This window comes from Vidua macroura, chromosome 5 (genome assembly GCF_024509145.1).
Source record: "Vidua macroura isolate BioBank_ID:100142 chromosome 5, ASM2450914v1, whole genome shotgun sequence".
NCBI lineage: Eukaryota > Metazoa > Chordata > Aves > Passeriformes > Viduidae > Vidua > Vidua macroura.
Genome location: NC_071575.1, coordinates 53,079,821 through 53,656,536, shown reverse-complemented (window position 1 = coordinate 53,656,536; position 576,716 = coordinate 53,079,821). Strand labels below are relative to the sequence as shown.

General features: G+C 37.2%; 2 protein-coding genes across 8 annotated transcripts; both read left to right on the top strand.

Annotated features, from left to right (window-relative positions):
* The first annotated feature begins 135,950 nt into the window (after positions 1 to 135,950).
* Positions 135,951 to 189,006, top strand: ZNF800 (zinc finger protein 800). 6 transcript variants are annotated; one of them, XM_053977515.1, is made up of 7 exons: positions 135,951 to 135,990; positions 136,581 to 136,688; positions 139,033 to 139,128; positions 142,396 to 142,539; positions 144,917 to 146,672; positions 166,959 to 167,012; positions 188,928 to 188,971. In XM_053977515.1, exons 2-7 carry the CDS (start codon positions 136,628 to 136,630, stop codon positions 188,962 to 188,964), a joined length of 2,148 nt encoding a protein of 715 aa, XP_053833490.1. In that variant the 5' UTR covers positions 135,951 to 135,990; positions 136,581 to 136,627; the 3' UTR covers positions 188,965 to 188,971. The 6 variants fall into 6 exon arrangements, with proteins under 6 accessions (XP_053833490.1, XP_053833488.1, XP_053833491.1 ...); XM_053977513.1 differs by lacking the exon at positions 135,951 to 135,990 and adding an exon at positions 136,201 to 136,251; XM_053977516.1 differs by lacking the exons at positions 135,951 to 135,990; positions 188,928 to 188,971 and adding exons at positions 136,201 to 136,251; positions 177,624 to 177,691 and having other exon boundaries at positions 166,959 to 167,002.
* A 248-nt stretch (positions 189,007 to 189,254) lies between these two features.
* On the top strand, positions 189,255 to 490,598 carry GRM8 (glutamate metabotropic receptor 8). 2 transcript variants are annotated; one of them, XM_053977511.1, is made up of 10 exons: positions 189,255 to 189,777; positions 245,923 to 246,139; positions 322,268 to 322,403; positions 322,873 to 323,027; positions 323,962 to 324,099; positions 375,099 to 375,299; positions 425,053 to 425,189; positions 447,748 to 448,683; positions 483,905 to 484,151; positions 489,133 to 490,598. In XM_053977511.1, the coding sequence occupies exons 1-10, from the start codon at positions 189,268 to 189,270 to the stop codon at positions 489,180 to 489,182; spliced, it is 2,727 nt and encodes a 908-aa protein (XP_053833486.1). In that variant the 5' UTR covers positions 189,255 to 189,267; the 3' UTR covers positions 489,183 to 490,598. The 2 variants fall into 2 exon arrangements, with proteins under 2 accessions (XP_053833486.1, XP_053833487.1); XM_053977512.1 differs by having other exon boundaries at positions 483,905 to 484,200.
* Positions 490,599 to 576,716: the final 86,118 nt, after the last annotated feature.

Sequence of the window (576,716 nt, the reverse complement as noted above, 5' to 3'; positions counted from 1 at the left end):
AAGTGCACATGGACATAATATTTAGAGCACCCAGAGAGAATAAGGGCACTAGCCAGATCTATGTAAAAGGGTTGTATTTAGTTTAAAGCCACCTCGTAGTATTTGAAATGAAAGTACAGCTACACAGGAGCATGGCTGCTATTGAAAGTACAAGCTCAACACCCTAACTCGGTTTGCAAAAGCCTCTTCTTCCCTGACTAATCGGGCCACCCAGGATGGGACCAGCAGGAAGGGAAGAGAGCTACAGACACAGGCGGGGCTTGATAACACAAAGAACTTGGCAACGAAATTACTTGAAGCAGGTCTTGAATCCTCTTCTTTTTTTTTTTTTTAATGGGGCGGGGTGTGGGGATTGCCTTCCAGCTTCTCAGTCCAATATTGTAAATTATCATGTGTTTGCACAGCCATGCTGTGAAATACAGCAGAGATGAAGGGAAGAGAGGGAAGAGAAACGTCTAAATACTTTTTTTCAAAGCCATATAACAACTAAACATAAAATACAATCTAATGCTAGATCAGCTCTCCTGTCCAGCCCACAGCACAGCTCCACAAAATAGCATGGTAGCACAACCAAGCAGGTACTGGCCAGTGATGGCAGGAACTACTTACAGCAGATTGTCACTGAAGATTTCATATCACTGAATGATGGTCTGTGCCCGCTGCTAACCCACTTGGAACAAAAATGCTCCCTCCTGCCAAGTCATCTCATGGATACAGAGAGCACGATGTGAAAGTGCTTTGTAGGAGGCTTTGTTCAAGCCAGGAAATCTGGGGATACAAGTTTTACTTTTGCATAGGGGCTTTTGGGCAAGCAACAGGATAATTTAAGAGAATTAGCAGGTCCCTATCCTTTCTGGTCAAGAAGGAATGCTGCAGCATATACTTGCCCTACTTATACTTGACAAAAATACCACCAAATTGTACTTTTCTCTACAGATTTCCTCAAATTCCCCAAAGTGAAGTAATGAAAAACAAAAAACAAACCCCCCCCCCAAAAAAAACCAACAACAACAACAACAAAACCAACACCCATCCACACCCCTCCCCCCTCCAACAAAGCAAAACACACCACAAAATCACACTGAAATTAAATTGCTTGCTAAAGACAGCAACAAAACCATCATGCTCAAGTCCCCAGTCAAGAAACCTACAGCATCCCACTGCATACAGTGGCTTGAATAGATGGTAGTCTGCACACCAAACCTACTCACAAAGCAGCCCAGACTTCTGGTATTCCAGTAAGTATGCCAGTTTCATCTGACTGATGCCACTGAATTATTAGCATGTTGTTGGAGCATCTCAGTTTGGGACAGAGACCTGTCTATCCATGCCAAGTTATTACACGGGAAAGGTCTGAGAAAACAGAAAATTCTCTAAGAGGGAGGGAAAGGAAGTGAGTATGTAGCCACTTCTGGCCACAAGTTTACAAACATCTTTTTACCAACAAGCAAAGTAATAACATTAAATACTGCCTCATTCATAAGCTCCTATTGCTCCTCCTATTGCTAAACCCTCTTCTGGTAGCAGAGTTCCTGTTCAAGTGTAATTCAAGTAGATTAATTAAGCCACAGACAACAGAAAACACAGTCTGCCTCTTCAAATTATCAGTAGGAGAAAATAGAATGAAGAGTTTAGTTTCAAGAATGCTGTTTACATTTACTCATTTTACATTTACTCATTTCATCAAGATCAAAATTAAAAGAGAATAACTAATTGCTACAACTGGGAAAAGTAAATAGGCATTTAAATTTGAACAGTGGCAACAAGCAAAACATTGCAAAAGTGAAGTGGAAAGAGTTACTCTGAGCAATTGAGATACTATGTTTTGATAACTAAGTTAACTTCCAGATGATTCACACCCACAAGTTGCTTAATGTCCTTTTACACTACAGGTCCAGGAGATACATAACTATGCATAAAAATCGCTTTTGAATCAGACAGCATCCAGGACACTTACAAGTAAGTACATTTTCATGCCAGATTATTACACTAAATTTGAAGCATTTAATATTTCAACTTAAACCCTACAGCACATATATCCCACACAGACATCTCTCATCTCGGTGCACCAAGCCAACTGCACTGCAGTGCTCTACATAAGAAACTCCTCCTTCTCAAGCAAGCAGTGCAACACTTTGGAAGAAGAAAGAGAGGTTAAAACAAAACCCTCAGTCCAAAAGAGTTCTTAGCCCACCTGAGCAGCACAAGTGTTGCTAGTCAAAGGGACTTCTTGGGGCTCAGGCTTCTGTGCAAATAGGGTCCGGGATGAAATGCCTTTTGACATGTACTTGCTCCTGCTGGAAGAGACACAGAACAGATGCTTCAGAGAACACAGAAGACAAGTGAGTAGGCAATATGCATAACCAAACATAAAGAGCTTGCTCGAGGGGTCTATGGGCATCCTAAGGGAGAAATCATTTTGGAGCTGGCGTCTCAAGACGTTGCAGAAAGTTCCTCATTTTCATCTTTATAAGAGTAAGGATGGTGAAATCTATTGATTTTGCATCACATTGAAGGCTTTTTCAGCAACTGAAGGCTTAAAGATGTGACATAAGCAACAGGTATCAAGTCATTGGGATTTTAAAAACAGGATATCAATATTTTAATTTTTAAAAACAGGATATCAACAGGACAAATATGTAAAAACTAGTTAAGTTCAAGATCTCAGAAAAGCTGTCATATATATCTAGCAACAAGGGATGCAGGTAAGGTTTGCATATCAGAGAACTGTGACCTCTGAGGCAAGGAAAGCAAAAGGGATGAGGTCAACACAGCCTCACAGCTAAGCATCACATTCAGAGCTTCTGCTTTTATTAGAAGGGCTAATGTGCCTCCTGGGTTCAAAGATATGAGAGTGAATGGAAATAATGATTGGGGTAGCATGGGGCAAGAGCGACACTGAAATACGCTGCCCAGTTCCATGGCTGATGCTCAAAAAGAGACATTGAAAATTATAGAACATGCAAAGTAGAGCTACAAAAGCAATTAGTATCTAGGGGAGTAAAAAGCATTGTGTATAATCAGATTTAAAGATTCAGTCCTTTTGATATGTCACCCAGACAACTGACAGTTTACTTGATCATCTTTAAGGAAAAAAAAATTATCAGCAACAAAAAGTTTTTAATACAGCCACAAGAAAACTTAAAAGGCATGAACAGATGCAATTCAAAACCATAGAAGGCTCTAGTTAGAAACAAGATGAAATTCTGAAAAGGCAAAATCAAATAGGAATGAATTCTTAAAGATGGATTCTTTTTTTCTCAGAATTTTCAAGGTAAGATATGTTTTAGGCCCAGAATTTTTTTGGCCCATGGGCAATAGCCAAGTGAGATGTTCAAACAATTGTGGGACTTGACAGTTCTGCTGACCCTAAACTATAGATGACAATCTCAAAAAACCCCAAACAAAACCCAAAATCAAAGAAAAACCCCTCAATCAAATAATTTAAAAAAGAACCCACAAAGATATTGCCCTGCATTTTCATCAGTGCTACTGAATAACAAATTAAATGCACAATGGACTGTGAAATGCTTGCAGATCTTCCCCCAGTTAAATGTCAAACCAAGAAGCCATCTGTTAATAAACAGAGACATCACCTCTCCAGAGTTTTATCCAACCTACTAATACATAAACTCATACCACCACTTAGGACTCCAGATTGCCAAGGCAAATAAAGTCTTTTGGTTTTTCATCTCAACAGCTTGGGTAGGCAGAAGGTGACAACACCTGGACCACACAGCACATGCACAATCTGAGTCATGAAGCCAGCTTTGTGGTAGCAGAGTTACTGACTCTTGAAAAACTTCTTAAAAGTACTCATAAAGACACTTTCTGCCTGTGTAGAAGCCTTTCAGACAAAACCATTGCCATTTGATATATGTGAGAGAAAAGAAAACCTCAAAGTTACCCACATATACCCATATGGGAGATGTGCACACATCATAGCCACAACTGCAGTTTACATGAGGTGTTACTCAGTTCATGAGGGAAAAGTTCCAGTTGCTGATGATGCGTGTCAAAACTGCACAGAAAAAAAAAAATTCACAGCTTTTAAACTACTTAATCACACAAGACTGGAAATAGAAGAGGTCAAATTACTGCTTTTATTGCCCTACAATTCAATGGGCCCAACATTAAGTTTATATCAATTTGTCCCATACTGATTAAATGAAGATAGCATGTAAGTTCAACACACACTGTGACAACACACTAAAGAAGGGCAAATGAATGTTCTTCTGATATATTTAAGAGAGATGTTGCATACTTTGGACTTCCAGCTGCAATGAGCATAATCAGATACATTAAAGGGAAACTAAATAACTAATACAAGCTGAAGGAAATCATACCCTTCTACTATTAACCATTCCAAGTGCCCTGTATCTTCAGGAAAGAAGAAGCTTTTATTTGCTTTGTAGGCCTAGTTTAAACCCCAGCAAAAGACTACTAACTTGTCCTGATTCAGGGTGGTAAACTTCACCTTGTATTTCAGTTGCACCCTTTTTACCACATCAATTTGATTTATGTTTTCTGCCCTCTGCTTTCTCCCTGTGGTTGAACACATTTGACCAATAACAATTTTCCTACAGGGCAAACATTGGTTAAAAAACTGGTCCTTCATAAATTCTAAACAGTGGTGCCAATAGGAATGTAAGAGCTAGATCTTCTTTATATACAACTCTTAGACGTCAGAAAGAGATACTATCTCTTCTTAAACTATCTAGAAGATAAACAAGAAGCCTGGGGAAAAATATGTGAGGAGTTCACTCCTCAAATTTTTACATATTTAAAACACAGTAAGTATAGACAGAACATTAAGCTTTCTGCATTCCTTCTCTAAGACCCAGAGCTGTCACATTAATAATTCCTCTAGATACAGCAAGATTAGCGTCAGGTTTATGAGAGCGTCCTTCAATCCAAGTCAACCTGCAGACCTAATCCAGTTTAACTAGAAATATGCTAGTCAGGTCTGTTCTGCAATTAGCATGAACATACCTTGTCATAAAAAAAGTAAGTTCTGGAACAACTCAGTTTAAGTACTAAATATCTCATGGATTTTTATTTAAAATCATGCTGTTCACAGGCAGTTTCCATGTACCTAATCTGGAAGAATGGTTCTGATGGGTCTACTTGAAGGTCCAGCACAGAATTAGAACACTGGGGCAAAGTTTTTCTACAGCTTCCTGGATTATTGTAGGATTAAAAGGCTTTTAAAAAGCAAAGACAGAAAAATGACATCTGCAACATAAAGATAACTGTGATTGTCAAGCAATACCAAAGCCATTCACTGCAAATTGCATAAATCATAGAATCAGAGAAAGGTTTGGAAGGAAACTCAAAGATCATCTCATTTCAGCACCCCTGGATACCTTCCACTAGACTAGGTTGCTCAAAGTCCCATCCAACCTAGCCTTGAACATGTCCAGGGATGGGGCACTCACCCACAGCTTCCCTGCACAACCTGTTCCAGTGCCTCACCACCTTCACACTAAAGATTTTTTCCTAATAGCCAATCTAACCTACTCTCTTTCAATTTGAGCCCATCCCTCCTTGTCCTGTCACTACATGCTTTTGTAAATAGTCTTGCCCTATCTTTCCTGTAAGTTCCCTTCAGGTACTGGAAAGCCAGTTAGATCATCCCAAAGCCTTCTCTTTTCTGGACAGAACACCCCTAACCCTCTCAGCCTGTCTTCATAGGAGAGGTGCTTCGAGGTGCTTCAGACCACTCATCATCTTCATGGCCCTCCTCTGGACTACTCCAATAGTGCCACAACCATCTTATGTTGCTGTCAAGCTGCTGGCCAGGCTTCTTTGATGCAACCCAGAATACAGTTGGCTTTCTGGGCTGCAAGTGTGCATTGCTGGATCACGTTGACTTTCTTGTTAACCAACAGTCCCCAAGTTCTCCTCCTCGGGGCTGCTCTCAATTCATTCTCCAGCCAGCCTATACTTGTGCTTGGGATTTTCCCAACCCAGGGGCAGGACCCTGCACTTGGCCTTGCTGAACTTCATGGGGTTTGCACAGGCCCACTTCTCAAGCCTGTCCAGGTTCCTCAGGATGGCATTGTCTCCTTCCAGTATGTCACTGCACCCCAGAGCTTGGTGTCACTCGTAAACTTGTTGAGGGTGCACTCAATCCCACTATCCATGTCACCAACAAAAATGTTTAAAAGTGCTTGTTTCAGTACTAATCCCTGAGGAACACCACTGGTCTCCACTTGGTGGACAACATGCCATTCACTGCAACTCTTTGAGTACAACCATCCACCCAATTCCTTATCTGCTGAGAGGTCCATCTATCAAATCCATGCCTCTCCAGTTTAGACAACTATACCATGTGGGACAATGTCAAACTTTGCACAAGTCAAGGCAGATGACATTGGTTGCTCTTCCTTTATTCACTAACACTGTAACCCAGGTCATAGAAGGCTATCAAATTTGTCAGGCACAGTTTGCCCATGTTGAAGCCATTTTGCCTGTCACAAACCATCTCCTTCTTTTCCATATGCTTTCACATAGCTCCCAGGAAGATCTGTGCCATGATCTTGCTGGGCTCAGAGGTAAGTCAGGAAGACCAATTGCCTTCACTTTTTACTTCTGGCCTTAAACTAGTGATGCCAGTTAACAAGAAAACAAGTGAAACATTAGGAATAAGGTTTTAATTGGATAACTAACTTCTTGAAGACACACTTTGATTGAATAAATCAACTACTAAATTCACTTGTTTGCAGGATTGCAAAGCTTTTTGACCAGGGGCATGTCAAAAGTGAAACTACAAAGGCAGAAATTTGGAAGCTAACTACAAAGGTGGAGCAAGGTCAGAAGTGTTTCAGAAGGTGCCAGGTGGACTCTGTCCCCTGATGAGTAGTGAGGCTGACGAGCCTGGGGAACTCAGCATGGTGCTAATCATCAATCCGGCTGGCGCCAGCTCCCAGAAACTGAATTCCAAAGAGAAACCAAGTGTCCCTAAAAGCACGTGGCTGGTGACCACAGCTCTGCTGACACATTCCTGCAGGCAAACTCTGTCCTGTATTATGGTGGTGTAAAACTGAGCAGTAGAGCAGGGGCTGACCATCACATTGACGCTGAGATTATTTTAATAATTATTAGTAACATTTATTAAGCACAGACACTTTTAGACATTACAACAAGAAGTAAGTCTTCCCTCAGCCACCTGAGAGATCCAAAAGTTATATAGTTCCAGAGATTCAACTTCAGAGACAGAAAGAGAAATACTTGATTTTAACAGATAACTAAATTCCTATCTGCCTAAAGAAAGTAAGCCCCAAGTCCACAAGATCCCCTGAACAGCTTTCCAGTCTGGCTGGCTGCACCAGGGCTTGGACAAGCATGTGTCCTTTCCCTCCTCCATCTGCCCTCTGCTGCCTCCAGAGCAGCAGAGGGCAAGGACTCCAGGCCTCTTTTTGTAGTCAGATTTTTATAGTTTTATAAAAATCAGTTTTATCAGTTTTATAGACAGAGACCTTTTTGTACTGTTAAGCCATTTAAATAGACCCTCCACTATAAGCTGAGCTTAACAATTTTCTATAGTGCATAAGAAAACCTGCAAGAAAAGCCAAAATAAATATCCACTACTGAGTTGAACAAAAAGGTAAAAGTGAAGGAGTAGGAGGAATACCACATCGAGGTTGTTTGTTTACTTAATTTCATCATAATTATTTAGACTCTCACCTCACTAATAGCTGTGCAGGTGCTAACTTTACTTCAAGAAGGACCTAGAGTTTTTGTTTGCATAAATCAAGTACATTTAATCAAGTGCACATTAGCTCATCAACACATTGAATCTGATGAGAAATTGCATAAGTGACAATGCCAAGCTATTTCAGTGAATATTCATGATATCTCTGTGGAACAGGCTGACTGGAGGATAGTGAGAACAAAATGACAGTAAAAGAACGGTAGCAATTACTTTTCTAGCAGTTAATGTTGTCATTAACTGCTTGCTGGCAAGAGCTTAAAGTTGCAAACCCCAATTTAAGCTTGTTACCTTAATTTTACAATTGTAATTCAATATTCTGAATGTGACACCAGTGTAACAAATATCTTCATTCAGTGCTTCATACAATAAATAATTTTAAAGTATATGAAAATTTCCAAATTATAGCCATTACAAAAATATAAATGCTTAGTATTACATCTTCATAAAAATAAATAAATAAACGTGCAACTCTTTTTCTCAAAACTGACCCAGAATCCAAACCCGTTTGCAACAATTAAATGTGATTTTTTTTTGTTCTTAATAGGCATTTATGAAGAGGTCTCCCTTCAAAATGTAATTTGTCCTTAGTGATCTTCTGCATGCAAGGCAAACAACTCCCAGTTTTATAAAGCTATACAAAGTCTTTATCCAACTTCCAATATCATCTGTAGAAAATTCAGGCAGAGTAATGCCGTGCCCTTAGTGAGGATATTTTACATAACAAGTCCTCAAGTCAGATGAACAGAGAAAGACTTCGACAAAAGAAAAAAAAAAAACTTGGATCACTTTCTGATTGCTAGATTGGATGAAGGAGAAGAAGAGAAGGCTGTTCAGGTGCACCATCTACTACATCCTTCTGAAACCCAGAACGCTGTGTGTTGCTGACCAACCTATGAAGAAGGTCACACAGCCTCTCCTTGTGCAGAGCTGCCTCCCTGCTACCACTACCCACCAAGGTCTGGTACGAGGTAGGTCACTGGACTCACATTTGCCATTTCAGAAGAATTTAGATGCTTATGGACTATGGTTCACAACTGCAGCTCAATTCAGCTGACCCAAACTGTTTGCTTTGTCCCTCTGTCACAACAGAGAGATATACAGGAAATTCATGTTATCAGACTTCACAACACTAATATGTATAGTCATAAAATATAGTTTGCATTCATATGCCTGTCTGTAAACTCTGGCAGATTCAAAGTTCAATAGAAAATAACCCTGAATGGCAGAGTAACCTCTGGCAAAGGGACAGGATGAATAGCTGAATGCATCAGCTTCTGGAGCACAAGTCAGAGTCAAAAGTGTATTCATTGTGCTATCCTTCCTATGTCATTGACAATTCAGGAGTATCAAAGAATCCTGTTTATCAACACTGTTGTAACAGACTATCACAAGCATCCAAAGTCTCAGTTGCAAATTTTGGGGGTTCATGTTACTACAAAATACATTTTGATGGGTTGACCCTAGCTTCTTACAATAATCTCAGATGATTTAAACAGCTTTTGGTACCAGAAGCCGCCATTCAAACTCCTTTCCCAAACACTGACACCATTTCATTTCTGTATTTGTTTAAGTCATATATTTTAAGAAAGACTATTTTCTACTTCACAGGCAATCAGACTAGGCTTTAGATCCACAAGTGTTCTAGGTAAGAAGGACAAGCCATGCTAGGCTTGGAGGTAGACTTCCTTTCTTCCTCCCTTTTGTTTTGGCTGGAAGCACGTTCTATTCTGGTATATTGCAGGCAGCAGCCCCCATACCCAGGTATGCTGAATCTGTCTCACAACCTGAGAGGCAGGCGGGGCATTAAGCATCAGCCCAACATGCATGTATAATCTCACTCCCTAGCAAATAGTGAACAGGTCTCCCAGCTGATTTGCCTATAGCATGGTACATAGCTGTTGCAAGACCAGTTGCACATTTCAAGCTTTGGGGGAAAAACAAAAAAACAAAAAAAAAAACAAAAAAAAAAAAAAAGAAAAAAAAAATTTTTTTTCAGCCCAAATTTCGAATTGATGTCTTCTGAAAAGAACTGTTAAGAAAACGAAGTCAATCCTAGGTACATACGAGCAGCCTATTACTTACCAACCTTTGCTTCCTCCTAGATTCCATTGTAATGAGAACATAAACAGTAAAATAAGCATATATCTCCCTCGAATGAATTACCTGTTCAGAGTTCCCTCTGGTGTTCAATAAGCTCATCATCACATTCAAGGTAACAGCCTTCATACAAAAGCATAAGTTCCCTCACATGCAAATTATCATTTGGTGACGAGCTCAGCGAAGAAGACAGGACCATAATGTTGTAACTCATGGACAAAAGCAATGTTATTTACCATCAGATTTCAGAGAGGAGATAAACATACATTTCCTCCTTTGTATATTCAACCGAGTGTCTGATTAACCTCGAAAGGACCTAAAGTGTTAAAGATCCCTTCTGCCTCCCGATGTCACCAAGACCGACGAAATCTCTGAGAAGGCAAAGTCACAAATTACAGGTACAGCCCATCTGATCGCGGCACGCAAAGATGTTATGCACCTCCCGAATAACTATGCTTTGAGTCACAAGCCTTTCCAGTCTCGCACTCCCATTCGCCTCCACGGAACATGAGCAAAGTACAGTGTATCTAATTAACAGTTTGGAAAGAAAGTTTAAAGCTGCCTTTGCAAAGAGACAAAATGCGTTTGCAGGAAAATCCCAAACGAGTTCCCGAGTCGGCGGTGCCCAGGCGGAGCGCGGGGTGGGCGCCGGGCCAGTGCCAGCCGCGCCACCGGGGCTGCTGACCCCGGCCGCTTCGGGGTTGCGAAACTCCCAGGAAGAGCAGCCAGCCTCCATCGAGTGGGGCGGAGGGAGCTCGCCGGACACCGGCGCTCCCCGGCTGCGGTCGGGAGGAGTCGATTCCCCGCGCCTCCCCCACCTCCCCGCCCTGCACGGCGGCTGAGAAAGGCGCTCCGAGTCCAGAGCCGCCGCCCGGGAGCCCCTTAACCAAAACCATCTGGTCACGGGCAGCGCGGTAGAAAGCCCCATCCGCCCCAGCCCTCGCCGCTTATCCCCGGCCCTGGCCCCGCAGCCGAGGAGGAGAGAAGCTGCTCTACCCACAACTCAGCAGCTCCCGAGCTGGGGGAGACAGGGGGAAGTCGCCGTGGAATCCGCCTTCCCCCCTCCCCTCCGCGCCTCATCCCGCGGCGCGCGGCGGCAGGGCTGGGGCTGCGTTACCTTCAACAGGTGCAGGCGCCGGCGGGAGGGAGCCCGCGGGCACGGACCGTCCGAGCTGCCCGAGCGGGAGCGGCGACCCCGGCAGCCCGGGGTGGGTGGCGGTGGGCTGGACAGAGGCGCTACGGCAGTCCCCGGCGGCCGCCCATGCTCCCGGCGGGCCCCGCCGCCGCCGCCACCGCAGCCGGAGTCAGCGCGAAGGCGGCAGCGGCTGCGGCCACCTCCGAGAGGAAGGGCGAGAGCGGCGGGGAGCGAGGGAGGGGGAAGCAGAGAGCGAGAGAAGAGAAAAACCGCCCCAAGAGAAATAATCATCACATGGCGGTCACGATCCGCCGCCGCCCCCCGACAGCCAGAGCCTACGCTTGGGAGCCGGGGAAAAGCTGCGAGGAGGGGACACACCTGTAGGCGCAGCACATATCCGCTGTGAGCACAATGCGAGACAGGAAACTGAAAAAAACAGCCCAGGGAAGGAGAGAGGCTCCCGTTCGTCCCTCCTTCCCTCCCTCCCTTTCTCCCTCCCTCCCTCTGTCCGTCCTCCTCCTTCTCCTCTCTCCACCCCCTGCCCCCGGTCAGGATCCGCTTGCAGCGTTGTCTCATGCAGGGAGATCCAGACAGAAGGCTGGGAGGCGGCAGGAGCCGTACTTTCTCCCCGTTTTCCTTTCCCTGTCTCCGCTTTGTTTTGCCAGCCAGCCAGGCAGAGGCCAGCTCAGCGAAGCGGGGCCGCCTGCGGGGCCGAGTGCTCCCGGAGAACCGGGGGCGCTCCGAGCCCCGCCGGGGGACCGGGGCCGGGCCGGGAGCTGCAGCTCCAGCGCTGGGGGCACCGAGCCCCGGCCGCCCGTGGGCCCTTGGGGTGAACAGCGGGGAGCGGCGGGACTGCCGGGAACTGCCTCTGGGCAGCCTCTGACCGCGGCCGGGCACTGCGCTTGGCCTCCGCGGCGCTCTCCAGCGGGGCGGCGGTACCGCTGGGAAAGGGTCTACCTGCTGGTCTGTACCTAACAGCCTTGGGCTACCTGTCATATGCCGGTGCTGTTCTGGGGACGCTCCTGAACATGAAGGAACTTTGTAATTCCCACCCCTTATCACCTGAGCAGAGTCTCTGAGCACCCAGTGGCTTCTTCCCTTCTTGTACCACCCTTATCGACGAGGGGCCCAGAATATGTCACTGGCACTACTTTTACTGAACTTGAAATACTCTAGGGGTTTATCCCTGTTAGGTAAATCCTCTGCAATCACAATTTCTGCAGGTTCTCTCTCTGCTCAAGCACTCTACTAAAAAGCCTGTGTGCAAATTTTTCATGCTTTCCCCCAGAAACAGATCAACAGAGTTAGTGCAGAGCTCACTTCCCACCTGTTGTGAACACAGCATCACTGTGCTCTAGTATCATCATCTCCACGTTCAGATGTTAAATTTGTCTCAACTATAGCTAATGTAGGGACAAGCTATTAAAAGGAGGGATGTCTTAGAAGAATGGGTCAGGTAAGCTTTGGTCAGGATGTTTATACTTTGTAACTTTCCATCAGTGAAATGTGGACCAGCAATGTTTCAAGGAGTAATTAATTTACTGCTCTTGGCACTTTGAGTGCAGCTTCATTAAATGCTGTGTGCGTTGTGCTCCCTATTAAAACACCAGGAGACAGTCGGTTTAAACGCCATGCTTCTCAAACAAGAAGTTGCTGAAAAGTTACCTTTTCATCTCAAAACAGCAACAGATACAAAATGAATAAAATACAGCTCCAAAAACCTGGGCAAGAATAATTATACTTTTGGAAGAGATGTTAAAAGCGGCTTTCAGACCCTGTCTGTGCAAAGTGCCACTGCAGACTTAACAGTGGGTTGGGACTATTAAAACATAATATAGAATTTTGTGGGGTTTCTCCTTTGGGCTTGCACAGGGGAAGCAGACTGTGCTGGGTGAATTTTCCCAGTCTGGCCCAGTTATTGTGCTAACCTCCACCAGAAGGCCCTTGTCCTTGTTTATTGGCTTCCTTCCTGCTCTTCACCTGACTGGGCTTAGTCACTGCAAGATAAGAAAGAACAGCTCTGGCATAATTCTAGTGTTTCAGAAGGTCTGGATTCCCCGTCTGTACCTCTTCACTTACTGGAAAGGAGAAAGGGAATCTGAAGAGGGAGATGGGACTTCCCTAGGAAAATTGAGTTAGTCATGTCCTGCAATCCTTGTGAGGAATCCAGTAAGGAGAAACTCACAGGCTGCTAATGAGCTTGGTAACACCTGACTTTCCAGGCTGCTTTCTCAACATCTGGGCTTCTGGCCAGATTGTACCCTAAGTTTTGGCAGAATGCCCTGGAATTACCAGCCTGGCAGCTCTCTTTGTGCCCAGGGCTGTGAATCTCTGCCTTCCATCATACTCTGCCCCAGGGCCTTTTGCTGGGGTCTCTGTCACTCATCCCCCTACCCTGCCTGCTCCAAACCTAATCATCTGCTCTTCCTGCTCTGGGGAAAAGCCCACATCTGCTCCATCTGATGACCACTGACCAGGACTGTACTTGCCACACTTTTGCTGTCTCAAGGTGGCTGTATCCAGGTTAAATCTAAGCCTTGACCCCGTCCCAGCTCACAACACAGCTTCCTCTAGTTTCCTCCAGCTCCTGTTCCTCTGGCCTCATGACAACTTTTTTTTTTTTTTTTTTTTTTTTAAAGAAGCCTGCCTGTGGACATATACAGAGCGAGAGCAATGGCAACAGTTTATTTAATTCAAAAGAAGAGCTGGTGAAGTGAAGCTGTGCTGAATCCTCATGCAGTCCATAACAATCCCTTGCTGTGCACCTGACCTTGCCAAGTGTGACCAGGATTATGAAGCTGATCTAGATCTTGAGGTGGCCACACAGCATCCCACCCCAGGATAGCTGTTGTCTTTGCTAACCCTCCATAAGTTGCTGTTCTGCCAGGCACATTTGGATATGCTAAGCAGCTGTGTGGCATATTGGCCTGTGCTTCTGCCAGCTGGGACAAAAATGTGCACCACAGCACTCTGGTTACTGAATTCCATGCTGAATTCAGCACTTGGTCCACTTACAAAGGTGAAAAGTATTCACAAGATGGTCTTCTGCATTTCCTTGTCTTGCAACCAGCACATCATCCTTCTGATCCATGGAGAAGGGATACAGGGAGATATTCCCCAGTGAACCTAGATAAACAGCTGCACATCAGAACCTGCTATTTGTGACTGAAGGATTGATTCCCTCCCTTAGCATCATCCAACAAAAAAGAAGAAAAGAGGTTGCATCAAATCCTAAATGCAGAGATGCTTAAAGAAGGGCAACAAGTAAAGGACTGAATGATTAACAGCTTCCTAGACTCCTGGGGATCTTCACTGCAGTCATATACATGCACAGGGTGTGGCTCAGGGCAGAAAGCTTTGTTCCCTCCCTCTCCAGCATCGGGACACAGATGACAGGGCTGTGTTTGAATAGAACTCTAGTCCAGATTTCTATTTCCTCTTTATTTCCTTCTTCTGCATTCCGTCTGTCTCTCCTTTCTTTGTTATCACCCATTTGTTGTTACGTGTATCCTCCTGATTTTTTTCTCTGCCTGTTATTTTTCTTCTGCATGCTATTTTCTTTTACACTGAAGGTGACACCTGTGCCTCTTCCCTGCCTGCTTCTCTTTCTGGTGCCGTCGGTTCTGAATCTTGTCCAAGATGCAGCCATACACAGTATCGTTCCTACTGCTGAGACCTTCAAGGCCTGTAGAAAAGAGCCGAATTTTCAGCTGTTATTATTAAAAACACCTTGTTCCATGATCAACAGAACTAATGAAGCCAGGTTTCCTGTGGTTTCGTCTCTGACTCACTCCCTGCGATAAGCTCGTCTCCCGTTTCTGTTTCATGTCCGATGTCACATCTCTTCTCGGTGGCGCGGGGCGGGCGCTGCTGCGGGTCCGGAGCGCCGCGTGCTGCCCGCACAGCGCGGCTGCCTGCGCCGCCGGGGCCGCGGGCTGCTGCCAGGCACAGCCCTTAACAGCCGAGCTCCTCCTTCATCTCTCTCTGTTGGAACACTAATTTGAGTCTCTAGTCTCTGATGCTCACAAATCCCTAGGAACTTAATTATCTTTGAGGTTCCTACCTCTTTTATTCATTTGTTTGCAACTAGCCAATGTGTTCTGACATTTTTATGAGGGGCTGATGGGCAGATAAACAGCCAGATGATTGATTATCAGTCTTTAGGAAGGAAGGTTGTTGCCCCGTGGTCATGGAGATAACCTGGGAGCAACCAAAACAGCTAAAAAAGAACATCAAATACTTTATAAAGTTTTGAAAATTGCACTTTCTGTGTGCAGACAGTTTTGTCTGCATGCCTACAAGTCTGATCAACCTCCTTACATCCTGCTTGGGGATGTCCCATGTCTCAATTCTCTTCTGATTGGTGAGGGGGAAGAAAGGGAAAAAAAATATTCTTCATTAAGCAGCAATTCATCAGCTGTACTGGGCAACCATTGAGATTCAGCCTGCCCTAGTACTCCTGCTGCCACCATCCTTGTAAGAAATTTTTATCAATAATGGGAAAGCAAAAAACACAAGAATTAGGATACTACCTGAATGGGTTTAGCTTCATGGCAAAGATATAAACAAAGCATCTATAAGGATTTTTCACTCTCCATTTGATGTCTCTGGTTTGGATAGGGCACTGTATCTTCTGCTAGTGACTGAAATAACCCAAATATACATATTTATATTTTTACAGTCCATAAATTGCCCTGGGATCTACTTTTTCTGTATAAAAATGCCAGATAAATTTAAGGTTTTATTATTAGATTTGTGAAATGTCACTGTGCACAGCCCGATTTTCATGCCCTTTGTACCAAGCTCACATAGCAGATCAATTTGTAAACATCTGGGGTTATTCTTTGCTTGATGGATTTCTCAGTGTCCATTTTCCAACAATCCAGAAAAAAAAATGTTTAGGGGTGAAATTATCTAAGGTTAACTGTGCAATTCCCTTCATTTTTTTCCTTTGATGCTAGAAAATATTTGATCCACCCAGAGCAAGTGGGTTTTGGTATTTCTTAACCAACCCTCACTTGATACATTTGTGCAAAATGCTACCTAGTCAAAATTTTACTTTTGTTTAGTTTTACATATACTTTTTACAGATATAAATTGCTGCACAAAGGTATGAGATAAAAAAAGCAGCAGGCACTGGATACAATTTCCATGTGGAATACAGAGAAAGCCTTATATGGATGTGTGCAATAGCTATATGCATATGCATAACTATTACAAGTATCAGCCCTCGCAGTCAAGACTTGATGTTCTGACATTGCCCTGGTTGCACCTGGTTGTGTGTGAGTCTGGTTAAGAGATCCTTGGTTAATGAAGAGGTTCATATAGGCATTTTTAAAGCTATCTTGAATTTTTGGAGAAATTTAATTAAAAAAAAATATAAGAATGAAAATTTCTAAGAATTTTCATCAGGAAGTTTAGTGGTATTTCAAAATTTAGGTAAAATGAAAATTAATATAAAATATTGACAACAAACAGGAAATAGAAAAGGCCCTGCCCTTTCTTCCCTTCTTTTGTTGTTTAAATAAGCCCTTCACAAACACATATACACACACATCTGTATGTATATAAACCAGACAAACCAGCATGTCCAACTTTGATTAAGGCAACTGCCTTGCAAAACACTGAAACCATTGCTCTGCCATTCATTTTAACCACAGTCAATATACTTACACTTGGTAGTATTGGTAATTCCTCAACTGGTTGAAGAATTTGGATCAGCTATCTGCCATACATGCTTCTATAAATATATTTATGTTGTAGAAAAAAACACATTATTTTTATAAAAATAATATCGTTATCTATTAATATTTGAACTCATTTTATCATGGAGATGTAGGCTATGGGAAGGCAATTACAAATAAGAGTTCGTGATTACAGTGTTCTGCTCAAAAGTGGAAAATCAGATTTACCTCTTCTGTGCTGGAAATAATGCATCTTTTTACATCAGTAACCTCAAATATTACATGATTAGTATTTTCCAAATATATATTTTGCCGGAAATTTATGTTCATAGTACTGAAGTGTGTCTGAACTATAGTAGTTTAGAATGTGGTTTAAATAATTGGAGTTTAAGATGGTACAACAACATTAAAGAAGCATTTGTAATTTTAAAATATTTAGACTGTTCAGAATTCAACAAATGACACTTCAGTTAAGAAGGAAAATTAAACTATTGACTACTACGACAGAAGCTGTATTTTACCTTTTTATTCAAAGGAAGATTTCCAAGATAATATGTGTATTTTAAATGACTAGTTGAGCTTCCCTCATGTAATGGCAACTAATCAATAAATCATGTGCCATTGTTGTAGCTCAGCATGTCAAATAACTGCATTTCAGTGTCCACACTTAAAGGTGTTGAGCAATTTTTTTGTTCTTGTACATTTCTAGCTCATTAGCCCGGATTCTAGGAGTGGTTATTTTCATGTCAATGAAATTGGTAGAAAAATCACATCTTACCTGCTTCCGCCAAAGGGAGGAGATGGAATGGGGTAATGAACGGGAAACGTCTGTTCCTTAACACTGCTTGCCACCCCATGTAGGTTTGCTAAAGCAGCTTTTCCTCGTGAGCAACATGAAAAATAAATACATGGCATCCTGCTAGACATACTGGACGTTTTGATGCTCATGGGAAATGGTAAAAGGATGAATGTATTTGAAAGCAGCTTTTGGCATACATAAATCATGAGATTTGTACTGAGGCCTGGGATATCCAATTCGATGGATTTTGGTTAGATAACAGCATGAAGATGGATTAATAAACTTTCAATTACCCTGCACATCTCAGTTACATTTGCCTACCCAAACTCCAGTGCAATCTTCATCTGCCATATGAAAACTACCCTGCATGGATAGGTGAAATAGGTGGCCAGTATGCATCCAAATCTCTGGTTTGAGAACAGTGGCAAACAGCTGAAAAAGCATTAACCTTTGGTGTGATCTCCCGTTGCCATTAATCACATTTGGAGTGCCTTTGCCACTCTGTCAGAGTATCTAAAAATGTTCTTGATGAAAACGGTTGGTTCACTTGGACTCAGGCCAGAATAAAGTGCCGTTTGTCCTCAGAGAGATGCAATGAAGAACTAGCCAAAGTGCTGTTGCTGTCTTCTGTCTGCAGTAAACAGCTCTAGTTCACCAGGATATTGCAAAATCTCAATGTCCTCTTTTCATCAGTTTTAAAAATGCCTAGGTTTTTTCATATTTTAATTTATTAGAAGATTAAGTTATTTTCTTGTGGACAATAACTCAGGATGGAATAAACCCTGTATTTCTCACAGGCACATCACATAACTGGAACTCATGCAATCTGAAGTGAATTGCGAGGGTTTGTACAGGTTTCTGCAAATACAAAATACAGATGCTCCATTTTCCAATGGATCTGTTTTATGTGTGTGTGTGTGTATATATATACATGTATATGCATCAAGTCTGTGCTTGTACTCCCTTCCTGTATGCAGTGCAAGAAAGCCTGGGGTTTCATTTCCAAAGTGATTAATAGTTGAGGCTGCAGCTATATTTCATTCTAGTAATTCTTGCATAAACTGTGCTCCTCTGAGAAAGCAGATCACAAAGCCTGGTATAAAATTTGTGAAAGCTGAACAAAATTCAGTCACATCCTATCAACTAAGGAGCTGTCCTGCACAGTGGCACAGGCAAATTAGGATTTAGTCACCTTTTTGATAGTTCTGAATGCTTCTTTCCTTCAAGAAAGCTCCTCATCCAGAGTGGCGCCTCCTCCCAAGACTTGTCACACAAAGAGTTGCCACTGGATGCAGAAGGCTCTCTGCAACTTGTGGTTTTTCTCCTGGGACCATGTGTACTGTGTGACCTCACACGTTGTGGTTCAAAGACCCAGGCAGCTGGAAAGGACTTCTGAGGTATTAAGAACATAGCCCTGAGTTGGAGCAGTATCACATAGACCTGCAGGTAAATTTTAACTTGTTTGTTAAAGGAGAGGAGCATGGCATTGATCAGAGGGCTGGAGCACCTTTCCCATTAGGAAAGGCTGAGAAGTTGGGATTGTTCAGCCTGGAGAAGATATGGCTCCAGGGTGACCTTATTGCAGCCTTTCAGTATACCTGAAGGAGGCTTTTTAACTGGGTTTGTTACAATAGGACAAGAGGTAAGGATTTTAAACTAAAAGAGTGTTGGTACAGAGTAGATAAAAGGGAATTTCTTACAATGAGGGTGGTGATACACTGCTACAGGCTACCCAGAGAGGTAGCCAATGCCCCATTACTGGAAGTACTCAAGATCAGGCTGGACAGGGTTCTCAGCAACCTGATCTAGCTGTTGATGTCCCTGCACTTTACAGGGAGTTGGATTAGATGAGTTTTACAAGGTGCCTTCCAACCCAAAGTATTCCATAATTCTATGATTCTATGTTCTCCTAAAAATCTCCATTGATGGAGGTTTGAGCATTTTGCAGGCCATCTGTTTACCTCTTAACTGTTACTGTAATTCTAATATCCCATCTGAATCTTCCTTACTGCAGATGAAACACTTTTCCCCTTAGGTTAACAAGGATATTAAAGCAGGTAGGTTTTTATTGTCTCATCACAAAAACCCTTTATGTATTTGAAAACTGTGGTTATACCTTCTCTAAGGCTTCATTCTTTACACTTCTCCTCTACCATTCATTCTAACTTCTCATGTAGGCTGAATTTTCTAGGTCTCTAATTATTTTCTGGGCTTGTGTAACCGGGCAGCTTCATCTCTGAAATGCAGTTCTTAAGAGTGGCCCTGATCCTTCAGCTGAGCCCTTGCCAGTGGTGAATACAGTGAAAAGATTGCCTCAGTTGCTCTGCAAGTTGTACAGCTATTATATGAAACTTGGAATTCTAAGCTAAAAGGGTGTTGGGAAAATGATGCACTGAAATGGAGAAGAATTGAACCATGCTGGTAAGAGGAGTGCAGCTCCTGTCAGTAGATGGGTTTGCTTATTAAGTATACAATGCTCCTAGTGAAGGTAAAGTCTACAAGGATTAGATGACCTATGCCAATATTATAGTACCTCAAAGATGTTATTTAGTCTTGCTGGATTTGTTTTGGTTTGCATTTGCATCCTTTTTTAGCTGAATGAGGAAGAAAATTATATAAAATAATAAAATATAACTTAAATTAACTAGCAAAATAAGTGTCCAGGAGGATGAACTTCACCATCATTAGAGAAAAGAGCCAAACATAGAGATCCAACTAGACAAAAAGGTATACTCCTTTTGCATGCTGGAATTAAGCCAAGTCCTGCATAGCTGCCCAGTGCCCAAACTAAAATACCCTCAGTGCAACCCTAACCCAATGATGTGACTCCTGGGGCAGCCATCTCTCACCTAAGAGCTCAGAGTCTGAAGCAGGGATATTGAGTCTGGAGACTGTTCATCTAGAGGCATACTAAAGAAGCAACTGGAGCTTGTATCTGTATTTCCTGTCTCCCAAATATTCACTCTAACTACATTTCTGCTGCCTTTGGCGCCTCTCCCAGGCAGTTCTCTCAGCGTGGTGATACATGGAGGCAAGGAAATGAATGCTGAAAGTAGCAAATGATGATTAATGAACACCTAGTCCCTCTGTTTTAGTGTCCTTCCCCTTGTAACACGTCCTTGATAATTAATTTCTTCAAGAAGGGTTTCACACTATAACTAAACTGGCTTAAGGTTCTTGTCAATGATTGATGGTTCCCATCCCCTTCCCTGATTCTGGCCAAATAATTTCCCAGCCTCTTGGTCCGGTTTGGTACATATCTGACCCCATAAAATAAGCCTCTTTTGGGAGCCAACAATCAGAAAACAAGAAAAAGAGATCTATATATTCTGTTTCCAGAATGCCTGATGATATTGCTCCCTGATCTGGTTTACCGCTTTGCCAGGATGGTGCTAACAGTGGCATACTGACTGGAATGAGATTGGAATGGGATGAGAGAATGGAACATGCAGGCAGCAGATCACTAGATCAACCACTGGATAAGCCTCAACATCCCTTTTTTGCTGTCAGAGGGGGAAAAAAGTCATGGGAAGCAATTACTAGGCTCTTCATTTGTGTTTTCTCTTCTGAAATCTGTGGCTTTAACAATACTTGACTTTCAACTTCTACATCCCACTGAAGTTGCAGCTGTCTGTACTTGAAGTAGATGGGAGGCTTAAGAATGAGATTGTTACAAAGAGGCAATGCAGTTTCCTTCTTTGATCATCTGGTTTTTTTATTTTCCTGTAAGATTCCACTCCCTGGCCCAACCTCAGAGCAGAAGTCAATAAGGCAGTAGGAACATTCCCATATTAAGCTTTCTGCACACCAGTTAGCATGGGACATGAGAGTGCTGTGAGTGTGAACTCCTGCTGCCACCCACCTCTCCCGCCTCCATCACTTACAAAAGGATGGAGGCAGTGGAAGGGGCAGCACAAGCCAGAAATCAAGCAACATGAGAAATGGCTGGACAATTGCAACTGACAAACAAGAGACTTGTAAGAGGCAAAATTTAAAGCCTCATTTCAGTTTTCCTTGTTAGGCCTTCTACAACAATGACAAGTCCGATATAATCTAAGCAATATTGTATAGCTGAGAGCTGAATGGGGCTCTATCAGACATTAGAATCTCTCTGTAATGTTTTGCTTCTGATACCCAGGAAATTTTGTTCTGCACTTGGAACAGAAGAGAAATCATCATTTGAATAAAACAAAGAAAAACAACCAAACATTTGGCAAATACATTATTTTAATTGTAAATGTGGTAACTATTTGGAAATGTTGATGTTTTTTTGGCAAGCACAGTGCACACATGTATGTTATTAGTCATCCAACACATTAGATTTGTGATAAATATACTTCTTAAAATAGATTTGCTCAGTATTTAGAATTTTTGTCTTCTTTATTGAATGCATCTCCAAAACTGGAGCAGATGGATAGGGGAAAAACATTTTTGACCTCAGAATGGAATAGTTTGATGGAATTGCAACAGACAGATGACTTCTGTGTGTTAATAGCATCTTATTCAAAATGGTTACTGCTGTGGATCACAGTGCTGTATTACAGCTTATGATAAGTATTGCTGTAGAACACATTTAAATCTAGTTCGGCAAAGAAGGGTAGAAAAAAAAAAAACTTCATTTACTATGTCTGCTCCTCGATCCTTTAGCAGTTTTTGTGGTTTGACAAACATTCTTATTTCTGCCATGTTTTCCTAAGAAAATAAGGCTTATGAACTGATGGTTTGGATTTTTATCTCTCCCCCCATAACAAATTTGGAACCATGTCCTAATTTGAGGTTTTTAAAATATTGATATTCTGGAAATATTATTTATGAAATGTATAGAGAGAGAAGTAGCCAAATTGGTGTCATAAAGGAAAAATGTGGTGTCAGTGAGGTTGATAAGTATAAAGGGATTGAAACAGAAGAGAGATTTAGATATGGTTCAGGTATGGGAAAGGGTTCATATGGTTGCTGTCATGGTGTTAGACAGTGAAAAAGAGCCATAGATTTAGCTGCAGAAATGACTGATTTTGATAATTCTGTTTCAAAATACTCTTGTGTGCATCACACAAAGTGAAGGAGAGGTTTTGCTTCATTTTCAGTTGCTTTGAGTATTCACAACAGCAATAGCCTACAATCAAACTCTTGCTTCTCTCTGAAGGTTTGAGATGTGACCCACTGAGAACTTCTGCAGCCTTGGTCCCTGGGGTAGCTGGTAGAGGAGTCTTGCTCACAGGTCGTGCTCTCACAACCACATTTGCAGCCTGTTGTTAGCTCTCTGCATATTGATAGCCCAAATGGGAGTATTTTCATGGGTTTAAAACGAAGCTCATGCATAATCCTTGGCAGGGTCAGTTCCAATAAGCTCAGTGTTTCTATCACCTAATGGAGCAGCTCTCTTAACCCAGGTGAGGTTGACACTGGTGCCCCATAAAAGGTTAATTCTCACTGACAGCTAGTGTTAGCAGCTAAGTGTTCATATTGCTTCTTTGTTTTCCGGTGGTGCTTTGCCTGATTCTGAATACTTTTAAAGTGGTGCATGCCTGCAATTTCATGTGAAAGCAATATTCATTGTATTTTCAAAACATGTGCTGCAGGAGTGCAAGAGAGAAAACTAAACAAAAGTTCTTATGTGTGAAAAACATATCTATCTATGTTAACGGCTGATTTCAGCAACCTCCTCTGTCACACTCCTGTGGCTGGGAAAAATTATTTCTTTACTCAAAGAAAATTGCCCCCCTAACATTACTCTGAGGCAGGGTGAGGAGAGTGAAGAGGAAATTAGTGTTTCTTCTTGTTTGGTAATTTTGTTCGACTCAAAGACTGAGCAGCCAATGAAAGCAGTTGTGCTCCTGTTGGCTGCTTTCTTTGTGTATTAGGCAGAGGGGAATGGCAGCCTGCTGCAAAGGAAGGGCCCTTTTCACCGGGAATCATGGAAATTCCCTTATCCTGCCCCTGAATAAGCAAGCAAGGAAACAGCAAGAGGAGATAGCACAGTGAGTTGGCAATGGAGGGGAACAGCCGCAGAACAATTGATGCGAAAGCCTTCAGCTGAAATCAGCATGTGGCCCATGCAGCTGGCCAGCCTGCCTGCCTGTAGGTACAGTAAGGTATTTACACCTTGGACAAAGTAAGTGGAGTACTAAAAAAACCAGGAGAGAATCATTAGACCGTGTTTATTAACAACACAGTGCTTTATCTTCAAAGTGTTGCGCACAATTAATCAATATATTCAGCAAGTGCAGTAAGTGGATAGCATTCATTATCACCCAGTCACTGTCTTACAAACGGATTTAAAGTGATGAGAAGAAGATGAGCTTGAAACCTTGTGAAGGAACATTTTTAACCTATTGTTTGAACTGGTGCAACCCTTTTTTGAACTACTTTGTACCACCTTGTCCTTTCAATCCCAGTTTCAGCAGGCAAACATTTCCCACAGGGCTGAGAGGGCATTTCAGTGTCCTCTTGTATCACTTTGGTATCTGCCTGTTAGGAGCTAGAATGAAATCTGTTTACTTTATAGAAAGATGTGATTACTCTCAGAGGATAGTCATCCCTTTCAGTGATTTTAGCAGCAGTAGTCCTGAACCAGTATTTTATCAAGTGGATGAGGCAAATACCAAAAATGCCATTCTGGATACAGAAAAGCTGGACTAGAGTTGTGCTTGGTTTGAATCTAAAACATGTTGCCTTCTCCAGGTTCTGTGAGAGTGGGTATTCAATGGCATTTGTTTCAGTCTCTAAGTCCTGGGATGAATTCAAGATACTGACAGCAGCAAAATAAAACTACAACCAGTCCCCCGAGGCAGGCAGATCCCAGTTAATATCTGACTAGGTACAGAAATTAAATCTAAAGTCAGACATTCTTACATGCTTTCACACAGTAACACATAGGGTGTAGAGCATAAGTCTTGTGAAGAGCAGCTGAGGGAGCTGAGGTTGTGTAACTTGGAGAAAAGAAGGCCAGAGGGAGACATTATTGTGCTCTGCAACTACCTGAAGAGAGGTTGTGCTGAAGTGGAAGTCAGTCTCTTCTCCTAAGTAACAAGTGATACGATGAGGGGAAATGGCCTCAAGTTACACCAGGGGAGATTTGAGTTGGATATTAGAGAAAACTTCTTCACAGAAAGAGTTGTCAAGCGTTGGAACAGGCTGCACAGGGAAGTGGTTGAATCACCGTTAAGGTCTTTATAAGAAGCGTAGATGTGGAGCTTAGGGACATGGTTTAGTGGTGGACTTGGAAATGCTGGTTTAAGGGTTGGACTTAATCTTAGTGGGGTTTCCCAACCTAAATGATTTGCTGATTCTATAGACTAGAGGATGAAATCAAGCCCAGGAAGAGAATTCAGATTATGAAGAGTTGTTCTAACATAAAACAATAGAGCAGTGATGTTAATTTTCTGAATATTGCCATTTAGTGAATAACAAACCTTTTAAAAGTTATCTTGTCATTCACAGGACAAACTCTCTTCAATGTGGATGCACAAGTACCAGTTCCAAGAAGTACTTCCAATCTTTTCATTGAAGTTTTCCCCCACCTTTCTCTCTCCCTCCTGCCATCCCTCTTTTTTTTTTTTTTTTTTTTTTTTCCCAAAGAAAGCATTGCACAATGACAACAAGAGGAAAAATCTGTGAAACTCCAGGTCAACAAGAAGGCCTCATTTCTATTAGATTTGTTTGGAACCTTTCGTATTTTGGGATTTTTTGAAGAGTAGATTCTAATGCTGCTTGCTTCTGTAGAGTCTTTGTAATTTTAGACCTTTTGAAATTAGTCTGAGCAATCCTTTGGATGTTTTTTAGTGCTTTTAAAAGAAAATCTACTCATTATAAACATCATTAGCTTCAGTAAAAATGGAGCTTGTGCAGTAGTTCCAAAGTATTTCCTTCTATTTCTATTCTGTTTAGCTTAATGCTTGAGAGATTATTTGGTCAGATAGGTTTTTATTTGTTTCAGATAGGATAGCCTGATAGAAAAACTCAGTGATTAATTTATGTTGTTATTAAACTATCAGGGCTTCAGGTACTACAATAAAAATATTGTGAATCAAAATGCAAAGAACTGAGGAAATCAAAAAATAAAACCAAAAAATGTCTTTGATGGTACACACTTTAGTCCAATTTGTACTGAACAGTAATCTGCCCATGCAGAGAGCTCAACAGGCTAAATTTCATGTCCAAACTGTGCCACAGATTCCTGTGCTGCCTTAGATCACCATTAGCAACTGCATTTTTTAAACAGTTGCTCATGTGCAACATTTCTCTCTTTGTGTGCCCTAATGAGAAAGTAGCAGTCAGTCCAGGACTGCTCCAGAGGCCTTGGTGCTTCAGCTGCTCGGCTGCCATGGGTCACACCAGGCAACCAGGCTGCTGGAAATGAGATCAAGCCTCTCTTTTTAGCACCCTACAGGAGTCATATGTGTACAGTGTGGCTGAGTTAACATGACTGTGGAAGCTGTTATATTTTGCATTTCTTTCCAAATGTAGTTTACTATCCCAAAGCCTATTATGTTCTAATGCCAAAACATTACTTTAGAAGTTAAAAACATGGATGGGCTACAATACTTTGCTTTTCATTTTAGAGCTGTGATTTTCACAAAAAATCCACTGTAGGTTTGCAAATAAATGGTAACCTACAATTTTTCATGTACCTAGAGTCATCATCCTTTTGCAGACCAGGAGAAAAAGTTGAAATAGTTTGATTTGCAGCTATTGATTCTAAAGATCATGAGAGGATAATCACAGCATTTCTGTTATTAAATTGTGCTGAAGCCCAAACACAAAACTCTTGAGCTATCAGCATTCAGCCTTTCTTGGTAGTTTGGATACTAAAGATCTTGGCAAAGCAGAACAGATGCAGGGCACTCTCTGTCTTCTCTGCTCTTGCATAGTCTCATATGGCTGGAGGGGCCCGCTCAGGTGGCTCTAAGGAGGGAGATCTACTAAAGCCTGCTCAGAGACACCCAGGCAGGAAAGTGGTACAGGCTGCCCAGCTGGGGTCTGGAAGAGAATGGCTGTTAATATGAGACAGCCCTTTAGGCAAAGTGCTTAAGACCCAACACAGATTAAAAAAAAAAAAAAAAGGCGTAAAGAACACATAGTGAGAACTTCTTAGCAGGACTGTTGCCAGACTACTTTGGCTCTTGCTTGTGGAATCATCTTAGATGTGTTGCTGAAATGTAAAGGTGTTGAACTGAAATGCCACTTATCTGTAGGGGCACATGCTGTCCTGTGGTGCACAGCAGTTCTCCTGGATGCCCTTTCTTCCCCGCTGGTGGCTATCTGCCTTTTCATGATGGGGAAGCCAAAATGCTCTGCAAGCAACATGCGCAGTACTATCAAAAACTATAGAAACTATAATTAGCATTTGTCCTGCTAGGATTCTGTCAAGTCTGTCACAGCAAGGAAGGATGGAAATGCTCTTGGCTCACTTGTCTTTACTCATTGCTTTGCTCTGCTGTGCTCACCAACATGGGTTGCTGAAATTCCCATGACCACAGTGCATTTTTGCTGTTGTGCATTCCCACCGTTGATAATAATATCATAATTTCTTCTTCCCTGATAATTATGATACTAATTATCATAATTTCTTCTTCCCTAGAAATACGGAAGATCCAATACTCCCACCTGACTTCAAACTGGTCTGTGATGGGCAAAAGCTGTATGCAAATAGCAATGTCATAGCTAATAGCAAGATAAAAACATATGGCTGTGGCTAATGAGATTAATGGAGCTGGGTTTTCCCATCAGGTGCTGGACTTTACAGCAAAATCCAAATTTGCAGGTGCGATGTGGTGCATATTTAAGATGAATGTTCCAGTTCTAGTAAATATTTAAGAAGACAAGAGACTGATCCTGAATTTGCATTTAAATTAAACAATAATCAAATGGGGAAGATGGCCTTTTGGTGAAGTGAGAAGGAAGGCACGGAAAAAAATTGATAAAATGCTTATGGGCAGCAGTGGGAAAACCAGAGACTGCAGCATGAAAAGATAATATCTGGCTTACAGTATCTACTGCTACAAAGCCACTGTTTTTTCCAAGTTGATTTGAGCTGCCTGCTGAATAACTTTACTCTGATCCAGATATTTGCATTCTGTGGCTTCAGTGTTTTTGACCTAGCACTTAGGATACCAGAAAATGGGCTCATGAGTGAACAAGGCTCCCAAACAGGCAGTTAAACAGCACATGATTGCAGCCCCAATTGTTTTGTAGTGTGACTTGCAGTTGCTTTTTCACTTAATATTCCTTCAGGCAAACAGGCTTTTTAATTCCTGTGCATTTCACAGGAAGATTTGCAGATCTGCCTTTAATGTTTTGCTTCATCTGATTGTTGTTGAGAAATACCAGGGACTTGAACTTGAATTCTCTGCCTGGAGACATTTTTGTTTGCTTAACAGATGAATAGCCCATACAGTGAAATTTGGAACAAAACTTTCTGCAACTCCAAATGGCACTTCCTATGTCCCTTTAAAGTAAATTTTGTAGACTTCAATTATATGTGCATTCTGCAATAAGTGATTTATCTTTCCACAGTGTTCTTCATTACTGTGGAATTCTTGGACTAAGGCTCTTTTAGGGTTAAATTTTGGACTTGGTTTTTAGAAAGCCACATCAGTCATGATCTAATTGCACAATTTCAGCAGAGCTGACATTTAAAGTATGTGATAATTCTACCACTTCAGACAACCACTATTTCAAGGACTATCTTCTAGAAACTAAATTAAGGATCATCTAGATTGAAGTAAGAAGTGCTGAAGCATTGTTTGATTTAAAAAAAAATATATTCTACAGGAAAAATAATTATGATTTGTTTATGCAGATATTTGAGATATACTGGCACTGAAAATATACAGGTGGCCAGTCCACCAGAAAGTTTTCACTTATCAGAATTCCAAGTCCTCTTTGTTCTGTTGACACAAAATTGGTAGGAAGACAACCACACTTGGTTTTGATGCTTAAAAGTGCATATTGGGAAAAATGGCCCATGGATTAATCTTAATGTCACTTTCAAAAGACAGTCAGCTTCAAAATCAATCTGTCAATCCCACCCATGTAGTTGTGGCTAATATACTCTTTGTATTAAAAATAACTTTTCCCACTAAAATGTTGGAAGCAGATGTGCTGTAGGGTCTCTGCATGGAAAATATCCTGAAAGGGGATTGTGTGGAACGACTGGGCAAACAAAGCAGAGCAGGCAGCAACTGTTCCCTTGCTCCTCCAAAGATTATCATTGATAACAATAAAATGAAATAAAATAACATAATTGAAAACAGCACATCTCTTGTCTTGGTTTTCAGCCAAGTTATATGTCAGTTAGTGCAGATCTCTGCCTCCCGAAGGCATTGCCCTCACTCTGCCTGTGGAAAAAGCAGTTCCCATGCCTATTTACTGTCTGCTTAGCTGGGAGAAGAAAAAGATTGAACGAGTTAGGTGCTGGCACAAGGTCTTGCCATAAATATATTTGTTTTTCTTTTATATGAAACAGTAAAGAACATGTGCTTATTTTGATTGTAAAGCCAACCTTTTTAAATTCCTATTTCTTATGTGGCTTCATACAATTATGATACATTTTACACATCCTGACATTGTCCTTGCTTGTGGAGCTTGAAATGTAAAAAGAAAGTAAGTCAAAGCAAATAAACACAATGTAAAGTAGAGGACAGAAGCACAAAAAAGAGAAGAGAAGAGAAGAGAAGAGAAGAGAAGAGAAGAGAAGAGAAGAGAAGAGAAGAGAAGAGAAGAGAAGAGAAGAGAAGAGAAGAGAAGAGAAGAGAAGAGAAGAGAAGAGAAGAGAAGAGAAGAGAAGAGAAAAGAGAAGAGAAGAGAAGAGAAGAGAAGAGAAGAGAAGAGAAGAGAAGAGAAGAGAAGAGAAGAGAAGAGAAGAGAAGAGAAGAGAAGAGAAGAGAAGAGAAGAGAAGAGAAGAGAAGAGAAGAGAAGAGAAGAGAGAATTGTTTTTTTGTCAGGGTGAAAATCAGAGTGATTTTGAAGACAACCCATAGGATGAAGACAGGATAATTATTCAATTGCAGGGACCCATTTATACTGGAAAAACAATAAAGCAAAATTATTAGGAAGAGAAGAGAAATCAGGAGGAATGAAAAATGAAAACACCATGTAGGCAGTTTCAAATGTATTTAGTTTAAAGGACCATTTCATACAATAGAACTTAGTATTTAGGGTATGGAGGAAAGGTGTGAACACTGATCTGATGGAGTTAAGGAGCTGGTCATGGCACAAGTAACCTTCCAAACTTAACCACTGGACACAAATAGAGAATGAAACAAGTACTCAAACTATGTGGACCTTTTGGGGAAGTGCTGGCTGACTGCACTATCAGGCCAGACTGCCCACTTGGCCTCAGCCAGTGTGGCTGTGGACATACTGCATGTTTCCCTTGTGCCTCAATTTCCCAGCTGCTTCCTTAATCCCGTGTCATTGTGGAAAACATTATAGTAGAATCATAGAATCACCAAGGCTGCAAGAGACCTTGAGAGCATCCAGACCAACCACCAGCACTACCACTGTAACCCCTAAACCACTAAACCATCATGCAGTGCCAGATCCAGATAAACACTTTCAGGGATGGTGGCTCTACCACCTCACTAGGCAACCTATTCCAATGCACGACCACTCTAACAGTGAAAACATTTTTTCTGTTACCCATTCTGAATCTCCCTTATCTCAGCTTAAAGCTATTTCCTCTGGCCCTCTCACTGAAGGCCCGGTAGAAGACGCTGGTCCCCACCTCACCACAGCCTCCTTTCAGAGAGTGATGAGCTCCTCCCTGAGACTAAACAAACCCAGCTCCCTTAGCTTGCTTTTATTGTAGCTTTTCACACAGCCTCACACAACATTCTCATAAGCAAACTCAAGAAATGTGGTAAATTCAGCCAAACTACAAGATGAATACAAAATGGCTGAAAAATTCTGCTTAGAGCAATTTAAAATTTTATAGAATGCTGGGAAATGCAGAACATTTATCACCCTGGAAAGACTGTTATGCAACCACAGCTTTATGAATCAAAAACTTTATGTTAGAAGTAAGGGAATGATTAAAGAAGATGCAGTTCCATTATTTATGGGGAACTAAGCAACTACTGAACAAAATAGGGGGAAGACTGAAATATTCAGTGCTTTTCTTTGTCTCCACAGTTGAAAAAAAATCTAGCTCTGACCACCAACTATTAACTACAAAAAAAAAGTTAGGGTGAAGAGAGAAAGAAAGGCTTAAAATATATTTATAATCCTAAAGATATCAAATCAAATTATTAATTATTTCAGGCCCCTAAGTCTCTAAGAAAAAGCTAACATGCATTTATCTACACTTACATAATGTCAAATCAATCAGACTTCCTTTCTGGACAGATTAACCAGCTTAAAGGATAAGAGGAAAGAGTAGAATCAGTATATTATATCTTGATTTCAGGATAAGTTTTGATAGAGAATCATGTGACTGACAATCCAGGGAAAGAGGATTCAGATGGACTTACACAGAAGGTTAGAAAGCTTCATTCAGAGAATTTGCCAGTGGTTTCTTCTCAAACCAGGAGGTAAGAATGGTTCTATTCCTCTGCTGGTTTCAACAGCAGTGAATGGTAAGGTAGAGAGAAAATCTACATAGATACAGACATGGGCTGTGAAAGATAACTTCAAAATTCAGGATTACTCTGGTAAACAGTAGAAGTGGTTTAAAATGGTAAAAGGAAGTTCAGTGATGAGTAGGACAAACTGGTATACTTAGGGAGCAAAAATTAGTTGACAAACGCGTGGCAGCAAGCGGCAGCAGAATTGACAAGAAGATATTGATGCTATTGTGCTTTATTCTTTGACATCAGGAGGCCTTGTCTAAGGGAACATGTTCATCTTGTGTCCTACATTTTAAATGAAAATAACTGAAGAAAGTTCAGAGAGGAGCTAAAAATTGCTTAGTTTAGAAAAAATTGTTAGGACTATAATTCTGAAAAACTGCTTTCTGCTACTGACAAAAAGATTTTAAGTGCTAAGATGTAATTGTATGCTAAGAGCCTAACGATATATTGATACCAGGAGATCATTACACAAACAAAAGAGCAATAAGAATTTTTAGATTTTTGCTGAGCACAAGGCAAGTACTAGTTCATTTCATTTTTGTCAGAAAGACTCAGTTATATATCAAGGATTGGGTTTTTTTTATTTGCAGTCTTATTTTTTTACAGAAGTTACAGAATATCTGGTGTTGGAAGGGACCCAAAAGGATCATTAAGTCCAACTCTATAGCGAATGGCCAGTATGGGGATTGAATCTGCAGCCCCGGCCTTATTAGCATCATGCTCTCAATAGACCAGAACTGGCTATGGGGAGGTTGTAGAATTGGTATTGTCAAGGAATTAAAGAGTCATCTGTCAAAAATGTTCAAATTACTGTTAGTCCTGCATCAGTGTAAGGGAATAGTCTGGAAGCAGGTATGCCTGGGGTGTGATGAACACCTGAATCACCTGGATTCATCTCTTCACAGAAAATAGGGAGGCAGTATTATGCAGTGCACAGATTCCAATTTAGCTCCTCCAGAGTAAAGTGGGAAGACATTTTTAGGCATTTGACTGTAGCTTATCATCAAGATCTTTGCATTGCTATTGCTCTCTTATGTCCAGTTTATCATATTCCCCATTTGACATTTGTGAGGGTCATTTGGCACAGCCCCATCAGCCTTTGTGCAGATCTGCTATGGGCATGGTGCTGACTGCCTTTTTCTCTAAAGCAAAGGCAGCTGCAGAAGGGCTTGCTTTCATTCCACTCTGCCCTTATCTGCAATATCTTGCTCTCAGATGTATCACCAGGGAAACTATCCCAGGTCAAAAGTAAGAGGATTTTATTACTGGTATTATTTAGGAATTCTTGCTATCTACTTGTCTTTTGCATGCTCCAGCAGCCTTCATTTTTGGGAGGCATAGAGAAGGATCCTTGAACGTACCAGTTTCTGACTTAAGCACACTGCCAAAGAGTGCTTGGTACAGCAAGCTTTGGCATAACACAAAATCTTTCTCTTTACTTGTCAGCTTGGGTCACTAAAGCCTCTACAAGAGCTTTTTCTTACCAAAGACTTCATCTGACTGTATAGGAAGATATCAGTACATTTCCAATGTCTAGTAGGATGTCATAATGTTCTGTCCTTGTTGGTGTCCAGCGCAGCCTTGGGTTAATACAGTGTTTTGAGTGTGTGAGAAAGGAAGCAGTGTAACAAAATGCAGTGAAGGATCCTCTGATCCGTTACTTACCAGTTTGCTGTCCCGATATGGATGCGTCCTTTCTGTGCTCCCTTGGGAGCCGCTCTGAGAGCTGCAGTGCTCCCAGGAGTCCTGACTTCCGCCTTTAATGCTGACATTCCTACAGGCTCAGGAGACCTGCAGGATGCCTGAGCAAACCAGTTTTGCACGATATTTCTAGGCTTATTTTTACTCGGGGGGTCCACGAGAGATTCCAGCCCACCTCCATCACGCCAGGATCCTCCCGCAGGCGGGAGCCGGGAGGGCTCATTCCCGCCTAGTCACCAGCGGGCAAATGTGGCACCTCTTGAGTCCTCTTCGGTGTGGAGGACCCCTGCCAGGTGAAACTTCCGACCAAAATCAACCTCTCTTTGCTCTCTGAAGCAGGAGCTGGTTCATTTCAGATGGTGATTACATTTCAGTGGGAGAGCACTTAAGCTAATTGCTCGGCATTGTTAGTTCTGTGCCAACATTCCTCTGAAGCTTTAGTTCAAAGGCCTGTGTTGCAATCAAAATACTTTGCTGTTTGACAGAGATATACCTGGAGCTCATCAGCTGAAAGAGAATGACTGCATTGTGTGGACGGTGTGAACAGATATTGTCAAAGGAGCAGGTAACCAAGAGTAAAATCTGAGGGTGAGATTTCCTGTCTGGGTTCCTGAGGATGAGCAACTGAGAAGCCCTTTTCCTTCAGCTGGTGCTGTACCAAAATGCCATCCACAATCTACCTTCTCATCAGCAAAATTCACTTTATTGCTCAATTTCACATCTTGATAAAACCAGTGGAGATACTTATATCCAGTTCACTTGTTCAGCTTGATATGACATACAGAAGCAGTGAAGCTGTTTCATTTGAAAGAATTCCCACTGTACTATAAAAAGCAAAATATCTGCAAAACCGGGTTGGTTTGCTGTTTACAACACATGCTGTGGCTTTTTGCTATGAAATATTTTGACACCTATCAACAAAGGTTAGCGCAGACAATTTCTTGGGAAAATGTGTGAGGAGTATGAAATTCACAGACCACATACAGAGGCAGAATGGGTGGAATAGTGGCTTTCTAGAGAGATCCTACTCCATGAATCTTTGTAGAGAAAACAATGAGAAAATAGTTTAAAGTGTGTATTTTTCTGATTTCCCCTTCTCTATTAAAATACAATTTACTTATTGTGGTGGACTTTTTTTATTTCCTAAAACATAGCTTTCCTGTGGACCATGCCTTGTAAGTGTATTTGGTAAGTTCTGTACACGTGTATCTAAACAGAGATGTTTCAGCATATAGCACATCTATAGCACATAGTCACTAACACAAGGTTAGTGACTTCCTTTTCCACCCAGGCAAAAGCTGAAGTGCTTTCCAAACTTTAAAATGGGTTCGGGAGCCTTTTTGTTGGCATGTGTAATTGCTTTGCCCATTTTAACAGGGAAGCTGTTAGCATACAGCTATGCTGCACAGTAGTTTAGAACACTAGAGCCAAATGAAATTATGGTGGGAGTTTTTAGCAGACAGGCTGTAATTATTCAGTTTGTAATTTGACCAGAGTGAAATAGAAGCTTGCCTACCAATAAACATACTCGAAGTACCATGTTTTCGAAGCTTTTAAAAAAAGAAGCTTGCTTAAATGGTGTAAGTGCAAGATGGGAGTCAGAAAATCTGTGCTGCTGTGGCATACATTTAGGACCTATACTGGGAATTATTTAAGCTCTCCCTCACCCTTTTTTTTTTTTTTTCCCATCAGAAAGCAACAACAGAATGGGGCCTTACCACCACTTGTTCTCTTCATTTTTACCCTGTATTACCTTGGAAATGATGATGAGGTTGGCAGGAGTATCTTTTAGCTTTTTTTGTTTGGTGCTTACTGGGTTCTCACCTGTGACTCCAGAGTGGCCTTGCCTCTATTAATTCATTACTGTGGCAAGGACAATTGTGTGAGTAAGTGCTTGTCTGGAGTGGCTCCGCCCTGTGGAATTGTCTATAATTTCAGCAATTATTTCATTTTCAAAGCAGGATTGACATTACTTTTTTTATTTCAACAGAGTATTTTCCCATGGCAAGTTAGTCTATGGTGGCTGTGAGCTGTTCTGTGTAGACAACCTCCTTGCTTAGGATTTTCCCAGTGTTCTGCAGATCTGCTTGTAAACTTATAGGAAGAATAAACTGTGTAAGGCAGCCAACAGGGGAACAGGAATCCAAAGAAAGGTTTCAACTTTGAAAAAAAGTTGAAAGTGAGGTTTTGTTTTCCTGTTGAAGTTTTGCCCATAATTTTTGCACCAGTATGCTTCACATGATTTTGGAAGCATTCAAATTTTGTTGTCCATTAGTTTTGGCTCATGCAAGAGAGGGACAGAGCTTTAGCAATGCACAGGATGAACCAATGTACATGCATATACTTGTAGTGAGGCAGGGCAGAAGTGACAAAAGATTGATTTGCTCAGAGCTGACCTCAATTACTGGTCTGCTGCAAGGCATATTCTAGGGCTAATTTTGCCATAAGTGTCATTGCATGTGCAAATGGCAATGCGGGATGGTTGAAGTGACATCATGACATGCAGATATGGATAGCTAATGGGAAGATATGAAGAGAGAAGAATGTATAGAGGCAAACCCTGTAGCCACTCAGGCTCAGCTTCTGGATACACTTCAAGAAACCTCTGGAACTCAGTAAAGGTGAAGCACCTGAAACTATACTTAGCATAATTAAAGTTTTGTGACAAAAATCAATTGCTTTTCTAAATTAATGGTATTTATTGCAAATCTTACCAAGAAGATCTTCACTGGTATTGTCTTCAGTCATGAATCTCCCAGGAGACAGGCTCAGGAGGTCTCAGGACACAGGCAACAGCTCTCTATCCATGCATTGTGCTGCAGTCAGGCTCAGCACAGGATCTCCCTCTGATGCTATCTTCACTGTGACAGGACCCTTTTGAATTATCTAGAGAAAAGTATCAATTCTAGCCATGGACTTTATGTAAATGAGTCAAAAACAGTCCTGACAAGATGGAGCAGATTTATAACTTTGTGAAGTGGAACAAGCTTGTGATGTTGGAGTCACACAGCTAAAAACACACTTGAATTCCTGTAGTCACCCTGAGAACATACCATACATACTTTCACACAAACAAAAAAACTAGACATATAACCTTTTCCCCTTGAATTTCTTAATTTTTTCCTACTATTTCACAAACTAGCTCTGTTTTCATTAAGGATAAAGTATGTTATGAATTTATCACTCAGCTCAGCACACTGTCATTCTTTTGTTGCTTTCAACTTAGTACTTCTGGCTTTTTTATTTTAATGGGATATTATGTAAGGTTGGATTCTGGTCTTGGTTACTGTGGTATCCCAAAGGCTTGCCAGTGGCTGCAACTTGCCTTCACAGATAATCAGACAGCATTGTGCTTCTAAATTTTAAATTTGACCACCCAGATTCAGATGTCTGATTCTATCAGTTAGAGAAACTAGTTCACATCTGCTGTCGAAGTGGTAACAACAGTAGCTCCCCAAAGTATTGGCTGAGGGAAGACTGGGCTTCACACAGCTGAGCACTAATTTACATTGCCACATATCCCACTATCCTCTTGGACTGCATAACGGTGGCTAGCCACCCTGTCTGGTTTTAAAGCTTTTCAAGATCTGTGTTGCTGGAATTAATTCTGTTTATATTTACAGCACAACTGAGTCTTCTATTTGCTTAAAGCAGTAAGAAAGCAATAGTTAGTCCTGTTAAAAAGGAACACACAGTACAAAGAGCTCAGCTGCTGCTTGAAACATTCCAACCATCAGAAGTGCTGCTAATTTAGGTAGGCAATAAATACATTCATTGAGAATATTTATGAAGACTTGTTTGTGCAGATGGACAAAGACAATAAGAGAATGGTATTTCCTTGCTACATGAGGAGCTGGTGTTTATCACATGCTAGTTTGGCAGGTATTTACAATGTTTCCTTTGAGCATCTACATTTAGATCTCCAAGTTAGGGGCCTAGACCTGGTTTTGTCTCATCTGACTCAAGCATTTAACTAAGGCGAGCTAATTAAATCAGAGCTGTCCTTGTTCAATTAAGCAACCAAAGTGAGAGTGGGGAATAGGGGGGGCAGGGGTGAGTGGGGGAGTGAGGGGGTGGGAAAGAGGAGAGGTTGCAGGAGAGGAAGAGAAACACTTCTGAGAAAAAGATTTTGAAACCCTGCAATCTAAGTTGCCTTCTGGAGAAAAGATGCCAAATTATCCACTGATCAGGGTGATTTAGTTAAGTAAGTGCCTGAAGTAATGTGGAACATATTTACATGACCTGTTAGAGTAGCCCTCTCTGTCTACACATGTGAAATAGGCTCCTAATGTAGTAGTTTAGAATCGGATGATTAAAGTAAGTTGCATGAATAGTCCGATCCAGACCAGAACTAGTAAGAGGGAAATTGTTTTGAGAGTTGTTCTCACTTCCAGGCTGTTTGGCCCAGGGGAAGAAAAATGTGGTATATTTTGGACTACTTGGTCCCAGTCCTGCTCTTTCATTAGAAGGACCTTCATATGACTTAGGACAGGTATTTATGGGAAAAGCACTCTTAAACCACATGTGTGTGATTCAGGTTCATCTTCTTAGAGAGGCTTTCCCACTGTGGCCCAGTACAGCCAGAGGAATGTGCAGAGAGGTAGAAAACATGTTTTCTGCTGCTTCATAGTTACCTACATGGGATGCCTTCAGGGACAAAAAGTTTAAGGAAGTTTTGTTTGTCTGATCATCCTGCCATTATTTTATTTCCAAAATGGTGTATCTCATTGCAAAATATTATTTGGCACAATAAAAGCTAAATCAGGCCACAGGACCTTCAGCACTATGTTATTCCTAATACATCAAATGCTCTTTTATAGGTGTTGGATGGCAAGGGAACTTTCAGTGCTCCAGGGTTTTAAAAATCCAACCATGTTTAGATAATTTTGCGATTTCATTATGGCCTTTTGTAGATACATTGAGTGTGACTATAATGGTTCTATCCTTCCATCACCATATATTTTTGGACAAATCATCCATATTCTGCCTGTGATTTTTCTTTTTCCAGGCAAATCTGGTGTTGTCCAGCATTCCCATTCTTCATCAACCACCCTCATAATAGCTGTATCAACCAGCTGTACAACATGGTACATCTCTCCCTCTGACTGCTGTTTTGAAAGGCTGCAGATACTCAGAACATATACACACACTATGTACACACTTCTGCCATTAAATACAATTTTATTCTTTCTTTCTCACATGGGTTTTCTAAATAAAAGATCACTTTCACTTAACCTGGAAAAAGGTCATGAAGAGATTATTTATAATTTAATTCACAAGTGTTTATTAAGTTCTGCTTTTAGTATTCAGGGGAAGGGTATTGCTCATTCACTACACTTTAGGTGATGGTCTACAGTCCAGATTTGGTCTGTGGTGTACTTCTATCTGAGCAGAGAAGATGGAGATGAACTGTTCTTTTTTCTTTAAGGCCAATTTGAATGTTTTCAGTCCTCTACCCTTTTCTTTTTCTCAGATTTGGGCAAAAACCTACCCCATAATGCACAGGATTCACTCAAGTTATTAATAATATTTGTCCTGAGGATAAAATAAACTACAAACCCCTAAACCTTAAAAAGTCTGGACAAATTATTTTACTCTCTTCCTCATTACTCATGTGATGGGCTGAAACTGAAGTTGAAGGAAATGGAAATGAAAGTCAGGATTATGCAGAAATTGAGTGCAGTGAGTGATTCAAAAGGAAAATGGATTAGGCTCAGATTTTATTTTGACAGTATTTTAGGTAAAATTTTGGTTTGATGGGGATTGTAAGAACCTTGACTTTCTGTTCCTTGTGCTGTCTTAACACAATATCAAAGAAAGCAATCACATACAAAGTTACCTCCTGAACGAAGGCTGATATAAAATGCAGAAGTCATCATTTGTTCAAGTGAAAGTTAATTCGGAAACTATTTTTGGCATTTTTACTTCTCTCTTGGGTAGTGGTTAACAACATGTCAGAAATGGAGGAGCATTTGTCCAACTATGTTGAAAAGAGACTACAACCAGTGCAGTTCAAGGCAAACTACATTCAGTGCTGTGCAGCTGATTCATCTTTAACCTCCCTTATCGTTCCTGACATTGTTCACAATCATATTAAAACATGATAGCATCAAGAATGCACACATATCTGCAACCTAATTTCTCTAAATCACCTCACAAATCTCTTATTACTAGATATTTTCTTCCCCAGTAGTAATTTTCTGGATATCATTTCAACGCATTCTTTGTCCCAGTAAATAAAAGCCTTGTAAGGGTATGTCAATCTCTATGTGTTAATGCTTAGATCTGGTTGTTCTAAAACTTAAGTATTTTTTATCTCTGAGAAAGAATAGCAGAAAATGAGAGTGTTTTGACGTACCAAACTGCACAGACCCTCACCTAAAAGGAAGTTCATACTCATTCCCCTATGAGATTTTTTGACTGATTTCCAGCTGGCAAATATGGTGAGAGTTTTTTAATGTGGACACCTGTCAAGAGTAAATAGCTTGAGACTACTCCTTTACTTCACCTAAGCTGCTACTCAGAATCTCCTCAAATTCATGTATTAAATAACAAACACATGAATGAGTTGGAACAGAGTAGATGCCCTAGCATGCACTGCAAAACCACATCAGAGATAAAAATGAGTTATCAACAACAACCAACTATCAGGTATGCATAAATATCACAAAAAGAAAAAAACGTTAAAGTATCACACACTGAAATGTAGAATAATAGAATCATAAAATGGAAGGGACCTTAAAGATCATTTAGCTCCAATCCCTCTGCCACAGGACACCTTCTTCTAGACCAAGTTGCCCAAAGCTCCATCCAGCTTGGTTTGAACCTGGTGTTAAACCACACCACCTTTTACACTGCGACTTTTTGAATAATAGGAATAATGTTCTTGCTCTTTGGCTTTCCTTGGACTAAATGGATTTGTGGTTACAGAACAGAGGAATCAAAAGCATATCTACTAGACAACTAGTTGAAGGAATGGATCAGATCTGAACAACATAGAGATCTATCTTTTTTTTCCACTCAAGATATCATAGGATTCCAGACCCTTATCAAGACTCTGCTTATATACTCCTGGGAATGGTGATCTGAAACTGGAATAATGCTTAAACCAAAACACCAATGTGAGAATTGTCATTAAAATCACTTGTCACCATTGGTATTATTTGCTAGATGAACACTACAGTGCCAATCCACCCCTCAGACAAAGAGTGGTGCTTGTTACAGAAAGACAGTAGGCAAATTGTGCTTTATGACTATTTCTGTTGAGCATGTACTGTTTGATGTACTTACTGGTTACTTATTGTTTGTGCTACCTAGATTGGATGGTACACACAGAACATGCAGCCACCATGCTCTAGGCAGCACTCTGTACAAACATTGAATTGTCATAACCAAATCATGCTGGGCCTTCTCTTCAATGCCAGAGTGTGGTGTTCTCCCAGATGGCACATTCCTTGACAAAGAACTCCCTGTGCTGATCACCAGCAACACTGGGAGGGAAACTTTGTAAATAAAGGCTGTGGGACCAAGCCAACAGCACTCACAAGCTGGTAATCTGGAGAGGTGTGTGGATACCTTGATACCAGCTGGAAAGGTGCTGCCTTTCACTGGTTAGCATGGCTACCTGCTCACTTCTTCAGTCTCTTTGATTCTCACCTTCCCACAGTTTATTCTTCTTTCCCTGTTACTTGGTCATCCTATACTGTCCTTCTTTTCCCATTCTCAGCTGCAGGATGATATGTATATTTTTCATTTCTTTCCTGGCTCCCACTATTGTCTGTTACTGACTGCTCTGTCCTGCCTATCCCTGGACTGTATAATTTCAGATGTTCCTTGCAGGTCTTTGATTTGTCATTATGCTTTTTCTTGTTTACACACTCTTAATTTTATCACTTTCTTGCTCAAACTGAAAAAAACAAACCATTGAGATGCAAAGAAATTAACAATTATAGCTTCTTGTTATTTATTTCTGTTTGTGTTTCTGAAATCCTTATTTATCTCTTCTATTTTTTAGCACAAGAGAAGAACTACACTGAAGATACATAAAATATTTTGGCATTAAATGACTCACAAAAATTATTTATTGCTCTGTATCATCTTCTGACATTCATAGAATCTTAAACAAAATTTCTCAGTCCTTTCCATCTTATTTTACATCTGCTTACTTCCCAAGCAAGCAAATCGTATTTCCAGTGGATGAAGGTCCTAAGTGAATAACATTTTATCAAGAACAAGGGGTGACTAAAAAAGTACAAAATTACAGTAGATGAGACTATAAGCAGAGGTAATAATTCAGGGAAATAAGGAGAAGTACAAAAAGATGTACAAACAAGATGGCTGCATATAGTGTTAGAACAAGCTCCTCTAAATGTACAAGTCTTTAAAAGTCTCAGTTCCTAGAGGTAAGATTTTTGCTTGGTTTTCCCAACCCCCCAAAACCCCATCCCAAAATGTTGGTGTTTTAGAAAAGTTACTTTTTGAATAGACTAAAAATAAAAGAACATACTATTTCAGTGAATTTTTCACTGAATTATTTTTCCCTTATACTTGGTGAAGGCTGTTATAGGAAAAGAGAAAAATTGAAATCTTTTATTCAGCCCAGGAAGAATTAATGGTTTAAATGTAAGAAGAAGATTATTTCCTACAAATCTTTATCTTATGAAATGCTCAACTTTAATAAGGACAACTTTTCACAAAAGCCAGAGCTTCCCTTAAGCTGACATGTTATTACATGTATTCGAAGCTGCAGTTGTAGTAGGTGAATGGAAAAAAGAAATCAGTAAAATATGGCACAACCTTTGCTTTCCAGGCTGGTGTCATATTGCTGAGACTTCTGACTTTCAGAGCTGCCTCTTCTCACCATAGCTGTGAGTCTGAGTCTGTTTTTAACTCAAGCAGAACCTTCACAGATGCCAAGAAAGGCAGTGACTTTTGAACTTGATGATTTTTCAAGATTTTCTAGATTGTGTGTTTATAGTAAAATTTCCCCCCTCTGTAACATGCTGGTAATTTCTAAAGGAAATAAGAAAAAATAAAAAAAGCACAAACCCCCCAATGCTTTTAAGGGTACAGAGAACCAAGTCTACTGATATGTTGAGAAGTGTCATCTCACACTGTACAATTTTCTTTTAGTAAACTTAGATGATTAGGAAGAATTTGGCAAAAAATGAAATTAGATTGCCAAACTGATTTCATAAACAGGAAATAAAAGTGCAAATACATGAAGTGAGGTTATTTTTGCCTGCTTTCAACAATCCATAGAAATGCAATGTGTTATCAGTGATTTGATTTACTGACCTACTTTGCAAGACGTTATAGGAAGCTGTCTGTAGATGCTGGTCATATTCTTTCAGATGAAATGTTGCTTTTTTTTTTGCTGTGTGCATAAATATCAAAGTATTGTAATCATGTATATACACAAAGGCTGAATCAACTCCAATCTATGGCATAACGTAGTAATGCAAGCTCTGGGCTTTGGTTATTGGAAGAAATGTCTACGTTAAGATGTTATAAGCAAAAGGCAGCAAAAGCTTTGGCAGTGTCTAATATAATAGCTTATATTATATTAGAATATTCTTATTCTTCTCCTTCTAAAGCCTGGACTCCTGTTCTGGGATGGAAACTGCTGCCCCTTACCTTACACCTACCTAAAAACTGATAGTTCCAACCTTCATGCCTAACTATCCTTTAGCTTTAGTGATATGATTTTCCATAAGATTACTTCTGAGGAAGAAGGACTCATTATTTTACTGAGGAAAAGTGAACTACAGAGAATCTGAGTAGCTTCTTCATGGGCCCACAGGGAGTTTATTTTAGGGCAGGTGTTTGAAGCTAGGCTAGTGCTTTAAATATTAGGTCACTGCTGGATTTCTGCTTGCCACATATCCACAGCTGTGTGGGTTGAAGAAATCACTGTATTTTTCCCCTGAAGCAGTGTATGACAGTAATATTACACATGAGGCAGGAAGCAAAATAAAAATCTACTAAAGCCATAGCATAAAAGGCAAAATTCATAATTTCACAATTAAAAAAAGGGAACATCTCTTAAATTTGTGTCTATTATAGTAATGTAAGGTACTGCTTAGAGCAAGCATTAACACTGGATATGACAGGAATGAAAGAGCATTGGAAATGCAATTTACAAGTAGATTGTGTACCCTTCATCATGCCAGTACTCTTCCACCTTTCCAATGGTCCTTTCTAGGAAGCATCTACATAAACCAGTGCATTTACTCAGCAGTCTGTTCAGGGAAAATTTCATAGGCTGGCCTTGCTTTCTGTCAACAACTCCAATATAAGTACTTTGTAATCTATTTTTAATTTCAAAATAACAAGAAATAAATAAAGCCTTCTTTCACACCACTCAGCTCTTCAGAGTCAAGTCCTTATCCTTCTTGGCAAAGCCAGAAATTATCTGTCTCCCCTTTCACTGATTCATAAGTCTAGTATTCAGAAGCGTGAACTTGGTTGTCTGGGGTGTGACCTGATTCCTGTCTGTAGTTTCTTTAAGAAGGACCCTGTGCTCCTCTAGATCTAAGGCTGATGGACTCTGATAGGTCACCTGGGTTATCATAGAAACTCTTCTGCAAACACAGTCTATGTTCCTTTTGGAAGGTTCCATAGGATATTTGTCTAATCCATCACCCCAAAATGTGTACCAGTGCTCTACAACAAATTTGAAAAAAAACAAAACAAAAAAAAAACCAAAAAAAAACCAAACCAAACCAAACCAAACCAAAACAAAACAAAAAAAAACAAAACAAAAAAAAAAACAAAAAAAAAAAACCAAAAAAAAAAATTAAAGCAAAATTTTCAAGTGCTGCAAGGGATCAGATACAGAGCACGAAGATTTTTCTAAACCAGAAGATAAGCTGTGTGATTTCATTACTTGACAGTTGACTCTGCTATATTTTTCTTGGGTTTTTTTGTTCTGTAAATAGAAGTATGCTACTAACATATAACTCATTCTGGTTTACGACCTAGCAGGGAAAGTCAGCTCTAACACTTCAAAGCTCCAAACCAGAATATTTTTTGTATGTGGTTCTGTTATGTTGACTATCTGCAATGTAAGAACCATAAATCCATGTCTAGTAAAGCTTAAAATATTAACAATTAACATTATTTCCCTCTTCAAGGGACCAAAATATGTCAGAAATTCCTCTGCATCTGATCTGCAAAGCATTCAAGTTTAACATCAATAAACATAAAGGAATGTCCTCAGTTTAGGCATTCTGATTTATATAGCTTTGTGTGCATGCATGCATATGTGTTTGCATATATATATATATATATATATATATATATATATATAAATGAAATGCAGTCTCATTTTGCTTTACTGGCATCTATAAAGGAAGATAATTGCCACGGAAAAAGGATAAGGTAACAGTGTGAAACAAAATGTAAAGTCTATAAGCTTTGAAAATACACAACTTCTGGTAAGGTCATTTTAGATTAGAAGAGATAGTCTACGTTCCCAAACTCTCTTGAGGCTTAATGTAAAACAAATAATTTCCATGAATCAACCAGCAATTAACACTTCCACAATGTCATCTCTCCAACATGGTTATGTGTGTGAAGTCTGAATGAATTTACAGTGCAGTCATGAAGATGAGACCACATTGGCTGCTGGTGTGATAGGAGCAAAGACCAGTTCATGTCCTAGGCCACTGAAGCAAGCTCGCAGAGCAGGTCAGATGTTAGATGTGTCTTGCATTTCTTCTAGGACATCACTTTTTGTTTTCTTGCCCCAGAGGGCAAAGAGCTTGACATAACATGTAAATCATAGGTTACATATGATTTAAGCATATACCTAGGTGAGCGTGTGAGATAAAAAATCCATTTGGCAACTGATTTTATGTTTCAAAATATGTTTAGCTTTTATAAGGAGAAAGGTTTCCTGGAAGACAAACAAATGCATTTTTTTTTTGTAATAAATTCTACATTCTTTACCCAGAAAGAATTCAGAGCCTTGCAGAACCGGTCATAGGTCAGCAATGGCTCTTAATGGACAATAAGTCTGAAATAATATGCATTTGAGGAGGGTGGCTGCCACTTCCATCTATTTACCTCTTTGCTAGCCTGGAAAATAACATTTTTCTTTTTCAGGCTTTCTTGGCTTTTACAAATATTCTAGTAAACACTGAATGACAACTTCAAGCTGTTTACCAAGAATAGCCAAATGGTTGGCATAATGGTGGCTGTCACAACAGTGGGAAATACTGTATTCCTGTATTAAGTTATAATTTCTGTTAATAAACTCTTGTCCTCTTAAGAGAAAACAGCAGTACAAGAAGAGAAATCAGCAGAAAAATATGAAAAATAATACATGTTATTACCTTAAAAAGGCTAGCTCCAAACCATGAAAACCATGCAGTTAATCAGGTGACTGAATGTGAGCAAAGTTAGAAAACTTAAGAACAAACAAACAAAAAAACCCAAACCAAATTAAATCAACATCAGCATTTTGTAGAAGCATTTCTGATGACCTGAAGAAATGTTGTCTCTATGGAGTGAGCTGCTAGGAATGAAAAAATGCTGTGTTGGTACTATGGAAATACTCCCATGTTACTTGTGTACTCGCTAGGCTGGAAAAATAAAGAAATAAATATTATCTGTAGGATATTCTACAAAGAAAGAATGCTCCTTTTCTAAGTGTGTGTGAGCCATTACCAAAGCTTTATAAGAGAAATAATAGGTATTGATAGAAAGTTGGGCATTGATCACAGGCATGAACTTAAAGAAGAAACACATGGAAACATTCCAGTTTTGTGGAGAACTAAGCATGAAAACTTGTTAGGACTACCCAGGTCTGCTGCTAGGCCAGCTAACAAGTCATGTGCAACAGCCATGGCAATGTATCTGTGAGAGACAGAGAACTTTAGGCTTAGTTCTTGATGAGTCTGGAGAGACAGCATATGAAATTGAGGAGAGACAGAATAGAGTGCAGAGCACTACAGCCTCAGATATTCAAGTAACAGCAGGAGATTTTGGAAGCCTGCTAATATTAGAAGATAAATTATATAAATTACAAGGAAGCTGAAATCCTGTAGTGAGGGTGTATATTTTTTTCACTACAAAGCTGAGATATGCTCTAATAGATTACCACATTTTAGATTCTAATAAAAGGTTTCTGTGGTTTCAAATCTCTTGGTTCCACTTCCCCATTTCTATCTAATTCATTTTGAACATATTCAGGATTTTCTGAAAAGTAGGATGTGCCTACCACACTAAAGCTTGCAAAGAGATAGGAAGAAGAGAGGAAGGTATGCTTGTATTAAGCAGCACTGACAACATTTGAGGCATTGAGGAGAAAACTGGCAGTCATTTTCTGGGAAGTGGTGAAGAGGGAGGTCTCAGCATTATTCAGTGCAGGAAGAACAAATTTGGTAAAATTCCTTGGTAAAGGGAATCATTACAGATTTGGGCACTCTTGGCTCCCCAGGCCTGAGCCACGTCCCTGGCTCATGTTGGGGCAATGATGTTGTTGTTAGCCATCAGTGTCTGACAGGGAACTGCAGGAAACTCCTTACCCAGTCCCTGATCTGGACAGCTGGAGGAGCATTATTCAAAAAGATGGAAGTGTGTCCCAGCTGGTCATCTAGACACAGTTTGAAATTCCAGGCAACAGTTACAGCAGAATGAGCTAGCTCTCTGTCTGGCAATATCTGGAGTGCCCTGCTGATATCCCAAAAATATTTCAATCATCCTTCTTGGAAGAGAGATTTTCAGCATTACATTAAAATACAGTTTGACTGACGAATGTCAGCATTCAGCACAATATATGCAAACTTCATAAACTGACTATGCCACCAGAAAAAATGTCCTTGTATCTCAAGCCACTGTTTTTGCAGATGGAGATCAAGAGAGACTGCATATATCTGTGTATGTCTCACCTACACATTTACAGGCATTTCAATATTATACTGAAACCTCATGTGTAAGAGCAACAAAGAGGGGAAATCCATATGAGAAACAGCAACAGATGCATGGCAGGATTTATCTCACCTATCTTTAGACATCCAGAGTGTAGGCGTCTCCATCTGAGCTCGCCAGCCTGTGCTCCTTTTATAGTCAGTGGAGAGAAATAGGCAATTTCAGAGTCTGATTTGTCTGCTTTATTTTAGATCACATCTACATTACAATGAGATGAGATGAGACACATCCTGGAAATGCCATTTTCTTTCTATAGATGATGAAAGGACTTTGAGGTATCTAATTTAAACATAAATTTGAATGCTGGCTAAAATAAGAACTAAAAAACCCTTCCCTTTTTTTTTTTTTTTTTTTTCAGGGATTTTTTTATGCTAGCCTACTGTCTTAAGCCACGTTGCTACAGAACTCCTCTGTTCCTGAAACTGAGCAATGATGTTAATCCCACACAAGGATTTTAAACCTTTAGAAATTGAAGATTGACTAGATAAGCCAATCAAACAAGGCAGAGGTTTATTTAGCTCAATATGCACAGATCTGGTCAATCTATACCACAGTTAGCTTGATATGGAGTGGTTATCCAACTGACCAGCAGATCCCAAGGGCCCAATATCTGGCGCGGTTATTGGGTTTGCATGGTCAGGCTTTGGCAGCAGGGGGGCTACAGCAGTGGTTTCTGTGAAAAGCTGCCAGATGCTTCCTTCATGTCTGGCAGAGCTCCAAAGACAGACATGCCACTGGCCAAGGCTGGGCCAACTAGAAGTGGTGGCAATGTGTCTGTGATCATAGATTTTAAGAAGAGTTAGAAAAAATGTTATTGCACAGTTGTAATTGCAGCCAGTGAAGAGTAGAATGAGAACATGTGAGATGAGCAGCCATGCACACACAAAGATCAGTGAAGAAGGAGGGGGAGGAGGTGCTCCAGGCACCAGAGCTGAGATTCCTCTGCAGGCCATGGTGAGGACCATGGTGAGGAAGCTGTGCCCCTGCAGCCCATGGAGGACCATGGGCATACAGATATCCACTGCAGCCCATGGAGGACCCAACACAGGAGCAGGTGGGTGTCTAGAGGACGCTAAGGTCCTGTGGGAGACCCATGGAGAGAGGACCCTATGTTAGAGCAGCCTGTTCTTGGAGGACTGCACCCTGTGGGAGAGTGACCCACACCGTGGCAGTCTGAGGGGTGCTGCTGCCTGTGGGATAAACTCATGTTGAAGCAGTTTTCAGGGAACTGCTTCTCATGAGATGGAGCCACATCAGAGAAGTTAATGGAGAACTCTCTCCTGTGGGAGGGATCCCACAGTGCAGAAGAGGAATGATTCTTCTCCCTGAGCAGCAGGAGAAACAGAGTGATGAACTGACTTCAACCCCCATTCCCATCTCCCTGTATTGCTGGGATAGGCAGTAGAGCTGGGAAGGAGGAAGGGGTGGGGGGGAAGGTGTTTTCAAAATCTCGTTTTACTTCTCCTTATCTGCTCTGATTTTGTTAGTAGCACATTCAATTAATATCTCTATCTCAAGCCATGAACCCTTTATTATACTTTCTCTCCCCTGTCCAGCTGCAGAGGGGAGTGAGAGAGAGGCTTTAGTGGGTGTCTGGCATCCAGCCAGTGTCAACTCACTACACCTGGTTTGGAATTGGTATGTATCTGGCTAATATATACATTGGTTCTTAATGACCACATTTCTAATAGTGATAGCTATAGGTGTAAAACATCTGAAAAAAAAAAAAAAAAGGGAAAAGATCTTATCCCTAATAACTCTGATTTTTAAGACAGAACAATGTGACTCTTCCCACATCCATGTATTATAAGAGATGACTATGAGAAACTTCCTGTAAATTTCAGTGTGTCCTTAGAAAAATTTTGCTTTAGGAGGATTAAAGTGTCCATTTAATCACCTTCAGCTTTCTTGTGTGTTTTTATTTGTCCTCCCCCAGGAAGAGTTTTGATACGCTTTCTTGTTCAGACAGGGAAAGTACATGTGCCCACTAAATGCCCTTCCTGCCCTGCTCATCCAGCCCCATCCATCAGCTGATCTGAGACACCTGGAGCAGTACAAAGTCGGTACACTCCAGTATGAACCTCATGGTTCTTCACTTACAATCTGTATTTTGAGGCAGATACAGGAGCTCATTTCCTTTAGCTTCTTACTTTAGCTGATTTACTAATCTGATCTCTAAATTAAATATATGACAAGGTGCATGCTGTAGCAATCTAATTGCAGAACTAGAGAAACAGCAGAAAATTCTCATTATTCAATACTTTGTTTCACATTCTCACACATTAAAATCTACTTTTCCATTAATACTTTTTTTTGCCTTTCATTATCAGTAATTCAATGTCCAAGACAGTTATTTATAGAATTATGGAATGTTTTGAGTTTGAAGGATCCTTTAAAGATCATCTGGTTTCAATCCCTGTGAGAGAAAGACCAGGGTCTGAGCCTAAAGCAGAGAAAGAACAAATTTTGGACTGAGGATATGTATTATCTGTTGATGGCAAGTAATTTTAAGAGGACTATTTTTTCTGTTTCCTCTCAGTTTTGTCTCCTCTTTCTTATAGTAGGAGTTGATGGCCCAGAAGTTGGGCACATTTTTTAACATGATTTCCCTTTAAAACAGACTTCTGAAAAGATCAATCTTAAAAGCATAATTTACCCTGCTCTCCCTCCAATCTTACCCTTGATCTGCTGTAATAATACTATGTAAGTCCAGCCTGATTTTCCAGGTCCATGATTAGCAAGGCCAAAGTCCTTCTAGCAAACCCACCCAGCCATCATTTTACCTATAAACTGAACATATCTTAGAACTGAATGCAGAGAAATCAATGATGGACAGTAACTGCAGGTTCCTACAATGTTGTTTTACAAAATCATTTTACTGCCTACCAAATCTGAAATAGTTTTTGTTTTAACTGCATAATTTAAAATTTGCTTGAGATGCATCAAGTAAATAACAGTATGGCAGCCAAAATATGCTAAAGGTATTAAAATTTACATTAGACAGAGATTTGCAGGAAGCTCTGGACTATAAAATCTTTCTGATTAAAGTGAGATTCTGGCTGAAAAGTGTGTATAAGAAAATGAAATACAGCACCTGTTTGATGTTTACTTTAGAGATTTAGAATTTTCACTGTAGCCTTATTCTTGTTTCTGTTGCAAAGCTTTCTCAGGTACAGAGGAGTTATTTGGTTTTCTTTGCATTCCTTTACCCTATTTTTAATTCAGTGTAAAATGTAGGGATTGTTCTGTCATATGAATTTTTGTTGATGTTTGTGTGTACTATTTACAAGTATTATATACTTATTAACACCTTGGTTAGGTGCTAATAATCAAGGATAAAGATTAATTGTTCCAGTCTCTGCCTGGGAGACCTCAGTTTTAAACAGACAATATAGACATGGTGAAATCAGAAACATAAGAAAATGAAATAATTTTCCTAATGTCTGGCAAGTGGCGGCAAAAGGGCCAGAGCAGGAATAACAATCAGGGCATCTGACTCCAGCTCCAAGACTTATTCAGTGAAAAATATTATCTTCTGAGGATATTTAACAAGAAATTGTTTCTGACCAAGACAGTTACAATCTAAGCACAACATGAAAAAAAATTACAGGCTGGAAGGAAAATATAAGGCTGCAGTGTTAGGCATTGACCAGAGATTTGCTCAGAGTGGTCTTTCCTGCTGTATCCTATAAGCTCTTGTTCTATTCCTTTTCCCATCCTCTTCTGACATTCTGCCCACCTGCTGGCATAGTCTCCTCCCTCCCCCCCTCCCCGCCCAGAAGCACAGAGCTCTGTTTTGTATGGACACCTCCCTGGCAGGAGGGCAAATGAACTGTCTCACTGAGGGGTAGAGACAGTGCAAGAGATGTGGGTAAAATACACCTTGAGCAGAAGAGCCTAGAAAGACTGGCAGCTGGAAGCTGTTAGAGCAACTCTGTCTTCCCTGTCAAACAGCACCCAAATGATGACATTAATTAATTCTTACTTCTGCAGTATTACTATTATTAATGAAGATTGCTGTTGCCACTACACAGGAGAGCAATGAGAACGCCCAGAAGTCCTTTCCAGCATCTATCATCAGTCTTGCAGAAATCCCCTTCTTGCTAAGAATTGTCATGGCTAGTGATGTTGTGAACAAGAAAAATACCAGACTTTACTTTCCAGTCCCAGGTGAGCTTTGTAGAGATGCAAGATCATTAAATCACCCTGTGAATGGAGCCTGTTTGATTCCAAAGTCATTCATATAAGCTGTCATTAAACCATAAAGTATGATTGGCATAAGTTTTCAAAGTTTAGTATTTCTCTAGATATCTGCATCTATTATGAAGGATTCTGTTCAGAGGGAAGCTCATGCTCCAAACAATGGACATTTACTAGTTTGTATAATTATCAGTGTTGCTGTTGTGCTCAGATATAACTTGCTGCTTAAGAAAGTAAGAGTAAAAACTGTCCTGCTTAGAAGGCAACTGAGAAACTTTATTGAAGTGACAAACTGTGACAGCTAAGGAAATAGGCTTTTATGCACAGGGAAACAAGTGTTAAAGTCAAAACCACACAAGGCTTATTAAAACCATGTTGAGTGTTGGCAGTGAATAAGTGCAGATGGCTTTCTGAAAGCAGCTTCCTGATGGTTAAAAGAATAGGAAATAAAAACAAAACAAAAAACAATTAACAAATTGGCCTCATTGTTGAGGTAGAGATGGGGGAAGATGGACAAAATAAATTACTGAGTGTCAGGGCAAATTCGTTAGTTGGCAATGATGTTGCTTAAAAATTAAGTAGGTGAATGCACATTTACAAGTTCTCAGCTGTCAGCTGCCAAGAATGAAAGTCTCACATCTGGCTAATAAAATGGATTTGTTCTTGATTGCTCAGTTTCCAGTGGTGTTAGCTAAAGATGCAAAATTCTAGGAGAACGAAAAAGAAGGTCTTATCCCTAAGGACTCTTTTCTGTAACCCACAAAAACATGAATCTTCCTAGGTCTATGCCATATCCCTTGGTATTTGCCTGTACCTACTGTTCCTGTACCTGCTGAAGGTCCTGGCTGCCCTGCCCCCTGGCACCTTCCATCCGCTGTACGTGACACCTGGAACAGTAGAAAGCTGACATGCTCTGGTTACCATGTGGCTTCCAGATAAAGTGATGGGGCAGGACAGGCTTGGGAGGATAAGGACCACAGGGTTGAGAAGGTAGGGTAAAGGGTGGAAGAGAAGAAAAAAAGGGCTGAGATTCTGAGAAGGTGCAGAAAAGTATGAGAGATCAATATTGTAACACTGGGGTGAAGGTCCTCGCTTAAAACTGAAGGATGTGTGGTAAAGAAATATAGATAGATGACATTGTCTATCAGGGGTTTTGATAATCCCTATTCCAATTTATGATTCCCAGTGATATAAAATTTAAAAGCTTATGACAGGTCATCTGATTCTTCTTTCAGTTACATGAAATACCCTCCCCGCCCCCCCAGTCCTGGCATATTCTTTATTCTTTCATGCCCAAACAGTTCACTCTGACAGCCTATTTATCACTGCTCAGACTCTGAAGTCAGGGTATTGCAAGTCCCAGAGTTGTCAATAAACACAGTCATGTATCTATGAACTACTTTTTGTTTCTTCTCACAGGCTCAGGCATTCACTATTGACTTAATACCATTTTGACAGTACTTTTTAGTGAGGTTAGAAGTTGAACAGTTTTACTGCTGTTGGGCTGCAGCCAATGATGCTTCCATCTCAGCTGGGAGGAAAAAATCCAGAAAGTATAATAAATGTGTTTTTACTTCATTTTTCTATGTCAATCACAGCTGTTACATTTACAGAATAGCACAAGGCCTCACAGCCTTCTGGGCCACATGTGACTCACAAAGAGCTCCAGTATGACTCCCAGGCTGGGGATGCATTTCATAACCAAAGGCTATACTCATGTAATCTCTGTCTCAGGCACGAAGAGAGTTGAAGGAACTACTGAAAGTGAGAGAGAAGGTTGCCCTGGGATTCGCTTCAATGTCCAATCCAGGTGAATCTTGGAGTGGAAAAGTGGCAACTGTGACTACTCCAGGTATGTGATGCATTTTATGTGGCTGTTGGTATGTACTTGATCAAGTTCAGTATGAAACTTTAGTCAAGATTTTACTGTGTAGCTCACAGGTTCAGGGAAGTTTGTAGTTGCAGCTTGGATGGGTGCAGCAGTTGTGATGAAAACGTGCTTTATAGGGAGTCCAGGGCAGCAGTGCAGACTTTATCTTGATTTGGGCCTGGATTCATCCTTCTTGGATTAGTTCACTTTGTAAGTGAACAAGATTCCTTTGTACCTCACCTACCTGAGGGAGAAAGGCAGGGACATTTAAGGGAGCTGTGGAGTCCGTTTATGTGCTGAATTGCCATCTGAATTATTATTGTCACCTTATATAAGGTGACAATAGATACAAGGCTTAGGCCTGAGCAGATATGAGGCACGACAGCATTAAGGGGACAATTTTACCTTTAATTATGAGACATCTTTAGTTATGAAGAATGCTGTGATAAAACCCAGTGAAAGTAAAGACTTTAGCATGTCAAGGAGCATTGAGCATACCATGGTCTCTCACAATACAACACAAATAATAGTTGGATTTTTTGTAATATGTTGACCACCAAAGGTGTAATTAGTAAACATTACAAGCTTCAGGGTGATCTTTCACAGTCCCACTTCTGAGCTACAAATTGTTGATGTGAAAGTCAGCCACTTCAGTAAAGCTGGACAAGCCATTGAGGCTGCGAGGATCATGTAGAAAGAGGTAAGAAATGAGACCCTCACAGACTATTAGGTCTTCATTCTTTTCTCCACATTGCAGTACTCTTACACCTAGTTGGTTCAGTCACATGAAATTAATTTCTGTACACAATCTGGAAAGTCAGTGATTTGATGTTCTTGAAAAACAAGGGATATGCTGTTAGTAGCTGCAGGTGGATGGGGAAAAGGCTGGCCTGAGAATCTCCAAAGAGCCCTGATGAACAGAGGATATCCTTCTGCAAGATGTTGGAAGGTAAAGAAACTGAAGGACAAAACTGTGTCAGAATGCCCAACTGTGTCAAGACACCCCTCGCACAGAAGTCTGCACCGAGTAAAGGAAAGTCATGAATGAACCTCAGCATGCTCGCTGTCAAAGTCAAGATAGTGACAAGACTGGGCAGTACCCGGAGAATGCCAGGAAGAGTGAAAGCAGGAGGAATAGCAAACAACAGCAGCCTAAAGCTGTTGAAGAGAGGTAAGTGAGGACTTCCCTGCCTGCTAACATATCTATCAGTCACTTCAGCTGGCATATGAACTCCCCTGGTGTCAATGTTTTTTAAGGACTGGCCCCTATTTGGAGATTTCTGAGGATGCTTTTTAGGGAGGAGTGGGACTGTGACAGCTACCCACCTGCATTCAGGCACTGGTGAGAGGCTAAGTCACAGTACTGGAAGGGTACTTTGGAAGTATCCAGCTAGAGGCCAACAAGTAGGCTAGGTAAATATTAAGGAGACTAGCTCTGTGAACACTGCCTTATACAGCACAGCAGAGGTGAATAATGTTGATATAGTTGTATCCACATAATGTTGATATAGTTGTATCCACACAACTACGTATCCTTGTTTTCCACATTAGGCCTCTAGTCTCACTGAGTCTTGATCTACTACCCACTATTCCCACACTAGTGTTTATTACATTTTGCTTTTCCTTGTGATAAAGCTCTGTAGTTTAACACTTTGGATCAAGTGTGTGAGAGATGTCAGATATGGCTCAAGAGTCCTTAGACCACAATGCTGTTTTCTAGATTTCTGTGTGGGAACTGAAGCTAGTTTTGCCTAAGTTTTGAGAAGCCCTTACTCTCAATAAGTAATGCTCTTCGCTGCTTAGCTGTTTCTTACAGAAGAATTACATAAACATGCCTTGAGAATGTGCCAGGTGTAATGTCTCTTTTGTTGTGCTTCTTGAGATAACAGAATTAAGCAGGAATATCATAAACTTCTTACTTAATATTCTATTACACCTCATAAAAACAATACCATCTTGGGCATAACAGGAACAGCAACTTTCCAATTTTATTAAGTTGTTTGGTAGCTTAGGAGCCAACAGCTCTCCCTGGATTTTAGATGCAGTATTGGAAGATAATCTAGATGAATATCCTTTATGATTTGCCAGAAGGGGCAGAATGGGTGCAATGATGAAAATGCTACTAGCTTAGTCATTAGCTACTACAATTCACATCTGGTTTAGGTACATAACCTAAAGTCAATGGCAGTTTAAGTTAATTCACCGGCTGTAAACTGCAGCAGTTAAAACATCTGATTCATGATCCCTGCTGGATTATGCTGTGACAGCTACTGCTCCAGCTGTGGGAGGAGGTCACCTCTCTAGCCTAATGAAGCTAAATGTGACAAAGAAAATGAATCAAAGCAGTAAGGCATTTTCCTCTGATTTGGGGAGAGCTTTTTCATAAGGCTTTCTATTATATAATAAGCCTTGTGCACACCTTGCAGCAGTTTGCTAAGCTCCATTCAGTACCAGCCACTCATTAGTCAGTGTTTCTTTTGCATCCTGCTGATCAAATTTGAGTGTTACAAAGGTTTCTTCTGACTCCACATAGGTGTACGTGGCTTGTGCTCCTAGTGAATGAAAGTGTCTGTGGCTTTCATGCATGCCTGTCTACCTTGTTGAGTTCCATTATTGCTCAAAACATGTGACTTACTTCTGAACACACAGTTTATTCAAAGAAAATTGGCAAAGCTAGTTGAAGTATACTTGCTGTGGTTTTTGGTCTTGGTATGCATATTGTATTTTCTACCACTGATATCTGTACTAATTAACATACATTCAAATAGCTAAGACAACAAGCTCTGAGTGTATCTCTTGATATCAAGCATACATCTGTGCTGACTGAATAACCGGAATACAGATGTTTTCCTCCCAAACACAGCTTCCCCTTCTCTTCCTTCTTTGCAGCATTCTAATTCAGTCTTACCAGTTTTAATGACTGACTTGCTTTTACCACATAGAATTTCCATTTCTAGATAAATCTTGCAAATATTACTGGTATCTGTGATCTGAAAGTCTGCTTTTTAGTACACATTGAGTCTCTCCATTACATCCACATTTCTCAAAGACTGGTAGTGTATATTCTCTGGCCCAGCTTAAAAAAAAAAGAGCATGAAAAAAACCCCTAGCATTTGTTAATTATTATTGCATAATTTGCTCTGAGACTTTTTTGCTGAAATTGAAATATATATGTCTGTTTAGGTCTTCCTGTGTTTTTGTAATGCACAAGCACCTGCCAGGTTGCTCATTGAGTCTCTCCATTACATCCACATTTCTCAAAGACTGGTAGTGTATATTCTCTGGCCCAGCTTAAAAAAAAAAGAGCATGAAAAAAACCCCTAGCATTTGTTAATTATTATTGCATAATTTGCTCTGAGACTTTTTTGCTGAAATTGAAATATATATGTCTGTTTAGGTCTTCCTGTGTTTTTGTAATGCACAAGCACCTGCCAGGTTGCTCTTATTCATTGCTTCAGGTCAGAGTGCCTGGGAGGGCAGTACAGTTCATCTGACCTAATCCTTGGAGTAATTCATCCAGGTTCTCTTAAAGTCAGTTTTAAGAAAAACACTTCCAATGTATGATTCATTTCATCCTAATATAGATATCCAAAATAGGTCAAGTGTATGCATTCTAGAAATGCCTGAAGTTAGAAAAGCTGAATCTCTTCCCAAGTGTCCCAAGAACTGCAGTCAACTGCAATTCTGCCAGAGAGACATCTATTTATTTCCCTGGTGTTGATGATCGTAACACTTGGTGTCATTGCTATCTGTTACAAATTCCTCAAAGCTGTCTCCACATTAATACACTGGAATGCTATGCATCCATTTGGATTTCCTTGAATTTTAACAGTCCCTATTGCTGGTTAAACTGATATTCTTCCATTGTAAATTGATTCCTAGTCATGCTCCCAAGCATCTATAACTGCTCAATGCTATGCAATATTAAACAATGTACCCATTCACTTCTGTAATTCTTGGCTTTGGCAACAATAGTACAGAGCAGGCAGGTCATGTTTAATTTAGCTGAAAGCACATGAGAACAATCCTTAAGTATATGTAAATATTCAATGTAACTAAGTGCAGTTTAGCCAAGTTTGGCAGTAACACCTCCTTTTCCCACTCACTTCATTATTTCTATATATTTTTCCTCACAACAGAATGACAGGTATGAGACAACAGTGTGGTTGGTGAATTTTTTTAACTATTTCCAAGCAAATTATGTTCAGGAGATATCCTAGCCTTCATATAGAACTTGATACAAGAATGCTGCAGTATATTGCCAGGATTTATTTTCTGTTTTCTTTATATATCTACTGTATGAATTACTTGTTCCCCATATAGTTTAAATATGTTCATAATTAATTTATTTCAGTGAGGCTTTCTGTATCTGTAATATTAAGTATTCTTCTTCTCCTTGGGACTCTGTCTCCCTGGTGTAGGCTGTTTTAAATCAGTATAGCCATGGCCTGTGATGGTCCAAACAGGGAACACACATTGGGAGATGCATCAGAAAACTGCCAGTTTCCCCTTCCCTGAATTATTCTGGTAAATGTACAGCCATGTTCAGACAATCTGTGGAAGGTATTTATATGTCTATGAAAAAGCACGGACTCACCTTACTTACACTGCAATGACTCTTAGGCTATAACCCAACTTACTACCAACTTAATGCTACACCTTTTCTCAGACAGGAGCACAAGAAATGCTCCATGTTTTCTCAGAGCCCATTGAATGGCTCAAGAACCTTGGACTGAATTTAAAATTCTGCTTACAATTTGCAATATCCAGGTAGTGGTGCATATAATTTTAATTAGCCTTTGCTGTTTGCTGTTCCATTTTGAAATCTGTAATGCTGTGGAAGTCTTTGTAACCTGCTGGCATATTCACTGATACCCCATTGACTATTCATTATTTAGTTTTTGGTTTGCTCAGTGCTTCTGCCTTGTCTTTGCATTTCTGATGGAGCATTCAGGCATTATTTTTTTCCTCCACTGATAGTATGCTCTCTCATCAAACCTTTCCCATAAGTATTTTTCCTATATTTTATCATGCAGCAGCTGCCATCCTCTCTTTCCATTTTTGTGTATTTGTAATATAGACAGCAATACCAAAACAATGCTTACTATTCATGATGCAGTGGTGTGTGGCATTGAGCAAGAGCTGCTTCATGTTTTGTAGGTGTATGGTCACAGCTTCATAACTCTGGACAAACATTTAGATTCCTTGTGTAGCTCTGACAGGTGAAGATGGGGAATTTTTACTTCTCCTTTGTAAAAGAAAACTCTTTCTTACAGTATATTCAGATTCTTTCCCTTATTAAGGTAATATATATTTTTTCCTTCCTCTTTTCTTTTTATGTTTATATATTAAAAAAACTGAAGCAGAAAATGAAGGCTAGATTTCTCCATTTAAATTAACATTTTGGTTTGCAGTGGTACAACAGTTCTGAAGTGAAATGTCTGATCACCATCACTCACTGCACTGGTTTAATTTGCAAAGCCATGTTGGTGTGTGTCAGCTAGAGCACTTTCAGAGAACTAACCAAGAAAGTTTATTTGAGACCTGTTCCTACTGTAATGGGAACACAAAGATCAAAACTGATGAATAGGTCTTAGGACAGCCTTAACTCACAGGGGTGTTTGGAATATTTGGTTATGAGTGTAGTCATCTCTGTCCAAAACCTTGTAACATGTAGATGTGATTGTCACTGCACTAACTGCTTTGATCTACTAATTTTCTTCTATTATGATAAATTATTTGGTAATGCAGATAAATCTTGGGCTGTTTAGAAAGATAATAAAATAAATATGATCAACATGGCCTCAAATTCATTTGACTATGTTAGTATTGGTACTTAGTAGCAAACAACTTTAAAAAATCCATTAGAAACAATCTCCTCCAGCTGTGGTCTGAGCATATTGATTTTGAAACCAGAAAGTTTTAAATCAGATGGTTGCATGTGGACTTCCCACAACAATGTTCTAACTTTTAGGACTGACGTGATCAATTTCACTCGAAATGCTCTTGGTTATTACAGCTAGCAGCACATATCCTAGCAAAGCTAATCAATAAGCACTAACATGCAGATTGATGCCATCCTCTGTCAGGCAGTTAGGAATTTAATGTATTTGCAGAAAAGGACTCTGGGAGTGAAAAATAAAAGAAAAAGTACTAGATTATTGATTGTTCTCCTGTGACCCATTTCCTATACTTTTTTACTCCATTTGTCACAATGCAGCTGGGATAACCATACATATGCCTGCACGCCATTCCATAGCAAACTCACAGCTATGAACTTAATAAATTTGACTTAATAAAACATTAACACCAGAAGTTAAGATTGTAACCAAATCAGATAAAATACCAATATTTAGAGAGATACTCAAAGGTACTTTGTCAACAAGGGCTAGCCACAAACCAGATTGGAATGTTCTGCCTTCAGTGGTTGCAATGGCAAATGTGTTCCATTACAGAATTTTTGGAATGGAAAAAGGATTTGTTTTCTTTACTGTTCTCATGGTTCAAGGAGATAAAACCATTTTTACTGAAAATGAAAACAAATGGACTTTTGACAGGCTATTTTTATTACCACTGAAAGTTCTCTGGAAAAATGGAAGAGTTTCACCTTAGCTTCTGTCTTCATCCACATGAAATGAATTCCAGTGGTATGGGAAAAATACAAATAGAAAGTAGTCTTTTTTTCTGACAGTAGAAGCCTTTAATGCACTTTATGTCCTTGATAACTCTTATTTAACTCAAGCAAAGGAGATTGATTCTGACCCTTTACAGAAATACAGACAATACTATCCTCCACATGAAACTGAAACACAAGAAATGTCTTTTCAAAGCAATGGTACAAGAATTAAATGAAATTAGAGAAGAATGTGAATACTGACATCTTAAGTGGATTTCTGAGAAATGAACAGAATTCCTGAGGAATTTAAGAATGCCTGCCATCTACAGCAAACACATAAACTAGGTCAATCAAATGAACTCTCCTGACAGCACAGAAAAAAATGACCTCTCAGGAGAAACTGATTTGTTTGTGTTGTCCAAGGAAGAACTCTGCTCATTCTAAATCACATATACTCCTTCTCAACTGCTATTTTAATTGTGCAAGTGTAGCTGTGCACTCGAAGATATGATAACTGGATAAGGACTTATGTTTATTAATTCTCTCTCTCCCAGACATAGTAGATTGGACATATTAATGACTGTAAATAGGTATGGCATTTGGATTTCAACCTGTAATCCCTAATCTCTATTATTTTCAGTACAACTGGCTAATGTGGTACAGGTTCATAACCCATGAACCACAGTTTGCCTACTGCAGGTATTGTGTTTAACATAAAGATAAGATTTAGAATTCTTGCAGCTTTTGAAGATGATGTAAGAAGTGTTTGGGATTCATAAAAGAAAGAACAGACAGCAAAATTTGAAGAAATGTACTGTCTCCTTGTCACTAAGATCAGCTGTTACAATACTAGGAATATGATGCATGCATATCTCTGATAGAAGTCCATGGCTGCAGGCAGTCATGTGAGGTTTTTCTGAAGCCATAAAAGACTACGTCTGAAATTAATTCAATACCTTTTCCACCTTCCATAACAGGAGATAAGGTGCCTAACACTGCTGGTTAGCACCAGAAAGCTTGTTAACCAGCCACAGCTGGAACAAGTGAAGCTGATTGTGCCCCAAAATGTAACAGGTCAAATAGACCAGGACAGAGTCAGGTCAGACATTCATGACTTGCAGGACAGGTGGAACAGAGTCAACTGGCAAAAATTAGGCATATGGTGCTGTGTGTATATCCTCCCCTGCCTCCAGTGAAGGTCTCCTTTTAGACCCATCAGGCTGTCAGTATGAGAATAGAATAGAATAGAATAGAATAGAATAGAATAGAATAATTTCAGTTGGGAGGGCCTACAATGATCATCTGGTTCACTGACACAACTTGGTTGCCTTAGGAAATCTCAGATGGCATGATGTGAGTGAGTCTGCTTAAGCAACAGATTCCCAAACCTAGTAGCCAAACAGCACAAGGCAATCCTGAAGTTAAGTAATTAGTTTTAGTATGTTAAACCAGTAAGGTGCCTACAGGTCCAAACCCAAAATGGTGCTTTGATTTGTTCAGTGTAAATTATGTCTGGGAGGAAAGATGTGGCATTTGGAACTTTCATATGCAACAGCTTGACTTTGAAGACAGAAGGATGGATTGAAGAACTTGATGTTCTGTTACATGCTTATAACTAATGTCTGAATAAAAGCTATCTTTTCTCAGATAGTTTGGCCTACTTGCAATTTTTATCCTAACTAAATTGAAAAGAAATGGCAGCACTTCATAAAATAATGGGATGGAGAAGAAAAAAAAAAGGATGAGCGAAGATCCTCAGGAAAATTTAAGTACAAAGAATGATCATGACTGGCCTTTGTTCAGAAAAACTTCATTAGTTGGTAATAGAAAACTGGAAACTCATTTTTAAGGCTTTACTTGGGCTAATTTCTTTCCTATCTTGAAGCATTAGCAGTTGTGTGCAAACATGGTGATTCCTCAGATCTGAGGAGAGTATTGACATAAAACACAAACATGGAGGGTCCTCTGAATAAGGAGGAAATATGTGATGAATACTAGAATCATGAAACTAGACTTTAAAGTGATATCACCATTACCCTATTAAACCCTAGACCCTAGACTATATGAGTTCTTAGAACAGACTCTTACTTTTCATGTTGACATATCTGTCTGCAAAGCTATTCCTGGCATTATATAATTATAGAATCATTTAGATTTGGAAAGACTTTTAAGATCACTGAGTTGACCTGTAGAACTAATACTGCCAAGTCCACCATGAGACTGTGTGCCTAAATGCCACATCTACATGGCTTTTAATTATATCCTGGGATGATGACTCAACCACTTCACTAGGTAGCCTGTTCCCATGTTCAATAACTATTTGTTGCAGATTTTTTTTGTAATATTCAATCTAAACTTCTCCTGATACAACTTGAGGCCATTTCTTTTTTTCTATTGCTTGTTACTTGGGAAAAGAGATTGACCCCAATCTGGCTTCAACCTCTTTTCAGGTAGTTGTGGAGAGTGAATAAGGTCTTCCCGAACCTCATTTCACCAGGCTAAATAACCCCAGCTCCCTCAGCTCCTTATAGGACTTCTGCTCCACACCATTCTTCAGCTTTGCTGCTCTTTTTTGGATGCATTATAATCTAAATAGCAATGTATCTGAGTGATATCAAGGCTACTGTAGGATGTTCTCTAGTGGAAACAAGATTTCATCTGGTATCTATACTCCTGTTCCTCTCAAGATGAATTAATTTTACTAAATTTGGTTTCTTTGCCAGTACATGTATTTATCTAGCCACTTATCTGATATTAAAAACTGTGATGTCCATTGCTGTGCAAACATGACTCATAGTATGGATTTTTAATTTTGACTTCATGTCGCTATTTAATTTTTTCTTATGCATGCTTCTATATTTTGGAGTCTGACTTCCACCATAAAGAGCTTCACATGACAGAAGTGCTGAATCAACAGACATTCCTCTCCCGTCCCAATCCTGCTAGAAACTGGCAGTTTCTAGTAATAATTTGTTAGAAGTATAGTAATACTTTCCATTTTCCCATTTAAATCCTCACCTTCCTAGATAAAAGATTTCCCATCATACTACATAGAATTTTACAGCTTGCTGTTTTTTTATTCAATTTACATTATTTCTTCTCTGTTTGCTATTTTTATACTAGAATAAGCAAATGTGTTCTACTTTAAAAGAAAGTAGGAAGTGCAAAATGAGAGCCACATCAGCAAGTACAAAATAAGATCATGCTGGCATGGCTGGCTTGTGTTTTTGACTTGTCTGCAGGTCAATCTGGCGAGGATGCAGGGAAAACAACACCCTTAAAATCTATCTGCATAAAACACAGGTGACTAATTTTCTAAGTAGGACGCAGATCCTGGATCTGTTGAAATCAGTGGGAGGCTGGGTCCTGAAATATCCTCATGCATCTGGTACTTAAGGATATATTTAGACAGCATAAATTCTACCTATATCCAAATGTCTTGTCAGCAGAGGAATGTTTCAAATTCACTCACATAATATTAGGAGAGCTAGACAAGGTACCAATAGATATGGGACTTTAGACACAAGAACTTTAGACTCATGAACTGTGGAGACCCTGCTATTTCCAAGACAGAGATACTTATAGGGTATTAATTTTCAGGGACTCAACTACCTATCTTCTCATAAAGCAGTAGTCTTTGGACACAGATTATCAGCTGAAGGAGATTTATATTACAACTCTGTTAGAGGGAAGTGTTTTTTAGGGTAGAGCTGAGCTGAATCTGCAATCCCAGTAAGAAGGTTCGAGGAATTAAAAACCTGCAGAGAGATTTCAGATGCTAGTGCTGGGAGACCTGGTAAGGGAAGCTATGAAATAGCTGAAACTCAAACAACACAAAATTACTCAATGCAAGTTGAGTCAATTAAGATAAGGCTTGAGAAAGAAGCTGAAACCAATGGCTCTAAGACTGTTCCAGATACCCCTTGGGGGCCCGCATCCTCAAAAGGTAAAACATATGTGTGGAACCTCTACAGCTTGAGCACAGAAACTAATGCTAAGTATTTTCCCTGTTTTAGCCAACTACCCAAACCTTCATAATGTATTTGTCCTCTTGTTCACAGTGTATTCTGAGGCAAGGTTCGTAATGACATGGGCTCAAACACAGTACTACAGTACATGGGGATTCTCCCTAAATCAGTTGTTTAATTAGCTGGTTTATAGGCAAAAAGGGTATTTATAGGCAAAATTGTATAGATGTGTAAAAAATGGAGAATCTTCCCATTTTCTCTGTGAGAGATGAACATTCTGTTTTCAGCTTTGTATGCACAGTCTGTGGGAAATAAATGATGTGTCAGTACTCCAGTGTGCCAAGAGAATGCTGATATATTGTGTACTTCACTCTTAATTATCCATGGACTCTTTATCCATGTTGCCAATTAACCATGTCATGGATGTAAGAAAATGGAGCTGTCTCTCGGCACAACTTGTTGGCTTTGGCTTGGATTACTCAGGTGCAGTTGAAGCATTTAATCAGTTTTCATGTGGTATAGACCCAATACTAATAACTCACATAAACCTGATCTGCTACATGCAGACTTGGCGTGCGTGTCTCTTTTTCCTATTATCGATGAAGTGCCAATACTCATCTGGATGGCTTTGGTCAAATTTGAATTCTTAGCTCCTGTTTAGAGCTGATACTGCTAGACCTAAGGGTGGCATTGCAAAATCCTACAGCCTCAGATTTTGAGAGGGCTTGTCAGAGTGAACTCAGAAGCATGTCTATGCTAGGTCAAATAGGTTGTGCTGTGTCTGAGTTGAGAAGCCTCCCCCAGTCAGTAGCACTGGAAAGTGGAGTTCACACATACAAGGTGAATAGTCTGAGTAGGTCTGGTCCAGAGTAAAACCACCAGAACACCTCTGCTTAATTCTTCACAGGTTGCACGATCTGGGGTGACCCCAGATCTTGCTTCTCTGACAGAAAGTTTTTACAAGCTTAATTGGTAACAGAGCTACCAAACAAAGTGCTTATTTAATGGAAAACATTAGAGCCACAGTATAAATTTACATGAGTGATTTCAGCTTGTCTTGAGATAGTCTGCTTGGCTCCTCTCATTTTTCATTGCTCTCTCTTTGTTGTTTGTATAAGACAAATAAGTTCAATTTTGCTATATCAGCAAAACTGTCAATTCTGTCCATGTTCTAGTAACCCAGTCAGCTAAAACAAGCTTCTTACTTCTCATCCTTCTATCCTCTCTTCAGTTGGGGAATATGGGACAGATTTATTTCTGGGGTCATAGACTGCCCATTGGCACTGTATGTGAGGCATACACTTAGCAGCATAGTTGCTACTATATAATGTGTGATAAGTATATTCTCTCTCTCTCTCTCCCCCTAGCAGGTGGCTGTTTGAGGCTGTCCATTCTCGTGCCTACACAGTAGTGCTTTCTCCCTCATTTGAAATCAAAGACTCAGTGACAGCAGGGCTGAATCTTGAAGTTTATGTTCATTAGAATGGACCCTTTCAGTCCTTCCTCTGTGCTGGTGCCACAGTGTGCTATGAGCAGAGCTGCTGAGGTGAATGCATGGAATATATTATTTGGAGGGAAGAATGAAACAACTGCAAGTTTCTGTAGAGCTGGAGCAATTGCATAGATCTTTTTTTTTTGGTTTTCAGTCAGCTTAATTTGAAGAAAATTCCATAGAAAAAGGTACTAAATGCAAGCTCAGGAATTGATCCCATACTCTTTTTGTATTTTGTAGAGAGAATAGAAGCTCCAGTCCTCCATTTTATAAAACAAGGTAAAGATCCTATGAATATTTCTTTCAGAGACTGACTAGAGTCCAACCAGCTGTTGGATAACTACCAAGAGGGTAGCTTGGAGGCTAGCTCTTCCTCACTAATTCCTTCCTCTGTCCCCTCCCTTAGCAAGGGAAAGCATGCCACAGGAAAATTGATCAGGTCTAGTCTGCCTGGATCTGGACTCTTCAGGGAATTTTTATGGCAGCAATCAACTTCTTCTCTGCAATCAGTCAAATGTCTTCTGTCCAGAGCTGGAAGACATTACTTTTGATTGCAGAGTCATTTAGCCAATTTATGTGACTGAAATTATTGACGGCCGACAAAGGAAAAAAAGGATGAGTATGACCACATAGGAAATTTCACAACCATAATGATTCTACAGAGAATGTGGGCCAAGGCATCACAGATTTGTACTTAAACTATTCAGCTAAAATCTTCAAAAACTTGTCTCTTGACACAGATTTCCTGCATAGAAGGAGAACTGACTAGAAGTTTAGGACTCAGGCTTCCAGACAAAATATTGTGTTTCAATAGCTCACTGTGCTGAAGTGAGCTGTGCTGTGGGAATGCAGCTGAAGCTGTATGACTTCACATAACACTGGCAACATAGGCTGACAGTCTCTGTATGCCAGCTCAGCAGAAGTTGTTAGGCCACAGAAACTTGATCAGGAGTAACCTGGTGCAATTATTACTAAGTTTTCAGTTGACATTACGGCTCAGATTCCTTCTATTTTTTGAAGTGAAAATGTGAAATTGTCCTGGTACACAACATCTGACATGAGGAAGAGAAGGCAGAAAGGACAGATTGTTTTCTCTGAACTGAGGTGGTCTAAAGTTCAAGCCTGAGGAACTATTTGTGTGGCACAGATGCTTTCAGGACTGACTGTTTTTCATCGAAAACTGTTGGAGATTTGGAGAGTTATAAATAGCACCTACATCATTAACCAAGACCTCAAAGATTTCAAGCACAGGTGCAGGGATTTCTACAGGAATGAGAGAGGAAAGATGACTCTCAGTGGAACTGCTGTGTCCTTGAAAGTGAAAAATCACAGATCTTTCCTTTTTTTGCTGCTGAATAGAATACGACACATAAACTGACATAGGCCACAGCGAAAGAATTAAAATAGATCAAATGTTGATTCTAGTATTACATCCTTGGATTACACTTAATTTTGAAATTATTTGAATAGAAACTACTGTTAAATTGATAACACCTTGTGAAAAATATGTGATCACTGGCTCCCATAAACAGTGAGAAAAATGGATTAATGGAAAGCATGGTAATTGATCAGAATGTTAATAATCTCCATGCCTTGTACATTAAACCACAAGACAGTTAAAAAATTATCTCTTTCATGAACATCTGTTACCAGTCAAGCAAATGCTAACAGCAGTAAGCAGCCTTTCTTTCATCCTAGGCCCAAGTTCATCATTACACATCTCCAAGTTCAAAATGAAGGTCAGACTGGAAAGGTGAGAAGCATAAGAGTTCTACAGCACATACTCCAAAAAAACACATACTCCAAGGTCATAGCTCTGAGCTCTCCTCCTGAGTATCATTCTGATCCACAGCTTGTAGAGATGTCATCTTTGTAGTAAAAGCAGGAAGAGACAGCATAGCAACAAAACCACAACAGTGTCTGAGAAATGGTTTTAATGAAGAAGAGGGCAATAAGAAGACTTTAGCTATTGGCGACACAAGAGGAAAATAGTACAGTCAAGGAGCTTCTTAGCTTTAAGAATTTGAACTTTCTTTTTTTCTGTCTGAACTGAAACTTCTAAACATCTATTGAAGCCTATCAGTATGTCATAAGTTACTAAAAATAAATCAGTCATCAATCCTGTAATAAATGGAATGTTTTTACTAAGGATATTACATGTGGATATGAAGACTGGGACCTATGCAAAAATCGGTCAAGATTCTTATAGTACTAAATAGGCTGAGATTTTTACAGCACTAAGATGTAATTAAGTATTCTAATTATTTCACATTTGCACAGCTGGACCCAGATGCCTTAAAATTTGTGACACAAGGGCTGTGCTATTTTTATGTTTATACAGTTTTTTCCTCTATTTGTGGTCAGAAAGCTAAGCAAAAGGAATATCTTTAATACATAGATCTGAAATTAAGATTGAGTTATTTCTTAGAATTCTTCACATCAAGACTCTCAGCCTTAGATCTATTATCAATAAAACCTAGTTTATGGTGATAGTACAATAAATTGAATTTAAAATATTTTGTTTGTTTGTTTTTGCTTTTTACCTGCATTGCTGTTTTATACTCCTTTGGGATTTCCATCATAAGGGTCAGAATACTTCAACACTTTGAAAATTCAGTAACTTATAAGAATTGGAAAGCTGAAGGGTCAGCTCTGTAAATTCCATTAGAACCCACTTAAAACTAAGTTATAGTTTTGTCAGAAAAAAAAAAGAAAGAGGGAAGGGGAAAGGAATTTGAGAGGTTACATTCAATCAGGCACTTTTGGATAGCTGCATAATGTAATTAAATTCACATGCTATGTAAAACAAAGTATGATTTATTTTGTCCCTTGCTAATCTTCTGAAAGTTAGGTCATAAACACACATATGCACATATATATATACTGCCCAATGTAAGTCCCTCTTGTAGCTCTATTTATAGCTCTGTTTCTAAGATCTGCAGCAACTTGGTAGAATTTCTCTCACACTATGAGCTTGTCATTCTGCAACACATTTGATCTGTACTGTACACGGTACTCAAAGTTACGAAATTCATTTGGTGACCTTAACATTTTTCTATTTATTCTTCTGGAAGTACTTCCTGTTATGTCTTAGGTTCTTAGCCCTCTCTCTGCTAACAAATCAGAGGCCTCAGCTGATTAGCTAGGCATCTCAGTTCATTTCCTCCCAATCACAAAGTTCTTCCCATTTATAGCAGAAAAATTTTGTTATCGCTCTGTAGCTGCAGCATTTGGAACATCAACTGCTATTCAATTACTGTTTTAAAAAAGTCTTCAAGGTTGTCTGATATTGCATGAAAACAGGATACTTCTGTATGGAAGAGGCTTCCCAATTTTGCACCACTAATCAAGTTCTTAGGAAAAAAGCTCCTATGTTTTTCTTTCCTTGAACTTCTGTAAGCAATTATACCTTTCATTTTGCATTTTGAACTACTGTCATTAATGAAAACTGATGATACTTCATGTAGTTTTCATAGTTTTCTAAGAAACTGAGATGGTCATGGCTAAATTGTTTATTTTTTTTCCTTGTAGTTTGCCAATACTTATTCTGCCTCATTCTCACTTTACACAAAATGTCCTGTGTTTGAAGATACCATTTTACTCTAATAATCTTCTCTCTGTCACCACAGTTCTGCATTCCTTGTGGACTGTTCTTCCTTCAGATCTTTTCCATAGCACTTGCTATCTTATGTTACCCTTCTGCTTCCTGATCTTGCCATGCTTTTGCTTTTTTTTATATGGACTTGAAAACTTCTGTAACTACAATGAAATTTTAAATTATTGAATGTATTCTTCAACCAAAAGACCCACCTAATGGGACACTTGTGTCACTTGCTCCAGCATGAAAGATATTAATTCATTCTTCTGGCTCTACCAGAAGTCTCTAAAACCTTACAGTTTCATCTAACTTACAGTCTTACTAAATGCATCCTGACAAGCAGCACATTTTCTGCTGGATCTGCTCAAATTTATTAGCCAGGACTCCTGACTAATGAAAACCTGCATCTCCACCATGATTTTAAGAGGCTTCAGTTCTTTATTCTCTCTCTTCTGTCTAAGAGTCATGTTTCCTTCTCCTCCTTAACATCTTGAAAATCATTTATGTTTCCCTTGGCCTCTCAGTTCCGGCCTTTTTCATTTTAGTGAAAACAGTTTTTCATTTTTCATTGCCGTCTTGCCTTTTCTATTCATTTACTCATGGAGCAAATCTGTGTCTAAAACTCTCTTGCTCTTGTCTCATCTCCCCCTGTCCCCATGGTCTTATGTTACCTCCTTCACTTATTTCTGTACTTCAGATTTTGCCAAATACAGGTTTGAAATTCTGAAGTTGTTTGTGCTTCTGACTCTTCCTACAGTCAAACTCACATATGTGTTGATCACTGCCTACATTGTAGCACTGAGGTCCTCTCTCATGAGTCCTCTCTGTCCATACTTCATGAGTTAACAGACTCTGAGAAGGTTCCACTAATGGACAATGTAGATGCTAAAACCTTCACGTCCAGTAGTCCTGATGGTCTCAGAAAACGTAAAGGTTTTGTGGCTAAATGCTTAGCCACCATTACTGTCTTTTCCTACAAGTTCACAGCTTTAAAGAAATAAAGAAACTTCTTCTGGCTTAGCCTTCATGCTTCCATCTTCATGCCTCTATAAGCTTTTGTCTGGGTCAATGCTGCCAGCTCACTGAAGCTCAGCAGTTAGCTGTTTTTCGGCTGTGATCAGTCAAAAGCTGGAAGATCTCTTAACACCATTAGCTGCAATGCCTAATTCTTACTTGTGAAAGAAAGCTGTGATTTGAGAAGCTGTGTATATACACAGCTAAAAAGAAAAAAAACAATAGAAAAGAGAGCTTTAAGCATATTACCTGAGAGGGACAAAAGCTGGCAAGTGAATAAAAAGCAAAATAGTCTAAAATATTCTACTAGCTCAATCATAACATTCCTAAAACTGTCTAACAGTGAATAATCTTTCATAAATCAATGAGAACATTGGAGTGTGTTTTTTTGGCACAAGGTTTTTTGTATATTTTTTCTTTTTTTAAAAGCTAGCAAATGAAAAGTTCCAGATCCCATACAATTTTTTTTTTTTTTTTTTTTTTTTTTTTTTTTTTTTTTTTTTTGGTGGTAGATCAGTGAGTTTTTAGGTGGAAGCTGAAGCTTTGGTTGGATTATAATGACTGTTGTTTGCCTTAAGTAAGCAAACATGCAAATACATTTCTGTAAAGGTGAAAGTACTTTACATACCAGTATAACCAAACTATTGCTGAATTCCAGAGATTTTATTACTGTATCATTTTTCAGCTATGATATATATCAAAAGAGCTCTCGGCATCCTCCTACAGAGCAACTACATGGATCATTTTCATAAATGTAAATCCTTTTATGCCCCAACTCCCTAATCCCCTCTATTGTAGTGTCTCCACAACCTTTGGCAAGAGAGAAAACAAAGGAATCTCCATATACTTACTTCAGAATTTATTTTTTTTCAGAGCAAAACTTTTCTTTGCTTTCTAAGGACTCTCCCATCTGCCTGTCTCCTGTTTTCCTCTTATATGGAATATCATTAATTATCTTCACTTACCTTAAATATTGTGTGTGGATGTGCTTTCTTAAAATGCAGGAGAATTTTGGGTTTTAACCCAAACTGAAAAGCAAGAGGACAGACAAATTCCCTCTTCTGTACAGAGACCTCCTGAAATGTTCTGGCATGTTTTCAACTATTTGTCTTTACCTAGACACAAAATTACCTTAAACAATATTGCTAGTTTGTCTTTTCATCTCTATCAACTTGTTGACTTTTTGCTTATAGGAATAGAAGTATTCCTTCCTCCTTCCTCCCAAGAGTTTTGCTTTTTACATCTCAAAACAAATACAAGCTTAGGATTACGAAATCCCTCAGAGGAGTAAGATGACTGCAACAAATGTCACGAAGGAAGATGAATAACAAAACCAAATAAATGGATTCAACCATTTCAGAAGGCACTTTCAGCTTGATCTCAGGAAGGGATGGTAACGTATTGTTTTGTCAGGAAAACTACCAGTAGTCATAGTAGGGATAAATCATTAGCTGGGTGCAATTTGGGGGTTCATTACTTAAATGAAATTAAACCAGTGTATGTAATTGGAGGAATCATCCATTAGAGTCTCTTTTGAATAGTAGCTTAATAGAACTGGAAATATTATGTTCAGAGAGGACAGGAGAAATCAAAGCCATGAAATCTGATTTATTTTATTAATTCCTCCTTTTGGTTTGTTTTGCTTTGGGGTTTTTTCTGTTTGCTTGTTTTAATTTTGTTTTGGTTTGCTTTGTTTTGTTTGTTTTTTTTTTGCATGGGGTAGAATCTCAGCAAAACCACTTAGAGGATTAGAGGATTCATATTATACTGCTGTTTTCAGAGCCCTGTAAATTGTGAATCCAGCAACAAATAAGAAGAATTGAAGGACAGAATGACCAGCATTTGCAACCAAGACATGCTACAAAAAGGTATTTTCTTTACACGTGAAGAGATGACCTGTTGTCCAATCACAGCAGCTGCAAAGGGATGCAATAATTCATTTGTCTCTGAGCTCAAATGTTCATGCTGGACTTACTGTATTCCTGTTAAATGCCCTCAGGCACATGGTGTAATTGTTGGGGTTGTCTGGTGCAGGATGGGGAGTTTGATAATCCTTGTGAATCCCTTCCAACTAAGGATATTCTATGATTCTATGCTGAAACTGGGCATATGCCTGGAAATGGATTTTAGAGGTATAAAATTCCTTTGGGCATTCCATCGCTCCAAAGAAGCCCAAGGAATAGGTACTGTTGCAAAGCAAAAAACACAGGAGAGTTGCAAAGTGCCTTCTTCCTTCAGCAGAACATCCATGAAGCCATGCCTAGCATGTACAACTGCCTTTAACTGGATTATAAGTCCTTGTAATGGGCAAGTGCTGTAAAAATCCAGTCTTACATCATTGATACCAGAAGGTACAATTCAGCTAGACTGATTATAACTCAGAAAGCAAAGGCTCAGTCTGCAACAAGTCAGAGGGGTTACTGTCATCAAAATGAATAGATTTTCAAAGAAAGTACTGGATAAAAAGCTGGTCATATGCTCTGTATGATGGAGCTTCCATGGCAGAGTATGCATATTTCTTTCAGGTACTTCAACACACACACTGTTGATGCTCAGTTTTTTTCTGCCTAACTACTTGGAAATGTCCCATGCTGTTTGATAAAACCCAGATGGTAACCAGATGGCTACATGTGACTCCATGGAAATGCTGCTACAGACGGGGACTAAGAAACTGAAGTAAGTCTTACAAATACTTCCTTCTTTTTTCCATGACTTCCATTAACAGGGAGAGAAGATTACAATACTATATCTCCTCTGGTAAATAATGTCACATGTTGTGGGCATTTGCAGATCATTTTTCAAATTAGGAAAAGTTAAAAAAAAAAAAAAAAGCTGACCCAGATTCAAGGCATTTTCCAATGTTGACTAGTTTATTTACTTGATCTATCCTACACTGGTAAACTTGGGACAGTTTTAAAGATCAAATTACTATGAAAGTCCATAAATATTACACTATCATCAAGAATAGTGTAATATCACAATACTGTTTTCTAAACATAACAGAAAACTCTCTTATTATACAGATTTAGCATAACCTGTAACACCATACATCTTTCTCCGTCTCTCACACATTGTTCTAGTTTGCTGTCAATGAAAATATGCTGATGTGAAGATTTAAAAATACGAATTGGGCCTGGAGTATTTAAGCATTGTTAGTCTAATATTGCTACAATGTCATGGAGAGTTAACATATCCCAGTTCCTACCTTCATGGAAGCACTATGCTTTTGCATGAGTTTCTTTTGGAAAATTCTTCATATGGATTTATTTGGCTCCAGGTGGATTGTGTCTGCTCACTCTGTTAATATTTCCTAATGTTGGTCAGTGATTTACTGTCAAGTTTCTGGTTTAGCCTAATTTTATCCCTTCTGTTCTACTCTAGTGCAATCTTCAGTGTGATAAAACACAATAACATACCTTCATAATGATAGCTGACAAGAACTTTTCAATGCATCAGAGTACACGGTACCAAGGCTTCTTGGCATCAAATTGTATATAATGTCTGAGTAATAAATTAAGTAATTTTCATCTCTATAGGCAAAGCACACACTATGTTGGTTTGTAGCTAAGCACATGAAATATTTATTGGGAAAAAACCAATTAGATAATGCATGTGCATTGATAGGAAAATATACATGCATAACTCATAAGACAGAGAAGCAAAGGGATAGAAGGGATACATCTGTGGTGAGGAATGCATTTAAATGCAGGAAAATATTACCACTCAGAATAAGAACAAAGATGTTCTTTTAAAATATCATAGTTGTCATTTTTATGGGAAAAAACAGTTATCACAATTACATTCATTGCAGCTTAAAGATTTGGTAGGAATTCACCAGGATCTAGTTTATGTTTATATTTTTCTGATTTGGTATTTTTAACTGTTGATGAACTACTATCAGAAGGTTCATTATTTCACCATTACTCTATTTTTAATGAACAAATTTTAATAATCTTTTTCCCTCTTCTTGAATATTTACTGTCTGGGTGTTCTGCATTGCTCACCGTTCTGTGCTTCAAACTATTCACTCTTATTGAACAGAATGCAGTAAAATAAATAGGGAAGAGCCAGTGGCGCTCTGGAAAGTTGCCACTGAAGCATTTGTTTTATGTTTTCGTGCTGCCATCTAGAGCACAAGTATTAAAACTACACTTATTATGCACCCAAGCAACCAGGCCTTTGCTTTCTTCCTTTAACACATCATTTTGCATGCTGGAATGTGGGTTTCAAATACGGCCAAATTAAATCAACTGTGCATTTTATATACAGGTATGTAAGTGAGTAAAGGTAACCAGATCACCTGTGATGATTATTCAACAGTACCAAAACATCATGGTTTAACAAACAGAAACTGGTACTGGACATTAATATAATTATTTGCCATGTTTGTTTTCACCAAAACCCAGGAAATACAACATTTAAACATTATTGTTTTCTTTTTCAACATTAAAATATTTTTTAGGTCTCTGAACTCCAGGAATGTGATGAGAGGATACTGGTTAGTAAATACTGAAATTCATTCCCCCTTATTTTCATATTCTCACATTTTACATAACTTTCTATTCTAGTCTTTTTCTGTCGCTTTCTTTAAGAATTAAGGATTAACCCCACAATATCTAGCTTCCAGTGTCCAAAGTTGTTCATGATTTTGAGACTAACATGACCTGATTCTCAGGAAGTTTTTAGACACTTGCTCTGCCCTCATGCTACCTTCAGGACAGCCAGGCTGCTGGCTGAGGAGGCTGAGATGGTGGCTTAGTTAATTACTGCTTGTCATTTGAATCTTGCTGCTCATAAGGGCCCATTTAAATGGTTGATCCTGTGTTTACAAGGACTCTTTCAGTGTAGCATGATAATGGCTGTTCATTGATAGATGTATATAAGCATAAAGGCTTACAGTTCTTATTTCTCAAAGCCCTGGCTGATGGTGTATCACCTGACATACATGAATCAAGATCTTCAGAGATTTCCAAATATAAAAAGGGAATAAGGCCTATATTCTCTATGGTTATGGTGATTTGATAAAGCATTTTGCCCTTCAGGAAGCAGTATTCATAAACAGATAATCCCTTTCAGGAAAAAACAAAACCCCAACAACTTAGCTATATTAAAGGAAATACCTGTGTACAAGAAAAAGCCATATTTTAGGACTGAAAAGATTAAAATATTTCACCTGGCAAGTTCCTCATTGTTTTCCCAGTCAAATATAATGACAGCTTTTAGAGAATGATTGTGATTTTTGTGGTCATTCTGACTTTGTAATAAAGAATAGATGAACAGATATATTTTCTTAATCAGTCTTTCTTTGCTTAAGTGACACACAGATTACAAATTATATTCCTGTATGCCTATTTTACTTGTGATTGTGCTTAAGGCAGGCACAAAATTATGATTAGACTTTACACATATAATCAGACAATACTTGACTGAGTGGGCAGAAGAGGCAGATAGATTATATCATTATATCCTTATCTTTATATATTCTTATCACCAAAAAGAAAAGAAGAATGGAAAAATAATTTGATTACAGGTACATTAGGGACCATTGAAAAAGCTTCCCAAAAGAAGATAACAGGCATTGTCCTAAAAATATTTTGTCAGGTTCATAACAATGGGTCAGATTTAGGCAAATTTCACTGTACCTCAGAATCTGTGGCACACCTTCAAATGCTCTTGTCATTAATCCTTTCATTTAAAAACTACCTATCTTTTTTTATTTGCCTTCTTTTTTTTTTTTTTTTTTTTCTGCTAAAGGTTTACTTGAAAGTAATTGCATGTATTTGAGAGTGCAAAGAAGAATAAGATAAAGATGCTTAGAAACAGAATGTGAAGGAAGTGGTATGGTTGAATCCAAGGAAGAACAATAAAATGGATCAAATTAAGACTTTCAAAATAGCTTTCCACTGTGTAAAACAGCTTTTAGTAGAAAAGATGATTATAAAATTAAGAAAATAATTTTTACTCTACTGACACAACTGCCTAATTAGGATAATAAAGCACAGAAGCCCAAGAATGCTATGAAATCTCTAGCATCTGGATAAAAGAATCCCTCCTAACCCTTTCTCTTATCTAATTCTGTGATGTCTAGTTGAGGACACACTGAACTCTCAGTAATTTTCAGACCATTTGATTTACTATTCAGCAAGTTAAATTTGGACAAAATGATAAGTTGTATATAAACACATTTCATTTGCGTGGCAGGTTTTGGCAGTGGAGGGGGCTAGAGGTGTGAGAAGCTTCTAGAAGCTTCCCACATGTCCAGCAGAACCAATGTCAACTAGCTCCAAGACCAGGGTACCTCCTGCTCGACAAGGGGGAGGCCTTCAGCACCTCAGGGGTAACAGAGCTAGAGAGGGAAAAACCCACCTGCTCAACTAGAGCTGGACAGAAAAATGAGAATATGTGAGAGGAGCAGCCCTGCAGACACCAAGGTCAGTGAAGAAGGAGGGGTGGAGGTGCTCAGGCACCAGAGCTGAGATTCCCCTGCAGCCTGTGGTGCAGGCCATGGTGAGGAAGCTGTGCCCCTGCAGCCCATGGAGGGCCACGGGGGAGCAGAGATCTACCTGCAGCCCCTGGAGGACCCCACACCAGAGCAGGTGGATTTCCAAAGGAGTCTGTGACACCCAAGAAAAGCCTGTGCTGGAGCAGGCTCCTGTCAAGATCTCTGGACCAATGGAGAGAGTAGCCCCCAATGGAGCAGGTTTGCCAGCAGGACTTGTGATCCCATGGCGGGGGCTCACACTGGACAGTCTGTTCCTGCAGGACTGCACCTTGCGGAAGGGACCCACACTGGAGCAGTTCAGGAAGAGAAGCAGCCCATGAGAAGGACTCACATTGGAGAAGATCGTGGAGCCTGTCTCCCCCTGGAGGAGGAAAAAAAGGTGAAGCGTCCTCTCCTAGAGCAGGAAGGAGCGGCAGGGACAACATGTGATGAGCTGACCACAGTTCACATTCCCTTGTACCCTGTGCTGCTGCAGAGGAGGGGATAGACAACTCAGGAATAAAATTAAACCTGGGAAGAAAGGAGGGGTGGAGAGAAAGTGTTTTGGTTTTATTTCTTATTATCCTACTCTGATTTGATTGGTTAGAGATTCATTTTCTCCAAATCTCTTTTGCTCATGATGGTAATTGATGAGTGAGCTCTTCCTGTTCTAACCTCAACCCATAAACCTTTTGCTATATTTTCTCTCTCCATCTAGCTGAGGAGGAAAGTGACAGAGCAGCTTTGATGGACACCTGGCAACCAGCAAGGGTCAACCCTTAGGAATAAGGAATCTTAGAATGGAGGGAGGAGGGGTAATTCAAGAACGAGCTCAGAGATGTACATTTAAGCAATGTATAAATCTGTTTTCAGCATGTGCTGCAGATTCAAACCAGAACATTAAGGTCAAGTTAGTGAAACAACAGGAGGAGTGTGTAAACTACACTGGAAATGGTGACAATTTCCCCTCTGCTGAGACTTGGTGAGAAACAGAATCTAGCTAACCCCCAAGAAAACTGCCAGGCTATGTAGGATCAGGCCAAGTCCTGAACTTCTACTCACATATATTGACTCTTAAGTGACACAATAAAGCTGCTACATAGATTTTTTTCATAGTATTTTTCCCCTCTGGAATGACAGAGGCTAGGGAGTTTTGGAAAGGGGAGTCACATTAACACATGCTGTCTGAAATGTTCCGAATTACTTTGCTCAGTACTATTCATTTCCAAGAAAAAAAGCAGTATCGCAGGTTACCAAGCAAAAAGGAAAATGGAGCCAAGAAAACCCAAACACTAAGCAGCATCCAAATCCTCTTAAAATAGAGGGAGCAAGGGAATAATTCTCTACAGGGTACCAATGGGTAAAATTCCATAGAAAAAATGTAGACAAATATTCAAGCCATAATTCTCTGCAGGAAATAATGGAAAGGTCAATAGTAAAAACGTAGGCTGTCATGATCTGAGACTGCATTATCTGCTCTTTATTTATATGCATATAACTTTCATTTTTAGTGTGAAAAATGGATATAGATAATGGAGGAAGTAAGAAAGAACAATCATTTAAAAAAACACCTGTCTAATTAGGCTACGTGCAACCCAAATATTAAGTTTTATATGAAACTAGTTTAATTACAAGTTACTTTTCTTTACAAATATGAGAAATAAGGTCCCTGGTGTTTTTGATCAAAGACCAATGTGGACATTGTCATAGGAGAGTTAAACATGAATAGGAGAGTTAAACATGAATGCTTTCTTAAGGTAAAGTCTCATCTGATGTTTAAGAGACATTTGATTCCTGGAAAACTCTATTTCCCTTTTTGGTGCAGGGCAGCCATCCTGCTGTGCTGTGACACAGAGACACTTGATGGTGCTGTTGTACTGCAAGAAAAAGCAGCCCCGGGAAGCTGCTTCTGCTGATGCTTTGCAGCGTGCATCAGCGTGACTCCAACAAGTCCCAGGACTCCTGCTGCACCTCATGGCTAATGCTGCCGTCTAATTAATACATTGACCAACCCATATGCTACAGACCCCGCTGGAACAAGGAACAGTTTAGGCTTAGTTTGAAGTAATTTAAACAAATCCACTACCATGAGTGCAATCCCAGGCAGTTGGACATGGCTTCAATTTAGGGTATCCCAGGTATCATAGTGGACTGGTAACTGATGCTCAAAAATGTGCAGCCCCTGGGAGCAGCAGGTCCTGTAAAATCTCACTGGAAATTGCTTCATCTCTGTGTCTACTCTGCCAGATGACAAGATCCATATTTTTTATAAGTCATTGCCACCCTCTTATGTTTTTTTCACATTGGGTGGTAAAAAGGGTGAGCAAAGATTTAAAGCAGAACACACACGTTCCCAACCAGCCAGCTCTGATGTTTTGGATAATGTCTATTAGATGTTCTTGTGTTGCAATCCTAAACTGTACATGCACAAAGGTCAGACACAGGTGTCTGAACGTTTTTGGATACTCTGTCTTCCACTGAATTGATCTCCACTTCCCCACAAGTCATCATTAATATGTAAATGACTATGAGCAAAAAGGCACCCGTTTTACTTCACCAGCTGTTCAGTTGCTAGCATGTTCCTCCTAACCAGAGCTCTAAACCTGAGCAGGTCTGAATACCTCCTTCTGCATTTAATAACTTATTGATGGTAAGGCCTGGCCTATTGTTGCCAGACTAAATCTTAATCCAGATAAAAGTCAAGATAATGTGAGATTGTGACAAGATAATGGAAAACCTGGAAAGAATTTCTATGACTATGATATAGCAGTGCATTATTTGAAGCCTATGTAGCTGCTTGGTCATTCTTAGATGACCTTAGATGACAAAAGTTCCCCTAAAGACCTCTTTCTAGCTTTGTGGCTACTCTTGGAATAAATTACGTTCTGTAATATGTTATGATTAAAGCAAACACAAGGAATTTTGTGGGCTGTTTAGTCAGAAAGTCTGTGATTCACTAAACTGGATCCTTTGTTTGAGGGCACATTTAAATTCCTTTAAATATTCTTCCATACCAAAAGATGCAATTGTGAGGTAGAGCTAGTACCAGATTTGTTTGCAGGTCAGACTTCTAACCTCTTTCCGCCCTAGCCAAACACAGAGTTTATTTGCCCCATCAGTTTTAATCTGCAATTCCTATAGTGGCATGTGTTGTATAGTAGGTCTGTATTGTAAAACACAACTCTTGTGAATGGCATGGTTTACACTTTCAATCTTAAACTTCAGCCAGTTAAATTTTCACACATTGTCAAAAGAAGCCACCACAATGGGAAAATTCCCAGCAGTAGCACCCTAGACATGATTGCCTTTGCTTCTTTAAGCACAAATAGACTTCCATAGTAGACACTTTGATTTACTCAAGTCTAATATCTAATTCTAGCAGCAGGCACTAGGAGATATTTCAATGTATCAAGAATCCCTTAGTCTGTGTGAATTACTGCAGGGAAAGAAAGTAAACTTGCAGTCCAAATTCTTTTAGAGACTCTCCCTCAGAGAATGCTTTATTGTCCAGAGAGCAGTCAGGGAATCGAACAATCAAACTAAAACCACAGAGCACCCAAGGGAGGCAGAAAGGGAATACACCCTTTCCAAACCTGCTTCCCCTTTCTTTTATAATCCAGCCCCCAGCTTTTAGGACAGACCACTGGGTCCCAGTAACCCTCTACTAATTGAATGCTGTTATCCACTATGTTGCCCAGAGAAGTTTCTTTGCAATTGTAAAGATTTTTTACAGTCATGAACACAGCTTTTCTATAATTTTATTATCTGATTTTGATAAAAATATTTTCTTCATTTAAATCTAATGAGCATAAAATGCTCATTTTCCCCAGTTTGCTTTCTTTCTGTTCACATCACTAAACCTTTTTTTCAGGCTTGACTTGATCCCATCTGACCCTCTTCCTACCTTTCCTTTAAATCCCTTCCTGACCAGGGCTTTGCAATTACGACAGAATATAAGTAATGGATCAGTTACATAAATGCTGAGTTTTACAGCTTATGAGGAAAGGATTCCATGTACTACAAAGTTTGTATGGAAATATTTGCATCATCAATTATGTTGGTGATTTTGCAGATTGCTGGGGAAAAAAACAACTACAGCAAACTTTTTCTTTAATTTGACATAGCTCTGTGTAGAGCCTTTACTTATTGTATACTTGGAAAGAAAAGGTTTTTTATTTAAAAAATAGAGAAAAAATGCAAAAAATGTAAAGCATCCTCAATTTATTGGCTTAGAGTTTCTTTTCATTACTAGCTAAGTAAATACCCCTAAATGTAAGTATATAAGTACAGAGGCAGGACTTCTTCTGTCCTTATGTTAAAAAGATTTTCAGTTCTATTGCTATAAAATGGACTGAAATTCTTCTGAAGATAAACTACAAATGTATGAATACTACTTAATAATTACAATAAGTGTCATTTAATATCATAATGATGAAATAAACCACAGCTATCAAGATTACATAATAAGTGAAACATTCCATTGCCATGTTTTCTCATGCCATTGCCCTGGTTTAGCCTTGACTAGCAGATTTCTCCAGCTCTCTTTTGCTTTCTGTTATATTGGATTTTTCCCTTGCCTCCATCTGTGGATGAAAAGCAGTCTCAGAAAAACGGCTGCTTAGCCCCAGGTTAGAGCTGCAGCTCTCATCTGCAGAAACAGAAATCCCTCAAAAGACACTGCCAGGAAATTGGAGCCACTATCAGTGCTGATGTTTCACTTCCCCAGATGTACAACTTGCTGGTGGCTGTTTCCTCCAGCTGCTGACTGGAGGCTGACCCTGCTGGGCACCTACCAGGACTCAGGAGGAGCATATAACTCAGAATTCTGTCATTTACAATCATCTGATTTTGCTGATGGTTTAAATTTGGATTTGGTCAAGAATGGCAGCTATGAACACTACCTGAAATGTTTTAATGATTAATTAAATTTAATGCTTTAAATGTGCTGGCAGCTGTGGTGAGCTAATCAACCAGATGTTATTGCGATACCTTTGCAACCAACCATTTCCTCAATAAGTTGGCTGCCTGCTTTTGGGTGGTGGGTTTCTTACGAGTGTCAACTGCAGTTTCTCTAGTCCCCAATCTCAGCTAACTTTTAAACTACCTTGTGTCAACCATTTCCTTGGTTTCCTCACTTTTCTTGTGTTCTTTACTGGGGTGGACACAGCTCCTTACAGCCTCTGAGCAGGATCAGTGAAGCTGCATCCCCCAAGACCCCTACAGCTCTCTGGCGCCAAACAAAGGCAGCAGCAGCTGACTTTGCTCACATCAGTCTCTTGGACTGATTTCAACTCTCCCAGAGGTGCAGGAATATGGCTGCCCTTTTGTGTAAAGGAGTTTGTGGAATGGAGGCCAGGACGGTAAATGGAGGCGGTAAATATACACAAGATTGCAAGGGCTGTTCACATGCCCTGGTGGTACCAGCCTCAGTGCAAGCTGTAGGCTGTTGCTACCCCCCAGTAAATGCTTTACCAGGCAGTTGAATTAACGGGAAGTAAACATCAGTAGTGACAAGGGAAGGCAAGTTTTCCTTCCCTTTAGACACCTAGTTAGAATATTTTAATTTCTTAAATGACAACCCACTTGCAGCAACTTTACCTTTGTTACAATCCATTGCTTTTTTGGGGAGCAGGGCTGCACCTCCCTTTCCAAAATCTGACTTTATGCTTTAGGCTGGCTTCTGAAAAACAAAAGGATACATTTCAAAAAGTGTTTAGGTCTTCTTTCATTTAATTACCAAAAAAAAAAAACAAAAAAACAACCCAAAACCAACCCCAAAACTCCAAAAAAATAAACAACTAATGTTCTCACAAGGAAGGTTTATCACAGATTTCAAAAGAAAGCAGAGGCAGGTCAAGCACAAGTGCTTCTGAAAATCATGTATGAATATTTTGGTACTTGTTGTATGTATCTGCCCTGCACCACTCAGGGGATGTTCACACAGGGCTGCTGTCCCTGTAAGAAAAGTGAGAAATAAAGGGAGGACCTAAAACGATATTGGTGCAGTGACAAAGCACGGAGTATCATTTCCATGTGCCTGAGATCTGTCAGCCAGAACCGCAGCTGGGGAAAGATCTGTTATCCAATCTTATACAATGAATCCAATTTCACTTTGGGAATTGCTCCATTTTAGGAAGCTTGGATAAAGGATTTTTATTATATGCCTGCAACAGCTGTGTGTTTTTCCCCAAATTACCCTGGCATATAGAAAACGGTACTGAATGCGTGTGAAGAGTAAGTCATATGTGGCCAGTGCAGACACACCAGACCTTCTGAGTCTGTAGTTGATGTGTGCCTATGCAGATTAAATCAGCACCATGAACACAGACTCTGACTGGAATGGCTCATTGCTGACTCACATGTCAGGAAAGATTTCTGCATATACTTTTCAAAAGATGTGGTTGAGATTTCTTTAAACTTACACAGGGAAACACAATGGGCTCTCCAAATCTCCTCAATGGGCACAAACCAATGACTACATAGTGTTAAAAATACTATTTGCTGCTATCTATTTCATTCTACCTAAATAAAGGGCTTCCTCCGTGATGCTTTTATAGGCTGGAGGTTTATGGATGACAAAGACCTGGAAACCAAAATACTATTTAGGTTAGGTTGTTGCTAGATGAAGGTGGGAGGAGCATGGAGGAGTTAATTCATTTATGTGGGAGCATATATAATCTTAAATTATGGTGGGTATTTCTGGAGCCCTAGATAAAGGCTGGGGAAAAAAATGCAAGGCTGCATTTACAAAGGCCCTGTCTCATAATGCTTAGTCTTGTATGCCAGAACATGTGCTTTCCCAGGTTTATTGAGCCCCTTGAAGTGTTATTACTACTGCTGACTAAAGCTGAGCTTCACCTGTTGCCTTCAACACAGTGAGAGGGCAGCTGAACCCTTCTTTGGCCCCACCTTGCCTCTTTGGTAGCATCCTGTGGTCCACAAGAACTTCCCTGGGTAAGAAATGATGTAAGAGAAGTAATTCAGGAAATACCTGGACATTTGACTTCCTTTCATTTTAAGTAGAAAACCACATGTGCCAAGAAGCTCACTCCAGTAATGATGGTTGCAGTACAGCAAATAAGATACTGAACCCAGAAAAAATTTAAAAAAAGGTTTTCTACTGTTTTAGTTGCTGTAGTTGTCTGGCTGTAGAGTCAGAAAGGATCTTGTGCTGCCCCACCAGAGCCTCTGGAAAAGTGGCCGAACGCAGCCTCAAATATGACCATACAATGCTCTAGGGGTGTTGAAAGAAGGAGTTAGCATTGCAGCTGAGACAGCCACAGTATAAAGAGTATCACCATGCAATTTCTGAAGGCTTTGAGCATCCCCATGCAGAGTGATACCTTACCAGAGGGCTACAAGCATCTGCCCATACAGAGTAACATAACTTCACCTCAGAAGGCTGTAAACCTTGGCCCTTCTTGTTCTTTAGCCCAACCTTTTATACCCCTCATGTTCATGCACTGCACCTGTTGCCCTCTGTTCCCTTTGGTGGTTGGTCAGTGTGCCTGGGCACTCCATGGCTCACTGCTGTCAATGCTGCTCACCTGCTTCTCACAGCTGTACCCACTGGGGTGAGGCTCAGCCGCAGCCCCACTCCCAGTTACCACAAACTGTGGTATCACAGCACAAACTGTGTATCTACAAGTTAGTTCAAAGTAGCAAATATAATGAAATTTATACCAATACTTGAATTCTGCAAACTTTCCTATGTAAAGAGGTCCCAAATTTATTACATATAAAGTTTAAAGTATAGGTAATAAAAATTATAAGCACTGAATACTGTTTGACTGATTCTCACATCTAGTTAAATCATTAGTAGATAAAACTGCCCTGTCTGTAACCTCAGCTACAGAAAGACAAAACCAAACCAGAAAAAATGCCCCCCCCCCAAAATGAAAACCCAAGAATTCTTTCTTTTAAAATACTTTCTTATTATCTGTTCAGTCAATGAGAAGGACATACAAAATTATCACAAATCTTGTAAAATGGAAAGGTGAAATTGAGGTAGATACTGCCCCAAATTGGGGAAACAAAATCAAATGCTGTTGTTGTGACCAAAGTACTGACAAGCCTCCCTTCTGTTTCTTGCTCCTAGAAATAGGAAGAAGTTTTTTTCTGAGGAGTGGCTACTTAAATTCTCTCAGATGCTTAGTTCAGTGCCAGTTCTGGTAATTATCACTACTGTTGTTTTCATGGGTGATATGAAGAGCAGAAGTGTGTTACTTCTTTCTAATGGAAACTTCTCATTTAAGTTCTCCATCCATATAAAACTGATGCTTTAAATTTTTGTGCTGACCTATAAGAACCTGGGCAAGAACCAGCTGTTAAATGCATATAGATGTGTCTGAAATTAGATACTCTGTGGGAACTTTGCAAATATGATCACTTCTTTTGGCCAGAGCAGTCAAAAGCCGTCTCTACCTTTGTTAGAGAAGAGTTGAGTCAAAAAATAAGGCTATAGCTTGTAATACATTTATGATGAGTTTCCAGAAAAAGACTGTTGAAAAAACAAGCTCAAAGTGGCAGAAATTATCCTCACAATTCTCAGCAATTATACTTGAAATATTCAAGTGATCAGCACTGCCAAGGAAGTACAATTATCCCCGCTGAGGGACGGAGGCAGAAAGACTCAAACTGACTTTATGGATACCACCTGTGAGGCAAGAACTGTTCACAGATTAGCTACTGCACTGCCAGGCCTCATTGTGCTGGGCTGTTTGTACTATCAGTGTGTGGATTTTTTGCAATTTTGCTTCCAAATTTGACATCTCCATGGGAGGATTAAGTAATGGATAGTGGGGTGGAGAATAATAGGATTAAGACAGGGAAAAGACAATCTTTTTCTCCACTCTGTTATGCAAGAGTGCAGCTATAATTTCTCACTTTATTTAGCTCTGCTATATTTCCTCATATTCTTTTTTCTACTTAACTGGTGCAGTGATTTTTTGATTCAGCCTAAGCACTGTCCATTCTCTGCTCATCCTCCTTTTACCTTATCAGCTTGCCTTGTGTAGGATATATTTCCAGGAGAACCCATATGACATCTTCCAACGCCCAGGCTGACTGAACACATTTGTCTCACACCATTTTAGTGTAACAGTCACAAGGAAGTACCAGAGAGTCCATCAGAGGGCTAGCTATGAAGATGATCAGATGTCCTGGCTCCTTCCCAGGTCAGTGTAAAGGGGTGTGACTAAGACATTATGTTATTCATTACTGCCTTACAGAATTGCCAGAGGTGGGGAAAAGGGACTCCCACTCTCACTTCCAGGAAGAAGGTCAACCCGTTCTGGTGGAGCAAAGTGTGGTGGGGTGGAGAATCCAGCAGCCATAGTTCATTGTCTTGGGGTCATGCTGTGTGAGGTTGGGCTTGGTGAGCATTCACCCTCTATCTGTACACTTTTTGAGCTAATACTGATGGTCTTACTGTTTTTTTTTCTTATCTCATTGCTGTTTCCAGTAAGCTGTTCTTATCTCGATCTGTGATCTCTGTTTTTTTGTTTCCCATTGGAGGGGGAAGGTTTTCTTTTTAATTGGAGTACTAAACTGGGGAATACCATTCCTAAATCATGACATTAGGGGACTAGAGCACCTCTCTTATGAGGAAAGACTGAGGGAGTTGCGGCGTGGGTTTTTGCTCTCCCCGGCTGCACGCGGCTCTTGGGAGCCCGGCTGTGGCGTAGCTTCCACGTGCTGCCGGGGTTTGCTGCCGCGGGTTCCCGGACACGGCTCCGTGTCTCGGGCGCGTGGGCTGGCCAGCCGCTGTTACCGTGCGCTAGGGACCCGGTAAAGAGGAAGGAATTTGTCCATTTACTCCGTGCTTAGCAGGAACGGTTTATTGGTCACGCGGCGCGGTTCGATGGAAAGGCGCGACCGCTCCCGGCACTCCCATGGGAGAAAATGGCGTCTGACTGCCGGCGGGATAGGGCTTTATGGAGGGGCGGGGCAAGAGGATCCACGGCCGGCCGGCCAATAGGGGCGGCTGCCGTGGCAGTGATGTCAGCAACCGCGACCAACCAGAGAACCCCGCAGGGGCGGGCGCCGAGCCAGAGCGGGCTGAGCAGGATCGTGTGGATTGGGGTGGCCAGCACGGGGTTTCCCGGGGCCGGATGGCAGGGTGGTTACAGGAGCGGCACAGGGGTAAGAGCCGGCAGCGGGCAGCGTGGGGCCAGAAACCGCGGGGGTGGGGAACAACACGGGGGAAACGCGGGATTACAGAACTTGACTTATTTTAACATAAATTAAAAACCCTAATCTAAACCTAAACTCCGGGATGCAACAGGAGTTTGGCCTGTTTAGCCTGGAGAAGAGACAACTGAGAGGGGACCTTATCAGTGTATACAAATATCTTCAGGGCAGGTATGAATAGGATGGAGCCAGGCTCTTTTCAGTGGTGCTCAGTGACAGTATGAGGGACAAGAGGCACAAACTGAAACACAGGAAATTCCATTGCAATATGAGGAAGAGATTACTTACTTTGAGAGCAAATGTGCTGGAAGAGGCTGCTCAGAGAGATGGTGAAATCTCTTTCTCTGGAGTTATTCAAAACCCACCTAGATGTGATCCTGTACAAACTGCTCTAGGTGAACCTGCTTCAGCAGGGGGCTTGGACTGTGATCTCCACAGGTCTTTCCCAAGCCCAAGCATTCTGTGGTCCTGTTTTCTTTGGATATTCCTTCCTACAGCTCTGAGTTGGAAGCTTCTCTCTGAAATCTTCTGAATAACCTGGTAAACATACAAATGGTGAAATCAAAATAAGGTCTGGAAGTGGATGTGAGTGTTCAGTGATAAAAATATTGTGTCTGTTAATAAGATTACCAACAATTACTGATTTCTTACACATCAAAATGTTTGTTTCTGAAACTGAAAGATGCTGCCAACCCTTATTTTTCTGCTGCAGGTTTATCTGAAAAAAAAAAAAAAAAAAGCCTTCTTATGGCTTAATTTGTGCTAGAAGAAGGATTCATTTCTGATTGTTAATACTGAAGGAAAACTGTATAATGCAGTTTAAATCTTGCCATGACAGGGATTTCACTAATGAGTGACTTATGAAAACCCAGTCTAAGGAAATAACAGCACTTAGAAACCTTGACATCTAATGTTCTCACACTAACAATAGCAAAGGAAAGAAAAAAGAAAGTGCATCTATAGGACAGATATCGAGTGTCTCAAGCTCAGACTGAGATGATGATTAGAAGTTTTGATCTTGGAAGAGTGTGAAACAACTGTGAAAACTGTTTGGTCTGAACCATTTTTTTCCTGTATGACATTTTAATTCCACAGATTTTGATGAAGTTATTCCAGATTTGCACACATGTGATGTTAGAACATGGCCTATCACTATCCTTCCTTCAGTATTCTGTTATTCAGTTCGAAAATATGGCAGTTTAAACTGGATTGAACTGATTAGAAGTGTCTGTAACTCATATTAATGAGACTGAATTAGGTCGAAACTTGAAACTGCTGACATCAGTAAAGTCCTGGTTGACTTCAATCTCTTCTAAGCACACACAATAGAAACAATTTCAATATTCAAGAAAAATGCACCTCTGTAGAAGATGCATTGGTTTGCTAGTAAAGGCTATCCAAGACTGGATTTCAGCATGGACACACTTGATGTTGCAACGTGGGGTTTTTAGAGGTTGTCCGAGGTAATGATCCCTACAGATGATCTAACTGGGCGCTGTGTTTTACTTCCAGATAATGCAGCCTCCTCTGGGAATACTTACAGCCTGGTTCAGTTAACAGGACTTTATTGTCGGGAATTAAGGAGTGATTAGGCATTTCCAGGACTAGGCAAAAACCCCTAAGCATGTGCTTGAAGATCTTTAAAATAGGTATTTTTATAGAAAACTGAACACCTAAAAGTGTGTTTGGATCTAGTAATGAGTACCTGATTCTACAAACCTAGTGTAATAATCTTACAGTAAAGATATATCTGGGACAAATATTAATTGAAGTTATTTTTTGAGGACAAAGCAGCTTACTTAAAGTACTTTTCTGTATACTACTCTGTACAATGTCCCAAATCCCTGATTTTGACTGTTTTTTAACGTCTGGCATTTATTTGCATTGAATAGGTGGAATGACATGCAAATGTTTACATCTGACAGATTTGTAAAAGCTCTGTGTCTCTAATTGCATATGTATTATTTTGCAGTCCAACTGCATTTAAAAAAAAATGTGCACCCTTGAAATACATAACTAATTTTACATTAACTTTTTATCTTTTTTCCCCCTAATATTACAAATAATGTCTTTCATAATTATGAATTAAAACAAGATTTGTATGCTAGCAAATTAATAATATTTACAGATCTACATTTATTACATAGATAGTCAAGGTCTTTTGCCTCAGTGGGAGCTATTTCTGTCTTCACAGGAGCACTTCCTTGCTATACAGTATTTATTACTACACAAACATTCCATAAAATATGAGAAAACAAATACAACATCTATATTAAAAGGCTACTGTTCAAAAATTGAAACCCCATTGGAAGTGACAAACAAAAGCATCCAGTCAGCTGCATCCTACAGCAGATGAGTGTAATATTAGTTGCAGGTGCTCAGCTTTTCAGCGTGTCCCTCTCAGCCTGATGTGTCCTTTAAAGGCAATGGCACATATTGCTGCACATGTTCAGTTGCTGTACCTTTGTGCTGCAGTTCTTTACTCTGTAAAATGTTCTTCTCAGTACACAAAAGCAGCTGCTGAAGAAACTGCTTCAGACCGAGGGTGAGAGAACTGATGGCAGGATCACTAAGCAAACTCCAGTAGAGACTGAGGGAACGAGACGGTGCAGAGACACCAAAGGATCTTCTGTGAAAAACAAAAATATCACCATTATTGCCTGTCATCGAACCCCAGGTGAGATTGAAAAGCCACTAGAGCCTTTTTAGCTGTAGAGCTATGGACCTGAATTATGCTTGACTCAAAATGGTTCACCTTAGAAAAAGAAAATTTTGCAGAAATGATACCAAAAGCTTTTTCTATCTTCTTTGCTTCATCAGTGATGATTTTTTACCCTAGGGAAAAAATAGTCATGGGGGAACTTATCTGTATATTTTGAAAGTTTCATTGCTCAATGTTTAATTAATTAAAAATTCCAATTGACAGAGACTTCAGGAATGTCTATGGCTGGCTAAATTATCCAAGCACTACATCAGTGCCTCCTGAAAGTGGAGGTAGAAAGCCAAATGGACAAAAATGGATGCTTGGCTACTTAATTTACTTATGTTAAAACATATTTTATTGTAATCATTTGTAGTGAGAGATTTACCCTGGAAGAGCCCCAAAAGCTGCATGTGAAACATGCACAGCTATTTCTGTTAGTGCTTTATTTTAGGCAAGGGTTTTTTTGCATTGCTCTAGCCATGCAGCGACCTGTAAAGGGAACCTACTCTGATACAGTTTGAAAAGTGCATTTTGTACTTGGCTCTCCCTTTGATCGAATTAATCTGGTCTTTTTTGTAGTTCTAAATGAGGCCTATGGGCTGACAATGTAGCTGTTTAAAGGGGATTTTAGGGGATAATAGCCAATGCAAATAGTGCCATGAGAATGGCAACTTGCTTTTGCACTTTCAATCACATAATAACAGCAAAGAAAGCTTTTAAAATGAATTGAAATTTTGTGGCTTGCCATCTGGGATTATTTGGGAAAACAGTTCTGAATACTATGGTTGTGTAAAAGAATGGTACTATGGGACACTCTTAAGCTGACATGTTTCAGATGGCACCCTTATGCTAACTGCTGCAAAGTTGGCTAGCATTTTTTTTTTTTTGTTATTTTCTTTCTTCTGGATTATCTGCAAAAAATTCTCTTTGCTGGTATTTGGAGCTGAAAAACTTTTCTATTGTTAAAGAATTCAATTCAAACCCCTTGCAGCTGCTGATCCCGTTATTGTTCCAAACGTTATGTATACGCGTCTCAGATGAATGTAGCCAAGCCTTTTAGTGCCTTAATAGGTGTCTGTATAAAGGTCATTTATTCTGCAGTACTTGTTTTAACAAAAGTTTATACACAAACAACAACTACAGCTAAAACATTCACATTAATCAATGCTCTTTGCAGTGTAAAATGCAGAAACAAAAAGCCTAAGTGGAAAAAGTATGTCCAAACATGAGAACTCTTTCCATGTTTAACTCTGAAGCAGCATACATTTTAGACTTCATCATCAAAAACCAAAAGGAAAATTGTTTCTAAGCTATTCTGAGCAAGTATTGGTAATTCCAGACTATTCAGGACAAGTGTAGTTTTAATGAGGTCACTGAAAGTTATAATACACAGGAATCAGTGGATATGCAGTAAATATACACACACACACACACACACACATATATTTATATATGACTTCTCCTTTCCAATTAGGAGAACTGAGCTTTAGGCTAGCCAGCACCTTGACATTTCAGCTGGCATACTTGCCTTCTTTTCTCTTCCTATTCCTTTTGTCTTAGCTCCAACTGGCTGCCCTTATATAAGGTCCTTGAGGAATTAGGGTTCATATCAGATGTTTCAGATGAGAAGAACTGAGTACACTTCTCTGGCACACAAGATTTTTCTTTTTATAGAAATATTAAAATCCCATCTGTAAATTTTAGAAATGTAGGTCATGTCCGTGGAGAGTTTCAATTTTAGGTTATGACAGATGTTGGATGGTAAATTAAATATTTGGCTCCAAGTCTGTAAATCAACTTGGTTCCATTGACTTCCCTGGAGTTAGTTCTGCTGACACACATGTAATGAGATCAGATTTTGACTATCTAACTACTCAGTTGAGCTCAGCAGAATATAAATCCATCAGTGATATGAGGGATGAGGCTTGTGAGGATAATAATGTGCAAGCTATGGTGGGGACACATAAAGAGCAGGACCAGAGAAGCCCAACTGCTTGATCTCTGGTAGAAGAAAATAGAGAAGGGCAAAAATAGAGAAAGCTGTATTTCCTTGTTTGCTGTTTAGTATTTTTTCATAATTCTTGGGAATAACAGATTATGCTCTGATCTCTAAATGTGTGATTTTTAAATGTATAACAATGAACGTATTAGTGTTGCTGCTAGGGGCATTAGTGTATACTACTCCACAAGTCTGTGTCAAGATTTATGCATGGATTGCAGTTACTCTGTACTTAAAACCTAAAAATCAATTGTTAAAGCAGAGGTTTGTGAAAAATTGATATGAATTCCACTGTGTTCATCATTTGATCTACTGCCGTGGGCTCTGCCAGAGAGGTGAGGACTGTTCTGCCAAGGGTTGCAGTGAGACTGCCCTATGTCTCCAGTCTCAGATTCTAAGCTAGCACAGCTCAGTTGCTCTAAAATGCTACCTCTGCCACAGGGACAGGCTGCCTGCAGCTACCTTGCACTTTGCAGCCATTTGAAACTAGGTGGAAAGTTCAGTGTTGGGAAAGTTGTTGCACTGTGTGCCTGAGAGCCAACACTATTAATCTCATGGATAACTACATACTGCTCTGTATGTATGAAGCTGAAGCTTCCAGGTGGTCTTCAAACCAGCCACATGTAGAATGTATTGTAATAATCTCGTTTGGCAACAGCACAGACACAGCTAGCTGTGGCTAGCTCCTCATCCAAGTAAAATGACTGCAATTTTGCCAGAGAAGACAAGGTGCCAATGCATTGACTAGTGTGATGAGTGGTCAAAATCCTGTATCAGAAAATGAAAATCCTTCTTGCTTTGGCAGGTAAATCCTATTGCTATAAACATTTGAAATATTTCATAATAACAGTACAGTGATTCTGTGGGAGAGATACAGAGTAGCCATGGTGTGGCACTGCAGAATCCACTACGAGAATAACAAGAGGGATAGGGAATACCATTGTCAGAAGTGGAGGGAAAAATTTCCTCCTCATAGTAAATATAGCCTTAATTAGACTAGTAAAACACAAGGAACTAATCAACAAACCCAAGCAGAATGTGCTGTCAGTCACAGAGTCATGTTTTCTATATGAGGAACAGAATTTTCTGCTAAATTCATTCCACCCTGAAAGGTGAGGAGCAGGCAGCGTCCATTACAGAAGCAGGAGACCACTAATCAGCTGTTTGGCAGATCAGGCTCTGATCTGGCCAGCAAAGCTGCTGCTGTGTGCAGAAACTCTGGGAAGGCAGCACTTCAGCACTTGGCACCAGCTTCTTGAGGACATTCTGAATGAGCTTGTTTTTTTCTGAGAACAAGAGAAAATCCAACACTATGATTTAGGTTGACATGATCATGCCATTTTTAAAGTCAGACAATGGCTCCATCAACACTGTTAACATTGTTCTGGATAGCTTAATATAAGAGCATTCACAAAAAATTTGATTTTTCCCAAAAAGGTGAAATGTTTGTAGGATACTATTATGCCCATATCAGGTCCAGTTTAATAAAATGAGGAATCAGTCAAGTATCTAAATGGCTTTTGCCATGCATCTGTAGCCAAGCCTTTAGCTGGTTAATATCCTTTCACCTTGCACTTCAAATTGCAGACCTGATCTCATGAATCTCAGATAATCACTTTCAATGTCTTTTTTATTTCCTGCTTTTTAAGAAATTGCTTCAGTTTCTACCACATTCATGACTGCAAAGCATGTGCAAAATAAGTCTTTGCATCAAATTAGTGTTTGATATTGAATGATGAAGCAGGTATAAGGGCAAAATGCATCTCTGTTATCTCTGAGCAACACCTGCAGTCCTTCAGCTTGTTTCATCACTAAATCAGCTATAAGAGGCTTTATAGCAACAACAAACCAATACTGACATTTAATATTATATTCTGAAATAATTATTCTGACTTAAAAGCTGGAGTGACCACTAACAAAAAAAAATGTCATGGATCATGAAGAAAGCTGGTCATTTGATCAAAATTTTAAAATTAGTAAGGTTAATAACATCACCAAGTGCACAGGAATATGAGTTTACTGATTTGTGACAGGTAACTTTTTAATTCGCTGGATGATCTACAACAAGAAAGTTACATTCTTATGTATCAACTCACACAATATTCTTAATCTTTGAGAGCTCTTTATTCTTCCTGATGCAGCAAAGCTAGTAATTATAATATAAAAATAGCTAAATACCCAGGAGATATATAATTATTTTATCACTCACATCTCAATTATTTTAGTTCAATATGAACTGTGCATTTTGCCTTTAATACAGTACTTGCATAATTCCTTTACTAAAAACCCATAACCTCAAACTCAAAACCTTGTGGCAGTAAATGTGGTGAAAGCTTTTACACAAAAAACTTACACCAATTTGTTTGTGTATTGGAGGAGTTGGTAGGCTGTTCAAGAACTGCAGAAGTGCTGGGACTTAATATTTTCACTGGTTTAATCTCCAGATTCTCTGATTGGATTTGTAGATAAATTATGATGGTAGCTGTTTCACAAACATGTAGGAATACATGGCCTCTGCACTGATGAGTGTAAAACTCTGCTAATTGTTGTCAGTGTGTGTGAGGGTGTTTTTTCAGCACATAGTCCACTAGTGCTTTTCATGAGAGATATTGCCAGTTGGGAGGAGTTTTTTTCAGTCTTTCCCCAATTTAATTTGAAATGTTTACTCTCCTGTGAATAAAGTTTTTTTTGTTTTAATGAACAAGGTGAGAGTAATAGGTTTAAAGTTACTGACTCCTGTGATTTGGTGCAGGAATGCCATGCTCCCTTTTAACTCAGAGCATCATGCTGGATCCATATTAACCAGAATATACTTCCAGTAAATAAATAAAAAATAAAATGTTTATGCCATTTCTCTCTCACCCTTCTGTCTAACAAAACTCGGTATTTTCTTTGTCTAGTACCATTCACAGACACTATACTCCAGAGCTCTGAAACAGACTGAACCACAACAAAGAAAATCTTGCTTGAAGGCTTAATCACCTTGAATTCAGGTGAATCTTAGCCATTTTGTACTTCCTATCTTAGATACAAATGACTGACACAGACAATAACCTCAGAATAAACCGTGACATAGCCGGGAGGGGAAGAGCCCTGTGAGATCATCAAGCTTAGATCTTACACTGAACACAGTTCAATTTGGCTAATCATGGTCTGCCAATCTAACTTGCTCTCTGCAGGTTTGAATATCTAGGCTGATCCTATCCCTTGTTTTCTTTCCTGTAAATAATGGCATCACAGTAATGCATAAAGCACAACTAGGAGTTAGTAATGTGTTGAGGAGATGTAGTAATAATCAAGACACCACCATTCCTCTGAGCAAAGAAGGGCACACAGGTCTCAGGGAGAGTGCTGAAGCCCATACATGACACAAACTGAGAACTGGGATGTTTCTTGAACTCTCATTTACATTGGAAGAGGAAATGTTTTTTAATGTGCTGAGGGCTGAATTAATTTATTTAACTGCTGAATAGGAGCCTACCAATCACCAGACAAGTAAACACGAGACTATTGTGACCTTGAATGACTACAGGATTTGCTGCCAGTTCAATTTAGCGTTCAATTTGTTGCTGATGTTGCTTCTTTCCAAAAACGCTGGAGCCATACAGCAGAAAACACAGGGCACATACTGAAACATTGCTTCTTAGGTCAGCAAGAGTTTATTTAGATGGCTGTTACTAATGTGTCACTTTGCTTTGCTAAATACACTCTGGAACAGGGTCATGAAAGTTGGCTTTATCATTAAGTACTGAACTTGGAAAGCCTCAGTTCTCAAATCACACATCTTTGTTCTGGAGTGTAGTTATAGTAGCTGATTATAGTAGTAAGTCTTTATTATCTGTGAGGGGAACCAGTAGGGCAACAGAGAAGCTTGTTGTTATGCTAAAAAAGCAAGCAGATCCACTTGCCTCTTTGTTTGTTTGTTTTTCTGTAGAGCTTACCTCCTCTTCTAGCAATATAAAAGCTCAGCCCACTGCTAGGATAGGAGGAATGCTGCAGTATAACTTCACTCTTCACTCATCTCACTTTTTTGTAGGAAGGGAGCAATGGAAAAGATACCACATTGCTGGCTTATTCTTAGCTTTCACTTAAGCTGCTCTTGTCCTGAAGACTGGTATTTCATTTCCAGGTTCCATCGTACCCTTAGAGCCATCCAGATGGAAAAGCTTTTGTGTTTAAGTTACACTACGTCTTTCAGTGCTTTGCAGGATACATTGCTTGCTCGGGTTGACATGCAGATCTCAGGAAACAGCCTCTAGACATGCAATATGTGCTGGTGTGTATTTATTTGTTGGAACTGTTGTTAGACATCAGCTGCACATGGTTGTCAGCAGATATGGATATCTACTTCTAGAAAGACTGGATATAAAATCTTCATTTTTTTTTTCTTGCATTTGGTTCTCCATATCCAGGTGATTTACACGTGGAGATGTAGGTGTATTAATTTAGACTAAACTCTTGGATCTTCTGAAAATGTAGGATTGTAAAGATGCTGTCACAGTTTGGCACACTTGTTACCAACAGGTGTCAGTGTTGTAGTGTGTTTTTATTGCCCAGGGTCTGCTCCTGCTCTGCTTTGCCAGAGAAGCTTTGCTTCAGATGCTTCAGTAACACACCACACACACTGATGCACATATGGCTTTGGCACATCCTGTCCTCAAGAACTGCCACAAAAAGAAGTATTTTTTCCTGGTCATGCATGGTAATGAAGGCTATTTGGAGAATGTTTCATATTGAAGATTGCTAAATTAAACAAAGCTCATCTAGTGATACAGTAATAGATAATGACAGTGTTTGGGAAGTGAAAGGAAGGATATAAAGCACTGAAAATCTAGCTGATGGCAAAGAAACTTGCAGTACTGACAGCTTAAATAAGTGTTAAAATTGTCTATAGTCTCTTGGTTTGATTGATCAAAGGAAAATTGTTAAGTATGTTGCTTTAAGATGTTTATGGAAAAACATTTCTTTATTTTCTGTACAGCAAAAAGTAAATATATTTTTTTCTTTTTTTGATAGTGACAACAAGAATCTAGTCTAGAGACTTTTAAATTAAATTAAGGCTACATGTGACAGGACTAAGATTTGCTAGATCATTTTCAAACGTCAAAGCCAAAATATTTTAACAGTGCTGTCTAAACTAAAGATCTGCATTCACAGTTAAGCTTATAAATAGCAAATGTATAAAGAGTCTTCATCTCTTCCTCACAAATATTTGCCTTACTGAGTCTTCATACGATGCATAGAACCTATGATTTGTAGCAGAAATCTGGTGTGGTACCTACATTTCTAATAGACAAGAGCAGGTAAATTCCCATATTAGCTAAGCAGAGCAGCTCAGCATCTATTTCTGTCCAGAGGCTTTCAGAATTCACACACTGGGTGTCTGTATGCCACCCTGCCTGGCAGGGATGTTCTGAACATATCTAGCCCACAGTGGCATCACTGAAAGAAAAAGATAAGGACATATTTTCATGTATTTTGTATATGCAAGAGCAATGAGATTTCTGTTTTATCTTTTTTCATTTTGACGGACAAAAGAATTTTCTCCTTACTTCAACATCATATTGAGACACCTTTCCTCATTCTTAATCCCATCTGCTGTGACCTGTCAAGCATTTAACAATCTTCTCTCTGGATGAGTCAGGGTACTATTCTTTTTTAAAGTTTTATTACTTGCTGAGGGTACAGTTCTGAAAAAAAACATGGGGACAGGTTTCTTCAAGATATTAAAGACTGACTTTGGAAAATCCTAGGTGGTGGTAAAAAATGGGAAGTTTCACTGGGTTTTGTGCTTAAAGGCAATATTTTTTTTTGGTGCTATAATTTTGTGAACCTGGGAAGTGTGAAATCTATATCTAAGAATGTGTCTGATCCAGAAAAAAAAAAAGGCTTATGTGTGATAGATTATAACCTGAGAGATTATTCATTTGTCACTAAGTCTTCCTTATTTATGCAATTGTGTGATGCAGGACTGTCAGTCTCAGTTGTTCAAATACTAGAAGCTGAGCTCCCAAAGTCTTGTCTTAAAGTGGTGATTTAAAAGATAATGGGTTTGTTGTGGTTTTAAGCCCAGCTGAACATGAAACACCATGCAGCTGCTCACTCACTCCCTCTTTTCCTCCCACCCTGATGGAATGAGGAGGAGAATCAAAGTAAAACTTGTATGCTGTAATAAGAACAATTTAATAATTGAAAATAAAGTAAAAGACAGCAATAAATATTGGCTGCCCTGGAGGGTAACAGGACAACTCACCCAGTTTATATTCTGGGCATGATGGTCTAGGGTGTTGAATATCGCTTTGGTCAGTTAGGGGCACATGTCCTGCAGTCCCAGCTATGCTTCCTCCCAGGTTGGTTTTCTTATTTGCATATCTCCTCACTGGAAGAGCGTGAGACTAGGGAAAAAAAAAAAGTGCTTGACTTAGAATAAGCATGAATTAGCAAAACCCCAAAACATCAGGGTGTTATCAGCACCATTCCCACTATAAATCCAAAACACAGCACTGTAAAGCTTGTGAAAAGAAATTAACTCTACCCTAGCTGAAGCCAGGACAGCTGAAGCCAGCATATTTGCTAACTTATTAAAGCTTTTCTTTGTTCCTTTGAAAAACATGATTAAAACAGCACAGTGCAAAGCAGAAAAGATACCTTATTTCCCTCCAGAAGTGGATAAACACACACGAGTAAGGTGGTGGACATCTAGTTACAATTTCCTTTTTTAGGAAAACTGTTGAATTTGGGAACTAAGTAATCACTACTGCCCAAGGGTTACCTGCTGCAACGTGCTGACTAGGTGCTGTATACAATAGTCATAAGGAAGTAAAAAGCACCTGATACTTAAACATAGTAAAACATGTAAATGCTACATGTGCACAGTGCTCTATTGCATTGGCCTCTTGGAAAGGAAAGGTAGACAGTCTGTTTCATGTTTGTGTAAAGTAAATGAATAAATATCTCTGATTCAGTGCTACAGAATATGTGAAAAAGCTGAACTTGAGAACAGAAGTTGATAGCAAAGGATTTTTATTGCATTGTGTAGTCTAGGTGTTTGTGAAGAAATAAGTGAAATAAGCAGGTTTATATTGCTACTGCTGATGCAGAGCATATTTGCATTGTATGCATTAAAGAAACCATTCAACAGAAGTTAACTCATGAGAGTCTAACACTGTTGCTAAGTTTAGCAAGAAACCAGTCACAGAAATGTTGGCTTTGTGACACACCTGCAAGTGTCTCACTGAGTGTATATAATGGTGGCTGTTGCTGTTTCTGTTGTTGATAGAAAAAAGCCAGAGTTGAACTGAAGCCCAGTATCAGAGTTTTTCTGATTTAGATGAAAATCATAAAACTTATGCTAGGGTTGACCCTAGCCAGCAGCTGAGAATTCACTCACCTGCTTGTTCACTCCCCTTTCCCCCTAGTATGAGGAGAAATTAGACAGTGAAAATATTCATATATTGAGATCAAAACAATATAATTGTCGAAGCAAAAGCTGAATGTGCAAGGAAAGAAAAAAAAAAGGCATTTATACATTACTTTTCATTGCTTGGAAAGCAGCACCTCAGCATGTGTAATGCCATAAATACAAACATCATCCATTAGTCTTTCTTTCCTTGAGATTTTCTTGCTGAAAACAATTTCACGTGGTATGGAATATCCCTTTGGCCAGCTCAGGTTGGCTGTCCTGGCTTAGTCCCTTCTCGGTGTCTCACCTACCAGTAGCCTACTCAATGTGCAGGAGATGTACAGCCAAAAGTGGGACACTATTGTGTCATCAACACTGGTTTAGTCAGACATCCAAAATGCACCAGCTTAAAGGGTGCTAAGAAGACAGATAACTCTATCACAGCCAGACCAAATATAGATCATCAAGACAGAAAATATGGGCATGAAGGATTAATTAGAAATTTGTGCCTTCATTTCTCCCCCTGCCTGCCCCTCCCTCCCCTTACTGTCTGCTGCTTAAAAAAGTAGTGGCCTGGAGAAGAAAAGGCATGGTCCTCATCAATACCTGTCACACTTCTCTGACAGAAATGCAAACATCCTGTTTGCAGTCATCTAAATTCTTTCTGCAATATCATATGTCATAGCTCTTCTGAAGAAGAACAGTAATTCCATAGGACATGCCGAAACAAATTAGGTGGGAGTGTAGGTTCAAGTTTAATAAAAAAGATGGCAACAGTGCTTGCATGTGTCACACTTTATATGGTGTATGAAAGAAAATCAAATACCATCTATAACCTGTCTTATTCATGTCACTAGAAGTTACAGACACAAAACTGCAAATGCTCAGCAAAAGTAAAATGCATCAGTTACTTTATTATATTAGTATAAAAGATGATTGGCATGGTATTATTATTACAGATGATTCACATTAATATAAAAGATGATAAAGCATAAGTTTTATGATTTAGCAGTGGGTTTTATTTATTTTAAGGTTCCAAATATTATCTAAATATTTGCACAGTCTATTGGGGCATAATGCACCTCATGTCTGTAGTGACACAGTTGAGTGTAAATACAGGAAAATCATTGATATCACAAACATTTAACATAGGACTATTTTTTAGATGACTACTGGGTAATGGAATATGATGTTATTGCCAATGTAACCTGAGGGACTGAATTTTCTTTCTTAGCATTGGCTGTGCTGCCTAGGGCTTGCCTGATGGCACAGTACTCAACACAGCCTTGCACTGTTCCTAGAATCTCCCACTGGGCCTTCCAGGTATACATTCCTCTGAGGTTTCAAAATGCATCCTCCAAACAGAAACAGAGCTGATCCCCTGAAATTCACATTCTAGAAAACATTTTCCTTTTTTTCTCAAATTAGAAATTAACTAGGTAAAATTCATGTGAAGACACAAGATCACAAGGCAAATTGCTAGTTAATGGTCCCTTGTCTGTTCCTGGCCCCTGACATCACTGAAGTTTCAAACTTACAGTGAGGTCTGTGAAGTGTTGCTTCTCAAAGCAGGGATCACCTCACTCACAATAACTCTCAAGTGTGTAAACAGTGTCTCCTGAAACCAGAACTCTCTGGACATGAGTACCCAGGAGCTTTGTGCTTTCACAGACATCTCCTTCAAGGTGCAAACCCAGGAGAATTAGACTGGTTCTGTGGGTATTTGCCTTTGGGATCAGTGCAATGCATTCCTAACTTCTGTTCCATCTTGTCCACATACTGGCCTTGCATCATGTCGAGACCCTGATCTGTCTCATTCATCTAGCTCTGTTTGAAAAGCTGCCAGGTGCCAGGTGACAGCAGGTGACCAGTTTCTGGTCAGCAATCTGTTAACATGGACTAGTTTGATTATTCCTTCTTGTTTTAGCTATCTTAAAAAGGTTGTAATCAGCTACTTTGACCAGGTAAAAATTAAATGAAACACTGAGGTGAAGATGATAGATCGAAGGCAAAATGAGCTGGCTGCAGAGAAATACAAGGGAAAAGGTAAGAAATTAACTTCAAATTTCAAGAGCAATCCCCTGAATGAAGGATTTTAAAGTCTTTTAGGATAACAGTTTAAATAACCAAGAATCATTGCTAGTGAGGGACAGAAAGCAGTTGCATAGATAATCCCTCTAAGTCCAGCACTGGACACAGAAACCATGGCTTAACCCCAGATAATTTGCAGAGTCTACCTCCCTTCCAGTCCCAAAACCTCCAGCAACAACAAGTTTTTTCTTCTCTTACCTGCTGGCATGGAATCTAAATTATTAATGGGTAGGCTGCTAAACCTGCAGTGTCAGTAGTGGTCCTCCAAGGGCAGTACTACACATGCAGCTCCCAGAACAAGCACAGCTCACCTGCTAACTGGGAGAATGCAAAGGTCATTGGATGTGTGTTATTTGAACAAGAGTGATATGAAACATGAAGTCAAGGTGCTAGGAAATGAGCTATATTCTGAACAGTCTATACTGAAATTTGTACTGGCACAAATTCAAGCAAGTAGAGTTAATGCAACTGAAGAAATAACTGTTCATTCTCCAGTAAGTTACTTCTCTTTACAATTCACTGACCATAAGGTCTTAGTCTATTACAGTGGCAAGAAAAATGGTTTATTTAAACTTAAATGCAATCTTTGTAGATTAAACTGTCACCTGAATAGGTCACAGCCTTAAGAGACTTTCATCAGATGAGAAATATTTTAAAGATTAATTGTCTTGCAGAAAGAAGGTAACAGTAGTACTGTTTTTAAAACTACTTATAATTGAGACGCTTTCTTTCCTATGTATCTTGGTTAATATAATTTTCTTAATAAGTCTTTTCATCTTGACTATTTTTAGAGTGTATAATCCTCTGTAAGTCATACAATAACTTCTTTTCATGGCTAAAGAATGTGACGTGACAAACTTGATACCGTGCTCTGTTGATGTCCATAATCTGATGAAACATATTCTTTGAAGCAGAGAGCTGCTAATTAAAAATGCAGAATACAAAAACCAAATTAACCTGAGAACCAAAAAACCCCTTCTTCACTGATAAAGAAATAAAATAATTTTTTCTACAGTAATAAAATATTTTTCGAAAGGAGGAAAGCCAGGAGGCAGACATAACAATTTCCCAAATAAAAAGTGCTCATGCTCACCAGATGTCACCATAGCTTTTCTTGAGACTTTCATTTCTTTTCCTGATGGAATTGGAACACAGGATTCTCCCTTTAATTTTGTTGGGCATATATTTTAGCTTAAAGAACAGAATCTGAAGGGAAATCAATCTTGTAGTACATAAAAGATAAATTGTAAAATAGGTGAAGAGGAAAGGAAGAAAGCATTCTCCATATTCACTGGAGAAAAGAAATAGCCATAAATGCTAGCAAGGGAAATTTGGATTTAACATGGAGAAATTTTTAACACTCAGAACAAATAAACCCTCAGAAAGGTGGCCAAAGGCACTTGTGGTGTTTGGAATTTTTAAGTGTAGGCTAGATAAGAAGTTTAAAGAAGTTAGACAAGATTTTAAAGATGAGGTTAAACAATTGTAAGAAATTATTTGGATACAGTTGATTCTGCTGAAAGAGCTATATTGGGTAGGTGGTCAATTTGAGTCTAAAATTATTTGTTGAAAACACTTCCAGACAGGCCTGTTGCTGTGCCCTTCCAGGACAAGACTTCATCAGAAGCTCCTTCTCTCCAGGCTTAGGACTGGCTCTGGAAATCCCTGTCTCCCTAAATGAAAGCAAAATGCAAATATTTTTGCACTGTGTCTTTGACCCAAGAGAGCTCAGCAAAATATAAACCAGAATACTGGACAGAGTTAAAAAGAAATATGTTTAAACTATAATGTATTATAGGTTAAACCTACCAATATGTTTCACCTATACATTATTCCTTTGACTCAGAGAATTTGCAATGTAGGAAAGAAAATAGTCTTTGTCTCTCACCTTTCATTCTGCACAACAAACATGCATGTTTAGTTATTAAGAAATAGAGTCACTCATAACGTGGAAATTTTCAGCATCAAAATTTTGCTTTACTTTTTTGTTGCTGTGATTTTTAGAGAAATTGGAGATCTTGGGGCCTGGTAGCTTAAGAGCTGAATATCTGGGTTATTTCCTGAACTTCTGTGTACTCATGGTGAGGAACAGAAAGTTCAGTGAACTAAAAATCCTGTCTGCTTCCTCTGAGGATATTTTTTGAGGAAATGAAGATAAAAGTTACAGCAGTTTGAACATTCCTTGACTGAAATGACTTCCTTTTCTCCAGGCTGAGATTTGCTGCTTGTGCTTTTACTCTTCCTTGGCAGGTGGAATGACTGCACGGAGTAGAAGAAAGTATACTACAGGTGTGTTAACCCCAATTTCATCTTTTCTGTGATGCTGCCAACAGTTTCATTTTAGTAATGATCTTGACACTGGTAGATGACTAAGTTGAAACACATTTCCAGATTTTTTCTGGAGAATACAGAAGTGATGTAAATTCTACATTTTTGTACATTTTTTCTTGGTCTTCTAAGGCTAACTGTTCATTCGTTGGTAGCTTGGTGCTGAATTTATTTTTCTTTTTCTAATGGCATTATTCTAGGTATTACACCTACTCTTACCACACATGGATAATTCTGGAAAAGGAAATGAGAAAAAGGAAAAGGACAAAATGAGAAAAAAAGTTGTCCTCGTAGGGGTTTTTCCTTATCATATAATAATAATATTAAGTCTGGTTCTTTCCTTGGGCTTCATCTACATTTCTGATTTTCTTTGATTAAGACCTAAGATCTGGCTTGCTTCAAGGAGGAAGGGTTTGCAATTTAAATTCAAATATTAAATTTGAAAGTAATGCAACCTTAAAAAATACACATTTTTATGCTTTCAGAAATTTTACACATTTTCCATTCCTAAATGTAGGATACACCATGTACTCTTGAAGAAAATGGCATCTGAAAGCTTAAAAAAAGCTTTGTGTAGGAGGGAAAACTATATAATTTTAATAGTCAAACCACTGCATTTGAGTGCTTCAGGATTTAACTGTCTCTACAGTGTACAGAAAGTGAGCGCAGGGAAAATAGATCATTGCTCAGATATTTTAACATTACTATATGCCTTTTTCACTTAAAATTTAGCATTTGATGTCAACAAATATCTCACAGCTAATCCATAAATATATGGTGAAACTAAAAGGTGGAAATAATTAAGACATTTTTGTTGCTGGTGCCTTGGGATATTCTCTGTAGTTTTTTGTAAAGGCAGGAATGTTTACAGAAATGTTTTTGGAGAACATCTGATCAATCTATGTTTTGAATTTTAAGTAAATCTTCACATCACATTCTGGATTCCAAGAGCAATACTCATACTGGCAGGAGTCAGATCCAATCACACATGACCTACATGAGCAATGAAATCTAATTGAAACTTTTAAAATTGTAGATGTTGGTATGAGCTGCTTGTATGAACCTTCAGAGCAAATCTTGTCCATCTAATTATCCACTGTGTGCCTCTGAGCAACAAATATAATTATATAATTAAAGAAACTGTAAGCTACTCTTCAACAGCTCTTGAACAGAAGCAAGATTGATCCATCCAGTTATTCACAATGTATTTGTTTAGCTGTAATAGAAGTGTTATCTGCAGAGGTTCCCTGCAGCAAATTATATCACCACTACTATGATGGCCCCTTGCCTGCTTACTCTATTCCTATAAAATTTCTACTAATAGTTAACATGTCCAGAGAAGGGCAACAAAGCCAGTGAAGGGTCTAGAAAGTGTCATATGAGGAGTGGCTGAGGGAGATGTGGGTGTTTAGCCTGGAGAAAAGGAGGCTGAAGTGAGACCTAATTGCTCTCAACAACTGCCCTAAAAGAGATTGTAGGAAGGGGGGTGTCGGTCTGCTCTCCCAGGCAACATGTGACACGACAAGAGGACATGTCCTCAAGCTGTGCCAGAGGAGGTTCGTATCAGATATCAGGAGCACTTTCTTCACTGAAAGGATGGTCTGGCATTGGAATAGGCTGGCCAGGGAGGTGGTAGAGTCCCCAACCCCTGGTAGTGATGAGTGGACATGTCATTTAATGCTATGGTTTAGTTGACATGGTGGTGTTTGGTCAAAGGCTGAACTAAATTATCTTGAATTTTTTTCCAACCTAAATGATCTCCTAATGTCTACAGAATGTTGAAGCCAAGGCTGGGGCTTCAAGTGTTGTGGCTGTGATGGAGATGTACAGACAAGTTTGCAATGTCTATTGTTGCACAGCTTTTTGTGCCCATGAACACAAATGCAATTTGTGTTCAGTGACAGATTATCAGGCCTTTCTACAGTGTGCATTTAACTATTACAAAGATTACGAAGGTTCTCCTTGCAATGTGTCCATATTTCCTTTTTTGATTCTTTAATTATGTTATATATTTAGCACAGGCATATTGGAAGTTCTTGTGCTTTTCACACGTGATGTGAATGAGGGATGAGTCCAGTCTTTGAGATCCTCAGGCCCAGATGTCATGCTCAGCACACTTGGGCCATGTTGACCCACTTGTGTACCTGATCCGTGTGTAGGATGTTTCATTCTTTGTTCCTGACTGTTGTTCTAGGTGTGTCAGCAGGAGTAAATCTGCTCCAACTCCAAATGATGGAGTTTGGTGTGGGCCCTATGAACTTTCTGCTGTTTTCCATCACATCAGAGATGCACTTCATATTTCACTCTAATGGTATTAATTCTGGTTGATAAATGTTTAGATCATGTAACATGTTTCTTATCATTTCAAGATAACATACATCAACTTGTTTTCTCATTAGTCTTCTTGGTTATCTTGTCTGGCATCATGATCTGAAGCCTGGTATTTATGTTCACTATTCCTGCCCTTTAATTCCCAATTGTTTTCATTGTGCCACCATTTGAATGAAAGTTGTATTACCCTGAGAAGACTGTTGCATCCCGGGTTTGGGCTCAGATTAGGGGTTTTGATCTGTGTTAGTTTGCCGGTTCTGTGTACCCCCATGCACCCCCTGTGTTTCTCCCCCGCCATGGTGGTTCGCTCCAGGTCTCCTACTATTGGAGCTTCAGCCTGCCACTCCTGTAACCACTCCCTGTCCCGTCCGGAGACTTCTGTGCCTGTCACCCCATTCCTGCCAGCCCCATTCGCCCCGGAGCCCCGTGTCGGCCCCTGCCGCATTCCCGTTGGTCGCTGGTCACTGCCACGGCGCCTGTCCCCATTGGGCAGGAGGGCTCCTGCCTTCCCTGTCCTGCCCCCTATATCATCCCGCGCCTTCCCGGTCTTGGGGCCATTTTCATCCATGCAGAGTTGGGAGTGGTCCGCAGCTTCTCCACCGCAGCTCCTGCAGCCATTAAAGCTTTCCAGCTGTCCTTCATGGGTGAATTTGAGCAATTCCTTTGCCTCTTTATTTCCTCCCTAGCGCCGACAGCAAAGCGTGGCCAGCCCACCCCGGTGTGCGGCAGCAGAAGCGCCTGGGAATCGCGACAAGCCCCAGTCCCGCCGAGATGCGGAGCATCCAAGCCGGGCACTCTGGGGCTGCCCAGGGCCAGGAAAAATAACGCATTGTCGCAAAGACAAGAAGCTACTCATGTTGGCAGCAGAAGACATTGCTAATTCTGGAAACTCTAAGTTGTCCTAGGTGCAGGTGCCCAGGTCCTGGTCATAGGGCTGTGGAGCAGTGTCTGTGGCTGTGGAGAGGCTGTGGCTGTCCTGCTGTGCTGTGATGGACACGAACAATTCCAGTGCCTCCAACTGATTCACGCATGGCACAGCTGAGCTTCTCAGCCATGCTGGCAGTGCCTCTGGGAAAATGTATTTTAAAAAGGGGAAAACACTTTGTGGCAGTGAGGAGTGAGGGAAAGAGTGTGATGAACAGCCCTGTGACATCATAGTCAAAGAAGGAGGAGGGAAAGAAGTGCTTTGGGTGCTGGAGCAGAGATTTTGCAGCCTGTGGAGGACCACTGTGGAGCAGATGGATATTTCCTGAAGGACTGCATTTTCTGGAGAGCCCACATGGGAGCAGATATTTTTGAAGGAGTGCAGCCCCTTGGGAGGACCCACATTGAAACAGGGGAGAAGTGTGAGGAGTAAGGATTGACAAAAAGGAGCTGTTCTGGATTGACCATGACCACAGCCCCCAGTTCTTCATCTCTCTGTGCAGCTTGAAGTTTAGGATGGGTAGAAGAATTGGGAATAAAGGAATGAAGCTGGACCTAGGAAAGGGGTATGGGTGGGGGGAAGGTGCTGGTTTAATTTTTTTCCTATTCAAATCTAATTTAATTGGGAATAAGCTGAATTTTCCCCAAGTCAAATGTGTTGGTCCTGTGATGGTACTTGGTAAGTGATCTCCCTGTCCTTATATAGACTCATCAGGTTTCTTTTTTCCACTTATTTTCTTCCCTTGTCCTGCTGAGAAAGAGGAGGGTGAGACCACCTGGATGGCTGTGTGTTAGGCAGCCAAAGTCAACTCACCATACATGTAACCTCATGAAGCCAAAGCAATTTCAATTATTTATATATAATATAAGCATTTTTCTATAAATAACACTGAAAGTAAAATTATGACTGCCATTTTGAAATATAAAAGAATCTGCATACCACTAGGATCTCCTCTGGATTGGATGGATCCTCCATGTTTTCCCTTTCCACTATATTCTCCCTCTTGAGTTATCAGATTTCTTCAAGCTTATAAATGCTACTTATGAAAGAATTGCAAATTGTTACTGCATGAATCCTTCCTTCCTTGGTCCTGTCAATGATTATTTGAACACCTGCTTTCAAATAAAAAAACAGTTGGCAATCAAGAGCATGCCTTTCCACTATAAAATCTACATAGTTCTTCATTGAATATTGCAACTTGGGGTTTGCTGCATTCTACTGACAAAAAAATTTCCATGTTAAAAATCTCTCTATGATGTCAACGAAAGCAAGAACTGTGAAGAAAGATTTGCTTTCCTGATGCAGGAAAGAAGAAGAAAGCAGGAACAAGAGACCAGGTCCGTTAACTCTGAATACTGAGTCAAGGTATTTTAAGAACAACTGCTGTAGGCTTAATTCATGAGGTAGGTGGTCCATTCTTTAATTTGTATGGGATTTTATTTTTTAATGTTTGTAATTCTTGATTTCTATTTCTGTTTCTCTCTTTAGACACCTTTTGTAATAAAGAAGAAAGGAATGCAAAAGGAAGGAGATGCACAACTGCCCTGTGAAAAACATATTTGGGAAGGGAGGAAGAGAAATCCTGAGCCTGCTGGAGACTTGAACATATATAATATGAATATGTAATTTCATATGATTTATGCCAACTAAACAACAATTAGTAAGATATTCTCTTTATATAGCGAAAGGCTTGATGAACTGGCCGAAACCACCTCTCTAAAACATCATAGACTTTTAAAATATGCTACCACAGAAATATGTAACTTATGTAATATGCAACATGTTTAATATTCAGTCCTCACAAAGACTGATTTTAACAACAGTTTTGCAAATCTGTTATTCCACTGGTATAAGTAGAATAATTGCAGGTATAAATAATGCAAGTATTGGCCTTGAAACTTTTATTTCAAAGCTTTATTGTTCTTTTGGACATGGAATCTTTCATTAAAAAATTAAATCCTACCTGACTGACTTCTTTTTCTTTTGCGCCAAGGCCATTTTGGGATAGAATTACAAATGGTGCTGGATTTTCTGTGTGGTTTATTAATTAAATAGGAGGATATTTGACAAAAGACTTGCTTTGTAAAAAAATTTATTGTTTGTATTCAGAAATATAAACTATGATATAGTAGAAATGCAAAGTATCACCAAATCTTTCCCTCTGTAGTTTGAAAAATGCTATGATTTGATAAAAAGCTCATTGTTCTCATCAGTTGAGAAAGTAGAATACAGGATTTTACGAATAATGTAATTCTGCTTCTTCACTCAGCCTGTGAACTCCTTTGTGTGTCACCAGTACTGACTTTGTTCATATTAAACTAAAGCCATTTATACATTAAGGAAGAGTTCTTACCTCTGGTGAGCTGCTGCAGACACCTCATCCTACTGGAGCCAGTGAAACTGATCAGAATTGCACATAAGGTGTACCTAGCTCCTAGTCTAACTTTCCATGACAAAACATTTCACTTGGTTTTACTCCTGTGAGTGGTGTTTAAGCTTCTGAAGAGTAAAGCTGATGAATAATATTAAAAAAAAATTAAAAAAGCTTATACCTTAGAAGAAAGGTTTTACTCAAAATATACACATTGTTTGAGGGGTATCATCAATGAACTCCTACCCCACCCTTCTTTCGTAACATCAAATCATCCTTGTCACTTAGGTTTGGGAAACAGGATGGATGGACTCTTGAGAGGCATCACAGTCCTTAGATTTGTAATTATTATCATCAATAGCACTGAGGTAAAAGTGTTGACAACTTGTGTCAAAAGAGTTGAGTGATGCTGTAGCTATACATTTGTGCTGCTGTATAAACAGCAAGGATATTAAGAGATGTGATTTTTGCTTTATATACTATAGATGCTGCCTTTAATAGTCCCTGAAACTTCCCTGTGTGGCCCTTTTTCTTTTTAAATTCAGGAATGCACTGTACAGCTCTATATTGCTAAAGTAAACAGGATTCAAAGTATCTTAGCTGTGGGTATGTTTATTTACAGATGTGCTCTCTAAAGTTATGACCTCCCCCTGTATTTTTTCATTAAAGAAATTCCATAGTGCAAGAGCAAATGGAACTTAATGGTGGAAATGTCTCATATGTTTAAAAAAATTAATAGAATTTTTCTTCATATTCAGGCTAAGGGATAGCAATGTAGACACTGTACAGGATTAATTTCTGTAAATCTATTGCAATAGTGACTTTTCAAAGGATGTTGACATTTTTCAAAAATTAAAGATAATACAGTCCAAGGAGACCTAAGGCTTTATGAAACCTTTCTTACCTGGGTGTTGAGCAGGGGCTAAACTAGACTAGGAATTCAACTGTGAAATCTATATTGTCCACAATGCACAACAAACATCTTTAAGAGCTGCATGATTTTCAGAAACACAGCACCAAATCAGAAAATAATCTTAAAAATTTTGTGTGATCCTGTAAAAAAAAAATTATCATTTTATACATATGACTGGCTCAAATTCAGCTGGGAAGTTAAATATGGGAAGAAAACATAAACTCTGCCAGGATTCAGTATAAGAATGTATTACAAAATTTTGAAGATCTATAACATCCTGTGTCTTTCAAAATGTTACTGTTCCAATTGCACAGAATAAAAGCACAGAGCTTTATAAGCTTTATGTATGCTTATTTTATGCAAAAAGCTTTTTGAAAATAACTTTTCTGTGTTAGACTGGTCTTAAAATTAGACAGGACTATCTACAGATAGACCTGAGATGTAGGTTCTAGTAACTCAAAAGACTGTACTGTTGAGGACAGTAATTTTGGGTTTTTCTCAGGTAAAATCAGTAAAGAGCTTTTCAGTAAAGAGCTACTAAGAAAAGCCTTTAAAGCTACTGAAGGTATTTTCCTTAATCAGAGCAGCAGGCGTGTGCGCTGGTTTTTTCTGGGATAGAGTTAATTTTCTTGTAGTAGGTAGCATAAGGCTGTGGTTTAGATTTATGCTGGAAACAGTGTTGATAACACAGGGATGTTTTTATGTTTTTGGTATGGCTGAACAGAATTTACACAGAGTCAAGGCCTCTTCTGCTGCTCACCCAACCCTACCAGCAAGGAGGCTGGGGATGCAAGAAGGAGCTGTGAGGGGGCACAGCCAGGCCAGGTGACCCCAGTTGACCCAAGATATTTTCCAGATCATATGGTGTCATGCTCAGCATATAGAGCTGGGGGGAGAAGAAAGGAGAGGATGTTTGATGTTGTCTTCCCAAGTAGCCACTAGGTGTTATGGAGCTGTGCTTTCCTGGGAATGGCCCAACACCTGCCTGCCCGTGGGAAGCAGTGAATGAATTCCTTGTTTTGCTTTGTGTGCAGTTTTTGCTTCAACTATTAAACTTTATCTCTTTATCTCAACACACAAGATTCATCACTTTCACTCTTCTGATTCAGTCAGAATCCCACTGAGGAGGTGAGCGTGGGGCTGTGTGGGGCTGAGCTGCTAGCTGGGGTTAAATCACACTACCACGGAACACATCAAGACCTGGTTCCTGGCAATGCCAAGTGTAAAAGTTTATGCTCCATAAATTTAAAATTATGCTTAACTTCTCAGTCCTAATTCATGGACTGTTATGGAAGGTGTCCTTTAGGTTTCCACCACAGAATGAGTTTGGCCCCTGCAGTAGATATACACAAAAACGTGGCCAGCTGGCCTGGAGTTGTGTTGTGTCTCATATTGTCTGAGTCCTGCACACTGCACATTGTGGTAGGGGAAAAGAGGCTGCTTGTAGACAGAAACAATCAGTGGATTGTCCTTGAGCTTCAGGCCCTTTCTTGCAGAATGGAAAACATTTTTTGATTCTCACTACAATTAGAAAGCACTGAAAGAGCTAAGCACCTCACACAGTGTATTATGAGAAATTGCAAGAAAATTTTTATAAATGAAAATAGTACACCAGAAGTTAACATGGAAACATATTGCCAATGAACTTGCAGAATATTTCTCGGGTACCTCCTACAGCTAATCTGATCTCTTTCTGCCTGTCTCTAGGTTTGCCTGGATTCCAGGTTCTTCCCTCTATTGAAGCCATTAGCAGGAGCCATCCAGGCCAATGTATCTTCTCCCCTGCACATCTTGCTGATACTTTATTTTCTCCACTGTCCTTGTACAAATCAGGATACCAGATGTGTCTGTGGTAATATCTCTCCTCTGACTAAGGAAATTCTAGAGTCTAAACAAATCCTTCCAACTGTAGCTGTGTATTAATATACCAGGTTGCAGCAAAAGATAACAATTTTTATTAGATCAATAAATAAAAGTTAGTACAAACTATTTGGAAATGCCTAGGCATTTTTTCAAAATCAAAGAAGGATGACACTTCATTCTACACTTTAGAGACTCATTTTTATCTTTCGGGTGTGACAACTACTGTTTCTGCTTCTTGCTATGTATGCTAACTACTATAATGTCTTTTACATTTGAAATAGTCCTAACATGACCTATTTATGATCTAGACTGAACTTAAAAAAATTACATAGGATTCAGATGGTACATATATGTTGTGCTAATTCTTGACATTAGATAAATTTAATGAGATATTCATTCCATTTGTTTGAAAACCTCAAGAGACTCTAAAAACAGCCACAAAGGGGCAGCAGACATTTGCATTCTAATGTTATGATGCTTGTATGATTTCCTCACCTGTCCTGTTTCCTGTTTAACAAAAAAACGCCAACAATCTGGGAAAATTGTGAGGCTAGGCTTTTCTTTTGGAGAAACATAATATCTTCCTCACTTTCTTCCTGAAAATATCATAAAAAGATGCACACTTGCAGGCAAAAACTTTTATAATTATTTTTAGTGCTTTTTTTCAGCCATTTTTTCCAAGGAGGTATGGTGCCTAATATTCAAGTCTAGATCTATTATATTACCCCCTTATCTTTTGATTTTCAGAGATAAGGTTAAAAGAACACACAAGAAATTACTGATCCTCACTGGAAGAGAAATTGCTAGCTTTTGTTGTTTCTGCACTAAAGGTATCAAACAAGAGCTCTGAAAACTCCTGGAACAAGCAATTTCCTCTATAGCGGATAATTTTTACTATTGATAAGATTGAATGTCAGTACTAATACAAGCCTTCTACAGTGTAAAAGAAACAAAAAAAAAACCCCACATTTCTAAACAACACTGCCTATTTGCTGATTTTCAGGACAGAAACTTGCAGATATTTTGGTAAACATCTTGCACACAGATACACATAAAATTTAATTTTTATGATGTGTTTTCTGTCATTTTCATTATGATTACTTTGTTTTACTGTAGAACCTACTATTTTCATTAGTGGACATGCAACTAAGGTTATTTAAAAGAATTTCAGAGAACTGCAATTCCATTTAAAAACACTAACCTATGTACACTTGCATGTGGAAGTACCAGTAACCTGACTTGACAGGATCTTATAATAAACTTCAAGTAGTATAGCATCTTGCATATCCTTTTCTGAAATGGAACCACTTGAAATAGCAGACATGCAACATTTTTTTTGCATGTGATTTATTGCAAAGTTTGTGTTGCAGTAACAGACCTCTGAATGAAAGCACCCTGGAATTTTAGTCTTTCATTTTCAGCAATTAAATTTTTCCATAATGTAACTATATAAGCTAAAATTCTCACATTTAATCCCTCAGATATGCATGTTTCTCCAAAGTTAAAAGGAAATACATTCAGTTTATTTTTAATAATCTGAATATCGTGAATACCCTGTGGTTTTTATATTAACAGAAAATTGGGCAGTTTTTTTTCCTACTGGAAAACTCAGAAATGTGTTATATGTAATTCTTCAAACTTTTAATGAAGAAAATTACTGAGCTGAAATATGAAGTAAATATTCCTATGAATATGAATATTTACTAAATTTAAACTGATGTGGCAAACCCCTTCAAACTCTGTGTTTCCACAGTTTCTGTATCTAACACATTCCACAAACTCAGTATGTAGTTTTCTACTAATATCTTCAGATTTTGATTCTGCAGGCACTGATACCCACATATTGATGCATGACAGAGTCATAACTGTGCACAGAGAGGCAAATAGTAAGCTCATTACTGTGCCTGAGCAGCTAGGCTGGTAGAGTTCTTGTAGGAGGTAATGCTCTTCTCTTAGCAACAAAATTACACCATAGGTGTTTCCCCAGTCCAACAGCTTGAACTGTACTCATTTTTGTGCTCCCCATATGTCCAAGCTGGAAGAAAGGAAAGACTTGTTAAGAAGGACTTTCACTCTGTTTAAATTCTGAGGATGCTGACCAAGATACTGATAAAAGGAAGCAAAGATTCATTTTCCAATATAAAAAAGAGTCAGCTATGCTGAAGGTACAACTTGTTTCTGACTTTTTCCCCTCTATTTTTTTAATACAAAAATCACGCTACTCTCTAAATGTGATATTTTACCACAAATTAAAAGACAGGTGAAAAATCAAGTGATGCAGTTCCCCTGACCTTCTTCGAAAGGTTTGTTTTAAGGTTTATCTTTGCTGAAGGAGTCAGTTCAGATAAATTTAAGTTAACTTTCTTCCTCCAAGCAGCTTACCTACTCTGAGTAAGGAGCAGTGACCTACATCAGCTTTGCTAAAGTAAGAGTTACCACATTTTGTGATGATGCAACTGAAAAGAGTAATTTGATTAGCAGCTCAAAATCTTAGCAGATGGATTCAACTAGCTCTTGTTGGTACAAAATGCATTACTGTGCATCTATTCCTCTGCAGTATATCCATGAAATGATTTCTCATCCTCTGTTGGTTTCTCACTTGTGCTATGACTTGGATTTTTTGGTTCTCATGGTATTCAGACTAGTGCTTTGAATAGCTGTTCTTCCTGCCAAATTGTATTTCAGTTACATCAGTGAACCAGTCCAGTTTTCCACACAACCTTACAAAACAGTGGATCAGCACAGCAAAGATGGTAAATAAATGTCTAAGGCTGGTGAATATGATTCTGCAAGGCTGCATTGCTGCAAGAAAAAGGTGCATGGGGTCACACTCTAAATGAGCATTAAGAACATCAGAAAGCTGACAGTCAAATCTCATTAAAGTTAGGGCACTAAGGACACATACGTGATGGCTTGATGTATAAAAATGGAGCAAATCACACTTGTGGCAGCTGCTTACAATGTGCATCTGAAAGCATGAGGAATAAAATGGCTGTGTATTTGGTGGCATACAATTAAAATGGGACAAAATTACCTCTAGTTTATCCAAAGGCAAATTTGTCACTCCTAGAGCAGGGCCATATTGCTTCTAGAGATTGAATCTTGTTTGTGGCTTTTAAAAATTTGGACAGCTAAAAATACTAATTAACCCATTCAGATGTTCATGGCTTCTGCTGGATCTTTGGATGCTACATTCACTGTAGGAATACTAAATTACTGTTAAGGTGGCCTAGCCCAGGTACTTTCAGTTATCAGGGCACTCAACCAGTGATTCTGTGAAAGGTATCCAATTAAATGCATATCCAGCAACTGCAGCTATTGTTGTTAACTTATGAATAAGCATCAAACAAAAGGAAAAATTGCTCACAGCTAAAAGTAAATGGGGGAGAAGAGGCCCTTAGAAATGGAATAAAAAGGAAATATTACAGAAAACTATGTAGGATGTACACGTGACTCCATATATTATGACTTTTGAAGGAACATTAATACTCACTTAAAAGATTTCCAATGAAGAAATTCACTCCAAAGCCCTCAGTTTTTATGCATCGATATTCAGAATGACTAGAACCAGAGGAGAGGTTTGTAGAGACAGAAAAAAAGTGGTAATATGGAATCTCACATGCCTATAAAGATTTTTGGTAAGAACAGGAGCATGTTTTCCACAAATACATATTGGTCATGACTAGAGCATGCAAGTGGATTAACTAGTTTGAGGATCTCTGCTGAATGAGAAATGGTAAAAACAGTGCTACTGTAGATGATGTGCCTTTGTTCCTGAATCATTTGCCAACTTTTCAATTAATATATAGATGTTGTTTACCAAATGGTTTGGATGAAAATATTTTATTGTATCTTGTTAATAACCTATTCAAACATTTGTTGTTAATTGCTTCACGTTTATAGAAAACAAGTTTCCTCATTACTGTGCCACAAGATTATTGTAACTGTTTATTTTTATGCTAGCGTATCAATTGCTGAAGAAATTTTTGCCTATAACAAGTTCTTACCAGGAACAGCAATTTCTCAAACACTGCCATAAACAAAACTCCCTTTCCATACATGCTAAGAAACAGTTAAAAAGACGAGGCACTAAAAGCATCACAAAATCCAAATGTTTGGAATGTAGATGAAGACTCATGAATACCGCCTTACTAAATGCCATGCCACATTTATGACTTCAGGGCAAAATATACGAGCAACCAGACAATACGAACATATTAATTAATGCTAATTACATCTCTGCAGTACAGATGGGTTCTATTCTCTTGACATGAGTATATAATATGTTTGGCATAAATGTCAGTTAACATATTTATGCAGAAAAAAATCTGTAGTTTGCAAATACACAATCAACTGTCTTTTAATTGTGAAGACATTATGTACTACAGCCCATACACGTTGACCTGCGATGTGAATGGTGCACATCTTCACCATCATATGAACTCTGTTACAATGGCTCCTGTGAATCCTTAGGTTTTTTGCTGTTCCTGCTATGTGGCTACTGGTACAGCATGGATGCTCATGCAACATAGGCAAGGGTTGCATAGCCTCCTCTGTGTCACATAACAGAGGATGGAGGGGAGGAAAGATTTTCTCCTTCAAAATCCACTCTGAAATCCACCCCTGATGCACAGACTAAGAGTAACTCAGCAATACATATATTGATTCCAGTGTATATTCCTATACTATAGGCACAGCTCTTTGCACCAGCTGGTTATACTGACTGGTGTGGGTAGGAGGTAGGATTTCTGATTCCATTCCTCTCCATCCCTCTGGAGTTCTGAGCATCACCATTACTATCCTCCAACAAGTATTCTGTTCATTCAGAATGAAAGAAACATAGAACCATAGAATCATACTGTGGTTTGGGTTGGAAGAGTCCTTTGAAGGTCATCTAGTCTAATACTCCATGCAGTAAGCCAGGGACATCTTCAGTTAGGTCAAGTCATTCAGAGCTCTGTCCAACCTGACCGTGAATGTTTCTACAAATGGGGCCTCTACCACCTCTCTGGGAAACCTGTTCCAGTGCTTCATCATATAAAATTTCTGAATAAACCCTCTTTTAGTCTAAAACATTTTCCCCCTGTCCAATTGCTACATGCCATACTTAAAATCTGTCTCCATCTTTCTTTTAAGCCACCTTGTATTACTAAAAGGCTCCAATAAGATCTTCCCAGAATCTTCTCCCCAGGCAGAATAATCCCCATTCCCTCAGCCTTCCTTCATACAGGTGTTCAGCCTATGCCCTGATGCTCTTCCTGATGTCCTTCATTATAGCAGAGGTGTTCCATCCCTCTGTTTAATTTTATGGCCTCCTCTGGACTCTCTCCAACTCCATATCTTCCCTTGCTGGGGAGCCCAGAGCTGGATGCAGCACTACAGGTGGGGTGTCACAAGAGCAGAGGGACAGAATCACTTCCCTTGCCCTGCTGGCCATGCTGCTTTGGATGCAGCCCAGGACACAGCTGGCTTTCTGTGCTCCAAGTGCACATGGCCAGATTGTATCTGGCCTCTCATCCACCAGCACCTCCAGGTTCTTCTCAGCAGGGATGTTCTCAGTCCCTTCACCCCCAGCCTGTATTGGTACTGGGGCTTTCCCTGACCCACACACAGGACCTTGCACCTGCCCTTGTTCAGTCTCCTAAGGTTCACATGGACTCATTTCTGGAGCTTGTCAAGGTCTCTCTGGATGGCATCCCATCCTTCAGGAGTGTCAACTGCATCACTCAGCTAAATGCCATCTGTTCAGTGGATTTGTCTGTCCAGCGGATCAAGGCCTGCAGATTTTTGCAGCAGATACAATCATTTGCATGCAGATACAGTCCAGTTAAAAGGTACCCAAAAATGAATTTTAAAAAAGGCTAAGCAAAACAAAGGCCATTTTTACAGTTTACTCTTATATTTTCCAAGGTTTGGGATTAGATGGCTATTTCCCATGTGACTGAGAGAACTGACCTTCATCTTTCTGCCAAGTCCTGCCATAAGACCATATTCTAATTGTCCAAGCTAGTTCATACCAAAGTGAAACACCTTGATTGTGAGACAGAGGCAACCAGTCCTTGTCCCTCACACACCACCTTCCTCCTCAGTTCCTTGTTAGGCCACTTCAAAATTCTTGCATAGTCCTGGATTTTGTCTAAAGCTTTTCACTGGGAAAACATCACTTTCCAGCTCAGTAAAAGAAGAAAAGGAGGCAAAACCTGATGGGATTAGGGAAGTTCCTGCCTCTGTAATGGTGGGGTAAAGGCAGTGCTTCTCATTGTTCCAATATTATTGTCTGAAGTTTTCCAGTTTAATATATCCAGGTTTTATTTCTCTATCACATTGCAAGTATTAACTGCTCGAGCTCAAATTCTCACATTTTGTTGCCTAAGACTGACTAATAAAAATCTTATATTATCAGAGGAAGAAACCTTTTGTTACAGGTGTTTCTTCAAATCCTTGGTATGCTGAGAAACAAAATCAGGATAATTATTGCTGTAACCTAATTCAGATCCATTATGCAATGACTAATGGGATCCTTAGAAAGCTGTTATTATGTCTTGCCTGTCAGTCATCCTAGAGTTGTAGCAGGTATTGTTAATTATTAGTTGTTGTAAGTATTATTACTCAACCACTGTTGGCATTCAGTTTAAGGAATCCAAAAGTTTGCTTATTCTTGCAGTAAATGGTAGAGAATAAGCAATCATCAGTGGGAACAGTGAAGGAAAGAGAAAAAAGAAAAAACTGGATTGGTCTGATGGGACAATCTTGGGAAGTTACTTTTATTTTCTGTCTCTGTCACATAATTAAATATTATCCAAGGCTTCTCTTATCTTACGTGGTCATCAATTTTGCATTTGTTTTCTGGATATTGGACTTGAAGCACTGCAAGTTCATTTGAGAGAGTGCCCATAGCAACCTCTGAAGTTAACAAATGCACTTAAAAATTAATGGAGTCAGTATTCTGCTGCTTACACTAAAAAATCACATCAGGAGAGTCTCAAAATGACAAGAGAAAATTAGTAAGTACCTTCAACCTTAATGTCTCTGTGTGTTTAATAGTTGGTAAAAGAAAGAGAGTAGTAATCTCTAATCTCATTTGTGAAAATAAATGTTTGGGAAGTATTCAACTCCTATATTCATGTTATTATGGAAGAAAGAAAATTATTAATTCAGAGCAGGAGTTGAATTATGTATAATAAATAGGGCATAAACTACACGGCACAATGAGGAGAAAACAGTTTAGTGGAGAATTGGTTGTTAAAAGAGCTCAGTGCATTACAGGCACTGGGTGCACATGAGCTTTGCAACTTCACTGTTCTGCTAATGCAGTTTTTATGTTTAATATCTTCAGCAGCAGTCTGTAGTACTTCTAGCAGAATTAAGCACAGGGCTTTAGAAGACGATATTTAGAATCTAATTTTTTAAGAGTAGAATAATTTTAGGTTATAGAAATGATGTAAGATAATTTTATGACCTGTTTTACTGCATGGAAAATGCTATTTTATAGTGTAAAACCAATTTCTGAAACCCTTCTTGTTGTCTATGCATATTTTAGAGTTTTGTGATCTGTGCAGAAAACCAAAGGTATTCCTTTATCTTAAAAATAATTTTATGAAAATGTTCTTAGTTTCAACTACAGAGACTTGTAAGTGGAATTATAATAATAAGTGAGAAAAAGTTAAACAGTCACAAAGCAAAGGAGCATTTTTGTTTCTATTTGATTCTCTTACTCTTTTAATCTTGTTATTTACTACTCTCCATTTACATAGCTCCAATAACAAATGCAGATTTCAGGGCAATGTTTGATGCCTTTTTACATCCTCTCTATTCTACAGCAGAATCAGGCAACACCAGGACTAATATTTATATTACTAGTCTGTCAAAATTACATACAATTAAACAATAACAAAGGTAGTTAAAACAATTTCAGGACTAACAGAGTGAAAACACAATAAAAATATTTATTACCTTTGAGAGTCAATGTGAAGCAGTGGCTTGGAGTAGATGTATACAGTTACACTTTTCCTGGGCATATATGAAAAGAATCAGAGGCCTGCTTGGGACAGCTTTTTAAGAATATTGAATTTCAGTGATTATAGGGTTGGCTAGTGCAGCCAAGGAAGGAAGGGGTACCATAAAACCATATGGGACATCTACAAGAATTCTAAATGAAAGCCATTTTTAAAAAAAGGGGTGAACATATTAGGGTCAAATAAACCAAACTTCAGAGAATACAAGACAAAACAGTCAAAGACTTTGATCATAGCTGCCTACAACAAGGGAACAAATTACAAAAACTTTAAACCTCTTCTGGCACGACAATATCACTGCCAATCACCAAGTAAAGGCAGAAACAGCATATATAATCAAGGAACATTAAGCATGTCAAAGGATTATGTACGTTGAGAGGGACAACTGTAGAAGTCCTTATGATTCTCTAGTACAGTGATAAGGTGGAATGATACAAGGTGGAATGATACAAGGTTTCAAGTTTGATGGCTCATTTCTGATACTGATGCAGTTAGCCCGGATTACTCTTGATCTGCTTAATCCCTCACATCTATTTTGCTCTCATTTGCTGCATTTGGGCTTATTCTAAGGGGAAGGATGAAGTGACACAGATCTCTGAACAATCCTGTTGTAATTTAACGGGCTAGTAGAATATGTGTGTCCCTACCTTTGTTTCTAGGAGTTGAGTTTGTCCCAAGCCATTTGAAGGCTTTGTCCAATTATGAAGGAAAAGATATGTGCATTTAGAAATACTTTGGAATATAACAGATACAGAGCTGTTACCCACCCGATAGTTCTGCACAAAAATATAACCATGTTGGTTTAAATGACAGTTTGTAAAAATGACATGGCTCACTCAGGCCTTTACTCTGCAGACAGATCTGAGTGAATGGATACTTGTTCTTTTGAATAATAGTCAAGATTGTAATATATATGGGTAATTTTTTTTTTGTCTCTCAGAGCTAGATTTTTAGAAAGCAGGGATAAATACCTTTGAAAAACTCATCTCCTTTAAAGGCCTTGCATTCAAAGCAAATAGCTGATATTGAAGATTCTAAAAAGGTTGTCTCAGGTTTTCTTCTGTGAAAGAAGGCAGGAGGTGCATTTCCTCCTCAGACAAAATATAGGGCTTTCTTCTGCTGCTGGACTTTTGTACTCTTACGTCTGCTGATACAAGTAATAGGAAGTAGACTGGTGCATCCTGTGTGCTCTGCTCTAATGATCCATAATCCATAAAAAATTGTGCCTGTTCCAGTGTGCAGATGTGAGTGTACAGAACATCATGAATACTAGCTTGCTGTGTTCTCAAGACCCATTAGGTGGTTTCTTTGCAAGCAGGCATTTAGTTAAGTGGGGACACAGGTTTTAGACCTTTCTGGAAGAAGAAATCTGGTGCCTGTTCAGGACCTCCTTGCCTGCTCAGGCTCTGCCTGCATGGGCTGGCTCAGCCCCAGGCAGAGAAGAATATGTCCCTGCGGAAGTACCATGCCAAGAGAGTGCAAGGTTTGCTGTGGTATAACCACAGGTGGCAGCTGCCAGTGTCAGGGTTGAAGAAACACATATAAATCTTTGTCATCTTGGCTCCTTGTTCCTTGCCTCATCCTCAACTTTAAACTTAGAGTACAAATGCTGCCAACATATAGTACTAAATTTAAAGCAAAAAATATTTCTGCCCCAAGCATGATTAAGAAAAATATTTGGGCAACTTCACCTGAGCTTTTTACCAAAGGAATAAATATTTGCTGAGAGAATACATTGAATCAGGGGATGGTATTGATCTTAGTACAACATGCTCAATTGTTACATATCATGCTTTTGAAAATAAATGAGTAAAAAGTAATTTGAAATTGTCCTTATAAAAATGAGAACAAATTACCACTGGCTGTTTGAAAAATGAGCTAGGAGAATGAGAAAACACAAGGAATAACACTAAGCAGTGAGTGTCAAGCCAATGGAGAGGAATTTGACTGTGAGAAACAGTCGCTGAGCATGTAAATGAAATTATAGATGATTAGAAATGGAGTGAGAAAGAAAATAAATATACACAAAGACAGCATGAATAGCTGCATGCCAGCATGCAGTCAAAATAATATGAATTGATCACACACATTTCAGACAAGCCATTCCTCAAATGTCAGAAAGAAATAGAACTATAATGAATGTAAAACACATATAGCCCACTTACTGTACTCAAACGGTAAAGATATGGGTCTAACCAATGTCTTAAAACCCACGGATGATAGAAATTCTACACTTCCTTAGGCAATCTACATCAGTATTTGGGATCTTTCTGTTAAAAAATCCTCTCTGTGGTCTAGCTCAAATCTTCTTTACAATAGCTTTCTGCGTTTTATTCTTTATTCTTATGACTTACTAAACAGTTTTTTCATCCTTCTTTGATTCTACCCAATACATATTGAAAGTTTTCAGTATACATTAAAGATCTACAATGCTTTTCATGTTTCTTATAGGTCATATTCCTTGGACTATTTTTATGCTTATAGATTTTTTTTTTCTTGATAATTTTGCTTGGAACACAATGCCAGAATCTAGCCAGTTTTCCAGCTAGTGATTTACCAGAGTTGAACTGAAGAGAAATATTCCTTCAAATTCATGTCTTTACTTCACCATTTGACACTTTCCATTTTCTCTATGACATTTCTGACACTTTCTCCGCTTGGCATATACTATATCCCCAAGAACCTTTTCTGCAGAACTTCTGTGTAGGATATCACAAGCATTTCATAAGAATCTGTGGTCTTTTGTGCTTGTCTTAAAGGCAGTGAAAGCCAGAACTACATTCAAAGCTGAATCCAGAATGCAAAACTGCCAAGAAAAGCGTACAGTGGTCCTACCTGTTATGTCTTTTCAGTCAAGGAGCTTCCTGGACTGAAGGCAATAATATTTTAGAGCTACAAATGGACCTTGCTGCATCTGTTTATCCATCAATCCATCACTTTTGGAACTCATTTGTCCTTTTAGTTTCCAAAGTATTCTGTGACAATGAGACCCACAACTTACTTATGTAGTATATTAAGATTTTGTAATGTTGATATTGCTCCCTGATAATTTCCTTAAGGGTTTGATAGTTTTTGTGAGCTTAGAAATAATTAAAAAACACTTCTTATTCATCTTATTCACACCATTTACAATTTTATAGCTCTATATCATATCCTTCTCTATCTTCTCCAAGCATGGAAATTGTTGGCACTTTTTCTTGTCCCTTGTACAGAAACTGCTGCTCTTCTCAGTGACTGCCCCTCTTTTGTAGTATTAAAAAAAAAAATCCCTAACACCTCTTTTCAAAACACCTTATAAGGTATGAAGTGTTCAAAAGGAGGACCAGGATGAGTTAACAGTGATAAATGGGATTGTCTGTTTTGGTCTCCCTATACCTAGTAATTTCTAACATCCCCTTTATTGTTTTTTCCCCATTTTCAGTGGTTTCAGATCTCTATCTGAAAGATAATAGATGCCACACTTTGAGACAGCTGTTATGTACTTATTTTTACCTCATGTGCATGTCATTAGACTTGTCACAATTTTACTGGGTTGTTTTTACTGAACAGACCTACAGTATTTTGAGATCTCTGTGAATTTCTTTGCAGTCAGTTATATGTTTGTCTAGCATGCATAATACATCATCATCTGAAAATTTTGTTCTTTCACAATTGCCTCTTTTCCATATGGTTATGACTATTTTATCCACCAAATATACTAACTCAGATTCTTAGGGGGATCTCCTCTCAGAGTTTCTTCTCACCGTAAAATCTGATTATTTATTTATTATTTAACCCTATTATTATTTTTATGTCTTATGTATAACATTGTAAGCTATTTAGGCACCTTGGATTAGGATATCTATGAAAAAAATATTAAACAGATGACAGGTATTTCCTTCAGAGATCTCTAACAGATGGTAGAGCATGACTCCCAAGCAGAAGTTTTGCTGGTTGTCTGTCAGTACGTTGCGTTTATCTATGTGTCTACTTGTATAATGTTTAATTAAATGGAAAACTGATTGAAAGGATAAATCAGATTTATGAGCCAGCAGTATCCAGAATTTCTCTTGGTGCTGGTTTTAAGCTTGGTGTAGCATTTTTTTAATTGTCCAGACCATTGGCACTGAGAGGCTGATTGAAACACAGGTTATATATATCCATACCACTCCTCCTCTCATGTTTGAATTTCTGCACAACTCTGGGTTGATAACCATCTCATCCTTGTTATTTAGGGTGGTTAATTAAAGTAGTTTGTTCTAAACACATTTTCGTTAATATTTAAATTGAGACAGTTCTTCCAATTAATCACTCATAAAGAGGGGTGCTAAGAATTGATGTGACCTTCTCTTCAGTGAAAACTGATGCAAAGAATTAGTTTAGCTTTTTCTGAGATAGTTTATGTCTGTTGAGTGCTGCTTGTGATCACAGATCTGTTGCACTAATGGTCTGGTCAGCTACTTCTTTTCAATATGGTTAAGACAGCTGTAAACATTTATCTAGTCTTCAAAATAGTAGTTTCGGACTTCTGTGATTATACCTCATAGAGATTCTTCATCCTATTTTTTCCCCTCTTTTGGACATGACTTCATTTTTTAAAAAGTTATTTCTGTATTTTAGTATTTTTTTGTAGTTGAATCACATCAATGTTATTTTGGTTTTAAATGATTTTAATGCTTTTGGTGTCTTCCTAGTAGAAGATATTTATTGACATTTGGCATATAGCATGATGTTTTTATAGTCTCCAATCCAAAGTAATTTTTTTTAAACTTCTTCTTTCAAATTTTTCTTTTCTTCTAAAAATTAGAATGTTACTGTTGGAGAAGTCTTGTCTCATTTTCTCCATAGCCCTTACAATCTCAAGATGGGCTATTCACTCCTTATTGCTGGAAATCTTAACAGCATGACAGCAGATAATTGAAGACTGTCATTATTATAATTTTTGACCTCACTAATTTCTTCATCAGGTTGTGGTAATTGCTACCATTCTGGTAATATGATAGACTGCAGCACTAATGTCGTACTTCTTTTTGGGAATATAATTCACAGAGGTTCATGTACATACATACTCTGTAGCATCCTTACTTAATTCCTCAGCATTATTTTTAATTACTAATGCCTGCATGCCACCCACACTGTGTCTATTCTTACCTGAGAGCAGAATTTCATATTTCCAAACTTGAAATATGCCTAGTGAAAAGAGAATGGAGCCAGATTCTTCTCAATGGTGCTAAGCAATAAAACGAGCAACAGGCAGAAGCAGATGCACAGGAAGTTCCACCTGAACATGAGGAGCAACTCATCTACTGTGTGGTGATTGGCCACTGTCACCACTGGAACAGGGTGCCTGGAGAGGTTGTGAGTCTCCCTCACTGAATATATTCAAGAACTGTCTGGACACAATCCTGTGCTGATCTGGGATGAGCTGCTTGACCAGGGAGGTTGGACCAGATGAACCACTGTGGTCCCTTCCAACATGACCCATTCTGTGATTCTGTGGTTCTTTTTGTGGACTGCTCTTTGAATTAATAAAAATAATTTTCAATTCTCATGTTGGCCTTCCGTATGCTTGCAGATCCTTCAACTTGAAATCATCTATAAATTGAACAAACACACCTAGTTATGAATAAACATATTTAATGGTATTCAACCAGGACAGAGTCTTAAAATGCTTTCCTTTGATAGCAAACCATTGATAAATTCTCTTTGCATATGGTTTTCTAATCACATTAGCTTGCCTATGAATAAGAATCCCACATAAGGAAACACCAAAAGCCTTCCTGACATCCTGCTAGATTCCACTTCTCAGTTTCTTGAGGCCTATTACTCATTAAGAAGGAAAATAGGTGAGCTGTTAATATTAGTAATCAGCAGGTATAAGTTGGCTTTTACATCTTTTGTACATCTTTATCTTCTAAAAGCTTAATAATAGTGTCTTTCACTACTTCCTTCATTATCTAAGGGGACCAAAGGTAAACTGTTAGGCTTGTTAAATTCTTCTCCTGTCCTTTTCCTCTTTTTAAAAACATAAATAGTGAGTTTACCCTATTCCAATGCTTATATCTTATAATACAGAATGAGTTAACATCAATAATGAATTAACAGAATCCAACTATTCTTTTGCTGTGCAATAGCCCAGGGCTACCACAATCCTCTATGGGCTGTAGCTTATTCCTTTGCACATAACACACTGAACTCAATAGCTGTCTGCGAGGAAATATTTGCTACATAGTCTATGGAACAGTAAAAACTGTAAGACAAAAATGTTTACCAGACTAGTTATAAGACCAAATTCATATGGTTTCAGAACCATTCTCTAATATCTACACTGCTTAATACTATATGATTAGTAACTCTGCAGTGGTTCAAGGAGATATGTTAGAAGCAAAGTAAATGACAGAATTAATTCACCTGAGAGGCAGCTGTCATGGTGCTTGGACAATATCTTTTAAGTGGCCAATTAAATATCAGATACTAAGTTAGCTTGAAGGAAATAACAGAAAAGCTTGCCAAGCTGATGAATGAAAAATTATGATCTCCTCACCAACTTTTTCTTTAACACATTAAAAAATACAATTAGTAGAAGTTGTGGGATAAGAAGTTTTAACAAGAGTCATGACTGACAAAATATCCTGTGCCAAAATATCCCCTGCCAACCTCAGTTCAGTTTCATTAGCAAAAATTTCATTCACTCAAGTAGTGTCAAAATATGGAAGAGAAACTCAGTAGGTCAGTGTCAGAGCAGATCAGTCCTGCTCATTACAGGGATTGATTCTCTGTTTGAGGTTTGATTCCTTGGGACTATTTGTCATTGCCATCCCTAGTCAACTTGTACAGAGATTGCTGAAATATATTTACACTGATATAACTGCTCTTTTTTATTGCTGAATAGTATTATGGGAATATACTGAATAATATACTGACTACTATTTATGTAATCACTTATTAATTTTCTGATTCCTGATATTTTAGTGCATATCTTTCTTATGCATTTGTGGATTTTGAGCACTGAAATAGGAGCATCCTTGTGTCACAATCTTGTTTGTCACATTTACTGCACATTTTCTTTTACCCAGAATTGTGTTGTGCTTTGTATCTCCCAATTTATACCTTTAGTTAATTGTGTTGTGTATTGGACTTCCCATTTGTACCTTTAGGTTACTGTCATTAACTTTATTTTGATGAATGTGTCCTTTATTTTGGACTTAAAGTCCAAATTAGGCATGTCATGTTCTGCCATCCAAGAAGCAAATCTAATTTGCAGTGCAAATGTAAACTGCATTTAGCTTTAATGTAGTGCTAATCAAGAGGCTATCTATCTCTTTTTGCTTTTCTACAGGCTTTGCTTCCTAAGGAAGCAAAATTTACTCTGTTGCACATTCTGTCAGTCTAAATCTTACAATAAGCTTTGGAACCTTCTTGAAAATTTCAACTGATTTTTGACAGTACTCAGGGTCTCACTGTTACAACATTCCCAAAACTGAGTAGAGCCAGGCAGAGTGTAGAAACCCAATCAGTCTCCCACTGAGGGCAGAGCAGCACCACAATTCATTTACATGGATTTTCTCTGCCTTAGACAGTGTAGACTACCTCATTAGCTGCCTATCACCAGTTTTCTTTAGGCCATGAAACTTTCATTTTTCTTTCAGTTCATTCTGTGATTTATCATCTGTAGTCCTTCTTTATATGAAACAGTAATCTTATGTTGATTGGGTTAACTGTACATTGCATTTCTACAAATACTTGTTCTTGGTACTTTTGGTAGTATTATTTCTGGAATTCAGCTTGCTTTTTTGGGTTTTTTTTGTTTGTTTGTTTTTCTTTTTGGTTGTTGTTTTGTTTTGTTTTCGTGGCTTGTCCTCAGACATCTTGAAATATTTGCATATGTTTCTTGATGTTGAGTAATGTCTTGCAAGTTTCCTGCTGGAATCATAATATCTCAAAATTTGAAAGGTTCCTATTACTCTGCAATATAGGACTTGATTTGCGTACAGGCACATATATAAAAGAACTTTCAAAAATAGTTGCTTCGTTTTGAATAGAAATGTTCTTATTTCTGGATTTTCTAAGCACTTTTGCTCTGATTAGACCCAGGACCTAGATGCTTATGTTTATACTTCCTTGCTTTTAATAAAAAACCTAAGAAAATGGTCAGCAAACAGGAGATAATCTCATTGCAAGTCATAGAACCCCAGGAAACTTGGCTTAATGAATTCTACTGCTTGTTCTTTCTTTCTTGACTTCCTACTTCCTCCTCCCTTTTTCTGCTATGCTTCTTGCTCTCAGTTTTCCTGCATTACTTTTAAGCTACTGCGCCTTACTGCATCCTTTGATTCTCAATCTTTCCTGTGCCTTCTTTCTCCCCTTTTCTCATGAATCTCATTCTCCCTTTCCTTGTCTAAGCCTCCCTCCAGATATATTTCTCTCACTTTCCTATTTCTCTTACCTCTCTCACTCTACTGCTTCCCATCCCTCCCCATGCTATATCCACACAACTGTGTATGGATATACACCATATGTACATACAGAGAAACAGAAGTCTTTGTCCACTTTTCTGCAGGATTTTCCCCTCACCAGCACATTTTGAGATAAGTTTAGGAACATGGTCCTTTATGTTTTCCTCTGAAACACCTAGAAACTCTTACACCTTCTCTTTATGCCCCTCTCTTCTGTCTTTAACAGTCTAGATCCTTTGCCACCTCCTACATAAGAAAGAGACAGCTGGAAACACTTTATTTTAAACTTCACTAAATGCATAATTAGGGATAAGTTTTCAATACATTATTTAGTAGAGAACATGATCACCTTGTGAATTAGCATGCTAGACCAGGTCTGCATTTGGCCTAAATTTGCTTATCCAAATGCATTATCCTCCATTTCCTAGTGCATATCACAAAGCCTTAGAATATATATGCCTCAATTCAATGATTTCTGAAAGCATGGAGCTCATTTTGTTGCATATCTGTATGTGTTTTGTATTAATCAGATTAATCAGGGATGAGAACATGAATTAAATTGACTTTATGTTCACTCTACAGGAAGAGTGTACAGGAAAAATCACTGGACTGGAAGAAAACTGAATGTGGTAAGAAGATGCAAATTCATTATATAATACTGTAAACAAATAATTCATTTTTCCTAATATATTTTACTAGATTAATTTTTTTGTTAAGTTTTTTGTTAAGTAAACTACTAAATGCTGTGAGAAGTATTCTTTTTTTTTTTTTTTTTTTTTTTTTTTACCCAGCCAGGCAGGTAAGGAAAAAGGTGAGAATATTTACACAGAATAATGTCTTTCTTAAGGAAAGGTAAGCAAGACAAATGATTTTAAAGTGGCAAGTCATGCAGTACTTGTTAGTGGTCTGTGAGGAGGAAAGAATAATATTGAACTTCTTGGCTAGTTGTAGTTTAGTTCCCAACAGCACAAGTGTCCAAATCCCACATAAAACACCCAAACTATATAATCAATTCAGTCAGACCTTTTTTTCCCTGTCTCTTGTAGGACTGGGTTACTGACTGCACTGATCTGATGATGCAGAATGTCTTCTGGGGGCATTACAACAGTCACTTCTTGTCACCTCAGTTGTTTCCAGCTGCACAGACTTTTTCTCAAACAGAGGATTAGCTCTGCATGTTCTCTAACTCTCCTGCCAGAACCTACTGTCAGAAGGTGCAGCACTGAAACGGGTAGGCTGGGTTCCAGCCCCCAAGCAGCCTTGCTGATGGCTGAACCACCAGCTCATTCTTTCTACAGAACTGCTGTAATCACAAGCTAAATACTTTTAGGCCAGAAATTTTTTCCTGCCTCTGTGTGAAGCTGTGTCACTGTGCAACCAGGAATCAAAGCTGAAGGGTGTAAAGGGAAAACAACAGAATTGGTTGAATCCATGATCAAATGATGACAAGGACCTCCAGGGGAGAGATGCAATGCAAATTGTTCCCCTTGCTAAACTTTATAGTCATGCACCAAAAAGCACAGAGGGGAATTAGACCTCATGAGAAGTCTAATTAATTATGAGTTTTAATAACTTTGTAAATAAATGAATTATGGCTAAAACAATACACATAGCAGGTTTTTTTTTGTTTTTTTTAATCCCAAAAGGGTAATGAAGCTTTATGTTAATTGGGGAAGAGAGCATGAAGATGCAGCTCCTTGTTAGATTGGAATACACATTGACTAAGATTCAGAATTATTCTAGCCCAGGGATTTTCTGTAAGATACTGTCAAGGCTAAGCATAAGAATAGTGTAAACATTGCAATTATGCAAATGTGGACTTGATGCAAATATAACTGAATTTAGTTTTAAGATTTCACCAAAAAAATGAGGCATGTAAGTATGCACAGTTTAAATACTGTAAGCAAGTTGCATTGGATTATAGAATCATATCATGATAATCAGCTAATATAATTTCATTTGTAGTACACAGAAAACTTATAATGTTCTTTTTTTGAGGTGATTGATACAGGAAAAAGCAACACAGAATTGTCTGAGTGATCTCACCTTTATCTGTGCTCTAAAGACTAGTTTATTCATTTCCCATTAATACATCCTTGGATAGAAACAAATAAACAACATTGGGAATTGCAACCAGAATGCAATATTGTTTTTCCCCTTCCTCAAGTTAAGTTCACTCTCAGTAGAATCAGGCTGTCCTTGTTAATTGCCTCTACAGTCCCCCAGCTCTTGAATTCCTGATTTAACTGTGGCTTATGCTTAAAAGGGGTCTCTAACTTGTAGTTTAGGATTTTGAAATCAAGGTATTCTACTTCCTTGGCAAATGTTCTACCCATTTGTCCATCATGGTCAGAGACTAATAAAGGAGTCTTAATGCGCTCAAATAATAGAATATGCTGAGTTGGAAGGGACCCCTCAGGTCATTGAGTCTAAATCTTGTCTCTGCATAGGACACCCCAAGGATCACACCATCTGCATGAGAGTGTTGGCCAAATGCTTCCTGAACTCTGTCAGTTTTGGTGTTGTGACCACTTCCCGAGGGAGCCTGCTCCAGTGCCTGACCACCCTCTTGGTGAAAAGCTTTCCTGATATCCAACTAAAATCTCCTCCAACTCAGCTTCATGCCATTCTCTCAAGTCCTGTTCACTACTTAAAAGAGTAAAGAGATCAGTGTCTGTCCCTCCACTTCCCCTTGTGAGGTTGCTGAAGACCATTGTGAGGACTACCCTCAATCTCCTCCAGGGTGAACAGACCAAGAGATCTCAGCAGCTCCTCATCTGGCTTCCCTCTCAGAACCTTCACCATCATTGTGGCCCCCCTTTGGATGCTCTCTGATAACTCAGCATAGTTTTTTTTAAATGTGGTGTCCAAATGTGTTCCCAGCATTGGAGGTGAGGCCATCCCAGCTCAGAGCAGAGCAGACAATTCCCTCCCTTGCCCAGCTGTGGTGCTGTACCTCATGCACCCCAGGGCAGGGTTGGCCCTCCAACCTGCATTGACCAGGACCTCAGGTCTCTTTCTGTGGTGCTGCTCTCCAGCCTCCTGCTCCCCAGCCCATACACACAAACAGAATAGCCCTGTCTCAGGTGCAGATTCTGGCACTTGCGCTTGTTAAACTTCATAGAGTTGGTGATTATCCATCTTTTTGATTCATTGAGGTCTCTCTGCAGGGTGCCTCTGTCCTTGAAGGAGTCTGAATTTCTCTCAGGCTTCTATGTTTAATTTGTTAAAATTTTTAATAATTAATTTGTTTAATATGGAATTTCTGAATATACAATTTTCATGAGATGCTTTCAGCAAGGACATTACATGAAGCCACATCAAATGAGTAAATAGATGAAGAGTGATATATTAAGGAATGCTGCAGTGAAACACTTTATGACTATGATTTGTGATAATTCTTGATTAGCACATATTACATGTGAGATCCTTCAGGGTTAATGCAACTTTACCTTCACCTCTGCAAAAATGAACTCTGTTCAGTGCAGTGTCACAGCATTAATTCACTCATATTTACAATTATTTTCTTCTAGGAAAAATGACTGTGAAGCCAGGTGCTTCATCCAAAATGCATCTCAAATACAGAAAAAATGTTAGTGGTCATAGCATATGAGGAAAAGTTTAGTAATCAAATCTTACAGCTCTTAGCTGTATAAACAGATGGCAAGGCATCTCAGCAGGTGTTACTGCCAGCCCTTTGGCAAGACAAAACCTCTCAGTGGATACTAAACCTACTATCACAACTGTTTGTGATAACACTTCAATATCCTCTACCAAAAATATACCTTCCTTGCTAGAATACTTCATATATTCTGAAAGCACAATCCTGTAACTAAGAGAAATTGTTCTGAATTTTGAATTTTTCAAAGCCATATTCACAATCCAGAAGCAATTAAAAAGTAACACAAGACTTAGTACCAAACTTCTCACCAGCTCCACATCATCTAGAAGATAATGAATAAAGATTCTGCTTCAAAACCTGATGGTTATGTTGAGAACATTGGCCAGAGAATGAAAGCTAAACTCAAATCCCCCTCCCCTAATAATATATTTTATGCCTAGAATTTACATGAAATGCATCAAAAGTATTTTCATCCTTACCTTTGTTATATGCAAATGCATCCTGTACATTTTACATTGTATCTGGTTTCACTGTAAATTTCCATGTTCCCTGGATACAAGCTAATTATTCTTCTTGTATGAAGAATTATGTATTGTTCTAAAATTCTTTTTCATTTTCATTGAATCTTATCTATATAAGACAAAAAGAAAGTTATTATAAATTTTAATTACTGTTCATATTTTACAGGGGAATATTCTATTTTTCAAAGTCAGACAACATCATATGCTTGTTCTTTTTACACTCAACGAAACTCAAATTGGATTTAAGTTCCAATTTAACTTCATGGGTGAACAACTGCATCACTGTATTGTGAAGTGAGCTGTACTGGAATCTTTGCTACCCTGATCCAAATTTCTTTTATTTCAATGGCTGGCTACTGGCTGAAATTACTCTACTTTGCAAGCACCCTCCTGAAGGCACCTTCTACCCGGTCAGGTGGAACTATACCTGATCTGTACTGGCAGCTTTTATCAGTCCCAGAGACACTTTGCACATGACTGGCTGACTGGTCAAAATTTGGGTGTGGTTTTTGTCCATGTTACTAAGTAGTTACATTGTAAACTCCATGAGGCGTTAAACAGCAACATACAGATTAGGGTCTTCCACCCACAAAGAATTTACAAGGTCAGCTAAATTACTAAGATTTACACATTCATGCAACAGTGTCCATTTAAGGTCTTCCTTAAGTTATAAACACAAAGTTCACACAAAGTTATGGAACACAAAAGTTATGAAAATATTTTTAAGATAGAATAAGATTTCAGTTGCTGTTTGGCCATCTTCCAAAAATATGCACTTCCACCTCCCAAAAAATACGGCAATAGAGAAATTGACGTTAGTTGGAATTTCTAAAATTGGAGAGGGGGAAGGCAGAAAGGCACATTTTGTATAATCCATGTCATGGTCTTTTATGATGAAATGAGTGGCTGAAACCAGAGAGTGTCTGACATACTGGAGAACAGGGTTGCCCTGTGAGGACACCTTCAACAAGCTGGAGAACACCCTGACAGGGCAAAGCCTTGCACCTAGGGCAAAACCCCCCTAGCATTGGTATAGGCTGAGGACTGAGTAATGAGACAGCAGCTCCACAAAAAGAACCTGTTGGGTCCCAGTTAAAAAGTGAAATGAGGACCAACACTGCAACTTCGGTTAATTAAGCCTCACCGCTCTACTGTGCCGCATCAACATCACAGCGGGTGAAAGGAGAGAATTATTCTCTACTTGCCATTTGTGAAACCACATCTGCAACACTGGGTCCAGTTTGGGCTCACAAGTATGCATGGAATAGTTAGAAGATTAAAAGTATCCAGAAGAAGGTAACCAACGTGGTTCCAGGGGTTGGAGCATGTGACAGAGAGGCTAAAGGCATTTACCTTCATCTTGAAGAGAACACTGAGAGTACATAATCCCAATGCTTCACTGAATGGAGGTTATTAAGAAGGAGGAACTTTTCACTTTTCTGGACGTGAATAAGAAAAGGACAAGAAAGAATGGCCCTTGGCATTGTCTGGATGCCAGCTGCCCTCCAAAGCTATTCTATCCCTTCCCTCAGCTGGACAGGAGAGGGAAAAAATAATGAAATCTCATGAGTTGAGAGAAGGATGCGGAGAGATCTGTTGCTGTCATGGGCAAAACAGACTCAGCTTGGAGAAATCAACTGAACACAATCAAAATCAGTGTAGGATAATGAGAAGTAACATGAATTTTAAAAACACATTTTCCCCACTTCACCCTCCTTCCAGGGATTATCTTTATTCCCAAATCTTTACCTCCTCCCCAGCAGTGGTGCATGGGGACAGGTGGTTATTATTATGGTCAGTTCATCACATTATTTCTGCTGCTGCTTCCTTCTTAGGGAGAGGAGTCCTTCCTATAGGCTGCAGCTCTTCAGGAATTGCTTCAGTGTGGGTCCTTTTTTTCAACAGAGGGGAAATCCTTCAGGAACAAACTGTTCCAGCATGGGTCCCCCATGGGATCACAAGTCCTGCCAGCAAACCTGCTCTAGGGTGGGCTCCTTTCTCCACAGGCCACAGGTCCTGCCAGGAACCTGCTCCAGGGTGAGCTTCCCACAGGGTCACAGCCTCCTTTGGACATCCACCTGCTCTGGTGTGGGGTCCTCCAGGGAACTCTGCTCCCCTGTGGTCCTCCATGGGCTGCAGGGGCACAGCTGCTTCACCATGGCCTGCACTACGGACTGCAGGGGAATCTCAGCTCCAGTGTCTGGAGCACCTCCTCTTGCCCTATCTTCCATCACTGATTTTGCTGTCTGCAGGGCTGTTTCTCTCACATATTCTCACTCCTCTCTTCTCTGGCCACAATTACTTCTGTGCAGTAATTCTTAAACAGTTCTTCTTAAACATGTTATCACAGAGGCTTTACTACCGCCAGTGACAAACTCAGCCTTGACCAGTGGTGGGTCCATCTTGGAGCTGGCTGGCATTAGCATGAGGGAAGCTTCCAGAAGCTTCTCAGACAAGCCAGTCTTATGGGCCAGTCAATACCAAAATCTTACCATGCAAGCACAATATAGGCTATAGGCTTCAAAAAGAGAAACTTTCATTGGATTAGAAGGAGGAAAAAAGTTCTGCTGAGAGTGGCTAAACAGAGAAACCTAAATACAACCAAAAGATTCTAAATTTTCATTGCTGGTTTATGATTTGCTGGTTGATTTTTCCTTTCTTACTTTTTGATCACTGAGTAAAATTATATTGGTGACACGGCTACCAATGTTCCTAGTAAATGTCCCAGATGCAAAGTTTCCTGCTCTAACTCTACTATTTCAATATTCGTAGTGCAGTGTTATCAGTGAGAATGTAAAATCATTGACCATGATTCCCACGTCTCCTGGGAGGTGGGAAATGTTAATTCTCTAAGTTTAATACTTCTCTGTCAAGTACAACAGTCAGTAGGCTGTTGTGCAGAACTAGAGCAGACAGCTGTGTTCATTGAGCTCTACAGTTCTATCCAAGTGCTCTCTACATGGGCTGAACGCAGCTGCATGGCTGGCAAAGATTATGCCTCTTCCACTGCGTGTCTAAAACACACAGAGCAGAGCTCAGGATGTAGCTAAACTCAAGGTGAGAGCACCTCTGGACATAGACAACAACCTGTGTTTGGTTGTCTGACACAAAGGTTACAATGGACTTCTGCTGTACTTCAGGGTTAAGACGGTATTTGGCACTCAGGTGTTGGAACTGTTCTCTGGCACTAAAGGGGTTTCCAGTTTATTAACCAAAACCCAAATGCAACTGATGGAGTTTGAATTTGGTCTCATGTTGCTTGGGAAAAAGAAGACTTACTGATTAAATCAATGTCCATGTTTTAAAAGACATTATTGTGTGCTAGTTGATGGCCACAGATGGTAAGGTCTCTCCATGTCTCATTTCAGAAAGTGTGAGACATCTTACTGTTGCACAGTCTGTAAAGTGACTTGGAACTGAGTCTCAAACCATCAGTCCTACCTCCAGTAAGTGATGCTATTAAAAGCCAAAGCTTCACAGATTGTTTTTGTGTTAGTACCATCACTAAGCATTTTTTTCCTGTGATGATGTGCTTATTCCTGACCTGACCTTACAGATTTTTCTTCAACGGTACAAGTTATTCCTTAAGTGTATGAAGACTTAATCTTACCCTTTCCTTTGCCAAAAGCCAAGTATCACCTATTCAACAACCCGAGGTGCCTACAGAAGGGCACTAAGACAGCACAGGACTAAACAGGACCCTGTGGAAACGTGTCTGGAGACACCGGCTGCCCTGCCACTCACTGCACCGACGTCCTGTGGCCAGCATTCGCCATAGACATCACACAGTTCTCTTTCAGAACATGAGTTTTCCCTCCAAGTATTCAGAACATAAATCTATCCTTTTCCTTGGTAGGTCTACTAGAACAACCGGTGGTTTGGTTCATATTTTTTTCTTTTACACTGTAATGGCGCAGACCAGGCTGAAAGGGGGCAGAAACGCCAGCTCCAGGGATGTTGGCTGCTCCCACGTGCGTCCGGGCACCGGTGCCCTAGGGCAGCGCTGCGCATCACGGGCGTGCGCGGCGGTCAGCGCGGGCCTTTCTCCCCGCCGGGACAAAGACGGCGCCGGTTCCCTCCGCGCGCTCCGCCCGGCGGGTCGGTCCCGTACCAGGCGCTGCGCCTCAGCACGCCCGGGGCTCCTCCCGTGTCCCGCCACAACCCCGCGGCCCGGGCCGGGCCACCCCCGCCCCGTCCGCAGCCGCCGCCCGGCACCTGTGCGGCCCGGCCGGGGAGCGGCGAGCGCGGCGCCTGCGTATTGGGCGGGCGCTCTCCGCCAGGACTGCAGTCACTTCCTGCCCCCGTGCCCATCCGGCTCCGGGGTCAGCGGCCGCCGCTCTGGCGGGACAGGGGCGAATAAAGTTTAATTCGGGGAGGGGAAAGCCGCCCGTCCTCTCCAGGTAGGGCCGGCCCGCGGTACCCGCCCGTCGCGCCCGCCCCGTCTCGGCGTCGGCGCCCGCTGTCACCTGCGGCCGCGCGCCCCTCCCGCCCGGCTGCGCGTGGCGGGCGGCGGGCGCGCCCCGCTCCGGCTCCGGCAGCGCCGCGGAGCGCCCGGCCCGGAGGCGGGCGCGCTGCAGCCCCGGGCTGTTGGTAACGCGGCTTTCCCCACGGGACCCCAGGGACGCCGTCCCATCGGCGGGGCTGCGGGACGAGGCTGCGAGGTGGGGACGGAACGCGGCGGCGCCGCCACGGAGGGGGCGCGGGGCCGTGCGGCCGGGCCGCGCTGGATGGGGAGGGCGGCGGCCTAGGGCTCTCCCCGGCGGCTGAGGCGCAGGTGGCGGCGGGGCGGGAGCGAGGCCGTGCTCTCCGCGGCCGTTGCAGAGGGCGTCGTGAGACCTTGCCGAAAACAATGGGAACTTGCTCCTGCGCCAGGGGTACCGTGCCTCCGGCCTGCCCGGCCGTGCTGCCGTAGGAAGTGGGTGTGCGGGGTTGGCGCGCTCCTGAGCCGCTTGTGCTTCGGCGGTGACTGCTAATTTGCTTATTTTAACAGAACCGAGCTGCTGGATGTAGAAGGACAGTAGGTCGTGCGCACGGAAAATGCCTCTAAGGGACAAGTGTTGTCAGACTGACCACCATCACCATGGATGCTGTGACCCAGGTATAGTGGTGTGTGATGCTTCGGCTGTTTTGCGTGTCTCCTTCATTAAAAGCTTGCAGAAACTGTTGAGCAAATTGCAAATGTGTATCATTAGTGTCAGCTCTAGGTATAAAAAGTTTCTGAATTTTGTTTGGAAATGTTTTTTTTTGGTATCCTTTTACTGTCACGTTAAAATCATTTCAGGAAGAGACTATTTTAGTTCCAGCATGTGGGATAATTCTCAGGCTGCCACATGGGTGTTGTGTGCAGTGAGCAGAGGAAGGGAATAACTTGTATAAAGCAAGTGATCATTTTGTTTCCAAAAAGTGCAGTGTTCTCAAGGGTTTGTTTTTTTTTTTTTTTTTTTTTTTTTTTTTTTTTTTTTTTTGTTTTGTTTTTGTTTTTTTTTTTGGTTTTTTTTTTTTTGTTTTTTTTTTTTTTTGTTTTTTTTTTTTTTGTAAAATGATTTTTCTTGCAATCATTTGCATTTGTTGTTTATATTTTTACTGTGTCTTCTCTGGTGAACTCTGGTGAAATTGAAAATCTTAGTCTTAGAGGAGAAAAACCCCACCAAGTCCTAGAACAACTCTTTACATTCCATACCTGAATGATGTGAAAGATGCCATCAGTGGAAACTGTAATGAATATTCTGAAGATTTGGCCAACCTTTTAGATGCTTTTGAACTTATTCTGCTTATTGTTATAATTAGTATTTTTGAAGGCTATATTGTTTCTTTTGGCCTTATTGTGGAGTTTATCTGGATGCTTTCACTTATGGTTTTGAAAGAAAGGTGCTATTTGGATGCTTTCACTTCTGTTTTGAGAAAAAGGCATCAGTTTGGGGAATTAACAGACGAAAATGTGAGCACAGTGACTTTGATTATGCCTCTTTAGTGAAATGTAATTTGAGAGTGGATATTGTTCAGTTAGTAGAAACATTACTTTATGTTGATGATGAAATGGTTTTGAGTTGTTCTAATGCTTTAGAAAAACAAAAATATTTTTCTTGCCTGACAAATTAACAGTGGTGTGTTAGGTCTGCTTCACCTGTGTTACTCCTGTTGATGTCAGTTGGTACATGCGTATTAGAGACTGTATACAAACCAAAATGTTTTATTTGGAAGTGTAGGGATTAGGCTAGTAGAATACAATATGCCATTGTGTTAGAGATCCCCAAATGATTAGCTGATTTGTCAGGGTTGTTATGTGTTTGTATTTATAATAGTATATTATGGGAGCAGGATAGTTGGGTGGAATGTTCATTCTGTTGTCCTTTTTTATGATGCTTTGTCTTCTGATGTTCTTTTCAGCTAGAATTTATTTATAACCTTTTAGCTCAACATTCCTGTCAAAATTTGTTTAGTCTTTTTGCAGTTATTATCTCTAAATAGTTTTATACTATGCCTCCACTGGCCTTTATGAAAAATAAATTTATTTGAGATCTCAGTGCTACATTTAGAAATGAAAACCATACAATGGGATTAAAATCAAACCAAATGGTTAAGGTGGGAGCCAGTTTATGAAGTGCAAGACTGGCTGTTCAGTCAATAAGAAATATAAAAGAAGACCTAACTAAAGGTTTTGCAAACGCCTGCTTCAAGAAATATTCCTGTAAATTTGGGTTCCCTCTGGGCAAAGCTTAATTGCCATATCTATATACAGCAATGGAGTGCTATTAATTTTCATGTCCATAAATGCTGCATATTGGAATTGCTAAAAATTCTGATTAATATATGTTTTAGTTTCAATAGCTTTTGCAAAGAATATGATATGGAAAGAAACATCAGAAATAAAGTATTCCCTCAGCAGTTTATTTGAGCCCTGAATGCAGCTTTTGTGGTTACGTGAAAGGTTTTTTTTTGTATAGGCTATGTAGCTTTGCTTGTGCTTTTTTCTGATCATTGCTACTTTAAATTTGTCTTTAGTGTTTAGGTGCATACTGGCAACATTGAAGTCACATAGTGTTCTGTGAAGTATTTGGTAATGAGTATTTGTATTTTGTCATGTAGTTTTAACAGTGGGAGTCAAGTAGATTGTTCTGTGGAATTACTTGACTTGATGTACATTTCTAGTGAGTTAATTTGGTTTTATATAAATATATGTTTCTGTGTTTTTTACATATAGCTTTGAATACAGACAAAAAGGTGATCAAAATTACAGCATACTGTCAGAAGGTATCATAGCTGGAAAATTCAGTGTTGACTGTTTTTTAATTCAATAGAAGTGAAAATTTTAGAGTAAGACTACTTTTACTGTAGTCCTGGCTGTTCTTTTTAGCTAGTTTACTGTATGTATGGGAGATTCCTAAATTAAAAAAATTACCTGAGTGTTTTCTAATGGCTTATTATCCTTTCATATATTTCAGTGCATCTGTTGGAACCTGGTGATCCTCCATTATTGCAGCAGCCTCTGCAAACATCAAAATCTGGTATTCAACAAATCATTGAGTGTTTTCGATCAGGTAGGAAACCATGTCTTACCCTTAAGAAGTTCATTACCTTGTTAAAAGTGTTATGTTTATTCAGTGTATTAAAATAACCAGCACCTGACTTTATTCATATCTACAAAATATTTGTAGATTTTTGGAATTAGGTATTCCTTTTAGTAAGGGTTTTCATAGAAGGTAATGAAGATACAGATCTTGCTGTATAGTTATCCTTCAAAACCTTAATTTTTAAGTTTGTTGTTCTGATTTGTGTCATTTCTGCTGCTATTTATAGGAGTTTATCATAAAACTCCTGAGGTGAAGAAAAAATTTAATCTTGAACATCTTAAAATTCCTTCATCATATTACTTTGAAGCTGTTCCTTGATTGATTTTGTGAGTTGCAATACGTAGCAATGAACAACTAAGCATTTGAGGAGGCATGCCAGGGAAGATTGAAACCTTCAGTGTTTTCAAGCTGTTTCTACACTTCTGATGTGGCAAACCAAACATTTTACTTTCAAAACTCTTGGTCTTTAGTGCTACTATCAATGAGTTTCTAGATTTTTTTTCCCATAGATATTTTAACTATATGAAATGTGTAGTGTATTAAAACACTGCTGCTGTGCAATGAGATGCATGTCTGGTCTGAGTCTTGTAAATGGGCACAGTATTTAAGTTGTCCACTAGCGTTTCAATAACTTAATACAAAAACGGGATGTATGATTATTCATTAGTAACCTTTTTTAGCTTGCTTGAGGCCTCAGAGGTGTGTGACAGATTTCTTTTGCTTGAAGCAGATTAATGGAATAATCTGCTACTGGTAATAGCACAAACTAGTTGCAGGTACTTTGTCTCTGAGTTACTTGCCGATCGTCCTCACTGGCAGGTGTTAAATGGATAGCTTACTTTGATATTATCAGTCACCTGCATGAGGGAGGTTGGACAGAAGGCAAGAGGACTTAGACAAAGATTTTACTGGCTAGTTTTGAACAAGCAACATTTCATTATGGAAAGAGAGTATTTGAGTCTTGTGGTAAAGGAATAGGAATTTAAGACAGAGTATTGTACATAACTGTTTAAGTAATTTTATCAAAAGCTTCTGTCATTCAAAGCATTAAGAATAAAAAGTGAATTTGAATTTTTTTTTCTAAAAAAGAAATGCTTGCAAAAGTCATAAATTTTGGAATTTCTGACAGATATTTATGACTCGTGTTCTCTACCGATGTGTTGTGACTGTGATATTATTCTAGCATCAACGTTTACAAATATTAACAGAATTTGACAAGGTATCATCTGCATTGCCATCACAATATACAATTAGATGTGACTACAAAATAGAGAAGACTTCAGTTACTTAAATTTTTTTTTGCTGTTTTGATAAGTTTCTGAGTGTCTGTAATTTATTTCAAAAGGACCAATTATTTTTCTTTACTCCCACCTGTGAAAGGTTGATTTGGATATAGGATGATTTGAAGTCAGAATGACTACCATGTCATATACTACGATTTCCAATATGTCATAAATCCTTTAATCTCATCCAGTAGTTCTTAAGTCCAGTAATTTGTATTGAAAAAAAAAAAACCAAACCATTTCAGTCCTGAACAGGAGCCTGAATACCAATATAATGGGAGAGAATGAAGAACCTGTATGTCCCTTGACTAGGTAGTAATGGAGAATTTTTTTTTTTTTCTTTGAGAATGAGGTTGTGGCTAGGGCATGCATGAACAGCATGGAATTTTATCTACATGGAGCATCTTCGGTTTTGTTCAACTGGATTTTGTTTATATGCAGAAATTCAAATGTTGTTGAGATCAGAGTAAAAAGCTTGCTTTTGGGGGGAACTCTACAATTTTTATTTGTTGCTATATCTAAATATACTAGTATATATAGTAATAAAAACAGTTCGGTAGTCTGTAAAAATGCAGGTCAAATGAGGGTAAAGTTAGTCACACTCAAAGAAAGAGCAGTGGATATGGCTTAGAAAGGCATAGGAGGGGACAGAAACGGTGCTAGCCTTGGATGGTCGAGTTTGGATACCATTTTTAAGGAACTGTTGAATAAGACACTGTGCTTTGCTGAAACTCAGATTTAGAAAGCTTTGTAGTACTCTTATTGCACTAAGAAATAAGTTTTCTTGGTAAGGCCCATTTGTATTGAAAAACTATTGCCTATTATGAAATTTTTAATATTTGAAAGATTGTAATTTAGAAAATAGTTCTGCAGTTTGACTCTGAGGAAGGAATTTCAAAGGAATTCTTAGGAGAAGTGTGATGACAGAACACTTGACCTTGTAGTTCAGCTTGAAGAATGTCTTGCTGCTGCTGTTCCATAGGTGTTTGGTATTATTTATTGGTGGTCCAGCTTCATTATTTTTCCTTGTTTGATTAGTTTTGAATAATTAAATTCTAAAAAATATCAAGATAGGTAAAATAGCTGAAATTGGTTAATTAGTGCACCTTTCTAATTTGGAGTGGGTAAGCATCATTTAGTAATCTTTTGCTAATTTTAGGCCTTAGATTCATAATTTTCATGAGATGAGAAATGAAGGACTAAGTTTGAAGAGTAGAAAAAATGACAGGAGCTGGAATACTTCAACAATGCTAGATCTAACTATCTTTGTATACAATGCATAATAGTCTGGGAAGCTGACATATTTTATCACACTCTCTATGTTTTAGTAGAGATCTTTCAGATTTAAGTTGTATGTATTTTCTTTTCTTCAGGCTGATAATATGCCTACATTTCTACTATCTCGCCTAAGTGTCACCAGCTTGGACTTGGCTTGTGGTTGGACTTGACCTGTTATAGTTATTCTCTTTGGTCTATTTAATGCTTTAGTTTTTTGCCTTACCAGGTGCCATTTCTATGTGAAATAGCTGTATGTGTCTTGTTTTCTTAGCACTGTAGGATAACCCTAAAGAAAAAATACTACAGGCTTCTTTAAATGCTCTACGTGCTTATTTTTTCCTATTGGGCAATTGCATTGCAGCAACCAAATACTGTAGTAAGAACTCTTTCCTAATGTTAGATGTTAGTTTTTATTGTAAATCATTGCACCTTCTCTGTAAACTGTAATGTGTGTAATCCTTGAGGGGTTTTTTTAATCTCAGTCTTGTCTTCATAGTGAAATTTGGAGCATATATCATAAACTTCCATTACAAATGAAGTAGCACTAAAAGATAAAATGATGTTGTAATTATTCATGGTCTAAAATCATGGTCTAATTCTGCTTTCATGGGATGATGTGAGCTAAGAGATGAACAGAAAGCCTTCCATAAGTGTAATATTTATTTTATTACAGGAACGAAACAACTTAAACATATCTTGTTAAGAGATGTGGACACCATTTTTGAGTGTAAATTGTGCCGGAGTCTCTTCAGAGGATTACCAAATTTAATTACTCATAAAAAGTTTTATTGTCCTCCAAGTCTTCAGATGGATGATAGTAAGTCTTATTAATTTAAATGTTTAATAAAGCTATGTGAAGTTGAAAAATTTATCTTTCATTACCATTTACACAAACATACCTGAAACAAAATGCAAAAAACCGAAGTGGATCTAAATTTCTGTAGTATCGTATGTAGATCACTTTTATGTTATTGAAGGAGCTACAGCAATGACTTTATGTGAATTAACAACCAAGAGCCATGCCAATATCATAATCAGATAGCTAGTTTATACATCTAGCCTTTTAATTAAGTGTCACTCTTAACACATCTTATTCCTTCTTACCCTTTTTCTTTCCCATCTGTCCTTTACTGTGAAAGATACCAAAAGCATGTCAAAGGACTGGGAAGCTAATCTCACAGAAGACAGTGGGTCTGACAGGGTGATTCAGTTCTAGGCCATCATAGCTCTGATGGACTTCTGCTGCTCCCGTGAAGTGACCTGGGTCAAGATCCTTAATATTCTTTTGTACCGAGAGAATAGAGTGCTTGTGTCATAAATGCAGTCTTTTGGTTTTAATCAGTATGAAACACAGACTAAAAGTTTACCCTTTTATTTAAGGATCTGTGCTTGAAGGAGAAGGATCTGTCTCTTTTCCCCTGCTTCACTTCACTGTATGCTGCTTTAACATTTCCTATGTGATCATGCCTAGCCGAACATCTCTGTTGTGGAAAATAAGCTTTATTTATTAAAAGAAGTTGCTTAAATGATGAGGAAAAAGCTAAGAACTATATTTTTTATGGAAAGAGAAATTTACTACAGTTTCATTCCAGTGATAACGTTTTGTTAATCTGAGTAAAATTGATTAATTTGGAAATGTGTCAACATTCAAAAATGTTTGTAAAGCTTATTATCTTGATCTTTTCACTAGATCAATATAGGTGCAATGAGGAATTTTCTTTCCTGAGTAATGCCTTCCTGCTCAATATTTCAAAATTTAGGAACAAACAGAGATATACTTTGATGTTTCTTTTTGCACATGGTGTCAGCTGAAAGGAGAAGATGAAAAGGCTGGTACTGTCACCTTCCTTAAATGAGCTTGCTTGGCCAGTTAGAGGGTCACAGAGCTTCTCTGTGAGAAGCTTTGGAGTTTCAAAGCAAAGTTACAAGTGCATGTGACTTCAGATGTAATAGTTTCAAAGCAAAGTAAGATTACCCTGAGGAAAGACTTAATGTCCAGCTCCTGGTATTCTAGCCTTCATTTAACTTTCTGATTAACTTTCATATGTTAATATGAAATAACATGCAAGTAACATACAAATAAGATAACTTCCACTGTTCACTATGAGAGGTGCAAATAAAAGGAATAATACTACACACTCTGAATAAAACTGTATAAATACTTGTGCTTTATATAAAATTGAGTATAGTTATTGAACTAAGTGAGAGTTTTTCCAATAAATAAAAGATAGTGAACAAGAGACAGGAATAAAAGTTCAGCACACCATTGTGAACAATCCATGCACTCAATACAATCATGAAGTAGTCTTAAAAGGTCTATAAAATAGGAAAGACTTTTTACTCTTGGTAAAAGCTATATAGATAGGCTCATTTGAAACTGACTGTAAAAGCTGTTAAAAATTCAGTGTTAAAAATGGGTTTGGAGCAACAAAACAGCCTATTTTTTGTACTAACACTTTCCATATATTGCCGGGTGTGGAAGGACACAAAACTATGACTGTGGGTGTTTAATTAGCTGTTACCAAGACCCACATCTTTAAAATTATCCACAAAAATTTGAACTGTGTCATCTCAGTGCCTCACCTTTTTGCTGTAGGATCCCAGCTTCCTAGTTTTGCCATTGCAGATGCTTTGAGTGTCACACTGGGAACTAGAGCACTGAACTAATTTGGCATTTAAAAACAGACTATTACTGAGACCTGTAAAATATTATCTACTTATATCTACCTCATGCAATGCTCAGGTTACACAGCTGTTTCATTCTTTGGTAAAGATTGTTCAGAATTCACAGAGAAGAGCTTATTTCCAGAATTAGGTTCCTTTATTGAGAGTGCCTGTATCCCACAGTAGGAAAATCGGTTTTTAATGATACTTCAGGCTTGGTTGCACACCTGCAGAACAAGCTCAGTCGAATGATGTTATTCTTGCAATTGATACAGTTTTTTAAAGACCAGCTTAATTCCAGTCATACAAATTTTTAGTTCAGGTGGCTTTCACATTAGCATGTCAGGAGAGTTATTTCCGATGCTGGCTTTTATTAAAAAGGCAACTTGCAATGATTACTCAAAGCCTTTGAGTGTTCAGAGAGTACAAAAGAGGATTTGTGGAAATTTGTAGTGGTTAAAAGCTACTTTGAAATTTGAATAATTGGAAATTACCGAATCATTAAAGAATACCTTTTTCTCTTTTCACAGACCTCCCAGATACAAAAGACAAGCAGAGTCAAGCCATAAATGACCTCCTTGAAGCAATCTATCCAAGGGTAGATAAGCAAGAATATATCATTACATTGGAGCCTATAGAAACTAATCAAAATGCTGTATTTCAATATGTGTCAAGGATGGATAGCCCAGATGAGAACACAGAAAGTAGCCATATCCCCGATCACGCTCCAGTACAGATCCAGGAACCCAGCACTGAGCAACCCAAGACTGTTTCAGCTCCAGCCCCAATCCCAGCTGGGGATACCGTAGAATTACCTCCTGCTGATCCTGTTACAAACAAGGTGATATCTACTCCTGAAGAACAGCCACCTGCAGTAAATCCTGACTTGGACTCTCTGGATAATTCTGATTATGGCCACCAGTTGATTTGTTGCCTCTGTAGGAAGGAATTTCATTCAAGACGCAGTGTACGCCGGCACATTCGAAAAGTACACAAAAAAAAAATGGAAGAACTAAAGAAGTATATAGAAACAAGAAAGAAACCAAACCAGTGCTCTGCAAAAGGACGAAATAAGAACGTTCTCGTCACATTAGGTAGAAGTTGTCCTGTGTGTTATAAATCATTTGCCACAAAAGCCAATGTAAGGAGGCATTTTGATGAAGTTCATAGAGGATTAAGAAGGGATTCCATTACTCCTGATATAGCTACAAAGCCTGGGCAACCTTTGTTCTTGGATACAGTTTCTGCTAAAAAATCTTTTAAGACCAGAAAACAAAAGTCATCTTCAAAGGCTGAATACAATTTAAGTGCATGCAAATGCCTTCTGTGCAAGAGAAAATATAGTTCACAGATAATGCTGAAAAGGCATATGCAAATTGTTCACAAGATAACTCTTTCTGGAAAGAACTCTAAAAGAGAGAAAGGACCCAACAATACTACCAATGGCACAGAAATGAAAGTTGAACTAGCAGCTTCTGTAGAACCTTCACCCCCTTCCATTGCGCTTTCTCCACAGAATGAATTAAAGGGAACAAATCATTCAAATGAGAAAAAGAACACATCGTCAGCACAGAAAAATAAGGTTAAACAAGACCCTGAAAACCCTAAATCAACCACTAAATCAACCACTAAATCAACCTGCAAATCAACCACTAAATCAGCCCCTAAATCAACTAATACAGCTGCTGCAGGTGGCCAGCAAAAAACCAGGAAGCCAAAACTTTCAGCTGGCTTTGACTTCAAGCAGCTTTACTGTAAACTCTGTAAGCGCCAATTTACGTCTAAACAGAATTTAACAAAACACATTGAATTACACACAGATGGAAATAATATTTATGTTAAATACTACAGGTGTCCACTCTGCTCTTATGAAACGCGTCGCAAGCGTGATGTGATCAGACACATAACTGTGGTTCATAAAAAGTCACCACGCTACCTTGGGAAAATAACGGCAAGTTTAGAAATAAGAGCAATAAAGAAGCCAATTGATCTTGTTCTAAATAAGGTGACAAAAAGAGGCTCTCAGAAGGACGAAACAAAACAGATTGGTTCAAAACAGGATGTCACCTCTAATTCTCCCAGTAAAAAGTATGAAAGAGCTGATGTTGGCATTGAAGTAAAAGTAACAAAAAACTTCTCTCTGCACCGATGCAGTAAATGTGGGAAAGCATTTGCCAGAAAAGCTTTTCTAGAACATCATAAGAAAACCCACAAAGCAAACATATCTCATTCACCTGAAGAAAGTAAAACCAAAGGCAGAAGTACAAGATCTAAAGCTGTTGTCTGGTGAGGAAAAAGAAAAATTGTCTTGTTCTTTTTTTTTTTTTATTAAAAAAAAAACCAACAATACTACTGCATTTCTTTTGCTGTTGTTGATTTATTGCTGAAAACATATTTTCCCATAGATTTTATGGTTTAGTGGCTTAAATACAAAATTAGATGTCAAATTTGTTTCTTTTTTTTTTAGCATTTTGGAAAAGAGTTAAAATCTAAATTTGTCATTGTAGAAAGATGGAATGTAGATTAAACTGTACTAAGTCAACTCTTTAAACTGTCTTAAGGCATCTGTTCTAATAAGGCTAATATAAGTAAATTTTTAAAATAGTAATTTTTAAAAAGTAATAATTTCGTTTGGTTTGAATAACTTAACTCATTTAATTAACTTTGCTGTGACTGCTTGAAGAAGTACTAAAAGTACTAGAGTAAAAGTTGATAACAGAAAAAATCTCTATGAACTTACTGGAATTAGCATTTGTGAATTTAAATTTTTATTTTAATGTGTATTGCCAACACACTGTCAACAAAAGTGCATAGAACAGGTTTTTTTAATGTAATTTGATTGCTTAATTGCTTTGATTCAAAATCATTATGGGTTAGGTGTCTGCAAATACCTTTGAAGTCATCAAATTTATAATTCTGTTATTTTAATGCTTATTTATATAAGCCCAGGTTTGGAGACTTGTGGTCATTTAGTTTTCTAAATTGTTCAAATCTTATCAAAGTTTTTGCTTTAAGCCTTGATATGTATTGAAGCCTGCCCTAGAATTTTCTAAACTTTTGCTTATGTGGTGCTCTTGCAATTTTTTACACTTGGAGGGGTTGTATTTGTAGCTACTTGGTTTTCCATAGGCCTTGCCGTGGCCTATTTTTAGAGAACCTTTTAAAAAGAAAATATTTGTGTGCAGTCACTTTGTATTTCAAACTGACCAATTGATGGCTGAAGGTTGGGGATTGTACAAAAATATGATGAAGAGAGACTGTAGTGACAATTTTAGGAGTTTTTAACATCCTTATTCAGAATCATCTTTCTAGCATATTTGGTAAAAAGAAAGCAAAGTATATGTGCCTTGTTCTATGTTTCAACTCTGAAAAGCTGTTTCCTGGGAGGTGATTTGATTTGAGTTCAGCTTTCACAGTGAATAACCACCTAGTTATATTAAATTGTGATGTGGTGCTTTCGTGACTTTCTAATAAATTCTGACCAAATTAGGCAGAACTTCAGAAATGAATTGAGTTGAACCCTGAATTATGCTGAATTCTAGAGGGGGAGTGACTTCTGCATTTTGAATAAGAATTAAAAATTTAACCTTATAAATTAATTATGTTGTGTAGTTTAAAACAGAATTATATGGGTAAACTCAAAGTATTAATTTATTCCCATTTCTCTTCAGATAGGTTCAAGTGATGTTCGGAAAGTTTGAAGTTCATTTGAATGAAAAAGACTTTAGTTTGTTGGTGGAACTGCTAATTCTTGATAATGGTACTATAAGGAGGAAATACTTTCATAAGTTGGTTTTTTTTTCTTACTATATTAATAATCATTCTGACTGCCTGTAGGACAGTACCACTTCCCAAAACACTGAAGTAGTTGAAGTGAAATGCACATGCTTCTAAATGAGCAGTTATCTCTATGTAGTTGTAGTTTGACCCAGTATAGAACAAACTTCCTGAAATTGAAAAAGAGTATACCAGAGACAAGTTAATGAGCAGCAGCTTTGGAAGAAAGTGGATTTTCCTCATTTAGGAAATCTTCAGAAAACTCATCGTGCATACTGGTCCTCCCTGGCAGTGCTAATTGATGGACACCTCAAACTTTGATGTGATATCCTACTTTGGTAAATGTTGTATTGTATATTGTTTTAAATTTATTACAAATGAATGTATAAGAGCAAACAATGTAGTGTTTATTGGCTGAATTCTACTAATTTTTAGTATTTGCCATAAATTCAGTTTGTTCATGTTGACTAATTTCCCAGTTCAAGGACATTCTGAATTTCACTGTGCTGAAGTTGCTTCAAAGACCTCCATTTTGTTTCCATATGTGGTTGATAAGAAAACTTTGTAAACATGTAGAAAGTTTACAAGAATATCCACATTCCTCTATTCTTTAATTTTAAAAAAAAATTATACACAAGCACTTTAATGATAGTTGCAGTTTATTTTTTCAGTTTATTTTTGAAAGATCAACACACTAATGTTAATATGAAGGTAGTGAATATTTGCTGATGTATTATAGACAATCTGTGCACAACCACTTATAATGATAGCTTATCTCATTAAATATTAATAAAAAGGGAGGATAGTTTGGGAGAAACTCAAAATATATTTTCTCTCAAAATCATAAATGACCACTATGGGTAACACTTGACTTTGTGTAATTGGAAAATGTTTAGATACCTTTTTTATAACCTTTTAATCAAGATTGTAGTAAAACAGTTGCATGCCTACCATTATGAAGTTCTTGGCAGGTTTCATGCAATCATGGGTTTTGTTTCGGTTTTTTTTTTTTTTGTTGTTTGTTGTTTGGGGTTTTTTGTTTGGTTTTTTTTGTTTATTTTTTACCTTTTAGAAAATATTTTGTTTAGTGATTTGTGTCAAATTGCTACAATTTGAAAGGTATTGTACATCAGAAGAAATAACGTGTTTTTTATATCGGTTCACTCCCTTACTTAGGGAGGTGCCTCGTGTTCATATATACTTTTTTTGTATAAAATATATCTAAATGTTGATCACAAGATCAGGAGTAATAATGCTTTTATGGATAGAGAACTATTTGGCCCTGTTAGTGCATTGCACTAAAAATACTGTGAATGGGAACTAAGATTGTAGCTTTGCTCAAAATGTTCTATGTTGAATGTACATGCTTTTGTTTGGATAAATGTACTGTATTTGATGGAAAATAAAGCAGACTGGAAATGATTTTTAAGTGGGCATAAACAAAAAGATGTTGTGTTTGTAAACTTGGGATATTTGTCACTCCACAGTCGGAAATTACATTGTTTGCATTTTGTAAAATTTTATTTGTTGATCATTGAAGCTAGTTCTTTGTAATATTCTGTTGTAATAAATTTTTTTTTTTTTTTTTTTAATTAAAAATTTGGCACTTGTGGAGTGAGCACTTCACACTGGTGGTCAACCCTTGCTGTATTTTTGGCAAACACTGTTCATATTGGCCTTTTGTTCCTTGTAAAGGAATCTCTTCCTTAACTGCGGAACTCTTGTTGTTACCCTTTTAGAAAAAAATACTGAAGAAGATAGGCTATGATGAGGTTTTTTTTAACAAGAAAATAGGATTACCTAGTTTTCCATTGGAAATAACATTGATGGCTGCATGGTTGGATATAAAAAGGAACAGCCATAACCATTGTTTATTGTTTTATAAAAGAAGGCATTAGGCTATTAATCTAAGTGCATTTTAAGTCATGTTCCTGAGTGCCTGCAGAATAAGACTGGAAAATTAAAATGCAAGCATAGGGATAGAATAACTGTTCATTTCTCAATTTATCCTTGTGGTTACTGCTGTCTGTTCTGGGTAAGTGTGTTATCTGCATCTTGAAATATGTGAAGATGAAGTTACTCCTATATCAAAGGTATGCTTTCTGCTCACCAGCACACTGGATATTTGGATATTAAGATGCAGTCTTGCATCATTTATGGGGCACATTGGTTTGGGCCTCTTTGGTGGACCTTCAGAATTAATATTGAGTCTTGTTAAAAGAGATTTTTATTTAGCGTGAATGTGAGATAATTTACAGAAGACTTTTGGGATTACCTAAACATTTTGTATGCAAGTCTTTTTTTTTTTTTTTTTTTTTTTTTTTAATGTTAAGTGATACATGTCTTCTAATGCTAAGGCTTGAAGGACTACCTTTCAGAGACAAGAACTCTCATTTACCAACAAGGGAATCTCACTGATATGGTGGCATCAGGCTTGCTAAATGTCTAATATGCTGGCATGTGTCAGAATCATCTTTTCTTCTTTTCTTTAATTGTCTCTCATCTGAGGTTGATGGTCTTCCTGGTTTTTTTTGGTTTTTTTTTTGTTTTTTTTTTTTTGTCTTTATTTTTAGTGATTTCTCGTTTTATGTTTTACATCCCTTTTCTATCTGAAATGTTACATTTCTGTCTAAAATGTATAAAGTGTTAGGCTTGAAGTCCTTATAGTGCTTGGTTTCCTCAGTTTTGTAGGAGAATAAAGAAATCTAGCTTAGATAGTTGATGGTCATTACCACCATTTGTTTTTGATTGGATTCTCTTGGGATGGACTTAAACCTACTGTGTGAAGGATTTGTGTAATTGCTCAGGTGCTTGAAGTACTTAGAAAATGAGGTCAGTTTTGAGTGGTGGCTGAAAGAACTGTGGGTAGGTATTTTGCATAATTCCCTTTTGCTGAATAGTGAAATACAGCAGTTGGTTAACCAAAGGTAGAGCAGTGTGTTGTTTGGAAAAGAACGGGGCCTCGATGGTTTAGTCATGGAGAAGCTGTAGTGTTTGTACTAATGAGGAGACTTGCAAGAGGGACTGCTGGCTGGGTATAAAGGTTCTCTGCTCATCTTGAAAAGAACAACTGAGGGGAAGCTTTAGTTCCCTTTTTTAAGTAGCTTGCTTTATAGTATCCATCAGTTATAGTCTTAAAGTAATAATTTCATAGACACAAGGTGCAATGTAATTTGAAAAGCTGGTTTGGGTTCATTCATCCCTTTGGGTATTATCAAGATACTGGTAATCTTAATAGAAATGTTGTATATTTGAAATAATGTCTCAAATTAAGAAACAGTATTATTGACTTTGGAAGATTTATTGGGAAATGAAGATCACCTGAGCCTTTTATAGCATGTGGACCAAATACATTTTTCTGCAAAACAGATGAAACTATGTATTGTTTCACTGCATTGCCAGGAACAGTACTGCCATGGTTGTTTCAAAGTTGGATGGGTGAGGAGAATGTGCTTTTTCATCTTGCTCTAATATTACTCTTCAGAAGTAGATTTTATGGTGGTCTTGACTCAGTTATAGATAGGACTGAAGTATTCTGTGTCAATAATCCATGGCATCTGATAATACTGATACATTTTTTGTTTTGATGCCGTTTCAATGTAAGGCAACTTGAATGTACCTGGTCTGTGTTCTCAGCACAAGCCTTTCCAGTGCTAGCTGGTTCAGCTCTCTTGGCTGAGCTGGATTTGCTCTTTCACATTACTTATATGCTTTGAGCCTGAGAGTCAGCTCTTTTATTGGGGCAAAACAGTCTGCTTTGATGATCTTCCACAGCTGTTGATGTTATCTGAAAGGGCTGAGTGGGCCTGGTGGCAGAGCAGAGACTAAAAAGTGCAGTCTGGTCTTTGAAGCAGATCTTATGTGTATATGCGCTTACATTTTTTTCACTCTGTTGCTCAGATGTTTTCTTCTCCAGGATGTTGTGGTTTTACAGTTCTCAGCTTGTGACTTTCTGCAGCAAACAAAGGGATTTTTTGAAGTTACTGTCTTGTGGCATGGTGGGGTGAATCTTAGACTGAAATGGATGTGTAAATTGTAATCAGCTTCCTTCACAACATACATGTAAATTTCAACTGCTACTCTCTCTTTGAAGAAACAACTACCTAAGAATGAACAAGCCTAAGATAGATGCATCATCCTTTAAGTGTGTAAAGCTGCATTTTCTATCAAAAATACATTCATGATATTGACAGATAAGGAGATCAATAATTTGTCTCAGGTATAAAAGTGGTAATGGCTTTCCTAATTCAGTGAGACATTTCTCTGCATGGTGGCAAACTGGTAGTACATTAGGTGGTGGCTGGGTTTACAAAGATTAGGGTTGGGGGTCTGTGCTGTTTCAGAGTACTTGTCCCCATTAGTATAAGCAAGGAAAATAAGGTGTGTGACTTTGTTGGCCTCCTCAGAACTGAACAGATTGTGACTCTGGTCTCTTTTATTAAATCTCTGTACATAAATATTGCCATTTGCTTCCTCAAGGATCACTTGCATATATGAACAAATTAGGCGTTGTAAAAATGGTGTTTGACACTGAAGAGATTGAAGGGACTATTTTCTGAAGTGTCAGTAATGTCCTGAAGCTCGGGCTGGAGTAATTTCAGTTTGTACAGGTCATTGTTTTTGCAGTATTAACAACATGCAAACACCTCATAAATTGTACTTCATTTGGCATTTGCTATTCTGAGTTACTGTTTAATTATCATTATTTCATGATTTTAACTCCAGAATTTGCTTGTCTGCTTTTCAAGGTGATACCGGAGATATTCCACTTTGAAGAGTTATTTTCAGCAAGCTGTCTTTCAGTTTAGTTACCTTATCTGGGTGCAGTGGTAGGGTGTTTTGCTTTCCTTGTTTTCTCTCTGTAAATGTTAAGGCAAGTAACTGATCACAGCAGTGCAGAGTCAGGTACTCGGTTGTCTTTTGACTGTGACTTTCAGAAAGAAATTTCGTCTTGGAGAAACGTACTGAAAAGTGTGGAGGATGCCTTTGAAACTGAGTGCCTGCACAGCTGTGGACTGACCCACAATGATTGGAAATGGCCAGCAAATTATTACCATTCTTGGCTTCAAAACAAGACTGGTAACAGACTAAGATACTTCTGTGTCTTGAAAAGCAGAAAAGTTTTTGTGTCTTAGAGCTAATTTTCTCACCTTAGTAGATTGTTTGCCTACACCAGAATAACACAGGGCAATATAATCCAAAAGTAGTAGAAATCCTAATACATTTTTAAACATTTTTTTGAGGGGTAAGGCTTAATATGCGAATAAGGTTCTGTTAAAGAAAGAAAGGATAAAACTATGTCACTTCGATAGCTACATTAGCACAGCTACAAGACAATTATCATATTCTTTCATAAAAAGTCTCTTCCCTTGTGGAAGGTGCTTGCTGTCATTTTTATGTTTCCCTTACTCACCTGTGTAGTTCCCAGTTCAATTTTTGGTATTTTACTGTTTGGCTGTGGTTGAATTATCCTGAATTATCTGTGTGCTTATCATGTTAGCTTCTTTAAACCCCTAATTTTTGAAGTAGATTTTTTTTATTTGTTTCTGTCTTGAAAGCTACTTTAAAAACACTTGGCATTTGATAGTGTTGGGTCAGTGTTTTTGGTTTTTTTTCTAAAGGGTGAGGTGATCCCAACACCACTGATTTGGGCATTCAGATTTTGGTTATGGAGTCTATTAGAGGGTGATTTTTAAAAAGACAAGAAGAGATCCAAGCAGGAACAATGTGGACCCTCTTATATTTATGCCTTTAAAAATAGATTAGAGAAACAACTGGCAGAAGGAATATTTCTTTCCTTGCACTAGGCACCTGATAAATGGCCTAGTCCAGTTCTATTTTCTCACTATTTCTGTGTGCCTGAATTAGAAGTGAAGTGTTTATTTTTCTCTTGTGGGTTTTTTTTTTTTTTTCTTCTTCGTTTTAATTTGTAGTTTGGTGCTCTTGGATTGTTTTGTCCTTAGTTATTAAACTGTTGTTTGGAGAGGTTGAAGGTAACATGTAACTAAATTCAAATCATTACCAAATCCTGGTTTCTCTGCTCTGAAGGGGCTTGCTGCTTTTGGAGCTACACTTTCTAACTTTGGACCAAAAATCATTGAATCAATCAATAAAATTAATAAGAGTAACAAGGTAACTATAGCATGACTCATGAAAGCACTTGAGGCTGATGCTTTTGTTTTGAACTGCCTTACACTAGGTGCATGTGAGAGGAACAGGGTAATTCCTACAGCATTCACTGCCTTAAAAAACAATTCTTGTTTTTGCCTTGGTGAAAGGCTTTGGGCAAATGTTTTGTGTGTGGACAGGAGAGGCAGTAGGGCTATAGTTACTAGGCTGCGACTGTACACTGCCATAATGCCACACCCTCTTCCCTGGACCAGGGTGACTTTGGATGAGGAGTCAGAAGACCCTGAGCCTGGAAGAAATCTCATTTTTGGAGTGGTGAAAGCAAGCAGAGGAGCAGAAAGAAAATCTTTCTGTGGGAGCAGCTCAGGGTTGGTGAGGAATAAGGTTTTACAGTTTTGCACTGGCTTTTGAGGAAAGGAGCCTGAATATCAGTGGGGAGTCAGTGCCAAGGAAGCCCAACAATGCCTGGAGCACACCTTGGTCCTTTTCTGGGATGGAAGGGGTGAGATTATGTCACCCTGCGCCGCCTGAGCTGCTGCTGCTCTGACTTTCGGAGAATGGAATGCAAATCAGTGATTTCAGCTTGTATCGTAGCTGTTTTCAGAAAAGGCCTTTCGGATGTTCCCTCGGCTGTGTGTGTCCGCCGGCCGAGCGAGGCTCGCTGTGCAGGGCCGGCGGGGCGGGGCTGCCGGCAGGTGGCAGCAGGCAGCCCGGCAGCGGGCAAGGGCCGGCCGCGGCAAACCCGCGGGCAGCGCGGCACGGGCTCGCTCTGCTAGCGCATCCTCCGACAAAGAGGTGCGTGTTCAAAAAGCGAAGGCAGGTTACTGTGGAAAGGTTGGCCTTGGGCCTTTCACACAGGAATGAGTCATTAATATCTGTAAGCAGTTCATAGGCTGTGACATTTGAAATTATTGAATGATGTTTGTAAGGATGAAGACTTAAGGTTTGCTTGATTGCACTTGCTCTTTGTCCCCAAGGCTGTGGAATAGCTGGGGACATTGCTAGAGGGGTTAGGTGTCATCTACCAAGGTGCTCTCTCAAAATTAGAAGCACAACCTATGCAGCTCAATAGCACTTAAACTCTTTTTTTGTTATTTAGTCCCTTGCTGAGTATCAAGAGAGGATTTGTATTTTTCTAATGTCTTTCACCTCCTCTAAGCTTCATTTAACTTATCTTTATATTTAAAAAGTTAAATGCTGAACACAAGATTACCTCCACCTTTTAAAATGCAGAAACTTTTCTTGGGAATGGTGGAAGACATATCGTAAATAGAAATTTCTGCACTGTTATGTTATTCAGCATCTATTAACATGTTGTTTTCAGACCTCAAATACACTTCTATTCCCAGACTTACTGTTTGGAAAGGAGAAACATGGGTCATGTCTACAGATAGATACCATCTCTTTTATACTTTTGGTATAGACAACCATCTAATTTCAAGTTAATACAGCTTCTGCCAAAAGAAAGACAATGGTATTAATTGAAAAGGAATTAGTATTTTTTCCAAATGAGCATTTGTGTGGTTTTGGTGTGTTATTTTGTCTTGAGGTGGTTGTTGTTGTTACTGTTGCGTGTTTGTTTTTTCTTCTTCAAAATGGAAAATGTCTCAGTGTTTCATATTCTGAGCAGTGACTGCAGGGAATACAATACTATGTTGGTATCTATAATGGGGCATATACAGGTCAGTATACAGTATAGTGACTGTTCTGTGTTTTGAACGATGGCTAAAACCAGTCATGCCACATCAGAACCCCTCTTTTTCACAGCTTCTAATTCTTCTTGTAAAGAAATGTGTATGTATACTAACTAAAACATCTGCAGTGACCTTGATTATTCTGGTCATAGATAGTCAAATCAGACCTCTTGAGGACATACATGATTTAATGTGTAGGTGCCAATCTGTTGTCTGTGGACCCATTTACATGTGCAAGCATTCTGTAGCCCTTTGTGTTAGATTTATTGGATTCACACAGTGCACAGTTTCATGTTTAAGTGAAATGATGAATTTGCTGCAAATGAGGTCTCTGCAGTGGTTATATCTGCAATTCTGAACATTCAGAAGTCTTGAATGCCTAAATTGCACACCAAAACTTAGCATTGCATGGTTACTGTGAGAGTGCATTGAGTCAGTGAGGGGGCTGCCTAGCTCACTGGTGTCATGATTGCTCTGGGTCCAGCTTCTCCTGTGCTGCTTCCTGGGGTGTTCCTGCTATACCCCAGCTCTTCTCTACCTGCAGCTAATGCAATATCTTAGCCAGCTTCCTTGACACAGTGACCTTTTCTGAGAAAAAGAAAAGATGTGTTATTTGCTATTCCCAGGAGTGCCTTTCCTCTTTTGGCCATTTGTTTACCTCTGCTTGCATACAGCCCCTTTCAAGCAGGTCGTATCTATTGCTCATTATAAGCTTGGAGGTGTGCAAGTAGCTCAAGCTTCAACTCCTTAAAGAGTATGCTCCAGGCTCTGAAGAATTCTAGATGGAGGATCATTGAATCCTCATATCCATCCCTGCTTTGTCCCTGTACAGCTGTTGCAATTACAGCATACACCTGACAACCAGATGTCTCTAACAGACATCTGACAGCATAGGAGGGTGTTTGAGTTGCATCAATGATAGATTAATTTATTGTTTTCTTACTGCAGTTAATGTATTCTTAAAGTGAGTGAAATGCTACCAGTACCATCATGAAATTTCAGTCCTTTCTGTTCACTTGGGATTTACAGATCTTTCTGTTTTGGCTGAAAACAGAAGTAGAGTATACTATCTATCTTATAGATAAGTGATTCCTTGCAATTTTTTACAAAGACAACACTATCCCATTAAATTCTGTTTTGTCTGAAGAGAAAAGAGAGTTTATATGAGACTAGGCTCTTCTTTTAGGGCTATTGTTGTGATTCTGGTGATATCAGTTGTAATATCAGTGATGGCTAGATAGAATTAGGGAGAAGCTGTTCATCCAACATGCAAACTATTTTTGTCTGCAGCAGAGATGAACTAACAGGATGCTGCACCTGCCAGATTGACATGTTTTCATTGCCAGCTGATCCACTAGATGAGTCACTATCCTTATGGAACTCTTAGGTTTTGATGACCCCTGAGAAGCTCTGTGTTGTCAGCTTTCCCTCTGGTCACTGAGAGCATGTGAGCCATGGTGAGGTGCACAGCAGCACCTGGTTTTGGTTGGTCTGTCATGGAGCTACAAGCAGATGAATCCATCCAAGGTGTTGTAGGAGCTATATGACTTGTGGTGTGGTTCACATTTGCATCTTTCCATCAAAATGGACTTTTAAGTAGATCTAATATGTAATGTAATATCAGTGCTCATGACAGGACCTTTGACAACTCCAGCAGTACATGTCGAAGGACCCTGGGACCCCCTGAGACTTACTGACCTTCTAATGGGTTCCTACCTCCCTTTTTGACCCTTCCTGATCCAGCATTAACTGCTGCAAGGGAAGACTTCAGATACATGCCAACTTTGGTGTGGACAGAACTAAGCCAGTTAAGATGTATTGCAATTTGCCATAGGGTAAAAGGCCTGGTTGTATGAATAAATTGAGGCTTCCACCTCCATCAAGTTGTGCTGGAATATAGCTTGTTAGATACACTCAGTCAGAACTGTGTGACTTTTATGGCTTTTAAATAATGTTCCAGTGCTAGAAATCTGTATGAGGAGATCAAATGTTACTAACCCAGAGTTACCCTAAGATAGGAGAGTCAAAGAGGATGATGATTTTGGCAGAGTTGTCCTGTAGTCTTTTTTCAGAAAGATGTCAAGCAGTTACTTCCTATGACACAGCACTTCCTGTAAAGACTGATAGAGGGGTAAATACTTGGCTGAGAGATGTCAAGAATAAAGTTAGTGCCTTTTACATATGCCGTTTGCTATCATGATAATAATGTAAGGGTTTCAGTTCAACTTAGATTTAAAGCTTTTCTTGATTTTTGCTTAGTATTCATTTTTGTCTTTAAACATGTGTTATTCAGATTTATGACAGTGGAAAGGACCATTATGGTCAGGTCATCTGACCTGAACAGAATCCATAGACTTTTGCCTAAGTTTGTGCCTACATTACAGTTATCCCCTCTGGCTGACTTCCAACAGGTTACTGAAAAAGATCTCCAGTTGTGATTTTAATATTAATCTTCTGTTGCTCATTCTCTCCTTCTCCCCCCCACCCCACTTTTGTTATATCCTCTGTTACCTGTCTCCTGTTCCTTTTGGCAATTTCTATCATGCTTCATGCAGATGGAGCCCCTTTAATCTTTAGTTAATTGCTTTCCTGTTTTTCTAATGAAGTCTGAAGACTCCTTTTTCAGTAAGGAAAAAGGATTTTGTGTTAATTAGCCTCTGTGCATATGGTTAGAGAGAAAAGACTAATGTTTTTTTTGTGGTGGGACAGTAGGAGTCTAATCTGTGCTGTAAGTCAAGGATTCATGAAGCTATTATATACCATAATTAATTTCAACTTTTATTTTTCATAGCAGGAGCTATGCTTTCATTATAACCTGAGAAATGAGACTAGTTTTTTAAAATAGTGACCCAGCTTTAGAAGAAACTGTTTTTTTGATTTCTGATCCAATTATCTGTTTGATACCTAGTGGCCCTGCCTGCTGAAATAATAAAAAATTAAATACTTTAAAATATCACTTTTCTCCATGATAGCTACTACACATGGAGTCTGAAATGCTGCCTCTTGAACATATTTAAAGTTGACTGAGCTATGATGCTTAGGAAGTATCTTGCCCAGCTGTCTCCCCATTTTACGTTTTCAGTGACAAGCACATAAGAGTATCAGGACTCCCAAAGATGCTCCTAAATTCCCTGTCTAGTCAGCAAAAGTGGGTGGCTTTGACAGCATTTAGAGAAATTGTCTTTGTCCTAAGTTTGGGCATTTAAGTCATCCACTAAGCACAGTCTGGCACCTTTCCAGACAGGCAACACAGCGACGCGGAGTCGGGGCATAATTTTACCAAATGAAAATAGATGTTTAATTGGACAACAAGACTACTTTGTGTAATGCACAGGTGTGGTGATTGGACTTTATATTCTTTATATGTGAGGCAAATAAGAGGCTTATGTTTTCCTTGAAATAATTGTTCAGAGTCTCAGAAAAAAAAATCCAAGTTTTTGATGTCATCTTTTGCCATAAGTGAGAGCCCGTAAGTATTTCACAGGCAGGCTGGGTTTTTGAAGTGTGCAATAGTTGCTTATAAATGCTAGATCCTTATTTTGTCACTTAATTTACATAACCACCATATGGCAACAGTCCATCTACCACATACTGGCTGTAACTAATTTTAACATTATTATTCATCTTTTTTCCAGCAACAGAAGGAAAGAACTTCTGCTGTTTGGAATTGTATACATTACCTAATGTGTAGTAAAATGGTGTGTTCTTCCTTAGATAAAATGCAGTCTCATCATTGCAGAGCTGAAAACTGGAAAACAGAACACACTGAACTGTAAAACAGCGCTAATTCCTGAATTGTTTCTGAGTATTTAGTGACACTTTGTTTTGATTAAGGTTTAAGGTTTCTCTGCTTACCCACTGGTAATGTAATGGAGACAATGTATTGAGTAAAGTGGTGCAACTTGGGAATAGTTGTCTGAAGAGGTGGTTGATAATGGAGAAAAATGACTGAAAGCAAGAGAGATACTGAGCTGAATATTCAGTCTACCTCTTGGAAAGAGCAGAAGAGAGCTGGCCAAGGTCTAGATTAGCTGACAGATCTATAAGATGTAGTTTCTTAGCCAAATCATTAAGCCTTGAAAGGTAGCTATTAATCATCCATAAAGGCTTTTGTGTCCTCTCTAGAGCATTGCTCAGGGAAAGCAGAGATGGCCCGGGCACGTGCACAGGGTACCGGAGAGGGGAGGACAGCCTGCGTGCTGTTCTGGGGAAGGTGAGAAACAGGAACACAGCAAGATATAGTTATTTAATCTGTGAACGAGGCCAGCTGGTCACGATGAAGGGATTACTTTTAAGGATGCAGGATGTTAACTCTTTTTCTGATAGTATTTAGGCAAGCTGAGAATAATGGGGGAGCAAGGAAGATGTGGAGTCTGTCTATAAGGCAAGGTCAGTTGACTTTTTCAAGGAAGGTTTGTCTGGCCTTTTCTTCAGGCAGTTCATTCTTACATTTCATTATTCTTGCCAACAGAAAATTCTCTTGGCTTGAGGTGGAAACTTTGCTGTTAAAATCTAAGCCTGTTACTTTTTTCCTTCTCCTGGATGAATGTAGGAAATTAACTGTTCAATCTCTCCCTGCAGCAGTGTTGTATGTGCTTGAGGGCTATTAGCATGTCATGTTTAGGTCTTAAGTTTGTTTGGACTCAAAAACTCACTGCTCAGTGTTTCCTCCAGGCTCATGTTTCCTGGAACTGTTCTTGCAACTCTCCTATGCATTCCTTTCTGTTGGCCCACTTGAATTTTTACTTATTTATTTTTGTATTGTGAGAACAAGGCAGTAGCATAGCTGTGCCTTGCAGAGCAGAGGGCTTTTACAGATTTTGCATTCTGTATTCTGGCTCATGCATAATTCTGTAGGTACCTTAAGAAACCTATTATAGCTTGATGTTGACTTCTGTTCAGCTTCTCTTTTATATCATTCGAGGTTTTTTCCTACACGACTGATTTCTAATTGGCTGTTTTCTGTTCTGTATTTGTGTGGTTCATTTGCTCTTACAATATATTCAACTTGTCCCTGTTGGGGTGTGTTCTGTTTTCTTTTTCCCAGACATTATTTCCTTCTTTTGTCCACAGTCCTTTGCAATAGGTTCATTTCTTTCTAGGTTCTTGCCATCTGTAAATTTAATATGCGCTCTCTGAATCATGGAGTAAATCCTGGAGTGTATTGCAGCCAGGATAGACCCCTGGTGAACCCCACATGACACATCCTTCTGTTCTGATGCTTACTCGTGTATGGCAATGCTCTGGGAGAAAATTTTAAACATAGATTCCCAATTTGAGAATTTTTTGGCCACATGATTGTAATTTTTACTTTCTCCTGGATTTATGTATTACATTAATGACATTCTCTCTACCTAATTTTGATAAATACATGTACAGTAAGGACATCTAAAAGAGTGCAGAAGTTAAAAGCTGTGTCTTGCTATTGCATACTGTTCAGGTCTCTTTGCAAAGAAAATATTGGCTGATACACTGGAAGAAGAGGAAAGAAAGACTGTGATGCTATACTCCCTCCCAACTATAGTGCCTTTTTTGAGGTACAGTTTGTCTCAGCCGTAGCAGGTCCTGCAAACTTAAATAAAGACAAGCTTTGTGATTAAAAAAAAGGCAGTTGTGACTCTTTTTTTGGTATAAAATAATTCTTTTTAAGTTAAAATCGGAGTGGTACCAACAACTGTGTTTACCTTACAGCATTGGCCCATTCTAACTTTTGTTTTTCATGGGGAGATCAGATGCATTAGAAACTACTTTTTAAGAAACACTTTTCATTTCCAGTGCTGAGGGTTAAGGAGGAGTTTAGCATTTATGCCATCTTCTTTTTTTGTTCTTTTTTTAATACATTTTTTCAAAGAAGACTACTTTTGATGTGTCATGTACATTTTTTCCCATTTATAATTGCAGTGGAACATTTTTCTCCTAATTTTGTCACTTGTCTTGGGTGTTCTCACATCGTCTCATGCAAGAGCTGCCTCATTGCTCTGGAACTCAGTATCACAAGAACTTGATTGATTCAGTTTAAGATGACCGAGTTGCCTGGATGATGGGAAGGAAAGACCTTCTTGTGTAGTTCTGTTACTGTTTTTTTTTTTCTTTTGCTACCAGCAATGTCATGATTCCCAGCTTTCCTTTATCCTTCATTTCACTTTAGACTGCTCTTTGCTTTTCCTTTTCATTCTCTTTTGTTTGTTCTCTTTTGCACCTGTCTTCCCTGCAGGAAGACATTTGGTGTGTGGGGAGGTGAGGAGGCCTGTTTCCAGTCAAAATATCTTGTATTTTTCCACTCCTTTCCTTCTTTCACACTTCCTGCTCCACTTCTGACAGCAATGAAGCTTCCTAGTGTGAAAGCCTCCCTCCTTGCTCTCATGGTGGGGACAGCACTATGGGCAGTCATCTTTCCATCCCTAATTGGATTCTGCATCAGGCAGTCTTTTTTTAATATTACATTGTATTCTAACTCAAGTTAGACTAAAGTTGATTTTTTTTTTTTTATTTCAAACAAGGCAAACTTTATTTGAATAAAAACTAGAAAACTAAGTTTTTAAATTGAGAAAGCTTAGAACTCTTGAAGAAGGCAAACAGGAAGTTAAAAAATCCCAACAATTCCTAGTCTTTCGGGTGAGTCCTTTAGCCGATTCAGTAACTTCCTGAGTTACAGCAAACTCTATCCAGGCTCCTCATGTCTGGGAAGTTCTTTTTATTCTTCCCTGAGCTGGCAGGCTCCTTGGTGCTCTTTGGCATGTTCTCTTTCCATGCAATGATTTCATTTCTTCATCTGTTGCCTTAAGCATCCCATAATTACAATAAGCAACTCTCCAAAGATATTCTTCCCTCTTAAGTTCTGGCTGATACTGTGTTTGCAAAAGAAAGTAACAAGAACTTAGAAGCAGTAAATAGAAAAGAATCTGTCCCATAGCATTTGAGCAAGAGTACAGTTCCAGTTGTTTGGCTAGAAGGAAACTCCTGATAAAATAAGATAAATGTGAAGCAGGATTCTGAATATCATTACTCATCTGGGATTTTGAAAGAGGAGCATCACAGTTAAATCAGAGTATAATTTTATTTAAAATTATATGATGTCATATAATTGTGACTATGATGTAATATTTATTTATGCCAGTGCCCACACTTAGCTGACCATTCTCCATATATTCAGGAAAAGACAGTCCCTGGCCTGAGAAATTGCAGTCTAAGGCTGGAGAGAGGTGAATATACACAGATTAGCTATATTTGTTTAATTCCTAAAAAAATCAGGAAGATTTGATTGCTTCATTTGATTTGATAATGATTGCTTGTCTGCTACTAATGGAAAAAATTTACTTATGATTGATCTATATGATCTAAGAAGAGGTTTTTATCTAGACTAAGAAAGATTTCCTATACTGTAATACAGTTTCACAATTTGATCTGTATTTACTAATAGGTCTGCTTTCCTGAAACATGAGTTATGCAAAGATTAGCAATGTGCAAAAATGTATCTCTTAATCTGAAGCTCTAAGGTAAAACCATTATTGCTATGGATTTAAGAGGAACAATTTATCAGGCAGGTGTGATATTTTAAAAAGCTAATGTTGCAGTTACACTTGCAGAAAGACTGACTGGCAGGGAAGAAAAGTAAGGTGCTGGTGATCTGTGTGGGAAGGGGTCTTTCTTGTGATGTCAAGTGTTCAGTGTGTTGGAGCAGGGTGTGTGTTGATTCTCTTTCCTTTTTAGTTCTCTGTACTTCAGGTTTTAGCTTGTCCTCTGCTCCACCAGAGACATTACTTATTGGAATCCTGGATGCTGAGAATTTTAAACTTTCTGTGCTTAAAGGCACAGACCCAAAAGAGAACACTGCATTTGACCTGGGGTTGTAGAACAAGCTTTTAAAATTTATTAGTAACACTAAGATTATGAGTGTGTAGTTGGTTAAAAGTCTGTAATATCACAAAGTAAAAAACTTAAGAGTTTGAAATTTTAGAATATAGAAATAAATAAGAAGCAAGATAGAAGTTTTAGGGCAGAAGCAAGTTATTCTTCTTTCCCTTCTTCTTCCTTCTTCTTCATGGGTTTGGGTGATGTTTTGTGATTAAACAAAAAAGTTCACATTGTGGACTTTGGAAGATCAATTATTGAGTTAAAAAAGAAAATAATCTAAGTGTCCTTTCTTAATTAGATCTTAGTTTTAAAAGACCTTGTAACAAAAGTCAGTTAGCCATTTTGTGCCTTGCTAATGAAAAAGCTACCACTCACAGTAGTGAGACTGTAACATAGATAAAAAAATAATAAACACCTAAGTCGGAACATAAAATACCATCTCAAGTGCCTTCAATCCCAACCTCGAGAGATTAATAATTACTGAATAGTGAACTGAAATAATTTCTCCCATTGGGTCCTGCTCAGACAAGTTTCCCTATAATCTGATTTATTACAGTTAAAAAAATCTACTAGTCTTTTTTTTTCTTTTTAGAACTTGCATGGAAAGGTTAGGCGCTTTGCCTGTAGTATGGCAGGTGGTATGGCTGTGCTTGTTGCACAGTATCTCCTTCTATGGACATCATCTCTTGTCTTCAGTGAGTGCCTCACACTGTCAACCATGGCCCTTTTCCTCCCTATCAGACCCTCTGGTAAGTGATGCTTATTCTTGCAAACATATATTGGCTACAGAAGGCAGCTGCCTGACCACAGCAGTGACTTGAGTGCTGCTTTTTTTCTTTTCCCATGCTCATAGGTTGAAACCCAGGAGCTGTGAAATAAATGTTCCCTTAATTTTAATTAGAATTCCTTTGGCTAGTGATTTTCTTGTTAGGTTTTGTTGTGTTTCTGTTGGTCTAATAAGCTAAGAAATCATCCAAACCCTTGTTTCCAAATTGTATTTTTAAGAAATGCAACTCTGGAAAATTCTTGTGGTTTGTTTATAACATTTCTTGGCTTTCTATATTCTGAAATACTGACATTGGACTCAGGTTCCAATATCTGAATTACAATCTCAGCTGACAGAAGGTATGGATTTTCAGAAAGTCTTTCTCCCAAAGCAGAATATAAAGAGAGGGTGTTGACAATTTCTATAACTATAGGCTCAAAAGTTATCTTACAGCAAACTTGAGACATTTCATTACAGTTTGACTTTTAATAGGTTTTATTAAAAAAAAAAATTATGTGATGTCACCAAATATGCAAAAATTATAATAAATTTAAAACCAAATCATGTATATTTAAATACACAAGAGAAGTGTCATGAAAATCAAAACATCTTCTTTTCTAAAGTTCTTTTCTTATTTAAACTTCACCTCCCTCTGAGAATGTTGAATTTTCTGATGAAAAATATCAGGGAAAAAAAACCCCAATTAACTCATATCAGCAGGGCAGTATACAGTTGTCCTACTTGTTACAGATTTATTTTTATTTACACATCTGAAGTCATAATCACACAGTCATGTTATAAGCTTTTTTATCCATTGGCTATTTCCCTTAAATCAGAGTTCTTTAAGTTATTGAATTGCAGGATACTGCCTTTCCAGATCTGAGTGTTTGACCTATATTCTTTGTTTGAATGAAACTAGCACTTCAAGCACCACAGCCTGTGTGTGGAATTGACCCATTCTTATCGCTTCTGGCATGCCGCCAGAATTTGTACACTAGCTGCAGTGATTCTTTTGTATTCCGTTCAATAATAAAGGTATTTCTTATAGTTGAGCCAAGAATAGAAACTCTGTGCAATATCACTTGCAATGCTTCTGTTTAGAAATGTATAAACCCAATTTTCAGTTGAAATCCATTTTATATTCAAGAATCTGCCAGTGGGTGACAAACTAGATACTTGTATGAAGTTTTTTTCATCTTTTTTTTCTTATAACTCTATACTTGTTTTTAAACACAAGGTCCTTCACCATGATGCAAAATAGTTTGTCAAAGCCTGTTATGTCAGAATAATTTAAATTATCACCTAAATTTCTAATCTCTTGTAGCAATGGTATTTGTGTGACAAAGCCTGTTTTATGTAATTCTTACTGAATGACCTTAATTATGCTACCATACTCATGGCAAATGGCAACCCTATCAGCCTTCCATCATTTTGTGAGCAATCAATACCAGTCTATCCCTTTAGGTCATCCCTTTTAACCTTCTTAATGTCTAATCAGCTTTTTGCCATTTTTTTCCTTCTTTCCACATTATACCAATATTTCTTAAAAATCAATGTTAATCTTCTCTCAAACTTACTTGTTTTCTGAAGGAACCCAAGGACAAGGCTCTTCCAGCTCCTGTGAGATGCTGAGGCTGTCTCAACTATTCACACAACCTATTCTCAGATGCTGGGAGACTGTTTGAGCTAAAGTTGTATTACACCTGTATAATGTACAATGGGGAAAGGTGTTTCAGGTGAAACTTTATACTTGTTTGACTGTAATTTAGAGAAATGGGTTAGACTGTAACCTCTGTAAAACCTTAGAGTGATCTTGGTGAGACCTTACACGTTTGCCTTTCGTGTTTGATGGCACGTGGTCAGCCGGACAGAAGGGTAAAGCAGCATGAAAGGCAGCGTGTGCTAAGTCCCTGAGCATGGTCCCAAGCTGGGAAACAAGAACTGTCCTGTGTCCCAGCTGACTCTGCCATGCCTGTACTGTGGGACTTTGTGCACCTTGCAGGTAGCAAACCTGCTGCTTCCTTTTCTGAAAAACAAAGGATGGTATCCGTACTTGCTTGTTATATATCAAATACTTGAAGTTTTTATAAATAATTTTACAATTTTGCAAACAGTTCTACAGTTTAAAAATGGTAAAATTGTATGTCTACTCTTCTGTCTGGTCAGGCTTCTGAGCTACAGCCCACTACCTCAGCTGTGGTAGGAAAATAGGGAAAACATGCAGCCACTAAATGTGTGTGCGTGCTTGGAGAACCTGGCTGAGGATTGTCTTTCACAACAAAGGTGTGAAAACAGTAGGGGAGAGGAATTTGCTTTACTTTGAGTTTTAATAAACTTTTTGATACTTTGCAGCCTTGAATTTGGTTTGACCCACTGCAGCAAGGACCTTTGGTGTGGTAAGTTAAGGTACACTCACTGTCACTTGCAATTTGATACTGGTAAGACGATGACACTAAAAAGACACCAGATAGCTGACAGCCCTATTAGACTCAAGTATCAGAAAGGATATGTTAATATGTAAAGTCCAAACATGTACAGCACAAAGTCAGCACATGGCAGAAATGTACAATGGTTTTCCAGTTTTTACTGTTTATACGAGCCATACACATACATGGTTCTTAATCTCCTGTGTCCTAAGGAACTGGATTTGTGACTTGTTAAAACTACAAAAAAGAAAGTTTATTAAGTAAAACAAATCCACTTTAGTCATAAGTACCCGAATTGATCAGTGACAATTGCACATGACAGAAGGTATGACTGACCAGATAAAGATTGCATGCTATACTTGGGAATTCAGAATCTGCGTAAAATGTTGGCTTTACAATGCCCAGGATTTAAATGTTCAGATCTTCAAATGTCCAGTACTCCTGAAGCACACAGGATTAAATTACTATTTTAGTAAACTGATCCCCTTGAAGACAACAGGAAAAAAAAGCCTTAGGCTAGTTGGCCAAGTTCCTATTGATTTCCAGCTGGCAGGTTGATATCATGTCCTTCTTCCTGCTTACATAATGCAGTCGTTAAAAAATGATGTCTTGCTTTCCGCTTTATGACTGCATTTGATTTCTCTGAGTCTGTTGTAGCAAATGCGTGCAATATCAGCCTTTCTGACATTAAAAAAAAATCCAATTTTCTATGTATAAAATTGGATATAATTTCATCTTTGACTTCACTACATCACTAATACATATCTTTGAAAGAAATGTGAGATCCTTTTGATACTTGAGAGCAATAGTATGCAAAGTTATCATTGTCACACACTATTCAACTTGTTTTATTATACTCTAGTCTTCCACAGCCCATTTTGTATCAGCTCTGGAACTGTGTGTGTCATCCAGCTTGGGAATATATTTGCTGTGACTACACTTGCCATGGGGTTTGCCAAGCTAAACAGAAACTGGCAAAAGCCTTTGCCATCCTGTGTCCAAAACAAACAGCCTGCTGTGGTAAGCACTTAGTCATGTCATTGTTTAGATGTTTATTTTGCTTACAAATCTCACTGAGTGGGTTTTGCTCTAAAACTAATGGATTTTCTCAGAAAGACTTATGAACAGATTTCTCTGTCCATACGGCTGTAAACTAGTGTAAGGTCTAATTGACCTTAAAAAGAGAGTGAAATTTGAGGCAGCCACATCTAACTTTATTCTAGTCCCACCTCCCAAAGGCTTTACAATGTGCAGCTGCAGAACTAGGTCTGTGCTCTGGCATGGAACGTTTTCCATAGGATTTTATTAATGTAGTAGGTGAACTCGTGTTTTCAACTGATTGTCACCTCTAATTGGTATTTACTGCTGCTGACAGTATGTTATCAGTGTACCAAAATCCAAAAGCAAGGTAAAAGTTTGCTCTTCCTAATGTGGGATTTGGTTATTATATAGGCTTATTTCAGTTGCTAGAACTTTTGTCACTCTTTCCACGTTAAGATGCTACCAGTGTACCTGATGGCCTCTTGCTGCCACTCAGAGAACTGAATGTCTCCCATGTGGCCAGTGGTGATCTCCCACTTGCACCTCCCTTGCACAGGACAAACATTCCTAGACACCCTTTACAGCTGGATAACTGTACCGAGTTCTTGGTGCCTTTTATCCAAACATCCTACCTGCTGCTTAACCATGAAGGTTTCTAAGTGTCTTCGAAGATCTTCTTCAACTCGGTCTGCAATGCTGCCTTCCTACCAAAACTTTAGTAGATCCCAAAAGTAAGTGGAAGAACATGCAAAATCCATTGGAATGAGCCTGCCTGGCTCACTGCCAAAACTGTGTCCCTCCATAGCAGTATTTGTATGTAAAGTATCTCTAATGGACCTCTTATACCTGTAGCACTCACCCAGGAGGCAGAGACATGTATGGGATGCTCTCTTCCAACTAAGGGACTTCAGGTTCACAGCCCCTCTGCTGCAGCAAAGCATGGTAGCCATGGGGAAGTGTGAAGTCTCCTGGTGAAACCAGGAGGGTGTGGCTCAGCAGCCTCACAAGGATTTAGCTGTGAAGAGGCAGGATGCAGTGGAATGGGGAGAGCAGGGGTCTCACTGCTGTTCAGGAGTCTTCTTCCCACTGAGTGACTTATCTCAAGTTATGAAAGGAATTCAGGTATCTGACTCTGAATTTCATTCTGGAAGTCAGCTTAAAAGTTACGTGTTGGCACCTTTAAGTCTTTCACTGGATCTAACCCAAAAAGGTAGAAAAAAAATTATCTGAACCGTTCTTCTATGCTCTAATGATTTCATACGTATCTCTGCAGTTGTGCACCCTGTAATGTTGATGGGTAAATGTCAGTGCTGACAGCTCTTGTGATTGGGGCCATAACTCTTGTGAAATATGTGACTATTTGTAAAGACCTGGAAGGTGGATGAAAACCAGGATGCACTAAGTTTCCATTAAAAAAAATAAAATAAAAATATTTTTTTCTTTAGTTGGTACAAAAACCTTGAGAATTTGTCTTCAGTGAAAAGCTGAGGCCCAGAAGATAAATATGACTCCAAGTGTAATAAATGACCAACATTCCTAATTTCAGCTAATACAACTCTGAGCCCTGACATGACTTTTTGATTGAATTGTAGCTGCAGAACTGAACCTGGCAGAGTTATAGAACAGTCTGCTGAACATTAGAAGGGGTAAATGGATGGTGTGGGTACCAGACTGATCAGGCTCGAAAACAAGAAATCTCTCAGGTAATTCCAGAACAGATCAATTATTCATTCACCTGGCATTACAGGTCATTTAATCATATATAAACTACTGTCTAGAAAACTTTTAAATGAAGCTTTATTGCAGGCCTAAAAGGCCTGTTAACTTTTTTAACACTAAGAGAATATTTCAGGGTGATTTTTGCAAAGAGTCAACATCCACAGAAAAGTTTTCTGCTTTCCCCCACACTATTTTACATCATTTTCATTTCATTCTTTTTTCTACTGAAGAATTATTGTGTTACATGGCACATGCAGGCACTGGTGATATCAAACAAAATGCATCAGGATGTAGTAGTCTTGTTACTACCATGTATGTCCTCAATAGCTGCTGACGACTGCATAACTTTTAAATTAAAAAAAATAAAAGATTGTTCAACTCCTCTAGTCTTTATGCAAGCAAGTAGTACCAGCCGATTAAAACATGTTCTTTTAGCAAAACCATTTCTCAAAGTGAGGTTGTTAATGGATGCAAATGTAATAACCTGGGGCTTATTTTAAGGTTTTACTAAGCTGCATATGTTCTAAAAACTCACTGAAGGCAGTGCTATTTTGAAGGGGTGATTGTTAAGAAAAAAAATCTTTAAGCAAACATCAGATGTATGAGAGGAAAAAAATCTCAATGTCTCTATTAGTTGTTCATTTAATCCCAAAATTAAAATTGGCTCCACTGAGAAAGAGCTTTAAAAATTACCTACATTACCTGAATTAACTTCTCTAGAGATTTTAAATTTAATTGTAAAAGCATATTTTTAACTGGAAAATACCAGATTAATTTCTTTTTTTTAGCAAATGTATATATGTTTTAGTCTTAATTTCCTTTCAGTCAATTAAACTCTTTTCATGGCTCATGTGACAACTTTATATATTACAGTTCAGAAACAGAAGCATTTCAGAATCCCAACAAGGTTTGCTTGAGTGAAATGTTCCTCCACAAGGCTGCAGTTATGAGTGTTGACCTTATCCAATAGCTAGTTCATGGAATTCAACTGTATTGCATTGAGAAACCTGTACTCAAATGGACCCCCTTCTGGAAATCTTCTGAATAATATGGATGTGTTGTACACCAGCACAAGCTTGCTTCAATTTCAGATTCCTCTCTGAAAGGTGTTGTGCAAGATTTTCATGGCCCCTGTGGGCTTGCAGGAAGAAAAACTCATATGCTGAAACAGGGTAAAACCCTGTTTCCAATTAAGTTTTTTGTTGGTATTTCCTTTCCCCAGAATATGTGAGGCTGCAGAGCTCCTCTGTTTCAGCTGTGTGAGTACCAATGTATCTGTGCTGACAGTGATCTAGATTAGGCAGAGGCTGGATTTAGGTGGAAGTGGTTAGATAAAATACCCACACTGGCCCAGACACTTCTGGCTGTGTAATCAGAGCACACACAGCCCACCTGGGAACTGGCAGCCCCAATACCTGCGGAGACCCTCTTGCTGGACTGTGCCCCGTGCAGGGTGCTGCTGCGAGACTATGCTTTCCTTCTCCTTCCCAAGCTCCTGGAGGGGAGGCAGCCCTTTCACATGAAGAGGCAGAGAAACCAAGGCTCAGAGCAGAAGCGTCTGAGCTGTCTGTGCTGAGGTTGTGGAGGTGGACACTGAGGGCAGCGAGGTCTAGTCTAAAGCTAATGCCACCCTTGTTAGACTTCTGAGATTCCCTCTGTACTCAATGGAGAGAGACTGTGACATCTCTAAGTTCATTTACCCCCTTTTTTAAGTCACCTATTTCAGGATGAAGTGGTTGCTCTGGAGAGGACTATTTCTCCTCCTGGTTTTAAAAAAGAGCTTAAGGTTACTGTTCATATGCCTAATCCAATGGGGAATGTGAATCTTGGCTCCTGGACTTCCTGGAGGAAGTCCTGTTGAGCTCCAAAGCTTGTCATAGATCATGGTGCACTATTCAGCTTAGTGATAAACACATTTAGTATCTCATCACCTGTGACCTGGAAACCCCAGCCTGAAAACTACTGGTGTAACCAACGTGTGCTAGTTAGATACTGTAAAACCACTTATTTTGTAATGTGGAGAAACTCATTCAATGTGTACTATAGCTACTGAAGTTTATTTTCGTTCATTGCTTCATTTGTTTGAAATTTCTAACAAGAGTCTGTGCTAAGGTTTTAAAAGCTCTTAAGTCATAAAGATACATTAGCATGCTTAACGTATTTTAATCCAATCTCACTGCATTTTAAAATGAGCATGAAGCATTGCATGTCTCAGTACTAATTTTGTAGCAGTGCAACTTCAGGTTTTAGTGAGTACAGTTTACAGACACTGGAATACATTACAACTGTAGGAAAAAAAAATAATTTTTAAGTCTTTGGCTCATAAATGCATTGAAATAATGTGAATAATAGTGTTTCTGTTGATCAGCAAACTAATGTTTTTATACCACTACGTACTGTTTATATGACTTTCCCCCTCATATTAGGAATAGAAGTGAAGAAGTGATTGACTGCCATTCCTTCTATGAGCTCTCATCCAACACTTAGCAATAGTGCTTATGCAGATTTATCTCACAAACAAATTAGTGATATTTTAAAACATCCTTTTTTTTTCTTTTTTTCTGATTTAGAATGAGAACAAGACTTTAATTTTTTCTGTGAAGCAAAAATAATGAAAAAAGATGTTAAGGACACCTCAATGCATAATTATTACAGGATAAAATATCTCTCCTGGCCTGAAACTAATTTAAATCTTCGTTATTTTCTCAATGTTTATGCAGCATTCCTGCAACTGAAGGGAACTGGGGCATTGTCACTACAGCCTCCTGAGCTGCTTGAGCAAAAGACAGAATCTCACCCCCAGTCAGCACATCTGTTTGGGCTCTTTCTTGAGCACACTCTCTGCCCCAGAGGGTGTTTTCTGACCTGAAGCAGGAAACTGCACAAGAGAGGGAGAGAAGATGTGTAGAGCAAGTCCTTTAGCACAACAGGAGCAGATCCATGGTGTGGGCACTGGGGCCCTGTGTCCACACTGTCCTTGCTCCAGGGTCTAGGACTGCTCTGGTGGTGAGGTCTGGCTGCTCACTGGAGCTGGGGCACAGCTTGTGTTCTGGCTTCATCCGGGGGGCTGACCTGGTTTGGTCCAAGACAGCTCTGTGGTCCAATCCGAGTGGTGAACAGTGGTGAAAAGAGGCATCAAAATAACAGTCCTAAGCTAAGGTGCAAACATAGAGATGTGCAGTGAAAGCCATCCTGGAGCATGTTTGAAATTAGGGCAGTTTCTTGGTGTCAGGGACTGCTGGGTTCAATCATTGGGTGTAAGGAGTCAGAGGATGCCTTCATGTACTTCCGTCATGGTAAATGAACAGTATAGCTACAGGGTTGGTGCTCCCATCAGTTTCTCCTCCTACATAACTCCAGCCATTTATTTTCAAATTTTCTTTTTGAAAGTGTTGAATATAAACTAAAAAAACAAAATAAACAAACAACGCAAGCCACCAAAACCAATAACAAAGCAATGTAGTAGCACTTACAGTAAAAAAAAATGAAGAAAAAATATTTTTTTATTTGATCCTAGTTTATTTTATGTTTATGTCATTCACTGCTTATTTCATCTTCCTTCACATGTTCGAGCATTTCTAACTTAGTCTGCCAAATAAGACTATGGACTTTCCAACTAAATCATCTTTGTGGCTGTCTAGCTGCAGCCACAGATGGAGGTCTCTCAGCTAGCATGCTCCCTATGGCCAGAGGGCACAACAGAAAGGGCTGCCCCCAAATCTCTTCTGAGACCTCCAGGGTGGCAGTGCTCACAGGAAGTTACTGCTCCCTGTGGCTGGCTGTGGTGTGGGTGGCACAGCTCCAAAGCAGGAACGAAGGTCTGAGGCAAAGAAATAGGAAGGGACCACTAATATGAATTCCACAGTACTTTAATCCCAAAGAGAGTTCAGGAACAAGTAAGCGCAGGAATGCAGGGGGCAGCACATTTTAAAGAGGGGAGGGTACGAGGGGTGGAAACAACTCACATCCAGTGGGGAAGCACTGGGGGAGGAGAACACAACCGGCGTAATCCAATGAAGGCAGCACAGGGGAGGGAGCAGGCTAAACAGTCCAATGGTGTGCTGGGGAAAGGGCAACAGACAGGGAACTTTCCAGAACAAACAGGGTGTGTTCTACTTGACAGGCAGGGGTAGGGGGCAGTGAACTGGGGATTGACAGGGACTTATAAGGAAGCAAGGGAGGTACAAAGGAGGGACTGGGGAGACTGACATAGGGACTGACAGGCACTTGGCAGGAAAATCTTGGAGTAAACAACTTAGGGCTAAACCATTAGAGGGACAGAACAGGGTACATGGGACAAACAATTTTAAACTCATTAACAGAAAACAATCGTAAAACAACAAACCACCACAATCCTCAGTCCAAATACAGAGAAACTATGTTGCCAGAAGAATGTTTTATTTCTTGAAAGCTCTTGGCTGGGTACTTGAATTAATTCTTCTACTGAGGGAAAGGGCTTCAGTTTGAGTTCAAAAGCTTTTTCCTCAAAAAAAAAGCTTTTTGCCCTGTTTTACTGGGTAATGAGCACACATATTTTTGTAATAACACTTTGTGGGCACTGAAAGTTAATGTTGATGGGAAACACAAGGCAATATGGGAGAAGCAGCTAGAGACATTAATAAATACAGTAATGTATTAAATAATATGTTAATAAATACATTAATGAAAAATTTTTTTCGTCAAGGTTTACAAGTGTATTTGATGTAGTAGTTGTATTTCACACTTAAACAGCTCTATGCCATTTCTGAGTTGCCCAACAAGACCAATGAGGTAGCATTTAAGAACTGGAAATGCTTCTGCTGTGGAAGCATCATCAGTGTCTGGTAAAATACTCACCTAATTATGCCATTAGTGGTTACTTGTCTTCAGGTCAGAGTTAAGCAATGAAGCACAGAAAAATAAATAATTAATCTTATTACCAATGACATGACTAAATGGCTTTTAGATGTCCTAGGTTATTTTTTTAATACAAGAAAATGCCACTATCATAAGAGTACGTTACAACGGGTCTTTCTTGATTGAACTACTACCACTCATTGTTTTGCACTTTACTTACAGTTTAAACAATGAAGGGTTTTATTAAGATGACCTGATCATTGACAAATGAATGTAATTCCCAAACTAGAGATGCAGAGCAGAACATGGATGAATGTTGTGTCACTGTACACTTAAATCTTCCTCCCAACAACATTGATAGGGAGTTTGCTTCAGTTGTACAGAACTTACAGCGAATATGGTTACGCACGTTTTCTGATCGTCCAGTCTATTTAAAAAGTTCTATCTTCACTTTATAAGCACAAGATCAAACTGTGTACATTTTTTACAGCTGGTAACTATTAAATGAAGTGTGAAACTTCCCCGTGAAACATGCCATGCATCATGCTAGCCTTTAATTAGTTATAAGGTCTAGCTCTCTTAGAGTGTCAGTGCAGTCTTTCAGCTCTGGCCCTCGGGGCAATACTGGGACAGTTTTTAAGACTGTAACCTCAATTTGGCATGGGCTATATTTATCTTAACAAGTCACATGGGCCAGCACAGGCCTACAGAGCAAAATATTTGGTGCTGATGAGTTGATGTCCACATCACATGTGGATCACCTCAAATTAGGTCCAGCTTGGTCTGCCAGCGATTGTAACACTTTGGGTGCTGTCATGGAGTGCAGCTTCAGCTTCTGTTTTTCCTTGAGAGGAATCCAGTCCATGAGCCCTTAGACTGCTCTGTTACATTAACCAAAGCACATCATAAGAAGGGACAACTGCAAGGTTTACTTTAAAAGTGTGCTCATGATGAAGAGTTCATGTTAACATGAACTCCCCCCACAAAGTACCATAGGGATGTAAAAAGTCATAGTCTGTGAATCTTGAGCAGCAGCTTAACTGCATCTTGTTCATGTAAAAGTCAGCAAAACCTTAACCCTGATTTTTTTCACAGGCAATTAATTAAAATGATTGCTTGATTTTGTACCAATTAAGTTTTAGGGGAAAAAAAATGCAGAATTGTTTCCCTATAGAAATGTAACTTCTTAATAAATACAATCTTTGCTAAGTATTTTCCACTTTTAAATACTTGGCACAGGGTTGATTGACTTCTTAAGATCATTTTGACTATTTGTCTGTAACTCACTGTGGGAAGGGTAGAGGAAGGACTCATTAATGCTGGAGCATTAGCTATCACCAGAACAGGCACAATGAGAAACTAGCCATAGCTGGTGGTGTGTGCTCTCAGACCCTGAGCCTGACTGTCTGCACCTTCCCATGCTCCAGTGGTGGATATACCTCACCTCACTTTGATCATCTACACTGCAGACATTTACATCTGAGCCAGTTGTTTAGACTCTTTCTAGTTCATGGAGAGAAAAAGACACTTCTGAGGCATGAGCTATATGTTCTATTTAGACATCTATGCTAATATCAGGTGACTCACTGCCTGGAAAGGGGCTATTTCCCAATTTTTCTTTTACACAGGGAGCCTAGAGGAATGTTTTAAATACAGGAGTTTACATCTTAGATGTTTGGGAACCTCTCCTGAAGACCTGTGTATTTTGCCCAAGAAAAGTCACCTCTGAGAACCCAAAACCACATTTACATGATTCTTACGGAACAGTTTCAAGAAGAATTGGCTAATAGGGCATGCTCATGTGCTTATTCTGATGGATCTGGGCACCCGAAGTGACACCATAATGTACCCAACATCAACCTTGTGAATTTACACATCCACTCAGAGAATAACTTCAGGCCAAGTGCTGGGCTGGGTATTTGTCTGCTGCCTGTGTGGACACTGTATGGAAGCTGTGGTTTTAGGGGAATTCTCAGAGCCTCATCAAAAATGCTCTCCCTGCTCCCTGCTACATGAGGGTGGGTCTTGCAACATTTAAACTTACAATCACATTTCAAAAAAGTATTTTTTTGCTTCAAGTGAGTCTTCATTCATGATTTTGATGATTCCTAGAACTACAATTCTGCTGCTTCTGCAATAAGCCATGAAAAGAAATGGTTGTGCAAAATAATGCCTTGAATTCTAGACAATGGATTAATGGTTTGTTTTCTGGTTGTCTAATAGGCAGTATTAAAAGCAGAATCAAAGTTTACTTTATAACAAGCTTTGAGTGCTTTTTTTTAAATCTAGAGAGTACACGGGATTTTGTACACTTAGTTTAAAAAACAGTCTTCTGCCTGATTCTGCTGTCCACAAAAATGATAGGAATACCAAAGTTGAAGATTAGCTATTTCCATACATTGCTAACTGAGAGGATTTTGCCAAAAGTAGACAAGGTGGCAGGAACAAGGCAGAGCCTGATCAGCTCCACTTGCCTTTTGGCAAATGACATTGTATGCAAATAACTTATTTGGAAGGGTATATAAATACATTTTTTTTTTTTTACAGCTATGTAAAATACCTGTATCCATCTGCTGTCTTTTAAGAGGAAAGGTTATGACTCACATGTTGAAAAAGTAATGTGTAAAGGCTTTCTGATTTATAAACCTTTTTTGTACCTCACCTCAAAGATGTCAGCATTTCAAAGGCTAGTGAAGTAATCACTATATATAGCTTTTTACCAGTTTTTGTAAAGTGGCTTAGAGTGAAAGGCACTCTTAAACATGATTTAATTTTTCCTTTACAGAAGGACAAAATGAAAGACTAGGGGTTTAGAAGCAGCTGAACTTAGTACCTCTATAGACACTTTATCAATATAAAACCATACAGTCATTATACTAGAGGACATGCTTGTTTAGACAGTGCCCTTACACTGTTATAACATTGTAATAATTGATAACTCCCTTTGGGGGTGTTGTAATTTTTAGTTAATTAGCATCAAGTCTCTTCTCTTTAGCAAATGTTTTGTTTCACAAACCTCTCTGCTGACTTCAGTGTTCTGGCTGGTGTGGGAGAGTATTTTGCACGCTCATCATCCACTTCTATTTTGGAAACACTGTATTTGATTAATAAATATACTGTATCCTTCACTTAAATGTAGTATGTGTCCACCATTTTTGACTTCCAGATCTGTCTCCTTCACATTTCAATCACATTGAGATGCAAATTCTTATACTGTGCATTAAGAAAATCTGTCAAATGTTAGGACATGTTTGGGAGAGATGTGTCACTGTCATCCTCTAGCTCTGTGCAAAAAAAAAGGAAATATAAGAGAATATGGCACAAGACTTTGACCAGTATATAAATGGGGGCCAAGAGCCTTACTCTGCCCCCATGGCTTTGGCAGCCAGTGGTCAAGGCAACTCAGACAAAAGGCAATGGTGACCCTAGGTGAGGCTGCTGAGGAGAGCTTTGTGAGAAAGCTTTAAGAAATCTCCTTTGGGCTCCCCAGAGCTTTTTAAAGCTCTGATATTCATTCTTTGCCCTTCCTGGAGCTGTGTCAGCAATGCTTGTGCCTTGCCATGTACCCCTCTAATGAAGATTCTGATCTCCCAGATTGACTTCCTGGCTTGACCTCAGACTTGCCATTGTGACTTGTCTAGCAATCTCTGGGATATGCTGACTTTGGTTACTGCCACCAGACCTGCTGTACTCTGCTTCATAGTTTGGCTTTGGTGGGACTTAGTGTCCCTGCTGTTTCAAAGGTTTCAAAAACCCATTTACCAAATAATGTTCATGTGCTGCTCCTTCCAGCAGAACAATGGTTTCCAGCTGCTAAAATCTTCTAGCATATTGGAGTTTGTTAGACAGATTTGGAAATTAGAAACTGCGAATATTCTGATTCTGAAAATATCTTGCCTGGAAACCAGGCTGCCTTTCCTACATGATGGCTATCTTTCTTTTTAAATTTTAAGCTTTTACATCTCCTTCTCATTGCTGAAATGTTTATTTGAAACAAGCCACAGTTGGGGCCTTCTAAAGGTACATTCTATTAACAGATGGTTGCACACTTTCTTTGGCCTCCAGATAATGCTTTCTGCCATAGTTACTGATGTGGAATGCCTTTTCTCCACCTTTTCTTTTTTCTCTACATAATACAATTTATAAAAAAATATTATTCTTAAAGAAGTGCACACAAAGCACCCAAGTTTCAAGTTCTTTTCTTTAATGATTATGTTTCTTGAAAAATTCAAACACGCTTTTTCTATAGCACCTTGTAACTCAGAACCCAGTAGTATGCACTATCACTTTAATGGAAGTCAGTGACTTTGTGGTTCTGTATTCTTTAATGGCTATTAATCAGCAGGCTCTTGCTGAACAGTGATTATTCAAGAGGTTTTATTGCCTTTGTGGGCTTAATTCCCATGTTTGAATAACTCAGAAAGTCACATTTCTCAGCTAAGTAGCAACAAAAACCTCATCCAAAACTCAGAGCATCTTACTTCACACCATTTCAAATTAAAAAAAAAAAAAAATCAGGTCCATTTGAATGTTATTGAAAACTGTACTGGTGATTGCAGTTATGGAAGAGGGCCATTGGAACATGAGTTACTTTGCCGAAATCACTGCTTAGATACACAGAAGTTCAACATCTTCTGTGTAAAAGAGGCACAGAGATTGACTGATGCATTTGGTTTTGCTCGGCTCTAAAGAGATGTTTACAGTAAGCATTTATTGCAGGCAGTGGTTAAACCTGCAGCCTCTCAGGCCATGTCTCTATGATCCATTTTAGCATGGCCCTGCCAGTCTCATTATGTGTCAGATGCTGCCTGTGACGGTCAGGAGTTCACAAATTAAAAAAAAAAAAAAATTAAGATCTCCTTTATGACAGCTTGGTCTCCAGAACTGGATTTCTTGTCTTCCAAGTTACTTGTGCAGGTAGTAGCTGTCACCAGCCCTGACATTAGCCTTGTGTACAAACTAACATTAGCTACTCTTGGGTTTGAATCAGAATGAATCCTGCTCAGAGAATCATGGATGTGTTTTGCCTCTCACCTGTGTCACCTATCCTCACAGAATGGCCATGTGAAGCTTCTTATTATCTTCCCTCCAATTAATTTTCTCTGTTTGCATTTAGTTAAAACACAGCAAACTTCAGTTATTCATTTATTTATCATATTCCCACCAAAAAAGTCATTGTGGTACTCACTAAAAGATACACCCTCCATGCCCTCAAAATGGTCCTGGAGAAAAGATGTGGCTAGAAGAAATAGGGGAAGACACCAGGTTACATTCATGTTGGTGGCCAAGCTGGAAGCACATTGGAGATTTCTGTATCCTAATCTTTTGACCTCAGTGTGTTTCTGCAGCTGCAAGATTCACACAAGAGTTCAGGCATCACCTGTGCCCTCAGGATGTCACTTGGTTTTGCTTTGCTGAACTTTCTGTTAAGCTGCTGGAGAAGCAAAGTATAAATGCAGTTGGAAATTGGTCTATCCAACACTGATGATAATTCATGCATAGCTAATTTTCCTGATGGGAGTAAGGGAGGATATCTGGAATGGAATTTTGCTCACAGTTGAACATCAAGACATTGAGTCACCCATATGACTATATTCCTGATTTCTGAGATAGATCATTGATACCACATCTCCTCCATCTTCTGTCATGGAATATTTTGAGAAAAAAATAAGTGCAAACATGAGATAATATATCCTGCCTAAGACCTGGCTGTTTTCCCAGTGCCATTTTGCAATTGTAAAAGACCCTTTCCATAAGAGAAGTTACAGGCTTGAACGACTCATCGAGCATTGTCTGAGTCCCGTGGTTTGCCTGGGGCAGACCTTTAACATAAACACAAGCAGTAACACACAACAAAGATAATCATGGAAGCACTGGTTGGACATATTTAAGCATTCTTGGAATTCCTCCTTCCAGCAATGATGTTCTAAGTAAGTGAGACAGCCCTGAGCGAAGCAAAGAAAAATGTTCCTTTTAAGGAAAGTAGTTCAGACTAGCGTGAAATAGGAAGATGGAAAAGATCTGGTTGATGTCAGGAGCCTGACGGGGCTATCGTGCCCCTGGGGTTTGGAGCCCCGTCCTGCTGCCGAGCCGTGCGGCGCCGGCGCCGCGGGTGCAGTTGCGGGCAGCGCCCTGGAGGTGGAACCTTCTCACCGAGGCTGAGCGGGCGCTCCCGGGCGGGCGCTGCGGCCCCGCCGGGGCTGCGCTCCCGCGGCTCCGCGGGGCCGGCCCGGGCGCTCCCGGCGTGGGGCATCCCTGTGCGACGGTCGTGTGGTGGGCAGAGCGTTTAGGAGCGCAGCAAACTTCCAGAGCCTTCCGGCGAGGCGCTCCCGCCTGTGTCCCTCAGCCTCCGGGATGGCCCTGGCTCCGCGCTGCCGAAACCTCCCTGGTGTCGGGGGATAAAGGGGAACTCCGCCACCCGGGATCCGAGCTGCGAGCCAAACCCGGGGACGGGACAAGGAGCGTCGGGAATCTTATCCTGTGTCATCGATCCTGTGGCAGGGGACGCGACTCCGCCGCCCGCGGAAGGCGGGATGGAGATGGAAGCTCCGCACCCTGGGGGAGACCTCATCAAACAGACCCGGCCCGCGCCGGTGACCCCCTCTTTGTCCCCCTCCTCGCTCCCGCTCCCCCACAGCCTCAGCCTTTACTGGCTTCCTCGGCTCAGAAATCCCGCGGCACGCGTTTGCCGGCACCGCGCCCCGGGCGGAGCGGGTGTGCCGGGGAGGGCGGTGCCGACGGCGGGCGGGCGGGCCCGGAGCCGCAGCCCGCGACCAGCTGGGGATTCACGTGGAGCCGCGCCGTGCCGTGCCGTGCCGTGCCCTGTCCTGCCGCGGAGCGTCGCCTCCTTCAGCACCAAGAACAGCTACAAGTGTGGCTACAGCCCGCCCCACCGAGCCGAGCCGAGCCGTGCCCCGCCGCTCCCCGCCGCGCTGAGGCGTTCCGTGCCGTGCCCCACGGTTCCATGCCGTGCCCGTCCCGCCAGAGCCGCGGTAAGCGCAGGCAGCGTCGTGCCGCTCCCGCCGACGCCCGGGGACTCCGAGCCGTGGGCTCCTGGCGCGGACCGCTCCGCCGGCGCGGGGGGCTGGGCCGGGGGCTGGGGTGTTTTTTTGCTTGGCTGTGAACGGCGTGTGTCCGCCGCTGCGACTGAGCGGCAAGGCAGCGGAGGGTTGGTATAGTCACGGGCGCTGAGCCACTGACCCCAAAAAGTTACCTTGTGGATTTTTTTCTGTTGTTGTTGTTTTTTTAGGGGAGGAGAGGAGAAGTGAGGAAGGAGTCAGTGGAGCAGGTTCGGCTTGGCTGTTGGCGAGTGTTAAACAGCACGACTGAAACCGCTTTCCTGGATACCTGTCCCAGGCTGAGCTCTCGCATATTAAGCTGACGCTGCTGAGGGAAGCTGTCTGAGACGAGGCTTGTACAGAAATTACCTCATGCCATTCCCGATCGACACCGAGTATAATTCCAGGGACCTCCACAGTAACATGGATATGCAACTCTTTTCGATCAAGGTATTTGTGTATCTGTGTGTCGTCTTTAGTTCTTATTTTAAGCAGAGAGGAGAAGGCAAATGAGCGTTTTGCCTCAGTTAAGATTTTTGGGCTGGGGAATCCCGGGCAATCCTCTCCGCCTGTTTCGTAGCGCCGGGAGCTTTTATTTTTTTTTTTTTTTTCGTTAATTATTTATCATTTTTATTGCCGATATCCTCCCCCAATCAGATCTAACGAAAGGGATCTCGGACACGGTGCCGTCACAGCAGCGAGCAAAAAGGGAGAACCTCGGAGCTCCCGACCAGTGAGGTGTCCCCCCGGCCGTCTTAGCCGGGTCTTCTCCCACCCCCAGGGGGAGGGGGGGACAGGGGTTCCCCCGCGCTCCCCGCCACCTTGTTCACGTTTCGCTGGCCAGGAGGGAAGAGGGGGCTTCCGCCACTCCGGGGGCACGGGCCAGCCCTGCCCGCCGCCGCCAAATTCTCCGGGCCCAGGGTCGGGCGAGGTGCCGGCCGCCCGCCCATACCTTGCTGGGTGGGCTCAGCTTCCTTGGTTCCGCCGAGGACACCCCCGCGTCCTTGGGGAGGAAAGGGGCAGGAGGATCCCCGCCGAGCTCCGGGAGCTTCTTCCCCCGAGGAAGAAGGCGAGAGGCTGCACCGGCACGAGGCAAGGGCTTAACTGTCCTCGGTGTGGAGCAGCACCCCCAGCGCTGGCATGTGCTGATTTCAGGAATGCAAAGTGTTGGCAGGTGAACGTATGACACGGTTAAAAACCCCAGACCAAACAAGCCAAGCAACAGCAACAAAAACCAGAGAAATAAGAAAACCAAACACAAAAACCGTACAACACAACTCAAGTAGTAAAAATCAATCAGTGACCCAAAGTGCATGGAAATCCGGCATTGGCATTTTGGAGTTTGCAAGCTTCGGACCTCTGGGACCAGGGATTCATTAAAAGAGACTTAGGTTTGCATCGAGGTGGGAGCAGAAGCTCATTAAAGCTGACTAGTTGATGCAAGGAGAGGAAGGAATCACCGGCGGCTGGAAATAAAAGGCGACGCTTGTTTCTGCATCGCCGCTGACGGAGGTGCAGCACTCCCGGCCGAGGACCAGGGCTCGGAGGTGACCGGCGGAGCCCTGGCTTCAGCCGGGAAATCCGTATGTGCCCTCCGTCTCCCGCCCACGGGCCGCCTCGGCTGCAAGGTCGCGGCGGGAAGCAGCTCAAACCCGTCCTACGGCCGCTCGCTGGAAGGAGCGAGGCTGCGAGGAGAGCCGCGACCAGGCTGTGCCGGAATCCCTCCACAGCACACGCTAGCTGGGGTACGGATGAGCCTGGGAAGAGACAAAAAATAATAAATCGCTCGGCTAAGTAAAGTGGAGAACAATAGGGGGCTCCCTTCAAGGGAGAAGCGCAGCGGTGATGGGCGATGGTCGCGGAGTCGCTCGGGGAGAGCCGGCTCGCCCAGCCCGGGGGCGCTCCCCGGGCCCCTCCGCTGGGCGGGGCCGGCCTGGCTGCGGTAGCCCTTCCCCGGGCCGGGAAAGGTGCCGAGCCCGCGAAGAGCCGGGAAAGCACGGAGGAGCCTCGCGGAAAGCCGGTGCGTGGCAGGCTGTTGGCTCCCGCCGGTGTGCGCCGGCGGCAGGCGGAGAGGGGCGGAGGGGCAGAGAGCGGCGTGCGGTGCGGAGTGCTGCGCGGGGGGCGCGGGGTGCCGGGCGGTGCTGGGCGCGGGGGGTGCCGAGTGCGCGGGATGCGGTGCAGGGTCCGCGGAGTTAGCTGCGGTGTGCTGTGCGGAGGGCGCGGGTGCGGTTCCTGGAGCGCTGTTCGGAGTGCTGTGCGGAACGCACGGGCGCGCCATACGCCGGATACGGAGAGCGGGTTATGGAGAGCGGGATGCGGAGCGATGCTTGCCCGGGGAACTCGCCCGAGGGACTCGCCCGCTCGTCGGGGTCGAGAGTGGACACAGTGGGGGACTTTCCTGCCAGGTGACCCGGGACAATTTCGGCGTGCGGCTGTGTTTCGGGGGGCAAAGCCGTTCTTGCAGATCACCGGACTGCACCAGCCGCGCCTGCTCTGAACACAGCTGTGCGGACTGGGGAGCGGGAGTCTGGTGGGAAGAGGGTCAAATGAAAGCAGAAACAACAGAGAAAGCTCTCCTAGGGTGCCTGGGAAAATCTTGATCATCATTTGCTAGACCAGAGGTGAAACCTTTTTCTGAAGGTGGTAATACTGATGGGGTTCATTAAGTTTTAAGTCCAACCAAGGGCAGAGGAAAATACTCAATGTAGTTTCCTTTTTAAAATTTGTAGGCTCCTCTTAGTCTCACCCCAGCAGAAGGACCTGTGTTGGATTTTCACAGGGTATCTTGTTTCATAAATGGATATTTGCAGGGTAGGAAGTGAAGGCAGGTACTCTGGGGTATTTGAAAAGGGGCTGATTAGGCTGAAGGTAGACATCAGACTACACAGGGAAGAAATAGTTCCTGTAAACGAGATGCTGAGAGTGATTCGCCTTGAAGTCCTGATTATTGTGTAAAGGTTACCTCTGTGGCAGGGGCACAGCAAACCATTACAGAGGAGCCGAGGTAGATAAGACTACTTACATCAGTGAAAAATTCTCTTGCAAGCTAGGAGTTGCGATGTCAAGGCCAAAGGTTTTCCAAATTCCCTTTTGTTGTCAGCAAAACCCATTAATCTTCTATATGTGTCGGGCTACTGTGTGCAGGTGGCAACTCTTTACCTGTTCTCTGTGGAAATTCAGCTATTTGCTTGTTGTGGTATGCTGTACAGGAGAAAGAAGCGACTTTTTTGAACACTGAAATGAATGTTAACAAGAGAATTCTTTCATAGTTCAGAGGTGTCAGTAGTAAAACATCATAATAATCAAATTTGGGTTTTTTTCCTCCTCAGAACTTAATAATGGAATTTGCCAGTGTTTTGTTTTCATTCAGTAAAACCAGATCAGTTTTGTATTGACTGGACAGTCTGGTATTTTGTGAATGGGTTTTCACTCTAGAACTTCTCGTATCCTAAGTCACAGAATATTTGCTTTATTTTATCTTGATGCAATTCCAACCATGCTTTAAATACAATAACAGATTAGTTTTTTTGGCTCAAACAAAATTTTAAACATTTTTTCTGAGGTATTTTTTCCCCTCACTTGATGGCTTATTTTGTCGCTCAGTAAAGGGTTCACGTAGGTCTGTCTAACAATGTCAGCTGTAAAATGTCCATCCTGCCTATGCTACAGAGAGTACTCCTTGCTCCTGCTTCTATCTGTAATTGTGAGTTTTCTTAAAACTGTATTCCTGATGAACATATTGAATCTTTCTATATGTTTTCAGCAAAAACTTCAGTGCCAGCTGAAGGTGCTCTTTCAGGAACCTTGTTAACAAAATAGAAACATTTCTTATATTTATTTAAGTATTTATCTGTCACTCAACCCATTATTTAGACCTTTTCATTAACATAAAGAGGTTCCATAATGAGCCTGTCTTTTAGTGCTGTGAGTCTGTGGTTGGAGTAACGACTGGTCTGGGTTCATTCTGATGCACTGGTTCTGGAAGTGTGGTACAAAAATACACAACCTTGAGTACCAAATATCGGATAAAGCTGAATGATTTTATGAAGGAAGTAATTTCAGAACCAGACACTACATGCAGAAGTTTCCATCTCCTCTGTCTTGCAGTACTCCGCCTCCTTAGGTTTAAAAATAAATATATATTCTAGCAGAACAAGTGGAGGTTTGTGCTGAAATACTGACTTTAAAAATAGCAATATGTTCTGATAATGCGAGATATTTTTAATGAAATAAACCCAAGAGAAGCATGTATTACAAGGTGACTGGAAGAGATGCTTTGTGGTGCACCTACTCTTGGGCTGTGCAGAGGAAATTATGAATTTCTTCTCTGAACTCAAGTTTCTAGTGAACACCAGCTACTACAGTGGGGAACCTGATAAATCAAGAATATATTGCATTAATTCAAACTTTTATGGTCATTTGGAAAAGGACAGCATTTTACTTCAAATGAAATCTCTGCACATAAGAAAAGTTCATTCAGGCTTTATAGCCCAGAGGCCTGTGCTTTTTTACTAAAATTCATTGATAAAAATGGAATTAATTTACATCATATGCTTTCTGCTTAGCTACACAGACTTAAAATGTTCTGTAAAAGGTAATGTTAATCAATATATAAAAAGCAGTGTGCCATGAATAAATTAGGCAGTATAATAGAAGCTTTTATTTCTTAGGTAACATTAAAAAAAGACTAAAAGGTCTTAAATTTTTAAAAAGAACACTTAAACATTTTATTTCTGTTTTATAGACAAGCAGTGGACACTTGCAGCTAAGAAACATACTTTTCAGGAAACCATGCAAGATGAGACAAAGCAATTAATGCTTATGAAGGCTATAATGTTGAAAAATGCTAATTGCCAATTCATTTGATTTTCAGTCAGTTCCAGATAAAGTATTAGACTGATGATCTTGGGCTCACTGTAGCTTTATTGTTGTTAGAATTTAGATTGCAATAGCTGAATTCATCAGTATTTGTTGCATGAAGACTGACATTTGCTTTAATTTCTGGGCATTCTTTGGCTGTAAGGAATTAACCTGCGGCTGAGAAAGGGGAAAAAGTAGTGTTTCTTTCCTTCAGGAATATTTTTCCTTTGTCGGTGGTGCTTTCTTGTTCTCCATGTAGTGTTAAATAAGAGCAGTCCTATCTTTTATTGCCTTAGTGAATTTCTCCCTGCCTGGTTTATATATACATGCATGGACTACTGAGTTCATTGTGGAACCATAAAGCAAATTGCCTCCATACCTATTTTAGGTCTACTCATTACTATTTTTAACCCGTAACTGTTTTTTTTTTTTTTTTGTTTTTTGGTTTTTTTTTTTTTTTTTTTTTTTTTCTTTTTCCCTACTATGGCAATCAAAACAACAGGTAATTGTGTCTAGTTAGTAGTTCAAGCTTTTCTCTATAGTGTGGACCATATGAGAAATATCCCATGGGCCTGGATCAAATTGCACTGTAGTGTGAGTCAAGTTGTTCAGTTTGTGAATGACTCTGAGTTTGGCTCACTGGGCTGAAGCCCAGGCAGCTTTGTAACCTGTATGCCTAAAAAGAGCCAAGGGAGGGTGATGGGATTATCACATAAAACAGCACAGATTTTGTACGGCTTGGATTGAACCCTGAGCCAAATTCAAGCAAAACGAAATGTCAAGAGGCATGCAAAGTCCTCTGTGCTGTTCTCAATTGCAACAATTTTATTCATACCTATCAAATGTTTCATTTTCAACTGGTTCTAATACCAGATCACAGTGAGATAGTTTCACATTCAGTAAAAGGCTTTCCATTGTGAATCTTTTTCTCAGGTCTTCAAATAGCCATCATTTGAAGACTACTTCAACTTCTGTGAGCTTAGTGTTATCATGGAAAGAAATAATGTAACAAAATTAGTGTAAGATGAGGATTATCAATTTAAAGCATTATCAAAGTGAATTTTGAGTTTTGTTGCCACATGATATATAAAATTTTTGTGGTTTTGTCTGTACTTGTCTTCCATGTGTGACCATATTTTTGGTAGTAACCAGTCAGATCACTAAGGAAAAAGTAGATATTTACAGATGAGCCTGATGCCTGAATTTTTTGTACAGGCAGTGATATAGGCACTTGTTCAGTGTGATCAATTTCATAGTAAGTAAAATTTTTGTAAAAAAAAGGATAAGGTAAATTGTACCCTAGGATGTCCACTGCTCTCCAAAGCCTGTAACAGATGTATTAAGAGACTGGTTCAGATGCAATTGCCCACAGTGTACCTATCTAGTATCAGGTAAAATTACTTCTCCCTTTCTTCTCCTCAGAGGTTTAAAATTTTATTCAGGCACGTATAATTTTGTTAAGAGTTGAAATAAATAAATGCCTTCACTTGAGAATTAAAGTGTGGGCAATTTGGAGATATTTATAACAGTCAGTCAGGTGTTTAGATATGTGGGCTGAAATCCCCATCTTGTTAAAATCAGTGGGATCCCTCCAAATGTCACAACATTGTTCCTATTTAATGTGGTCCAAATGCAAGCAGAGAATAGAGAAAATAGACCTTGTTAATGTTAAATCTCAGCTCAAGTCAAACGTTGGATGTTTAGCTGGTTTCCTAACATAACATGTTGTGCTCTTTTTACTTGAGAAATCAGCTACCTTTTCATAAAAATAATTTAGTTAGACATTATCTTGAAGGAGATTTAGATATATAGTTAGAACCCCCTCAAAGTGAATTCCATTGGAGAAATAATCAGTCTAACATCCAAATGAATTGAATGTGCTTGTACTGCATTGGATGAAGGGTGTACTTAAATTCAGGCGCCCTGATTACTCCATTGTCATAAATGAGCCCTCTCCAGGAGTGAGAGTGTAAGTGGTTATTGCACTTCTGTAGGCTGGAGCAGAATAATAAAGTTGAACAGAATAATGCAGCAAAACAGAAAATAGAATGTGTTATGGATCAGGTCTGTTTCTGGGTGCCATGCAACATGAAAGTAAATATGAATTACTGTTCAGAATCTGAACACCAAGCTAAGTTTAGTTCCCCTGATTCGGCTCTTGCTCTGCTGGCATCATCAATTTCCTGGCTTATAGTACAGTGCAGCCAGGTGTTCAAATTCACTGAAGGCCAGGATTTGCTAAGTTAGAGCACATTGAAAGTAAAACCTAGGTGATGTAACTGCTATTCAAAAGTAAATACACTGAGTAACAGGTATAAAACTGCTGAAGTAAATGGTATTTCTCACTGTTTTTTAAAATTATTTTCTATTTTTTTTTTCAGAAGTACCTCAGCTGTAGGGCAAAATACAAGGACATAAGCTACTGACCTCCTTTTAGCATCAGGACCAGACATACTACCCTACTCCTCACCATCAATTAACAGCAATTGAAAAACCGCCTCAGAAAAGCTGGTCAACCCATTCCATCAGTGGACATCTTTTGTAAAACACATTTTATGTACTTCTGCTGAGATCTTTTTTTCTACCTACCTACCGCATGGTTCTATATTACTTATTGGGCACTGATGGTAGCCTCCAGAAAGTGCAGCTTCAAATGGTCAGCCTCATCCTTTAGCAAGAAGAAAACCTGGATACTGGATAGCAACAACGTCTTCAGAGAAAATGGTATACGAAGGCAAACGATTGGTTTCCTGCCATTGTTTCTTCCTGTTAACAGCCAAGTTCTACTGGATACTCACTCTGATGCAAAGGACTCACGGCCAGGAATATGCCCACTCCATTCGACTGGATGGGGACATCATCTTGGGAGGACTGTTCCCTGTTCATGCAAAAGGGGATAGAGGGGTGCCTTGTGGGGAGCTCAAGAAGGAGAAGGGGATCCACAGACTAGAGGCAATGCTGTATGCAGTTGATCAAATTAATAAAGACCCTGATCTTCTTGCCAATATCACCTTAGGTGTCCGTATCCTTGATACGTGTTCCAGGGACACTTATGCATTGGAGCAGTCCCTAACATTTGTGCAAGCATTGATAGAAAAAGATGGTTCAGACGTGAAGTGTGCAAACGGTGACCCACCTATTTTCACTAAACCAGACAAGATATCAGGTGTGATAGGTGCTGCAGCAAGTTCTGTGTCCATTATGGTCGCAAATATTTTAAGACTCTTTAAGGTAAGTAACATTTTCTTTTTTTTTTTTTTTAATTTCAGGAACAATGAAATAAGTGGTTGTGTTGTCATACCTTCAAAAAAGAAAGGACACTTTTCACATTGAAAAATCTGAAATGACACTTTTCACATTGAAAAATCTGAAATTTTCACATTGAAAAATCTGAAATGCCCTTTCAAAGCAGAGGGAGGAAAAATACCTAAAAACAGTGTTTGCAGACCCTATTTTAAGGAACCAAGTGCTTCTCTTAAAGTTCTGAGCAATCTGTGCACATTATAACTCTTTAGAAATTCGTATCCTTACTTTTATACTACTCAAATTTGCTCCATGTTAAGCATTTATCCTCATCAAGACTATGTTAGGATTAATTTCTCAAATTTCCAGGAGAATTAAAAATAAGATTTTTAACACAAATAAATTTTTTTGAGGACCAGATAATTTCCTTACATAGAAAGATACGCCAGTAATAATCTAGTGCTACTGATGTGCATGTCTAGCCAAATGAAATGTACTGTAAAATCTTTGATTTTTTTGAAATTTTACCTCCTCCATATTTCATGCAAGGTGATATTTTTTCTAGACTCTGTTATCACTTTGTGAGAGGTTATTTTTAGGCAACACTTCTAGTGGCATTTGTTTCCAAATACTTTATGAAGCTCAGACATTCTAGGCAATGGAAAAGGAAACCTGCCACTTGTAAATTTGCTAAGTTAGATGGGAAGATTAACACATTCTAATCAATAAACTTGGATGGAAATGATCAGGCAGCAGATATATAATTTTTAATCCTTTGTAATGGCAGACAGATGATGGTAAGTTGAGCACTTTTTTCTATGTGCAGAACAATTGTAGCTTATGTCTGAATCTATTACTGTCCTGCCACCCCACTGTTCCTTTCATCCATACAGAAATCTTGCCTTATTTCATACAACTTTACAATCACCAAAACCCACTTAAAGACCATTTCTTTGACTTTGGTACAGAAGATTCTGGTAATGTTTAATATTGCTGTTATGTATTTTGAAAACTGTTGCACTTGTTTTCTAATTGCTGTAACTGAGATTGATTAGTAGTAAAGAAAGATTGGCCTTTTTTTTAATGGTTTCTCAGCAAAGTGCATTTCAGTCATTTGAATGGAGATTTTAGTCCTTCCTTTTGGCTCTCCCTCAAAGGAAATAATGATGGATTTACAGTTCAGTGGAGGAGCAAAGTGACTTCTGGGTTGTGGTCAGGTGTTCCTTCCAGTCTCAAAACTGATGCTCAGCTGCAGTTACTGCACAGGTTTGAGAGTAGTGGACTAGTTCTAGCCATGTTTTACTTGTGAAAATCAAGTACACAAAACTGAGCTAAACCTTAAAAAATGTTCTATATGGAGAACGCCTCTTGAGTTGTGCCTGATGGGGAGGTTTTTTCTGTCCTGGGAATCATCAGGCATGTTGCAGGAGGTGTCTATTTTTCAGTTCACATCCTTTTTTGAAGTTGTGTTATCCTATTAAATAATGCATATTTATGAAATAATGATAGATGGAATGGTCAGTTTAATACCCTTTGTAATGCAGGGCCATGTAGACGATGACTTACACCCAGTTTTGAGTTGAATAGGGTTCTATAGACTGATTTAAGAAACTAAGCCTGGTAAGACATGCATTAACTGTGAATTAAGAGCAGCAAGAAGGAAAGAGGCCTATGAATTGTCTAAGATAGCAGCAATTTGTCTTCTGAAACCTTGACAGCTACCTCCTGATTTACATTATGCAATAAGATTGCAAATAACATTCTACTGCAGTCTTAATCAATAGAGGGTCATGTGATATCCCCTCTGGGGAAAGATCTTATTTACCCATTTAATTGATGTAACACAGCTGCTGGCAAAAGGAGGAGACATCTCTTTTAGTTTTAAATATAGATCCTGTACAAATATTCTTAATAATGAAAAAAATGATGGACCAGCATGCAAAGTCTGTTTTTACACTTTCCTCTCCAAAGTGAATCTCTTCATGAGTAAAGGCTTCTGGATAAGGCTCTGGGTTAGAAGCACAGTAGAAACCACTCACAATGGTTATAGTCAAGAGGATTAGGAAATTAGAGGGTCATTTTCCAGAAACTTAAATGTATAATCCAGTTTGGGTTGTATTCGGACCAAAGACATAGGCTAAAATTCTCAGCTGATGCATTCCCACAACTTTGTAGCTGAGGACCTGGACCTTGGCCTGTGCTCATAGGGGCTCCAGGCATGAATTTGTGTTTACTGTATCTTGGTATATGTCAAGGTAGGACCCTCAGCTGGGGTAAATGTCTGTTCTTGCATTGAAGTCAGCAATCACCATCATGCAAATGCCTGTTTCCATTTTATCCAGGATGAGTGTGATTCATCCATATTTCTGTTTAACAGTACTATTTAGAAAGCTGAACCTGTAATTTGAAGTTCAGTATTGCTTTAATACCTGCTCTGAAGTTCCTAAATGTCAGGACTACATATTTTTGAGAACATTATTGTCTGGCGAAATTTTAATTTGTAATGAAATTGTGAGAAGTATATTATATCTCTCAGTGTGAATACGCAAAGATAGTCTAAGAAGTGCTACTCTCAGCAGCTTGAACTTTTATGCTGCTATTTTTCTTTTTCTTGCAATTTTTTTTTCTTTTATTGATTTTATGACAGAAAACATACAGGTCAATAGTTCTATCTGATGATCTGGTGGATAGCACAAACTGATAGTAAATGTATTCTTTTATCTAAGTGTTTCCATGAGAAGAGGGGAGGGAGGCCACCACAGAAAATGACCCCTATCTATAGCCTTTCTCCTGATCAAATGGCTTGCCTTGAATTCTTCTCTCTCCTTTTTCGTTCTGTGAATTTTGAGGTGCCTTGCTGCTTAACAGCTGATTTTCTGTTGGTCTTACCCTTAGTAGGTCCAAAACATTAAGGCACAAATTTGGACAGACTAAATTTCACCTGCTGATGGTTTTAGACTTTTCAGAGGCATACAGGAATAACTGGAGCATACAATTATGTGCAAGTGGACCTGTTATTCCTTGAATATCATCAGGTTGTTAGTTTTTGCTATAATTTTAAATTGTTTTTATCAGGAAACATCAGGAGTGGGTTGCTTCACAAAGACAACACAGACAAGAGACTGTAGACTGGTAGGATCTTTTGAGGAACTGGCTGTCTCAGTTAAGCAGCTCTCACTAACACAAAGGAAACCTTCCTACTGACTCAATCTGTCAAAATATTATTCTTACATCCATCCCTGTATTTGTTTTACAGAAATTCTGTTTTCCTTTAGGGTGCTTAGGCATGACTAGATGGGAACTTATATCTGTTTTGTGTGACACTTATGAGTATCTGGGTTGTTTCCCAGGCCCCCCAAACTTGGCCTGGAGGAAACAAGAGACTATGTAACTTAGCTCACTTCATGTGTTATGTTCCCTGTATTAAAATCTTCTACTTGTTTAATGTCTGAATAACTTATGTCAATGGTTAAAATCTGCTGGAAAAAGGGGGGTGTTTGTTTCTGCTTGTGTCCTCACATCTAAACCCCACTATGCTATTTCTGCACTCCTTGGTACACTCCATCTGTCACCTTCACACATCTTCTAGCCGGTGTCTCACTAGGAGCAGCCTAGGGAAGATGATTTGCATGCAAATTGAGATGGGTGGACGGTATGCTTGTGAATTGTGATCTCAAGCTTTTATGCATATATTTATGTACATGTATATAAAGCAAAATATTCATTGACAGCTTTGTTCCTTCCTTGCCTTACTTTGCCTTGCCTGGCCTTTCCTTGTCTTGCCTTCTATTTCACCAGTCTCCCAAGGTTAAATTACTTATTTCCTCTTTTTGGTCAAATTTCCTTTTTGCTGCAGAGCCGTAATCCACTTTAATAGGTGCTGTCTGAAGGGACTAATATTCACTTCATGCACATTTGCCTTATACATTTCATACATGTTTACCTCTATAGAAGTACAAGTGCAAATGACATTACAGAGTAACACTTTCAACTTTATGACAACCATCCAAAATTCAAGGGATAGTGTCTTTCAGTAAATCTAGAAGTGAATATATTAGTTCCTGTAGCATTTTGCTTATCCACTTTGATTGTTTCATTGCCTCATTTTGGGTTTTAGTGTATATCTTTGCCTGGTAGCTTTGCACAGCTACTAGGGCTATACTTGGATGATGCTATTTTTATGCTTAGTTGCATAGGTCTTTTTATGTTTGGCTGCCATTTGGCACTTTTGCTGCCTTGTGTTCTAGACCTGCACAGAGCAGCAGACAACAGAAATGAGGGCATTACCATAGTACAGAGGCTTATCTCACTGAACTTCATAAATGATGGGCTTTGAATTTAAATTATGGCAATGGAGTGCATCTCATGAAAGGAATATGATGTAAATAAAATGTGATAACATTTTATCACCTAATTTCAGAGACCACAAACATATTTTTATGAGGTAACCTGGGGCATACACAGATCCTGATCTAGACTCTATATCTACAGGAATATTTGCACCTGATGAGCATTACAGACTTCAAAGGCTCTAGGAAGATGCAGGAGTCAGTCTGTTCCATGTGTGACTGCAGGCCTTTTCCATAATGGAAAAGCTGTATTATGTACTTTAAAGAAGTAAAGAAGAGGCTCAAGAATTCTATCCAAAATATTGGCATTCATTGATAAAAAAATGTGCTGCACTGATTAAAATATATCCATTTTCTGTTCACTGTGTTCTGCTACATGTGTCAATATTTTCCACCGCATACCATTTGAAATGTGTAATAGGACGACTTTTTTTTTCCTGGTGGTTAAAACATATGTGGAAAATTTTGTGCGAAGTGTGAAGAAAAATTGTTGTATGTAGGGAGAAGATGACTAAAACATTTTGAAATAGGTCTTAATCTTAAGAACATATTTATTTTACTTTTGTTCTAGATTAATATTCACATTTCTGAATAATTTTTAACTATAAAATAAACCAATACATCCCATTTGATTTTACAGTGCTTTTTTGTAGCTTAGTACATGTGTGTATCTGTTTAGTGCATGAGCATCTTGTCTTGTTATTAGCTGGAAAATACCTTTATTGTAATTATATTTTTTTTCATAATTGAGCTTGTTTTACATAGAGGAAATGTTCATCTCTCTTTATATTTCCATGGCAGTAGACACTTGATTATGCAGAAAACCCCTTTTAACTTAACCATGATTTTTCTGTCATTACCAGGTTAAATGTGTGTGGTCAAGAGAGGTAAATACCAGGTCAACACCAAGATAAAATTATAGGTACAAGAGGCACTTTGCTAGCATCAATAATGAAACATTTGCCAAATTTTTTAGTTGCAGCCAGAGGAAATAATAGGTTTTCAGATTCTGTGAAAACTGCTAGCACTGATTAGCATCAAATTTTATTTGTGCTAAGCTGCTTGAGGCAAGAGAGTACAGAACCAACTTGATGCATTGATTCATTATTTTACAGTATATTAGTTTCTTAAATACTCCTCTAAAAGTTTAAGAATTTTGGTTTCTCACATTCCTAGATGGAACTATAACCCATGGTTAGAGCAAAAGGGTAATCTGCTTTTCTGTGTTATTTTCATTTGTTTGTCATTAGTTTGCTACAAGGCTTGAGAAGCATCTTCTGACCTTTTTATTCTTCTCTTTTGTCATTTTGATTTGCTTGTGTTTAAGCATTTCACAGGAACAATCAGAAGCTTGATTAACATTAGTTAAATGTTTGAGATGTCTCCCCTGCTTTTGTAGGCATGTTGAAACTGTCTAAAATGTTGAGGGTTTTGCGTCATTCCATAAGTACAATACATGAACACCTTACAAAGAGAGTGTAGCTGTTAAAGGCCAACAATCAGATTTTCTTTCTACTTCCCTGAGGGCAGGGAATATATATATATCTATATATATCTACACATGTTTCTCTCAAATGAAGGAAACTGCATATGCAGAGAAAATGATTTCACCCTTTCATGGCTGACACAGACAATCCACGGCCATATTGCATACTCCTTTATTCCCCCAAATCATGGGTCTGCATGCAAATTACCAGGAGGGAATGGTTCCTGACCCATGGTGACTTCTGAAGCCTGTCAGAAAATTGGGAGACTTGGCTGGCACAGGTCATGGCCGAGTTATGGACTGTCCTGACAGTCTGACAGTGAAGGCAGCTGAGCTGTTGCTGAGAGATGTGCTCTGAAATAATGTGATTTACCAGCACAGACATTGCTGCTGATCTCTCAGTACAGAGCTCTGCTGATACGTCACACGGAAGAGAAGCCAAGACACTGCAAGGATCATTGATGCTTTTTCAGTGCTTGACTACAGCAATGTAAATTTTATTAGCTACAATGAGAACCAAATTAAGATGACTTTTCCTTCCTCGTGTTTAATTGTTTCAGTACAGTAGCAGTTGAGCAATGTGACTAGTTCTGCACTCTGACTGTCATCAGAAACCAGGCACTATTGTGTTACAGCCGAGTAGTAGATTTTGTGTGTTTGCTTATTTCCATTCTCATTATTTCCCCTAAAGCATATTGTGCTTTTAGGATTAAACTGGTTTAGAGTGCTTCAATGTATATCCTTGTGCTTCCTAGCATTTATCAGAGAAAAGTAGTCATCAGAACAAAAGTCTTACTGGAGGACACAAATTCCACAGGAATGAATTAAATAGCCAAGAGCAAAATACTCCTCTGGGCTGGAATCTGTATGTACTCCCAGTACATATGAATGTACTCCCAAGATACTATGTCCCCTATCTTTCTGACAGGACAATTAAGCATTTCAGTGAGGCCTTAAATTCGGAGGCTGTTGGCCCTTGGCTGTCTGTGTCCTCAATAGAACAAATAAAATTCTTTCAGAAGAGGACTGGATCAGGTCTATGAATGTGGATGCATCTTTCTTGTTTACAGAAAGATCATGGGTTGTTACATGCTTGTACTTGCATCAGATAGAACCTCTTCTCACTAGAAGGCTTTGGAAACTTTTGATGGAAGTGATAGGAGGTTTTATAAGATTTCAAACACTCACAAGTGTGGTGCCAGTTTCTTAAAATCATTCCTCACTTTCCTTTGGAGAGAGTTTTACTCATCTGTTTTTCTCATTCTTTCCCAACACATTTATTTCTTTCTCTAGGTTAATTAAGAAGAGCTACATTTTGACTGCTGTTGCTAGTATATTTCAAGAGGCTATTTAATTCCATAGTCTTCAAAGAAAATTTTTTTTCAGACATGCTGAATAAGCAAGACTGACTGAGTCTCAGTTTCTGCAGGTTGTGAGGATGAATGTGTCAGCAGGAGGAAGATCTGTAAATTAGGAAACTTATGAGAGGGATCTATCTATGGGGATAACAGGGAAAAAAGGAAATGCTTGTTGAAAGATTGCACTCTAAAGGGACAAGGGTCTCTATCTTTTTCTGCCTCCCTGTAGGATTTCTGGTCTGGCACTTCAGCTAGATACTGGGCTCTAATTCTTCTCTGAAGTAAAATATTTCTGATTGCAATGCTGAGATATTCCATGGTATTGTGAGATCTCTCTTCCTACTGTATTTCTTTTACAGATTGAGACTGTAGGACACAAGCAAAAGTGATTTCTCTGAGCTGGAATAATTAATCTTTTGAGTTTTGGCTTAAGTTTTTTTTTCACTAAAGGTGCCTCCAGCATTTAGTTATGTAGCAATGGTATTTGTAGAGGCAGAATCTCCATTCCTTCTTCACTAGTGCATTTTGTACATAGCTCTTCTAGAAACTGGAAAGTAGCAAAAGTATGATAGCCCATTTTGGGTATCATTCTATGAAAAGTGCCTAACAATTTCCATAAGATTTTTACTTTGAGAGTTGCTCTGTTACATTTAGAATGCCACTGCAATTGTCTTCCAGGCAGGGCACGATTTTGTTAAGGAACTTCATAGCATTACAGGAACACTGATCCCCTAAAGTAATAGTTATTCAGACAAAATTTCTTTGTTTTTTGCTTGCAAAGTGCTGTGAAATATTAAGGTCTTAGTGAAAACTTATGACCACAGTTTTACTTATGCAATTCATTGGAGCAGCTATCGATCCTACAATGATTCTCTAGGCCTGACGCTTCAGAAACAAAGCCCAGGAAATGAACTGAAGAGAGGACTGGTTTTCTTGCCATTCTGGATTCTTCTCCAGGTACCCTGTGTATGCTTTTGTTTTATGAGTAGTGCTGAAACACAGAAAGTGTCCTAGAAGAGCTGACTTCCTTGAGGGCTGCCATCTAGACAAGAACTTACCAGTCTAGAGGGGGTGTGGTATGAATGTAGGTGAGGTTGCAGGAGGTCTCCAGACTGACCTGCCTATTTGGATCATATATGTAAATGGACTATTAAATAAAGTGGAGCATGTTGAAATTCAGCACTATATTAGCACTATTGGCTAATAATAGAAGGGAGAGAATATATAGCATATACATGTGTGCTTTTGTAAAGGATGTTTGCTATGTTATTATATTACCGTAAATTCATTGGCTGTGAACCACATAGTCCAAACAACCTTTCAAGACAGGGCTGTGGGAGAAGAGAATATATCTTGGCAATCTGAGACAGGAACAAATTTATCATTAGGAGCAGCATAAAAAAACCTAGGGAATTCAGACTGTGCTCACTGCTATGATGTCTGGGACCAAACCAAAACCACAGAAAGAGACAAATAGGCTGTCAGGGCTGATATCATACACTGAATAGAAAGTGCAAAGGCCTTGGAATCCCAAGACTGTGGATGTCTTGCTGCAGGGGCGTGACTTGTTTTAGGATTCAAATTTCTGGCTTCTTCTGTGTTCATGAGACGCAGACAAGTAGTGTACATAGCTATGTTTTTCTATAGCTGACTGGTTAGGACCTACTTGTTGAATTCTGTTTACTCAAAAGGGAAACAGAATCTGATTTTTGTGTGACTTCTAGTGATGAAGTGAGGATTCTTCATTAAGTGAGGAAGGATCCTTGAGAGAACAGTGAATTCCAGGGGAGCCAGTGAATTATACCACTCTTAAACTGAATTTTTCCAGAGGCAAATAATGTCCTATGTCCATTAAAATATTGTGTCATCACTGTTAGTAGGCTTTGTATTTGAGTAGGGCTTGTCCAGCAGGCACATAGAGAAAGTGAACATGGGTCCTCTATTGCTTTATGTAATTTTTAGCTGTGATCATGTTGATGCACTATTGGTAGCAGTCTGAAAATAGATAGGAATACGTTCAATTAAAATAATTTTTTTTTTTTTTTAATATGGGACAATAGTGATCTTAGCTGGCAATTTAATCTCCACAGACATGCCTCTCCAAATAATAATTTTATAATATGGATAAACTACAAACCTAAAACTCCAAATTCCACTCATAAAGAGGAGTTAGTAGAGCACAGACATTTATAGGTAGAGCTAGGATAGAGCTAGGATATTGTTTCAGGAATTAAAATATGGGCTGATTATTAGAAAAAAAATATTGCCAAGAAGTACTCTCTTATATGTTGTCTAAAGTTTCATCCAGTTGTGTATGATGAGAAAAGTGCCAAATTTCCTACTTCCTAGCTTTCTGAAAATTAGGTTGGATAGAAATACAAAAATACACATTTTTATACAGTAGGAAAATGATCTAGGTAAAGTAGCTGGTGTTTTCCACTCCTAAATTTGATGGTTCTGCTTGCCATCTTTTGCACAACAAAGCACAGGATTTAAAAGTTACCAGCTGCTATATTTGCTTTCCAAAGTGTGAAGAAAACATGTATTGTCCTGAGGATTAAAGGGCTGATTCTCTTTGTGCTCAGTTCAGGCTGAACTGAAGTGTTTGTAATGAAAGTAAAAGCATGAAACATGAGAGAAAAATAACGTGTTTGTGTCTTCTTTGTTGGATAGGATTTGATGATGCCCTTAGAAAGTTTTAAGTGTAAGCATTTGTCTTATTAACTAGCATTTCTTTTGTGCATGTTGCAAACACTTCCACTTGCAAATCCTAAGTGCACTCGGAGCTGTTGTTTCAACCCACTGGGAACTGTTTTGCCAAATATCATCTGAATAACAAAAACTCATAATCTGTGAGCTAGTTCACATCTCCAGTACTAACCAAACAGCCTTTTGGAAACTAGATGTGTAGGATATTAGAGACTGTAAAGAAAAAAATAATATTTCTAGTGCTAGTTTTGGTGACTGGCATAAGACAGGAAGATAGCTGTGCTGTATATGGGAGCATGAAAAGATTGCAGTTGGAACAGATGCTGAGAGTGCCCTGTGATTCAAGGTATGATTTCCTGACATTCCTGCCAAGTTTCAAAGCTTATGGGTTTTTTCCCCCTCTCCTTTTTTTTCTATTTTTGGGCTGAATAGCAAAGAACTTGTGCTTTGGGAATGAAGATTCACCATTCTAGTTATACCTATTTTGTTGTGTGTTTGCAGGCACACCAAATAATTCTGGCCTAAGGGAAAGAATGAGAGTAAAGATTTAAAAAGCTGATGATAATGCAGGGTATTTTTGGTATGGATCACATAATCACTTGGCTCAATGGCAAGCTGCAGAGCTTTGTGTGAGTGTGACAGACTTCCCTTGCTGTGTGGTAGTGCTGGTAGTGCTCGTTGAAGCCTTACGTCCTTTGTCTTGCTTCAGTACAGTTTTTCTCTGTGACCTTGGGCAAGTCACACAGCAACGAATCCTCAGCCTGAGGGATGAAGCCTGTGGAGCTGAGTGCCCCGGGGCTCTGGAGGGCTGATGTCTGGGCTCACTGCCCTGCTTCCCTGGATAGAGCACTTCTGTGGCTGAAGGGCTTTGTGAATATAAAGGCTCCTTGATAATCAGATATAAGAGTAAGGGGTGGGGGCATATAAGTACTTCAGATAGCTGGTCCTTAACGAGGGATTCCTTGTATCCTCTTACATAGTTCTCTCCCCTGGGTTTTGCAATGAAAGGAGATTTTCCAACTCGCAGTATGATTTAAATATGCAAGTCATCAGTCTCAGGAGCAAGTGGTGAAGCCTGCCTGACCTGTAATCTGAGGCTGTACATCCCCCTTAGGAAACCATGACAGTCAAAGAAACAGAGCTCCAGAGTCAGGAAAAGGTATTATTGCCCAATAATACTAAAATTGTTAAAATTCATATCTGCAACCTATATTAGGGTGATTGGGAACAAATGAATGTTTGTAATTTTTATGACAAAGCATGAATTTAAGTAGTGTGGGATTAAAGAAAATTAAGATAAGTGTGTGTGCAAATGTATGTTCTACTAAGCTGAGACGACTTCTTGTGTTCTTAAATGTTTGAGAAGACAAACAACCAAAATAGTTTTGTAAAAGACTTTCTAGCTGAACATTATGCCAGTATGTTTCTTGGTGTCTCAGGAACCGTTTTTTTCCCTCCATTTTTCATGGTGATTTCATTACAAGTTTGTTTGCTTATCTCTAATTTGAGTAAAGATCCCTAAGAATAGGCAAATTCTGGCAGCTCTGTGGTGAATAACCGCCTCATCTATTTACCAGGACCTAAGAGGAGATTCCACACCTTTTAGAAAGGGTGATTCCTAATTTTAAATTGCCTCCTTTTCAGTTGTTTTACCCAAAGCATGAATACAGTATTGTGAGCAAGGCTCTGCAAATAAAGCTGAACTGAAAATAAACATTCATTTTATTCTGTACCAAAATGATCATGTTTTCCTGAAACTTGAGGGCTTCTTTTTTAAGTTGGGTTTTCTTTTTTTTTTTTTTTTTATTTGTTTGTTTTCTTTGTATTTTGGAGATTGAGAATGCAAAATAAGTGATAGGTTTGAAATGTCAGTCTTGGGTACAATTCATTAAGTGCTGGTGCCCCTCTTACCCCACTGTTTACTCATGACTTAAATGAGATTCTTGGGTAAATTCTTTTGGATTCAGAGAAGGAAATCAAATAAAACTTAAGAGATGGCATAGCTCAATGCCAGTGCCCACAGACACAGACAAGACTGCTGTATAGTAAAATTATGAGTTCTGGACACAGAGGGTGAGAACTCTGCAGAAACAGGGCTGCCTGGGCATGCTGTATGCAATGAACTTTCACCCTGTGACTTTTCTTTTTGCCAGAACAGGTCTTTTCTCACCAGTCTGCTGTCTGCAGGACTTTCCCTGGAAAGCTCTAATCTCAGAGCTGTTAAAACAGGTCTCTAATGGTGCATCTTCTTGAAAACTCTTGCTTGCTCTTCTACCTCTAGACAGCTGGATGCATGTGAAGGTTGCTGTTGCCAGATGCTGTCTATTCACTGATGATAAGCTTTCACAATGGGAAAATTTTACTTCATCCATGCTAAAATTCATTAAATGTTCATTAGAGTAATGATTTGAACTTAGCTATTCCCATTCCTCACTGAATACTGGACTATTCAGTGAATTACTCTCAGGTGGGTCCAATGGAAGTTTAATTGTTTGTGAAAACATGAACAGCTTTAGCAGGAGAGACTTTCATGTCCAAATCCCCTATAACTCAATGGTTAGTTGTTCCCAGCTGAGTACTTTAGCAACCAGGCTGTTAAGTATAATTCAGGCAGCTACTGCAGCCTCATTTTTCCTTTTGGAACATACGTGGGCATTGAGAGTACGATAAAAATATGACAGACACATGATGACAGAGACCAGAACCAAAGGAGAACCTTTTAAGAAGTCCTGATAAATGCCATGGGGAGACCTAAGAGTAAAGCACATTTGAATATGAAACATTCCTTTATATGCTTTAGCCATGGTTTGCTAAGGTTTTTCTTAAAGACTAAGCTTGAAAGTCTTGGCCAGAGCAGTAATACAAAATTAATCTCACCCCCATCTTCAGCTGCTTAGCTGAACATAGATCTCCAGGACAGACCCTTGGATTTGTATGAATGACTGAATTGTCCCACGTGAGTCTGAAGTGAAGTAGACTTCTGGAAGTGCCTATGTATATTTGCTAGTCATAGATGGAGATGCAGTGATTTTCAAAGACTGGGAGTTTCTAACCACCTCCTGCCATACAGCATTGACCATCTCAGTTCTGAATTGTCTAAATGCCAGGCAGCTCTTTCAGTATTTAGGGCTGATATCTCTGCAGTGAAAAAGCCTTGCCATAACCTGTCTTATTTACTTACTCCTGTAAAATGTAGATGGTTTTTGTTCTTGGCATACACGCTTGTAATTACTTTTGATTTGTTTTACATGTAGGACTTTATAGAAGGAGTGTAGAAATTTTTGTTTTGAATAGACAACATTGGAGGACACTCCCACAGCAGCTATTGACAGTGATATTTGTCATTCTTTCATTCTTCAGACTGTTGTGAATATTTTAGTTACTACAGTTATTTAGGCAGACTGATTCATAATAATAAATAATGTATTTAATTTCCCAGTTCCCATTTGCAGCAGCGCTCCAGATTCCTCCCTGTAAGACACTACAGACCATTCAAATATTAAAACACATAGAAAATGAATCATAAAAATAATGCAAAATAGTCCAGTTATTGGTCTTATTTTTCTATGAGGGAACATTTTTTTTTTCCTGAATCTAACATACTAGTCTTTCGAAACAGTGATGTGGCATTTCTTAACTGAAGGCTCAGGATGTGGAGAGGTCAGAAGGAGGCAAGGGCAGCAGCATACAGCCAATATTTCTGCAAGTCCTAATTAAATAATACAGCAGTAGAATTTATTTGGGACATTTTTCAGATCCACTGACTGAAAAATAATGAAGTTATGGAGTTGGATGTCTATATGAATCTTCCTGATTTTATTAAAAGATTATGTTCTAAACACAAATGGGGAAAAAAGTGAAAAAACATTATACATATACTTATTCCCACTTTGTAAGAGCTGAATTCTGCTCTATCTGCAGCATGTCACATGCCAAGGAGAGCAAAAAATGATGGCAGGAGCCTGAGAACTGAGTGCAGGCAGTGCTCTGCAGTGCCAGCTGCCACCCCTGGGCACTGCACCAGGGCACCTGAGGAGATGAGAAATGCAATATCACTAGATTGAAGTTGCTATACATTTGGACAAGTAGAGATGCCCTATGCCTCAAACCACCTTATGCACACGCTAATATTAACATCAAATTTTACTGGCAATGTATCAAATGGGGTCCTTGCTTTGATTTACAAAAGCAGCCGTGATCTCATAGATGTGTGATCTTCGATGTGCTGGAGCAGCCTACCCTTAGCCAACGAGTTAAAAATCACCCACCCTGCCTACAGTGGAAGGTTGTCCTTTGTGCCAGGAAAGCCTGCGGCAGCCGGGCTCTGGCTTTGCAGGATGCACATCTCAGTACCCTGGGCCAAGGGCTCTCTTGTGGGTATAAGCTCAGTTTCAATCCCCTGCAGTGGGAATGTCTGAAGCTGGTGTAAGGACATGGAGTGACTCACTGAAATTTAGTGCAAACTGATATGTGACGTTTGCTCTTCCTTTGGTTACTGCTGGAAAGCATTACAAAACGGTGTCTGTCGGAACCCAAGGTGTCCCTCAGACACTCTTGGATGTTCTGGGCCCAGGGCAGAAGCCTCTGAGACCCTGGCAGGCGGCCAGGGACCCCTGTGGTCTTGAGCTTGACCCATGGAACAATTTACCAACCTTGCAGGAAGAACAAGAAATCACAAAAGTTTAGATATTATAATAGAAGTAGTCACAAGGTGAAAGGTAGGATTTTTGAGTGCTGTACAGGGGGGTTTTAGGCCTTGTACAGGGGGGTCTGAGGTTTGTACATGGGGGTCAGAGGTTCTAAGATGGAGGGATTTGGGCGTGCCCTGTCCTCCTTCTTTCTTCTTCCTATTCTCCATGTTCTTGGTGATGTTGGTACTCACAGATTGGTTTAGAGTAGAAAGTCACTGTTCAACATAGGTAGTAGGCATTGGGAAAAAACTATAAACACCTAATACGTAATGTGTGATATAAAAGATGGCACCCTCCCTTCGGGGAGGAGAGAGGGGGACAGCCAGAGACGGGGACAGACAGAGTCAGGGACAATGTCAGGGAGTCTGTGTGCCTTGAGATAATATGCAATAAACTGCCTTGAGACCGGACGACTGAAGACTACTGAGTCTTTCTTTGAAGGCACGGGTTGGAGGAGAGACTTTACCACCATCCGGAGTCACCCAAATCCGGGGAAGACTCCGGCAGGTGTCAATTAAAAAGCATTTATTGTTACCTTAGGAAAAAGTGAAAGGAATACTTAGGTCTTTTCTTCACATGGGCCAGTGTAGCACTTTGGCATGAATGGTGATCATAGGAATGACTTAAAATTTTCTCTAACAAACCTTGATAATAATACTGCAAATTGCAAAATGCAGCTACAGACCTGTCCTAGAAAATTTTAAGAGCATTTAATATATTCTTAAGCAAAGGATTATCAAGTAGGCACCAGTAGAAAAGCAAAGTTAGTAAAATTCTGCTGCTGATATAACGGAAAGTTACATTACTTCCATGCATCCTTGATCATTTTGCAGTGCTACATGTGGGGTTTCTTTTTAAAATGATTTAACTGGCTGCAAATGATGTCTGAACTGGCCATCTATCACTGCACAGTTTGTCTGCAGTGCTTAGGAATTTAACACACAGAATGACAAGTGTAATTACATGCTTGTGAAACATATGCCATAATTTATGGATATTAAGCAAGTATAAACAAGAGATCAAATCCTAGTGTAAGCAGTCATCCAAGAAATCATCTTGACATTTATTTCATTAAAATCTTTCTTTCAGTATGACAGTCAGAATACCTGAGTTGCACTCACAGCACATCTGCAGATACTTTCCAATTATTGCATGTTTGCAAAGCAAAGGATCAGATACACGCAGGCAACTAACATTTAATTTTCGGTTACATTTCGCACACATAGGTGTTTATCATGCTTATTATTATCCCTTATTGTTATCATTGTCATCAATATTATTTCTCTTATTATTAATCTCCCACAGGTGATTAATATACAGGACTTAAATAGCAACAGCCCTTTTCACCTGTTTACACTGTGTGTTAACATTCACTGTAACTTAAATTAGAAAACTGAGTAAAAAAGGCTCAAACCCCAGAGAGCTGGTGGTTTGTTCACTTGAGATCCTGCTAGGAAGAGAAGCAGAAAAAGAGGAGTGAGACGTGCTGGGTGAGATGTCCCCAAAAGATTGGTGCTGTATATGTTAGGCATACTCACAGGTGTGAGCATGGGAGCAGGCTGGGCACTCAGGCTCCCAGCTTGGGTCTTCCACACCCTCTAGCTCACTGCAGTGCTTAGAAGGCAGTGGGGTTGCTAATATTGTGTGGATTGTAAAATTGATTTTTATTTCCTGTTGTCAGGAAATGTCTTTATCTGCCTTATCCCTCCTGCTAAGTGGTGCTTTATTTCATGAGCACTGCCAGGGAACTTGAATAAGCCAATATTTTGAAAAGGAGGGAAAAAGAAGGCAAATCTGGCAACCAGTCCCTGCCAGGGGCAAAATAACATAACGGATATAAACCAGTGTTAATGTACAATGAAGTATCTTGAATGCCAGCCCACATGGAGGGATGGAAATTAGGTCTTGCCAAATAAACTTGAATGTCTTTTTAGCAAGACTTTGAGATGTAAAGATAACAGCATTGACTTCTGTAAATCTCAAAATCACATGTCATTCTGTGAGGTACCTTAAGCATACTTTATTTAATAAGACCATCATAATTATATATTCAATATTTTCAAATTTATTTCTTTACATTGATAGTAAATTAGGTGGCTTGGGGTTTATCTGGATAAGCTTATGCTCAGGGATGGGAAGGAAAGTCCATAGGGAAAAGTCCTTCTCTGCTAGCTACTGCTGATGTTGCTGTTATGCCAATGCCTGTTTCTGTTAAGGAAATATTTTCTTGCCAGTTTGCCAGTGCTCCTCTACAGCCACTCTGGGCATTCCTTTCCTGATTATGAGCCAGAAACTGAAGGGTTGTTGCAGCCAGTTTTCTTTGAACCTTTTTACTTATCCAGTTTGTTTCTAAGGTTTTCAAGGAATATCTGTGAGACATGAAAAGAGCATACTGGTGGGAGCTGAAATCTCTGTATTAGCCAGAAGGTCTCTGATGGCCTTCAAATGAGATGAGTGATTGGAAGGAAGAAGGCGAGAACATGTGAAAGGCAAGAAAATGAGACTGTGTCAGGGAGGAAACCTACAGAGAAAGTTACAGCAAATATACCTGGTCTCTGTTGGTTATGCTATCTTACATTCCTGCTGTCAGCTTAGCAAGATGATACCAGTTGTATCATTTGAATGCATTGTTTTCCTGATACTTCAGTCATCCAAGCTGTTTCAAGGTATGCATACTGAGACAAAAGAAATATAATTTGTGGGTCAAGATTATTCATGTTATGTATCCTGCAATATAAATTCTGTCTCTATAACTAAAACCAGAAGTAATTTAGCAAATACTGACTTGATCCAGAATTTGTTGCTAAAATTGTCCTGTAGCAAGTCTTATCAAAATCACAATGATTTATCATGAGAGTAGGAGAACAGCTTAGTTTGTGATTTAATGCTAATGATCGGTAATACATGCAAAGTTGTAAAAGGGTAGTCTGGAAGAATATGTGAAAATTAGTCATAGAATCACAGAGTATATTCTTGAAATTCAATGGATAGGAGGCAAAATTGTCACGGCCCGGTACTGTCAGGGCACTGCTATTGCAGCAGGAGGCTGAGAATGGAAGACACATCTGTTTCAGGCTGCAACCACCATGTGAGCAATACTAACTTACTACTGCAATATTGTGGCCTGCAGGGTCCTGAGCCAGAGGACTATTTAAAAGATTAATTGGCTGGAAAGCATTCGGACTTGAAATCTATCTCTGCTGCTTGACTTTCAGATAGATAAAGTCTCAGGCTTCTTCTCACATGAAATGTCTTTTGAGGCTGGAAACAATACATTTCCCCAAACAGACAGAAAGTATGCTTGTTTATAATTTATAATTGTTTGTTAGGCTTGGACAGATGTACTAGGTGTCAGAAAGTTATTTGTCCTGAAATTTTCTACATTTATTCAATGTTTTCAAGAATACAGTTATTCCTGAAAAGGGTATTAACATCGCATTTGATTATTCATTTCACCTGGGAGGTTTCTGGTACATGCAGGGTGATGGGAAGCTAGAAGATTGTTTGCAAAAATCATAGTCCCTCTGCAACTTTCTTTTGCAAGGGAACGACTACTATTAATGCGGCTGTCTTAGTCCATTCTCCACAAGATAATAATATCAGCCCTTTTCCAGAACCATGAACCTTATTGGAACAAACAAAATTTGCTTTGGGAATCCCTAGCTTTAACAGGGCCTACTCATTATTCTTTAGCTGTTCTCCTCAAAGCTGTTGGGCTTTAAAGTACTTTGCATCACTCTGGAATTGGCTGCAGAGCAATCGAGCATGGTGTAATTTGCCACCAGGCTCATTACTTTTTCGGCTCTTCGAGATCTTTCTCAGCTACACCTGTGGTATGCCTCAGTAATGTTTTTAAGAAGTCCATGATGTGAGTCCTGAATTCATCTGTATGTACCACAGTTTGGGTCTCACTGTGACCAAGAGCATGATGGTGATCCAGTTATTGTGCTCAGAACATCATCCTGTGTTTCAGAAGACTCAGAGGCACTGGTGAATGATAGGCTTTTGTATCTCTTTTGTTCAGCTAAAAGAATGTTTAGGCCTCATGGCAATAAACATCGAGGCTGTTAGGTAAAGAGGAGATTGGTCACAGACAAGCATTCCTGTGTGCTGGGGGACCTGCTTTTGCTCTTGCACAAATCTTGTCAGTCAGAAATTTCCAGACTTGCTGTTTCTGACACACAGTTATTTTTTTTTTCCCTTTTCAGTTCAAAAAAGTAAAGAAGATAGGAATTAAATTTGAAGAAAAAAGTCAAATACATACTGTAGTATCCATTGAAATTCTCTCCTGCACTGTTTACTAAGAAAGCACAAAGCACTGTTCTGTTTAACTTTTCTCATAAGCCAAGGAAACACATAAATCTTCATTATCTCTATACCAACCTTTCCTATCTCTGATCTTCTGTATGGCTTTTAATGTTTGCTTGCTTCATAGGACCCATTTGAATAGCTTGAGTAGCAGAACCTCACATGTGATTTATTTCTTTAAGTTTTAAAAATGAACCAAACAAGTACTGTCTGTTTAGTTTGCTCATGGAAATTTATACATGAATGGAAAAGAGAAATTTCAATGTACATGACTAATAAATTACCAGTCTGTGGTCCAGAAAGAAATGGAAAATTGCAGCATTAAATCAATTTTATGTGATAACATAACAAAACAACAGATTGTTTGGGGTACTTGAGGTAACCACCTTTCCCTGATAATATATGATTTTCAGTAGCACTGAGCAACACATTCTTCATCAAGTTTATAGTGAAAATTTCTGACAGTGGCAGGTGAGGAATTAGTTTTGAGGATGATGTCCTTCTGGTGGCTCATGCTGAGAATGATATTATTTATATTAACTGGCAAAATAGCCTGGCAGCGCACAGGCAATTACCTCAATTTTATGTTTAGTGCTCTTCTCATAAATCTGTGTAATGATGGCATCTCTGTTATGAGCTTACATTAACTTACTGGTTACAGTAATTCTATTGAAACAAGTAAATGTCCACTCCGTGATGAAGGTAGTACAATTATGGTATTCCAAATAAATAATGTCTTGAGCTATATATATAAGAAGAACAGATCAGGGCTTTATGAAAGGAAACATTAATTGCACAATTAGGTAGAGCTTTGGTAGTGATTTTCTTTCTGTGAATTTTGTTCTCCGTAAGGATTTTTTTTCTCAAGAAGGCAAAGTGTTAATTGTTAATTTCTTTTTTTGGCTGCATCCTTTTCTCCAAAGTGGTGTTTAAAGTCATTAATGGAAGTGAAGCAAAATGCAGTATATGTCCCCTTGGGATTACCAAATCCCCTTTTATTCCCCGTAATAGCTTAGTCTGAGATGATCTGTTGAGGTGCAAAGGCAGAAGATGTGCTGATTATCTTGCATTTTCGTGAGGTATTCATTACTGACCACTACCAAAAAAATACCTCTGGTTTGTCCCAATGTGCTACTGTAAGAGGAACTGCAGAACTTTTGTGAGTGATTTGTGTTTGGTATGAAGCTGAAATGTATGAGAGTTGGTATCCAAAGTGTTAGACCAAGTAGTTACTGGAGTCACACTTCAAGCAAAATTAACTTTGTACTTTGTCGGTCAATACATGTGTTCTTTTCTTACAATATATTGAAATAGTTCCTTGGGCATCATGGCAAGATTGGAAATGGGTATCTTTGTATCCTTTCAAATATTCCCATATTAGTTAATAGAGAGGAACTTTAGCTTCAGTTATCTTAGGGGAGAAGTTAAGTTCCAAAAATATTTTCTTCTTCCATGAACATGAGAAATTTATCTTAATGTGTTGACCTTGGCTGTGCACACTTAAAGAAGATCCATTAAAGTAAAATTAGCTTATGAATTACCCAATCTGATAGACTACCTGACCTGCTAAGTACCTGCAAAAAATTAATTCAGGTATTTTTTGTCCAGAGTGCTTTATTATCTGGTGATGAGTGCTTCATTATCTGGTAACTGCTTGGCCTGAGCCGTCAAAAGATTTTAACAGAAAACTTTAGAAAAATTCAGAAATCATCAATGGCAGGCATTTGACCTACAATTCAAATTTGGCCAAAACTATTGCAAAATGAAGCAATGAAGTCAGATTTGCCACAGGCAGGGAGTGAGACAGACTACTTGAAGACCCTCGGCCTAGACTTAAAAACAGTGGTGGTCATTTACTTGTGAGTACTTCTGAACAGATGGTTTCTGTGCTCTTGAGACAAAATTTTAAGTGTGACATTTGAGCAACACTGCAGTTCATGGGTTACAATCAATGGGAAAGGTTAGGAGATGCACACTTTTAATAAGCAAACAGCACCTTTCCTCCAAACAGCCAGTGTCCTCAGGTACCTTTCTGGATTCACTGCTCAGTAACAGCCCTATTAGGATGAACTTCTGGCTTGATGCAGTAAGGGCATTTGGTGTGGCTGGGAATGCTCTGTCATCACCAAGGGTTATCCTAAAGGGGTTGGCAGCTCTGGAAGTACTGTGAGAGCCTCAGGTAGTCAAACACACGAAAGGATTTTGCAAGTTTTTGCTTTTATCTTCTCCCAGCCTTATAGTTCACATGATGGCTTTGGAAAAGGTACAAAACCAAAGATGCGGCCCTCTTTTAGAGGAATGGGTACTAATAGGGATTTTGTCTATAACATAGGTCCAGGACTGAAATTCTAGCTGTTATCACTCTCTTTCTGGGTGGCAGCTGGCAAATGAATGAATATCACAGGACCATGCTGAAGGATATGGTCTGTATTTTCTGGGTGAATTAGCTTCAAATGTGGAGAGGGGTGAGAGAAGATGAAAATGGTGACATTGGTGTAGCAGTAGAGAAGAGGGAACAAATTTAAATCCACAGATCTTAGAGGATACTTTTTGGTTCGTCCTGTCTAATAATAATAACAATAACAATAACAATAACAATAACAATAACAATAACAATAATAATATTAATAATAATAATATTAATAATAACAATAATAATAATAATCTGGCTGCAATTTCAATGGGAGAAGTGTCACTGTGTCAAGTTACATAGCTTAGAAATTAAAGTTACTGCTGTCTTTGACATGAGTCAAGTTTTTTCCTTAAAGGGTACCCTTTTGAAAATAGATTTTATCTCTGCAAAAGCAGAAAAGCAGATTTAATATCCTACAGCATTCAGAGACACTGTGAGGTTATTACAGTAACTTGTTTATCATTTAATCAAGAAATGTTATTCACTGAACTGTCTGGGCCTCTTCTTCTCAAACGAATTTGTCTCAAATAGAAGCACAATCGAACTCCACAAGCTCTGCTTTATGCAATGTCTGGTTCTTCTCTGGTGTTATTCCTGTTATGCTTTTCTCCCTAATCAAATGAAGAAGCCTTCCTACTCTAGGAGATCCTTTTCCCTAAAAGATCACTTGATAACCTTAAGCCTTCCATATTAGTCAAATGATTAGTTTGCGCCTGCATTACTGCATGAAGTTTGAAAAGTTACTGCATTTTCTACTGCTGATGTGCCTAGAGTCTGCCAGTCTCACAAATGAAGTTGTTTTAAAACTTTTTTTGCTTTTTTTGACAATCACGTTTTTTGAGAAACACCAATACAAAGGGAAAGGTAGATTGCAGGCAAGTGTTCTTTGACTTAAGATATTGTACAAATAAGACAGGGATAATAGTATGTGCTACTAAATTCCTGTAAATCCCGACATCTATTTTGGAACTATATTAAATTGCATTAGCATCATTATTACCTTCACCCTTGCCAACATGTCTGTGATTGCTGCAGCACAAAAGCCCAGAGACAGACAGTACTAAGAAACAATAAGTAAAAGGAGAAATAAAAAGAGAGTATAATCTGGAGTAGTGGTTGCAAAGCTGGAGAAGGGAATGCTTTTGAGCTGAGGATGGCATTGAAAGATAAGCAGGTGAACCTTCACACGTGAAAAGCAGATCAAGAAATATATTCCTTCCAAATAGCGTAATTGCTTCCAATTTTCAAATATGTGAGATCCTAAGAAATGATCTGAAGTGGAAAAAGTAGAGAATTGGAAGGGGTAACTATGCAGTTTGACTCTCAGAAATGACTTGGAGTTATACAAGATTTTCCAGAAGAAACTAAGATAACTTGAAAAATAGAGACAAAGGGAGCTAAAAAATAAATAAGACACATATAAAATTAAATGTGACCTAAAAAGACTCAGGGAATTGAAGTCCTTTCCTTATATTGCCTTTAGCAAGAAATTGAAAGAAAAGGAAGGCTTGGCAATTAGAAGACATTTGAGGTCATGCAACAACAGCTACTGATAAAAAAAAAGATTGGGGAATACGTGGAAAATACAGAGACAAATCAATCATTGCAGATGATGTTTAATCACTGAGACTCTCAAAATGTCTGACCACTTACAAAGACCAGTAGCAAAAGTGATGGCACCAGAGACTCAGGAAAAGAAAAGGCGTTGCCCAGTACCAGGACAGAAAAAAAAAAAGGGATGAGTGACAATGGCAACTACTATCTAGTAAGGACAGCAAATAGATAAAATGTGTTGTGTGATAAAGCTATAGAAAAGAGCAGGATGATTTCATTGTGCTCTCATGAAAGGATCACAACACAGACGATAGAGACTGCAGTTTATGTCAAAATTTGTATGATCTTTCACCTATTATTTTTCTTACTATGTGAACAAATGAGACAAACATTTCTGAGGTGAACAACAGAAATTATTGTGGTCTGGAGAAATCATTGTTAGGAAAGATTTAAAGAGCTAAAGTAGTACCGCAGTTATACAGTGAGAGAAGAAAATGAAGCAAAAAATGACTACTTGGCACATTTGAACACCGAGATGAAAGAAGAACAGAGGTATGTCACCTTATAGGAGCTTATAAGGTCATAGAACATTACCATGAGTCTTTGTCCTGGCTGAGAAACAGATAAGGAAATTCCAATACATCTCAGCCATCCCTACTTTAAGTAGGTCAGATCTGTCAACATTTAGTTCAGCTTAACCAGTAAATAATATCATAGACCTCTGGAAATCAGGATTAAACATAAATCCTGATGGTGAATGAAACTGGATGATCTTGTTCCTTGTAAAATATGTACAAAATCGGTTTGGACTATTTTGTCTCTATTTTTCAGCCTTTATATTTTTATCTTTGTCCTCTGTGCCAGTAGCTCACACCTATACTGCAAAGTATGGTGCCCTGCATGGCCAATACCTGGCCCAGGTTGTTCCCAGGCTGAGACTGAACAGAGCTGGTCGCTGTTGAATGAAGCCAAAATTGTGCCATGGGACAGTGGTTTCTCCATGTAGATGATTGTATACCAGGACAAATCTATCCTTAGTCTTGTTATATTTATTCCAAAAGCTGCAAAAAGACTCTTAAGTAAGAGGAACTGGCATTATAGCATCCAGACTTTGGATGGTGCTTGAGCACCCTTTGTGTCATGCAACTATTTGACTTTTGGGGAACAAAAGGAAGGAATTTGTGGGTGTCGCTGAGTGAAAGAAAAGAAATTATATGTGTGATGAGGTCAGATAGAACCACATACAGATAGGGTTCATGTTCCCAGCTTTTAGAAAACTGCTGGGAAATCCATATGCACTCCCAAATGGGAGACACTTTTATCTCATTCCTACTGAGTCTCTCAGTGAAGACTGTTGTATCTCTACTGTGCAACAGATCTGCAATTACCAGCTTAAATGCCTAAAAAACTATTTAATGGTCTGTAAAGTTTAAGAGATCTTGTAATGACAGCTTCACAAAGGCAATTGTTGATCTTGGAAGAACTACAGCCTGATACAATGAAGTTATGTATTAGTAAGCTTTTTTACAATGTCTCATGAAATCCTGATTTTCATGCTTATTCAAATAGTTTTTATAGTCATACTATACTATGAGTAATAAATATAGGTAAATATAATAAACTCAACAACAATATAATAAGTGATAATAAAGATATAAAATAATATAAATAAATTTCAAATGTATTTGAAAACTAATAAAATATAGAAATAAATATAATACATATATTTTTATAATTGTACATAATAAATTAGGGGTAATTGTCTAGCAAAAGGCCAGAGCTATTATGAAAATGAGCATGAAAATGAGGAAAATTAGGCTTCTTTCCCTAGTTTCCAAATTTTAATGGATTCCAGTCCAGGGAAATATGCTGGTATTCTTTGTGATACAAAACAAAAGAGTTGCAAGATTAAATACCTTGGAAGACAGAAGAATGGAACAGAAAGCAAATCTGATGAGTGATTGCAGTGTTGGAAAAGAGGAAAAGCAGCCTGTACAACATGAGACTGGACAGCATCAAATAACTCAGGGGAGTATGATGTCTCCTTTTCTGGTCCTGTTTCAGCAGTGTGGCTGGCAGCCTCTCCAGGCATGTTGTCTTCACAAGAGACTTGCCCACATGGAAGCCCCAGTTGGGAAATAGGAGAAATCATAGAAACAGAAGGCTGATCAACTTGAAATTAAATTTTACAAGAGTTTATAGGCCTGAATAGTACGTGTCAAAAAAGTCAGTCATTGCAGGCTATATTGAAATTGGTTGGATGCAGCAGAAATTCCAAGAAGGCCTGTGACTGAATCCATGTGATGGGATGAGATTTTGGCCCTTTTTCTTTATCAACAGGGATGATAAGATTCCATGAACTATATATATTTACAGAAAAATTATTCTGAATGACTTTGGATGATCTCAGAGTTTATAACAAGTAGTTAAATGAAATAAAGTAAATAATCATTGACCTTGACTATCTTTTTCTATGTCTGCATAATTTTCTGAGACCAACTGGCCTTCTGAGGAAGGAATATGTCATATCTCACATGACATCTAACCTGGACTGAACAAAGTGGCAGAAAATGCCCTTTTAAAAGATAATCCTGTCCTGACAGATGGATGGACTAGATAGATAGTAATAGTGATACTTTTATTGATATGTGATCTGCTTATAACAGATAATATCTCTTTTTGTTTTTAATTAATCCCAGTCTTACAGTTCAATATAATGCAGCTCTTGAAGTAGCAGAGGATTGCCCAGGCAATCCTGAGGACAGAATGAGGCCCTCTTATTCTATCTTGCTTCTTTTGTTCAGTTTAGGCACCTGTCTCGGGGTTTACAGTGCTTAAATTCAATCATGTTCAGGCATATACTTCTCAACCTGGACTTAAGAATTGTCTGAAAGCACTAGATCCAGAAGTGATCAATTCTGAATCAATTTTAAGAAATAAAAATGCATTCAAAAATTTGGCTGTGGGCTAAAATATCAGTGTTTCAATGAAACCCAAATTTCTTTTAAAATGTTTCAGTGTCTGAAAACAGCATGACATGGGCTAATTTATGTACAATTTTTAAGGTTTTAAACTGCACCTGATATTTGCTCATTGTCAGTCTCCTGGAAGAGTTATGTCTATTTTTCATAGAAGGTATATACCTGTCAGTAGTAGATCAGAGAAAACAATTGTAAGTCATGATGTGGGGGAAAGGAACTGTTGGCTCTGCACTTCTTTTGGTTTAACGATCCAGCAAACAGAGCTGTGGTTGAAACATGAAGTCTGGAAGACTCTTAGAGTTGATCAGCTTTGCTCTGAGGTTGTTCACCTTGCTAGTAAAGCTTTTATTGGAAATAAATGTGTATTATATACTTGAGATTAAAGAAAGAAATTAGGCAGTACAGTTCTGAGTATTTGCAGATGCATAATTACATGAATTGCATTAATTTCTTCTTTTTTTTTTTTTTTTCCTTTTTTAAAATGGAAATGCATTTGCTTGAATTGTTGGACGAATGTCACAGCAGAGAGGATCTAAATTTATATGGTCTTAAGAAGTTAAATCTTAAGAAGTTAATTCTTAAGCAGCTAATGTCTAAGCTTTTTAAGTTTCCTAATCAGAGTGGCTGTAGACTCTGTATATAATGAAGGAAAATGTGAATAGAAACCTTTCTATTGATCACAACAAATTCCAGTACAAGAGGGAAGAAATCCTAACTCCCAATTATTTGAGGAGTCTTACCCAACAGTTAACATGGCTTTTGGCTCATAATCAGTAATACTTTTAAAAGAAATACTCAGATTCTGACATTTGAGCCTTGGATTCTAAAATCTCACTCTATTGTCCCCTTAGAGTGTTTTCTTCATAAGCTTTTCAAATTGAATGTTGTGGCTTGTGTTTTTGTGGTGTTGCCATCCTAGACAAACCATCTGCAAGCAGCTGGATTGTCTTCAACTAAGACTTTTTCTGTCCAGCTAAATAAAGTGGCTCATTTTGAGGTGCCTGTGTGGGAACTTGGAAATGTAAAGAGAAGTGATGCCATCTCTAAGTAGATAACCTAAACCGGGGACCTCAGCTAACCTCTTCTACGCTAAGTAACGTAACAGCTACTTGTGAGAGGGTGCGGGTGATGTAACCAGAGTATCCACATCCTCATGATGTGGAATGGACTCAGCACCGCTGCAAGAGGAGCATTGCCAGTTAAAAGGTGCCAGACTGCTCTGAAAATTGGCTCATCTTTTGAAGTTTCAAGACAATTTTATGAGAACTCCTTTGGAGTCCTTATGAGTTATATTTAGAACAAAACAAAATATCTTTGGGTGTAACAGCATCTGCTTGTGATGTACAGTGTTTAAGAAAATCCATTTAAACTGAGGGGCAAACCGTCTGGCCTGATGAACCTGCTAAACCCTGCCTTTGCTGCAATATGTTCAGAAAGAGAATGTTACCTGAGATAAACTCAGGCAGCTGGTGCTGGAGCAGCTGCGACGGCTTTGGCTGTGCCACCTGCACACCCTTCAGCCATGGCCCGTCTCAGCCACACCAGCACACGTCCCTGTATTAAAGCCCCATCTTGCCTTTGCTGTTCCAGATGAAATTCTTGTTTCCCTGGGAGATTTTCCTGATGAAATGCTCAGGGTCCTGCTGATGTGTGCAGTTCTGTTCTGCTGAGTCTTCCCTAGCACAAGCATCTCACATAGTTTTAAAGCAGAAGGCACTCTTTTTTACCATAAGGCAAAGATTTAACACTACTTTGCAAAGAAAGTTCCAGAGCAAAACTTACATGATATGAATGGGATCACAGTCATAGTTTTATGGGTATTTTAAGCTCCTGTTAATATTTACTATAAGAAACATGCCCATACAGGATCAGATCACAAAAAAGACAGATTTTTGCAATTATAAGTGTTGCAGAAAATATTTCAAAAATAGAGGTTTTTATATTTAAAATAACTGTATTTGGGATCAAAGATAAAAGATAGTGTTTCCAAAAATGATCTCTGTTTATATCTGCTGTGGGTAACACTTAAAAAAGAGACACTGCTCCCATTTTGGAAGATACATGCCTATGTTTTGGTATGACCCCCTTAAATTTAAAACAGTTGTTCATTCACTTTTTAATTTCATGACAATTAGGGGAAATAATTTCAATTTTAAAAACTGCATTGATGTTTATAAAAATGCTAGTGGTTTCACAGCCATTCCATAGCATCTACTCCAATGTCAATATTCCAGAAACCCCAGATACTGGATCACATACTAAAGTGCTTGATTACTATTTTTATGCACTGCAATCAATAGGAATGTTGCTTGCACTTAGGACTTTGTTGGCATAGCCAGACTAAAGCATATTTGATTGCTGAGAATGACAGAAGAAAACCATCTAAGTTGTTTAGCTGTAAAATTAAAAAGTGCTTTCCAAAGTGCAATAAGCTTATCATTCTCCAATGAAATGAACAGCACTATGAGATGACAATTGTTATATTTCAGGATATACTTGGAAAAAAGATTATTCATTTGTTGTAGGCAATATAATATAAAATTTATCTGATTCTGTCATTCTGTGTTTGTTGTTAGCCTTTGTAATTGTTCTTTCAAAAGGTAATTGCATTCACAGAAATTGCAATTCAATTTAAGTATGTCACATTTTAGAACATATTTTAGACAAAAAACAAACCACAGGCCAATACCTCACTTCTCTAATTGGTGCTGTATATGAAGTTTAGTACTTTGGTACTTGGGCTTAGATAAAATGGACAGATTTTGGTACAAGAATGGCTTAGTTAATAGAACAATATTTAAATAGGTAGTAATAACAGCTTCAGCTTACAAGTGGTGTGAACACAGAAGTCAGTTGTGCAACACAAAAAATGTCTTTGACATAAATAACTGCTTATGTGAATAAGCATTAAGACTGGAGAATAAAGATCTTACCCTTCCTTTTAGCAAGGAGTTCTCCATCCTGTTTCTATCTCCTTTAAGAATTCAATAAAGCCATCCAATGGATTGGAAAGGCCATAACCCTTACTCTGTCTTACTTAATTTGACTTCTTTCTAATATAGGCAGTGTCCTAGATGATCCATTTTCTCTATTTACTCTGTTTTGGCTAGGATTCTATTTTTTTTTTTTCTTTTATCCCCCCTTATTGTAAAATGCTTTTGCTCAGCTGCCATTTCAATTCTTTGCTTCAAATAGTGATAAAAATTTGTAATTACAGTGATGGAATGATGTTAAAAGAAAAAGTAATGAAATGAAAGTATTAATTCCCAAGAAAATTGGTGGGCTAAGCCAGCCTCTAAGCAGGAGTCTTTAAAATTTCCCATGGATAAAATGGGATAAAACATTCGTATGTTGCTAAAGTCACTCGGATACAGATTCCCTGGGAGTTTTCTAGGTGCAGGAGTGGTGCTTAGAACAATTGGAGACATAAAAGGGTGGTTGGGAGCTCCACTTTCTGCACTGACACCTATAGATGCATTCAGATGCAGTGGGACCTGTTCAGGTGGGCTGTTCAGGTGGGCTGTGAGAGAAGTGAGAGGTTCAGATCATTCCTCTCCTTTGCTGTGTCTACAGAACAGTTGTGACTTTTGATGAGGAGCCAAACTAAAGGGTGTCTCTTGCTAAAGTGTCTGTGAAATGATGAGCAACTACAACGTAAACAGATGCTTGGTGAGGATCACAGAGCTCATATTAAAGATTGGTTGAAGCCTTCTGGTGTATGAGATGGTGGTCAGTAGTGTGCTGTGCTATGTGCTTGTACCAGTCATTGCTAACACAAAGGCAGAGCATGCATGTGGGCACTCTGTGTGACAGAAGGCAGTGTCCTTTCTGAACCCGCTCATATGGCACATGGACAAAGTGTGCCTATGCCCTCAGCAGAGTGAAGGAGTTTTATTTCTCTCTTCCTGTGGCAAAACAATTCCCTCTTCTCACCCCAGCATCCCAGGCACCAGCAAAGTATTTGGCCCTTGCCTGTGTGTGGACTGCAGGAAGCCTGCGTGGTTGCTCCCAGTACTGCTAGAGCCACTGCTAGATTGGCTGTGTTGCTTGAGTTTGTACTTCACATCCATCTGTAGGTCTAGGAAAAAAAAAAAAAAAGCATTCTCAGATACAGATATAATAATGCATTGCTATGTTTAAATGCTATGTTTAAACTGCTGTTGATAGAGGTGGTTAGGTGTTGAAAATGAGCTTCGCTCCTTTCACTGAATTAAAGAAGGTAGTACATTTCATGGGGGTATGTTCATTCAAGTTGAGTTTGAGCTAGAGAAAACTCTGGTAAGGGGAGAAAAGCTGCATATAGATTAAGGGTTTGATAAGAGCCTCTATCCTGAAACTATGAAAGACAGGACCATATTAATCTCCATTTATATCAATAGAAATAAAATTAGCATGCTTTAAGATTTTTCATTGTACATCTGGGCTAGTGAATTATTGTCCCTATATACCCTGCTTAAATTTTTATGCTTTAAAAATGCCATTTTGGCCACCAGAGGGCAATGATTTCTTCTATTCCTCAACATCAGAGGTAATCTATTTCGATGGAGAGTCAGATGTTAGTATAACTCCCTGACATTTTTCAGCTTTGTAGTGTGTGCACTTTCACCTCCAAGTTCAAAACTGGCTGCTGTTTGTAGTGACTCAGAATTCTTCACTTGTGATAGCTAATTAATGTATGTGAAGTAACTATGGTCTTTTCAGTTCATTTTTTTAGATGTCTACAACACAGAGTTGATAGCTGGCCCATGTTCTGGCAGGTCATTTAAGATCAAATGAAAACATTTATGGGAAAAGTAGGCAAAATATAACATTAAAAAGAGTGTCTCCACACTCAAGGATTAAAAGTGTGTGTGTGTGTGTTCCTAGGACTTTATCTGTCTATCTATCTATCTATACTCAAACATCTAAGCTCTTTGTCTTTAGACTGAATAGATACAATTTTTACTAAAAACCATAGTAAAATTATTTTCATTTTTGATGTCTTAATATGAATTAGTTTGAATAAGATTTATCCCTATTATGCTGCCCATTGAGTTATTTTTTCTAACTGGATTTTTGAGATCATAGCTTAAGATTAAAATTTCAGCAGAGTAAGTTAGAAGTTACTCAGCAAAAAACTACTGAAGGGTATTATCTCTGTCTTGTAAACAAATTTCATGCCAAAATGAAGATTTGGTAGACGAGCTGCCAGAAAACTTCTGAATTTTTTTGCCTCCAGAGCTACCACTGAATACCTGGGGTCAGCAGAATTGCAGCCTTTTCAGGTTTTTTAATTATTTTGGGTGAAGACAGTCTTAGAGCATGCATGACTGATGGATTCATCTTGGCCAATGTTTATTCTTCTTGGCCTCTTTTGCAGAGTTTCTGAGTGGTCAGCTGTCCCATTGTGGTGATTAGGCTTCCACAAAGCAGACCCCTTGTCTGAAGTGGAACACATATATGGATGTCCTTTGATACAGATCCTTAGTATTTTGATAGAATTATGATCTTGAGATATGTGGAATAGATATAAATAGGACCAGTATGCCCCTGCTGTTTGTATTTGCACCATCTACTAGGACCTCTAGACAGAGGAATGTGTCTAGCTTTAGAAAGCTTTAGCATCTGTTTCAGAGCAGATGCTCAGCATCACGTGCTACCCAAATTAGCTGGCCACCAGCCTCAACCTTGCTGGAGTCAGGTCCTGTCCTAATATATGAAAGAACAATCCTTTGCAGTAGGAACTCTTGCTGAGTGACCTGTGGATTTATTAATTACAAATCAAGCTGAGCTGTCACATGAACCTTCTGTTCCTGAGTTTAAAGCCATAGAAGTTTTCACTGAGGAAGCCCTGATTGCAGCTAACATACTTTGTGAGATCCTTCATAGGTATTATAGGTATTATTCCTATAAACCTATACCTATTCCTATAGGTAGTATTACTATAAACATCAGTGATACCAAAAGAGGTTTGGAAGAGTATTTGTTGTATACTAACAGAAGATTGCTAAAGAAAAAGAAGAGAGCAAGCATTAGACTATTACTGATTTTGAGACTTACCAAACAGAGATAATGAGAAATTAACTTCTGAAATATCCCAGTTTGTTTCACTCTTTCCTGGAGATGGGACCTGGTGGGATTACCAGTATGAAAGATGGCACACCACAAGTCTGTTCTTAACCTGGTCAGAGCTGTCCATACATTTTCTTCATCTTTAGTGGTTGCCAAACCTCTGGCATGGTTGTCAAGTATTGGAACAGGCTGCCCAGGGAAGTGGCTGAGTCACTATCCCTGGAGTTATTTACAAGATGTGTAGATGTTGTGCTTAGGGATATGGTTTTAGTGCTGGATGTGGCACTGCTGGATTAGCAATTGGAACTGGTGATCTTATAGGTCTTTTCCAACATAAATAATTCTCTGATTCTATGGGGCAAAGCTATTTCAGCACATTAGAGAGTGGTACTTTGGGCAATGGGGAGTGCCAGTTTCATGAAGCAAAAGGAGCCACTGCTCCTTCTAATTGGGAGGAGTTGGATGCTGCATTTGATTCTAATTGGGAGGAGTTGGATGTTGCATTTGATTCTAATTGGGAGGAGTTGGATGCTGCATTTGATTCTAATTGGGAGGAGTTGGATGATGCTGCATTTGTTTTTGTGTATTTTTTCACCAATGGTAATGTCAAGCAAAATGAGTATAGGTTTCCAGGAGCAAGAGCTTCCTGAGCTGCACCCCACTGATTCTCCTTCTCCTCTTTGTCAGTACCCTGGTGCAGGGTGGCAAGGGCACTCACCTTCATGTACAAGGTGTGTTCAAACCTAGTCACACTGATTACACTTGAGTTCAGCAGGTACTAGGAATGTATTTACACCAGGGCTTAAATTAGTCGTTCTGGGGGTGGGCTTACATTCTGTAACAAAAAAGGAGCAGATTAAAATAAATCAGTGTAAAGAAGTAGATTCAGGATATTAACTATGCATTGGTATTCTAGGTGCTTAATTTTAAAAGCTTAAAGCTTTTCTCTAAAAAGAAAAACACAGAAACCCTCATGCATTCTTGGAATTTTTCCTATCATTTTAATGATAGAAGAAATGAACTAAAATTTGAACTAAAATCTGTTTTCAGGAATTGGTGATGCCAAGAAACCATGGCATATTGATGTTATCCCCACTATATTTTTAGTATATAGGCATGAGAATTGTAACTTTTTCAGTCTTGTGAGAAAGAGCTTTGATATGTCTACAAGTTAGCCTTTGGTAAGGATAAAATGCCAGTTTTTATTTGTTTTGAATGTAAGAAATGAATGAAAGAGCAATTCTGTAAGTGATTTTTGAATGTTTTTCCAGTATTATATAAAAACTCAAAATTTCCTTACAGGATATTATACATATGGAATAGACTCTTTTAATAAATTACTTTTGATCACATGATTACTATGGTCTAATGTTCAAAGTGGGAAAAAGGTTTCTCAAGTGAGGTAAGCCCTATTCATTTTTGAAAGAATCAAAGGATCTCATTAGTTCATGAGTCATAACGTCGACTACACCTAATTAGATATCTGGTTTGAGTGAGCACCACAGGCTGAAACTGACTGTAATTTTTTTTTTTTTTTTTGATTGACAAATGAGTCACTTGTTACAAAATAATAATAAAAAACTCCACAAAGATAAAATGGGATAAAATGAGTACTACATCAACATTTGGATACTAGCAACTACTCCTTGCCCGGAATTTTATGATGAACATTTCCTTTGTTCTTTGAAAATTATAACTCATTGAATCAAATTATTTAATGCAAGTGTATAGTTTCACTAAAACTTTAATCTGGAAAGTTTTCCAGATCTCTTAAGCAGTTTTGGTGCTTATAAACACATATAACTCCCAGATAGTCCCCAGTCCCAACGAAATACTTTTTGGTTCCTAGATAGACATTTAAATTTTTATTTTACACCTTTTAGAAACATCTCCTATGTTAAAATATAGATTTGGGGTTTTTTTGGTGGAAAAGATGGGAATGTGATATTTCCATCCTCATGCAGAACAGAAAATATTTTTAAATCTTGAAATTATTGTTGGGGTAGAGAGACCTTTTCCCACCCAGCTCTGATAGCACCTAGTTATAAACTATTTGAATAAGCATGTGTCTGAAAATGCTGTATTCATTGTCTTTAGTATTGCAAAGCGCCTTCCTTGGGTTTTTTTTTTTTGCAATTACCTTCAAGTGTCATCAATGATACTCCTATTTGCAAAGATCTCTATGTATATAGTTTCTTCCTTGTATTTATGCACTGAAAACAGAAAAGATTGGCATAATATATACAAAAAAGCAAATAGACAATGACCATGTAAGAATAGCACACTTTGGAGTGCCATTAGGAAATATGAGTGTTGTAAAATCTGATGTTACGAATCAAAGTTGCTTCCATTATGAGAATAAATGCTGTTTTCCCAAACAAGGTCATTAGAGATAATAGCAAACTATTTCATGATAGTTATGTTCTTATGGAAGACATACTTCAAATGCCAAATAAAATTTTAGACAAGCGGAAAAATACTTAAAGGATTATGCATGCAGGTTGGAGGGCTGGATTGCTGTTGGAAATATAAGGTGTATTTGTACATTTGCATTCTGGCAGGATTTGGGAAACAGGATCTGGCCTCAGGTCTAAACTATGATGTGACCAGAGATTCCAGGCTGTCAGCATGTATTAACATTTTCAATATTATGTGCAGAAAATTCCATGTATCAAATATATTCAGATTGATCATTAAACAGATATACAAGCACTTTAGGTAGAAAAGTTGTGAAAAAGTCTAATTTTTTTTGTAAAGCTGTACTCCTTTCCACATCCTGCCTTTTACTGCAATGCTAAAAAGCTAGTGTTGCAAAGCTCTTTATATCATAGTGACCATTGTGAAGAGATAGGGAATCTGAAATAGTGGAAATTGATCCTATAGCTAGAAAGCTGTTGGTTTTCTAGCCCTAAAGAGTTTAATAGAAAAAGCAGGGCTACTAATTTTACTTATGACAGTATGCTTGGGATATGACCATTCTATTTAAAAAAAAAAAAGACATTTTCTGAATATCTGTACAGCATGCTTATCTGTCTGTGTGCTTTGATCTCCTTATTCTACACTCTAGTAAATATGAAATATGGCCACTTCCTACTTTTTGCTTTTTCACTCTTAGGTAGCACTCACAGGGACTGAAAATGCTATCCTCAAGAGATGTAGCTGCAGCAAGAGGGTAGTGAGAGATTAAATAGATTAGTGAGGAAGAGGTGAACTACAGTAGTCTTGTTTGTTGTGAGTATATGATTTAAGATTTCTGGGGCACAAGAATTTCTTAGCAGATATATTTTTATCAGATAACACAATGACTGTGAAAAACAAGACCAAATTTCAGTACTAGTGTAATGTAAGGATTTTTCAGATAACTATATACTCCTCAGAAGGAGCTGTCTCTCAGGCAGGCAGAGCTCAGTTACATGTATATTACTCCACATTTGTAATCACATATGCAAATCCTTACAGTAAGATTGGTTGATGAGGGGTAATTTGCATAACTCCAGTATGATTATTTCTCAGCAACTCTATCACACATAAATCCCTTAGTTCTGACAGTTATTTGTCACTATTACCTAATCAGAGTATAAATATTTGTAATAACTGTGATTATGGAAATCTCTGGCTTTATAATCATTGGGATGCAGGCAATAATTGGTTCCAGTTTTTATTTTCATTGGTTAGAGACAGTGAGCTCATCCCACTGCTAGGCTGTGCCTTGCTGTGATGAAAGCCTGGCTTTGGGCACTCTGAGAGAGAGAGCACAGGTTTTGTCAAGACAGTCATCACCTTTCAGAAGCATTTTACCAAAAGCCTTTTGCCAGAGGCATTCTGCTTTGCAGGAGATTTGTCTAGGGAGGCATTCCCTGGAAGCATTTCCCTTGCGGGGACTTGTCTGTAGAACTGTTCCCCTGAGGCTTTTTCCCAAGCAGAAAGAATTATTTATGTCATAATTCAAATGTTTTAACAACTTATTATTTTTGTATTTTTAATATATATTTTTCTATATGTCAATATAAAACAGACTAGCTATAGTCTTAAACTGGTGGATGTAATATGTGTCACAAACAGGTTTCTCCAACTACCTTTTCAACAGCAATATGCTAACTACAAAAATGGCCACTTCAGCTTCCCACTTCTTTCATGTAGAGAAAATTTACTGCTACCTTCTCACACTCCAGAAGGCATATACAGAGCCAGATTTGTTCTGCCCTCAATTCACATACACAGCACTCATTTATGATGGGAGTCACACATACAGTCCAAACAGGAAGACACCATACTACATTTAGTTCTTTCAGGCAACAGAAAAAAAAATTAAATTCATGGTATCATTTTGGGCTTCTGATTTTTCTTGAAAATCATCTGGATGAAATGTTCAATTGCATTTTGCACTTTCTAGAAAGTTGTCTGTCACCTTTTAGTGAATATAAAACATCTTTCCTGTGTTTTTACCATTTGATGCTTTGCAAAAGTGTGTATACATGTGATGACAATTGTTAAGCAAAGCTTGCAAGTGAAATGTGCACCTGCTATATTTCCTTGCTGACTGCCTTTACAGAGCCTTAATCCACTGATTCCTACAGACTCACTCTTTACTTACACCATTACAAATGAAGAATTACAGAATGCTTTCAGAGTGGGAAGTAGGCCATTTCTTTTGTGCCTTCTGGATCACCTGAAATAGCTCTGAGGGGCAAATCTTTCCTGTATTGAAATATGTGTCTGGCAGAGGACCCATGTGCTTAGCATCAGGTAACTCATGCAAGTGCCTACTCTTTCCTGGAGTGGACTCCTAAGAGTTTTTGACTCCAGTCCTTAAACAGTTAACTGTAGATAATGCTTTAATTTGGGAGACAAAGTATAGCCAAAAGTAAGGTAATTCTCTTTTCAGTGTGCTGTATGGGAGTTCTGTTTTAGACAGCTGCATCTTTTCACTGCTGCACAGTATTTACCAAGATGCTCTTGCCCTATTTTCCGAAGTTTCCCTTGAAGTACTACTGATTTTCTTTGGCCTTTAATATTATGCATTATAAATATGATTTGCTTAGAAGTTTGTAATGCCTTTTTATCAGTGGTTGGTATGGCTTGTGCAGCTGTTCTGCAATTACATACTATGGAGCTGAGCAGAAACTTTAAGACATGAAGCATTTCTACGGAAGTTTGGTAATTGAAAAAACCTGGCTTAAAAGTGAAACTTCAAATACTGGAAAATGGAAATAGACTTGTCTCTGAAAATGTTATGATGATTTTGAATGTCACTGCATTTGAAGGAATATCCACAAGGAGAGTGCTAGGCTCAGCACCGATTTAAATCATGTTCTCTCCAGTAGAGAAAATTAGTTTTAAATGTCATCTGTTTAATTGTTTGTTATGCCTAATTAAAAATGGTAATTTATTTGATTTATTTGTAGCATAGTTAGTATGTTGCTTTATTAAAGAAATTATAGAAGTTTGATTTCTAATTACAAAGACTGAGGATTTATTAAAGTATATATTTTGAAATATTTTCCTTTGGAGAAAATTGACACCATTTTGTTGATACGGAATTCTATCATTCTTGAAAAATGGACAGTGGGCAAAGGGAACATTATAGCATAATGAGATTATTCTTGCTTTATAGATGATAAGCATGATAACAAGTAAATGCTCTTTCTTACCTGCAGAAATATTTAGCAATCAGACCAATTATTTTTACAATGGCTTAGCCAAAGAGCATTTGTTGTGGTCTAGGACACACAGCACAAGGGAAATCTCATCATGCTGAGGGGGCTAGAGCTGAAGTGGCACTTGTGCTGGAATGGTAGCAGTATATGGTGACATTGGAAAGCAAAGTAAATCTGACACTATGTATTCTGGAGGAAGATGTAAATGCACATGAAAATTAATAGATTTTTTAAAGAGCTTTTTAATGTAACAGTATTTAAGAAAAAGAAAATTATTATATGAGATGGACATTTTTTAAAAAGAACATCTTCAAAATGATGAGGAAAGGGCAGAAATACAGATATGGTTTTTCATCCCTGTGCTGCAGTGAAATTGACCTTTTTAGCTAGTTGGTGGAATTTTTAAATTTTTTTTTTAAATACATAAAGAACATGTTGCTAAAATATCTTGATTTTTCTGTATGGTGGAGACTGTCATTCTCAGTAGGACACTGCTTCTGTATATGAAAAAGAGAAGGAAGACATGGAAGTCATTTTTCACATTCCTAGTGGTCTTTAGGGCTAGTAGTGCCCCTCACTCATGGGAGAACACCATGTACCTCTGGGAACTGGACCTTACCAGAGAGAGGTGCATGTGCCTAATGTTAGTTTACTGCCCATGTTATAGTATCAAAATCAGGATGCATGAGAAACCAAGAAGTTCCTTGGCATTTTGCTGGTGAGGAATGCCACTGGGGCTTGCTGCAGAGAAAGATACCATTCTTACCAACAGGAAGTGGACCTCACTTTTTGCTCTGGTGTATTCCTACACTATGTGCATATAGGCATATTTTAAGTAATCGTGGATGTTTATTTCTTGGTTCAGTGCAAATTTCCCTTTTTATGCTGTCACAGCATGCTATTCTTGCCCATACAATTGGAAGCCTCTTTATTTACTAGGAAATCTTCCATGTGTGTTTGTTTTTTAAGGTTCAGCAATATTTTGTAAATCTCTTTTACAATTTTCATGATTTACTACATGAAATTTTATATAATTTCTTTTCTGCACAGGAAGTCTTAAAGAAAGTAACCCCAAAATCTGACTGTGCAGCTGCAATTCTTAAGGTAGCAACAAAATCTGCATAGGTTTAGGTTCTTGCATGTTTTCAGTGACTGTGTTATATTTACTTTCCTCTGTCAGGACATATCAAAGACTAAAATTAAGTCAGATGATGCCTGCTTCCATTTAACTTCTATATTTAAATGAGAATCAAGGCAAATATTTGCTTATTCTTTAGTACACAGAAATATATTTGAATGTTATTGGGGCTGTGACTTTAATCTCTGCAGTTACTGGAGACAAATAGGTCTCCAGTAGAGGTTGATTAGTCCATTTAGATGTGAATTGCACAACGGAGGTTCCTGTTCCTCTTCATGAACTACAGAGAACACTTAAGTCAGAGTTCAGTCCAGTCACCAGTAAGGTAGGATAACTCAGGCTCCTGCTCAAGGTCAGTTTTGAGATCAGACCACTTGCTCAGGTCTTTATCTGGCTGGGTCTTGAAAACCCTCAAGAATGGAGAGATACTCCCTGGGCAGTGTGTTGCTCTGCCTGACTGTCTTCTTATGGTGTAAAAGTTTCTCCTAATGCTAGTCTGAACCTTTATTGTTTCAGCTTTTTGTCTGGTGTCTTTCACACTGCCACCTCATGGCTGGGAAGTCTGGCTGTATCTTCTGATGCTGAAGGACTGGAGTTTACTTCCTCTTGAGCCAGCTCTGCTTCAAGCTGAATAACCCCAGCTCCCTCAACCTTTTTTCACAGGACTTCAGCTCCCAAACATTTTGGTGGCCTTTTGCTGAACTTGGTCTGGTTTATCCACTTGTCTTGTACCTGGGGAACCAACACTTGGTGCAGTACTCCAGTGTGCATCACCATCCACTGTGATGAATGGAGACTGATAATCCCTTCTGTGTCCTGCTCCTGTTACTACAGCCCAGGATATTTCTTGTCCTCTTTCCTGCTGGGGTGCTGCTGTCTCATGCTGCTGTCTTCAGGGGTCTTTTCTGCAGAGCCTCTCCCCATGCATCAGTTTCCAGCCTGTATTGTTGCAAAGACCATTTCCTTTCTAAAATGCAGGAATTTGTTTTCCCCTTATTAAACATCACGAGGATACTTTCAGCCTGTTCCTCAAACCTGTACAGGCCCTTTTATATGACAGCCCTGTCCTGCAGTGTATCCCCATTTTGGTGTGAAAATGCACACCATTGTCTCAGAAACCTGCAGATCACTGATGAACGTGTTAAGCGGGATGAGTTCCAGTGGTAGTCAACTTTTTAACCAGCCTCCTGATGGGAGTATGTCCCCTTAGTCATGACCCTTCCCAGATAGTCTCACTGGATTTTTACCTGTCCATTTGTTCACCAGTAGATTGTAAAGTGTAACTTGGACACAAGAATACTGTGTGAGACAAAGTCAAAAGCTAAAGCCACTGTAAATGACATCTCCTGCTCTATCCTTGACTACAGACCCCATCACTATACTCTAGTGTGATAGCAGGGTGATCTGGCAAGATTTGTTTTTAAACTCCTATTCCTGGCCCTTCCATCCTCCTCCTGTGTATTGCCTTTTAATCTTTCTATGCTGTAAGTTCCCTGTTCAGAGATGCAGAATTTCTGATAAATTTGATGACTTCCTGACTATTCTTGAGGACTGCTCTTGCACTTGTAGGAGGCTGTCTGACAGACCTGCCAACTTCCCTGAACTCCTTTACTTTTCAGACCTGCCATAAGATCACACCTGACATTTTCCTGAATAAGTTAAAGTCTGCTGACCTGAAGCCTGGACTCTGTACTCTGATGTTTTACACTACATATCAAGTACAGTCCAGCTAAGTTTTGCAGTTATTTGTTACATTAAACATTAAATATCTTTATCTTATTTCTAGTCCTAATGTTTTTTATTTCCTCATTTTAGCTATTGGATCATGTAATGATTTTTTTTTTTAATAAGGAAATAAGTTTTCTGTTCAGTGGAAGAAACTGATGTATTAGACTCTCAAATCACCTCTTGATCTTTAGTTGTTGAATTTACTCTTATCTCAGCTGCAAGGCTCTATCATTAAGAAGCAGCTGTACTAACAGGTGACTCATGCAAGCAGGTGCAAATTATCTCAGATATAGGAATCTTTCCCTCAAGCAGATATAATGAAGTATTAGAGCAGGGATAGTTTTAGAGAGCTGCTGTTGCTGTAGTCAGCTGGGGGGCAGGGGAAGCTTAAGTTTCTATTTTGTTATTTGAGTTAACAGTAAAAATCAGAACTTAGGGACTCAGTAAGTCTGGACTCCATAGAACATCTGTTGACTAATCAAAGCAGGTATTGCAGGCTCTACCTTCCAACTGTTCTTTAGATTTAATATTTGCAGTCAATAAAAAGGAGAATATATTTGTTTTTGCCTTCTGAGGAAGAGAGTTCAGTATTTAACATGCTGCTTTTTGCATTCTAAATAGATAAATTAATCTGTTCTGACTATGCATCAGGAATCTATTATTAACTGGTAAGTTTAAACATGTTAATTTTTTTTCTTAGATTTCATTTCTACAGCAGGTATGAGCTGAAGTAAGATAAGATGTGGAAATTGATGTAGTGTGAGAAAAATCTCAAGTGCTTCCTTTTTCTCTACAATATGTAGGTGTGGATAAAGAAGTTTTTTTTTTTTTTTTTAAAGAAAAGGTGTGTGAGAATTTCCCGTTTCTGATAATTTGTTTTGTTTTGATTTTTTTAAACTGGTGCTTTCAAGAGAAGTTCCACACCTGTGAAAAATTTCCTTGGCCTTAATAAACACTTAAATAGTGAAATTAAGTAGTTTCAGACTTGAGCATCTTATTGTATGTAGAATATAGGAAAATGGTATTATTTTGTTTTATGTCTTCAACAGCTATAGTAAGGAGAGGTTAATGCTTACATCATATGAGACCCTGATTCTTAATTATCTTTCTGGAATTTTATATTGTAGAGTTGAGACTTTCACAGTCTATGGTGAAATGGTAGCATGAGGACAACCCAGTAATTCCCATGCAGAAAGGCTGCTTCTGCTTTTCTTATTGTGTGACACAGATGCATCCAACTGAAACAGAGGTCTGAAGAGGGCTTTTCTATTTGTTTCTTTTCTTTCAGGAAAAGGTGTGGAAATAACAATAATAATAGCAATGATTTGTGGTTTGAAGTGAGGAATCCTCTTGTGGGAGGCAGGAAATAAAAATCACCATGTGGAAAAGTGGTGGTATAATATGGTTGGTCTAGCTCCTGTGCAAAGATTCAAATAATCTCCTGTCTAGCCAGCTACCAGTAGTTGCAGAGCTTTTTTATGCCTCTTTTAACTTTGTTTATAAGCCTTAAAGCGATACTACCTGTGCACTTAGAGACTCATTCTCACTGATCTATCCCTGACTGGAAGGACGTGTCCCAGAAGTTCTGTCTTTCTGTTGCTGCAGCTATGAGGTGTTCCCTGTGTCCCACAGAGCGTATCTCTCCTGCATGCAGCTCCTGCCTGCAATCCCACAGGGCTGGATACAGGGGGAACAGCACTAGCACCCTCCCCGAAGCGCAGCAGCTCAGGGGGCGGTTTCATTCTCAGGGTGCTAAGAAAAAGGCAAAGCCTTTGCCTGCACTCTAGTGGGGGGAGCCGTGCTGCTCCAGCCTGCCGTGGCACTGCGGCTGTGCTCTGCCTCCAGCCGGGATGGGGACCGTGCGCTGCTCCCGCCTGTGGTTCTCCAGTTGCTGGCCAGCAGGGCAAAGCACAGGGCACCAGGGCCTGAGTTCTGCAGCTGGCTGCCTGTCTGAGAATCAGATTTTGCTCTGCAGTTGGCTGCAGAACAGAGCAGGCTCTGGAGACTCTAGCACCAAGGCTCATGTCCACCACGCTGTGCAGAGGCTTGGACCTGAAAGTGCCCTTTGCTTTGACACCAGGGTGGTAGAAGGGATCTGGAGCTATTGGCTTCCAACACAGGCACTGGAAATGTTTCTGCATTTGCTCTTGTACATTTTGCACAAAACTCTTCTCTGTGCATGAAGAAGTTCATTTGAAACAATTCACTCTTCGTTGGAGTCTGATTGTCGTGACACCTATGTATATAAAGCTCAAACTTTTCTCTCTCAAGTGAAATTTTGTTAGTTATTGGTTCAGTTGTTTCAAGTGAGTGGAAAGGACACCTACTATAAAATGTAAAAAATGGGAAAGGAGAAATGCTCTGGGATAAGAAACTGATTGATGTTCAAACATATAGCAAATAACTTATTCCCCTTGTATGGGGAATTCTGTCAGACAGAAATTCTCTTATTCTAATAGGGAGTGAAATTGCCATTCTTTAGAAATCTGACACAGAAGATTTGCAGGTTCATTTTGAAACTGCATAATAGAACTGTATCCCTTAATTTTTTTCATGGATCTGAAGAGTTATATTTGGACTACCAAGCCCAGATAGAAAGAGTAAGACCTCACAGAACCCTCTTACATGCCTAAAGGGGCACTTGGGCATGTCAGTCTGTGATCTGTAAAGATGTTCTTGGATCTGTGAAACTTCTGCTGTCTGATTTTGGCCAGTGAATTTCTCTTATTCTGTGGCTGTATTTCCTCATGGCGGCTGTCACCTTGTCAGTTACCTTATTTCCTATGTACCTGGCAAATATTTTATTCAATATCAAACATACCTCAAGAAGTCAAGGCCAGATCCTGGCACCAGGTCAGATATACCTGTAGCTCTGCAACTCTGCACTTGTCTTCCAGCTTTGTGTAACCAGTCCATGCAGGGCTTTGCTATTATGGGAGGATGAGAGAGTCCTTCCTATCTCAGTCTGGCCAGTGCCTCAGAGTAACCCTTTGGGAGATCTGGTTCTGGCTGTGTGCTTGCTAAAGGTGATTAAGAGCCATGTTTCACACTTTGGCTTTTGCTAAAACTCTGTCTGTATCAGTTTCTAACCTAGAGGAAAGGGACTTGATGATCTCCCATTAGTCCTACACAAAAGAAATGCAGCTTAAGTGAAGAATCAAATGTATAAATGTGGGCTTAGTGGCAACTAACATTTCTTAAGAAAAACTAAAAAAAGTTATCCTCATCTCCAGACTTCTTTTTAGAAAAGACATCTGAACCACTCTGGTGTGTTGAAGATGACTTTGGGCTACAAAAGAAATATGATCCTGGACACATCTCTTGCTTGGTATTTCAATTGGCTAGCTCAGTACCTATCATATGAATCTCATTCCAAGGTAACGAACTTCTGCTGTGTAGGCAACTCACGTGTTGACAGAACCCACAAATTCTGTTTCAGTAAGCCTCAGTGCTTTGTAGCCTTTGTGATTAGAAAGTAAGACTACAAACCGTGAAAGAGAAGACAGACTAAAAACATCAAAAACAAATGCTTCACGGTTGTGTGGGTTGTTTGGTTGTTTTTTGTTTTATTTTTTTCCTCTTTGAAAGAGATTTAGATGACATTGATACTCCATGGGGAAAAAAAAAAAAAAGTGTTGATATCTTTCAGTTGACAATTTTAAACCAATTCTTCCAGTGCCTGGAACTGGATAGGTGACACTGATATGCAGAAATATATTTGTGAAGCAGTTTCAGTAAGTAGATAGAAATGGAATTTTATGAGGCTCAGCACAGGCTGGCATTCCCACACCACTTGTTGTCAGGAGCATCCACTCAGGCTTTTGATGTCTCCAGTGTTTATTCAATGCACTTGACACTTTTAAATCTAGTTTAGTGAAATTTTGCTTTTGATGGGGTCTTTTAACATATGCAGCAACAGACTGAGGGAGGACAATTTCAAAACAAAAGATGTTCACTCATCAAAAGCTGCTGTAGTATTCAGAAGTGGTACAGTGGCACTCTAGTCCCTAATACAAATCATTTGTGCACAGTATATGAGAGATTTCCAAAAACTACACTGATGCACTGCCTACAGTAGCTGCAGAATGAAGCACTGTCAGGAAAGCATGGGGTTATCTTCAGAAGATCTGTACTAAAGCTGGGTTTAAATAGCAGTGTTTTGCATCAGCCATAGCAAAAAAAAAAAAAAAAAATCAAAAAAATCAATAGCTGATGAGTATTAAGGTTCCCAATATTTGGGCAGAACAGAACCAATTGGTTTCTTATTCTGCTAAAGAAAGACACAGTTCTGTGAACTACATTGTTGACTGACATGGGTATTTCAACCACTTTAGGTGGGGAAAAAAGGGTTTATGTGCAACCCCAGGGCCAAGGTTTACCTTGCTGCCACTTGAAGCAGCTGGCCGTGCTGAATGGCAAAGGCCAGCTGATCCTTGCAGGTGGGAAGGCAGGCAGGAGAGCTGATTCTCAGGGCACTGGAAAGTGGTTATCAGCAAGCTCTGCTCTGGCTACTGACATGCTGTCAGAAATGTGAGTTGTTACTGGGATTGCTGAGATGGGAAAAAATTTGAGTGGGGGAGCTTTTGAACTTATTGAAAGCTCCTCAGGCCCTCTTCTTTCATCATCCTGCTGAGCTGCTGAAGTAGGATGTTGATGGTGTGGCCAGACTTACAGGATCAAGCTAACTGAGGGGGACATTTAAGAACCTTCAAAAGGACTTATTCTGTATTTGGACTTAGAGATATTGGAGAGTCATAGCTAGGGAGGAAATCTCCATTGCACTAGCCAGGAAGGCTAAGGCTAACACACTCAAACAAGGCTGTATGGTGGTGATAACAGTAAACTGGTTTGTAGTTAAATGGCAATGAATAAAAATAGGGAAAAGGAGAATTTGCAGAAATTGTGAAATAGGCTTTTTTCCTACATCAAATGCTGCTTTTGCTGACTTTGCTCTCCAACTGCATTGAGACTATGTCTAGAAAAATATCTATTGTGGGAAAGGAAGCCTTACTCAGTAGATGAGAGTGAGGAGTGACCCTGTCCAGCCATATTTTATGGAAGATTTTGCCCTTTCTGCTGAGCATCTCTGAACATGAGCTGCCAAAGGAGAGAAGCAGAGCTCAAACCGAGTATCCTAAAACACTCTTTAGGAACCAGCTACTGTCTGCTTTTCCTTCTGAGTTCAGTCAAGTTGTGGTTGACAAAGAGAGAGTGAGAAGAGGTAGGAAGAACAGGTGTAAAGGAAAAGGGGTATCTGGGAAGAAGGTGTTTGTGTAGAGAAAAGAGAGAGGGAGCTTCCTGAAGGGAGCAGGAGGAAGCTAGAGGCTCTTGAAATGTCTGAGGAAAAACAAATAAGAATTAGATATAAGAAAAAAAAGGAGAAAATATCAGGTATATATAACTATATATAGAGATAGTGCTATTTCTTATTGAACCTAATAAAAAAATATTTCCTCCATATTCTAATTATCTCCTTTAAATAGAGAATATATTGCTGTACTGGTAAGAAAACCTCTGCAAGGTTTCTGTTTCTTTAAGTGATCTTATTCCCCTTAGGCTGTGATTTTCTTAAAGCTCATCTTGTTCAATTTGAGTCAGTAACAATATCAGCTTAGAAACAAAGTTTGGGTAGCGTCCTCAGTGAGGAAGTATAAACTACTAATAACTAAAAGAAAGGAAAGAAAAATGGTCCAACATATGGAATATGTGTGTGCATATGTATATTATACATACCTAAAGTATTTTATATAAAAATATAAGAATTTCTTCTGAGTTCCTGACTTTTATGACAGTCATTACTTTTTGGAAACTTTACTCCTGGCTGCTGACAGGGACAAAACATGTGGTGGATAAGTTCAAATTTCAAAGGGATCTCTTATACCTCTGACCATGGGCACAGCCTCCTTGTGTTGAGATCTCTTTGTGTGTGTTGTGTATGATTTGTAAGGCTGTACCTAGTCTATCAAAATGGCAAAATTTATGAAATACAGGTATTTGTGAAAATTGATTGTTTTGCTAATCTTGGTAAAACAAAATGTTTGTGCTGCTATGCCTCTTTGGCTGTGGAGCAGGCTTCAGATGACCATGTCCATCATCAAGACCCCAAAGTCTGTCTGCAGGACACCTCAGTGGAAATGGTGGGCACAAAGTCACTGTATGTACTTGGACATGCAGGTTTCAATATAGCTTTTTGATGGGGGTAGAGGACAAGGCATGTTTTTGTACTTTGTGCAATGTACTTCTGAGCCTGAATGACAAGGCTTCTTTTTTCTAGTCTAAGATTGGATAGTTATTCTTTTGAGCAATCCCCAAATGGTGGCTAACACAGATACATTTGCTTTTCTGTGTTGCAAGCCTGGGATTTTCAAAAGGGACAAGTAAGATTAGCCCCTTGATAGCCGGGTTGTACTTTGGAAGAGTTACTTTGGAAGACACTGACACTGTTAGGTACAAGGAAAGAGAACACTAGGTTATTCCTTCTATCTGAATAATTTTTATCACATAATTAAAGTAATCAGTGTTTTTGCTTTGGGGCCCTCCCCCTCCACCTCATTCTCCTTCATAAATGTTTTGTTCTTTTCTCCAACTTTTCTACTGGTAGCAACTGGACTCAGCATTTCACTGTGTTAATACAGGAAATACTGAACTTTTTGGAAATAATTTGGCACTGGCTAATGTTTTATAACTTTTAAGGTTAAAAACTCAAGGTAAAATTGTTTATCAACCAAGTCTGATTGTTCTAAGAATGAAAGAGAATTTGTCTGAATGCAAACAAAACAGGGATACCTTTAATTTCCCTTCATCTAAGTCTGTAGTATATGGGTTTAAGATGATGCTTTATAATCCCATATGAATTGTGTGTGCTACAAAAGGAATCCATAGCTATGGTGACTCATAGGGATTTTCTTAATGCATTCTGATATGTGGTATTCAAGTCTTTAGCATGGGACAGAGAGGTTACTGGAAAGCTGGGCTTTCAGAGACATAGCTGAAGTGTAGGCATTGTACTGTAGAACATGTGAAAGTACACACTAAAGCAGTGCACATATCTGTCTGGCCAGCTGAGCCCTGTTTATGTATCTTCTTGTTGTCCACAATGGTGGAGAGAACTGTCAAGACTACAAAATTTACTTTTGCTCCTCATGTTATTTTTTGATTGCTTGTATCTCATGATGTTAAGGTGACAGCACAGGTAACAAAAGGGTAGCACTGGTGCTCAGGCAGTGATGTAAGCTGGAGTGGCCTTGCAGCAGCAAAAAAGTGAATGCAAAGACCAGAGTTGTTCCTTTAGCAGATCATCCCATCTTGCATCCTGCTGAGAGCACTCTCCCCTTCACAGAATCATTAAGGTTGGAAAAGACCTCTGAGGTCAGTCAGTCCAACCTTTGATCATCCCCCTGTCAACCAGAGCACAGCACTAAGTGCCATATTGTTGTGTCTTCAACACCCCAGGGATGGTGACTCCACCACGTCCCTGGGCAGTCTGTTCCAATGCTTTTCCCTTTCTTCCTGTGTCTCATGCTTCCTTCCATAGTGAGGGTCTCTGTAATCAGAAAAAATTCCATAGACGAGTGCATGTCCCCATGGGCAAGTCTCTGAAAGTGCTTGCTGTGCTCTCTATAATACAAATTATCAAGTGAATGTAAAGGAAACCTGATTTTGGCTGAGGGATATTCTGATCTACTAGGTAAATTTGTTACTGCTGAATAATAATAAAAAGTTGGCTTTCCTAGTTCAGAATAAAAGGAATGCACATTTCTGTATATTTTTCTTAAATCCATCAAAAGAGATTAGAGTTCCAGACACAGACATGACAAGCTCTAATGAGGAAAGTAGAGCTAGAAAAACTGAAATATCAGAGTTCACACTGTGCTATGCAGAGTCTGACACAAGTCTAATGTATTGATACACATAATTAAGTGTGGGCTTCCCCAACAAGTAGAAAGGGAATTTTAATAGTTTAAGAAGTCCCTAAAGCTATCTGACCATCCTTGGCTTTCTGTTTGATCTGATGATTGGAGAACAGAGGGTTCTGTAAAGGAAGAGCTACCAGCAATTCCCAAGCTCAAGATCCCCTCCATCCCCCCTCCTTGTGATTTGATCTTAGTATGAATATTTCTCATTTGATCTGCTGCTTCTTCAGTTTATCATTCAGTGCCTGGACCTCAGCTGGGTTTAAAATATTTAGAAAGAGCCTGCCTAAAGATGGTGGATAATTGAATGTGCAAATGCTTAGCTTGGTAGGTTTTCAGAGAGGAAAATCCCAGGGTTTAAAATGATGTGGAAATGCTGATATAGAACTCCCATACTGAGAAAATGCCATTGTTTAACATTTATCAATAGACTCCCTTGCACAGAATATTGATGACAATTCAAGCTGTCCCCTTAGATGGATTCTCATCCTTCTGGAGTTACACAGTGTTGCATAGTGTGACAATATGTACTTCAGTTGTAAAGATGTTCCTAATGCATAAATATTCTTTTAATGCTTTGCCCTAAAGTGCACCCCAGACTTCCTGTAGTGGTGAATATGTTTTGTAAATGCTGCATCTGTTGTGGGATTTGAGACTGGGGTATTGTATCATCATTATTTTCTATAGTATCCCTTGTGTATAATTAAAAGTAATGACTTTTAATGAGTCCCTGACCTACTTCAACCCACTGGAACAAACCTAATCAAATTCAAACACTTTTTATTAGGTACTCTTTATTATATACATTCTTCCTTTGTCACGTTCTGATCTACCAGGGCAGAATGGGCAGGTCATACACTCAAATACTCTTGCTGTAGCATGTCTTGTTAGACTTTGTGAAAGATACTTTCTGGCAGGTGGTAATGCAATGGAGGTTTAATAGTTTTTCAGCCCATTATCTGGCACTATACAATTACATATATTAGCCATAAAAAATTACTTTTACTAGGGTAATTCAGTTTATTCAGACTGCTATAGTTGCTAGCCATTTGACCACCAGCAATATCCTCAGAAATAAGTATGATAGATAATTACTCTGTTTGTAGTGGAGAGGAAAAAAAAGAGAAAATCAGTAGTGAAAGAAAACTTGCATGTTTGATTGTACCCCCATATTTCCACTGGGCTAGCAATTGCATCTGTCTCTGCAATTTTTCACATACCAGACCAGCTTATGAGGTTTGTGGAAATAATTTTGTTGGCAACAAATGGAGCTGCATTGATCCTCATTTATGTGCTTTCATGAAAATATCAGTGCTGATCACTGAAGTTATATTCTGTTCAGGGCTATGTCTTCAGGAGGTAACTGGCAGCAGAAGTAAACCCGGTGAAAGACAGATAGAAAGAAAAAAGTACAATAATCTACCTGCTCCAGCTCAGAAGCATTTAGGTAGGTATGATAGATCCCTTTTCTTTCTGTATTTGGGGCAAAAAATGGCTATGTTGCATTTTATCACAAAACCCCATATCTTTGCACAAAACCTGTACAAATATATGTGGAACTTCCAAAACATTTCAAGTGACCAATCCATTACCTCCTCATCATTAGGTGTATGAATTTCAAGTACCCTTGACAGGAACTGCTATGATATTTACTGCAAATAGAATGACTTGGAATAATTCAAATGGGTTTAAAAACATCCTGCCTACCAAGTGAAATCAGCTCATGACAGCTCTCTGATTATACTTTCCTTCTTTCTGTTTCCAAAGCTTTTCAAATTCTGCTAAACCTTTTTGAACTAAACGCATTTAAAATCCTATTCATATGGGTGAAAAACATACTTGTGTTTTCTTGCTTTTGCTCAAGTTAATATCAACATAATTTTTTGGGGGCGAAGGTAGAAATCAGTGGTAATTCCTGAACAACTTGCATTGCTTGACACACGATAAATATTGTCATTGAGGGCCCTTAACATCCAGGGAGAATGTATTTATCTAAATAAATATAGATTAGAATTGCCTGAGTTTATAAATATAAATGAATACTTGAATTTATGTACTGGGAAAATATAGATCCCAGTAGATCTATATTTGATTTGTAGATCACTCCTCCTCACAGTAAAATCCATTGAACGAGGCTGATTCAAAAAGCTTCATATGTTGAAACTTTTCCATAACATCAGTTCTAGCGCAGTTGATTTGTAGCTGGTGGAGTTGTCAAGGTGTCACCCTGCTCAGCTTCTCTGAGCATTGAATGGGCCATCTCACATCTCCAAAGGCATTACTGAGTCTTAATGTGTTAGGTCTTCACAGGGTGATTAATATCAGTTTATTATCAAATGAATGAAATGAGGTATCTAGTGATGGCATGGGTGACCTCTCTGGTGTTTGTCATAGAGGGAAGGATGAAGATATCATAGGAGGAAGTTGAACATGAGGTGTCTTAATAATCATATCTAGCCAAAGAGAGCAGGATTGTGAGACTCAATGGAAGACAGGTAGCTGTTTACACTATTGCTCTACATAGTGTGTAGAATAGTTGAATTAAGCTCCCAAGCTCCCTTTATATTAGAGAAGTGTTCCAGGGTGCATTTCGCCTTCTCCTATAGTTAGTTATAATAAAAGACATTTTCAGTATTGTTTGGTATACAGTAGGATGTTATTAAGCTTTATAAAACTCTTTTGAATGTTGAATGTCTTTCCTGAATGACTTTGGCATTACTGTATTGAAGGCTGATGTTTTTCAGAAGCAAAAGCAAACTAAGATGGTGCTCTGGCTGATGGCAATTCAAAAATATCACTAATCGCCTAAGCATGGTGACCTTGGCTCTCCTCCTGCAACTGTTCATTATCTAGGCCCTGAGGATTCATTTTGCTGCTGTGAATTTTTTGGACTCACAAAGAACTCTTTCTTGCTGTACAGAAGAGGGAATAAAAATCTTGACGAGACAGGGCCATTAATGATTAATGATAGACATTTAAAATTCAAAAAATCATCAAGTTGAAAACATGTTTCCACAAATTTTATTCCGAGTACTTTAACTCCTTTGCTAGCTGTATTAGTTGGTGGTAAAATGCCAGCTGATACTGAGTAGTCATTAACTTAGAGTTTATTGACTTGACTTTTTTTTGTTGCAATTATTACTATTTTTAATGTGCTATTGCTAATATTCCTTAAAAAATGGCTCAGTGTTGAGAGAATGGAAAAGAGAAGTAAAATGCTAGTTGATATGTTAAAATTAGTATGATAGGGCTGAGTGGGTAGTGAAACTGAAGATGTGAGTGATTTAAGCCCATTACTCTTGGTGACTGTACAACATAGTTACTACTGTGAGTGTAACTCATAATGTCTAATTTTTAAAATTGATAGTGATTCCTTTCTCAAGTCTTTTGCCTTATGAGCTTTGCTCATTTCACTTTCTGCTATTTTGTTCCCAAATCATGCTTTCAGCTGGAAGACTGTGTAAAGGAAGATGGCATATGAAATGGCCAGCTGATGCTTTACATTGTCAAATGTAGCATGCAAATGGATTTGAAAGCTCACTAAAAGGGTTGTAGTGAACTATTGCTGTAAACTTGGAGAGCATGTAATTCAAGAGAAAGCATGCTAAATCTGCCTGCTTTGGTGAAGACACTCTTCTGGAAGGACACAACTAGGTCATGTTGTTTCCTCTGTCATCCTCAGTGCAGCTCTTCTGTGTTTTAGGGTTTGGACCCCAGCACAGACAGATCCATAGGAATGTTCCTCTATGAATAGTCCTGGATTCAGGAGTATAGTAGGTGGTTTTTGGTTTCAGTGTGTAAGGAGCTGAAAGTGATTTACCACTTGGCTGTAATAAATGGAAAGTTACATTAGCTGCCTTTGACACTCTGAAGTTGTCCACAGTTTCTCCATGAGGGAGTATAAGTCTGTTTTGTAGTAATGTTTGGTGCTGGTCTTGTACTGATGTCATTCTTCCTTTAAGAGCTGTCACAGTCATGTTTGTGGATGGTCAGTTCTGAAAGCACCTGCTCCATCTGCTCTAATCCTCTGGGAAGGGGCGGTCTTTAGAGAAATCAGCTAGGAGATATATACAGATAGATTGATGAAAAACAGACTCTTCTGGACTGCTGATTTTGGCTTGAATGGATCTTCAAGGATTAGCTGTTCTGCTTAGTTATCAGTAATTTTGTGTGTGTGTTTGGGTTTAGTTTTTGTTTTTCTCCAAACTGTTTTATTTTTTAAGCATGCTGAATAGTTCTGTGATGCCAGTGACTGAACAAGAGAATGAAATTAAGCCACCACAGACTTAGATTAAAGAACTGAGAGATCACGAGTAGTTTTAGCAGTAGTTCAGTAAGTATCAGGGTTAAGACCAGTACTAAACTAAAACTGGATATTGTTTTAAAATACCACACTAGGATTTCTTTTGTTTTCAACATTTAATAGATAGCTTAAGGTTTAAAAATAATAAAAATAGGGCTTCTATAAATTAATCTATATAATAATTTCAAAGATTTCCATTCTGTCACCCACTAAAAGCTGACCTGATCAGCATATTATACGTTCATGGGAGACAGTGGCCAAACCATAGGGCAGGAAAGAATAGAAAAATCATATCAATGAACAGTCAAACATGAATGCTTTCAGCAACTGTCAGTGAATGTGACAGATGTTGTGCAAAAACCAATTCAAATGTGGTTATATAATCAATTTTTTCCCCAAAAGAGAAGGAAATATACCATTAACACTAATACATGCCACTTAAATACAATGTAAATGTTACAGGTATTGTATTTAATTTTGAAAAATTAGATTGAGAAATCTCCTTCTTTACAGGTTTCTTTCAAAATACAAATTTATGTCTCAAGAGACCAGTGGAACTTAAAGTAGGAATACAGTCTGTATTTAGGGAGTTTTAAAAACACACATTACTGATTTCATAGAGCATAACAGTTCCCTTGCTTAGGCAGCACTATGCTCCATCTTGTAAAATGTACTTGAGGAAATGTAAAATGCTTTATTAAACATACAGTCCATAAGTAGAGTTGTTACATTTTAATGTATATATTTTTCATTCATGGATTATTGAACCACTAAATCCAAAGAGTTTGACCTCATGCCAGAAAATTTCTTTGAGTCTCATGTTGAGTCTTTTTACTTCCTATGTAATTGGAACATAAACCAAATTCTCCAATTTTAAAGCTATTTTCCAGAGCTCCCCCATATAAAATTGTGCATTTAAAACCAGGCAAGGAAGGAAGTTACTATTTACTTTTGCATAAACTGCTTTCAAAAAAAGAAGTCCATGAAGCATTTCTGGGTGGGAGCTCTGCAATTCTGAGGAGAAAATTCTTGATGGTGGTGTTTATAACCATGAGGAGCATATGCAAAAAGAAATTAGGAAAATAATTATATAGTACATTGCAAGAACTGATTTTTTTCTCCAAACTTAAGGTTGGTTTGCTATTTAGAGACTGTCTTTCTCCCTACTTTCACATGGCATATTGTTCTTTCCTGCTAGTGAAAGTCTGGCAGATGTTATAAAACAGTGGTGATTTAAGCTTACTAGTGCACCCAGTGATTTCAGAGTATTGTGATTGTGCTGTATTTGCCTTCTGTTTTCTTCCACTGTTATTAGAAATAACTCTAGGGAAGAAGTTGAACTGCAAAGAGATTAAAAGTAGGAAAGGAACATCTCTTTGCATTTTCCAGGCTCCAAAAAAGTGATATTTGTAGTACATAAACTATCTCTATTGACCTGAAACATCTCATTGCTGCAGTTGAACCAACAATTCTCCTTCAAACACACATCTAGGGTTTTTTGTTCATCTCATGCCTGAAGAAGAATGAACTGAGAGAGTTAATGGCTATAAGTCTCTGGTCTAGGCTTAAAGATTTTTCACTGCCAAAGTATCAGTCTAAAATATTTCTTACTGATGTTGATTGTGTAGATATTATTGATGAAATAACTTTCAGCAAAGGAACAATGACATAATATTTGAGAAATGGAATATCAAAGAGTAAAATTAGTAAAATCACAAAGGTAGTCTTTATTGTTTTTACAGCTATATAAAAAAAGGACTGTTTAGAGAGTAATAGAACAAGCTTAGAAAGGCAATGATATGTGTTTGAAATATGCATAATTGTTTTATTACAGGCCAAAAATATTTTGTCTGTAAAGAGGCAAAGATGTTTCAAACACTTTCTGAAAGAAAGGGAATTTATACAAGGCAAGTTTTGTAAGAACAATTTATCCTTTAGTTTTACTTGTTATATTTTTTCTTTGTTAGTAATATTGATTTCCATGAAATATAAGCTCTAACTTTTTCTGTGATCCTCCCTCTCTTTTTCTTTTCTGTTCTCTTCAGTTGTTATTATAACAACATTTCAGATTTTTATTCTGAGGCATTTCCATGTGTAGAAAATTTGTTAAAGAAGACTACAGCCAAGATACATAAGAGTTTATTTTTTTAGTTTCTGGCTGAGAAATGATTGTGCCAAGCCTTAGAAAATTAACTGTTTATTCAGGCTGTGCAAATATATCTGCACTATCTATGCAAATTTGCTTAAGGACCAGCCTCTGAATTCCTTACATTTGCCCCAAATCCATTTCTCAGTTTGTACTGATGAGGAAGCACTGAACAGGACATAATAGTTGCACTGAAACCTTCTACTCTGACATCTAATGTGACAGAGAGTATTTACCAGAACACCTGTTGCCTGGCACTGCTCAATTTGTCTCTCAACAGAATCAATTTAGGAACGCCATTCAGATTGCTTTCTTGAAGACTGATATATGTTTTGTGACATGAATTAGGTACCTCTTATTAATATAGGTCACAATGCAATGCAATATTTGAAGTATCTTTTATTTCAAGCTAATGACTGTTTAATCAGTTTTATCATTTAAAACAAGAAAATAATTCTCCCTTTAAGTTAGCATAAATGTTACATTTTCTTGCACCAAAAATATTCTTTAAAATAAATGAGTATTGCTTACAATATCTCTTCTGGACATTGCTGAACCCTCTCTATTAGACAAGAGTTAACAGAAAACGACCCTTAGTTTTATTCCTAAGAGAAAATTAATGTATTTTAAAATGTGTTCCAGTTATTTAGGTTTGTTTCTACTAAGAATGTTGAGATGTTTTCTACAAAATTTACCATCCTTGTAAGTTTTCTCCTTCTGTATATGGCTATCATATACAGGTAATTTTTTTAGGTGTGTATTTTTTTTTTATTCAGATAGCTTTTGCTATTTAATACATAGCCTTCATATTCTTATATCATGCACAATGAAGTATTAAAACTGGAAAATGAAAAACCTGTGGCAGAGAAAGCTTGAAAAATAGCTATAAAATGCGAACACACATTTTCATGTACATAAATAAAACAAAGAAATGGAAAAAATCCACATTTTACTTGTCAAATTTCAAGAATCACAGTCATCATAACTGACATTTTCATTTTCTGTAGTAATAGTACAAATTCTTCCTTTTTCTTTTCCCCCTATTTTTTTTACTTCACTTTTTTCTATTAGGGCCAGAATAAAAAAATAAGTTGTGTTTACATGTCGAAAGCCATGACATCTGGAGCACAGCTGAATGCATTATTTCTTGGTGATAGTGTTACACTATAAAGCTTGACTGACATTGCACAAAATCCGAGACGCTTTCTGATCAGCTGATTTAATTAAAGCAAGATATTTGGTTCTGCACAATGCCTGTGTATAATCTATTACAAGCCTTTCAAAGGTACAAGTATGTACTGTAACATGTTATTAGATTGGCTTGCATGACTTGTCATTCTGTTTGCAGATACCTCAAATCAGCTATGCATCTACAGCTCCTGAGCTGAGTGATAACACCAGGTATGACTTCTTCTCTCGAGTGGTCCCACCAGACTCCTACCAAGCACAGGCCATGGTTGACATCGTGACAGCCCTTGGGTGGAACTATGTCTCAACACTGGCTTCTGAAGGCAACTATGGAGAGAGTGGTGTGGAGGCATTCACGCAGATCTCCAGAGAAATTGGTGAGTGTGTGCTTATCGGGTTTGGTATTTATTGCTGCCGAGTTGCAGAGCGTCGCTGAGTTCTTATTAGGTGTATGCAGTGTGATCAGAGACCTGTGGTTGTGTTACCTGGACTCAAATGGATGATTTTGCTTCTTGCATTTCTGCCAAGGTGGCAATTCTGGCAGCAATTTAAGAAGAGAGGCAAAAAATAAATATCTCTTTATTCTTTTTGGAAAAAGGAAGTTCCTTGATGACTTAGGGGCAAAAAGTAACCAGATGCTGAACTACAGCCAGATTTGAGGAAATACAATTTTTGATTCAGTTTAGGAAAATTATGGTCCACTGAGAGCTTTTTCCATGTTCCAGCACAGATAAACCTAGAGGGGTTTATTTTGATGAATTTTAAAAACAACAAAACCCCTCCATTCTGAAGTAAAAAACGTAACCTTGCCATTTTTCCTTCATAATAAAATGTCCTGTACAAATACAGGCACTATGAGAAGCATATTGAAATACTTTAAATTTTTTTTTTCACACTTTCTTTTCTGGCCTGAAAAATGTGGTTTTTTTTCTCAGGAGCAGTAGGTTTTAGATACCAAGGAATGAGATGATGAGTAGCGGGTGGTTTGAAAGAGGGTGGAATTGGTCTTTCACCAAGTACAGGGTTAAATAACAAACAATTTTCCTGTCCTTCCTCAGAAAGCCTGGGTTAATCTACTAGATTTGCCTTACAGGCCATGTGCATATAAACTTCAGTTCTTTTGAATCAGCTTGGATGAGAAAATATAATATCTCCCACTTTCACTAATGGCATGTGAATATAGAGAGCATCTCTATCATACAGGAAGGCACATATGTGTTTGAGGCACTTATGCTTGAACCATAAAGGTAAGTGATTACTTGCAAGAACCTGGTTGTAGGATGAAACTAAAGCCATTCTTGACACTAGGGAACCAGTGTATGCAATATGCTTGCTCGTTTAACTGATAAATGTTCTTTTTCTACCTTCTAATCATTGCTGTCAGCTAGGTGTCTTCATGGGAGAGCCAAAGCTCTCTACTGTACATTGCTTTGTTCTGGGGTTAGCAAAGGCATGGATATTTCTTTCACAGTTCATGTCTAAAAGAAATGGTTCATCTACGTCAAATAGATTGGCTTCCCAAGACACTCACTGACTTCCTTGGCTGAAAAAGAATTTTTTCTTGAAACCATCTGCAACACAGCTAATTCTGAGTTCTGAAAGTAAACAAATAAAATACAGGACTTTTTACTGTTTCCCCTTTCCAGGACTATGAGACAACTTCAGATGGGTGCCAGCAAAAACTTTAATTACCTTATAATCACGATTGCTTGAGTTTGTGTCAGTTGGATCTCCATTGATTCTGGAATAAAAAAAGACCATTGTAATTTGATAAATAATTAACATGAACAAGATAAATTAAATAAATATTATTAACAGGATTGTGAATCCAAAGCTGTTAAAATCATCAATAGATGTCCCAAACATTATAAGATCTGTGTAACACCAAAAAGCATTGTAAGTCATGATTAGTCATTTGATATTTTTTTTTCCCTTGTGATTTATGTTTTCTGTTAGAACGCTTGATTTTTGGCAACCTCTGTGCCCCCAGCAACTTACCAACTATTGTGGGTATCAGGGACTCTAATGGTTCTGAAGAAGGAAAGCAGAGGGAGGCAGGACAGCCAAGTAATTTTTATAACCTAGAAAAATACTCAGGTAAACAATCAGGTAAATCATATGTAACCACAGGGACATGACTGATAACCAGTGCAGAATTGTCAAGAAAAATAGTATCAAATCCATCTAATAATTTTCTTTGACAGGATAACAGCTTATAGCTGGAGAAAAAGCACTTGATGTGTCACATCTCTCAAATTTTGTAATGTTACTGCAATTGTCACATATAGTATTCTCCTGAGCCAATTTGGCAATTGTGATCTAGGTGTAAATAGGCTGGGTGCAGACCTATTTAGCAAAGTTTTCTCAGAGAGTGATTAGCAATGATTTCTGTTTAAATGAAAGAATGTGTTGTGTGTAATTTGGCAGTTGTTTAAGCTGGATCAGGTACAAGCCAATATTTTAATGTTTAACCCAGATGGATTTGGAATGAAGATTACTGTAAAATCTGGAGGTTACTCTAAGGTCAGAAAGACTAAGACTAGGACTAGGAGAGTATCTAGAAGAAATCCTTAGAGCCAAAATCTGAAAACACTATCTGGAAAAGGACAAATTTAAGACACCAACAAGGCATTTAGCTTCTGCAAGAAGGATCTGTACAATGAGGAATTCAGACAGACTGGTCAGAAAATACTATTTTAAAAAATGATGCAGGGATGCTAGTAAATTCTAACCTATATTCCTCATTTTTTTAATGGAACATGCAGGTGGATATACCATCTGTAAAATAATTCGAATAATTCTCCAATTTGTCTGTCAATTGTGGAAAGTCATTTTGACTCAGTACAGGTTTTGTCCCTCACTTCAGAAAAGGTGAAACTCCTCAGGCAAGCAAGAACAAGGACAAATCTCAAAAATGTGGTCTGTGAGGAACAGGTGAGTAGGGGGGCTTAGTTCAGCTGAAGAAGAGTTGACTAAGAAGAGGCGATAGAAAATGTTTTCAAATAGGCTTTTGCAGAAAGGTAGGGGACCACTTGTTCATCCAAATACAGTATAGTAAACAGAAATAATGGAATGAATCTCTAGCATGATTCTGTCTTTGGAGAAAGCACCTTGTAATATTTAAGACATTAAGTATTATATCAGCTTACCTGGGGACATTTTGGAACCTCCATTGATAAGGATCCGTGAGAATCCATTAGGCAAACACCTGCCCAGTGATTATATAAGTGTACTTAGCTCTTGCTTGGGGCTGGGTGGAATGGATGATTTCTTAATGTCCCTTCCAGCCTGATCCTATTATCCACTATCTTCAGACTTTTCATCTGAGCCATAGGGCTGGAAATGCTTTTCAAATGGAAACTGAATAGCATCTAAGTATGAGATCTGAGACTATAGAGTCTATGTAGGTTTACAAAAACCATCACATAGTATAAGACCACACACAAGAACAAAAGTTGCCAGGTCTGTGTTAATAAATGGTGTGTTAAGAGAACCTAATTGGGACACTGTGTTTCCTGTGCAGCTGGCATACAAATGTACAGGACAGCTCAGCTCCTTGCTGAGTACTTTATGTCCTGCTTAAGATAAGTAGCCAACAACTGGAAGCAAAATGAATGCAAAGATCAGCAAATGAAAAGCAAACAATTGAGAAAAGGGTGTGAAAAATATTGATATATTAGTTTCTGAAAAAAATTTTGTGTATAAGAAGATGTGTGAGGTAGCAGATTTGATAATATAAATAGGAAAGTTTGTTCCTTTGGTTTATTATTTGTATTGTTTTTTAAAGGAGAGTTGGAAAAGGGCTAGGGTTTTACCTAATTTTAATAAACAGATTAATTTAACATACTTATTTAGGATAATGTTGACCCTTTGTCTCTAATTTTCAGTTTGATTTGCCCTCTGTTCAACTTCTGTTTCTTGATCAGTAATAGAAGAAAAAGGAAGAAACAGGCTCCCAAATGAAATGTGGAATACTGAAAAGGTCAAAGTGGTGCCACCCTGACATGTCACCAAATATATTACATATCAAAATCTGCTCTCATTTTAATGACAAAGATCCTGTCTGGGACAAAGCAGAACTGGAAATTAAATATTTTACATGACAACGATTGGAAGGAGATTATTCCAGCTCATTCTTCCATGCATTGTTTGAAGACAATGATTAAATTTATAGAATTTTCTACTCCCATTAAAACGTTAATGATACCTCTGTAATGATTTTGACATCATGATCAAATCATTTTGGTACATTGACCAAAGGAATGAATTCCTACTAATTACTTAAGAGTTTAAACATTAAACTGAAGCTTGACTCACTGATACAAACTAAAATGGGGAAAAAAAGGGAAGTGCATTTTACCAAGTCTTCATTAAACTGTTGTGCTAAATATTAGTCTTCTATTTACTTTCTGTTCATTATCATTGACCAAATAAATGTTGGAAAGTTTTGGATCCAACTTTCCTTTAATGGTTCATTTCACTGGTTATTAGAAACCAAATGAATATACCATTAGAGAGAAAATCATGGGATGCTTTTCCTTTGTTTTTTTAATTTTTCCCCCAAAATACAAAAGCACTTAATTCAGACAAATCTCTTTGAGTTCAGAATGCTTGCTCTGTGTGATGTTTGTACTGGAAAACGTGACAAATCTACAAATAATATATGAAATGCTACATGACAGATTTTATTCACCACTATTGGTCAACTGCTGATAGGTACTGTCAGTGAAACACTTATGAAACTTTTAGAAGAGGAGGTAAAAATGATAAAGGTAGGTAGTGGAGCTGATCATTAAGAACATGTGAGAAACTTCAGCACTGCTTGCCCCTTTTTGCTTGTAAGTTTATTTTGTACATCTTGACAGAGGTGTAAAGAAGAGAGCAAAGAGCATTTAATCAAAGAATATTTTTTAATCTTTGACTGGTTAAAATAACAGCTTCATAGCAACTTTGTTCCAGAAGAGAATGGTGCACTTAATATCAGGGTGTGACCTTGAATACTTGTTTTTAGGAACAAGGTTCCGTAGTTTTGCCTGCTCCTTTTATACTGGTACATTGCAGGTATCAGTATTTTTCCGAGGAGGGACTACAATTACTTTATGATCTTTCATAATATTGTATCATTACAGTGACAATGAAAGCTATATATTAATGAATGCTTATGCTGAAAGAATGCTACAGTAGCTTTGTTTGTTTCAGACTTCAACACTGGTAGGAAATTGTCGGTGACATTTATTCGACACGGTTCTTAAATCATGTTTGTCTCTTGTCAGTTCTTTCAGGGTGTTTACAGTTGTACACTGTACCTCTGCTTTTATCCAAATTATTGGATTGCTTCTTCACAGAAGAATCACAGAATAGTCAGGGTTAGAAGTGATTCTGAGGATTATCTAGTCCAACCCCCTTCCAAGGCAGGGTCGCCTAAAGCAGGTTACAGAGGAATATGTCCAGGTGGGTTTTGAATGACTCCAGAGAGGCACAATTACCTTTCACTATTTTTGGACTTCAGATTTTCAGTGGAGAAAGTGGAAGTGTATTGGGAAGTGGGGAGGGAGTTTTGAGCAGGAAAATAAAACTTAAGGGCCGTGGCATTTCCTTTCCACTTAAAACTTTGATAATTTAGAAATAAGATGGGTTGCTGTTAAGATTAGCTCATATTTCCTGCAGTAATCTCTGCATACGTTTGATATAAAGCTAAAGATTTTTGTATTTTGTTAAGTAAGATAAATGGACTTCTTCCACACCCCCAAGATAGTGTTTAATGGAAGATTAAAAAATCTTGCAACATGAAGATGAAAGAAATACAATACATGAAATGTAACCTTTTCCCCAGAGATATTTCTGCTTTAAAGTCTGTTTTCAGGCATAACAAATTAATTTTCACAACTAATAATATTCTAACATACCCTCGCTAAGGGTAAAAAGTTTAATTCAATTTAAGTTTTATTTTCATATTTATGCAGATAAAACTCTATTGATAGTGCTGTATTTCAAGCTGCAAGCTGTAATTAATAATAACACTGTATAATTGGCTACAGGGCTTCAAAGTAATGTTGAAAATTTTCAAAATAAGATGGTAGGTGTATTAATATTGCAAAAGCTTGAAAATTACTCCAGCAGTTTTCAATATTTGTATCAATTAGTACCTGATAAAGAACAGTATAATTTCTAGAGATTTAAAATGAAGGACTATCTTAATTTCTCTCAGTGGTGCTAAGCAATGTGATATTCTTTAGCTATAATTGTTTATTTTCTCTATAGTTTTAGGGAGATAGAGCAGTAAGCTTTCTGTGTATGCTCTCTGACCATCCAGTAATTGTAGGCAGAGAGATATTAATACTCTTGAGGTGTTTCTTCTTCAGTCAATTAGTTAAGGCACATATTTTAAATGTCCTATAGGAAGCTCAATATCTATAGTACTGTAAGTCCTACAGAAGTCTCTGTAGTAGGACTTTTTTCTTCCTTTCGCTTCATGTGAACACCAGATGTTTGCGTTGGTTGTGAACACAAATTCAGAGAGTAATAAAGATGTCCAGAAGTTTATTCCCTCAGTGCTTTTAGTGCTATGACTTGTTTGTAGCCATTTCAAAATTCTTAACTTAGTAATGATATCTAATTACATTTTCTAAAATGTATAGATACAAAAAATTATAAAAGTGATTATGCTAATTTTAAGCAAACAGATTAATTAGATTAAAAAGTAAATTAAAAATTAGATTAAAAATTAGGTTCAACAAAAATATTTTTGAAATATTGTTGAAATATAGTGTATGATGGCCTGTGCAGGGATTGAACCTTCACAACCTTGGTGTTATTAGCAACATGCTCTCACCAGCTGAGCCAGTCCCAGGGTCTTCTGTGGTCTAGAATCAGTCTCATTCATGTTAAGAAGGAACCCCTGAAAAATTGTTGAGGCTCTTGAGTTTTCCGAGAGAATTTCTTTTGTCTCTCTGTATGTCTTTTTGTCTTGAAATGGTTTCTATTAGTTTTAAATATTTAGCATTTTGTTAGAAGGCTTTGCTTTCTACGTGGAGAACTGTAAGTTTTAAAAATTGTGTGAGCAATGCCTCATGATTGATATTAGCAATATACTCTTAGTATCAGCTCTTTTGTGATCTGTGGCTGCAGCTAAAACAATGAAGCACTGGAACTGTCAGACTGAACCAGACACTGCAAGTCAATATCTTGTCTCCAGTGGTGGCCTCAATATATGGAACAGAAAGACACAAAAATCTTACTTAGTCACTGGTAGAAATACTTATCCAAGGAGTGTTTTGTAACCCCAGGTATTTAGTGGTTGATACTTAGATTTCCTGAAGCATGAAAACTTATATCCATTTCTTTCTGTTACCATTTTACCATTTTATCCTCACTTGTTAATTATTCTCCTGTTTGGATGCTAGAAATGGTACACAGGAGACTCCAGTTAATCTCCTTCTGTTGCCTTCTGATGAGAAGGTGGGCGACCTGGTTTCAAGACACAGCACGGCGACCTGGCCTCGCCCGGGTCACTCGGGCCACAGACATGCACAGACACCAATGTGGTGGATGGTCAAATGGCGTTTATTATCTCATCTCGTGGGGTTAAATAGTCAAGGGGGCTTCACTACGTCAAAAGGGGATGGTGGGTCTGGCTAGGGTTAGTAAGGAGTGGAAAACTACAGAGTTAGGAGGGGCTGCATGCTTTAGGGGTGATTGATCACTTATAGCAGGAAGAAGGGGGGAAGGGTCTAGCTTTCCGTCACATCCCGAGATTTTCCGTTCACCTGTCCCTATCTACCACATCCTTCATAGTGTGCCTTCTTACTTAACTCTGGGTTATAAGATATAAAGTAATTTCAGTTTAATGATTTCTGTTGTCACTTCCTGGATCCTTTATTTCATTTATATCTCTGGTAAGCTGTGTTGCCACGACTGAACACTCCAAGTAAAGCTTTACTGTTGATTTATGTAGTGTCATTGTAATCTCATTTTTATTCTCAGCCCCAATCTTTATGCATCCTGACAAATTGTAAGCTTTTTCTGTTGGCTGCTGGGTATCAAGCAAATTATTTCCAAAAGCAATCTGTTCTGACACTCAAAGTTTATTAACAAATGGCAACAGCTGATTTAGAACCCAATGATGTGTGTGAACAGTTCCAGGTATTTCTGCCAGCCTGCTCTCTACTATTTGTCAATAGTCAATATTTTTCTATTACATACTTGTTTATCTATCTTTGTGAATACTTTGTCCCTTCTCTCTGCTCTTGTTTAGTTCAAATAATTTTATACTGTTTTCAAAATTTTCAATCTTTCAATTCAATACACTCCCTCTCTTTTTGAAGATATTTGTGTTAAACAAATCAAACTCTAGTAGGCATTTCTAGAGCACGTATTTATTAACCTTTTCCAGTGCTGAGTTTTGACTGTATCTTTCTATTCCTTCTACTCATCGATTTTGGTCCCTCTCCCCACGCCCCAGTTTTTAACTGTTCATCCAAAAGTCTTCTAAAAACTGTATTATGAGTGTTAAAATTCTTTATGCAAAACTGATATATCAGTTTTGGTAGTAAGTACTGATGCATGCTATCTAAGTACTAAGGGCAGAATGCAGAGAGATTTGAATTCATGTTATAAATATATCTTGTACAACTGTATGCTCCTCCTGAATGCATTTATTCTTCAAGGTGTTTTAAACTATGTAGGATCATATCTGCTACTGTGCCAGTGGTACTGGTAGTTTGAGGGTGAAGGTTAGTAACTTTGCTAAGTTGAATTTTTGTTATTGTCCAGCTGCACATGAAGCCCCTGACTCAGTCACATAGCCCATGGTCTTTCAAATGTTAGATTAGCCCTAAAATAAACTTGGAATTTCTCTTTCTTCAGAATTCTTGACAACTGATAATTTATTAATTGAGGCAGAGGAAAATTGCATTATGATTTTTGCACAAACTTCTGTATTACAGCTGAAGCATTTTTTTATTCAGATTACAGTATCATTTTATAGCTATCAAAAATAAAATTAAACAGAAAATTAATATTTCATCTGATGAGTTTGCAATTATGCCTTCTGAGATTAAAAAGAAAAAATGAAGAAATGCAACTGAAACTTCGTTTTCAAGATTTTTCAACAATTTTGTCTGAATGGTAATATCTATCAGAAAAAAGTAATCATAAACATTAATATTACCCAATAACTATCTTTCCTTCCTTCCATAGGCTAAATGTTGTTGATAAATGGTGTACGTGCATGATCTATGGTCTAGTTTCCTGGGCAGTCCTATGGATGTCTAGGAACTGTTAAAGCAGACAATGCTGGGCTTTTTTCCCTCTGAAGAGAAAGGAATTGAGAAAATAGCTATTCATCGTTCTGTGTTTATGTAATAGATATGTGACTGCATGCCCATTGTTATTTGCTGTACTGCGATAGATCTACCTCAATAGTAGGTAGATGATAGCAGGAGATGCCCACTATCTTGCTTCCTTTATATTTTGGTAAATTTCAATGTATTCTGGGTTTTACCAGTGGGATTTTCACTTCTCATTTTACTTTTTTATGACTTTCCCTACTTGTTCTACTGTTTGTATTATCACTGGCTGCTATTTTTAATATGATATGCTAATACAAGATTCTTGAGCTGCTCTGCAGAATGATGTAGAAGGGTTGACTGAGTTGAATGTTACAATGCTGACAGTATTCTTGCAAGATTAAATGCAAAGAATGTCTGATTGTAAATGTCAAAGAGATATTCTTGTCTTCATTTTACTTATTTTCTTTCTGTTGTTGAAGGCCAGGGGCAAATATTGTGCCCTGAGTCACAGTAAGCACGTTTGCTATTAAACATGCAGTGGGGTAGCTTAGCAGTAACAGCTCTCTCTTGGATGTTCATACTGGGTAACCCTTCAGATAGAAGTCATTGCCTCAATTCTATTACCTAATGAACTTTCCACAGAGTTCCAGAGAATTCTGTTCAAAAAACAGTATTTCAAGAATTGCTCTTATTTGTTTCAGAAAAAACAGGCATATGTGTATGCCTCACTAATATTTAGAAAAACTCCTGCATTGATTTTTTTTTCTGTTATAAATGCATGATTTTTATGCAAATTACAAGCTGTGATACCACCACTTTATACTGGAATGACAGATATATGCATATTATGAAAATTCACAACTTATGAAAAAAGATAATTTTTTTCGTCTTGCCAGAAAACAAAGAGTTTCTTAGGTCCTCTCAAGGACAGAGTTTTGTACAATGAAAACAGAGTTGTTTATTCCTCTACTTTATTAAATATGTAATGATTAGAGACTTTTCATCACTTTCTAGAAGAAACTGAAAGAGAACTAATTGTTTAAAATGCTGACATTCTAACAAAAATGCCAGCCTGTCTTTAATATTCTTCATAAAAGTAGGATATTTTAACTAGACAATTAATCAAGAGAATGAGTTACAAAACAATACCCTTGAGTAGCACAGGTGTCATGCAGATAAATCCCTGTGTTGCTGTGTCTGTACACATCCCAAAATTTTCCTGCCACGTCCTTCTGGAGCATACTCTACAGCAGCATACAGGAATGCACATTGCCCTTCACATGCCTTCATAAGTCATCTTCTCCTTGGGATGCTTCCTCAAGTGCTGTGTTTGGGTTGTCATAGAGAGAGGAACAAAATTTCAACTTCCTTGCAAACACAAGAACAAGGGGGTTGTAGATTTCAAAACTCAGGACAGACTCCATTGAAATGCATGCATCTGTGTAATATGTAGATGTTAGGGGAGGGATGGAGGGTTAAGAAAACCAGATATATCTCAACACCTTGATGATTCCTGCAAACATTTATGCTGGAAATGTTTAACTGCCACTAAGGGTTCCATGAGAATTGTATGATGTAATTAATCCCGAGGATGTTAATGCTCTCTCAGGTAATATCAATCACACCTGTTTGCAGGAATACCAAGTCAAAATCTGTTTTTCTTTCAAAATGGGAACAAAAAAATCTGCATTAAACTTGTAGGGAAGTTCTTTATCTTTTGTAGGGATTCCTATATTCCTTTTAACCTATGTTCCTTTATTTTGAGGGTGGATGGGTGGGTGTCTATTTATCTTCTGCATGGACCTCTTCCTTTAATACAGCATGCAAATCCTGGAATATCTTAGGCCCCAGAAGGATGAGAGAGAATGGTATTTTGTAATCCCAGGAAATAAGCAACCATCATTTTATAAAAGTTGAAGCTGAAGTTTGGTATGAGTACCATGAAACCGTGCTTTCATGGTAGAATTGGAGCCTATATAACTCATCAGAGCCTGCCCAGGTCTCTGGTGACTTTGCAGAGTTCACATGGATAAGGGGAATAAAGGACAAACTGAGCCCCTTTTTGCAGCTCTGCTCAGATGGGAGCCAGATGAAGGCAGCAGGTCTGCATGTACTCTGCCATGTGCATTGTCATACATTCTGCTGGCATGTTGGATTTGCTGTGAGATGCATTACAACATTTGCTAGGGCTAGTAAATTGAGTTATGTGATTGTAAGTATTTTACTTAATATGGTAATGTGCTTAACAAAGCGCAGATAATCATGCTGCTCAATTTATAAGAATTGTCAAACCTCATAATTAATTCTATTATATTATGGTACTTTATGGGTTAAATCCTTTCAAAGCTTATTCAGGAGGTAGAAATATTAATAATCTTTGATGAAAATATTTTGATTAGTTGATATTTTTTTGGTTTTTTTACAGAATCATTAGCTTTGTAAACTATTATGCCCCTTTCACAGAAGTGAAAATGTTAGAGCCAACCTGAAGATATTCTTTCTGTTGTTAAAATGTATGCAAAATATGTGTTGTTTTTTTGTTCTTTTTTCTTCCAGTGAAGTGCAAAGGATTTGGTTGAATAATTAAAAAGTAACCTACAGAATGGTATTTGTGGCATGGGTTTTTACAGGCTTAGTTATAAACTTTTTAATGTAGTTGATGTGCATTTCATTTTAAATCCCTTAATTGCTTTGATATTTTAATTAACCAGAGGTACATGAGTTGGCAGTGATGACTGTACAGAGGCTTTTAAAGCCATGGAACTTTGAGGATGCTTGTCTTCCTCTGTGGACCTTGGTAGAATCTAAACTCTAGGTTGGCTGGGGAGAGGAGGATTTCGTGTGATGGCAAATGTTCAGTTGAGATGCAGAAGGACTTCTTAAAGAGAGAGCAATGGTAATGGCCAATTTTTCACAATAATGTCCATGAAATTTTAAGTTTCATTAACTAAGGTCAGTTTAACTGGGGTTGTCTTATCTTTCATTGTCTTTCTGTGATAAACAATTTCCAAGGAGACAGGTTTTTGGAAGAGGATATTTGGATGTGTTCAGGAAATGTGTTAGTGATGGAAGAGCATCAGTTCCCATATGTACACTTGCCACAGGCACTGAAAGCTTATGACAAGCCCCTCTGGGCTACCTACACATCAGGTGCCTCTCAGGAGGAATTCTGAAAGGCATTCAAGGACTTCTGTGCTGGCTAGAGAATCACTTTCTGCTTTCTAAATAACTCTTTCTGCTCATTTGTTATTTCTGTTGTTATACAACAGAGTTTACATTATGTTCAGTCTAATAAAGTGCTTAACCGAAGGTGCAGAACCTAAAAATTATTTGGGGAAATTAAGTCAAGTGGTGCCTTTTAATTTGGAATCTCTAAGATTGAGAATAGCACGTGTGCAGGTTTAGACCCACAACCTCAGATATATGAACAGAAAAACAATATCTGTAAATTCAGAACCTTATTTGTCAGAAAATAAAATACAAGAATATGAATCTACAAACTTATTTATTTTCTCTTGGCATGCCTTAAAAATAGTTGCTGTTTAAAAAGGATTTCCACTATGAACAAAGTATCACATCTGTATTCAGTCCTTTGGTAATTTAGCAGCTCAGTTTCATCACACAGGAGTTTTCCAGGATTACCTGCGGCAAAGGAGGTACCCAAAATGTGGAAGATCATCCAATTGCAGTTTAAAGAAACTTACAACAAATAAAATTAACTAAAGATAGAAGTCTCTGAGAGCATCAGGAAAAGAGAATGAAAAAGTGTGACAGGGGTTGTATGAGACCAAGAGCTTCTCTTCTGTGATTAAAACAAGGGGAATTGCATCTCTTGTTTATTTCTGCAGTTAAAGTAATCGAGGTCCCTAGTGTTGGGACACCTGCTTGCCTTCATTTCTTTCACCTCTTTTTTTTTCCCATTTCTCTTTCAGTTTTGCTATGAACAGACCCCATACTTATATGGAAAACTGACATTTGGTTCAAACTGAGTGGTTTTAGATTTATACATGTTAACAAAAAGGGATCAGTGGTCTGTTGCAGAAGGAGGGAGGTGCAGTAAGATAATGACATCTTCCTCTGCATTTTTCTATTGACTTCCTAAATTCTTTAGAGAGTCAATTTAAGTGGACTGAGAAGTCCCCATTTGGGTCCAGAAACTTAAAATTTCAGACAGACAGTGCCTAACTTTATCATCTCCTTAACAGGATTGTATTTCATCTCATGTGTATTCTGTGACAATAGAAGTATTATAGGAAAGAAATCAGGGAGTTTTGAGCAATCCCTTATTTAATATTATGAAATGTGGATGCCCTTTCATTTAAGGGATGTGATAGCAAATATCTGATTTTTTCCTTGTAGAAGTGGTCAGTGAAATTTAATTATGATTAAAGTAATTATCTAGAATTCACAAAACATAAGAACCTTAAAGAACCTGAATGGGGTCTAATAAAAGGTTCAGAAATCTCAGGGCTCTGTCTGTTGCTAAGGCCTTTTCCAGAAATAAACCTCTAAGGTTTTATATATGTAGGTATATGTAGAAACTGATTCTAGCATTTCCTAGACCATGAAGTGTAGTTGGACCATTTTATTAAATAGCCATTTGATCAATCCATGCTCCCTGAATTTATTCCTTTTTTTGTAGGAGCCTGAGCATACAAAAGGCTTTGGGATTTTCTAAGCTGCAAACATCTCTGGTTCTAAAATTAAAGAACAAAGAGTTTCAATGAGCAGGGGCATAATGTAGTCTTGTTAACTTTGGCTTAATATGTTATAGTTGAATTGGGTGAGAACTTTAATCAAAGTTTTATCTTTTGTTGGAGCATTTGATATGACTCTCTCCTGTGTGGGTGCTATGGTGTCTACCAAAAACTGAGATTAGCCTTTCCCCAAGGGAGACCACCTAACTGAATCTTGTCTTTAATCAGCCTTGTGCTTTCACAAAAGATGAATGTACCTAATAAGCTTTTGGACCTCTACCTCTCTGTCAAATTTGGCAAAACTGTGAAAATAGCTGGTAGACCTCTTGCAATATGCCAGAAAAAGGGTACATTGTTCCACATAGGATACCATGGCCTAACTGTATAGGTTTTGTTTCTTTGGGAAACAAACAGAGAAGAAAATATCTGGAATGTGCAAAGCATGCCAATAATGTGGTCATAACTCAGTCTGGGGTTTTAAATTAATGGTCTCTTATTTACCTCTGAAATTTGAGTTCTTGCAATAAATACTGTTTTTTTCCCTCTTAGTAATTATTGAAAATAAAGAGAGCAAAAAAGTTTCTTTCCAAAATTATCTTCCTCCTTGCTCTCCTCCTCCTGCCCAAGAGAAAAATAAAGGCATCAAGTAAAGGCCTTTATTTTTGATGATTTATACCTTGTTTATAAGACAACATCAGTGCCTACAACTTTATGCATGGCAATATTTACCTTCATATAGTATTTGTAACATTCAGAACTCAGTGTGGCATACTGCAAAGATCACAGTAACTGTAAGTACTGTGTGTGGTAAATGTCAAGATTTTAATTGTACCTAAGCCATAGGCTTCTTATTGCTTTTTTGGAGGAAGCATGTAATGAGCATCTCCCCAGGACGTTACGTGGTGAAGGGATTCAATCAACATACTTTACCTGCCATTGCTCTAAGAGTAGAGTGGTTAGCGTGTAGCTTTAGGCTGTAAAAAACAGACCCTGAGAAAACGAAAAAGGAGGAATGTGTTTCTGTGATGGTGTCTCTCCTACATACACAGCAATTTAATATCACCACAGTTAAATAAATTGTCAGTGCTATAATGTGGTTTTTTGCCGAGGTGCTGCCTAACCTTTGCAGGATATAAATAAAAAGGCCATTGTCAAAGACAGCAGATGGAAACAAATAGTGAAGGAATTAAACTCTCTGCACTATTTTCAGTTGGTTTAAGAGTGTTTTCTTCAACCGTGAACAGAAATTAGTTCTTAATATGCAAATCTGACTCAATCCCTCACAGTTATGACATTTGTGGGGATTTTTCACAAAGATGTAGGCAGCCCAAGAGCTGCCTGAGTAACTGGCTGATTGGGACTAGGGCAGGTAAAAGGTCTCAGTGATGTGCTAAGCACAAGCTTCCACATCAGTTCATCCACTGTAGTTATAAATGCCCAAGATGCATTCATTGTGGGTGTGCTTGAGATGGAGTTGCAACAGGTTCAATGTAATCTCTGTCCTCTAGCACCACAGATTAGAAGAGAAAATACTCTTTTATCTGAGTGATTTTGACAGCACCCTTCTCTGACTTTTTCTTAATTCTCCAGCACCAGGGAGTTTAACAGTTTTCCTCTGGATGGATCTTGTCTTCTTATGCATATATTTATCGAGGGGCTAAAGTACTTTACCCTCATCTTCATGTTTGCCCAAGATGTGCTGTCCAGTGTTCCTGTGGTAGCAGTTCATACGTGTAGCCTCAGCTCCTCCAAAGCAAGGTTGAGTGTTGAGCTGTGGACCACCAGTGCGTTATGTTGTGTTTGCTCCTTGCTGTGATGCAGTATAGGGAGAAAGAACTTCTCCCTCAAGGGTGTCTCTCTCCTTGCATATATCTCCCAGTTATGTGAATAGAGAGCTAGAATAGTTAGCTCTGGATGTAAAAAAATTCCAGACCTGAACCTCAGCACAAAGGTGCCCTGGGAAGCAAATTTCCTACTGTCCTTTTTTTGAAAAAAATTTCCCTGTAAGCTCTCAAGCCCTAACAGTGGGTTTTAGGTATTAATTCCAGAAGCAAGATTGCTAAGTAAGCATTTTATATTCTGTTGCATTGTGTGAATTGCTGTAATGCTTGGCTGTTATTTCTTCAGCTTCCTGGTTTTTTGAAAGTGTTTGGAGACAGGACTTAAACTTTTGGTTGTTATTGAATGAGGGCCCAAAGTGATGTTCAGTGAATCTGTTGCCAGACAGTTTGCTGTCACTGGGAATGGGCTTGAGGACCCATCCAATTCCATCATGTTCCTGTGCACTCGAGTGTAGTGTCCCCTGAATGACAGAGATATAGCAAAGCTGTTCTTTTCTAGGCAAGCAGAGATTTTCCAGCTTTGTTAGGATTTCTCAAGAGAATTAGTCTGTTATAGGTGACTAAAGAAATACTTATGTTGATCATATTTTCAAGTTAGCGTTTTATGAGATTTTTCATAACATTTAAGTGATAGTATTACTCCTTTTCCAGAGCTCTTAATTGCATTATATGTCATCTGGCTGCATAGAAAAAAAAAATACGCTGAAATATGGAAATGGATGAAATAAATACTTGAATTAGTCCCATAGCAAAATCTTTTTTTCTAGAAAGAAAAGAACATCTTTAATTCTTTACACCATAGGAGAAGAGGAAGAGCTGGTTTGGATTTGCATCCATTATAATTCTGCCCCAGTGACTTTAGCACATTGTGGTGTCTTAGGCACTCATGTTCAATTATGGAAATGATGCTTTAGAAGAAGGTCTTTTAAATAAAATGCATAGATGTTTTGAAGGAAACAGGCGGATGATCACTGTAAGGTGACAGATGGAGGGAGAATAAACAATTCAGAAGTAATATTATGGTATTCTGTGGGTTACAATTGGAATCTGGGTCATAGACAGAGTGTCTGGTATACATATTTGCATAGGCTTTGCAAGTACTTCTTGCTGTTGACTGCATTAGGATCCCAAGGCATGACAGCACTGAAGAAATTGGCCAGACAACTTGGATATGTTTGTCTCAGTTTTTGTAGACCAGCGAGTATATCCTGCTTTCCAAAAGCTAGTAGAAAATGGAGATGCAGTATAAAAAGTAGGTACTGCTCAGTTTAATTAAAAATAGTTTTTGATGCTCAGCTATCTGGGTGATTTTTTTCAGACTAATTATTCTGGTGGTGTAAAGAACAAGAGACACAACTCACTCTTCTCCTGCTCCAAACTAGATACAAGCACCTCCAATAGTCACTCTCTAGAAAGGAATGTGTAATCAAAAGGGCCTTCTGAGCCTTACTGAAATGAGAGGAGAAATTTGATATCTAAAAGCCTTTCTCAGCCTGTCATGATGGGATCCAAGCATGGCATTGAGTTAAAAGGCACATCCTATAAATGCCCCTTAAAGGCAGCACGGTAAATGTTAATAATGATATCCCCTGACTTGATAACTGCAGAAGAGCAGGCATGTGACATTCGTTTTCCTTCCTGCAGAGACACATAATATTATGTGCAGAATCACCTATTGCTTTCTTTGGGATTGTGACCTCTTGATGACAGCACGAATGACTTGACACTGGAGTTTAGGATCTCTGACATAATGAAATGGGCCATAGTGGAAACATTTTCCTTCAAAGCTTGTTGAAAATAATCTGTTCCATCTGCCTGTTGCAACTCTGATGCTCTGATATTTTAAGTAAGAATAACTCATTTTCAAGAGTTATTGCCTGTCAAGAAATATTAATGAAAAATAATTGGATACCCCAGTTTTGAAACATGAGTCTAAGATCTGTACACTAATTGTGTCAGTATTCAAGCATAAGAAGTGATAAAATTCAATGAATAAATGATTCATCATTAATTACTGCCATTTCATGGGCACTCAGAGTATGATAGGGATGTACAAACCTTTGCCCAAAAATCATCTAATAAAAAAGAATGTGTTCCTGATGATTGCATGAATATTAGGTGTAGGCCTCATCAGCAATGCAGAAGTAACATTTATTTTTGTGAGAAGTTTGTTATTAGCCTTTTTTCAATCTAAACCTCACAGTTATTCTCTGAAGTCAATGATCTTTTTTGTCTCACCCAACCTAAACTGGTTTCTTCTAATGTGCACACCTGTTCTTTCAAATTCCCTCCTGAGACATCTCTGAAATTCTGTGAGAAGTTCATGCCTTGAGAACCAAGGCAATGTAGCTGAATGTACTATCTTTTTTGTGGATGTGGGAGAAGAAATGGGTTTTGCAGAATTATGGGATACTAGCATTGTGTGTCCAACATTACAAAACATTAATTAATACAGTTATATTTTTAAAATAACATTATTGGAACATTATCTGTATATTTGTAGAGATTAATTTATTTACCACTATATAATTAATTGAAAGATTCATGCCATTAATTAGGCTTCTGCTCTTGAAGTCTCTGCATCTTTACATACCACCATGTAAAGTGGACTCAAGACCCTTCCCTGATAGCAGGTACAAGGTTACAGAACAGAAATGTTGCAAATTCCAATATTTCACTTTCTTTAATGGTACTGTCATTTGAAAAAAAAAAAAAATGAACAACTACATGCACTTCAGTGTGTACCACTCTGTAGCATTAAATTTTGTTGTTAGTTATTACAGCAGACAGTGCATGCAGAGATGCCATGTGTAGCAGCTGTCACACAATATCATTGGGAACAAATTTTCCTCTGACTGTAGAACATGAACTACAACTAAAGAAAATGTGGAGCTGAGTATCTGGAAAAATACAAACTGGAATGTATTTGGACAGTCCTTTCTGGCAGTCAAAGGAATTGCGCACCTGTTGGTATCTTTTAATTCAAACTGAAATTGCTTTCTGAATATACTACATACAGAAGATTTACAGCTTTATAATCTGTTATGGCAGTCCCTGAAACAATTCAGTAAAGAAGTAGAACTGGTTGGGTTATGGACTATGATGAAAAAAAGTTACATTTTCTACATTTTAAATCCTAGTCTTTCATTTTAATTATGCAATTAAGATATAAAGAACAAATGGAGACAATATAGTAAATCTGTGTTGAGACAGCTAAACTGAACTGTAAAAAAGACTATGGAAGAAGATGTCATGGTTAAAGAGCTACAAGTCTTCATGGGAGTGAATTTTAAGAGACATTAAAGACTGTTGGACTGTATAAAACTGAGGTCATATCTGCTACTGCAGAAATCAGCCAAGGTGCCCATCTGTCAGGCCCACTGGGATGGTCATAGAGCACAGTAATAACCCAAAGGCTTATCTGAGCTGCAGCTCAGTTTGTTGGTCACTGAGCCAAACTCCCCACTACTGAATTTGAAGAATATTTTTAACAGAGGAATCAGTATGTAGAGCATATTCATATTTTATCTTCTTTTGAATAACTGGAAGGTCCCATTCATCCATTGCTCGCATAAATCAGAAATGTTATGACGGTAATAAGTAACTTTGTACATTTTTTTTTCTGAATTCAGAAAATCTTAGATCTTTTGATGATAATTGGCCTGTATCAGGGTAATAAATAGGGACCTTACCACAGAGACCCCTTCTTTTTTTTTCCCCTTAACTTGTGGATTACAGAACCCCTGGCTGGTGTGCTGATATTTAGACTCTGGAGGCAATCCATCTGGACCTTTTGAGTAGGACTGTGAGAAGACACTTGACCATCTTGCCTTTGCATCTCTATCTCTTCAATGGGCTTATAACAAAATGAAGCTTCCAGCCCTTTGGTCTACTGAGACTATTTATGTTCTCACTGTTTACTCAGAGGAAAACCAGCACCCCCCCGTGTGTAAGAAATAGTGGTGGTTTTGATATTTGTGATTGTATAAGGCTTTTAGAAACTGCAACTAATCACAGATAAGTTGTGTCTGTTGTAGCTACTTCATGTTTTCCCAGGTTGCAAAGCAAATACCAGGGTTTCAAACTGTACTTTAAATATGGTGAAGTTTTGATAATACTGAACAGATAATCTTTGAGAAAAGTTTGTAAATGAAAACAAAGCACTCTTACATTTACTAAAAATGGGAACTTGAAAATGATAAAATTTAAATACTGGTGAAAGCCCTAATATTTGCAAGAAAATGCCTTAAATTCTCTGAAGAGCAGACCACACATATGTTCTTACAGTATGTCACCTGTTGATAGGGTAACTGTTCTTTTGAAGATAGTCTCTCCAAAACTAAATTGCTAGAAGATGCAGATTAAAATGTCTTCAGGTGAAGAGATTAAGTATGTACTGAAGACTTCACTAAATACAAAATCTTCATACAGTGGCCTTTGTGGAAGCCTAAAATTACTTCTGTCATTTGTTAAAGTCATTAACATTAACATTAGTCCTTTTTTTATTTGCTTGATGTCTTAAAATATATTTGAGAAAACAAGCCCTGTGATACATGTTAATTTTATAATTTTATTTTATATTTTATTATTGCTAAGAGTATTTTAAACAAGAGGGCTATTAAAGTGGGCAGATGAGCAATGAATAAATGCTACAAAGATTCTGCCTGACAGAAAAATATAGCCTGAAACCTAAGGGATTTGTTATTTCAGTTTTACTTTTAGTATGTTACAGGATGCTAAAGATATGAATTACTGAGAAACATGAAAAGGTAGTTCTGAACGATTTCAACAAGAAAAATTTGAGGCTGTCTAAGCATAAGGTTACCTGTCTAGTTCAAGTGGAAGTTTTAGCATTTGGAGTGGCTTCTGTTACTCCTGGCTGTAGATCTTTAACGTGACACATGAAATTTAAACACAGACAATGCTTTTAAGTTCCCTGAAGCAAAACCAACTGATAATCTGTTTTAAGACTATCTTCTCTTCAAAAAGGGTCCTTTAAATATTTTCTGAAATATTGTGATTTATTATATGTTTCATAATCATATGTAGGGCTGCCTCTCTTCTGGAAAGTTTTAGTCTTTTTAAGTGGTAGAAATTTGCCTTGAGAGAGCTAATTTTTGTATTTCCAGAATGCAGATACTTCAAGAGTGGAATGTGCCATGTTTCAATAATCACAACACCTAAAGCAACGATTAAAGAGGAAAAGATAACATGTACTCTTAGGATGGGAAAACAATTCCTGAAACAATGGGAGAGGTTCTATAGTAAAATTTAGCAAAACTTCTTGTTAAATAGGTAGCCTAACGGCATATATTTGAATATATATCAGAAGTATAAAATAAAAGCTACCTGTTGAAAGAGGATAGAAAGTGTTATTTCTGAAGTTGAGAGAGATTTTTTAATAAAAACAAAAGAATAAAAGGAAGCTTTTGTTTTTAAAGGTCTAAGGTAAAAGAGCACTCTGACCTTTTAGGTACATGACAATTTATGTGGCAGTGAACTGGAAGCAGAGTGATAGATCTATTAAAAGCTGAGAAAAGAAAGAAGGACAAAATGCTTCTGTCTTTCTTAATATTTGGGTATTTTGTTACTTTTGTTACTTTGGCTTCACTGTGTTAATAGTACTAAAACATTGCCAAAGATGGAAAAGAACTTGCAGCAGTGAAATGAGAAATGAGTTGCTGTGGGTATCAAGAATGTCTGTATCACATAAAGGCATCTTTTACATTGCAATGGGAGAAGATGCCTTACATAATATGAGTAGTAAACAGGTCTGTTTCCCAAGGGACATATTTTGTCTCTTCCATTGGCATATACCATGCCTGTGATCATCCTGATGTTTAGAGAGTACTTGAGAGTAGCAGGAACAGCAGCTGACCAAGCTGACAGTAGATGAAGACCTGTCTGTGTTTATATTCCTTTTCTCTATACTCACATCACAGGTACATTAACAGAAAGGTTTTCTGCACATCTTTGGAGCAGATCTGATATCTGGAAGTGCTGGAACATGTCTTGCCTGTAGGTAAAAGTCCTTGTTGTGTGATAGAGGAACCCACTATTTCAGCCCACTGACCGTTCATTTCAGTGCTGGTAAGAGGCTGCTCTGGATGCACTGAACAGTGAAAACTACTGTTCTCATTTGACAGACTGTGTATTTATTCCCATGGGCTGTCTTGTCCTGTTAGTCTCACTGCCTGTCCTTCCTCTTGCTCTTTCCCTTTTCTCATTGTCCTCTTTCCCTACTCTTTAGCTTTTTTCTTCTAACCTTTCTTTTTTCTCCTAACTGGTGTACTAAAGGCTGTTGATATGCCACTAACTCTTTTGTATGATGTATAAATTCTCCATGTTTTTGTTTTGATCTTTATTTTTTCGCTCAGGAGTTGACAAGGCAGATGGTTTGTCCAAAGTATACAGTGAGATGGTACAATCCTGTAGATTTTACAAAAATGTAAATAATCACTTGAATAATAATTCTTCTATTTCTTGTCTAAAGATCAGAAAGCTGTAATCATTGTGAATGCACAAGACATCTGTCTTGGTACTGATAGTGTTGGTATACAATGTAATCTAAATGCCAAAATTAAATAAGAGCTATAATAGAAAACAATATGAAAACAGGGTGACAGTAACAAAATTATAGTGGTAGCCTTGTTTTTTGTCTCATTGGTGTTCCTATCAGGAGAATGTAGAGTGTTTTAGTTTAACCCCACCTGCAGTTAAGCCCTACACAGCTCCTTGCTCACTTCCCCACCCTGCAGCAGGATGGGGGAGAGAACTGGAGGAATAAAAGTGAAAAGACTTGTGAGTTGAGATAAAGACAGTTTAATATGCAAAGCAAAAGCTGTGCACACAAGCAGAGCAAAACAATGAACGAATTCACCACTTCTTATGAGTGGACAGGTGTTCAGCCATACCCAAGAAAGCAGGGCACCATCCTGTGTAACAGTGACTTGGGAAGGTAAATGTCATCAGTCCAAACATCCTTCATTTTCTTCTTCTTCACTCAGCTCTAAATGCTAGGAATGACTCCATATGGTAGGGAATATCTTTTAGGTAAATTGGGGTCAGCTTCCTGCCTGTGTTTCCTCCCATGCCCTTATGCATCCCTAGGCTACTCACTGGTGGGCTGGGGTGAGCGGTGTAAGCACCGCTCTGGAGTAACAAAAGCATCCCTGTGTTATCAATGCTGTTCTCAGCAGAAATAAAAAACATAGTCTCATACTATGGAAAAAAACCTATATCCTAGTCAGAACCAGCACATAGGGTAAGAAATGAAACTCCTTATATATATAGCGAGGGAAACTTTATCTCAAGCATTTTTAAGTGTAAGTCTTTGTGGCATGTGCAGTAGAACAGGTAGGCAGGCAGGATGGTATTCACCTGTCCTAATTTAAGGTGTATTTTTGATAGTGTTTGTTATCATGACCTGCCTCACATTCAGTTTAGAAAGATGAAGGCAGCTTCAGAAACTAATTTCTTTGTCTTAGCTTAAGTATTTGAAAGGGGATGAGATTAGCACCACTCTGGTAGGGGTGTGTTTCTGCCCAATGATGATAAACAGAGCCTGAATGGCTACTTTGTATTCTATTATCTAACTTTTAGACACTGAAATTTCAGTGATGCTGCTGTCATTTATGATTACCTGATTTGTATATACTTTTTGGAGAAGAGACAAAATATTCAGGCCTAAGGCTAGTGGAACATTTTGACAGTTTGTTTTTGCTCCCTACATGGTCTCATTCCACTCATACTGCTTCACAGCACAATGAAAATAAGGGCAATGAGGTCTACGTGGAACAATCACATGAGTGCCTCTTGGCACTAACAGATGTTCAGTAGTGATTCTGATTTTGATTTGCTTAGGATGCATTCTCCTGCTTTCTACAGATGTCTGCCCAGCCCTACTGCTGTACAGCAAAGTACCCATAATAAAGGTAATAGAAAGGGTTGCGTTTCTGGATCTCAGTAATCTCTAGGATACAATGATGCCATATCAATAAATTTCTGATAAATATGCATTGTATTGCTATTTTATCTCATAGCACAAACACATGTTATCTGGCAGAGAAGTGTGGTCTAATGCAGTGATCTCCAAAGTGAGTTTTGTACACCACAGAGGGTGAGCAAATCAGCCTTTGGGGGACAAGAAAGATTTTTTTTTTTTTTAGCACTAATAAAATTTTAAAAAATAAACCCCAAACACCAAATGTAACAGTAGTGTTATATTTTATTTTTAACTTGCAATTTTAAAATAGTTTCTGGGTATTTTTATAATAATACAGTATTATTAATACTGTACAGATAATAATACAGATAATATATATACACACAGCACAAATGTACATGTACAGCAGTACATGTATATGGTCTATAAATAAATCTCTATTGGGGTGTGCGCTGGAAAATTTTTACTGATAAAGGTGTATGATCAAAAAATCTTGGAGACTACTGGTGTAGTGGATTTCAAAATATTTAAAATTTGACAGCAAGATTTGCTAGAGTATGTCTGTCAGAGCGCTTCATGGTGTTCTTGATAGTTTCGTTAAACTAAAGAGTTCTGTTCTGCTGATCTCATCAGATGCAGAAATTGTCTCCTGTTTATTCAAGGTAAACGAAGCAATCTATAACCTTGAGCAAAGTATTCTCAAGGTGATAGATCTGCCACCACTTAGTGGAAAACACAGTATGGCCTCTAATGGACTCTACAAGGAGCAGAAGGTAGGCACATCAAAGCAGGAGTTTTAAAATATATTTAAAGTGTGAATCATGAAGAAACAGACCTTGCTAAGGAATCACTGTTGTGAGGCTTTAAAAGTAACAGCACAGTCATCTTATTGGCAGGGTTGCCTATGGGGCAGACAGAATCAATTGGGAGGATATCTATGCCTCTGTCATTTCAGACAGGCAGGCTTGCATCCAAATGATGCCAATGGTTTTTATCTTCTTCTTTGTGGATTTAAGCTGAGGATAAAACCTGATATTTCACCTTTTTTATCACATTATGGGTTATCATAAATTGCTTGTGTTTCAAATTTGGGAACTGGGATCATGCTGGTAGGTTAGTAAAGGTGATAGGAAGTGGTGTGTGTAGTTCTTATCAAGTGTCAGAAGTTGTCAAGAAAGATCAGTGAAGCATCTTGGAGAAAGAATAATAAGAATATGCACAGTGGTGCTGTAAAGTGTGGTAAGTTGTCACTGAGCTATTTGTGAGTTTGCCTGTGTAGGAGTTGTCCTGTTTAGCGAGCAGCAGAGCCTATCAGTCCCAGTTTCCTACCAGGATAACTGTCAGCCATGTTGCATAACTTTCCAATCTTCTAGTGTAGGAAGAGACTGAGCTTCTTGTAACAAGGGAGAATGTACCTTCATATTGTTTTTTTCAGTGTTATCATAACATTTTTAGAGCAGTTTGGGATCTTTGAATGTGGTTTGCAGGACTGATTTTCAGTTCTGAGAACCTGAATTTTCAAATTAAGCCATTAATAGTGATAGAACTTAACATATCTGAAAATCCTCAGAGATCTGAAATTCTCAGAGTTCCTTTATGTGTCAGTCATTAGTTTTGTTTATTCCTTTAGAGTTTACTTTTTTGAAGAATAGTTATAAAAGGACTGCTTTCCTCATGTGGGACAGTGTCTGCATTTTATCAATAATCTACTGTTTAAAGATACAGGATGTTGATGTGACTCAGGAGCCATTTTCTTAGAATGATGGACATTACTCTTGGGTTGTACTTGGAAACTGAAAACATCTGACAACCTTTCCTTAGGTTACTTGTACAATTTTCCCAGCTCTCTTCAGATCTGTCCAAATTTCTTAATTGTGCTTTTCAAGATTTGAATGATGAAACTCCTCCTGGGAGAGTTGCGAGCTTTCCAGCAAGAGTCTCCATTTTTGTAATTTCATCATTTATGAGATGTCACTTTAGGTAAATGAACATTAACAAATTATGAAGGGGCATAAATTTAATGCATCACTTAAAATACTACAGCATCAGCCTGGATATATGCTTCTTTCCTAATGTGATGTAACTTGTCTCCAGAGCATGTATGTGAGTATCTGTTGCAGAGCAGTGGAAAATAGTTTTTTACATTAATGAACCAACATATCTGATTGTAATTTTTCTATGTTGCAGTTCCATAGATAACCAAATGACCTGTACTGTCCAAGCTTGAACTTTTTGTATGAAACTGGTTCTCACACTACTCTAACTCCTTTGGTTCTGGTGTCATGATGGCTTGGTTTGCAGTCTAATTTTTGCCTGGCACATTTCTCTTCTTGAAGTGAGAAACACTCAATCTCCTTCTGCTTCTGTACTGGGGAGCATTGATAGCATCTGTGTGAAAATCTGTAGATAGATAACACTAAAAAAAAAATAGGGATCAAAGACTCTGAAGTTAAAAAGAATCTAACAAATGCATAAAATGCTCTTTGAAACAAGGGCTAACAAGCTTTATTGCTGTTCTGAATTCTGTTGGAGGGTATTTAGGACATACGCTTGGTTGAAGTATTTATGGCTTACATTAGCAGGTGTGCTTAGAGATCTCACATTTCGTACTAACTTATTTAACCCAGGTATGAAAGGTACTGTGTATAAAGACATGATGGAAGATATGATTAATGTCATCTGGGAAGCAAAGTGCATCATAACTTGCCAGTTGTCTTCCCTCGGTCTGTTCTGAGCCTCTTCTAAGTCATGCAAATTCAAGAAAGATCTTAATGATATGTTTTTATGACCTTTATGCATAATCAAACTGCTGGTTTTCTTAGGTTGCTTCATATGAATGTAGTCTTGGTGTTTTTTTCTATCTTAATTATATCAGCTACTTTTAGTTCTTTTTTACTCCTATTAACTCCCAAAGATTTCAATAAAAGTTAGGTTCCTCACATATTTCTCACTGTATTGGTAACAGAGAATGTACCTGTGCAAAGACCTCATAGTAAATGAAAACAGGATGTGAATTATTATAAATTGTGGCTGGAAAAATTATGTTAATGAATATTCAGAAATATAATCACTGTCACTGCATTTCAGTTCTTTCATTTTAGTTAAATATAGCTAGACAATCCTTTCTACTGAGATTTTCGTTGATAATCAAGAGATGATTTCACAGGGGTTGTAGCAAAACTATATGTTGAGAAGGTTGTCCAGAGGGAAGAGGGAGAAGTAAACAATATAATAAAACTTGACTGAAGCATTTCTTTTTAGAGGGAGCTTTTTAAAATGAACAGCAAAATTTGGATGTCTTCTGGAGTTGAGAAAATGAAAAATATTCAATGCCTTTTTTCGGTAGGTACAGACTGTCAGTGTCTTATTTTGCCCAGCAAAAATGCTGCCATTTTCTGTGCTCATTACTGAAGCCTCAGGATGACCTGATTCACAACAAGGGTCTTGCAGTGGAAATCTGTAAGGAAACTCTAGTTCAGATTGATTTTTATGCTGCATTATAAGATAAAAATTGATATATGGTTTTCTATAGAAAATTTTAAATCTTGAATACTGAAAAATAATTTCTTTTCACCAAGTTCAGAAAGGAAATCACAAGTAAGTAAAGGAGAAAGAATTATCTTGTTTGTTCAAGTTGCAGAGAAGTTAGAAAAATAAAGCTTGAAATCAAAATTGCTTTGTCATAGAGATTTGTCAAGGTAATCCATTTGATAATAATATCACCACAACAAGAAACAACTTTAAAAACCCCAACCTGGTTTCTTAGAATAGGTTGATTTTTGGTCTTTTTTTTTTTATTTTATAAGAATGCACGTCTCCAAAAGTACAAGATTTTCACAATCCATAAGTAAACAAATAATCAGAATTTGTTTTACAACAGTAAAAATTTGACTGATTTTACATTGCAACTACAGCTGGTCTGTATGAAAATGAGCATGCAAAAACTAATGTGTTCTGTATTTCATGGTGTTAAATAGGATTCTGTATAACTACTGTATTTCTAAATAGGAGGGTTCCAGAGATGAAGGGAATGTCTGGCCTCAGCAATTGGTCCCCTAATTCCCTGCTGTTACTTTAGAAACTTCTGGGTTTCTGGTGTGGTTTCTCAGCTTCTTGCTTAGTGCTGTGCCTGACATGACCTGGTGAGAGGGACAATGTCGCAGTGCAAACTTAGTGTGGGCTGAACTCGTCTGGGTGTATAAACTACTGGAGCAATCCCACTGATTTTTTGCAATTCAAAAACGTGACATTGGCAGCAAGTGACTTTCTAATCCTTCTCTATGCCTTTGAATCATGATTTTCTGTTCCTCACTAAAGCAATCATCTTTATTTTACCAGGAAAAATGAGAAAATGGTAATTATACATCCACAAATTCTGTGGACTTTTTCATGTAAAACCACTGAATAAGTGTTTCACAGAACTGTACTGACAGGATCCTAGAGAAGATTTAAAGAATGGGCAGGAAATAGGATTGATTATATCTGGGGAAAAAGTAATCCTAAACAGCAGGAAGAAGATTGATGGAAATCAATAATGTTGAAAAGCAGACCTATGGGCCATAATAGACAATTAGATATAAGTTTGTTGTGAAATATGGCAGCAAAAAGGCAAAGACGTTTAGATTTAGAAGTATCTCAGCTAGAACAGGAGGTGACAGTACCCCTTTCTGAGAGCTGCAAACACTGCAGTTAGAAAAAAAATGTTACAGTTCTGGGCACATTGGATCTAGGAAGACACCAAAAAAATCAGGAAAGTGACATGGATAGCCACCGAGGTCTTTAGGAGCCCAACACTATTACCTTGGGAAGGAAAACTAAAGACTGAAATTTGGTTTTGATTAATGCAATGAAAAATTTGGACTTCATTTGTGGTGGTTATGGTGGCTGTTGGTGTTGTTTCCCCACCCCCATAAAATAGCTTTATAGATACTGAAAAAAGAAGTTGATATAACAAAATATTTATTTTAATCAAAATGGAATTTATTTTCCTCCATTTTTTGCTTCTTTATACTTTAATTTTGTTAAAGTCGTATATATTATTGCTACATTAACAGAAATTGAATTGAAATGTGGTATTTTTATTTGTTACATTACCATTTTTTATTCTGTGCAGTGAGTTCCTATTATCAGAAAAAAAGGCAGAATTCAGTGCCTGAAAGAAAGGTACTTAGTAATATTTAGGTATTTTTGGGTAGGTCATTTTACCTCCAGCTGTGGTTCCCAAAAGACATGGGTTGCCTGTTGCTCCTGTGCCACCCCTGCAAGGGCAGAGTCAGTACCTCAGATGCTGCTGTGCCCACAGGAGAGGAGGCATTTGCAGCCCCTGATCCAGCTCTGGATGTCCTTTTCTGTTGACTGAATTCTACATAAAGAATAAAATAGTTTCAAATTCTTCATATTTTTTTCTTAATTTCTGTTCTTAGAGAAGATGGTAAAAAGAACCCTCTCCAAAGAGCAGAATTTGTCTCTATTTCTGATAGAAATACAACAAAATAGTATAAAGATACTGAAAGTAAGAAAGGTTAAGAATGCAACATAGAATCAAAGAAGATTGTTTAGGATGTCTAAGTGTTGAGAAGGATTTTGATGATAGCTTAGGATAGCTTTAGAGATTGCCTACCTTCCTAGAGTATCAACCTGCATGTTAGCTGCTCAGCCACCACATGGGAGAAACACTGGAATTAAATGATTTTTTGTTTCACTTGATACTTCTATGATAAGCTTAGAGCATGCCAGCCAAAGCAGATGTCAAAGGTGGATTTCCTACTGCTTCAAGGTGACCATGGGAGCCACAAGTAGGTCTGAAGTAGGGATGTCCCACTACTGAGCATACACATGCCCAAGAGAGATGTATTTTTAGAAGTGGAAGGAGTTTTGACCTCTCTGTACACTTACAGGACCTGTTGTAAGAATTCAAGCAAACTGGTTTTCTTGGTTGTTCTTGTGGTATTTGTACTTGAGATATTAAGTGCCTAAAATCTCTGTATTTCAAATTAGGATGATGTAGGATAGTCTGGATCTTGCTCAAAGTGAGGGATAAGATGAGGCTAGACACCTCACCTACAGTTGCCCTTGCTTTTCACCCGTGAAAAATCTGGAATATTGTTCACTGATTCTTTGACGAGCATTTCTGGGTGACTGGAAGTGGCCACCCTACTGCTTTATCTGGAATACTCTAATGTGTTAGAAGGGAAGAGATGGTAACAGTGTTGCCAGGAACTTAGTGATAAAGAAAGGAATTAAAGGATTTTATGTGCATAAAGACAATATGACACCTTTTTCCTTTTCCTCCCAACCCATCTACCATGTAAGATTGTCAATTTAAGAACATAGGTTTTATGGAAAACCCTTCAAAAATGCAGGATAGCATCAGCAAAAAAACATGTTCTGAGAAATGAATGAATTACTGAGAAAGAGAATTGTTCTCTTTCTCTCTCTGTATGTAACTTATGTCCACTTGAATTCTCTGTGTCAGTGTACCCTCAAATATTTGGTCCTCTTTTCTTCAAAGGGAATTAAGTTTGGTCCTGATTTTTTTTTTTTTTTTTGGTGCTGGAAGGAAAGGTAGTAACTGAATATTAGCAGCATATAAACTTGTTTTCTTGAAAATTTTGAGGCAAATTATTATAACTTATTTAGAGTAAATAGCACTGAAATGTGTGCTTTGGATAAAGGAGTCATATCTGCTAAATATTTTTAACAGAAAAATATTTCTTCAGCCAATGAATCTTTCCATGCATGAGGACTGGGGAAGAGGAATAAACTATGATGCAAATAGAAATGTTTTTGCCAATTTTGCTACATGAAATGCTATTAATGCAAGGAAGAAATATTCACATTGATTTAAAAAACATAAAAAAGACATCAAGATATATGATGAGTTGTGACAAGGTGTCCAAGTGAACAGTAAAAATGCAAAGGATATTGTAACAAAATGGAATGTTACTCTATTTTAAAACTTTTCATGTGCATGACAGCAACTGGAAAAGCAGTTGTTTTGTTATGTTTATATGTTTTGTAATGTGCAATATGAGCTGTTTATGTAATCAGACTGTACAATTGTTGTGGTTTAATCCCAGCCAAGAACTATGCACCAATGAGCTGCTCACTCCTTTCCCCTCAGTGGGATGTGGAACAGAATCAAGAGGGTAAGAATGAGAAAACACATGGGTTGAGATAAAGACAGTTTAATAATAAAGCACACACAAGCTATGCAAAAGAAAGACTTTATTCATCACTTCCCATGGGCAGACAGCTGTTCAGCCATCTCTAGGAAAGCAGGGCCCCATCACATGTAATGATTACTTGGGGAAGACATAATTCCAAATGTCCCCCTCACTTCCTTCTTCCAGCTTTATCTGAGCTGAGCATGATGCCATGTGGTCTGAAATATCCCTTAATTCAGGTGGGGTGCTGGTTCTCTCCCCTCCCAACATCTTGTGCACCCCCAGCCTCCCCAGTGGTGGGGTGAGGCCAGAAGAGGCCTTGACTCTGTGTAAGCTCTGTTCAGGCATAACAAAAGTATCTCTGCATTATCAATGTTTTAATCACAAATCCAAAACAGAGCTCCATACTAGCTACTATGAAACTCATTAAGTTTATCCCAGCCAAGACCAGCACAGCAACACCAAAAGATCCATATGATTTTACTTACAATTTTTCACAATCTGTTGTATTACTTACAATTTATTCACAATCTGTTAATATAATTTTATGTAACTACACCAGACTTAAGATCTGCAATGCAGCATACAATTATTTAAGGTACTGGTAAGATCACTCAGCATCAACTCCCACTGACATCTTCTCAGCTTCAGGAAGCTTCTCAGCTTCAGGAAAAACTGTAAAATGGTATATGTCGTCAGTCAGAATCACTGTGATGAGCAAGGCTAGGAAGATGTTGAGAAATGTAGTTTTTTTGGAAGTTTTAACCTTACTTTTTATCTTTGAATAAAACCAAACAAAAGTGTATTTGCTTAATAAATTCTCCATTTCTATGTCTTTCCAAATTTTTTGTTGTTGAACAAATGCTCTTGGATGGAAGGCATGTTTGTAGAACCTATGAAAATCCATTTCTTTCTACATATGCACATGTAGTAGCTCTTAGTTCAAGCTCTTAGCTTGAGCACCATATAAGCAACACTTCAGGTTCCTCAAAATGAGTAGACTTGTATTTAAGATTCAAAATAGGAATCCAGAATTGGGAGAATTTGTCAGGCAACCTCTCTTCCTAATTCTAATACAACTGTTTTCACTTGATGAAATGATCAAAGATGTTTCCTGATGTTTCCCAAAGATGTTTCTCAATGCTGACATTGTTTTGATCAGGTGGTATATAAAAGGTTTATAGTAGATAACCTTAGACCCTTCAGTGTGATTGTTTAAGATTAGTTGTCAAATTCCACAGAAATGTTACCATTCTGTCTGTGTGTTTGTGCACATAAACACGTGCACATAAACACATACACATAACACAGACATTTGCAGATATTTTGAGTGTGTGGATATTGCAAGAACATTCTTCAAAAATACTAATCAGGGCTTGACCTTGGAATTTTCATTCCAATATGATGTATCTAAAGACTTTTTCAAGTCAGAAAAAGTACCAAGAAGATCTGTCTTATTAATAAATTGTGCAAAAATGAGTAAGGGTCTGGCAAGACAGTTTAGTGTTCTAGTAGTTTTTATGCTTTATGTTGCCTTTTGCACCTCACAGTGAGTCTCTTGCAGACAAACCCTAACTCCTTTCTCATCTAGCTCTGCAGAAACAGGAGTGCAGACAGTGCCACAGAACTGTGATACTACTCTATGTGTGTCTTGCCACATGAAATAGACTGCCTGTGGAGGTAGGATGAAGAAAGGAGAATCCTATGATCTGACTTAATCATCTTAGTCAAGGTGCAAGGCTAACCTGTACCTGTGGCCTCTGAAGTCTGGAAAGGATTCATTGGGAGGGGAGCTGATCATGTTTATGGGTAATGCAGAGGATAATGAAATGGTAAAATAAAGTAAATTATGGAATGTTCAGAACAAGTTATATCAATGAACAATATTGATCAAATAGAAAAGATGTATGGACCTAATATATAGGTCCATAATTTTTGAGACATTTAAATGCAGGGTAGTACAAGAAGAAAAATATGCAGTAAGGAGCTTTGGCTAGCTGGGTTAAAGGCATCATTAGGTATGCAAATGAAGTATTAGAATAGCAAAGAGATGTTTCCTCTATATGTGCTACTGAGACTAATATTGAAATAGTGCATTCAGTTTTGAGTCCTGCAGTTAAAATAGATGACTTAGAGAAAGAAAATGTTTATGAGCTGGAAAGTATATCTTATGATGGGAAACTTAAGGAGCTCACTGAAGAGAAGGTCAAGAGGTAATTTGAAGTAGTCTCTGTGTCTCTTTTCAGGAAGTGAAGATATCCTTTGCAGAACAAAAAACATTACAGTATTTAGTAGCTAAAACAGTGCTGCAGAAATTCAGGAAGGCTTTTTAAAATCAGGCTTATTATCTAAGATATGAAAAGTACAGCAGATATAAGATAATTCCACTGCTGAATACTATCAGCCATATTTGGAAATTTTTCTTATTGAGTGCTGTAGACAGCTAGTAGTGTGGTAATTGTTGTGCAAAAAGGTGATTTCTGCATCTGAGAATTCAGAAGCTAAGCAGATAACAAAAGAAAATAGAATTCACCATTTCAACCTCAAGTTATGGGTTGAAATTGGAAACTTTTAGATGATGTAAAGTATACTGTGCAGGAGTTAATACCAGGTGTTAATAAGTTCTAGATTTTCTTTAAAATAAGAGAACTGCATCTCAGAAAAGGAACTGAATGACAAAGGTCATATAAACCTTTTCATTTTACAAAGCATTCAACACTGCTGAAAGAGGAGAGAGATCAGACATGAAAAAATTTCTGATCAAGTAGGTTCTTTAAATAAATTGCCAACCACTCTCCAGTTACCAGTGAGAGGCCAGAATGCTGTTTCCATCCAGAATTCCCTCAAGTACCCTGCCAGATAGGGGCATAACATGAGGAACCTCCATACAAAATATCAATGTGACTTGACAATCAATTTATAATATCATTTCTATTCAGGGATATTTGAATCAAGAAGTGGTGCTTTAATATGCTGCCAGGTATTAACTGTCCAGGCATCAAGTACTGTATTTGGTCACATATTGTGGCATCAGAGTCTATCCTGGACATACTTAAATGCAAGGAAAAAAACTCTCAGGAGCTGGAAAAGGAAACAGTTGGGCACTAGGTAAATGGGTAGAATTAGTATGCTTTGAAGATGCTGTAAGCTAGGTTCTCATTGCTTTAATACCTGTGCTCATGGGAACAATTTCTTGTGTCATTACTTCCTATATGGATGTTAGGGAAGGGAGAATTGAATTCACTGTGTATAGCCTGTCCTAGCTCCAGGAATGGAGATCTGCAGTGACATGCAGACCATGTTTACATGTATAGGTTTGGACAGTTGTGCTCCCATTCCATCTGTGCTCTCAGACAGCTGAATGCAAGCCAGCAGCATGTGTTATCATAGTGCTAGTCCTAAAATAATAACCAGGTAACATGGTTCTGTAAGTTTTGGACTGGAGCTGGCCTGTATGCAGCCAGCTCAGACCTCAAGTGAACAAGTAACTGCTTCTGCAGATGTGCTTGTACAATCACACAGGATTTTGTGCATTCCCAGGATGTTCATATCTTTTGCTTTCTTTCCATCTATTGTTGATTTTAGGGGGCAAAGGTAGGGCAGGGAGAAAAAAAAAAAAAAAGGAAAAGTCATTCACTGATGTTGTGCTGACAGTAAATCAGCTATTCCTGAACTTTTTTTTTTGTGTGCATTATACTTGATGTTAAGTATGGTGCATTTTATCTCAACAGCAGCTCTTTATCATTCTTTCTTTCTCTTAGTGGAGGAGAAGGAGAGATCAATAAGCTCCTGGTTAGCTTAGATTGTCAATGAGCAGCAAATTTCTAGCTCAAAATATTTCAATAGATGTTCTTGGGGATGGAACTTGAATATGTGCACATAAAGGCTGCAGATTTTGTTTATTTTTCTTTTTAAAATTGCCTGTTGGTAGGGTTTCTTCAACTGAGGCTGATAGAATTGGTGATGAATAAAGAGGCAGTTTAATCAAGGCACATAACACAGCTGCTTGCTTTTTTTCTTCTCTAACGTGTGGATAGGGAGTAGTATTTCTTTAGCTAGCTCTAAACTCTGACCTCCTGTGAGAAATTACAGGAAATTTTGGCCTTCAGTTTGTTCTGATCATCAGGTGTCACAACTGGGCCTTGTTGATGACCCTAAAGCAGTTCTCAAGATAGGAAAAGAGGGTTTTTAAGAGGTGTAAAAGAGAAAAGCAGGCAGCCAAGTAACTGTGCGTTATGTGAGCCGGCTTACAATCCTCTCTACATACCCATCCATAAAGGTAAAAAGGCTCATTCCAGGAAGAAGCAATGTAGGAGGAAAACCATCTGAGTATTAACTCCTGTTCCAAAAAGACAGACTGGGCTAGAGCATGGGAAACTGAAAAGTCCTTGACTTAGGGTCAGCACTGCTTACCAGCACCAAAAACATCAATGTGTCCTCAACATTTATCTTTATATTAAAACCAAAATGCAGCACTGTACCAGTTACTAGGAAGAAGTTGACTCTCATGGCTGAAACCAGGGCAATACATATTTGATGCGTTTTCTGTCACAGCATGAGAAAATCTGAAAGCTGTTGTCAGAGATGACAGAAGTACAAGACTTAAGTTAACACACTAACTCACGCTAAGATATCCCAATGAAGGGAAGTTACTATCCCCATTATGAAAGTCATTGCCAATGAATGTTGCTGGACCTAAATGTCTTCACTGGGAGACATCCTGATTAAGCAGATCTCCTGAGTGTATATCCTAATTAAATTGTGCATCTAATAATAGATACTGCAACAGGTCACTGGCTGGGTGATAGGATATTCCTCCTGAGCAGGAATCTTGAAGTCAGGTTTATTCATTTATGAGAACAGGGAAAAAAAAAAATCATACTATAAAATGGATTCTGAATGTCTCAGAAAATGTTCCAATTCCTTTATTGGATTCAATGCATTCATGGAACGTCATAAAGAAAATAGAGAGAAACTACTAAATTAGTGATTAATTATGTAATAGATTAGTAATAGTAATTTCAGCCAAAAAGATTGACACAAATTGGTGAATCAGCAATAACAGACATGGCTGTCAATAGATGGGTGGAAAATACTGATTTTACTGGCACTACATGTTGGGAAATGTTGAATAGGTGACACATCTCAGGTAGTAAAATATTGATTTAATATAATTCTAGAATTTCAAGGTAAAATTGTATGGAAGAATGTTCAGAGCAAGATATAAGGAAATCTCTTTGTGTTCCAACTTTCACTGGATGTCACAACTGTCTGCTAGCGCCAGCTCCTGAGTACTGAGGGAGATGATGATCCAGATACTACCAGAAGGCTGAGTGCCACCAGGAGCAGCACCAGCCCCAGTGGGCTGGGAAGAGGTTTCTGAGAGGCTGTCAGGGATTTTGCAGAATTCCCTGTCATTTCCTATGCTCCAGAGCAAACTGAAGTCAAACCTAACATCAAAGTCCTGCTGGTGGGAGAGTTGTTTAAAAACTCTTTTTTTCTATACTGTGATATCTAATTGCTTTGAGTTTTCTCTCTATAAAGAGTTAATTATAATAAATGAAATTGTAATGATCCTGGCCTTTTTGAGTCTGAGAGATGTAAATTGTTTTTTATAACCTTATAATATGAAGAAAGTCTTCATAGATCCACCCAAGGCTCTGCCACATGAGGAAGGAACAGCGGATTTCCAGAGCTCACGCTTAGAACAGTTGTGTAGAAAAAAAACAAGTGGAAACAGGAGGAAAGAGGGAAGATAGAAATTGCAAAAGCAATTCAAAGTCAGAGTGGTAATGGAAAAAATTTGAAAAAAGAAATATTGAAATATAGAAGTATTTTGAAGTAAAACACCTCCAGAATTGTGACAAAGTGAATGATGAAAAATTTTCCAAAGAAAAACCAACCAACCAACCAACCAAAAAAAAACCCACCAAAAAAACCAAACCAAACAAAACACCTCCCAGCATTAATCATACTACTGTGAGCATCAGAAATTACTAAAAAATGAAGGATTCCTATGCAAAATGCATGGTTGCAAATGAAAGCAGCTACCTTCTGCTAGAGCTGCTTGCCATAGTTTGCAGAACTTGAAAAAGCAGCACGGTTTCCTTTTCCCATCTGACTACCAGATTCCAGAGTTTTCTATTCTTCTTCAAGCTACTTCTGCTTGTGATATTTTCTGCTTGCCCAGAAAATTCTAAAATTGTTCGATTCTATATCTTCCACAATACTATTTTTAGGTTTTAAGGATCATACCTAGACATCTTAAATCTTCTTTTTGCTATAAAACGTCTTTTTAATGCATTCAGGAACAAAGTTTCAGAGTGTTACTTGCTAATTCCTATCCATTAGCTGTTCTATACACCTTCAGCTTTTTTATGAACTGATTTTTTCATGCCATTGACATTTCCTCTTTCCTAGGTGTCTGGAATATAACCTACTGTATTGTTGCTTTACTAAAACTGTTGTGTTTTAGTTATTTCTTACAGTTTACACTTTTACAGGGTAAGATGAAGTAAGCTGTGTATGATGTCCAAGGAGTTCCCCTTTTAGCCGACATAAAAAGGGAATGTCGTCATTGTCCTGATAGGCCTACGCACCAAATACTACACATAGTAGGAAACAAGGTGAAGTTTGCATTGTTGATTCAGGTTTGATCCTCTGCTGAGATATGTTCAACATGACAATGAATAAAAAATGAAGAGGGATGGGATAAAGTATATTAAAATACCATTTTCTAGGAAAGTGAGTTTATGAGTGTAGTGTGAAATTAAGCTGAGAAAATTCAAAGGATAGAGTAGAATATAAGTTTTCTTACACTTTTAGCCTGCAGAGATAGCAGAAAAATCTTTGTGTGCTTTTCTTTTTTCCCCCTAAAAGAACAGAATTTTATGCTTAGAACAGAAGAACATACTGTAGTTCACAATGTGATGAGGTATTCCCTGAAATACTCTTAATGCTGCTAGTTTGAGAATCAACAGAATATCTTTATTAGAGTATTTAAAGTAGCCAAATTAATTTGAATCTTTGATCACCTCATATTTAATCTGATCATTTCTCTAATAAAAATCTAACATTTAATTATAGAGGCTTACATTAAAGTATTAAATACCAGAGCGTTTTACTGATCTTTTCCATGAGGCTTTGAAAATTGGAAACCTTGCTTCTTTTGTAACTGTCATAAGAGAACTTTTCTTAGCTTCCTTGTCCCCATAAAGCAGGCAATTTGTCCACTAATCTTTTTTAAGCACAGAGGTTAGATGTCTTTTCTTAACTTTTTAATCTTATGGACTATTTTGTAACCTGAAAATAGAGTTAGAATTTGATTATAGCAGCTTTTAAGTGACAGGGGCTAGGAGAGACTATAAGAAATTATTCTTGGCCAAAATAATTCTCAGTAAAATATTCCAAAGTGATGAAAGAATAAAGAAAAAGTGGTGTGTGTCATGTGAAAAGGGGAAGTTTCCTTCACCCTTTATATGGGGAGATTTACCTGACACTTAGTGTTTGACTCATCTGTCATGGGGTTTCAGCACCCCAGGAAAGCTGGAAAAGACCCTTGTGTCTGACCAGTGTGTTATGGGGACCCTTCACTGTGCAGTCCTGCTGGATTGGAGGGTGGTTTGACTGAAGGAAAAAACACCAACAGCGCAAGTGAGACACCTTAGCAGTTCTGCCTTTTATTTGGGTATATTCCCTGATGTAGGCAACTGCCAGCGCCTGTGAGAGACTCACACCAATGGTTTATGGAATAGCACTCTTTATTAATATAAAATTGTGACAGGTTAAGGTTCAAGGATTGTTGGTGATAGTACTGAGTGCAAAAACGTATTCAAAACAATACACAGCAATCTCTAATCCCCAAAATGTATTCAGCACACGTATAGTGGTTCTTACCCAATAGACATCCCTATGGGGCACAAGTCAGGTTCACCCCATCAGCTGATCCCAGCAGTTACAATGGAGTCTTTCCCCCATTCTTGACTTACTTTCATACTATTTCTTTATGTTTAGGTGGAGCTTGACTGACTCTAGCCATGCATACTTTTGTTACTGATTGGCGTAAAATTCTCTCCCTTCGCTTTTAAAGGTGCAATAAAAAAAAAAAAAAAAAAAAAAAAAATAAAGAGCACATGCCCAGTGAGGGGTGGTCATACCATGGATTTGGGTAATGTTGGGATGGAGGTGTGTGTGAATATTACCATTAGGCTTTAGTGAGCCATGTTCATGTGAGGAGAGTGATTTCACCACATTGTTGGCTCAGCAGCAGGACATCTTCCCCTCTCTCCCCTGGCTGACAGGTGTTACATGGTTTATCAGCTGCAAATGCCATCGAGTTCCTCTCCCTACAAGGATTTCAACAGAGGCTGGCCATGATTTCTCCACTCAATTCACTCCATTCAATCCCCCTTAGCACATGCTCCCAGTTGCAGATTGTGTGTATGGGGAATCATTGTGGAATAGGTTTCGAGCATGTGAACCACATTCCACCCAGGAAACAGCAACTACATTTTATCCTATAATTTCCATCCCGTTATAACTTCTGTTAAGATGCAAATGTAACTCCTCAGTTTCATCTAATTTTACCCCCATTCATCTTTTCACAGTGTGGGAGAGGGTTACAATTTCTTTGTGGATGGACTTTTTTATCTGCCCAGAGAAAAATGTTGCAAGACAAGGAGTGCTGTTAAACACAGAAATGTCATGCCAAGTTGCATTCTGCTAGCAGCACAAAAGAGCATAATCGCTTTTCCCTGCTCCTTGGAGGCCTGAATTCACATCCTCATTCAGCTGCTGCTGGGCAAGCTGTGAGGGTTATAAGCCCTGCAACCAGAGTCGCTCTCCACCTTCATCCTTTCATGTAACAAACTCAATTGCTCATGGCACTATGTCCTGACCATAGTGAGCTCAGGTTCATTATGCTTAGCTAGTGCAGGTAGTAGTAAATAGCATTACTAGAGTTATGACTATAGAAGTCATAACTTTTACAGCTTGGATCATGCCTTTGGATTGGGTTATTATGGTGCCACTGCCGAAACAGCTGCACTGGCAGGTCAGAAATGCAGTGTAGATTTAAGGGTGCATGTGGGGATGACTGCACATGGTGATCCTCTTTGCTGGAGCAAGCTGTGTGATTGCTGCCATGGTGCTGTGATGCTTTGGTCACTGGAACATAGATCCAGATTTCTTTGGGTTACTTCTCCTCCTGGATATGTGTGTGTTTTTAAGATTCTTCTTGTCTTACTACATTTCAAATATTTCTGACATCAAAATATGTAGTTAATGCTATGAAGATAATCCCTGGAGAAATTGAAGTCGTGGGTACAGGAGATATGTCTAAGTCACTTCGCTATATGTCAGTGGCATTTTCATTAATATTTTAATGAGATCTTGCTATTATGGAAGAAAATAATATTAAGAAATGTTACACTATGTAGCTTTTCTTTATAATTCTTTTCACCTAAGCCATGTGACTCATAATTTTTATGAGTTTTTAAATCCCAATTGGGCAAGACGAATAAAAGTGAATGTCTCATCAGTTGTACTACTGGTTATATTGGGTGCTTTTGCTTTCCTCTGCATCGTCCCACTCCCTACTTAAGAAGTATCAGTTCCCAAGGGGTGTGCTTTTTGTTAACAGGTGTTTAAAGAATGAAGTAGGTTCTAGAGATAAGTTTGAATAGCAACTTAGATGGCAGTATAAGCTTTTTTTAGCCCAATTTTTGAACTTTGTATTTTCCATGCCTCTTGCACGTTTTAGAATGTCTGGGGTAGAAAGGACTACAAGAAGTTAGTGTGTCTCACCCACAGCAAGATTGACAAGACCTGTAACATTTCGAGGGAGATTATTTTTATGCTTTTGGATATTTCCAATGACAGGTGTGTCACAGCACCCCTAAGCACCCTGATTGAGTGTTTTAGGTGCCCTGGTTCTTTGGATGATTTTCCTGTTTCTAACCTGAATCTTTCTTGCTGCAATTTAATCTCATTACTTTGTGTCCTTTCTACCATGGATGTAGAAAACATACTGTCTTTTGTGTAAGATATTTCATATAACATTGCATTTCATCTGTCATTTAGCATTGTGAATTAGCAGATAGGTGTAAGCTTTTTAAGTATGACTAATTTGATTGGAGGATTATTGATTTAAATGTCAGAAGGAAAAAACAGTAGGTGAGATATCTGCTAAAACCAGGAGACTTACATGGACATTTAATGATAAGAAATGCCAGTGGAAATGTAAGATACTGCTGTTTGACAGAAGTCTGCATGATAACAAATGCTCTTAAGAGTATCTTGTACTTGACCCAAGTAATTTACTGAGAACAGGAGAGAGTCAATATAGATATCCAGTCATGAAAGGAAAGAAAATTTGGATTTTTTTTTTTTTTTTGCTTTGTTTTTGTTTTTTATTATTACAACCAATGTTAAGAAAACAAATTAACATACCTGTATTTGATTATTGTTGAGATGTTCAGACATAAATATTCTACTGTAACCCGCATCAAGTTTCTTTCATGATGTATTTCCAATGGTCAAAGTACTTTTACCAAAATCGTTATGAAAATTTGTTATTTCTGATATGAGCATTGTTGAGCTTTTTGACACTGGTGATATACAAACTCCTTTGTAGTGATTTCAAAAATACCAGTAAGATGATTTGCCTGCACTGTTTCTTAGTTGTTCAAGGGCTGTAGAACACGTTGCAGGCAGACAGTGAACCCTGACAATCTCTGGAGCAGATTTTAAAGAAGCATCAATTGATAGCACAGAGCAGATTAAATGTTTGTTCCAAGAGTTGCCTTCCCTTGCAGTCATGGTGTTAAAACATGCCTCATCACAACTTGGCTTGCACAGTGGAGCTTCTGTTACCTGTAAGGAATAAAAATACCTAGTTTATTTTAAAGTCTGGTGAAAGGATGGCTTCTGGCACTTTTGCTCTTAATGCAAGACGTTCAGGAGGCATTGTGGATCTCACAGTTATGTTCAAAGATAAAAGATCAATAATTATGGGGTTTTATCATTAGCAAAAGATTTTTCTTTTTTTTTTTTTTTTTTTTTTTTTGATAGAGACTTTTACAGCATATCTGCTCTGCAGAGCTGTTATGAAGCTGAAAGGTTGTTCATTAAGAAACATTGGTCCATTTCTGCAAACTGTTGTAACTTTTTTAGCTCTACCATGCAGCTTCACAGTTTTCCTGAGAAAGCTTAAAATAGTTTGTGGAGATATTTCTTGTGCTATTTCTGGTTTTTCTGCTGATGTGACATACTGCTTTGATGTCCCCTGCTACATAACAACTTAATGTCATCTGCAATGTCTTCACAGTGCCGAGAAAATATGGAAGTTTGCAATTGTTTACCTGCTGTGCATATTCGATGGAAAGTTTGCACTGGGTTAACTCATTCTGTTTGTCATGGCTTCCATTTATCTGAGATGCACTCTGCAGCTGTGCTGGCAGCACTTCAAACAAGGGAGATTCAGACCTCTGTAATATGAAATTAAATACTGAATTTCTCCTAATAACATAAAATTAAAAAGTAGTGCAACCTTCATTAGCACATTTTCAGCATGTGTTTTTTGGAGGAAAAAAATACATAAAATATCCTGAAGCACTTTGCAAAAATGTCACTGATTATGATACCTGTGTGGGTGCTCTCACCTTGGAAAGGTGATAAAGCCAGTATATATTAACAATGAGGGAATCTTTCTGCTATGCAGCTCTGTTTTAATACAGTGCCGACAAATGTATTCAACATATTTTCATGCTGTCCTATATTTAGTGATCCTCTGTAGTATTTGCAGCCAGGAGCTCTATGCCTTTAGATATGCCATGCAGAAAAGAAAGAAAAATATGAAAGTAGGGAAGAAGACATTTTCTTAAAATAGAATTTCTTAATGGAACCAAACCATTTTTTGCTGGTAAGTGGAGCAAATAAAAGTGATGTAATACAGAAAGATTGTTCTCATCTCTCTTGTGCATTTGCCTTTTTAATTAAAATAAGTTAACAATTATGTACTATTTAAAGCTTTTCTTCACATGCCACAGGGCTTTCAGTGTCCTGTCATGATGAATCATCATGTATTAAAACATTGCTATGTCAGACAGACTTCACTGTTTTGTGATAGTGTTGATTCAGCAAATGTAAGATTTGGGGTCAAGCAAGGGTACCATTAAAATATAAACCAACTAATTTCAGAGGTGCAATGTCACCTTAATGACATGAGCAGCTGGCAGAATGGCCTTGCATTCAAAATATGTAGGTAGACACTCAGTCCTCCTGGCAATCCTGACTCACACCTTCAAAGGCCTCACGACATTCAACTGTTGGTGAAGAGTGTGTTCTCAAACTGAGGAGCAAAATGAATTATTTCAAGAATCAATATGTTTTGTTCATGTATTAGGAATAGAAATGTGTTGACCCTTCAAGACATGATGTTGACACTATGTATCTCTTTCTTTCTCTGTAACTCTGCGGTGTTAACAAATGAGTAAAATCTTGAGATATGCTTAAGCACTTCTCTCACAGTTGTCCTTAATGCTACCCAACTGCAATGAATTTGCTTGTAGATCAATAGATAAACTGTGGCCTAATAATTGATAAATGTCAGAGTATGTGTGCCTGTTGAAATAATGTAAACTCTGTGCTCAATTTCGGCCACGGTAATTGATATCCCCATTATATGACACGTGTACAGCAGAACCTGGGTTTATGTGTCTTTGGCAGCACTCCCATAGAATGATTCAGTGTAATTACCCTCATCTGTGTAATCAGTGGGAGTTTTATGTAAATAAGAGAGAGACTGAGACGGACACATAGCAGAGTATGAAAAAACCCTATTTTTTTAATGAATTATGTGATTAAGGTTGAATTGCTCTCTTTGCATGTCTTCTGCATTTGCTTTCAAAAGTGCTACGTTGGACACCATGAGTACCTATACAGGGACATCAAGCCAACACCAAAATCAATGCTGTGATCAAAGTAGAGGTGTGTCTTGTATGTTAGACTATAACAAGGCCAACAAATTACATGGCAGAGTACACTGAAAAAAAACCAAAACAAAACAGGTCAGAAAACAACTAGAGATGACTTTATATCTTTCTTGCATGAGTAGTATCAGGGCCTCCTATTTTCCTTGACTTAGCTGGTTAAACAAAGCAGAAACATTGCCGTTTTTCTTTATGCAGCACAGCTGCTGAAAGGACCACATGATCTTCTGGTAAAGATCACACATGCTTCCAGACCTCTTAAAAAATTAAATCAGCTGATAAATAAACATGGCCACTCACAGCCACTCACTTTTAGAGTCAACACTTATAGGAAGAAGCAGATGTATACAGCTGCTGTATTTACCAAATGTGATTAAAAATGCAGAAAAAAACAGTCCTTCCTGGAAATTTCCTCAGAACAGTTATATCATAAAATGTCTGTTTGTTTAGCTCACATGCTTCACTCAGAACAATTTTAAAATAAAAATTTTTGAGTGAATGCTATAGATTTGTGCCTAGCTTCTTGTTGGACTTCACCATTGTAAACTTTTGGGGTTTATAATCTCTGATTTTGGGACCAATTTGGTAACTAGACTTCCTCCCCCTTAGAAATGACTGGTTCCTGAAAAAGGGGCCCCATGAAAATGCTGTTTCACTATGGCTATTAGCAGTAAAAATGATGGGAACGGAAGTTTCACTGAGCAGATGCGCTATCTGCTCACAGTAAGCAAATATCAAGCTTCAACCCCAAATTTAGATAAGAAATTTAAATTTCTTGATAACCAGACATATTGAGTTTATCTGTCTAGTCTCAGCTCCTGTCATTAGTGTATTTCAGATAAAAAGAAGCATGTGCTTTCCATGTAAATAAGAGATTAATGGCAGGTTTTCAGTTTTGAAGATCTTCTTCAGTTTGTAATAGCAGTCAAAGGGCTCCTGCAATTTGACTTCTTAATATAGCTTTTCCTCTCCCTCTTGTTCTTCCATTTCCTCTCCTTACAAATTGAGTACAAGTGTCTATGGTTTGTGCCCAGCCAAGAGCTCTTCCCCAGATACACTTGTATTGAATGCAGTTTTTCTAGAAGAGATTAGTCTCAGCATATGGCTGGAATGTACAAGTTCCTTCCCATCATACTTAGCAATCCTGGGTTTTTTTTGGCATTAATCTAAGTGTTGTTTTCCTGTAAGGAATGTTTCTTTCTTTTCTTCTTCCATCTCCATCACAAATGTTTTTATATTCCTATGCATTTTACTTAATTCTTGATCTACAAGATAATGTGGTTTATGCAGAGGTTGAATAATAATTATAAAAGTTTTTCATTAATAAATGCTCAAATTTCAGGAAGTTGGATGAATAAAAATCCCAATATTCGAGAGCTATACCATTGATAGCACTTGCAATTAGTCCTGTTAGTGCTGATTTTGTATTTAGAATAATAAAGTCAGTAGTTTTGCTCCCAAATTAAAGCATGTTGGCAGATTTTCTGGGTGCAAGCTGCAGTTTTACTGAACTGGTTATGATGTTTTGAATTCTCCTTTTGCATGAGGTCGAGTCTGCAACACAATCTGTTCTCAGAGAGAAATACATTAAAAGCTGCCTCTCTTTTCTCAAAATGGGAAGACATTAACAGGTATAGAAGGCTGCATACTTTATTGCCAGTTCACATGGCAACCAGTTAAAACAAAGAATAATCCCAAACCTGAACATAACATAAACTGAAGGAAAGAAAAAGGAATTTAATGTCTGTCTTGAGGGATAGCCCACCCTCCTCTGCCACTTTGTTCTGCTACTGTATAGCATGGAAATATTTCTGAATGTGAAAATACTTTTTTAATTGACAGGAACGATATTCAATATAACCTATCCTTGTAGGACCAATGGAAGTACTCAGTTTTGAGAAATTAGGAAAATAATGAAGTCTAAACAAATCTTGCAAGGCTGCTTCATATATCTCAATGGTATTATTAATAGTGAAAGGAAAGAGTCTATACTGCAGTTACAGCAGAGACCTTCTCATCATTTACAGTGCAGGGGCAGAACAATCAGAAGAAATGTAGAAAATTATCTAAGCTGTAATTGAACATATTTGAGATTTGAACTATATGCTGAAAATATTAACAAGAAAATCCCTTGCATTTTATTAATGTGTGAGTATGGTTGGTGGTACAGTAAGTAAGAATAAATTGTTTAGAAAAAACTCAAAGTTTGTATTTTAGCTGCAAACACTTTCCCCTGCTGGCAGGAGCTAAAATTAGAGCAGATACATTTATATTGTTATATAAATGCACATTTTGCAACAACTGCGGATGCTGCCTGTCCTTGCAGCAACTCAAAAGAGACATCAGTAGGCACATAGGATGGTTAGGGGAGCTTGCATATGTTACATGAATTCCAATCAATATTACAGAATTATTCTGTAGTTAGGAAAATTGCTGTATTGTGACTATTTCTTGGCAAATATTTATCTACATTTACTGACAAGTTTTCCAACGTATACCCTTCAGCCTCAGGACAATATTTAAATTTTAGTCACTGTGCCTTGACCAAAAAGGGATCCACTTTATCAATCTGCAGGAAGAGGGCGGAATGTGACTGAACACAGAACAACGAGGCTAAGCTTTTTATATATAGAGAAACTCCCAGGATCACTTGGAAAACCTATCAAAAAACACTGCAGGGAAAAAGAGAGAAACTGTATGTACATGGCTTAACTGTTGGTCTTGCTAAGATGAGCTGGACTGAAAAGGCTCCAGGGTTCAGAAGTGACTCAAGATGCACTGAAATGTCATGAAGATACTTAAGGTCCAGCTTAAAAGGATGAGAAGCTCTGTATGTTTTCAAGACTTGCCTGTCTCCAGAATAATGTATTTTTCATACTTACATAGTGAACAGTTTTGCTTTTAACTCAAGGTGTTGAATAATTCCAGTGTGACATGGTTAGGTTGAGGAATAACTCTCCTGTCTTTTTGGCATGCAAACTGGGGAGAAAACTGGCTGGTGGTGTTGAGGGATAATCTGTAATGTTAGCACAGGGACACAAGCAGGGAGATTAGTCAGGCAAGTCCTGCTGGATGAGCCCTGTAAATACTCAAGGAGGGAGCAGTCTGGTGGAAATTGTATGAAGCAAAACTTGATCAGATCTGGTGGAAATCGTATGAAGCAGAGCCTGATCAGACCAGTGATGGAGCTGGCTAGTGAAACTACAAATGCTGCAAGCTTGAATGGCTCTAAAAAGTAAAGCTTTATGGACTCTTCATGATTTATGCTAGTATTTATTTAGCAGCCAAGAGGGTCAGAAATGTTCAGTAACTTGTATTTCTCTGTGAACATTTGTGTTATCTCCACACCTCAACATCCTGTTTCCTGTAGAGAGCAGAGGGACTCTTACAAGTACTTGTTTACAGTATTTTCCAGCAGCATTCTCCAAAGTATTCACTCATAGCTTTACCCTGCTTGGGTAGTATTTTCTGATAGGACAAACATCCTGTGTCTCATGAATAACTAAGCTCAGTGGGGTGGGAGAGTGAGTCTGTAGCTCTGTGATTCACCTGGGAAAGAAGAGGCTTTGATCTTGGCTTTTTCACTGCTTACCTAGATACGGAAATGTGCGTGCATCTGGGCCAAACTGCATAAGCCTTGTTTGAATGTGCACTGGGGAATGCAGGGGGCTAAAGCAGGTTGGGCTTATTATACTGTGTTGTTATGGTGTTTGCACACAAAAATCGGCCAAGAAAAGGCATTGTTAGAACAATAAGCAAACCTCTGTAAACATTGGTTGTCTTTGCAAACTGCGGCAAGTGGGAACGTCAAATTGCTCTCGTTCCGCTTTGAGTTCAGCTCATCTCCGAAAGAGTGAATTCTCATCTGAATTACCTTGATCTACATGTGAGACAGACTGATGTCTCATGTCTCACAGTCTCATTGGACTCTCTGTGCTTGAAATCCCAATTGTCCTCTTTTCTGAGACTTGCAGCTCATATTCCAGGAATAGGAAAATACATTCTGAGCAAAAAGTGGTTGGGGTTTTTTGTTTGCTGTTTTCACTTGTGGTTGGCTTTTTTTTTTTTTTTTTTTTTTTTTTTTTTGAGTGGGAGGAGGGCAGAGAGGAGGTGTAGTATGGTTTGTTTTGTTTTAATTTGATTGTTCTGGTTTTTTGTTTGGGCTTGATAGGAGAAATACCCCAAGCCTTAACTTTGAGTTTCAAAGTAGTTTTTAATTTAAAGCTGATGGATTATCAGTAGACATAGGTTTCAGCTTCTATTTTGTTTGTTTTCCTGACCAATATTCAGATGATTTTCACTCACAATTACAATTACAGACTGCAGCATGATTGTTGTGTGCTACAACCATAACACCATTCAGGATGCTCTGTGCTTGCCTGCAGCTCTGTTTAAATGGAAATAATGGCCTTTTACAAGGTCACAAACAGTTTTTCACCTTTCTTATGTAAACTTTAATATGCAGAGAAGGTCATTCTTCTCAATACCACCCTCACTCAACAGAACTAAGTCTTAAGTGAATGCTTATTTAGCCTAGTACCTGAAGCTGAGCCAATACAGGAGTACATGAAAAATACCCTGTGATTTGTGTCTCTGAAGACGAAGAAAATAGACTGCAAAGCTTTTCTTTTAAAATTACACTGTATATCTGATGTTGCATTGACTTATTTAAATAGTATTTCTTTTTTAATAAAACTGTCTAATGGTCATACAAAGCATAAGAGCTGAAAGTGCTTACAGATTTAGCTATTTCTGTTGAATCATATTTTTGCATTTCCTTCAGAGATGTATAGAAAATTTTTTTAAACGTAGTTGGGCATTATTTTTTATATGCTAAGTGAGCATGGGATCTATAAGGTTATTTGATTGCTGACTTTATCATACATTGTAAACCTTAAATAATGGTGTGTTTGTATGGCTGACTTTAGATTGCTTATTAATGACTAAAATTGCTTTTATTCTGTTGTGGTTTACCCCAGCCAGCAACTAAGCTCCACAGAGCTGCTGCTCACCCTGCCCCAGCAGGACAGGTGGAAGTGAATTGGAAAGGTAAAAGTGAGAAAAGTTTTGGGTTGAGATAACAACGGTTGAATTATTTTTCTTTTAATAATAATGCTAATAGTAATGAAAAGAGAAAGAATAAAGAGACAGGAATAAAACTCCAAAAAGACAAGTGATACAAATTGAAGCAATTGCTCAGCACCGACTGACACCCAGCCAGTCTCTGAGCAGTGGCCCCTCAGCCAACTTCCCCCTAGTTTTAGTGCTGAGCGTGATGCCACATGGAGTGAAATATCCCTTGGGTCAGCTGTCCCATTGTGTTGCTTTCCACTTTATGAACCCCTGGCCTCCTCACTGGCAGGACAGTATGGAAAGGCCTAGACTCTATATAAGTACTGCTCCGCAATAGCTAAAATAACTCTATATTATCAATCCTCTTTTCATCATAAACTAAAACCATAGCCCCTAGTAGCTACTATGAAAGAAATTAACTCCATCCAAGCCAAAACCAATACACTCAGACATGTTTTAATTATGTTTCCCTGTAGGCCGCACTACAGTATCAAACTATATAAGTCTTTCATGATTTTTTTGTTTAATTAGCAGAGGCAAGGTCTTTAGCACAAATGGATTACAATTCCCAGTACCAGATGAGACTGCTTTAGAACCACAGCATGCTTTTCTTTTGTTTGACATCCCCTTCTCCTCAATGTTTTTCTAATCCTATTATTTCCTTTCTTCAGAACTAGAGAATACAGTAGTTGCATCCCTGAGAGGAAAGGACAGACTGACAAGATGACTTGCTGCTTATGCTGTTTAAATCCTACATTTGTAATGCAGATGGAAATAAACAGTTTCTGAGCAAAAGCTGATTAAAGAATTTTGTCAGAATTCTGTATTCAGAATAAATTGCTTACTTGAGCAAAATGAAAACATTGATGGGGCCCAAGCGATTAACCAAAACTCCTCACCAACACCCTGAAAAACCTAAAGCAAACCACAAAAAAGTCATAAAAGCCTTGCCAGATACCTGACCCCCAAATGACCATTTTCATGATGAAGTCACTAAACTTTATTAATTTAACATGAGGGTAAAGGATTTTAAAATACTGACCCCAAGGGATCACATAGCATTTAAGAGACTCAAACTTCAGTTCTGTAAAGGTGAGGAGTCCCTATGGTGAGAATTACTTAAACAAGCCCTGAAACAGGATGTGTTTCAAGGTAAATGATTCAGTGAGTCAGTGTGCAAAAAAATTTTCTTCCTTCCTTCTCTGTGGTTATGCACATGCAGAAACTGTGAATGTAAATGAGATCCTCAAGTGCTAGTTAGAGCTGAGCCCTTCTATACTCTTGACCTTTTGGCAACTTTGGGCTTAGAGTCCAAATCCTACATTGATATTTTGATTATTTGAGTTAGATCTGATTTCTGTATGGGGATAAAAGAATTACAGCCAGACATGGGTGTGAACTCTTATTAGCTCAGTGATTTCTTTTCTAAGCTGTTGTTTCTGCAGTGCTGTCTGCTCTCCACTAACTCATCAATAAAACATATTTATTGAATTTAGTTTATTTTCCTGAATTTTCTGTGGCCTTCCTTTCATTTACTGTGAATTTATAAGGTTTTGTAATAAAGATCTGTTCTTTAGTATATTGCCTTTGGTTTATTTAGAGTCATCCTCTGAAATGCCCCACAGGGAGCTGTAATTTAACTTCACTTTCTAGAAACAGAAATCTGAGTATCCTGTTAAAAGTGAAAGTTTAACACTGGAGGCAATCTGTGAATTTTAGGCTAAAATTAGCTGGATGTATGACTTCAACTACAAAACATATATGAAAAAGTCTTAATTAAATAACATACTATAGAATCAGTGTTCATGGGAAAAACACAGAAGAATATAGACTCCTTTGGGTAGCAACAATTTTTTACATAGCTTTTTGATATTTTGGCTGACTGTTAAATACAGATAAGCTGCATACTAATCCCAATGCTTTCTTCTGGGGATGCAGTCATCAGACAGCATCCACCAGGCAGTAACAAAGCAGCAGACATGCAGCGTGCCAGCACCTGAACTAAAAAGCAGCTGTGATGGTGTCAGTGGCAGAGCCATTGTTTGATGTAGCAGCCAACAGCAGCTCAGTGCCTCCCAGGAGAGCAGGTGAAACTGATTTTGTTCCACCAGAGATGGCAGAACAGTCCTGGCCAAAGTTGTGCTTCTTTTGGCATGGGCAGGAGTGGAGGAGGATGGAAGTGAGTCAGGAGGCAGAGGAGAAAGACCCAGAGAAGTCGCCGTGATTCTCATGCTGGGGGCTGTGGGAGGCAGAGGACAGCAATCCTGTATGCTCAGAGGGGTCCAGTTCTGCCCTCCAGCCTGACCCTCCCCCCTAACCCCCCCACCCAGACACACGCACAGACACACACTCCCGGTCCCTGCTGTGCAGCAGCCGCAGTGCGGTCCAGGCTCCAGGCTGGTCTCAGTAGGCAGCAGGACCACAGGCAGTGCGTCATCCCTGGCTGCCTCCTGTTCTCTGCTGTGAGCTGCCTCACTTACTGGTCTCTGCCCTCTTAGCAGTGCTTCTGTCACCTGGCCTGAAGTGAAAATGCCTGATAGGTGTGCTAACAGTGTGAGGAGACTGTGCCCATAAAAATTGAGATTTTGGAATTAAAATCACCCTGTAAATGTAGTTGAATGTTTGCTGTTACTCTGGCATCTTAAATCCATACAGTATTGATCCTTGTACCTACGTCTGATGGTGATAAGTATTTATTTCTGTCACAAATTAAAAGCTCTAGGACGGTGATGTGCCTGAGGAAACATGAGAGATGAATAGCAGAGCAGTGAACTGAATCCAGGTCACACCTCAGCCCCCTAGCCAAGAGCATGGCCTTTGTTTGCTTGCAGCATCACAAGTCCTCCCGGGTCTGCAGTGAAGGCCTATGGTTCTCTCTTACTGACTTGAGCTCTAGGAACATCTCTCAACTCCATGAATGTACCTGATTGAAGAAATAGTGGGCACTGATTAGAGTGATTTGGATTAGTATGATCCCATGCCAAAAGTGGCCTAGATCTCTCTTAAAATCTCTCTGGGATTTATTGCTCTCCCTAGATCTACTGAAATAATACTCTCTCTTTCACAGCTAATTAAGAAGCTTCTAATTTCTAGCCTAACCATGGCCATATATCTTTTTCTTCATGTCTTAACATTATAATTTATGTAAATAGTTCTCTTGTCTTGCAATATTTTTTTCTGTCACTTTTGAGAGAACCAGATTACCATAGTAGGACTAAATGTGAGAAGTTTGATTCAGTGGAGAACTTTATCCTGAGTATTTTTTGCAACTGTCATGCAGAATTTGTGTACAGAGATCTAAGGTACTTCAAAAATATTAATTAGGCTATCCTGTCAGCTTCACCCTTTGGTAGGTAAGTATTTTACCATTTCATAGTGTGTGGTCAAATGCAGCATTCTTGTGTCTCACCCTTGAGAGGCCTTCCATATTTGACTTTAATGTCCTGGGTTTTTTAAATATGTAACCTAGAAGCATAACAGAGTACAAGATTTGAATATAATTTTGTACCTGATTTTATGTTTATTCCTGTAGTATATGACCTTCTAAGGTCACTGATTGGGAGTTTGGGTAGTTTTTTTTGGCTGCCTCCACTCTCAGCATCCAGAAAGATGTCTTAAAACAAGAAGAACCTGACATTAGAAAACTCTTGAAAAGCTTTGTTCACTTTTGCAGGTGAACTACCATCTGTCTTGTCTTTCCATCTCCTAATTTAGAAACAACTTGATGAACATAAAAAAAATCAGGCTAATATTTGATTCTAAGATGGCATACAGTGAGATTGCATTATTATTTCCATCTTCAACCAGTCTAAAAAAGCTATATTCACAATTGTGTTATCAAATATATCTGTGCTGACAATCAAGGAACTATGTTGATTGACACCACTCAGAGTTTATTCCCATTTTGCCTAAACAATACCAGTGTAGGACTTTGCTAGACACTTAAAGAACTTCTCCCCTACTTAGACTGTGATTCTTACAGTACCGCCCTCCATGAAAGTGGCTTTCATGCAGTAATCATGCATTTGAAGAATTATTAGACCACTGTAAACATCTTCAACCTGTGTTATTTGGCTATTTTGACAATGTCAGAACCCTGGAATTGTTTAGACTTCTTTTTAATGACTGTAGACCAGACTAGAATTACTGTAGACCATAGACTATATTCTGCACCTTAGATAGCTGCTTATCATAAAATGCAACTGTGGTAGTGAGAAGGGAGTAAAATATATTGAATATATAAATCTCTAAAAGATCTTTGGCTATTGTTGTTGGTGTTGAGGTCTTACAAGTTTAACCTTCTGATACCAACAGGACTTGCTTAAAATTTAAGAGTCTTTCATTTCAGGGGAAAAATTGTTAAAACATTCCTTATGGCAGCAGATATAGTATTATTGTAATAAGGATTTTCAATATAAACTATATTATGCATTACAAAACTATATATTCAGCTTAGTTTGTAAGGTATTTTGAAAGAAAAATATTTGGTTGATTCTGAATTATTAGTTTAACCCTCTGGCTGTTGGTATTCAAGAAATAGTACTGTAATGTAAGAACGCTTGGATTCTGCTTTGGCTTCTACATATGCCTGTAGGTGCAAAAGAATTTCAAACAATTGAAATGAAGAAGCAGTGTACTGAGGAGGCTCTCCTAAATTATGCAGTGCTAATAGTCTCACTCCCAAGATTTTGTGTTGCAAGAAGTTTGCCAACTGTGCTAAAGCAAAATGGGATGATTGAGGGAGATGTGAGTGGAGGTGAAACTCACCCAGAAGAAACCCAAAAAAAGACGGTAGGGTGAAGAAAATAAAGTGAAACACAGAAGTTTTGGATGTACAATTAAACTGTCCCAGGAGCTGTTTCTCATGGTGTATGATGATCACTTGTCTAACTCCTGATGCAAACTCATCTGAAATGTGTGAGTTTAGCATGCATAAGAGAGACAAGATTTAGCCCCATATGGCTTTTCACTTTGATCTTCAAAGGTCAATTTTGCATTGCTGAGCCAGTATTGAATAAGTCCCCAATTAATTAGAAAAACACTTCTGTTCAGAAAAAAGGTGCATCTGCTCAGTGTTACTTTTTTTGCAGCAGAGAAATTAATGACCGCAAACAAAACAATGTTTCCTGTTCCACTCCCTCTGTCCTTACAGAACAGCACTAATGCAGGATACACCCTCACTAGCTATTCTGACAGTTTCATCGTCTACCCTCCCTGAATAACAACAATAATAGATATAAGCCTTGCATGAAGTGGACTTTGTTTTCTTTGGTAAAAAAGAAATTAGATTATCCTTTGCTTTTTGTACAATATCTCTCATGTAAAATACATTCCTAAAGATATTCTAGAGGAAGAGCAGCACCAAAAAAGAAAGCAAAAAGCAAAATACTGAATACTAGCTATAGACAAGAGAGAAAATGCAATCTAAAAAGAAATTGTATGTTAATGAGATTGTATTTCAATTTCACATGACAGAAAAGACATTCACACCTAGAAAAAATAACACTAAGTGAAGAAGCAGAGAGACCTGTGTTAAATGAACTGAGGAAAAAGAGAACTAATAAAACCTTTTGCTGAATTTGCTGTATGAATAATTAAGCAAAACCCCTTTGAAATCTCAAAATCCAACTCACCAGTATCTTTCTGCTGTTTTGCAATGCTCAGGTGGTTTCTGTGGTGGGATGGAATAAGCCTGGGAAAACTGAAGGTTTGTTTTTGTGGTTGCTTTTTTTTTTTTTTTTTTTTAATTCAGATGAAGAAGCCATTTTACTAATATTTTTATTGTGGATAACCTATTTAACTTCTGTAGCATCAGAAATCAACAAAACTTTAGCCTGCTTGGTCTACAGGTGAAATAGGAAATATCTTTTTTTCTACAGAGAGAGGAAGAAGAGGATATGATTCTTGAGAGTTGCTCTTGAGTTAGCTAGAAACACATCCTCAGTGTTTTGACTGGAATGACGTGACAAAACAATTTCTTCCACCACAGATCACTCTCCCAATTGGTTTTGCATGTCACATGAATGAAAGAGAGGGTTGTTAGCAGATATATTTTGCATTTAAAAAGCTGAGAATTTGCATTTTGTTTATGTCAGACTGCAGAATTTGGACTTTAATAAAGCCTCTGCAGGAATCCTCTTGCACTGCAAGTCAACTTGAAGCAATGGCCTGAACAATAAAAGCTGTAGATTTAAGACCCATTCAGCAGGAGACTGATGTGCACATTACTTCAGATGTATTCAGAATCCCACAGATGCTTCCAGTGCCTGCATGTTCACATGCTGGGAAAAGATCAAATAAGGAAGTCAGTTTGAGATTTATGATAATGCTAGTACTGCAGACTTCAGAAGGAGTGGTGCAACATGTCCTTAAAATTATGCTTAAATTCTCTGGAAGAAAATACTGTGGGGCATTCTGTGTAATCAAGGCCTTTGGTTTTCCTTGCCCACAAAATGTGTAGGGAGGAGTAGAGGAGATCCAGGTGGATTAAAAGAGAACATTCACAGTTGAACGGAGCTCAGCTGGCTGCCATAGCTAATGTGATTTACTCTAACCATAGGTATTTCAAAGAAAGGAATCCTTTAGGAGGCATTTACCAAAAAGATTTGACTGCAATAGGATTTTACTAATTATTATTATACAAATTGTTGCTAAAAGAATAATAATTAAAAAAAAAAACCAAAAAACAAAAAACAATGTGGAGAAATGCAGAGATAAACTGAATTTTGAATCAGTGGAGTCCTTGGGTTTTTTGTCTTTTCTTTTGTATACTTGCCAGGAACACATGGATAAAAATGAGTTCCTAAGCACAAACCATTTTGTATGATGTGAATGATATAATGATGAATCAAATATAATTTGATTCATATGGCATTTTTCCACACTCCTACTCATCTCGAGGAAGAAGGAGAAACGAATCTGCCTTTCCACCTACATAACAACACAAGACGCCTGAACTTAGGTAAAATAGACTCCTAATGTTGGTATAGTTGCTTGGATAGATATATTTATCGTGTTCTAAGTAAATGTGAAAGAAATGCCAAAGAAAGAATTTACTGTTGCAAAGATGGGGTCAGAAATATAAAATGTCAATACCTCTTCTTGTGCTTTCCTTTAATTTACCATCGGCAGGCTGATATTGGATTTTCAGTAAAAAAAAGTAACCAAAAAACTTTTGTTTGTAATTTCTCATCGTACTAGGGACTCTTTTTTGTTATTATCATTAATTGCTCTAAACCACAGTGAACCTAAAGACGTGTCTTTGAACCTTCTTTCCTCAAAATACAGCTCTGTGACAAATGCTTTCTGTTATTATTTAACAGATTTTTTTTTATTGAAATTCAGATGGTAGGATTTGCCCTAATTTCAGAGAGCTATAGTTGCACACTGTATAACAATGAGGTAGAGTAGCTGCTTATAAAGTAAGTGGGTATCTCAAACACAAGGGTATTTCAGAAATCAAATCATGCCACTTCAGCTCAGTTTTCTTATATACCATGCAAGAATAACAATTAATCAAACATACATTCTGTGTCTGTGCAGGATTTATTTAACTTTTTTCTCTTATTGGGCAGAGCTTAATGTACTGTCCCAGAAGGTCTTCCTGATTTAAGTTATCAAGCAGTTTATGCTGATGGACTTGTTAAAGCAAATTTTTCTTATTCCTTCTCTCAGAAGAATCTCAGCTTTGGGGAAGGGGAAAGTAGAGGTAAGTAGAAGGCTGCAGACACAGTTTCCAACCTTGACCCACCTGGACAAGGTGGATTTTCTGGCTCTGGACAGGATTGGGATGCTTGCAAGGCAGGTCCCCTGCCACTGTGGTATGTGCCTTCTGAAGAGGCAGGGAAGGGGGCCAGTGTGTGCCTGTCACTTCTGACAGCTCAGGCTGCCCCTCTGCTCTATCTTGATGGAAGTTCATGCTTGTCTCTTCATGAGGAGCTGACACCAGCTCATTTTGATACTGATGAAATGGTCCACAGGACCTGCTTCCAGCCCTCTCACCTGTAAAAGCCAGCTGCAGTGGTTACTGTGTGGCTATTGGATGAAGGAAGTGATGAAAAAAAATTGCCTACCTTATTTATGGCATTTTAAATTGGACAAACTCATTTTTTCTCCAAGAAATGAGAAATAAGAAGAGTGGCTATTTCTACTTCTAATGGCCAAGCCTTCACAGTTCATTGTGCTGCACTCTGGGTCTGGATTGTGATTTTGCACTGTATTGAGTGAAAGACCCTTATATTACTGTGTGCATTCACTTTGGAGTCTCCTGGAAACTTTAAATCACTTTCTCCTTTCCTTTATTTTTATTCCTTTCCTGCTGTATGAAGTTGAACCTATTTAACAGAAGTGTGATACAACCCAAAGGAAAAGGAAGTTATACATGAGGAATTTTGTGAGATACATTCTTGAGCAAATGCAATGCACCTTTGATTTAAAAGGACAATCAGAATAATGATCACTTTAGAGACAGTAAAATCTGGTAAAATTTCTTTTATCAGTGGTTGTGGTGAGGAAAGGGTTTTACTTATTCCAACATTTTTTCAGAAGTCTCTTAATAACAAGGTAGATAATTACATGCATTTTATGTTTAACCTTTTTACATTTAAAAAGGATTTTTCTTTATCTTTATTTACAGCAAGCCTAGGATAAATTTGATCAATACAGTTTTAGATATTGCACATGAGAGTCCATGTGAAAATGAGCGAAGAAGATAATTTATGCTTTCAAACGTAGGTGTATTTCAGGGTGGTGTATAAAATATGAAAGCAATACACAGAGGCTTTGCCTTGCTCACTTGAAACAAAATGGTCATTTCATACCTTAAAGAAAAATGTATAGGAAATAGAATAAAGTAAAACAAAGAAGTAAATAGGCTAGGAAACACATTTTAAATCCTAAAAAACATCATCATCAAGTTCAATTGATGTCTGACTATGTGAACTGTACTGGGAGCAGTCTGAACTGAGAAAGATTGCCGTGGATGTCACTTGAGCAAGGGAGGTAGGCAGAGAGCTGGTTTCACAAAAATACAGGCAAAGAAATTGTGATACCATATTTTGTCCAGTTTACAACTGAATGGATGGTTTGATGGAAGGTACTTAACATTTAATTGTATTCTTTTCAAAATAATCTGGAGAGCAAAGCTTCTCCCTAACCCTATAAATTACTAGTTGGGTTATGCCCTGGAGTATGAGAGTTTACTGCCCTATGAAATTGTTTTTGCTCTATCTACTGTAGCATAGTTTGTTCTCATTTTTCATATAAATATCTAATGAACATTACAAACTATGAAAAATTAAACCCTTCCAGTGACTTCAGAGGGAGCTATGCAGTATGAAATAGGACTTCTAGAAGCAAACTTAATGAAACTGGTGAACTCAAATCAGTAACCAATTTTGCCTTGTTATTTTATTGTTATAAATACAAATATTTTAGATGCATGGGAAAATATTTTTTTTAGCATCTGAGAACTTTAAAACACTACAGTTACTGCATAGGTACAAACAGAAATCAATGTAGAAAATCACCATATTTGAATATCTAGTAAGAAGGGGTTCAGTATATACCAGATAACTGCTAGGCTACTGTAAAAAGTCACTAAGAAAATATATCTGGGATTATTCTGTAATTAGTGTTTTGAGTCATTCATAAAAAAAATAAAGTTCTCTTGATTCTAGACAACTGAATTGCTTGTCAGATATATCTGGTCCTTGATTTCAGTTGTCCTAGAAACTAAAGAATTTGTTACTTCAAAAAACTTTCATGCAGCCTTTAGAGATGTGCATATATGCCTGTACACTCAGATTCTTGCATATGCTGCTTTTCTTGGCCAGTTTTCTGGGGTCCATGAAAAAAATATGCAGACGCACATATGGGGATATAAAAATATATCTACAGTTTTAGATACTGGAATATTCTGGGAAGCTGCATAGAAATGTATCTAAATATACTTGGCAGATCTGTTCCAAAAAGAGGGGGGAAAGTGGTGGATATATATGATGAATAAGACCACCAGCTTAACAAGAAGGCAAAGCTGCAAAGTACATGCAACATTGGGAAGACTTTGCCATGGCATTAGGATCAAACTATATTTTTTGGAGCTTAAGACTGTAATAATTAAAAAAAGTAAAAGGAAAATTAATCTTTAGGCACTGTAAACTTCAGGCTTATTGATGTTGAGGGAACCCCTGGACCATCTACTATAGCTTTTAGCTGTGTTCAGGGGGACTAAGTGTACTAATGAAGAAAAATTCTAGCAAGGACTTTTGATGAGCATAAGGACACCTTCTCTGAAAAAGCCTTTGAGCTGGAGATTATTGAAGGTTAGAACAATGTGTCAGCACATACGTTTATTCTTCCACTCTTACACTATGAGTCATAGCCAGAAAAGGACTATCAGGGAAGATGAACCTTTGGTCAGACCCATAATGGCTGTTCTCCAGTAGAGATTCCCTTGCAACTGTAAATCCAGTGAGCTCAGTTAGCAAAATTTAATTAAATGACAGCTGGCAGGGAACTTTCAGCCAAAAATGTGGGGGAAAAAAAGAAAGACTATTCCAAATAAAAATATGGAACTAAATCCTTCTGCAGAGATGAAAAACAGTATCCTTTCCTGTCATATATACAACTTCATTAGAAGAAAAGAATTTTGACCATTCTAGACTTCAATCATAATAATAATATTATATTAATAGGCCTTTTTCCTAGTCTCTTCAGTGACAAAATGCAACAAATCATTTATTCTTTAAATTTCTCATTTTTCATTATTAATTATCAACAAAGTGTGTAGAGGTGATTGCTGCCCATATGTGGTCTGAGAAGTGATGGTGAGAGTTTTCATCTCTCTCTGAAGATTCTGTGAAACCAGCCAAGGAATGAATTTATGTTCAAACTCCACTGTAACTGCCCAGGGACATCCTGTTTTCCTGTAATGAACAGGGTTTATTTCTGACAGAGCATTGCTATCCATCTCTTAGTCGAGTGGAACTCTGCATACCCAAAGTTACATTACAGTAATTTTTTTTCCAGTTCCATCCTGTCTGTGAAAACTGATTTTGCATGAGTCATTTAAGTCCCACCATACTGGTTCATGCTTGGAAAGGATGACCCTGACTTTGCAGACAGAAGTATCTGAGAAGAATTTAAGAGCGACTTTGACAAATATTCTGAAAATAGTTTGAAGGTGCTCAATGGGAAAATACCATGAGTCTGGGGTATAATTAAAATATTTTCTTATACTCTCCATTGCTAGTCACTGGATTTAGCACTTGAGAGAAACTGGGCTTCTTCCTTGCTAGATCTGAGAATAAAATCAAAGTTAATTATTAAGACATGATAATTTCTCAGAATTACAACTTCAGAAGGCAGTTCTATGTGCATGTCCTTGTGTTAGTATTTGATAGGTCCTTGTCTGTTTAATTTCACTGCTTCTGTCTCAGGGACCTAGACTGACTGTAAGTTCTCCAATGCCATAGGCATCATTTCACTGTGTCTTGATAAAAAAAAATAATCCTCTGTTGGCTTTGATTTTAAATCAGGTTCTCACTATCCTCTAGTCAAGCTTGGCATGCAATGCCAATCTGAGGGATGCAACTTGGAGGAAAGCATAGCGACACTGTGAGAGCAGGAATTCAATTTAGGAAGTCCCATGTGGGATTGCCTCTGGACTTCTGTCATCTGCAGCATTGCCCTTCAGCTTCTAAAGGCCTGAGCTGAATCTAACAGACACACAGATGGTTAAAGGTGATTTCTAGGATATTAGTATATTATTTTCCAATTAGAAAATCAGCATCAAACAAAGCCGATCAATAGCTAATCTTATTGCACATAGTTTTGTGCTCTTAATGTCCTTTTTCCAGATGGGATTTTACAACAAAGACTTGCTGCTGGAATCTCTTTAGGTTCGTGACAGATGCTTTTCCTTCCTTAAGTACTTTTGGTCTTGACCACAGTTATAGTGGTGAGGAGACTAAGCATTCCTGTTCTGTTTCACGTGTGACAGCATAGGACAGTGTCTTTCTCATGGGACAGGGGAGAGGTATGGTATGAAACAGGCATAGGCTCTATGAAGCACTGTAATTCTTCTGTAGGTATTTTCATCCAGAGGGAGTTTCCAGAGAACAATACTGTATTGTGAATGTATTTTTTGGAGATAGGAGACTAAAAGAGAAGCTGAGGATCCTTAGGGTCCCTTTTCCAGTCCTCTCCTCCCTTCCAACTGTAATCTCATGTTTCATGTTTTTCTACCTATGTAAGAGATGAATCGTAACTCAAGCAAGTAGAAGTTTCATAGGAGAGGAAAAGTTGTAGAAGTCCGAGTGGAAAATGGCTAGACTTTGGTTACTAGGAAAGCTATGCACATAGTTGACTTCATATGGAAAACCTGCCAATGATTAGTTTATTTATCAAGAAGTAAAATTGTCATTTTGAAAAGGCCTAGCTCAGACTAAACATTTTACAGTTTTACAAAAACTCAGATGAGTTTATATCTGGACACTGAGATCCTTATGCATTTGCCCAAGGAGCCTAAATCTGAAACCTGAAACGTGCCTTTGGGCACGTCTTTGCAGATTGCAAATGTCTGGAATGGGTTCCAGTAGACCTTGTGTACACTTGCCACTGTGTGGAAATGTGTGAGCACAGCAAGGTCACGGTCCCTGACTTATCTTGTAAACAGATGTTCTACATGGTGACTTGTGTGCCTTAAACTGGTATATGTATATAATGCTGCTTTCTTCATTGGAATTAAATTTATTTTCTGACAAGCTATCAGGAGTGGTATTCTGCAGTTAATATCTTCTTGTTTTCCTCCCATATTCCTTTCATTTTCATTTTTTGGTTACTCTGTTTTAAAATAAGTTAGATCCTCTGCAAGAAACAAGAAAAAAGAGGGCAGATTTGTGCTCTTCAGAGCATTCTTTTGCTTTTTACTATTTGTTGTGGTTTAACCTCAGCTGGCAGCGAAGCCCTGCATAACCTCTTGCTCATTCAGTCTTGCAGCAGGATGGGAGAGAGAATCAGAAGGGTAAAAGTGAGAAAACTCATGGGTTGAGATAGTTTAAAGGGTAAAGCAAAAGCTGTGCACACCAGCAAAGCAAAGCAAGGAATTAATTCACCACTTCCCATGGGCAGGCAGGTGTTCAGGCATCCCCAGGAGGGCAGGGCCCCATCACATGTAACAGTGGCTGGGTAAGACAAACACATTCCATCACTCCAAATATCCCCCAGCTCTATATGCTGAGCATTTTTTTCTCCCCCCCAGCTGTATATACTGAGCATGACACGATATGGTCTAAAATACCCCTTTGGTCACTTGGGGTCAGCTGTCCCTGCTGTGTCCCTTCCCAACTCCTTGCACACCCCCAGCCTCCTTGCTGGTGGGGTTGGGGTGTGAGGCAGAAATGTCCTTGGCTCTGAGTAAGCACTGCTCAGCAATAATGAAAGCATCCCTGTGTTATCAATATTATTCTTGTCCTAAATCTAAAACATGCACTGCATAGTCTACTATGAAGAAATTTAACTTTATTCCACTTTATTGCACACAATTGAAATTTATTTCCTTTTTCCCATCCTTCCATCACTGAAAACTTTCTAAATGATGGGAAAGGGATACTGTCTCTTCAAACACTGAATCCAGTGGAACTTAGTACATCTTTGGCTGATTGTGATCTTTCTAATATAGAAAAAAATATTCTCTAAGTTGTACTATTTTGGCTGCTAACAGAAATCAGATTATGAAAAAGTGAAAAGTTTAATACTTAAATTTCTAGCAACTTTTATTGAATTCTTCTGGGATTTGAAAATGCACATTTGACTTGAAAATTTCAATGCAAACTGTCTTAGGAGGTTTATTATGAAGGGTTTGGAAGACCCTTGTTTCTTTACTTTTTCTAATAGCAGAAGTATGTATTTCACTGGGGAAACCTTTAAATAAGCAGAGCAAGAAAGTTCTTTGAAAGTCTGGAGAATAAAGGATTCATTCTTATTTTTTTTTTCCATTTCAAAACTTGACAGTCATTAATCATGAAGCACTGCAAACAAAGGTGTATTATTATTTTAGCAGTAGGCATTTGCCAAAGATTTTGTTTTAGGATCAGCACTATTATTTGTGCATTACACTGAACAATGAGTGATTGTAGCACATTTCTCCAGTCCTTACTTGCTTTGTTATCTTCTCTTTGTCTTGAATGTTATTATCATTTTTTTTACCCTCACTTGCTACTTTTGTCAAAAAATAGAATGGATTTTTTTGTCACTGCAAGGTGGAGTTTCTTTCTCATGAGTACATGGGGCTAATCATATATCTTTTTTCAAGATAAAACCCAGAGTAAATTTAAGTACCTTCATTTTCCCCATTACCTCTTTTGACAGATTTGATGGGCATTACATTTCAGAATTAATTACTTTTGAAAACATGTATTTCTGTATTTTTCTTTTATAATATGTGACACATAAGTGCTCCATGAATAATAGATTTTCATCTGGTATAATTTTGATAGCTTTTGGGAGAAAGAAAAACGTAATGGAGGATGCTTAAAAATGTTACATATGATGAATTGTCTCAAATTACAGAAACCATGTGATCAGATGAGTAGTGTGGACAGAGAAAAATCCTTCAGGCCCTTGATGAGATAGTTTGTTGATCAAAGGTCTATGTGGAGGCAACTAGATGCACACTGAAATAGGCTTTTATTTCATCTTGTATTAATGGCATAATAGTGTCCACTATTGTGCAATGCTCATAAAAGCAATTTTGTACTTGGTGACTATATTTTTTTGTGTCATTGTTGACTTGTTTTTTCATCTCATTCTCTAAAAAATGTGGTGGATCTATCAAACCTTATATTAGAAGGGGGTGAAATGCAGACATCTTTTGTCAGTTACTCTATTCCATGAATATGTAATCTGTGACAAAGCAAACACTTCATTCCATTTCTTTTACAGCTAATGACAATTTCCTGCAGTACAGGTATTATTTGCATGAAATGAGTTAGATCTGTAGTATTCTAATATTAAATCAGATGGAAATAAACCTTCAGAGCACTTGCAAGTTTTCATCTCTGGTAAAACAAAGAAGAGTGCTGCTCTGTGGTCAGTATTAAACTGTTACCCAACCATCCTCCTAGTGTTTGTTTTGTTTTCCATGTCTTAAGCCTTTCTTCCATTTGATAGCTACATTAGTAGAGGTATCTAGATTTCCCTTTTACTGTAGTGTTAATTCTGAACAGAATTGCAACCATTCATCTGATGTCACTGAACAGCTTGGATGGGGTTGAGTGAGATCCATATATTCTAGCTGAGACTTTCCAAGTTTGGACTAGGAGAGCAAAACCTCTTCCCACTGGCTGCCATTCTTTCCAGGAGATTCTACATTAGCTGTGCACTTGCATGGAAAGAGCAGGTTTTTCTCTTTCTCCCTGCATGGATAGCAGCTTTCTTGCCTCGTTATTCAGACTTTGATGTTATGTAGAGCCTTTGTTCTTTCACGATGTTAGTAAAAATGAAGCCATGTTTCTAGCATCTGGAAAAAGGATAGGTAGGGTTTAATCCTGTCCTAATACAACTATTGACAGACTGCATAACATTTAATTCTGTTTCCTGGTCCTTTCCCAATAAAGCATCTCCACTGTTAAAGAAATAATGATCTGTATCATATAACTCATCAGACCTCCTATCCAGAATCCTGAGTATATGTCTGCTGTATCATTTACAAGGTAGGATTAATTCAGAAGATTAATTTGATATTTGTCCAAAAAAATAAAACAAACAAAAACAAACAAAAAAAACCCAACAAAGCAAACAAAAAAAAACCCAACAAAACAAACAAACCAGATGTAATTAGATATTCAATAAAAGTAAACACTGCTGTATTTCTGCAATTTATTTTACATGTTAAGGTAGCTTTCCTGTCTGGCCATCCCAGAGCCGCTCTGGTAGTCACTGTCAGACCACCTGGATGCCCTGCTTCATGCCCTATCCTCACTCCACAGTCAGACAAGGATTCCTTATCTTTTATATTTTGAATGCCCAGTCACCTGGCAGTGACACAGGTCCCCATGCCCTTTGTTGTGCAAAAGGTTGGCACCAGCTCACTGCCTCTTGCCTCAGGCTCCTGCCCCCCAGAGCTCAATGTGAAGCTCTCTCTGCAGCTGCTCACCAAGCCACCTGCACTGCTGCATGTACATAGAATCTTTTGTTCAGGAACAGGCAAGTACCTTTTCAGCATTTATTATATTCCAGAATTAAAAGTGTTTCATTGCTTTTACTCTTGTTCCAATGTTTCTACATTGTTGTTACCTGCCTTACATGCTTCTGTTCAGTTTGCAATCTCTCTTTGATTGCATGCATAGGTCTTCTGAACATTTTCCAGTGGCTTCCTTCAGCTATAAATTCTCATACCTGTTGCAGCTGTCTGAGGATGTCTCCTGGTTAGTAATTTTTGTCCTAATGCTTTTTTTTTTTTTTTTTTTTTTCTCTCTAGACCTTTATGAATTCAGTTAATCCTTTATCCCAACATGCTTCAGGAAATGCCAATTAGCTGATCTGCCCACTCCTGGACTTCTTCTCAAGAGACATTTTACCACTTGTTATTAAATGTGTAGATACAGAAGGCCCTTGGTATTAAATGCATAGTGACAGTGCAGCAAACTTTCTTAAATCTACAGGATCTGTGTGGCCAACTTGAATTCAGTTACATTTTTAAAATTAAGGTAGACTTCTGTAAGTTTATGTATGTGGATGGCTGCAGAGTCACTAACTCCTTCATTTTACTGCTGTGTTACAGAAGAAGTATTACTGATTCTTAAAATCACTATATTTTCAAATGGTGTAAAGAAATATAAAGACCTGAAGCCATAGAAAAGATTTAGCTTTATTCTCTCAATTTTTTATTACCCACAATGGTGAGAAGTCAGCAGATAAACTTCCTTAGTATTTTTAGATCCTAATTGTGTTCTTACCCAAGTGTCCAGCTCTCAAAGAACTTTGAAGTCAGATAAATAGGTGCTAACATCAAAATAGATATATATAGATATATGAATTTTGAAAACCTAACTTGCAGCCTAGATACTTAACAAAATAAAGACAGCCTTCCTAATTTTTGATATACCTTGATAACAAAACTTAATAATATACAAGTTAATGTGTTTGGAAGAATGAAGGAGGTGGATGTCTGTTCATCTGTTTTGATGCAAAAGATGTAACCAGACTGAGTTGTTTACAAACTGAAGTTAGAAACATTAAAAATTAAACAGATTAAGAGGGACTTTTTTTTTCAGTAAAGATGATTATAAATAATTTCAGAAACTTCTACAGAAATGTGGGCCACCCTTCATGCCTTAAAATGCTTATTTTTTAAACTATGTGCACTTCATGGAAACCATTTGTTCCAGACATTACAGGGCAGCATTCTTTGACTCACTACATATGCAACTACTCAGAAATTGTATTTCCATTATATTGAAAACTCTGATACTAAAAAAGAAATTAAATACTGAAATTTGTTTTGTGAAATTTCATAAATACGCAGAGAAAAAAAAATATTTATTTCTCAAGTATTTAATTGCTTTGTCTCTATAGTGCATATTATTTTGTACTCTTAAAAAAAAAGTAACAAACCCTCAAAACTATCCATTAAAAAATCCTACTTTATCTTAATGTTTTAATATTGCTAAAATAAGAAATACAACCACTAAATCATTTAATACTTAAAATATTTTTAAACAAATACAAAATATTTAATTTTTAATGAAACTGCCTTTCCAAAAGCTAAGCTAGGCCTTTGAAAAATATTCTAGTCACTCTTAAGTGGAAGAGGCCAAGGTAGATGGTGAAAATTGTCCCTTAAGGCTGAAAAATCTTTTATCTTTTGGTCTAATTGATGAACAGAGCTCCTCATATGTGATGTTATCTCTGCAAGCTAACCATGACTTGAAAGGAAACTTCAGCTTGTTCCTGCATGGCTGAAGTCATCATGGCTCCTGATGAAAATTTCCATGGAAGTAGACAAAGTCTCTCGAGCACCAGGTTGCAAGTGGGCACTTGAATAATGTTAGCAAGGGCTTAACTTCAGTGGAGGCTATGTAGAGAATTTATGCAGTAAACTCCATTTTCTATCTGTGCGTCTCCATTTTGTTGTGGGAGACTGAATCTATATCATATTTACTTTCTTGGCATTAGATTTACCTACAAGATTCCCTGTCAAAAGTGATCCTTTCTTGATTTTCCTCACAATTTTGTGTATATAATTTCATGTTGAAAAATGTGCTATCTTTTTGCAGTTTCAGAAAAAGAATTAGATGACAGTTATTTTTTGAGGCTATTTTTTTGAATTTCCAAGTTGAGGCTCTTTTTGAATGTCACACTGAAGCTCAAACATCCCTAGTCAAACTGACTTATCTTCATTAAAGTAATTCTTTATATGCAGACCATTTTGATCAAATTGCAAGAAAATAAATATTGGATGAATAGAGATAACCTAATCTAAATAACACATACCTAATTTTAAGAATAAATTCCTCATATTGAACTTTAGGGCTACAGAAATACACGAAGAAAGATAAAAATTGATTTTGCTATCTTCTTGAAGATAGCAAAAAGCAGAAGGGCTTTTGATTTTTTTTTTTTTTTTTTTTTTTTTAATACAGGAAAACTGGGATTATTTTATGATCACAAAAAAGAGGAATGTCTTTACAAAGCAGATCAAGAAGTTTCAGGAAGAAAACATTAATCACAGCTGCTATTTTTCTTTGCAGGTATGATTAAAAGTTGGGTTCCCCTGCGTGTGTACAGAATTTCAGTTCAAAGGAGGTGACTGAATACAATCCCTGAACACTATTATAGCATTAAGAAGCATGCAAGGGAGAAATAGGATAGCAGCCTACTATTAAAATCAGGCAACCCAGGACAACTTAACTGAAAACACTCTTTTATAACACTAATAAAATATTTAAAATAAACAAGGTGGAGAATTGAATAAAAACTGATAAACTAAAGAGGCCTGCAGGGAGCAAAGTATCCTAAAAGAAGAAAGATTATATTTATTTAGAAATCGACGTTTTAACAAAATTCAGTCCTTCTTGTGGTGGACTTTCTTTTCCTGCTTAAACATATTTATAAAGAATGCTATAAGCTCCTATGTCATCTTCACAAACGTCTATGAACTATTGTGGATTGTGACTTGGGACCTATACTTGGAGATGAAGTGATGACTTTTGTCTGAACCACCTCTAGAATGTCTTTGAATTGGCTATTAGCATCTCAACTATTAGCATATCAAATCCAAATTTTTGCAAGTAGTCAGGCCCGTTAATATGGGGAAGTGTAGAGAAATGGAGGAAAGAATTAGGGCCATATTTAATAAAATTTACTTTTAGAGGAAAATACTTTAGGTTACCATGTGCCAGGCTTTGAGTTCGTGCTATTTACTTTTATATAAATCAGAACTGATGTTACTTTAAAAGCATAATTTGAAGATATTTTAGAATTGATGAAATTTCTTTTTGTAACCTAGGTTCCCCAGATCTTTAGAAAATAAAAAAAAAAAAAAAAAGAACCCAAAATATAGAGGGTCTCCTTTCATCATTAAGGCTGTACCTTGCATATAGCCAGAAAACAGAAAATTACAGTGTATTTATTTTTTCATATTATACCTCTACGAGTTTTAAACCTTCAAGTAGTGAGAACAATGCTTCCCCAGAGGGAAATATTTATATCCAATGTGGTGATAAAAAGACATAGCTCTGAAAGCATTACAACAGCTGACCAGCAAATGTTAAGTGGAGGTCTATTTCAATTCCACTCTTTTGGAATTTGATTGGTCATCCCATCTCCTTGATGAAGTAATTATCTATGGAGTCACTGTGGAGACAAAACATCCTCTCTCACAACCTTCCAGGATTCATTCTTTTCAGAATTTTTTTTGAGTGGCTACATGATTTTTACCCATTCATAAACATCTCTACTACAGATTTTTCTTTAAGCCTTTCACTTTCCAGGCTGTGAAAGCTGGCTTTCATTTACACAAATAGCACTAAAAATCAAAGGATAAAAAACGTGTTGTTTGTAGGTTGGGTGGTTTTTTTTTTCAAATCTGAAAAAAAAAAAAATCTGTAGGTCTGGAAATGGTGGGAATATTCTTTGCAGTTATTTTCCATCAGATGCTGGGGTTAACAGAATCTGTAGTGCTGCATTTGGAACTGTCTCTTCTGGGAGAAGAAAAAAAGAAAAATGGAAAGAGAATGTTTTATTTTTCAGAATGGAAATGCAAAATAGCAGATCTCTCCTGTTTCATGTTGCCTCAGAAAGTGACTCTGATGATTGAAGCCAGTAGCCAGTGGTCTCATGTAGCAGCAGAGCTGGATTATTCTTTCCTTTTCTATTTTAGAATTAGCATCTGCTTCGACCACAGTGTAAGGATTTGTGTGAACACATGTGCTTGTGAAATATGCATGGCTGTATGCCTGGGAGTACATGTAGGAATGTGAAAAACAGGTTCAAAAGCAATGGGTGAGTTGTATTTATCAGAATGTAGTGTGTTCATTCATGGTCTTACTTAATGCTTTCTAATTTTTTTTTTTTTTTTGGGCAAAAAAATTAATAAATGTAAGACCCAACAATAAGCCATTTGCTAAAAAGCCTTTTCTAAAACACTGTAATAAAAAAGGAGAGACTTTGTTTTCTTAACAGCTGTTAGTTTTGAGTAGAAAAGCTCATAATTGTACCTGACATGCTAGTGAAAAAGCATCACCAACCTACTTGTGCACTAAAAAAAAATCTTTGTCATAAATATTAAGGGATTTTGAGGAGATGCAGTTTTAGTTAACGGAAGGAAATAACATACCAATATATAGGTTTGAAATGCAGAATGTTTTTGTCTGTTCAAAGGTTATAAAAAAATCTCTCATTCTCCATTATATTTAAGTGTACTGGATATTAAGTGCCACTTTTGTCAATTCAGAGTAAATTCCTGTTTATGTTACTTTTTTTAAGAAATTATTTTCTTTCTATTATCTTACATCAAAAAGTATTGCCACTATTGGCTGAAGAATTGACTGCCTTTGCAGAAGTAAGTTAGTGAGATTTTTGCTGAGGTATTTTGTGATCTTCTGGAGAAATGAAAAGCCACAAGAGTTTGGTTTATTTCTGTAGCACAGGTAGTTTGTGACTGCAACAAAGAGGTGCATTGGAATGGGATTTAATTTAACCAGATTTGGATGTGAATAGCAGGCAAGATGCCACAGCATTGGCTTTGGTGGAAGCACAGAGTATGCTGAATGCTCATGTTCTTACTCTTTAAACTGAACTACCCTGAAGTCTGCACAGTGGCATCAGTGAGAGTATCATTTCTTGGGGTAGTTAAGTAAAGGTAGCTCTGGATATAATGCATGGCTGCATTCAGACCTCCTAGCAACAGCACTTTGGCATTAAGGAAACATTTAATTTTGAATTCTTGCTTGAGAAATTTTATCTTCAAGTTTTAACTATCTTCCTAGGTGTCACTCCCTGTTGACTCATACTCTAGAAAATTATTCTTAAGGGAATCTAGGGACACACAAGAGGATGGCAGGTTGGTTTTAGTTTAAATAATAATTGCTAGAAGTGACTGATTATCAACACCAGTAAAAGTCCCATGCAGAACAATCACTTACCTTTTCTTTAGCATTCTGATTTCTTACCATCGAAGTTCAAGAAATAGTGAACTCTTTGCTTAAAAGGAATGTCTTGATAGATTCCCTAAATACAATAAATATTCTGATTTTTGTCAACAGAACAAGAGTTTGGACCATCTTGTAGTTGTTAGTATCTTCAATGATCTTCATATTGATCTAGGTTCCTGGCAATCGGAACACTCTTTCAGTATAACTGGGTCTAGATTTCTAGACTTTCAATATAACCAGTGGAAGAACTGGAAGAGGAGGAGAAATGCACTTGCGTGTTTTTCCTTATGTTCTTCTGTGTCATGTCATATTGTCGGAAGTGTGCAGTATTCCATCAGACAGAGGCTCTGTCTGCCTGCAGCAGCGCCCTGTGGGTCTCAAAGGATTTTCTTGCTGGGACTTCTTCTGAGTCTCTGACATCTGTTCCCCTACTTGGGATATGAACTTTTCTGCCCTCACACATTAATGTCTTTTGGAAACTTTCCATAGACCTACATTAAGATTTTGTTGGCCTAATGACCAGTGACCTATAACTCATAGTAAAAAAGGGCATGTGTACTGAAGGCAGCTGAGAAATTCCTGCTAGGTAGGACTGGATCCCAGATATGGCCTGGCTATTTGTCTTGAGCTTTTTGAGGAACAGTGTGATTTGTGATGAAGCTCTCATGAAATAATTGACTTGCAATGCTGAGTCAGGTAAGGTATACCTCCTTATGCTAACAAATAGATTGTCAAAGTGCATCGCTTGATCCCTTCCCTGTTACAATGGTAAGGCTATTTATATTTATGTGAGGAAATAGTTTAGAGGGTAAAATGGTTCTGAGTAGTACGATTGAGATCCCAGTAGTGATCACTTGAACTGAAAACTGTTTTCAACTTTCTTGTTACAAAATTAGGGACCATTCTTATATATCCTACTTAGCTGATCCATAATGTAGTGCTGAATCCTAGCTGGGGTGGGAGACAATTCAGCCTTGTTATTTGCATTGAGCTTCACCATTCAGTCTTTTTTTCAAGAAATTAATTTTTTTTTTTGTGCAAGTTTTCTACCAAGTCTGCTTGCTGTCTTCCAAATACACTTGCAATATCTTCTGACACACAGGTTCATATAGTCAGCATGGCATCTTGTGACTTCAAAACCCACACAGCAAAAATCAGTATTTATTGTTATAAAAATGATTATGCTTACCTACTAAAATTATGCTGGTACTACCTATCCATCTTTTTTCCATTTGTCTTATTGTTGTGAGACCACCAAAAAAGGGTTATTTATCCACTGTACTGACAATATACTCAAATATGTCACTTTTGGGTTTTTTTTTTTTGTTTGTGTTTTTTTTTTTTTTTTTTTTTTTTGGTTGGTTATGTTTGTTTGTGTATGTTTGTGTTCCCACAAGCGTGTGATACAGACTACTTGTAAGCAAAGCAAGCCTAACCTGGAACAATTTTTTTAATATGTGATTTTTATCTCAATGTAGATAAAAATGTGTTGTTGTAGACCAGTTCTGGTTATGTCTCTATATTTAAAAGCACATGAATTTCCAGCTGTAGCCATGGTGCAAAGAGGCTGGACTGAGCCCCTTATCAGGAATAAGGCAGCTCCTGCCTTAAGCCTGATTTCCAGCTCCCACCTCTGCTCTCTTTCTCTTTATCATCCCCTTGCCCCAGGTGCTGGGTATGGCACTTAATAGCTGCTGGACAGAAGACAAATGGATACTTGTCAGCACTGACACAAGGTAGTTCATATTGACTGTTTTATTCCTCCAATCAGGCTTTGAGCTGACTGAGGACAACCTCGGCTTTACAAATCTGAAAACAGGCGAAAAAGGGTTAGCAGAATTTGGTGGTAAGACTTTATTTTCCTCCACAGTAGCCAAAGAGCTACTTTCCTTCAGTGTCCTCTTAACGTCTTTGAAATATGTGATAGATGCAAAGTGTCAATTTCATCTCCTGTGGCATATATGAATTAGGGAATGGATACTGCAGCAGTGGGTACAATTACTGATGCCTGTTTGTAGTAGCTACCTGAAATTAGTCTGTCTGGCTCTCTCCCTTCTTTACCTCAATAACTTTAGTGCAGCACTCTCTGAAGCCTCATTATAGGTCCCTTTAATTGATGGGGCTTAAACATATAATTTTCTTTTCAGTAAGAGGAAAGTTAGCTCACATTTCCTTATACTAATGCTATATTTATCATCATTTTAGCCAAGGGAAATTTAGACCAATGCATTTTTTTAAAGTACATCCCCAGACAATGAAGGATCTTAGAAACCAGCAACAGAGACAAGCAGTCATCATGCCAAGTCAGTCAGAAATGCTGATGGAGTGAAGTACAATTTATTCAGAGCCACAAAGTCTCTTGAGACCTTAGATGTCTGAACCATCTGCCCTTTGGCATCTCTGCAGCAAGTGGTAAATCCATTGGTATCACGTATGAGACATCTGTTCTCAAGCCCTATTTATTCTTGATTTGGGGAAATCTCTCTTTAGTTCACACTTAAGAGATTAATCCTAACTACTGGCCTTAAACTTGTCCTTTTAGTACCTCTGGAACCTATTTTGGAGGAATAATTATTCCCTATTTAGTTTGCTGGCTCATAGGAATCCTTTTCCTAGGCTTATCTCTCTCTGTGTCTGGGCACTTAGCCCAGGCTGTAGATTTCAAAGGCAGCAGGGTGCCAAGAGGTTCAACACTGTAATGTTGTGAATACCTTTGTGGATCCAGCAATTCATCGTTAGCTGAAAATTGATATCCTGTTATTTTTTTTGAGCAATAGTTGTATATACAATATATAGGTAAGGATGTTTTGTGAGTTGGAGATAGCCTACACAATTAATTATAAATGTAGCAACAAGGCTGAAATGCATTTTATTTTGTTCCTGGTAGTACTTAACACATTCTTCAATGCAGAGATGCCAAAATACACAGTACAGTCATGACTGAACTTGCTGCTGCAATGGTGGAATTATGTTTCTTCTACACTATTTTCACTGAAAATAGCGTTTTTAGATACTGCAGTTCTTCATTGCTTGATATCCATTTCACAAAAATTGTAGATGGATGTACATAGTTTATTATATATATGCATTTTGTAATATTTGCATTTGATTTTTATGTAGGTGGAATGACTTTTTTTTCCTTAAGGGCCATTGCATGAGTAGAAGTAGTTGAAAAATGCACTTACAAAATGTATGAGGTAACAAAATATTCCTTTATATCATTTTTAGGATCTGTTTTACTTTTTGTGCTGAATGACTTTGGGGTCAGCTGAGAGCTTGGCATTTTTTTGAGCATTTCTTTTTTTTTAACAGTGAAATGCTGATTGTTAAATTTACAGAATATCTGCTAAATATTTCTCTTACATTGGTACTTAAGAAAGAAAGTAAAGGACTTTGAAGTGTCTATCACTATAGCCTTATATCTGCTTAGATAATTGCTTAAAGCTTTTCACAGTAAAGTGTCCAACTTTTCATTACTAGATTTTAAAAAATACCTGGTAAATATAAGGATCATCTGCTATAAAGGCTTATTTGTTATTGACAAATGAATTTTCCATCATGGGGAGACAGGATATGGATAAAAATGTGAAGAAATCTGTTGCCATAAAAAGGTTCTATATTCCACTTTATAGCACATAAGAGTAAATTATTTATGTTATATTGTTACGCTATTTATGGATGGTAAGGACTTATATACAAACAATTTTGTTAGAAATGGCAGGTATTCTGACTTGCAAATATTATTTCTTTCATGTAAAGAAAAGAATTCAGGACAAGCCTGTACTATAGAATGAATTTCTCAATTGAATAAAGTAATAATGTAACACCTCAAGTAATTGATGCATAACTGAAAAAGGTGATATGCTTGCCTGTGACTAAAACTGGGTGATGTAATTTGAAAGTTGTTGTTTTTACACTGGCAGTTGATAACTCCATGCTTCATTTATTCCATGTCTAAACTTGATTCAAACTTAGGATCTGCCTCTTCAGAGAGCTATTGAAGTCAATGAGATTCTGCAAAGGCAGCACAAAATCTGATAATGAATTCCCAGCATTTTTAAAATATTACATAGAAAAGAAAAGAATAGAATAGAATAGAATAGAATAGAATAGAATATTTCAGTTGGAAGGGACCTATGATGATCATGTAGTCCAACTGCCTGACCAAATCAAGGCTGACCAAAAAGTTAAAGCGGTTCATAAAGTGCATTGTCTTAGTGCCTCTTAATCACTGACAGATTTGGGACAGTTTTGAACCATTCCTACTCATTTTTTGAATAAAATAAGAAAAAATATCTTCAGTCATACTTTTATTTTATTTATTTTGCTTAAATATTAAATACATTAAGCTTAATAAAGCTTACACAAGGGACCTTGGCAACAGCTTCATGTTAATCTACATGCCAAGTTTCACCTGGCTGGACCCTTGTTTTCGTTCAAATCCTACCACTGAAGGTGTTCGTCAACCTAATTTGTGAAGTACTTTGGAAAAACAGAATTCTAACATTTTGATAGGAGGAGTAAGATGGATGAGAAAGTTGGAAAGCCTCCCCATACACAACACGGCCATCTAACTGTGACTTTAGTTGACTAACTGCATTTAATGCAAAGAAACGTACATGTCTCAAATGATCTTATAATGATCAGAAGATAAATACCAGCATTCATTAGAGTACCTCTTTTAAAACTCATTAAAAATAGAACATCTCTCTTAAAACACATTCTTATTCACACTAAAAACAATTTCAGTGTACAAATACTTAGATGTAGGGATACAAAATGTACAGTTTGCTTGCGTTTGTCTAGTAACTTGTCACTTTTGGTCCGAGCTAAACATTTTCTTGTTTTTTTTTTTAATTTTCTGGGTTTATTAGTGATTAGATTCCCCCCAATAGGCTCTTATGGTTGGAATAAAACAATTCAAGAACAGTCTTGAATTGGTGGGTGTTAGATGTAGTAATGAGAATCAGGCAATAGTTCTTAGAGAAAAAATAATTAAAATAAGCAAATCAGTAAACAATCAGAAAGATCACCTATGGTATTGGAAACTGGTAGCACTATGGACTCAGTGATTCCTGAAACAGGGTCAAGAATTTTTTCTCTCGCATGCTGAAACACAGTGTTGTTATTGGAGAGTAGAGATTCCTCTGAACTGGTCTATGAAAGCTATAAAAAATCACTAAGTTTCTGTAGAAATCAGCCCTTTTTACTTGACAGGTAAAATCTGAAGATTTCAATCAACACCCTCTGTCAGGAAGAAATATAAATATAATCTCTGAGTGTGTGTTCATTTGCTGATTAGTAATTTAGAATATTCAATGACAGCTTCTTAAATAATCAAGACAACTCATTTAAGAATGTCATAATAACAATTAAAAGTGATCTGTATATATTCTCTGCTACTTACTCTCTGCTGACAAAGCAGAGGTGTGTGACAGTACCTGATACCAAAGAGCCACATCATGAACATAAGGTAAGTGTAAAACTGTGGATCCATGGCTCAATGCAGTGCTGTGGCAAGGCTGGGTTCTCAGTTGCCATAGATGAGGTAGGTCTGGGGAGCTTGGTCCAGCTGAGCCAGTGTGGTGCTTGACAACAGGCCTCAGAATGTTGTTTAAAAATGTACTTAAAATATAAAGTAATAGGTAGTTGTGTTATACTCTTTAATGCATCGAGTGTGTAAGCCTGTACAAAGCATGTTTCAAAACACATATATAATAAGTTACTTTTGGCTGTGCTGTTGTATCTCACCTTGCCTTGTCTGCTTGCCTGATTAGCTAAGAATTATTTGAAGTGTGGATATTTACTGTGTTAAAATTCTTTTTTTATCCTTTCACTTTTTTCCTAGGAGGTGTTTGCATTGCTCAGTCACTCAAAATCCCTCGGGAACCAAGACCAGGAGAATTTGAAAAGATCATTAAGCGCTTGTTGGAAACTCCAAATGCTCGAGCAGTAATCATGTTTGCGAACGAAGATGATATTAGGTGCCTGTTTCCTAATTTCGTGTTTTGAAGATGTTCCTCTTCACAAAGATGCTTGGTTGGCTGGTGAAAAATAGACTAAGAAAGAAGTTTCAGATTCAATTCTATGTAAAAATTCTTGGAAATCTAATGATAAGAAATTGAATTCTAATTATACAGTGGACTGGTCCTTTATTCTGTATAGTTCCAGACTTCTCCTAGATCCTAGGAGTGCCAATAGATAGTTATTTGGCAACTGAAAAGGAAGAAACCAATAAGAATGCTAGAAGAATATGGCTAAAGATAAAGCAAATTAACTTGTGTATTACTGTATCTTGAGTTCATTACAGCTATTGTTGAATATGCCTTAGACTGTGAAAACTATAGATTAATTAAGTATTGTAAGCTTATGCATAGCCAAAATAAACACTGGGTTTCTCAAGTTCTTTGTAAATGGAATTTGTTTAATTGGTCATTTATTGTTTGTTTGCAGGAGAGTACTGGAAGCAGCCAAAAAAGCTAATCAGTCTGGACATTTCCTCTGGATTGGGTCAGACAGCTGGGGGTCAAAAATTTCACCAGTCCAGCAGCAGGAGGAGATTGCAGAAGGAGCAGTAACCATTCTACCCAAAAGAACATCCATAGATGGTAAGGATGCATGTGGCACAAACCTTTCATTTTCTGTCAAAGTTCTTTAGCTCTCTTTAAAAATAATTTAAAAATTATGTAGTCCTTGATTACAGGGAATTCAGGAGAAGATTTCCAACCAACTGAGTTGGCCTGATCAAAAATTAATTTAATATATCTGTTGAGGAGATGCTGAATCTGCAATTAGGCAATCTTGTAATTGTCTAATAATGAGCTCTAATAATGACACTTGGAGTTGAGAGCTTCTTAACCATAGCTTGGTCATTCTTTGGGACAAATAAGTATTGGATAAATGATAATGAATCAGATTATTCTCTGGGGAGGAGATTGATCTGTGCCCCACTTTCCACTCCTAACCTCACTTTAAGAAGCTACTGTCTTAAGAAAGATTCTTACTTGCTGGATGAAGTGGGAGTTGGTTTGCAGTACCTTATTCCTGTGAAGGTACTGGATATAACATCATCTCTTATGTCTGGGTAAGTATGCTAAACTGGTAATTGATTAGGAAAAATTATCACTATTGATGTTACATAGAGAATTTAGCCACAGGAAAGTACTTGTAAGGAGATAATCCAGATGGGATGCCTTAATCATGATTTCATTATGACAGCTGGATTGCAGGGGTAAGGCTGGTGATCATCAGGTTTACGTAGGAATCCTTAGTTTCTCAACTGATGTCATTAAATATGTAAAGAGAAGCAGAATTATAGGTGTCCTGGACTTCCTCTTGTTCAATAAAGAGCTACCCCATGATTTTATGTGACCTTGAAATGAAATCTAATCCTTAGATGCTATTGTGCTCATAAAATAGTTTGTGTCTAAAGCTTTTTCTTGTTCTCATATTCATAAAAAAAATCTGATATTTTCTTCAAATTTATATTTTTATACTATTTTTATACATATATTTTAATACTTTCACTTCTCTTCAATGTAGGATTTGATAGATATTTTCGGAGCAGAACACTTGCTAACAATCGAAGAAACGTCTGGTTTGCAGAATTTTGGGAGGAAAATTTTGGATGCAAATTAGGATCACATGGAAAAAGAAATAGCAATATCAAGAAATGCACAGGTAACTGTGAAAGTAAAACATTATCTGTAAATTGTTTATAGGAGTGATGGAAAGAAGCTGCTTTCTTTTCATCACTTTTCTGTCTCACTTCAGTTCTCCAATGCATATTGCTGAGTTGTACGAAAAGTGTGACATTTTTTCTTAAACCTGAAGAAAAAATTCATGGACAATGTATGAGAAATTTAGTAGTTAATTTGCACAAATACAATGATGGTACAGATTTTATTAAAGACCAGTGGCACTGGTTCAATTCCATTTATGTTTTCAATGACTTCTTGTCTCACCTCATCTGTAGTTGTCAGTATGATTTTTTTTAAACAAGTGTTTGCATCATGATAATTTTCATATTGTTAACCCTGAAGTATTTACAGTGAAAATTAAATTTATGTTTAAACTACTGAGGTCTTGATGATAGGTCAAGTCTTGAATTCCTTATTTAGTTTACAAACTGTGTTTGAGGATGAAGGAAAAAGCAAATCAATATGTTCTTATTACTTGTCCCCATGTGTAAAAGAAGGATCCTGTATCGTATTATAAAACTGAAAGCCTCTATAAAGTTTGAGCAAAAACTTGAAGTAATTGTCACTAGATTTTGCAAATGTGCTTGCTCAGGCATCATACCCAGATGCAATTGTCATGACACCTAATACAGCAGACATATCAGCAGCAGACTTTGATCTTCTCTATGAGATGTTGTTTTCTTGCTGTTACTTGAAAAGTTTATTACAAGAGTGTTACTTTCTGTGGCTACAGTAGATTGCTTATGTTACTTCTTGTGTAGACACTTTTACCTAATATCAGGGTTCCTTGCGTCATTTCCTTAATTATTGAGACCACTCCCAGCATTGCTGGGATGTGCCTTGATTTTCCTGGCAGTCTCTTTCATCAAATACTATTTTCCCCATGGAACATTAGCTTTTTTTTTTCTCACTAGCTGTCCCAAGATTTCTGGCTGCTTGCTGACACTTTCACGTAGCCTTTGTTATAAGGGTGCCCTTCCAAACTTTCTGCATGCCAGCACCCCACTTGTCCTGGGCTTGTCAGACAGAAGCACTGTGAAGTCTCCAAGAACATGGATTCCTGCACTTTCTGGACCATCAGATTTATTGTATGTGTATTGCGCCATCAATTCAAACATTTACTACACTGGGCTTCAGAAGTCACACATACAACTCACACAGAAATATCAGAGCCATGCATTCACTCTGTCATTTCACCAATAGCTTGTCTTCTGCCTTTTACCACATATTTCACCAAAAAAGGGGTACTATTCAGTTCCTCACTGAGCTAAATGATAGCTCATTACTCTAATCCTTTACTCCTTGGCCTTGGTTCATATAGCAGTAAATCATGGCTAGGTAGTTACCCACATCTGGAAAGGGATTATTTTGTTATTGCTATTTTAAGTGGATAATAGATGGATTTTTTTAAGTTCTCCAGGTGGAATGACTGGTGTATGTGTTGTAGTTTAGGAAGCTCTAAATGTTACCACAGATGGTCGTATGACTTATCTCAGCCTCATCACATCTACTAAATTGAATTACCAAAAGTAGCGTATGAAATGCATAGGCTGTATCTTGATCCAAAATAATTTCTAATTTGAAAGAGACACCTGTTTATTTTATGAAATAAAAAAATCTGGTATGTTCTCTGAAGCTGAAAATAGAAGTAAAACATATTTCCTGTGCCCAGAAAGTTAACATGTCCCAGTGATTAGACAAAGACATGAGAGGTTTCATATGACAGTTGCATGTGCGTTTTAACTGGCAGGGAAAAAAAACAATGAATTCTTCTGCAAAGTACCTATGAGTGATAGGACTCTTCATTAAAACCACTTAAAAGTGGCTTGCCATTTGAACAGAAGCAGATCTGAAACAAACTGGCAATTCATCATGATCTCTTATCATGGATTGTGCTTATCTAAGTCAAATTTAAAGGGTTGGGTTGCAGCAGCACGCTGAGCGTGGGGCGTGCTGGGTGGTGGTGCCAGGGGTGCGAACGTCCCCCTGTGAGCTCTGCTGCTCTCAGTTATTGGCAGGTCCAGTGCAGGGACAGATAACGAGGACACAGGTCTTGGGGTGGAACGAGGTGGATTTATTCTTGGACTCCAAGACACTCAAGACTCCCAAGACCAGACCCAGCATGTGAACAGAAATTTTATACAGTAACTTAGGAGGCGTGGTCTAGGAAAGTAAACCAATGAGGATATGGTAAGGGAGGAGTCTAAGGTGGGGCAAATAGTTTTCAAACCTATCAGAGAAAACAGGGGAGGGGAATAACACAAAGTAACGAATGGGGCGCTGAGTACAACAAGACAGACATAGAACTCTCTGGAAAAAGGGGTAGGGATAGGGAGGATTGACAAGGAACATTCTGGAGAAAGGGGTGGGGAAGGGGAGGACTGACAGCTTGGAATGGAGGGGGTTAGGAAAGGCCTTGGGAAGATTGGCAGCTCGGGAGAGGAGGGGATTAAGGAGGAGAACAGGGGGCAAACATGAATTTAAACAAAACACACTGCAACATTGGGTAACAAAAGTACCCAAAATATGATAATTTTAAGTAAACTGAATCAAGAGATGGTCGTGGTGGTAGTAAGTTCAAAATAAACCTCTTTTGATTTAAGGAAAATGATAGGTAGAGAATGGGGGAATGACTCCCAGCCCAATTTAGACTCGGAGAATTGCAAATGATATCTTGACACACCCAAGTTCATTTGTCAGGGCCTCATACACAAAAGAGAGGCAGGTTCTTCATACCACAGCCCTCAAAACAGTTGAGTGTCTACTATGATCTTCTATGTCTGCTAAAAATCAAAGAATATCCTACCCATGAATTTATCTTTTCCTTGAGAGGCCTTTACCTCATGGCCAAGTCTGCTCTGAAACAATGGTGGTAAGTGAAAAAAAAAGAATGAATCCCCAAATTTTAATAAGAATATAAGAGCTATTACATTTAGTTCTTTATAACTTAATATTGAAAACCTTGAACTTAGGCCTATCCCTATTGCCATTTTTCCTTGCAGTGGGCTTTCTCTGATATTTTGTGTGTAGTGTCTTAGTACTGATTTTCAGCTCAATTCTTAAAAGGCATGTGCAAGTGGGCAAGCATAGGAATGAGTTGCCCACAGAAGCTGTGGAGTCTCCCTCACTGAAATATTCAAGAATTGTCTGGATGCAGTCCTGTGCCACGTGCTCTGGGATGACCCTGCCTGAGCAGGGAGGTTGGACCAGATGGCCTACTGTAGTGCCTTCCAACCTGACCCATTCTGTGATTCTGTGCTTCTGTATTCCCATCTTTAGTTCAGAACTTGAAGACTGAATGTAAAACACCATTTATGCTAATTTTCCTGTATTTTTTTTATCTGGGCACAGCAGAAAATAAGATTCTCTTTTTTTTTTTTTTTTTTTTTTTTTTTTTTTTTTTTTTTTTTTTTTGCCTACAAGTCCAATTTGTAAATCATGTCACTGTCTGTATAAGTCTTGAAGATGTGTCTGGATGTGGCACTTTGGGTTATGGTTTAGAGGTGATTTTGTTGGTGCCTCATTGACAGTTGGTCTAGATGATCCTGAACGTCTCTTCCAACTTTGATGATTCTGTGATTCTGTGATGTTGTGATGTCAGTAGGCAGTAGTACACTGAAAGAAATCCAAAAGCTCAAGATACAGGCACAATCTGAAAATCTCTCTCTCCAATGATATTAAAAGGCAAACTGATAGGCATAAAGTTTTCTCAGGCTTGAGATGTAGTTTATTATGCCTTACTGTTTATCTTGCTTAGGAGATACTTGAATCTTTTTCTCATATAACATTTGTAATTCCCAACAACAAAACTGATATCCCTGTTCTCTATTTAGTCAAGTTATTCATAGCTATAAATTTTTGCTGCCTGTAGTGAGGACGCTACTGGCCTAATCCAATTTCAAGCATTTTTTTTCACTATGAAGATACTAGAAAATGCTTAATAGTGAAAAACCTTTATCTCTTTTATTTTTCATGTAAAATCAACAGTCTTTTAAGCACTGGAAGTATGAAAGGAATTTATCTTCCTTTAAGGTTAAGAATTACACAACGGCACAAGCCTTCTCACCTTTTCTTTTCTTATACATTACTGACTATTGCAGTCTAGCATTGTAATAATTTGAACAGTTTATTTGAATCTTGAAATCCTGTTTATTTGTGGTTGCTGTTGCTTCTTATTCCTATAAGAATTTGTGCTCTGGAGATACATAAAGTAATAAGTTTCCTTTGAATTTGCCTGTTTGTTTCTTTTCTGATTTTTGCCATTTTACAGAAGGCAATGATTCACCTAAACTTTAAAAAGTAATTTTTTTACCACTGTCGATTTGAAGCTAGCTCTGTGTGTTTCTGAATGCGAGTGTATATTGATCAAATCCTCAGTATTAGAATAGTTCCTTGAAAAATATTAGAGATTTCTTGTTCTGACTTTTATGGAATTAAAAAAAAAAATCAAATCTGGCTTAGTAAGCCAAATTTTTTGAACTTAATAAGCATGAAACAATAATTCAATGACTACTTTTAAACTATTTTACTTGAGGAAGAAGAAAGGCCTTTGCAGAGAAAACTCATTCATCTTACTATAACAAAACGGAAAAGAAAGGAGCACTACCAAGAATAAACCATACCTACATATCTAAATAAACCATATCTACAGGGTACAAGAAGCTTTACTTTACATATTTATTCAAGGTGTAGGTTTTCTATATTCAATAAAAGCATCTTTAGTGAGACATGATCCTTTCAGGGGTTTCAGTAATCTTTTTCTAGCACTGGGTTCTCTGTGGGGAGAAGAAGTGAGGAAATGGAAAGGTTTCAACTCATCCCTGTGCCCCAACAGAAAAATGTAAAGACGGAGACTATTCTTTCATCTTTTGATTCCTTCTGAGTCTTCAAGAGGAAGGGCTTGCCTGGTGGTTTCAGGAGATGGCAGACACTATGCCTCTTGCTTTACTTTAAATTTAACATCCTATATGGATTGTTTCCATATCCTCAGCTTCCCAGTTGACTCTACCAGGGAACCAGTTTATGGTAGCTGAAGATTTAGCATTACTTAGAAATAATGTGAACTGACCAGACTTGTTATTAGCCCTTACTCTTGGTTGTTGAGCTATTACTTGTCAGTCCCACCTTAATGTAGATTTCTAGATCTTGTCTTCCTTAATAAGGCTACAAAAGGATGAATACGAATACTTGAAAATCAAACAATGATACAAAGATATTGCAGAATACTCTTTCAATAATTGCATTGAATAGAGACAATATACAACATCACTTTTTCAGAAAAGCAAGAATAATAGTAAAAGAAAGCAGCATTAATGATGAAGTGTAAAGAGAGAATGGTAAGAATTAAATGAAATCTACTTAGATTTGCTTCCATTAACCTCACAGACTGCTAATATATGATTTCAAGACAAAAATTTCGGAAGTCCTCTTTTTGTGTTTGTATGTATTTGTTTGTGTGTGTTTATACAGGCAGATAGGTGTTTGTGTTTACATGCTTAAGCAGATAGAAATGTAACATGAAATGAAGTTGCTTACTATATCATGTTTTAGTGGGAAAAATATAGCTTCCGCTTCAAATTTGACAAAAGAAGTCACAATTCCATTGAGATTTGTTCTGGATTTTGCCCACAGAATCCCTTGAAGGCATCCATTATGGTCTTTGAACAGCAAGATCAGGTCCTTTAATAAAGCATCAATATAATGTGGCACTTTCATAAAACCTCAACAAAAATGTTAATTATAAATTTTCTTCATGTACATCCCCACAGAAGGAGTCTTCTCCCTGTTTCATATGGTTAGAATTCTAACTACTCTGCAAACCTAATCAGCCTTTAACTGCCTATAATATCTGACTGTGCTGCTAAAAATAAAGATGGAAGAATTTCCAAAAGTATAGAGACCTGTGTCAATTAGCCTAATTTCAACTTGCTCCAACAAAATGAGCTGTTTGTTTCACTGGAAAAAAAAATCATGGTGCACTATAATAAAAACCATGCATACCTAGGAACTTTTCAGAGATATTATTTATTTTCTTAACTAACCTCTTTGAAATTACAGCTACCCCTAAAAATATTAATAGAAAGAAGTAAATTTACCCATGTGTGTATGCAGTCACATTCTGAAAAGTTTATAGGACAAATTGAAAACCAGAATGTGAATCTTTTAGAGGCACAATGACTTGCTATTTTGTTTGAGTAATGGTTCCATTACCATCAAATCACTCCTAAAGCAGTTTCTTTTCTTGATGAGACCTACAGAAAATTAAGAAAACCAGCACAGATGCAGTTGAGATACATGAATTTAGCACAATTCTCAAGAGGTGCCATGGCTTAGGAGGGACTCTTCTAGAGTACACAGAAATAGCTGTTGCTCTCCCTCTTTGTGATTTGTGAGTTGTAACTGGGGTGTTTAGGCATGAGAGTTAAAAAGGGAAATTCTTTTTCTTTTGTTGTTGCTTGCCATTTTCTTGATTCCCATTTGAAATGTATCTTCTGCACAAACCCAAAATAAGTTTTGACATGTTATTTATATTTCTGAAATGTCTATTGCTGTTTTGTGTGAGTACAGTAATCTTACATAAAAATCATGGTAGCTGGATTTGCAGCATTAGCAGGAGCCAAGCTGACTGTGGAATCTTTGCTACCAATCACATACATTGGACACAAAAGACTCTAAGGAAATATGGAGTGACCTGCAAATAAATTTTTGATGCAAAAGTTCTGACGGAATAGTATTTTCTCTATTAGTTAGTACTTGATTTACAGGATATAAGCATTTTAAAAATATGAGAAAAAGGGAAAAGCAAATGGTAAAACAAAAGAAATTATTTATCTTTCTATTGTGATCTCTATACTGATAAGTTGTTTGATATTAAAATAGATTTCAACTTATTTTGATCTTAGTTACCACCAACACCAGAAGTAAACCTATGTATTTTAATAATTATATTAATTTTATTATATACTTAGTAAGGGTAAATGAAGTTATTTCATCATTTCATCAAGTAGCAATCGAAACACCTAGGATTGCTTTTATATCATGAACATTTTCAATACATTGAGTAATTATTCACCCGTGAAATATCCCTGATTTATAAGTGATTGCTCATCTTTTGCAGAAAGGAGTTGAAGCTGGTCACCTGTATACAGATGTAGATGCTTTTAAATCTACTAAGTAGAATTTTATTGCAAAAGTAGCCCATGAAAAATCAATGGGACATACACAATGAACTTATTATAATTCAGTGTAGGAAAGGAGGTCAGAATTTGGCTTTCAATGGTTAAGTGTAGCCATTAAATGTACCAGTTATAGTTCAGTATTTCCAGAATATTATTTGTATCCAATATTTGAGTTAGGTGGTTTTGTATGACGGGCTCTTATGAAAGGTCAGGTAGAAGCACAGGTGTCCTTAATTTGTGTTAAAATCAGGGTACAGGGGACAAAAGGTATATTTGTTATATTGAGTTCACTTTGGTTTAACTGCATGACTGGGTATAATGATTTGGACTCTGGACTAATGCATATTTAGGGCTTGCAGGCTTGAACTTGGAAGGAACTAATGAGAAAGGATTTACTTAATTCTCCAACTTCTGGCAGGCCACCTCCATATGTCTCAGTAAACTGCTTAGAGTGGTATGACTTGCCCTGTGGGGATGCCCATCTCTCGTTACAGATTGCAAATAGTCCTAGATGACTAAATTGGATCAGGTGTCCCACTTTTAGATTGCTCAAACCGACTGAAAGGCTCCCATTCCATGGTTGCTCTGATCATCACTTTCTCAACAAAGCGATCTTCCTTCCCAGTTCCTGTAAGGTCCTGGTGATAATGCTATTTTTAAAATATTAATTATGACTATTAATTAAAGAGATAATTTAGCATTCTTACAGGCACTTTCACACATAGAAACAGAAGGGCAGTCAATACATGAGAGTCCTCTGTACACAGATTGTCAGAAAATATTCCTCAGATCTGTATATGTGACCATTTGCTTATTGATAATACCCCAGATTTCTAGGATGCAATATCCGTTGGATTTATGCAAAACTATTTTAAAATGACTTGTTGAAAAAGATCTACATTTCTGTTTTATATTTAGGTTTTGCTTAAAAAAATAAATATTTAATTATTCTGGCTGAAATCCTTTTATGCTGTGAAGAGGTGATACCAGGAGACAGAGAAATTAAGGATTTAAAATCTTTGATGAATCTACATAATGTGTGTGATCTGTTACTGAGACAAATACAGCTAGTGTTGTGATCTCGTATACCCTGTGGAAAAGAAATGACTTTCAGTTTATTAAAGCAATACCGTGGAATGAGGCGTGCTTCCTTTAGTGGTATCTCTGGTTGTAACAGTAGACAATGGGTGTTTAATGTTCTGGGGTTTTTCTACTCTGACTTCAGCATTTACTGAGGTTTTGGCAGCCAAGAATGGTCTTGGTTGATTTTTTACTTTGTTAAAATGTAAAACAGTGAAAAGGGAAGTCTATGCACTATATACATTCCACCTGACCCCACAAAATTAAAGGATCCAAATGCCATCAAAGCTCTGCAGTGATGGGGCAGGTGGTGTGCTGAGGTCATGCTCTTCAGGGTTCCCTTGTTTCCAATCTGTTCTTTACTTTTCCATGTGCTTAAATATAATATATTTGGGGCAGAGATTGAATTTTTTCAGTTTTTGTTGTTGAACAGACTTTCCCGTTCTATTCTTTCAAACAAAGAAGAAGAAAAGAGAGGGGGCATTTTCATGTCATAAACCTGTTTGTGCGAGTCCACTGAAATTTAAGTGCCACATAAACATTGTTTGGCTCAGAAAATATGGGTGCTTTTTCACTCTTAGTGGTAGATTCTGACTATTGGTAGACTTTTTCCTGAGCCGTACTCTAGAAAGAACAGTTCTTCAAAGACTCTCAGGTAGATCAACAATTATTCTCTCATCTTGAAATGAACAAATAATTTCCAACACTAGAAGCACTTCAAGGTAACTTCTTAAATTGACTATGGCTTTTGAAACTACAGCAAACAAGAAACAAATTAATTTTATTCCTTTTAAATTTTGAAAAATTAACCAGGTCTCTAAAAGTGGCAGTTTTAGGAGCATTCTAATTGCTAGCTTGAACAGTGATATCTGCAGTTGATATCTGCAATTGCTTGAATCTCTGCAATTCACAGAACCACTGTGAAGAATATATTAGAATCACAAAATCATTAAGGTTGGAAAATAACACCAACATCATTGATTCCAGCCTTTCACCAAACACCACCATGTCCAGTTGTTTCAATTTCAGAAATGATCTTTTATATTTTATATAAAAATATGATATTTTTTAAAGTCATTTCCCATTTTATCTGAATTTTTTTTACCCATTCCTCTGTGAAATAATCTTATATGTAATTTATGATGATAATAAAGGAAGCAGGGTTTGAAACACCAGACCAAAGATTTTGCAACTTAGTTTCACAGAGATAAAATACAAAGGATGTATAGCCAGATCTTCAGTGCTGTACGTGAGTGTTGCTTTGTTGACATGAAGAGTTATGAGATTTGAGAGGATATGCCCCCCCAATGAGAGTAATAACTTGATTCTTTGTGGAAATCACAGAGTGGTCAGTAATCAAAGGCTGAGAAGATAAGAAAAGCTTTAAAGGAATGATCAGATGAAAGCTACATTGCTTTTCACTTCAGAAGACAAGAGTTAGATCTTATAAGTAGGGTGAAAATAAGCAGAGCTTTGTAGTCAAGTTGAACAGAACATTGAAATAGAGACAAGAAGTTTGAACATCCAATGAAAAGGGTAACCAACCAAGAATTTGATCTCAGCAATATTATATTCTGAAATGTTCTAGTATCAATGAAAGCAAAATTGTTTTTGAGAGTGCACTACAATGGCGTAGTACTCTTTTGGTCTGCTGTTATGTGGTTCTGTTTTCCCCAGTGTATGTATTTATAAATATATTTGTTTACTTTTTCTCATTTAACATGAATCTTTCTTTTGAAAAAAAGAACTAAAACTTCTGGTAACCTTCTTCACTGTAGTATTGAATCATGTTGCCTTTTGCTTTTGGAGCCTTTAATATAAATGCTTTATGTTGCAGTAATATAAGTGACATATAAAAAAGAAAGTGTGTTTTTAGAATATGAATGGTGGTTTTATCACCTTCCTCACCTTTTTACAGTGCTCCTTAAATAATAATTTAAAAAGTCCTATATTAATTTTTTTCCTTGGTTTATATATTTATTGTTATTGAATTTTAGAAAGATGCATCTGAGCATAGATTGGTCATTACTACAAAGGTGCTTATTTGTAGTGGTATTTCAAATTGTGTCTAGAGAATTCATTCACTTAAACACCAGCATCCTTTCTCTTCTTGGGGTTCTGTGTTCTTGTTGGTCATTTACAGTATCTCTGGCTGATCCTTCATTATTATATTTGCTTGCCTGAAATGTGGCTATGTGGCTATCATATTTTCATTATGTTAAGTCTTTAGCAACTCTTTTATAGGACTATGTACATTTTACTATAGCTCAATCTATTGATTCATGTGCCAAGAAGTTTATGATTATTTTTGTTTTTTTTTTTTTCTCAAAGTTATAATTTCTTAAAAAAAAGTTTTTAATGTTAGTTTAAATTAATTCTTATTTCAGTGGGAGGAATTAATTACATTATGATCAAGCATTTCAGGTGTAATTATGCATTCAAAGAAATTGCTGTGCAATATTTAGAAATACAGCCCCAGTCATGCAAGGTAGGCTGTATGGGGGCCATTTATGCATCAGTGCAGGACTGCACTGAACTTAGGAGCATTTCACAGCTGAAGGATCTTATGAATGATTATGACTACCTAAAGAATGTCTTAAATATATTTTCTACCCATGTAGAAGTGTTCCATAGTCAGTATCACAAGGAAATAGTCATTTTAAGAACACTTTGTGTTCTTGTGATACCTTCCTAGAGAGCAGGGAGTTATTGGAAAAGATGTGTTATTAAAACTTTTCGTTGATCATATGTTCTTCGACTTTGTATGTGACTGATTTTCTGATCAAATGATGATGATATAACCCTATTCTTTTGGTTTTGACATTCATACAGACCTACTCTCTTAAGCATTCAATTTTTAAATATTAACATGGTTTGGAGCATGCATGTATATATGTCTCATAATGCATTAATCTCCTGTATAAAATCCCCTTTCCCTTAATCCCTATCTGTATGCAGGTCTACAAAGGATGATTTTGGAAAAAGATCTTTTGCCTTTTCCAGTGCCCTCTCCTGTCTCTAATCTTTGTGTTACTGATCTTCAATTCACAATAGAAAGTCTAAGTGAGAGGTGAGGGACTGAAGAAGTTACTGAGAGACATAGCAGGCAGCCTGGAGACAGGGAACCTGATGCTGTGGGAGCTGGGCCTTAGGGCTGGACCTCTCTGTGTTGGCATGCACTGGTAGGCCTCAGGAGAACTGTTCCCAGTCCCCTCTGCCTTGCTCCTTTTCTTAGGTGAAGGAAAGCATTTAAAATGACTGCTGTTACACATTAAAAGCCTATTTTGGAAGGCGGGGAAAAAATGTAATTAGGGTCAAAACCTTTATTCTTAATTTATTATTCAGGAAATCCTCTTGAGAAGCAGGACTGCAAAGAAGATCAATCTTCTATTTTAAAAAGGATTTTGGCATTTGGAATTGAAATTAAACCTGCCTATTTTACAATTCAAAGAAAAGAGAATTAAGCCTTATTCCATCCAATGAAAATACGGAAGTGTGTTATCTAACATAAAAATCAAATGCATGTAACCAAAAGTTTAAAACTGGTTCAGTTCTAAAATGCAACAGTCCCATTTTTAACATAGTCCTGATTTTCTCTACCATTTTCCCTACAACCCAAATGTTGCTAAGTTATTTCAAAAAGTATATTTACCGTAATTGAACTACATTCTATAGTGAAATGTAACTGTAACAAACCCTCCTCATGCATCTATAGCTTAATGTGAGAACAAAAATGTATCATTTGGGACCCAGAAAAAAAATATATTTTATCAGAGCAGTGATATATTTTATTGTGTGCAGTACATGCAGAGCGGATATATTTTATTGCATACAGTGCATGCATGAACAGCAAATATTTATCTAGCACACAGTTGATGAAGACAATGATAGTGTGTGTGAATGACATGCTGATTATGATGAATCACACAGATAGAAACATTGTCATTCATGTCTTGTAGATTTCCATGTCTCTGGACAATGGATTCATCCTCCTATAGGGTTATTTTTCAGCAGAAACTATCTAAATTGGGCATTTGACCTCTTCCTCAAAATCAAAGATATGGTTGTAGAAGTAGAATGTCAGGCAGGAGGTGGGTAAACTTACCACTTAACAGTTATGTATTTCCTGAAAGCCAGCTATATCAATTCCTACAGGAGAATGAAGCTCTGTGAAAAATGCAAATTTAATGCTCCTGTAGAACTTTTTTATTTTAAACATTTACAAAAATTGGAACATATATGGCTCTTCTTTTATACTGGCCTATTATCGCTTGAAAAAAATAGGATGAAAACTTTAATGAGTTACTGCACACGTATCACAGGGATGGGTTTTTCAGCTTTTTTGAAAGACTCATTTTTGGAAGTATGATGACATCAGAAATGGAGCATATTTGGCTCCTGATGAGTTATTGTTCAAGAATGAAGTGATTTCCTTGGTTTGTTTTTAATTCAAAGTACATTGGTAATTGTGGAAATCTCATTTTTAACATAAGCTTTCCTAGTTAAGAAGATTTTTAATGTCCTCCCCTATTTGAGGGGACTATTGTGTTTAAAGATTCACAGAATTGTTAAGGTTGGAAAAGACCTCTAAGGTCATCTAGTCCTACACTGCCATGTTTACCACTAAACCAGGTACATGTTCTTCTGACATTTATTGAAACCAAGCCCCTCTTTCTGATTGATAGACTTTCCTCGGCCAGGTGTTAAAGCAGTTCTTTTTTAACTTTGCAGTATTCATGCCATACAACAGACAAATTCTTGGTTACTGAGGTAAGAATGCACACAGCTATGTGGACACAGGTACCATTCCAGCTGTGAAATTATGTGAGCTTGCTTCTCCTCCTTTGGTGGAGGAGAAGCATTTGGTAATTGTGGAGGCAGAATGGTTTTCAGGGCTCAAAACAAAGCAAAGTCTTCAGTCAGTCAGACGATATTTTACTTTTTGTTAGGCCATGTGCAAACTTTCAGATTTGTTTGCACATTGTATTAATGCTGTGAGGTTTCACTGTCACTTGGAATTGATAATTTAGGTACAGAAATGTTCCCACAATTAAGAACTGGTAATTCAAATACAGACAGATTAGTAATATAGGCTGTGAGAAATATGCTATGCAAACTTAGGTCCATTGTCCATTCATATCTTCCAAAAAGGAGAGAGAAAAAAAAGGAGATAAAATGTTACTTCTATCCTGTCCCAGATCATGTGTTGTCTACATGTTTGATTGTTTATCTGTTGCATGCAGTGGTTTGTTAATTGTACTACCCCATAAAAAGCTTTTAGACCTGCCTGGCCTATCTTCTTCCACTTCCCTTGGTCTATGTCACTTACATAAATGGACCTTAATGAGATGATTCTGAAATTAATTTTCTCTTTTAAAGGTTAAATATTTTCAATAGAACTCAATTGTGAGGAAGTTTAAAGTGATGCCTTAAATTTTAGCTTTCATATTTTTCAGATTCTGTGCTGCCTAGGTGTGTAGTTCTGAGCTTCATATTAAGTGTTGGTAATCTCTCTTCACAGAGTAGGTAGAAAAACAATTCCTTTTTCTAGCTTGGGACGAAGGACAACCATTACAAGTTTCAGGCCCAAGAGGATAAACTGTGGACTGAAGACAGAAAACAGGGAGCATGGGACTTCATAATCTGGGGCTGTAATTGGGCAATTACCCAATATGCAAATGGACCAAAAACGTACAAAAGTGTGAGACTCATGACCAGTCATGCATTTTGTGACCATTTTGGGTTTCATCTTGGGTGTAGCCCTGGCCAGGCTCTTGTGCTGCCCAAGGTGTATCCATTAAGGCCTTTTAATAAATCCCTACTTTATTCTTTAATTCCATCTAGCCTCTGTTCTAGGTCACGCTTCTCAAGGCAGCAAGAGGACTTGGATGGAGATAGCAGCCTGAGCCTTGTGTGGTTGTGTATTATACCTCATACTTCCTAGCATTGTGCTGGTAGGCTTTTAGCTTTGGGAAGCGGATCTATCCCTGGTTTCACCTTATTTGCAGCATGTTGCTTCATACTACTGTAAATCATTCTAATTGCAAGGGGAAGGCATTAATTTTCAAACTTGCCTTTTGGAGTTTGTTAGAAAAGCCCATTTGGAGAACAGAGGATGTGCAATTCATAACTCAGGTGCTGAACTTTCCTTTGAGGTGTGAGTGTTTGGGTACAACTCTGAAAGAAACTGAAATTCTGGCACCATAGCACTCAAAGATGTGTACAAGATGAAATACAGACAATTCTGACAATGAAGGAGGAACCCCAAAGAAGATCAGAGCTTGATCCTTGAAGAAGAAATTGCTAATTTACTTCAGCTGTGAAATATAGAGTTGCTGGGCCTTAGAACAGATGGAGAGAATTATATGCATGTCACTGTGAGAAAGGGAGAATTTTTTTATATTGTCTGCTTATTTAATGGTTTTATTTCTTTGTTATTTTTATATGTTTTCTTCACCTTCTGCTTGCACCACAAGCCATTCTTCCTCCTTTTCATTTAATTTCATTTGTCGAGTTTATTGAGCTATGTCAAATCACTCTGTAGAAGCAACTTTTGGATTAGTAGATTTGTTAAGTCCGAGAGTATAATAATTAGGTACATTCAGGTAGGCTTGAAAAGGAACAAATAGCATGAGTTTTCACAGCAGCTATTCAGTGTGACACTCCTATATGTAAGACTTGTTTTGACTTTTCTCACTTACAGATGCCAGTAGTCTTTTGTAGCAGTTGAGACTTACTCTCCTTTACAGCTTGAATGCATGATTTGTTTCCATTAGCACTGCCAGGGTGTTTAAAATTGACGTGCAATTTTGTTTCACCTACATGGTGACTCAGTGGTAGAATGTATTAATAAAAGTTTAAAAATAATAAAGGTGTTTACCCTTGAATTTAGAAGACTTTGAGGATGTACCTTAATAGTGTCATAGAACTGGTACAGGTTCACACAGCAATAGATTTATTTCTTATGCTCTGCTAAATTTCCTGTGGAATGCTGAGTGCATTAGGATCCATGGTAACCAAGTCTGCTGCAGCACTGTATTTCTGTGCTGTTGATAATGCAAGTCCATCTAATTAGCACCAAATGTCAGGGTACTAAGAGGAGCAGGTGGCACCATTTGTATCTGAAGTAAATACAAACACAGTATTTATGTGCAAAATAAAGCCTTTTATAAAGTCTGTTGTGGATGGTTTGTGTGATTAATAAGGTCTGAGAGAGAAAAGATAATTATAAACTGTGACCCATGAACTGATAATTTCAAGTCCAGGTTGAACCAAATGCTACTAATAGGAAATATTTTAATCTTGGGCCCTTGAAGAAATAAGACCTATTACTTTAGGAGTACAGACTGTAATATTTGGCATTTTTAAAGTCTATGGTTCATTCCCAGTTCACGTTATGTTTTAAAAGTTATTAGGAATAATGACAATTGTGAATAAAAAGGAGGTGGAGAATTTTCATAACCTTGATTTTCATGAAAGCTTAGAGACTGCAAGCAAGACCTCCTATGCAGTGTCTTTAGGTGACTTGAAGGACCTAAACCTCTGTGAGACTTGTAATATACATAAAGACAGTGTGCATAGTTCTGAAATGAAAGGAAACTGCTATTGATCTGTCTAGATGCCTTTATAGACATAAATAAAGACAAATGTCTCCAGAAATCTAACAAAAATCATTGTCTGGAGGTGCTTTACACTGTTGTCAAACAAGGAATGTTCAGGAGAGATGCAGCTTATGGGCTTCAGTAAAAACTTAACTGTAATCCATAAAAACTTAAGTGTAACCCATGTTTATGCCACAAAGTATTGCAAGGCCAGGAGCAGGAATGGGACTGAAGATGCATTTCTATCTCAGAAATACTGTTTCATTCTTGTCAGGTGTCAGTTTTTGCCAGTAACAAAAATAGTTCAGGATGCTGCAATCTCTTGTGTCTCATATCTGATTCTATCATAGACAACTTGATTTCCAGGGTGGGACCTTCCCCTGGTGCAGCCAGAATGCCAGATTCCAACACAGAGTTAACTGGTGCTTGAGCACCACTTTTATAGCTCCATGAAAATTTAGATGGTAAATAACTTAAAGGTATGGGGGGCTTTACATGGATGATTCAGACTTTGCAAATTTTGCCTATGATGACTACATTGTTAGCCTGACTGCAAACATTAAACTTCATTTTTATGCTGTATCAGTCTAATTAATCATCTCATAAACAAATATTCACTAAAATAAAAGATACTATCTATATTAAAATTTTAAACTTTCTGAAATAGCTCAGTTAATCTGGCAACTGATACACAAATAAGATTTGCAATTTCATCCATACTATGAAAATACTAGCTTTTTTTTCCATATTACAATTTAATTAAAATATTTGCTATCTCTTAACACACTATTAAATGTATTTCATTCCCTTCCATTTACAAATTAGACAATAGGTTTTCCTTTTCCTTTTCTTTTTCTTTTTTCCATAAAGGGAATTTGATGTTGAGACAGAAAAGAAAGAGAAAATGTGACGAATGCTTTAATATATTTTGTGACAACCCCAGAACCTGAAACATAATAATTGTAAGAGGGTGAACATTTAAGGAGAGATAATTAAGTAAAATGATTGTCTAGCAGATTTGGAAGTACAGAACATATTGTACAGAGAAAAAAATAAATAAACTTCCAGATGAAAAGAACACCCAAACATATCCAGAAAATATTAAGAGACTAGGATAAGTAATAAAGAAAGAATATAAAAGGCAACATTTGCAAAAATAATAACATACTCCTCCTTGTAGCTATAAAAGAGAGCAAAAGAGCCAAACAGGGGTTAAGGGGAAAAATGTAACTGGGTTTAAGAAAAGCAAGTAAAGGTATTTTTTTAATGTTAAAAGTTCGCATCATTAAACAAATATTTCAATTCAAAGCAATGGCAGAAAGCCATCAGATCCTTAAAAATAATATTCAGAAAGATAATCTTCAGTACAAAATATCAATTGGTTAAAAAGGAAAATAAATACAGCTAATTTTTTACATCAGCATAGCACATTCCAGTCATGTTGTCTTACACATCTCCTTTCCAGGGTAGCTGGCTGTAATGTATGACTTGTTCTGCTCTGGAGCAGTTAGGGAGCGAGCAGTGTTGTAGGTCACAGTCTTTGTTCTCTTTTTGTTATTTGGAGAAATAATGACTACTTCTGGTTGAAATTTCTCATGGCATTTCCGGTTTGTTGATAAAATCCAGTACTTCAAGTGACAGCCCCCATCTCCCCAAGTACCTTCATATGTTTCTGAGCCCAGAGAAACCCTACTTCTTTAAGAGTGAAGATGCCAGTGACTGACAGCCCCTTGCATCTTTGCAAGGGAGTATTTCCTGCTGCTCACAATATCAGGCACTTCTATTTGCGTAGAGTAAATGAGGGTCTTATGTACTTCCAAAGAAAAGTTTCTCTTCCTACTGGAGTTCAACTCTGAAGCTGTCCAAAGTAATTCTCTTGCTACAGAGAAGTGTTAAAAGACAATGAACAGTGGCCTTCTTGCCTCAGAGAAACAGTGATTTCCATTTTGGTATGCCCTACAGCATCCTTGGATACTTACAGAGAACAGATGATTGCTCTTTGGACAAGTTTGCTGATATGACTGGGTTCCTGTAGTCAGTCTTAAATGTCAATGTCCATCTCTTCAGCCCTGAAGAAGTCAATGATATGTTGATTTTCAAAATAATAAGTATGATAAGTTGTCATGCAACCGTGTGCTAATTTCACACAGGCCAGATCAGTCAAAGGAAATAACTATGATAAATACCCTCATCCACTCACTTTATTGTATGTGTACATGAAGGAATGTGGCTGAACAGCAGGCATGAAGGCTGCCTGATATCAGTGCTTACACTCTCACACTGCTACAGCACCAATATCACGGTACCAGCAAGAAAGTGGCGAAATGTTGCATCCCGGGTTTGGGTTCAGATTACGGGTTCTGATATATGTTAGTTAGCCGGTTCTGTGTACCCTCATGTTTCCCCCACGGTGGTCTGCTCCAGGTCACTTACCACTGGAGCATCACCATGCCAGTCTTGTGGTCACCCCCCGTGTTCACTCCTGAGAGTTCTGTGTCTGTTACCTCGTCCCTGCATTCCCTATTCATCCCGGAACCCTGTACACACCCCTGTCGTGTCCCCATTGGTTGCTGCAGTCTACGTCACCCCCGTTGCCTGTCCCCATTGGGCAAAGGGGCTTCCACCCTTGTCGGCCTGCCCCCTATAAAATCCCATGCACCCTCGGTTCTGTCGCCGTTTTGCCCACGTGGCGCTAGGGAGCGGCTGCGGTTCTCCATCGCAGATCCACGCGGCAATAAAAGCTCTCCAGCCCACCGCAAGGGCAGGGTGTGCCTCCTTCGCCTCTTCGTCTCGTCCCAGCGCCGGCCACAGAGCGCGGCCAGCCCCACCCTGGTGCACGGAACACAACAGGGCCCGGGCTGCGCGGCAGCCCCGGTCCCACCGAGAAACAGTGCCCTAGCCAGGCTCTCCAGAGCTGCCCGGGACCGAGGAAAACAATGCAACGCCGCAGCGAAACTGCTTTTTTTTTTTTTTTCTGAGGACAAGTGAACATGGTTATGGGGGAGAGTGAGATAGGACAGATGGGGAGTGATAAATGTCATGAGTGGGGGTGCTGCTGCACAAATACAGGCTCAGAAACTCCTGAGGGGGGCATGGAGCTGGCAGAAATCTGAGGGAGGGGTTGCAGAAGCTTCCCCAACGGAAGGGGGAACTTGATGGGGATCCTAAGAACACCACAGAAAAGTTGCTGCAGTCCAGGAGGCTGATAAAAATTGTTGACCTAGAAAACAAGAATGGAAGTACCTACTCTGTGAGGTACAGTGAATAAGGGAAAGATTTATTTGCAAACCCTTTTCTTTTACTCTGTCTCACCGTATTATACTTAACTGGACATTCAAAAGTCAGTTGCTTTAGTGTGTGTTTTAATAAATCATTGATGCTGCAAGCTATTTTAGTGTGTTTAGTCTGGTCACTTTTAAGGGAAGAGTACAGTAGTTCCAACTTCAGAGTTATGGCCAGCTGAGAGCATGTCACAATAATTTTTCAGTCACTCTCTCTCCCATCCTGCTCACTTGCACAAGGGCAAAAAGCAATGGTGTTGCAGAACCTATTAGCCTCTTCTGCACTGCTTTAGTACACTGCCTAAAGAAATAAAAGGAACTTTTAATGACTCTCAGTATTTATTTGGGTTTTATTGTGCAGAAATATAACCATCAGGCTTTTATATGGATAAGGATAAACTTAACTGCATGCAAAGTCACATAAAGAGATCTTAGCAGGAATGTAGAAATGTTTAGAGATTCTCATTGATATGTGTCTGTTCTTTGAATTAAATGAATGCAGGCTCTGAATATTGAAAATGACTAAACTGTAAAAGATAATGGCCACTTTTTAGTGTCAGAGGAAATCACTGGTCTGTCATCCCTGTGAAAAATCTACAAGTGTGGTTTAGATCACAGATCCATCAAATTATTCAAAAGCAAATTACTTTATATAAGAAAAAAATCTTAGCAACTCCTGAAATCTAAGTTGAGAACCTACAGTGTTCACAAAATTTGACGAAAAGAAGAAAATGTTGGGTCCTAAATCTGTCATTTGTGCTGCTAGCATTTCATGTGCAGACTCTTTGAAGATTTCACGGTGAATTCAAATGTATGAATCTAATAACAGGCATGTCACTTGGTCCTACTATGCTGAAAGTGATCCTTCCTGCAAAGAAGTCTGAAACAACCAGTATGTTCACACTTATGTAGAAGAAAGAAAACCTCAAAGTTGTTTAGAAAGAGGGAGCAGAAGCCTCATTTATAGTGCAAGTGAGAGAATTTGTGTCAGGGGGAGTTTAGGTTGGGTATTAGAAAAAGATTCCTCCCCAGAGGTGGTTGGGCACTGGAACAGCTGCCTGAGGAAGTGGTCACAGCACCAGCCTAACAGCATTCAATGGTCTCAGGCACATGACTGTGATTCCAGGGGATAGTCCTGTGCAGGACCAGGATCTGGGCTCCATGATCCCTGTAGGTTCCTTTCAACTCAGCATATTCTGTGATTCTGTGAAATCAGCATTTTTATAATCAATCTCCAAAGGGAAGCAGGAGAGAAATTGAGGCTGGAACTCCTACTAGTTCTAGTTCTAGTTCTGGAGGCTAGAACTCACTTACTGTACTCTGTTTCATACAGTTAACTGTTCTGGAACACTAAGTGGCTAGCAAATTAGCCTCTAAAAAAGTGCCACTGTTCTTTAATGGCTATGGTGTTTGCATTTGAAGATCCTGTGCCTATAATTTAGATGCCTATAATTGACAAGCAGTTCTTCACCTGAGATCCTGGAATCACACAGCCCTTTTCCCTTGCAAAGAACGTAAGTAGCTAAGATGGTACTTGTAGAAGAGTTGATTCATATAAGCTGAGGGTAGCAGTTGGGTACTCAGTGTAGACTGAGATTTCACCAAGCCTTGTTTGTCGCAACCATTTTTTTATATAAATCCTGACTGCTTGTCCTGCTGATAAAAACCCCAAACGGGTTGAAAGAAAAAGAAGGAAGAGTATCTCTAATGAAAGATGATTTTTTTAGAGAAGGGTCTGTTCCGAGCAGACTTGGGCTGAAGGCAGCAGGTTGGCAGGTTTAACTTCCTCAATAAGATACTAAAGTTGTATAGTGGTCAAAGAAGGAGATTAGCCAAGGGAAGCAGAATTTCAGGAGTAGGTGGTAAAATTGTTCCGAAGTCTCATCACTGATATAGATGCGCCACTTAACTAGGAGCAAAACAGTCCGCTGACACTTAAGTCCTGAGAAAGTTTTACATATTTTGTATTTACCATTTTTAAAATTGTATTTTCTATTCTTAATGAAGTATCTATTTTCCTGTGCTAAATGAAAGCTTAGCCGTAACTAGCTCTAGAAGTTATCTAACACAGGGACCTTTCCTGCTCAAGGAGCAACACAAGTCTAAAAGTCGCACAGTGTGTATGCTTGCTCTGCTTATTTCTGAAGGGTCTCAGGAGCTGGCAATTATATCCTTAGAAAGCTTTGGGAGTCAGTTTGAAGTCTGTAATACCAATGGAGAGGAATTGCCCTGAGTGGATCAGTATAAACAGTGCACAGAGGAACAAAATTTCAGACCCAGGGATTAAATCACAGGCATGAAACATTTCTTTCAATACATGGATATCTGTGTCATCCTTGTCATCCTTGTCATGTCATGTACACAAGGTGACAATACAAAAGAAGCGAGGTAAGTAGGATGACTGGAAGCAATAGATGAATTTAACACTTAAGCAGGCACTGGCAAACACTATGTACCTTTCTTCTGGAAGAAAACTGGAAGTTTTAAAAAGTGTGACAATTTTAAAGCATTTTAGAGTAGATTTTGTGTTTTATAAATAGACCAAGAAAGTATGGATTTTAAAATCCACAGCGAAGAGAAATCTCAAAATAAACATATAAAACTAGGAAATGAAAACAATTAAAAAATTAATTAGTTCAACTAAAAGGGCAGGAAGAAAATAGAGCACTTTCTTCAGTTTTTACAGAGGGTATTTAAGGTAGGAATCCAGTTGATAAACTCTTGAAGAAGATGATTCAAATATTTGATGGCTTAAGTACTAAAGTGGGTAATGAAAACAGTAATTGAAGAAGTCTTGTAACACAACATATAGAATGTATTCTTGAATAGTGACTATATTCTTTGCATAAGAATTTTGTCCTAAATGGGTTCAGTTAAAAAGCACTCGTTTACTTTCACCTATTTACTCTTGCCTATAAATAGCAACTGTCACATGGGTACAGAGTACAGTATTTACATAGGATGACTTTTAAAGTGCCACAGCATAAGACTAGTCATTTGTGCCAAGAGTTTTTTTTTCTTATTCTATCTCCAGATTGTTATGTTCTTATTTTAAGTTCTGTTATTATGTTCTTATTCTGTTTTATTAATGTTAGTTCTGTAACTGTGTGTCTAAAGGGCGCATGAAGAATTAATTTTCAAACACTTTTTATCTGCCTATGGGTTACTGTAATCTTCCACATCCCGTTAGCAGTAACCTTCATCGTCCCTTTTCTTGAAGACAGTATGGTGACTTCTGCAGGTTTTGAAGCACAGCCCTGTGTATCTTTGATTTTCTGCAATACTGCTTGAAAGATGGAAATGTCAAGCTGGATGACAACTGATGAACTGAGTGTTCAGTAATTCATCACACTGGTTTTACCAGAAGTCATTTAGCAACAAATTTGAAATAATTATCTTTGGTAGCATGAGATCACTTGCCTTCTCTGACAGAAGAATTGACACTAGTCAGAATGGCAACTGGCACTGGAAGGGGCAAATCTAACCATGGAGTTGCAAAGTGTTCTGTGAAAAGAAACTTAGCGCCATTGTGCATGAAGTTGTGATGAATCTGATCTCTGCAGCTTTGGCCCCAGTGAAGACTCAAGAACATCTGCTCTTCAGCTGTTGTGAGTTACTCCTGTTGACTGAATTTTTGTTTGGTAAGGATTTAAACATGTATGTGTGATTTTAAGACATGAGGAACTCCTCACAGCTTATCAATGCTTGTGTGGGAGACCTGTTCCTCCTTGGGCCAGCAGGAAAATAGGATTTGAAATAGGTTCAATGCTGAGCACCTGTGTCTGAAGAGGTAAACACAACACCTCAAGTACTGTGAGGTGCTTGGTAGTTTCCTCAGGAGAGAGGAGACTTTCATTTTTCTAGATAAGAGGTCTACCGAACCACTGTCTGTGTGTTCCCCAGATCATGTGAATCATCCCTGTGTGTCCATGGGCAAACAGAGATTGCAGATGGGAGTGTTTTCCTGACTCCAGGCACCAGAGCAGCTGCTGCCAGCTCCCCCTCATGCTTGTGAGCAGTGTCTGAGCTCTTGCTAGATACTGCCTGGAAAGAGAGGAAGAGGTCAGGTAGAGATGATTTTGTGCTGTGCATTTATGTTCCAATCATGAAAATATCCATAGTGGCTGCAGGCAGGAGCATGTGAGGAAAGGATGACATTGTACTGATCTCCAGAAATATTTTGCTTTGAGGTTTCTGTTACACTTCTCTAGGGGAATGCATTTGCAATTGCCTGGTGTTCACATCCTTTTCTACTGACAGAACAATGTATCTTACTCAATACCAAGACCGATATGATTCCTAATGGGACAATATCATTATCTTCCTTAATGAATAAGCAGATTCTGCCTATCATGTCAGTTTTATGGCCACAGCACATCATGGGGGAGACTAAAGAATCCATCTTATACATGATTACAAGAAAAATGAGGTAATTGAACTGAAATTTTGTTTGAGGTACCTTAATCAAAATACAAAAATATTATTGTCTTACTATGTTTACCTGACATTTTTCATAATTTTATTTGGAAAGCAGACACTGATTTCACACAGTGAAAAAATGTTTTTATTAGAAAGGCTTGGTAAGCCTAGCTAAAAGAAAGCACACTAGGAGAAAATTATACTTTAAAAGAGGCTGTTCCATGAACTTTTCTTGTGCATTGAGGCCTGATGTTGAACATTTTCTTATTTTATAGGTTGGAAGCTTTATGGATAATTATCAAAAGGTATTTTTCATTTAAATATCATTCTTCACAAGACCCACAATGTTTTTACTATGTAGAAATATAAAAATACACATCAAAGGCAATGACCTTACATTATACTTGTTCCTGTTCTGTGGTATGGCAGCAATCCCCAATTACTCATAACAATCAGAAAAAAAACCCTATGTAAGATAAAAGCTTAGAAGAGATCTCATGGGTCACTGATTTAAATTCCTGGTAAATGCAGACTCTTAGATCACAGAATCTAATTTATGAATTTGATGGTTTGTTTTCAACTATAAAGTTTCCTCCATCTCTCTGTTTTGCCTGATCTGGGGAAATGGGATGCTGGAGTGCTCCAAACGCAACTCCCCTGGACAAAAAAAAAATCCTTTTTTCTATTTTCTATCTTTTATTTTATGACTCATGACTCATGCGCTCCCTGCTTCATGGAAGTATTCTTCTCCAGGTGCAAGACTTTACACTTCAAATGAGTCAAGTCACAAGAATCATAAACTTTAGAAATGGACAATACTAATTTCTATTTTTTATTTATCTAAGATTCTGGAAAAAATTTCCTTTGAGTTTTTGGCATTAAAAATGTTATGTTTATTTTGCTGGTGAATGAGAAAATGCTTGGAAAGGGTGTCAGTGACTATTAAATTACTATTTTCTTATTCTTTTTTAGGCACTTGATTTAGGTGGAAAGAAAATGACATTATAGTGCAAATTATGCAACTGCGCTTCCAAAGAATGGATGTATCACCCCAGTTCACTTTAGGAAAGAATTGCCCTGACATAGACGTATAGTCACAGGGATGCCAGAAGAAATGTTTTTTTTTCCATGTTTGATGTTCAGAACAAGGAGGGATGCTACTACACAGGCATGGGTTTGAGTGTGACTAATAGAGAGTGATGCAGATCCTTTCTTCAAATTAACGCTGGCATGTTCAGAGCTTAAATTTGTTCTCAGATGATGTAGATACAATTGTGCAGTTGCATGATGCTACTGTCACATTTGCTGCTTTGTATTTTCTCTCAACATTGAATATTTTGAAAAATATGATCACTATAGTAATTTCCTCTTACAAGTCATTTTTCTTCTGGTTTTATTTACTTTAGCTACATGGGCTTTTATATGCCTACCCCTCCAGTTTTTATATTTCCTTCATCCTACCTGAGTTTTATGTTTTCCTTATATTATTAGAGCTTTAGGACTGTCTGTAGATCGCCAAAGAAATAGAGTGGGGTGTGTTTGTGTGTGTGCATGTATGATGAAAAATGTGTTTCAAAATCAAGATCACTCAGGATAGTATTTCTAACTGCATTTGTTACTGAGAAATAGAAAGAAGGAAGATGTGATGTAAGTCAGCAACAACTGAAGAACAGAATTCAGGATGTTAGATAATACAGGACACCAAACCTCATGTTTACTTGCTTCCTTTTCCTTGAGTGTGACTCTGCTCCTTCCATGATGACTGATTTCAGTGCTATAGCCTAAATTCATTGGAATTATCGGCATATATGGACATTAATTAATGCTTATTTCTGTTTTTAAGCTCTTACCAATGAAAGTCTCTTTTTAAATGAAAGTTGAGATTCTCAACTGATAATGTTATTCCCAAAGTTGGTGCCCTAATCTCAAATCCATAGTCCACAAAAGCTAATCTGGTCCTGCTTGACATTGTCATGTTTTTTTCTTTTGTGTTTGCTTTTTTCTTCAATAACATAATTTTATTTTGACATGTAGATGATTTGCAAAACATGAAAAAAGCCATTGCGACAATTTAATTTGTGTTTGTTCATACATTTTAATTATGCACCCCATAGCTCATAAATATGAGAACTTTTAAATGCTAAGATAAGAGAGTTATCTTAGCAGAACTTTGTTGTTGCATTTTTTGGGTTTTGTTTTGCTTTTTTAAAAATAAGGTTAAATAATTAGCAGGATTTTGCAGATTTACATAACTGCTGCTTTTTTTGTTTTATATTTCCTTGTTGCTATGGTTTAACTTTTTTCAGCCTGTAATGTTTATTTTTACATTTGAAGCAAGCTTTTCATATATTGTGATGCATACCTGCTACTCATAATAAACAATAAGTCAAAGGAATACATTTTTCCCTTAGAATTCAGTTGACTTAGAAAATGCTGGAAATTCTAATTTGTAAATTTATGCAGGAATTATACTGTGTTTATCATTGGCAAGAGTCTTTCAGACATAGCAGCTGCTTGTCTTCTTAATGATAATTCCTGCTTATAAGCACACTCACAGCAGGTTGGGGGATATTTACAGCTCTGCATTTTTATGATCTCTACAGTCACCTAAATGAGCAAGTTTAATTCTCTGAACTAAATAGGACTAGTTACATGAATGAAATTCCTCTCTGGAAAACTGCCTGAGTGATTAGATATGATACTACCCCAAAACCAGTATGTTTTGCCTTCTTTTTCCAACTCAAACACTTTTGAACAATTCATGTGCTTTGCGCTCTCATCCTACTGTCTAATTTTCCTTCTATAAGCTGTTTTTTTTTTTTTTTTGGTGCTCTTTTTTGTTTGTTTGTTTATTTAATTTCAAAAGAATCTAGTTTTCCATAAGATTTTTCAAATGTTTAACATATATCTATGGAAGTTCAGGCACACCTGAGTTAACAGCCCACCAAGAAATGGGCACAATGCACCAATATTACTCCAGCACTGTGTGCTAGATAACGAACTCTAATAAATTCGAGGTCATACGCCAGGTGAAAACCTGGAGATTAAGTTACTGTATAGCAAGGAGCAACAGCACCACCACCAGGTGTTGAAAGAAAAGAGCAGTTTTAGAATCTTCAACCTTGAAGATGAAGCAAAATGGAAGAAGATGCCAATGGACAGCTCTGGCTCATTCCTGCACTCAGCGTTGTAATTGGCTACTGCTGCTTTTGGTAGCTGGTTCATAGCTATTGCAGATTTCTAAGTGAGCTGTTTTTAAACATTAAGATCATGTATGTTCCTCTTTCTGAGCATGAATGTAGTTTTATTAGGAGGCTGAGCATTTTGCTGGGCATATGAGGATTTCCAAAGGGATATACCACTTCCTTTTTTAATATTTTTTGTCACTCTGAGTATTTTTTACTGGTTTTAAGTTCTAATGTTGTCTGGAACTTCACAGCAATAATATAATCTGAAAAAAAACCCCAGTATAACAGTACAAAAAAGGTCTAAGACATAAACCATCCCTCTTAGTAAAGGACATGGCATTTTTTTCCTCAGTTGTAACAAACTGTGAATCAGAATGGTAGCACTCATATAACTTAAACTCTGATGCAGATTTACAACCAGTATTTTCAAATGTTTAGGTAGCACAGAAATCCATAACATCTAGAACTACAGTACACAAGAGTTTCTCCCACTGTCAGCCTTATCCTTGCTGCTATTCTGTTTGCTCTTCAGCCTCACAGCACAGTTCTATTTCTTCTTCCATTACATCTGCTACAGTCCATCTCTCATTAACTTCTCCTTTTCTCTTCTCGTCTTTAGCATCCTGCTAATGCCTCTCTTCATTCCAGCAGTCTCTCTACTGATGAACTGACTGGCAGATTTTTTCCCTGAATGCTCCAGACTAATCTGATCTGCACAGCCAGCTATCATCAGTATGCTCTAAAGTACTGCGTGCTGCGTGCCAATGTGTAATCTGTGCAAAAAATACCAGTTTGTTTTATGTTTTATATAGACTACAGAGTAGAAAAGGCAAAGGATTCTCAGAGATCTGCCAATTTCACTGAAACGGTCCTAATAACTGAATGCCTTCTGGACTTGATTTCATTGCACTTACCCTTTTTCTCAGATGTTTTTGTAACTGTCACACTTTGAGGGGCACAGAGCTTCCCATAACACAGAAAGTTGCTGAAAGAGCCCATTTCTCCCCTCCCTCCATCCTCTTATATTTTGGGTCTTTGCATTTTGCTTTCCTAAATATAAAATACTTTGGTAATAGTGCTGCTGTTATGCATCACCAACAGTATCTGTGAAACACTACTTGTTTGACCTTCAGATACTGCAACTTTCAGGATTTAACTGAAACCATCTTTTTAATTTTATTTTTTTTTCTGCAAACTACCATAATTTCCTGGACCTTGGTTTTTTTTTTTTTCCATATTTATCTTTGTTTCTTTTTACTTTGATGATTGAACTTATTACATACTAATATAAAAGTGACACAATGAATGTCTTACAGGGCCTCTATCACTGAAATGATAGATAAAGACTGATGCTTAGAGGAGCAGGATGGATTAATGAAGTTATCAAGATTACTTTTCTTTTGTCCTACTTATTAAAAAAAATGACCCAGTAATTCACCTTCTCTGTTGTGACTCAGTCTTTTCAACATTTATTTCCATTCATTTGTTGCAGAAACTAAAATTTTCCATTCTTCATGAAGGTAGACTAGACACGTTTAAAATCATGCTTGATAGCTGTGTATTTTGTGGCTGAATTTCTTGGAGCTGCCTTTGAGACCTGAGTATCCAATTCCCAGCAGAATGACTGCTCATGAGGCTGCTCTAAAACTACCTGTAGTTTTATAGATGCCAGTCTATATGAGTGAGAAGACTAAACAATCACTGAATTTTCAGAGCAAGTTTATGGTTCTTGAATTGAAAAACACCCCTGTGGGGTTGATTTCACTTTTGATTTTTCCTTTAATCCATACTTTTGGACAGATTAATGACGTGATTGATGGAGAATGCCTATATATCAATTTAGGTTAAGAAGTATCTTTATTGATGTGTAATTTCTCTGATTAAGAAAAAGAGACAAAATATTACAGAGGATAGGGTTTGTTAACTTAGGGATGCTCAAACAGTGCCTAGAATTACATTACTGTGGTGCCAAAATATTTTCATTTTACAGCATTTTGTGCCCAAAATAACTTCAACTTTTGAATCAGCACAATGTCATGTTGCAGCTTTGTATCATAGCTATACTGACAATATAATTGAAATAGAATTCTCCCTTAAGGAGAGGTGCTCACTTAAAAATCCAGTCTTGCATTAGATCAAGGGAAGATAAATAGTAAAAGTGCAAAGAACCTGCACTTCAGATACTAGTCTCAGGCGCAGTTGGGATCTGGCAGAGATGTGAAAAAGCTGCCAAGTTCCATCTTTTCCCATTCAACGGCATGTTAGCTGAACCCCATAGAGCGTTACCAAGTCATGCATATGCTGAAGATCATTTTAAAATAAAAGACTTAGCATCCACATGGGTCTGTTATTTACAAAACTTGATTGCTGCATGTTTATTAAGAATTTGAAACTCCATACAGAACTTTAATAAATTAGTAATTGATGATAATCTATGCCATTTGGCAAAAATGGGGTCCTCTAACTGACCTTAGAGTGAGTCAGGAGAAGAGGTACAACATTATTTTTTGCTGTCTACTAATCAAAGACAGAATATTAGTGAGAAAAGTACTTTGTTTAGCATTTGAGTAGGGTGAAAATTGAATTATTTTATGTTGAAAAGCACTAATTCTCAACCTACTCTGCCGCTCACCCCCATGAACAGTATAAGGCTGACACAGTTGGTACCAACATGTCTACTCTCGATAATTCCTTTACTATTAGCTCTCCTACACTCTCATCAGAGATGGCTCTAGAATCATCACAATTTTCAATTGCCACACTTAATGTGTTTTCTTCTTCCATAATCATAGAAAAATTAGAAATTCTTTTCAGATGAGTAATAAACAATGCTAGTCAGTATGTTTGGTATGGTTAATAGCTTAGTTAATTGTTTTGATTAGCTCTGGGTCTTTGCAAAGAAAGAGAATATTATCTCTGCATAGCACTTCATTTAACTTTGACAGCATATTCACATATCAGTGTTCAGTGTAATTTAGTTAAGTGTGGCTGAGCTTCTTTCTCCCTCTATCAAGAGGCACTAGAATTTTTGCAAGAGCTTTTGTCTGCCTCAGGTACCATCACTGCTCTGCAGTAGAAAGCAGCCATAAACTCATCTCAGTTGGTTGCTGCTTATGGATTCATCCTACAGAATCCTTAGGATGCTACTGAGACAACAGTATTTTACTTGGAATGAAGACTTGGGGAAGGTGAAGTGTTCATGCGTTATTTCATTATCTGGGTATCATTATCTGGGTACCCAAACATAGGGAAAACTACAGCAACTTCTTAGTTGTGCCAGACCAATGCTTTTGGGAGACCAGAGAAGCTGTAGGGGTTTGTGGGAGTACCTCAGCTACTTGGAATCTGAGCCTTGTTTTTTAAAATTTTCTTCTTTTTGCCATAGTTTGTGTCAGTCTGAATAAACCATGCAGGATGGGAATAGGAAGGAAAGGAATGAAAAACATCAACACCTCAATACACTAAGAAGCTATGTGCTTAGCACTCACCTTGTTTCTATATGTAGAACAACTGCAATGAATTTTACAGGGCTGGAATCTTTACACAGAATCCTGTTATAAAAAGGCAGGTTAATGAGACTGTCCTGCTAAAAGTTCTTATTCCTTTGGGGGAGTACACAGGGAAACAGAGTGCAAATATATATATATGTATGTATGTATACATATACCTAGTACAGAGTAGTGAATGACTGAATTATCTAGACTACTGAATCTGAAAGAAACTTGTTAGTGAGAAAAGTGGGCTATTTTGAGGCTATGTCAGGTACCATAGAGGGTATTTGGTGATGACTACTACAACTATAATTCAGAATAGTCTCTTTTTCTCTGCACTTTACTGATTTTTCATATTACCTGTAAGTCTGTCTAAGTCTGTGGAAGTAATGAAATGGGGATGGTGTAATTGCTTTCCTTAAGCATCTCTTCTTGGCCGTGAACTTGAGATGAATCCAAACCAGTAATAAATGTAATAGCCTGGTGGAGTAAAGACAGGGGAATTGAAATCCCTCCCACCAGAAGAACACCCTATGTATGTCTCCTGATTAGATAGAGGGGATGCACTCAGCCCTGTATCATTGCCATCTGTAATGCATTCCTGGCTCATTCTGGTCTTGCAAAGGCAAACATTAGTTTATTTATGTTGTAACTTGGATTCATTATCAAGTCAGAAGGAAATATAGGGAAATTTATATGGCTGTGTGCAATCTGTAATTTTTTTCCAGATTTTAACTCTTAATTTTAGCTCTTAATCTTTTTGCTTCCCTGTACCCATCAGAATCACTGAAATATGTGCCTCATTAAAAACCACAAAAAAAGATAATATTGTTGTATAGATGAGAAAGAACCATGATACTTCTTTTTGACAATCATATTTTCCAAATATCAAGTGAAAGTGAAGCATAGCATGCTTCATATGACACTCCATCATTAAATAAGGAAGTTCTAATGAAAATAATTGAGCAATGGCTGCCCTTTCTGTGTCACTTTTGTATGGCCCATTAATTCTGCCAAGTCTGTGTAAGAGTCACTATTATCGACTTCACAAAGATAATCAAGCATTAATATTAAATCAGTAGTTCATTATTTTAAAACTAATTTTATGACTGTTGGGTTGGTTTATATGATCTAATAGGGTGCTTCTTGATTTTAATGAGTGAGAAATTCTACTTTAGAACTGAGTGAAATGAGAGACCTGTCAATATATTTTAATAATGCTACTCTTGGCACTTAATAATTAGAAATTACTCTTAAGAGGAGAAAATTCATCTTTCCCTGTTTCATTTTGGAATGGAGAAATAGTATCTCTCCAAAACATTATCAAAATATTTGTGGGAATTAAAGCTGAAGACATTTCAGTAATAATTTCAGTAGAAGTTGAACTACCTGCTGATTGAACTTGTTATTCACAACATGTCATGTAAATGGCTGGACTTGATGTTTATTTTACTGAATTTGTCAGAAGTGTGTCATACAAAGGCTAGCTAAAGTACAGCTAGTAAATCACCTAAACTCAGGAATTCTTCTACTGATGCAGTGTGCTGAAGTGTACTTGACAAAGTTTATTTTAAGTCACCGTAGGTGTCATGCAGTACTTAGAAATGACTGAGTCTTGCATCATTTTGTTTTCACTAATTTTTTCCTAGTAAAGACCAAATTTTGCTCTTTCTGAAGCTAGACAACTTTGGGATCAAATTTTCAGGCAGCCTTATAAGCTTTTTGGGCTATTCATAACCAAATATTTCACTGGGCGACTTGAAAAACAAACTTTAAGGAGACATGGTACTAGTTTTACTGTACCCTGAAACTGTATGACAGATATTTGCTGAGATAGCTTGGGAACAAAATTTCTTAAATTTGCAAAGCCATCTTTATTAGGGCTTAATGTAAACCACTGTCCATATTTGAAGTAGTTTATCAGTTTCTTCTTTTGACGTATAAGGTCAGATGTCTTGCTGAATTTTTTTCTGTCAGGTTGATAAAGCTGTAGGCTTCTGATGAAGGACACTATTCAGCAGATTGCATAGGGATCCAAAAGCTTTTGGCTCACATGCTCACCAGCTATCAATGATTTCCCCACTTGTACCAAGAATCAGTCTCTTAGATTTAAAAAAATGAGGACTCTGAAATGAAGCTAAATGCAGACTCTCTCTGTCCTGCTCAGAAAATATGCTTATATTAGTAATACATTATATCTGTCTTGCAAAACTTAAAGTTTAATTAACTAAAGTGTAATTATGACTTCACTAACAAGAATATAATCAGAAAATATCTTAATATTAATATTAATATTAAAAGGCAAACTCAAGCAATCCTTTGGAATTGAAAGAATGAAAAGATTTCCTGTTTTCTGTGAAGATACCAAGCAATACTTCCATAGTTAAATGAATCAACGTCTCTCTTAATAGTGTAGTATTTACACCTAGAACCAAAATGTAAATTAAAGTAATCTATTTCCATTGTGCAAAGTAGCTGAAAATTGAAAAGTAAAAGCTTAAATGAAAACATATAGTCAGAACTGGGAAATTATGTATTTATTTTTAAAATCTTTGTATTGTGCTTAAAATATTATGATAAATATTTACTGCATTTGCATTTGATGCAGCTTGGAAAATTCTACAAGATTCTACAAGAAGGATAATTATATAATGCACTGCAAAGACATTATAAATACAGGTGACCGACAGTGGATGAAGATTCACCCCTTGTATTGTATATAAATGTATTATATCTGTACAGAAACAAAACTTTATAACATTGAATAGTGTTGGAAAACCATAAAGCACATTTTTGAAAAGTTCCACTCCTTTTCATTAGAATAGGTATTTTTGATACACATCTAGGATACATATAAATATATATTTTAGTGAAGAAAAGACCTTGTTTGCTGATAGTGTTCCATTGTTATCAGAACAAACAGTAGATTAGATTAATGTAGTTTTTCCTCTTTCTACAATATGTTCCATCACTTAATTCAAGTGTTTGTATGCTTAAGCTTATTCTGTCCCTAAGAGGGAAATTAATCTTCCAGGCAAGGAGGAGTGACCTGGCTAACCCCAGAGAGCAGGGAAGTTGACACTAACCAGTTGAGACTAGTAGTAATCTCATGCTGTGCAGAAGGTCTAAGTGAATAGTCTGCAAGGTTAATGTGTTAGTACTTCAAGACGGTGTCCTAGGGAAAAAAAAAGTAGATAATTAACTCACCCAGAGCCAAAGGCTATTTTGTGTTTCTACTGTCATTATGATGATAGAGATAGACTAAATAGACTTGCTGTTTTGAGAGTCTGTGCTCTGATGAATTATAAAGGCTCAAATCAGAGGAGTGCTTGCCTGTGAACTTATTGCAGTGAAACAGCAGCAGAGCAGAGGAGTGTCCTGAAACTCTTATCTGATGAGCTGTTTTTGTCTCTTGGTAGCAAGTGTGGTAACTCTACCCAATGTGCTACTTTCCTAGCATCAGATAATACACGATGAATTTACAATTTATATTATTATCAGTATTAATAACTATATCTATAGTCATGTTGTGGTTGCATGCTGGGATGAATATGTTAAATTTCATTTAAGATAAAACATTAGATTTTTGGTAAAAGAATAAATAGTTAAGCTCTTTAAAGAAAGACTACAGTTGTCCTTTAAGACGAGTCTAGAACAAAGAGAAATGGAATAGTAAGGTGTTTTGATTGTACTAATAAGCATGCTAAAATTAAAAAAAAAATCCACAGTACTCATTGCATTCCCTCTCCTAAATACTGAGTGTTTTCAGGAACAGCTATCAGCAGTAGAGGCTTAAAAAAAAAGCTGAATCTTGTGAATTATTTTATTCAGTGTGTGTGTGATGTTGCTAAAGGAGATTCTGAGTGGTGTAGAAATTAAAAGCTATCAATATTCTTGTGACATCAGGATAATCAGGTCAATTTACTGATAGACATAATTATTTTTGAGTTAGCAATTGACAACAGTGACTTGAAAAAAAAAATTAGCCTAATCTCAGTCCCATGAAGCCAGAAGTGATGCCATTGAGTCCACTAAAACAGTTACATCCTAATAGCATAGGGGAACTGATGGGACTACTCAGAAGAGTCATCAATCTTTTTGCCACCGTTCTCATCAAGTCTGCCTTTCAAAGAAAGCCTCCTCAGCCACAGCTCTCCTTTGCTGGCATATTCACACTTAGCCCTTGTTTTTGGTTAAAGGATTAATACAGTGTGCTTTCTGCAGACTAGTTGTTCAGAAAACAATTTTGAAGATCAAATTGTGAAAAAGGATTAGCTAGGTATGTTTATTGATAACATTCAGGGAGAGTTTTACCTAAACACAAGTCCTTGCATAATATTAATTTTGTGCTTTGCTTTATATTTGTTACTGTTTCACTGAAACCAGACCAATTTTACAAGTCCACTTGAACTTATTTCAGATATAGTGGAAATTTATTTTAAATAAATGGATTTAAACTACAGTGCTCCCATTGCTCCTATTTAGCTGCCATCCTTATGTAGCCTTCCCAAATGATTTTATGCATTTCTTCCTGCAAACTTTCTAAAGGAAGCAAGGGCAAAATAGCACCAAATATGAGCTGGGCAAAGTGTTGTTTGGAGACTTGTTCATGCCTCCCCAACCCAGCAGCTTGGAGAGCCAAGCTGAGAGTTATAGGAAATAGTGGCTTCAGCTGACAAATGTGTGAAGTCATTTGTGGTTATGGCAAATGCTGCTTCCATCCTTTTCATCTGTTGGGGACGGTGTTAGGAACAAGGTTAGTGTTTCAGAGTTCTACACTATTTCTATCCTTCTCTTTCTGACTTTCTGTGTAAAAGTGGCTCATTCTGGGGCAGCAAAAATTGGTTTTTGCCTACACAGTAGGCAAAAGTAAAGAGTATTTTGGTTTTGCTTGGTTGTCTTGAAGTAGCTTTTCACACTGGCATGTCACATGTCACAGATATTCAAACATTTTTCTTCAAAAGCAGCAAGCATTCTGTCACTGATGTCTGGTCTCCTGCACTGATTAAATGCAAGCACCTTGTTCAGTACAATGTCAGGCCTGTTTAGTCATTTTGTAATGGCAATTGCATAGTTTATGCACAGCCTGACACTCACATACAGTTTCCATGTCATGCTGGCACTCATGTATTTTGAGTATGAGCTGACTCTTCCTTACTCACGGTTCTTGTCATCATTCTTATCACAACCAGCTATACTTTCATTTTTTTATGATCAAATAACATCTCAACAATTATTTCCAGAAACATTGAATAGTGTAAAATAAATACAGGTCAGATTCTGGCACTACATATGCAAAGCTGTTTTTTTCATCTGTTAGACATTTATTGTTGGATAATCTGTTTTATGTAATAATTTACACCAAAAAATGCATAGTAAAGATACTGTTCAAAGACTCTGAGGCTTAAAAAAGGCTTAATAAAATCTACTCTGCCCAGGGAAGAAAAAGAGAAAAAGTAAAAGAGATAATCAGTATATATTATTCACTAAATTTATGTGCATATATATAATGTACATTTAATTTCCATCTTTTTGAAAAGGAATCAGTCTATCACAGATGATAGTACCATTTTTATCTTTATATCTTTGCATTTCTAAGAATGATTTTTTTTACAGTGGCAGAAAAATGTGTAAGAAAGCCATTTACATCCTGTTTTACCAACCACCAAAATAACTAGTTTTAATGCTCTGTATGTAGAGTACATTTTGTTTGATTTTATTTTTACAATAAATACTGATGATAACTAATAAAATATCAATAATAAAAAATAAATCAATAGATTTATTAACTTGAATGAAGCAAATAATCCTTCAACTATCATTGTTTTCTGCAAATATTATTGGCCAAGTTTTCCATTGATGGATGTGGAATGACATCACTGGGATTACAGTAAGATTTCATTTGTTTTCCTTCAGTGTCCTAGCAAAGAATATGTGTAAATCAAGGAAGAAAATAGAATTCTGAAAATGTTCTTTTATTTGGAAAGACCTAGTTATAACGTTCCTGTTCTTCTTTGTTTGACAAGGTTTTCTCAAACTCAAGGCATTAAGAGGTTGAAATCATAACAAGATAACTGGATGCCTTTTTCCTCTTAAGAAGCTGTGATGCATGTTTATAATTGAATTTGTAAGAAAAAATATTTTTTTGTTTTCAATGGAATAATTTCTCACACATAGTATGGAATCACTTTGTTCTCATTTCTTGCCTTATTTAAAATAAACAAACAAACAAACAAACAAACAAATAAATAATTTTGTCATTCTTCAAAGTGCTTTTTTTTAGTAAACTGGCTTCACCACAGCATTACCTCTGGCTTGTGTCACTGATGAAGAGAGCTGCAGCCTAAGAAATACAGATTTCCAATTCCATAAGGGCAATATAGGCCTGAAGATAAAAAGACTGAAGAAAGCACAAATTTATAGCATTGAGCAAGGGCAATAGCACTTTCTTTCTGTTTGTTTAGGTGTTGCCTTTTTTGTGGGGCCATAATTACATACTAATTACTGCCAGAAAAAAAGATTCTCTCTATCCTGAATGGTAATTACTCTATTACTGTGTTTCACTCCCATCCCTTTCTTTTGCTCTTTTTGACCGTTATCAGCTCTAATTTAGGTTTTAACATGGCTCTTGGGAAACATAAATTTCAAAATATTGTTTACATTCCTTAAAATTATGGTCATCTTTTCAATTGTGTATCAGCTAGTATCTATTACTAACTAATTAACTTAGTGTAACTGTGCAAGTACCCACGAGACTGGAGAATGTTAAAATGAAAGGCTGACTACATCTTCCTTGATCTACATGATCTAGGTTGTGTTTGAATTTCTACCACTTCAGGTGACTTCTCTTTGATTAAATTACGAGAACATCAGAATCTTTCTCCTGTAAGGAAGTAATAAATGTACCCTAACAGAAAGTAGTGGAATTTGTCTTAAAAAAAAAAAAAAATTTCTTTACCTCTCTGACATTCTCACATTACACCAGATTTTGAGACAAAATTGGAGGGACCGTAAATCACCCTTACTCAATTGACTTCTATTGGAACTGAGGTGATTTAGGCCAGCAGAAGAGGTCAGTGCCAAGAGCTGTGAGTGCTTTCAGTCATGAAACAAGTCACTTGCAAATCATTAGGATGGCTTAAAAAAGATCTTACCAAAGTACATTCTGGCTTTTTTTCTCTCTGTTCTTTGAAACTTTGGTATCCACTGAGGTGACAATGAGTGAGCTGTCTACTGATGAAAATGTTTGAAATGTATTTAAAAAGAGATCAGAGTTCTCACCACCACTTCCCATCAGTAAACTCTTTTTCCCTCTGTCACAGAATTCCAGGCTCATGGGAGTGAATGAACGTAAAAGTCAGTCATACAATTATTGCACTAAGTGATATGGTAGTCACAATAAAAGGCATCCAAACTAGCAAAACTAAATATAGTGTACCCCTATCTATGTAGCACATCCTTAAATATGCAGATACCTTACCTGGTGAGGTAAAATATAACAATATTTTTTAAATGTTAATTCACCTAGTTTTCTCTTTGCTTGGAACTGTTCTTAATGACCTAAGGACTGAGAGAGTAATCATCAAAAGTCCCTAGAACTCTGTCTGTTGTGGATTTCCACATTCTTATCTGCAAGAGCATGTGCACCTGTAGATATGAATATGCACATAGGCACTTGAGATTGTTCAGTAGCATTGGCTAAGACATTTCTGGTGCATTGGCATCTTAATCATAGGATATTTCAGGTTGGAAAGAACTTCTGGAGGTCTCTAGTCCAACCTCATGCTCAAAACAGGATGCTGATTTCCATCCAGGCTTAAGCCACAACACAGAGTCAGCATGAGGTTGGATCTGGGTGTGGAGTTAGAACTTTATCCAGTCAGATTTTGAAAACCTCTGAGTATCAGGAGAAACTGAGTATCTTCTATGGGAAGCCCATTCTGTGGTCTGAGCTACCTTACCGGAAAAAGAGCTTTTACCAGTCTAAAGCTCCTGTTTCACATTATGCCCATAATGTCCTGCATTGTACACCATTGTGGAGAGTATTGGTTCATCTCCCTGTTTGGATCTGCTCTTTGAGGGACTTGACCCACCATCTCTTCTCTAGGCTGGCCAAAGCCTGATCCTTCATCCTTTGCTCCCAGGGCTTGTGATTCATCCCCGTGAACATCTTGATGGCTGTGTGCTGAACTTGCTGCAGTTTATTGATGTATTTCTTATATAGAAGGGCTCAAAACACATTTACACATCTAATGTACCGGTGAAACACTTAAATGATTTGGGGAATTTTCCCATCAGTCTGCACACTAAAGGTTATGAAACAAGTTATAAGAATAAGGAGAAATTAAATAGCCTTCATAAAATGAGTTCAAACTGCACTTAGTAAATTGGAACATGAACTGCACAAGATTTTGGCATTCTGCAGAGGAGTTTTGATTTCTTCAAAAGTAAATCCATAACTTGAAAATATATTGTAAGAAAGTAGATGGAAACATTTCAGTTTTGTTCAAGCTCAGGACTGTTGACCAGCCTTGGGCTCCTAAAATAAGCATATGACAATGTAATGGTTATTACGAGTGGTATTTTTAAAATTATAGTAGCAGAATACCTAAAAATTCCTGTACTTCTCATCTGATTTTCAAATGCATGAAAACAACCAACCAGGTTTTCACTGTCTCAGTACTACAGTGACATGCACACCTGATTGAAGATATTCTTTTTTTGGGGTACATATTGCCAGCAGGCTTAGAATACTGTTGAAAAGATTGTAGACTGAAGCCTTACTGTGCCGACAGCTGCTCATACTAGGGGACTTGCTGATTTAGATATGCAAAATGCAGCAATGTGTGTACCGCCTATCAAGAGAAAGACTGTGCTTTAACAGCACTTTGCATATTATTATTATTATTGTTGTTTTGTTGTTGTTGTTGTTGTTACTATTATTACTATTATTAATATTATTATTACTATTATTATTATTAGTGTACTAGCACCTAAAAAGGAGAGATTTGATTGATGAGAAAGTGCTTAATCACCAGCATATTTAAGCAGAAGATTAGTATCAATCAGGTGCTAAACCAAGTGTGAATTTGGTGGACTCGGATTTATTTATTGGATTCATCCCCTGTGAGAAATTAAACTTGTTTGTACCATGAATTCTTGATGGCCCTTGGCAGAGAGTAAAGTCCCCCAGATTCTCAAGATGGCTTTGGTTTTAGTTTTGTGAACTATGTACATCAGATATTTTGGTAGAGTATTGAGTTTTGAAGGTGTTTATGTGGCTAAACACATTTTTGACTACTTTTAAATTAGATGCCTAAAGTGTACTGTGTGGCCCTTTCCCGGGGGTTGTTTGTTGCTTATCTTGTTCAGCACCATCTAATTTAGCATGTCTCAGCCAAGGTAATGCTCAGATTTGCTGCAAAAGCCCTGACAGCATATCTATTTCCCTCCAACTCCAAAACACCATCTCCAGACAAGACTCTTTCCTCTCTCTTCAGATCTTTGTAGATAACTTCCTGATTCACACAAGGGGAGCAAGTAGAGCAAATTGATTCTTTCTATCCAAATGAGACAGGACTGCCCATAAGGGAACTTCTCTTTGTGTTGCTCACTGTCACTGTTTTGCCCTGGTGATGATGGGATATGTGCAGCTGTAAGAGTGCTGCCAATGGAGTGTGTATAGCCAACCTGCTCAAGGAGCAGGCATCTATAATCTCCCTAATTTAGCAATTTTAGCAATGAAGCCAATCAGTTCTAATTAGTTTGTGATTAAAGAAGTAGCTATCTTCTAGGCTGTGCAAAGAGTACTGGGTAAACTATCTTCCAGTTTTAGACTGAAATCCCCTTCCAGAAGGCAATTGTCCATGTTCTGTTCATGCCATCAAGCAGTTCATTAGCTAGCTGCTTAGGTCTAATTGATGGTGCTTTTATTTATATCAGGTCCTGAAAAAAACCTTTAATTAGATTAGTGAGGAAATTACAGATTTTCACCTGTGGAAAATCATGAATTTCAGCAGTTGTCTACACATCTTGTAGAATTATGTTTCACCATCTCCAGTAAATCACATAGGCTTACTTTGACAGTAATACATGATAAAATTATAGCCTATAGCAATCCAAAGTTCTTGAACCCATGTTTTCCATTTTGACTGTCAAAAATTACCTCTTGTCATACAGAAAAATATGAAACAAAAAAAGTAATTTTCTATAGCCATGCAGCACATCTTTCCTACTGGCTACATAAAGTTAAATCTACTATTTCTTTTCTTCATCATATGCTACTTCTTGCAGTGTGATGAGTTCATTTAAATGGGACAGAGAAGGAAGAGACAGTGAATAGGGAAAATGCAAAAGGTAATGCAACATTTTCTTCAGCACTTAATATTGAAACATGTTACTAATGGATCTTTTACATGCTTAAATTCATAGTTCTTCCTTTGCTGTGAAAAGTATGATTTCATTGCTTTCCTTTTTCAGTTGCAGTTGAAAAAATTCCCCCACTACTCCTTCCTGAAAAAAACCCACTCTTTTCTCAAATAAAAATTCTGTCATGAATACTTCTATCTTGTCTAGCTCTAAAAATTTCCTCTTAGAAGTTTGATACTGTGAAACCCAGCAGCAATTTAGAGTTAAATTATTTTAAGATTCATTATTACATTTATTTTCAGTTTAAATAGGTTTTCATTACATTTGTTTTGAAATTTTTTTACATAGTTGTCTCCGTAGCAGTAACACGGAGCCTTGTGAATTAATTCAAATGAGACATATAGCTATTGTCAGTCCTTGCAACAATTGTAAGAAAATAGAACAACTTATTTTTTTCTTATACTCACAGCAGCTGACTAAACAGTAGGTAATATGTGAGAAACTGTTTTAAACTATCATACATATTTATCTTGCACAGCACTAGTTTTCTACTAGTTAACTATGTAGTTTAAGCTAGTTACACAAGAAAGTCTGTTTGGGGAAGCACTTCAGGTTGTTTTCCTAAATGCTTATTTTTGGAGAGGGTGTTTTCTTTGAAACAAAAAAACTTTTCTTTAGGTTTAACAATTAAATGTTGTATTGCTAAAGCTGCATGAGATGCATCCTACCTCAGCAACCAACTGCAAATACACAGAGCTGATGAAAGCTCCCTTCCAGGAGCGACCACTGTTATTCAGTACTTCATGTGAATCATGACATCAAAACACTTAGTCTGAGTGGGAATTCACAGTACATTCCAAATTCTATATTTAAATTCTCTGCATCAAAAAGCTATCAAATATTCATTGCAGAAATGGCCCTGTTAGAATATTGCTGTCCCTTAGCTTGCAGACTTCAAGCCAAGCCAGGGCAGACATCCAGCCCACATTACCTTCATGATAATTCAGCCCAGCACTGATATCAGTAAAGGGACTCTCACATAAAGCTCCTTCCATCAAAGGAGCTCCAGTTGAAGAGGCCTTGAATTTCTACAGTTCTATAGCTGAAGAAAAGGACACAAAACCATCGCAATATGCTACTTTGATAAATAACTGACTACAAACAGTTTGCAACCTGCATTGTTCTGCTCTTTTGGGACTTCTCATCTCAACTAAAGAAAGTTGCTTGAACCTCGTAACCACCGCAGTAGTTAATATGATTAGTTTTGATGTTGCAATATTTTTGGTGAAGACTTGGTGCAGCTTTACTCTTTAGTCTCCAAATAGACTCATAAAAATAGTGGCCACAAATGCTTCAGGAAGTGATGTGCTTGGATACTTCTTTTTCAGTATATACTTCCAAAAAGTGCTTTCTAATTTCAAGGAAGTCCTTTCTTAAGCATGATGTCACTCAATTTTATAACTAAAAATAATACTTCTGAGGACAAAAGTCCCTTCAGTTGCTTGTCTGAAACTTAAATTTGAAAGCTCTCATGGTCAATAAGCAGAAGAAAGGATTTTTATACACACTACCACACTGCTGTATGTGCTGAAGGTCCTCTGAGTTTAAATGCTAGCAGAAAATGAATAAAGTCAGTTACTTGTACTGAATCTTTACTCTTGCTGATAGCCTTTGCTGTAGGCTTTGGAGTTATACATTGAAGTCTGCATAGAATTGCTTGCAGCCTGTGGGATTTTAAAATGGTAGCAGTTATTCCAACCTTTGTGCTTGAACAAGTTACACTAGCAATTTCTTCCATAGTTAGAAATTCCTATAGGTAATTTGTGTTAGAAAATGTAGATCCTATCTACATACTTACGTCGAGATATAATTTGTTCAAACTTGAGAAATACCGCAAAATATTTGGTTGCTTATTCATGCTAACACTAATACTGACAGTATTCTGTGGGAGAAATAAAGCACCTAAAGTTTGATCAACATTTAAAATGTTTTTGCTAAGGTAGTCCTTAGATTTTTGTGTTAGCGAACACTAAGAAAGTTTTTTCCTTTATCTTTGTGTTATTTTGTTCAGAAATAACAGAACTAAATCTTTTGACCTTGTTTCATTATGAAAAATACATCTCTTTTTATATTTAAAACATTTTTCCTGTACTGTACTGATTTGGTGAAAAATCAGTAAAGCAACATTTCATATTCACAAACCAAGCTGACAAATTTTGAGGTTGAAATTCCTTATTTTTGCTTAGGATTTAAGGAGTGTTAATGGTAAAACTCACCATTTTATATTTGAAACATAATTTCATGTATTACTATATACTGATATATGCACAATAAAATCTTAAATGTGAAAAATTGACCTTGTGCATTCAATTTTTACTTTCACAAGTACAGAAAAATATATATCATTAGAGAGTTTTAAAAAGTGTCATACTATAATAAGATAGAAACAACTGCCTAACATTAATATGTACTAAAACTAGAAGTATAGAGGAATGAAAGATACAATGAATCATGAATACTTCTCAATGATATATGGTATGAAATTTGCAGAAGTATAAGAGTCAAGCAAAACTGATAAATCTCTGATTTCAGTGTCCTTCCTAAAATAAAAACAGAAGAAGCAAGAGGGGAATGAGTGATATTTAAATGACCATGTTAATATTTAGGGAACTCTCAGAATACATGTAAATATTATATAGAAATCTTTGCAAAAGTTGGCTGTGGTTTGCTCTTTGGATTAAAAGCTGGACAAAATCTAATGAAACTGATTGTGATGTCAGATTTATTTATTACTCTGCATACTTGCTTAGTAAGGAAATAGTCTCTCTCCCTTTTATTTAAACTTCCCAAGTGTTTTTTTCTGCAGGTATTTTATGCTGTCAGGTTGTCAGACACATGGTAGTCAGAAAGTGAACCAGTGAACTGGATCTCTACTTTTGTAGTTTCCAAGCCGCAATCTGTTTATAACAAGGAAATACAACTTTTGAAAATGTTATACCCAGTATCAAGTTTTGTTCATACTAAATATTATGTTCCAACATGGGCAATTAATAGACACTGACTGGTCATGTGCCTGAAAGGCATATTGCTTATTCCACTGTATTCTTTTATACACGTTTTCTTTTAAGTGCGTGGTGTGGTTCTTGGTGTGGTTGGCTAAGGAGACAACATCCTATGGCGTATCCTTCTTATTTTAATGCAGACATTAGTGTTTAGCTAAATATAGTTATCATAGCAAATTTTGGTTCAGCAAGATAATTTACGCAACACTGTCACTGCTAGATGTAGCAGACTTGTTTTTTAAATGTATGAGAATTCTCAGTGCCTATATTCCCCAACTCTGTACACAGTTTCAAGGAGCTATAATTAAGCAATATTAAGGCACTAATTAGGATAAGGAAATTTTTTCACTCTGATAATAATATTCAAACTGTTGTTAGAGATTCTCTCAAAGTACATCAATGAGAAAATAGAGAATCTTATTTTAGCAATGCAACCTTAGTTTGCTTTCCTAAGAGAAAACACTAGTAAATGTCACATATAGTAATAGCAGCAAAACACTCCAAAATAACTATGATAATGCTTGAATTCCACTTTGGTATATATTACTGTGCATTTGCTAGAAAGGTTTTTCTGAAACATGCGTCTGACTTACTGTGAAAGTCAGGAAAAAACTATGGTATTTCCAATGAAAAATGTTTGTGGGCAGGCCAAGAATTTTTTAGATACTTCAGTTACAGGATGAAGCAAAAAGAAAAGTTAGTTCTTCATGTATGGTGATGTTAGAGTGAAAATTTTTGGAGCATATTTGCCGCCGTGCCTACTCTGAAGCCCCATGGCTTCAACTGCCCGGCGGAGGCACGGTCAGCTGCAGGGGACACTCCCCTGTTTCTTGAGGAGATTCGGGGAGCGGCTAAAACAGAGCCCTTCGCTGTCTGCCTTGTATGGAGGAGAGGTGGCGTCTGAGGAGGCAATGAGGGAGTCGACTCAAGGCCGGGGAAAAAGTCTCAGGTTTAATCCGAGCTCTGAGGAGCTCCGAATGCCAGAGTGTCCGACAGCCAAAAGCGCCCCCGAGACTTTTGCAACAGCTCAAATACCGGGGCAGTAACAAGGGGGAAGGGACGCTCACCACCCAAAGTGTGGATTCAGGGGAGTGGAAGGCAGAGGGACAGACAGACACACAAACCAATGGGGGAAGTTCAAGGGAGGGACCCCTGGCCCTCGTCCACTCACTCGATGCCCAAGGTGGAAGATTCTGGGAAAATGGGATGGGGAGCTGAGTGATGGACAGGGTGGGGACAGGGGAATGACTGAGCATTTTCAGGGAGATTGGCACTGAGGGAAAGGCGGGAAAGCTCGGGGTGGAACCACCAGGAGAAAATGGGGGGTGAAGAGGCAAACCATTACAGAACTATTACAGAAATATAAAAACACAATACAACACATATTCACTTACTGTGAAATACTTTTTTTTGCTATTTTGTATTTAAAAAGTGTTTAAAACATGTAAAGTTTCAGTTCGGTTCTAAACAGGAAATTTTTAAAAATATCTGTATAATTGTAGGGATTGGAAAGTTTTTTTCTCAGACTTTTTCTAATTGATCTTGCTGTCTTGTAGGATTTTTTGTTTGTTTGTTTGTTTTTTTGTTTGTTTGTTTGTTTTTTTTTTGTATTGTTGGGGTTTTTGTGAGTCTTTTGTAAAGAGGCATAACCCCCAAAAAATGACATCAAGGGACAATTCACTAAATCACAAATCCACATCCATCAGTTGCTGGAGAACAGCAGTTAAACTGCTTCATTTCACTGTCTCTGCTTCTACATTCTCAATTTTCTTTTTGGAATGGCTGAGAAAATGGATATAATCCTTGGCTTAGTCTCTGAATTGCTTCCTAAACTGATACCACACTATTACAGAGAAGCCTCAGGTTTTGTGATGCTCTCTGCAAACTAACTCATGCATCACTCTTACCATACAGCTATTAAAAAACTCAACTCCCCCACCATAAATATATATCACACCCTTAAGTTTCAGTAACAGAAGATGATGATCTGCATTATTTGCTCAGAGAGATCAAACTCCATAATGTGTGAGGAAAACAGCTGAATAATCAGGAAGACTTAACAGGAGCAACATATGCTCCTGGTGCTTCCTGCTGAGCCTGCTGAAATGGCTTAGTTACAGAAGCTGGCTTTCTGTGGAAACAACTCTTGCTGCAAAGGTGGGGAGTTCTAACCAATTCTGACAAACAGAGGATCATCATGCCTGAGCTGAAAAATGGGAGACCACTTACAAATTACTATGTTTTAGTTGTGATCGGGAATGGCTCACAGAAACAATCAATTGAACACAATATTTGTCTTTTGATTTTCTTTGCTTCTAAGTGCAGCTTAAGTAAAACTGTTTTGAGAGCCAAGTAATGGAGATAAATAATTTAGCAGTAAGTAAAAAAATGTGAATTGCAACTATGAAATAGAAATATATTACTAGATATCCAAAATCCAGACTTGTAAAAACACAAGTTTGGAAAAATACCCCAACTGTTGCAAAGATGGTCCAACTGTCTTTGAGCAGTAATTCTTCACAAGCATATATAAAAAAGGCAGATAAAGAGAGGCAAATGGAATAAAAGCTGTTAATGAGGAAACACCATTGCAATTTTTTCTCCCCTCTTCCGCATTACTTGTCCTCCCACCATTATCCCAGGAAGATTTCTGCCCTTATTCAAGGCACAGTCCATAAAAGATTTGTTTCCCAGCACTTATGAGAAGGGACAAGGTCACAAAAGAGTTGGTGGAATTGTGGACAGGAGAGGGGGAATACAGGCTCTAGATAAAGATCTTTCCTTGCTGGTGACAAATCCACAGTTAGGAGATTCTTGGCCCTCCTTGTCACTGCTAAGCAAGCTGTTCTTACTGGATGAAGGACAAGACATGCCAGTATAATATACTGTTTAGTAGGATACTATTCCTACGCACACTGCATCCTCATACCAGCTGTGTCTACTCTTCTAAATTATGAAGCCCTTCTCCTGTGTCCCAAATCTCTCTAGTGCCCAAAACCTTTCTCAAACCCTGCACCATCACAACATTTTTCCAATTTGAAGCTCTAACCAGCTGTTGTATAGAAGATCCTTGACTTCAGCCTTTTGTTTTCAAGTAATAAAAATTAAGATTTTTACTAGATATATGAGATGGAATCTAAAAACTATCGAAATAATCAGGAGAGATAATGTAGGTTGCATTTAGATAAATGGAAACAGATTTGTGAGACAGAAGGAATGGGATTGCTCTGAAATATTAGGAGAACTAGTGATTTTCAGAAATTGGGCAGTTAGATAAAAGTATTGTTTTCCCTCTCTGTCACAAGTTACAAGACAGGTATATCCTTTTGCTTTATTTAGAATTTTTTATGTTCTTTAGAGAAAAATTACTAGGAACTTTACTCTGAAGTTTTTCCATTGTCATGGACTTATATGTGTGCAGAAATTATTTCAACATGTGCTTTAAGATTGTCATTAAGAATAAGTTTTCTAAAACTTGGATGAATTATGCAACATTTATCACCCACCAGATTATTACCCTTCTGGTGAGATCAGCAACTTAAATTTTGATTGTTTAAGATACTTGTTATTCGCTCATAGGTGATATCATTACCCATGTATGAATTCATTACCTCAGCTATCTTACATTAATCTTTATTTACTTACTGCTTGATCTTGAATTTTTAATGAAGATACATTTTAATTTATGGTTGTAAGGGCCTAATTTATCTTGATTACATTCCCTGAAATCTCTTGATTCCCAATTCATGCCCATGGAATTGACAATACCACCTGCTTCACCTTCTTGCCCCTCAGACTTGTAGTCCCAGTCACATCTCTATCCACTTAATCCATGTTTCACCTTCCTACTGTTATGCTCCTTATCTTTCCCTTCAAAGTTACACGATCCTGAGCAGGATACACATTTATTCCTGCAGCATAAGAAAGACAGGATGAAAAGGGGAAATGACGTGCAGGCATGGAGGCAATACCTACAGCTTGTCACTCTTATTCAGGAGCTGCAAGAGTATCTGTAGCAACTCTTTCACATCTACAGGCTTTATGGGATCATTCCTTTGTCTTGCTTTAGTGTTCCTAAAAGAGGTTTCCAGTGGATTGATCCAGGAACAGCTGACATTTCCTGGGCTACTGTCATTGCTCTCCTAGATCTTCTCAAGCCCAAGATGATAGCATTAGTACTTATGTCTACACACTTTCTTCATTGGTTGGAGAAAGTCTTGACATCCTGCTGATGTCAGGTTTGCACTTTTCAACAGCTGGACTGGGAAACCAGCTGGAAAACATCATGGCACATTTCTCTGGATTTCTGTTGCTTTGGAGATCAGGAAGAGATGGCCAGGATCTGGTGAGCCCAGTGCTCATCTCAGTTCTTGACACTGTCAGACCATGGGTCTGCCAACTGCAGGTTTGAGAACTGGGAGTACCTTCACACTCGTTTTGATAATGACACAGCTTAAACAGTTTTCCAGAGGAAAAACTGTAGGATAAGAAATTGAAGTGATCATTAAGGAAGCATTAAAACATTTATTTTATGAGGTAAAAATTTTTATGTTCTTTCAAGTCACCAGTGTGTGTAGAAACATGCCTTGTAGAGCTGAGAGTCAAGCTATAAAAAACCAATTATTACTTGGCATACAAGTCTGAAGAAAAATTATAATCATGTCTTCCAATCAAGTAATATTATATCTGTAGGAGCTGACCATATTTATGGTTTAGACAATATGCATCATTTTGTTGCTATACATAAACATCTATTTAGAGCAGTGCAGTGTAATTTAAGTTGATGAGTTCTTGTCATCCTTATAAATTGTTAGTTTAGATGTTTGAGAATTCCAGAAAGAGAAAATGAAAAGAAAAGTAAAGAAGAAAGAGCTTTTTTTTTGCTGTGATTTTTAGTTATGCAAAGTGCAGAGACTCCTTTTGTCTATTGCATTCTGGGTTTGACTGATATAAATACTGTAATTCTGTGATGGTCCTTACCCCTTTGTATGTATAGAAACACATTCAGTCCCAATAAATGAGTTTTTTCCTCTGTAATTTATGTGACAAATTAATTTATAATAACATATCTGTGAAGAGTGAAGGTAAAATCTTATGCCATGGAAGAAATTTATGCAAAAATGTTTTATATGTATTTAAACTACAGTATAACATAGGGAAAATATTTTTTCCCTTTTAAAATCTGTATTACTTAGTACAGTATACTTTCTTAAGTGTTTGCAACATTTAGTGTTTTATGACTTAGAATTTATTACAGAAGATATTTCTGCTCTGTTTTTCACCAGCTCCCCACCTCTCAGCATACACATATATCCATTTCTGTGATGGGAATTATATTTATCTTGGCAATAAAAGTGGATCTCCTTTTAACTCCTCCTGTCCTGACCATTCTGTTTAGATAATGTGGAAGCTCTGGGAGTGCATCCAGGTTACTGACTGCTCTATGCCTGCAGCAGTTCTGTAAACTCTGTCCTTCTCTTGTCCCAGAGTCCTTAACAAGGCAGGAGCAATTAAAGTGGAGAGCATGAGCTCTACCCATCATTTGCTGTTGGAAGGTAGTTCCCAAATGAAATAAGTCAGTAAATTTGTAAACTAATTAAGCTTCATGTTTTCCATCCTTCATGTCCTCTTTTATGTCTGGGCAATGCACTGCAACTAATTGTGTAATTTCCAGCATGTTCAAGGAAAGAATTTTCCTGTTTATTTATTTGCAGTACAGTTGCATTATTCATTAATTATTTGTCATTCATTAGAGAGCATATCTTAACAAAGTGCCTGTAAAGCTACCTGTACAAATCACAAAAATGATCTCTGCCTTCTTCTTCAATTGTTTTTTAGCTTTTCAAAAGTAGTAATTTTATGTTTTTTAACTAATCCCTGAGGAGAAATAAGAGCACACCATGATTTTTCAAGGCTATATCTATCACTTCCAGTGCTCAGAGATGTTTAAAGCACAAACCACTACTGCTTGTCAGATTACAGATTTGCTCATATGTTATTACTGTAGTGCAAGATGGAGGTACTGAAGTGCAGCAGACAAATAGAAGAAATGTTTCTGAGTATGCTCCCTGTCTTTTTTCCCTTGTCATATGGGCTTGCATAATTTGTCAAAAAAAAGTTCTTGTGTCCAGTATATTTTCAGGCACAAACAGTGTACTTTTAGAAATTTGGACTCAGAAAAATTGATACCTTGAACTGATAAAGTCCTGTGTTTAGAAATAAAAAAGAAAAAATAAAAAAGAAGATAGAGAGTTAATTTTTTAAAAATATGCATAAACTTTTGTCTCATTTCTATATAATCTTAAATAATATGATTGGATTATTTGCAAATTGAATGAGTTTATAACCTGGTAGAAAACTTCAATGTCTGTTCTGTTCGATGAGGCAAGAGAAATTTCACGGTAGATTTCAGCAGGGCAAATTTCACATCAAGATTTGCCAACCACTTTTTCCCTGGAAAATGAATATTTGCCTTTGAAATCAGCACCTGAATTTCTATATAGGACATAGGATTTCATGTTGATTCCTTACTTAAAATATAATTTCTCTGATCTTTCTATTTAACAATTCCACTAAGTAATATCACCTATTAACATAAAACTTCCCTTGTACTTTGACATAGATGATGAATTTGGGCAATCCTGCAGAATAAAAATTATATGATGTATTGATTTGCTCTGTGCTCCCTCTAAAAGATAAATGTCCCTGTAGGAAACAGCAAAGAGTACATGGTTCTCAACGTGAAGCATAATTCACTAGTAAATACAGGAAAATGTCGTAGAATAAGCAGTTTTCACTATGGAGACAGATGGTCACATCACTTGGCAAGCATTCAGCTTTTTTCCCTGAGACGTTTAAATAATGTTTATCAAACAGTAGACAGGGACAAAAATCAAGGTAGCCTTAAATTTATCTAAAACAGAATGGCAGGCTGCTCTAGAACTGTCCCATTAATAACAATAAACAACTCTTGAATGAAAATCAATAAGGAGAATTTTTCTACTGGGCTGTAGAAATACATATCTACATATCTTTTTCTTGTAATGAAATGTTCTGTCCTCTTTCCTAGCCCAGAAATCAACATACTGTTTACATACCTGGCAGAGTGTACAATGATTAGAGACAAAACCAGATGGCCATATTTTTCCTTGTCTTGTTTATTTAGATGATGAATAGACAAATCCCGACTTTACCTGTCAATCCAGCTGTAATTATTTACATTCCAGTGTGAATTTTTTCATCCAAGTGCTCATGCAGGTACACACTTGGGCACACACCAACAGAAGTAAACTCTTTCTCTTTCTTCCGCAGGCTTAGAAAGAATTGCGAGAGATTCAGCCTATGAACAAGAAGGAAAAGTTCAGTTTGTCATTGATGCAGTATATTCCATGGCCTATGCCCTGCACAATATGCATAAAGATCTCTGTCCTGGATATATTGGTCTGTGCCCAAGGATGAGCACAACTGATGGTAAAGAACTACTTAGCTACATCCGGGCAGTAAATTTTAATGGTAAGTTACTTGTACTTTTTGTGCCCCTCTCTCCTTTAAATGTTCCATAAGTGACAAGTTGGGTTTTATTCTTTATATAGGATACTTTAAGGCACAGTGGAAAACAGGATTAGAAGCAGTTCTAATTTAATCAGAACTGAGAGTTTTTACACCTGCTCTGAAACCTCCAGTGTATTTTTCATCTTAACATTTTTCATCCTAACATTAAGCTGCTCCCAAAAGAGGCAGATGTTAAAAATATTAATCTGTCGATCAAAATATTCCAGTGAAAAGCTGCTGTTATGGAAACAAATTGAGGACTCGTACAATCTTACTGACAGCGAGAAAATCGTTTGATAGTGGTTGCTTATGTGTTTGCGAGAGAAAGAATTAAAAAAAATAACCTTTTGAAAATCTCCTTCTAAAATTAATTAATAATTTCCTACCTAAACAAACAGTGAAATTACTTTTGATTTGCATATTTAAATTTCAATTAAAACACTCACTAGCAGTTCCAACTTCTTTTCCATTTCATTGTTTTTGACTCAGTAATTTAATGAGCTTTAACACAACTACCATATATATTTTTAAACAACACTAATATTCTGTGGAGCTGGGATCTGCCTGCTGGGGAAATGCTGTTACAGGTGCTTATGCTGTTAGCAGCAGAGGCCAATAACAAACAGGATTAATTGATGAATATAGATTTGAAATGTGTAGCACATACTTGATGGTGAAATAAAGTTGCCAAAACACTAAATTGTTTCATTAGAAGTCATAATTATTATAGACAATATTTTCCATTATTTTACAAAGAAATGGAATTATGTACTTTGTTCTGTTTTGGTTGGGATTTTTTTTCCTTACTTGGTGGTAATTCATGTACTACACATGCTTTCTAACTATGCAGAGAGAAGCACCCTCTATCACAATTTATTCCGATGACCTCAGCTGCAAGCACTTTTGAAAAAAGCACAAGGTCATTTTGAATTTAACTACTGAGTGGAAGTTTTTTTGCTGCAAATGCAGACCACTTGGTTGATATGAATGCTGGTTGTAGTTCACAGGTTTTTCTTCCTATGCAATTTTCATGAAAAGGGAATCCCTGCCTCCAGGAATATAAAGTTAAAAGTCTAAATTATTCTACAGTGATTTTAAAGAACACCTGGAATATAGTATGTTGCTGGAAAATGGGAAATAGTATGATGATGACAAATGTAGGCAGCATATTATAAGGTTTGCAGTGATAATTACCTACATTTCCAGTAGATGTTTTTCTGGGTCTGTGTTGTTAAAGCACAAAGTGATCTATTTACATTTGGTAAGCATGAAAGTTTAGCATAATAAGATAAGCTGTACATTTTTATATGAAAGCTTCCACTCCCTAGGTAATTATATTTCATCAATACCTGTCATGGTTTCTGTTGCTGACTCTAAGTGTGGCAATAAATGGAGATGAAAGCATTCCGGACACTACGGAAAATGTATTTGATTTTGAAACAGTGATTTACTGAAAGAGAGGGGAAAAATCAAGGAAGAAACATTTATTTGAGATTAACTTCCTGCTCCATGGGATATATTTAATATTCCCTGTACTAGGCTAGTCCACATTATGTACCAGTGTACCAATTTTTTGGGTGTGTTATGTGCCCAAACATTTTATTTTCTTAGTCATGCATTCAGAGGCATAAGAAGAAGATGGTCTTAAACACTTTGCCTTTTCCTATTAATACACAGTTCCTGTTCTTCAGGGCAGCACTACTGCTGTGTCTGACAGAGGTGAATATTTTACATAGGTTACAAGACTTCCTGTGCTGGGAGTAAACAGTAATGCTGTGTGTCAGTTTTGATGCACATCCTAGCCTCAATCAGTAATAATGTCTTATATTAAAAATTAACTGATAAATGAAAGGAAAACCCTGGCTTTCTTAGCTATTCAAGATACCATTTTTCTACCCTAGCAATCAGAGGATCACAGCCCATCTGAAGCTGTCAAGGACCTCCACCTACTCTAACCCTCTGCCTAGTTCAGGATCAGCATAATCAGGTTATTTAGGACCATGCCCAACTAATGGTTTTAAATAGCTACAGGGGTGGAAAAATCCTTCAAAATTTTCTGAGTAGTCAATTACAATACATAATCATATTCACAGTAAAAAAAATATATATATACATATATATGTATATATATACACCAAGACGTAACTGGCATTTTTGAGACTGGCAGTTTTTTCCTTTTCTTCAATATTAATTTCTACAGATGATCCTATCCTTACGCATATTAAACCAACTTCTCACCTCAATTCAGTCCTTTTCATTCCTCTTCACTCATATAGTAGTGAGTAGGTTCAAGTCCAGCTGACACATTCAACTTAGTGGTTCTCACCTCAAAGTGTGATCTGTATTCTGAAGGACCTCTGTTTGTCTTATGGAGGGTATGCAAGGGTGAGAAAACACACATTTTTCTGTTTATGGGAGTAACTGATTTGCTTTAGATTACAAGAAATCTCTTTGAAGATAATTTTTTTTTTTACTTAGTTTATTTTAATTTACAAATTATGAAGATTTGCTTCCCTGAAGGATTCATCTTTGTAATATTCCATGACACCTTCATGACTGAAGGGTGACCATAACCACCGGTGCACATTGAACTGATGTGATTGATAAGACAATACTGCTTAGATATTCTTTCATTTGTATGCTAAATGCAGAAAATCTCCTAGTTCATAATGATTCTAAATAGGCTAGAACTTGATTGGTAATAGAAATAAAGAAATTTATTTGTACACAAGATGTGAGTTGCTGCTAACTGTAGATTCCTGTTTTACTGTTGCCTGTGTTTTTCACAGGACAGAAAAGAAAGAATGGTATCTAGACTCAATTAATTTTCATTTATAATGGGCATTTAAAATTTAAATTTAATTTAACAGGAAAAGAAACTTCTAACATGTAACTAATACAGATTATTACTGTGTACACCTAAAGTGTTTTCAAATGAAAATAGAAAAGCAGTGTTCTAAGATATGGCATACTTAGTACCTTGGATTCTTCATGGTTACTTTTAGTAGACCATAACCGGCCCATCTGTTTCTTTGGTCAATGAATATATTCTTTGATCAACTTCTGAAAGTTTCGTGTTTCTATTTATCTTTCTTTTTCCTAGGCAAAAAGTGAATATTGTAATTTAAGATGTTCTTATTTTAATAAGTTGCCACATTTGAAAGATTTTTCCTATCACTCTTTGTATCCAAATGAGATATTTATGCAAAACTGGTGTTTCGTATTTAAAGTTTTGTAAAGAAAAGAGTTTTTCTGTTAATTAGATTTATAGATGGTGATATACACAATAGTGTAATTGTGGCATGATTCAATATGTTCTCCCATCACATTGCTCTAGTGTTCTCATTCTATTTAACTTCATTATTCTGTCTACAAAACAAGCAGGTGTTTTATAAGAGTTTTTACCCTGGCATGTGCTGAGTGCTTAAGAGAAGTGTTCTGTTGAATTCAACATAAGTGCTCATCAGTTAGCAGGAACAGGACTTGAACATGCATTTGCAGTAGGTGGAAGTGTTTCAAAGGTGGTTTTGTTTTGATTTTAAGAAAAAGATTTATCTTTGTGCTTCCTTCCGGGCAAAGAATTACAGCATGGATACAGTGCTATTTCTTGGATGGGAATAAAACTCTCTTCCCTTCACCTCTCTTGTTTGTGTTTCTCCTCCTCCCAAGCTCTCTCTTTATAGGCAGTGTAGGGTAGCTGTTTTTTGCCCACCTTTAGTCATATATTTGTATTTATATTTACATAATTTAGAACTTTTAGGGATATATGTAACTCTGTAACAAAACGTATTTACAGATAAAACAATATGAGTTTTAAAATTATAAAGGCAAGGGCAGCACTTGACCTCTACTCACATACTTGAAAAGAGACATCTTATTTGCTTTGGTGGGCTATTTTTCCTGGGGAGTAATAGGGATACTTGATAATTCGACTTTTTTTTATGCAAGCACGGATAATAGAGAATGGAGCAGAGAATAGGTGGAAGCACTGACTCCCCTCTGCCATCAGTGCTTAGGTAAATGTTATCTGCTTCTTCAGGAGGTCACTGCAACATCACTTCCCTTTCATGGTGAAGAAAAGACTTGAAATATATTCTGTGTGCAACTTTTTCTTTGGTCTTCTCTGGACAAAGTACAGCAACTATGTTTCTTCTCAGATTTTGTGAGAAGAACATTTATTGTTATCTACAATAACTACAATAGCAAGGCTGCTTAAAGAAAAGTTATAGAATCTGCATCCTTGGAGACACTCAAAACCTGGCTGGACGCAGGCAGCCTCCTCTAGCTGAGCCTGCTCTAAGAAGAGGGGTTGAACTAGGTGATTTCCATAGTTCCCTGCCCACCTCAGTCTTGCTGGGATTCTATAACATTATCTGGACTTGAAAAAAAGAAAAATATTATCACCTAACCCCGCTCTACAATGTTTTACTTTATTCTTCCAGAACTAATTTCATAGTCTGAGTGGACCAGAAAGCCTTGCTGTTATTTCTTTTTCAGATATGTTAATTTAATGCCTTTGAGGAAAGATTAATTTTGGCTGAACACACAGAGACACACTGCAGCATTAACCCCATTTAAAAAGGTAATATAAAAAAAAATCATCCTGAAAGGGAAGAATAATACCAGAGAATGAGAATAAAAGAACAGAAGCTAGCAGGCTAATTCAAAATAAGGTGTCGACTAAAATAAAAATTAATGATCATTCTACATTGTAATATTTTTTTTTCCTGTGAAGATAGCATCTATACAGAACACTTAAAGAAACCCCAGAAGAATGAGATTTTTCATAAAGAATTTTGAACCCTCTAAAGAATCATTATTGTGGAATCAGCCATTTACAAAATTAATCTTCTCTTGCTATCTTTTGAAGCTGCTAAGACATCAATCTATGCAAAACTCTCTTGACTTAACATTCAGCTCAGACTATTTTAAATGTTTTCTTCAAGAAAGCTGACACCTCTCTATTCTTTCACTGGATACAAAATTTGCATTCTCAAATCATTATTTATTATTAAAACAGAAGCTTTAAAATGGTGAACTTTCAGGCTGATAAGTTTTGACATTTTTTCAGTCATTAAGCCCAATAGAACTAAACTTCCCCCTTAAAATGTACTGGTGCTATGCTCCTCGCTCAGGTTTTTAAAATTCCTCCTCTCAAGTCTACAACTACTCATAGAGAAAAAAACCTTTTAAAAATAGTTTAAATTGGGCTTGTCTTGCATTTTTTTGCAAGTTATGAGTTCTTACAGGCAGCTCATAATTTAGAACTTTTTAGCGTCAGAAACACTTAGGATCATAGGATGCCACTGGTACCATATTCTGATAGGGTCGAAAAACTATCTAAGCATAATGTGAGATAATAGCAGATGAGTAGATCAGATATAGATAAATAAGATTAACAATTACTTGGGAAGGGCAGAAGTCTTCTGACATTGCTAGGACTCACTGTGGTAGTGAGTTTTACTCACTAGTTTTACTAATCTGTACTGTGCTAAAAAAATAGATAAAGCTTTCAGTTGCAGAAGTGGAAGTGGCAATGGGAATGTCTGCTGGAGTTTTATTAAGATCTGTGATGTTTTTTCTGTCATACCTACATCACATGTCATAATTCTATGTAGTTTTTTTAGAAATCTTGGTGGTACAGAGAAATGTTTGAAAACATGGCTAAAGCTTAAACAAACATAGAACTGAATTCATAAAATTAAATTCAAAATTATTTTAATGTACTTTTGTCATAGTTTCACAGGTGTCTGACTTGGTTTGCAAATGCATTGGGAACTAGGGCATACCACTTGTAACAAAGAATCCTGATGTCCAATTTCCCAAGCCTTTATGTTAAATAAATTAAAGAGTTGTTACCAGTGTTAACTTATTATTGGGAATTAACAGGGAATGATTTCAAATAAATTCTGCTTTGACATGCTAATTATTTTAATGGAATTAATCCAAGTGGCTGTATAAGAAACTAAAATTGCAGAGTGATCTAAATCACTCTTAATGGATTTAAGTAATGTAAGGCCATAATTTAAGCAGGCTCAGCAAGCAGAGCTTGGAGCTACTGTGATTCTGAGGTGCACCACAAAACCATGTGATTAAAATCTGTGATTAAGAAAATTATTGGTGTGAAATAAGAATGTGGAACCTAAAAGCAAGTGCAATTTATAGCTGTGCTTTTGCTTATGTACAGATCTTAAGTACTGATTAATTGAGCAATATATAAGCTCCACATACAAAATTCATGATGCAGAACTTGACTGAGGTCAATTCTGTTTTGAGAAACAAGGTCTAATTCATAAGGTATTTTAATAATTAATATATTAGGGATGGTGATAAAGGATTTACTCTCATTACTCAATGAAAATTGATTTGCATCTCCTGATAGGTACGGATATCCAGATATATCCTTTCTACTATGATCAAGTGAAAAACTCAAGCTGTGGCAAAGAGGCAGAACAAGTTAACCCTTGTCATTCCAAGCAAAAAAAAGTATCTGGCTGCAAAGAAATTGTGAGGTTTTTTAATCTTTTAGTCTTTGTAAGAAATAACACGGTATCAGTTCTGTAGTGTTTTTAAGACTTTCAGGAATCCTTACTTTTATTAAAAGGAAGAAGGCCTGACACATGTTTTGAGGAAAACAGTATCTTGGAAAGCTTCCTAACTTGAATGTTTAAATTTAAAATCTCCTCTTAAATTTATCAAATCAAATGAGAATCTTTGTACAAATTTCCAATTTTCCCCACTTATTGATTGTATTACCTGTTTGGTAATACAACTATTCTGCAAGCCATCAGGACAGATGTGAGGGGAAATTGATTGGTTTTAATACCCCTGTAAGTGAATAATATAAGCCTTTTTATTTTCTTACAACATTTACTTAAACATGAAATAAGACACATTAGAGAGAATATAGAAGAAAAAAGGGAAAAAAGATTTTGTTAATGGCATTTGATAGTATAAATAAGCTGCATTTATAAGTAATTTATGTAAAAAGTGATCTATCTATCTATATCAAGTAGTGGCCTATAAGTGACAAACTCAAAAAATAGAATAATTCTTTTGGAGGGTCACTGTCAGTAAAATTATCTTGATAAATCTTACATTCTAATATAAAGAGAAAAAGAAACATTTCTTTATATTAAAAGGAATGGCAGTGAAATCATGTAGGCTAAATACTATAGTATCAGAATTACAGTGAAGAGAGAATATTTTTATAGTTTATAGACATTACTGGCATCATCAGATGGCACTGTTTAGTTTTCCTGCTCTAGGGAGATGTACTCAGCAGTAATCAACCAAGTTCAGGTGTATAATCAAAGGAATATTGGATTCAAGGGCAAGTTAGATGTGTTAGACCCTGTTACCAGATGCGACGTTAATCAAAACCGGGGAGAGTCCGAGGGAATTAAGCAAGGTTTTCAAGAGGAAAGAGATAGGATTCAGTTAATCCTTTGCAGGCCAATTAGTTTTCCTGTTTTAGTAGCTGGTGAATTCCAATGTAAGTGTCTTGTTCTTCATATAACTGGGGAAGGCTGGTACCACTCAAGACTACCAGAGAGAACCTGTTCATTTGCATTTAGGCACCATAGACACTTACCTGCTTCTGTGTTTTCTGCAGTCAGCTGCGAGTCAGAGGTTTTCTCAATGGCTGGTTAAAGCATATCTAATAGTATGAAATATTAAGTATGTGGAAGACAGTGTATCTTAGAAGCTTCTCTAATCCAGCAAAAGAAATATTTCTTATTATTTCTGAGGATTAAGGTATCCAATAATTTTGGCCACATAGCATGTTATGTTTTATGTTGAAGAGATTGGACACAAAATGTTATGTCTATTGCTGCAGTACTCTTTTGTATTTGCAATTCTAGGTATATGCTAACTACATATCTCCTTGTAACATTTTCCCACATGTTTTAACTTAAAGTGAATAAGGATTCAGAGTTGCTCAAGACATTTGTAACTAGAATTTACTATATATAACAAATAATAAAGAAGTAGAAAATTGATCTATTCAGGTTAAATTAATCAAGGAAGAATGTTCTTAGAGGATGACTGCAATAATTTTATCTTTAATCTGTGATCTTGTCCTACAAGCACAATCGCATTCAAATATCACAGCAGACAGAAATTGATTCTAGTTACTAGTTCAGAAGTTTCCAATGCTTGTAAGAATTAAAACCCAATGAGCCAACCTGAATGCTGTGAGATCGTATTTAACTGAATTGAAATTACTCACCCTTTTTATTTTACATTCTGAAAGTGAGCAGCATCATCAGTTTGCACAAATATTTCTTGAAAAGTGATATTAAATTTTATTTGTTCATTGTTTAGTTGAAAAAAGGAAAAAGTCTATATTCTAAGCACAAAATATCAGAAATATTATTTTTATCAACACTAGGTTTATAAAGTTTCAACCATAGTATATTTGATAGAAAATTTATTGTTTATTGGGTCTGGAATACTGGTGTTCATCAACCATACTGGACATCAGCTATAGAAAAGCCGTCACTTAACAAGCTCTAAAGGATTCTTAAAAAGATAAGAAAACCAAAAATCCAGGTCAACTGACAAGCAAACAGATAGAAAAAAAAATTGCATTTAAAATTACTTATTTTTATTATGGGTATCATCATCTAGTCACTTACATATGGCTTTGAGTTTGGGTCTTGCACTTGCTGTATACTAGAAGGTAGTTCCTAAGAGCTTGGAAAGAATCCTAATAACAGAGTGGTTACAAAATATCTTGAGATTATAGATGTGCTCTCTGCCACATATGTTTATTTGCAGGAGTAGAAGAGCAGAACAGTGTATTTGTTATGGTTTAAGGCAAATTTAGGGAGGGAACTTTCAAAGGGGTTCCTCTAGAAAGCAGATTCAAGTGGCTCCTCCCCCAACCAGTTCGGGAGGTAAATCTCCTTTGAGAGAAGTGGAAAAAGCTATTTAACAAGCAAAGTATTCACAAACATGACAAAATGAATAATGTTAAATAATGGAATTTCTCATGGTTCTGAAGAGATGGAAAATTCAGAGAGAGAATCCTTGTTGTGGGCTGTAGCTTGGCTTGCTCAGTCTCTTATCAGTCCTTCCTGTGCTGTAAATGCCATGTCCTGGCTCTGGTGTGCCACAGGCATGAGCTCCTGGTGTTTTTCTGGGTTTTCAGTCCAGAGCAGGGTTGATCAGTTCCAAGAAGAAGAAAAGCCACTGTCCGGGAAACTCCTCTGCCTCAGCTAGCTAAAAAAACTAAGTAAAAGCAAAGGAGAGCTCTTTCCTGCTGCCTGTGCTGCAGACAGCATGCACTGAGAGGGAGAGCTGAAGCTCTTATCTTTATGTTTTTGAATAAAACTGCGAAAATATTCTGCTGCTTTTCCTTCTCCACCCTTTCGCTCTCCAATCTAATCTTAAAAGCATGAAACTCGATATCCAGCATAAGCAAAACAGACAACTGGGGATACAAACATCATAAAATCACCCTAAGACACAATAAGAGATAGTCCTTGACATTCACTAAATGAATATTTCCCTGGGAGCTGTATGTTTTTCAGTGGAAAGACAAGGGAGTTTGTGCTTACTTGTGGCAGGCAGAGGATAGAGTTTGTACAGACTTGGTGGAAAGGAGGTAGCTATATATCACCTATGAACTGTACTCTGCTACCTGCTCAGAACTTCTTTTTTCTCAAGGTTTGCCATACATATACTCATCAAACTCTTTAAGATGAGGAAAAAATGCAAAATTTTGTATCCTATGGAGACCTAAGTAATAGATTTCTTTCTTTTGACTGTAAGGCCAAGGAAGCAGATACAATCACAGAAGATATATTATTGCTCACCCTGAACTCTAGCTGGATCAATGTTTGGTTTTCCCGTATAATTCTTCAGCTACCCAAGGACTACCCGGGACTTGCTCCAATATGGCTTGATCCTGATTTGAGAGACAAAAATATATTGGCAGTGCTCCTGTGTCACACATAATCACATTTTATAAATATATCCCTAGGTAGCATCAAGTCACAACTCATAATATGGCCACTTATGGTAGCTGTGTCCCACTTTTTTGGGATGATTATTATGCATTTTAAGGGAAGGCAAAAATGATATAGGGAACCTCAAGTCATCATCTGCATGCAGGATATGCAGCTACAGGGCAGTTAGACTCTTCAAACCATGCCAGACTGCGCAAACTTGAAAGGCTTATTTAGTGCAGCCTCTGGTGTGGTTCTTCCAAGTCCTACACAGAGATCTGAAGAGAAAACCTCAGGATATTAGAGTCCACTGTTTATCATGTTAGAGAAAAACAACTAAGGGTGCTTGAAAATAATCCTTATATTGACATACGGCCACTGCGGGAAGGTTTCTGCCAAGCCAGCTGGCTTTTAAAGGCTTCAGCTTTTGACAGTTACAAATTGTTGTATTGATCCTCCTTTATGCATGGACTAATTGCAGTTCAAACACTGTTAATTTTTTCTATTTGTCACTTCCACCATTTTTTACCATCAAGGGAGATTATTTATGCACAATGTGCTTAGGCAAGGTTTCTTTCTTACCCGGGCATAAAATGCACATGGTTTTAATAAGTTTCTTGTTTTAATGAGTGAGTTCTTCTAAACATTGTATAGTGAAAAAGAAAATTCTGAGGAATGTGTAAAATAAAGAAAGTAATGTTCAAGCAGATGTTCCTAAACCCAAGTTGCTAATTCAAGTTCCTAACGCATACCTCAATTTGCACTGCAAATATGAAGGGATAAAGTGTGGTTTAGATGTAGTGCTTTAGTGAATTATTGCATGGTACATAGACACAACTGGATGTTATGTTCGGGCAGGGCTCCCTTGTACCAAGGTACTGCCGTGACAGCAGAGCTGAGCTGCATCCCTCAGCATCCAGGATTCCTGTGAATTTGTAGATGCATTTCTCTTGATTTCTGTCCAGAGGGGACAAATCAGATCAGAGAAATAGGCAAAAAATAAGTGTGCCTCTCCCTTTTGGATCCAAGCTGCAATATGGGTGAAGAAGAAGCTGTGTGCCTCACTGGTTGGGCTAAGGAGCCTCTGAAAAGGGGAATGTAAATGCTGGTACTTCAGTAACTTAGAGGTGCAAATTGGTGACATGTGGACAGTTCTTAGATAGTTAAAAATTCAACTCAGATCTTGGTCACTAAAAACGTCATCTGGAGCCCGGCCCTTCCTATTGTTCCTTGTCTTGTAAAAATGTCATCCTGTTTTATATAAATGATTTTCAGATTGTGAAGTCCCTGGAATCTGTTATAAACACAGACCTTGTAAGTGTTGATGTATAGTGGCTAAATGGGAGGTGATCAAAAAAGGGAATAATTCTCATGGGGTTCAGTGCCTTCCAAGATTATACATAGATATTTTATTAAGGATCATATATGAAAAATTAATACAGATATGTCTACCTTTATTTTCTTGATTTTGTATGTCCTTCTGCCACTTCGAAAGTTGTAAAGATGTCTATAAATTCTCTTAGATTTTCTTCCTTGCTACTGATACAATTGCTTCTTTGTCCTCCTTCAGAGATCCCTCTGTCAGAATCAATAACAACCAGATCAATGAAAAAAAAATTCTGAAAATGTAAATCTTTTATCTTCATGGTCCTGACTTGTTAATGGTTTCTAATGGAGTATTAAATGGGTATGAGCACACATCTTGGTATGAATTTTTGGATAGATATGTAACAAAAGGATTTCTGAGTAGGGAAATGTTGAAGGATGATGAAACCTGACAATAACAGAAGACTGTGGAAAAAGCACTGAGGGTGAGAACAAATGAACATGATTCCTATAGAACAGGGTCAAAAGCTTGTGCCTGAACCGTATGATTTGTTGCTAGGAAATGGAAAGTAATAAGGTTAGGCACAGAAAAACAGAAGGGCTTATAACTTCAGCAGATTGAAACACGACAAATATTGAACAGTACATAGATTAGAGACGAGGACTACTTACATGATACTGCTTTTTTTGTTTTTCTCCATGGGAAATAATAGAAACAGTACAGACATGATGATGTAGGTGATAAAAGGTGCAGGTTTTTTTAGCGTTGTGAAAGGTCATAGCAAAACACTATGATGTATTTGGTTTGCCTTATTTTGTGTGTGTCATGCAACTAGATGATGTGGAAGAAGAGACAAGTATAGAGATAGAATAACACAGGAGCATAGAGACTTTAGCTATTCAAATGGCCAGACAGTAGGAATAGAATTCAATTTGTTTCACATTAGATGTGATGAGTGCAGCTGTCTACACATGAACTAGTTGATTACAGAGCTTTTGGAGTGAATGGTGAGAAAGTAATTTAGTGGGGCATGTTTTGCCTCATCATTTAATTCTCTAAAATATGCCAGATGAATTGCTCTGTATAGATGCCACAAGGACAACAGAGAAAATCTATAAAACTCTGTGAGTTTTAGTTATCTATTTCCAAAAACAGGTCAGAGGACTGCAATATTATTCTGTTTTTTTTGGGAGAAAAAATGAGCTGAAGGATAGAAGCTAGGAATAAAGTGATGAATTTTATTGTAAATCACCTGAAAGATGTCTACCAAATAAAAAAAGGAATGGCAGAAACTTGGAATATGTGTAAAAAGTCATATCATAACACTGTTTTGCAGAGAGATATTAATCTAATTATCAGTAATAAAATGCAGTAATGATAACCATAAATTATATATTAATGAAATTAGACTATTATTTGTGTCTGCTTTAAAAGCAATCAAAGGAAAAGCAATCCACATGAAAGTCTTCCTTGCATGCACAGAGATTGTGTAGACTAATTAAGACATAACCAAATGCTAAAATTTCCTTACAGACAAAACTCTTAATCTTAAAGAAGATTGTTTAAATGCATCTTATGAAACAAGATTTTAAATCATACCAGTATGAAAACACCTTTAAAACTGAAAATAATCTGCCATTTGAAAAGCTTACAAAGGGAAAGGAAGATGAAAAAATGGTTTAGGAAAAATAAAAATAAAATTGGTTATGAAAAGTCTACCAAAACTGGTAGGAAGAATTGGTGGATAAAAAGATGTAAATGCAGATATTTGTGTGTCTGTAATACATTTAGAAAGATAATTCTGACAGTAAGTGACAGGGGTTGACAAAGCTGGGGAACTGAACATTAAACAAACAAAAAAGAAATGCTTGGGAGCAAGCAACAGTATTTACAAAGCTATTTATTATTTGGAACTTAAGCAAACTGGAGAAGTTACCTGGGGAAAAGGATGGAGTGTGGTAGAGGAGTCTTCTGTTTAATTCTGGAGGCTCTGGGGAGCCCAAAGAGATAATGTTATTTTTCAGTTGTCATTTGTCAACAGTCTGCTAAGAAAGGGAGAAACTTTGATAATCATGGCTAGAGAAATGAGATGGGGAGCGATAGTGTGTTCTTTGTTCTGTAGCATTCACCCTTTCCATCTTTACAGCATCTGTCCACACAGTGCAAAATGACCAAGCATTTATAAGAAAAAATGTAAAATAATTTGATATATGAGTGAAAAAGAAATAAGAATGAAGATGTGTACAGAAAGCTGGATTTAGAAGAGATTAATTAAAATGTTTAATGACAGGTTGTCTTTCATGGCTTTATATGATGGCCTATTCAGGGATCTGAGGAGATCTATATAAGATCATTGCAAGATTTAGTGCTCTGGCATTCTAAGAAGGAAGGTCTACACAATAAGTCTGGATAAAAGTTTGCATAATATAGTGTACCCCAATGTAATTATATTAGAGATAAAAATAATTTTATGACATTACAAAGGTAGATTATAAATCCCTAGTTTGCCTGAAGAAAGAGACTGAAGAGAAAGGCAGGACTCTAGTGTGAGACTTACCTGAACTGTTACACATTTTCTCTTCTCTCATTTCTAGAAACACCAGCACTCTTAGCAAAGTTCCTGTTATTAGCCTGTAAATGCCTCAGGATACACATATAATCTTATTTTTACTGCCTCAGTACCTAAGATTATCCAGATTCTGCCATATGGTGTTTAATCTCATTCCATGTTACCAGTGTATCCCATCCATATTCATGCTATAGCTGCATTTCTTTAGTGCATATATATCCCAAAAGAACATTTTTTTGCCCCTTGAGGGCTTAGTCACTGGTGAAAATACTAAAGTTTTCCAAAATAGACTCTGAAGAACTGCATAGGAAACCTACCAATACCAGGACACTTTCAGCACAACCTGTTTGATCTCCTTTTTGATCCACTTTACAGTCCAGCTTCTGATCCCTACCTTTTCAATTTTAATCAGTCATCTCCTATGGAATACATTTCTGAAATCCAGAGAGATGGTATCTGTCGGCATTCCTTGTAAATAAGTAAATAATGTCTGTCAAAGGAAGACACCAGGATTTTTGGCATGATCCATTTCTGAAAAATTTATGTACCTTTTATCCTCATTTTCATTTCTGTCTCTTTTGTCTACAGAGATTTCTATATGGGTAGAATAACTATTGATCATGAAAATATAGCCTGAAAAAAAACACATCAATAAAGCATAAAAGGATGAATTAAGAATCTGTTTGCAGAAATAAGAGATTTACTTGTAGATAAGTGATTTTGGCACAAACCTCATTCTAGGTTTTGTGTATTCAGAGTTGCCTCTTGAGAATATAATGGAATTATTTTGGGAATCCAGTCAAACAATATGTCAGGAAGCCTGACCTCAGGTTTTTTTCAGAGGACATCAGGCAATAAACAAGGTTTTCTGAAGCACTAATTTCAGAGCTGACTCTGCCTGTTGGCAAACTGGATTTAACTAGTGGTATCTGGAGACATGTTAATGAATTTCAGATTAACACAGTGCTAAACCTACTGCCATAATTAAGAAAGGCCTGCCAATCACTGCCTCATTTGCACTGGCACAATTTATTCCGTAGATTTCTGTTGCAATATTAGCATCTAGTGAGGACAGCAATTAATTACTAAATGAATCCTAAAAGAGTAGTTCACAGGAATGAGAAAAATGACTATCAAAAGATTTTTGTAGCCTATTACACTGTGCATATCCTAAAGTTATATAATATTTGTTATATATATATATAACAAAATTTTTTGTTATATATACAATTTTCCACATTTACCTGTCCAATCTCATTCAGGGAAGTATGTCTTTTCAAAAGTACTTCTGAAAAAAATTGTCTCTTTTAATTAAAATTACTTATGTTAATTTCTGGTAATGTTTTGTGCATTATCATATAATTATAGAATCCTTAAGACTAGAAAATGACTCCATCTGTAACATACAAGATCTGTGAAATTGTAATAAAGGTATCCACTCTCTCTGTGTTACATGCAATTTTCTTAATTCCATTGGACCTGCTACATGTATTGTATTTTCTGCTTCTTCCTCTGTTGGCTCAACTTAAACTGCAAGAGTCATCGTAAACTTAATTTGATCTGTTCTATGCGCTTTTAAAATTAGAAGAAAATTACTTATTAGTTTCTAATTATAATCTAGAGCTGCATTTTTACAAAGAGAAGATTTGTTTCCATTTACACATATCTGCAGCTATTTAGTGAATTAGTCCATCTTACTTCTAAAGAGAAAGTATTATAAATTTCCATGCCAGAATAAACATAAGAATCATGCATATCAGGAGTGCCTTGACTACCAGTGCAATTTTTAAAATGCCTGACTCTTTATTAGTTCCTCCAACATAAAGCTATTGAGGGCTGAGCTCCTGAAGCCTTTTCACCAGACTGAAAACAATTAATAATGCCAGTGTTTCATGGGTCATCTTCCATTCTTATGTCATCAAAAAGTATTGCCTGTGGATCTTTTGCACCTCTTTTGGCTTGGTGGTGCAGCCAAATGGTTGCAAATATAATGTCATGTGATTGATAATTTGCAACTTTCTGAAAGTCTGGGATCACTAGATCTCAGAAACAGTTACTGCTCACAAAACCAGGCTGGTCCCCTGAGGTATCTAGTACAACCCTCTCTGCTCAGAGTAGACAGCTACAGGAGCAGCTTACTCAGGTCTGCATCCAGTTGAATGTGGAATATCTCCAAGGATGGAGGTTGTTCTCAGAGCAACCTATTCCACTGTTTGGATTCTTGCACACTGAAAAGTTGTTGGTTTTTTCTTATACTTGAACATAACTTGCTCTGGTTTGGAATGTGCTCATTGCCTCTTGTCCTGTCTCTGGACATGACTGAGAAGAGTCTGCCTCCACCCAATAAGATGTTTATACACACTGATATAAGATTCCCTTCTCAAGTGTTCCCTTCTCTAAGCTGAAGTCTCAGCTTTCTCAGCTTTTTCTTGCATAAAAGATGCTCCTTTGTAATTTTTGTGACCGTTTGTAGTTCTCACTACAGTACGTGTATGTCTCTTACTGTCGAGCCCAGAACTGGACACAGTGATCCAGCTGTGGTCTCACCAGTGCTCAGGAGACAGGAAGGATCACCTCCTCAGTGTGCAGCTCAGACTCAGAACCTCATCTGCTACCACCACACTGACCCTTTTGGATCAGAGAAATTGTTAAGTCTCTGGGTTGGACATGCTGCAAGTCTCCATTTCTGCACCAAATAAGCACAGACCTTTCTTGCCCCAGCTTTGTCACAGCTCCCCTCTACTTGGTGGATGGCTCCTCAGTAAGGGGCCTGCAGAGATGCATCATCATTCCTTGGGAGCTTGGTATCTGATATGCTGGGGTAGCTGCTCTGGTGTGTGCTGGGGACATGCTGTGTCACTCCCCCCTGCTGCAGCACACAAATTCTCTCCTCAGCTGCAGGGTTTCCAGAAGGCTTTTGCACATCATCTGCAGAAAACGTTTCTCTGGGAACTTCAGGCTGGGCTGGCCCTTAAACTCACCTCTCCCAGCACTTACTGAAGGGATACTTGCCTCTCCTTGCTCAAAGCTCAAAGCACCCTTTGATCATGAATAGCTTCATTCAAGCTGCTGGATGTCACAGGCTGCATGGCTGCTTTTTCCTGATCAAGCAGGTGCCCCGATATTCCTCCAGGAGTTCCCAGAAATCCCTGGCTATCCCAGAAGGGGTTCACAGGCTATGCACAAGCAGAACCCTAAAACCACTAAGCAACCTGCTGTATCTGATGTCTGCCTCTGTTAGCTCTGTTTTCCTTATCATTCCTCTTCCCTTGGCTGTTTTTCTTTTTCCTCTTAAAGTAGATGGAAAAAGAAAGTGGAATCACTTTTTGTATCTGGTTTAAGACTTTTCTGTGTTACTGAAGCATTTGAGTTTTCCATGTATATGAAGAGGATATGGTAATTATTGCCTCTAGAAATTACAGGACATTGCTAAATGGACTTTTCCTTATATGGAAAAAAACTAACTCATTCTTCTTTACTATCAATAGTACCCTAATTGACAAGGATAGAGGTCTTATTCTACAGGAACAACCAGTAATATACATAAAGATATTCAGATTTTTACTTATTATATATTTCTGATGAAATGTTGAGACACAGTGGTGCTGGTATACAGAATTATTGTTGTGCAGTCTTTGAGTGTTACAGTGGTATCATGATAACTTATTTCACCTGGTAAATCTCTTAACTGTCTTGAAGAAAAATTAATTTCAAGCTTTTCTTGAGGAACACCAAATAACATATAGTCAGATCTAAAAATCCAGGTTATAACCTTTCATTTAAGCAAGCAGTTAAGAATCTTTTTAAGGCATAAAATTGCAGCTCACAAGCAAGCCATCTACTGATTCACTGAATTTAGTGGTGTTGTCTCTGTAAAGTTATGCATGTATCTTAACTGTATTGTTAGTGGCCACCTTAATGGAATTGTAAGTAGCACTCAGCTGGCAGAAATGTGATTAAGATCCATTATAAGCATGATAATAACTTCTTTTGACACCAAATAGAAATAAATTTGATGATATAAGAGGTTTTCTGGAGGTAATGATCTGAACATCTTTTCTTTCAGGAAGTTTTAAGGAACAAAAGAGATATGTATAAACAGTAGAGATGACACATAAGTTGTAGAGATCATTATATGGTTTCAGTTGACAAACACATAACCTTTATTAAAAAATGTGCCATCTGCTTGATATTTACAACTAAAGAACTTTAGTCAGAGTTAAAATTTTTCCCTTTTATTAACTTGCTTGAAGTTCTGAAATGAGAGGTGCTGATCACTGAACAGAATTGTACTCATTTGCTGTTAAAGGACAGTGAGGTTTCCAAAGTCAGAACCATCAAAAGCAGGAAGAAAGAGTAGAGACGCCAGTGAAAGAGGGGAGGAGGGAAAGCAGCAGCTGTAAATCACTGTTGCTGCTTTGAACAGCCTGTCTTATGGCTCCTTACCCACTGCAAATCTGGCACTGGCAGTGCAGTCAAGACTTGACAGTTTCAGATGTTCTTGGATATTTTGTCTGTCACTGTTATCTGCAGGCTTGAAGAGTTAATCTTCTGAAAGAGGACATGGGCTCTGTTGTTGAAAGAGATAACATCAAACTGGTATCTTCATAATGCTCAATATTTGCTCTGGTTATAGAAATACTTAATAAAAATATTTATGAAATAGTTGCTTAAACACATTAAAAAATAGAAAGATGACCAAAAAGGTGACATAATTAAATTTAAAATTCCTATTGATTTCATATGTATGATCTTCACCCTTGAGTTCTAACGCAAAACTAAATCACTTGCACAGACTTACATATTTCCCCTGGGCTCACCTCAGATGTAGAAGTGTTTGAGTTAGCAGTCTGTTTATGACTGAAATCTCATTCAGAGTCACTTTTAAAACTTGTCAGACAGGTTTCTGGAGGTTATAATGTGAGAACTGAAGTATTTCTGTTTCCTTTCCAGACACATAATGTTTCATTTCTCTTGTTTGTTTCTCTTATTTTAATGGAATCAGTATTACAGTACATTAAGCAGTAATGTGTGAATGTAAGTCTAAGGAAGAATGACATTTTTAATTGCCTTACTAGAAGCCTGCTTTATGTGATTTTGAATTCACATCATTACTCCTCACATCTATATTTACAATTCAGACATTCATTTCATGATTTTTATAGTTTCAGACCTTGAATAAATGCTCTGGTCAAGTTTCACCACAAGCCAAGCCTAATTTATCTGTTTATTTGAAACTCAAATCCACAGGGGACAAAAATAAGAACTTTCGCTTTCTTATTATTCCTACCTTTTAATATTTTTGTTGTATCATATTGCCCCTCAGTCTCTTCTTCTCTTGACCTATCCAGCCTGCTTTCTTTTAACCACTTACTGAAGGTTTTCTTTTCTTAATATCTCCTCAGGAGCTTCTCTTGTTCCATATATTTCCTAAAAATACTGTTCTCAAAATTGGATATAATATTCCACTGAAGGTCTTGCTTGTATTAGATAGGATAGAAGAGTTTTAAAAATAATCTTTATAAATTTCAAGATTTCATTTTTACATAGAAAGTTGTCATGTTCAGCTTGTGACAGAGAGACTGGTACCAATGGGATACTATTGCTTTCTGCCAGTTGTTTCCCTTCTGCAATGAACTGGTTAATTTTTCTATTGTGAAATGCAGCTATTGTCCTTATTTGTACCTAATTTTCTTCAGGTTTCAACCTGTTGAGATTATTTTATAACAATGCATTTGCAGCTCTCTCAGCATGGTGTCTGTCAACTTCTAGATGTAATAACCCTACTTTTGATGTCTTTATCTAAACGAATGTAATGAATGAACTATGACCACTGTGGAACAGTACTGCAAACCCTTGTCCAGCCTGACAGTGAACTGTTAATAACACTCCCTAATTCCATCCAGGGAGTGTTTCCCTAGTTTGCTTATCAAAAGGTCATGAGAGAGAGCATTGGGCAGCTTTCTAAAGGGAAGCACAACAACAGTGTGACTGCTTTTCCTGTATCCAAAAGGCCTATCATTCCATCATGAGGAAAAAAAAAATTATTTTGACATGACTTGTTCTTGATGAATCCACTGTCACTGTTACTCATCTTCACAGCTTTCTTACCTTGTGAGTGCTCAAACAGGGTTTGATTATTTCTTCTACCACTTGTAAGGAAATGAAATTGAACTAACTGGCCTTGAATGTTGTGGCTTTTCTCTCCTTCTTTCACTTTAAAATAAGAACCATGTTTATCTAATTCAATTTTCCTTTAATTTTATCTTCTCTCTGTCCCTATTAAGAATTGTCTCTTAATGAGGAAAAGTGTCATTTATTGAAATTTCCTAGGATCGTTAAAATCTGTGAGAGCTGTCATTACATTAAAACATATAATTCCTTTGTAGTTGTATAAAGTATGCCCTTAAGAAATTTGGGTAAAACTTGGAGGCATGAACTAATGTCTCTATTCTATATAACACATTGCTATATACAATAAATTATTTGGAAAATCTAGAATTCTTTAGAACAATATAATATTTAGGAGAAATTTAAGAATTGTGGAAGATGTAGTAAAAGGGCCAAAACCAAAATGCTCCAACCTTAAGAATGACATTTAAGGTGTGATCTTTAAAAAGGCAGAAACATCTGCTGTTCTCATAAAATTATCATCAATTTGGTTTTTGTGACCAACAGTTTTGAAATTGTTCCATGAGAAAACTTTTTTTTCTCAGTCCTTTCTGGCAATGGCCAGCTGGTACCCATGGACTCATATTTTTTCATGACATCTACTAAAAATAAATAATATTTCTTGAATAAACTGTATTTTTAATGAAGGAAGTAGTTTAATATTTAATCATTTGTTAACATTAAGAGAATAAAATTAAAATAGTAAATTTACTCATCAGTAATTAAAACAGAAAATAAGGTTGGTAACAGACATTCTGAGAGTACACTGAGTAAGCAAATGAGTGAGATGATTGACACCCGGCTAGTGCTGTCCTATTGCATCTTTACAGTGTTTTCAGGTACTGTTTGAAGTCATATTCACTGAAATATTTCAAATGGAATTTAGTAGGGATGAAAAATAAGATTTCAACCACCATTTTCTTTTCTTGCTGTGGATATCGTGATGCTCAACGATATTTTGAGGCAAATTGATAATGTTAAATGATCATAGGAATTTTTTCAATTACAACTCTGTATAGTTTAAAAAATCAACCAACCAACCAGCCAACCATAACATAATGGACATCTGTTTATTCTAAATTTCATTTTATCCTAGATTTCCTTATTAGTTGCTCCTCACTATCGCAAGTCCTATGCTGGTAAATTCTTTTTATGTTTCTTGTGGTTAAAAAAGAGAAAAATAAATAAGAAGAGAAAAAAATTAATTTATTATTATTATTATTAACTGTTATAATATATTTGTGATATTAAAATCATTAAAATTAATAATACCTTTGTCAGAAACACCTTAATTTACCTACTCAGGACCTTTCTGGCTTGGGAATTTTAATATAGAAGATCAGACCCTAATTGTGCATGTACCTATGTGAGAAGGGGTGGAGGGGTGAGGGTGGGTGGGGCAGGGGAAGTGAAGTAGCATTAATTACTCATAATATTATTCAAGATAACTGAAAATTTCTATTTATCTAGCGCATGCTTGACTAGAATTTAATGTAAGTGTATAACATCTGAGCGTTCAGAGAGTGTTCAATGTGAATTAGTATGACTGGGTTTTTATTAAATCTTCCATGTAAAATGTTTGCTAGGCTGTCACCCTGATGCATTAGGAACTGAAACTGAGGACCATCGCAATGTACAATAGATTTTCTTTAAATACCTTTTTATTTCAGTATCCCATTTTCATCCTGTTAGTTTTCTCTAAAAGTCATAAACCTTTTATCTCTGAAAAGGGAGAATTAAAAAGGAAACAGAAAGGAATGAAACCTGGTTTAATTACAGGGCTGAAAATTGCTTCAGATAGATTTTGGAGCTGCAAATTATTTTTAGGTGGATGTTTAAGGAGAGTTTGCTTGCATATTGTCTGTTTTTTTAGGCAGAATTATTAAAATAAAGTAACATTGGATTTCTGTAGGAAGTACTTTATAATAGGTTCACTTTTACTGTTGAGCTGATATCACCATTATTAATTTTCTTAACTACCTTTTATGCTGTGTATTTTCACAGGATTTGCTGCATTTGTGCTCCTAAAAATGCTACTTTGCTGGAAATGTACATAGATGAGATTTTTAATGCATTTGTCTCCGGCAAAAATTAATATGTAGGTTTTTGCATATACTCATCACCAAAATCACAGATGTGAGGTAGATGCCTGCTAGATTTTTACATGTGTCAAAGTAATAAAACTTAATCCTTTAATGATTTAACTTGTTCCATTCCTATTTAGCACATATGAAAGTGGTACAAAACCAAAAATGTTTTGGAGGGATTTAGAGCATGTGGTCAGTAAGCATGCCAGGGTTTAATCTCCCTAAAGGTTTAAAGAACAGTGATAAAAGCCAAATCCACTTCCTTCCAAAGCTAACAAATAAACAAGAACAAATATATCCAGAGGAGGAATAACCCTATTTTTTCCAACAATAATTAGCTTTGCATACTAAAAAGAAGACCTGCTAGCCTGCTGGAGGTGAGGAGGGATTAGCATCAATTTGTGTTTTAGCACCGCAGGAGGCTCCTAATTCTAGGGCAGCTCCTGTCAGACTCGACCTAGCAAGCCAAGGACTGAAACATTTTTTCCTACCTAATTCATACCAAAGGGCAGATTCTTGTAAATATAAGCAGAGGAAAAGAGTACCCTCAACATTGAATCAGCATCAGACCTGTTTTTTAAAAGTCAATTTCATCCTGTTCACATTGGTGCATGTTTTGTTCTTTCATTGCCATTTCTCAATAAATTTTATATTCTATGTATGCATCTTCACCAAAACAGTATTTTCTCTTGTTCCTCTGCTTCTGGCTAGTCAAAACAATCTTCTCCTTTGGCTCATTTGTGACCTATCTGATACAGTTGTATCTTTTGAGAGGAAAAAAGAAATTATAAACCCAAATACACCAATTACATGCCACGAAAACAGTGAGAACCTTGATTTAATTAGCATTTACTTGGTATGTGACAATGGAGTTCTCTGTAAGAATAACCTTTTTTACTCTTCAAAATACTGTGGTACTGCATTAATGCTATATTAGAAGTCCTAGTACAATTTTGAAGGTGATCAAAGCTCTATGCGCTCAGTTTAAACAGTGCTAGTTGTCATATTGGTCGAGTAAATCTTTATTCCTTACTCTCTCACCCCTCACCCAATTAAAATTAATAAATACAGAATACAATTGTTTATCTTCTGAGTTGTACAGAAAATCAGTTTCTAATGAAATATTAATTGCTAAAGATGTGCAACAATTGTGTTTGTGTAACAATAATGTAGTTCATCTTCATTATATAAAAACTTTGAAAGAAAGCACAAAATATATTTTGTTTCGAGGAATAAAACTGAGTTCATGTGAAGCCCCTGGTAAAGTTTTCTGGTGTTCAGCTGTATGTTGTTGAGATGCCTTATATCATTTATGTCACACTGCATAAAAGAACAACAATAATATAAGTGGATATCATCATTGTCTTAAATTCAGAAATTCAAGATGACAGGAAATGTCTGAAACAGTCTTGGGGTGGGGGGAATCAATTATCTTGCTCCAATTTAGAAAGCAGCTTTTCTGATCTTATATAAGGGATGTGAATTGCCCGAGCACTCCTTTAACATTTTAATGGTTATGTGTGGCTGATTTTATGCTATCAAAATTCTGTACTTCTCATAACATTTTTTTTTTTTTCTGTTGTCTGTTTGAACATTTAAATCCAAATTCTCATCCATTTGCACAGTCGTGCATTGTGCATGATTTGTGTACTAGAAATCTTCATTTATGCAGTGATATTAATACTTGGAAGACACAATTTGCTTCTCAGGCTGCAAATGGTATTTGCAGATCGAACAGAACACAGTTTTCATAGTAATTTATAAAATGATTACTTCTGTGGTTTTTTGGCTTGATTTTCATGGTCTGTCTCCTCACTTTTTCTGAAGCTGCCTCTTGCTGCTTAGAAATGCCTATCTGTTTGTTGGGTTCTTTGAATTTGCAGAATTCACACTTGAAATCAACGTGTGCTGTTCAGAGGGCATACACTCAAGTTTGAACGTCCTTGTAAATACCTTTTGTTTCCGTATGTGTAACCCACAAAATCTGTCCTTTTAAACATAGAAACTGATTTTTGAGCATCCATTTTCTTTAAAGGCCTTTAGCAACAGGTAGGTAACTGCACTTCCAATGTAGGAAATCCAGAGATTTCCCCCATAATCATTATGGATTATCAGGGCTAATAGATTTGGTAGTGAAAAAAAAAAAGTATTATTCATTTAACTGATCTGTTTCCAAACTAAATATGTTCATTTCTTTTTCTGAGTCATTTTTTTCTCTGAGCCTATAAACATATAACCGGCCTAATTTTGATCATGAAAATCTAAACTTGAAGTGATATTATTTAAGTCAAGAGTGTGATCTAGGTTTTCAAGATGTCATAAGTATTACATCTGGCCATTTTTCTTCAAGATACATTAAATTAATTGCATTTGCAATTTAATCAATCATCTTCTCCTTTATGTTTGAAGAAACCCTTGGGCAAAATTTTGTGTTGTCAAGGCACAGAGCTAATTGCTGTCATTAATTCACCACACAGAAAGTAAAAGCCTGGTGTCACAGATAGGAAAAGGGATGTCAGCAGTGTCATTAATAAGCATTTTAAAAAACAAACTGAAATATGTAATAGCCATTGATTGAATAGATAGCATAAATAATGAAGAAACAGATATTAGAAACTGGTGTTAAGGATACCAATGAAGATAATATTATGAATGATTCATCATCTGGGACTAAGGTATAAATTCTCCAAACTAGAAATCTTTGAAGAAAACTCAGCCATCTCACAATTTCCTTGAATTTTTTTCAGGCATGAGACTGTCTTTTACCTCATCATCTTGCTGAAAAATTACAGCCGCTTTTACTGACATTTTGTTGGTATGATAGTATGTTAGTACAAAGTTTTGCTGGTGGCTTAGGGAGGTCACTCTTGCAGTTAGCAATCCACAGTGAAGATGTAAAATAGCTGCTGGTGCCAAAAACTGTCAATGGGCTTTGTTTAAGCTGAGACAGACATGAAAATGTGTGTAGACTTGCTTGTGTGCTGACACCAGCATAAAAGAAAAATATACTTATTGAAATCAATATGGTTATAACAACATTTTGTCCGTGTTGCTTGTTAAAGGATTGTAAGGCCTGACCTTGTCCTATGTCTGCCTCTGATTTCAGTAAGAGCAATGCCTGCACAAATCTAATTTACTTGTTTGTTGTACGATCTATTTATGTACTGTGTATATGACTCCAATTCATTACATACTGCCGAGGTGTTCAAGATACAGAGTTCTGTGGAGAAAGGTATGATAAGCTATCATAATTAATTTACTTTCCTCATTTATGTGATGACGGCAAAGCTCAGAAAAGAGATGGGTAAATATTTTTTTCATAGCAATGGACAGCTTAGATACAGAAATACCCCAATTGTTGTGCAGTGTAAATTGGCTATGGTCTCTGATATGCAAATTAAGGACTATTTTGATAGATGCATTTTTTTACTCATAGTGACAACAATTTCAATGACCTAAGATCCTACTTTGATGCCAAATCAAGGAATTTATAGTGGTATATATTCTGGAAGTCCTTTGCACAAAGTAAATGTCAGGAGATTAATTTCATTCATTGTTTTAGACTCCTTGACAATGATTACTTACCAATCATAGTTAGTTCTTCTCAAGTTACGACAGTTTACCTGAAAATGTAAGGTTTGATACACTCCCTTGGGCATCACAGTGAGTTTAAACAATAGCAATAGGAGCCTTCTTATTTCAGTTTTCCTGTTTCTTCCTGACTCCTAGTAAGAACCCTCTTGTTTTCTGAAGGCTGCTTCCTTGCCCAAATAGTATTTTAAACAACATTAAAATCAGGATCAACAGTTGCAGTTGTGTTTTCTTTCTGTCTTCTAAAGTAATGATCTCATTATCTGAATTTTATCTTACAGTTGTAAAATAATGTATATGCTGGGCTACTCTGTTTAAATGCTTAAAATTATATAAAATATCCTGGGAAATGTTAAAGAATGTAGGATTAATAAAGATAGTATTTACACTGGCAATTGTGATATAGTTACTTTATGGGTAGATATTCTTCTATGGCTCTTTCATCTACTGATATCCAAGGCAGTATTGAACACCGAGGAATGAAATTTTGAGTGTTATAAAAAGAAATAAGTATGTGGGTAGTGTATCTAAGCAGTGGATATTTGCCTCTATGATCTTAATGTGAAATAAAATAGTAATTGTAAACTTATGGATAATGTTTATGTTACTATCATTGTGTTTTTCCTTTATCACATTCTAAATAGTGTGAGGTGATTCCTCAAGAGGTTGTTTACTCTATTCTTCTAGTACAATCAGGAAAAATGTGTTTAAAAGTCTGGCAATCCCACAATCTTTCCCAAGGAGATTTTTGGTTTTATTGGTGTTTTTTTTTTTTTTTTAATTAACAAATACCACGACATGTAAATCATTCTTTTCTTTTTTCTCAGCCTGCTTTGACAACCTTTTACTACTTGAGTCAGAAGAACTAATACCTGAAACACAGGCATTACTCTGGACAGGCAGTACATGTTTTATTTTTTTTTTTTAATAAGCATATTTAAGTTGCTTCCTCTGAAAAATATGGTAATAGTCTATTATTGAATAATTAACTCCTTAAACTTGTTTTGCAAGCCCACTGTGCTATTATTGTCCTTTGCATGTCAAACCTTTCATTATTACCAGACAGAAGGAACATGTTAAAGGCCAGCTTAAGACAGGGCCTTGAAAATTTGCTTTTGCATGGCAAATTTTGTTTGAGTCAGAATTAGTTTTACTTCCATACTAAGCAGAGAAACTATGAGAGATGTTTATATATAAAAATAGCAATCAGAATGAGCAAAAAGGGGAAGAGAGAAGTTTAAAAAATAATCAAGAGCTGACAACTGTAATAAAGTTTTAACTTTGGACAATCTAGATCTATTTTCATGTATAACTCAGTTCAACATGTCATTGAAATTAACTTAAATTTTTATTTTGGACTGAAATTCAATCTTTTCTCTAGTTAAGAGAGGTCAGGAGGTAAAACTGCAGCACTCCTTTGTGGGATTCAGGTTACATTGTGCTGTACTTATCATTAACAATTCAGTTGAATATTCAGGATAAATATGAGAACAATTTTCTTACATGCCTCTAGTTTTACAAAATTAAATGACAAAAAGAAATTCTGGAGAAACAACAAAAAAGATCAAGCAGAAGTAAATATATGTTCTGATAGACAGAGGAGGTATCAAAAGCACAGCATTGCTCTTCCTTAAATCTGCCCTGGCTCCCTTCTGGGAAGCTCATGTCAAAGCTAATGGAATTCTGTCCTAAGAGCCTCCTGTGCTGAGGCTCTTGGTCTCTCTGCTGCTTTAGCCAGAGCCCTCACGAGCTTTTACAGAATTAGGTGATGCAGAAAAACAGTGAGAGAAGCTTCCAGGGAAACAGAGGGAGCAACAGCATAGAGCTCAGTAGACATTATTTCGTTGTCTGCTTAAACACTTGGGGTTTTTATAGATATAAATTTGATAGCAGATCTTGTTTAAAAATATATATATTAATATGTTATGCTTGTATTTTTCCAGGTCTGCTAAATGTTTGATATAAAATATGTGTTCATATGTATTGTAATGATTTAAGACCTAATTATGTAGTTATCCTCCTACCATCAGAGTTCAATGAAGTGCTCAATTTCATAGCTCCTTTTTGTAAAAATGACTTGCAATGTGGAAAAATCTCATAAAATTCTTTGGCAATCACACTTGCCAGTTAAATCAACGTCAATAAAGTATGGTTGGTGTAATATTTCTTACAGCAATTAATGGAGAATACTTCTCTTACTCATTTGTGCTTAGATAATGATCAGACTGATTTCTTTGTGTCTGTACACACCCACTCACCATACTTTATAAACAAGTATAACAATTCCTTGTGCATAAATATACTTATACACACACACACATGTATATAAATTTATTATATATATAAAATATGGTAGTTCACCAGTCTCTAATTTCAGAGCTTTATCAAACAATGTTTTTCAGTTTTCTGCACAGATTGGGAATTTGTATCCCATTAATTAGCCTTGCAATTCTTACCTTTAGATTATTTTTGAAAGTTTGGAAATTCTGTGTGAATATTACCCAAAACTTTTTTCTTCAACACACAACAAGGAAAAGTATCCTGTCATTCTGCTGACCGGCAGCTTTGAGGTTGGGATAGTTATTGGCTGTTAAAATAGATCAGAAAACATGCACTCCTGAAATACAGTAATCTAAGTTTTCTTTTTAAAAGCAGCCTGGGAGCTAACCTTTGCTTGTATCCTAAAGGAATTAGGATGCTGTGCCTTCTTAATAAGTTTTTACAAATATTTAAGGTATTGCCTTCTTAGGGAAGACATTTCGGTGCATCTGGAGAAAACAGATAAAGTGAGATCTATTAGAGCAGTACACCAGTCCTGAATTTCCTATTCAGTGGATCTGACTTTTATATTTATTACTACGTTTTATCCAGGAAAGCCATAATCCTTAAAACAGTAAGAATCACCATAAGGAAAAAAAAAGAAAAGGAGCAAAGTGCAACTTGGCATTTCAATAAATGATGGGCTAAACCAGATCTTACTTGCTTTTATAAAATCTCAAAGTGAAATCTAATTTTAATTTACAGATGTGTTCAGTAGAAATACATGGGTGCTGAAAAAATAGAACTGTGACTACTAGTCAAGTTGAATGCAACAAAACTAGGAGTGTAGTGGGTCAACACTGGCTGGATGCCAGGCTCTGACCAAAGCCCCTCTCTTGCTCCTGTCTGCAGCTGGAGAGGGGAGTGAAAAAAGGGGGTTCATGGGTTGAGATAAGGACTGGAAGAAATCACTAATCAAATATCATCATGGGCAAAACAAGCTCGAATTAGAGATATTAGCTGAGTTTTTTACTAACAAAACCAGAGCAGGATAATAAGAAGTAAAATCAGTAAACAACTTCATCCCATGTCTCCCTCCTTCCCAGATCTATCTCCTCACTGTCAGAAACACAGGGAGATGGGAATGGGGCTTATGGTCAGTTAATCACACCTTGCTTCTCCTTCTGCTCAGGGAGAGGAGTTATCATTCACCTGCTGCACCATGGGGTTCCCCCCCACCATGGCAGACAGTTCTCCATGAGCTTGTCTATTGTGAGTCCATGTCACGAGCAGCAGCTCCCTGTGAACTGCTGCAATGTGAGTTATCACACAGGCAACAGCACTCCTCAGACTGCTGCAGTGTGGGTCACTCTTCCATGGGGTGCAGGCTGTCAAGGACAGGCTGCTCTACCATTGACTTCTCTTTCCATGCACCTGACACAGGTTCACAGCCTCCTCTCAGGCATCTACCTGCTCCAGCATGAGTCTCCTCCATGGAGTGCAGGTGGATCTCTGCAGGAATGCAGGAACCTAGCTGCTTCTTCATCTGCACCATGGGTGATAAAAGAATCTTGGCTCTGGAGCCTGGATTATCTCCTCCCCTGCCTTCTGCACTGACCTTGCTGTGTGCAGAGTTGTTCCTCTCACGTATTCTCACTCCACTCATCTCTGGCCACAATTACAATTGTGCAATAACATTTTTTTCTTCTTCTTCTTCTTAAATATGTTATCACAGAGGTCTTACCAGCATTTGTAATTGGCCCAGCCTTCATGTCCATCTTTGGAGCCACCAGGGAATGGCTCTGCTGGACATGAAGGAAGCTTCTAGCAGCTTCTCACAGAGAAGTATATAACCCTGTATCTCCCCCACTCCCCCACTACCAAAGCTTGGCCATGCAAATCTGATAAATAGAGTTGAGTGAAGCAGCTGCTGTTGGACATAACTTCCACTGTCAATTATCTTGGCAACAACAGCTGGCTGGCGATTTGCTGGCAGGGTTTCATTGCCCAGACAATAAATTTCCTGTACAAAATGAAATTACATAAGGAAGTCTGGAGATGCAGCATTACATTTGATTGCCTGCTCCTCTTAGCATCTGCAGCTTTTTGCAATATATAGTGAGAATATGTATATGTATACTGCAGCACCAATTTGCTTCAATTGCTATTAGCCTTTTTATTAGGAAAGTTTGCCTTTTGATTCAAAATATACTTGTGGGCCCCAAGTGTCTCTTCTTACACTGAAAAATAACTGGTTTTCAAAAGCAAAGTAAATACCTGGGGGGAATCTGCTAAATTGGAAAAGAAAAATGGATAGCAACCATGAAATTGGGATTTGTCATTAATGATTACCAAGACTTGAATTTTTCACATTGTGATAACTACTGCTATATATAATGAAGGAAAGTCTTTAACTGATAAGGAGGTTGCTCAGTTCAAAATACCATCTTGAAGTTAAATCCTATAAAAAGAAATCAGAAAATATAGTATGCTTGAACTTTATCTTCTTGAATAGAAGACCTCTTTTTCATCTGTAGAAAAGAAAATTAATTTGAATAATTAAAATTAGCTTTTCATTTCAAAAGTAGATTAATTTTTATCATTTTCAGGTTGAGTTGTTTTTTTTTTTCTAGAGAAAATCAGGCATGATGTTGGTCTAATGAGCTTTTTTAAACTTATTTTACATATCCTAAATATTTAAGGCACCAATTTTTTTTAACCTAACTTTAACAGCAAAAGCAGGCATCCAATTTAATTTAGCCATTTAGAATCTTTCAACAACTTATCAAAAATTTAGGAAATTTCAGAGTGGTATTCACCCACTTGTATTAAAACCAATTTTAGAATAACATGAATCACACTGGCTATCTCTATCCACTTTATATATAAGAATTAAAAATAGCTAAGTGAAGTGATGAATCCTACCTATATGGATTGAGTGCATGCTCCCTTAACTAATTCATCATATGTCACACAGATGAAAATGCCTCTTCTGCCCAGCAGACATGTATGTGAGGCAGATTTCTTCAAAGGCTTTCCTTTGATAATTTCCTACCTAGGCTGTAATGTATATGGCATTTTTAATCATTCAATAATTGCTCCTGTTTGCTTTTCTGAACAACTTTCAAATGAATCAGTAGATTGTATTTCATGTTTCCTACTAATTTAATTTTCTTTATGCTTTATATTAGCTGGTTAAAGAAAAAGTTATTATATTGACACTCCGTTACTGCAAGTACAGATAAAACATGTAAAGCAAAGCTAGTTTATATTTCACAGGAAAATGCAAAAGTGAGGGCAAATCTAATCATGCTTGAAGAAAATTTTGGTTATGCTCTAACAGAATCAAAAGTATCTAAGCAGTCACCTTGGGCATTGAATAGGTGCATCTATATTTGCCCCCTTTCAGTATTTGCTCTTCTATTAGGCATCAGTGGAATCATTACACTGCATTTTGATATGGTTAACAGCACTTTTCAAGCAAGGAATCTAATGACTTCATCAACATTTTTGCAATATGCTTATGCATCTTTTGATATAAAAAGACCCATTTATCTCACTTTACCAGGGCATTAATCAATTAGTCATTTGCTTCATTGCTAACATTGCTGAATGATTTATCATCTTCTGTATGCTTAAGAAAAAAATTACAAAAAAAACCCAAATCAAATTACCTCAATTTCTTTGATGGTTTTGTTTGTGAATTTTTTTTCATTCTGGATTTTTTTTTAAATAAAAATCCCACAAATATATAATAAATGGACATAAAATTTTATCCTAAGGAGTGAGGAACCAGAAAACAATTTAGGACACAGGGCAGGTAATCATCTGAATCTCAGCTCATTGAAGAGAATTTTTGTGAGGGAACAAATGTGATTCTGAGTATATAATAACAGAATGAAAAGTGTAATTAAACTTACTGTCTTTGGCATTTTAGTATTATCACTGAAAGTCATTATCTATTTGTAGTTTTCATTGTTTAAAAATTGTGCTTGCATACTGCAGACATTAAAAGAAGTGCTACAAAATTTTAGCAAGCACTTTGTACAATGAGAAAATTGAGAACTTTTATCTAATGAAAATTTAAGAGGTCTTTTATATTCTTACTTGTCTCATGAAAAGTAAGCCCTGATAATGAAGAACTTAATTTTATTGTAATCTTGCAAGCATAGCAGAGTTTGAATGCTGAAGCTAGACAAGCTGAAATTAGAAATGCTGTTGTATTTTTACAGTGTGAAATTGAATATAAGTCCCTAATTGCTAAAAAGTTAACCTGGGAAGCAATCAGGTAAAAGCTGAAAATGGGGCAGAAAAAGAAAGGAGAATGTCTCCACAGGTGAAGAGTGGGGGAGCTGATCTTGAGGAGACATCAGCAGAGTTTGCCAGATACTCATAGCTAGGACTTGTGGAGACAGGATGGGTAGACTGCAAAGGACTTGCCTGCTCTGTAGGAGAGAAGGGCATCTGGCTCTGCTTGGTTGGACAAGGCTGGGAGGACAGGGGCATTTTCCCACCGCTTGAATTCCTTAACCAAAATCAGGCTTCTACCTAAGAAGCATGCTTATCCATCATTATTGATTTGAGGCTGGATTCACATGTTCAAGTATTCTGGTACTTGTCAGGCAGGATGTCACCCCTCTTTTAGTACTTGTTACTCAGGGGCACTTTCAAAATATCTTTCTTTTAGTGTACTGTCTTCATCTGCTAAGTGGCTGTTTATAGCTCTTCCAGCTCTCTGTGGTGTGCATTTCTAAAGGAATTTTTTGTTATAGACACTTACAGAATCTTCCCCAGTGGCATACACTTTCAGTGGAAAGTTGCTCTAGTAGAAGACAATGATAATGAAAATAGGTATGATTTCACTGCTTTTGTATTTAGACACCATGTTTTCAGCAGGATGTCTTTAGCTAAAAGAGAAGAATGGAGTGCATCCCATGACATTACATCTCAAGCTTGGTAAATCACTTCAGTAGCTGTATTCCAGCTAGATAATAGGTTTCCATGGCTATAAATTAAAGGTGAATTCACTTAACTAGATTAACTTAATTATGAGCAGATTAAGAATGGCTTAGGCATTCATTTGTTCATTTCCACTCACCAGCAGTTGACTTAAGTTCATAGGAAGTTCGCTGTGTATAAGATAAATGCATTTCCATTTTACTAATTTATTCTTCAATTCAGTTTGGGGTTTTTGTTTAAGGCAAAGAAAGGTAAATCAAAGTTTGAGCCTGGAAGTTATTTCCACATAGTAAAAATGTGAGCCCAACAATGCGTCTTTCTGCAGCTTGACTTGAGACACCAGAGTGTAACTTAAGGAGTCTTTAGTGTTTTAAATAAATTAGGCAAACCAAATCATTCCTTTCAGTGGGCTTACATTTTGCCACTTGAATCCTTTCTGAAAATGGTATTTCAGACTTTTTAGCCTGAGCTTACAGGTGTTTTAGTGTTAAAATGCCCATTATGTCATAGGTTCTGCTCCTTGTAGAATGGCCAGAGAGATGACAGGAATGTGGGAAATTGGTAATTGCCTAACTTCCTTGGGTAAAAGTCTAGGTGTGTTAAAAATGTGCCAGTTTCATGGTAATACTTGAAGGTCACCTGTTTTAATATAAGACATAAAATGAAAGTAAAGTACCTTACCACTATACAGCTGAGATATACAGATATGTTCAGCAAGAACAAGGAAAAGTATATGCTGGTATCCTCCCTGCTGCTTTCACTCTGCCTGTTTTATAGGTACTTTCTGCAGAAAAAAGATATTTTCAATATATATATATTATATATATAATATATAATATATAAATTATATATATTATATATATATTATTAATTAAATTATTAATATATAATATAATATATATATTATTAAATATTAATTAAATAGGACTTGGAGTCTAGTACCTGCAGCATATCACAGGTGAAATGTGTTGCTGCAGGTGTTAAAGACTGTGTTTTCATATATTACCATGCATCGCTGATTAGATTTATGTCACTGTATTAGGAAATGATCATTATAGACTTAGATGGATACTGTGATGCTCTCTTCATGGTGTTGTGAATCATTATCCTGCTCTTCTAAATGTTCTTCATTACTTCACATTCTCAATCCTGGAACAGATGGTGTACAGGTGGATTTTAACTCTCATGCATAGCTTGACTGAAGCAAATTAGGATCTTCTTTTATAGAGCTTGCAGTAACTGTGGGGAGTCTGTATAAAAAAGTTTGAAGGCTTTTTAATATGGTGGATTACATCTGTAAAGAAAATCTCAATGATCAGATTTTTGTAAGTGCCTTTTTGCACTTTGGGTTTTGTTTGTTTTTTTTTAGTTTTATTTTTAACTTTAATGATTTAACCTCTAGACACAATTTATAAATATGATACTGTGAATAAATTGTTTAATTTTTTTTGGACAGACTTTTCAAAGGGTTATGAGTCATCTATCAAAAATTATTGATTTTGCTTTTCTCAATAAACATGAATCTTTTCATTCAGATGAGTCCATCGGATTATCAGGTAGTGGAAATCAGTTTGGATGGATGGATTTCCGGAGGATATTTCCCAAGAAACCAACTCACCATGATTTTGGTGATTACCTGTATTTTTATTTATTCACAAACTCTTTATGAAGCTGAGCTCTACCCCACGATGGGATTTTGTTCATCCTAAAGAAACAAGCAAGAAGAAATTAAACTAGAGCAAGAAAGCAGTGCAGTGTCCAGAACAAGATTTTATAATATTAAACCAAAAAATGTCATAGTGAGAAAGAAAGTGGAAAAAGAGCGATAGAAGGTAAAATGTGAAATATCATCAGACAGGTAGGAGGTACAATCTTGCATAAACATCAGGTGAGACCACTCCGTCTGAAGCTTGGCATGTGAATGCATATACTCTCACTGCAAGAAGGAAGGTGAAGAAAGGTGAAAATTCTCAGTCTGGCACCTTTATACCTGGAGGATTCACACTGGTTGCAAAAAAATAAACATGTAAACTCTGCAGAACTGCATATAAAGCTTTCAGAGATCAGAGCCCAGGTGAGAATGCAGTACTGTGACATGTGGGTGCCTTGTCCTGACCCCGCGTGGTGCTGAGAAAGCTCAGCTGGTTCTGGAGGTTGTGCTGCCAAGGTGCAATGCACTGTACTGAGTGGGTGTGTTGGCACCTCTGAAGGAACTCGGGGATACCTTCCTCCAGGCTTTCCTGCCTAGATGACTTTGGACAATCAGCTACAAAATGACCTAATACTTCCTTGGACTGCAGAAATAGCAAAAAATCAGATGAGTTTCAAGGAAAGAGGATTTTATGTGCACTACTTTCTAAAATTTAACTAATCTTTGCAACTACATATATCAACATATCCTCAAAAGAAACAAATCTGAAAGGGTTTCAGATAACTGCAGAAATAGAATTAAGAATCTGAAAAGGTTTTGTAATGTTTTCCTAAATAAAAAAAATCAAACTTTTGTTTTTCTAATTTGAGTTTTGATGGGTAAGAAAGCCATTGTTCCAAAGGAGGTATGATATGAGCATAGAAAGCAGCAATATTTGAGTGGGCCGAAGTGTTGGAGTTTTTACTTTAAGAGAAAGTAGCAAAAATCTGACAGGCCACAGGAATGGCAAAGTATTCTTTCTCTTGGATAGGATCCTTCCTTGAAGCAATTTTTGTAACTCTTAGGCAGTTTCTGTAAGATTACCATCTAGAGTCTTGTCTTTGTAAGTACTTGAGAGGGAATTAGTCTGTAAATCATCTTTTTATGAAATCATTCAAAAGGATTAAAAATCTCAAACACAGCTTATGTAGAGTGGTAGCTGTATTTTATACAATGGGATCATCAAATCCTAAACCTTCTTCTCATAGGACTTAACACTACCTTATAAATACACAGATGTAATTGTGAAGGAAGCTTGTTCAAGTTGTAGTAATTAACAGGTTGTGTCTCATTGCAGTTGCTCAGGCTATAGTAAGCAGAGATTCCCACTATCATCTTGCTTTTACTGTGTTTTTAATCATATCAAGATGTGGACAATTTTTTTTTTTCTTTTGTAAGGGGATTCGCTCTGCTCTGAATACTTCGGAGGCAATGTTGATTTTTACTCTTTTGAGCTACAGAAGTCCAACTTTCTTACAGGGAAACAGCAAAAGGAAATGAGAATATATACAAGGCCCATTCCAGTATATGTCTGCCAGGTAACTAGTGCAATTACAAATTAGTACAGCATTTCCTATAACCACCTGTCTAACCACCTGCAAGAATGATGGCATTATTTTAAGCAGGTAGAGCTACAATTAGCAAATTAGGGGATTTATGTGGTCTTTGAAATCATGGTAGCAGTTAGATCTTCATATTGCATCATAGGTATCAGTGAGAACACTAGGTTTACTGACATTTAAAAAATCGTGACTTATCCATGATGGTATGTAAGCACACAGTGCTGTTTTCTGTGGCTATTATTAGAGACTTCACAAGCTGGCAAAACTCTGCTTATATTAAATACCTGAGAAACTATGGCTACATGAGTTCCAGCAACTGCATTGAATTTATGATTGAATCTAGGTACTAAATTTTAGATTATGAATTATTTTTAAATGCCATGATCTTAGATTTTGGATACCCAGGCATAATTAAACGAATTTGACAACCCAATTAAAACTACCTTTAAGTGAGTTCTAGAAGCTTATTTTTTGATATTTTGAATAACACCAGAAGCAAGATGCTCTTTTTCTTTCCTTCATTTTTAACTTCTCTTCGTGTATGAGTCTTTTTCTCAACCTAGTATTGCTGGGTTCAGCCTTCTTGCCAGGTGTGTCTTTTGCCAGCTCAAGGTGTGTGATTTCATCTCTTGGCAATTCAACAGGTCCCTGCACTCCATGAGCTTCCGATAGGCTGACATTTAAATCTGATAAAAACAATCCTTTTTGGCAAGCAGGTAATCAGGACAGTGTCATTACTATGATTGAGTATGCATTCAAAGAAGAATGGTGTCTGGTTTGCCCAACTGTGAAAATAGTATCTTTTTAGGGACTTCAAACCAGCATATTAAATATTAAAAACCTTGATAACTGTTGCAAAAGAAAAAAAAAATGTGGATGTATGTTTTTATGTTACTCTCATTGTACAATGATAAACTGGAAAGATTTAGTTTTGGAAATTTTGAGCCAAACAACACAAGATAAAATATATCTTTTGGGTTTGAGATTTTTTTTTTTTAAATTTGTGGGGTTTTCCATAATGAAAATCAGTTGTAAACCTGATTTAATTATCTAGTTAAACAGAATTTAACTGTCTTCGTTATGATACTGAAGGAAGAAATCAGTATCATTTGATGTATATGATTTTAATCATTATATATTTAAGTTATATAGGGAAGATAATGCCAAGATTTGAAGGATGTCTAATTTTTCATCATATCACTTACTATAACTAAGTGTTCCAGTACCATGAGCTCAGATGTCTTGAGCAAGGTCCCCAAAGAAACCTTTAAAATTTAAGATTAAAAATACTCTTGGAGAATTTCTTTTGCACCATCTGGGTTTTTTTTGACTAGGAGTTTGGCTGCAAAAGAAAGCTTTTCTCCATGGTCCTGAGGATTCAGAATTTTTTAAAGCAAGCTAAAAAGATTCTCTCTCATTGCATGAATTTAGTATCTGGGATCCAAAATGAAGTTTTTTGAGATTAGCTGTAAAATTTCAGTAATACTAAAAATGTTATTATTTCTACTGACAGTTATTGTTCTACTAATAGTTATTTCTACTGACAGTTTTTGGAATGTGAATTTCTCATACCAGTAGAAGAGATTGAGATGTGCAGCCTCAAGCCTTACTGCATTAACAATATGGTCTGTGTTTCCTAATATTAATACAGAACAGTACCTGTAAAAAATATCTCACTGAGAAACACTCATCACCAATTTCCTTGAATGGAGAGATCAACTGTTCAGAGAATATATTGCTCTTCTAATAAAGACTTGTTTTCCTGTTAAAAAATTGTCCCCATTTATCTTCAATAAAAGTAAATTACTGCCCCATATATCAACAGCTTCAAATACAATCCATTTAAACAGGTGAATAACCTTGTATTCTAGGCAAAAGTCAGTGAAAAAAGTCCAGTTATACTCCTTCACAACAACCATAAAGGTATAAAAATTAGTATATTATAGTATAGTACACTAGTATACTATACCATACTATACTATAGTATACTACTATGCTATAATACTAGTAACTATAGTATACTATAGTTATAGTATAGTATATAAGTTTCTGAAAATTTAATACTGAAAGATTCCATTGACTGACCTCCCATATAGTCTGTATGATCTCTAAAGTAGGGTCTTTAAAAAGTGGGAAGCATGGGAGTGAGTATATAGGTTATAGGTGTTTTAAATTCCTTTCAAATTTAAGTCAGTTTTTGAGTAAAACTGTGACCTATAAACGAATTGTAAAACATTGTAAACTAAAACAACTTCTTAAATGTTTTATAGCATTAATATAGTTTTATGTCTTTGGAGATTAGTAGCTTTACAATTGCCTTAAAATAACCATGGCAACAGAGTAAATTTTCAGTGGACATCAGTTGCTCACTAATGGTTGTTGTAATTACAAAGAAACAAGACAGCAAAATCCTATAAATTACTTATCCTTTGATTGCAGTATATTAATTATTGCTGTTCAGACTTGAAGGGCTCAGGAATTTCAAGCATTTTTTTAATTGCACATCAGGCTTCTCAGGAACTGCTTTGTAGTCTTTCCCTCCTTCTGTCACAAGGTAATACTTTAATGAATAACGTAACATTTGTTGTGAATTGTATTAGATGATTTTGCATTCTAGAAACATCAAAGAATAAGACATGACAAGGCCATAAGGCTGAAATAACATTACCTTGGGTACTTTGGAAAATTCAAAGCTGTGATTCTGAGAGTGACGTTTCTGCTTGATGCCTCTCTCCAAATTTTTTGTGGTAATTGAAGCGTGGCCTGCAGCTCTATGTGTGTGTATGTGTGTACAATTGTGTGACTTAGTTCATTTTTGATGTAGACCACACAAAAGAAATCTAGCTGCAAAATGGTTTATGGATATTTAACAGTTCCTCTTCGGAGCGTTGTCCTCACTAAATGTCAGAGTTTAAGCCCCAGCCAAAGCACAGGAAGGAAGGTTGGTTTTCATCCCTGACAAGTGATAGAAATCAATATTAGGAAATATCCTGATATACTTTTAACCTGGTTAATTATTTTAATTAACACACAGCTGATTGCACTCCAGGAAAAAGCAGGAAATAGCTCAATGTCAAATAGGATCTTGTTCAGCAAGATGAACTATCCTCATGGGTGACTGAGAGTACATTGGTCATAATAAGCTGCTTGGTTAGACAGACAAGAAAATGGCATTTATGTTTCAGGTGTCTGCTAACTAAATGTTAATGGACTAATGTCTGTTACATAATGACAATCCCAATGAGACAATGTTAAGGATGCAGATGTGTCTTGTTTGAGAAATCTTAAATTATTTATGTGCTTTCAGAATATTCTTATGGCTAATTGCTTTTGGCTATGAGTTTGTACATTGGGTGTTGGATTTTTTTGGTAAACTAACTACACTGCATATAAGCCTTAAATAGGAAATTGTTTAGTTCCTTCATTCTCTACAATCCATTATTTCAGCTATGGTTATGTGGCACTGATTTTGTTTGCCTATTTTCTGTTCATTTTTATTCTAGCAATATATCATATCTTGAAAAATAATGAAGGCTTAGAAAAGAAATAACAGAAATACTAAGACGTCTGTAATGATATCTGAGAACTATGGCCATGGTCTAGGACTTCAAAAGCCTGGAGACAGAGGAGCAAAATCACAAATAAATGCTCTCTTGGAGTTGGCAGAGCAATCCTTGTATTGGGGATGAAGCCCATTAGCTGGACCATTTCCCATTTTGGTGACATTTTTACAATTACTCTGAGGATGGTTATCTTAACTCACCAGGATGCTGCCTCCGTTCCCAGGCAGCTACCTGAGGCAAAGAACTTTTATTTGCTTTTCACTGGCCTCAGGAACCTATTAATACAGACACTGCTTGAGAGGCAGTGCTTGAGAGGCAGATCAAACTCTAAAAACATTTGTCCAAAAGCACCTAGAAATACACATGGCTCTTCAGATGTCCACTTTTTCTGCAGACAGCCCTTGCAGCTTAACTAGTTCCTGAACATCACAGTCTGCATTGATTCCTGTAGTAGTGTGTGGCTTTCTTTGTTCATCTTCCTTGTATGAGCCCCACTACCTTTAGGGCACAACTTTCACTGAGCTCAACGTTTCCCTTCTCTCATGTGGTTCCATAGCAGGGGGATTTTTCTGGAGTGGAAAGGGAAGAAATCCTCCTTTCTGAGACCGTACAGGTACTTGTAAGTTACTACTATTAACTAAGTTGTTTCCTTATTTGAAACACTTTATCTTAGTGTCCTTTGACTCCTGAAGTTCACAGAGGTATGTATGTATCCGTTTGGCATGTTTTCATCCTGGCATGAAGTAAATGCTCAGACTGGAGTCTGAAGCAGACAGCTGTAACTCATCTCTGCCTTCTCACATTCAGTATGTGCAAGCTGATGAGAAAAGTCTGGTGTCATCTGAAAGACACTCTGTCAATTGTCAGCTTGATATGCTTTTACCTGAAACCTGACAAAAAATGTGACTGCGGTCAGCAGTGCTGAAATAAGTACATCTTTCTGGGACTAGTAAAACAAAACCAACAAAAAACATCCTAAACAACAAAACCAAAACAACAAACTTCCCCTGCCCCCCCCAAAAAAAATAAAAGGAAGATGGATTGAAGCACAGCAAAACCCTAACCAAGCAGTGCCACACAGCAGGAAAAATGGAACAAGAAGGATAAATAGGATCCCCAGTATCTCACGATAGTTAATGGTGAAGACAGATACAGGCAGGGTGCACCCATGCCATGTAGTTCTCAAATATGTCTTTGTGAGTCCTTGTATACACTGAGATAAACTGATGATTTATGGTCAGAAGACAATTATTCTGTGCTTCCTGGATAACTAGAGTTTCAGGTAAAAAAAGTTGCAGAACATCTTGGACACTCCTGAATGTCCTCAAACTCTTCTGATCTCTTTGAATGGCTTTATATAGCTACAGCTTCTTGAAAGAAGTTTTTTATTTTGTTGCCAAAAGAATCATGACAAAATAAATAAATGGTATGAAAACACTTTTAATCTGGGAATGTTCTCATAACATGGTTGCGTTGCTGGGATCTGCAGGTGATCCTGATTTAATAGAGAAATTTATGTCTACTTAAAGTGTATTCATTTTGGTAATACTAAAAAATTACTTGTGGTTGTATTTGTGGAAAAGACTCCTCACACTTTCAATCCCACTTATGTCCCAGCATATGTGTCAGCTACTCTTTTTTTTCTTTTTTTTTTTTTTGTGTGGAGAATCATAACCATGAACTCTTCTCAGAGGAATTACAAGAAATGTGTTTGCTACTACTTGTGCTGCAAAATATATTTGAAAAGAAAGAATGCCCAACTACAATATTTAAAACCAAAATATGCACATATACTTGATAACATTAAAATCACCATTTTCCACCAAAGAGCATTTGATACTATCCAGTATATAATACTGTGAAAACAAAACTTTATGCATCTATTCACACATTTTTATATGAGAAACCTAACTACCCTCTTATAGCTTCCTCTTTCAGTACAAGCTGTTAGCTTATATTAGATAATGTCATATCACCCTGCTACTATTTTGGTATGTTACTAGAGTAGTATTTATCTCTCAGTTGAATTTTATTCCGTGCGTTGATCTTTAGAGGATTGAGTGATCTGTTCCCATTGCATACAATATCCGTTCCCTGAGCCTGTTGGCTTTTTTGACTTGCTGGATTCTTCAGCTGTAGTACTGAATCAATCTTCTCTGGCTAACAATATATGCTGTAGATTTTAAGATGAAACCTGTCTCTATGGATTTTTTGAATACAGAATGAAAAGAAGCTGTATTTTTCAAATATGCTGGTAGCACTGAGCTTTTTGGCTACATGTAGAGAACAGCAAGCTTTTTGTCTCACTCTTTTCCTCCTCTCTTCTCCTCAAAACCCCCTCCCATGTGTGGACAGAGCTGTCTCTTTTCCAGAGGTGAAAGGACCAAAGCTAAGGTGGCAGCAGAGGTTCAAAGGGGCTCATTTTTGTTCTTCAGCAGCTCCTTCCCCATCAGAATCTCATTCATCACATTCTTTTCCTAGGATTGATGTATGCTTCTGACAAGGCCACAGTGATAATTCCTGCCTTGCTGTAGCACATTCCTGTGAAGTAGCTCAGCTACATCTCCTACCCCTCCCTGCTAGCAGTGGAGAAGGGAAGGTCATTCACACAGCATTGATCCACCACTGGGAGGAGAGGTCAAGGCATAGGCTTGTTGAGCAGAGAATGGGCTGAGTCCAGACTGGGAGATGTTGTAGAGACACAAAACTGCCTTCTCAATTCTGTGTCACCATAGCAGGTGACAGACTGGTGTCTACCAATTTTAATTCTTTATCTAGCAAAATTCAAAGTTTAATCTGTGATACAGTTGTATTACAGATATACATATTTTCTGATAGTAGACTCAAGGTGCTGTAAGGAGAGGAGCTAGAGTTCTGTGTTTTTATATTCTGGGTTGAGTTATTTGTTAAAGGGTAAGAAAAAAAAAATGTCACCACTGTAGTGTATTTGCTGAGAGTAGCCAATAAAAGATTCTGGGGGAGAGAAATAAGGAACAAGGAAAATGTAGATTCATTTCTCTCCTGTATATACTTGAAGTTGTAGCTGAAGGACTACATGAACCAGAGTTTGCATTTAGATCACTACTTTTAAAACCCACTGTTACACCAACTAGTTAATAATAGAGCAAATTGCTTTTTACTACCCCTATACTGTTGGTAGCTAGAGTTCAGTCTCATCACTGAATTTTATTCATTTCAGGGTAGGTTTTATGATGCATGTCTCTGTGCATGATGTGGGAAGAAGCTCTAATAGATTCTGTAAGGAAAAAAGCTCTACTTGTTATTTGTTATTTTAAATAACATGGGCTTACGGTACTTGCCCTGGCTGATGTTATACAAGAGTGGAATGAACTGTTCCTTTCAGAGAAATACACAATTTTAATTTTTTCACTATGCTGAGGACCAAGACATCAAATAAATTATATGCCTCTGTGCAAAATCACAGCTTAAGTTCTCATCCATCAGCTTCAAAAAAGTAAAGTTCTGCTGCCTGACTCGGAATGAATTTATATCAGTTAATTTCAATACCAAATTGTTTACTTTCTCTATAAGCCTTGTAAAGGGTACCACCAAAATTTGTATTACATATACCCTAAATCTGTATATAATTAATTTCTTGTACCACTCCTAGTTTCTCTTTCATTCTATTTTGTGCATTCATACATGAACAGCCAGAATTTGCCCTGTGGTAAGTAAGATAAATTGCCTAAACATGGGCATCAAATGCCATTTAAGATACCCCAGGGTATCCATCTGGCCTCCAGCTGCTGCCTCAGAAAGGCACAGATTCTCTGTCATCTGCATATTCTGCATATCTGTGTGGATGTATACAGTATCTTAGGATATTTAAAATGTCAGTAAAGGTCTGTATGTAATGAAAATGGATGAAAACTTGTTTTATTATCCTAATCTTGAACTGAAACATGTAGGGTAAGCACGAAAAGAAGTCTTTTCAGACTTTGAATAGCTGGAATACAATCATCATTTTATATTTTAGTAACCACATTGCTCATTGTTTTAAAATGTCTGCTGTGTGGAGATTGAGCAGATAACAGCTTCATTTGTTACAAACCTCACATAGCTTGGTATACTGTATATTCTTTCTCTGACAGCCTGACATTCAGAAATTAACTTTTGCTAGTTCTGATTAGATGTTTATAATTTTCTGTGGGTTTTTTTTTTTTTTCTATTATATGTTATAACAGCCTATTATTTACTCTTCCCATTTATTCCATTTCAACCTTCTATTGCATTTGTCTCATTGACTAACATCCTGCTTAATTTTTCTTTATGCATTTTTCCTCTCTGGGAACTTTTGGTACTGAAAGTTCTAATGATTATTCTCCCTCTTTTTACTTTCCTGAGAACAATTTCATTAATCTACATCTCTGTAGTACTTTTTCCTTTTAAAACCTACTTAAATGAAATGATCATGAAAAAAAAAAAAATCTGAACCCTTAACTCTAGTACTTGAAATTATTTGCATGAATTAATGAAATAAGAATTGATCTACAAATCTGAGGAAACTTTCCATAAAGCTGAATGCTAAGAAATGGTGCATTCTGAAGTTTTGATACACAATAGTTAATTGTATTACTGTGCACTACATAACTGCTTGACTTCCATTCTCCTAAGCCTACCATTGAATCCAGGCTTAGTTCTTTAGATTCATAGCAGATAAAGTAGTTTATGTGGAACCGCTCAAAGGATGAAGACTTAGCTTAGGTAATTTTAATTTCAAGTAAAAAAATAACATAAATCCATAGACATGTGATTTCAGAAATAAAAGATTTGTATCTGGTATCATGCTTTATAATGAAATTTGCTCCACTAGAGTTGGAATATTTTGTAAATGGCAGTTGTGAGACATATCAGCACAACCACTTTTCTACACTTTTGTCAATGTACTGAAGTAACAGGGCCTCATAATAAAAAAAAAAAATTAAAAGATTTTCCTATAAGAAGAATCCAAATGTGTTGATTTAATTTAAAATATTTTTAAAATAAAGATCAGTGCTGTTCTTAATTTAAGAACTTTTATATATTAATCATTTTTATATGCACTTGGCCAGTACTACACATGAACTTGTGGTTTACTAGTAAATGCACTTCTTGTCCACTTCATGAAATAAAGAGAATTTCACTGGAAGGTATTGGCCAAGTGCACGCTGTAACCTCACAGGGATCTAATATTACAGTCTGCAGTACAAGAGGAGATATTTTAGAATCATGTGAAATGTAATTTGACAATATAGGCACATGAAGGATTAGGTAGTTGCTGAGCAGCACCTCAAGAAGATCAAGGTACATGTTTAATGATTTCTTCAGAAGAATGTGAATTTTCAAGTCCAGTGCACAAAGGACCTGTACTAGAACATCTGCTTATCAGAAAGGGTCCTCCTTGATATCTATATAAGGCATTGAAAATTCAAAAGGGTCCATCATAGCTTTGAATCAAATTTAAAAACCTCATACATTTTACCATTTTTTCTTCTTTAAATAACTTCTCTGGCTATTTTAACCTGCATTTTGAAAGGCTCATAAACAGCTGAGGTCGCAGAAACATTCTGAAATGTCTAGCTGAGGTGCTAGTTTAACATCCAGCTTTGTTTAATGCTGATTGCTGCAAAGTGGGAAGGAGGAGGGAGAATTTATTTCAGTACCAGAGTATTACTTTATACCTAAAAATTGTAAATAAGTCCTTTGCTCAACAAAGAAATACTTCTGAAACAGATCTCAAAATAAGTTAGTAACTATGCCTTTATATTAAAAAAACCCAACCCAGCCCCAACCAAATTGAAAAAGATTGGTATGAAGGAGAGATGAAGAATGTAAAAGCTCACACATGATTTTCCATAGTTAGCCAAGCTTACTAAGTAATCTGGAAATTCTACGAGGTACCTTTGTTCTAGACATCCAGAATAGATTAAAAATTTAGTTAAAATGGTGACAGATTGAATACAATTGTCTGAGTCATTCATGAGTTGAAATTACACAACCACATATAGAATAAAATATGAAAAGGCTCAAAGACAGTTCCCTCATTTCTCTTTAGCTATTTTATTAAATGATTGCTTTAAAGATATTTTTAAATTTTAAATCAATGAAATTGTTTTTAAAAAAGCAGCCTGCTTTCTCTATTCTCTATGGTGGTCTACACTAGCATTATAGGAATATTTATCCTGAGCAAAAGTAACATTTTTCCTATTATGGTTTCCACTGAATGTGGTTCCCAAATGAAGCTAGCCAAGTTCGTTCTCTAGTATAAATACTCAAGAACTGTTTGTTGTGGTTTCCCAAAGTACTTTTTACCTAAGCTGGAATTTATGTAGTCCTGGCTCGCTACCTCAGGTCTTTGTTGTATTCCGTGTTATTTCTCTCTACAGTGTGTTAAATTTAAGTTTTGCAGGTAGACCTCAATGTTCAATAAGAGGAGCATTTAAATTGTCTTGAACTTGAACTATGATGCAATTCCCTGCAATGGTACTGATAGAGTATATGTGGCAGTACCAGATACCAAGAGTGCTCAGTTCTGCATATCTGGTTGTCAGAAAAAGAGACACTTTTATACTTCAATGGCATTTGTTTGAGTGTGTATACTGAATCCAAGTTTGCCTCCTCACATGAGATTAGCTGTTATGGTCAGCTACAGTGTTTCTGGACATGGTTTATTATCTGCTCTCTCTACAGTGTTAATCAGTTTTTTCCACAGAAGTATGCACTTTAATTTGATGGACTATCCAACAAGTATATTTTCTTAGAAAACCTTTTCAATTTGAGGACTATCCATTCTCAGATGCACTCTTCATTTAGATCATTCACCAGGGTATATTTTTCTTCAGATGAGATTAACATTTTTAAAGAATATTAATTAACCCTTGGTAGTTTGTTTATAGCCTTGAGACATCTAGTTTGTCTTACACTTCCATTCTGTCCTTACACTTTCAAGGCTTCTGCTACCATCTTGTATTCACTATTTTGGGAACCACTGGTCAAATCCACAGGTTTTCTGCAAATGCCTTTAACTTTCCTTTCCTGGTTATGTAGCTAATGGTTTATTAGAACAATCCAGTCATGCATACGTCCTAGTTATAGTTCATTAAATGTTTCATTCCAGAATGGAATACAAATATAATAAGACATGGATTAAAGCAATAGTCTCCTTGTTAACAGAATATACAAGTTATGGCAGCATTGCTAAAACACAATCAAATATACTCTAGGGCAGGCACTGTGACTGTTACTGCACTTTCTAAAATCCGCTGTTTAACAAAGGGATAGTGTTTTTTGCTCAGTGTTAGGGAGTGTAAATCTTCTGTGACTTATTCCAGCTTTTAGCAAGCCTGATTTTATTAACTTGACAAAGGTTGTTTGACTTTTGCCACATGGGAAAAATCTTGCTGGACTCAGTTGGTGAGGCTGCTGAATTTAGCAAGTTGCTATGTCCCTGTTGATTGTGGTGCTCAGCATGAGATGCTGTTGTGTTCTAGCTGAGAACAGCACTACACCCAAAAAATAAAGATAGCTCTGGTTTGGACTAGTCAGTCACTTTGTACATGTGTTTTGGATTAACCCCTGCAGCAGAGCATCACACAGACTCACTCCCTCCCCCATCAGCTGGACTCGGGAGAGAACTGGAAGGGTAAAATTGAGAAAACAGATGGGTTGAGATAAAGACAGTTTAATAAGTGAAGCAAAAGCTGCACACATAAGCAAAGCAAAAGGACTTCATTCACCACATGCTATGGGCAGGCAGGTGTTCAGTCCTCTCCAGGAAAGCATCACACATAGAGTGAGTGATTTAATGCCATCTCCCCAGCTGTCCCCTTCTTCCTTCTTCTCCTCCAGGTTTATATACTGAACATGATGTTTTATGGTAGAGAATATCCCTTGAGTCAGTTGGGGTCAGCTGTCCTGATTGGTCCCCTCCCAACTCCTTGTGCATCCCCAGCCTCCCCGATGGTGGAGTGGGACGAAAAGCAGAAAACACCTTGACTCTATGTAAATGCTGCTCAGAAATAGCTAAAACATCCCTGTGTTGTCAATAGTTCTTAGCACAAATCCAAATCAGAGCCCCAGTAAACCCATTATGAAAAAAATTAACTTTATGGCAACCAAAACCAGCAGAAGATATTTTTAAAGCCAGCTATATATTATAAGCTCACACTCTTATTGCTGAGCATAATAATGTCTTAAGTTCCCATTGCTCTTAATGTACACCAAGAATATTTCCTATCTGTTCATAAAAATGGCTGTTTTTTCATGAGGTCTTCAAATGCTGCTGAGTGGAAAGATGAATTCTATTTTTACTATACAGTAATATTTTGAAGGTTACCTCCATAACTATGTACCAACAACAGCTGAGGATGTGTTTGTTGGGTGGAAGAAATTTATTGCATCAACCTGCTGTGTGACCAGTGAAGAATAATATTATTGCTTGAAAGATTGTAGACTGGGATTTTTCTTGCCCTTCATTCTGTCAAAAGAATTGGGAGCAAAGCATGAAGACTTTTCCAAAATTTTCTGTAGAGTCTCTTCTATCTTCATGGGGTCTTAAGTCTTTACCACACATAATTTTTGATACTCGTCTTCCATGATTGCTCACATCCAATTTTTGCAGCCAGAATTTTTCTGGCAAAACTGTGAAATTGGCACAGTATTTAATGTGCCACTTGTCACTCTCAAAACACTGTTTATTTCACTGGATATCAATTTTATATGAAAGCTGTTATACAAAACAAAATGCTTTAGAGAACAAAATACTTTATGGGAGAGAGACAGACAGACATACAAGAAGAATTTATGTTGCAATCTTGGAGTGTGTATACTGCTCCTACTTCTACTAGCTTACTTCTTCTTGATAGGTACCCAGAATTTCAAGCTTTTTTTTAATTCTCTGGAAACCACTCACAGTGGACTTAGTGCCTCTAGCCGATATATTAACATGTGTTATAGTGTAGGAATTTACTATGAACTGGCTATTCTTTTTTTGGGTGTTTACATGGAGAAACATGAAAATATTGTGAGGGCATTTTGTGGTGGTTTGGGTTTTCCCCCAGTGAAGATAAATTTCAACAATCACTGAAAAAGAACATTAGCATACTTGAATTTTTCTTCAATGGACCTCAACTATAAATATGATTCATCTATATATAAAAATTTGGGGAAGGGGTGTAGCTTTTGAAAAGTCTCTGCAGTAGTGCAGGTCCTTGATGTCACCTTGAAGGAATCCATCAAAATATGTTCTAATTTGGCTGGTCTGGTTGCCAAGGTAGATGTGTAGTTTTCAATCTTTGAACATTTTGTTGATCAAATAAGAACAGTGTCGATTTATAACTTTTGACAGCTTCAGCAATGGCCTTTTCTGTCAGGTAGTGCCGTGTATAGAGGAGAGAGCAACAAGCACAGCTGATGTACTTAATTTATTTTGATAAAATACCTTTTCATAGGTGGTCAGTGTTAGAAACAGCATACTTAACTGTGACACAATTTAAACATTTGCATCTCAAGGTCTTTTATGAGTATTGGCTTCTAAGTTGAGGATATTAGCAATATTTTTGTACTTAACTGGGAAATTTTTAATGTAGTTCATCACAAGATTGCTATTTTTGCCTACTGCCAAGTATACACATCCTAAAGTGAAATTATGTCTTTCTTCATGTCAAAAGAAATGTCTTAGTTTCTGTTTTATTCTAGAATTGCCTAATGTTCTATAATACACACACAAAACACCCTCAACCAAAGAATCAGAGAAAAAGACAGCAAAGGACTATATCTTAAAATTATTTTCATAGAATCATAGTGTAGATTTTGTGATGATGATAATAACATACATTTTGTTTTGGGGAGGTTTTTGAATTTATTATTATACTATATTTGCATTATGAAGAACCTGTTCAATTTCTAATTAGTATTTTTTCTTTAATGTATATTTTTAACATTCCTTTAAGGGTATTTACTGCTTTTAATATTTTTTTCAGGGAGTGCTGGAACACCTGTGGTTTTCAATGAAAATGGAGATGCTCCTGGACGCTATGATATTTTTCAGTATCAAATCACCAACAAGAGTACAGAATACAAAGTAATTGGGCAGTGGAGTAATCAACTTCATCTAAACGTAAGTCCACTGTTTCCCTTAGTATTGTCCTGCTGAAACTGGCTGCTCATGGTTTGGACGGGCACACTGTTCACTGGGTAAAAGACTGGCTGGAGGGCCAAGGCATCCAGAGATGACAGTGAATGGAGTTACGTCCAGTTAGCACCTGGTCACAAGTGGTGCTCTCCTGGGGTCAGTACTGGGGCCAGTCCTGTTTAATGTCTTTATCAGTGATGTGGATGTGGTGAACATGTGCACCCTCAGTAAGTTTGCAGAACGAGGCCCAAGTTGAGCAGGAGTGCTGATCTGATGGAGAGTAGAAAGGCTCTAAAGAGCACTCAGGACAGGCTGGATCAATTGCCATGGTTCAACGAGGTGAAGTGATGAGTCATACACTTGGGTCACAACAACCCCAACAGTCTGAGGGCAAGTTTCTGGCTGGAAAACTGCCCAGCGGAAAAGGTCCTGGGAGTGTTGGTTGACACAGCTGATTAGGATATGTAGTGTGCCCAGGTGGCCAAGAAGGCTAATGGCATCTTGGCTGTACAAGAAATAGTGAGGACAGCAGGACCAGGGCAGTGACTGTCCCTCTGTACTTGGCACTGGAGAGGCTGCAGCTTATCAAATCATAGAATCATTAAGGTTGGCATAAACCTCTGAGGTCATTGAGTCCAACCATCAAGCAAACACTGCAAGGACCACCACTAAACCATGTCCCTATGGCCACATCTACAAATCTTTTAAATATCTTCAGGGATGGTGATTCCATCACTTCCCTGGGCAGCCTATTCCATTGCTTGACTACCCTTACAGTGGAAGAATTTTTTCCTCTTATGAAATCTAAACCTGTCCTGGCACAACTTGAAAGCATTTCCTTCTGTTCTATCACTCAGTACCTGTGAGAAAAGACTGACCTCCACCCATCTACAACCTTCTTTCAAGTAGTTGTAGGGGCCAGTAAGGTTCCCCTTGAACACTGCAAGACATTGAGGGGCTGGAGCATGTCCAGAAAAGGGCAATGAAGCTAGTGAAGGGTCTGGAGCACAGATCTTGTGAGGAGTGGCTGAGGGAGCTGGGCTTGGTTATTCTGTTAGGTAGAAAAGGAGCCTCAGGGGAGAATTTACTGCTCTCTACAACTACCTGAAAGAAATAAGTGATGGGACAGGGGAAACTATTAGAAGCTGCACCAGGGGAGGCCAATGGTTAGACTTGATGATCTTACATGTCTTTTCAACCAAAATGATTCTATGGTTCGACCAATCGGATTATGATACTGACATTGGAGAATACTCATTTGAGTATTAAATTATTTTAAACACTTAAAAAATATTATTTATTCTCTGTCAGCTGGCAGAACAAAGCACTTCCCCTCTCTTCTTGAGAAGACAGTAAAAGATTGCACAATAGCCTGAATCAAATTCTTTATATTTTCAAGTCAGATGGGTCGTGTAGTTATCAGCTCCTTCAGATGGTATTTTCAAATAACTTTATATCTGTTATTCCTCAGAGAGATTAATAAGTTTGGCAAAGAAATAATAACTCTTCCTTTAAAAAAAGGTATCAGACGAAATGATGGGGACAGGTAAATTGCCCAGGTATTTCAAATAATATAAGAGGATGCAAATGTGTTTCATAAAAGACAAGTTTGAATTTTAACCACTTCTGATTTAGTTAAAACATTGGGATGATGAACTACTGCAATAAAAATATTCCTTGAATATAAAGGGAGACTTTAGTGTTTTTCTACGTTAATAACTAGGATTTGTATTGTCCCTTATTACTTCGTAGCAGAAGGAATAAAAACCCACAATTTACCCATCTTTAGATGGTGTTTTTAATTGTTGTCTTAATGTGCTTTGCAAGTTTTGGGTTAGTTAAGTTCCACTTGTGCATGGAATTATATTTGGGATGAAAATTGCCATCTTAACAAAATTCAGAGGATATATTACATAGATTTATATGACAGATAGGCATCAAGGTTTAATTTGAGAAATTTTTAGGTCCAAGGTACTTCTTTCTGGAAGAACATGTCTTTGTGCAAAGAGAGAAGAAGAAAAATTAAGTTAATCTCTTTCCTTATTAGATATGTAATATACTTGAGTTGTGTTAGCCGTTTGGGTATCTCTGCAAATGTGAAATACCAATGTTGTTTGCTAAAGGCTGATGAGAAGGGCAGCAGTGTGAATTGATGACTAGATCCACCAAAGCAAGTTTATGCAGTGAATTCAATAAAACAACAAAAAGAAGGTTTGAAATATCTCTGGTTTTCCATGTGAGAGGTTCCTGATGAAGAGTTACAAAGACAGTGTAGTAAATATTTACAAATTATTCTCCTGTTCAGACTATTTTGCAATAATTATCTGAGTGCTATCCACAATAACAAATATGATGACTCCCCATTTTCATTCACAGCTGCTAAACCACTTTAGCATAGCTACAATTTAATATCTGTAACTACTTGTCAGGGACTCATTTATTTAGTTATTCTGCCCAAATAGAAAAAAATCCTACCAACAGAAGCTGTGTGTTGCAGATTGTGTGGCAGTGTTATTTCCCTTCACTAAACTGATATCTGTCTATTGAAAGGCATGAAAGGAAAAAAAAAATGGTTAAATAAGTTTAATATTAAACATTAATTTCTGGAAAACACTACAGTTAGATCCTTATCATAGCTATTATGGAATACATTCCAGATTTTGATAATTGCTACATTTTTCTGAAAAGTTAGTGTTTATTAAATTAACTCAAAAACTGATAAACACATTTTGTACAAATGCTAGTACTAACATAACAGTTATATAGTAATATCAAAAAAGATACAGAAAAAATTGCTTCAATTTTAATTTCATTATGATCTGCCTTTTTCTATCTCCCCATAGATTTCTAAATTTTTCATTAAGCCTGTAGTTTTTCAGTCCATTATTTCTGCCTCATGTATATGTACACAGGGGAACTCTGAAATATGATTGGATTGATGGGTACTCATACCCATCACACCAACCACATAGATCACAAATCTAACAGGAAAGGATTTATCTAAGGATGCCCTAATTAACTCTCATTAAGTTAAGGATGTGTTAGAATGTTGTTTGGCTCTCTTTTTTCACCACCATCATCTCACGTGCTGGATGCAACTGGTTTTTCCAACTCCCATGCAAGCTCTGTGTAGTATATGGAGTTGTGAATATACGAGTGGGCTGGCACAGTGCCCTGCAGTGCAAGCTTCTGCTCCCAGCCTTGTGTTAGGGTCCTGCTCTTGCTCCACCACCCCCTGCTCTGCTGCAGAGCCCCTGCTCACACGGGCCAGGATGCAAACAGGCACACAGGGCTCGCTCCTCCTGCACATTCACTAAACTCTTAGCAGGTGTTGATGGCAGTTATGACAGATGATGATCTGCTGTGGCAAAGCTGTTGCCTCCTCTCACTAGACAAAATATATTAAAACCAAGCAATCTTTTTGAATGATTGTCAATACTTCAGATCATCATATTGCAAATTAGGAAGTGCTTTTGAGTGCCAATGAATCATAGGGAACACAGTGGATGTTTTCATTAGTTTCTGTGAAAACATCTATATTTATTGAAAGTGAAGCAGTATTAAGATGGCAGAACAATTTTTACCCTGCTGCTCTTTAAAGTAGATGCTTTTAAAATATAATACCTTCCCCCCTGTATCCTTTCTCCTCTAGTTTACTTTTAATGAAGATATATGTAACTATGATTTTGGTGAATATTTGTAAGCTAGATATCCTCTGTAGATACCTCTACCCTGGTTTTTACAGATATTTCTTCCTCAAATTGTGTGGTAACATGTTGTAGCTATGATATGTTTATGATTATGTTCATCTATGCAGCTGGTATTGTGCTTCAGAAAATGTATAGTTTTTATTCATCTGTTCATTTTCCCTGTCAGAAAAATAAATCTTGAAAGTATCACGTTTTTAGTACAAAAAAATGGAAAAATGAATGTAAGACAAACTAGAACATATCTTCCATCTAAATAACTTAATCCAAAGGTTTCTCTTTTCTATTTCTGATTTCCTCATTCCCCCTACTTTTAAATTTTCTTCATTGAGACTTCAGTAACATTAATGCTCTCCTTTAGGCTAAGTGATCTTTTAAATTTCCTCTAAAGCAACTATAGCTTCCAGATACAGGCACTTCATGACTACTGATCAGTCCTACTCCTGTAATTCTTACAAAACAAATGCATGACAATTCTGATACAATAGATAAATTAAGAAACAATAACCATCTTCCAAATTTAAATTTTTGCATGATTCTTGAGTTTAAAAAAGGTATCTCAGTCTTCGACAGACACAAGAAAACTCTGAAAGCAAATATTTAGAAATGTCCAACAATAATCTCAAATAACCTGATTGTCTGATGATTCTGACCAAGTAAATTTACACCTCTTTTAGTAAAGTCCTTTTACTCTCCAAGGTTTCCTGACTTTAAGTGATCTTAATATACTGGAAACAATCAGACCTTTTAAACTTTTAGTATGATTTTAAAGGAAGAAATAATTGCCTTAGAATTTCTGCTCATTGACGATACTTTAACTGTCAGTGTTTTCTGTTGTTTATTTTCATAATTTTCTTTTCTTTATCAGTAGAAAAAGATAACTTAATTTTCAGGGCAGTCTGATAGTTAAAATGCTTTCTTAAAAAAAAATATGGTTTTTATGATGAATAAAAATCCAGGCAAAGGTAGCTGTTTCTGCAAAAGTTATGTTTTATTCATATTGCAACAGTATTTTGCATACCAGGTCACACGTAAAAGTTCTCTACAAATGTGTGGGTTTAGCAAATTTGAGCTCTCAACCATGTAATATCTGTACAAGTAAAGTTGTTAGAAACAAGCTTGCTTTTTCTTGCACTTATAATTTGAATCAAGTTCTTTTTATGATTAATAATGAATTCACCCTTAGAAACTGTGTTCTGTATTGCATGTGTTGTTATAAGGGCTAGACAGAGATGTTGACTGGTGGCTTTTGTCAGTGGCAGTAGATGGAAATAGTCCCAATCCTAAAGTTTTAGTAATGAGTTCCTGAGTACCTTTCCTTAGAAACCCATTCAGTTTGTTTGGGTTCATTTCTGAATATCTTTTTTTCTCTAAACATTTCTTTTAAAATGCTCTAAATGCATTCTAAAATGCTCTATTTTTAAAGCTAAATATGAACTGGAAAAATAAAAGTTGAAATGTCAAAGAATTTTAAAATCTAATATTTGACTTTTTTAAAAAAACACATATTTTTAAATACAGTTTCAAACAATCTCAAATTGCATTTCAAGCTTATACATTGTTTTGATCTATCAAAAACTGTGTTTAAAGACCCCAGTATGAAAAAATATGTAGATCTAAATCCATATTCTTCCAAGCTAGTGATTTTGATCTTCTGATGAGTCTTCAGGGAGACACAATTATTGGTGATTTCAAAATCACACATTTAGCTGATGCAGTTAAAATGCTTGTGTGGATATCAACTCATGTGATACTACTCCTTAAGAAAAATCCAAAGCAGATAAAAACCTTGCATGTTTCCTTGGAGCTGCTCAAGGCTGGGTTGGATGGGGTTCTAAGCAACCTGGTCTAGTGAAAGGTGGCCCTACTCACAGCACAGGGGTTGGAACTAGATGATTGTTCAGGTTGCTTTGAACCCAGGCCTTTCTATGATTCTGTGTTTCAAGTGAAAACACTGAATTTTGAAGACACAATTCACTTGTACTTGTTTTATTGTTTGGTTTGGGATTTTTGTGTGTTTTGTTTTGTTTTTCACCAGAGCACAAGAGTTCTGTTAAAATAAAAAAGAGATTTTACAATAACAGATTTCTAATATTCTCTTAGAAATAATAAGATACATAAGCTTTCATATTTATGGAGTGTATGCATTGAGGATATAAATGACTCAGGGGCATCCATTTTCCCATAATGATCTTGATTTATGACTAAAACTATAAATTAAAATTACACTGATGTGATGAACTATCAGAGAGACAGCAATAACCACCATCAGCCTTAAGCACAGTGGTTGGTGAACTAGTAAAAATTGGGAACCTCACACTGACAGTGAGCTTTCCTTCAGGCATAAAGAAATCATAAAGATATTTGAATCAGTATTTGATTTCTCCTTTTTTTTCTAGGCCTCATGTCTTGTATCTAATACTGAAGGAATCCATCAACACTGAAATTGGTCAATTATTTTTGGAAGTTACAGATTCAAAATCCAGTAGTTCCCTTTCTTGTGACGTGGTAAAAGAAAATGACTCAAAAAACTTCTGATGTTTTCCATAACTGCATTAAATAAGTTTCAAGCTTTGCTGTAGGCCATAGTATTTCATTAAAGAAGTCAGAAAGCCTCTTCTTTTCCTGTGGTAGCTATTATATAATTGATAGACGTTTTTAAAATGCTGAACCTAAGCCCTGTGTTTAACAAAAGAACACAGTACATTGAAATACACAACAAAAGCACTTAGTGCTGTATATGATTGTATCTATAAACAAAATATGACAATCATATGGCCTGCAGGGTGTTCTTCTGCCTGCATGTAATAAGGCAGTAGAGTTCAAACTTTCACTCTAACAAACCCATGTTATCTGACTAAAAATTGTTGATGCTGGATTAAAAATAAAACTCAATGAGACAAGCAAAAATGTTTTAGGTTCTTCTATTCCTCCCAGAATTGCACTGCTGTCTTTCTTTATTCTACATAAGGCTGAAAATAGAAGAGACTGTTATGTTTTTTAGACTAGTTAGGTTTCACAAAACTAGTCCTGATCTTAGCACTGGTCAAGCAGTATGACTCAGGATTTGTTCTTCCCTACTGTTAGTGTCTTAGGTCAATATGAAAATTGTATCTGCTAAGGAGCAATTCTAGATTAAAAGGATAAGTCAACAGTGGCCTACAGTAAATGAGAAGTGGATACAAGACAAAAAATACAAGAAACATGGAATAAAATTGGGATTTTATGATATTGAAAGGTTATGGGTTGTATTGATATAAAATGCTTCGTGATGGAAAGGAAATAGGCTGAATACAGATGTTACAAGAGCATTAAATTATTTTAAGAACTGCCCATATTAGACAGAAACTATTTCAGACAAGATTCAAGAACAAATGACATTAGAAGAACTGAAGAAGAATGACAACTTGTCTTCCTTCTGAAGTTTTTTCACTTTGGTCCTAATAGTCTTTTTTGCCTCTCAATAGAATAGATTTCTTGACTGATTCTCTAGAGAAAAACAAACAAATAAACAAAAAAGAAAATGGATAAAAGATAGCTGCTGGGAAAACCGTGAAATTTGATAACCATTTTTTCTTCATTAGAATGATAGTAAATTGCCAGTGAAACAGTCTCTGCTTGAGAGTTAGGATGAATAGTGACTTTTTTCTCACCTTGTCAGGGTGAGTGAAAGTCAGGTTTCTCAAATGAAGCATGAAGTTGCAGTTGTATGTTTGGCTTGGAATTTGTCACAGGATTCTTGAGTGGGTGGTAGATATTTTATAGCTTTTTGTGTTCATCCTTTGTAAAAGTGGTATGATTAGAATGAATTGTTCTTTGAATAGCCATAACCAACAGGACCAAGTGTATTCCTGTTTTTTCAACAAACTGGAAAGGAATGACAAGCATAGCATTTACGTTTTAAAATATTCTTTTCTCTTTCACAGTAAAAAAATGTGAGTAGTAGTAGAACAATAAAAATTCAGGAGCTTTTAAATGAATTCCTGGAGAGTTTTACATTCATATATAGGACTGCAGAACAGGGTTAGCTACTCCCCTGGTACAAGCTAATGTGAATTTTAGCATTGGCACCACCCCAAAATTTATATATGTCTTGTAATTTGAAAATTGAGCTGCCCTTTAAGGCTTGAAGTAAATTGTTTAAAAGTCCTTAAAAGCAAAAATTGCATATTAAATGATTAAATTAATTATTGTTCATTTGTGTTACATAATGGAAGTCTACCACTAAATTAAAAATCACTAAATGGAAATGAAAAAGCCCTTCAATGGTTATTATATGATGAAAGAGAGTAACCAGCAGTTACCAGAACATTATGATTATTTTTTTCTGTTTGCTTTGCTGCAATTCTCTTCATCTTGCACTAATATTATTTTAATTATTTTAGGATAGTCATCTAATATTTATCCAGGACTTTTCATCCTGATAAATCCCCAAACACAATATATAAAAAAAAAAAATTAAAGATAGAGAACTATTTTCTGAATATCCAAAATGTTATCACTAGATTTAATGGTGATATTAATACATCTTAAGGCAGGGAACGAAAAATGTGTAGGTAATTTAATTGTAACGTCAACTTGCAGTAAGCAGATTTAGTGTTGAATATGTCAATGAAATATGCTTGAAATTACTGGGTCAAAGAAGGAGGATTGCAGTGCTCTTTCTGGTAACTGCAGGAATTTAAGTGAACTGCCCTTTCATGGAAAACTTAGGCATAAGGCTAAGCAATATCTTTGGAATGGTTAACTGATTTGCATCACCAGAGGCCATTACAGCAAGGAACTCCTAGACTTGTGATGTAATTCATCTGTTCTCTTCTTCAGTGCTGTGAGCTCCTTAGCAGAACTGTGACTTCAGTTGGAAAAGTAAAGTAGCTGGACAGAGTCCAGCTGCAAGCAATTATAATGATCAGCCATCTAAAAGTATGCCTTTAGGGAAAGATTGAGCAAACTAGGGTTGTTTAATCTGGAGAAAACTGCACTGAGGGAGGTTGTGTTAATCTCTTCCAATACAGAAAGGATTACTCAGGAAAAGAACTATGTTAGGCATAGTTAATTTGGCTATTAGGAGAAGTGGATTTGAATTACGGTGAGAGATGTCTAATGCAGACATGCTGGAAGATTCTAAGGATGAGGATAATTAAGTACTAGGCTGCCCTGGGAAGCTGGACAATCTCCAGAACTGTGGGCTGGTTGGAGCAGGTAAGCTGTAAATATTGATTTTGCATAGTGATTCAGAGATGGGGTCATCACTTCTAAACTTTTCTGACTTTCATTTGTTTGGCGGGTTTGATCTTCTCATAATCCCCTCAAAGGCAATGTCTTGTATCCTTCGAGCAAATGCTGGGAGGCATAGGAGCAAGTGGACTCCTGTACTTGGTTTTGTGCTGAATACAAGACTGTCTTTAGCAATCTTTAGCAAGGGCTCGAGAAGAAAGCCATGAAATATTTATCGAGTCATAAACCTGGTTATTTATTTAGGATCGTCTTTTGCTTCAGGTTGTGCATCACTTTACTGGTTAAGGACTACTTCTTTACCTTTTTTCCATTCATATATAGGACTCCAATTTGGACTTCTTTTTTACATGCTAGCTGCTTAATATATCCCAAACTGATTTAAGTTCCCTTTTGTGGGTAACAGTTTATTATTGCAGCAGTGGTGATTTCTTTTACTTAGACCTTTTTCCCCTAACACTTAGAGAAGTATTTTCACTGTAAACAAAAGCAATTTACCATACAATATTTAAAATGCATCATTAATTATGCAAGACATAGGAAAAGTAGGATCATTACCATTTCCTGTTTACTTTTTTCTTGTGAATATTTTTTCCTAAATAGGTATGCTGTAAAATCACAAAACACAGCCTATAGAATTTAGCTGACAAGAGGGTACATTGACATTTTTCTATTTTCCTATTTATTTAGCCTAGTTATGATATTTTAATTTGTTCTCAAAACATTTAGTACCTGAAATCTGCATTTACGTTACAGAAGACAGCAAAAGGGATCTCAAGAGACTCTCTAGCCCTTGGATAAAGTTAACATCTTTTACACTCTATGTTGTTTTAAGGGTGAAGACTTTGTAGCTTCTGAAGACATTGTCTTTCATTTTTTAGCTACTCTCATCTCTCCAAAGTGTCTTAAAAATAACTAACTTTACTCTTTATTGCTATAATTTAAGCCTATATTTTATTTTATTCAGTATACATTGTGCACATCCTCATAATTTTCATGTATTTGAAGACTGTTGTTTTACCTCCTAGGCTATGTTATTTCTTCAGGCTATACAAGAGGAATTTGTTCAATTTAGTCACATAGATCGTTTTTTCTAGACATGCTTCTAATCTTTGCAGATTTCCTCTGGACTCCCCATTTGATTTGCCTTCAAAGGGAAATACAATGACCTAACCTTCAGAAAGTGTTCTGACTACAGTCTCACTAGTGCAGAGTACAGGAGAAACATAATTTCATGTAGTCATGATGGAGAGTAGAGGGGAAGATTGTTGTATCTATCTGCATTTATCTGGCATTTTCCCCTTTTGCAACAGTACAACATCGGTCCAATACATCACAATCTACTAGAGCCCTGAGATCTCTTTTTCTTCTGAAGAGCTGCCACCTCTGTCCTTCCTGACCCATAATGTACTGCTGGTTGTCCCTGTTAAACTGTATGCTTCATTTTTTCAGACTCTGCAGTATCATTTGAAATAAGTATTCTGACCTTCAGCATGGCTTCAGCCTTTCCCAATATTACTGCCCAAATCTGATCACCCTATACTCTATTTTATGATCCAGACAAAATGATGGCTATCACAAATATTGAATAATAGCAGACTAACAACAGACCTTTCTAGACCACACCCAGTGCCATCCCTTCCCTTCTGACAGTAAATCAACTACAAATTTTATCTTTCCTCAGCTTTCTGATATAATTTGCACCTAGCCCTTAGGGGCTAAATCTGTTTCACTAGGTTGCTTGTGACTGAGAGTGTAATTTGAGATGTTGTCAAAAATCTTTCTAATGTTAAGATAAATGACACCTGGCTGCTTGTCTCTCATCCACATTGCCTGTTACCCTCTCACTGAAGGAAATGTGACAGCCCATTGATGACAGATCCCTTTTGGTTGTTACTTGTCTTGTTTGTTTTCTCTGTGTTTTTGAAATGTGTTTGTTTATTTCTTTCAGGATTTTTCTTGGAATCCAAGTCAAAATGAATGATTGATAATTCCCTGGCTTCTTCATGCCCTCCCTTTTCAGCATATAAGCACTAGGTTTCCCATTTTCAAATTCTTCATACTTCCCCATAAAGTCTCAAGAGCTTGCTATCTACTCAGTTCTGTAAATATTATAAAATAAACCCCAATATTTTCAGTCCATATGAAACCCTCTCACTTTCTCTCATTTTGAAAATTTTCACCTTTATTTCTTTAGTAAGAGGTATTTTTGGGTTTGGTTTGTTTCTTTCCCCCCTGCCACCACCCCCAATTAAACATGTTGTGTGGCACTTTCTCTAGTTTTAACTTCTTCCTTGTACTTGTATTTGTTCCTGACAGATCACTAGGTCTCTCTGCAGAATTTTAAATTTAATTATTGACTCTTCATTCTAAGCAACAGTGCAAACTTGGCAGTGAAAGCTCTTCTGCTGCTGGAAATCTCAGTATAAAATACAATCTATTTTCTGCCTGTTCTGAGTTAGTTCAGACTTTCACACATTTTGTGTTTGTAGTCTTGCTTCCTCTTTGGAACTGTGTTTAAAGGGCTAGTGTTATTTCTTTTGTTTATGTAGTGCTGAAAATTCAAAGTCTTTAGCATGAAAAGATCTGACTCTTCATGAAGAAGAGCTGGAAAATAAGATATGTACCATTGAAGTGGGAAACCATCTTAAAGTAGTGTTCTGGGGTTTAGAGTTTGATATGTTTCAGGGTATAATGTACTACAGCTTTTCTTTCCTAAAACCAGGTGGGACAAATGTGTCAGGAACAGTTTAGGTATAGTGTCTCTTTTTTTTCCAGACAAGTAAATAAATTTGATCCCTGTATTTCTGCTGAGTTTGTCTGTTCCTCTGTCAGAGTCAATGAAGGTTGCTGAAGTGAGGGCAAATTTTCCCAAAATTTCAAGAGCTTCACTTTGCTAAAGCATTTTTAGAAGCTAAGATGCACAGGATATTTCAGCTCTGTTTTATGCTACTCTTTGAGAGGTCACTGATGAAGCCAATGCCTTCATGCTGTCTGTCTTCTGCTTGGATGGAAAGCTCAGCAAATAGATACAAAATTGCCCCGGTTTCCTCTTTCTGTTACCTCGTTAAAAATCTTTTTTGGCAAAATTTCCTCAAAAAGCCCCTGTTTGAGATGGCTGCTGACTATCATGCTGATCTGTGTTGCCTTAATAGTTTTAGGTGGTCTGTTCTGTATTCTGCTAATACTCTGCTCTCCTTTATCTTATAGTTTGACTGTGAATTCTTTGGGATTGAGAGCATAATGCTTTCTTGTAGATTTGTATAGCCCTTAGTGCAGTTGACATCTTGGTCTGTGAGCAGAGCGGGAATAAAAAGAATATATTATCTGTGTTTGTATTAATTTGTAGGAAGGATTGTGTAGGATGGAATTTAGGACCATTCATTTTTCAGTTTCATGCACACAGTGCCTTTTGCTCTGATCAAGAAATATGAGGTAGATTAAACCATTTAAAAATAGGGGGAAGGATTAAAACCTTAACAAACTTAGCAGCATTTTTTTCTTCATATTGAACTGAGGCTTTTTGTGATTGGCTAATTCCTATTTTTAAAATAATTAAATATTAAAGATAACAAAAAAACTGTGACAGGTTAAGAAATAGTAACTTGTTAGCATAATGGTACTAAATTTACTGGGCTGAACTAAATTAGCTGAAGGTTTAGCCCAGTACATTTGTTTCACAGCCCATCATTAAGGAATTTGGGGACAGCTCTCATTTTGATAAATTCACATTTAACCAATACAGTAATTAAAAGCATGCCATGATGAATATTTTTCATGAAACAAATGGGATTTATGAAATGATATAGTCTTAAAATTAAAAAAAAAATCTATATTAAATTCAAATGGCAACTAACTGTGCTGAATCCTTTGTGTTCCTTTTGTCTATGCTGAGCTGTGAAGTGAGGAAGAATCTAGGGACCACTGGGTTTGAAAGGCACCTGACACAGATTGGAGGGAAATACAGTAGCTATGGCGTACTGGGCTTGGGACAAGCCAGTTCCAACTTAGGTAACTGTAGCTAAAAGAACTGGATATGGGAGGGAGCATGTTTGTTATGGGTATTAAAACTTTCATCAAGAAATGCAGCTAAGCTATTAAACTAGTGATGGGCCTTAGGAAGAACAGAGGAGACTCTCCAGGCACAAAGAAAGTGATGTTAAAAAACTCTTTGCCAGAATTATGCTCCTTTTCTTTTCTCAAAGCACTGAATTTTTTAAGATGTGCTTGCAGGCTATTTCTGCATGATCAACTGCAAGAAGTAAAAAAGTACTTCAAGCATTATGGTTCACATAACCTTAGTACTAAAGCTGATCAAAACCCATCAGTTGACAAAAATGTGATGGTGGAAGATTTCCTCTCAAAAGCCCATTTACTTCAAAATTTAAATCTGAGACGTTTTTTGGGAATTTAATTAGTTAGTTAGTTTGTTTTTAATTTGAGTGTTTGTGAACATAGAATCACAGAATCATGTGAGTTGGAAAAGACCTTTGAGATCATGAAGCGCAACCTATGACCTAACATCATCTTGTCAATTAGACCATGGCTCTTAGTGCCACATTCAATCTTTTCTTAAACAGCTGTTTAATTACATATGCAAAATTATGGCACAGTCTGCTTTTAGTAGCATATAATGACTTCAATCCTTGTGTATACAGCATGAATTTTATTTATAAATGCTCATAAAATTCTCTTCAAGTGCATGTCAGGGATATGTAAGAGCAGCAAGGACCTCTAGGTAAGGATATGTGAGAGAGATTGTCTATGTGAAAGTGGTCTGCATAAAGAATAACTTTGGAAAGCTGATTTTCAGTCTGACACATTGGTACTAATCATATATTTTTAAAATATAGAAACTGAAAGAGCTTTCAAAAAATCTGAAGTCTGCTAATGTCATCTAAAATGGGATGTTTCTGAGGTGGTGTGTTTTGGTTTGTTTGGATTCTTTTATTTTGTTGGGGGTAATTTTTTGTCTCCTTTGTAAATAAAGAGGTTATCTTCAGAAGCAAGTGCTTGAAAATTAATTGTGGTTCATGCTTTCAGTAAAGAAAAAAAAATAAATTGCATATATTGAATAGAAGTGCCTACTAGATTTCTGTAAAATTCCATTTGGTGGTTACACAGTGCAGTAACAGTAACTGTTTATTTGAAGACCTGCTAATCATTGCACTTAGTGTTATCTCCTCCCCAAGGCATTTAAGAATAAAATTATGTTTCCCAAGTATTCCATCCACATTAATGTTTCTTGTTTGGCAAATTGAAGAAGGTATTACTGCAGCTCCTCCTACCTTTGTACCAGGTATCTACTATGGCCAGCAATTCTGAAAGAATCAGAAGAAATCAAATCATGGTACGAGAAAAGTAAAAGTAAAAAAAACAAAACAAAAAAAAACCAAACCAAACAAACAAACAAACAAACAAAACCAAAACGTGCCAAGACCAACTAAAATAAAAAAGTAAGCCAGATCCCAAGCCATATAAAGGCTAGCAGTTTAAGACCGTATAGCACAATTCCTCTGTGTAATTGTGATACTGTGGCATGACTATTCCCTGTTTTAGGTTAACACAGTGTGTTCCTCTATGCAAGTATTCAGCAGTCATGAATTATGAATATGACTTAATTAGTACGGTTGATTTCTTTGAGGTAAAATTACAGTATCAGCCCACTAAATAACATATTTGCATTAATAAAGCAAGGCAAGTATTTAAACTTTTCTATTCATGAACATAAGAATCTTTATATTTTTTTATGGAATTATTTTCCATTTTTCTGTATTGCCTTAGAGCATCCGTCCCTATAAGTATTTTTCTCTATCTGAGAATGACTTGTTAGTATGTTCAGAACAATAAAAATGCAATAAAAATTTTAGTAATTCCAGAGATTGGTCATCTTGCAGTTCTGAAAACTGGAGATGACAAGAAAGATTATGACATGCTGAGAAAGCACAGAACTATGATGATGGTTTTGGTATTGATTCTTAGAAAATATACTGCTCAGTTTTAAAAGTAAAAGTTGTTTTAGTCAAATTTTCGAAACTATAAGTAATTGTTGGGCAAAAAGCCTTCTAAACCTGAGAGATGGACATAATTTATATCCCCACTTGAAATTTAGGCTGTGTCTTCACGAATAATATCTCCTTCCTTCCTTCCTGAACATTTTATATCATACTTGCATAAAAATAATTATACATACAAACATACATGTAAATAGTATGTAAATATTAAAATGCAAACATTCAAAAAAAAAAGTGATCTTAAATTTAACTGTTTTTCCTTTAAGAAAGCTGTGAGAAAAGTAAGTGGTTTGCCTAGGAGGAAATTTGGGCAGGTGAATTTACAGATAGGAGAATTCAGCTTCCATCTGGATTCTTTCAACAACCTGTACTTCTGATCCTAAAGAAAAAGAGAAAAAATTATTTGTCTTGTAGTATTTCAGCCTGATCGTTTCATACTCATCAAGCTTCTCAGACTCCTCAAACTGATACTAGACTGCATTAGTTTTCAAACATACATGGTAAAACCAAATATATAATTCCACGTTCTTTGCAGAACATGGAATTATATCTATGCCTAAAATTACAGAAATTGACATCTCAGTTGTTAGGAAAAATATCTGTATAGGTGTGTCTGGCTCTCAGCAGCCACGGGATGGAGGTTCACTGGCTAGCTATAAATGTCCCACTTGTGGCCGGAGGGCAAACACGCCCGTGGTCTTTGCCGAGACTGTTGCGGGTGGCGGTGATTGCTGCGGCGTGGGTAGCACAGCAGAGGCACAAAGCACGAGGAAACCAAGGCAGAGGAATAAGGGAAGGACACTTATCTGAGCCTCCAAGGATTTAATTCCCGAAGGGGAGCAGAGCAAGTGACCAATCTGAACCGGAAGGGACTACTTTTAAAGGGTAGAGGGAACATGGGGAGGACACAACCTTTGACCCATAGGAGGGCATTAGGGGAAGGGTGCAGGGTAAGGGCTCCCCAATAGAAGCCAACATGGGGAGGGAGCAAACCTTACAATCCAATTCTGCTTCGAGGAAGGGGTGAAAGACAGGGAACACTCCAGAACCAAAGGAGTGTGCTATCTTTGACAGACAGGGGTAAGGCAAGGGAACAAGGGCGGTATACAGGTGGATTGACATGTAGATTGAAATACATTTTGGCAGGGAAAGCTGTGGTAAATAACTCAGGACTGAACCATTAGGGAAGCCAAATGGGGTACAGAGAACGAACCATTACAAACTTATAACAAGGAATATTAAAACATACTACAGCAGAACAAATTGTAAAATAACACACTGCCACGTATAGGGTGAATTATATAAATAATTTGCAGCAATTATGGCAAATCTGGTAACGATATAGATCTTATTCTGGCATGTCAATCTGAAGTAATTCTCACTTTTGTTTTATTTTGTTTTATTTTAATATAAGTTGTATTTTTTGTCATTGACTTATTTCCCTCCTGTACACGTCTGCTTAAATAGTTGTAGGTATACCCAGCTTTCTCTAATAAGATAAATCTATCTGGCAGACAGAATACAATGATCATTATATTTAGACTCATAATGAATTCGTTTAGTTGAACCAGTTTCAGTTTACTTTTGGGTTTTAATGGTTCAGATTACTTGATTGGACAAGGTACATTAAAGACTTTAACTTTTATTGTGAGAATAGATGTATAAAACAATTTTAAAATCTAAATACTAGATGAAATTCCCTTAATTCACTCACTTGCTGTGCTCCTAGGATAGACCTTTTTTGTCACAAGGTAAATACTTCCAGGAACTTGAGATAAAAATAAGAAAAATTCCTAGTGATAGTTGGAGATGATATTTCAGTTCTTTGTCATTGTTATAGCTAAGAATCTCAATATCTATTAGAAGTCCTATGACTTGATATGTAAAACTCCTGATCCTTCTGAAAGTCTTGGCTAACTGACTACAAAACAAGATGTCTATCTGCTCCCACAGCTCTTATAATTGCCATTTCCATTACTCTATCCAGAACTCACATCATTCCATTTGTTACAATAAGAGAATTAAACATTCATTTTTCATTTTTAAATTAATATTTGGCTCTAAGATTTGAAAGAAAAATGAAAATTCTTGCAAGTGATAATATAGTACAATCAGAAACATTTAAATATTACCCAAGCGATGTACTCTGAAAAACCCTTTGAAGGTTGTCCAGGTGTCTTTATATTGTTCATGGTTTGCTGAATTAAGTAACTGATAAGTTTCTCCACGATAATTAAGAACAGTAAACAGAGTGTTTTTGTGCATATATATTGGACACATAATTCAGAAATTATATTTGACCTATTAGTAGCATTTTTGATCAGTCTCCTCCAGTTGCTGAGGGCATTGCTAAGTGAATGAGTTGCCTGATTATTGGAAGAATGTGGGTTCCAGGAATGTGAATGTGCAATTTGTACTGTGTCATGTCAATCTTGTATTCTTTTAGCCAAGTTCTCACATCATTAATTTTGTAGCTCTATTATTATATATTAAAGGGATTTGTATTTGCAATGTTCATGAAGGACAGAGGTGTTTATTTTTTTTTATATGAAATGGCATTTTGTCTGTATTTTAATGGTTTAGTGAACTGTGAATCTTAATGCTGCACGTTAAAGAAAATTGCAGCCCCATCAGGCAGATATCTCATGTAGAGACGATTTTTATATCCATTGAAATAGCAATGAAGCCATTCTCTTTTTGTATCATGATGCATTTCATAGCAAATGAATACACATCTTGCAGACATGCTGTCAAAGTATTTCTGATGTTTTCACTCTGGTATGTATTGGAATAGCAGGAAATGGAACCACATCTTGGGGAAATGTGAGGTGTTTCATGATAGCACATCAACCTATCACGCATTTTCCAAATTTGGAGAAGTTACTCAAATAAAATTGACATAATGTTTAAACCGTTACCAATAATAGATACAGAGTTAGGCTCTCCCAGTCCAGCTGATCTAGATGATGTCAGATACATTTAGCTATGAACTTTGCCTTGTAATATACTGTAGTGAACTGGATCTAGAAGATGTCACATGAAAATGAGGTGCTAAAATAAGTCTTCCAGAAACCATGTTTACCCAAGGCTACTTAACAATCTGAGACCTGCTCAACCTTGGTAGGGTCTCAGCAGTATAAAGAATCCTGCAGACCCAGACATTTTAATCAGTAAGAGCTGAAGAACTGCAGAACTTAATCCTTTTTCAGTATTAAAAAGCACCTTCTTTTCTGTGTTTCTTTTGTCTGACTTTGGCCTCTTTGACAGTTTCTTTCCCCCATGAGAATCTTCAGAAATGTGTACCTAAAGTCAAGATACCCTGAAGTTAGTTTTGTAACATTTGAACTTCTGGATCATTTTAGGGCAAGTTTTCCAAAGTATTTACGTTGTGAAAACTGCAGATGGAAGCATAGTGGGATTTTTAAAAGCAGTTAAACAGACAAGGCAGTTAACTCTCATTTAAATTAATTAGCTATATTGAGCAAGTTCCCCTTGGCACTTTTGAAAGTTCCACTGCTCAGTGTTTATGTCTACATAAAAAATTATGATTTTCAGAAGAGGATGAGCATCCAGCAACTCCCTTTAAAGCTTGACTATTACAGGTTTTCAGTAGTTCTGGAAATTATAGTTGTCCCTTATTCTATGTTCCCAAATGATCCTCCCTTGTTTTGTAGTTTCTTAACAGTCCCTGCTGTCATTTATTGTATAAAGTTAATCTCAGAGAAGAAGTGGGATCAATAGTACTAATTCATAAAGAGAGAAAAGTAATGACATGGGTGAATCTTCTGCACAAGTTCAAGAAACTGGAATCTTTGACACATACAATCAGTGAAAAAAACTGATAGATATTTAACACTATTGTAATTATTTTTTGTACTGCATTTACTTATTACTTTTATATTATGCGAAATAATAGCTCAAAAATACATTACAGGCAAAGACTGCTGCAGGTTGTGGATAGCTGGGAGTGAACCAGATGACCAGAATTAGCATGGCTTTTCAGTTATTAAAGTCTACATGTACAGAAACCCTTAACAGACCTGTTCAAGTGTAATAAAAGCACAGTGCTCACTCTGAGGTACAGTTTCCCCTGCTCTATCTTCTGTTCCTACTACAGTATTGCCCAAGTAACAGTCTGAGGATATACACACATCAGCATTTTGGTTTCAACCAAGAGTCGGCTTGTGAAAGAAATCTACTAATTATTCTCACTTAGCACAATTGCTCATTGTGGAGTGTGTCTTGGGCCAGGTGAACTGGGTTGCTTTTGGCTGAAATGAAAGCAGAATATGCTTTCCAGAAGGACAGTTAATCTTCATTAATGAAGCCCACTGAACTATGTCAAAATTAGGTCAATACAACCTTCTTCTGCAGACTCTAATTTCAAATGCAGACCAATGTTATCATCAGTTCCTCAGAATTAACAGCTTTGCTCTGCTGATTGGTTCCTACTGTGGCACATTGCTTGTTAATAGAGCTATAAACCGAGTTGTCAGATGGTTGTGTTCATGGGAGAATCCCATCTTTCCACAAATTTCTAGAGTTATCATCCTACAATACCAGAATTTTCTCAGATACACAAGTATTTTGAAACAATTTTAAATTTCAAACACTGGCCAATGTTTCTTGGGACTATATCTCCTCTTTCTTCTTAAATTGTAGTACAAAAGTACTAGTATTTGTACTAGTACAAAACTAATGAAGAAAATCTCATAATATTTTTTAAAGCTTTTTGATAAATCTAGGTCACTCTACATGTGGGTTTTTGCCTAGAAAATTAATCCAGACAATCAAAATTTTAAAACATAGGATTTATTCCTTGTAAAATCCACCTGCCCCAGCCATTCATTCTGGTTATTTTCTACATTGATTTAGAACTTTTTATACTTTAAGATTCATTTGTGTTTGACTTTTTTATGGCTAATCAGTCAATAGTGTTTATATTAATAATTTATTTATTTATTAGGAAAAACAATTCTTTATTCAGTGAGTTTTTTAACATTAATAAATTTATATAACTTTATAAGCTGGAAATGATAACTTTTTTAGTTTGTATCAGATGTATCAGAGTGAAAAACATATATGAATCTTTCCCAGCTAGCTTCAGAAGTAGGAATTTATTATCAGTTGTTGCCAATGTGAGGTGTAATCTGAGGCACTTTAATGTTCTGCAAATCATGAAGAGATTTTAGGCATGTTTTTAGTTAATTAAAATACTGTCAGGACAAAAGTATGTAAAATTGTAAATAGCTGTAAAATTAAAGGATTTTTTTTTAATTTTTAAACTTCCTTTTTAATAAGGTAGAATCTCTAAAAGACAAAAGGAAATTCTCTGTACTTATCTAAACCACTACTGTATTCACAATACAGTAAATGTGACCTTAGGATGCTTAATGGCAGAAAAGAACCACTGTAGCCTCATGGTATTAAATACTGATCTGGTATAAACTCACCTTGCTAATTCAAATATGTTTAAAAATTGGACAGCTAAGCTTTATCCTGTCCGGCTTTCTGCCGGATGAGATATTGCCTGTCCATGCCATTCTAAGTTTATGCTGGATAAGGTGGTGTCTGCTCTGCTGGTGGTTCTTTATTGTGTGCTATAATCTAGCCAATATGTAGTACTGTTGTTTTCTGAGTCATTCCAAACTTATCCACAGACCTGGATTAATGACCATGGGTTATTGTTGCCCCCCATTACTGTAGTATGTGACTAGATCGCAAGATTTGTATTTATTCTCCTAGCAACAATGTGAAGGCAAATTGTCTTTTACTATCATGCTGATTTCATCATAGCATGTTTTTTCTCATGTGTAGTAGACGAAACAATAAGGGGTTATGTGGGCTTTTAGGATTTCAGTGATTAAAACCAGGAGATTGTAATAGAGGTGAATCTTTTTTAGTGTATCAAGTGCTCTGCTGGAGCGCTATCAAAGCTGTTTCATACAAAACTGGGTTATTCTTGGTCTTTTTAGGAAGCTAATTGCTTAAATTATTTTCTTTTCCATAGTCACTAGATGATGTATTTTGCATAGTCATCCCAATCCTTGATATAAAATCTGGCTGACTTCTGGAGATTCAGGATCCCCTCCCACTGAAATCCTCGAGTGACTCTGAGGGTTCACAGAGCTGGTTTTATGAGCGATTGTTGTCTCCTTGTTACTCTGTGCTCCCTTGGAGTGGAGAACAAGATCAAAGTCCTGCACCAAAGGGGCACAGAGGAGAGCAGGAGTCTGGCTGCTTGTGGCTGCTTTATTCACCCTGTGCAGTGCTGTAACTGGTGCTCTGGCTCTCTGGGGAAGGCAAATAAGGCCAGTAATGCTACACTGTGATTTCCTCTCAAATCTCTTGAAAAATTGCTGAAAAAATAAACTTTAAAGGCCAAAATTACCCCTTTTTGTAAGCTGTCCTCATTCTGTCCTCCTCCAGAAGAAACTGAAAACATTCCTGACGCCTGAAGTTTTGTTACTGCTGTTTCGCTTATGAATAAAACCTCCAAATGAAACAAAAGTGCTAAGTACTTAACAGGCAAGAACAAGGAAAATGCTTTGTCCTCGAGTGCTCACCACCTCACAAAGAAATGAAAGGTGGGGCCTGGAGCAACAAGGAGTGGTTCCGGTACCCACCAGGGGCTCTGCTCTACCACAGCTCTGGTTCACTCTCAGTGACCTCTGCAGAACAGGATTTTAATAAGGGTGGGCTAAGGACAGCTGGCACCAAACTGAGTGATAATTTTAGGTAGGAAATTCTTTAAATGAAAGAATTCCCCATTCAGATTTCATTTGCAGGGCATGCAGGAAGAATTACATAGGTGAATGAAAAAAAGTATATTGTGCTACTGTGCTGCTGTGGAGAAAGCTGGGATTTCTAAAACAAGATTGCATTGTTTTGTGCTACAAAAGGATCCCTGGACTTATTCAGGACTTAGTTCAGGAGAACTAAGGCAGTAGTCATGACATTTTTTTCCATTGTTATTTGGAAAGCAGTATATACTTATTTTAATCGTCTAGAAATACAAACAAAACAGTTTTGAGCATTTCAAGGCATCAAAGGTGGAAAAGTGTAAAATAGCCACATTTGTGCAAGGGATGGCATCACAGACCTTTCTTTTCTGGAACTCTTTGTTTTGCCAGACCTGATGCATGGAGATTTTAATCAATTTCTTTACTGTACCAGAAATTGCTCTGAAGCTCCCTCTGAAAAGAGACTTGTTTTGTAATTAAATGTTTGAGAACTACTGATATTTATATTTGCATGTGATTAACTTTTTACAGCACTACGTATGAGACTTTTTGATTTTAAACTAGCCTGGAGTCAATAAATATCTTTACAGATGTCAACTTGGTCAGCAGCAAAAAGGTAAATAGAAACTAATGACACTCATCAAGCCTGTGGCATGAATGATTTATTGGACACAATCATTTAACACTTTTTTAAAGCCAGTGCAAGGGAAAGAAACAGGTTTCTTATTATGGTAAACTGTATTTGTGCTGTCAGCAAGTAGTGATTTATGACAAACCTGTGGCCAGGATTAGGATATTATAAATGAAGGAAAATAGAAATCTCATTAATTTTTTATACCCACAGGTAGAAGATATGCAGTGGGCTAACAGAGAACACACTCATCCAGCATCTGTCTGCAGCCTGCCCTGTAAAGCTGGGGAAAGAAAGAAAACCGTGAAGGGAGTGCCCTGCTGCTGGCACTGTGAGCGCTGTGAGGGCTACCATTACCAGGTGGATGAATTCAACTGTGAACTCTGTCCCATTAATAAGAGACCAAATGCCAACCGTACGGATTGCCAGCTTATCCCTATCATCAAACTGGAGTGGCATTCTCCTTGGGCCATCGTGCCTGTCTTCATAGCTATTCTCGGTATAATTGCCACCACCTTTGTGATTGTGACATTTGTGCGGTACAACGACACACCGATCGTCAGGGCCTCTGGGCGGGAGCTCAGTTATGTGCTCCTGACTGGGATTTTTCTCTGTTACTCCATTACTTTTTTAATGATTGCAGCTCCTGATACAGTGGTCTGCTCATTTCGAAGGATCTTTTTAGGACTTGGTATGTGTTTCAGCTACGCTGCATTGCTTACCAAAACAAACAGGATTCACAGAATATTTGAACAAGGTAAAAAATCTGTCACAGCTCCCAGATTTATTAGTCCAGCTTCTCAGCTGGTGATCACTTTCAGCCTCATATCCTTGCAGCTTATTGGAGTCTTCATCTGGTTTGCTATTGATCCACCACACACCATTGTAGACTATGGAGAGCAGAGGACACTTGAACCAGAAAATGCCAGAGGAGTTCTCAAATGTGACATTTCAGATCTTTCTCTCATTTGTTCTCTTGGATATAGTATTCTCTTGATGGTCACATGCACTGTTTACGCTATTAAAACAAGAGGGGTTCCAGAGACCTTCAATGAAGCAAAACCCATTGGATTTACTATGTACACAACCTGCATAATTTGGTTAGCTTTTATTCCAATATTTTTTGGTACGGCCCAATCAGCAGAGAAGGTAAGTGATAATGCATTTACCTATCAAAACACTACTCTTTTTCTATTTTCATCTCTCAATAATTACAGCACTAAAACATTTTCACTCTTACAAATGAGTAATTCTGAATGGTAAATAAACCATCAAATTCACAAACAATAAAGTATATGTTTCAAAAGGTAGATTTCCTATATATTAACACAAGAAACTGGTTATGATTGTTGTGTGACTGGCATAAAAATGTTGACAATTTCTCAATATAACCTTTAAGGACTGTTTCTCCTAACATTGGTTATTGCCCTTCAGTGATGCTGTGGCCTGTTACATGAAGCACTATCAATCTTTGTTATCATCTACAGATCTGATAGAACTGGTTGCATTCCACAAGTCTAAGAAGATCAACTTACATTTGTCAAAAATAATGAAGAAAAATGCCAGGGCAGAATGAAAAGAATTACTTTTGTCTGTGGTTGACACACACAACGTTAAAAATTTAAAAGAACCAAAAATAGAACAGGAGGAAATGAATGGGGAATGACTTGTGTGTAAATTCATATAAGGCATAATTCATTAATTATTATATCAATGTAAAAAGAAAACACTTTCCTGATAATTTAATAAGAAATTAAATGATTGATATGTAAATGAAAACCACATCCGACATGTGACTCTCCTCTGTTCTAATAGGAATGCAGAGGTAAATGTCAACTGTGTGAGTATTTATTGAGGTGACAGTGGTGAAAATGACAAGTTAGGCAGGGAAAAGTAATAATGCTAGCATCAATCTTCAAAACTGCAAATATTTGATATATGGAAATACTTAAAATAAGAAATTAAAGTTAATAGTCTTTCATATAAATTCTTGTCTTTCCTTCTAGCAGGTTTTGTATAATGTTTACAAATATTCATTTTAATGTAATTGGAAAAGTTAGCATGTGTTCACTTAAAATTGTGGAAAGGTTTGATATGTCTCTAGTTTAGAGGGCACCCTTGTCTGTAGAATTAAATAACAGTTCTGTATACCTTGATGAAACATTTTGTAATTCAAGCAGAAGAATTGTATGGGGCAGAAAGTGTGGCAGAAAAAAATATTTTCCTCTCTAAAAAATGAAGCAGGATTACTGAATTGGATCAGACTTATTTTCATGGCTTTTTGGATTAAGTTGGGGAAGTTGATGCCTTAGGTTTTAGCTTTTATATTTTTCAGATTCTTTACGGCTTTAGTGTGTAGTTCTGTGCTTCATATTAAGGGATGGTAAAATCTCTTCACAGAGTAGCTAGACAGAAAATTCCTTTTTTAGATGGGGACCAAGGACAACTGATCCAAATTTCAGGCCCAAGAGCATAAACAAAGTGGACTGAAGAGAGAAAAACAAGAAGGAAGGGACTTCATAACCTAAAGCTATAACTGGACAATTAATTCCAATATGCTAATGGACCAGAACTTATAAAAGGAGAGACCTTGTGACCAGTGGTCCACTTTGTGACCATTTTGGGTTCATCTTGGGTGTAGCCCTGGCTGGGCTCTTGTGCTGCCCAAGGTGTATCCATTGAGGCCTTTTAATAAATTTCTACTATTTAACTTCGTCTAGTCTCTTTTCTAGGTCGGCCTTGGCAAGGCATCAAAGTGAGTACCAAGGTAATGGTTTACAACAGATAGAGTAAGTTAAAAAATCCCATTTGACATAGGAAAACATGTTTAGGTAAATTGTTTTTTGTATTTGTAGGCTTAAGTCACAAAAATGCTTTGTTTTATAAATGTGTGGTACTTTTAACAGCTTGGTCTGATCAGGTTTATGGCAAGTACTTGAACCAAAAGAACTGAGTCTTGAAATAGGAAATATTTCTCTGCTGGCAACCATGCAGTGATATACACCATCAGTTCACTTTGGCTTGTAGTAAAGGATGATTTGGTTTCAGCCTTTAAAGACGAGATTAATGAACATTTCTTTTGCATTTCTTTTTTGAAACCCAAGACTGAACACACAAATGACGCTAAATCACACAGCTTCTAACACTAAATTTCACTTGTTAATTGCCATTTTTTCTTTCTAAATTATTTCTTTATCTTTCCTCTTCTTAATGGAGAGAAAAAGTGCTAATACAGTAGCTCTGTAATTCAAATAATTATTTTCAAATGCTTCTTCTTTTTGCTGCAAATAAAGCAGGCTTCCACACAGAGTCTTACAGACATCTTCATAACAGTTTACATATTCCATACAATTTAAATACTTCTCTGAATGGGATAAAAATATGTAAATTTAACTGCATACATATGCATGGTCTGAACAAACTTATGGTTTCTCAGTTGATGCATAACACCATAAGAAACAATTTAAAAACAGGCTAGTGTATTCTAGAATATTTTATTTGAAATTTGATATTATGATCTTTTTGGAGGATGAAACAAATTAAAAACTTACATGGAATTTTTTTTGGTGCTTACTCACATTGCAGTTATTTTAGAATCCTGATTTTTTTTTTTTTTTAAATGTCTTGAGCTTACTGAGAGAGAACAGAGCAATAAAAGCTGGGGATTTTAAGGTGCTATTTTAAAGCAATGTTTCCTTTATGAAATGTTGACAGTAATAAATTTATTATGACATTCATTACTTGCCAGGAGTACTTCCAGTTACTAACTTTAGACACAGTTCTGTTTGAATAATGAGTACTTAAAACTTTTCCAAAATGTTTTAAGGAATTTCAGTTTTCCTAGACATTAGCAGTGCTTGCAATAATAGCGTAAGTTACTAACCATTTCTTGAAAAAGAGGTTGTACATACTTAAGTATTCAATTAACACTAATTAAATAACAAACCTACTGAGCAGCTTTTATTTCACTGTCAATACCACTGATAAACAAAACCAAGTATCATCAATGCTGAAAATAGATGTCTAGATCCAAAACTCAAAGCTCACCCTAGAAAATTTACCCTTACATTTAGTGGCCCTGGAGATCAATTCAAAAGTATAGGTTTCCTAAGAGATTCTGTAAATAGTCTAGAGGAGTGTAAACATGTAGAGTCAGCACAAGTCCATAAATTGAGCGTTGGCATCAATCAAACTTCAAATATGCATGATGAAGGTAATTTAAATAAGCATAAGTACTTATCTGCAGACAGACTAGGAATCTTGATGATGTCTTCTTGCTGTGAAGCACAGCAAGTGCTGTGCTCTCTTCTCATGAAAAATTTTGCTGGTGAATGCAGCTGAGTTAAATGCCTGAATTTGCATGCAGTGACATAACTGTAAGAAAAAAACATAGTAAAAGTTAAGGTAACTTGTCAAGACATCATGGGAATATGTTTATTTCTCGTCTTGACATTTGTAATATTTTTAACCATCCTTTATAACAAATGCTGTTTTTTAAATTTGCATTATATCAACTTACATGTAAGTTTGAAATGAATATAAAATTGAGAAAACTACTGTATATTATTGAAGAAATTAAATATATATATTCAGATATAACTAAAAAAAAATGTTAAAGTACCAATCCAAAATTACCTGGCATAATTCAAGCTTGGTGGCTTGTATTGATCTCCACGTTTACTAATTTGTCCTTATTTTCAAGCAACAGAATATAAATGCCCTATGGTACTAAACAGGCTATTTTGAGGTTGTAATTCTTACAGATGTCCTGCAGTGAAAATATGAACATTGACTTTAGGTTCTATGTGATTTTGTCCATTCATGTTCATGCCTGTTTTCACAGCTCCTTCTTCATGAAAGGAACCTACTACAAAAAAATTAATTTTTCCAGTGAGTCATTAAGCTGAATGACAAATGGCCCCTTAAGACATAAACCACAAATTTTCTAACACTTGCATTACTGTCAGTAAGGTGCTTTAGAGGCAAAGGAGAGAAATTCTTTGAGAAAGCATTCTGTGAATATAGCTTTCCTCTATGTCATGTACATGTATATAGCCAAACACTGGAAGTACTGGAATCATCTAGGATAGAGATGTCTGAAACGTCATAATAACCAGAATGACACCCAAAAATATATTGAATAGCTAAGTGATTAAAACAGCTGTTTGAATTCCTGTGTAAAATTAAGTTAAAATGGCAGATTGCACTAAAATCTTCTGAGGATAGATGGCTGTCTGAAGTACAACCCTATTTAATAAACTGAACTTTGTAAATTCCCTTCCTTTTAGCATTTTTGACAGGTTGATAAATAATGTTTATTCACAGATTATTATTACACATCATTATTATCAGACATAATTTATTATATTAATCTGGAAATACTTTGCTTGAACGAGAAGATGAATACTTGTTCCCCATACTGTGAATAAAGAGATGTTTCACTTTCTGCTAAGGAAAGACCATAAAAAATACTGAATAATTTATTCCATCTCCTCCAAGTGGAAGCAATTATAAGGTGTGATCTAACAAGGCAGATAAATTTTAATGTATTTCCAATTATTCTGAAAAGTCTGACCTCTCTTTTCATAACTGCAATATAGAAAAATTGTAATTTTATAATAGAAATTTTCTTATAAATTATTATGCTTATGATCTTACTATTCCAGCTCTTTTCATGCTGGATTTACTGTTCAGTGGATCTTATGCTTATACCCATCTGTTTGTTAGTAACACTAAAAGAAGTTAGAAACAATATAAAAAATATTCCACTATTAATTTGACTTGTAAATTACTGCTGTAATTGTCAAGATAAAGAAATTCAATTCTCAGTGGAAGAGCTAGTTCCATCAGAGTAGTAATATATGTTCATTAGTTTAAAGAAAACAACTACTAATGATAGTTCAGGTAGAGACTTCTTACTTCTCCCATATTTCTAAAAAAGGTATCATCTTTTGTATGTCTTTACGTTATGAATTCTTGACTAAATATGTTCCTGTGACTGCAAGAAAACAGCATCTTAATGATTCCGCAGACTGTACTAATGAAGGGCACAACACTGAGCTTGTTCTTCACCTCAAAGCATTCTCTTCTAATCCTGATTGCATGTGGAGTTCTAGCTCTGCAGAACACTACTTGCAGGTAGTCTGTGCGTTACACATCATAGGAAAAAGTCCAGAAAAGCAATTTATAAATTTAACATTTCTCTCATTTTATGAATAATTTTTGGCTTGATTAAACTAGAATCTCTGCTGCCAACACTGTGCATAGCATGAGGATTAATCTGAGGGATATCTGAAACAGTTTCTCATTTTCCTTATTACAGAAGCAGAAGTTAGAAGAGTGCTGTAGTGATACATTCCACATTCAGCAGTTTATCATTGTTCAAAACTCCATTTCTGCGCTCCTAATTGCTTTTTATTCAGAATCTTTAGAATATGGGAGTACTTGCAGGATTATAAAAAAAATATCAGTATTTGAATTTTTGCATTCTAAAGCACAAGATTCATAAGGAGCAACTCAGAAAACTGGATTTGTTTAGCTTGTTTCTACAACTTTCTGTAGCAAGGAGGGTGTTTTTCCTCCTAGGTAGCAAATGATAGGACAAGAGAAAATTGCATCAGGTTGTGGCTGGGCAGGTTTAGGTTGGATGTTAGGAAAAATTTCTTCATTGAAAGGGTGATCGAGCATTGAACAGGGAAGTGGAACACTGAACAGGGAACCTCTCCCTGGAGGTGTTTAAAAGACATAGATGTGGCATGTAGGGACATGGTTTAGTGGTGGACTTGGCAGTTTTAGGTCACTGATTGGATCTGATGATGTTAGAGGTCTTTTCCAACCTAAATGACTGTATTATTCTATGTCTTGGAACAGAAAATTAGTTAAAATTCACCAGATTATCTGATAGAAATATCCCTCCCTCTCACTGGAAATCATGTTAAAAATGGAGAAACTTTGAATCCTTCTCATTTCATGTTTTTTCAAATGTAAAATTTCATGAGCTAAATTATTTCTATGCTTCATAATGTCCTCCAACTTTTGACCTAATCCTTGGCAGAAATTAGAACTTTGTTGTTCTACTGTGGAAGCAGAGTGTTAAAAAAGATGTGAACAAAAGTGCGACCAAATAGCAGTTTATTGCCCTATCTTCCTCTGCTCCCTTTCTGTCTGAGAGGAAGTTCCTTGCTCCTTGTTTGTTGCTGAGGCAGCATGTTCCCCTCCAGCTGGAAGATATTCAGTGCACTGCAGGCCATGGTCATTGCTGGGTCATTGCTTGTTCACCCACCGGCTGAGCAAATGGTTTCAGCTGCCCCCAAATCTGTTTTCCCTCCCAGCCTCCCATGAGCTGGTGTTAGAGGACAAAGGAGTAGTCATACTTCTCCTGGGTGGCAGCACGAACTGCAAAAGGTACCTGTAATGAGAAGCCAGTTAAATATAGAGATCTTCTTTTCTTTCAAAAGTTGCTTTGTGGGAACCCATTCCAAAAGTTATTTCTTAGGAAAATAATGTGATTATGTATTTCTTTTTTTAAAGTTTATTAGCTGATAAGTGAGACAAAACTGATGGATTGGGTAATTTAAAATATTGTAGGCATTTTCAAAGCTTTTTTTTTAGTTTCAACCTTTTCTATCCTTGTAAGTTTAAACTGAAATTTGGAAGCAGAGCAGTTCTGGTATTTAAAGAGCATAATTTCACAAGTTTTAAACTGTTTTCACTTTCGTAAACTGAAAAATGTCTGGACTGTTGACTGTAACACCAGCCTTGCATTTAAAAAAAAAAAAAAACTTATAAAAGATTTTTTATGAGTTTTCAGGCCAAGTACTTTTAAAGAAAATACTACTTTTTAAAATTTCTAGCCCCTATGTTGATTTTTTTTTTAATTCAGCACAGTGTGTACCTGAGTTTCAGGAAGTGTTCTTGCTGAATGACTGTGCTGAATGACTGTGCAAAGTTAAAGCATATGTAATTTTAAAGACTGGACTTTATTGTTTTAAGATATGCCCCTTGCCTTAAAAGTGAGATTTCATTTCATTTCATTAATTTCATTAATGAAGCTACAGGGATTTTGAGGATGTATGCTGAGCCCTGATTTTAATTACAGAATCACAGAATGAACTAGGTTGGAAAAGACCTTTAGGATCTAGTCCAACCTATGATAAGTTTTCTAGGATGTATCACAAAGAGAGACACTCTCCAAGCTCCTCCTCACCAGCTCCTTCAAGAAAGAAGTGGAGTATTTAGTAAAATATATCTTTTATTTTTTTAGCCCAGTGAGGCGCTCATGTGTGCACCTGAGGGCTGCAAACCCTTTTCATTTCTGCATAGCTGCATGTCTATTCCAGCATGAGCACTGAGCTGGCGTACCTTGTTGTGTACATTGAAAAGATGTGCACCTGCCACATAATGAAAAACACTGGCATTTTGCTTGTCTGACAAGTTTGCTTCTGGCCCCATCATGAATGATGGCTTTTCTCCCAAAGTCAGAAATGAGCTGCCAGAAAAATTAAATTTTCCTGTGATCAGCATTCTATCCCATCCTGAGGAATGTCAGAGAGTTGGTAATGTGTCAATGAAGATGGAATTGCATGCTAAAGAACTTTAAATAGATCTTTTTGGCTACTTGCTGGCTTCTGTGATAAGTAATTAATCCTTACTGAGAAGCAGAAATAATTTTGTAAGCACAGATAGCTAAATAACTCATCATCTTTTTTGTAAAAAAAAAGATCAATAATCACAGAAAGCAGTTTGTGACAGACCAGAAATGTTTCATAAAGATAATATTGAAAAAAAATATACCTTAGCTACAGTATTTTTAAGAATCAGAGTCACCTCACAAAAATATTGATCTTTTGGCTCTAATTTCTTCAGTGCCAAAATCTGGTTGTCTTCAACAAGTGCAGTTTAAGATAAATCCTTCCAGCATTTAAAAAATCTTAAGTTTTTGGGGCTCTGTGAGGGCTGGTTTAATTTGCGTAAAGTAAAACCACTGATAACACAAACCACATGGAAAATATCTTTAAGCAAATTTATCACTTAGTGAAAAATGTTTGTAAGTACACAGGAAGAGAGATTTTTTTCAGCTAAGAATGATTTGATAAACCCACATCCTGGGGGAAAAAAAAGCTATGGGTAACAGAAAGTTAATTGGAACTAACTACACTTATACACATCTTAAAACAAATAGAAAATCTTTAAATAAAACACTGTCTAGAAATTGTGTTGGAACTATTTCTGGGGTGCTCTTGGGAAATTTCATGTTCTTGCTAGCTCTTGCCAAGTTGGAAGGAGTGCATCAATAGCCTTTGTTGTAGCTTTAACAAGGCTTGTACCTTACTGAATGTAAGTAAACACATGTATGAAAGACAGAAGAAACAATCTAACAAGGCTTTTAGTTGGCTCTGAGTAGATATTCAGCTTCTTGTCTTTCTTATCTTCTCCTACAAGAATTCAAATTTTGCATAGGATTGATATCAGTATCAATATTTTGACCTTACAGATAGGACAAAATACTGTGGACTGGTAAGTTGTCATACATAGGCTTAGCCTAAATAGCAACGCTTGTACAAGCTCATCACCTACCACATCTTGAACTTGACACCAACTTCCCACCACACTGATGAACTTGATCCCCATTAAGTAATCAGCACATCAATGTATGAAAGCCATATTACCTTGTATTTCCTTTAGATAAATAACATTTTGAAGCACAATTATGGCGACTCAACTAAAGTGTTTGATAAGCACAGTAGGTTGAAGGGAAGAAAGGCAAAGTACTTGATTTTTATTTTTTTTTTAACTCCACTGAACTCAGATTAAGAGCAGCTATTCACAGGTATTGTGAATGCCATTCATTCAGGTACTGTAAAATACTTCCCAATTTCAAAACCACAAGGTCAGAAGGAGATTAGTAGAGAAGAGGGGAACTGCTTACCAGACGGTGTTCAAAGGAAAATAAAGGAAAATATTTTTAACTCTGATGCTGAGGAGCACACTACATTTTGCAAATGTCTTTTCCAGAAAGTTAGAAGTCATAACTGAATGAGGTATAGCAGAAGAGCTCACAGCAGGCAAGGCATCTATCTCTTAATCTAGTCATCAAAAAGACACAGGCAAACCAATGTGGCATGATGCTGAAATTGGTCCCAGAGCCCAAAACTGGTTTACAAATAGTCACTATAAGGGAATTGTTTGCACCATATGTTTTCCTTAAGAACTGATCTACTGAAAGGGTGCTTTAGATTATGGTATAAACTGAAGCAGCTTCCTCCAGAACACATCAGCCTCCTATCCTTTTGAGCCATCACACTGCATAAAATGTTATTGATCTACAAAGATCACATACCTCCATCAAGGTTTCCAGACTCCAAGTTAGAAATTTCTCTGCTATTTCTCCAAACTATTTGCCTTCTCAGTGAGACTTGTAATTTCTTTGTTTCCAACCACCACCAAAGATATAACCTTTGTCCTTTTCAACCTCCAATTTTTTGCTGTTTAAATCCTCTCGTTTCCCTGATTGCTTACTTGGTAATTTGTCCAAGAGACAACAGTCATTGCAGCCAGTGCTGCTTTTCTTTCTATATCCCAATATCTTATATCCTTGGCATCTTATATCCAAGTTCCTAGTTCTTTTCTGTGAGAATTAGGACTTAAACTCTCAGCTTATCTTTGTGTCTCTTTCTTCTCTCCCTCACTGACATTGATGATGGCATTTAGTTATTGGTGTTTGCTACTTTCACTCTTAAATTAAGATGGTTTTACAAACATTTCCTCCTTCCCCTCCCATCCCCTCCCCTCCTGTCTTCTCCTCTTTCCTCCCCGCAACATTCTCAAATTTGTTCAAGTTCTAGTTCCTTTGTTTAGTGCTCTACTTCTGAAAAGTTCTAGTAAAGCTACAATCAAGTGAGAGAGTTTTGCCAGTGATGTCAAGAAGCATTGATGCCTGTGCTGTTCCTTTAATACTTCGTCTGTATGCACCCCATCTATGTTTCACGCTACTAAAAGCTTTTCTGAAGGGACTTGTGTAAGCTGGAACTTTGTGCATCTGTGTTATATAAGAACATAACTGTAGAATTTGACATTGTGGTTTTCATTTTTTGTCTAAAATGTAGGTCATATTTGACTTGGCTTAAAATTGAGCTAGCTATCCTGTACTTTTGTGTAGTTTTAATAAACATCCCATGTGTGTTTGAATTCTCCTGCACACAAGGAGAAGGCATAAAAAATACATTACCAGCAGTTCTGGTTTTCTAAGCACCCAAAACAGGGGAAGTGTTAAGTACATTATGTCCTTAAACATTGCTTCAGCAGAGCAGCTTTTAAACACAAGGGAGGCATAAAAGGAAAAGAGAGAAATATGTGGTGTGCTTCTTCCTATCTCCTAGGCAGGGATGTAACAAGCAGAGCTGGTTGACTGACTCTTTCTTTGGGGCTTTTTTTGGGTTTCTTTTACTCTTTGTACTCATGTAGCTCTGTATGGTAGTTTGGCAGGTCGTTTGCCAGATGGGGGGCTAGAGGGAAGCGCTGTCAGCTGACATTGCTCCAGCTGCACTTGCTTTGAGAAGGTGGTTCAGAGCCAGACATTTTATGTTTTGACTATATTCATTTCCTCTCAAGGTCACCAGAATACACAAGGAAATGTCAAAACTGCAGATGAGCAAGCCTCTTCTGTATGACATAAGTTAGTGTTGTTTCTATACCTCACTGCTGGAAAAAGTTATTTATGTTTCAAAACAGTGACAGTAGGCTGAAGATCTATTCAGTAGATTTTTTTTTAATTGAAATGAAGAGATTTTTAAGTGCTTATAGAGTGCACTAATATCTTTCAGAGCATTGTTTGACTATAAGCCTAATTAGTAATTTCTATCTCCTCTACATGAATGAAATAAAGACTTTTGTAAAATTATACTAGACTTTTTACCTATTGAATGAAAGGATTAACCCTAATTTTAATTGTCATCTGAATATTAAAATAAGTTCTTTGGGCCCCTTTGCCTGTGTATGAACAAAGGCATTCCTCTTAAATTGTTGTGCACACATGTTGACAGAAGACTGGATCCCTACAGCTGTAAAATGAAACCATCAGCACCTCTCCAACACATGTAATGCCTGAGAGCCAGGGCTGAGGCCTATTTTTTACTGCAGTTAACACTACCATGCTGTTTAAAATGACACAGTATAAGCAAGTAACTTAGGTCTAACCTGTCAGATTAGCCAGCAGTGATATGGTTCTGAGCAACAGAGTGCTTATTTTCTCAGTGATTTTTCCTTTTTAATTCTAGCTTTTTCAGTGCTGGTAAACAATACTCTGTTCTTCCTTCAAAGCCACCCACTTGGCTGAAGTATATTTCACAGAGGCTCCAAACTCTATGATTTATTGACTTCTTGTTGAAATCACTTTTTCAATATATTCACAGCTCATCTCTCTTTTTTCTTCCCTTAACCAAGGCCTATTTCACTTATTTTGAAGAATCACACTGTCTTTCTGTAGGAAATTTAAGTGTGCACGTTTTCTTATTCAGGTGATGACTGTATTTTGCTCACAATCTAATTAAGTGTGTGAGTAATATCTGTGTTAAGAAAAGAAGGAGGAAAAGGAAAAAAAAAAACCCATCTGCTACATCCTAGAAGCTTCAAGTACTTAGATTTGTTAAAGAACATTAAGGAAACTAGAGTACATGCAATTTCCAAAGATGGGCCCTTGTTGTCCCGTTTCTTCTTACACAAGTCTCCCCTGATGCAGTCTATTAGAAATATACTTGTCTGCAGTTTCTGATATCATGTGTGCTTATTTCAGAGGAATAAACAACTGTCTAACAGGAAATGTAGCTATTTCACAGATACAGAACACTTGTTGAGGAAATATTTTAACAAACTGGTTGTGTTTAGGGAGCCATTGCGGCTGGAGGGAGCCTTAACAAAATGAGCTAGTTTTCTTGGAAAGCCTAGAAGCCTAATATTTTAATATACCAGAGATATTCTGCTATAAATTCAGCCATCTAGAACTTGATTTCCTAATTCTGACAATTTTGTATCGACTGTATATACAGTTCATGCAAAGTCCAGCTCCTTTATATTATTTATCTGTGCTCCATATGCAAAAATTACATATTTCCTTGTCTTTGTTTTGATCTATTCAGTTTTCTTCTAAGATTACTGAACAATTTTGAGAGGAAACAAAGTATCCAGTAGCTGTTTTGGAAAGTTTATGGAGGCAGCAGGTTTCTGTTTTCACTAAACAACCTTCCTAGACTTTTTTCAAATGAGTGACTAGCTAAAGATTGTTATGAGAAGTCTCCTAGGACTGCATAGGAAGAATGTTTTAATAATGCCTTTATTTTTTATTCCTGTGTTCTGATTTGGTTATGCAAATGAGGAGAAAGTAGCTGTCAGTAGATGGAAAATTATGTGTGTCTTTTGTGTGAATATTGAATTAATTCTCAGCAAGTGGTGTATGGATCACTTATAACATTCATTAAGGTGGGTAGGATATTTGGTGGAGTCATTGTCCTGAAAGTTTGCCATTTGGACAGACTTTCACATGATCACTATACAGAAAATGTTGCTGCTTTGTACATAGATCCCAATTTTTTTTTCACAGCATGAGAATGCCAGGTCAGTGGTCTTCATCTCTGTTGCCAGTATTCCAACAAGTCCAGGCATGAAGATCTGCTTTCAAATTTCAGTTTAATTAACAGTTTTCCATGTTGGTTTAAGGTATGTTAAACCATTTTTTGAGTCTCTAAGGAAAGATATAATTCCATGATGCTCTGTAGCATGTTAATGAAACTAATGTTCTGGGAAATATGAGACCAAGTCCCTCCATTCTCAAGAATGGTTATGAGGCTAACCAACAAAATCTTAATAACATTTATGATGTAAAAGGATGCCACCACCTCTTCTGTCTCTCATAGCTCTATTTGATTTAATTTGGTTTTCTTTCAAGGGCCTGAAAAGAAAATATATTATGCAGAGATAAATAAAATACTTATTAATTAAAAATGGTTAACATGATTGAGTTAATCTGTGACCAGAACCAGAATAAATGCATCTGATTCAATCCCAGCCAAATTTTAAATTATAGCTTATTTGCCAAATAAGAAGTAAAAAAATTGTCATTGACTTAAGTTCACTATCTTGCATCCTTCCTTCATGGAGTGCTGTATACAATATTCTACACCAGCCCTGGGGGAAACAGCGTTCAGCTACAGCTGCTTGTAAATGGGGACTGATGACTAACATAGAAAAATTACACAGCTCCTTTTCCAGGAGACAAAGGATATTTCAGTATATCTCCACTGAAATGATGGCTGCCCTTGAATCCGTTAGTGACATTAAGAAGTGTGATAATAGTCTTTGTTACCATGATTCCACACAGAATTCAGCGCAGTCCTCACTAAATCTGCTGGCACCCAGGGCAGTTCTTGTTCACCTGCAGCTCTACCTGGCGTTCCCAAGCAGTTAAATTCCTCAACAATGTGATATAGATTCATGATCAAAAACACAGATGTACCTGAATATGAAAATACAGAATGGGTGCTCAGCTGTAACTCTTGAAGGGCTTCTACTGTGGTAAGAGTTCTGATTATCCAATGGATAAGTGTTTTATAATGAGTGCAGGACCTGAATGCAGAGGAGTAAGAGGCCAAACTCTTGAGTGCCAATGCACATCGCTGTGGTATGTTATACACTCATAAAAGTGTGGAGGTAGATCACAAAACAACTATTAATTCTGCAGATACATAGATAAGCCTTCACGGATCTGTCAGAAACCAAGAATCTAACAATATTGAAAATATATATATAATGATAAAAATAGTGCATAGTATCATTTTTTAGTGCTAGAAAATAATTAAGGGATAAAATATCATACTTGAAGGCTTAGAGAGTCTCTAGTGATTAATAATGAAGAGAAGGACTTCACAGAGTACCTTTTTCTATGACTAGGCCTCTTTTATATATTTCTCTAAAGCACCTTGTTTTGGCCACCCTTTAAATCATGGTATTTGACCACATGGATCACACTTCTAATCCACTCTGGTAACTTCTACATACTTTAACATATAAAAAATAAAGTATATTTCATTTTATTGTATATAGTTCTAAAAATAAAATAACTATTTGTAGTAGAATAGAACTTTGGGGGTTTTTCATGTCACTATTTTTTCCTTCTTATTGGTTTCCCATTATATGCCATTGTTGTTAGTGCTTATGAGCTCCTGAAAAAGCTTTTATGAGTTTTGAATTTTTGTTCTTTGCAGCCCTATTTTATGTGTGTGATCTGATATATAAAAAATAATATAGTAAAACAAAACACCATCACCTTGCCCACAATCATTAGGTAGCTGTGGTTATAAAAATTATTCCTTCATATAGAATCATGTCTTCATTTCTTCATGTCTTTTTCCTGAAGTTTGAAATTTGTATTCTCTGCAGCTAAAAAAGTATGCATCTGTAAACATGCTGTGATTTTCCACTTGCATAGCAACAGTATACTTTTTAAGTGGAGACAACAAATGCTCAATAATTTGTGATTACTCCAAGATTCTTTCATCTGATAATGCAAACCACTATGTTTAATACCTTTCAAATGCATAATGTATGACTTTTCGTCCTAGTGGAAGCTTTTAGGTTTTATGTAGTTCATGAGATTTCCTAATCTGACATAATTGCTGTGGCACCAACAGTTTAAAAAGTACCTCTTCTTTTAGAGGAGTCTCCTAATCTACAGGGGGCCTGTTCTGACAGAAAAGTGCTGTGTGGCTTATGACAGACTGCTTAGTTACTGCCTTGGAAGTAAAATGGGGACAGTTAGACTCCCTCACTTGGCCTTTCTTCTGGCTGTGTCTGTCTCACAGAGGCTTTTTTTCTTAAAGGGCTTGTGTCTTGGTTTCAGCTAGGGTAGAGGTAATTTCTTCTCAGTAGCTGTTACAGTGCTGTGGTTTTTAAAAATATTAAACATGTATAATTACTGTAGGAAAACCAATTTGCAGAGTATTTAAACAGGAAAGGTACATGAGATAACCCTCACCGTGCTTAATGGTCACATGGTGTTTGTACAGAGTTGGTGGATAGAGCTCCATGAATAAAGGAACAGAAGATCAGAGACCCCCTTGTAAGGGAGCCGGATAATGCAGTTTCCTTATTGCAATATTTGTTCTCCAGACAGATAAACTGGGATTTATTTGACAGTAAGCAGATATGTAGGGTATGTGAACACAGTCACCCTAGGTTTCTAGTCAATATGCTGAGTTCCAAGTCCAGGTTCTTACTAGAAATTATGTTTAGAATGACCATAGAAATGTCAGTGTCCACCTGCCAATGGCTTGTCTGTTGTCTTTTGCATTTACAAGTGCAGTATTTATCAAACATTGTGTCTCTGCACATGCAGTGTATGGAAGCTTTCAAATATAAAAATGAATGTTCCAATAGCACAGAAGCTACCCTTTTATAGCTGCTAAAATGTTTAATATACAGTAATTACCTGGGATTTAAAAATATATATGTATAACAATTGAAGTCCTTACACATATATGACTTCAGTGGCCTGAAATAGTGACCTTTAGGCAGGCAAATATTTACTAAATTGTACAATAATTTTACTAAATATCTTAGCTATGTCAATTTTTTAACATTTGCATAAGCCATAAACATCAACTCTGTAACTTCTATTTTTTTATAGAGAATATTACTGTGGTTGTTGAATTCTTTCACAGGAAAAAAAATAGCTTTAAGGAATATTTCATTTTTTTCCTTTTTTGATTATTAGAAAACATATGATTTGATGTGATATCCAGAAAACATTACTATGTCTTTGCATGTCTCTGATATTCTGTATTACTTTGCTATGATAAGTGTTTTGGCAGTTTATTCCACACACAGTTTCAGTCAATCATATTTGCACACTTATAATCTGTCCCTTTAAAATCCTGTTTTTATTGCTAGATCCTTTAGCAACGTGTAATTTCTGATAGTTTGTAGCTCTGAGTTATCTCACTTTTTAGTATTGACAAGAAAGGAAAATAAAAATTAAAAAGAAAATTAAATAATGGAAAAACTTTGGTGGAAGAAATAGGAGTAAGCTTTGGCAGAACGCTGGGAAGATATTTTGTTGTCAGAGGGTGACAGTGGAAGTAACTCCCAGTTTTGTTACCTGTGCATTCAGAAAGGCCTGACTACTACAGAGTCACAGGGTTCTGAAAGAATAAAAATTAGGGTATGTTTCACCCCCCAAAGGTATTGTCAAAAAACCCTCACAGTGTGGTACTCATAGGAAAACAAGAACTTCAAATTATGGCTAACTTGCAAGGTTTTCACTGAGAAGAAAGGCGACACTTGTGATTTTAAAATACACTGAGAGCCACGATTGAGAGTTTAAAGAGATTATGATAACATAGCACCACTATTCTGTTGAAACTTTAAGATTCAGAATGTTCTGAGATAAACTTTTTCTTTATTGCTTTATTAAAATTGATTTCTGTGTTCAGTTAATTGGTTCAAATAAAAACTTTTATATTCACGCTCCCTCCAATCATGTAATCAGGACCATCAAAATCATTAGTGTTTTCCAGAATCACAAATAACAAATTTCAGAATCTTCATATATAACTTTAAAATCCCTAATTAAAGGGGTATATGTTGTTATGTAGGCATATGTAGCTACTTAAGCCTTACTTTGTACTTCTGTTTGTCTGAATTTTAGTTTCTCTTTCTGAATAGAAGTGAAAATATGAGTGGACATAGATTATTTATTTGGGGGAGGAGATATTGTTAGTGGGATCATTTGTAAAGTATAGTTAGCTTAAAGCACAAATCCACAAATATAATGTGTGAATTCCTTTACTCTGAACAGAACTGTACTTATGTTTCTCTTTCATGGACCTGTTTATAAGTGATAAAGACCATCTGATGTAGATTTAAATTTTGGAAGAAAGCCCTAAGTCTATTATGAAGAAATGAAATTGCTGAATCAACTCCGCCCATAGATTAGGAGCAAAGACTTTTTCAAACATTTGATTACTTTATAAATTGTGTTGATAAAATATGAAAGAAAGCTCTTTTGTTCCATTTAAAAAATACATTTTGCTTTTTAAGAATAAAGAGGTACACTAATATAAAAATACCTATAGAAAACATTTTAAACTATGGATTACCTTAGGTCTCTTATTTTCTCAGAAACTTTCTTTACACAATCCAAAAAATGGTAGCAAGGAGTTTACTGTTTCCTCAGAAATCAGAGGTAAAGATACAAAGGTAAAATGTATCACATTGTCTGACTAGTGCACCATTTTTTTTTTTTTTCCAGAAGACAAGTGCACATCATATAGTTTTAAGGGCATTGGTTGAGTTGCATTGACTTCACAATTGGCAGCAAAACTACTGAGCCATTTCCTCATCCCATCCCTTTTGGTCTCAATACTATATATATCCTTGTACTGGGGATCATCAAAAGTCAATATGATGAAGTCAAGAAAGAAGGATGACCATGACTTGATTTGTGCTTCATTCAAAGCTCTCCATCATGCAATGTGGTGTAAACAGTTTAGACATGAACATCTAGCATTTAAAGAAACAACTTTAAATGCTACATCTGAAATGCTGAAATTAGGGCGGGTCGTATGTTGGCTAAGTGAGATTACAGCATGATTGTCTATCACATAAAAAAAAAAAATCAGGAGTGTCTGGTTCACATGTTGCAAACTCACAGACAGAATGCTTGCTAAACTGATGCTGGCTGAACTATGTTGCAGAGGGTAATGCTCATGTGGAGATGCAGTCTTTCAAACAGAATGGGCTGTCACTGACTAGGTCCTTGCAATGGCATCATGAGCTGTTTGAATAAGGCTCCCTGAACTATTTTTTTTCTGGATTCACCTCTTCAGCAAGTTAATGAAATTCTCCCATTTTGCAAGGCTGATTTTGGACTATTTGGGAGATGATGACTAAGTCTACCAAAGATGATACATGTCTACCAAAACAAAGCCCTGCTTACTGAGCTACATCACGATTATATGTAAAGTACTAACCTGAATTTCACCCTCATGTAACAAAATAATTTGAATTCCATAGATCTTGCCACACTGTTAAATCTTTTCCAATTTCTGAGCTTGCCATTCTCTGTGAAATGCATTTTAATAAGGCACTGAAAGCAAAAATGGAGCAAAGTACTGCAGCTAAAACTTGCATAATGTGTTGTGTTAAAAATCCTCAAACTCATTTTCCTGCCCTGTTGGGCCAAGATGAAGAAGCACATATGGTGAGGAAAGCCACTTGCTGTTGGGAGATTTCTGCATTTCCTCCGCACAGGGAGGAACAATTTAGCCTCATCTCTCAGTCTCTTCTGTTAATCTGGCACAAATCAAATGCAAGAGACAGAGCGTGAATGTGGATAAGTGAGAAGATTCAATTTCCTGTCTCATGTGGCTAAACGTTTCTTGTTAAGTGTCAGGTTTAGAGCTGAGTAAACAGTGGAATAATATATTTATGGTTCTGTTTATACAGTTTGACTTGTGATTCAGTAAGCATTCTCCCTATTTTCTTAGATTTCAGTTGCAACTACAAAAACTGCAGTTTTGCTTGTATATACATGGAGACTAAACAGGCTTTCAGCCCCTCTTTAGCATTCCTGCTTTTTTGTAGATTTTGTATTTTCATATGAATGGAGGAAAATTATGAGTAAAATGGATAAAAAAGTGGATTGATACAAGATATCTGCAACACATCATCAAATAAGGTTTCTGTATGTACAAACAATAGAAAAATTGTGAAGAGAAAAATTGCATACCACCTCTTTCGTCAGTATTATGGTGCTCATCTCTTGAGGGCAAATGCCCCATGGACACTTTTGATTATGCTTTAAACATGCCTTGGAAATATCCAAGGAGTAGAAGCCAGGGGCTGCCAGTGATTAGGGTGAACAACAATGGCAAAGGAAGGCTGAGAATGGTGGCAGAAATAGCAACTGATTGGTAAGAAAATGACAAGAGAAAGGGTCTGCAAAACTTGCTAAACATTTTATCTGATTTAGATTTCACTCTCTTTTTTGCCTTTTGAAGGTAGGAACACAGCTAATGTTCCTATTTGCAGCCCAAAAGGAGCAAATAAAGTGTTGTTGCAGGGGAGGGGGGAGAAGCTGTAGGGAAGGACAGGAAATTATTTTTAATCTTCTAAGTATTCCCATACTTCCTGTCTCTTATTATATCTTCCATTCTAAAGTACTCTTAGCCTTCACCTGAACAGTCTCAGGGCATCAATAATGACTTCATTCAGCATTCCTATTAGCAAAAATTAGGCCATCCAACCAGGGAAGGCAGTGAAGGCAGGATACTATGTCAGTGAAGCAGGCAAGCCGTTAGATGATAGCAATCTATAAATGCCTTCCAAGGTAAAAGCAGAGGAGGTTACAAGGTAGGACACAGGGAAACAAAATAAGTGTCCTGAGCTGAGGGTTGATTCTGAAAGCCTCACAAGGGAGACCGTGGCTAGGATCACTTGTGGCTATTAGATGATTTGAGTAGCTGGTAAATAACAGGGCTTTCTTTTTCATAGATATGTTATCATGCACTAGATATTATTTCATCTCCTAGTGAAGCTCAACAGATAGAATATGATGGGCTTATTAGCTATGTAATACCAGCAAAAATATATTTTAGTTAAAGTTGTCATGGGTCATCTGTTACTTCCGTACAAAATATTGCCTGGTACTTAATAGTCTGTCAAAATCACAATTTACACAAACTACTACTGCATAAAAACAATGGTGTGCTAAATTTGGCTGGACTGATCCTACTCTAGGCCAGATTTTTTATACAGTTATAAAGCTAAATAATGAATAAAATAACTACATACATTTTACTGCACCATGTTTATTCTTTGTTTGCTATTCATGGTGATTTCCAAAGCATGAAAAAACAACTCCATTCCTTTTGGAAAATTAATATTATAGATGTCTGAAATACAGACTGACTGGATTTACTAACCATTCATAAAATAACAACAACAACTATTTGGTTCTCAATATTTATATCAATGATTGAAGGAAATACAATAAAATCAGTGAGTCTAACATACAGATTGGTGAGGTTCTGCCAGATAGAATAAAGTATGGAAAGTATATACTGTTGTATATCAAAAATATTTAGAGTTTACATATGACCAGCCCTACTTATCTTATTTCTACCACAAATTTAGAAAAAAAAAAAATTGGTTCAGCCAACTTTTATATAGAAGTGGAGTTCCTAAACTGACAGCTAAAGAAGAGACAAACAAGCTGTGGTGTGAGCTACACCTGACAAGATATTATAGGATATTATTCCTCCACTGCAGAAAAAAAAAGTTATGAATAGTCCAATATAGGAAGATCTTCAGAAAAAGACCATGTCATTTCTCATCAAACAGCTAGAAGAAACATTTCCGGTGAGCTGTTTGTTTTTGACCACATCAAACAGAAGTCTGTGGTCCTTAAGCATACTTTTTCAGTCTTCCAGAACATTTTAGTAAGTTAAATACCTTATAGATGGAAGTTGTTGTTAGCTGCCATTTTGATAATTAATAATAGTATTCTTAGGCCATATCTAGAAAGAATTGCAGACATATCTGGAGAACAGAAAATAAAGTTAACCAACCCACACTCACATACCGAACCTGACTAATATAGTTACACTGGCAAAATCCCAATGTGTGGTTAAGCCAAAAGAGGAAAGCTAATGTTAGTTTTGCATCTGTCGTTCAGTGAGGTGAGGTAACTGTGCTGGCAGGAGAGTATCTCTTTTTGGCATACATTGAGGAGATTTGACAGTGCAGCCCCAGCAGACTGGATAGTGGCAGAGGCCTTTTAGTTTAGACAAGCATTAAATTTTGCATTGAAAAATGGGTGATCTGGCAAGATAAAGTATTTAAGTCAGAATAGTCCAAGAAAGCAGTTAAGGGAACCAACAAGTATGGCTCTTTTGTCTGGCCACCATTTTGCAGGCTGCAGGCTGTGTTTCAGCCCATTGAATCAGGTTCACTGAAAGCAGAGCAAATTGATTATCTCATTAGTTTAAAAGAAAAGAGTGTTGATCTCTGTATTTAGATGCATTGGAACCATAACTAACAAATCTACTGATGGTTCTTTTTTTTTTTCTTCAATGACAGAAAATCACTATCTAGTGACTGGCAATTGCATGGTCATGTTCCATTTGGCATGCAATTGCTCTTTGTTATTTTGTTATACAATGGCAGATATTAATTATTGTTTAAGAGTAGAAAAAACAAAAAAAATCCTTTTAAAATTTATTTTAAGAAAGAGAAGGAAAACTACCTTTTAATTCTTTCACTTAATTGAGTTGGTTTTCCTCCAGAGATTGAATGTCCTATTTAATCATTACAGCAGCTGGGCAACAACAATCTGAATATATAGGAATATAAACCAAAGGGATTTTCTGTTTAAAACGTTGGCAACATCTTAAAACATAAAATCTGTTGAATTCTGAGTTGGCTTTGAGCGATGGATATGTGGTACTGAAGGAAAGACTTCATAATAATAAATAACATTTATAAAATTCTTTGAGGACTTGAAACCCTTATTTTATGTAAAGTATTAAATTAAGATATACCATAAAAATAAAGATAATGAATTGAACTGATCAGAATCCCATGTACTTTACACAGGTTTCACCATATTTCACTGTCTTACTTTGAATACTAATTTATAATAACAATTATTGAGATAATTATTACTTAGGTTACTTAAATATCCATAATTAGCAAATTGAATACAATTAAAGCAAATTAAAATATGCTCCTTATCTCAGTCTTCTTTATTTCTTCAAGAAGACAGAAGAAAGGTCAAAATGTCAAGCATATACGACAGAGACAAAGAAAGAAAAGTATTAATAAAGTCATTAGATTGTTCAGTAACACCACTCCTTATTTCAGATAATTCAGCAACGTGTCTTAATTATTACTACTACTACTACAGGTCTTGTGAAGCAACACCTAATTATAGCTACTATTATTATCTAATTTGTGGTGATATTTTTTCTTTTCCTATTTTCAGATAAGTAACTAGGTAGTACTCAATTTTAAGAACACTTTTGAAAGCTATATAAGCAAATAAATTTGTCTCACTTTGGTCCCTGGAAAAATCATTGAACAAACCATCTCAGAACAAATTTCTGGTCTCATGAAGGAGAAGAAATTTACTGGAAACAGTCAACATACCGAACCAACCTGATTGCCTTCTTCAATGGGACATGGGTGTTTGTGGATGAGGGGAAGGCTGGGGATGTTGTTTACCTTGATTTTAGCAAGACTTTTGACACTGTGTCCTGCAATATTTTAGTACCTAGGTTCAGGATATTATAGTCTTGGTGGGTGTGCATCTGACAGGTAAGAGTCAGTTTGGATAACAGGAATCAGGATCATAGACCTATGTCATGCTCTATTTGATCAAGGCCACAGGGCTTGTTCTGGGACCTGTTTAACATCTTTACCAATGGCCAAGTAGATGGTAACAAATTGGGGTATAATTGCTGATTTGCTAAAGGAAAGGGTTGTCATATAAAGACACCTAGACTGGATGGAGGAATGAACCAACAGGAAACCATATAAAATTAGCAAGGCATGATGCAAAGTTTGGAAAACTTTGGACATGGAAAACTAGAGACCTTGCAATGGTACAGGGTGAAAACTGACTGGCTGGGTAGAAATTCTGTAGAAAAGGCCAAGAAAGCCTCATAGACATCAAACTAAACATGAGTTAACAGACCCATGGAAACAAACAAGGCCATCAGCCTCATGGGCTCTGTTAACAGAAACAGATAGGTAAATTGAGGGCAAGGATTACTTCTCTCTACCTGGTCCTCATTAGGAGACATCTGAAATACTGACCTCCCAGCACCTCCTATGAGATATAGCAACAGACTGGAGCAAGTTCAGTACAAGGACCATCATGATTGTTGGTGGCTGGAGCCCTTGCTCTGTGAGTAGAAACTGGTGAAGCTGGGCTTGTTCAGCCTGGAGCAGAGACAGCTTTGGACAGAATGAACAGCAGCCCCTTGTGTCTATATTTTGGTCACTGAGAGAATGAAGCCAGTCCCTTCACAATGGGGGTGATAAGAGAGCAGGAGTCCATGGACATAAATTGAAACAAAAGTAATTTAATCTGGCTAAAAGGAAAAATATTTTTCCCTTTAAAGGCAGTGAAGTTCAAGAGGTCCCCCAGAGAGGCTATGCAGTCGCTCTTCATCCTTGGGGGTTTGAGAGACCTGACTGGATAAAAACCTGAGACACCAGGTCTGACTGCACAGCTGACCCTACTTTGAGGAGAATGTTGGACTAGAGACCCAAGGACCCTTCCACCCTGAACTAACTATACTTATAAATGAAGCAAAGTCTTTTTGGGAAGAATGCAATCAAATTATTTAGTTAAACTGATTTGGATTCTTGTAAGGTTTTATGGATTTTCAGCTCAAGGTCTTGATTTGGTACAAAGCCTCTTTTTAGCAGAAGTCTCACATAAGGGATGAGCCATTTCCCTCCCAGCAGTTATGCTGACACCATCATATAATACAGTAGATCAGAGAACTGCAGATGTTAAAAAGCTAAGAAACTATTTTACACCAACTTCTCATGGCTCAGGCCAACATATTTCCATGTTTAGAGTTCAAATTTGAACAGCTGGAAACTGATTTCAGGAAACTGAAATCTCTTGGTAGCTATACTTCACATTCTGCTTGAATCTAGGTCTGTTCTGCCCTTGAAGACAACATCGTTTTAGGCTGACAACAAACCTCTCTTAGTCTTGTGGCAGATGATAACAGTGCCTGTACAGGAAGTATTTCAGATTTCTGAAGGGAAACTCACTGGCTTATCTTCTCTGTACAGTGTTATCATAGCAAGAAGAGGTGGGTGTCTGAACATCCCAGTGTGCCAGATTCACCTTGAATGATTAACTGCATTTGTGAGAGTAACATAAGTGTTTGTGTCACTCATATTTCCCCTAAGTATACTACAGCCAAGTCATACTAGAGTCAGCTCTGAATCAGTCACAAGCCCACCTTGTTGTTGGTTCTGGAGTGCAATTTATACACATTTATTGCTGCATACCTTATAGACATAAGTTTCTATCTTCTGGCATTGCTTCCAGAAAGATTGAAATGTTAGGGATTTTATTTCAGGGTTAATATTCTTGACAGGTAGGAATGACAGAGGAAAAGCAAATGTTGGATGCTGACATCAGAGATATTCTAATGCTGAATCTAGTATGCAGCATTACATATTTTAATTACCTATTGTACCTATTATGCAGTATTACCCATTGTAATAGGTAACTGAGATTGTAGCTGCTGAGGGTTCAAATATATTAATAATAATAACATATAAGGATTGTGGAAGGACTGCACTGTATTCAGTCTTTTATCTGGGATTGACTAACTGAAACCTCACCAGAGAAGGTTGAAGATGAATAAAACAAAACAAAATAAAACAAAAACCTAAACCAAAACAAGCAAACAAACAAAAAAACCAACAACCCCCCCCCAAAAAAAAAAAATAAACCAACAAACTTACCCAAAAAACCCTATATGCAATTTATCCTGAACATATAAATAGCAAAAAGAAGATGAAAATTAGAAGGATAGTTTGCATGGACAGGGCAGAGGGGTAGAGAGGGGAAGGTATATATGTCATCACTGCTCTACCTTGTTGTTCTTCTGAGATTCTCTTCTGAGATAGGACAGAGATGGTCCTATAAGATAATATTGCACATTTCTGTGGGAGTCAGCAGAATCCTGCTTTGCCTTAAGAATCCTCCAGATAGACAAAGAAGAAATTTAAACATATCAGAGTAGCACAGAACAAAATATGTTTAGCATGCAACATAGCTTCATTCAAAAGTCTTATTTGAAAACACTTATTTTGAAAGTCTTTTACAGTGGATTTTGAATGGGCTGTGGGTTAGCTGTAACACAGAATGTATTGTGTTTAGCATGCAACATACCTACCCTTTGCACTGAATCTAAGAACCTGCTTTTAAAATCCATTTCAGGTTAGAGGTTTTCCTGCTCCAGAGTATGTTAGGGAATTCACAAGGGTCTTCTGCAGTGAATAAATCTAACAGAAAATCTGTACTGGAGTAATGTCACAATCAATTAGAGAACAAAATAAATCAGAATGACACCAAGGCAAGTAAACACTCAAGTGAGACCTTTAGAGACGAGTAGCAACAGAGAGGAAATAGTTTTATGATATGCAACTTTTTAAGTCTAATTTATACTGCAGTTTAGTTAATTTAATTTTGCTAAAATATCAGAGAGAAAATTAATGACAAAATATTTTTATATTAGTTTTTAAGTTTTGATCAATTCATCGCTTAGAGCAATACGGTGCAAATTCATTGAAGCCAAGGAAACAGCCATCAGTGGATTCATCTGGCTTCCATTAAATTTATTCTGACATAAGGAATGAACACAGCAAACATTTCTACATAAGACTAGTAGTACTTGAGTACAACTGTTGTAAGATTTCTGTTCACAAATTGCAATTGAAACGCTGCTAAGGGCTGCAGGGACATGTTTGATTGTTTGTTTTTCTTTTTGTCATTCCATTTTAGCTGCTTCCTTGCTCATTACATTGTTCCCATTAGCATAATGTATTGATTGTGTTAGCACAGCTTTTCCTGCCAAAGGCTGCCCGTCAGTTGTACAGCCATTGGGGTAACCAGCTGTTACTTATTTAAGCCTCTATCATTTTGTATGACAGAGTAACTTAATTATGCCCGGCTTGAAGATGTGAAATAAAATTATCTTCTGAGCAAGTGTACTTCACTTAATATTTGTCTCTATCAGGTACTTAAACTCTGACACTTAAACTATGTGTGCTAAATAAGCAAGCATATTTTAAAACAAAACCTGGTAGCAAGTTAATTATTACAGAGTTAGAGGCTGTTTTACAGTATTTCTAGACACAGTTATATCTTTATTTCAGGTATTATGCATATTTAAGAGACTTCAGAAAAAAAAGAAACTAAATATAGTTAATAGAATAATAAACCAGCATTTAGGGTTAACCTTTTTCTATGCACAGGTAATAAATCTTCAGTAAGCATTGGGAATTTTAAAAAGACAGAATTGTAATACTCTATGTATTTTAAACCTGGACAAGAAAAAATTTCTACTCAGTGATATATCCTGGTAATAAGGTGTCAGTCAATATCAATGGCCTTTGTGTTATACAGAACATTTAGTTGTTATTTTAACAACTAGTATTTGAATTAAATTCAGATAATATATTTTTATTTTATTGGAAACATCATTCCTTAGTTGACTATAAAGCAGTTTTCTTGCTTTCCCTTTTTCGTCATGATACAATTATGAATATGAAAGTGACAATTTTGGGGTTGCCAATTGGGTCCTTGAGTGTTATGTGTTCTGAAATGTAGCTCCCATGTTTTCAAAGGAATTATAATTGAAAATGTTTGAATCAACATGAATTTATTTTAAATAGTCTAGCTAGTTTTTTAGCTTTAGGGTAAATTCAATCTGCTCAAAGTAGATACCTGAAGACCTAATTAATAATAAACCTCTTCTATGAAATAAATTTTTGTAGAACTGATAAAATTTCAAAAGTAAAATTATTATCTAAATTCTGCTGCATCTTATTTAGATAGGTTATTCAAGTTAGAATGTATTTGACAAAAAGGAATTTTAATTTTGATTTATTTGAAAGTAATATGAAAGTAATTGGAAGGCTTTTTTGTAAATCTTATAATAAAGTAGTATTTTTTATCAAATAAAGTTGGAAATAAGGTTTTGCAGAGCACCCAGCTATTGGTGAATAAATATGTATGGGGGCTGTGCTGTTACTAGAAAAAGACTGCAGACTTTATATTGCTGTGTCAATGTGGGCTTTTGGAATATAATTTTTAATATCCAGAGCTTATGATGGCTGTGGTAACACTTGTCCAGCAGCGGGGAGAGTACTGCTGGACTTGTTCCAGCTCAGGTCTCTGAACACTGGACATGGTAACGATCCAACAAACCTGCAAAACCACTCAGTAATAACAAAGAAACTGGGACTTAATTTCAATCAATAAGCAGGTAATGGGTGCAGATAGACTGAGTTTAGAGGAGAACTCATTTTAAAAAAGAGGAAGTAAGGACACAGTATTAGAAAATGTGTGAATACTACCTCAGCCAGGTCCAAGACTAAGGGAGAGGGAATACCAGACATCAACATCAAGGGCTTGGGATACATAATTTCCCTTTCTTTCTGTTTGTCTTATGGAGGGCTAAATCTATTGGCCTTAGGAACCAGAGGAGCAGGGACGAGGTGTGTATCACTGGAGAAAAGGGATTGATACTCAAAAGTTTATATATTATTAATGAGATTTTCCTGTAATAATTAAATAATATGAAAAGAAAAGCTAGCATAATTGTAACTGGATTAATAATAAGATTTGTTATGGCTTTCACTGGGCTGTTAAGATTTTAATTAGATAAACAATAAATTCTTTGTTTAGCATTTTGTCAATAAGAAGGTCTTAAGTGTAACCTAATATACCATAAAATCCTACTTGTACATTATGTTGAAGATTCAATTAATGTATAAATAAGAACTCATTTAATTAATTTAATTTCTCAGTTTTTCCATGAAGCACACTCTTTTTCCATTATGTTTTTACATTTTTTGGGGTTTTTTACTTGTATTTGGAAGTTCTTTTAGCTTAGCTTTACAAAACGTCAGTACTAAATTTCTGTTTGATCTTTTGGAGCTCAGTATTCCTGAATATCAGGACTGACATACACATTACAACAGATATGATAGAGATTAGTCTTTGGTCAGTTCCTGAAAACTGATGAAGGTTATGGCTCACATGGACTTTAAAAACCATAATACCACCATAAATTGTTTGCTGTGGTATAAGCAAGCTATATGATAGTGTAATATATGAGAAGAAAAATGAGTTATATTATGAGAACTTAGGAGAAGAAATAAAAATCAATTTACATACTGATATTTTAAATTACTTTGAAAGTCTGTAAGACAGTACGTAGGATTTCCCATGACATATATATCCTGAGGATGGTTCACAGTGAAGAATCAGATTTTAGTTTATTACTAGTTTAATATGACATTGTAATAAATGTTGCTGATGAAGTAAAGATGAACATTTCTTTCCCTTCAAAAATGTTGCTTATTTCCAATGAGCAGAATGTTTGATAATGCAACACTTGTTTGTCTAATCTTCTCCAACTTTTGCCAAAAACCAGCATAATTTCTGATGCCAGTGTTCTGTGATGTTATCTGTAAAAATGTCTATAAGGGTTACACATCAACAGAAAGCTTTTTGAAATTAGCGGTTTTGGAGGAGCTAAAGCATCTGAAACTGGCATATTGAAACAAGCAAAGGGAAAAGAAGAAAAAACAAGGAATTAAATCAATCAAAAAATCTGGTTGTCTAGAATGTTATGCTAAGAGATTACATTTGCCAATAGAAATGACAATAGACAATATTGTCTGCCATGTTAACAAAATAGCATGTTGCTATGAATCGTGGAATTACAGAAAAGTTTAGATTGGAAGGCATCTTTAAAAGATCATTTAGTTCCAACCCCTCTGCCATGGGCAGAGACACATTTCACTGAGCCAGGTTGATTAGGGCCCCATCCAGCCTGGTCTTGAACACTTCCAGGGATGGGACAGTTACAACTTCTCTGGCCAACCTTGTGCCAGTGTTTCACCCTCATGGCAAACAATTTCTTCCTTATGTTCAGTCTGAATCTACCTAATTTCAGGATAAGACACTTTGCCTTACGCTGTCACTACAGGCCTCAGTAAAATGTCTCTGTCTCTCCTACACCCACCCCCCTGCCCCTCCACCTCACTCCCCCTTTAGAGATTGAAAAGCCACAAAAAATTTCCTTGGACCCTCCCCTCCCTCTCCCTTCTCCCTCCCCTTACAAATATTGCAGGTAAGGTCGAAATTGGACTTAAGTGGAAAATATGAAGTGAAATAGTTACCATAATTCAGTTTCTGAAATGCAAATATATGCATGTTCCACCAAGACTCCTCCAAGTTTTTATAGCTTCTCTCAGATCCAAGCTTTAATGGAAGTTCATACTTTTAAAATGTGGCACACATTTATTTTGAAATCAGTTGTTAGTGCTTTCCTTTCTCATAACTTTCTGAAAGCAACAGAAATTTAAAATTTTCTCAGGATTTGTTTTCTTCTGCTGTGTGAAGAATCATAGTCTACACATACTTCTTGAGATAATCATCTTATGAATGTTGTACTTTCATTTTGTGAGAAGGCTTTCACTTTTTTTATTTAAGCCTCATTTTAATTGCTAGTTTGGTAAGGAATGTTTTCAAAAGGCTAAAAGATATATAAGTACCATAGCTTCTTATGTTTTCTAACTGAACAAATGTTTGAAGAAGACTCATTCAGTGAAGTTTATCTTATATCTGGAAAATAATCTTGTTATATAAGCCAAAAAATGACTGACTTGTATCTGTTATGTTTTCCTTCTAAAAATTTTCTTCCCACGGGTCAAGATAGAAATGTATGTTTTGCAGTGAAAGTAATAAAAACCTGTAGGTGTAAGTTTATGGGGTTCTGCAGAGACGCATTAATCCTTTGGTTAGTTTTTGGCACCTTGTCAGCATTGTTACCACCTGTTTACATTCTCCTGGTTTCAAATGTGTTTCATATATATTTGTCTGTATCCAGGCTTTTCCTTGTTGCTTTTTGGTGTGGAATCCATTGAATGGCATTTCTGTCTAATTTGTGAACAGGACTGTGAAACATAATTTTTGTCAGCCAGTCAACTCTTCAGCAAGCAGCAACACACAGGAAAGTAATTGTAGTGTATGACATGTGCATTACTTTAAAAATAGAAAAGGACTGTGTTTTTTCTAAGGTTTCTATGTTCTGCAGCACAGAGAAGATAGCAATGAATGCTTTCAGTGTTTTCCTGGAAATAAAAAGACTCATGCTGTCTCCACCACAAAGAAAGAAGGCCCATTTTGCTGTCTTTCCCAATATGAGGGATGCCTGTAGATAGATGATCTGTATCTTCATTTTATGATGTATCATTTATCTCCTGGATAGAAATGATCTGGTAAAGGTTTCTAGCAGCTGAGAATGAAGGGAAGAGTGGAAGGAGGGAATGAGATAAAAAAAAACCTATTGGGAAACAAAGCTTGCTGCAGTTCTGTCCTTATAATATGAAACTGGCTGAAGCAGCTGCGGAGATTCACATAAGAGACATATAGAATTTGATAACAAGGATAAAGTAAAAATTAAATAATAATTCATTCTTCTGCTATATTACTAGCAATGTGGGGCATGTTCAAGGGTGCCTATGTTTATTTGTCTCAGCAGGATGGTTCAAACTCCAGTGTTTGATACCAAGGCTATTGCTCTATCCTGTGGAGAAAGAGGTTTCTAAAGGGCAAATTGTATAGAATTAGTCAATGAAAGTCATTAGACCAGCTGTGTCCTTTCATACATCCACTTCTCTTTGGACTGCAAGGAGCTGAGTTGAGTCTATGCTAGGCACACTCATAGTTTGAGATGTACCAAGACTTCCCTCAGTGATTTAGCACTTCACTGCTGGACTTTTTTTCATCTGTGTTACAACTTCCAGGAGTTAGAAAGCTTGTGCCAAAGTGGAAAACAGATTAAATTTACTCAAGACATCACACTAGCCATATACCTGTCCAGGATATACTATTAAAAACAGATTAGGGAACAGTCTGTTCTCTATCTGACTTATTAAACCTGAGTAGAAGAGAAAAATAAATAGCATGAGAAAAATCAACAATTCTGGAGAGACTCTGAATATTATCTACATGTAAATCTAAGGGAGGACCCAAAACAAAGAAGCAGTCTGGACAAGGTTGTGACCTTACTACTTTTTTTCCTTTAGTGAAAGTAGTTGCTTTATGTTGAACTTTGCCTAAGCAAGCACCAAACTGATGGGACACTACTGGGGACTTGAGGGATATTTTATTTCCAAGCAGTGAAGCCTAGCTGAGAGGCAGTCATTCAGCTACCTGCACTGGGACAATTCAGTGTGCACACCTGCTGTGATGCATAGAAATTTTTTCAGCTTTCCAAGGAGGCAATTCAGTTTCAAGTACTTGCAAGCTGGAGAACTCATTAGAGTATCTGTGTTTTACTAAAAAAGCATGTTTCATTGGCCCAGTGTTTCCTGTGGAACATTTTAGGTTTCAAAGTAGAAAGACACATAGTTCTAGAATCAATGGCCATTATCTATTTTAGCTGCTGAGTTAGGATAATCTGAAGGCTAAACTACCAAGCTTGTAGGAACTTTCTGATGAGGAAAGGGTCCAGGTCACTTGTGGGATGGAGAAATCCTGTGTCTGAGCAGGGATCTGAATTTTTTTCACAAGGGACTGTCTATTGTGATGAATCCTTTGTCAATTGTGGAGTTTAAAATTGTACAGAAAAAGTATTGTATCAGTTCTGGGCAAGGGTTGAGGTGAAGGATAGAGACAGGAAGGTATTTAGGCCTCAAGTATTTCCCATAGTTTAAAGGGTGTTTTTCCTTGCACTACTGTGATTTTAGTTTTCTGACATATTCTCTCACTGTCAAGAACAAGGAGGATAGATATAGCAGTCTTTGTTACATTTGTGAAAGGCATTATCAGACAAAAAGTTTGTAGTTCAGAAGGGATTTTGTTGTGACGAGTGCTGAAATTCATTTCTGTGTAACTATGAATCACTGTAAAAAGGGACCTTTATTGTCCTGTAACTTCGAGTGAGCTACCACTGTGAGACACATGAAAAATTATTCAGACCTCATATCTTATTAAACTGAACTACTTTGTTGCTCCTTATTTTTAGAGCATCTAATTCTGTAAAAGTTACAGGTAGCTATGTTCCCAGAATAATAAAAGTACCCAGAATGCACAGCCATAAAATATCATTGTCCTCTTGTCAGGAATAAAACAAGGTTAGAGTCAGACAAAAGTCAAACCAAGTGTGTATGATATTCTGTTTGCTAGACTTGGGCTTCACTGGGATGCAAGAATGGGGATTCCCAAGAAAGGAAGGATTAAATGCAAGAAATATTCCCATCCTATAAACAGACTCTCAGCCTTCAAATGATTACAAAAGTAGTAGGGTTTGTTGAGATAGGACAAGGGGTAGTGGTTTTAAAATAGAAGAGTGTTGATTCAGACTAGTACTAAGGATTTTTTTTATGATAAAGGAGGTGAAGCACTGGAACAGTTTAGCCAGAGAGGTGGTAAATGCCCCATGCCTGGAAACATTCAAGGTCAGGTGTTCTGAGCAACCTGATCTAGTTGAAGATATCCCTGGTCACTGCAGGGGGGCTGAACTAGAGGTCCTTTAAAAGACACTTCCAACCCAAACTATTCTATGATTACAGTAGAAAAAAGGAATCAGACTCAGAATGTCATGGACAACTCAGCCTCCAGCTGAGAATGCAATTGTATTAGCCTATGAAATCAGATAGAAGTGCACACGCACACAATGTGTACGTGTAAGGATATGTTCAAAGCCTTTCCCTCAAGGCTGAGCAAGTGTCTCGAAACTCTTCTTTCTCACTGGCTTTATTAAAGAGTAAGTAATAAGGGGGATCCATGAGAAACAGGATCCCTGAGTATGAAACTCTTTAAAGACTATAATCACTCTGAAAATTGTCCTGTCAGAAAACTCCCAGTTCACCCTAGTGTTCATATTTCAATATCTATAGTCGCTGGTTCAAAAATACAGAAATCATTAGAAATAAACCCCATTGCATATGAACTGTAATCAGCAATATGAAATTACTGTGATTTGGATTTTCTAAAATAGGCTGTTGTGCTGGTCAGCAGTTAAGTCCACAGAAAATAGAGTAGATGTAATGATATATAATGCCCTGAAACCGTAGGATCTTAATTTTTCAGTGCAGGATGAGATTCAGAGTTGTTTCACTTATGTAGCTTAGTTGAATGTAGACCTTCAAGCTGACATTGACGCACTAAGAGAAACCTCTTTAGTAAGACCTTGGCACTGTGGCACCTCTTATTGCTACAAAGATCATTGAGATCTACTATAATGTATAGATTTGTTAATGTTACTAATAAAGTAATGCATGTATTTTATCCTATAACATTTGGAGCTTTTTCCTTTTTATCATGTCACTCTTACAGTGAACCATGAGAGAAAGACAAGTCTTAGAACTTGAGTACTTGATAAGAAATAAAAAACCCAAAATATATTTAAATGCCAAGTATTGTTACAGAATTGCATGGGTGAGGCTTAGGTAGCACTTAACTGTCATGACTTGGATTTTAAAAAATGGTAAGGCTTCAAAAAGAATTTTTATGTTTAATGGAACTTTCATACACAATACAGTTTTTAAAATGTATTGGTTACAATTATTTCAGTTTTGAAAATCCCAACAGGAAATATATTCATGTTTAGGAACCAAAATACTTTTGCTTTTGGATGCCACTTAATTAAATGCTTAACCTTAAAAGCCACTGCTGTACCAGTTTGTTTGGAGATCAGTCAATTTGGTTCAGGGAGAAACAAACATGCATTGGTGCTGCCTGCATGTGAACATGCATCTGCACAGAGGTCTTTCCACAGAAGTCTGGAAAAACTTCTTTATTAGTGTGACCAAGTAATGTTTTCATTAGAAATGTTCATGCACAATATAGTCATTTTGGAGATTGAAAGGAATAGAATTATTTCACTGGTAAGAGAAAAGAGTATATTATTTCCTCAAGTACTGAACTGATGTATGATTCAAATGAAGGAAGGTGTTACTCCTGTACCTTTCCTCAGCACAACAGACAGTCCTGATTGTCTTTTCAGGCTGGTGTTTTCCCTGAAAACAGGTTGAGCTTTTTACAGATTTTGAGGAACTGTTAGTGTTTTCTTGATGACTAGATCAAGCTACGCTTCTTTTTTTTGGTAGTATTTGGCACAGTATTTGTATTTCTGTACAATTATACAGTTACTTAATTAGGTCGTTCAGAATCCATTTTTTTTTTCTTACATAAGATTGCTTTAAGTGAGAGAGAGCACAGTTTATTTGTGATCTCTAAGGAGAAAGTATCTAATGGAAAAATTTTGTAGGCTGAATGACATTAAAAATGTTCAGCTATAATAGTGCACAACAGTTTATTATATCTCTAGTTTTCTGCCAAGGGCCAAGTCACCCAAGGGCACTTCATAAAAAATGATGATCTGAAGCTGACATTGCAGACAGTCTTACCACCTTATCTTCAGGTTAATGTGATAGTGTTGGCCAGTGCTTAAAATCATGTCTGACAACAATGTCACTGAATCATCTGCGAAGGCACTAATAATTTTTTACTTCAGTATCTTTTTCAATATAACAAGGATTACTGAGAGATTTCCTGCTTAACACAGAACTGTAAAGTATTTTTTGCTCATAATATGGCTAATAAAAAATAATTTCCTAAGAAAAAATAACTGTTGAGCAGAACTACAATTAGTATTGGTAATATACTAGCTGAATACCTCATCAAACAAATTTCTGTCTGCTGTTCTTATGGAGTGATCATTGGCATTTTCTTTTATAGTATTATGGAATGCCAGAATTACCTTCTTTTTTGTAGGTGATAACAAAAAAAATAGACAGACTCGCTCTGAAATGCCAGATTTTTGCTTTCTATCTATAGGCAACTGAGGTCTTCTGTGAGATAATTTCATGGTTCCTCAATTTTCTGATTTCTTTGTTAGGACCATGACATATTAATAACTTTATTGTGTGCCAACAGAGCATTGTGATTAGAATTCAAAAGTAGGATGGAAAACAAACAAACAAACAAATCAACCCCCCAGTACCCTCAGGAATATTCAAACATCACTATGGAAAACTAATTTTTTTTTCCAGCTTAAAACTCACAGACTATATAAAAGATTCCGTTAGATTCTGCATTATGCTGCTGTCAGTTGAGCCATGCTGCACACACTGTTGAATCACCATGTGGCATATTGGTGTAGAGGCTTCTGTCTGTTAAAATAGATGACACAAGGCTAACTCTGTTGTCTCTATTCCTGTCTCTATTTCCTGTCTAACTCTATTCCTGTTTTCTTGTCCAGACATACTGTTTTTTTTTTTTCTAAAAATGGGTTTGCTGCAGCATCTTTGTTACTTTTATCAGAATGAAGTTTCATGAATATTATGTTGTTTCTACCACCCAGTCTTTAGGTTATGAAGTCAACAGGAAAGAGTCATACTCCGCTATAATTAAAAACAACCAAAGCCAAGGGTCCTTTTGATGTTCCTTTCCACCTAATACTTTTAAGATAGCTACTTTGTTTTCCTTCTTATATTAAATCAATATAACAGTGATTTTTGTGTTGTTTCTTTTCTTCCCCAGATGTACATCCAGACAACAACACTTACTATCTCCATGAGTTTAAGTGCTTCTGTGTCTCTGGGCATGCTCTACATGCCCAAGGTTTATATTATCATTTTTCATCCAGAGCAGAATGTTCAAAAACGGAAGAGGAGCTTCAAGGCTGTGGTGACAGCTGCTACAATGCAAAGCAAACTGACACAAAAAGGAAACGACAGACCAAATGGAGAAGTCAAGACTGAACTGTGTGAAAGTCTTGAAACCAACAGTAAGTCATCTGTAGACTTGGTCAAGAGTGGCAGCACATCTTAATAGATGTACGTTCACAAGAATGCACTTTCTTTTAATAATAAACTTAATTATTTCTGTTGCTTGTTCTGCATGAATCCAGAGATGTGTCAGAATTCATGTACTGCTGAATGCAGGAATGTCTAGAGCTGTTTCAAAGAAATTGATTTTCACAGGAGGCTAGTAGAAAAAGAAAAAAAGCACAAGCAGATTTTGAAATGCCACATCTTTTAAAAATTGTTTGTTTTAGCTAGTGCTATTTTGATGTGTTGTACATTGCTGTGCCAGTGGTATGTCCTGACAGTTCATGAGATGTATTTATGGTCATCATTGTATATTCAAAAGTCAAAGGCTGTTGAAAAAAAAATGATAATGAAAACAGCTAGCATTGTTTTTATTTTGCAGTCAGGTATGGAAGTGAAAATAATGGTTTTTACCTTTCTACCTTAATATTTGTTGGATTGTTCATTTATCACAACTCATGAATAACACTTCCCAGCATAATGCTTCCCATCCAGGCTTTTGTTCTGGTCTCACTCATCTTGGTACAAAATCATGATAATTTGTGTGAAGCTTAATCATTACATGTTCTGATATATCATAGGTTTTTAATGGGAAAAAAATTCTTTCCCACGTCAGGAAAGTTCTTGAATCTTGCTACATCTCTAAGTTGCTCTGGTATAGGAGAAAACAGAGGTTACAGCTCCCATTCCATCACATGATATATCATTTTATAAACTGGACTTCATAATAACAATAGTGATCAACTATGAGCAAAGACATTAACCTTATACCCAGTGCTTAGAAATGGAGAACTTTTTTCTTCTGAGACATTAGATGTCACATTAGATGGGCAGCAGCTGTGACAGCTAAGCTTTTCAGTCATTTTACTGCAAACAATATGGTTTAATTTTAATTTTTATTGCTTTGGGATGATATTGGTATTTAAATAGTACTGTTTTGGTTAAGCACATTGAGACAAGGCAAGACCAAGTTTGCATTAAAATATTGTACTTATTTCTGAAAAATTAACCCCCTACTGAAATCTATCAGAGTTTGCCAGATTGAAGACTATATAAAAATAGGCCATAACTCCATGATACTGTACTATACCATATTTGATGATGCATGGAGGATATTGAGTACAAACTGTTTCACTGGAAAAACTCATGACCCTTCAAAACGTGTAAAACTGCTAGAGTGAGCTATGGGCTTATACAGCTTCAGATTGAGACATGTAACAAAAGACAAAAAGAAAGGCATAGAAATTCTTTGTGGATCAAATAATAGAATAGGAATATGAAGGACTCAGTAATTTTACAATTCTTCAGAAAAGTCAGAAGGAGAAGAAGGAAAAGAGACATGGATTTTGCTGAGTGCAAAACTATAAACTTCCAAGGAGAGGATAAAGCAGGGTTTTCACAGTAGGGTGAGAGAGTTTTAAGAAGAAAGTCTTGGGTATCTGATGTTTATCTACTATACCTAATTAAGAAATGCTGTGACTGGTATTCCTTAAACTATGATTATGCATAATTCATAGAAACAGATGCTACTGGAAGCAAGTCTGCTTCTCAAATAGTCCAATAGTGCAGGGTAATGCTTATTTACTGTGTTCTAAACATGACTTCAACAGTAACACATCTATATAATTCTGAGCTCACTAGGAGTGTAACCTGACTAGGTTCTCATCCATCATAATGCTTCATAGGCAAAAATTGAGTCATTTGCATTCCAGAAAGCTCTCCCTATGTAATTGAGTTCTAGGCCTCCCTGAAACAAAGGCTTTATTGTCAAAGCTTTTGAAAATTCCTGTGAATTTTAAGTGCACAATGCAGCATAGGTCCTTTTCACTGTGTTACTTGTAAAAACTCCTTGACACCACAGAATTTCTTCTTGCACTGACTCCATGTGAGATGGATCTTTCTTTTCAGTGATAGCATATGAAACTGATTGCAAAATATCAGTCTACTTCTAGCATACCAGAAATGGGCAGTGATTGTTTCCCCCCATTTACCAAGCACAAACACTAGAAATGATGATGCAGTGCTCAGAACTAGGTGAGAAACACGATGAGATAGTCACATGTTACCTTTTACTTCCCATCCAGAGACAACTCTGCTCTATCTACTTTATACTGTTCCATGTAACACACGTTATTCTATGTTGTCTTCCACATGAATATGTTCATGGGTTTACTTGTGGGAATAGGTCCATATTCAGTGGAAAAAAAATGTTTCTGGGAAACAGGATAAAAAAACCATCCAGGTGTGGTTACAGAAGGCAATGACAAGTATGTTACATGAATATAGGTCAGATCATAGTAATCATTCTACATTGTTCTTTTATTTTCTTCTTCTTTTTGTTTCATTCCAACAGCAAAGTAGTAACTGGAGCTGTAAAGGAGTGTTTATTCTCAGAAATATTTTGAGCCAAGTCTGTTACTTTTTCTGGCCATCTAGGCTTGCCAAATGTGGTTCATGTTATTATTGTGAAATGCTAACAGTCTTAAAGAGCAGGACACCAGCTGCTGAAGCTTTCAGGTCCCCAAGCATTAACTCTAGACTTATTCCACAGAACTAAAAAGACACATGCAGTATTTATCAAGTAAAGAACCACAAACACTGTTTGGAGATGAGAATAGTTTTAATATATTTCAAACTACTGTCTACATTAAATTCCTGTGTTATAATTGTTTAAAGTAACAACACTCAGAACTCAACTGGATTAAGTTTTGTTTCTTGATCAACTCTAGATTAATTCTATCAAAACTGTTTAATTCTCAGATACACAACAAAGTTACAGCAATTTAACAAATTATATCAGCTGAGGTGTGGTAACTACTATTTTTGTATTTTGTATTGTATTCTTGCAAATATCCTCAAATAATTCAGCTTACTGAGTTGTGATAAATCTGATTATGTTACATTGCTGTGGGCTAAAAACATGCACATGTAAAGTTATCACAGAACTCAGTTCAGCTCAGAGGATAATGTGGTAATCTAACTTAACCTGATCGTGTATCTGACCCTACTTTCAGGGAAAGGGGAAAAAATAAGCTCTCATCTTTCTATCCTTTTGTTCCCAAGCGTGCAGAATTTGCAGATGAGCATTTATCTGTTATTTATTAGCTGGGGAAAAAAAAAAATCCTTCTATGCTTGAAGATCCTGATGCCATTTTATCAGTCCTGCATTATTTTGAGTAGGAACTCAGCAGGCCAAAAGAAAAAATAGAATCCTCTCAGAAATCCTGCTGTGGGAGCATGAGAGAGTTCAGACGGGAGCAGTACATCCCATCTGAAAGATCTGAAAGATGTAAATTAGGCTATACTTGCTTCAAGTGTCCCAATACATGCAAATAAAGCTATTTCATGTTGGTGCTAGAATATTGTAGTCAACTATAAGAAAGACTTGCTTTGTGTGCCAAAAGCAGTCCTTTCATGAACTAGCTTTTTTCTAGACACAAAGTACTGGAACTACCTGTGCAAGTGAAAGGAACAAAGATTACATTTTGCAGCTTTCATTTGATTATTCATGGTTATATATATATTCTTAGCTAAAAGGATTATAGTAATGTGTGAATTAAATAATCTGGTTCTGTTGTCTGTTTAAAAATGGTAAACGCACTGATTCAAATTGCTCAGAAAATCTAAGAAAACGTGACAAAAACAAGAAGTAAACTTAGTCATACTAACCACTATTAATTTGCATCCATTTAGTAATCCTTTTTTTAGTTAAATCTATGATGCAGAAGAGAGAAACTGTAATTTCTCAGTTTCTGTAGTCTGTTCTTCACAAACCATCAGATTGTTGGACTGAATTTAGGAGTTAGCATGAAGAATGCTTTTCCTATCTATCTCAGCTGTTCTCACCATATCCTATATAGAAAAAAGAAAGAAATTGAAGAAAGGTATGGAAATAGAAAATTTGAATCTATAGACCAGGAAACTTTTTGCCATCCCATTATTTTCATCTTGCCAGCTGCAATCTTCACTATCTAAAACAGAACATGTCTGTAGCAGATGGAATATAAAACATATTTAGAAAGTCAATTTCCTCTTTATGCAGTGTAACATAGACCTTATTACAGAGAAATAAGAGACTCAGTCCCCCATCAGTCTGATTTTCCATGTACCCAGCTGATTTAAAATTAGACAACTATGAGAGCTGATGTAAACACTTTTCTCCTCCAACCATTATATTAACCTTGAGTGATGTGTCTTGAGTCATATTTTTATAGCATATATTTTATATTTCTTAATAGCAAGGATGTAAGGGCTAGAACCTGAAACAAACTTTCTTAAAAGATTCCTAGTTGTTCAGTTTTGCAATAGTAGAACTGTTTAATTCTCTCAACATATTGCCTCATTCTGAACAAGGAGTATCAATTTTGATCAAAAGAAGACATGATCAGCTGATCAACAACATAAGGAGACCATAATTTTCTCCAGATAATATTTTCTGTAGGGACTATCTGCTCAAGGAACATGAGTCTCATTTTGGATGGACAAACCACCACTAACTGCAATGTTGTCTTCAAACAGTAGAAGAGAAAGAAAAATCCAGTCTCTAAAGTAAAAAAAAAAAAAAAAAAAAAAAAAAAGATATAGAATTCAGACAAAATAATACCGGGTGTCGAAATTTTGTTGTGGGTATGCTGAAACCACTTATCATTTTACCTCTGCTTTCCCAAGACATAAACAAAATAAGTGGTCATGAACACAGAAATTGGTATCTAGTTTATACACTGCTTATATACATCATTAAATATTCTCTATTCCATGAACATGGACCATATTGCTTGGAAATATAGTAGGACATTGTCTGAGTTCAAATGCTAAATATGTTTTTTTTCCTCCTCTCTTGATTCTAAAAATCCTGATTTTTTTTTTTTTTTTTTTTTTTGTTTGTTTTGGTTTGGTTTGGTTTGGTTTTGGTTTTTTTCTTTTTCTTTTGATTTACAGCCTCCTCTACCAAGACAACTTATGTCAGTTACAGCAATCAGGCAAACTGAGCAGGGATGAAATTCACTGGAAGATCTGCAGGACTGGATCTTGCAAACATAGACTTTGCTACCACCAGAATTCAGTCTTGAAAATATCGGTAGTCTACATTCAAATCAATAGTCAGTCTCCTAAAGAACAAGGATTAAACAAAAGCAAAAGGCAAAAAGAGACAGGGGAAGGAAAAGTCCAGTTTTATAACATAGAGACAGAGTGTCAAGCTTCTGAACTGTTCACTCACAAAAGGAAGCAAATCACAAAAGAAAAACAAATGTTAGCTTGTGAAAAAAAAATGCTGTTGAAATAAATCATGTCTGATGTTATATTTGTAAGTACTTTTTTGTGATTGTGACAATTTCCTTTCCTGTCCTACATTGTTCAACTCGTAAAAGATGAGTTTGTTTCTTGTGACGGCTGACTGAATTAAGTCCTGGGTTATGCTAAAAAATGCAATGGTCAATGCATGCTAATTTTTATAAAAAATAATTTATTTCTAATAATAAAGGAATGTTTTGCAAATGTTGAGACTTGTTTTGTTGCAGTTTTAAGGAAAAAAAGTCCTTACACTGTTGTCTATTGTTTGTTTAGAATGTGCAGTAAAGGTGGGTGTACAAATAAAATAAAAATCATGGCATCAGAAGAATGCAGTGTAAACTCTAAGCATGTGTGTATGTATGCATGTATGTGTGCACCTCTGTGTGTACATACGTGCATGCCTGCCTGCATGCGTGTGTGTGTGTACTCTGCAGTGTGTGAAATTATTTGTTCAAAGCTTTGTGACTATATTTTCTAATGGAAGGATTTTTCCCTCTTCTTACCCTCAAAGTTCATTTTATATGTTTGTAAAGTAAAAGAGTCCTGATAGTAATTATTTTGTATGATTGTATTATATTTTTGAGTCTCCACTAATAATTTTGATCCTTTTCATTTCTGGAACTTACAGTTTGTAAGACTTTATGACAGCTAGACTGGATTAAGCTAAAAGTCTATTCAGCCTAGTATCCTGTCTCTGACAGGAGAATGTAGCAGATGCATATCTCAATAAAGGTGACTTTGAAATAACAGAAGAGAAATCAATGGAGAATTTTGAAAGCAGTAGCCTAGTGAATATATGTACTATTGCCTTATAAACACAAATCAAAGAAATAAACGCCAATCTATAATCTTACCTTCTTCACATCTTCTAATTCCCATCATTGTATGAGGTTAGAAACAACTATGCAAAGAGAAAGAGAAAATCACATTTATATTTATCGTGTTAATGAACCCCTCCAAATAATTAAAAAAATACAGATAGGGACTGTCCCCTTTGTTACTATACCTGTGATGGATGTTCTGTAAGACTTTTTTGCTCCATACAGTACTTGCCATTCATCAAATCAATGGGTCTTCACATGCAGTTGATTATTAAATGTTATGTCTCCTGACTTAGCCTGGATGGCTCCTTGTGATTTTATCCTCACAGCAGATGTATTTTTATAATATATCTTAAGGGAGCTGTAGTGGGTCCTAAATTACATGAATGAAAGTTGAAGTATCTGAAACTGAATCTCTTTCTATTACAGTGCCAGTATTTAAACTTCAGTGTAGCTGGCAACTGTATGAAAGTGAGTGTTCATTTTCAAAGTATTTGATAAAACATACTTAGTGTTTCCCAGAAATTGCATGTCTGAAGTATTATCTGGCGATTGCTTTGGTATATATGGTATTGTGGGCTTGGTATGAGTGATACTTTGTGTGAAATTTCCTCTAGTGACTATGTACAAGCACATCAAAGCCAAAACTATAAACTCATATGCTTACTTTAATGCATATAGATGATGCAGGTAATGCAATGAAACCTGCAAAAAATAATAAAACTGTTTTAGTTCTACCTTGTTAGCCAATATCTCATAAAATTGAAGTTTTCTTGTGGAAATGCATTGATTAGATCAATTTTTAACAAGACAGATTTTCATGCCTAGGATGGGTTTCCTAAAAGCAAAAGAAAATCTGTTTTATCTGAAAAGCAATATTTTGACAGAGTTTCTTTTCAAGAAGCCTTTGAAAAGTTTAATTTTCAATACACAACGAAAAAAGGTTTCAGATACTTTGGAATATCTATACCTATTAACTTAGGCACAACCCTATGCATTTGAAAAAGCAGTACATGGGAATTGCATTTAAAGCACATTTCATATACACATAAACATATGTTACATATACATAAAGATTAGTACATGATATATAAATATCTTCCAGTTTCTCAGTACTCTGAATAAAATATTATTGTGAACAGATTTGCCAGAATCAATATACATTTTCTTTTGGTTGATTAGCAGGTTAAAAATGGAATGTAAATTAGTATGTGCATTTTTGTGCCATTCTCTCTGAAACATGGAGTATATTAAGGCTGTAAGTCCCACTGGCATCAATGTAACTAATCAGATAAATGAGAACACAGTAAGAATTATAGAACGGCACTGGTCTACAGGTTTCCCTTCATTAGGGTGGTTATGTGCAGTTCATGAAAATGCACAGAATAGTCCACTCAGATTTCACAGTCATTCAGTAGCTGAGATCTTGAAGTTTAATAACTAAACTTTTGCACAGGTACAGTATTTTTTTCCATCTAAAATTATAAATTGTCTTTATTCTACAAAGTTAGGGTTTAGTTCTGCTCACAGAGAAGCAGGCTATTCAATTGCTATTACTGATAATTTGTGTGTGATTATGCTGAAGCAACTCCATTAGGGCACACAACTTATTTTTACTGACAGCAGAAACAAGTCCTTAATGTTGTTTTGTGACTGCAAGATAGATACAATGAAATCTGAATGACTATATGTATCAGGTCAATGAACCAGGAATCAAACAGAACTAACAGACAATATTTTAACTGTTCTACAGAAAGAGTAATGAGCCACGGCATCTAAAATCTCCTTTTCCAGAAATGTCCAAATAACAATTTCCAGAAAAGGGTTTTTAACTAATAACATTACCTCTCTTCCAATTAATAGATAATTTTTATTACTAAACAAGGAAACAAATAAAGTAAAGCATTACTAAGAGATACAGTTTGTAAATCTATTTTATTGGAAGACAACTTATTCATTTATGCATCTACTTCAAGGCAGAATATGAAGGCAGAAGACATAAAATGGTGTAGGGAGCAGTAGGCTTTGTTTTGAAAATGTGCATAAATGATCCAGTATATCACCTTCACATCAGCAATTCAGATCCACCTTCACATCAGCCATTAAATAAAATGATAGCTTATTACACTTTCAATTAACTTATGTGCCAACTGGCATAATTAGGAAATTACATATTCTGGTTGAAATTTGAAGAGCAAAATTCAATGTCAGAAGAGGGAAACATTACTTTTCTCAGTTTTGATTGTATCTAATCTAATGGCACCTTTAGCACTTGTGATACTGCAATTGCATCCAGAAAACACCATTTTACGTGCGTGTTTCATTTGCTGTGGATTATTACCTCTTGCAGTCTAAATGTGAAAAGGTCTTTTTCTCAGCAAGAAGTAATTTCTTTCAGACTTTCTTCTGAAATTTCAGTAGCAAGGTATGTGTATCACTAATCCTTATTCTGCTCCCTGGGAAAGCAAATTATTGTTATTAATGGGTTACACCAAATACAAGAAGGAACAGATCTATCTGTGGACTTCATCCTATACTTCTAAATATATATAAATCATATTGTGTCCTGCTTAGCTTAAAATTTAGCTTCTTTCTTGGCTTAAATTTACTAGTAAGATCATGAGAACTGAAAAATTTCTTGGTGGAAATAATCTGTTGCATCTATGCAACAGAAAATAAGCTGGCTGATGTGAAAGACAAATTAATCTGTAAACACTTTGGTTATAATAACTTAAAGGAAATTGGAAAACTTACTAATGAGTATATTAAAAGTTTTATCAGGAAACTTGTTGCAGCAGAATCTTATGAACATTTTTAGGTTGTCTTAAAAGGTTGCTGTAGAAGTCTTTGCACATTTCATATATTTTGATAACTGTAAATTCCTCTGTCACATTGAAACACTAAAATAATGGAGAGCAATACTTTTTCTCATTTGACATTAAAGTGTGATAGCAGGTCAATAACTGCCAGGAACTTAATATTTTAAGTGGTACAGCAGCAGGGAAGAGAAAACAGCATTGTCCTAAAAGCTGAAACAATGCTGGAAGTACAGTAAGATGCACAATATCCTTAATGACAAACCAAGCTCCTGTTTGTATTAAACAAATACCTTGTCTCCTGGTAGAAGTGGAGTAATATGACATGCAGAGGAGTATGGACATGAATGAAAAAAAAAGAGCAGTGACAGAGTCACAGTGCCTAAAAACCCTTCCGTAAGCAGCACAAAATACTGGAAAATGTTGAAGGATTGTGCCAGCTCCAGACACTGACCTCTGTAAAGGGCACAGAGTGGCTGTTCATCTTACATCCTCTGCAGAGCTGTAGTGAGAAAACATGACAAAATAATCAATGGAAACCATCAGAATTAATGTTGGATGAGGTAGCAAATAACAAAATAGACCCATTTTTCTTTAAAATTCAAGCAAATATTATGACGATGCCCAAGGAATAAGCACAACTTCTGCAAAGACCTGCAAATACAAGTATGTTTACATTTTTTTCACAAGGTGTAAGCTGTGATCAAAGGTTGCAACATCACAAATAAGACAGCACCTGTCCTTCCACCAGTGAATTAGCTCATTCTCTTTTGTCAATGACTAATTCAGTGCCAGGATTTCAGAAAAACTCTGGAGAGTCCCTGGTCCATCATAACCTAGTCTGAGAAGGAACTGGATGACATTTTCCAAAATAAAGGGAAAATTTCTCTGTAAAACTTTTTTTTTTTTTTTTTTTTTTTTTTTTTTTTTTTTTACTTAATTTTAAATTTCCAGGTCAGGAAGTGCACTAACTTCATCCTCATCTCAGAGGAAGGAAAATATAAATTGCATGGCTGATATCACATCCTGCTTCATGCACAGGTGTCTTTGATGTTCTTTGAATAAGTGACAAGCCAAAGTTAAACATTATTCCAAAATTTTTTTCTGCAAGATTAATGTCAATAAAAATTGCTATATACAGCTCTAGTTTGAAAGCCTTTTTTTGCTTCCTGTTCACCTGATACAGCATTTGCTCTTTCTGGAAGCCTACTGTACTCCCCAAGTTGGCAGCAGTGTCTTTACTGTGTTTGTGATCACTGTCACATCAATATCAAATAAGTATGACCTTTAATAAAATAAACTATATTTATTTAACTTACAAGTTTTATTTTTCCTAATCTTGCTTGAAAGTTTGATGAACTTTTCAACACATATGGTTTGGTTTATGACTGGTCACGATCTTTCTTCAATACAGCTTCTAGTAGTTTTGTCTTACTCCATTTAGAGCTTTTTTTTCAAGTATTGACTTTGGTATCATGAAAAAAACATATCAATAGAGTAAATAAATGTCAAGAAAAGGAGCAATATGAGGACTAAGAGGGTAAAAACTGCTTTAGAAAGGTAACACAACTCCAGACAACTGATTTCTTTCTTTTGAGGAACAGAATAACCATCCATATCAAAAGACAGTTTCATAGGCTGCAGCTGGAAGTCTTCCTCAGTGGCTGTTTTCTTAGAAAATCTTATCAACTGGATTAGAATGGTATTTTTTTTTGCATGGATTTTTAATAAAATATAAAAAAAGAAAGAGAGTGAACAGGTGAAAATGAATGCTGGAGATGCATAAGATATATTGAACTGCCAAATTTTTGAGAACTTGCCTGTTACAAGAAGAGTAAAAATTAAATAATTAAAATAGTAAATCAGAGATGAACCTCTCAATACTTCTATTTATCTATCAATTTCTTTACATCTCTCACATATTACAGGCTGTAAAGAGTACCTCAATATTACTTGTCTACTCTTTTTAAATCAGAAGTTCAGTTCTTACTGTGTGCATAATTCTGGGACAATACAGAATAGTAAATATAACTGTATCCATATATTCTGTCTTAGCTCCACATAGTTTTTCATCACAAGTGCTAAACACTTCTGAAAAAAAAATGTTATTTATTTCTTTGTTTCTATAGCTCATACACTTACCTGAAAATACAGAAGGAGTTGCAATAATTTTGATATAGAGGTTATAATTTCTAGTGAGAGCTTCCATCTTTTGTCATTGTTTGCAGTGTGACACTGCAACAAGGAATGACAGAAAGATTAGTTTTATACAAAATTCAGGATATCCTTCACTGAATGACAGCTATGGAGCACACAATTTGCAAGATATAATAACAATAATGTGATTATTTCAAATGCCAGACTGAGGGCACTTTATAAATAACTGTCCAAAACACTGAAAGTTTAGGATAGATGCCTGAAAGTCTGTTCCAGAGATAGTTTCAAATGTCTGTGTTTCAGTACCGGTTGTTTCACTTAAGAAAAATGAGCTGTTACTTCAAGAGACAGACCACACATAAAACCAGAAAAGGGAGAAACATCAGCACTGGCAACACCATAAACATTACAGGTGAAAGAAATGAACTACCTATATTTTTCGAAAGTCTGATTAATTCAGTGGATTTTATAGTTATGTATATTGCTTTGCACAAAACCAGAAATGAGATAGTATAGATATATGCTCATGAAAAATTATCACACCATGCTTTCTGCTTGTTCTACACACAGAACAGAGCTACACATATTTAAAGTCCTATGACTTCCTCCATGTTTTTTTTTTTCTTGAAAGAATCATGCTCATGATCCCCTTGTAATAAGTTTTGTTAAAATACATCATGCTTTCCTTTAAAGAATAAGGACGGGCAGCTGTTTGCATGCAGACAACTCTGTGTGCCTATTTGAGGGAAGTAATAGTGTTGAGGCAGGTGCCCGCACTTTTTCCATCCTACTGTATCCTATCTCTTTGCACCAAGACGCCTGACACAGCTCACGACCTGTGTTTGATGAGGTTTTGCTTGAAAGCCAGGTTTTCCCTAAGCAGCACTAATGACAGCAGAATGTTTTTTGTGGTAGGAAAACATCACTGAAACTATTTCCCATGTGGGTGATTTTCCCATAGATATGGAGTCAGGGATCAAAGCAAGATCTTTTCTGGAGAGCAAAAGTGTAATGTCAGCTTTCCTGCCTGGTACAGTGGAGTTGAACTACCAGCTGCCAGGGCCAAAGGGTTGGTGTGCTACTGATGCAAATGAGATTCACAGCTCTCTGTGTGGGGAAACCACATGACTCATCTGAAAAACATTTGCATAACACGGGACTTGCAGCACATCCTGACCCAAGATGTAGATGCTACTCTTTATCAGGTAAAGTGACAGTAACAGGTAGATCATGAGTTTTCTTTCAGTGAGATAATGAAATTTCCAATAGATAAGACTCTCTAACCTCACAGAGCGGGTGGTTATGAAGTTAATTTTACAATAAATGAACTCTCAATTATTTGTAGACACTAAACTGAAGAGACTGGTATCAAGTCATTATCAGAGTTCAGTAATGTCTTCACTCATATCTGTTTTCCACTGAAAGCTGAATTTGGACATAATCAGATTTGTAGTACACAGCCAGGATTGCAAATTTTACATTGGGTAGACTGAGTCAGACTTTCATAAAGGTAGTAAAAAATATAAAAATGTAGGTTGACTGACATACCAGATATCCCTGTTTGCTATTCCAATATAAAATGCAACTAGAAATGTGCTGACATGAAAAGAGATCAAAGTATTCAGTAAGCCAGGTTTTTGCTTAAAAATTAAATGAATCTACAGAGGTACTATGCTGGAAAAAAGAAAGGCATAAAGTCTCCTGAAGTAAGATAAAACAAATTATCCAACATTCTGTGAAATAATTAGACTATCCTACAAAGAATTGCTGGCTGTTGGAATTTTGTACATTGTAATTTCCATATTTTATTTAAAATACTGCTGAACCTAATGAATATTTTAATCACAATAAAATAGCAACTTTTTTTCTACTATAGTTCTACTCTGTACTTACAAACTTTTAGCTTATATCAGCAAGTAACAGTACTGACACTAAAACAGGCCCAGGACATAAGCAGAAGTTGATCCATATGGAGCTGAAAAATTTAAGGCAGGTACTTCCCTGTATGTAAGGGTCAAGATAAATCAGCGTGTGCAAGTCAGCCCTCAGAGACCTCCAAGAGAAGACAAGATTAGAGATATCAGAAGCTGGTTCTTGCTTTCTATGTAAGGGTCTCCATCACCACTTCAAAATTTTTTGGTCTTGCTAGAGGACCACATGCTCAGAAGCTGACCAAAGTACATAAATCCATAGAATCTGTTCTAGAAAACGCAGCCCATAAGAAGTTGAAGAGGAGCTTCAAATGAAGCATGTACTGTTCTTACCAGTGAAGTGTATCTTTTAACTTTTTGATGTTGGTGCTTGTGGTTGGAATACTTTGGCAGGATGATATATTCTAATTATCAGAATTCATTATTATTATTATTATTATTGATTTGTATTTCAAAAGCATTTTTATTCATTAATCTGTATTCTATCAGCAGTATCTGAAGAAGGTATCTGAAGTATCTTGAGGGCTTGCACAACTGGTGAGTTATTCTTAAAGATAATTGTAGCAGTACTGAGACTCTCAGATCATTTCCATTATTCACCACTACTGTGGTGATTTCCCTTCACTTTCTGAGGCTAATCTGTGATTTTACTTGATTTTGGAAGCATTCTAGTCTGCAACTGAGACACAGCAGACTTGCAAAACTCCCTGTGTGTGATTCATAGGACAGAAAAGAAGTGATTGGCAAACTTCAGCTCCATTCTGTAACAGTACTATCTGCTTAGCTTGTCTGGGATCACAAACTCCAAGACAACCCATGACTAAAGAATTTCTCCAAAGAAATACTGTATGGTTGGGTTAGAGGTGTCTGTCTGTCTGCCTTTCTTTAGAATAACCTAGGCTTGTCAGGCCACGGTGATCTATCTGCAGCTGACTTTCATTAACTGACCTTGTCATAGTAGTCTTTATTTTGATAATGCAAACCACTAAGTTTTAGCTACAATATGCAACATGAAGCTGAGGGACTGAAGCCTTTTCATCCTTCAGGAACTTATTCCTGTTCAGAGCTCCAGTCTCCCCTAGGGAGCCATTCAATGTAATTGTTTTTTGGATGGCTTCAGTGATTTTGCTTTAATAGAAATGCCCGCTAGGATGCTCCATGTACTTATAATTTTTTCCATGAAAAATTCATTGTAGTTTCTGCTTAGAGTTTGCTTTTTTTTAGAAGCTTATTTCTAGAAACTAAGAAAAATTGAAACTTTTGATTCTATGTATATGTCACTTTTTTTATTATGATTCACTGAGAATTCTTATATAGATGGGAATATGTTTTCCAGAATACAAGTAACTAATCATTTATGAAAAACTGAATTCTTCTCTCTGCGGAGCTAATCCAAGGCTTTCTGTAGGATACTGGTGTGTCCTGAGAGATGAAGGCATCTATTTCTCCCTGAAATGTCCAGGATACAAATTTGATAGGAAGGGTATAATTTCCAGGTCACTAAATTATCAGCGTCTAAAAAAATAAACCTGGCTGTTACAATAGCTTGCTTGCCACATCCAGATCCTGAAGCAATATTTTCTGAAGAGTTGGGAAATAGAAAAAGAATGAATACCTGGGAGCTGTGATAGAGGTTATGACTTGGGCAGAGTTCCTGGTACCTGTAGCAGTGCCACAGAGTTACTGTTGCTTTGAGATAAATGCACAAAGCAATTTAGGTGTTACAGTGCTGCAATCAAAGGATCATATTGAAAATTAAAAACTGCTAAAGCCCAGTTCAAATCAGCCTAAAACTCCTTTTTAAATGGCTCTGAACTGGAGTGAAGCTCTTCATTGAACAAAAACTGAAGCTAAATCTGCAGCAATTCTCCAGGATTATAGTTCAGCTAAAAACATGCTGATTCCAAGGGCAGATGGCTTGGATGCTTTCTCTGTGTGTATATGCACTTCTGTTCCATAAAGGAAACCTTTCTCACAAGCAAAAATTTGTGTAGGTGTTCCTTTATCAACCCTGTGACTAGTTCAGTAATTCAAATCTTACAAAAAAACTGTAAAATAGTGTTCAACTCTCAAATAGTTGCATTTTTTCAGTTACACTGACAAAATTGAAATATCTTTTGTTCAGTAAAAATAGATACTTGTAGACTGAGAGGAATCCAGAGAGCAAATCTGGTGCAAACAGATATTTCCATTGTCAATACAGTTACTTTTAATTTATATAGAACTTGTCTGAGAAAAAAAAACAAACAAAAAACTCTTTGAAACAGAATAAGATATTCTTTCAGTAAATGGAGCAGCATAAAGATAAGAAAATGATATTATAATTATGCTGCATGATAAAACAATGTCTAAGTATATAAAGCTTGTGAAACATAGATAAGAAAGTCTTAAATTTGACAAGAACTTTGATTATAGTACAAAAATCCAGAAATTGATTCAATTTGCACGCCTACGGTGTATGTTAATGTATCACAACTTTGTTTACCATGATAAACTAAAAGTACCATTGAACATAAAAGTTACACAAAATGTATAAATTACAAAAATGCATAATGAACTAAAAAAAACCCCAAAATTACCCACTGTGTACAGAGGTTTTCTTTATGAAGGTGATTATCTGCAATTAGATATGAAATCTCACAGCTGTTATACAATGAATTACCCACCTTCTCAACAACCTCTTTGTTATAGTTTTATTTAAAATGTTGATAAAAATCCTGTCTAAATGTTTCTTTAACAATAAAGATGAAAGCAATAATTTTAAATAGTGATAAATATAATAGCACAACCACAAACTTGTTAGTAATCTACATTTACTTGAAGACATTTGCTTATTTGCTGCTAAATATTTTCTTAAAAGCTTAGTTTTAGCATTTTTTCTGTTCAGTTACATTAAAATTCATGGTAAAATGGAATGCTCTATTTGCTTCCCAACATCACGTAATCCACTTTTCTGAATTATCTCAGAAAACTGAGGACCTAGAAGTTCTAGAAAGCAACAATTTGAACTCAAGGCAAATGGGACATAACCAGGATCTTTTCAGTGGTGACCAGTGAAAGAAGCAGAAGCGATGAGTGCAAACTGAAATGCAGCAGGCTCCCTCTGACCACCAGGAAACACTTTTATACTGGGAGGGTGACCAAGCACAGGCACAAGTTGCCCAGGGAGGTTGTGAAGAGATCTTCCCAGCCAACTAGCAAAGGGTGGCCTTCCTTAAGCAAAGGAGTAAATCACATCATCTCCAGAAGTGCCTGCTAACCTCAGCTATTCAGTGATTCAGTGATTCTGTGAAACATTACCCATTCACTTTTTACAAACCTGTTTCAACACAAAATCAACCTTTTAAAAGCCAAACAACTGATTACATAGACAGCTACTTGGAAAAATCAATGTAGTTTCACATGTACAAATGTGATGGGCTTATTCCTGGGAAGAATATGTTGTAAATATCTTTAAAGCTTAGTAAATATCGTTGAGAAAATAGCAAATCCATGTGCAGAATAGCAATTCATATATAATGTCCTTTATATAGAGAGTTATGAGATATGGCAGATGAAAACAAAGAGATGTGTAAAGAGATTACAGAAATTGATTTGCTGTAGTCACAACATGTTATGAAATGAAAGAAAGTTGGAGGATAACATGTCTCTGTATGAGTTTTACAAATGCCTTTCTAAATCACAAAAACTAAACTTTTCATGCTTTAATTTTTTCCTGCTGCAAACTCACACATGTTTCTTCTTTAGTTTCTCCCTGAGAGAGAGATAAGTTATGAATAATGACATATATATACATATATACAAATAAAAACCTTGTTTTCATATGCCAGATTAGGTAGTAATCTGATATTGACATCAATTCTTCTGTTTCTATGCAATAGGACAATTTTCAATCATGCAGAAACAATCTGAAATTAGCAAGCTGGGAGGAAAATGTGAAAGGAAGAGAAAATATGTATTCTATGTGTGATAGACTAGATCTACACAGAAGTGATTAAAAGGGAGCTATTGAGTGGAAAACATAACTAGTACAACAGAGTAGGCCAGAAACCTGAATTGAAACAGGGTAGTATGTTGAAGGTGATAAGTAGAGTCAATTGAGCTAAAAATAACAAAGTAGAAAAGTATTAAAACAGATTTTAAATTGTAATTATATCACAAGTCTCAATAACAGTATGGAAATAAATACAGATAATGTGTAGGAATGACAGAACTAGGATGCTGCTATTTCGTGGGTTATACAATAAAAAGAGATGGTTATTCAGCCCAATAAGAAGCATCTTAATGGTTAAAATAAAATGTTGTTCTATCATCATAAGTCTAAATGTTATAGGGGATGTATCCTATCAACAGGACAAATGGCTAGTTGAGTTCTATCATCAGCACTATTTGCTGTTATATCAATAGATTAATAGATTACCCATCAAGAAAGGGTCATGTAGTCTGACCTTCTGTGAAGGAAAGAACTTTCCTAAATTAATTCCAGTTTGAACTAGGACAAGTCCTCTGGAAAAATGAAATAAAATCTTATCTTAGTTTAAAAAAATCTGAGTGATGATAAATCTAGCACTCCTCTCAGTAATATGTTCCAAAGGTTAATATCTTCACTATTAAATTAAAAAAAAAAAAAAAGTGTTTTTTTTCTCCTCCTAACCTGAATACATCTATATTCTACTTTCTGCTTAGATGCGCTGGCACGCTGACATCTCTGGTCTCTTTGTGACTACTTATAGGCTGTAATGAGGTTGCCTTTTAACCTCCTTCTTGTTAAGCTAAAGAAATAGAATTTCTGGAGTCTTTCACAATGTGACTTTTAGTTACTCTTTTAATCATTCCTGCAATTCTGCAATGAACAAAATATCATCTTGACTATTCTTGAATGGAGGCGTCAGAGATAGACAGAAGCTCTGGAAGTCATTGTCTCAGTAAAAAACACACAAACTACACTTAAACTGTTCAAGATGTGCTGTCCAGGAGTGATTCCAGGCCTCCAAGCCAGGAATTGCAGATTCTCCTGTGTCTGTATGAGTGATGAACCCTTCATCATGGAGTGCTGCTACACTGCACTGTATTGGACAAAAGTATCTTCTGGATTTCCTGTGATACACCCTTGGCCACAGGATGAAGCTGCAGAGCTTGAAAATTATTATCGTTTCATTGGCTTTCAGAAGTGACATTTCTGTGTTTCAGGTACAACATTAAGCACATGTAGAATATAAGTACCTACTTTCCTTTCATGAAGGAAATCTGAAGAATCAGAGTAGGTCCTATAAGGCAGGGTGAAGTAGGCAGAATTTTGTGCAGTTCCATTCCTTTTTTTCCTACACAGAATAGTGCCTGAAGCAAAGTAAAGAGAGTTCTACATCTAGATTATATCCAAAAGCAATCAGTAGGTTTGCTTCCAAAGAGAATTCAGGAATGAACGAAGTTACATATAGAGAGGACCAAGGAATCAGACCCCAGGGAATGAAGCCATTTGACAAGGAAAACACATTCTCTATCTCCTATCAATCATGCCAGTTCTTGTGTGTGCAAGAATGGTGTTGGTCTGTTTGCCCAGACAGAAGCTCCAGTAAAATTTAAAATACTACTGCTTCTCTAACCAGCATCTCACACACTGCCTAGAGAACAGTTTATCATCTTCTATTGAGAAAACTGATATTCTGTGTTAAAGCCTATAGCTATTTGTCTAATGGAAAAATTGGCCTAGAACATTTTCTAGCTGTTGTTAAATGGATGGGTCCAGAGTGTTAGCCTCTCTTGCTTTGAAATAAGGTAAGACAGAAGAGCAGCTGCATTATACTTTTTCTCATTTTATTCCCAATAATGATCACAAATGTTGTTCCTGACATGAAAACAATCTACCTCATTCAGAATTAATATTCTTAAGCCTTCCTTTTTAAAGGTAGAACATGCTAAAAGCAGAATCAAATCCTTGAGTTCTGTATATTTTAAAAATATAAAATAATAATATTTCTTTAGCTTTTATCACAGAATGTTTATACTTATTTTATTGTCATTTAGCATAACTTTTTCAATCTTCTAAGCAGTTCAGTCATGTTATCAGGTCTTCTGGCAAATAGTCAGATACTCAAGGATATAAGAGTTTGCTATAGTTCATTGAGATATCAAATAAAGAAACCAGACAGAGAAAATACTGGTTTATGGCAGTAAAACACTCTAGCCACTTGAAAATTGAAGTGCATAGGGTTCTATGTCAACTTAGAGAGCTGATGTATATGCCAAGATTGCCACAATCCAGCTGTGTTGACGAGAGGGTCAGAAAGTTGCTTTTCCTTCAGCTTCATCAAAGGCTAAAATAATTTTGTGATGAACCTTCTACCTGCTCCCTATCTGATGAGCTCAGAAGATAAACATTCAGAGGAGGTCTTGTCACTCGAACAAAGGGAAAAATTGACAGCAACATGTCCCCACGATAGCTTCAGGATTTTGAGTTGCAAGAAATCCCTTAACTATGCACATCAAGTAAAGAGCATCATCATTTTGCACATCTAGAATGAAATTACCTTCAGCACAACTGTCTGTCTCCAGAGTAAGAATTTTTTCCTTCTGTGGAAGCTTTTGTGTATTCCCTCAACTGTACAGCAATGAAAGTACATATCTGAGGTTTGAATTTGGATTTAGACCACTTACAGATGTCTGCTTGTTTGCTTTTAAATCTGATGTTCATCACTTCAGTGTAAATTGCCTCATCTGCTGTTTACTACTGCTTTTTAATTTTGCTTACTAAAAAACCTGGGCTCTCAGTTTTAAGGACTTCTGCATTATCAGCAGGTTTGATTTGTTTCCTGTAGGACTGCCCTGCAGGTCATTTGTATTAGCTGAAAGAAACACAGGCCCAAAGAGCTACACCTGGTAAGTTCAGTTACCACTAAACCAAGTTGGAAACAATTTCTATTTTTTGCCCTGTTTGCATTTTCTAACTCGTACCTTCAAGCCCTCTTTCCATTTGTAGTCTGTCTATGCTTTGCCAGAAATGAACAGTTAGAGCTGTGATGCTGTTAAATTCTCAGAAAATGATGCATCAGAAGTATTTGCCTACTGAAGGAATGAACCCTTTCACCCATATATTTCAGATTATTGGGTAATTAATGATGATAAAAGACAGAAATACACTTTTATGTGATCAATTTAGTAAGTTGTCTTCCCTTAGTTACTAATGACCACCTCCTCCAATTTAATAGTGGGTTTCTTGCCACAAGGCTTGAAAAATCAGTGTTTTGCAGTATTTTCCCCTTTCTGGTATTAAACTCTGAATTTTTAGTAATTTAATGTGTTTTTAGCATTTGATTTGAATATATTAAAGGCATTTTCTTGTTTTGAACCCTTGGCTAGAAAGTATTGATATTTCAAAGCATTAGCTGTTTGAAAATATGTCAAAAGGCAGATCCTATGCTCACATAGAAAGAATGGGTTATTTCCATGCATTTTTTATATTTTTTTTTCTCTTCTTGAACTACTTACATTGTATAAATTGTCCTTCTATATGACTGAGTGAAATCTCTTTCACTTAAATGCATGGTAAGATACGTAAAGTATACATGCGCCCATAGATAAGGGTCACATACAATTTCATAATGGATGCTTTATGCCTCATGTGACCTCCTGGGGGGCTGATCAGGACCTTTACAGCAGAAAAATGCTGACTTTTGTATCCAAACGTCTCACATGGTCATTAGATACACATAAAATTATCAAAGGGTCTGTTTCTTCCTCTACGTCTGTTAAAACACGTCTTTACTAAAAGCATCTATTCCTCCATTACTTTTTTTCTTACTTTATGGAAAAAAAACCTCAGCCCTGTTTAGTAAGTCTATTTGAATAAAAGGTTTTATGACAAATCCACTCACTGTGATTTGACAGAGGTCTTCCCTGCAAGCCTCCTAACTTAGAAATAAATTTACCCAGTCATATATAGGTTTCTAGAATAAATTTATTTATTTGAGTTCAAAGGTGGTCCAAAGCTTTGGTACCTACCAAAAGGTTTGAGTTCTGTGAGGGGTTTTTGGTGACTGTTTTTTATTTTCTATATTTTTTGTTTGTGTTTATATCTATATATCTATATATCTATATATCTATATATCTATATATCTATATATCTATATATCTATATATCTATCCTAGTGAAGTTTTTTCTTGCTTTTACTTTCCTTCTTGCTTTGCCTGATGACTTTTTCACACTATTTTCCCTTTGCCTTGAAGAATGATACAGTTGTGTCTGCCCTCCACAGATTTCTGCTTGTCAGTTGGTGCAAATGCTCCCCGTTACTTAGCTACAGATTTCCTTCTCAGGATGCACAAAATACAACAAAATCCATTCCATTAAGGAATCCAGACTGGTGTATGAAGCACCATGCCCTGTTCAGACCACCCTCTGTACCTCCTGATCCTTGAGCCCAGCCAGTTCCAGATGCTTGCTGTCACAGCACCACGCCATGCAGGAAGGAGGTGGCTCCCTCATCCTCCCTCATGGTGCCAAATGCCTGCACAGCACAATTTATGGCTTTTGCATGCATATCAGTGAGTTGCTGAGATCCAATCAGAGGGAAACAACTGGCACAGGATGAGATCTGGACCAATGCCTCCTCTGCTTCCGCAGCTTAGACAGGACCCATTCCATCCCCATCAGAGTGCAAAATCTTTTCTTGAAGCAAGCATAGCTCTTAGTGAATTAGAGGTGGTGTTTATACAGTAGCTTAAATGTTAGTCCACATTCCAGTTTTAGAGTGGTTTAAATACAAAGCAATAAGGTAACACAAGAGGGGGCAAGTCTCCACTCCACCTGTTGAAATGAGGATACCAATGCTTCAGAGCAGAGGGAGACAGTCTGCAGCAGGAACCCACTGTAAAGTGACCAGCTATAGCCTATATATTGTTGCCCATTGCTTGCCCAAACTCTATAATCCATATGAAGTACATCAATGATATTTACATGTGAACTGAAAATTCTATGTCTGCTTTTCCACGTGCTCTGTATGAGAGTGCTCTGTTCTCTATATAATGCTTTTTAAGAAGTAACCAAACATATGCATCTGACATAACAAATACCTTCCTCATTATCTACCAATGTTCTTGCTACAATGTCTTAGACTGTTTGTAATTTTGCTTAATTTTTAAGAGGCATTTTATTTTTTAGCATCTGTCATTTACAAGATTTCTTTGGTAAATTAGTCACTTAAATTGACCTGTCTTACATACAATACAGCTGAGGCAGGTACTTATCTCTATGAAGATACTAATGGTGCAAAGATGGAAGAAAATCTCACAAATCATATTATGATGTATCCAGCACTGTGGGAATAGGCTTCCTGTTGCACATTTTCTTATTGTTAACTTTCAATGTCATCTGTCAAAAAGACATTCTGGCAAAAATATCTTGTTCTAAAACCTATCCTAATCAAACATCAAGGCAAAAGAACTCTTGCCAGTGGACCAGTACTAGGTCTACAGAAGCTGGAAGCCTTGTCAGAAGTCTCTCCCTTCCTGTGCACCACTGAAAGTGCTCATGGCTCAGAGCAGCCAGCCAAGGAAGGGAAGGGATGCTGCCAGCTCACCAGTCAGTTCCTATAGGCAAGGTAGCAAGGGAGCACTGTGGTGGCAACTAAAACTTTCCTTGACACTAAATTATTAGAGAGAATAGAACAACAGATAGTACTGTCAGTCACTTATGATGTGACTGATGTGTGACTGTGACACATCAGCAACTACAGGACATATCATATTAACTCTACATCTGCCCAGGTGAATTTACAATGAGGTGTGATCTGATTTTACAGTCAAATATATGGCAATACACTTATGTGATTATTTGTATATGGCCTGTATACCAACTGAATCCTGGCCTGTAGCACAAATAGTGTGGCCAGGACCAGAGAAGGGATTCTCTCACTCTACATGGCACTGCTGAGGCCACACCTTGAGTATGCAGCCAGTTCCAGGCCCCTCACTGCAAGAAGGACATTGAAGTGCTGGACATGTCCAGAGAAGGGCAATGAAGCTGGTGAAAAGTTTGGACACAAGTCCTGTGAGGAGTAGCTGAGAGAGCTGGAATTGTTTAGCCTGGAGAAGGCTCTTATTGCTCTCTACAACTCCCTGAAAGGAGGTTGTAGCCAGGCAGGGATTGGCCTCTTCTCCAAGACAGCCAGCAAAAATACAAAAGGATGTAGTCTTAAAGCTCCACCAGAGGAGGTTTAGGTTGGACATTATAAAGAATTTCCTCACAGAAAGGGTAATTACACATTGGAATGGACTGCCCAGGGTGGTGGTGGAGTCACCGTCCCTACACATGTTTAAGGAAAGACTGGATGTGGCACTTAGTGCCATTATTTAATTGACATGGATTAAATTGATTGGAGCTTTTTCCAGCTTAATGGATTCTGTGATTTGGTGGTTTGTGGTTCACGTGCCAGAGTCATCTTCTGTCTTCCTCTCTGTTCCTGGACTCCCCTCCATCATTCAAGATGACATGCAAAACTTATTCTTCTACGGTTTGGGGGTTTTATTGCATCCATATGGGACAGCCAACTTTCACTTCCATTTTTCCTTCTTCTTGCAGCCTTCCCACCCCCTGTATAGTTAATATAATGTGGGTTAAATGAAATTGAGGTATTTTTACAAGGTAAGTTTTTCTCTCTTCTGTACTTTGCTGCTCTGTGGCCTGTTGGTTCAGATCCTACAACACTGTCTGAATAATACTATTTCCTACTGATTAGGTGGGATTGTGATGTGTTGCAGAGACTCTTAGGGAGTGCAAGTCTACAAGCAGAATCTTAGAAAAACTGATAAGCAGCATGGTCTTATTGAACTGAGCAGAAGTTAATGTGTTTAGAGGAGCCCATAGTTTCAGAATCAGTGTCTCATACAAAACATTCAGCAGGAGTGGCCAACAGGACCTATAAATCCCTTTAGAGCTCATAGTCAGCACACTATGTTAGGCAAGTATAGCCTAATTCCCTCCCCTGTTCCCTGCAAGTGGAAAAAATGAATTTGCTGATTGAATATCCTGTTTCCCTGCAGATTGTTATAATAGCCATCATGTCATATGAAAAGAAGAATGCAGAGAGATAGCTATAGGGTTTTTTTTTCTGCAGGTGGGAACAACTTGCCCTGAGGTGGATAATAGATCTTCTATCCTTACCTGTTTGCCCTCCTTAAGTAGCTTTAGAGCTGCCATAATTAAGTGAACTGGAATTTAGTTCATGGATTTAGCGATTAGGAGAAGTGGAGTTTCCGAGGCCAGATTGGTGCAGCACACCTGTTTTGGTTGGTTTTAAAATGCTTGGCTATAAACTTCTTGGCAGCTGTTTCATAGGCAGCTCTGTCAACAAACAGGACCAAAGAAATCCAATACCAATTTGATGCAAATAAGCAGATACTTTCTTGTGGGCACTGGGGACATGGGGGATAGCTCCTCTAAAATGTGTCCCACTCAACAAACAAAACTTACTCCTTTTATATACTTTTTCTAAATTATTGTTACATAAGTTCTTCTATATACTATGCCCATTCCTTAACCTGAACATTGATTGGTTCCAATAGTTAATAACTTCATCAATATTCTTATCCTAAAACAATCATTGGCTATTTCTTCTGAGGTTTACGGATTGGAATCCTTGATATAAAAATCAAGATGGGAAGGGTAATGGGTCTCCAAGAAGCATAACTGGTGAATATGATGATCTCCATAGTTTCTTAACTGAAACATAAGGGTCCAGTAACTTCTTGGCAAGGTTTCTACGGTTACACATTCCAAACAAAGCACTCCTATATTTCTATGCCTGATACTTCACAGTTTTGTACTTATAATCATAGTTCATAATCAGAAATAATTTGCATTATTTGATTGGTTATTTGATCAAAATATTCATAAAAGCTTTCTCAGCAGACAGAAGAACAAAGAGTTGCAGTCCAGCCAGTCTTTAGAAAGTAAACTTTCAGTCTCATGAGGTGAAGCTCTAGCTTCCTTTATAGGCTCTTCCAGAAGGCAGGAGATCCCACTGTACTCCAGGGCCAGTTTGGCTTTGAAGCATATAATATTTAACTGTTTTTTTGGTAGCTCTGATCTTGATAATGCTGCAATTTCTAATTACAGTTGATTTCTTTTCAGATATACCCTTATTCTTTTTTATATGGTGAAAGTTGCTTTGACATGAGTGACTGCATGAAACTGTACTACAGTTTTGATCAGGGTCCCAACCCACATTAATACACATAAAATAATAAAAATAATTACCTTTATTAGTTTGGATCATCTCTAATTACATTTTGACTCTCTCTACTTTATGAAAGAAAATGTAAACTGTTTTTATTTTCTTAACAAATTTTATGAATTGTATACATTTTTGGAGAAGACTATATAAAGCTTCAGCTTCTTATACTACTTCATTGTTCTGAATGCTAGCTTTTACACAAAAAGGTACTAAAATATTTGTAGCATGTATGATTAGGTCTTATCAGAAGGTTCAGAACACAATCAATCCCATGTTTTTTTATTTCTTTTTCCCAGTTCACATTTTGAAGGGTAGCACTAATGATATTTTTACTTAGAAAATAAATAGTTCCAAAAAAACCACAATGGCTAAAATCTACAAAGAAGCAATAAATAGGAGAGGATATGCAGAGTCAGTTTTAAAACAAACACAGTTGTTTCAATAAAAGTTTTGAATATTTTAAATTATACATGGATCTGAGATTGTAACATTTTTTGTGATTGCTGAAAGTATTTTGAATTTTTTGTTCCTAACTATGCTTTTTATTTCATCACAGTAGCTACCTATTGCACTCTATCAGATATTTAGTTTATGCGAGATGATATGTCACTGTTAATTTCATAGTAGTAACTGATCAAAAATTTTTATAATCATACATATTTTTCAAGTGTATTTGTGCCCATTGAATGAGAAATTGTGGTAGCATATAAAAATCTGCATTTTAGTTAAAGTTCTTTAATTTTGATGAAACAGAAATTTTTAACCTGCAAAGAAGTATGAGAGTTCACAGGACAGAGTTAAAAAAAAAAAAATTGGTCACTGACCTCAATTTTTGTACCAAAAAAAAAATTACTTGTGTGTTTTTCATTGCACATTTTTTATGAGGAAATGGACTATGCAGTCAGCTAAAAAACATGATTGCTTGTGAGCTGTATCTGGAAATGCCAGGGTAATGTTCATTGTCCCAAGTGACCATGTACAGTCCCTGACCAGGGAAACTATGGGATGAGAGAAAAAGCTGAAGGCTCTACCCCAAGGACTCTGCTCTTCCCTGTGTGTCAGCAGCAAATACAGTATCCAGCCTCAAAGGTCATTATTTTCAAAGGAAGAACCAGACAACTCTGAAAAGGTGAACAGATTATGGAAGTAAACTATTTATGAAACTAGAGTTCTCCTAATGGCACAAAGGGGCTGAAGCTTGCTTTGCCCCTGTACTTCTCAGGGTAATTACTTGTGCCTGGAACTCAGTGAGCCCATATCTGTTGAACTGCTAACTGTGGAGCCAAGTGTGAAATGTCGAAGGGTGGAAGGTTGGAGGAGTTCATTAAATTACCTCCCAGTTTATCATCTGCTCTACAGCTCTGTGAGGCAGTTCAGTTTCTTTGACAGTCTGACCTTTCTGTTTAAATAGGTTGGCCTGCCATGGAGATGGTCTTCTGGGGCTTTTGAGGCCAGAAATATTTTGTGCTTAGTAAGACACTTTAAGATCCTTGAAGTCAAAACTTCCATTTGTAGTCATTCAGATTACTTTTAGCTGTCATTCACCTCTTGCACTTATCCTTGCTTGTCCATCCTTGCTGACTTCTTTCTTGATTTTTAAAATGCATTTCTTGTCCAGATAACTTCCTGAAGAACAATTAGGATCAGTCATGGAAAAGTGCAATGCCTTTAGGCAGTTTCTCTTTTTTTACTTCTTTTCCCATTTATCTGAGAATCAATCAAGATGTGCACTCCCTCCCTACTCTTTCAATAGAGTGCTCAGTAACACCCCCAGTACCTTCCCCAAGAGGTTTATTCACTATTTTCAAACTCAAGAGTAAAACCTTACAAGTGTAATTTATATTTGTTTTCTGAGATAAATAGATCTATATACATATACATAAGCAATTTTTTAAGGCTCCATCTGTTTATTTTCTTGCTTTTTAAAAAAAGCCTTGGCAAATGCCTTTGTTCTATGCTGCATCTTTACAACAAGCTATTTAACCAGGAAAGGCAGAAAAAAAGACAAAACCCCACAAAAACTTGCAAAATAAGCATCACAGAGTACGGCAAATAAAAAATAAAAGCAACATTAATTAAAATGTGGTCCACGTCATTCTTAACTGCATCAAGTGTCAGAAATAGCACGCAGTCCAATCACATTTAGAAATAATTAAAGGGAACCCTGTAGTAATGGGAACCTGTAGTAAATTAACATAATAAATAACATTATAATTACAGGAATTATACATACAATTACTAAGAAACAATCAACATTAGCAAGAGACATTTGTTACTGCATTTGTTTTTACATAATTCACAGTTGCATCACTCACTGAAAGTTATCCCAAGACAAATGTCAGCTAACCAGTATTAGAAAATATCAAATCAGTATTCCTGGGATACTAGGCAGCCACAGTGGTGTTGAATGATTGGTTTTTCCTTAGTGAATGGTTAATTCACCAAAACATGCCCTATCAAACAAAGAATTTGGCTTGTCTCAAAGTTGCTGGGATTGAAGCTGTAGTACTTCATGCCTCTTATACAGCATTTCAGAAGGCAGCACATTTGCTCAATTTAGGATTTAAAAAAAATTACATTTTTAATCAATACTTCAACCTACCCCACCTGCCTCACCCAAATGCGTCCCACCTTGTCTTGCTCTTCTTCTTCTGTGCAAGGATTGAGTTAGTGGCTCCAACATCTCTGTTGGTTCTGCTTTTCTGCTTTCTGTAAATAATTTGAATGTATAAAACTTGGAACTCAGTTTTTCTACTTGTGTGTTCTAATCTCCAGGAGAGTTCACTGCTCCATATGAGATATTTCATACATACCTAATTTGAAATTTTCTGAGAGGAAAGACTGTTAAGCCGCTCACCTGAAGCAAAGGACCTAAGTTCAAATTTGTTCTCCCTTTAATGCAGGAGAAGGAGCAGAATATATTTTTCTTACATTATCTATATTCTAGTAAAATGAGTTGAGTATTATGAGATAGAATGCCCTTAATAATCTCTTCATGGAGTTTTATCTGTTCTGAGAAATACTTAAATAGTCATTCTGATACCTGTAGGAAGCTGGCTGGACCCTTGTATATATTGCTGGCATTTAAATAAAATTCTCCTTTCCCATCTCTCAGCAACATGTTTTATCTACTTAGGGCTTATGTATCTTCAATTTTCTTTAATTTCTCTAGTTATGATGAAGTTATTATGCTTTCAAGACACTAAATCTAAGCGAATTTACTGGAATAAACATAGGCAAACACAGGGTCACTTGTAAGCTGTTTACTTCTGTCTGTAATGAAGTTCCAGAGATGTATAGGACTCTGTGCCAAAAGCTGTAGAAGTAAGATTAGGTTTTCAGTTCATTATGCATTTAAACTTATAATTAAAATGTTGTCCATATTTAAATTTGTAATGAAAGAATTGGGATTAAGAAGAAATAGAATGGCTATACCCATGGAAAGACAACAGGCTTCTTTGTATTTTATATAAAACACAGTAACCCTATTGTAAACTCTGAATTTTCTCACAGGGGAATTTATATTAAATCTAAAATATAATAAATGTGAATGGAGAATACCAAGTTAATGTTGATGGAATTGAAAATGAATTTTCCCACTTTGAGAGGAAGTCAAGATACGCTTTCAATTATATTAATGGGTAATATAATGCTGGTGCTCCTTAATAATTAAATCATGTGTTAAAAATTACCATGCTATGCTGAATTGCTTTGCCCACAATTGGAAATTCTCATATAATTTCTATTATTGCAATAGCAGTCTTGTATTGTAGCCTAATAGTTGATATATATATATTATGGGGTCTATTGACTTAGTGTAACTTTCACTACCTGCTTTATCGAGGTAAGGAAGCCAGCCAGCATCCCAGCACTGAAAACAATCCACTCCAGGTTCCCTTGAACCACCCTCTGCAGGAACTTAATCCAACCTGCTGATGGTAAAGGCTACAGAGAATGCCTTAGGAAATGGACAATTTGGATGGCCAAAACTCAGTGGTGTCAATGCTTATCCCCATTTCAACAACCAACATGAGGACACTGGCTCTATATACAACAAAAGTAACATTTGGAAAAAGCCTTGAGTTTCTGGTGACTGTTTCTTCCTTGTTTCCCACTTCCTTTTCCTTGCAGTTTGCTAGAGGTGTAGACCAAGAATTTAAAATAAAGTGCCTAAAGTGTCAAACTGGTATCTAAAGGGATTTTCAAAAGTGTTTAATTGCAGTTAGAGTTAAAAGATGTATCTTCAAAGGAACCTGTGAAGAGAATTTTCCTTTAAATCAGTGAAAATTCTTGGAAATCTCATATATCATCCATGCTTTCTAGGTACCTAAACACTTTCTATGTACCTGAACACTGCTACAAGTCTGTCGAACAGTCCTTTGTAAAGGTTCTTCTTTTACACTGCCATGTTGATGTTTTCCACAGATTTTGCCAGAAAACAACTCCAAAGGTCTGTAAACTCCTCAAGAGTATTTTTTATTTCAAAGATGTGTTTTCTGTGACAGCATGAAGTTTTTAATTATATTTTTGAGCAGAGGGATTAGAGAAAGATCAAAAAGGGGACATCAACAGGTTGAAAGGGGTTATTCCTGCTCAGCATGATAATGGGTGTACACATATAACACATGTAGATCAGAAGCTCATTGAAACAAAACAGAAAGTTTTTGACTTTTCTGGGACTTTATGTCATATTTTGCATTAAAATAAAAACCAGTCTGTGTTTATTCAGAATCAAATCAGTACAGCACAGCAAATCATATACCTCCTTTCATGTGCTGCAATCCTTCATTTGACATTTCTGCTAGTATTTCTTACCATAAAGAACCCCATGAGGGATTCCTCCTAAGCAATGTGGTAAATTATAAGATGTTAGACAGCAGAAGAACAGCTATACAGCAAAGCCTATCAGTTCTCGTGGTTTTAACCATAAGCTAATTAGGTTTGACTGTGAAGAACATTTAACAACACTGTTTCTGAAGAGAAGCCTTTCCAGTCTCTGTAAAAAGCTTGATAAATATAGGTTACTTCATCCATTCACCCTACTTTGTTTCTGACATTGCTAATCCTGTTGATGTAGCTGTGTAGTATTTTTTCAATTAGCTTTGTAAAGAGTAATCTGTCATCTCTTTTGTGGACTTGAGAGTTTGGACTTAGTTTCTTCCTAGAAAAATTAATTATTGTGATAAACCCCCAGATAGCAATTGTCTTTCCTGGGAGATCTTAAGCCTTCATTATCTCTAAGAGTGGGTTACACCAATTGCTGTGTTCTTGCTAACTGCTTACCGTTGCTTGTCTGTGCTCCAAAACGTTAGTGGTAGAACAGCATATTTTATTTATCTTTTTAGGGGAAGAGCCAGTCTTGATACTCTAGCAGAGATATGCATCTTCTGGTTGTGTATCACTAGGCAGATTTGTCCACAAAAGAAATTAAAATGTGTTTTAGTAGTGGCTATAGCAGAAAAGTACTGACTTGCCCAGTTCCCTGAGTACAGCATCTTGTGGTTAACTTTCAGAGTTTAGCTGGTGCTCAGACATGAAGAATGGCAGTCACTCTGGTCAGAGGGAGAATCTTAAGTGTGGCAGAGCAGGTACTGCAAATAGCAATTTAAATATTCAAAAATGGCATATATTAGATTTACTTTGTCCAAATTTAGTTAAAAAAATGCTGCTGTGTAGAAATAATAGGAGAAGGACCAGGACTTAGAAGGACTTGAGGTATGATTTAGAATTAGTAAACAATATTTTTATTTTCAGTAAATTAAAGGTGATGTTTATGTTGCTGCTTAAGGATGGCTATTTACACTGTTAATCTACCACCACTACAACTCCCAACTTTCTGCTTTCCTGTATTATGTTGAATATAAGTGTGTGAAATTCACTCTCCTTCCATTTACCGTCTCACTCCAAATTTTTTTCTAGGGAGGCTTAAAATGCATCAAATTCTTATGTGTCTTAAACTCAAAAGAGTAACCAACTGCTCTAGACAGTATGAAGAAGCAGCACTAACTAGCTGAGTTACAAGAACTAGTTTCTGAGTGGGTGATTCAGAAGAAAAGGGATAGGTATATTTTTCTGCCTAGCTCACCTGTAAGTTCCAGAAGCAGCAAACTGTTCCTCATTAAGTAATTGAAAAATAGAGGGAGAGGGGAGAAGGAAGTACTGATTAAATAAATACTGCAAGAGCTAATAAATGTTCACAAAAAAAATGTTATCTCATTGCTGGAATTCAAAAAGCAGATGGAATTGAGATTCCCAATAAATCATAATCCTGTGGCTGTTGGAGAATCTACTAGACTGAGAAAATAGGTTTCAGGACGCAACCTCACTGTTTTCTGTAACTTGCTCAGACAGAGCACAGAGAAGCCAACTGCTGTAAGAATTGTTCCAAAGGACTTGTGCTGCTGCCATCACCTTGTAACTCTTTAAAGTGCTAGTGGCTCCAAATAAGAGAACAGAAAAAGCATGTTTCTTTTTTTAAGGGTGGACCAGTGAATATGTGTCCTTGCAACTGGGAAGCTTGACATGTAATGAGGCCTAGAAGTCCTCAGCTTTTTGTGCACAGTTCCGTTCTATATAACTGACATACTGTTTAGGGAAAATACAAAAGAAAACTGAGTGTCTGAATCCTGTTGTTTACAACTAATATCACAGATTTCTGTTTTTTTTTCCTTTCTTTTTCTTCCTTTCTCTCTTTAGTTATGACTTGTGTTATAGCTTATTAGCTAAAGTCAGCACTTCCCTGCAATTACTTCAGTAAGAAAACCCACATATTTTCTTTTTTTTTTATTCATTCTGCCTTTTTATATGTACAGAAGTGATTAGTGTATTGCTGAAAATATTTTTATTTCTCCATATAATCATAATAGATAAACAATTCTGTTTTACCTTTTCTGACATACAAAGCTTTTGCTCAGGCTGGAAAGTAATTATCAGTGATGGATTTTTTTAAAGGTAGTTTATTCTCTTAGCACTATTAAAAAACTTGTTAATTAAATTCTTTGCGTTCCTGTGTTCCTCCTAACTCAAAACAACCTGAAGTTATTACTGTTTAGAGCAGGTTTGCAGATTTCTGTAGACCTCTATTATCCTATTAAGCCTTCTACCAATAAATCATTTGGAGAAAATGGGTATGGAGGCAGGGAGTAAAGATTAAAAATAATAATGAGGGAGCAAGAAATTTAAGATTTATATGTCTCAGGATTTCTGCATCAGACAATGTGTGGAAATGTCTACTCATTATTTCAGCAAAAGCTAGTGTGGAAGTCCTTGTTTTGAAGTAGGTATTTTGATTGATTTCCAGAAAACAACTGACTTAAATGTGAGTGCTCAGTTGCATTTTAGGTGCATTGAACATAGTCCCCTCATTTTCACCATAATGAGGGGAATATGTGCAATAGATACTTAAAATAGCCTGCTATATCTTCATAGTTCAAAAATGAGATCAAGCATATGTGGCACAGAAATACCACAGAGGAGACACATAAATGGCTTAAGATTCAAAATAAAATATTATTATTACACTGAATGTACATTCCTACTATGAGAATCATGCATACTCCTCTGTAATCATAATATGAACCACCACTTTGTTAAAGAAAATTTTTTTCATGCCTTTGGGTCAGCTAGAGCTCACCCAATATGCCTGGTAAAGAAATAAAATGAGATACAAATTTGTGTTTCATTGTGTAGATATTAAGCTTCTTTGTATAAAAAGTCAATGCACTTTTTATTAAATAAAAATAGAGACTGGGGTTACAAAAAGCTTGAATCATTCTTAAAAATGGGGAATAGAACATAGTTAATTCTCCAAAAAATGCTTTTATCACCGGGTCAGGGAATCAATTGTCCTCATGAGTGTTCATTCTTCCTCTGATTTCAGTTAATCCTCTAATATGCCAAGCAAAGATGAACAAACGCTTTTACCTCTTTTTAAAAATATATTATATCTTAATGGTTTTAGACTGACCTTACAGAGTCAAAAATGTGAACTTAATTCCAGTCAAGAACAGAAAAAATTTGGATGCAGTATACAATTGCCTATTTAAATCTCATAACTTTTGAACTGTTGACTAAAATCACTTGCCTTGATTTGAAGGGAACAATTGACTTCTTCTTTTGTCAGAGGAGACTTGGGCTGCACCCTTCATGGGAGGCCTTTAATTTAAAGGCTGAGTGAAGTGCAGAGTCTTTACAGCTCAGAGACACTCAGAGAGGAGGAGGATTTGTGCATTTCCATTAGCCAAGAAGGTTAATTTGTACCTCCCTTGTGCCACCTCAGCTTCTCCTGTCAAATAGATGCAACAGGGATTGGTAGGATTCTGACCACACAGCAAAGCAGGTGGGGAAGTTAGGGCATTTTCTGCCTTTGCCCCTCTGCAGGAAGGCAGAGTAGAGTCATTGTGGCACAAATATTATCAGGCTCCAGCTCAAGCCATGAGCTGGACCATATTAGAGCATGTTCTTTAGCTCTTGCTCACCATGTTGACTTTGTAGGAATTTTTTTATTTTTCTGAAATACTTGATTGTTCCTCTCTATTGTATAAACTGTGTAGCTCAGGGCTCTAGATTTTGCTTTTGTTCCCTCATCTGATTTCCTTTCTAAATTTAAATTTTGGTTTTCTTCAGAAGCTATGGTGCGGTGGCTGCCTGCCACGACATCAAGCAGTCGAGAAGCGCTGGCTAGCACTGCCTGTGTAAGGCTGGGTGGCTGCCACGTGTGTGGGCACTCCAGGGGTATGGCGTCTACCTCCCTGGTAGTGCTGAGCACTGCGGCATAGGTAACGCAGCTTTGGTGGCTTCACACGCTGAGAGGAGATGAAGGGACAAGAGAAGGACACTTTTTTTGTGAGTCCTAAGAACTTTTATTCCCCATGCGTGGTCGGAACAAAACACTCTCAGAGCAATGCAACGCAAAATACCAGAGAACAAAGAACGACAACAGATTAAGTAGGGGGTGGGCGGACAGGGGTGAAAACCTGGCTCGCCCAATGGGGACAAACGATAGAGAAATGACATCAATTATGACAACCAATGGTAACATAACAGAGGTGGGTACAGAGTCCTGGGACGAATAGAAAGGCTAAGGTGGGGTGATTGATGCAGAACTTTCATGAAGAAGCTGGGGGTGGCTACAGGATTGACACCCAACAGGGAGTGAGCAAACCTTCACTGACAGAACCAGCTAAGGAGAAAACAGGGAGAGGTGAGAAGATTGACAGGTAACTGTGGGTCTGAGTGGCAGGAACTTTCGGGGTAAACAACTTCGAGCAAACCACTGTGAGGGAAAAAATAGGGAAGTACAAGGAACAAACCTAACTAACATTAACAAAATTCCTGACTAAATCAACCCAACCTACAACACTATGGGAGTTGGGCTTTTAAGTGCAATTGTTGCATCAGCTGTGCAACAGTGTGTTACCCATGAAAAGAGTAAAGCTGCCATGAAAACCTCTAAAGAGCAAGTATCACCCATGGAATCATAGAATGGTTTGAGTTGGAAAAGACCTTAAACATCATCTAGTTCCAACTTTCTGCCATGGGAAGGGACACCTTCTACGACATCAGGTTGCTCAAAGCCCCAGCCAGCCGGGCCTTGGGCACTTCCAAGGGTGGGGCATCCACTTCCAGAGCCTGCCCAGCTTCTCTGGTCAATCTAATTTCAATGTTATTCTTTCTGTGGTATATAAGGAACAAACAAACAGATGGTAATTCTGCATAATTCACAAGTCTAATGGCAACTGTTGTGATATTACAGCATGACATGATGTTTCAACTCCATAACCTACTGATTTATCATTTAATCTTTACTAGCACTTTCTATATTTTGATATTCTAGACAGTGGTCTAAAGGTCAAGACAAGTGAGAGAAAAACCCCATATAATTTCTTCCCTTCCCTCAGATTTTTGCATTTTGATTTTTTCAGATGTGTCTCATATTTTTTTAATTTCTTACTGTTAATGAAGTCAGTTTTTGTCTCATTTTCTTGGACATTTCTCTTATAACTTCAAACATAACATTTTCTTTACCCTTGTTTTAGCTCTGAGTGGGTTTTGATGTTCAAGAAATTGTATTTTCCCACTTCATGACGTGCATAAGTGAGCACATAATTGTCTGCACAATTATCTTGTATCATAACGCATATGCTTAAAAATAGATATTAGTAGCTGACACTAATAGAAATACTCTACATTATCTTCTACAACACAGGGAAGTCTTTTCACTAAAATTTACTTGTTTGCTACCATTTGGTATTTTTGGGTTTTTTTTTTCCCTATAGAATGTTATTCCACCAAAAAAAAAAAATAAAAAGAGTAAAGAGACCATTCTTAAGCCTCTACATTCATGCCATATGTCTCCAGCCATTTCTACATCAGTGGGAGTCTTGAATATAGAAAGTCTACAGCTCCTACTGAATTTTAAAATGTTAAATCAGTGCTTTTTCCACATTGGTCTTGCCTGAAATATTTACGGTAACGTGTTATTTTCTCTGCCAGAAATCAAATGTATTCCATACAGCATAATGAAGGACTATGTGTGTTGATTTCCAACTTAAAAGAAATTGTTCCATTTGACACTTTGAAATATTATTTTGTATGTATGAACAAGCAGAATATGGTATGATACACATAACACTATCTTTGCCAAAAGATAATCACAAGCTTTGAAACACCACAGCAATAACTCTTTCCAGGATGCTGTGATTAGAGGCCTCCTAAGTATTTATGGAAAAGAAAAAACATATTACAGTTTAGATGATAAGTAATAATAGATTCAATCTAGAATTGCAAAAAAGAATTAACTTTTTTATTTCTTTCTAAATATTATGAAGTTGATGTTTATTCAGCTGTACCTGAAAAAACAAATACTGCTATTGCACTTCTTCTGCAACTAACAATATGCTTTCATTAAAAACCAAGATATTTTGTCTTTGGTTTAGAATTTTGTAAGGACATACCGATCCAAACTCTGTTGCAAAGTTACAGTCCGACAGGCAGTCACCAGGTCACTATTATGTGTGGGAGGATAATTTCTTTCTGTGTATTAGCAAAGCTGTATGGACTGGGGACTTTGACAAATGACTCTTGTTTCTGTCCTTTCCTTTTTTAAATGAACTCTTGGAAATACACATTTTACATATAGGAAGGACATGGAGACAATATGGGGCAGAGGTCTAAAGTGTCCCTTCACAAAATTAACACCAAGATTTTCACTTATGGATATTTTATTGATTTTTAGAGCTTATATGTTGATGGAAGACATACAGACAGAAAACAAGTGCCTTTAAAACACTGCTGATACTGAGAGAAAAGAACAGTAACATAGATCGATATTGAATAATTTCTGTTTTCTATCCAACTATAGTTAAGAAACTTCTCTGGCTCCAAAATTACATAATAGTATAAATTAATAGTCATAACTTCTACAGAAATGACTACACTGTATACATTTGTGTATATTTACACAAATGTTGCTGCAGCTTTGGTGTTTGTTGCAACAGGTTCCTATAACATGTGCAATATTCACAAAAATGTCTTTATGCTGGATAATGGATGATTCTTTATGTTAAGAATTCCAAATTATACGTTAAAAGTACTTATTGTAAAGCAGTTTCCTATAAGGAATTAGTTTCCTTTGTTATCAGTCCTTTCCATGCTTCAAGCTTGTTCTGTCATACTTGAAGTCTTGAAAATTGACAAACATGAAATCCACTATATATATTGAATTACTGAATAATCAGAAACAACTTTCTATTGCTATAAGTGTATAAAATGACCCCATCCTTTATTAATTAAAAAAAAAGTGCCACCATAATCTGCAGGTGGGCTACAATATATCAAAGCAATTAAGTTTTGTATAATTCAAACTGTAAATAAAAAAGGATGATTGCTATGATTGCACTTCTGCCTCACAACATCTGATGACCACGCAACAATTGTAGGAATAGTCCCCACCTGAGAAAACTGAGAAAATGTTTATGTAAGGATGTGTGATCTGTGAGACTATCTGCTTCAGTAAGATTGGCAGATCAAGGAACTTTTACTTTCAATGGGTTAATAAGTGAAAGGGAAAGTAATAAACAAAATCATAGAGTCACAAACCATAATGGAAACTGTTCAGCTGCCATTTGATGGAGCATAGGCTTGGAGAAGGCCAGCCTGAACTTTAAAACTGATAAGAACCAGGGATTTTTGACTGATAAGAAGGCAGAAATAATATCAGGATTTGGATATTTGAGAGAGCCTGTGGCACTAGACAAAACTTACTGAGAAATGTTTACAGTGCAGTAATTAGTGAGGAACTATGGAGAGAAGCAAATATTAAAGGAGATGATCATGTAAACAATTACCTGTCTGCTTAATAGCTGCAGCCATCAAATTTTCCTTCTGAACTCATTCTTAATGGTCTTTCTATGGTCACTTTTCAACCCATGTGTGAGTAGTGCAGTGTCAAAGAGGTTGGAACACTTGAGAAGTACCAGCAGCAGGAGAAAGACCCTGGAGAAAGCCCATGCATTCATGGTGCCAGCAACTGGAAGGAGTGAGGAGCTCAGAGTCAGCAGCTGGGAGGCACCCGGGTCACCCAGTTCCACATGTTTGCTGTGGAGCAGCTGGAGGTTTGCAGTGACTGGTGCAAGTGCCAGAAATCAAAGCCAAACCTTTGGCCACAGGGCCCTTGTGTCCATGGTGCCAGGCAGCTGGAGCAAGTGAGGATCCCGGCACCAGGTGGAGTACAGATAAGACCCATGTACCTGCAGGCCAGTAGCCACATGGACCACTGCCCACACAGCTGCCTCTGAGCTGGTGTGTGTGGGTGTGGGCCAGATGGCCAGCGGGTGGTGTCAGGACCATGCAGAGGGTCCATGCTAGTACTGGGGGGAAATGAGGATGGAGACTAAGACAAGTGGCAGAGTTCATGTGTATTTCCTAGACATCACCAAGCTGGACTAGCCAGTGGGTGGGAGATCAGTGGAGCAGGTTAGAGAGTCTAGAAAGGGTAGAGTCAGACAGAGGATGGTGATGGTCGAGGAATCTGTGAATGTGTGTGCATGTGCATGTGTAAATCCAGAGCACAAGGGCATTTGTGTGAGCTTCAAGCCTGACTGACTGAAGGCCTGAAGCACAGAAATGGTCTGTGTAAGGTTGTATGCTACATCACTTCTGGTAACTGACATGGCCCCAGTACATGTGGGTGCTGTTAAATGCCACTGTTACCTGGCAGTAAGGTAGACAGCTATGTCAGTGTCTTCTGCTCATGGCTGGGAGGGACATTCAGCCTTGCTGCTGCTGGACTTTTAAATGGGATTGCAGCACCTGCGCCCATCGTCCAGTTGTGGATAACACTGAGTTTCAGGGCACCCAGGCTGGGCACCAGCACCTGGGCAGGAGGAATCCCTCGGTCCTCTGCTGGTCCTTACAGCATCCCTCAGCAGCTTTAACATCCATGGAAATGCATATGATCTGTAAACACAATAACCACTTTCTCATCAAAGCACCTCATCTGTCAATTTTGCAAGAAATTCCACTGTTAAGAGGAACAGAACCTGATCTAACACCACCCTTTACAGAAGCACTTACCAGATAAAATATTGACACGTTGTGCATGCAATGGACTATTACAGACTTGAATGTAATATTCCATTGCATGGACTATTACATGCATACAACCAAAAGACTGGTTACACCAGATTTTGAAAATGCCAACTGTTTATTTTTTACACATAACTATAGCATTAGCCAGGAAAGCTTCTGTATCCATTTGTCCAAATCAACATCAAAGTATTTTCTTGGCCCTTGTTGCACACATGCAAAATTGAAATTTAGTCTGACATTAATGAAAGCATGTTTTTTTGCTTTATGAAGGAAGCCAGTTATAACAAATTACAGAACTGCAGAATTAAATAATTACATTTTGTTTCTTTTTCACTGAGAAAATTGATAAGCTTGACACTTAAAACTAGCTAAGAGTTAATTTTTAAAGGCAGAAAGTGTAAGCCAGAAAAATTTACAGAATTCACAGAATGACTAGGTTGGAAGAGACCTTAAAGATCATCGAGTCCAACCCATGCCCTAACACCTCAACTGAGTGCCACATCCAGTCTTTTCTTAAACACATCCAGGGATGGTGACTCCACCACCTCCCTAGGCAGACCACTCCAGAACTTTATCACCTTTTCTATAAAAAATTTCTTCTTAATATCCAACCTATATTTCCCTTGGCACTGCTTAAGACTGTGTCCTCTGGTTCTGTCAGCTGCTGCCTGGAGAAAGAGACCAACCGTCACCTGACTACAATCACCTTTCAGGGAGTTGTAGAGAGTAATAAGGTCACCTCTGAGTCTCCTTTTCTCCATGCTAAAGAACCCCAGCTCCCTCAGTCATTCCTCACAGGGCTTATGTTCCAAGCCCCTCACAAATTATTTGTGTTTAAAATATAAATGATGGTCACTTAGTATATATACTCAGATTGCAAGAGTGGATGTGAAAATTAATGTACACCATGAAGAGGAAGCTATTTCATTTTTAAAGTAAACATACATTTGGGGTAGTGATGGATATATTCAGTCTCATGACACAAAGCGCATTACTACTTTATGAAAAGTAAAATGCTGTACTGTTTTAAAGTACTGTTTTAAAGTACCATTTAAAAATGGTTGAATATTGTACTGTTGGAAGTTTGATTAAACAAAGAAGACAGATGCCAATTCACAGGTCTCTAGTCTACTGTACTAAGATCAATGAAATAGTACAAAAAATATATGCCAATAAATGATTTAAATGCCCTGAAAGCAGTTTTTTTTTGTGGCTTGAGCCAAGCAATATGAGATTCACACTATCACAGAAATAAGAGTAATGATCTTGATTGAGATATTAAAAGCATAGCTCTCTGTATTTCTGTATCCTGACACCCAGGTGTGGACTTCATTAAAATGCTAACAATAGCCTGCAGTAGCTCCACAATAAAATGTAGTGTTAGATTTCTTCTGTATGTGGAATCAGAAGACAGATAGAGAGACTTTTAAAATGCATTTATATAAAAGTGCTGGTTTTTTATACCTCAGAATTAAAGTGCAACACTGTAGACCCCATTTTTCAAAAAAAAAAAAAAAAAAAAAAAAAAGAGTTGGATTGAGCAAAATCTGCCATTCCTTTGTAAAAATTAAAATATATTAAATCTATAAAGAAGAAATGCTGTAAACAGTTTTAATGTTCTTTGGAGGTGGGCATACTTATAGGAAACAGCCTAGGTAATGAGATGCATGTATATGGTTTATAGCAATGACTGTATGCACTGAAACAAGCTGCAACATCTAAAATTTCTCATAAATGCTTTGCATCTGTAACTGTGCATCAGAAAATAAAAAATGAAACATAGAGTATTACTTCCACTGAGAAACTAGACATTTAAAATAGAATAGGGAGCCTTGTGGGTCTTTTATATTGCTAATGTTTGAGGGTTTTTCACTGTTTATGAAATTTATTTTCTTCAAGTAAATACATTTTTCTCCAATTGCTGAGTCTTCACTAATTTTGTTCATACTGTAATAAGCATACCTGATGTGCAATTATATTTTTATCTGCCTTCACAGTCAAAATAACAGTTGCTGTGTCATAGATCTCTCTGATATAGGTGAAAGAGAAAAGAAAAACCTTGGATACAACAGAATCAATAAATGATTTGCAGTACTGGCAGCTAGGTGACTCATGAGGGTCAAGAACAAAAAAAAGAGAAGGTTTTACTGCAGGCATTCTAGTTTGTAATCACTTAGTGACACTTTTTTTTTAAGCTATCCTTTTGCCTAAGGTATAGCTAGAGCATGGACACTTATCACACAGTCTATTTTTTCTGACAATTAGAACAGTATATATGAAGTAGAAAAGGAAAATACACTGTACCACACTTTGAGGTCACTTGTGAGAGATTAACAGGTCTTCACTATTTCATGATCACTTTGGAGAGAAACCAATCAGATAAAACAAAGGAAACCCCAACCAAAGAGAAAATCCTATTTGCTTTAATTTATGACATGTAGTAGAAATTATATTTTACAAACTTTAATTGTCTTCTTGCTGTTACAAAAAAAAAAAAAGTAGAAAATTATGTTTTAGTAATTTTTAGTGCTATCTAGAAGTGAGTATAACTTGAAGTTTAAGGCATGTTCAGAAGAACTCCCAGTTGTAGTAACACTGTGTTAATGATACTGTGCTGCCTGATTTTCCACCCAATCCATTCTGTGGGAGTTACTACTTCAAACACAAAACAGACAGGTCAGGAGTTTATGTTTCTGACTATATTTCAGTCTGATATATAATACTGACTTTTGTGATTTTTAAGATGGAATTAGACAGAGGAAAAGAAAAAATACAGCCAGATTAGGCCATGTTTAATATGGTGAACTGACCTCTGTCCTGTCTTAGGAAAACTGTTATAAAACCAATAGTAAATATTTAAAATCACAGTATAAAGGATCATAATATTTAAAAGCAATAGGCATGCCTGGTTTCTAAAGCAGAGTCTTCCTGCTCAGAACTGTAGTTGTGACTACATTTTACAGCATGTCCATAGTGCACAGGGAGAAGAGACTGCCCTGAGCATCACATCATGATGTCCCTGAACTTTCTTCTAAAGGAAACAGAGAATGGCAGTATAGAGGGAGTGATGATTTGCTGTGACATATCTCCAGGATGGACAAAGGTTGGAGACTAAAGTTCAGAAGTGTTGACTAGGACACACAGCACTCATCCAAGGATACAGCAAGGATTTATCCTGGGAGATGCAATTTCTGGTTTGGTTTGGTTGGTTGGCTTGTTTGTTTGGTGGCTTATTTGGGATTCTTGTGGTTTTGGGTTTGTTTTTTTTTGTGTATGGTGTTAATTAATTTTAATGTACTGATTGTTTATGAAAATTCAATATGTTGGAGAAATATATTTTTTTAAAAAAGTCTATTTTTTACTTCCTCAGAATATTACACTAAACCAATCCCTGTCATCTAGCACTGTCAACAAGGAAAAAAAACCAAACCATAAGAGTATTCTGCACCAGAAACTGGTTTGATAATAATGCAGAAAAAAAAAAGTACAATAGCAAAACAGAAAAAAAATTCTCTGCACTGCTGAAAGCAACAAATGCATATGCTTTACATTCTTTTAAAAGCATGTTATGTTTATGCTTTCTTTGCATTTGCAGACTTCTGTATCAATGTTAAGTAATGAAAGGACTGAAGGGCTTGATGTTATGTTGTTACTTATCCTATCATGATAAGATCAGAAGAGAGGGAGTTTCTGCTTTTTAGAAGAACTCAGATAGGTAGGAAACCTCACAAGATTTCACCTTGAACCCAAGGCTCTTGTTCAGACAAATAGATAGATAGATAGATAGATAGATAGATAGATAGATAGATATTGTGTCCTTATGATTCAGCTCCTTCTGATGCTCCCAAAATTTTAATATATCCCTACATTGTCTAATGTGGGTTTAGGATTCTCTATCCATTAACATTGACATGCATTTTATGCATCATACTGAATTAAATTTTAAGAGTTACTTCCTTGTATGTTCAAAAATTTTTAACTTGTAATTTCTATTTGGTTCTAACCTGTTGATTTCTTACTGGTCTGTAGATGGTGAGGACAGGTATCCTTTGTATTCATAAAGCTTCTGAAAATAAATACCACTGCCTTCCTACTCATTTATAGAGGTAGATTTGACAGCAGTTTCATGATTTTCTAAAGAGGCCAAGGTGATTGAGCGGGTGGGGAGTAGAAATCAGATTTCATATGCTATTCAGAGAGTTGCTTCTAGTTAGATATGCCAGGCAAAGAGAGTAATTCCCTCCCCAATGATTGTACTGCAAACTTTAATATTCTGCAGAGCCAAGACTAGCCATACATTTTTTAGGAAATATTTAGAATTAACTGTTCTCAAACACATTTTTAAAATATCATTATTTGGAACAATAAAACTTCTTCAATTAAAGGTAATACTGGTAATTTACAGGATCTAGGCACTAAGAAGGATTTTAACTATTTTATAGAGTTAAAAGCATAGGACACTTGAATATTTTAATGATAATTTCTGGTATGTTGCTAGCTCAAAAGTCATACAGCTTTTACCTTGATTAAAGCCTGTCTAGGCTCAAATTTCAGATTGCACTATAGAGAGAGAAAATCAAGGACTGTGAAATCATCGTTTAGAATAAGATACAGCCAAAAAATTCAAGAAAATTATCCAAATTTTGTCACTGAAATGGTGATTTCTCTGCCAATCTAAAGCAAAATTGTTTTCATTCCCAGATTGGGATTTAATTTTGATCATAACTTGCTGAGTCAGTCATGGGAATGAAATTCTTGAGACACTGCTGTCTACTCCCTCTGTAAACTTTAGGATAATCTATTTAGTCTAAAATCTGAAATGCCTTATCAGGATAAGAAAAAAAAAAAAAAAAAGAAAGAAAAGCTGGGTACTTCAAGTCAGTTCTGCAGGAAAAGAAGGAAAAAGTAATCCTGACTCCTACAAGAACCAAGCTGAAGCCATGAAACACAAGATTTGATTATACCCATGTGTATGTTATGTTTACTGACAGCACAGGTGAACATATACTCCCCAGGGGCCATGTAGAGAAACACTAAGGGGCACACAAATCCATTCATGGTGGTGAATGATAGAAAGGTATATCAGGAATAAAAAAAAATATTCCAACCCCAATATTGTACAAATATTTAAACTCAAAACTTGAGTCCTCTCTTTCTTGGATGGGAAAAAAGCATAAATACGATTTTAAATAATTCACAGTGTTTTTCCATGCACTTCAGAGAGAGGCAGTACAATTATACATTGAGAACAGAGTTATGACTGTTTAGGAAGGATAAGAGTACGCCAGTGAATCCAATGACAACACAGTATTCATTACTAACTTTTCCTTCTCAATATTTTATATCCTTTAGTGTGTAATTTTGAAACTTTTTCAATAAGCATTTTCTATATTTATTTAGATCATAACAGGAAGCATTAAAGTGTTAACCAAAAATCTGTCACTTAAGGATCCCCAGCAGAAATGTCCCTGCTCATTATGACTTCATCTATTACAATTATATTTGGAGATATATCAGTGAGACAATTTTCAGTCCCTCTGATATGTTATTGATTAATCCCTAATGAAATCTTATTAATAAAAATGTTATGTAGAATTAAAATGCCTTGGATGAGAAGGTGTGTCAAAGCAACAAAATTTTATGAATGTGCAATTTTGCAAAAAAAAAAAAAAAAAAAAAAAAAAAAAAAAAAAAAAAAAAAATCTTACCAAAAGAACTGAGACCTTCCTTTCATGAAACCATGCTGGCTTTAAATCTTTATTAGTACAGTGCAAAAACAACCATTTGGCTATTTTACACAGAAGTAACACCAAACTGCTGTTCTCTGGTTTATCCTCTTTTATCTTAGCATTGTTCTGGTTTGCTAAGACTTGTTAAAACTGAGTTATGCAAAGAGCTCCCAAGGTAATTGCCTTATGATTCTTGACTAAAGTATCAGGGATTTTTGACTTAATGGGATAATATCTTAATACTGTATCACTTCTTCCTTATTTACATAAGTATATTGTATAAATACAACTTTTTTATTTTGTCTGAAAACAGAAATCAACATTCAACTTGTGGGCTTTTCCCATACTGTTTTTCCAGTGACTAAAAACTTTTATTCTGCCAGTGAAAAACTTTCAGTGCAATATTTGCCATTTTATTACTAACAGAAACAGAAGGGAGAAAAAGGGTAAAAGGGCAAATCAGGGGAATTACTGTTTTGAATTTTAATGTAACTAATAATTTTAATGTAACTAATAACACTTCTAAGTCTTGAGGAATTGTAATAATAAGTTGGAGGCTGAAAAAGTAGTTCAATAATCATAGCCATCATGACTTTAAGATAGGTTTGGTCTTTTCTGGTTTCCTAGAACAGATATCAACACTAAGGAAGCTTTATAGTAATAATTAGAACTAGGTAAACCTCTTTCACCTAAGGTATCCCATATATACTGCTATTGAGGAATGTCTTAGTAAGAATCTAATTTGCTAGTTATACTCGTTAGGGTAACTAGAATCTTAAAAATATTCTAGTTACCCTGACAAGTATAACTAGCAAATGGAAAGAGAAAGGCATCTATAGAGAATGAATGGGACCTCAACCTGTTTCTGGTGGTGTCAACCTTATTCTCTGTAGTACTGCATGATTCTAACACAGGTGACCCAAGTACCAAAAATTGCGTGAGAAAACATCTAAGAAACACATTAAAAGACATCTATACCAAAGAGGTACTGTGTAACATATGTTAGTGCAGACCTTTTAAATATCACAAATAAACATAATTGAAGAAAAATTTGTTTGGTATATTTTTAATTTAACCACTTAAAATAAATATGTATTGATATATCAAAAAATATTGCTACATAATACTGAGAGCTTGATATGACGCCTTAAATCAATCAGGTTTTTGTTTTGCAGCATGAAGATGCTCAGTCATTCAGGCACCTTTCCAAGCTTATTTGGCAGTATAATTTTCTGTTCCTGAAGGACTTTAGGGCCTTCAAAAGGTTTTATGACATCTATTGCATATGATACATCTTTTTGCCCAGATCCTTCTTGGTATATATTTATTGTTTGAAATCACTGTTTATGGATGTAATGGTTTTATTCACTAAAACCAGAATTATTGTATAAAATGTGTGAAAAACTAAATAAAAATGAAATTATAAGATGTGCAACTTTGTCCCAGGAGCAAAAGGTAAAAATGAAAAATAAATGTGAACAGTATATATAAACATTATATATATATATAGTTCTAGAACACAAAAAAACATCAGATTCAGACTAATTTTGTAACTGCAACAGTATCTATTATATTGTACTCCCAAGGGCTATCAAATGTTTTTGTCATGGGTATCACATTCTCTTTTACTTTTGTATGTCTCTAAATATACAATGCTTATTCATTTGCAACCTAACCTACTTCCAAACACTGGGAAAATAAGTATATTTAGGTAAACAGGTTCAGATCTTGTTTTAACAGAAGAAACAGATGTAGCAACTGTGCAATGATCTTTTTTGTTGCCTTCTTTTTGCTTCCTATTGAAAGAAAAGGTTTCAAGCGTAGAAGGAAAATTAGGGGCTTGGACTTCAGAAGCTAAAAGGTATTTAGATTGCAATAGATAAATCAGGGCCTTTAATTCAACTTCTAGACCCTATGGCTTAACTTAGTTCTGTAGTATAAATTAAAAAAAAAAAAAAAGTGTAAAGTTCAGATTTAATTGACTGTCAATAAATGAAATAGTGTATTTGTTACCTGTTCTTCATTTAATCTCCTATTTTGTTCAAAGAATGTTATGATATCTTTGTGCATTGAGTTACATAAGTCACAGAAACCATGATTTCACCTATATCAAAGTATAACACACACTTTTCTTTCTGCAGAGCATGGTCAGTCTTCTATCAGTACAAATCATACTCTTCTTTCCATGTTCCAGTGCTAAATCCTGAGTACTTTATAAACTTCACTAAATATGACTTGTGCAAAGCTCTATAATAGAGATGTAAACTTGATAAAAATTTCAAGACCACTAGCCATAATAACATTATCTTGCTGTACCAACAAAAAGTTTAAATGAAGAATAAATACAAAAGTCTTTATGTATGAATTTTCTTACCTAATGGTGATTGGATAGATCACCAGGTCAATCTGGTAGACAGGTACCAGATAACAATTCAAATTGTCTTTCTGGTTTATGGAGACACATACTATAATTATTAACTACCATATGTATTTATAAAAATCACTAACTGACATCACCTGCACAATTTGGAAAACAAGTGCATTTTAGGATGTTGAAATGAGAAGATCAAATCTGTGAAATTATCTTTCCAACTGTGGCCTCTGTGCAGTGGTGAGAAGACTAGTGGGCAGCAGTGTTGCACTGAACTCTAGACTCATCTGAAAGCTTGCTGGCCACTTTCTGCATTAGAAAACTTAACACCGGGATACAGATATTTGGTGTTAAAGTCAAATTTTTTGTGCATCCAAAGAACATGGAGTAGAAAGAAATGAAAAGTCCACTAGCAGATCCTTAACAGTGAATATTCAAGTGAGGAAAAGCCTGAATGAAATCACATAAGGATTTTGAGACCAGTGATTTTACATAAAGAGGTACTTCATCAACAAATGGGAAGAAAAAAAAAATTAAAAATTAAATATATTTCATTACTTAAATATAATTATTTTTGCAGTGCAATAGGGCTTAGATCAGTTTATATAAAAAACCAGTGTCATTCATTCTTCATGTGATCAAAAACATAATTTCTGCCATGAGGATAAATGGATTTTTAGGAGCTAATTCACAGTAGCTGTGTATAACTTGTAAAGAAATTTTACCGAGTATCCTTATAGCTAGTTACTCTTTTAACCTTAGAGTAGATTAATATTCCATTTTCTGAATCACATTTAAGAATTAGAAGCTTCATACCATTCTGTGAGGCTGCTAGGTTCAAATAATCACCCTACTTTATTTTAAATGAAATACAGCACATTCAGAATATATTGTTTTAGTGTCATCAGATGGAAGAATAAAAGTGACTACAGGACTCAGGAGATCAGTTCTGCTTTCCTTACTCAGACAAAATGTGCATTGCTTTTCAAAAGACTGCGAAAGACAGAAAGTAGGTTTAGGCTAACCAACAACGGGTTACATAGTCTGGCACATCAGGACAGTTAGATACATTTTTTCAGTCATTCCCAGGAGGAGGTCACATGCCCACGTATCTGGAGTGACAAAAAACCCTTATGCAGTTAGTTTTCTGTGATGGTACAGATGAACATTTGGTCTGCATCTTTCCTTCTTTGGAGCACCTAGATGCTGCTCCAGTTTGTATATAAATCCCTGCTGAAATACCTATTATTATTCTTATAAAGACACACAGCAATTTAAAAAACCCTTTATAAATAAATATCTACTTGAAGAGCTTTTCCTATTGGTTCTTGCATATAATGTCATTAATCCTTTAACACATATTGAATTTCATGCAAATAGTTCCAGCAGGTAGAGAGACGTCCATGAAAGCCAATCCTAATATATCTTCTCAAGATGGATTTCCCAGTACTTTACTTAATTAGAAATGTTATCCTAAGTGAATCTAATTCTATTAGCGCCTATAAAATTTCCAGCTTAGAGAACATCAGGTAATTCTGATCTTTAAGCAATCAATGAGAAAGGTGGAGAAAAGTGAGTTTGTGTTGCTTCCTTTATCATAATGTTTCAGAACATGTATCTGCAAGTTTCTTCAGGACTTGCTGTTTTCCAAGGATATCTGTGTTGCTGGTGAGAGGTAATAAAAGGGTCTAATATTCTGTGTGTAGAATCCAGGCTAGTACCTGCTAATATTTGTACTAGAAAAACTGAAGACATGCACATTATAAGGAGCTTTTGCAGAATGATTGCTGAAATCAAAATAATATTTTTATTTCAATTATATACAAAGCAGAGAATTCTATATAATTTACAATTATATAGAAAGCAGAGAAAACCTATCACCAGTTTCCAAGGTGGAAATTATTGATACTTAAATACATTAATAGATTATACCTACTGAACTAAAAAATCTCTTACACTACTGAATTACTGTAAGAACTTCAAGTTTCTAATTTCAAATCAGAAGATGCAAGCAAGCCACATGTTGTGATTTTTTCCAGTAAGATTTCAAATATGGTTTTGGCACGAGACCTGTGGAACTTCCACCAGATCTTTTCCTGCAGTATCAGCAACATATCTGAACTTCAGAAAGGGAATTTTATTTATCTGAGGCAACAGTAGATCTTTACTGATATTTAAAAACCAGATTATATAATTCCTATTCATATTGCAAAACCCCCACAGTTCAGTATATTCTTCAGAACCATATGTATGTGTATCAAAATGGCATCATATGGTCAAAAATGTATGACTTTTTTCAGAAGTTATGCAGAATTAAAATACTCCAGTTTTTGTAAGCTTAGCACCATAAAAATGTCCTAAAATATTTTATAATATATAGTCTTCATCCCTCACATGGTCTATCTCATAAAATAATATGCAAAAAGTTTCAAACTTGCACATGAAAAATTTAGTTCAAACAATAGTAATTAATACCCTGTATTATTTAATGAACAACACTTCAGATTGGTATCCAGAGTGGTCTGAGGACATGTAGCTAAGATATACATATTAGAACAGACAGAACATGGGGAATACATTAACTTTAGAGCAGCAATTATTGCTTTGTTGTTGAAGGTAAAATAAAAAATTTACCTGCTAATATCATACATATGAAATCAAAACTTATAATGTTCTTCATATTTAAATTTAAGAGATTCATCCCCCTTGGGATTAGAAGATCCAAAGCAAAAAAAACCAAACAAACAAACAAACAAACAAAAAACACAAAAACACTTGAGGCAAAATTCTCAGACTTCAAAAAGAGAAACAGGAGAGTGAAGAAGCCATTATATATGACAAGGAGGAATTAAATTCAGTTGTAAAAGTATTTTGCCCCTGCCAATTAAAACAATAGGTGGATAACCTGAAAATTGAGTAGGAAAACCAAAACTATTTTCAGATGGCAAAAAAGGGCAAAGATGATGAACAAAAAACAGAAATATCTACGTATATAGAAAATCAAATCTCCTTGGGAATAATGTCTATTTCTTTTTACATTTTCTTTTTTTAATAGCTTCAACATTCCAGAGTTATAAATTCTCTTTTCCTATTCATGGAATCTCTGGTCGGTTTAAAAGAATTCACTTGCTGTGATGAAATTCATTGTTGCACAGGTAGTATTTTAGGGCTTTATAATTGCGGAATGTGTGGAATGAAATTCTAATTCCTCTAAGAAGAGTGGAAGAACTCTCTTCTGATGAGTTTAACTGTGCAGAATTCAACTTTCTGAGTGTAGATCCTCCATTTAATTCCCTCTCTTTCTGCTGACATTTTTTGAAATGGGATCCATACAGTATTGTCCTTACCATAGGAACAGAGAGTGGTTGGTTCTAGAAACAGATGCCAAATACAGGGTGTCAGCAATTCTCAAGCAGAATAAAGATCTTCCTTCTTTGCCTTCAAAAAAGGAGAAAAAGTTCCCTTTGTGGAAGGGACTTGCTGTTCTTGATTTGCAGACATGTTCTATCCTCCCCAAGGTGAATACTTTCCAAGCCTTTTGTAGAAGATGTACCTGAAGGATTTAGAACATTCTCATTAGAACCTAAAAATTTATCAGTGAGTCATAGGGCTTATTGTGAGAGGTACAAATGCAGAAATGTTTCTTGTTGTTTGCATGATTTTGCATGACTAGAATTAAAAATGGAGTACTTATATATAGTCAGGTTTGCACAGAATACTACGATAGGGTTAGTCTGCATAAAAACAATTATCAGAATTAAGCTCTGATATAGAACAAATTTACTGAATCAGACCCCACTATTGCTGATCATTTGGACTCATTTGTTGTGTTAGGTAATGTAACATATAGCAGCATTTTACAGGTCTGATAGCTCATTATTAGGGTTAATTGAATACAAAATGCTTTTTGTCAGGTCTGGAGTTAAGTACTTGCAATGTGGCAAAACTAAAACCACTACACTTTTATTATACTGGAGTGGCCTTAGGAGATGGGTGTTTGTAATGCTGTTGTAAATATATAATGTTATAATAAACATAATTACCAGGAGAATCAATGCAAATGGAAGCTGGTTATAGAGCCATCAAAAGAACATACCACAACTGTTAAATTAATTACTATAATTATTTCTAGAGTAGGAGGAGTAGTAAACTTGTGCACCTTTTTCCATCCTCCAGTCTCAAATAGCAAGCTAAAAACAGCTACTTGAGATTTCTACGCATTACTATTTTTAAAAGGTTCTTTTTATTTTTTAGTCAGTTTTACATAGAAAATGGAAAAAAAAATGGCACTTTTCAAAACATATTAGTACTATATATTAATAATATATTCTATATATTAAAATGTATTAAAATTTATTTGTATTCTTTATATATGCTTAAATCATATCTGGAAAACACTTTCATGGCACTACCTATTCATAAGGGCAATAGGCAGCTACATTAAAAACAGTCATAGAATAGTTTAGTTTGGGAGGGACCTTAAAGGTCATTTAGTTTCAAGTCCTGCTGCCTTGGGCAGTAACACCTTTCACTGGACCAGGCTGCTATGCAACCTTTTAAAAAAATCCCTCTCCTGCTCTCTTGTAGCCCCCTTTAAGTACTGGCAGGCTCCTTTAAGTTCTCACTGGAGCTTTTTCTATGTTATAAACAGCTTTCACACCAAAGTGAAAAATGTTATTTAACTCTGGTGCTCCTAGGAAATCCATGGTGTGAAGTTTTGTGGATCATATTTTTCCAGTTAGAAACTGATGGTGTCCACATTTACTTTTTTGCACCCTAGCAGATGTTTTAAACATGTCTCTCATTATTTTTGTGACACATATTCTCAAATCCTGTTTACTTGGACAAGTAGATGAGGAATAAGCTACCCCAAAGGCTGCACATGAGACAGCCATTCACTTCCTCTATAGCCTGATCCAATAGATTTCAATTAACCTAATCCTTACCCTAAGGTCCTCAGGTATCTGCCCTCAATGCACTCAATCCCTTATGTCTGCTCAAACTGTTTTTTCCTCATTTAACCACTGAAGACCTTTCTTGTCATTGTTGCTGTCATTAATTAAACACCCATCTGTGATTTCTTAAATCTTTTACTAAACTTATTTTATTTGAACCAATGAAGCACAATTCTCCTTCTATTCAATTAGTTGTTTTTAATTGATCTAACTGAAGCAAGTTCCTAACCAGTTAGCTAATTTCTTCAATTAATGAAACCAGCTGTCTCACAGTCATGTTATTGATCATTTTCAGGCCTAAGCATCTGTTATTCCAGGCATTTTAATGGTCATTTTCAATTGCCTCAGATATCATTATACACAATCATTGCACTGTCTTTTAACTAATTTAATTAATCCCAGGCATTTTCACTTATTACTCTAACACTCCAGCCTGTTATTCTTTAAAAAGAAGTACCCTTCCATGGCTAGGAAATATAAAATACTGATTCTCATTTCTCATGTATTTTTTTCAGAACACGTTGCTGACCTAATGCCCACAAAATCCTTTCTTTAGTGGGGAGCTACTGCACTTTAGTGTTAAACCAATGCTTCCAACTTTCAGTCTTCCAACCTTTACAGCTTTACTTATAAAACTACAATATTTTTAGGATACACACTCTCCTGGTAATAAATTTTGAAAATAACCATTGTTCTTTGATTACTGCTACTGTCCAAAGTATTCTGATGAATAATGTTCTACTAGCTGGAACATCCATGAATTTAGGAGACAAGAATACAGACACCTTCTGCTCATGAAGCTCAATTATTCTGATCACTGGTCCATAAAAGAGGACAGAAAAAGTAAGTTTATACTAATAACTTTCAGCAGTTTTAGACCATGACTACCTAACTGTAAATCTCCTTTAGTCAGTGTTTGCTTATCCAAAAAATGAAAAAAAGAAAAAAGAACTGCAAGAGCAGATTAAGTTCTTATGAATACTTAACCTCACCTGCAAAGTCAAAAGGATAAAACAGAGGAATGGATTGCTATGTGAATCTGGTATCTTGCACAGAGGTATTTTTCAAGACAGTTATATCAAGAGCATTGTGAACCTGTATCTTGCCTTTTTTTTTTTTTTTTTTTTTTCCCTGAATTAGGATTCAGGATTAATCAAGGATTAAAGTTGCCACTACATTTTAGAATAATGTAAACCCAAAATCTTCTTTCAGCAGCCACTTGAGTATTGAAAGCAAAGATTAAACTCAGACTCTACATGTTACTTAAGAACACACAGCATTTTAATTACCTGAATAATCCTTGTAAATGGCATAGGACTGCAAAGGTAGTAGAGATAAACACATTTACCTATTTACCTAATGTCTACCATTTAAATAAGAACTTGAGAGCAGAGTCCCAAGAACATAGTGGAGTACTCAATAACCTCATTTAACCAGCCTCTAGTTATCCAGAATCTGTAAAATAGATTGCTAGATTCTTTTGATCTGGTAGCCACATATATAGCTTTTTTGATACTTATCAAATATTGTAGATGACAGAGGATATAACTGAAGCAAAAACAGATTCTTTTTTTTTCTCATTGAAAAATATGGAACAAAGAATTAATTTGGCTGCATTTGTCTAGTGCTAGAAGAATTACACTGCTAATGCCTTATTTCTGTCAAAGAAACACTGCAGACAGTTCAAAGAATCAAAAAAAATCTATATTTTCTTCCAAAACAAAAGAGCAAAATTCTCTATGTAATAGCAACTGGGTAGTACTTAGTGCTGCAGACAGTGTATACGCTAGATGATGCCTTTTTTCATTTTATATAATCTTCCGGTCATTGGGATAATCCAGCAAGGTTCTGAGTACTCTTTGGCATGTGCTCAGTGCTCCAAGCATTATTACAGTACAAATACGTCCTTTCTTCCACAGCACTTTGCAGATTTGAGCTTTTGCACTTATGGACATCCCAAGGCACATCACTGACATTGTACTCTTCATTACAGCCTTTAAAAGAGTCATTGCAGACACTGCTCTCCTGCAAGACAGTAGAATGAGCAATGAACTTGATGCCTTAAGGAGCTGGAACAGAGGCTAGACGGAGATAAGGGGAATAAAAAGGGTATTTATTGAAATTCAAAGGGCACTCCCTGGCAGCACTGGAGCCACAGTTGTGGCTCTGCCCGGATGGCTCCAAGACGGAAGCAAAAGAGGGCTTGGTCACGAGATCTCACATTTTTATAACTTTTAGTCCATTTGCATATAGGAGTTAACTGTCCAATTAATAGCTTCAGATTATGAAGTTTCATCCTCCTTGCTTGCTTGCCCGCCCTCCTCTTTTCAAGTTGTTTATGCTTTTGGTCTGAAGTGTGAAGAGATTGTCCTTGAGTCTCCAGCTAGAATAGGATTGTTTTGTCTTCACCACCCTGTGAAAAGATCCTAGTAACACTTAATATAAAGCTAAAGCTGCACACCAAAGCAGAACAGAAAAACTTATAACCTAAGGTATCAAATGCAACTTCAGGAACAACATCGAAGTACAATCTATTTACCACAAAACCAAGGACACACTAGAGACATTTGCTAATGCATTCTTTCTCATAATACGAAAGGGAAAAATAAGCAAAAACAATAATTGAGCTTAGTTTTTAAATTTTCACTTTTCCTTCCTTCCTTTCATTCTTCATTTTATGCTCTCGATTTTCATTAATTTGAATATAAATTTTAACTCTGAACAATTGGAGTCTTAAATACTTAAAAAAAAATCCTTCCATTCTCTGACTATACGCTAAAAATTATGCACCTGTGTATGAAAGCCAGCACCGTGATATTGCATCTCAAATGTTAAGCTAACACACCTTCAACTGAAATAAAAAATGGAAAGTGTGAAAAATGTTTAGTATTCTTCTTATAAACTGTAATTTCAAGTGAGAAGTGTCAAGGGTCAAATTGATCTAAGGATTTGTCAAAAAGTTTCTGCATAGAAGAAATTGTGGACAGTTCAGCAAAATTCTATTGTTCAATCACTTTTGCGAATGCCCCTTGCTGATGCTCTAATATGCAGCTGATTGCGATCTGATATCCCCTAAGTACAAGCTAATATTCTTCTTCCTGTTCCATAGTTGCAGTTGACTCTATTAAAAAGCTGTTAACGATTAACTCTATTATCATTTCCTTGCTATTAAAGAGGACTAGCACGATCCTTTGAATATGTCAGTAGCATGCAGGCTTCCGTCTTACACTTCATGAGGAAAGACATTAAAATACAGGTGAAGATTAAGCCAAACTGATTTAATGCATTGATTAATATTGAATTATGCAATAATTGTTAACATAAATATGTGATAACATTGAGTATTTATACATTAAATTTCAAAGTTATACTCAATAAAAGGAATAGACAGCTGAATGTTTTTCAGCTAAGAGTGTCATATCAGTGTAGTTAAAAAATACCTAAATGTTTTACTGTTTATTGTCAGTATTTGCAATACGTATCTATTTCTGTTTCCCATGATAGCCTCTACATTATGTCCTTCAGTGAATCCAAAGCCTAGCGAAGCAAAAGACTTTTATCTTAGACATTTTAAATTTCTGTTGTATAGGTCACTCATGTTGTGTGATGTTATTTTTTTACTCTTTAAGTCACTTGTCTGCCATCCCAAATCAGCCAACAGCATTGCCTAAGGTAGAAAGCTCTTCAGTATTCGATGATGTACAATAGCAAACACAATGGGACATAGCAAATTTGTTAAAACCTTGTGGTTAACCTTTCCTGTTAACTGCGATATTGTAAAGCCTTTATGGCCACAGGAATTGCACAGCCTTTGCTGACACTGAAATAAGCAATGGTTATTGCTGAAGGCATCTGACCTAACAAAGCTTCTTTGGGAATAACAGAACAACTGGGATCCTGAATAAAAAAATGTATTTTCATATTGCTTTATGGAGGATATTTTATCTGATAATTGTAGCAGTCTGTGAGAATATTCTGTATATCCATTTTTTTTTTCTTGTACCAGTTTCAATATTGTCAAATACAAATAATTTCAAGCCTCAGTGTTTGACAATATTTTGCATTGGATCCTGTTCAATAAATCTTAACTAGAAAACTAACAACAAATGCTAAATTTGTCCCCAAAACAGGCAAAAAAAAAAAAATCAAAACACTGGTATTCTTTTCAATGAAGTGGTCTCCTTACTGTGTAGAAGAATATTTTTTGTATTAGTTGTTAGTACTTGAAGTTTCCGAGTATTTGAAAAAGAACCATATATGCCAAAATTAAACAGACTGTTTTTTCTTCACAAGAAAGTCTCTAAAATTTACAATGAAGCAACTGAAAAATAGAAAAGTTAATAAATGTTGACTCATAACTGCTGTGTAGTTCTCAAAATGAATTGTGCACACAATATAACAAAGCAATTGCATACTTACAAAAAATCAAATTTTAATTTATATTTTTGAATAAACTCCCTTTTATCATTTGTAAACTACTTTGTGTTTCTGCTCACACATTTTCTAATAATTTGTTTGCAGGGTAATGTTCAGAGAATGAACTTAAAACTGTTGCAATTTTTTATAATCAAAATTCTGAATATCAAAATAGTAGAATAAGTTGTACGTGATGTTATAATGGAAGAGGAACAAGGTATATTGTTTATGTAGTCTGTGATACTATACGAGAGTAATGTTTATTGTTTCACAAAACAAAATGCTAAGAAAGAAGAAAACAGAGTCAAGTAATTTGTCCTGATTTCAGAGATCTTTCCCACATGGATGTGTTGCTGATAAATTTTAAAATAATTAATAAAAAATGTGTAAGCTTGTATTTAATTAAAAAAAACCCAAACAACTATTAGTAGTTTGTCTATTGTCTATTTATTTCAGATTATTCACCCAAAAACACAGGAAAGCTCTTCATAGCGAGACAGTCCCAAGTTTCTTATATTGACCGAGACCAAGAACATTTTACAAGCTTCTGAGTTTTTGTTCTTTTTTGCTTCTCCCTTTTCTTATTTTTATCATTCATTCTAGAAGTCAATAAATCGTGCTGCCCTAGAAAACATTGTTTTTCCTTATACCTCACCTCCTGTGTGCCTGACTGTAACATAAGCACATTTATACTCTGTTTTGGCAAAGCTTGTAGAAATACTGCAAGCAGCTCTCATTCATTTTGGGAAAAGAAACCCATGGATGCTGGTATGAAAACACCATTGTAAGACTTCCAAACCTGTTTCTTTCTGCTTTTTTTTTTATCTTTGACAGCTTTGCATCCATCACTAAGATTACAGAACATTATGGCACAGGATTTCAGAACATTTTGAAGAAAAAAAGGAAATTTTGAAGAGTGCTTGTTTCCTTAATTGGAAAATTGACACACAAAGGTTTTTTTTTTTTTTTTTTTCATGTTAATTCCAACAAATCTGCTTCTGAACAGCCTAATGGAAAGTGCATTAATGGATAAATGTGTAGAGCAGTTGTTCATCTAAGTATCTTAGCTATCCATCTCATGATGTGAGCAATTTCATGTTGTTTTAAGCTTTGAGTTACTAATATGAAGACTAATGTTAAATATGTGATTTTTCCAAAGAATTTACTCTTCATATAACACATATGAGGTGTTTTGATGAATTCTAGGAAGGGAATTTCCACAAGTGTTTTGTAAAGTTGTCATTGGATCTAGCAATGGCATATTTTGAATTTCTGGCACTAAATGTATTGCAGGCTGGAATTTTAGTCTTTTCTCTTCACTTTTTAATAACTGAAGCTTTGTTGAATAAATCTGAGTACAACATAATGGAAATTATATACTGATGATTTTTTAATTAAGTAGAAAACCTGTAACCTAAACTACATGCATGTGTTGAAAGTTAAAATTCAAGTTAAATATCTTAACCTGTTTCCTTAGGAAATTTACTAATTAATTCTTCAAGTATTAGGACTGACAAAAGAAGTAGAGAGACATCAGGGACCTAGTGCTAATCCTGTAATCCTGACAATGTCTACTGCCTTAAAAAAATGCCTAACTGTGGAAGTGTGTGCACTGCACAACACACTGTGTGTGTGTAGAACTGCACAACATTGGCAGTACTTTAAATACTCAAGGTACTCAAGGTGCTAAAAGGTACTCCTGTATTTACACAGCACTGATTTCACACTGGCATTAACAGGAAACTCCTGTTTGTCTAAAACCAAATTGCGTTCTCTGTGTAGAAAGACTTCCCATTAGGACAAAGTTCAAGTAGCCATTTTCTGAAATTGCTTGATACATGCTTTTTAGACAGACACATAAAGTAAACACGAGCACTTCTTTTCTTGAAGTGAGTAGTTAATAGCATAAAAAATGTACAAGAGATTCAAATATTAGTCTCTCACATTCCTGTAACTGTCCAAAGCAGAGAAAAATAGAAAAAAAAATAACTAAAGTTCAAATAAATCTATTCCTTTTGTTTCAAAATTCAGAACTTGTTATCCACTACTTCTATTAAAAATGACAATTTTTTGTGCCTGGAATTTTTTTCATGAAGATGTCCTACACTGACATGCTCTATCTGGTATTGTTCTGACTGTTGAAGTACACATGAAACAAACACAGCAGTACTTGTCTTCAGGACTCTGATTTTATTTAGTGATATATTTTTCGTTTCTTTGAGGTTTGTCCCCAAAAAATATTTCTTCTACTTTGAAGTTTCTCTTTTCTATTGAAACAAAAAATTCAGAAATACAATTAGCTTTCCCATCTCCACTTTTTTGTTTTATTTGAGGTGAATAATATACTGAAGCTTATAAAAATTAAAGCTTGAAGGTTCTTTCCTCCATTTAATATTTATTAGTGTTTTGATTTTATTTACTATTAGAGTAATTCAGGTAGTGATGTCTGTCCATATTCTCAGGCTAGGATTAAATTCTGCCAGCGAAAACATAAAATTTTGAATGCATTAAGAACTTAATGTGTTTTGGAATTTCCATTTTCTGGAAATTTCAATGCGTTCTTCACTTTAAATAATAGACAAAATTTGTATTTCTTTACAGCATTGACTTATGAAAATACTATTGAGATTCTATAATACAACAGATTATTTTCATACAGATTCTACAGCAGTAAGCAGCTTTGCTGTCTTGTTATCTCTTTATACCCATTTGCCCTTGTTATGTTGCTTGTTTTAAGTAAATATATAAGGCAAGAGCTAAAATAGTGAGCTGGGATACATCTCTCTATATTTTGTGACAGCTCAGGATTCAGCATTTCTTGTAGCTTGTCTGATCATTTGTGTCTCACTGAGATCCAGACTGCTCATGATGTTTTGCTAATAATATCTGAGTTAGCAATATAAACTCATATGTCTGCACTACAGAATTGTTAGTGGTACAGTACAAATATATCCTCAATGCTGGGTGGTGTAGGGAACAAAAACACTAAATCCAAAGTAGTAGTCATTGAATTTTAACAATTAATATAGGATTAGAATAATTCTGCTAAAAAAAGAGTTACTGTATCTTTTTTGTTGTTGTTAAAAAGGGTTTCCAAACCTTTCTGAAATCAGTTAAAATAATATTTTTTACTACACATATCTACATGTAATTTGAGAATGCTAATGTACTACATAGAACAGAAAGGTAAATAAAGGAAGATAGGTTGTCTTCCAGTTAATTAGAAACTCTGTAGAGGAAAATCAATATTCACTAAACAGAGCACAGGAAAGGCAAAGAAAAATTCTGTCTCAAAGCATCTCACTTAAAAATACTGAGTATGTTTCATTAGCAGCTGAAAACACAGTGTTGTCAGCTAGTATAGTAAAGCCTTATGAAATTTAGTAAAAGCTACTTCTGAATAGTTTAAAAGAGTTTAAAAGCCACTATTAATTTTCATGATATAATAAAATTTCAGTGATTATGAGGATATTGCAGAAGAATTATCAGTATGTCTGATATATAAATTGGAAGAAAGTAGAAAGCTGGTCTTTGAACCAATTTGGTTCCACCATAAACATCTCATCATTTGATTCTCAGACTTGGGACATGGTTTTATGCATGTCAAAATCTTCTCTGTAGGTATACTAATCTGAAAGGCATCAGTGGCAAAAGTCCAGTTCATTCCACTGAACTAATGATTTTATCCTTGAAGTTCAGTCTAAAGTTAAATATCTTTGGGGATTTGCTTTGTTTTGTTTTGTTGTAAGTCAGACCACATTAAATCCAAGCTGGATGTCATAAAGCTAAGCCCTAAAGCTAAGCAGAAGATAGTGAGTGGTTGAATGAGGGAATTTCTAAGTGAGATTTTATTGTCTTGATACAGTAGATCAGAATAGAACTAGAAAACTATTTTATTGACTTAGGAAAAGTGCAAACTATTTGTGCTGGGTTTTATGAAGTTTTTATAGTACAATATTTTCACGGATTTCTTGAAATGTTTTGATTTATCGTCATAAGCAAAAACCCAGAGCTATCTTTCAGAAATAAAGTAAGAAATCAGTTTTCATTCAATTACTGCTAGCAAACTATCACTTGCCATATTAATAGCATTATCTTCTTCAAATAATGCCAGGTAATGTGATTTAAATGATTACTGTTTTAAAAAATAGCAGCATTTGCTATACAAGGTAATGTAAGTCATAAGCAAATGAATGAAACACTAAACCTTGCAGCATAAATCTAGGACAAAATTGCATCATTTACAACTGCATATGAATAATCAGAACATACATTTTTTAATCTGAGAAAGAAGAAATCTATGTATGGAAAAGTCAGTAGCGGCAAGCATTAACATTAATTGTCAAATTAAATTAATATTAACTAATGATCCATCCTGAGTGAATTTAAAATCAAGACCAATCAATTTCCAAGGGTTTACCCATGCATGTGTATATCATCTAAAATTTATTGCAAATTCTGATTCTCATGGGAGTGTAGAACAGCCACTTGAAATAGCACTCATGTCACATCTTTAGCCATTGCATTGTTGTGTCAGTTGCTTATCTGTCTCCCTTCCAAAGTAGACAAAGCAACACAGGTATTTCCAGATCTTGATTCATATTTCCTAACCTATGTATCTTTGGTAGGATGAATGATCTTTTGAAGGTATCTTCTTGAGGGACTGGAATAACCAACATAGTGGCATTAGGAACTAAAAATGTGTGAATTTAACAGCAAAGTCTAGGTGAGATGAATCATACCTCAAGAGTAGTCATATTTTAACAGAAGCCGCAGTGTGTTACTTTTCCCGGCCCTGGTTGGCTCCCGAGCGCCCGGCTTGGGCACCTCGGCTTCTCATCGGGGTCAGTGCTTGCTGCTACTTCCGGGCGCTTCTGCTGCTGTGCCCCGGGGTGGGCTGGCCACACGTTGCCATCGGCGCAAGGGAAGAAATTAAGAGGCAGGAAATTAGTCCAAATCTGTCTGCGTGGCGGCTGGATGCTTTATTGGACATGGGAGCCGCAATGGAGAAGTCGCAGCCCGCTTCCAAACTCTCTTGGATGAATCTGGCAGCGAGTCTGGGGAGCTGTGGAAGGATATAGGGGGAGGGATAGGGGAGGACGGGAGCCCTCTGTCCAATGAATACAGGCGCCGTGGCGGTGACGTGGCCACAGTGACCAACAGGAACACGGTGGGGGCGGACACGGGGCTTCGGAGCGAGTGGGACTGCGGGAATGGGGTGACAAGCACGGAATCCTCATGAGTTGTCAGGGAGTGCTTACAAGAGTGACAGGGGGAAACTCCAAAGGCAGGCAGCCTGGAACTAGACACTGCAGGGGGGGAAACCTGGGAGATGCACGAAGGTACACAGAACCGGCTAACTAACAAAGATCAGAACCCCTAATCTGAACCCAAACCCAGGATGCAACAAACAGATGCTTATTTTTAGTTTTTAAAAGTGATTCTAAACAAGATTTGATAATAACTGATAACAATTCCTGTATGTCAAAAATAACTTTTTTTGTGGTTTCAGATTTCTACTGGGAATAGACATCTTTCCTGTATTTAAGCAGAAGCATTTTGTGGTGATTATTATGATCCCAAAAACAATTATTAGACAAACCTGATTAATTTTTGAGTTGTCAAGGATGTCATGGTTTAACCCCAGCTGACAACTAAGAACTACCTAGATATTCACTCATTCCCCCTGGTAGACCACAGTAGCTATTATGAGAAGAATTAACTCTATCCCAGTCAAAAACCAGCATAAGGGACAAGACCCTTAAGGTTTTTATAGAAAAAGTAATGATTAAAACCACATTTTGGACCCATTTTTCACCTAGCATAAACCACTGAGATCTGTCTAGCAGGTCTTCAGATATGGATCATAAATCCTAGGTAGTGGCATTTTCCCGTCATTGCAAGATTGATTACATTTTTAGAGTAAAGGAAGATGCCCTGTTTCTACAGGATTATTAGTTCACACTGCACTTTTTCTTCTCATATATATTTGAGGAACAGATGACATATTTCAAATGTTGTTTATGTCTTAATTTTTGTGATAACATTGTCATTTAAAATCAGGAAAGTATAGTAATAGCGTAACAATAACAAAAAAAGTACTACAGTAATTCTATAGCAGCTGGTAGATTACAAAAGTATGTGATTCAGTTGTTTGCCTTTTCTATTTATCTTGTGCAGCCATAAAATTATAAACCAAGGAAAAGCAAAATTGCAGATTTTTCTGTGGATCTTAGCACCCAAAGTAACTGAAGAATTGCTAAATGAGGTGTTTGGAAGAATATGCTCAGTTTAGAAGACAAAGAAAACATATTTTTCTTTATTATTATGATAAAAAAGTTTAGAAAGATAAGAGAGGTGAGAAATTTAAAAAATGGAATAGATAAAAGGAAATTTACAAAATTATCTGTGAGTTGAGCTACCTTTTTTTTTTTTTTTCATGTTTGTTTAGTTATTTAGTTTGGACTTTGGGTTTTTTGGGGTTTTTTTTGAGTTTTTTTGAGGAAGTGTCTGTAACACACATGTAAAAAATAACTTTTAACTTGGAAAAAGAAGAGAGACAGGAGAAGATTCCACAGCAGGAGGCAATGTTGCATACAGAGCAAGAACCCTTTTAGAAAGGGTGCACATTTTCTCTTTCTTTACAGTGTCAGCATTGGGGGTTTATCCTTTAAGATAGGTAGCCAAATGAAGATAAACAGTGCTACTTCATTATTTATCCTTAGTATGAACAATCTTCTTTTGTCAATTCTTTCTTCTCCTTTTTTCCATCCATTTTCATTAGCTACTGGTCAATTGTTATTGGTTTCCTTTGTTCCTGACAGCATTTCTTATTGCAAGTTTTCTGTTTCCTGCTGATTTTGATTCAGTTCTCACACTGAGAGGTAACACATATACTGGACACATGAGACATGCCAAAAGCCTTCATTTGACACAGAAAACACACTTACAAAAATGTATTTTTATAGTTCACTCTCCTTCTTCACAGTGGTTCTTAAATGATTGGGACAAGAAAATGCATCACAGAAATTTATCTTATATAGTGCTATATAATATCATTAAAGCAAAATGTTACTGATACATGAGATTAATTATTAAATAAAACACAAATGCATAGTTTCAATCTCATTTAATCCTAAAGTGCCAAACAATTTTCCTTTCAATATTCAGTTAATAAATATAAATATACAAATGGCCAAACTAGAACCATATTTTGGCTACTGCATCAAAGAAGAACTTAAAAACTATCATAGAGATAATGAAAATCTTTATCAGCTGAATACTAAGTATGCCATCTAATCTAGTTGTGGAAAGTTGCTCTATGGTTGCTGGAGAGCAAAGAAGTTTTACAAGGTAGTTTATATCCTAAATTAAATGCAGGAAGTGGATGGGATTACCTAGTCCCTTTGTCTTCACTGATTCTATAAGGAGTTTTAAGTTAGTGTCTAATAGTACATGTATTCAGCAATATAAAATGCTGTGTGATACGCAGTCTACTCCTAACCTTGCTAGAGGTTTAGCTTTTCACACCGTATCCATCTGCAAGGCCAATGCAATATAATCGTGTCTCATTTGCAAAGCTATCTCAGGAGATCTTTTGGGTGAATTCTGCCAGTCTTATTTATGGATAATTACCCTCACACCTAAATAAATGCCCAACTTCTACTTTATGAAAAAATATAATGCTCTTGTGAAACAATTACTGTTAAGCACTTACATGACTGTGGTTGGCATTCACTTTTCAATCTGCAATATTTACATAGGTTCAACATTTGGTCTTTTGAAGCATAGTGAAGGAAACCAGCTAAGATTGACCAGAGAACATAAAGGGTCACAGCAGCTGTGATGATCATACTTCTCTCCAGACTCAAGGAAGGATATTTTGTATGCTGATCTCTAAATAGAGAGATTGCACAATAGAAACAGTTAAAAATTCATATGATGAGATAAATTTCAGAATCTTTCTGAAATTACAACTGAAAATATCTTTCAACATGTCTTCATGTAGGCTTTCTTGGAACAAAGATATCTCCTTAACTTTCATAACACAATCAATAAATCTTTGAAGTTAAAAGCCTCTAACTTTAGTTTTTCTCCTGTCCATTTTAACTTCCTGTATAATTTCATAATAAAAAGATTCATAGAGCTTAAGATGCTTCTTTGCAATATTTTTGTGACTTTCAGTCTGTGTGTATATATCATAATGTGAATTTTTAGGACAATAATTTAGAAAACATTTAAAACAGGACACAATTTTACTAAATTCTATACAAGTTCTCTCTTTTTTTTTTTTTTTTTTTTTTTTATCTTACCTTTTAAACCAGAGCTTTCTTTGTTTAATTCCCTTTTTCCTCTCTCATTTTCTTTTTAAATTGATGACTTCACCAATTTACTGATGGAAAAAAGTTGCCTCAAGTAAAAAAATCAAAGTCTCAAACTCAAGTTCAAACCACTCTTTGAACTGTGCATTGGACATCAATTCTTATTGAATAATAGCTTCCCATATACTTTACTTAGAGATGTTAAGTACAGTTTCTATTGGACAGTTTAAAGAATTAACATGATCGGGATTGTTAAACACTATTAGTAGCCTGTCTCTGCCAAAGCACAGAGTTAAGCAAGTTTTTCTTGATGAGGATTTGCCCTTTCCTTAACCTGGAAAAGTAAAAGACTGGTTTTCTTCCATGCTTTACATCATTAGCCACAAACAGAGAAGGATGTTGTTATTTCCAAGTGATGCTCATTTTCCAAACTGTGTTTCATATAAATGTAGTTTCATATAAACTACCTGTCCAATTCCAAACTATTCCCTCCGCCCAACCCAGAATATTCTGTCATAAGAAGAATCAGTATTTTTGATTTTTTTATATTTTTGATTGAAAAGTTCTGTTTATGTTTCCAGGTTTGTCATTAGGTCTTGTTCTTTACTTATCTATGCTACCTGATAGGATTGCAGAGACAATTGTCAGTTAGTGTTAGTTGCAGCACAACTAACCCAACTGAGCATAAGGATTTTATTTCCTGCTTTTGCCAAGAAAGACACTTGGCTATGCTTATCTTTCAACAGCTGTTTAATAGTACTCCCCAACTAAAGTAAGCCATAGTCATAGCTTTACTTAGGAATTATGGAGGAAATCTGTTTCAAGACTTTCATGGCAACAGGTGACCAAGTAGGTAGAAACATATTAAAAATAATTTTGTCATCGAAGAATGATGTGGGATTGGATCAAGGCAGGAAGAAAGGACAAAGGAAGATAATATTTGTAGCAATTTTTAATTTGAAACTACGGTATTTGGTATTTGAAATTTTTCATCTAGTATAGTCTCTTTTTAAAGGCAGAAATTGCTTATTGAACACCTTCTCCATACAGTAATAACTGACATCAGTCTTGAGCTGTACAAAAGACACCACAAAGGACTTGCTCCAGTAGGTCTATTTGTGAAACTCAGAAGGGTGTTAAAATTCATTTATTTGACAAATACTGAGTATATTCTGGTTTTAGATAGTTAACAATTACTTGATATAAACCTCCCTTCAAGTTTTGTACAAGGTCAAGGGTTTTTGTAAGGGTAGTATGAATGACTGACTATATTCTAATTCTATTCAACCTCTATTCAAAAGTTTAAAAAGAAATATTGAAACAATTTCAGGAGATTTTTTTCACATGTCTAAGAATGCAGAAAGCAAAAGATTTGGCTGCCTGAATCTGCTAATAAAATGTCATAATATGCCAATATTTACCCTTGTCTTCATCAATTAGTTCCAGGCAGTTTCACACTGAATGTGTTCAATTCAGACAACCCTTTGCAGGCTGTTCTGAACACATATTGGTGAGATGGATAAACAGGTGTTTTAGGTATTTCAATTACTATTTGCCTGGCAAGTGACAAGAAAATGAATAGCTCCTGCCTGGGGAGGAGGTCACAGAGTAAAAGCTTTAAGTATGTTCTGACACAGCCTTCTTTGAACATTGATGTGATAATAGTGAGCATTGGGATCACATCCATCGTTAATTATTTGTGTACTCCCGTTTAATTTTTTACCTTTATGCTGATCAAAGCCTGAGATATACATGCAGTTTGAAAATGGTGTGACAGACCAATTGGAAAGAAAACTGTCTGTACACTTTCTATGACATAACACAATAGGCATGTAAAAGGAAAAAATATGGTAAATTAAAACACTTTTTTCCCTATAAGCAAGTGTTATGTATTTTTTTTCAGTTGTTGAAAGGGGAAAATACATTTTATGGGTGGAAACATTATTACCATTATTACTATTATTACTACTACAATTATTTCTTTTCACAGTGTAGGTTATACATTTTGCTTCATGGTGATAAATTTCAAATTTTATTATTGTTGAGTAAATAATTTCATTGCTCAGGGGAGGTATTAAAATTGGCAGCTTCTAAGCAGTTTCTCTTTCATTTAGGAGTTTCAGATACATCTACTAGAAATGAAAAAAATTGATGCACATTTTATATTTATTATTCCTTTTATTATTTAAAATTATATTGATAGTGATAATTTTGAATAATAGTTTGCTGTGCAATTCCATTTTTTCTGTAACACTAATATAAAGCAAAATCCAAGGTCTTCTCTAAGAAATTGTCGTCATTTTTTCACACTAATAGTGCTTAAAGTTTCCATTTTTCCTGATTTGCTCTGAGTGCTTATTGAATAGCTTCATTTAGATAATAAAAAAAATGTATAGACCTTATTTATATTTAAGTAATATAAGTATTCAAGGGGAATAAGCATATTTATGGACTATACAATTACCTGACTCTTTTTGACACATGAATACTATTACTTTGACACTTGGAAGTTAATATTCCCTAGAGAAAAGAAATGTATTTCACAATTAGTCAAGAAGAAAGTTTGTTTTTCTTTTTAGTGTTCCAGTGTTTAACAAGGTTATTGGTGCTTTAATTTACCTTATATGCTAATGAATACAAGTAGATATATATATAAATATGCAAATAATATACAAATAAATCCACATTATAAAGGCTATAAGGATTAAGTGAGCCATAACAGGTCAGAGCAAGCATAGTTTTCTATAAGTTATTTCTATTTTTATACAATTTTAAAAGAAATTTTAGTTGCTAAACATTTCCATATCATTACACAAAGAATAGAATTAAATAAAATGTTCTTCTGGCGGCTGACTGGAATTCATCTGTGCTGCTATACATTTTGAAGTAGCTTGTTTCTTCTGTGATATAGATGTACATTTTGGATAGAAATGAATATTTTCTCTTCTCTGTACTTAGAAATGAAGTTTATTAGTTTTGGATTTTAGGATTTCTGACCTTTAGGTATACTGCAATCTCCTATAACCTTGGGTCCCAAATTTAGAGGCCAGACTTCTTATGCATAGTATAGAAAACAAGGTGTCTACAAGTAAGATTCACACAAAGCTAACAGCTGTTCACAAAATGACCATGCCAAGATATGGGAGCAGTTTAAGACAGGTATCAAGAACACTTGTCATTATATATTCACAATAAAGTATCCTCTTCAGGAAAAAAAATATCCAGTTCCAGCTGTCTGAAAAATCCTCTGTTCCAACAAAACTCTTCATTTTACTCTGCAGTTCAGAGTTCAAAGCATTAGGAGAGAAGAATTTTTCCAAACATTTGTGCCTGCTGATTTGCAGTTCTGATTTGATGAGAGGGTTGAAATCAGGTCTGTTTTAGTATCAAATATGTATTCTAATCTTTGAGGTACTGGATCATTTTTTGTGAGTTTGTCTTGAAGCAATTTTATTTTGTATAAATTATTAAGTATTCACTGGCATAGGAATGGAAAGAGAGGATTCCAGTATCCCATGGGATTACCCTAATCATCAAGATATTGGATATCGTAGTGTGAACTTCTCTCGGTATACAATTGAACCTATTTCTCTTCGTATAAATAATTAAATCAGATTTTGAAGCAGAAACTTGTAACCTGTCTTTTCTGCATCCCAAAGGAGAACACCAAACAACAAGCTGTACAATCAGGTTTGCAGTTTCTCCTTCTCTTTCTCAGTCCCATTGAATGTTCAATTATTTACTATGGAGGGAAAGAGTCTCAGCTGGAAAAACTGCTAATCATACTTGTTAATAGTCTAGATGTAAAAAGCACTTTGGAACTTTATTATTATTTTTTTTTTAATTCAGCTGTCTTTATAAATTGGACAAAATAGGAATTTTATGATCCTAAGTGACAGAATCTGTTTATTTCAGTTTCCTCTAAATAAAATCTCATATAGCTCAGGACTGAGCTAGTAGGAGGGAGGAAACTGTGGAAAAGACCTTGAACTCTTCCATAGAAATATCTAAACCCACAGTGATTCTGAAACTGCAGAATAGCACCTTCAGGGCCCACAAATCAAATTTAAGTAGCAGAAAGGAAGTAAGGAAATGTAAGCAGAAACTTATTTTAAAATACTATTTTTTAAGATCAAGTGTTGTATTCAATACCTCTAAATATATGCATTGAAAGTATGCTTCAATAATTTCAGATTCTTCATTGATATGTGTCTATAAATTGTAGATGAGTATGTATGTATCTCAGTAAGAATGCCTGGAATACCAACAGGATGTTTATACAATAAAACATAAATTCTGTACATGAATGTGGATGAAAAAAGAAGGCATTAGAAGGCCTGAACAAAGCGAAGGAAGTACTCAAAACTCTAGTTTTAAGCAATTGATACTGATACGTGATTTTCCACAGCAGGCCAATTTGGCTGGCAGCTTTATATGTATCAAACTCATGTTTAATTGTCTAAGGAGCAAAAATTTACCAATCCACTCATAGTAAAATATGAAAGGTGAAATTTTACACATAGGTAAAAATAGAAATTATAGCTGCAACAGAATGAATTTCTGTTACTAACTGTTTGTGCTTTGTCTGAAAAATGCCAGTACTATAAATTGCCTAAACACAAGGGAATTTGATATCAAAGTCATTTAGGGTCTACTGAAGTCAAGATCCTTGTGATAAAGTGACTTTCTTATCTTCTGTCAAAAGAAGAGGAAACATAAATCACATTCCTTTAGTGAAAGTACAGAAGAATCAAGTTTCATATCTGGAGTTCCAATGGAGCCCAGCCAGCAAAAGATTTTGACTTGAGCTGAAAGAAGCAGAGTTTCCAGACTTACTTCAGACAATTCCAACAATTCTGGAAAACAAAGAGAACTTTGGAAATTAACTAGCGATTATAATTAATAGTAATTAAAATATTTAATAATAAGTGTGCTTTGTAACAGCAGTTAGTGCTGGGGGAGCTCACTAGCCCAGGGGGCTCACTAAGGGTTGAAATTCTGAAGGTAGCCAAGAAATTAAGTACTAAATACATAAGGAAAGATGTCAACACAGACCAGTACAGAGTAAAAAAGAATAGCCTGGCCTAGCTCTAAACTACTTTGTTTGAGTGTTGACTAACACTGTGGTAGTATTCCCATGGGGATCAATGAGAAGTGGGGTAAAATAACTTTAGAAAATCTCCATAAAGAACAGATACTGTTCAATACTCAAACTACTTATTTAGAAGTACCTAGGGTACTTCTGAACAAGATCAGTCTTGAAAAAAAAACTAATTTAAAAATTAAACAAATATTCTAATTTGCTTATTCTGTTTATTTATGGTGCTTTTTTTTTTCTTTACTAGAATATTTTTGGCTGAGATCACACTAAGTTGTCACTTTTCTTCTAATTTTTCCATATTTACTTTGGGACTGGGCATTATGTATATTTCTTCCTCACAACTGGCGCCACAAACTGCTACACAAATTTTGTGGCAGGATATTACACAATGAAAATATCACATCTTATCTTTGAAGAGGCAAACTGAACTATTTAAAAGCCAAAGTCTAAGTGCAGATAGCATGTAGAAAAGAGTCACTATTAGAAGAGGTGCTCTGGTAATGGTACCCCCTAGATTTTGTCTGTACACATGCTTGTGTGTGCACATTGTATAATGTAAGCCTAAAAACTTTTAGAAGTGCTAGAATCAGCAGTTGCCAGAATAAAGATTTTCATCTCTGTTTGGGCTCATCTTTGCATATGGACATTGCCTTCAGTTATCCATGCTTGTCACACTTGCTCTATAAGTTTCTGATGTTCTCTGCAAATACATCCCAGTGTACTTATTCAAAATATGCAAAAGGCCCACCATGAGTGCTGTCTACCTAAGTCACATTTCTAGCTGAGGACAGGCTATGGCAGCGATTTTCAATAACTTTCCCATTTTTTGGAAAGCTTAGTTGGCAGGGATATTACTGTAAAAGTTCTAAAGGTGTGGAAGTCTTGTCTACAGATGAGATTGGTAAGTTTTTAGTCTGTTGTCATCTTCCAAGGAACTTAGGCTAAGTCTGTGTTTTGAATGTGAATATATCAACAATACTAACAGGTAAGTGGGCTTATAGAAAACCTAACACTCCCTTGTTAAAAGGCAGATATGCCTATCATGTCACCTAGCTTTAGACACATTTCAGCTGTCCAAATTGAGCTTCTATTTATAGTCAATGGCAAAAATCCTGACAAACTCTTGCCATCAAAGAAGATCTACCTCAAGAATATGCAAACTATGTCTATATGTGGCCAACTCTAGAAAGTCTTTAAAGTAGAAGTTACATCACAGGCCTATGTATATATCTGCAGTGGTTCTGTGGACTGGTAGGCAACTCAAGTCCTTGTCTATGGGAGGTAACTAACACAAAAGTTGATATTATCTGCTGAAATGAAAAAAAAAGATATTGTTAAGTCCCAGAGTCAGTTTAGTCATGTATGAACTAATCCTAGATTTCTCCTGCATCTTGATTGATGGAACAGATGGTGAATATCTCATGGGCTGAGGAATTAAGCTTTTACGGAAAACTGAGCCCCTTACATCCTGAAATGTATCTTTTTGTTAATGTTGAAACAAATATTTTTTCCCTATTACATGATAAATTTAGGAGTGAAGAGGCTTCCTTCATTTTATTGATGGTCTGTGGCGTATTTAGGTACATAAGATCATATATCTCTATAACCTTGTGGTCCCTTCTCTCTCTTTCATAGCATCATAGAATCATAGAACTCTTTAGTTTGAAAGGGACCCAAAAGTTCATTTAGTTCCAACCCGCCTGCCATGAACAGGGACACCTTCCACTAGACCAGGTTGCTCAGAGTACTGTCAAACCTCATATTAAACAATTTCAAAGATGGACCACTTGTCTGGGCAACCTGTTCCAGGGTATCACCATTGTTATTGTAAAAAATATCTTCCTTATATTTAATCTATTCTCCTTCAGAACAAATCTATTGTACCTGGTTTCATCAATATAGGTCCTTGTAAAAAGTCTTTCTCTGCCTTTTTTATAATTCCCTTTATATAATGAAAGCCCACAAAATTCTCTCTCTGGAGCCTTCTCTTCTCCAAGATGAACAATGCCAACTCTCTCAACCTTTCTTCACAGGGGAAGGGCTCTAGCCCTCTGGTAATATTCTGGCTCTCCTTTTAACCCATTCCAACAGGCCAACATTTTTTTTTTTTTTTTGGACTGGGGACCTCAGCTGGAAGCACTATTCTGGCTGGGGTTTTCTAAGAGTGAGGTAAAGGGGTAGAAGAGCACACAGAGGGAAGGACTAAAGTACAGTTGTCTGATTATAGAGGTTTTTATAGGGAAACAGGATATTTTTGGCTGAGGTCTCAGTTTTTTGTGGCTTGTAGGTGCTACTGAAATACAAATAAATAACAACTGAGTTAACAACATTTTTATATTTTGTTCAAGATATTTCATCAACCCAGCTAGTGACACATGAAGCAGTGCAACAGTTTTAATGCTCATGCATGAAATTAGTGATTCATTAACATAATCACTGCAGCCACCTTTTTCTGCAGCAGCTGTATCATCAGAGTCTCTTTAGTTATAAAGATTGTAGCAGCAATAACAGGTAACTGCTGACAAAGAGAAAAGGACTCATAAAGCATGATGAACCTCTGAGGTCATGTGAAAGTGGTTAGATATTTGATGGGAAATATAGATGCCAAATGGGAAGTCAAGTTACATTTCTGCCTCTTATATGGTAAAACATCACAGGCAAATGTTTGATTTATAGCTTGATTGTCTCTGGTTTTTTTTAATTTTTCTCTTGACTGATATTTTTCCCTTTCCTAGCATTAATGTGGATGTTATAATGTACATAAATAAATACATATGTTCAAAGCGTGTAATAATAAAGAATTAAAAAAAAAATACTTCAAAATGCATCAACAAAAATAAATAAATTTTATATGGAAACTTTGACCTTAAACTAGTATCATTTACTGCCAGTCAAGTTTATTTTTTTAAACTGAAAATGTTCCAGCCTTCTCCTCTTGAGCTTTTAGTTCTGGCTGTTGTCAGAAGGCATACTCAGGACAGGTACAGGGACATGACTTCTGCATTAAGGAAGGCTGCTTTTGAAGTACAGCCACCTTTTTACAAGGTTCAGCTGCTCCTCATTATGTGAGGGCATTGTTTAGGTTAGCTTACTGAGTCCTTCCCTATGAGCATTAGGCAGAAGAAAACTTTCTATTGGCTGCTTCCCAAGATAATATTTCACTGTGCCAAAGAGTTGACAGAGACCTTATGCGGTGGGATGAAGTGGAATCACGACTATCATCAGAGTTAATAGGAGTTTTACTATTTTCCTGACTAGATAGAACATTTCATCAAGAGATTTTGGGGCAATTTTTTTCCCTGATAATTTGTTATTTTAAGCAACAATCTGTCTTTTTTCTGCACTTCCTCCTGTGAGGCACACATTTTATTACACTTAGTAGAACAATAATCACAAAAAATGTTAATGACTATTTTAAAAATACAATTTTAGGGTTTTGAAGGTGAAATTAAGAAATATTTTGTGTGTGTGTGTATGTGTACATGCTTTGTTTGATTTGACTTTGGCAAAACAAGGAATAAAGATGAAAAAGTTAGGTAACAATTATAATAGTAATAAAAATAAATTTCTAAACTCTGAAATTACGGTGGTGCTAATACACCACAGGGCTCAGTTCCCATCAGTGACTGGAGAAAGTACCCCAGGAAAATTGGCAGCCACAGCCTTCTCTGCAGTCTGCACTGCAGATATGGTGCTCCGAGCAGTGGCCCAGGCTGGGGCAGGCTGGCAGAGCCACTGTTGAAAAGGACCTGGGTGTGCTTGTGGCCAGCAGGATGAGCAGGAGCCAGTAGTGCCTTTGCAACAAAGCTCCTGAGCTCCTTAGCTAGCAGGACTTTCAACAGGTCAAATTAAGAAATGTTATTCTGCCTTACTGGGAATTAATCAGTTTTGTTTGTTTGTTTTTGGTTTTTTTTTTTTTTTTTTTTTTTTTGTCTGAAGAAACAAAAAAAATATACAGGGACAGTAAATAGCAGCCTTCTGATACCTACTAGTAGGTAGCCAAAGAGATAGGGCCAAGCTTTCTACTCAGGGACCCAGCAGAAAGAACCAGAGACAGAGGACATGAATTGAAAGAGAAGAGGATCTGAAAGCCTAGCTAGGATAAAACCAACCAAACCAACAAAATGAAAAGAAAATAAAATTACTATCAGATTTAATAAGCTTTTTATAGGTTGCCCAGAAAATCTGAGCTCTTTGAGTAACTCAAGGCTCTTCTGAAAAAAAGTTCTAAATCTCTTGTCTCAGTTTAGAGTTGTCTCTGTTCGAAAAGGAAGGTGGATTGGGTGACTTGTCAAGGTTCATTCCTATATGAATGATTCAGTGATTCCACAGTTTTTATGACTGTTCACTAAGACCAATTTGATTCAGTAGCATAAAATGTCACATTGTACTGGTACTCTGAATGATTATCAAAATATAAGCTGAAGGAAATCAATGAAAGTTGTATGTGTTTATCTTCAGGAATAGCTGAGTCTAATAAAGCAGCATTTATCAACAAGCTCCAGGCAACATGGCATTTTTTAATATAAATGTTTTATCTATTCTGTCACCTTTGCCTGGGATGTTTCAATTGAACTAGAACTGAGAATTTGATTTTCATTTCCTCTTCTCAAAAAGATTACATATGGCTTCCTTCAAGTTTAAGATGATGTCTTCTGGTCTATTTAGATGTAAGGCAACTCATTCTTGACATCATAGAAACGAAATTAAATTTTAACTGTTAGTAGTCTTTGAAGTGTCAGTTTTACTAATATCTCCATGTGTTTGCAGAATAAGTTTTTTGATTAATTTTTGAATTCAGAGTAAACCTATATCAATGCCAAATGCTACTGTAATTTCGTACTGCTATATGCTTGTGGTGTTCAGATAAATACTTGGCATATGTACATTGCAATACAGAAATCCAGCCTTTAGTTCTTTTATGGACACTGTATAAAGTAGAGTGAGATGCACAAATTTGCAAGGACAAAGGGCTGAGCTAATATCTAGACCCAGCACCTGAGGCCATGCTATGAGTTGTCACCTATCTGAACTGGGAGATAAGCTGACATTGCCTGAAGTTCTTTTCCTAAGGCACACTGAGTCACATTACCTCACTTTTATGTCCCAGACCTCGTCTACTTTGCTCTGAACTTGAGTCTTTGGACGTCCTCTGGACCTGGATCATCACTTGCATATATTTGCATCTGTTGATGGACTTGTTACCAACATCTGGCACTGCCTGTTGTGCCCATACCCCATGGGACTGTGCTCCTTGGTGGGGGCACAGGACAAGATGGGTTTGACCTGTCCTCCTGGAGCTGCTGATTCTTGCTGCTCCCTGGCAACAAATCCTTACTTAATTGACAGGTAAGTTTATATCCTAAATGGTATCTAAAAGAGCCCATGAGGCCAGTTCTCAACTGTTATCACAGTCCAGATGACTCACGGCTAAAAAATAAAAATAGAACATACATCTGGTATCAAGAGGTTTCTTCATTTTTTTCTGTCAGAGGCTGTGTCCAATATTTCTGACACTGAGTCATAACTGAATGTCTAAGAAAAAGAGCGGGACAAGGAAAGCAGACAGTTACAATTTTTGTGACACAACCTTTTAAAATTTGTGTCTGAAGTGCTTGAGACACAGGTTTCTCTGAATCTCCTCAATGAATTTGTACAATCAGTTTTTGAACCCATGCAAACTTTTTATGCTTACCATGTCTTGTTAAAATGAACTCTAGATCTCACCTTTCATTTTCAAACTGCCATGGTTTGCTTCTTGCCTACTTTTTGAGAAACTGGGAATTGAGGATGCTCAGCGGCCTGCCACTGGGGCTGGAATGCCTCAACCCTCAAGGGGCAGAAACAAGAAAGGAGAAACACACCTCTAAGATTAGGGCTAGAAGAGCTTCACTCCCATAGGGTTCTGCAGGCATATGTTAATGTTTTAAGTTGCATTGGTTTGTCCAGTTGATGTTCAATCCCTTTCTACCATATTTCTATCCCCCTAGAATGTTCTTCCCTCTCTTGATCCCTATTGGCCTCAGTTTGTCACAGTGTCCCGCCCCTATTATCCCATTGGTTCCCCTAGTTTGCTGCCCCTCCCCTGGACTGCTTTACCCTTTTCCTGTTGGACCTTAACCCTCAGAGCCACCACTTTCTCCCCATATTTAACCCTATGCCCTTCACCCTCCTGGGTCTTTGTCCCTGGACCCTCTTAGGAGAAGTAAAAGGCATTCGGATTTCCAAAGAAAGACCCGTCTCTCGCCTTCTTTGCCAGCTCTCTTAACAAGCATGCTCTGGGCCCCGAAAGTGCAGGTCACTCTCTGAGACTTGTGGAAGCATGCCGCTACAGGGAATAAGTAATTTCTCTTATTCTCTGTGCAAATCAGACTTTGAGACATCCCTATTTTGACAAACAAGGCCAAAGAATCTATGAGACTTCTATTTGCATGGAACTCACACTATAGCTGAAGTTATCCCATTTCCTTCCAGTTAAAGCCCTCCATGGTCATGCCTTTCCATTAATGTTCTTTACTTTCAGAGATTAACTGTCAAGTATTTATATCTATTATTAATTTATATTCTGGTATAATGATGTTTCATATTTTATTCTGTTTCTTGCTGTACTAACTGCACAGTATTTGGGGGTTTTTGCTTCTTTGTTTCTCTTTATTGATACTGAACAGTCTTCAAAGAATTCTTATAACTTTTCTCTTTTGGTTTTCCTACAGAGGCAATACCCAGTTCAGAGTACTCTTTCCTTATACACTTGTAATTTATTGGCACTGAATGTCATCTGCATTAGAGTGATAAATATTAAGAAATCTTTCTACAGCTTCTCATGGATATCATCAAACTTTATAAACTTGTTATTCCTACCATTTGCTAGTACATTTATGACTTTTATAAATAAATATACTATTCTGTTCTAGTAAATGCTTCTTGAGCCAAATTTTATATGAAGATTATTAAAATTTTCCTTAAGATCAGTTTTTATGGTGAAGGAAAATTAACAATGAGTACTGGCATGAAGCAAAATAGAGAATAAATGCAGTAGGTCTATAACAGACTGCTTTAATTTGTGTTTTATGCACTAAAGTAAGAGAAGTAAGAGATTAAAATATTTAAAATTATGATAAATGGGCTCATTCACAGAAACACATATTTTAATATCTCCTACCATGTGAAGTACTAACAATTATTGAGATGTTTTTCAAATACTGTATCCAAAGTTACTTTGGTAGTAAAAAACTTATCATGACATTCTGAATTTGAACAATTCCCACATATTCTAATAACTTTTTCCTGATGGATGAAATGCAGTGTTCTGGTGTTTCTCCCGGGTCCGGAGCAGCCTCCGTGCCCAGTGGGGCACCATGGCTTCTCCGGTCCCGGTCCTGCCACTGCTCCTGGGTGCCGCGCCCCGGGAAGCTGCGTCGGCCACTTCTACCACCATGCGCAAGGGACCTCGATAAAGGGGGTGAAGGAAGGACCAAATTCCACGTGGCAGGAGCTGAGAGCATTTTACTGACGTGCTCCCAACCCCTGCGTTGGACAATATGGCCGCCTGGTCTCGGCTGCATGGGGGTTTTATAGGGGGTGGGGCGGGGGGTGTCACGTGGTCTGGGGAAGCCAATAGGGGCACGGCAGGGACGGCGCTGGGGCCCGGGGCGGTCCCGGGGCTGCAGGGCTGTGGTGTGGAAGGCAGGAGCCCATGGGGAGGCGGCAGGGGCAGCGCTGGGGGCCCGGGGTGGCCCCGGCCGCGGGGGAGGGGTAACGGTGGGGAAGGACCCACAGGAAGAGACAGGGGGGATGGGAGCCAGGCCACATGGTCAGGCAGCTCGGGAACCAGGTACTGCGGGGGGGGAAACCGGGGGATACATGGGGGTACACAGAACCTGCTAAGACACACTAGAACCCCGACCTAAACCCAAAGTCCGGGATGCAACAATGAAAGAACTTATTTTCCTTGCAAGGATTCTAGTAAACACCTTTTACTCAGTTGATAGTCAATCTCATTGGTTGGACTGGTAGAAGTATCTAAATCTGCATGTAAGTTTAGCTCACTCCTAAAGCTGAAGTGCAGTGGGCTCATGTCTTAACAATATAAAAATATCAGCATTTCAACATTTCTTATTGTTTAATGTAAAATCTTCTTTGCTTATGTCAGTGACTCCTTACCAGGGATATCTCATTCTTCATTGTCTTGAGATCTTGGACACCTAATTTAGTGCTTAATATTATAAAACCTAAGCACTGTAGTACACAGTCTTAAATTTTTCATCCTTTGGAATAGAAAAGAACTTTTAGAGCAGAATAATAACAAGTATTTCCACAAAGGGACATTCAGTATCCTAGTTAAATAGAAGATACTTTTGAAAAAATACCTTGAGAACATCTTAATCCTCAGGTGGTCCAATTAGTGTGCTAATTACATGATTAAAGGAAAAAAATAGTGAAAATAATAATGATAAATACATATCCTATTTAAGAAGTTTTGCATTGCTTTATTTCCAAAGTAAATGCAAGATAACATGAAAGCATGTAAGTGTAGGAAGATGTGTAGAGAAATTAAATGTCATTTGCAAATGTGTGAAGACAATCCTGTTGTGATACCAGAAGGAGATCAAGTTGATTTGTACTTTGAGCTAAAAATAGCTTCAGAGAATCACAGAATCATAGAATTATAGAAAGGCTTGGTCTGGAAGGGACGTTAAAGATCATTTAATTCCAATTCCCCTGCCATGGGCAGGGATGCCACCCACTAAATTTGGTTGCTCAAAGGGCCTCATCCAACATGCCCTTGAACACATCCATGGATGGGCCATCCACAAGTTCTCTGGGCAGCCTGTTTCTGTGCCTCTCTACCCTCTGAGCAATTCACCCATCCTAACATTTAATCCAAGTCTCTTTGAGTTTAAAACCATTCCCCCTTGTCACTATCTGTCCATGTAAAAATTACTCCTCCTTTTTCTTAAGAGACCACTTTAAGTATTAGAAGATCACAATGAGGTCTCCTCAGAGCCTTCTCTTCTCCAGGCTGAAGAACCCCAACTCTCTCATCACCATAGAACTGTTTCTGTGTTTTAATTGTTTGCAAGATACAACATCTTTAATTATCTCTTTCTAGTAATTTTTAGCCATCTTCCTGTAGACTTTTTTTTTCATGGGTAGGCAAAACAGATTAGTTGATTAAATATATTTCTTTTCTATCTTTGCAGTTATGTGGGCTAAAAACAGTTTAACAAGAACATTAACAACTTCATCCATAAATACCATCCAGGGTTTTTATAAGTTCAGAATAACTTCACTTCTTTTTGGAGTTAACATATAATGCAGTACTGATGCATCATTACTATCACTATCCCTGCACTTCTTTGCAACTTGCAACTGCTAGAGCAGCCCACAGAGGGACTGAAGATAGACCACGATTTTCTATGTTTTTGAAGTTAGCTTAGGAAAAGGAGTGCTCTGAAAGCTTATTTCTCTTAAAAGGTTTCTCACTGAAATTGAATGGCTTGCTGCTACTCCACGTCAGCTTGAATTCCTCTCCATCTAGGTAGTTACCTACAATAATGGATGCATTTGTTTACAGTGATATTTCTCTCTGTTCTGAGTCACCACCTGGAATGTCATTGTGGCGCAAAGTTGCTAATACAGATATCTACTCTCCGTTTATTTTAACTCTGTCATGAATGTCTCAGGTGAAACCTAAAGAACTAACATTTTGCTTAGAGGTTTTTTTTTTTTACTTTTTGTAGTATATTAATTTTTCTAATTCTTTGTCTCTCAGTTTGTAAATTTCTATTTCCAAATGTTTTCTCAGACTTAGGTGCATTTAGCTGACAAACATGAAAAACTGTTTGAATTTATCTTTTCAAATGACAATTACAACAGAAAAGCAGGATTTTTCTTTTTTTCTTTTTTTTCCAATAGATGATGCCAAACCCTTGCAAAATAGATTGTGCAGCAGTTTTATTGTTCTTCTTACTTCTTTTAAAGTTATTTTGATTACTAAACACATTGTGACATGCTGGTAGATTTGCTGATAGTATCAGTCCTTATTCTCAGGAGGCATCCAAAGAGCAACTTTTGGATTTTCAGGTTTCAAGATGATGGAAATCTACTTTCAGCTTCCAAAGGTAGAACTGTTTGCGCAAAAGCTCTTTTAACTCCTTTAATGAGAGATGTCAAAAATGAAAGGATATACATGGTGTTCACTTCTGATAAAGGTTCAAAATCCCTGACACAGGAGTTTTAAAACAACTTCAGAAAACAGATGGTAAGAAACCTGTCAAAGGCAGTATATCATAGACCAATTAGAGAATAAGCTAGAAAAAGAAATCACCTAAGTTTGCTTGTAAAGAAAAACATATTAGAGACATTTTTGCGCTTTTCTTATCTATGTAATATGTTTTTATTAAAGTTCACACTTGATTAAAATTACAATGTTAGGCTTACACTTTAAGCCATAACATTTGGCAGTATGAAAAAACATCTGGGCTGATATAAGAATATCAACATTTGCAGGCTCATGAGCAGTAGCTTCTGGGAATAAAAGCCAAGAACACAAACATCTGAGAGAGAATAATAATATAAATAATATTAAATATAAAAACAGTAAACCAAATCAAAAATTCAGTTTTAATAGCTTAATCTTTTTTTCACTTGGAAATTGATTATTTATTAGAGTAACTTATCTACAGTTGATCAGTCCAACAATAAATATCATAAGTACAACACGGACACTTAAGAAGGCTTTTAAAAAGCAAACTTTTGCTGTAGAGTTGTAAACCTGAGAAAGGGAAAAAATTACAATAACTAGAGTTTAAGAGTTTTTTAAACTTTCAAGACTTTCAGTTTCTATTATGCATGAATACATTGTTTCTCCTAGAGAGTTAGATTCAAGACTTTATGGAAAGCAAGAATCATTTTCACCAGCTTTTGTAGACTTTGATTACTGGATGCATTGTGATGCTGAACCCCATGGATTAATGTTGCATGTAAAAGCTACATTGTATATATGTGGATTTTGAAAGCAAAAACAGCAAAATAGATTTTTTATAACTTGTAAATTTATGAGTCCGTGAATATCTAATATTACAAATATGTAATCCCATATGTTCCATGTGAGTATGCTCACTACTCACATATATTGATTTCATGACTGTTTTCAATCTGTTATCTGTTTGCAAATTGTAAAATTTTACTGTTCATTAGTGCTTGTCATATTGTTTTTTTGGTTTTTTTAGCAATTGAATGAACATTTTAAGAATTCAATTCAGAGGGTAAGCAAAATTGGAAAATTTTTTTACTCATGTAAAGCTGAGAGTTTTCATGATCATCAACTCTTTTCAATCATCATGTTTGAACATTTAGTAACAATGGAATCCATTTAATAACTATAAATAAAATTTAATTTATACCTGGTATATAAATGTTGTTCCCTCCTCCACAAACCTATTTTAATAAATTTATGCTTTATTTCCTAAATTTTATTTTTATCATTACTTTGCAAACTTCTTTTGTAGGTCTTGCAAAGAACTTTATTAATAGCATAGTCTTCAGAAGTGTTTTAACAGCAAGGCAGACAAGTGCCAACCACTATAATCTGCTTAGCTACCAATTTTATTCTTTAGAATGCAAAGATCTGGTTTTGTTGATGTTATCTTTATACCCACACTGAGTTGGTCAATGTTTGGTTCAAAAAAATGGAGAAGAATCACAAATGCTTTAACTCAGGCATATTTGAAGTGAGTCTTTTCAATTATTATGTTGAAAGAAATATGTTTTACCATTTTTGTTGGGAGGCAATATATTTTTAATAAACATATGGAACATAAAATCTATTCTTTAATCCAAAGTATTTCCAGTTAACCAGCAAAGTTACAAGAGTACAAACTGTTGCAAGAACAGTCATGTGTATATTGGGTATAATTTGTCCTCATATAAACCCATACATTTTTGATCTGCCCTCTTTTTCAAAGCATAAATCACTGAAGACAAATCTCTACATTTTCTGCTTGGAGCTAGTTCTATTGCATTACATTTCCTACTCAGTCAATGTGCCTTTCATCTTCCTTTCACATAGGTCTCTCAAGTGAGTAGAAAATGTTGTTGATATTATAACACCTGTGTTATACACTGAGCAAAGAATAAAACATTTCTGTGGTTCCCAACTGCCACTATAAAAGTGAAACTACTGAGGAAAATATACTTTGGCAACCTGCCTGTCTCAAAAAATTAAAATATATGAAACATACCAGAGAATCAGAAAGGACCAACTGAATAAATGGTATCCTTCATAAATGAGATCTTAACATGTAGGTGATCTTCCAAAAATAAAAAGATTTTGTACCAGAACACTTAAAGATAACACAAGACAACTAAATAACAGCTCTTTTATGGTACCAAAGGGAGCTTTAAGTGTTGATTGTAAAGCTCATTTTTCCACCTATAGGTCTATATGTCATTGCCTTACATTCACAGTGTGCTCTATTCAGCTGTCTCTTCTGATGAACAGACATGCACAGAAGCTCTCTATTTGGTGATGATTCATCTTTGCCATCTCACACAGAATCTCAGTACCACTTTATTTCCTGTGAATAATTTTATCATGCTTGCTCTTAGGTGAACTGTGATTCATAGATGTCAGCATTTCTTTTTCTTCATTTTCAGTTTAGCATGCCATTATTTGCACCTTTCAAATGTAGCTATGGCACAGTTTGTTCAGGCAGAGCAGTTTCCTGCTGTAGGGTGCAGGTATACTGGGAAATATGGATCAACAGTTTCAGCTCTTTTCAGAATAAATAAATTCCAATAAAGTAGAGAAAACTGGACTGAGGTTAATAAATTTTCTTTCCTGAAAATCAAGGTATGTGAGTATGTGATCAGTAGAAGGGCTTTGCTAAAGCTATTTGCTGGTGGAATTACTTAGAACTGAAACTTCTATTGAATAAAAATGAGGCTTTTTATTCAATAATATTAAAACATTTTTAAAATCAGGAGAATATTGTGATAAAAATGTGTTACTAAATAACCACATCTGTTAGTCTAAATGATTGTGATTGTTTGTATGGCCAGAAGAGAAAGGTGATATTCTCAAAAAACAAAAAGCCTCCTAGGAATATACAAATGATTGGAATAAAAGCAAATTACTTGTGTTTATAAATTTCTTTGCATTCCCCAAGAGGCACTAATGGTCATTATTTATCTCTTCTCAGCATTCAGTCTCAGATCTCTAGAAAACTGTGAGCCTTTTTTTCTCTGCAGAGGAGATTTGAGAGTAGGATAAGAACAAGATTCTGACTCTAGAAGAATTAAAAATCTTGTTAAATTAACTCTTCTGAGTAAATTTTTCCAGATGAAAAGAGAGGTTGTAATGCAAATTGACTTTTCATTATATGGTCATTATCCAGTGTGATTGTGGTCATACGCTAAACAATGAAGGTCTGCCTCTCGGCTGAGGTAGTAACTTTTAGATACGCTATCAGGATAAAACCTAGTTGTTCTTCTGCAATTACTGTGTACAGATAAGTGCTCATAACGTCCTCTCACTGCCCTTACTTAAACTATTAGTAGATACTGCAGAAGGTTTTCTTTGTGTAATATATATGCCTTAATGGCAGAGAGGAATTATCCCATAGGAGCACAGTGAGCAGTGCTGTTCAGCATTACCCTCAATGGCACCATTCCATTAGTAATTGCCTGCTTCCTAAGCTCTACTTAGATCTTACCTCAAAAGTATCTCCTTGTAATTCACTAAAGATTTTTTTTTTCTGACTGATTATTACATTTCCTGTAATGATTGGCCCCTGCAGGAAGGCTTTCTAGTATTTTCTGTGGGGAGATTTTTTTTTCCTTAGTGTATGGCTTAGGACTTCCAGACATGAAGATAAAACAGCAAGCATTGCCCAATGTGTGTTGATCTGTACAGAGAAGGATAAAAGACTTGAAGCCGTAGCAAGGAGTGAAACAGGCTGCCTGATCAGTCACTTAAGCCTTCTAACTCTGAAGAAAATGTTTAACCTAAAATATTGAAAGTTTCCTACTTTATTTTGCTGGCTAGACTCACAACTCTTACTGCCCACCCTTTTCTACTATATATATGATAAAAATGGAATGCATGTGCTTAGCCTTTCATAATTTAAATGGGAATTTGCATGTGAGGTCTTGCTTCAATAACTAAAACAAAATATTTCTCCCTTTGTTCCAGACATTGGAACAGTTGAATTGACTTTTTATATAAATGGCCTAAAGCATCTTGTGGATTAAATAATATGTAATACAAAGTTGAGTAGGGTTGTAAGAATACTCTGGCTATTCAATTAAAATACTCAGATATCTTTTTAAAAATCATAATTACAGTAATAGTTACGTCAGTTCTGCAAAGGAGAAGCAGAACAAAAATACACAGAAACAGAACAAAGAAAACAGCACCACTGATAACAGACTATGCATATTTTTTCTTCGGCATATTATGTGAAATGAAACATAAAACGATGAAAAATGACACTTAGAGTAGGACTGTATAATGTGTCTATCTTCTCTTTTCTTTAGAAATTTATACAAAAATATAATCACATTTACACTAGATTGCCTAAATGGTAGCACTGAAGTTGAATCATAAATACTGAAATATTAAAATATCACTGTATATTTTTGAAACTATTCAAGTGATTTTTGACAGAGGATTCTGTATTTAGTGCTGCAACTTTCAGTTACCATTGTTAGAACTCTCGTATTTTTTATTTTCAGGCTGTAGGGAATCAAGTCATGTATAAAGAGTGCTTGCACTTTCTTTTGTTTTTAATACTATTGTCATGCATAGTAATAACTTATCACTCATTAACACCTTCAGAAAAAAATATTTTGAAGACTGCTTGGGACAATTTTACACAAAATTTCATATTCCAGAAAAGTATGAGCTAAGTTCCGAAATTACTTTTAAAACTCGCATCTTAGGAAAAAGTGATATCTACAAAACTGAATTTAAGCAAGAGATCATGAATGCTTTCTTATTCTGAGCTTTTGGTATTTCTTTTTAACTTTGTTGCACCTCTGATATTAAGCTTGGTAGCATGAATGTGTCGGGATTTCTGCATTTCCAGAATATATAAAGACACCTTACATATACAGACAGATATATAGCAGAAATAAAAATAGAAAAATGTTGAATATTTTGATTTGGGCTGTGTTTTACTCCAAGTTATTAAGTACATCACGATAAATGGGGAAGAGTGAAAGATAGAACAAACTGAAAGGTAATCATCGAGGTCCAATGAGTTTGACATACACAATTAAAATTCCTAGGTAACAGTGTCATGATGTTTTCATAGACTTTTGAAGACAGGTGATTTAACATTATCGTTCAAGAAAAAGGATGGATCTGGTAACTGATTATAAAATATAGTCACTTTAGTTGGGCTGATATGCAACTTTATTATGTGAGTTATCTCAGTATTTGGGCAATTTCTTTTATTAAGAATTCAAAAAATGTAAATTTTTGGAGTCTCAGTCAGGTGAGGCTGTTGAAGAGCCATGAAGATTGATACAGTAAAGAACTTTGGTGTGTAGAAACTCTGTCCATTGACATTTGAATTAACTGGCAAAGGGACCAGGGAGATGAATTATTTCCTTACTACTGCTTCAAAGAGTTCCAGGTTCATGATGATCATGAGTGCAGAAAGATGACTAATTCATACTCCTGTGACATTTGGCTCCATCTGATATCCAGGATTCAACAGGCAGAAGTGCTTCAGTAGGCTGAATTTAGTACTATTGAGTTATATTCCAATGTAAATTATGTTAGAACAAGAAACAGAAGGTGAACAGACTTGTGACCCAGGTCTGTAAAAGTGTAAATATCTCCTAAAATTTGCCCTGAACTTCTTCCTGTTTTCAAATAACACTAAATTAATAAAATGAAATGTTTGTGCCAAATGTTTAGGCAGATAAGCTGTCTCCATCATAAACACTATCTTGAGCTGAATTAAGTAGCTGAACATCCTGACCTTGTCTCAAATTCAATTCTTCAAGACAGCATTGCTATGCAACCCCTCTGTTTTATGGCAATAGCCTCTAGTAAACCCATAAGAAATGCTGGAATTTTCCGTAAAGAAGGATACTGATAAAGTAGTAAGGAATTTTTATTTCTCATGCAAATTCTATTGTTTCAGTAACTTCTGTCAAATCCAAGACTAATTGAATCCTTCTTCTTGTCCTTTCCTTCAGCTGTTTTCTTTTAAACCATAATAATCCACTCTATAAAGATCAGTTAATTTATTCTGATCCAAACACAGAATCAACTTTTGATCCACAACAATTAATTTCAGTCTGGGTTCAAGGTTTAGTTTGTTTCTCATGAATTTGGGAGTTTAGTGAATCACAGACATTAAGGTTAGATGATTAGCAACATGCTTCTTATTTTTATCTTTCACGCTGAATAAATGACTCATTAAACACTTTGGGCCCCATCTCTGCGTAGCACTTAAACACCTTCTCACATTTAAGAAAGCTAGAATGTCTAAGACAGTGAACTTAAAATCAAATGAATATTTATATTTTTCAGAGTGGGATGATTATCCACCAGCTTCATTTATGTGCATGCTGCCATGAATATGGAAAATTATGCTGGGCAATTGATATCCTAGAATCACAGAATGATTTGAGTTGGAAGGGACCTTAAAGGTCATCTGGGTCCAACCCTCCTGACATAGCAAGAGTGGCTCAGAGCCTCATCCAACCTGACCTTGAACACTTTCAGAGAAAAGGCATCCAAAACTTCTCTGGGCAACCTGTTCCAGTGCCTCACCACTCTCACATCAAAGAATTTCTTTCTAATATTGAATTTCACCCTACTCTCTTTCAGTTTGAAGTCATTCCCCCACTACATGAGTATGTCCTGTCACTACATACTCATGTAGAAAGTCCCTCTCCAGCTTTCCTGTAGGCTCCCTTCAGGTACTGGAAGGACGCAATGAGGTCACCCTGTAGCCTTCTCTTCTACAGGCTGAACAATACAATTATCTTAGTCTTTCTGTGTCAGAAAGGTGCTCCATCCAACTAATCAACTCAGTGGCCATCCTCTGGTTTTGCTCCAACAGTTCAATGTCCTTCCCCTGCTGGGGACCCCAGAGATAGGTACAGCTCTGGACTACGTACAAAAGTATATTAATATCAATATTAAATAAACCAATTATATTTTACTAAGATACCATATTTCTAAACAGAATTTAACCAAATAAAATCTGCTTAATTATTGAGGAAATACATGGCAAGACAAAGGTTGAATTGATTTTGATCAAAAGCACATGTGATGTTTAGCTGGTTAAATATTAGAAAAGAATATTTATCAGATAAAATATAGGGGACTTCAGTAAACACACATAAATTTCCTAGATGAATGCAGTGTTGCATTGTTTTCCCCAATCTGGGGCAGCTCGGGAGCCCGGCTAAAGGCGCTGCTTCTCAGATGGACCGGGATGCCGTGTGGCCTGGGCGTTGTGGCAGGGTGGGGCTGGCCGCACTCTGCAACCATTGCTGGGACAAGGCAAAGAGGTGAAGGAATGTCCACACTGTCCTGCGTGGCTGGAGAGCTTTTATTGTCTGCCCCCAGCGCCTGCGTGGACAGAAATGGTAGTGAACAAAGGAACGCATGGGGGTTTTTCAGGGGGCGGGCAGACATGGGCAGAAGCCTCCCTCGCTCAATGGGCACAGGTGACAGGGGAGTGACATAGGCTGCGGCAACCAATGGGGACGCGACAGGGGTGTGTACAGGGTTCCGGGACAAATGGGAATGCAGGGACAGGGTAACAGACACAGAACTCTCAGGAGTGGACAGGGGGGTGGTTACAGGACTGGCATGGTGAGCTCCAATGGTAAGTAACCTGGAGCAGACCACCGGGGGGGGGAACATGGGGGTACACACAGGAGTACACAGAACTGGCTGAGTAACATATATCAGAACCCCTAATCTGAACCCAAACCCGGGATGCAGCAGATGAACTATAGGAATGGCTTATTTTAAAAATGGTCTAGTAAATCCTTAATCTTCTAGTTTTAAAATATATGCTTAAATTGAAATATTTAGGTTTTTTTTTTTTTTAATGTAATTTAAAAAGCATGGTCCAACCTTTTCTGTATTTTGATATTTATTCCATTCTTGGAGAGAATAAATATCAAAATGTGAGTTACAGCCACTTTAAAGAGATATGGACCTGCTGAACAAACCTATTGAACAACAACAAACCTATTGAAATAAAATCATATAGTTGAGGTTTACTATCAACTGTCAAAGAGGGGATGTAGCAAGTTATTAGCATTCTGATACAGCGCTTCTCTGGCAAACTGTCATGAGAACAATGAGGCAGAATGTCTATTGTAAGGATAATTAGAATAGTGAAAATATGAAATAATACAGATGTAATTGCCATCCATTATAATTCTTAAAATTAATTTATAATTTGTCTCATCCTTATTGAGCAGTGTAAAATATTTAAGGAGATCGAAAAAAGAAAAAGAATTCACAGCTATATTTTGTAGTATTTAGTTGGATTAGCATGAAATTTCTAAACCTGTCACTAGCCCAATCTGGCACAATGAAATTACATTTATCAACTTTGTTGTTAATGCTTAATACTGGTATTTACATATGTGATATGCAAAATGCCAGTGTGCAAGCAATGAAATAATTATATAGAGTAATAATATAATAATTATGGGAAAGTTAGAACATTTGAAGATAAAATACTATTTCAATCTGAAAATACTTGCTGCAAATTTTAAATGAAAGTGTTAATTTCCAGGACATAGCCCTGTGTTTCAGTTTTTCCAAAAATTTTGCTTTTAATTCAACTTTCTGAATTACTTATTTAATGATTTTATTTTCTGCATAATAATATATATATAATGAAGCTGGATAATAAAATCACCAAAATAGCAGAAATTGAGGCTATTAAAATTAGAAGAGAGATTTTACTCCCACCTCCTTTGCAGATGTTGGGTCAGCTATATCTGTGCCATTTCTGAACAAACACCTTTACAGCCTGTTCTGAGGAAGAGGATCAGAGGGCGTTGCCACAGCCTCCTGACAAACGGCTGTAGTACTGCACAGTCCTCACTGCTGCACATCCCAACACAGACCTTCCCTTCTGCTGTTTAAAAGCTGATCTGAAATGAATTTTGAGAAGGAATAAAATTTAAAGCTATGTTTTATACATATAAACACTGCTACTGTCTTTTACTTTCCTTAGTCTAAATATATGTAACCCTTTCATCTTCCTTTTGGTGTTCGATTTTTCCAGACCTTTGAAAAGCCTCCTGCTCTCCCTGAGAATCTCTTTAGTTGAACCACTCCCTTGAACTTGCATTGGCCCACATTTGAAATGCCAAGGATTTGTCAGCTCTGAATGCAGTAAAATAGCTGTTTTATACTCAACATTTCTACTTGTGGACCCAAGAATAGTGTTTGCCAACTAATGCTGCAACCTGTTACTCTGGAAAATCCTGTTCTGCTGATTTTAAATATTCTGTCTTATGTGGCTACTACTAATGTTATCAAGGGTAACAGGAGGAACATTTTCTGACTTAGATTTTCATTTTGCTTGCAGTAAATTTTTTAGTGGAAATATGCATCAAAAACAGTATTATTTTTTTTTTCCAGGTATATATTAGATGACATTACAATTTATTTAGACTTTTAAAACAGTAAATCTATCTAGGTAAGGTATTTTAAGAAAATAATTTTTTTTATTTTAAAACATACATATAATATTGCATATAAGTATAATGAAGAATAAAATATAAAGTATATAAGTACAAAGAAGATAAATTTTATCAGTTTCTGTGGAATAATATTGCTTTATTAATATATTGTCTTTTCAAAGTTGTAGTGGTGAAAGAAAAGAAATTTTATTTCATGTTTTGTGTTAAGTTTTTCTCATTCAGACAGTGGATATGTTTGCTGAAACCTTTAATGATTTCTAGTAATATTTTAGCTATTTTACTCCACACTAGAAACAATTCTTTTCTGTGCTAGCCTCTTCCTCTGAATCAAAACTCCAAAGATTTAATACCAGCATTTGATTGTGTACCCCTTTTAAATGGTATAAGGGGCATAGTGCAATGAAGAAATGCTATCTTCATGAGATAAACAGGTACAAAATTCAAACACTATTTATTTAAATAAATAGCTAAAATCAAAAGAAAGCTCCTGAAGAAAATATTTTTAGTTTCTTTTCACAGTGATCAAGAAGTAAAATCATGGATAGAAAAGTTTAAAAGTGGAAGCACTGAATGGGACAGTAATTTTAAGGAGTCATTTTGCTGCAAAAGCCTCATAGCTCATTAATCTAAAATAGCAATTATTGTGTCAAAAAATAAAACCTCTGCCATTTACATTTAAGGGACAGAGTTTATAGAATGACTCAGCTACCTCTCCACGCCAGATTCATCTGTTTTAGTTCTTTGTTTACGACTGACTCATTCATATTCCAACACACAATAGAAGATCTCAGTTTTTAAATTAAAGCATGCAGAGAGGACAAGTGCCTCCAAGTAGCTACTTTTACACCTGATGTTTTAAGTGGTGTCACAACTGAGCTTTTTGCAGCAGTGACTGAGCACTGTGCAGAAGAGGTGGTGGCTGTCTCCTTGGGGACCGCAGCTGATTGTCACCTGACTAATTGAAATTCCTCTGCAATGCCAGCTGCTGCTGGGCTACTGTGGAGCTGATGGTCCTCTTCACTCATCTAGCAGCTACTGTATGTCTCAGCCTGAGTCCAAGTGGACCAAGCTCCTGACAGCCACGTCCCCTGGGTGGGCTCTGTGCATGGAGGGCACGGTGGGCATCAGTCCCCCAGCCTGGCGCCGAGCACCGGCTGTGTGCCCTGTGACTCAGTGCTTCACTGCCATCAGGCACCCTTCGCCTCAGCTAGAAACAGTTTATCTTGCACATCCAAAGATGGAATTAAATACATATAGGATGCACACGAAACGTTAGAAGTGCTTACCTAATTAAGTCCCACATTTTCTTTTATAAATGTCACTCAAGCAGTCACGGGTGAGGAGTCCAACTTAGAAAATAAAGTGACAATTTGAAAAGGAGGTTGAAAATGAGTCATCAGCACCACAGTCTGAGAGTTTGTCTTTTGTTTGTTTTGATTTCATTTCATTACATTTCCTTTTTTTATGACTGCATTCCCTTGCTTGTTGAGCTATAAAAAAGAAGACATATTTTGCCTGTTTATACTCTGCTCACTCCAAGATGCTAACTGAGTCATCAATAAGCATTTATCTTGGTACTTCCCAAGCATTAACTCTTCACATTTGTCACAGAAAACAGGAAAGATTTTCTCTTTTCAAAGCTCTGCTCAAGGTTGTTCTTGAAAATGACATTCTGTTTAAACACCAGCATTTCATGGAAATTAGTATTGAAATTTTTACTTTTTAAAATAACATTTTAATTTTCAAGCATTTGTATAGAATAATTATTGACAATGGCATCAAACCATTTTGGATTAAAAATCTATAACTTCAGCAACTGTTAATAAGAGTTGTAAACTGACTATGTCAATGTAAAATCAGAAAATGTCATTGAAAATAATAGTACTTTCAATAGGATTTTAGTGTTAATTTTTCTGTGTGTGTGTGTGTTTTTGAAACAGCAGTAATACTAAATAAATTAATGGGAAAATAAAGATAGAAGAATTGGAACTTACATAACTCAATAACTTACATTGATCTAGAGCATACATCCAAACTTCAGAAAGTGGAAGACCATATTTAGCATCTTCCTCTGCCAGAGGAGGAAGATGAAAGCTCTGTCCTCCATATGAATACCATAATAACCAGATTTGGGGCTACAGAGAGGAAATACACATAACACACTAATTAAGAAAACACTTTTAAGGATTCATTTGACCACAGAGATAAAATAGACATAAAACTATTTTCTATGATTATGCCTAGGACCTTATTTTAGAAATCATGAAACTTTTTGTTTGATGCTAAATACAGAGAGTGATACGTTCTTTAGGAAATGGTCATTGGATATAGTGTTACTGAATACAGGATTGCAATATACATATTTGAAGTTGGAACAAAAATCAGGTGTTTATTTACAAAAAATAATGTGGTCTAAAAACATCTTTCAGTCTCTAATTTCCATTTCTTTTTCTTATATTTTTCAGGCTTTTTTTTTTTTCCTCAGATTTTGTTCCATCAGATTTTCAGTGACAAAGGCTATAACTTTGCCAGGCAGTCTGTTTCATGGTTACCACCCTTAACATTAGCAAGATTTGCATTGTCTCACTGCAATTTAAGCTTTTTTTTTTACTTCCCATCTGCCATAAGAGATTATTCTATTACTTTTTGAAAGTCTTTCCTGTTCTGGAAGTTGGAGCATCTTCAGGATTGGAAGTCATCTCTCTGTGTATTGCATAAAGCAAGTCTTTCTTTTTTCTTTCTTTCTTTCTTTCTTTCTTTCTTTCTTTCTTTCTTTCTTTCTTTCTTTCTTTCTTTCTTTCTTTCTTTCTTTCTTTCTTTCTTTCTTTCTTTCTTTCTTTCTTTCTTTCTTTCTTTCTTTCTTTCTTTCTTTCTTTCTTTCTTTCTTTCTTTCTTTCTTTCTCTCTCTCTTTCTTTCTTTCTTTCTTTCTTTCTTTCTTTCTTTCTTTCTTTCTTTCTTTCTTTCTTTCTTTCTTTCTTTCTTCTTTTCTCTTTCTCTTTCTCTCTTTCTCTTTCTCTTTCTCTTTCTCTTTCTCTTTCTCTTTCTCTTTCTCTTTCTCTTTCTCTTTCTCTTTCTCTTTCTCTT

What these genes read in the sequence shown, in the direction of transcription:
- ZNF800 (XM_053977515.1), top strand. Translation starts at nt 136,628, where the DNA reads ATGCCTCTAAGGGACAAGTGTTGTCAGACTGACCACCATCACCATGGA. An exon ending in CCATGGATGCTGTGACCCAG is followed by an intron (nt 136,689 to 139,032) that starts GTATAGTGGTGT and finishes CATATATTTCAG; the next exon opens with TGCATCTGTTGGAACCTGGT. An exon ending in CTTTGGTGTGGTAAGTTAAG is followed by an intron (nt 167,013 to 188,927) that starts GTACACTCACTG and finishes TTTTTTTTTCAG; the next exon opens with AAGTACCTCAGCTGTAGGGC.
- GRM8 (XM_053977511.1), top strand. Translation starts at nt 189,268, where the DNA reads ATGGTATACGAAGGCAAACGATTGGTTTCCTGCCATTGTTTCTTCCTG. An exon ending in ATATTTTAAGACTCTTTAAG is followed by an intron (nt 189,778 to 245,922) that starts GTAAGTAACATT and finishes TTCTGTTTGCAG; the next exon opens with ATACCTCAAATCAGCTATGC. An exon ending in CAATATCAAGAAATGCACAG is followed by an intron (nt 324,100 to 375,098) that starts GTAACTGTGAAA and finishes TTTCTTCCGCAG; the next exon opens with GCTTAGAAAGAATTGCGAGA.